We start from the raw sequence: 576,716 nt of genomic DNA, 5'->3' as shown, positions 1-576,716 counted from the left end.
CCGATTTTACACAGTTTCTGAGAAGGCAAGGAGATGAAGCCTAAAAAATGCTGGATCAGACCTTGAAGCCTCACTTCAGTAAGGGCTCTGCCTTTCCTGCTCTGAAGTCACAGATGTCTTACTTAATGTTTGTATTCTCACTGTCACCTCTGAGATGAAGAAATGGCATTTCAGAACATTGCAAAGCGCCCTCTCCTAGGTTCCATGTGCACCTGTTCACAGGTGTGAATTCAGGTCAAGTGCTTCCTCTATGCTAGGGCACCTCCTTACTGGAGCTACATGAGAGCCATATGAGGTAATCATTGCCAGTCCCATTTTATGGCTAAAAAAATTAAGGCTGGGAACTGAGGATGACACTGGAGACTGCAGACTAGAGATGATGGAGCAAGATTCAACCTCTAGATGGTTTGACTCCAAACTTTGTGATTGCCCCACCATAACATACAGTAAATATAGGAAATCATCATATTTGGGAGTTTGCTAAAAATCATCATCCCTCTAATCTCCTGAGGTCCCAGAGTGAGTGTTTCCCCTCTTAATTCCTTCCTCCCCATCCATGCATATGGAACATTCACTCAGTGTTCAGGCCACCCTGTGAACAATAATGCAAACCAGCAGCAGAAGAAACAGACTGATGACAGAGTGTAGCCAAGAGTAGTGTAGACCCATGGGAAGACCTGAAAGGTGCTGGTGAGAACGTGGAGAAAGGCTCAGCCACAGGATAGTGAACTGTGTGTCAAAAGATGAGTGGAAGGATGCTCCATACTTTAGAAGGGACACAGAAGTAGGGAGGAGACAGAGCTCTGATAAGGCTGGGTGCCATAAAAGGACATGACAAGTCCTGCAATTGACATGGAGCTTGGTGCTGAGGGGAAAGGATGACAGATTAGGTAATTAAATGGGGTCCTTAGAGCTGATTCAATAGCAAACATTCCATCTAAGGTCACTCCAAGCAGTTCCTCAAATGAACATCAAATTCATTGATTTAGTTTAAATCATGCAGATTTGGGAGGAATTCAAGCTCAAAAAATCTGACCCCATCAATCTCAGAGGAACCTGGGACTCTGTATTTCTGATTGGTCTCTAGATGCTGAAACTGATAAGCCCTCAACTACCCATCAGACAGAGCTTGTTCAAGGCCCCCTGACTACTCAGTCCTGATTGATTGCCAATTGATTGACCTGCCTGGCCATAAGCCTATGTTCTACCCAATGAGAAACATAGAGTGTTGGGAGAAGGTTTCAGGCCAAATCCTCTTCTTCCATAGAAGGAAACTGGGGCATCTTGCTGGGAGGTGACAAGTCCTCCATCATTTTGATACTGATGAGGATCAAGGAGGTACCATGGACAGCAGGGTAATGTGTGTGTGTGTGCGCGTGCGTGCGTGCGTGCGTGCGTGTGTGCATGCGTGCGTGCGTGCGTGCATGCGTGTGTCTGTGTCTGTGTCTGTGTCTGTGTCTGTGTCTGTGTCTGTGTCTGTGTCTGTGTCTGTGTCTGTGTCTGTGTGTGCTGAATACTGAAGGTAGTTGGGTACTCACATACAGCAGTAGAAATAGAGTGAGAGAAAGAGAAAGAAGAAAAGACCCTTCAAGATGAATGAGTATTAAGTGTTATGTTGGAAGGCAATTTCTGGGCTAGGCATCTGGACCTCACATCTGTAAGCATAGCCCTTTCAGTGCACTCCTATGGTGATTAGGTTACATTGGCCAGAAGATGTATTCATGAACCTGTCTCCCACTGTAGCAGCAGTGTGTAAGGTTTAAATGACAAGCTGCTGCAGTCATTATAAAGCAATGGATACACTGGCCACACTTGACCTTCCACAGCAAAGAGACCATCGTCAGGGAACAAGTGAAAGTCGAAACTCCCAGTTCCCATCATACTTCCCATACTCTTGAGATATTATTACATGTTCTCTGTTCCAGAGGGGGGATGCTAAGATTGGATTGGGATGCAAGATGCTTAGTAAGAGCCCACATTCTGAAAGGAAACAGTGGTGGTGGAGGTGGGTGAGGAAATTAGGCAAAGAAGGCAAGATTAAGGAAGAAAAAATGGTGAAACTTCAGCCAAAGTAGCTACAACATCTGGAACACTCAATGTCATTTAAATTGTCAAGTGTCAGGCTCATGTGGCCCTTTACATCATGCCTCAATTAGGGATAAGATGTGACTGCTCTTAGGAAGGTAGGATCTTGGATAAGGATAACTGAAAGGTGGAGGCTTCACTTTGACCAGCTTCTGATCATACTCTGGCCCTGGATAGCAAGTCTTGCCCTGAAGTAGGAGCAGCCTGGTGTGTCACCACGCCAGACACAGGGACTTCATGTTAAAGGCTGTCACAATGAACAATGGTGAGATTAAACCATTCAGGGGTATCATAGGAAATTGTGGTGAAGCTAGGATGACACAGCCAGCTTTCCGGAGCTCTTCCCAACACCACCATAGTTTAACTATTAAGTAGAAGATATGTTTCTTTGGAGAACTGCTAAGACTTCTGCATGGCTACACCAGAAGCAAACATAGTCATTGAACTCCCATCATAATGGACTTTAAAAGGCCTTGAGTATGACTCCTGACTCAGAGCAGATGCACCCTAGAGAAGTCTCTTCCCTATTTTCAGCCTGTGCTCCAACTTTGCACAGGAAACATGCCAATTCTCCATGACTGAAATTCCCAGTAATTTATAAAGCAAATAAGGCCAATTGTTAGAAAGCCCTTAAAAATTACAAAGTTTGTTACCTCATAATAGTAACAAATGGTATTCAGTGTAGGTGAAGTTTCTACATCAGAGAAAAATTGGCCTTTGATTTCCATCTCAGGCCTGGGACTCTGCTACCCATTCTTTTGCCCTGTATCTTCCTCCATCCCTCTTCTAGAGGTGCCACCTGGACTCTTGCTGGTCCAGTTCACTCCCTCAAGTATGTCTTCATTTCTCAGCAGCAGCACATAGTTGGAAGCATAACCTTAGTGTGCAAAAGATGAAAGAATTCCTAGGCAAACCATATTTGTGGCAAGTCAGGTAATGACATTCAGGTGAAGCCACATTTGGGTATAATGTCCAGGAGAGTGTGAGCAGGTAGGGTCATACACACCAGTAGTGTCTGGGATGATGATATGCTACACTCTATACTCTAAAGAACTATGGGATATATGTGTGGGACATCGCCATTACCAGACAATTCCACAAAGACCTCAACTTGTTTCTTTATACAGCCTTATAGGATAGAAGGGACATAACTGTTCTCCTTTCACAGGTTATGAAATCATAGTGTAAGGGGATGGTGAGACTTGTTTAATAAAGGCTACAGCCTGTAATCAAGAATAGCTAGAAGTAACTTCCACACCTGCTGACCGCCTTGCTTTAGGCCAGCGTGCCAAGATGCCTCTATAATAAGCAGCACCTGAAGGAATAAAGAAGCTAAACATGGATAAAGAGCTATGTCCTAATATTTAAGCCTGGAGGTGATATTAGCGCTTGGAATAGACTGGACCCTTGGCCCCAGTTCTCACCAGGACCATCTACACACAGCCTCATCTTCCCTGCCCCAGGGGGAGAGTAGATTTCCCCAGCTCTTGGCTGGCCTTAGGCTCTACCATTCGACTCATTCTAATTAAGGGCAGAAGTGTCAGAGGCTGAGGACTGAGCCTCAGACTTAGGAAGCCTCTCAAGTTTCTTCTGCCATTTCCATGAGCCGATCTAGCAGCTAGCCGCTGGTCCTAGGGAAAGGTGGCACAGAAGAGGAAGAACCACATGGCTTCTGCAGCCTGAGATAGCCCTGACCTATGGAACCTGAAAGCTTGAGCTGTTCTAAGTACCATGGATGGAGAGAAATGACTCTGGCCTTCAGAGGATCTGAGTCCAGCAGAATGGTGACTTGGTGCTATGGAGCTCACAAAGCTAGTTGTTTTTATGCAACCGTCCATCTCTCCCCCGATCCCCCTGGCAGACTGCTTCTTAGTTCAAGAATTTGCTCCTCTTCCCCATGAATCACATTTCCTGCCACCTTAACACTGGCCACTTGGCTTCCTAAACAGAAGTCATTCAAGGGCCAATGCATCACTGTCACATTTCATTTCCTCTGCTATGATGCTGCATCTACCTAAGATGGGACTTTATCTCAAGCTTCCCTTCCATAAAGAAGATTTAATTGACGGGCAATTGACATGGATTAATCCAGAAGTAAACCTTTATTGTCAGAAGCTTCTGAAATCAGGGCTTATTTGTTACTGAATCCTGATCCCTCTGTGTCTCTGGAATCAAGCCTCCCCTGCCTGCTTTCCTGGTGTACACTTTCATCTCTTCCCACTCAGACCCTGTGCTGCTTCCTAATTGGCTTTCTTGACCAATAATGTCTCATATTGCTGTTGGACTGGACTTATAAATCAAAAGCCTGATGATATTACCCTACTTTGGAGGTCCAGAGCTCTCCGGGAGCCCTGATTCCTTATGAGCACACAAGGCTATATTCACGGACTCCTAATTGGCCCTTGCTGTGGGCCTGTATCCCTCTAGGTTTCTCTCTGGTCACCCAGAACTTGTTCTCTATTGTGTCATGCCAAACCCACTCTGTACCTCTGCATGTGCCTGACCCTTACTCTGTGAAAGCCCATTACCTAGCCTTCCTCATCTAAGTCTTGTCTTCTGCCAGGACTGGCAGGATCGGCCTCACCATCCCTGAGAAGGAGCCCCAATTCCCTCAGCCCAGTATCACTCCCCATCTGCTGACATAAAGCATCTCCTGAGAGATGAAGAAAACTGGATACAGAAGTCCCCACCACCACCACCACCAGAGATGCTCAATTTACCACTCGGGGAATAGACTGGACAGTGGCATTTTTAAAAGCTCCCCAGTTGGCTTTAATATGCAGCCAGGGCTGAGAACTATTCACATTCCTGTTTTAATTGCCTTTCCTCCTGCTTATTACTGTATTGTAATTCTGAGCCCTCTTGGGGGTAGGAATTTGTACATTTTTTCCATCTCACATGCCCAGGGCTTGGCTCAGCTGCAGAGTCCCAGGCTGTGGCTCCTTTCTTCTGCCCCAGGTATTCTTTTCCTGAAGCCTCATTTTCTAATCACCCCTAAACACAGCCCTTGACCTGGTGCTGAGGAGCTGACTGCATCTCTGCCCCTCTCTTTCCCAGGTGTTTGCCTTCTCTGTCTGCGCTCACGTTGGCACTCGGGCTCTTGAGCAGTTACAGTGTTGGTGTCAACAGCCACCGCTTTGCTTAAAAGCTCTTCTGTGAAGTGCTAGAAAGTCCCTGGAAGTCGCTCTTCCCAACATTCCCACATCTGATTTCATCATAAGGAAGCCGTCACCCTCGCTTTATGGATAAATAAAAGTCCTTCAGAGATCTGCTCACTTCAGCTTGGTACCCTGTAGCTGGGTGGCCTCAGGATCCTTAACCTACAGGGCTGGGATAACCCGACCACAGAGCTTCCATTACCGTCATCCATCGCTGCTGTGAATGTGCAGCATAGGCTGTCTCAGTACACCACGCTAGGGAAGCATATGATCACTCTAGAGTCTCAAGGGATGTAGGGATGCTGAGTAATGAGGAGACAGAATGTAGTACAGGGAGGGCCATGATAGGGTGATGCTCAGGCAGCTGTGGGACCTGAGGAAGGAAAGAAAAGGCGGAAAGAGCATAGTCAGGGGAGGTTCCAGAGACAGAGTGGCACCCAAGCAAAGCCTTGTAAGTCATTAAAAAAAAAAAAAAAGAGTGAAAGAATGGCTGAGGGGAGGGGGGAAGTTCGAGAGTTGTGTCAACTGAGACAGTAATGTGTACCAATTTCAGAAAAGAGTGTGTCTCAGTCAAGAGCCCCGGTGACTGGTCCAGAGCCTGGCACCATAGACAGAAAAGTTAGGGCTAAGCACCCCATCTCTCTTTATTTACCCCAACTCGTTCTTTGACAAAGGCATCCCTGCAACAATGGCATTGATGATAAGGAAGCTTGAGCTGAGCCAACATCAACATAGAACCTCTCACTTTGAGGAGAGGACACCAGCTCTGGAGTCAGACCAACCAGAGCTCAAAGCTGGGCCCTGTGTCTAAATATCCACGTCCTCCTGAGAGGGTCACTTATATTTCCTAAGGTTCCTTTCTCCATTTGGTCAGAAGAAATAGACAATCTTGACCTCTTGAAGAGGTGATAAATGAGCAGGGTGCTGGATCCATCTAGGGACTCTGCAAACTCTAGCACTTCCCTGCCCCCAGCCCAGAAATGGAATATCTAACAGTCCAGTGTAATTGTGAGATGACTGATCTTATCCAACTGGCCCTTGCAGACAAATGAATTTGCTCACCTGCTTTGCATCTGGCCCTTTCCCACTTCCAGGGAGATTCCTGCAATGCCCCTTTCCAGGAGGTGAGCAAGCTACTCTATAAAGCAGGTCACAGCCATAATCAATATCTTGATTGTTGGTTATGGTAGCCTCCTTCAAGGACACCTGCATTCCATAGCTAGTGCTGGCAGCAGAGCTCTAGCCTGTTTTAGGAAGGAAACAGGTGTTCCTTCTGCATGGGGATGTTCCCATGGCCCTCTGCTCCCAGAGGTAGGGGGCTACATTTGACTGACATCCTCTGAGGGAACTTCAATGGCTCAGTACCTTGAAACTGTTGACCAAACAATGTTCTACTCTGAGCCCGGAGAAGGGGCTGGCTTTTCCCAAATGCTGCATCATCCTGTCTCCTCCCTATGTATATGGTAAAATTTTTATTTCATTTCTTCCTGGGACACAGCTTTCCCACTTCCTTGCTGTGACTCCTAGAGTGAGATGTCTTGGCTTCTGTGTCCTCGTCATTATAGAGACTTGATTGTAGGATGTCTCTCGTAAGCTTGCACAGGAAGAACTACTGCTACAGGTCCACACCAGTAAGTGGCATCAGAGGGACATTTTGGAGGTGGTGCCTACCATGTACCTAAGGAAGCTAGACTGGGTAAGGCCAGAGTCCAAGGTGGTATGGTTCTTTTCCATCACTGGCCCTCATCCTGCTGGGCTGACCCACCTTGCCCATCTGGGGAAGGGATCAGTTCTGGTATTCTACACAATAGAATTAGAAGCAAGTAAATCCTATCATTTGGCAGTTATCTATGTCTGCTCCGGTCTAACATTACAGTACTAAAGTCTGTCCTATCTAGTATGTACCCAGAACCATCATGTCCTGGGTTGGGATTCCCATTGAGGGAAAGGGGAAGTTCCAGCATCATCACCATCTCTCATCCCCATTCCTCTATCCCCTTCCTCCCTCTAAACTCCCTCCAGATGCTTCAGGGCTGACAAAAAGGAAAGCAGAGATCCTGGGAGAAGAAGTGGAGCATAGTGTGTCCTCTTTGAAATGAATTAGCACTCATCACTGCATCACTGGGGATGCTGCTGTGAAATGTCCACCCTCTCCCATGGAACTCTTCTGTGAACTCCTCAGATTCATTGACTGAGGACCCCTGACTACAGTGATGGCATCTCTGACTAGTGACTTACAATGTCCTCTTATCCCCCGGTTTCTTCCAGCTGGCCATCCCAGGATATAGGCTGCTGTGTTATTTTTTCATTCCTTGGCTTCCAACATTCTCAAGTTCAGAGCCCCAGAACTCCAATGGTACTCAGGAGGGCTACTCCTCTCACTGGTGTGGGAGGGGCAGCCCTGCTGCCCATGAGGATACAGGAATGAATTCCCCCCTCTCCATAAACCCATCTGCAAACCACCCCCTCCTGATCAACCTCCCACTGAGCCCATTCCTTCCCTGAAGATAGTGATGAGCCAGGACCTTTGGCCTGATTGGTGGTGGGGGCTACAGCTTAGCAAGTTCTTCATAGATTAATTATTTCACTTTTTAAACCTTCAAGCACTTAATTGCATATGCTTTCAATCTTGGAGGTTCAGTCAAAGTTTAGGAAAAAGAAAACCCACCGCTTACCTTCCTGATAGGTTTGCCATAATTGCTACTATTCCCAACCAGAATAAGTGCCCCAGAGTGCCCCCAGAATCCTCCATGCCCTGTCCCCTCTCCGACCCTCCATCCATCTGAATCCTTATTTTGCATTTTGTGTTTAACTTCACACCGGGCTATGAGACTCTGGAAGAACAGGGCTGGACCACTTCCCTCAGTACCTGATACATGGCAGGACCCATTATTCGAGGAATGTCTAAAGTGATGAAACTCAATTAACAACCAGATACTCTGTCTCACCTAGGGGAAGGAACAACTCATTGATGCTTTGCAGTGTAGCAACACATGTGACTCTGTATAGGAAAGCTCACTGGCAAGTTGGACATCATAGTTGCCAGCTCATGTGATGTGTCCGGACTCACACATCTACGAATAGTCTCCACAAATGGTCTCCCATTTCACAGATGAAGAGACTGAAATGCATATGATTCCAGAACCTTAGGACTTACAAAAACTCAAAATCTGACAGTTTCCAGGAATTCAGAGATGTGCCAAATCTCCTTTCTTGGAAGAGTTCAAAAAGATTGTCATGGGGGAATACATGAAATATGAAATAACAGATAGGTTCCGTTTCAAACAAGTGGACATGGAAAAGAAGGCTGCCAGGTGTTGGTGACAAGACCTGTGTGGTGCTTTGAATAGAAATGACCCCCATAAACTGATGTGTTTGAATGCTTGGTCCACAGGGAGTGGCATTCTTAGGAGGTGTGACCTTGTTGGAGTAGGTGTGGCTCAAGCCAGTTCACTTCCTAAGGCCTGCCAATCTGGATACAGAGCTCTAAACTCCTTCTCCAGCACCATGTCTACCTCCTACCATGATGATAACAGACTAAACCTCTGAAACTGTAAGCCAGCCCCGATTAAATGTCTTCCTTTTTAAGAGTTGCCGTGGTCATGGTGTCTCTTCACAGCAATAAAACCTGAACACAACCTGCCAGCCATGTTAGGAACAAAAGAGCAGCATTCTCCAGGACCAAACAAGACCTTCCAGGCCAGGGAAAATGGCTCATCAGTAAAGGCCTTGCATCACCTTACTGAGTGCCTGAACTCAGGAGTGAGGACCTGAATTCTGACCTCTAATGCCCACATATAAGCTGGGCATGACAAAACATATCTCTAACCCCAGTGCTGGGGGAGCTGAGAGTAGAGACAAGCAGATCCCTGAAGCTCATTGCCCAGCCAGTCCAGCTAGATAAAGCCATGACTTTGGAGTTCAATGAAAGACCTTGTCTCAAAAATCAAGGTGAAGAATGATCAAGTAACACATTCAACATCAACTTATGGCCTTCATATATATGTGCACATACATGTAGCCTCACATATGTGACACACATGAAAGAGAGAGAGAGAGAGAGAGAGAGAGAGATGAAGAGAGAGAGACAGAGACAGAGAGAGAGCATGAGAGCATACCCAGGCTAGAAAGGAATGGGAGTTAAAGGGAACGAAAGAGCCTGGATGTTGTTGGGGGCCATGAGCAATTATTGAAGACATCTGAGTGATCAGAGCTCTTTTCTGGAAGATTAATATGACAGTACATGTTTTCTGAATAGACAGAGAGCTGAGAAGGCAAACCAATAGGGAGATACCTTAATTGTTCTGCAGAGACACACTGAATAGAAAGAGATAAAGGAAACAGAAAAAGTAGCTCTGCTTGTAACTTTACCTTGAACATCAGTCCGAATTCTCTATGGGCAGAGACAGCTTTCTATTCAACTGTGTTCTCTGGAGGGCATGGGAGACCGGGGAGGGGGCAGAGAGGAGGAGAGAAGAACAGAGGGGACAGACAATGAACCTTCTCTATTTAAGATTCATTTTCCCTATTTGTCCAGCAGCAGTAGGCAGGGAAGAGTCAGAAAAGATGAATTCCAAAGTCTCTTCTGGCTCTACTACTCTTGGATCTGAGGATAGCTCGCTTTCTGGGCTTCCCACCCATGTGGCTTCCCTTCCAGGCTAAGCCAGTCCCAAAGGGCTGCTAGATCTATCAGTGAGAGTCTGCAGGTCAGGAGCCATCTTCTCCACCTGCTCCACAGAGGCCTCCTTGCCCAGGCTGGCGTCATGGCACTAGGCTTCCTTTCTGCTCCCTGTTCATGGCTTTTACGAAGGTCCCTAACGAGCCTGGTGCTATTATGCATTTTAGAAATCTTATCTAATAGGGGCTCATGGAGCATAAATTAACCCCAAGGAGCAGAGCTGCATTAATCCCCGTGGTGATTATGCATTAGCCAAAGAATTTCTTCGCCTATTTTAAGCAGCTGAACCCAGACTGTCTGGGGTGCTTTTCTACTTTGTCTCTGTTGCCAGCCATTCATTTAGATCATCTACCTTCTGTGTCCCCTCCACCCCCAACACTCATGCCAGCTGCAGAGGCCTGAAAGGTCTTTAGCAGAGTGGAAAGGGCATAGGCCCGTGCCCCACAGACCCAGCTCTCAGGATGCTGTGCCTTTGTCCACATAACCTTGGTCCAGTTACTTCCCTTCCTTGAGTTCCGGCTACCTGACTTGAATCAGTGATAAGCACGTCAACCTTCCTGGGAGTCTGGGTGTCTAAGAGGCAGCTTTTGCACAGTCTGCACAGTGGGTGCTCCTTCCTCACTCTGCCTTCCTCCCTGTGGTTAGCATCCCTGCCTGTGTTGATATGACCCAAGCTGAGGACTGCTGGTCAAGAAAGTCCCTTGGGATAGGAAAGATCCAAAAAAGTGTCTACTTTAGGTTTGTACTTCATAGCTGAAAATAGGCTTAATTAATATTCTGAATGCATTAATGAGGTCTTCAGAATCAAGTAAAGAAATGAGCTACACTGTACATTCATCAAAGGTGTGTTGTACCTAGCGGAAGACTTTCTGGGAAAGGAACCAAGGCGTACCAACCCACATTACCCGCCACTCCAAGCTTGAGTCACGCTATTTTCTAAATCAAAAAAATGGTAATTATAGACTTGTCTTGCAAGCAGGCAGAGCTTTTCTCCGGAGAAATTTGGAGGCATTGCTATTCTGGGGACAGCAATCATAGAGAATAGTCTCACCTCGGTCCCCAGCCTCATAGGGAATGGACCCCTATCTCCCATTACATATAGGATGAAATAAGAACACGAAAGCTCCTGTGGGTGGCCTGGCCTCCTCACCAAACTCCTGGCAAGATGGGAACTCACCGCTCATGGTACCTTGCAGTTCACAAGTCCCTCTTTCTGACTTTGTTTCCTGTGAAACTACAGTGATACTGAGGGACCAGTGAGGTGGGGGAAAGGGCGTCATGTTCCTGTGACAGCTGAGGTCACTGGAGGTGAGCAGAAGGTGGGAAGGCTTTCCTGTAATCACAAAACCAGAGACTGAACCGAAGCACAGCCCCATGTTCTCAGACCCTCCTCAGCCACCCACAGTCACAGGCATTCTTATATCTCCCCTCGAGCTGTACCATCTGGGGCAGAAAAGCTCCCTGGTTGTGCTGACAGTCCTACACAGCCTGGATCTCCTGCAGCAAGCTTAGCAGTGGGGAGTCTTCAGGAGGGCAAACATGCTAAAGGCTTGCTGAGCACACATGTGTATGTGAGCTGTAAGCATCTCACATTTACGTCTCATGACCTAAGCACTATGATTATCCCTGTGCTAGAGTTGAGAAAACTGAGTCTTGGGAAGGTTCTGTGACTTGAACCCAGGACCCAGGAAGCAAGCAGAAAGCCTGAGATTCAGCTCCAGATGTGACTGTACACTCTCTTCACAGCTTTCCACGTGTGTACTTGTTTAGACATTCACTGAACAAACGCCTGTGCCAAGCCCAAGGCAACACTGCCGTGAGCAGACACATGGTTGATGGATAGTGTTACATGGCTCAGCTGTCACTCATCTGATCCAGATAACACCTGTGGAGATACGCCCACACAAAACAAGCCGACGAGCTTTCTCTCGTGCAGTGAGGCACTAATCCTCACAAGACAGGATCTACACGGATTCTGATTTTGTAAACATTCATTTCCTAGCTCTGCTTTATTGCTAAGGTGCCACACACCTTTTCTGGGGATAAGCACCCAGTAGTAGCTAAGAGGCTGTGCATGCAACAAAAAGGACTGCAGCCTTCCAGAATCCACCTACAGCCTGGGTCCCATTCTCCATATGGTCTAGCCTTGCATTTGTGTGTCATTAAACCAATCATTTGGCTTCTTCACCTCAGTGTCATTGCTTGGGAAATGAATAGAGAATGTGATGGTTAGTATTGTCAACTTGATAGAACCTAGAATCACCTGGAAGATAAGTCTCTGAACATACCTGCTGTCAGGATATTTTTATCACAGAAACAAGCTGAAATAAAAACTAAGACAAGGACCTTTATCTCAAAATTCTGGAAACACAAACATATATATATATAATTTCATATATATGAAATTAACATGGAGTTACCCTATGATGGGATGATAATTGCCCTGGTAGACACCACAGACTAACAAATAAAAAGCCCATCATCAGGAATGGGTTATCTCTTTTGGAGCTATTTGTCAGTGATTTCCCATAGACCCACAAACATGACAGTCCATTGCCAATATTATTGATTACTATCCAGAACTTGATGGTATAATCTGAAGACTCCATATACTCAAGTCAGAGATTACAGAGAAATTAAACTGGCACTGACCTGGAAGCTCCATTCCCAAATGGCTATCTTTCACAGTACTGGTAGGTTCCATTGAACTTTACCCACATGTGAACCCTGTGAGCTATAAATAAAGTCTGTCCTTGCAAGACACATTGTCCACTTGTTCAATAGCGACATAAACATCGTTCAAGTAACCAATCATTTTCTAATTGGATTTAAATCCTGCTCAACAAAATAAAAGCCATACCTAGCACCATTGTCAAGACAAGAATCTGGGGCTGGACAGGTGCTAAGCCCAGGGGAAAATCTACTATTATTATTCCGGTAAGTGGACATAGTATTAAGACAACTCCCAATGGCGTATTGTTATACCAAGCTCTCATCATACCTCATCTAAGAAGCTTCTATTTGCAGTAGACAGTACAGATCCACCAATGGCCATGATGTAGAAAACAAGAGACTGCAGAATGCTTAGCCTTAAATGAGACATCTACATCACATCCTCTCCCCAACAGGGCTCAGGGTTCATTGTGGAAGAGGTAGCAGGAAAAAAAAATGAAAGATTCAGAAGCAGTGGATAGATAAAACAGCATCCTATGGACACAATAGGGCAGCTGCGCGCGCGTGCGCGCACGTGCGCGCGCGCGCGCACTCACACACACACGTGTATATATACATATATATACATATATACAAATGTAGTGATTGTGATGATGACAATGTGTGCAAGACATATGCAAGCTCAAGCCAGACCACATCCCAGCATGGAGAGGGGTGGTAAACATGAAGTCCCACCCCTAGTTGAAGGAGTTATTAGCAAGTGATAACAACTAGGAGAGGTACTCTTTAAGAGTGTTGCCCCTAGGAAGTCAACCACACTCCAGTGGAAGACCACACATCCAAGAATATATGGAGGACAGCACAAATTGGACTTGATGGGTTAAAAAAATAAAAGAGGTTACAGAATTAGGTGGGTGGGAAAGGACATGTACTAGGAGGAATTGGGGAAGGGTGAATATGATCAAACTTCATTGTACAAAATTCTCAAAGAATGAATTTTTTTTAAGAAAGTGTTCTAGATGTAAGAGTAAAAAATACTTTTTAATTTGATTTTTATTCTAGAAATGTGCATGTAACTTAAAGTTTAACCTCATTACGTGGACATTTTAATGGTGCTCAGTATATTCATATTGGTGTGCAGCCATCAGCACATCCCTGCAGGATTTTAACATAGCAAATTGAAGCTCTATGCCCATCCGGTACTATCACCTACACTTCTGACTCCTGGTAACTACCACTCTACTTTCTATCTGTATTAAGTTGTCTGTTCTAGGTACCTCACACAAGTGGACTCATACATATTTTATGCTCTGTGTCTGGATTATTTCACACAGCATGATGAAGAATCACTTTTGAGGCAGAGATAAACCCATCATCACATCCCACACATTGAAAGGGCATTCTAGAGTCTACGTGTGTGTATGTACTTCATCACTTTTATGCCTCACCACACTGGACATTATCTCCATCCAATCACAGGGAGAAAATGAGATGAGAGAAGTTTGAGTGATTTGTCAAAGCCATCCAGATATTGGCAGAACAAGAACCGCTCTCCACAGATCTCCTGACTCACATTCAAGGGTCTTTGGAGTCTAATCCTGGACCTTAGAATGTTGAGAAAACTTCAAGTCACCCAAGCCTCTGCTGGAAATCTATAATCAGACAAACAAAATGACCATCACCATCTATATCAACACAGGATCTTGGCATGCTACTTTAGTTCTAGTCAGTGGGTGTCGACAGGCAAAGAAGTAATATCTACCACCTCAGCATTGGAGAAAATACAAATACAAAATACACTGGAAAAAACATAAAGCATCCTCATCACCTACCATATAGTCCATTTCTGTTGCTGTAATGGAACAACTGAAAATAGAAAATTCGTAGAGATATTCATTTGAGACTCATGGATCTGGAGATCTAAGACTCAATGATGGCAACAACTGCCAGGTCTGTGGTGAGGACTGGCTACATGTTACATATTAGAAGAGCCTATTTGGGGATATGAGTGAATACAGGAATGGAGAGAGACAAAGGAGCTGGCTGGCTTCATAATAGCCTACTTGATGAGGACTATATTAATCCATGCCTGAGGACTTATTTCTCATAACTCCCTAAATGCTTCTCAAAATCTTCTTCCCAGAATTATCACATCAATGATCAAGCCATGAAGAGGGAGAGCTATACTGGAAACTCAGACTCTACTCATTAATTCCTCTGAAAAGATTGTGATTTGCAGTGGCCCAGTGACCTAAACTGAGCCAAATCACTGGATCTCCCCCTCAAATGCCATTTATCTCAACTCTAAAGGTAGCCTAGTAAAACTTGCTTTACCTAAAGTTTTCAAGATTTGGAAGCCTGTGTATCAGAGCCATTGAAATTACAGGTAGTAACTCTTTAATTCGTTGAAACAGGAAGAAAACAGCCAAGGTCTGACTGCCAGATAGGATGCTGTGAGGACAGAAAAGTCCCTGAGCAACACTACTTCACATGTCTTGAAGCATGTAGCATGTTCCTAGATGCAAGGGTACCAATATTTGTGGAAGTCACCCTTTACCAGTTTACCAGTGAGTAAAACTTCTGTATTGGAAGGAAGCTTCAAAAGAGGACAGAAGCACCCTGAACAACATGCAAGCAAGTGTTACTACTAGATTCTTTCTAGTCTACATTACAAACTCATTCAGTAAAAACTGAGCAAGTTCCATGGATGGAATGGAGTTTCTCCACTTGTGTTAACATTGACATTTGGGTGACAAAATTCTTGCTATGAGTCTATCTTCGGAATTTTTGGGTATTTAACAGTATTCTTGACCCTCATGCACTAAATTGCAGTAACAGCCCTCAAGCTCTCACACCTAGTATGTCTCAAGACATTGCCCCATGTTCCCTGTGGGGGTAATTATCAAGTGAAAATCATTGATTGGGCAATATGTCAGGTACTAGGATATGGAGATGAATGGAACAAACCTTTCCTTATGGGGTTCCCAGTCAAAAGCACAGATATGAGGACCAGAGTTCCTGTAGACAGTTATGAAAGCTGCAGAGCATTTAGGATACCCAGATGCCAGCATCCTTTGACTACAGTGATGTGCATGGAATAGAAGAGTAAGAAGGGGTGAGAACTATAGTTAGCAAGTGACCATGGTGAGCTGGAGAACGGGCAGGAATGAGGCTAGAAATGGAGAACAGTTTAGAGACTAGCTACACAGGATGAAACACAGGTAAAGAACAATAGGCTAGGTGTATCTACAACAGTATGAACAGGGTCTAAGCAGGGACCTATGATCTCACTGGCCCCTTTCCACTCTGACACATCATGACTCAAATGTTCCAAGTACTTATATTCAGGTCTTCCCCCCCCCACAGTCCTCCCACTCTCTCCCTTGTCCTACAGTCTCTCTGAGCAGGGGGAAAGAGACAGGCAAAGATGTAGTAGGTCCCAGGAGGCTCAAGCCTGGGGCCCTGCCTGTTCTGCTTCTCCCATCAGGAAGGCTTACAGAACTTCCTGCAGCTCAGGGCTCTGGAGGTTGCAGAAGGAGCAAGCAGGATACCATGACTCACACTGAGCCTATGACGAGCTCTGTTCCAAGGGACAAACAAGTATCAAGGGAAGCTGTCACCTCTCCCAGGACTGGGGCTTGGGCCCACAGGCTTCGTGCTCTGTGGGATGGAGTCTGAGTGAGTTTGACAGTTTCTCAGGCATTGCTGCTCTGTCCTCCCTCCCCCGACCTACCGCCCCCACTCATTTAAAGGGCGCATTTTGCAGTTAAAACAGGAGGCCCCTGAGGCTGGCAGCTGGGAGCTCTAGACTTGACGCAGGCTGTTTGGCTTTGCCTTGGGAACAAGATTGAGCACTGTCTCAGCACTTAAGACATCAAAACACCTGCCTTCTATGACCACTGGCCCTCAGGGGTCAGTTAACCCACTCACTACAGTTCTTCCCTCCTTCTCTGCCCATTGATCCTTGGTGGTCAATCAACCCACCCACCACAGCTCCTGCCTGCTAGTATTTGGTGATGAATACCCAAAAGGATTCTAGCACCACAGCAGGGGGACAAACATGTTCTCTGAAAGTGGTGTCCTTGTAGTCAACTTGAAGTAGTAGTGTGTAGTCAGGACTTCAGTGTTGGAGTCTACAGTGGGGTTATGATCACAGTGTGAAGATGACAAATTGGTGATAAGAAAGCAAGACCCTGAGGCAGAGAGAACAGAGACAAAACATGATACATTAAGCCAGTCTCACAATAACCCTGAATAAATGATGGTGGCATCAGTCTGGGATCTAACAGGGAAGTGATACCATGGAAAAGCCAGAGGTGTGCAAATTGAATAGCAGAGCTGTATTCGGGAAGAAAACTAACAGGAAACGGTGCTGAATCGCGGGCTAGCAATGATAAGAGCAACTCCAACCTCCAAATCCAAAGAGACAAGGGGGCTTGGACGGGTGTGGATGGAATCACCAGAATGCAGACAGCTGCAGGGAGAGTATGCACCAGATTTTCCTTCACTGAGACAAGTATCTGGAAGAACAACTGGAAAGAACGAAATAGTTAACTTGGTCCGCGGTTCCAGAGGTTTACAGCCCATGGCTGACTGGTGTCCAAATTTGTGTCTCAAAAAAAAAAGACCAAAACCAGTTTGTAGCAGTGTGTTAGTTACTTTTTTGTTACTAAAACATCATGACCAAAGCAACCTATAGAAGGAAGAGTTCTATTGGCTTATTTTCCAGAAAGATAAGAATCCATTTGGGATGTGGAGTCATGGCAGTAAGCAGGCATGGTAGCAGGGGTGAGAGGGGGGCGGAGAGGGAGAGAGAGAGAGAGAGAGAGAGAGAGAGAGAGAGAGAGAGAGAGAGAGAGAGAGAGAGAGAGAGAGAGAGAACTGGAAACAGGGCAAGACTTTATAATCTCTGAGATCCCCTCTGGCCAAACACCAGACTGCAAAAGCACGCAGATGAGCCTATTGCAATGGTCTATACAGCTGTCTCCTTGAATACTTAGAATACTATGTCTTGAATCTCACCCTCGGTTCCACACTGCAAAATGCAAATGAGGAAAGTGGTGGGGATGGGGAAAGATGGAAAGCCCTCCCTCCATACTCCAGCCAGGTGCTTAGAGATGAGGAAGTAGTCCAACACCTTCATCAGAAGCTTCTTCATGACCTCTGAAGCACCTAGTTTTCCCTTTCTCTTTCTTGACAGCTCCTAGGAAGCTAACCTGTCCTACAGATATGGAAGATCAGGCTAACTGACCCAATAAAAATATTCCATTCTCCTGGATGAGCCTTTCCCCTAAGTCAGACAATTTGACTGTATGGGTTTTCCTCAGAAGGCTAGGGAATGATAATCTAGCTTTCCTGTTGAATGTAAGTAGGAAAAAAAAATCGGAAAGCTTAGCAAGTGAGAGCAAAGAGTCATCATTTCTGGGCTATGAGGAAGACCAACATTAGGACGCAGCAGAAGCCACCTAAGGCAGAGTAGAGCACTAAAGGACGTGTTTGTACTTGGTGACATCCTGAGCTGTTGAAGGAGACCTATGTCTGTGCTTTTCAGTTAAGTGCTGAAAACTCTCGGCAAGAACTCAGTCTTCTCTTACTTAATATCCAGAAATGTCTCCACTGATAGGTTCTCCAGGAGCTAATTTTTATTCACAAATAAAAAGTGAATACAAGAAAAGACATTTTTTCTATGAGGCACATGAGAAAACATTGATAAATAATCCTCTGATTTGTAAATATTTAAGCATGACATTCAGCACAGAAAAAAATGAGGGGAAAGGGCTATTTGGCTGAGCATGCCTCACCCTGCACCAAAGAGAGAGACACTCACTGAGTTAGCTAAGAGCCCCTGCTACAGAGCCAGGAAAATGTGGGTTTGTGAGCCAAATTCACTGCTTGAGGAGTCCATGAGCTTAGGCAAATGAGCACAAAGGCTGTGGAATTCTAGCAACTGATAAAATTCAGATTTAGATTCCAGTCTCACCCCACTGGAGGGAGGAATCCACTAGTGGGTTTAGATCCTGAGAGCACGCCCATGATATAACACACCACAGGATTCAGAGCAGGCAATGTTCATTTATCTCACTGAAAAGGGCTCATCCTCTTTGTATGAGTCATTTGGGTTTTGACTTCATGTATCAAGGGTGTGTGTGTGTGTGTGTAAGTGTGAGTGTGTTTGGACATATCAGTGCATTCTTTGTTGTTCTTATTCAAGCCCCTGCAGCAAACCTATTGGGGTCGAGTCCATGCAGATGCTGCCACTCATGGCGCTACTGACAACTAGTCTCTCAGCCTCCTGCTGGTCCCATCATCTACTATCTTGCCCTCATCTGCCTCTAAACTGAGCAACATGAGCCTCTGCCCTCACCAGGAGCAGAAGAAATAAAAAAGGCCTATGACCAAAAATACAAGCATATCAATCCCTTGAATTCTAGAAGGACCACAATAAAAAGGGCTCCACAAGTCAATCTGAAGACTCACAGGCATTTCACAGAGGTGTCACCTTCAGATCCTGGCACATAAATGATTTACTAGAAATTACTCTCCTGGGGACAGGTCACAGCAGAACCAGGTTTCTATGGCTAGAGGTTGTTCTAGTTTAATCATCCTTTGGCTGCTCTGCGCATCTAAGCCAGAGTGAAACGGGGTGCACAGGTGATGTTTGTGGAACACAGACACTGAACAGAAGCAGAGAGGACTGTGCAAGACATGAGCTTTCTCATTTATTTATTTAACAAACATTGTTCTGAGTATCTCTAATTATGCATGAGTATGAAGCAGATAAAGAATTGCCTAACGTTTCATGCAATGAACATTTTTTAATTATTTTAAGTTAGCATACAAATCAATAGCTTTCATGATGGCATTTTACATATACATGTCATTACACATTTTTCTTATTCAACCCTCTCCCTCACTGGCTTCTTGTATTCCCCTGTCTCACTTTTGGGAATTTCCTTTCTCTTCCAGATAGTTCATGACACATGAACTCCATTTCCTTCTTATTTTCCTCCCTCCCCCATTTCTTAAGATTTTGTCCCCTTTCCAAGATCCCCTTCCTATTTTCATGACCTAAGCACACAGGCACTCATGTGCACACACCTACAAATTCAGATTCCTCATATGAAAGAAAACATGTAGTATTTCTATTTCTGAGTTTGGATCATTTCACCTACCAGTCTCCAATTCCACACATTCACCTGCAAATATCATGATCTCATTTTTTCATTATTAAAATTTCTTTTATTTATTTTACATACCAACCACATCTTCCCCTTCCTCTTGTTCCCTCACCTCATCTCCTTTTTAACACCCTCCCATACAGTCCTCAGAAAGGGTAAGGCCTCCCATAGGAATCAACAATGTATGGCATATCAAGTTGATGCAGAACTAAGCTCTTCCTCCCTGTATCAAGGCTGAGTGAGGCATCTAACCATAAAGAATAGGTTCCAAAAAGCCAGCTCATGTGCCAGGGACAGATCCTGGTCCCACTAATCTCTTTTTTCTTAATGGCTAAATAAAATTCCATTGCATATATAGTCCATATTACCTTTACTCATTCATCCATTGATAGATATCTAGGTTGGCTAGCTTTCTTAGTGCATTAATAAACATGAAAGTGCAATTATCTCTGCAAGGGGTCGACTTAGAGTCCTCCAGAGGGGAGAAGCTGGGTCATACAGTAGTTCTAATTTTAGTTTTTTGAGTAGCATCAACACCTACACAAATGAAATTTGTGTTCAAACCCTAACTTATTGTCTCAAAAAAAAACAGCACTTCTTTATATCATTTCAAAAGTAGAATTATAGTTCAGTGTGGATATAGGGATTTGGGAACCATCATGGCCTTCCTGATTTCCTTTGAACTTCTCATTTCACTCTTTATGGCTTTCCAGACTATGGAAGCTTCTGGCAGGCTCAAATTCTCAGTCTTCACTGCTGTCTCAGTGCCAGGAAGGTAACAACTACATATGCTAAAGAGAGAGCTAACCAATTCTCCAGTGAGCCCTGGATTCTTGCTGTCAAGATTTCAGAGGCAATCCCACTGTCAAGGGCCCTTTCTGTTCTTTTATTCGTGCATCTGTCTTCCCTGGTAGACCATGAGTGCCTCCGCAGCAAACATTAGCTCTTGTTTACCTCTCTATTTATAATTTGCAATAAGTTTCTGTCTACCTTATAAGAAACATGGACCAGAAATAATGGAAAGGAAAAGAATGATCCAGGGATTTCGGAAAGCTGTGCGAGGTTCGGAGGCTGTGAGTTGGTCACATAACCTACAGCGTGTCTTCACTATGCCAGACACCACCATGCCAGACATGGAGGTGCAGCAGCAACCAAACCACATTCCTCTCCCAAAGAGCACATGACTGGTCTCAGGGGCTTTCTGTGCGGTCAACAGGATGCCAACACTCATTCTGCCACATTGTACATGCCTTATCTGACCCTTACACACACACACACACACACACACACACACACACACGCACACATGCACACGCACACGCACACGCACACGCACACACACACACACCTGAAATTTCAGAAATCATGAAAGTGTTGTCCAGAGAAACTCAACTAAGACCACTGTAAGTATTCAACTCTGATCTAGAAACCTGGGATTCTTCCATAGATTAGCTTACAGAATTGTGCCATAGAAAATTTGAGACTTCCTCCAGTTTCCAAATTCTATGCAGACCAATAGGTTGTCAAGCAAAGACCACCTTATTAATTCAAATCTAGAAAAGAAATTATCCTAAATATAGAAGTGTTTTCCATTCTCAGGAAGAGTCAAGCAGAACTCAAGCTGTTCAGGTTCCTTTCTCCTTGGCCAAGCACGATTTCCTTGCAGAAGACTTGGGTAGGATTTTTTTTAAGCTTCCAAAGAGGCTCTAAAGGCTTTTTGGACATTTATCTGTACTTGTATACCATATGGTTTGAATTTAGTAGGAACAAATCAAGAACAGAAGAATAAGCTGCTTGTGCCAAGCACTAAGTAATTTTAAAAGTTCCAAGAAAAATGGATGGTTTAAAGTACCAAATGTGTGTGTGTGTGTGTGAGAGAGGGGGGGGGGAATAGTGGACATATCCAAGTAAAGTATATGTTCAAAAAGTCTGGTGTATCAAGTTTTTTGCAGAACCAAACACTCTGAAACATTGTGGTTTAAATCAAAACCTATTTATTCAGCTCTCCTACCATTGCATGGGTCAATAATTTGGCTCAGGGTAAAGGAGTGGTTTTTCTAGTCTTGGTTAGAAAACTCATTCCATCTCTAGTACTGTGGCTAGGTTGGCTTCTCTTGGCTTAGGAAGCCATCACGGACCGTGGCTTAGAACTTTACACATGCCCATGATGAAGAGTTTACGAGGTAAACACCAAATTGATAACCAAGGCATGTTAGAGCAGGAAGGCCCCTTCCAGCCCCACTTTGCTTGAACCCCAACGTTTTTTAGGCAAAAAAAGGTGAGGCTGTTACTCAGCTCCTCATCCACAAGACTGAATTTTCTCAAGGTCACACAATGAAATGGGGGGGGGGGCAAGAAGTAAGCAAACTATGGCTCCTGGCTCTGTAGACTGATGCATCACAGTGTTTGCTGAGTGCTCATCCCCTGCCACCTCCACGGGAGAAGGAAGAGGTCAGCATGTATTGGATTTGGCCTCCATCCAGAAAGCTCAATGGGCTTTGTCAGATACGCCCTTCTCTGACCTCCTTACTCCTTCAAAGGTAATTAACCAACCCAGTGTATCCTCTGCTCACACTTGGTGCTGAATGACCACAGACACCCTACTTGTTAGTGACCAAGTCACCCCTGGGAGGCTCGCTCACACACACACACACACACACACACACACACACACACACACACACACACACACCCTTCATCAACTCAGCTTTAGTTATTGACAAATGTGATGCTTCAAAAATGTCTGGCTCCTGGAGAGAAGGCAACGCACTCTTCTGGTCAGTTCCTATAACATCCTCAGGAGGAATGTCTTTCTGCAGTGATGAATACAATATAATAACCAAGTATATACACATAGTACAGGACGATCATTCTTAATTTGGGAACGCTAGAGATACCTGATTTTTTCCTAAAAGGTCTAAAAAAATTTAAATATAAGAATCTTCTCAAAAAGAAATCTTTTTAACTCCAACCTCCAAGTCTGGCATTTCTGAGGTGTCATGCTGGACACTGGGCCAAATGTGACAAGTTATAAGCATTAATCCCTAAATTTCCACCAGAACTCTAGGAGGTAGGTGCCACTATTATTACTGTTGTGAAGAAACTGAGGCATGGAGGAACAAATAACCTTCTGAAAGCCACATAGCTATTAAGTAATCAAAATGATAGGGCTTAGAGTGCTGCTGTAAACTCAGGAAAGGGTTTTCAGACGTATATGGTTGTTATTAAAGCCAGGAAGGTAAGAATTGAACAGGAAAGAGTGTGATCCTGTATGTGTTTCATCCGGTACTCCCCCACACAAATGGAAAATGCCAAAGGAATCTAGTAGAGAGGCTGCAGCAGTGCTGGTGAGAACATTGTGGTGCCACAGAGCAGATGAAAACACATTTACAAAGTCTTCTCTCCAGTACATCACCTCTTCTTTGTTTTGTTCTTATTTTTAAGACAGGGTCTCACTATGTCACCTTGGCTAGCATGGAACTCCCTATGTAAACCAGACTGGCCTTGAACTCACTTACACTTGCCTATAACTCTGGAGTGACTGTCAACTATTCTTAACAAAACCTCTTAACATGGGGATTTATCCTAACACCCATCTTTCAAACAAAGGTACCAACAACCAATAAGTGGCCCACTATGTATCTCAAGTAGGCATTGTGCCTGACTCTAGTCCTAAGACCCAGAGAGCTGACTCACAACCAAAAGATATATTCATCCCACAACAGTTTTTCTCAGCTCTCGATCCATGGAAGCCCACAGTGAATATACTAACCATATGCCCTGCTCCATCCAGAACAGTCCTGGTTATACTTGGTGTTCTTGAATGATGTGTAGGCGTGCTCTCTTTCACATTCCAAAGAATTCCTATTTAGATGAAAATCCCAATGCTAACTTAGTTCTGCACAGTGCCTTCCTAGAGTCTGTACTTGCACAGGGGATGTTAAGAGCTCTACCTTTTCTTCCTTCCAGGAACATTATTGGAGAGTAGGAAGTACAGGTGAGGCTAAATTTAGGACAACACCCAAAGATAAATACTCTAGTTTATTCCACCCACTCTGACCTCCAGCCCCAAGTGACTATGGCAGAAGCACTTATTCTCTAGTTAGAAGGTTCTGGAAGAAGAAAAGCAAGAAAGAAGAGAAAAAGCATAACAGACTATATTTCCAAACTCATGAAACACATAGGAGTTCAGATCCTTGCTACAGATGTCCTCTCTATTAATGAAGTGACCCAAATTCCTCAACTTTCAAGCCATTTTCCAAGTCTTGTCAGCACCATCCTAAAAATCAGTGGCAACTTTTCAGAAATGTCCTTTCCATCCATCTGTTCCTTAAGTTGACAATTGTAAAAAGACTAGCAGAAGCAAGCAAGATGGCTTTGCAAGCCCAGTATCAACCTCTGTGGGTGAGAAGAGCAGAGGCTACTTCTAGAGGGCTCTGTGAGCCAATGGGATCCCTGCCCCAGAAAGAAAGGACCAAAGTGAGGTTGGAAACAATGGTCCTATGACATCTCATGTTTATTTGAGCAGAAGTTTATTTGAGCAGAATTTTGTATGGTGGCCAAGTTCATCCCAGTAACTTCATGACACATGAGCAGTTATGAGTGAGAACATCTTGCCATACATCAGATTCAAAGTGTCCTGGTCTTGCAAACAGAATTGAGAAAGCTCTTCTTGTCTGTTCATGAGATGGATGTAAGAATGCTGTTATTTTCCCTTCTCTGCCTCTCTCTCTTTATATATATATTTGGGGTCAGGAGTAAAATCCAGTTAGGTGTCTATTAGAGAAGCATCATGGCAGACTTTGAAAGTAGGCCACTCACAGCTGCCTCCAAGCATAACTATGGAGCTGCCAGAGGTTTTTTTTTAGGCTCTTTGCTTCAGTATCTGTGTCTATAAAGAAGAGACAACCCTTGCTTCAAATGGACATTGTGAAAATTAAATAAAAATAACAAACACAACTATTGTCCATCAGATACTCCCACATGTTCCCCCACTCACTGACCCTTGCCATCTTCTGATCAAAATGCTCAAGGTCACCTTGGGATCCTTCAGTTTGGGCTTCAGATATTCCACAATCCACAGATGTCTCTCATTCTCTACTCAACCCAGTATGGTTGACATGGCAGTAACCGGAGACTAGAAGACACAATGGAATCATACCTGGTTTCTGATGTGTCGGTTGGCATCAACTAACATGATTTCTGTCATATTCATGAGGTGGGAGAAGAGAGTCTTGACTGAGGTAAAATAAGATCATGTGAGAGGTCAAGAATTGGTGTCATTTTTGCAATTAGCCTATTCCTTAGCAGCTGTTGTCCCCTTAACTCATACCATCACACACAGCTGGGAATGACAGCCAGGCTACAACCTTACACCAAACTAGAGTCAAATTTGGAGCTGGCTGCTGTGGGATGGTCTGTATGTCAAATTGCTCTGATTGGTCAATAAATAAAACACTGATTGGCCAGTGGCCAGGCAGGAAGTAGGTGGGACAAGGAGAGAGGAGAATTCTGGGAAGCGGAAGGCGAGGCAGAGAGACACTGACAGCCACCGCCATGACCAGCAGCATGTGAAGACACCAGTAAGCCACCAGCCACGTGGCAAGGTATAGATTTATGGAAATGGATTAATTTAAGCTGTAAGAACAGTTAGCAAGAAGCCTGCCATGGCCATACAGTTTGTAAGCAATATAAGTCTCTGTGTTTACTTGGTTGGGTCTGAGCGGCTGTGGAATTGGCGGGTGACAAAGATTTGTCCTGACTGTGTGCAAGGCAGGAAAACTCTAGCTACAGCTGGCTTTAAGTTACCACATTTCTACCTTAAGATAAACAGACGACATGATGAAACCAGCAGAAAACATCCTTAGGCAAACCTCCCGACACCTGCTCATGGGTAGACATGTCCCCTCTTCCCCTAATTATCCATGGCAGCTGCAAGACTGCTGGAGGAGTGGCAACACCTTGATTCTGAAACTCCCCAAGTTTGCTTCTTCAGACATGGAGTTGCCTCCTTAATTAGTTCTAATTAGATTTGTGGTTCATGTTAGGTCACAACAACCCCAATGTGGGGAATTTAAGAAGGATCCACAAGGCAGTTGCATGGGTGCCTGGGCGATAGCAGTTCTGTCTCCAACTTAGTCATCATGTAGCTGCCTGAGCTCCAAACATGGGTTGATCTAACAGGAAGGGAGAAACTCTGAGCACCCTGTAGGCTTTAGAACTCTTGACGTACCGGTATTACCTTCCTTCACTTCTGGGAGAGGGTAGCACAGGTTGACTTTAAAAGAAGTTTCTAATGTCTTTGAGGCACCTACACTTTCTTACGTCAAAGACTTAATTGCCAAACGTACACAATTCAGAAAATGTTGAAGACCATCTGGTCAAGTTATACCAGTTTAGAGATGAGACAGATGACTAAAGACTGAGAAGCAAAGCTCTACACCCAAGGCTATACAGCAAATGATGCCAGAAGTAAGACTAGAACCCAGGTGAAGGTATCACAGTCACCAACCAGACCTTGGTTTTGGTTACTGAGGTAACCCTCCCAGTCAGAGCTGTGTTACCTGAGACAAGAACCTAATCTCACTGATCCACCTGCTTACAAAAGGCACGGTTTAGTTTTCATAGGGAGTCATTGTGGTATAAGACAGCGCATAGTTTCTACCATCTTCCTGGAACACAGCAGGTGCCCAATAGATGCATAAAGGTAGTGAGGGGGATTAGAAGGAAGCCTGAGCTATGGGTATTTTCTAAGTAAAACCAGACAACATTGGCTCTTCCTAATATCCTTGAGTTCTGCTCGTGAAATGCAAGCTCTATGGGGAGCAGGCATATGGTTGTTTTGTATTTCAGAGCCTGGAAAAGAGGACAATATCCACCCATGTCATAGGAGTAGTGGATTATGCAAGCACAGTTAGTCCAGTCTTTCTGGAAAAATGAAGAAACTCAAAAGATTTACAGTCGGTGAAGCTCTTTCTCCCTCTTTCATTAGATTAGTACTTAAAAGGGGCAGGCAAGAGACTTGGAAAGTCCTAGATTGGAGGTCCAGCTCTGTCACCCACAGAGCATGCAGTCTTAAACGTGCTATTTAACTTCCTTGCACCACCATTTTCCACTTATGCAAGGAGAGTGATACAAATACGACTTCTAACAGAGGAGAACAGATGCTTGTTTAACACCCAGGCTGACACAGACTGGGTACCTGTCAACGAGAGCTGCAGCACAAAAATTAATACAGTCTTGCCTCCTAGGATCCCAAGGTGCGATGAGGTCAGCTTTTCAACCTGGCATCCCTGGGAAGCTCCTCTAAGAAAAGAACCATAGACTCTGCAAGCCCTCCCAACCCCCCTTCCATATGTATCTACACCACCTCTCAGACACAGAAACCAAGTCCATTACAAATAACCCAGTGGTCACAAGTACTTATGAGTCAGGCAGGAAAAGGGAAGATAATTCAGTGACAATGGGCACTAGTTGGGTGCCTGGGAAATTCTTATATGTCATGTCCCCAACTCTCCAGAGTCAAGGATATTAGGAACCATACTAGTAATGAAGTTTCCCCAGCTGGACTGGCCAGTAAGAAGCAGCCAATGAATTTGTGGTCCTGTTACAGTAATAACTTGTGTTCCCCAAGTTTTTGTATTATTCCCTCCCTTTCTTTCAACCATATCCCACTCTCTTTATTATGTGCTCTCTTTCTTCTTTGTTGTGTAGATTCTGATAGGCAACCACACATAGTCTGTGCAGTAAAGATAGATATCAATCTGCCATCCCATTTACCCTTTTATCCAACCTAGAATGACCCTGGAAGAAAGACATCTTCATCTCCATTTTTTAAAAAGATTTATTTATTTACTATGTATATAGTGTCCTGCTTGCATGTATGCTTGCGGGCCAGAAGAGGGCACCAGATCTCATTATAGATGGTTGTGAACCACCATGTGGTTGCTGGGAATTGAATTTAGGGCCTCTGAAAGAGCAGCTGGTGCTCTGAACCTCTGAGCCATCTCTCCAGCCCCCTTCATCTCTATTTTAAATACAAGTAAATCATCTCAGGGAAGGGAAGCAACCTGCCTGGGGTCTCATGGGTGTTAGAAGTAGTTGAATGACCTTCAGTCATGAATCAGTCTGAGCTCAGGGCTCCCTCTCCATTACACCAGGACCCTTTCACTTATATCAGGTTTCTACACCCCTCATTTTTCAACCTTCTCTTTTCTCAAAGGAAACTACTTAGACTATCCCTTTCGGGTAAACTCTCAGAGAAAGGATTGTGAAGTCAAAGTCCATGAATAGCTTTTATAACTATGGCCTACACTGTGTAAAGGCAAGTCATCCTGTGCCTCAGGCTCAGGGAAGACGCATGAGCTGCAAGTCTATAGATACTATTAGTGAGGGGATCAGAACTGCAGCCAACCTTCCAGCCCCAACACCCCTTTCCAAAAGTCCAGGGCTACCTCCAGTGAGAAGTATCCAAAGAATTCCACAGTAGTTCACACCAGTGCCTGAAGCCTCCTAATGATGCTGTAACCCTGAAGCCATCCCCAGGCTCATGCATGACAGCTCCCAGGAAAGTAAGAGATGGACATTGGCATGTTGGTAAAAACAAGTCACAGCAGGGAAACAAGGCTCCAGGGAATCAGGTCCAAGATGGAGTATGGTAGACCCAACATCTAGCAAAATATCCACTTAAGAGTAAACCCAGTTGGCCTCAAGAAATAAGGCACAGTTATATATAGTCTACACACTAAATATTCTCGCAGAAAATCCCGTGCTTCAGATGCTGCTGCTACTGTCTTCACCCACTTTAATTTATCCTATCTTTGGTTTCATTATCTGACAAACGAGGTAAGGATAACAGGTGGTTTGCTGTCACAAAGATGAAATGAAATTACCTATGAAAACTGCTGTTCCTGTGCCCAGTACATCACTAAGGTTAGTAAATATCATTATTACAGTGTTTTACAGTTCACATTCATTCTTCACACCTATGCCAATCGAGGCAGATCTTAACGGCCTGAGTCTAATCCCAGCTGATGTATAGGAAGAAGGGAGAAAAATGATCAAATCTGACTCCATTTTGCTGTCTGCTTCCCTGTGCTTCCCATCTGGAGTAGCCAGCTATCTCTGATTGCCATGAACTGTGCTGGGTAAAGGCTAACACCGCCCCCCTTCTGCTCCCATGAGCATGGCAGTCTGCATCACAGGTGTAATACTGAATTTATAGATGGTCCTAGAGTCAAGTATGTTTTCTCCCCTTTTTGGTTAACACTTTCATAATTGTAAATAAAGGATTTTAGTCCTTCTTACCCCTTATTCCCCTCACATCTCCAACACTCTCCTGCTGGTACCCTTCTATTTCCTAACAAGTACTCCACCTTCTTTTATGTTTTCCTTCTGTGTGTGACCTACTGAGTTGAATTAGATTTGCTTGCACAAAAGTGGGTGGGAGGTTATTTCCTGGAGCATGAGTAACCCATCATTGTCCACACCATTGAAGAAAATGGTATCTCTTCCCCCTGCATCAACAACAACAGAAATGCCCACAGTCTCCCAGGGAAGGGTGAGACCTATAACCCCTCCTCACATTGTGATGATTCTTGTGCAAGTCTTGTGTTATGAACCACAGCTGCAGTGAGTTCATAGGAGTAGTGGTCGTGGCATATCCATAAGAAGCCTTTCTGCTACACATCTCCCAGTCTTCTGGATCTTACATTGTTTCTGCTCCCTCTTCCAAGATTAGAGTCAGGGTTTTTGATGGAGAGACACAGAATCAAAACATGATCAAAAGCTGGTTTTCTATAACCTGCGTTTGTCACTTCTTAGCTGGGATTTCAACCTCTGTGAATTTCAAGATCCTCATCTATAAAATGAGGACTAATTAGAGCTCACCATATAGGGTGTTGTGAAGGCAAAATAGACATATATGAAAATGTATGTGGGTGAGTGCATGAAAATGAGCCAATGGCTTTAGGGTTGGTTTTTGGTTTTAGGGGTTTTTTTGTTTTGTTTTTGTTTTCTTTTCTTTCTTTTTTTTTTTTTTGAAAAATAATTACCTTCTCAAAATTCTTCTGGAGTCCTATTTTAGCAAACATTCAAAAGATAAAAGACTCAACAGTCTCATAAATAGTTACCTTTTAGGACACAGTCACCTCGGGCTCCAGGCATGTCTTGGTCATTACAGGTACCAACTGAGAATGTTGACATGAATGAGATTTGCCCTCATCTTTCTTCAGAGTCACTGCTGGTGATTGCTGGGGATTGGTGACCATTTCTTCCACACTAGGATGTGTTCAATATTTGCAGTTGACCAGCCTTAGATGAAAATCTTCAATGGCTATATTTAACCCAGACTGTTACAATTCCGGCAGGAGGAAAGTTGCCCATGACCTTGGCTATTCATTACCCTTGGTGACACTTTCCTGGTGAGCCAGCATCTTTAACCTGTTTCTCTCTCTGGATATCTAAAACAAGGGACACAGAAAGAGCTAAGAAAGAATGGTTTTATACCTGCATAAAGTTCAGGAGAGCTAAACTGGCAGTTCTGCAAGGGCACTGCATAGATAGCAATCACTCTCGTTTTATTCATGAGAAATCCAGGGCACAGAGAGGTTCAAAAATGCAAAGTCACAAAATCACAAAGCAAGAACTGTAGAATAACTGTACAATAGGATTGAGGACCTATGGCCCACGCCCATTCCTCTTGCTGTACCAAGTTTTGTATACTTCTGTTCAAATGGGTCCTTAAAGGCACAGTAGGCCCCCTCATAGTGTTTTCTATGTGACCCAACATGACTGAACAACACCTGCACAACAGCTTCCAATGGTATGCAGAACCTGTGAGCACTACAGTGCTTTCTTGCTCTCACTGGCTTGACACACAGGGCCCACCAGGCTTTGGGCTACAGACTGTTGCTGTGGCACTGTTCTGATGAGCAAGAAGGATGGGAATATTAACTCTTCCTGCTAGGTAACCTGTGACTACTGAAAGGGGGACCAGGAGGAGCAAGTACCAAGTTCCTTTCCCGTCATCTACTCAACGAACTCAAGATGCTGCATTTCCATGTGGCCCCTTTGAAGACATTCTACACAGCCCAGAAACAGCTAGATGTCTAAGTCTTTCTAGGGGGTAGCTTGGCAGATATCATGGGAGGATCAGAATCTACAAACTCAAAAGCATTCATAGGTCAATCCAGAGAAGCCTTATGGGAATAGAGTAGAGGCTCTAGGTGGCCATTGTTGGTCTTTTAATTATTGTAAAGGGCTACATAATGTCACTTTCTTTTGGTTTTTTTCAAGACAGGGTTTCCCTGTGTAGTTCTGGTGCCTGTCCTAGATCTCACTCAGTAGACCAGGCTGGCCTCAAACTCACAGAGATCTGCCTGGCTCTGCCTCCTGAGTGTTGGGATTAAAGACACATGCCACCACTGCCCAGTTACATAAAGTCATTTTTATGTAAGCCTATTATTCCCTTTGAGAGTATTCCCCCATGCCTCACTACCCTTCTCTCTTTTAACCACTTTCTATATAATGAAATTTGTTTTAGTCATTGTGGTTGTTTTATGTATGTTGCTTTGAGTTTTGGTTTCAGATTTTGTTTTGAGCCATCTTAAATTTTTGAATCTCTGGCTTTTATGCTATCTATTTGTTATACTTCTCATCTCCCTGACAAAACACTTGACAGAACAAGTTAGGAAGGATTTCTTTGGCTCATTATTTTTCTTGCCCATGAATTTGGGCAGGGCATACATGGTGTTGAGAACATGTAGTAGAAGAAAGATGTTCCTTTTGTGATCATCTAGGAAGGAGAGCTCAAGACAGGAGGCATCACTGAATAATATGCCCCCAAGGCCCTGCCTCCAGTGACCTACTGCCTCCAGCTCAGCTCTATGACATAAGTTTCCAGAACCACCCAAAACAGTACGACAATCTGGTGAGCAAGCATTCTAATAGTGAACGTATGGGTCCATCATACATTCAAACCATAGTAGGTGGAGACTTGTTTATCTTCAAGTCATCCTTCATGTTTATACATCCTTCTGGAAGGATCTGTGTAGATTTGTTAGTATAGGTACTTACTAACATCTTATTTAAGGGAAAACAGCCCTTAGCCTTCTCAACATCTAAGACTTATCTAGGAAGGTCTCTGACTCAGAGGACCTGGAGGTCCTGAGAAGCAGTTTAACGGAAGCTGGGGGATTTCCACACTTTACTAGACAAGTCACAGCTGAGCAGGGGAATAGCATCTACATAAAATTCCATGAGACAAGAGTTTTCACCCTTAAAGTTCAAGAAAAGCCACCACCAGCAGCAATGGGAATCATGTGCCATTTTTAAAGTAGCATCCAGGGAAGAGAGAGATGTGCCCTCATGAAGGTTACCAATGTGGTAACCATGCCAACTAGGCTGAGAGATTTGTGCCCAAAGTGAGGCAGCATCCTATAGATTCTTAGCTTAGATGCCAGCAAGATTTGAAGGGTGGGGAGTTCATGCAGAAATTTGATTATAAGCAATGTTCTGGTGTTTAGTAACCACAGATTGGTGAGACGAGGGACAGATTAGATATCCATGGCTCTAGAAGAGCATGGAGAACATAACATAATTGTTGCTTCATAGCTCATCAGTAGATGAAATTCATGCATGGAAATTAGAGGTCAGTAGGAGAGAGCAACCCATGTTCTTAAAGAGACGTGGTATCTCAGATATTCAACTAGATTACCTATAAATTATAGTCTTCTTTGGTAAGTTTTCTAAACCTGGAGTAAAAAAAATTAACACCAAAAGAATGGGATGGGGTGATAGCTCCATGGTTAAGAACACATACTGCTCTTGCAGAGGACTCAAATTCTATTCCTAGCACATTTGGTAACATTGGGTAGTTCACAATGGCATGTAACTCCAGCTCCAGAGGACCAGTGACCTTTCTGGCATGTACATATCAATACACAAAAAGGCCAAAGCATAACCCACCATCTTCCAGCATCCTAGTAATATCCTAACGCCTTTGCTTGGCTCTGGTTAGTCACATTTATGAACCAATCGGCATGGCCACTGCTCTGTAATGAGACACAGACACATATGAACTATATGAGTGTTCAGTCACACAAACACCACAAAGAACAGGGAGGAGGAAGAGACAGGAGCCAAGCAAAAGTTAGAGGTTCTTACAGGAAGAAGGGACAGATGCTGAGAAGACAGAGCATAAACATTCACTATCTAAAACAAATAACCCTAGGTCACTTAGTTGACCTTCCTGAGAAAATTTCCTCACAGACACAGAGATGATGACAATGTAAACCTTGCATGTTTTTCTAGTGCAATTTGGAAAGAGAACATAGAAAAAGCCAGAACAGTGCTTGCCAAAAAGCTGAAATCAGGGGTGACGTGAGAAGTCATTTCTTTTGCTTAGATTTAGTTTCCCTTTTATTATACAGAGATTTAGTTTCCGTTATAGAAACTTGTCAGTAACGTCTTTATTGGGACACAAAGGTGCCTTCTTCAGAACACAGCAAGTGTATTATCCCCTGCCACGCACAGAGCATCCACAGTAGCACTGCTCTTTAGCATGCACAGTGAATGAGGGCAGAGAGGGAGGCTCGGGGAATTTCCACAGGCCTTGAAGAGCAGTCCAAGTTATAAAAAGAATGTCCGTGTTTAAAAATTAAATGTTTGGTTTAAATATTTAAATGTTCCATTTTTCCCCCTGCCTGGTTGTTAATTCAGTATTAAAACAGACGACGACTTGATTTACGACCCCTGACATTGGCCTCCAGGGCTTCCTGAGCATGAGCTCTGGATTCTTCCTTCAGAGTCATAATCATTTTATTGGTTCCCCATTTGCTAAGCATCTACTCTCATGGGAACAGACACTGTCTTCTCGCTGGGATAAACTCTTCACACTTGTCACCCTACATCCCCTGCGCATGTGCTGGGCAGTGAACCCACAACCCCTTACTTTAAAATAAGACTCAGAGAGATCAAGTTGGTTTATCCAAGACCATTCCACCAACCTATGCGAGAGATGGGCTAGGGGTACTAGATCTGTGTCTGCCTGGTGTGTAAATTTGCATCATTTAATCTGTGTTACACTGATAAGCCAGGAAATCAGATATCAAACCTGTCAAAAACTGGGACAGCATCATTGCTGGGCTACCCCTTCAGTCTCCTTGCCAGCTGCTCTAGGGAATTTATAGAAATCTGATCAGGGTCCAACAAAGTGCAGGAAAAAATGAGGTATTACAAGATTAAACTGAATCTTTGCAACAGATCAAGCAAGGCATGGAAGGCGTTTTGAAGTAGCACTTAAAGATGTATCATCAGCAAAGTAACGAGATATTCATTGTTTGCAAAATTTACAGTCACTCTAATAAATGCCAGAAGTGACATCCATCAGCAGGAGTGTGGGGTCTCGCAGGAATAAGCTCTAGAGAATTAGCCAAGGAAGAAGTCATGCATGCAGCTGTTGCTCACAGGATGTGCCCTTTCTGGTCAATCCGAGCCTTCATGAAGATAAATCTCTGCTAAGATTCAGAGTTTTGAGTGTGAGAGAAAAGGACCTAAGAATCCTTCTCAGCTGTCTGTTGAACAGAGGGTAAAATTCGGACTAAAGAATAAAGGAAGTCGCCCAGGGCCACACGGCAATTTAGCAGTTAACAGAGAACTCTAACCCACGGCTGGGACTGGTACCTCCCTGGGAAAGCCCTGCTACCAGCTTCTGGAACCTGAACTTATTGCAGATGCCTTACACAAATTTCATTAGCTTGAGGGCCGAACATCCCACAAAGACCAACATGCTAAAGGCTTGGTCCCCAGGTGACATTATTGGAGAGTAAGAGAACCTTTTGAAAATGGAGCTTATCCTGAAACTCTTGGGTCATTGGGAAATTACCTTTGAAGAGGATTGTGAGACCATATTCTCTTCTCTTTCACTCACTGTTCCCTGACATAAGGCAAATAATTTGCTCTGGCAAACACTCCCTATCTTTACCATCCTGCACTTCCACTGCAGAATTAAAAGCAATAGGTGAGACAAGCACAGATGGGAACCTCCAAAACCATGAGCCAAAATAAATATTTTCTCTTTATAATTGTCTCAAACAGTTTGCTGAAGTTCTTCCATTTATGTGTGTGTTTCTAAGCTACTCACAAGCATAAAAAGGTCTCTATTAAAATATGATTCATATAACACGATCAATGAATATTAGGATGCCATAAAAGGACATAAGAGTGGGTGATAGGAATAGCCTAACATTTACCTTGGGAAAGGGAGGTTCATAGGCAACACTTGAGTAGTTTCAGGAGCTCCACAAACCCAAGGAGTCAGTGTCTGCCTACTAGTCATGATAGCTATAGAGAAAATAAAAGAAGGGCCATAAGCCTTTACAGAGGGGCAAAGGTTCCAGCATAAATTCCCATGAGAATATTCATCAAGGGATGACCCACACCCCACACTTATGCACATACATTCACATGCATACATCCACATAACTGAAACACTGGCACTAAGGTGATTATACTCAAGCCTAAATTAAAGTCTTCAAGAAAACATTTCTCAGCCTCTGTTTGTGACTGTCAATGTGACTAGACACTTTATGTTCCTGCCACTTCAACTTCCCCCCCATGATGGTCTCTAATTTGGATTCATGAGCTGAAATAAACCTTTTCTTCCCTAACTTGCTTTTGTTAGGATATTGTATCACAGCAACAGGAAAAAAAGACAACATGTAGCCCATTGATATGTACAAATATTAATCAATCTGAAACAAACTTTTTAAATTTTTTTAATTTAAAAGGATGGATAAGTAAAATCAGCCAAGCCTTAAATGGATGACATAAATTATCCAATGGTAGAGCTAAATGGAAGAAGAATCAGGTCAAAATTCAGGCCATTTACCTTACATTCTGTTTCCTTGGAGGAATGTCACCACCTTGTTCCAAGTGGGGCTCACCCTGCTGACTTTTCTGAACAGCCGAACAGGATCACAGATCCCTGAATGTAGTTTCTTTGTAAGAATGATGAGATCTTTAAGACTTACAGTCTCGCCTGTATGCCTATAAAACAACGAAGCCATGTATATTTTCTTCTCTGTTGGGCATTTACCTGTTTAATGTGTTTACTCAATCAATAAGACTATAGTTCTGAGGATAGAGTCCTATTGACCTGCAGTAGCCACTGAGGTATATTTTCAGTGCTTGAACAAAAGCCCTCCCCATCTCTTTCTAGCTAATGACCCTCTGGCTTGGAAATGTTACAGCACCCCCCCCTAAGGAGGGTCCCACACTTCCTGAGGACACATCTTTCTCTGTGCTGTCCATTCTAAGCACATTGATAGCCACACTGCCCTTCTGCCAGCTGGACTGATAGAACAAAGGGTTGTGTTTCCCTAGCCTGCCCTTCTGTTCTGAGACATAAAATCCTTCTTGAATCTGCTGCCTTGAAACCAGAAGACATCTGCTAGTCCATGATGCCAAGACCACAACCCGTTCTCCAGGCGTCTTCTTCATGGAACACCAAGTTCTTGGTTTTCCCACTGCAGAAGGCGACTGTCACCACCTCAGCTTGTTCCCAGTGAAAATTTCTTGCTTCCAAACTTACAATTTTAGATCCTCATAGTGTCTCCTTGTCCCTATCTCTGATCCAAGCCCAGGACCAGATAAGAGACAGTAATGACAATTACAAGCCGAGATTTTCACTAGTCCCCACTCCATGAATTTCTTTGCACAAATTCAAAAACAAAGAAGTAAAATACTTCAGAGTCCCCATCAGAGTTCTAGTTATCTTTTTAGGTCAGCATGTAAGATATGAAGAAAGTATATTGAATAAATTCTGCCACTGAACAATCTAAACACTGGTCTCTACATCCAACTGTCCAGTTAAGTCTGTTGTCTCTGCCTTCAGCATCCTGAATGCTTCTCAGCTTCTCTGGATACCCAGTCATCAGCATCTCTTGCAACGATCTCAACAAAAGCCTCCTTTCGTAATGTCCATATATCCTTGCCCACACCCTCTTCAGTAAATTCTCCACATGTTAATGACCTCTTCAAAACACAAGCCATAACAAGTCACTGTTCACAGAAAAAAAAATGCTTCAAAACCTCCTCTCTCTCTCTCCAAGTAGAAGCAGAGGTCAACAGAACCTGGCCTCAAACTCTTTGTTCTTGGAGCCTCTCTGGCCTCTTCTTTCAACTCCCTCCCTTCATTTCATATGACAGGCACACTGGCCTTCTGGCTGTCATTGCACGGATTGTGTACCACTCTCACCCCCAGTTGGGTATTCAAGCACATTCCACTCATTTCATGACTTACTCCCTCACCACTGAACACTTGCATGCTTGCCACCTCGTCTATGGATATTGTCCTCACCACCGATTTACAACTGAGTCACCGTCAACAAGCCCTGAAGTCACTATTCTTCACTGCCCTAAGACTGGATAAGTTGTTAAAGAACTTCTCATTATCCCCCACACTAATGGGTTTAGTGTTTATGTTGCTTCTTGCCTGTCTCTGTAACCTTAAGTGGAAGACATGTGAGGATACGTTCTTTGCCCTTTTCTGTCCTTGTCTGTGATGACTGTCGTGGAACAGTGCCTGTTGCTCACTATGTATTAAGAAGAAGCAATCCACAGACTCCTAGTGCATAACTAGGGCTCCTCCTAAGCCTGAAAATAAACACTGGGAAGACAGGCTTTCGAGGACAGGTTCAAACCTTGACCCTGAAACTTACTGGTGGTGACACTTGGGGAAAGAAAGCTTCTACTGCTTTTGTCCTTCTATTTCTCTCCAGAATGAGACATAGCATTTCACCGGGGTTTGGGGAGGAATAAATGAAATAACGTATGTGGAATGTGTAGCCCAGTGTCTGATCCAGATGCACATTTAAGAGCTGGCTTTTGCTATTCACAGTGGTTCCATAATAATATATACATGCCACATGGCCAAGGATAGCAATATCAGGACACCCGAAGCTCTGTTCCCAGCTATATTCTCACTCTGACAAACCAGTGTTCAAGCCCTTGAAATTCAAACTTTGCCTTGACAAAGTTACAAATTACCATGCAGGGATCTTCAGAGACTCTCCCAAATAGTCAAAACCACAAGGTTAAGCTTTAAACACCAAGGTTTTCTGAAATATTAATTAATATTGAAATAAAAGCAGTACAATGAGCAGAGATAAGAGCGGCTGGGAAAAGTTGGGAAAATTACAGAATTTCAGCTAGCATGCACCTTCCAGAGTGTCTATTTTCCACCCTGTGGTATGGATGACATAAACCTAAAGGGGATGAGTTCACATGGTACATAACCAAGAGAGCGTGGAGGGAAGGAGAAAGGAAAGGAGAGATGGGGAACCATCTTATTACATATGGCACCTACCGGCCTTCTGTCCTGGCCCTACAGTTCACTTGAGTTGAAAAATTACCTCTCCATAGCCTCAATTTGAATGGCTTACTTGAGTTCACAGTAACCATTCTGCTTCTGAATGGCTGCTTTACAAAACTCTTCCTAGAGCCAGGCGGACTCATCCTGAGCTGCCATCCTATTCCGTGTCCAAAGCCAGAGACCTTGTCTTATGCTTTCTTGTTCTCTGAGCAACCAGCAGATAGATATCTAAACATCAGTGACCAGCACCTACTCAGCAGTGTTGTGTCTCTTCTACCACAAAAGGGTTTGTAGTGGCTGTTGGATCCGGATCAGGGTCCAGTGAGAATAACAGCAAGGTACATGCGCATTGGGTCCAGCTGGCCCTTGGATTAGTCTCCAGGAAGCAAGGGCACTTTATAGTGATATTATTCCATTATAAAAACCAGTTTTTACTCTCCTGGATTGTAAATCTCACGTTTAGATGGTTGTCAAGGTTTTTCTGATATGTTTTAGCTTACTTTGGAAAGTCATAAAATATCTCTAAGGTAAGAAGTAATGATAGCTCATAAATTCCACTTACTGTTATTCATTCTGGGTGCAACTGAACTCAAACTTACCATTTTAAAATAAATTCTTTTTCTCCCTTTAGATGTTTGTTCTCCAACTACCATAAAATCCACTTTTTTTTTGGAGGGCTGGACATTACAATTCATTGTCTTCCCTCTGCAGAAGTTTACAGGTTTGAATCAAATAAAAATACTCCTGACCACATCTAAAACTGAAGCCATGAGAACTCTGTATATATTTCAACATGCTGGAGATGGGAAGGGAGAGGACTAGTGTTCTCACACAGTGAGAATGGTCATCAGAGAGAGGTTCTAAACCCTGGGACTGCTATAAATTACCCGTTGTGTCCAGGATCCTGAGCTTCTGTCTCCAGGAGTGTTTCAGAAAAAAAATGTGCTCAGACTTGGGGGGGGATTCGGATTGGGGGCTGCATGTTCAGCACAATCCCCAAGTTTTTCACTGTAACCTGAGCAGAGCTCACATCATGAGTGATCGTGGGAGAGGGAGTAGAAGAAGCTGGGGGAGCTGAGTATCAGGTGGAAAATTGAGGCAATGTAGATCAATTGATGGTGCCTTCAAAGAACTACCAGCAGTCCAGACTGTCCTGGCAAGGGAGATGTAACTGGAGGCCACAGGTGGCTGGAGCTAGCCTCATGCACGTGACAGATTTTAAAAAAATGACCTTCTACAGAAAAGGAAAGAAAAGAAAAGATACTTCTAAACTCAATACTGACATGTGATGTTTAGCTGGCCCACACAAAACACACTGGCGGACTTCCTGCAGATTGCTTTTAAAACATTGACTTATTTATTCACATACTTATTTTTGTCACCTTTGGTACTGATTTTTCACCCTGCATTGCATATTCCCCAGTAACAAAGGGTGAGATTCCTGCTCCAACTGCCTTTCTTCTTTCCTTTTGTCCTCAGAAGAAAACCAGGGCCTGGCTTCATCCATCCTGCTAGGTGAGGGTATTCGCCAGCCCCAGGCACACCCGCCCCTTCCCCTACGGTCCTCACATCCCAATCCAGAGCAGTTTCTCTCTCACTTCCTCTGTCCCTACATTGTGACAGAAATGGATTTGGCTTACTCTGAATCAAAAACCACTTTCCCTTCTGGCCCTCCACACTGTCTTCCCCGGATCGATGGGATTAGAAATAGCTGATTTAATTAGTCCAGTTGCAGCCTCGCTTTATTACTTTCTCATTTACAATGAAATAATGGGGAGCAAGCAAAAGGGATTTGTCATTATCTAAGGACTGGTTGAGGGTAGAAAGGATGCTATTGCTGGAACCAGCTGCAGCCTGTACCTGGAGGCAGAAGAGGGAAACTGCTGCCTTTCGAAGAAAATCAGGATTTTTGACAGTTTGTGGAAAGCAGCGAGCCATCTCACCAACCACAGAGGCTGCTGGGACAGACAGCCCTGAACCTTGGGACTCTTAATCATGACCCATGGGACCTGTGTGGGATGCTCCCTTCTGTCACTTTCTGCATGACCAACAACAAAGTTTCACACCTGAGTGCATCCAATTCCTCTCTGAGAGTGTCCCCTTAGTAATACCCAGGTGGCTAACTGCTCAGGTCGGGATGGGGCTCGTTCTTTAGACAACGTCAGGGTCATGCTGGCTTTGAACGGTCTCGTTCTTCACAGGAACATCCATACGCATCGTAAGAGAAATTCACAGCAGGATCCATGGGCCGCATCATGTTTTGCTGCCATACCATAAACAAGTGGGTCCCTCTCACTGGGATCTTCCTTTTCCTCTTCCACCTCTGCTCCTTTCTCTCACTAATCAACTGTCCTCATTACATAGCCCCAAACAAATATGACTGCCTCAGAAAGGCTTGCTCTGATTCTCGGAGCCGTCACTCTTTCCTTAGTGTGCAGACAGCATCTCTTATAACCATCCATCATAGCACCCATTTAATTATGTGGTTTTTTTTTAGTCTTCCTCCAACTAGATAATGAGATCCTTGTACTTATATTCAGGTCATCTTTGTATCCCCAGAACCCTGAAAAGTGTCTGGTGCATTAGTGGGTATTCGAAATGTATGTGCCAGATACAAGAAGGAGTGAATAAATGAACTAGTCAATCAATCAATTTTGAGCCAATCTCATTAAGTCTCAGCTCTTAGCTTAGGAATGACAAAATGTGTAGTTGTCTGAACGATGTGACTGCAGAGAGATCAATTGCTCTCGCTACACCCCAAAATAGCTTCCCTCAAATCCCATTATGGTGCATGAAATTCTCACCATTGGTTTACTCATTTAATTCACTATGTATTGATTTCAACAAGAGCGATACAAGATAAACTTGAAAGTGTAGTTGGATCTGGTCTAGCATTTCCCTATGAGCAAGGCTTTGGGAAAAGCAACTATTCCCATAAAAAGAGACTCTTAGCTGTGGATAGCTTTCCAGATGAGTTTTCAACACTTTGGAGAATCTGTAGTGCCACTCTCTAGGAGAGGAAGAAATTCAGAAGATGGAAGGAGAACCAGATATTGAGTTCACTTGGAGTCACACAGTGTTGAAAGCTACGCTATGCCTCCTGGGAGGTGCCTTCAGAGGTTGGAAATCAACAATGGGTCATGAAGACAAACCATTAAGATGCTGCCCAGCAGACAGACCATGCAATGAGATAGACACAGACCATGCAATGAGATAGGTGGTGTTACAGGAGAAAGAGAACAGCATAAGAGGGAAAGCCAGCCGAGGACCGAGTACAGGGAAAATCTCTCAAAGTACGTACCTGGAACTTAAGTAAACTCTTTAGGGTAATCCTCCAAGCACACCTAGTACTGAGCCTGGCCTGTCATCATGCTCAGTTAATATCTGCTAAATGGAAGGATGGACAGATACTACATTCGTTGGAAATACTACTGTCATTCCCATTTTTTTGATGAGGCAACCGGAGCTTAGAAAACAAAGTGTTTTAAAGGGATTGCAATTAGTTAGTGGTGAAGCCAAATGCAAACTCAGTCTTGTCTGATTTAGGAATTCAAACTCGTGCTGTTCTTATCATGTTGTCTGGGTTGAGGTCTGCAGCCACCATGCGGTTCCTGACCATTCCCTGAAGGAGTCATGTTGTTGGGCTGACTGCACGTCATCCCAATCCTGCAGCAGAATGACTGAAAGAAAGCAGCTGCTTCTGGGCGTATGTATACCACAGATCATTGGCAAAGTCTGCAAATCAGTGTTTTGTTGTTATTGTTGGCTTGTTCGTATTTCGTTTTTGTACCTGGCTTGCTTGCTTTCAGAGAGCCAGTTTTTAAATATTTGCCTGGGCTTCACTGGAATGAAGGTGGGGTACATTCTCCCATTTCACAGATGAAACAAACTCTAGTGGTTCAACAATTATATGCCTGTGTAGACAAAAAACATCCTCCTGAGTGCTGGGATTTCGGGTTTGCACCACCATTCCCGGTTTAACATGTATCTTTAATTTTTTCCTCCTTAATTACTCATGCCACAGAGATGTCCAGTTTGGGCTTGTTGATACTTGCTATTCTGGGTTTGCTATCCATGCCATTGGGTTGCCTTTCTGTTATTACTGCTTCGTTCTTTTTATTGTCTTGTTTGTGCGATTATTCCTTCTCCAACTTCTTAAATTCAAATCTCCACTAATTTTCAGCCTTTATATTTTACTAATACAAACATTCAAACCTACAATTTACCTCTAAGTAGCCATTTTGGTGCATCCCACAAAAGTGTGACTGAAATTTTTTTTTTTATTTCATTCTAAATATTCCCCCTTGGCTTGTAAATATCAAAATGAGATATTTATTTTTGAATGTGTAGGAGTTTGGTTAGTTATCTTATTGATAATCTCTACATGGTCTCATTGAAGCTAGAGAACATGGTTTTCATGCTACCCAATATCAGAATTCCAGCTTGTTTTGTGGTTCAATATGTAGTCAATTCCACACATGTTCACTGTATGATTAAAAAGTGATAACTTTCCAATTGTTGGGTAAAATTCTCTAGCTATTTCTTTTAGATGAAGATGAATAATTAACTGTCTGAATCTCCTTTGGTCTTGCTGATTATTTGGTTATTTATATTATCAATTATTGAGAGAAAAGTGTTTAAAAAAATCTCATGTGATGCTAGAATTGTCTGTTTCCCCTTCTAGCTCTGTCAATCTTTGTGTGAATATATTGAGGCTGTGTAATTAGATGCATGAAAGTTTAATTGGCTCCATATCCATAGGAATGGAAAGTTATTCCTTTGTATAGTAAACCCCTTCATCTCTAGCAAGATTTCACCTTATATTTTGCCCTGTGCATTCATTTTGCCTGATATTAAAGTAGCTGGGGCAGATTTTATTTAGCATTTTCCAGGAATATAACTTGGGGCACTTTTCTTTCATTCTCTCCATTGCTGTGTGTTTGAGGTATGCATGAACATAGGACCAGTGGATTTTTAAATCATGGATGACATCTTTGTCCCTTAGCAGTTTCATCCATCCCACTCACTGATACGTTCTCATTTGACTCTATCATCTTATTTTGTGCTCACTGACCTTGTTGTTTTAGGTTTCTTTTACTTATATCATTTATAATTTTAAACGGTATTTTTTAATTCAAATTTCCATTTCATACATTTTCATGTCCTGGTTTGGAAGTTATGCACCCTACTACTATTCTTTTAAATTCCACCCTAGAAACCCTAACACATTCACTGGACATATTTACCATTTCACAATTCAAGACCTTACAGTACAGTATGGGTCAGCTGGGTCATTTCCTTCCTAGCTTACATTCCAGTATGCTTGTGTATCATGATTTTTTTTAACTGTTTAAGATTAGTTTTTATTTATGTATGTTGTTAACATTTCCCTATTCACCAATTCTTCTTGAATCCAAATATTCCATCTGTTATCATCTTCACCCTTTAAGTATTTCACCAAGTGTCAGTTGGTTCTGATTCCCTGTTTCATATACCTAAAAGTGTCCTTCGTTCTTCAGTCCTGATGCTGGAGATACACTCTCTCTTGAACAGGGAGATCTCAAAGATCGCATCTCAGTAGTGCAGATTCCAGGTGCCACCCTAGAGCTCATGGCCACTGGTCTCCCCTTGGTGCTGTTGCTACTGAGAAATCAGCCGTTGGAGTAGATGCTATTTTTTGTGAACTTTGTTCATTTTTTTCCCTCTGTACCTTTATAATCTTTTCTCTAACTTTGGCGTTCTACTTTTATTAAGCTTCGCCTTAAATGTGGCTTTCATTTGATTTTATCTTGCATGAGATTTTTTTTTCCAGATTCCCCAGATCTGGAGATATGTTTCTTTTGTCAATGCAGGGAAAATCTCAGCCATTATCCTTTCAAACATTGCCTCCATCCTATTCCCTCCTCTCCATCTGAAATTGCAAATTGACACATTACAGCTTCTCATTTAAACTCCGCACACATTAATTTAGGTTTTGATTTTGCCTGATGTTATTCCAGCCACTCCAGCTCTCTTATGGTGACTGTCTGATGGTTTATCTTTCCACTGTTTAACTTTTGTCCTGTGCTTTGCATCTCGAGAGCTTCTCGTGTAGGCATCACGTGACTAGATCCAGTCCCACAGTCGCTGTGTTCTATATGAGTGTTTCATGTAGTCACGGAAACGGTTGCATCACACGTGTGGTAGACTGCTACTTATTTTCTGCCTGTATTGTGACATTGTCATTACTCTGTTTCTCCTTTTCTGCCTTCTTTCATGCATAGATATTTTCTAAACTCAGTTCAGGACTGCCTCCAACTAGAAGCCTTCTTTGACAGTCCCCATCCAGCATGTACCCCTGACCACTTTAGAAGTTGTTCTCTGGGTCCCCATGACCTCAGCAAGGGCAGCAAAAGGCAATGAGCCCCTCCAATACAACAACTGAAAACCTCATCAGGAAGCCACTTCAGAACCAAAGAGACACTGGGAGCTAGTCTTTGTAGAATGATGGGGTAAATACAGGGTTCCTTATCACAGGAAGTTTGTGCCACAGCAGAAAAATCATTGTAGATGGTGTCAGAAACATCTTCAAGTTTTTTATTTAATAATTGTTAATGTATTTTCGTATGACTTAAAAATCAGTCACACACAAAACATATCAAACCTATATCATCTCACAACTATTGTTGCTAAATTAGAAAAAAATCTGTTTTTGAAGTAAGAATCTGAAAAATAAATGTTCACTGAATAATGATACAAGTGGCATATAAAAATGGCAAAATTGTGAAGGTGATGTTTGAATGCTTGGAGTCTGGGAGTCAGTGAACTGAAGTGGGAAAGTGGGAAAAAGCACAGAGCAAGTAGATGCTCCCAGAGCAATATGAGGATGCTGTGGAGGAGGAATCTAGATATCTTGGAAGGGACCACATCGTGCAAGGCTTTAAAGTACTTGCCAAATAGCTTGGGACTTCTCCCAAGAGCAGAGCAGAAGGGAGAGAGCAGAGACCAGGAGGTGCCAGGATTTGGTTCTGAGCAAATGGCACTTTCATTCCCACACGCTAAGTCTTTACAGTGCCTGCCAGCTCCAAAAGTCAGAGTTGTGAGTCCAGATAATTGTCCAAGAGCATCTATGAAAGCATCATTTATGACAGTGAGAAACTATGAACATGGTAAATAGATGTGGTAAATGATGCAGATCCATCCATCTCGGATGCAGCCATTAAAATCCTTTCGGAATAATGTATCTGTGAGATGCTCACAAGGTAAGTAAAAAGCCTGAGAAAAAATTTGTATATACAACAGGAGATTTTATGTTTTTAGTTTTATATATATAATCATAGGAAAAATTAATTGGAAGGTGATACCTGTATCAATATATTTGTATCAATAGTTATATCTGATAATATCAATATTGCAATGAAAAAAATAATTTTCAGTCATTTTTATCACAATGTATTACTATTCTTAATAAAGAAAAAAAGCTGGTTTTTTTTTAAGACAAGAGCATTTTCACAAAGATGTTAAAAGTGAAGAAGAAACACCAAATCCCTCCTAAAATAGAAGAGGATACTAAAACTTAATGTAAGCAGCACTGAGAGGTACCCTTGGAAGAAAAGCAAACTGCTGTGCCACCCACACTCCAGCAAAGCGAGTGACCGAGGTTCGTAAGACAGCACAGAGTTTTCTAAGGAGGAAACTGGTAGGAGGAACAACCTTGACCACTAGTCAATCAAATTCCCTTACAATGGAACTGGCCATGAGGAAGATCAAAGAAAGCATCCGGCTTCTGTTCATCATGGACCATAAGACCTGTAAGTGCCAGATCAGATAAGCTGTTCTGAAACTGTATGACCTTGACTGGACAAGGTCAACCTTGATCTGGTCTGGCATGCTGAAAAGGAGTACATTGGATTGACCCCTAACTATGGTGTTTCAGAGGGTAGCCCCCCAAATTGGGATATCTAAACCGCCCGTGCTAAACACTACAATTTTTTTCACCACCAAAACAAAGGGAAAAGAAGAAAAAGGAAGTTACTGAGGACTATTCATTGCTACCCCTGTAATAATCTGCCCAGGAAAAAGAGAAAAGAGCAGACCTCATGACTAATTTTGAAAATCAGAGGATGTGCTGGAATTCTCTTTAGATCACCACCTCTTTGTCTCCTGCAGGCTGAGTGCTTATACACGGAGTTGGTCTTTTGTTCCACTAACCCTGGGCTTAGCCTCATCAATAATAATTTGTCAGAACTATTTTCTAAATCTAAAGTGGGACCATAGAAAAGGAAGAGGATCTTCATCAGGGTCAAATGTTTGTCCTACACAAATGAACTTTCCAAGAGAACAAATGAATAAACTGTATCAAAATTTACTTTGCTTGTAGTTACACTAATTATTTTAATTGACTGGTTTGTTGCTATCTGTTGAGATATGGTTCCACCACATAACCCAGCGGCCTCAAAACTCAGATCTCTCCTACCTCAGTCTTCCAGTTGTTAGGAATACAGGTGTGTACCATCACATCCAACTATCTGATACCCTTGAAGCAGAAAAAAAAGACAATGTTTAAGCTTATATTTTAATATTAATTCTTATTTTACTTTTGTAATTAGATCATGAAATCTAAGAAGTGAGGAGGCCTAAGTTCATCTGTTTAAGCCTTTCATTTTGTAGAAGGGAAACCAGGGCTCAATTCTGAGTTAAGAATTCAGTAAAAGAAATGACATAAGAGTGAGAATGAATAACACAAAATTCTACAGGTTGAAGTCGTGGAGAGCTCTATTTCTTAGTCATATGGACTTATAAACAGCGTTTATTGACCCTGAATCTCAACTGTACAATTGTGCATAGGGATAACATTGCTCACCGAACTGCTGGAGAATACTGAGCAAATCCTGCGGTGCACACAACCAAGTCTCAGTACTAGACCCACAAGCATGTGACACACACGGGCTGTCACTCATATCGACTAGGCACCTCTGTATCACAAGTGTGCCTTCCTTCTCACCTACATTCCACTCTGCTGAGAACTTAGAGGTTTGGTAAGGTGAATGGAGTAGTAGTAGAGGCCAGATACGTTGTTGTCTAGATCTGGGTTTTCTGGTGGTGTAAGGATATCTTCAGTCTCTGGAGAAGAATGGAAAAGGAAAATTACAATTTCATCTCACCCATGCCCCTCACTCTAGTAGTATGGTTTGACCAAAGCTCAAGGCACATATTCACTGCTTCATCTCTCATCATGCCATCAAGTACCTAGAGCACAGACGCTGAACCTGGAAGAAGATATAGGACACTTATGTTCCAGACACTGATGTATTAGTGTGTCCATAAAGGATGTAATCACTACTTCACATGCACATGATTTCCTGTCTACTTTTTGTTTCCTTTTTCTTATCTGCTGAGTAAAGATATCCCCCCCACCCCCAACCAAATGGCTGTGTTCCTTTCTCCCATAGAAAGTGATAGGTTGTTGCCAAGAGAACCAGCTTCAAAAGTCAGAACTATGAAGAAGAAAAGGCATCAGGTTACACAGGAACAATTATGCCCAAGACCCTAATTGGATTATCACTGGCCTAAAATTCAGTTTTCAGCAATTACCTATTCTAAGTTCATGAAAAAATAAAACACAAGTCAATTCTTCACTGTCTTCCCCAGCAGACGGGAGGAAAAGGTTCTATCAGTGTGTGGGAGAGTTTCATTAATGAGGCAGAAAACAAATTCTTGGAGGAAAAAACCTGACATACATCCACACAATCCATTGGTAGATTTTTCCATTATTAAAAGTATTTTTTTTAAATCGAAGCAAGCAAGCAATTTAAATCTCCTGTTATATTTCTGTACCGAGGACTGCAAATGATAGGCAATTTTTTTCAAATTTTATAAATTGCTTCTTGTCTACTGTGAATCATGGGCTCTTCAATTCAAGGCAACATGGATGCCAGAGTCTATGTGCCATCCTCTGGGCTAATATAGTGAATGAGAAACCCCCAAGAGTTCAAAGTCTTCTGAGCTCAGAGCCTAAGAGTTGAAGAAGTCAACACAACCCAGACTGTTAAAGAACAATTAACCTTTGAATCTAGAGGTCTGCACCAAGTGCTGTAAAGCACAGAACAACCCAACAGCAGGTTGCATGCCAGGGGTGACACTAAGGAACACAGAAGTGTGACAGGGAGTTGGCTGTGATTATGAGCGAAGAAAACAAGTGATATATTATGTAGTGTGAGAATCCTGTGTGTGCAGTTGACCACTGGCTCTCATAGTGCACAGAGTGACATGTAGCTCCTTTGATCAAGTGACTCTGTCATCATTACCTCGTTGGATCCAAACCAGTCTGAAGCCCATTTGCTCAGAACTTGTACTTTGCACTTGTCATGCGCCAGGGTTCCAGGCCCATGTGCTGCTCTTCATTTACTGTTTCGGTGTGACCTCTGCAGGAGACTCCTTCCCTAGCCCCATCTTGCAGACCAGAAGTATAAGGCAATAGCAGATGGCTATTCATTACTTCTCCAGATCACAAAGAAGGCAAGGACAGAGCTGAACACCACACATGGATAGATGGGCTTTAAAAACTACTGCCCACCCCATGCCCATATCACCCACAGAACAAAGCCAAACTTGCTAGGACTATAACTGAAACTCCAGGAGACTGGCAGGAAACCTCAGGCCAAAGTTATAAGTCTAACTGTCCTGAGTGAGCATGCCTGATAAATAACTGCTGAGGTACATTCTATGCCTTCCTGAAAAACACAAGAGCAGAGGGTAAACCAGAGCCAGAGGAGGCTGGAGTAAAGAAACTCACTCAAAGAGCCAATGGCTAGCTGATAGGGGCCCAAAGAGCATGAGCCAGGGTCCGAGTTCAGTCTGGGCTCTCCATCCCCAGGGTTTCTGCACTTACTGTGTGATCTAAAATTAACAGCTTCCTAATGATCTTATGGAGCCTCAGTCTGAAGCGTGATCCTAATTAGTTTTAGCAATAAAAACCCAGAGTCAGATATCAAGGGCGAAAGCTGAAAGATCAGAGAAGCAGAGCAGCCAGACAACTAGAGACTTCTTACCTCTATGAAATCTCAGACCAAATGGGTGTCCTGTTTCTACAAATCCTCAGACTCAATAAGGCCCACAGATCCTGTCTCCATCCCTCTAGTGCTGGGATCAAAGGCATGACCCTCTCAAGTGCTGGGATTAAGGATGTGTGCCACCACTGCATGGCCTCTATGGTTAACCAGTGGCTAGCTCCACCCTCTGATCTCCAGGCAAGCTTTATCTGTCAGAACACAAACAAAATATCATACAACATCAATCCATGCAGAGAGCAGTTTAGGAAAGCAGGCATCACAGGGCACCAGTCCCTGTGACCCTCTTCCTTACTCAGATGGCAGATCTGTCAGTAGTGAAATCCTAGTCTCTTGGGACTCTTTCTTTATCCTCAATGTTTTCCTCTCCCTGTCTCTTTGCCAAACACCACTATGTGCAGTCCCCATATCTTTTCAAGAGTAGGGACTGGGCCACCTCTAGAAGGATAGTAAATTTGAATCCTGACTCCACATTTTATTAACATCTTGGGACTGGAAGTCCCACAGCTATAAAGCCGGATTTATTCATTCCTCTTGTATTTCTTGATCATCTAAAATGTGCCAGACACATAGAATTCATGGTCAACAACACAAGCTTAGTCTCTGCCTCATTAAACCTATAATCTTTCAGGAACGAAAATATGAAAAATCCATCATTACAATCCATTTCCTTAGTGTTTGTACAGAGGACTCATAATTCTTAAGCCAGGAGAGAAATTTTCCAACTTGCTGACAGTGGGTCTGCATCTAACAGCTGAGAATATGCTCAGGATGAAACTTCTAAAGGGTCTAAGATTAAGAAAGGGCCAAGCATCACATTTACTGGATTCACTCACTCACTATTCCTTGCCCCTAAAATGGATACAATGGCAAGACCTACCTTCCAGGTTTACTTCCTTTATAGAATTAAATGAGATGGGGTGTGCTCTAAGTATTGCACGTGTTGGATTTGTGCTCATTCCTGTCGTCTGCAGTCAATGCATGCTGATGGCAGCACACCGTAAGGCCTGAACTTGAAGCAGTGATGGGGAAGTAAACAGTTACCAAGGCAACCTTTTCTCTTCCAATCAGTCGCATGGCATGTGTAGTAAACCTGATCACGCATGAGAGCCAGGATGAGACCCTCCCAGGCTTGAATTAAAAGGCAGAAGGATCTAGTTCTCGTCACAGCTATGTGGCGCTGAACCTGTCTAGCCAATTTCATTTTCACTTTTCAGCCCAGTGAGGCTATTTGTCCTGTGTTAATTATTGTTGTAAAGAACAGAATTTGACAAAACAAGTAAATTACAAGCCATGGATAGCCACCCGGGTGGAAGTGATTGATGCTCTCGGGGCCCTCGTGATCGCTGTTGTTCAGAAGCTGGGTGCTGGAGGGAAAGAGAGTTCGTGATGACACATAGCCACCAAGTGCTGAAGACAAAAACCACTCTCGGTTCCCTTTGTGTGAGCACAACAGAAAGTTGGCAGTCATCCTGGTCAGAAAGACTTGGACTAAAACCCCACCTCTGGTCATTCGTCCATGGGACCTTGGTGAAATTAGTTAACCTCTCTGATGCTCCAGTTCCTCATCAGCAAAAGGGGGCAGAACAATACAATCTCAGCAGCATCATTCTGAAGAGCAGAGAGAGAGTCTAGGTCAAACGTTTGAAATCTGGTGTGAGCTTAAAGCTTTGAACCCTCAAAAGTGAGATTAGCCTCCTTGCCGCACATGTGATGCCTGAGACCCCAGGTTTTTTCCTTCTTTTTTTTTTTTTAAATGTATACACATTGCAGCCCAGGATGACCTAGAACTCGCTGTTTAGTCCAGGACTAAACTTGAACTTGCAGTAATCCTCCTGTCTCAGCCTCCCAAGTTCTGGGTTCACATGCATGAGCCATTATACTCCTTGGCTGTTGGCTTGGTTTACTGTTTTCACATTACACAAGTGTTTGCTCACTGAGCTGCATCTCCAGCCCTTTCAGTCTTTAACTTTGAGATAAGTCTTGCTGAGTTGCTATGACTGCCACTGAACTTGTCGTGTATGCAAGACTGGCCGGAAACTTATAATCCCACAGCTTCCACCCCTCATACACTGGGATGACAAGCACACACAAGTCTTAACTGTCCCCAGTTTCTTGGTGACTTCCCCAAGCATTCGCTGGCCCAGGATTCTCGGTCCTGTCTGGAGGCACTGCTCTGTGAGGTGCATCAGCAGGTCTGTGCCATCAACAGCAGCCACTTGGATCCCTTCTTCTTCCCCTCAGATTGTCTTTGATCATTTCAGGTAGAGCATCTTTTTTGGCTGGCTATGAGCAGCCCTCAACCCATGCCCTCAGTCTCAACTGCTCTGATCCAGTTCTATGTCCTCTCTAGTTTTCTCCTCACTATCCACCAAGGCTGCAGAGCATCCACAGGACAGATCCTGTTGCCTCACAGCCTCAGAGGTCTTCCTGTTCTTGTTTCCATACTATGACACAGCTCCAACTATTTGTTGCCAAAGGCACGGCCTATCTCCTGCCTTTCAGCCTGTTCCTCTGGGCTTGCATCTCCACACTGCCCCCTTTATCCCATTCTCTACCCAACCTAGATGCTCTAGCTCCTTTGTCTCCAAGAAGCAGCAGGCCTGTCCTAGCAGGGCTGTGCCTTTATTCCCTGTTTGCAGACAGGCTTTATCTTCAACTCCACTCCATCACAGTTTCCCTGGGACTTGGCTACATCACACTTTATCTTAGAGTCTGTTCCATCATACCTTATCTGTGTCTCTACTACACACTAGGTCTCTGTCATTTGTAGCCTTAAAGTATTAATTATACTCTTGATTCCTTAAAGGATTTCAGATGAGATAATGAACTACCAATCTGTCCCTTTGAAAGGACATCAGTATGGTCAACATGAAGGCAAGGAGCCATCTGGCCATGGGAAATTCCATGGGGCCAAGGGACTAGAAGGAACCTTGGCTCTCATCAGAACTACATATAGGACTGGAACCAGAGAAATTTTGCAGTCAAGCATGGATGGGGAGCAGAGATCTCTGAGCCTTAGGCAAGCCTGGACATCATCTCAAACCAGAGGAAGACCAGAAAGAGGAACTAGAGCATGAAAGTGAGGCCAGAAACATCTGACACCTTGGAGCCAACTGCAGAGTGAGACGCAGGCAGCTAGGGTTGGAGAAGTCCACCAAGCCACTGCCTGTGTCTGCCATGCAATGGTGTTTGAGAAAGAAGGCTCTAGTTAAAATTCTAGAGGTAAGACAGCCTCCTCATGGGCAAACCCAGGATCACTCCACGGGTCTCTTCTTCAAATGACTGCAGTTTGGTCCCCCTGACCTGTAGCTCTCTCCGCTTTGACATCCTCCTAGCCTTCTGCTTCTTCACTGTATCCCATTTCCCCAATTCTCTCTTCTTCCTTTAGGGTTTCCAGAGCCAATAAGGTCACTAGACCAGTAGGTAGACAATCTAGGGCTCTGGCCTTACTCTAGAATCTTCTAACTTTGCTTGATCCATTTCTCTTGGAAATAAACTAGAAGCAACAAACAACACATAAACCTGCATTTCAAAGAAGAAAACTCACCAGGAGTGGTAGCACACACCTGTAAACCTTGCACTTCTGAGTTAGGGAGACTGTGGGTTCAAGGCCAGCCTGAGCTGCAATGACTTCAAGGCCAGCTTGGGCCATATAAGGCAACAATGCATTAAAAAAATTCTCAAACACCTTGCATGGACCAGGACCTATACAAAAGCTATGGAGAATTCTAGCACAAACAAGTGACTCCTCCTACACACAGGGAACTCTCTAGATCAAAAAGTGACAGGAAGTTGGGAAATTTCATATACAATAAAACTGGCATCCTGTTGGGTGTTAGATCCCAGGGAAGGTCCTCTCCAGGGTCCTGATGAATACCTAATATCTAGCAGGTGTGCTCCTGTGTGCTTGTACTGGAACTACTTTTCTGTAGCTGCTGATGCTGTATTTGCAAAACTATCGGCTTCCCCATCAATCCCCTAGCTTGTATGGTCTCTGAATTATTTAATGCTACATTCCAAGAGGCTGTGAATAATGGAATGGGGTGTAAATAATCTTATCTCTGTCTCTACATGCAGAGATTGTGAAGGGGCACCTAAAAAGACTCAGAGCTGCCAGATTCTTACAACACCTGCACATGATTAAAAGCCAAACCAGATGCCCCTAGATAACTGCTATTCCCCAGGGAGTAAAAGAAATGAGCAAATGCCTCATCATATTTCCCATGTGGAGAGAAGCAATTATACACCAGGTTTCAGGTTCAAATGCCTCCAAGATAATTACAGCTCTGCTTTTGAATTGTACAGAGTCCGGAGGATGACTAGATTCTTTTACCTGCCCAAGGGATGAGCATGTTGGCTTTCCTCAGTGACACACAAGGACAATGAAGCCCAGAGAAATTGACTGGATTGGACAAGTGGCTAAAATGAGCATGGCACATGCCTGGATCCTGGACCTCCTGACTGTTCTACATTCTTTCCTCCATGACAGGGCTAGATGGGAATCTATGAATCTTCACTTGTCTCCTGGTCATTGTGCAGTATGACTATGACCCACCCACACAGCAGGTTCATCTGAGTTTTAAACAGATTGCTGTGTGGGCAAGGGAATCCTGTTTCCTTCAAGCCCCATAATAAAAGTGTCAGACACTTGACCTACTTAAGCAAAGTGGGCCACTGAGGTAACTTTTCTAAGAACACTCAGGAAACTGGGCACTCTGTAAATGGAAAGATCCCAGCACACTGTGGCATGGTGAAAAACAAAATTTACACCCAGAATCCAGAAATCTAAGAACATGCAATGAGTTCTGACTTTAATATCTTGAAGAAGTCTTGTCAATCTGATGGTCTACATTCTTGCTCAATAAAATGTGTTAGTAACAACTCTCTGCATAGTGTTGAAGGGGAACTATGTATATGAGTGGAAGTGTTATCTTCACTTCCTATATCCTTGGAGTGTAAGACAAATGTTCATGGGTTTGTAGAAATTTGGGAGATTCTTCATTAATCTCAGGGACAAAGGGTCAACCAAGTCAGAAAAGTGGCACTTCAAATTGGCACACAGGAAGAGTCCAAATTAATCAAAATATTTTCATTTTGGCCATGCTCAAGATCTCTTCCATTTTCAAAACCCCCCATCATAAAAACATGCTTATGGGAGAAAATGTGGTCAGAACTTGTGGGAAGTATAAAGTTTCCTAGTACAATCTTCACATTCCTCTCTGAGAGCCAGTTTTTATCATTGATCTTCATTATTCTATGTGGAGCTCTGCATGTCCCATCATGGGTAGCCTGAAGTATTGCAAGGTTCTGTGTCTCTGTAGATATCTTGGTTCTCCCTTCTGTCTACATCAATAGGACATCTAACTCCTCAAATCACATGGCATTGCTAAGGAGATAGGTAAAGAGCACTTAAGCTAATTAAGGAAAAATGGGGTTATTACAGGAGTATCTGTTCAAAAAGTAAGAGAATCTGGTATGGCAGAGAGATGAAACATCACTTAATTGGGAGAACAATAGTGAATAAACTACTATGAGAATAGATTCAATGTCAGACACCCTACTGCTTAAGTGTCAAGACCAGAATAGCTTCCCCAGCCTCATCAATGAGTTCACTTCCTCTTCAGTGCTATGAAAGAGCTTTGTCATAAGATGGGAAAGTGCTATGTAAAATGAAAGGCTTGTTCCACTGGTTCTCATCCTTTCTCCTCTTGCCTTCTTCCCATTTTTACTGTGCCACTTACCTGTGATGATAACTCTAATTCTTCTTTGAGCATCATGAAGGGACAAAATGTACCTCATTTTTCTTTATTTACTCAATAATTTCTTAAACATTTCCACATCACAGAAGTGGTTTACAGACATCTTGAAAACAAACTATTGGAAAGTAAGTTTCTCCTCTGCCTCATAGACTTATTCTTCCTCCTAAGGCTTCTTCAGATTATAGAACCACAAATGCTCTTATCAGGAAGCAAGGAGGTAAGGGGTTACCTTGAACCTTCCAAATCCTTCACATGCTATATCCATTAACCTTGTCAGCAATTTCTAGCTGAGTCTTCAATTAGTTGCTTGATATCTATTGAGTTTCTTGAATATAATGAATTCTTCCATTTCTAGGAAAGTTGCAGTGACCAAAATGGACCTAAAACTTGTTTTCTTGGATTCTAATACAACTCCATTCCTGCCCACTTGACCAAGTTATTTAAGTTTCCATAAGCCTTGGGGTTTCTCATCTAAAACATAAAGAGAAAAATAGAACCTGTTTGTATGAAAATAAAATATATGAACTAATATATACAAAGCACTTAAAATACAGTATATACTACGTGCCTACTATCAGATTAGCATCAATTATGCTAAGAGATGTCCTATGTATTAAAGAATGTAGGCTACCCTATGGTGTTGTGGTGAGCTTAGATATTTTTAATTAAACCCAGCATACAGTCTCAAACCACTACTCATCTGGGTTTGGGCAGACTGTTTTATGATCTTTCTAGAACCCAAGAACTACTACTATTGGTCCATATTGTCTACCTCTTTACCTACATGGGATGCTACTATGAGACATTGTCTCAATACCACTTGAGTTATGGTGAGGTCTGAGGCTTTCTGGAGGGCACAGGATATACTTTCAAACCAAACCTACCCTTAGCCATGGGCAGCCCACACTGTGGCATAGTGACCAGTCATCTGGCCCCTATGGTCTGGAGCCACTTCCCTGGATGCATGAGAAAAAATGATACCTTCTACAGCTCTTTTCACTAAGTAATCTAGATCAGTCTACACCACTTGTATCTGCCAGACATTTGACTTGAACCCTTCCTTGACCTTGAGCTTAACAAAGATAAGAAAGGTGTTTTGTTCAATTAAACAAATAATGGATGAATTGAGCCAGCCCTCCACTGAAATGGACTGGTTCAACATTCCATCTATTTGCAAATATTGTTATTTCTACCTTTTGTGTATATAGCCTGGCTCTGCCTTGTGATCTTGCCTTCCTCTGTCCAGCCTCCTCAGAGAAACCAAGGTTATTGTCCAAAAACACAGAAATCCATTTCTAGTCACTGCTTTTCAAGTTATCTTTAAGGAATTCTGATTTTTTTCAGAAGGATCAAGTTATTGTCAACAACCCATAAAGGCCATTGTGACCTGATTTCTGCCAGTGTCTTTACCATCCAGAGAGTACTCACCCTCTACTAACAAAGATCTTGTCACGTAAGCCCTTCTCGTGGTGTGTCATCAAAAATGACAAAGTTTCTGGATATCTTAGCTTTTGCCCATGCTCTCTTCCTCTTCCTGAGAAGATAAAATAGCAGAAGACAAAGCTTTGGACTTTGGAGAAAGGAAAAGATGTAACAAAAAGACTCATGGTGGGCAATGGGAAATACAGATAATAACCAGAGAATACAGCATCAGGAATCCTGTGAGGAGAGTGAGTCAAGTCTGGGAGAATGAAGGGCTTATGACATGCTGAGAGTTAATGAAGATGGGATCTCTCAAGGATTCAAGGTGTCAGCACTGTGAAATCATGGAAGCTTTATTAAGACCAGTACTGATGGAGAACAGAGGAAGGACAAGTGGCATGTCAAAGCCAGCCTAGGAGAGGCCAAAGAGGACCAGTAAAAGCAGAGTGGGAAAGCCAAGCTAAAGACACAAGAGGAAAGGAAAAACCAATGGAGTGAGGTGGTGAGGAGGAAGAAGGTAGATGTCAGAATGAAGGTGCAAGCGTAGCTTTTATGGGAGATGAGGCTCAGGAAGTAAGGGTAAAAGAGTGAAAAGGGCTTTTTGGGGGGGTATCTACCTGTCATTTTCTCCAAATAAACACTGTCCATCATTGCACAGAGTGCATGATGCTGGCATTGTCTTCTACAGGCTTCTGTGCTGTTGCTTCCATTGTCTCCCAACTCTTAGTGAAGTCATGGGCTTACTTTGAAGACACTCTGTCTTAGTTTTCTTTCCTGATGCTATGATAAAATATCCTAACAAAATCATCTTAAGGGAAATGATGTTTATTTGTCTCACAATTCCAAGTTACAGTCCATCCTTACAGGTAAGTCAACTGGTCACAACATCTCTGCAGTCAAGAGCAGAGAGCAAGGAATTAATGTGTGCCAGTGGGGTTCAGCTTGCCTTCTCCACTCCCACAAACATCAGAATTCCCTGCCTATGGAATGATACCACCCACATTGGGCTGGGTTTCCCCATCTCAATTAATGAAATCAAGATAATCTACCAGAGACACACCCTACAGGCCAACATAATCTAGTCAATCCCTTATTGATATTCCTCCCTAGGTGATTGTAGATTGTTACAAATTAAAAATTAAGACTACAAATTATACACTCCTTTCCCATCTGGATATTATATCTTTCCTCTAAATTTCCCAAGTTTACTATGTATAACTCTGCCAACACACTTAGCAGTTACTTTATATTAACAATCTTTTCTGACTATTTTGATCACTGACTATGAACCCTTTATGTGTAGGACAGCAAACCTATTTACATCTGAATCCTCACTGTTGGTCAACAGAGAATTCCCATGCTGCAAACATTTCATGAATGACTAGAGCCAAACCCACAAGTTGAATCACAGCCTCGGGATGTTTTCCCTCTTTGTAAGCAAAGCATTTAATTTACCTGAGTTTCAAATACTTAATCTGTCTACACAAATACCAAACCCAATTGTGTATTGATGAAATACTGGCTATGAAAGTGCTTTGGAAAATAAAAATTATGATTAAAACAGTATGTGTTAACAACTTTTGCCATTATGTCTTATGGGGCATTGAATTCTTAAATCCAATTATTCCAGTGTGAATATCTACAATGCAAAAAAAAAAAAAAAAAAAAAAAAAAAAAAAAAAAAAAAGCTTTGATTTGGGTTTTTGAGCATTTAGTGAGGTGTTGGTGTGGTAGAGTAAAGCTTAGAACTGATATCAAATTCCTAAATAGTCTTGAGGCCTAAAGCAAAAAAATTACTTAATTCATTAATTTGGTCATAAATGCTTATTCGTCACTCAGTATGTATCAAGCACTAAAGATATAAAAATAAGGAAAACAAGGAGGGAGGGGGAAAGGAAACCGTGTGAGTCAGTGATTACAGTTCCACAGCTAATGGTGGCTGCTGAAATGGAGATGGGAGATGGGAAGACATTGCCTATAAAAGAAGGAGGACATAGTTAGGGAGGTCTCTAAAGAGGGTATATCTGAACTACTGTTGGGAGGGAGCTCAGGTGCTTGTCACAGACCAGGTAAGGGGATAGCAAGGACCTAGTAATAGGCATGACTAGACTGTATGGTGCCCCCAAGGACCCCATGGACAGCACAGACAGAGCCTATTCTAAGCAAAGGGTTGAGGTGCCCCTCCTTTAGTTGGATTATATTACATAAGAGTCTCCTGCTTGGGCTCAAGGGATGACAAATGACTCTCCCTGGGAAGGAAAAATAGAGTAGACATTATAGGTGGATGGGGGTGGGAGGACAGGAACTGGAGGGATCAGGTGTAGGGAGGATGGAGGGAGAGAGTACTGGGAGAGACAATTGGAACTGGGGAGGAGGGGCACTCAGTATGGGTCAAAACTTAATGCAATGGAAACTCCCGGGAATCTATGTGGGTGACTCTAGCTAAGACTCCTAACAATGGGGAATATGGAGCCTGAACTAGCCATCTCCTGTAACCAAGCAAGACTTCCAGTGGAGGGATTGGGATACCAACTCTGCCATATAACCTTTGACCTATAAGTTGTCCTGCCTGCAAGATATGCTGGGGTAAAGGTGTCACAGAAATTGTGGGAGTAGCCAACCAATGACTCATCCAGCTTGAGACCCATGCCACAAGAAAGAGCCCATCTTTGATATTACCTGGAGTGTCAGGACCCAGAAGCTAGATAGCCAAGAGACCTAGAATAAAACCAAATACAACTGGCAAAAAAAAAAAAAAGTCAATGAAATGATTCCTAATGATACTCTGCTATACTCATAGATTGGTGCCTAGCCCAATTATCATCAGAGAGGCTTCATCCAGTAACTGAAGGGAACAGATGTAAAGACCCACAGCTAAACATTAGGTGGACCTCAGGAATCATTCAAAGGAGGGAGAGGAAGGATTGCAAGAGTCAGAGGGATCAAGGACACCACAAGAAAACCCACAGAATCAACTAACCTGGGCTCATAGGGGATCACAGAGATTGAACCAACAACCAGGGAGCCTGCATGGGACTAACCTAGAACTTCTGCATATATGTTACAGTTGTGTAGCTTAGTCTTCTTGGGAACTTCTAACAGTGGGAACAAGGGTTGTCTCTGACTTTTTTTTGCCAGCTTTTGGAAGCCTTTTCTTCCTGCTGGGTTGCCTTGTTCAGGTTGCCTTAATAGGTGGGGAGGTGCCAGTCTTGCTGCAACTTGATATGCCTTGTTTGGTTGATATCCATGGGAGACCTACCCTTTTCTGATGAGAAAAGGAGAAGTGAGTAGATGAGGGCCAGAGGGGTGGGGGAAAGGGACTGGGAGGAAAGGAGGGAGGGAAACTGTGATTGGAATGGACACATAATTATTATTATTATTATTATTATTATTAATAATAATAATAATAAATTTTCGTAGTCTTCCTGCTTAGAGATTTGATCCAGGGTCCTCTTGTCCTTACTATTATTAAAAGAATAAGCTTCTGTGAATCCTACAGATATAAGGAAATAAGTTATACCAACAACTCAAAACTTAGAATTGCCTCTCTCTCCATTTGAGTCTACAGATGAGAATGCAGCTAAAAGAAAAAGAAAACCTTTTGATGACAGCCTGGAAACATAGATGCAGAGACCATAGCTAAGCCATACAGAGACTTGTGACTTAGAGAAAGGATGAGATCATTTGTGTCTGCTTTAAAGCTGCTGCATTTATGTGAATCTGTTGTACAGTAATAGAAAACTAGTGTGAAGTAAGAGTCAATAATGGGACATGGTTAGGCTCAGAAGGGACATCTACTAAGTCTTGGCTTTCCCAAGTATGAACTTGAAAGTGTAACAACCAGACTATACACACCTACTCCACAGGACTACTGTGAAACACAATGAGATATTAGCTGTGAAAAGGTTTGTCAAGTATCAAGTTCCTTAAGGTTGCTGGTTATGATATACCTGCTGAAATACAGTTACCATAATGAAATACAGTTACCATACACCACAAGAAATGGGGGAGGGGAGGAATGATAGATATATAGATGGTGATGATGATGAAAGATAGAAGATAGGAGAGAGAGAGAGAGAGAGAGAGAGAGAGAGAGAGATGATAAATAGATGATTGATGATAGATCAGAGATAGATAGATAGATGATAGATAGATAGATAGATAGATAGATAGATAGATAGATAGATAGATAGATAGATAGATAGATAGATAGATGATAGAAGATAGAGAGATAGAAGGTGGATAGAAGATGATAAAATAGACAGACAGATAGATGATAGATGGATGGGTGGATGGATAGGATAGGATGGGATGGGATGGGATGGGTTGAGATGGGATGGGATGGGATGGGATGGGATGGGATGGGATGGGATGGGATGGGATGGGATGGGATGGGATGGGATAAGATAGATAATATTTAAGTGTGAGTGTGTGAATTTCAGTCATAAAAAAGAACATAGTGATTGCTTGCAGGAAAAAGGATCAGACTGGATTTCATCATATGAAGCAAAATAAGCAAGACTTGGAGCATTTGATTTCTCTCATATGTGGAGTCTAGAAGAAATATTACAAGAAGCTAGAAGAGGGGTTGTTATAAAAGGGAAAAAGGATCAGGGTGGGGAGGTAATGGAGTAAAAAAGGGCAACCAAGGGGTGAATCCCACTATTATATATAATTAATATACACTAAAAACAGAAACGAAGGGTATTTGGCAGGGTAAGTACAATCATATCAGTATATATACACGTGTCTGTGTGTGTGTGTGTGTGTGTGTGTGTGTGTGTGTGTGTGTGTGTGTGTGTAAAATGTCACAGTGAAGTACACCAGTATGTACAAGTATTGAGCATTAATGATTATGGTAAAAAAATAAGTTATATTATTATTTTAAAAAGTAATAATACAGCCAGTACTAACAAAACTACTTCTACATCCCCAACATAATGCCTTTTCTTGTTTGTGAGCCTCTATCCATCATGCCTCTCTTTCATATATGAAACTACATGACCAATGCCTACTTCTCATGCACTTTCCTCTCCCAGCATCACTTACTAAACAGTATGACAAGCTCAGCCTCCCATGGCATTCTGTCCTAAACTTGAACATCCTTTACCATAATCCCATAATCTATTGGCCTATTGGTCTTCCATCTCACTTCCTCATGAACTGTGGCCTCCTTAAAGATTAAAAACTATCATATTCTCCTTCATGACCTGAAATATGGAACTGTGTTCAGTGTGTGGAAGTGAGATTACACTTATAAATAAAATTGTGTGTGTGTGTGTGTGTGTGTGTGTGTGTGTGTGTGTGTGTGTGTGTGTGTGTGTGTGTGATATTTACAGGCTTCCTAGCCTAGACAGCTCTGACATGAACAGAGAGCAAAGACTCCACAGAAATCTTCCCCCCAGGGAAGTATATCCATTTATAATTTTATTCCACTTAAGTAGAGGATATGTGGGGAATTGTTGAAACCTTTCACTTGAAAAAAAAGGGCGGGGAGGGGAGCCTTTAATTCTCTTCCAGGCATAGGCAGCCCTCCTGCTCAGCACTCCTGGAAACTCCTGGGAAAAATTTGCTGCTGTCTGAGTTGTCTTCACTTCTGAGTTGACGGCTTCTGTGCAGTCTTCCTGCACCGTGGGAGGAAGAGGAAGTGGCTTTGCCAGTGTTTGGATGGAGAAAAGGAAGCTGGGATTAGACAGAGATGGGGCCCTTTTCCTTTAGCTTAGGGAAAGCACAGGAGAGAGACAGTCAGCTGAGTCGGGGTGCTTTACAAATCACATCTGAGTCCCCAAAGGGCCCTGGTGGAGCTTGGGAGAGGGAGGAACAGCAGTCACACCCTTATGCTTCTTCTCCCATGAGACCAATACTCTTCTTATAGAGTGAAATCATGTAAGTGATCCAACACCATGCACCTGCCGCTCCCAGTTGGAGGTCGGAGCTTTGCAATCTGATCTCAGACTCCATCAGTTCTCAGTTGTGTGGCCCAAGATACATCAACCAGCCTTGCAGAAGCCCCGTTTCCTACCTGAAAGTGGGATTGGCTGTCCTTGCCTGGGATAGGGTAGATACACAAAGGAAATCTGCATAGGGCCTGATGGAAAGTCTTTAAATATCATAGCAGCTGCCACAACCTAAAGGCAAACACCTTCATCAATGAAATCCAGCTGCTGCATGGAATAGTGCACTGGAGTGAGAAAAACTCCAATGTGCAAAGTGTAATCACACTGAAAAAAAACAGAATGAAAAACACTAGTACTAGACAGGAAATTGCACTGCCTGAGAGCCTGCTGTGTTACTGGTCTGCACATGTCTACAGCACCCCAGAGCATCTGCATCTGAAATGCAGAAAATATTGATGTTTTAATACTTTCTCCCTGGTACAAATGAGAAAGCTGAGGATGATGTTGTGGTGGCTTTGCCAGAGAGCTCCAGCTAGGATTCAGGGGAGACTGGATGTTACCTCTGTCTTCCTAGAATTCCTAATCCATCACACTCCACCTAAGATCCCTTTTCTAGCCATTCCAGTCAGGGAAGAATCATCTAGACTATCCAAATCTCTTGCTCTATGTGTCTCCTATGCCAGAGCTATCACACTCATTATCACACTCATACTGCCAACCCTAATTTCTAAGTAACGCAATTCAAAACACACAATATAAACCTAAATCATTGACTCCTGCACTTGAGCCGTGCAGAGGAATAGTTCAGCTCCAGGTACAATTGAGTCCATGTGTTCATGGATGATGTCAGTGGGCTAGGATTACACAGTTTCAAGGGTCATATTAATTTTTTTTTTTTTGTCAGAGCTGAGGACCGAACCCAGGACCTTAATCCCCAACCCCAACTCATATTAATTTCTTCATTCCCAGTCTGAAGCCTCCCTTGGCAGAGCCAGCATCCCCCTGTACCCTCCATTCTGTACAAACTTCCAAGCACATCTGGAACATTGACACCAAAAAATACCCTAAAGAGGCACCCTAAAGGTGCCTCTGAGATTCCTTCCCACCCTGTCCTTTCCCCTCCTGAAGCTTCTACTGCTTCTCATTCATAGCCAGACTCTCTCCTGCCCAGTGCCCTCTCTACTCTACCCATGAGCTGCCGTGATCTAAAATCCCAAAGGACTGATGTGAGTGGAGTCTGATGGGGTAGACATGGAGTTTTTGTTTGCAAGTGTGAGAATCAGTTACTAGCTGAAAGTCATCTGCTGCTGTCTTTGGTGTGTGTGTGTGTGTGTGTGAGAGAGAGAGAGAGAGAGAGAGAGAGAGAGAGAGAGAGAGAGAGAGAGAGAGAGAGAGAAGGCAGGACTATATTCATATGTGTGAATTAAGGCACATTCCACCCTCAATTACTTTTGAGACAGGGTCTCCCATTAGTATGGAACTAAGCAATACGGCTAGGCTGAAGGCCTGTGAGTTCCAGGGATCTGCCTGAACCACCTCCCCACTTCTGGAACTACAACACAGCCAGTATTTTTTAATGTGAGTGCTGGGGATGGAACGCAGATCCTCACACTTGCAAGACAATCATTTTACCACTTGAACAGTCTGGGTGGCCTTGCCTTGGTCTAACCAAACTAATCCCCAGATGGACCTCAATGGTAACTCTTCTAGTTAGAGATGGGGGTGGGAGGGCGGGCAGCAGGAACAGCACAGTGCAGGAGGCCACACCAGCACATTCTAACTTGACAATGCTGTTGTCTTCTTCTGAGATGGACACAGAAATATTACTGTATTTAGACCCCAAGAGCACCTCTGGAAAAAAATAAAAACTTCAACCTCAATTTAGAAACTGTTGATGTTCAACTATTATAGGACCTGGGGCAGGGGAGTTGGATGCTGGCCACAAGCAAGGAGGTTTTATGAATGGTGGTCACCAGCAAGGAGGCCTTATGATTAGGGCCTAACGTTCCAGCATTTTTCTTCTACCTCCTCTACTTGGAAGCTACTAGCTCTCTTTTGCTTTGGTTCTTGGCTAGCCCCTGAGTGAGTGGATAAGGTAGGACACATGTGGGCTTGGATAAATCAGGCTCATGTGTTCTACAGGCCCGGTTTCCTTTCATTCAGGGAGGAGAGGCGGAAGGATCCACTTTGACCCTAGTTAACAGCCAAAAGCCTTTAACAAAAAGCCTCACAGTTTACGTGTAGACACACAGAAAGGTTGCCTTCTCATTTGTCTGGCTTTTACAAGGTAACACTGCAATTCAAACCATGGACGGCAGTGAGGACTAGTACTATATGTTGCCCAGAGATACACCCCTAGGCCTCTACTTTGCTTTATTCCATTTGCCTTGATAGGCTGGGGACAGCAAGAGCAAATGCCCAGGAGAGTCTCACTGGCAGCCTCACAGTCATGAAGGCTAGTTACATCTGCGTTCTCTCCAGCCTACCAGGACCTGCAGTCCCATGACATTTCCACCTGCACTCTGGCATAGCTACTCATGAGGTCCAGGTGGGAGATAAAGGAAGCAGATTCAAAGACACTAGGCAAGTAACTGAGACCACAATGTCTGTGAATGGCAGCGCCAAGCTTCTAGAAAGATCTCCACACCCAGGTCTAATTTGAGGTGATTTTTTTTTTTTAACCAGGAGGTGATGAGGTGAGATGTGACACCTGCTTCTGACTTGTCATGCACTGGCCCTGATGTACAGCCAGGGAACAAGACTTCCCTCTAAAAATAAGTCATTTTTATGTAACATTTGGCATATTGTTCGAGAAAGAGAGCATATAAATCAACATTTATTTGATTAAGAAGTCGATGCTGTCAATCTTTTCCCTGTGTCTTCCCAACCCTTCCAACAAAAATAAGCTGAAAAGAAGGACTGAGGGGCAGGAACTTCCCCCTGGTTTGGTCCGCTTACCTAGAGGACCCTCAACCCTACGACCCTCTCACTAGGACTCACTGAGGGGTGTGCCCACTGTTGCCTCCCAGGTGCTTGGCAGCCTTGGACACCATGCTTTGCTGGGTCTGTTCACTGCTCTCCTTCTTGATCTCTGCCACTTTTCTCCTTTCCCATCTATCTGCACCATCTTTGCATTTATGCATACGCATAAATCCATTTTATGTTTTAGATATAAAAGCAAGAGTCTTGTGGGGTGTGGAGGGGCTGTCTTGAAAAATAAATAAAACATTACAATTTCACCAGGGAGTTGTAACATCTCTTTGTGCCTTTAAACCATTTTCCCTTCTGTATCAAAGGACTATTCCCTGAAGAGCAAAGGTGTCTGTTGGGCTCTGGTCTTAAATAACAAAGTATTTGCTGTACTAAGGGCCTGGTTCTTCCTCTCATAGCTCTCTTGGCCTTCAGGGTCCAGCTTCTGGGGTTGTGACTCCCCCAAGACCCCTGACCTCACTTGACCTTCCCTGAGCTTCAGGCTTCTCAGGCTGAGTGAGCTTCTTGGCTCTGGACAACATCATGTTACTCTGTCTATAGTATGGCCTTGGCTGCAGTATGCTTATGTTGGTGGGGAGGCCAGGTAGGGCAGGGAGATGGGCCTACACTGATTGAAAGGCTGTCACTGTAAAGACTGGCCCCTTCATCTCTTATAGCTAACGTTGCCCACTGCTAGCTGGCATCAGGGTGGAACCCCCAGAAAATACTCATCTCAGAACACAGCAGCCACATTTTACAGGTATGACACATGTGAGCTCTGAATGGCCGACCATCTGTCACCTCGCTACATCTTTACTCTTTTTATCTGAATAGTGATTTTTTTTTCCTTTACTGTGACTGGACTCAAGGACATGTCAGATGTACACAAGAAACAGGAAACATCAGTTGTCAGCCTGCTAGTGGCTGCCTATGCCAAGCCTGGATGTACCATGCTTTTGTACCAGGATGCTATGGGAAAGGCTCAGGTTTGAAATGAGACATCTCTGTCACCTTCAACCATGTAACTTGGCCATTTGCTTGGTCTAGGTTTCCAAATCAGGAAACCTGGAAGCTGGCCCTCGTGGATTCTCTAGCATCTAAGGTTGGCTCTTTGTGTAGCACACATCAATGCCTAACATGCAACTAGTTTACAATTAATTCAGATTAACTCAGATTAACCCTCATGGCTTATAGCCCAGAAAATGTAACTATCTTGAATTACAGATAAAGAACTAGGGCTCTGATATTTACTCTGCCATGGTAGGGGAATCATGATAAGAGCTGAGACTCGGACACTTTTCCTTCCAGGGATGTTATCATTTACTCTACATCTCATACCTATAGGAGGAGTATAATGCATCCCAGTCTTGGTTTTCAGGGATATGATGTCTCTCTATGCCTTCCTCTACAACATCAGCACAAAAGTCATCTCTAAACCTACAACTAGAATGTTCCATTGAATTCTACTCAGAATGCTTTTGTGCACACCCTTCCTTGGTATCTTAGTTAGGGTTTCTATTGCTGTGAAGAACACTATGACCACAGCAACTCTATATAAAGGAAAACATTTAATTGGGGGCTGGCTTACAGTTCAGAAGTTTAGTCCACTGTCATCGTGGCAGGAAGCATGGCTTCATGAAGGCAGGTATGGTGCTGCACAAGTAGCTGAGAGTTCTACATCCAGGTCTGAAGGCAGCAGGCAGAGAGGAGAGACTGGGCCTAGCTTGAGCATCTGAGCACTCAAAGCCCAAACCCAGTGACATACATCCTCCAACAAAGCCACACCTGCTCCAACAAGGCCATACCTCCTAATATTGCCACTTCCTATGGGCCTATGGGGGCCCATTTTCCTTCAAACCGCTACATTTGGGTTTTGGTGTGACTAAAACCTAAGACTATCCATAAGCAGATTCCCCCTCAGAATGCTACAGCCACTTTATTTTGTGCTGAGAAGTGGGAAGTTCGCACAGTGCATATATCATATCCCATGGCATGGGACATAGCCAATGACCACAGGACTAAGAAACTCCCACTCAGCTCCACTACCTGAAGGACTGAGTATCCCAGGGCTGAAATGCCCAAAGCTTCCTTTGTTACTGAGCTGGAAGTGATCCTAGGAATTCTATGAACTGCCACCCGTGCTTGGCTTTTCCATTCTCCATTCCCTCATTGGTTTGTCCTGTGCACTGTCTATACACTACCTGTACAAAAGTCATCTCTAAGCCTACCTCTGGAAAAAACAACCCAAGACATCCTCTTACCCTAAAGCCCTTTTCACATAGAAGGGATGCCCAGACCAGGCCTCCTTAACAAAGAGCAACCTCTATTCCATGCTGAAGCTTTCTGTGAAATGACACTATTCCAAAATTCCATCAAAGCCCATAAGAACTAGGAAAACCCTGGTCCCTGGTCCCAGGTCCACTAACATAGGCAATGCAGGCAATGTTTTCTGTGGGATATGCAGCAGTCCCAATATCCCTCAAACTCTGTCTCCCTTGAGAGTTCATGCAGGAAATTTTGCTATCAGGGTTTCGATGGCTGCTCCAATATCCTAGTTAAAGCTGTTACCTTATCTGTTACATTTTAATTTGAATAGTATATGACTTTCATCATCTATAAAATGAAGATATTATCACAATATTGGGAACTTGGAAGTAAGATGCAGGGCTACAGAAAGCTACTGAAATGAAGAAGTTTCCTTTGCCACCAAGACTTTCCCAGGGATCTTCTTAGGCAACGAACTAGCTTTCATGGTCCATTGCCAAGCAGTATCCTTAATGTTGGTGCAAAAGAAGTAGACATCGTGCCTTACCTTTGGGAGCTCAACAAGTATGGGTGTCGAGTCACACTATAGCAAAAGAGAAGGACGCTCCAGAGGAAATGGGAATTCAGAGGCATGTCAAGTGTGGAGAAAAGAAGAAAACAAAATAAGCATTCTGGAAGGTAGACTATCTGAGCAAGACTGAAAAGAAATATGTAGGCTTTTTCTCAAGAGCAGGGGGAAGTGCATTCTGAGCTGACAGTCAGCAAAACTGGTCATATTAGAAAAGTACAAACTGTTTGTAAGGTGAACTGGGGATCAGTGGTGTTCCCCATACCCCACCTGCCTATGGCCACCCAGGAAAAACTGGTGTCCCTTCACATGGCTCCCCCACAACACTGCCAACTCAGCCAGAATTAGAAGAGCTGTATTTGTGGGACAGGCAGGTTGGACTGACCCATGTACAGTCATCCCTTGTGGATGTGACATACCTCCTCCCAGAAGACCCTTTGATGTGACTCCCTGAACTAGTCACTGACTCTGTTACAGAGGGTTCAGACAAGTGCTGTTATCCCTACATAACACATACATTCCCTTTTGTCCTCCACATCCTCAATGGCTTTTGTTCATCACTAATCAGTTACTTCCCCCGAAGAAACTGAGGCAGACAAAGGTCCAGATCTTCTTACCCAGACCCTTTTATTAAGCTGTTCTTATTCTCCACCCCAGACCTAAGGATGGCTTTTCCCCCTTGACCAAGTGGGATGCTGAGGAGGGTAATAACCAGCATTATATAATACATGCTAGGTACCACATGGTATACCACAAACATGCTATGAAGCAGCTACTCCACACAAAGGGTTTCTCTTCACAGAGCTTATGGATGAGAGAGGTGGGGGAGGGCAGCTCTGGTGTCTGCCTCCAAAGTGCCAGTTACTTATATACAAAAAAAAAATGTCTTGAGTACCCAACTATTGGAGGAGACTGAAGGGGTTCATCTCTGAAGAAACTATTGTAAAGATCGTTGAAGGGCTCATGGGCCACTCTTCCCAAGACTGAAGAAGTAAGTGGGGATAACATGTAGAAGGCACCTTGAGACTGATCTCAGGAAGCCTCTAAACTGGTGAGCTGTAAGATCTGATTCTCCTGCAGAAAAGAGTACATAGTCTGATGTGTAGAGGATAGATCACAAAGGACAATGCAGGCAATGTAGTGAGCCGATATGATAGTTGCAAAGGTCTGAGGCATTTTGGAGCAGTAGGAAGAGGTGAGAAAAGTGGACAGATTCTCACTCTCTCCTAAGGTGAGCACCCACAGTGCACACTCTCTGTGAGCTGGGTGGGGGAGGTGAGGCATCCAAGAGAATTAAAGAGGGTTCCTGGGGTTTGGGCTTGAGTGATTTGGAGGGTGGTGGTGACATTTGCTCAGACAGGGAACATGAAGAGAAGAACTACTTTGGAGGTGAGGTGGGAAAATTAAGACTTTTCTCCTTTTGATGCATTAAGTTGAAGTGCCCATTAGTCATCTAAGTGGGATGTCAGGCAGCAGGATAGACGAGTCTGCAGCGGGCACGGTAGAGCTGCAGATATAAATTTGGAAGTCATTATGAACATGGTATTTAAAGCCATGGCAGTGGATGGGGTCAGCTCAGGAGAGAGCGCAGGTAAGGAAGACAAAGGGATCGAGAGCTGAGCCTGTGAGGGGTTAGTACTCAGACCCAGAGCAAGGGAGGAGATGTAGTGCCAAAGGCAAGTGAAAAGAACCCAGGATACACAAGTACACTAAGCACTAACACTCTGAGCTTAGACACACTAGAGGCCATGAGTGAGGACGAGTCTAAGTCATCATCCATGTGCAAGGTACTAGGAAATAAAGGTTATGGCAGAGAACAGGCCCTCAACTCTCCAGATCTGGAGAGAGGCAGTGACCTGAAAGGTGGTTTCCACGAAGGGAGGGATAAGATTTAGCAAAACTGGGGTAGGAAGCAGAGGACATGGGGAATAGGAATAAAAAGAACAATGGTGAGAAAACCAAAGACAGCATGGAGGAATAGAAGCAAGAGGAGGACACACTGTGGTGTGAGATGTTGGGATATATTCCTATAGTTACAGAAGAACTCAAAGCACAAGATTGAAGCCCAGCAATCCAGACCTCAATGGAGGTTGGTCCTTAGATTGAGCTGAGACCAACCATTCATTTGAATGACAGAAAGTAAGAGTCAGGAGCAAATGTATGCAGGTCAGGGGCTGAAGTATAAAGATGAGGATTTCTGATCTGAATTCTTCTCCTTAACTATGTAAGTAGTAAAACTAACTGAGGATGAAGCTTTGAAATGCAATGGAGTGTTCAGGAGAAAGTGCTTTTCCGAGCTCAAGAAAATGTAAGTAAATTAAGGTGGCTGGCCATTGTTGAGCATCCACCTAAAATGGGTAGCAATGGCCATGATATCCTGCAGAACCAGTCTACAGGACTAGTCAGCAGGGCCTGTGTATATCTTACCAATGCATCCAGGTGCATAGAGTAAGACAGGAGGAAGAAGGCATTCCTTGATGTCTGTCTGGGTCAGTTATTAGATGAGGAGCACTTGGACACGAGGAGAAATTACAGTGTCTTGGTTTTTGTTTGTTTACATATGTTAAAAGCAAGTACAAGCCTCTTGTGGTGTGTGTGTGTGTGTGTGTGTGTGTGTGTGTGTGTGTGTGTGTGTGTGTGCGTGCGCGCGCGCGCGCGGGTATGTTTTGTACATATGCAAACATGAGTATGGAGACCAGAGGGTTTTTTTTGTTTTGTTCTGTTTTGTTTTGTTTTTGAGGCAAGGTCTCTCACCGAACACGGCGCTTACTGATCTAGCTATGTCGGCTGACCAACGAGCTCCAGGGATCTGGCGCCTACCCTCAGCACCTGAGATTACAGATGCATACAGCTATGCTTGGATTTTCATAGGTTCTAGGAATCCAAACTCAGGTCCTCATACTTGCACAGGAGGAACTTTACTGCTCGAGCCAACTCCACAAAGCTCTTGGTGATGGCTTTTGCACATGAACACAGCTGCAGGGGTCAAGTATGTAAGTATATGAAAATAAAGTATCAAAGTATAAAGTAAGCTGCAGTATGCAATCATGAAAATAATGTGGAAATATAGATACCAATGAGATGGAGCTTCTCTGAAAATGTCTCTGAGTGTGATCTGGAAGGGGGTGTGCTTGTGGTTGAAGAGGTAAAGAAGAAGTGAAGGAATTCAAAGGCCAGTGCGATACCCAGTATTCCTTATGAATGATACTGGGGATTCTGACTGGAGGACTTTGCCCTTAACTTCATCTTGGAACTGCCTAGCTTCTTGATCTCAAACCTCACTCAGTTTAAACATCCTTTCTCAGATGTTTTTCCTGCTCCCTCATGATCACCTGTGAAGACGCACTCATCACTTATGGCTCTCCATTCCTATCAATCACAGTAACATGCTGTTTGCCATCATCACATGAGATATTAGAATCATTTTATTTATGTTTGTTAGTTTTCTACCCTCGCCCTACTGCAATATCATCTCTGTAAAATCAAGGCCTGAACTCCAATCTGGTATGTACTCCATGTACACCATTCACAAGCAGCAAACTTCAGTTAAAGCAATGAAAGTATGAAGTTCCTAGCCAGTGACTGGCACAAGAGAGTTACCTCCTCTCTGAAGATCCATGGCCATCATTCTTCCTCACTAGAAGCTTCAGAGCTCCAGACATGAGTGGGGGCGTGAGCATTAGTCAAAGTCTGTCACAGGCAGGCATGATATATTGATAGGGTTGCAGCCAGCTCAACTGGATACCTGTGCTTGTGGCCCAGGTAGGAACTCTATATGACCTTGTCACACTTCCCCACCAACTCCCAGTGTCTAAAGATGAGAACTGGATTTGATCTGTACTTTGTAAACTTTTCTTGTTCCCTCAACAGAACATCCCAGGTAAAACTTGTAGAGCCACCTTGAGCCATAAAAGAGATAAACAAGACTGACCAGGTCAAGGGGTGGGTGGAATTTGCCACCCATCACTCACCACCTTAAAGCCATTAAACTCATTGCTCAGACCACTTCTAGGGCCATGTAGCCCCAAGAACCATCCTTCAAAGGCCTCTTGTTCTCTACACTGGAACATCCCTGCAGAGATAGCCACTAGAGGGTCCCTCAGACTTCTGAAGAGATTTTTCTCCTAGTGACAGAGCTTGGCCCCAAGCCCCCCCTGTTGAGACTCTGGGCTCTGTGATCCTGATGGATGCTGACAGCAATTAGCAGGGAGAGATTTCCCTGTAGGAAGGTGGGAACATTTATTAGGCACTTCACTCCAGGACTCATTAGTATTTAGGGCAAGCCAGCTGTCCCATTCTCACCCAAGGGTTAAAGGGAAATCCAAACTCTATAAATAAGAGTGACTAGGGTCTTTTAAATCTTGGCTTGCACCAGAGTGGAGTATCCATCTCTTTAATTTGCAGCCTTATTCACTGGGCATGTCAGGGTTGATATGAGTTTAGGGTGTTTTATTAAATCAAGCACCTGTCAGGTGAACTTTGGCTTCACTGTCAATGACACAGCCAAACCAGCCACTGGCAGGACCAATGGGAACCTTGACTGCATGGCTCCTGCATAGGCTGTTTCCTTGAGTACCTGACAGTCTTAGTTTTTAACAAATCACAGAGATGTTTGTGGTGTGTAAAATCTGGTATGTTGTACTTGGTTTTTATCTCTATCTTATTCTCCATTCACTGGGGTGGTGGTGAATCACACCATGGATATGCTTTGAGCATCTTCTATGTAGTCGACACTGTGCCAGGCCCTAGGGATCCACAGCTATTTTATTCATAGATAAAAGCCTGAACAGTGAATTTGAAGTGTCTCAGCAAGAAAGAGCTCTTCAAGAGAGCACTAGGGCTGGCAGGACCAGTGTCTCCTATGCCAGTAAGGGAACCAGCACCTAACCCCGCCTTAGTGAGCCTGAGAGAGCTCCTCCAAGCAAGAGCACCCAGGCAGGAGCAAGCCAGTGAGGAAGAGTGTTCCCAGGAGTATGAACAACATTGCAAAGCCATCAAGGATGAGACAGCAGGATGGGCTCAGAGCATTGCAAGTAGAGGAAGGCTGGGAGCAAAGGGCATGTGGATACAGAGAGATGAGACCAGTGAGCTAGAAAACAGCCTAGTTATGAGCATTGGAGTCTTAGACACGTGATTCCAGCTTTAGTCTGAAGATGTCTAACATGATATTGACACACAGCTTTTCTATATAGAAGTAATCACTGCTTCAGTAGACTCCAATTGTAATTTACAGAGATGCTCAACTTTAATTGGTTCAAGGAGGAAATTCCAGTGATTTCTCAAATTCAGGCATGGGTGACAAGGTACTTGAATGATAACAGGGGTCAGTTTCTCCGTATCTTAGATCTGTGCTGGCTTCACCAGCACATGGTCTTCTCACCTGTACCTGCTGACAATTCTAGAGTAGTCTAACAATGGGTTTTAGCTACCACTCATTGTTTTACAGCATTGAAAATATTTTTTAAACATTCAGCCATTTAAAACCCAACTCCTGGGCTATAGAGATGGCTCAGCAGTTAAGAGCACGGGCTGCTCTTCCAGAGGTCCTGAGTTCAATTGCCAGCACCCACATGGCAGCTCACAACCATCAATAGTGGGATTGGATGCCCTCTTCTGGCATAAAGGAGTACATGCAGATAGAGCACTCACACATAAATAAATTAATCTAAAAAACAGAAATAAACACAACAAAAAGAAAACCTCAACCCCTTAAGTTGGGTGCTTTTGAAATCTCTCCTTATAGATGATGAAGTTGAGGCCCTGAGAAGTTAAGTAACCTACCCCAGATGGCAGAGCTCATGCTATAGGCTGGGTGTGTTCTCTCAACATCCACAGGTTGAAACGTAATTGTAGTTGTATTAATACACTATAGTTCCAGTGTCTGGCAGGGAACACTTAAGGCTAGAATGTATTGAGAAACTGGGTCTTCGAGCATAACACTTACAAAATAAAAATGCAACAGTGTCATGCCAAGTATCTCCCATAAGGACCAGCACGAGGTACCCAAAGCAACTGTCTTACTGTCTTATGTCCTCACCCTGTGAGGGAGAAATTGGTCCTTAGCCATTTTTATAGCTAATCTGTGGGCCAGGCCTGCTCCAGGCCCCTTACATAGTCAGCCCTCACAGCAGCACAGGGATGTCAGAGGCATCTTATGCCACTCTCCCTACTAAAGATGAGGCCCAAAATTGAAAGTCACTTTCTAAAATGTATCCATCTATGAGTGCAGAGCCAGGCATGGAGTCCATGTTTACTGGTGTCCACTCCGTACTAATACCAAGTCTCGTTTTAGTCAGAGGGTGTGAGAAGAAGCTGCCTAGGAGACAGGGGGCACTCCAGGAACTGGGAAAGGATAGCCAGGCAGAAGACTTTGAACAAGCAGTGCATACCAGGATAGCCAAGTCCAGGCATAGCAAAGGAAGCTAGAACCACTTTAATGAAGAATTAGTGGTTGGCATGTGGCTGGGTCATAGCATAAAGGGTCTCTTTTCTTTCTCTCTGTGTGTGCATAGGAGGTTCCCTGACCACTGGAATGCCTCCTAATCCTGGAGCTGTCACCTATTCTTCACTAGGCCCCCACCTCCCTGGAAGGTGCCTGGATTCTCCAGTCCCTTTTCAGCTCCACATTCATTCTAAAGCTCGCTATCACTGTGGTCTGTCCAAAAACAGGCTAACGTGGCATCATTCTGTCATGTGGTCATTGATACTGCGCAAGGCTTGGAGCTGTGCAAAGTCGGGGCTGGAGAACTTATTTATTCAATACAAATGAGCCCGCCTTCTACATGGTCCTTGTTACAGTGCCACATTAATGGTTCCTCTGTCCTTCCTCCAGCCCATCCAGGGATCCCTGGTGATAATTTCTACACACACCAAAGACTCCCTGCACCTCTATGTGAGGGTGCTCTCTAATCAAAGAACACTGTTGCTCAGAGCTGGACCATTAGTCCTTTATGAGCTACATTGCCTTTTCTTCTGTCCCTTCCCATTGTCTCAGCACTTGTCTGGGAACACAGGAGCTACTGTGTCAGAGTTCACCATCTAGCAAGAAGACCTGGGATTAGTTACTGTTCTAGTCGCCTTGACAAAATACCTCACAGAGACCACTTCATGGAAGATTAGGAAGCAGAGAGTCTGGCAGAATCCTAGGCAGACATACCCTGCAAGGCCCACCCCAGTGATGCACTTAGGACTAGGTTACCACTTCCCAAAACAGCACCATCAATGTGAGACCAAGTATTCAAACACAGGTACCTGTGTGGGACATTTACACTCAAACCATAACAGACTACAGCCAGCTAAAGTCCCAGCTCCTCAGTTTACACAAAAAGGAACTGAGAATAAACTTCCTTGGTGTGCTCCTCTGGATCCCATACGAAGAGGAGGAACTTCTCAAAAGATGAGGCGATGTTTGACTTACCTTTCTTCAGTGTTATTTCCTTCTAGGCACACAAAAGGATACCGGTGGACACACACTGATTGGAGTTGAAAAACTAATATCATGGACTTCTCTCCGGGTCCGATGAGAGATTCCATGGGTGTACACATTGGCTCCATCCCAGCTAATCATTCTTACTATCTCCAGTTCCCAGGAACTAACGAATCCAGTTTATTCTCCTTGGTATAGTCATAGAGACCTCAGCTTCATTACAGTACCTCATACTGGGACAAGTTCCTTTATTCATTTATTCCAAGTACTATAAATCCTGGGACTATGCTAGCTCCTGGAGGCATGACAATGAATCAAGTCACTAAGGTGACCACACCTAAGGGCTTCTACTCCAGAACAGTGGGGGAAAGCTAAACATACCTGTAAATGTAAGTGATCACTCCCAATGCCTCATTTACAGCATGAGGAAACTGGGTGCCCTTAATAGCACCCCAGAGAAGAATGAATGAGCCAGGCCACAAAAAACTCTTAGCATATTCCCCTCCCCTACCCCAGAAGGAGGAGGTCTAATAGAGGGCATGACTAGGACCTCTGTACTATATGCCAGGTCTCTCTCTTTGCCCCTACCCTGTCTATCTCTTTAAGAGGGAAAAAGATGGCCAGCTTGGTTGACTGATTGCACTGTGAAAAGTAACCTAGCAAGTGATGGCTATCTCAGGGTAAGGTTAAAAGTCAGGGCACACATTAGCTTTTGTTATCATCCATATCAGAGTCCAAAGTGATAAGAGCTACTGTTGGTCCTCTTAGTTCAGGGTCTAATTGTTTCTCTATCCCTTGGGCAGTGTGAGCCGTCTCGGGACTCACAATAAGTGGGCTGTTCATGCTCTTGTTTATTTTTCTACGGAGTACTGGAGCTACTCTCCACTCTGAGGCTTTTCTCATCAAGATAACAATACAGAGAGGTTAGGGGGATAAACCTAGGACCAAACTGCTAGTCCCAGCCACTTCTTCTGCTAACCTCTAGCAAGTGACTTCACCTCTTCCCACCCCAGTTGTCTCAGCTACAGAATGAGTGCAATAACAATAATTCCCATGTCAAAAGGCATTGATCCACTGCTAGGGGAGCTCAGCATACAGTAAGAACTCAGTAAACTGGTTGGCCTGGAAGAGCAGGCTGATGACACCACTTAAGCTACTAACAGGGACCAGGAAACACCAGCTTCTCAGAACTCTATGCTGGGCTTGTGTCCCAGCCTCAGAGACTACTAAATTAATTACCCTCCTTTGTCTACGCTTGTTCATATCTCCCTCGTCCTGGACAGTGTCACTGAAAGCATCCCAATCATAACCCAATGTCTTATACAGCCCCTCCTCTCTGTAATTGCAAAGCTCTGACTGTTATTTTTTTCCACTGGGATGGCTCGGCATGCTAAGGAATTTCTTTTCTCTCTCTCTCTTGCTTTGTCCTGACTTGCCTCAGACTGAAAAACAATCACTTATACTTTTCAGACAAGGCCCAGAAGCTTTCAGAAGTGGCTACCCTCACTGTGGTTCATGGAGTTCATCCCAGCCTCGGAGGGCTAGTCAGCCCTCCTCCTTGAGGTGAGGCTTTGACCAATTAATCTGAGGAGGTCCAGCCATTCAGCCCGAAGGCTACTTGCAGTCCAAATTCCACAATCCATTCTCTTGGGAAAAGCAGAGTCCCACAGTGAGTCAATGGATTTGAGTTCAGTGAACATCGCTTTGGGCAAATCAGCAATTTGATTTCCTCTTCCCCACCCCCTTAAAAACATCAATGGAGTGTTTTGTGGTGCTGCTGACAGCACATGTCACTTGGAAGCTGGAAATAAAATCTTCTTTAAGCTATTTATAACTGGCTGGCAAGTGGCAGATAGCAGGGAAGGAGTGATGAGGGAAGGGCCGGAGTTGCAGGGTGCCTGAGAGCCGGCCTTTCCATCACCGCATCCGCGCTGTGTGTGTGAGAGTGCAGAGAGGCTCCGTACCGCACCGCAACCGATGAAAGAGGGTGGGAGGCCCGTAACACACAGCCAAAGAGAAAGTACAGACAGACAGGTGGGCAGGGTGTGGAAAAGATGAGAGAGGAGGAGCTGTCAGGGGAAGTAAGCGGGGGAACAGTCCACACTCTGTAAGAAGTGGGATTCACCGTAGCACGGAGCAAAGACACTCAGGGACCCCCTTTTCTTTTCTTTTTTTCTTTTTTTTTTTTAGCAAAGGTCTTCAACCCAGGTTCCAGGGGTAAACATCATTAGGGGGTTAGGGTATCCAAGTGTTTGAAGGATGGGGACACCTCTCTGGAAAGGACTTCAGATTCTATTAAAACCTCAGAGGAAACGGAGGGTTGCTGGCCAAACAGTACAGACTTTCAATGGTAGGCTCAATACGTTCTGGGGAATCTCATAAATAACTACAGCAACTGTAATGACAGTATGTGTTATCTCTGGAAATTTAATTATAAGACTTTTAAGTTTTTCTTTCTATCTCTGTCTCTGTGCCTGTGCCCTCTGTGCCTGTCTGTGTCTCTGTCTCTGTCTCTGTCTCTGTCTCTGTCTCTCTCTCTCTCTCTCTCTCTCACACACACACACACACACACACACACACACACTCATACAGCCCCCACATGTTATAACAAGCTCCCAAACCTTGGTAGCCTCCAGACCTTAGTACAACTGACGTCACAGTAGAAGTACCATTCAGGCCTTGGAACCCGGCACGTAGGCAGCAACACCTGCCAAAATGAGAACAAAGGCCTATTCAATCAAAATCCATAGTTCTCAGAAACTCCCGAAATGTACTAACCTTGCTTTGGGGCTTCTGTAGTTCTGCTTCTGGCTAACTGTTCTTGTTAACTGAGCTGTATCAACCCAGGATGTGGTTTTTGTGCTTAAAGCTCACCCTGGCTGGCCCTACACCACACCAGGGCAGCAAAATAGAGCCAACCCTGTTAGTGCAGGTGTGCATAAGCCAACCCAAAGTGTAAGCACAGGAGAGTTGTCCCCATTCACATCTGGCAGACCAACCCTACAGCTGTCCAGGCCCAGACCCAAGGATGTGATGACTTGGCTCACCCCATCATCCACCCCATCTATGATCTGCTGGAGCACGTGAAGGAACCTGACCTGCAAACCCAAAGCTGTAGGATCTCCACAACACAGGACAACAACAGGATATCCAGGAGGAGCCCTAGTGAGGGCCCAGCATTGATAGTGTAGTAGAAACCAGAGGCCTTGAACCAAATCAATGACTCTGCAATGAACCCTTGCAAGTAAAGATAAATGGACAAAGGACTTCACAGCGTGACTCACTGTGTCACACTGCAGTTTCCATGACAAGATTTTTTTTTTTTTTTTGGTTTTTCGAGACAGGGTTTCTCTGTGCAGTTTTGCGCCTTTCCTGGAACTCACTTGGTAGACCAGGCTGGCCTCAAACTCACAGAGATCTGCCTGCCTCTGCCTCCCGAGTGCTGGGACTAAAGGCGTGCGCCACCACTGCCCGGCCCATGACAAGATTTTTAAGTTTTTCCCTTTTTCTATTTTCTTTTTTTTTTTCTATTTTCTTTTAAATTTTGTTTTATTTGGGGTATGTACAGGGGTGGAGGGTAAATACAAAGGGACAAAGAAATGAATGGGATCAAAATACATGATGTAAAAGACACATAGAATAAATAAATAAACAAATAAATAAATAAATAATGTCAGCTCTAAGGGATTTAATTTGCTCTTCTGACTTCTGTGGGCACAGGTACATGTATACACAAATACAGGTGTATGGATAAATAATAAATAAAAATAAATTTTAAAGAAGAAAAAAAGCTCACCCTGCAAAGACTTGAAACTGTGCTTGGGTCTGGAATACCCAGTCTAGTTACTAGCTAGCTAATAAAGACTTCCTAATGGCTTGAACCCTTGTCTTAGTAGTCTTGTGGATACCTCACAACAGTAATTATGTGTGATAAAGGCAGTATAAATTAATTTGATTACAATAGTCATTAACCAGTACAAGGATGCATCAAATATTTACATTGTATACCTTAAATATATGCAATTTTAATTTTTTAATTATACTGCAATAAATCTTCATAGCAACCCCAGAGGCATCCAAGGTTTAAACCCAAAATTCCATAGAAGGCCAAGGTCTCCAAACTCATGTTCCTGATGGATCCAGGCAGACAAGCTAGGTTAGAAGATGGGCAAGTCTGGCAAACGTAAGGACCCTTGGGGACAGTGGCACACACTGCAAGTTTCTGCTCCAGTGAAAGGAAGTAACTGTCACTCAGCTCCCAGAGGTTGCTGCCCATTGACTCTCTGTTGTTTGTAAGAAGAAAACCCAGATCCTAACTCATAATTCCCTTCTGCTTCTTTGTTTTTCCTACAGCTGATTCAAGGTTTTATAATTGGTTGGATGCAACAAAATATTGCAGATTACATTGAGCTGGAAGAGCCTCCCTCTGTAGGTCCCTATTTAGAATCAGTGAGTGAAACAGTCTTACAGCTGCTCACACTCAGCACCAGTATCTTGACCCCCGTAGACCCCTAGCCACTCATACTATCATCCTTACCTGCTTCCCTGTGCTGGGAAATTGCTCTCCCTTCTGATTTCTCCATTTTGTAACCTCTACCCACTGATTCTCAGCACCCTCCTTGATTCAACTCCTCTGTTCACTGTCCTGACTCTCTCACCCAATAATCAACCCAGAAGCTAACTGGGCCTTGTCCACCAGCCTTTCTCTTCATGCAGACAGGGAATCAGAAGGATGGCTGCCTCTTCTTGTCCACCACACATAAACAAAGAAGGCTACAGGTGTATGGTTCCAAAGGCTTCCTCACATATTCTTAATTGTTTTTAAAAAATAGTTTGATTTTTCCTTTTTTTTTTCAGGTAGCAGCAAGCCTTTGTTTGGCTAAGTGTTTAAAGAAATTGAAAGAAGTCCCAAGAAATAGCCATACTCCCACGTCTACTGCAACATTATTCTCAGTACCCAAACTATGTAAACAATCTAAACATCCATCAAGAGATGTATTAAGAAAAGAAATATGGTACATACATAGAGTAAGTAGAATATTATTCAGCTATCAAAAAGACATTTGGCATCTGTGATAACATGAATGGAGCTGGAGACTGTCATGCAAAGTGAAATAAGGCAGAGACTGCTGTTGGTGTTTTTGCTCTTTGGGGGAGGGGGGCTGCCACCCAACTCCCAAATAAATCACACAAGGAGGCTTATTCTTAATTATGAATGCATGGCCTCAGCTTGGCTTGTTCCTAGTCAGTTTTTCTTAACTTTAAATTATCCCCACTACCTTTGGCCTCTGGACTTTTTCTTCTTCTTTCTTCTGTAATCTTACTTTCACTCTTTCTCTGTGGCTGACTGTATAGCTGGGTGGCTGGCCCATGATGTCCTCCTCCTTCTCTGGCTGCTTCTTCTCCTCCCAGATTTCTCCTTCTATCAATTCTTTCTGCCTGCCATCCCTGCCTAGCCTTTCTCCTGCCTCACTATTGACCATTCAGCCTTTTATGAGGCCATCAGGTGCTTTAGACAGGCACAGTAACACAGCTTCACAGAGTTAAACAAATGCAACATAAACAAAAGTAACACACCTCAAAATAATATTCTACAACAAGAGGCAGGAACACAAATATGACTGAAGATTCTTGTGAGATGTCTTGGTGCACTGCACCAGTAGGATGTGACCTTGGCTCAAAGAATTTACATTTAAATCCTATAAAATACCTGGAATTAACCATAATTTCTCCCAGTCTAAGTTCCCCTCTCTGTAGTGGCAGACTGAATTAGGTCCAATTCTGTACAGCACGGGAACAAAACTCTGTAGCCCTTGTCCTCCCCCAAATCTATTTTGACTTGACCATGAACTGGCATCTCAGCAGCCAGGGACACAGAGGGACTGTGGTGACAGGCTGCTGCCACCGGGCTTGCTGTTTTACTTCTGGCCTTTGACTGAGTCCCCAGGGAGACTGCTGGTCATCCATCCCAGGGTTTAGCCCTCAACCCAGTCTGTCAACAGGATCCAGAATCAGCCAGATCCACACCCCAGCCACCCAGCTGAGCCCAGGCAGCATATCTAGTCAACCAGAAGGCCCATGGCCAGGGCAGGGGGAGGAGAATTGATATTTTTTTTTGTTTTGTTTTAGGCTGCTGAGAGTTGGATTGCTCCAAAGTAGAATAGATGGGGTTGCTGGTAAAATGAGGGTGGGCAGCACTGGTTCTGATGGACTCCTTACATAATGCTCTGAATCAGAAATCACGGTGGTGGTGGAAGTCTTCCATTCACAACAGCATCTGCCAAACGTGGGTTGTTTATATTGTTATTGGGTAAATAACCCAAATGTGTTTCTGATGTAGTGAAAAGAGGAAAATGACTGAATGTAAACAAAGAAGGCAACGTGAGTTATCTTACTCCCCCACTCTGCTTTCCCCAGAGCTTCAGTTACATCATTTCTCTACGTGAAACTCTGACTCTCGAGGTGTCCTAAGCCTAGACAGCTTTCAAGAGTGTGACTGCATATTGCCTCTACTGTGTCCTCTCTGGCCTCTCCTGGCTCCACTAACAATGCACCAGGAATTTCCAGTGCCAAAATTAGGCACAAAATGGTTCCCTAAGTAAATAGTTCCAAAAGCATTCACACTCTATATGGAGACAAGCCCTCCCTGCTTCCCAAATATCACATCCTCTTTGATCTTCTCCTGCTTCCATGGGCAAAGCCAGCCACTCTCTCTTCTGTCTCCCAGAGGACCTTGTGCATAACCCTGTGATCATATTCCATATTCTGTGGCAGCTGGCTGCCTTAATAATAGCTCAGTGAAGCATCCTCCTGGCATGGCATCCTTGCAAAGTCCTTTCCCACTCATGGATCTTAACAAAATTGTCACTGATCAGCTTTAAGACTAACCCTTAATTTAGCCTGGCTGCTTCTACTTCCTTTCCATTGGAAATCCAGTTGCCAAGTCATAGGACAGGCCTAGAAGTGAGGTGGAGACTTACATACAGGAGAACTGAAGCCAGTCTGCCAATTCTGATCATCTCCAGCCAAACCTCCCAAAGATTCACTCCATCTTGGCATCCAGGAGTTCTGGCATCAGCTGAGCTACTGGTTGAGACTGGAGATGATGGTAAATACACAAATCCCTATGTTAAATGAATAAGGAGTTGCTTTAAGCCAAAGAATTTGAGGATGTTTTCTTACAGAGCAAGGTTCTGTTACAAACCACAGAGTCTATCCATTCTTTCCTTAAGGACACTTGGAAGAATAGATGTCAGAGAAGATCATAGTACCAAGCTTGAAGGCTATATATCCATAAGGAATCTTACTTAGCACATTGCTCTGATGGAGACCCATTGCTTATGTAGCAGGGCATGGATGCCATGCCTCATAGCATACACATCATGACTCGGATCTATGACCTGCTCTTCTGGAAATCGTCACTCCATCCCCCTCACTAGAATGAATGTTTCTAGCCTCCATCCCCTCCTTCACACACCATTTGAAATCCAACTTTGTCGTTATCACCTCTAATGAACACATTCTGCATCTTGAGCTGAAGCCTACCTTTAGAGGAATCTCAGAATGAAACTACATTTACTTCTTCTAGTTGCTAGGTCATACAATCACAAATATGGTAGCTTCAAAGAAATAAACTTACTATCCTACAGTCTGGGGTCAGAAGTCTTCCTGGGCTCAGGGGGTATTCATAGGCTTGTTCTGGAATGAGTAGAGCATTTACTTAGGCCTTCCAGATTCTAGAGGTTGTCTGTGTTCCTCGCCTTGAAGCCCCCTTATCATCATCCCAATGTGTTTTCATTCTCACATCTTCTTTCAGTGTGTTTTTCCTGATTCTTCTTCTTTATCAGGACCCAAGTGGCTAAACTAGGTCTACTCAAATAATCCAAGACAATCTCTCCAACTCTGTATCCTTAGCCATGGGCCAATAATATGGATCAGTGCATAAGAGTGTTTGCTGCCAAGACTGGTGACCTGAGTTACATACCCAGAAGCCTCATAGAGGAAGAAGACAGCAGACTCCTGCAAGTTTTCCTCTGATTTCCACCTATTCACTCTGCCCTACATCTACCCACTAAATAAATAAATAAATAAATAAATTAGAAGAAAAAATTACAGATCCCCATCTTCCAAAGGTTAGCCTTTAAACTCAATACATCTAAACAAGATATGCTTCCACAGGTAAGGTTGTGCATTCATGGGTTCTAGGGAATGGGATGTACACATCTTTGGGTGCACACTACTCTGCTAACCATAGTGGTTTTCTGACTTCAACCTCAGGGAGACTGACTGTAGAAAGTAAAAGATACCCCCCAAGGAGGAACATACCACAGACTGCCACCCACAGGAGCACTGGGGTTCTTTCTCTGGGTCACATACTCTTCCTCTACTTTCTTGTCTGTGCTGCACATAGCCATCTTCTTTGGCTAAAATGCTTGAAGTGGCCAAGGCACTCTGGGCAACAGTAACACTCTTGGCAGACCAGAGTCGCTGTAGATCTTCTAATTTCCCTCCACTATAGCCACTGACAAATGATGGCTTCTCCACCACCTGAGTTCCTGAGTGAGGCAGAGGCTCCAATGGCCATGATGGACTTGGAGCAGTGAGTTTGTTAAGCCACTAAGATCTGGGAATACAGACTTGCCCACCCATGGGTTTGTAAGGTTTAGAGCAGCCAAAAGTATGTCCACTATGACATTCTTTTCTGAGTTTCCATGTCTGTGTTCAAGAATTCCTTTCCACTGAGCCACTGGGCTATCTTGGCCAAAATCCAGTAACAATTAATCTAAGGATCAGCAATTAAATTAAAATATTTTAAATCCAACCTGATTACTTTCCCATAACTTCTGAATACATATGTACACACACACACACACAGAGAGAGAGAGAGAGAGAGAGAGAGAGAGAGAGAGAGAGAGAGAGAGAGAGAGAGAGAGGATAAAGCTATCCTTCTGTCCCTTCACTGTGTTCTCCTATGTTCCCAGTTACTTGTGCAACCTCAGGCAAGGCAAGCCAGTGGAGGTCTGGAAGGAAAGGGAAACATTGGCTCTACCTCACTAGATAGCTCAAAAGCCTAAGTGGGGATGAAAAGCCAAGTCATCTGACAGGCAAGAGAGATGCCCAGCTGAACAAATAGACCTGACAAGCTGGTTATAGCCATGTCTGCCTCAAACTCTTCGGCCCCAGGAAATGGAAGAAGACAGATATCCAGGCAGCCCCAGTCTTGGTGAAGCAAGCTAGTTAATGACCAAGACAATCCTCTCACACGTGTATTTGCTAGAAAGGACTTCACTGGGCTGGCTCTTTGCCATACAGCCAAGCCTAGAAGCCTGGTTGCAGGAAAAGGAGAAAACGCATGTGCAAGAATGTGATGTGATATGTCTCTGGAGAAGATGGAATAAGGAGGAGAACAAAATATGTTTTGGAAATAAATAAGTCCACAAGTTTTCCTCTAACAGCGTGCTTAGCACCGGGGCCCTTCTCAGGGAGCAAGTGATTTAGGGGATTCTAAAAAGGGAACAGTTTGTGAATAAGACATATACTCAGGCTTAGATCTTAACCTTTGGGAGCAAAGGACCAAATTTAAGCTTTGTATGTTTGGTATTCTTCTGTTACATCACATTCTCATTCATCCTTTCTTTCAAGAAACATGGAACATCCATGGGGGAAGGGAGATAGTTCCATTGGTAAATTGCTTACTGCACATGCATTAAAATCTGAGTTTTATCCTGAGTAAAAGAAGAGGCAAGGAATGGAGATGCTTCTGCTTACAACCCTAGAGCTGGGAAGACTGGTTAGCAGCCTAGGTGAACTGGCCAGCCTTGTGTTCCAATATCAGACATTGTCTCAAACAAAGAAAGAAGGAAGGGAGGGAGGAAGGAAGGAAGGAAGGAAGGAAGGAAGGAAGGAAGGAAGGAAGGAAGGGAGGAAGGAAGGGAGGAAAAAGAAGAGTTCCCAAGGAACAAAACCCAAAACTGTTCTCTGATGTGTACACGCACACATATACACAGAAAGAGGGGGAGGAGGGAAAGAGGAGGAGGGAGGGAGAGAGGGATGGACAGAAGGAGGGAGGGAGGGAGGGAGGGAGGGAGGGAGGGATATAACACTAATAGAGTGATTTTAGAAGAAGTAAATATGGCAGAATCTGTGTCCATAAAGACTCTTCAGATAATACAGAACTATAAAATGTTGGCCAGTGACCAGTGGCCTCCAAAAAGGGAGAAGAGGCACATTTCCTGGCCATAACAGAATAGCCATTAGGATAGGGAAAAAAATGTTAGAACTTTTCCCATTTACTCTTCTGTTGTGTTTTCTACATTCGTATTTTATACCTGTTTTATATCACACAGTAAAGTCCTAAGTGGCACTTGTAAATAATAAACAACATGACAGAACAAGCATATATTTTTGAAGCAATGATCTGAAATATGTGCACTGACGAATGTATAATCAAAACCCTAGAGAGAGCTGTAGAGTCTACATTTCCTGCTTAAGAGGACAGCAAGAGAAGAGCGCCTGATTCATCTTCATCCAGCTTCCAATGGAGTTACTTACAAAAATAGACTCAAGAGAATTAAAGGTATGGCAATACTGGAAGCCAGAAATAATGTCCAATTACCCATCAGAGCCCGGGAGGAATTTCTACTAAATGGAAATGACTGGGGCTATGAAGCAGAACAATAATGTCAGTGGGTCTTGAGAAGACAGGTGATTTCTGAACATCCCCCTTCCGCACTCATACCTGGAGACCACAGCATCTTTGCCAAGATGAAGCTCAGCAGGAGAACTATATTAAGTAGCAGGTAGCCTGACATCTAATGACTTAAGACAACAATAATCACATTATCTCCCCATGGTTCAGGAACGTAGCAGCAACTTGGTTTACTCGGGGTGGATAGAAATCTCTCAGGTCACTGTTGTCACATGCTTGGAGCTGTGTCATCTGTCAGCACAGACTGGGATAATTCACAGCACCAATCAACCTGTATGCAGCATGTTGGTTTCATCTGTGTGGTCCCCACAGATCTTCCTGAATACCCTTCCAACACAGCAGTTAACATCTCATGGAGAAAATGACTTTAAGAGGCTAGGCTGGTCACTTTTGCATAACTGTGACCCAAATGCCCAATGTGCCAACTTCAGGGAGGAAAGATTTATTTTGCTTCATGATTTCACTGGCTCTGGGCCACTGGTGAGGAAGAACCTCATGGCAATAAGAATGGGTTGTGAAAGATCTTCTTCAATTGTGGCATACAGGAAGCAGAGGGAGAGGTCGCTGGGAACCAAGTACAAGAACCTAAAAAGACATTCTTCCAGTTGTGTCCAACCTCCTAAAACTTCCATCATCTCCCAGAATAGTGCCACTAACATTGTAATAACACCAAGTCTTAAACATGTGAGACTGTGGGGTACTTATCATATGAAAATACAGGTCATGGTAGGAAATCATGAAGAATTTTAGACCTACCTAGGGTCTACACTCTACACTGCTACCTCTACCATACCCTATAAGTCAAATATCAAGCCCAGATTCAATATGAGAAAGAACTCCATAAGTCATGGATACCAGTAGATAGGATACCAGGGCCATAAAGCCAATTCACTGGATCATTTCCCAAATTGATTCTTTCTATGTCTGCCACTTGTACATTTTATATATATATATATATAGTACAATATATATATATATATTCAGAAAGAGTGAAGGAGAGATAAAGATATATATATATATATATATATATATATGAATGCTCCTCCTCTTCTGCCACTTGTTTTCCACTGGTTTTTTATGCCTCTACATAAAAGATAAAATATTTTATCAACTTTAATCTTATAAGTAATGTAATAACAAATGGAAGATACACACACTAGTAGGTCTTTAGGATTGAAGAAAAGAGTTAAGATAACAAAAATAATACCTACAACTGAGTCTTTGACAAGAAAGGAAAGCTGACTTTATTTTTGCCCAAATATAAGTGTGAGACCAAAATGAGTCATCTTAGAAATGCTTTCACCCAAAAACTAAGGCCTAAGATTTCTCCTTTTGGGAATAGGCCATTAGTTACTGAAACCAGTCAGTTCAGATTCCAGAAACCAGGAAGTGTAAAAGTACAGAGTCACAAGATAGTCACGAGGTAATGCCTGCCTGACTATGGAATGTCCTTTCCCTGGTTTCCAGGGTAACTGACCACAGAAATGCCCCCACCTGAGGGCAGCCAATGAGAAATGGTGGCGGGCAACCACTCCCTTAGAAGTAATTTCTAGAAGTCCCTAGAAGCGAGCCAATCAGAATTGTATCCATACTAGCACCCCTAAATGATGTAACCTTGTGACTTTTCCCTTTAAAAACTGAGCTTGCAGACAGGTGGGCGCTTCCTCCAGCCTCCACTGCGTTGGATGTATTGGACAAAGTCCCTGCCTAGGCTTGTATTGCTTTTGGATATCCAGAATTAAACCTTGCTTTTGCATTCCGGCATGCTCGTCTTTGGTGGTCTCTCTGGGGGTCACGATCTGGGCACAACAATAAGTAAGTATATTCCATGTGTGCCTGATGCCTGTGGGGGCCAGAAGAGGGCACTGGATCCCCTGAAATTGGAGTTACAGATGGTTGTATGCCATCATGTAGGGGCTGAGAATTGAACCCAGGTCCTCTACAAGAGCAACAGGTGCTCTTAACTGCTGAGCTATCTCCCCTGGTTTTGTTTTTGAAAAGATTCTCCTTTGTAGTTTCCTAAAACTCTGCAGTGTCCATTGGCAGAGGTCATTGTCTTAAGTATCAGCAGACAAGGAAGAAGTTGTGAGAATCGGCAAACCTGAGAGATGGTATCTTCTTTCCAGATATAATGGATGAATTTTCCCTCCTGATGCCTATCTATTTCAACTAAGCTACTTCAAAGCAAAGATGACATTTAGAAACCATTCCAGTTTCGCTCCCTGAACCAGGAAGGAATCTTAACTGCAAACAACTTAATTCATCCGCCTAATCTATACCTGAGGGGAGCATATTAAAAATTGGTTAGACAGTTCAGAACACATTTGAAAAGAGCAAGGAATTTGCTGAGTCTATCAAGTCCAGACTAATGAGGGTTCTCCGACAGAAGCATCACAGCCATCACTGAACAGCAGCTATAGAGATCAGAGCCAAGCGGCCCCATCACATTCAGCATAAGAATCTTCTTCTTGGAGACAGGGAAGCGTCTCAGTGGGCAAAGATGCTTGCTGGGCATGTCAGATGACCTGAGTTCCATCCCCAACCTAAATGTGAAAGGAGAGAACTGACCCCTGAAAGTTGTCTGTCCTCTGACTTCTACAGGTGTGGCTTGGCACATGCACACACATGTATCATATACACACAGTAATAAATAATAACAATGATAATATAAAGTATATTTTTATTTTAAAAAAAAAGAATTTTCTTCCTGATCCTAGCCTGACATTGCTCATTTCTAATTCCAACTAACAGGTCCATTTGACTGAAGAGACTTGGTTTTCCTGCCCTTATCCTAGCTGAAAGCAAGCCTACAAATACAAGTTTCATGGGTTCTGTTTGAGAAAGCAAGAGTCATAACATAAAAAATAATTAAGATATAGTGAGGCCACTGAGAGGATAGTGAACAGCTGCAAATGACATGTGTCAACTGCAGAGACAAAATGAGCATACAGGTTATAAATTAGTGAGAAGGAGAAGGGCTGACACTCTCTGCCATCAGCCACCCACTCTCACAGTGCGGAAAATTACCACGACACATTCTGGTATTGCTAGCATTGTCGCTGACTGTCACTGGGAGCGTACACACATGCCTAGTGTTGTAAAAGACATTCTCATCCATCATCTCATTGGGCCTCATGAAATCCCATAAAACAAACTGGTTCAGAGAGAGAGGAAAGAGGCCATACAGTCACCATGAGAGAGCATCATTAGCTAGCTTACAGAGAAGGTAGGGGTCCCTAGCACCCACATTTGTATATTCATAGAGGAGTCTGTGTGGTTTAGCTTGGGTTCTTGTAGATAAGTACATGGACCTGCCTGGATCTGAAGCCATTCTGTTGTAATTTCTTTCACATAGACTACCGAAACATAAATGCTTTTTAGATATCAAAACTCACAGAAAGGTCTACAGAAATAGTCTAGTCAGTAAAGTGCTAGGCTTGAAAGCATGAAAACTTGGGTTGATCCCCAGAACCCATATTTAAAAAGAAAATAGTTTGGTGGCTGTGCTTTGAATAAGAATGGTCCCCATTGAGTTTGAATGCTTGGCCCATAGGGAGTGGCACTATTAGAAGGTGTGGCCTTGTTGGAGTAAGTATGGCTTTGTTGGAGGAAGTGTGTCACTGGGGGTGGGATTTGAAGTCTCATATGCTCAAGGCAAGCCCAGTGTGGCTCATTGTCTCTTCCTGCTGCCTATGGATGGAGATGTAGAACTCTCAGTTACCTCTCTAGTACCATGCCTGCCTGCATGCTGCCATATTTCCCACCATGATGATAATAGACTAAACCTCTGAACTGTAAACCAGGCACAATTAAATGTTTTCCTTTATAAGAGTTGCTATGGTCATGGTGTTTCTTCACATTAACAGAAACCCTAACTAAGACAGTGGCATCCACCATTCTCTTAGAATCTTGGCACTCAAAAGGCATGACAGTCAGATCCCTGGGGTTGTTGGATGGCCAGCCAAGCCACTTGAGGAATTCCAAGTCAGTAAGAGGCCCTGTCTCAAACAAACAAATGAAAACTGGATGACACCTCAGAAACATCATTCAAGGTTGTCCTCTGGACACACACACACACACACACACACACACGCACACATACACACACACACATGCACGCACACATGTGTCCATTTACTTTGCCATTCCTTCTCATCAAAGCACCCATGATTATGGAGAAAATATCTAGATAACAACAACCAAAGTTGAGTTAGTGGGTACTGTGGTCCTTTGTCATTTTTTGGCCACCCAGATTCTAACTTTCCTTCCTATTTGCAGGAATCTCTAAACTGTACTACAGTCTTTGAGGTAAGCAGAAACCACAGAAACCTAAGAGAATGGACAGCCCCACCCTACTCACTAGCTTGGCAGTCACACTCCTGGAGATGTGCCAATCCTTGAAGAGGTGATTGTCTAAAACTGGAAACATAGGGTTGATTGGGGTAAATTTCCTTCTCTCTTCTCTCCTCGAAGCTGATGTCATCAAAGTAAGAATAACTAAGATATTTTCATGATTTCGAGGGACATCATAATCAACAGACTGTCAGCCATGATTTTACAGTTTCCTGTCCTTAATCATCATGGAGGCACCTAGAAGTCTCTGGGTAGAGACCAAGTTACTACCTCAATTTCTCCCGTACTATTCCTCTAACCTATGTACCCCCTTCCCCTTCCTTCCCCCTCTTCCTCCTCCTCTTCATGCTCCCTCCTCCTCTTCTTCCTCCTCCTCCAGATTGTATATCAAGTTCCAGGAAGAGCAGATGATCCTTTCTCCAGAGATAAGGCTCATCCAGACATTTGATGGAGACTGTGAGACTACCCATGCTTCTGGACCTCCACTTTTGCCTTTCCCCTGTGTTGTCTCAGGGCAATTGTTTCCGCCAACGAAGCACCTAGGATGCTAGTTCCCCTATGGGCTGGAAAGATTCTAGAGAAGAGGAAAGCGCACCTCCTTCAGCTGTGTACCTATCGAGGAGCTCACTTGGCTCCCAGGCTAACCTCAGAGTATTGTCGCAAGGATGGCTCGGATTAGACTTGGCAAACCATAAAAATGAAACACAAAGACAGGAATAGAGAAAAGGGATTTGTAGGGAGGAGGGGTGTATGAAAGATGTTGGGAGGATCAGAAAGGGCGGGGTGACAGCAATCAGAGCACAGTATGTGCAGGTACGAAATTTTCAAAGAACAAATTTAATAAAAGTTGTTTTTAAAGAATATAAGATTCCTTTGCTCCTTTCAAGTTTAGTCACCCTGAAGAAACCCTTGTCCTCCTCTATCACTTCTTGGGTCTCTGGATTCTCAAGGTGGCAAGTGATCAAATCTGCCTTATTTGAATCTTTGTGTCAGACCTGGGATTCTAGTAAACATGTGTTTCAGCAAGAGCATAGCTTGTGCACTCTGTCCCAAGATCACTGTCTGTCCTAGATCACAGAGACTCAAAGACAAAGGCAGCAATCAGCGCTCTATAGTACTTTGCCTCTGGAAGGGGCTCCTAACTGTTTTAATATCCACCACTGTCTTCACAGACACCTAGGACTCAAGCTGGAAACTATGACTATCACCAAGGTCCTTGCACGTGAATAAGAATGGGAAGAATGAGACAGGTAGAGAGATCTCCAAAATCTCGTCACCATTTCCTAAATCAGAATTGTAGCTCAACTTGGAGAATCCCAGGCCAAAGCGTGTTCCACTACACTCCATCACCCACCTGCCTGGGACATACGTAGTGCCGACATCATCAGCTTCCATTGACTTTTGCCAGCTGGTTTGACTCAGAGCTGCCAGCAGGCTAAGTAGTGCATGCCCAGTTAAGCTCAGCCGGGGTCACCTGAAAAGAGCACAGGAGCTAAGAAAGAAAGCAGTCTTCTGGAGCCACCAGGAGCCACTGGAGGACAGGCTTGGAGCACCAGGTCCAAAAAGAAATGAGAACAGCGGCAGACGTGGGAGCATGGCAGTCTGCCTCTCCAGCATGCCAGCCCCAGGAGCATATGGCCTGTAATTAGCCACCCAGGAACTGGTTATTGAGCCACAAATGGAGAATTACAGCTTCAGGTGGGAAATAGCAGCAGGAAGCTGAGCCCTGGAAGACAGGGAAAACCCTATTTTCATGCAAATGTCTTCAATAATAATAAGCAAAAAGAGACAAACGGTGTGGGAATGACGGGAAGGAAGGCTGCTCTGTGACGTACAGGTCTGGAAGGTCTGTGAGCCCCCAGTCTTTCCTGTGTCCCACTAGCCCTGGCAGTTGCACTAGTTTGTTGAAAGACCCCCACTTTGCCAACCATCAGGACACAACTGAGCTTCAACCCCCAGTGGCTCCTGCTTTTCGTAGCTGGGAACTGATCCAAGTCGTCCAAATAACAGTCCTTTGGCCTCTTTCTCCACCGGGCTCCATTCCCTTCTCCTCGATGATAAGAGGACAGACCAGAGTGGTTGCCCACATTTGACTCCAGAGGCCACCACTTCTTACCTCTGTCCTGTCCTTTTAGGCTGTCATTTTGCTTCCTGTAGCCCAGCTTACTAAACTGGGGCCAATATTGTATGGAAAATGTGACTCTTCGACAGTTTGTAGAGCAGTGTCTGGGAAGACCATACCTACACAGCTGTGGTTAGATTTTAATTGACACATGAAAATTATATATATAAATGAAGTACCATGTAGTATTTCAACACAGGCAGGCTTTATGTAATAACAATAATACAGGGGCAAATTGTCCATTGCTGCAGGCCATTGCTTCTCTGAGAGGAAAATATTCAGTATCCTTCTTTCTAGCCTTTTCGAAATCTCAACTATGTTGCTGTGATCCACAGTCACTCTCCTGTGCAGTAATATAATGGGACTTATTTGTCCTGCCTAACTGAACTCAGAATCGGTAGGCTAACCTTCCCCCATGCCCTCCTCCTGCCTTTTCTTCCTGGCCACTGGCAACCACTGTTCTACTCTCAACCTCCATAAGATGCTTCAGAAGTCACAGGTGAATGAGATCACAGGCTGTTGGTTTATCTGTGTGTGACTTACTTCACTTAACACAATGTCTTTCTGGTCTCGTCCATGTTATTAGAATGAAGAGAATTTCACTGTTTTCCTAGCTGTGTAGTATTCTTCTGTGTGTGTATGCACACTTTCCTCATCTACCCAGCGGTTGATAGCTAAATGAGTTGGAATAGGTTATTTGTTTCTTTCCCTCCTCCTTCCCTCCCTCTCTCCCTCCCTCTCTCTTACCCTCCCTCCCTCCCTTCTTTTGGGGGATGTAGGGGGTTAGATTACTGTCCTAAAACTCGCTGTGTAGCTCAGGTTCAAATTTGTAGTCTTCCTGTCTCAGCTTCCCAAGTGTTAGAATTGCAGGTATGCTATACCCCTGGTCTTCTAAATTTTTTTCCTTTGGTCTTTTAGGACAGGGTTTCTCTATGTAGCCTCAGTTGTACTGGAACTCACTCTGTAGACCAAGCTATTCTTCTAATGTTTGGCTATTGTAAATAACTACAATAAGCACAGGCATGTAGATGCCTCAATATGCTGATTCTGTTAGCTTTGTGAATGTACTCAGATTGTCAGATGATACAGAAATCTATTTTTTTGTCTTAGGACCAAACAGCCACACTGTTTGGCACAGTGGCTAAAGGGCCTATACTATAACCCCCACCTTTCTGATCCCTCTAGCACAGTATATCATTCAGTTCCATTCTAGTCGACTGCAATGTTCTTCAGTGGTCCTCTCCCTTTACACACTCTCCCTTCACTTCCATGTCTAAAGTCTCTCCTGTGCATTTGACTCCACACTGAGTCCCTCTTCCTCTCACTTCCGTACGTCTATAACCAACCCCTCATTCAAGACTCAGTTCTAACAACAGTGCTTCAGAAGGAATCCCTCCTAGATGCAAATGTATCCTTCCTCTCAGTTCTCATGACGAAGTGCCTCCATAGGGCTCCTTAGCACTCGATGTCCAACCATTTATGCTCATGATCAGCACCACTCCCTACTCATCAATTGCCTTAAACAGCAGAGACCCAGTAAATAGTCACGGGATAGGTAAGCAGATGGGGAAAGGAACAATGTTTACTCCCCACAGTCTTCAGTTCTCTCTGAGAAGTTCCCATCATCCTCCTCCAGCCTACACCTCATTCAGTGTGGGCATGTCCCATGTCATTTACCTGCTCTCGTGCTGTAGACATCATCACCTAAGTGCCACATCCCGGGAAATGGGCATCGAGGGAAAGTAAGAACCCTGGCTGGCCTTGGCCGACCAGAGAAGGAATGAAAGGTATAAAGAAATGTTGAGTGAAGGCTCTCGTGTCAACACAAATGAAGATGGCATCCACATAACCTAGGCAGTGAAACATTGGACAACACTGGCACATCAAAACTCGGGAGCCCCATCCTCCTTCGTCCTTTCCTGTACTCTCATCAAGTTCTTCCAAGGAATAATAAGATTCTCAGCTCCCATATGCAGAGGTCAGGGACAATGAGTCTGGCAGGTATCTCCTCCACAACGTCTGTCCCAGAAGTTTCTTCTCCTTCAAGCACAAGCCCCCATTTCCTTTCCACAACAGGCTTTATAAATCTCTTACAAAAAAAATTGATTCCCCCTTCCTAAGTGTTCCTAAATAGGAGGAAAATGTGTGTGGCCCATTATTCTTGCACATCAAAGAAAGAAGGGAGTATTCCCACAGCCAATGTGCCCATTAGACTGCCTGACAGTATAACCTGCCATACAGATACTCATGCCCTGAAGAATCCATAGTCTACTTCTGCTGCTTCAGAGCTGGGTGCTGAACTCAGGGTACCTGCCAGCATGGCCAAATGCAGTATCTTCCAGCACTGGCTGGAATTTTCCACACTGCACCTGAATTAGTTTTGAGTAACAAAATATGATATCTGCTCCCTAACTCTACCACCCCACCCCCTAGTATCACCCTCTCATGACTCATTTACTCCAGACTGGTATTCCACCAACCCCAAAGGGCTTCACCTGCCAACAAACCCCATCTTCCTTTTCATCTCCCTGCCTATCCTTATTTGACCCGCTGCACATTTGCCCAGACACCTGCTTCTACACAGTCCACCTGCTGGTGCTTCCAGAGCCAGACTACCTGGACTCTCTGTCCAGCCTCTCTAGGGAATGACCCTACCCTAGGAAGCTACCATGTACCACCACAAGGGAAAGACAGTGTTCTCCAAGGCCTGCCAACTCTCCCAGGACTCACAAGCAAAGGACACCTGCCTCCTGTCCAGTACCGTCTGCCTCCTGCCTCCTCCAGCAGGCCACTTCAGTGCAGAGGTCAGCAGGCTTTATCTAAAAGACCAGGAAAAAAAGATGTCTTAGGTTTCTCAGGCCACAGAGATTTGCTAGAAAGACTCATTGTCACTACTGGGGTGCAAAAGCCCCCACGGTCAATGAGGAGACACAGAGGTGACTTGTGCTTTATTCATGGGCAGTAACATTTTAATTCTGCATAAATTTTGTAAGCTACAGAATGCCGTTGTTGTTTTTCCTTTCAACCAGTTAAAATGTAAAGACAATTATTTATCTTTTTTTTCAAAGCACTCCCACGCCTTACAAAAAGAGAGCACTAGCCCCGTGATTAAAGAGTAAGTTCTAAGCCAACTCCATTCCTACTCCTACCACTTCCTGACCCTCAAACCTGGGACAAGTTGATTAAGACTTTTGAGTTTGTTTTCTCATGAATAAAAAGCAACCCTGGAATATAATAGCTAATATAATAGCCTTAACCGAGATACAATATCTACAAGTACCTCAAATGACCAAGTCTAAGATAGAAGAGCCATGAGTCTTAATCACAACAGGAAAATTGGGAACCTGGAAAGTATAAACTCACAGGGGAGATACCGGTTTGGGAATTAGAAACGTCTTGGGTTCTAACCTCACACTAAGCCACTTAGGGCTGTGTGACCTTAACAGAGTTAAACAAACTCTCTGAGCTTTCAAGTCTCCATTTAGGAAACAGCATTACTATGCCATCATAGCAGGTTCTGCAGGACATTGCTCCAATACGGTCAAAAGTAAAAATGCTTGGTGTATCCTACACACAAATACACACACACACATACTACCCAAATACTTGATGTTTTATATACACAAATACAGACACACACACACACACACACAAATAGTAGGCACTATGTGTCCCTGTGCTATTTGATTTTTTTCTACTACTCCAGATTTCTTTTCGCAGAGAAGGATCCAAAGTTCTTTATGAGAAATGTATTGCCTCACTGTCTCCACAACACTTGTGATGGGTCCCTGTGCTCCATCCACAAGGCATGTTCCCTCCTCCCACAGGGAAGCTCACTACTGAAAACTAGGCCAGCCCTTTGAACCGGCTTCTTTCTCCACACAGGGAAACAGCAGCAGGCAGCAGGAGGGGAAGCTTTTGTCTGATTCTTAGAAGTGCCCCTCTGGGTGTGAGGCTGACAGGGCCTGTCAGAGAAAGAAGCCACACCCTGGCACAGCCCGGTGGTTGCAGGGCATCAGGCCCCATCGATTTTATGGGTCAGATTGATCCCTGTTTACAGTCTGTGAGATTCCCACCTGACAGAAATGGGCTGGACATGGATGGACTCAGGGAAGGCTGAGCACAGTGCAGGCTCTTCTTACTGAGGAGGTTTCTGGACAAGTTAGTACTAGCTCCATTGAAGCTGAAGATCCAGGATGTGTTCTGGTTTTCTGGGTGACCTGCTTTCCCTTAGAGATATCTCCCAGAGTCAGGAGACCAGAAACAGGAGAAGCCACAGTGACTGAAGGCCAGGGAAAGCTGTATCTGGCAAAGGCAGGAAGCTATGAATAGTCCCCGTGTTTGATAAAGGAGGACAGAACCCAAAGTCAGAACAAAGCCCAAGAGTTGAATGCCCTCCCCTCCCTATGTGTCTAGCACCATCCTGAACAAAACACTGGACCGGGTCCTGCAGTTGCGGGGCAAATGTTCAGCCCTTTAAGGAACTTGCTGTGTGAGCTGTTTGTCTTCATCTATGGAGACTGACCACTAGATGAGAGGAAATTCATTTAGGGAAATTGGCTCACACAAGACAGAGACTAGGAGTCTATCCACAGGCCATCTATGGGCTAAAGACCGTAGAAAGCTAGTAGCATAGCTTAGTCCAAATCCAAAGCCTCGTGACCAGACGAGACTAAAATATAACTCTCAGTCTGAGATCAAAGATCTGAGAAGCCAGGGAGCCACTGTGGAAGTTCTGGAGTCCTAAGCTTGCTGTTTCTGAAGACTGAAGTTGAACCTGAGAGGAAAAGAGGATTTAAGAAAGAGAGACAGATACAGAGAGGAGAGAAAGAGAGACAGAGACAGAGACAGAGAGACAGAGATGATGATGATGATGATGATGATGATGATGATGATGATGATGAAGACGATGGATTGGATGATGCCCATTCACTTCAAGGTATATCTCCCCACACCTTGTGGATATACCCAGAAATCTTCTCCACCAATTATCCAGTACTCCTAAATCCAGCCAAGATGACACCTAAGATAAACCATCACAGAGGTGTTCAAATAATCACAACCCATGTTCCCAAACCCATGTCACTGTATTCATGGGCACAAGTACCACCTGTCCTGAGTCCCTTGCAACATGGGTAGCTACATGGCTGAGTTCTAGTCTGTGGGTATACACGCAGATGAAGCTAGGGCTAGGCCTGACCCAAAGATGTCACCTATGATGCTAAAAGATTGCATATTGAGTCCCCCTCAAAAGATCAATGTGTTGAAGGCTTGGTGACCTGCTGATAGCACTCCTGACAGGTAGTAGACCCTTAGGAAGTTGGACCTAATAAGAAGTTACATTATTGAGGTGCATGATCCTAAAGAGCAATTCACCCTCCTCTTTCCCTCTTCTTTTGCTTCCTGACTGCCATGAAGTGAGCAGCCTCCTCCATCACATGCTTCCACCATGTTGCCTTGTCTTAGTATGCACCCACAGGCAGTGGAGCCATCTGCCAATGGAAAGAAACCTCAGAGACTAGAAAATGAGCCTTTCCTCTTTTTGACTATATTATTTCAGGTATTTTGTTATGGTATCAAAAACTTGTATCTATGGTTTCTTGTTCCATTTGATTCCGAAATGTTCTTTCACTGTGAGATAGATGATGGTCCCAGAAGGAAGGTAGAGCTACAATACAGAAGGAACCTGAATTCCTGAACAACACCATTAAAAGTTACCTGCTTTCAAAGAACATCTGCAAAAGAGTTGGTATGAGTAAGAAATAAACACTTAGTACATGAAACCATTGAGACTGGGGGTTTGACTTGCTAATCTCTCCTGACTAATAAGCATGCTTGGAAAATGCACAATAGCATGGGAGTCATGATACTATAGAATAAGATGGCCAGATGAGGGAATCTGATATCCCTTCCAGCTGAAGCATTTCAATATTGCAGCATTTGCCCCCACATCAGTCAGAGATGTTTGTGTCAAGCATGGGCTATTATTGGACTTTTTTCACTCCCAGTGAGTCAGCCTGCCAGCCACTGCTGATCCATGCAGCACAATGCTTTCATCCCATTTCTGCTGTCCCAACAGCTTCCAAGGGTCTATTGGAAGTTCCCAAGGTGACCCTCCTTAGCCCAAGTTAGGCTTTCCATGTCCCTGTGAGCTCCTAAAGGACATGGCCATTGGTGGTTTCCTCCAGTGTCCAGCTGGGAACAGAGACCAAGGCAAGATTTCACTCTCTGCTAAAAGAGCAAACAGATAGCCCAAGTCTGTGCCCTCAAGAGCTGCCCAGGTCAGTAACTGCCTTCTTGCACCATTTTTCACATCCTTCCAACTGTATTGCCCTCTCTATCCAGGCTGAGTAGAAAGTAGATTAGCCCTGGAGTCTATTTATTTTTGCCTCTTGCATCCCAAATTTGGGTATTGCCATGTGGCCTTCACTGACAGGCTGTGTCTTCCTATGTCACATTTGTGACACGCTGAGACTTGAAAAGTCCAGGTACACTGAGTCCTGTTCTTCTCTCCTCCCACGAAATCTTCTGCATCATGTGAACAAGCCTGGGAATAGAAAGGGTCTCTGCTGTCACAAAGAATCTTCACCATCACTGTCACAATGGAGGTACTGGTCAGGTGAAGGATGACATTCTAGGCCATTCAAGCCATGCTGGCTCAGAACAGAATACCATAGAGTCAACCCTGAGACCACAAAAAAAAATAATGTTTCTTGTCTTACCCAACCATACTTGTCACTGTTTGTTACACCCACAAAATGACAGGTATACACATGTCCAACCACAGTCCATGAGAAACCTCAGAGTTAGGGAACCTAAAACTGTTTTCAGTAAAAACCTGTCCAAATTTTTCCTTAATTTTCTCCTTTCTGTAATGACAGCCCTCCCACCTGAGAGACTGAGAGAATGAGAATGGAAAAGGGGGCTGTTTACTCATTTTGTTCACCATATATAGAGTACGTCAGGATAAAGTTTGGACCGAGATATACAAATCACTCACTGTGTCACCTTTACCTAAACCTTCAACTGTGGTAAGAAGAAGAAATCACGGGGCAGGTGGGCTTCTGCCTGCCCTGCACACACACACACACACACACACACACACACACACACACACACACACACACACACACGAGCGTGCTCTTCATCCACCAGATCCACCAGGAACCTTAGTGAAATGGTACAGTAACGTTTGGGCAGGAAGATAGACACTTGGCTTTAATCACGGTTCTGCCCCCCGTGATTAAAGGGGAATCCTTTCTCTTGCTGGGTCTAGGTTGTCAGGCTGGAGGTTTGTTCTATCTGTGCAGTCCACAGTCCTGAGGGCTTCAATTCAGGCTTTCCACTTGCATTAACAAATCTCTCATTCAACAACATTATTCGCATAGTTGACTGTTTGCTGTACAACATGCCCTGTGATAGGAACTCCCATGTAAGTATTCTAAGACTCACTATCACACAGTAACACTGGGAGGAGGTCAATGACTGACTCCTCTCCTACAGAAAAGGAATCTAAGACTCACAGAAGATGAAACTTTCCACAGACCACTCCCACCCTCCCCCCAACACCCACTCCCAGCCCCATTCCCACTCCAGAGCTCCAAAGTCATGTTAGCAATAATTATCTCCAATACTCTGGTGATTCTTCCTGTTTTCTAAAGAGGGGTGCCACCTAATGGAATCAGCTAGACCTTGGCTTGGAAAGCTGGGGGTCGGTCAAGACCTAGATCTACCCTGAAATCAATCTGTGACCTTGACTCTCTATGAGACCATTTAATTATCCCCAGGAGCATCAACCTGACTCTTAGACCTCACAGGGGTGAAGCGGAGATCAGATGCATTTTCAGATATAAAAATGCTTTAAAGAAGGAAACCATCCAACCAATATAATTCGGTGCTTATCCTGTGTGCATCAGACCTCACCCAAAGCAGAATTCTAAAGCCATCTGAACTCTCTAAGCCTTTAGAACTTGTGGACAGAAAGAACAAGGTGTGTAATGTTTTGTTGTTGCTTTAGAAGCTCAAAGAAGGACTAGGAAATCGTGACTTCCAAAGCTCACAGCTTTGAGTTTCTGTGGACAGCTGGGCCTAGAGATGACGTCATCTGGCATGAGTAAGAAAGACTCCCTTTAGCAGAAAAGAATTTGCAGGAAGGGAATATCTGTCATTGATGTGCGGGCAAGGGGTAACCAAATGCTCCACACTAAATTACCCACCTGTAAAATGAGGTTCCATCCCCTAACTGTCCATGGGAGAAAGGACAGGAAACCACATGAAGCCATGCCCACCATAACCCTACACTAAGATTGTATGTGTGAGTTCACTATGGAAAGCAACATAAGAAAAATTTTCAACACATACATAAAGGTTTAGAGGCTTGCTTTCATATGTCTATTCACAGTGTGGAAGAGACATAGGCTGGCACACAAGAGTGAGCTGATTCAATTGACTTTGTGGTATATCTGGATACTAAAATACAGTGGTGTTAGTAAAAAGATGTTTGCAAGGACTTTTCAAGGCCTGGGGAATTGTTAAAGATGCTGAATGTGATGTCAGGGTAGAAAAGCACCTGAATATAATGGTCATTCCTCAGAAGCCACATGAATGACAGAAAGGAAGACAAAGTATGAGGTTCACAGACCAAATGAGGAAGGAGACTTCCATCATTTATCTTCTCATAATCTTTGAATCTCAAAATAGAAAGCAGCGATTGGTGCCAGCACAGTAAAGGAAATACGCTCCACACTAAGACACACTATCATGAGTTCCTTCCATCTCCAATAAAGAAAGAAATTAAGTCCCTCACTGGTCCCCTCAGACTACTTTCAGCTGAAGAATTAAGATTAGAGTTACCTTCATGGCATCATGTTTAGGCAGCTCCCAGAGTCTAGGCTGTAGTGACCCTGGAAAGCCAGACAAGAGGAAGAGGAGACCATAAAGTCAGAGAGAGATCTAATGGGTATATTTCCATTCCAAATGATCTCACTCCACAACAGGGAGGCACCTGTGCCCTCCAAAGATAAGTAGGTCTTCAAGATAATGACAGGAATTGAGGGCATCTGTGGCCTTAAAGAGAACTTAACAAAAGATCCTTGGAAACTAAATGAAACACATCCAATATATTTTAATAAGAGAAAGATGCAGTAACAGCATCAGAAAATGTCTACACATCATCACGGTGTAGGTGTTAGCCTGGAACCTCTCAGGAGCAGTAAGATTCCATGGAGGTCAAAGGTGGGAGGAGGGCCCTCAATGCCACTGTGTAATTCTGGCATTGCAAAGCAGTTTGTTAACTTAGCATCTTTTTTTTTTTTTCATTTTTCTTGTATATTTTATTGGGGTTTCCTATATTTTTTTTATTTTATTTTACAATACAATTCAGTTCTACATATTAGCCACGGATTCCCCCCTCCTGCCCCCTGCCCTTCCCTCCAGCCCACCCCCCATTCCCACCTCCTCCAGGGCAAAGCCTCCCCCGAGGACTGAGATCAACCTGGTAGACTCAGTCCAGGCAGGTCCAGTCCCCTCCTCCCAGGCCGAGCCAAGCAACCCTGCAAAAGCCAATTCATGCAATGAGCACAGGACCCAGTCCCACTGCCTGGATGTCTCCCAAACAGATCAAGCCAATCAATTGTCTCACCCATTCAGAGGGCCTGATCCAGTTGGGGGCCCCTCAGCCATTGGTTCATAGTTCATGTATTTCCATTCGTTTGGCTATTTGTCCCTGTGCTTTATCCAACCTTGGTCTCACCAATTCTCGCTCATATAAACCCTCCTCTTTCTCGCTAATTGGACTCCCGGAGCTCCACCCAGAGCCTAGCCATGGATTTCTGCATCCAGATCCCTCAGTCATTGCATGGGGTTTCTAGCGTGACAATTAGGGTGTTTGGCCATCCCATCACCAGACTTAGCATCATTTTAACCAGGCCAATGGGGATCCTCTAACCAAGTCTCTCACTAAATGAGTCCCATTTCTAGTAGCATCTAGTAGGAAGGGGCATGGATCAATTAATGTCCTCATGATCTGGGGACAGACAAAGGAAGAGTAACACAAGGGTATTTCATAAAAGACAACAACTGAGACACCAGCAAGAGATCTGAAGCCAACCCTGAAGGATCAGAAGGGAATGGGGAGGAAGGATGCTATGGCGATAAAAAGCAAATAAAACTCCTGGTGTCCTCTGCATTTATCAGCCTCTCAGGAAGTTGGGTTAAGGCCAAACTAGCAAAATATGATGTGCACAGAGACATGTATCTGATTCTAGGGCAAGAGATAAGAATGTAAATGTTTCACCCATCACTCTATTTCCCTGTTCAGCAAGTTTTGAAAAATATGTTGGTAGGAAGGCAGTGTATTATGGAACTAGCTCAGGTTGTTGAGTTACTGGTGAGAAGGAACTTCCAGCTCCACCCACCTCTCCAAAGACCCAATTTGACCCCAAACAAGAGCACTGACCACCACCTCTATTCTAACTGCTGCCCTCAAGAGGCTTCCCTATGCCTTGTGCAAACAAAGACCAAGCCATCCCATTGGTGAAAAGCAACCTGAGCAGGCTGAGGCTCTGGCTCCCCGGCCACTCCTAGACTGAAGTGGAACTGTGATGTATGTATGGTGCAAGAGTTAGCTCCTCTCTCTACCCCTACAACAGCTAAAAATGCAGAACAGCCAGCTCTCCAGGAACAATGGACTAATGTGGCAGGAAACAAGAAGCCCCCAGGTGTGTGTGCCCTCATTCTCCATGAGAGATGGTTCCAGGGTGGTACACTAGGAACATGCTACAAGTAGCCACATGTGTTTCCTTTTGATGCAGAAGTCCCTCAAGGATGCACCCGTGGCTTCTGTTTCTCTCCCTGCCTCCTTTGCCTCTCTGACCATCATTGACGCTCCCCTGAGGTGACGCACACAACAAAGCCCTAAGCCTGCTTGCCAATGCTCTTCTATGTCCACAGAAAGCAAGGCAGTTAAGTAAAGAGGTGATCGAGGACAGGAAGGAGGCAGAAAATTAGCAGGGCTTCTGAACATCCCAGAAACAGAAGCAGGAATGCCAATCTAAGAAAATGGCTGGCATCACTTTACAGAGTTCAGAGTTCATGTGATTTCACTTCTCCCTTTTCTCCATGATGATTAGCCAGAATACCTGTAACATGGAAAAATCCTACAGAACACATTTCAAGGCAACAGGAAATGTAAAGACAGTTGCTGAAGTGGTTGCACCTAAATCAACAGTTAAGAATAAGAGAAACCAGTAAGGGAAAAATCTGAGTATTACAGTACTCCATGGCAGTGTCTTAGTCAGGGCAGAGACTGAAATCCTGAGCCTGCATATGTGCAATGCACACCCACAATACTGAGAACTGTGCATGCAGGCTATTCACTATCATTCCAATTCAAGAAATGTTATTGTGATGGTTTGAATAAGAATGGCCCCTATAGGTTTATGTATTTAAAGGCTTGGTCATGAGGGAGTGGAATTGTTTAAAAGGATTACAATGATTAGGATATGTGGTCTTATTGGAGTAGGTGTGGCCTTGTTGAAGCCAGTGGAGGGAGGCTTTGAGGTTTCAAAAGCCCATGCCAGGCCCATCTGTCTCTTTCTGTGTCTGTCTGTCTGTCTCTGTCTATCTGTTTCTCTCTGTCTCTGTCTCTGTCTCTGTCTCTGTCTGTCTCTGTCTCTCTGTCTCTCTGTCTCTCTGTCTCTCTCTCTCTCTCTCTCTCTGTGTGTGTGTGTGTGTGTGTGTGTGTGTGTGTGTGTGTGTACAGGATGTGGCTCTCAGCTGTTGCTTTGGTACCATGCACTTCCCCACCATGATGAAACAGTAAGCAAGTCCCTAGTTAAATGCTTTATGTTGTAAGAGTTTCTTTGGTCATGGCATCCTCTTCACAGCAATAGAACAGTGACTAAGACAGTCATATTACTGTTTTAAAATCAAATTAAGTCCATTTCACCTCATAAGCCAAGAACTATGATGAGCCTATTCTAAGATAAGGAATGAAGAAGACTGCACAGTGATACAAATACTATTTGTTGACCACTTACTTCATGTCAGATGTTGTGCTGAACTCTAATGCATCTAACCTTCACAACATATTGGTTGAGTGTAGCATCTCCATGTGATCAGAAGGAAGCTAACTTGTCTAAGGTCACAGCAGTGGTGGAGAAAGACTTCAACTCTTGCTGAACTCCTAAGCCCCATGCTACTAAGTGAGATACTGGGGTATGTGCTATATGAAACATGGGACATGATCTCTTATTTTCTATCATGGCAGTAGCTCAAAACCCTCCCTGTCAAACACTAGGCAGTCTGTTAGAAGGCCAGATTTTGTGGGACCACGCATTCTTTCTACATGCCGAGATTGTTCCATAGACATGTCAGCTGTAGCCTGCAACATGATAGATGGAGGTTCGGCCAGCCCATTCCTGTCATTTCTCATCTCAAGGTTTCTTTGCTTTGGTATCTCCCCCATCCATTCCTTCTAGGGACTCAAGAATTCCAATTCTCTTTTCCCAGGATTGAGTTGTGGTCCTTGTCCCCCCCCCTCCCCAAAGTGTCAGCTTCTGCCTGCCCCTACCCTATTTGGTAAGGACCAGGCTTTCACCCACTGGTCACTTTCATTTGGAGCTGGGGAAATAATTCATCAAAGATGTGCAGCCCCTTCAGTCCCCTTAGGAAAGGGAAACTGCTCTCTTGTTCAGAACAGATCCAGGGTCTCAGCATGGCATTTTCACACGGCATCACTCTAGGAGGTCTGTTCAGATCATAAATTTGAATATTTATTAAGCTGCTTCTGGAAGGCTGAAACAAAGTGACTTGAAAAAGGAAGTGCTCTTTAAACTCACAGCAAGGTGACTTTAAGACTAGAACAAGGCTACAAGAACCTTGTCACCAAGCAAGGTGGGAAGCCACAATACTTCAACACTTCAAATCTCCTTACCACCAAGCAACTGGGTTACGCTTTACTGAGCATCTCTTATACTCAGGTGTGCTTCTAAGGATTAATACTAATGATGTCACTTCATCTTCAAAGTAATCCAACGAAGGAGGCAACATTAGAATGCCCATTTTTCAGGCAAGGAAACCAAGACATTTATTTGTCCAAAGACTCAGAGCTAATAAGTGCAAAAGCTAAGATTCAAACTCATGTCCTTTGATCAAGACATTCTAGGGTGTAGCCTTGTGCAAGGAGTAATCCTGCAACCACAGGGTGCATACAAATGTTGCCTGAAGCTGCAATCCTACAGGTCTGCATGAGTAGAAACCTAGCTGGGACCAATATCATTAATGCACATGTGTGAGGTTTACCACTTTGCTTAACATACTACACACACTCTATTAAGACTAATGTTAATTGCTTTGCAGTATGGGAGGATTAAAGGATGTACTCTATATAAAGTGCCTAGACCATTAACAAAAATTTGATTTGGGGGATGGAAAGACAGTTCAGTGGTTAAGAGCACTTACTGAACTTGAAGAGGACATGGGTTTGCCCACATAGTGGCTTACAACCTTCTGTACCTCCAGCTCCAAGAGATCTGACACTTCTGACTCCTGTAGGCTTCTGCATGCACATGATGCACAGACATACAGCAGGAACGCACACATGCACATAAAACTAACTAAATGCATATTTTAAAATGTGTTTTCCCCTTCTCACTACCAACTTTCCAACCATTTAAATTCCTTACTGCTGAGTTTCTAAGAAACCTGCCTTTTCAGTTAAATTCATGGAGTGAGGTTTTTAAAGAGAGACTTGAGCTGAGTTTTATTATCCAATGCAGATAACTTTTTTTGATGTGTATCAATCATTTTCATTTGTAAGGTGGGTGGGTTTTATATATCTGTATCTAGCTGCTGGGAGAAAAATCTTTAAAGCCTCAAGATGGGATTTTAAAAACATCTTTATAGATGAAAAAAAGCACAAGTTTCACCTTCAAGGAAAATAAAAGAGAACATGAAGTCTATACTTGAACACACACAATATAAAAAAAAAAAAAAGACTGTGAGATCACAAATGCATGACCTTGACATCAATTGCTTGGACAGTATAAAAAGGATTATTTTGGTCTGCCTTGGTGGAGGAGGCAGTCCAATGCGTGACACAATTCTATGGTCTGTCCCCATGCACAATGATGCCACAGGGCTTGAAACTTCATGATTACAGATGTCTCATTCATTCTTTCATTTCTCCCTTACCTGTCCTGTCTACTCTCTTTACTCATGCATTATTCTGAAAATCTCCTCAGGAATCAGTGCCTGTGGCAAGCACCATGGACAGTTCCACAGCAGCTACCTGCTTTATGGACAGGCAAACATGAACAGTTATCTGTAAGACACCCCAACAGCAATAAGAACAGAGAAAAATAGCTCAAAAATAAATATATGAACAATACAATGTTTGCCCATTGAGAAGCAATGAGCAAATGTAGAGCTGAAAAGACTTGGAATTGGCTGGGGGTTCGTAGAAGACTATCTGTGGTCTACAGCATAACTCAGCAGCAGACTGAGGCAGGAAGATATCATAGGCATTCTTGTCCCCTAGTAAAGGGCAAATTGTGCTGCACAAATAATCTAGGTCATTCTAATTGCCTATTCATGTATTTACCTCCAACGTCTTCAGTTTATCTGATTATTTTCCAGGTCAAGCCTGAGAAGTGAAGAGCACCGGAGTGTTCAAAGTGCAGAAGGGGAAAGACCTTGAGCCCAGCTATGATCTGGGCATTTTACACCTCCCAAACCTTCATGTTGAGACCTAATTGCCCATATCACAGGAACAAAGGTGGAGATTTCAGGAGGTGACCCAGTCAAAGGGGCATAGCCCTCCTAAAAGGGATGAGCGACCTTAAAAGAGTGGTGTAGAAAGTTGTTCTTCCCTACACCAGTCAGTGATGCAGTCAGAAGAAATATCTACAATCCACAGCACTAGGGTGAGCCTCTCTATTCATGGAACATGCTGTGACTTGACATCAGGCTTTCAGACTCCAGAGCAGTGAGGGATAAGTTTCTATCATCTGCCAGTTACCCAGATATTTGAATATAGCAGTCCAAATAGACCCAGACAATCATCATCTGCTTCAGCCTTAGTTGGATTTTTCATGTGTGTGTGTGTGTGTGTGTGTGTGTACATATATGTACATATATGTGACTGTATACGGAGAACAAAGTTCAGCCTTGAGTGCTGTTCCTCAAGCTATGCACCTTGTTTTTTAAGACAGGGTCTCTGAATGGCCTGGGACTGACTAGGCTAGGCTAGCTTAGCTAGTCATCAAGCCCCAGGTACCTGCCTATCTCCAACTCTCCAAAGCTGGTATTACAAGAACATGCCACCACACTCAGCTCCTCTTGTTATATAGGTTCTGAGAATCAAAGTCAGACCCTCATGATGAGGCAAAGCCCCAACTCTCCAGTCTTGTTTTTTAACAAGCTAGTTTCTGGTCCGGTGATGTTATAAGATCTGCCTAAGACTACAAACAAACAATGTTCTCCTAGCCCTCTCAATGCTCTCACTTGATGCACATACCACATTATATGAAGATCCCTCAGACACTGTAACAAAGTAGCTATTAGCATCTCTATCACAGAAGAGAATGGAGACTTTTGGTAAGGAAACAAGCCATGTATAAAGTCACACAGTTACCCTGAAGGTTCTAGACTTAAACAGTACCAACTAGAATCCCTTCCCTGGTCACGATTACTCCGCCATGCTTTCTCTTACGCTTGCTGCCGCCTAGAGGTGGTCTTAGAGCAAGAGTAAGGCTCTGTCTTGGGCAAGAAGGAAGCTGAGAGCAACCTTGGAGGCTTTTTTCATATTCTATCAAGCCCAGCCAGACAGCATCAGTTCTGCTTCCCACTGCTGCCCCCACACCTCAAACTCCCTGCACATCCCCCAGGGAGACTCTTAGGTAATTCAATGTTGCCAGCTAGCTGAACCTGGAGATAGGTGTAGGTCTCCCTAAAGGAATCAGTTTACACTGGTTACTGATAAAGCATACAGAGCCAGAAAGATGCATCCTTTTGAAACAGTTGGAAGCAAACTGTGGTTTTTCACAATGAATCTGTGTGTCCCTCAAAGTCTTGCCAAGGTGGAGCTCCATCCTGAAGGGATGCATGCAAAACAAGTACAGGCAAGTAGGGGTGCGGCTAATGTTCTCCTCCACCCTGTTCCCTACTGACCATCGTTCTGCAGCATTACATACAGCAAGTCTAACTATTGGTAGCTACCACCCTTTTGAATAATACATTTCCACAGTGCAGATGGAGGTGACAAGGGACCAGAGTATAGACCAATAGCACAGCCTAGTGGCAAACTCAGAGATGACAACTTCATTCCCCATTGTCACAAACTGAATGCAAGGGATGCCTGTACCTTCATTTTAGGAGAGAAATAGAATACTAGAGAAAAGTCTCCTTTTTCTCAAGCCAGACTGTTCCACAAATGTCTTAGTAGTCCAGCCACAGGGATTGGAGATGAGCAGAATCTTGCAAGAGATTGAGACAGATGTTTGGAGCAGCATTCAATGGAGCCCAAGAAAGAGGAGTCACCGTGACAGGGATACTTAGCCATCCACAATCAACAAAGCTTCAGCAATTCTGCTTTGTGTGTAGAGGGGAGACAGACAGACAGACAGAGAATAGAGAAGTGTGTCACGTGAGACACCCTTTATTCTCTCTGGTAATGCTGCATATATTTTAAGGGTTTTCCTAATGTGCTATTTCCCCATGCACTCAGTTGTGGGGTCTTCCTCTCCAGATCAGGTGGAGTCTGTGCTTTTGAGAAAGTGTTCATCTTTTACCTAAAAGAACTGTAGCATTGATATAAAGATACAGCCATCTTATCAATGAAAGAAGCGAAATTATCAAGCACCCAACAGTGTGTCCAAAGCTGCTCTACAATTTGACAAGGAACCCAGGGACTTAACCAGTCCCCCTTCCATAGAGTCTGAACGACACAGATGTTCAGGCCCCAGGCTAATGGGCACACATGCTGGCATCATTCCTAAAGTAACTGCTCTGTCTCTCTGATGTTGGTTTTCTCTTCTGTCATGTTGGAACAATGATGACAAGTCCTTCACATTGTGATTGTTAAAATTAATGTAAACCACAGTGATCATCTCAGTCAGTGGCTTCTGTCAGCATATAATTGGGATGAATGAATTACTTATTGTATCCAATGACAAATTTACCCATGAACGACTGTTTCCCAAGTAACTAACACTATGAATTGGGAACTCAGACTTGGTCAGATTCCTCCTTGAGTATCCACAATCTGCTTTCAAAGTTTGGTTCAGGAACAGGTCGCAACATCTTCAACAGGAGCTTATTAGACAAATAGGTCTCAGGCCTCTCCCACATCTACTCAATCAAAATCTGCAGTTTAAAATGATCTCCAGATAGTTTGCAGTCTGAGGAGTCCTGCTGACCTGTACAAACAGAGGCTACCTTTTAAAATGTTGGCTAGCCTCCTGGTCTAGCTTGAAGCAAGGCTTCTTCCTTCTGCAAATGGTCCCTCTTCATTGGAGGTAGAATATAACTAGACTATTTGGTAATATCAAAGATGTTATATCAGGGTGCCTGAACTGGCCTTCCCCTGTAATCAGATTACTGACCACCCTAATTGTCATCATAGAACCTTCATCCAGTAACTGGTGGAAGCAGATTCAGTGATCCACAGCCAAGCACTGGGCTGAGCTCCTGGAGATCAGTTGAAGAGAGGGAGGAGGGATCATATGAACAAGGGGAGGAGTCAAGATCATGATGGGGAAAACCACAGAGACAGCTGACCCAAGCTAGTGGGAACTCATGGACTGACAGCTGGGGAATCTGCATAGGACTGAATTAGGCCCTCCAAATGTGGATGAAAGGTATATGGCTTGATTTGTTTGTGGGGCCCCTGGCAGTGGGACCAAGACTTATTTCAGGTGCATGAATTGACTTTTTGGAGCCCACTTCACATCGGATACCTTACTCAGCCTTAATGCGGGGGAAGGGCTAGGCCCTGCCTCAACTTGGTATGCCAGACTTTGTTGACTATCCAAAGGAGGTCTTACCTCCTCTGAGGAGTGGATGGGGAGGGATGGGGGAAGGTTGGAGGGAGCAGGAGAAGAGAACAGAGGGGGAATTGGGGTTTGTATGTAAAATGAAAAAGGAATTTTAAAAATAAATAATTTTTAAAAAAGAAAAAAGATGTTATATCACTCGATGACATCAACAAATGTCCTTCCTGTGCACACAAAGCCAAGGAGAGATAAGTATTCACAAATACACACACACACACACACACACACACACACACACACACACACACACGTCTTTGCAGCAAAATGATCAAAAATTCCCACACTTTCCTTAGGGAGAAATCCCTACCAAGGGTAGATAAGCTAGACTGTGCTACTCAAAGAATAGCCCTTTTGGCAACAGAAGGAACCACACAGAGGAGCTTCTGTGGTTACAATATGGTGTACCATCCTCCAAAGTTATGTTGATAGTTACTTCTCCATGTGACAGAATTAAAAGGTGATAGAACTTTTAAAAGGGGATACCTAGTGGGAGGTAATTTAGTAATCTCTCCATAAAGGATAAATGCTGGGGTCCTGATGGGCTGGATATCACATGAGTAGATTACTGCCCACCCTAAAAGTCTCAGGACCCCTCAGCAGCGCAATTCTAGGGACCAAGTTCCCAATGCATAAATATCTGGAGAAAAATTACACACAAACCACAGCAAGTAGAGGAAGAGCAGACCTCTGTGGGGCTTGAAGATTCTGTTAACACCTTAAACTTAACCAGGTAACAATGGAAAGAAACTGTGATTTCTAGAAAGGAGTCACATTTCCACATCTGTTTAAGAATGACATCCCTAAAAAGTAACTATCAATCATATGGTTATCACCAATCAATCAATGTCATCAATCAATACCCAGTTGTGAACCCTGCCAGCTACAGTAACGACTGGCCTGGCAAGACGTGTCCCCTAGGGCAATAGTGGCGCAGACATGGTACGGTGGTTTGAGTAGAAATAGCCCCATAGGCTCAAGCACAGAAAGAGGTGTGGCCTTGTTGGAGTAGGTGTGGCATTGTTGGAAGAAATGTGTCTTACTTCACTTCTTGCTGCTTTGGGATCAAGATGTAGAATTCTCAGCACCTTCTCCAGCAATGTGTTTGCCTACATATCACTATGCTTCCCCCATGAGATAATGGACTAAACCTCTGAAACTATAAGCCACTCCCAATTAAACATTTTCCTTCATAAAAGTTGCCAAGGTCATGATGTCTCTTCACAGCAATAGAAACATTAACTAAGACATGTGGGATTAACCAATCACTTTCTGATTGGGCTTAAGACCTGATCCACAAGATGAGACCCATATCTGGCACCCACTGGGCCAAGAACCTATGGCTAGACAGACCATAGGCCCTAGGCAAGAACCTACTACTATTGGGTTGCTACCTGAACATAGTATTAAAATGACTCTTAATGACTTATTATACTTTATAGTTCAACGCATCTCTCAACCAACAACTGATAAGCTTCTATTTGCAGTAGATGGTGATTAACACGGAGACCCACAACTGGCCAATGTGCAGATAATAAGAGACTACAAAATGCTCAGCCCTGCAGGTAACATATATACCACACTCTCTCTTCCAAAGGCTCAGGGATCGTTGTTGAAGGGGAGTCAGAAAGAATGAGAGAGCAGGAGATGGTGGATGACTACAAGAAGCAGTTTCTTCTGGGAAATGATAGTGAAGCTGCACACATGAACTCTCGCAGCAGTAGCAACAGCATGCACAAAACCCGTGTATGCTCAAGCCAGACCAAATCCCATGGATATGGAACTTGAGCACAAAACCCTACCCCAGCCGAGGAGCTACTGGCCACTGTTGGATGCTGGGAGAGAGTGAGATCATTTTCTCTAAGTGTGGTAAGTCAATTACACTCCAACGGAAGATCATACACCCAAGAATATTTGAGCAGCGCAAACTGATCTGAAATTTTAAGGACACACATTTAGGTGGGTAGCGAAGGGGTGGATCTGGAAAGAATTTGGGAAGAGGGATGAATGCGATCAAAACACATTGTGTAAAACTCTCTAGGAACTGATGAGGTTTTGGGGGTGTTTTTTGTTGTTGTTGTTTGGTTTTTTGTTTGTCTTTTCTTTTTGCTTGTTTTTAAAAATGATCTAGCTGGAGACAAGAGCAAAAACAAAGAAGGCTTGAGAGAGATGGGACAGTGTGTTGGGCCTTTAACTACTGTCACCAGATAGCTAGGGAGACAACAAAAGAGGACAGGCGGTTTGTGCTCACAGTTTCAAAGGTTCCAGTCCATCCTCACAAGGAGGATGCAGTGGACCTGAACAACTCACATCCTCACAACACAGAAAATACTTGTGTGTTAGCTAGCTTGTTCCTTTTCTTTCCACACTTTTGATCCACCCAGGCTCCCAGCCTAGGGAACGGTGTGACCCTCATTCAGGGAAGTTGTCTCCACTTGTTTAACACTCTTGGAGGTACCTTGACAAATATATTGAGAGGTGTCTTTTACCAGTTTCATAAGCACTTCTCGAGCTAACCAAGTTGACAAGATTAACTATTGCAAGTCCACATCTTGTCAAACTTGATACATCACCTGACACATCACCTGAAATCACCATTTTCTCCGTGGCTTTTAACGGCTCATGTCCATCTCATGAAGTAAAATTCAATTACTCTTTCCCCAAGAGTCCCCAAAGTCTTAACAACACTATTCAACACTAGTACCCAACACTATTCAAAAGTTCAGGCTCAAAGTCTACTCTGAGACACAAAGCAAGACACACACAAGTCTTAGCTTTTTAACTCCTACAGGTTTTTTTCTTTTTATTTTTCTTTTTCTTTTTTTGGTTTTTCGAGACAGGGTTTCTCTGTGTAGCTTTGCGCCTTTCCTAGAACTCACAGAGATCCAAGTGGCTCTGCCTCCTGGGTGCTGGGATTAAATGCATGTGCCACCACCGCCCGGCCAGTTTTTTTTTTTTTTTTTCAAGTTAACACTACCAACATACAATAGCACAGAAGATTAATTCTAATTCGAAGCAAGAACAATAGAGCATAGCAAGGACAAACAGAACCAAAGCAACACCAAAACACAGAAGGACAAGTGCTGAATCCTGTAGCTTCATGTCTGTTATCTAAGGCACATGATAGCACAATAGAAGCTCTTGCCAGTCATAGAGCACATGGTTTCTCTTGGGATGACTTTGCTCACTGCTTGAGGTTCTTTGGAAGACATTCCATGTTCTTAGTATCATCAAATTTCTGAAATCTCCATTGCATTTCCAGCATCACCCTCACAGCTTCACACATTTCTCTCTTGGGTGCTGCTAACAGGTTCCTGACCCTAACATATATTGCCTGGTCACCCAGAACTTCCTTTGAAATCTAGTGGAAACTTCCATGATCTCATGACTCTTAAATTCTACATGACTACAAACTAAGCATCGTGTAGATGACACCAAGATGAAGAGTTTGAGCAGTAACTGAATCCACGTGGCCCATAAGTGCAACGGCTTCTGTGTTGCTGGGCAACTGAGCATGATGAAACTAATCTGGGGGAACGACCTCCACAACCGTGATGAGCATGGCAAAGTCGAATAAGTTTACCCTTTCAGACTCTGGAGCCTGCGATACATGAGGTCTTGTCAATTACTGAGATGCCTTCAAGGCTACCTTCTTATTGTCCTGATATGAAATACTTAGCATCTTTACAGTGATATATTGTAATCTCTTCAGAAGCCATGATTTTCCTAGCACTGGCTTTATATGGCTGCTTTTTTTTTTTTTTTTTTTGGACCAAACTGAATAACTGAAAAGCGTGTTCAATCTTTTCCGCTTTTTTTTTTTTTTTTTTTTTTTTTTTTACTGCTCCTGCTTCTCATTGTAAACCTGGCTAAAAGCAGCCAGCAACATCCACACTATAGCCTAAATGTTAGTTGCCTTGGAATTTCCTCCACCAGATTAGTCTTACACTTTTATACCCAGATTTGCACAGACTATCACGGCATTGAAAGCACATCCACAAGTTCTTTGCCATGGTATATTAGAAATGGACTCTATCCCATCAGAAACCTCATCAGCACAGTCTTTACTGTCCTCATTCATATGGGCATTCTTGTCATCTGAGATTACCCCAGAACTACTCACCAAGTTCTGGTTACAACATTCTAAGCACTTCTCTGATCTGAACCCTGACGTTTTTCTGATTTCCTCCCATAAACCAGTTCCAAAGCCTACAAGACAGCTTCAGGCAGAAACAGAGCAAGGATCACCTTCTCAATACTAATTTTCTGGTAGTCAGTTTTTTCATCACTGACTGAAAACCTGAGAAAAAAAGTGGTGAGACTTTTCCTGGGGGAAAGTCAACAAAGGTCAGTTCACCTTGTACAGAATACCAGTCACAGACCAAAGACATGACTCCACCAAGTGAACTTACTGGAGTTCCTTCGAGGGTCATGGGTGAAGGGTCATGCATAGGAACATGAGTGACTCAAAATCAATGGTATCACTGAGAAGCCCATCCCAGCATGGGTGATGACCCAGGAAGGCTGCATTGCTGAAAAAGCTGCAGATAGTTCAGCAAGCTGGAGAGTCTCCTCTCCCAAGCCTGTAACCTTGGGGGCCGGGCGGGGTTGGGGGGGGGAGCCTTGGGACTCTTGCAACTCTCTGAGCTGTGTAACTTTTAACTTTCCTGAGCCTTGCAAGTCTCCTCCGGTTCTTGAATCTTCTGAGCTCCCTCCTCCTTCAGAGAGGGAATGTTTAAATTCAGAGAAAATATCTACACAACTTCAGGGGGAACCACTTGTTCTGGTTCACAGTTCCAGAACTTTCTGTCCATTGTGGCAGGCTAGATGTAGCAGAGGAAAGCAGCTCATAGCACAGAAGCTAGGATGCAAGAAAAAATGACTAGACACCAGCTAGATCTCTCTCTCTCTTTCTCTTTCTCTTTCTCTTTCTCTCTCTCTCTCTCTCTCTCTCTCTCTCTCTCTCTCTCTCTCTCTCTCTCTCTCTCTCTCTCTCTCTCTCTCTCTCTCTCTCTCTCTCTCTCTCTCTCTCTCTCTCTCTCACACTCACTCTCTCTCGTTTTATTCCACCAGACCCCCAGCTTAGGAGATGTTGTTGCTTACGTTCAGGGAAGATCTTTGAGAACATCCTCACAGGCACACCCAGGGGTGTGCTTTACTAACCTCATCTGTGCATCTCAATCTGATCAAGAAGGACCATCACAGGCAGAACCCCATCAGGAGATGTCCCCCAAGGCCTGGTCTAGATGACAGAAAAGAGGAAAAATAGTTGGGAGGCAGAGACTCATTGGAGAAGGAAATAAGTGTGCTTTCCATCTTCAAACCTCGTTATGTCTGAATCCAATTAAAGACAAGGAGCAGTTGGGAAAGAAAGGACGAGCTCTGTGAGCTGGAGGCTCCTGGAGCACTGTGCCTGGCAGCTTTCCACCGAGAGTGCTGTTTCCTCTCTTTGCCTACTTTGCACCTAGTGATTCAGAAGGAAAGCATGCTGCAACCTTAACCATGTCCAGAAAGGTCAGAGAGCAGACGGAGTCCCATTTGTACATGTGTTCTGTCAGCAAGAGAGATAGGATCATGTTTGCCAAGAAACACAGGTGCCAGAGACCAGGGGAGAAATTGGTGCAATCTCTGCCATTTATATATGGGTACATCACACTTTTGTATGATAGGAAGTAAATTTAAGTCAACAAACATTGTGTGCAACTACTAAGTGCCAGACAGAGCTAGGCACTGGGCATAGTCAATGGATGGTGAAGGATGCTCACTGTTGTGAGAAAACAGCTTGTAATAAAAATGAAGTAGTTACATCAATATGACACTATAAGATTTTAAAAATTATTTTGCTTTAAGTATGGGTGATGAAGCAATCAAGGCAGGTGTATAGAGGTGGCTTTGTCTGAGCTGGGTCTGAAAGAATCAAAACAGCATCAGCAAGTAGAGGCCACTCAAGAAATCAGATTCCCTCATAGGAAAAACAAAAGCAAAAACAAACAAACAAAAACCAAGGAAACAGTACTATGTAGGATAAATAGATAACATGGAACTTTAAATTAACTTAAAATAGAAATTTCTCCTGCCAGGCGGCAGTGGCATATGCTTTTAGTCCCAGCACTTGGGAGGCAGAGGCAGGTGGATCTCTGTAAGTTTGAGGCTGGCCTGGTCTACAGAGCGAGATCCAGGACAGGCACCAAAACTACACAGAGAAACCCTGTCTCGGAAAAAAAAAAAAAAATCCTCTCATACCTTTATAAAATTTAGAGTACACAAACTAGACTATGATGGGTCCTAAATCCAATAATGACTGTTGTCATTTTGAGAACAGGAGAGGTTGGGCATAGAAGACAAAGGGGCCGGGTATGAGAGGGATAGATCTCTAAGCCAAAAAATGTCCGATATTAACAGGGGTAATATACCGATATTACAAGGTAAGAAACAGGGATTCTTCAGAGGGTTCTGGCCTGAGTTTTCCTTGATTCAGGGCTTCTAGCCTCCAAAAGTTGAGCTAAACGGCTTCTTTTGAAGCCACTCAGTTTACAGCCATTTGTTATGGAAGCCAAGCATACCTAGAACATGGAAGGGTCACCCTGTAGAACAAAGCCAAGCAAAGCCATGGAAGGAAGGACTCCATGGCATCACTTGTCTAGGGCCAGATTACCCTTGGACTTCACAGTGAGAGGAAATGGGCCTCTACATGCTGGTTATCTGTTGAAGAGACCCAATTATTCATTCCTTTGCTTTCTCCTTCCACCGAAGGTGCTCACTGGGATCTGAACTTAACAGCAACATGCCAAGAGATGACTTTTCCAAGACTGGCAAACAGACACACAAAAATCCAAAAATGATGATATTGGGGTCCCTTGAAAATGTTAGCAAAGTCAGCTTCTGCTCTATATTTCATTCATGCAGACATTCAATTTAGTAAGCAAGGTTTGTCATCTCCAATCATGGATTTTCCTAAGACCTTTCTTATGCTTAATATTGGGTTAAAAACAAAGTTGTTCATCCAGAAGCCACAAATCTTGCTCTTAGGGATCTTAATAATGATGTTAACTTAATTCTTTGGAGAATTTGAAGGGATGCCTTAAACTTTATGCTTTATTTAGAAAAAAAATAAAGAAGAAAGTTAACAAATACAGTATTTCCCTACCAAATCTGAGGTCTAAGTTCAGTACATGAAGTAAAGTGCAGACTGTCATGAAGTCAGAAGGTGAAAAGGAAGAAGGAAAGTATAAGAATATAATCAAAATACTTTGCATGCATGTATGGAAATGACAGAATGAAAGTCCTCATTCTGTACAATTCACATATATGCATACATGTAAGTGGGTTACTAGGTTACCTTATTCTTCCTTTTTACTTACCAAGAAATAGTCATTCAAATAATTCTGTTTTAATGATTCCAGGAGTCATTGACCTATGGCCTTGGGATGATGAATGTTTACTTAGGAACTTGTGTGCATTTGGATATGTAGAGAAGTGTTTTCGTTCATTTAACTGTCCTCTGCGGTTGATACATTGTGTACCCTAATGAACTTATCTGGGGGTCAGAGATCAGAACAGCCACTAGATTAGACACAGAGGACAGAAAATGACATACACATTTAATCCTATCACTTGGAAGGCAGAGATTCATCTGGATCTCTGTGAGTTCAAGGCCACACTGGGAACAGAGGAACTAGAGGCTTTTAAGCAGTTCAACTGAGACCCTCAGGGTTGAAGACTCAGAGGCTTTCAGTCTGAGGATTCATAAAGACAGGATCAGCTGAGGAGTTGGCAAGGCAAGATTGGTTACAGCTTATTCTGCTTCCCTGATCTTTCAGTTTGGCTGGCTCCAGGTTTCTTATTAATAAGATCGTTTAGCAATTCATGTTTACCACAAACATATCTTTTCCCAACCTTGTGATGATTGATCCACAGACTATGGCCTCCACTTTCCAGATTTTAATTTCCCAATTGTAAAAGAAGATGCAGATTTTCTTAGCATCGGGAAATAGTATTAGAAAATCCTTTCTTTGAAAATAATTTTCAAGTAAAGAAAATACAGTAAGTAACCTGAAATATTAGTTTTCAAGAGCCAGAGTCTGCAAACAAGATTCATCAATGAATGCTAAAAGTAATGAGGGCAATTAGCTAGCAACATGGTTTTTGCATAAGTTTCAAATTATTTCACCAAAGTAGTAACTTTGGAGGGGACAATCTTGGCAGAAACTGCCTTACTCATCTGATCAAAGTTAATATGCCCAATTACATGGAAAATGATCACCATGTGACCCCTTACATGAAGCTCGGTGGGGAAAAGAACACCACTTCTGTGGTCTGTCTGTCAAAAAGAAGCCTGAACCTAACCACAAGGAAGAATCACACAGAATGAAGGAAATCTACAAAAAAAAAAAAAAATGGCTTGCATTTTCCAAACTGTCCCTGGCATTAAAAACCTTGGGAAGTGTCCCAGATGAATGAAGGCTGGCAATGTGACAACAGCATGTAGTGTCTGACCTAAGGTTGTATCTTGCTGCTGCGACTGCTCTAGAGGCAGCTGGGAGAAGACAATGGTTATACCGTCTCAATGTTATTTTCCTGATTTCAGTTTTTATGCTGTGGTTTATGTAAAAGAATGCCTTTGATTTTAAGAAGCACACAATGAAGTAGTTAGGAGGAAGTGGGCATTGTTTCTATAATTTATTCTCAACTGGGTCAGAAAGAAAGAGTGCCATGTGGGAGAGAGGAAACGAGAGAATGAGGCAATGTGATAAAACACAGGGAATCATGATGAAAGGCGATCAGTAATTCCCTGTAAGGAGTGAGTTAAGTCCTGAGTGGGTGAGTATTGTTGACATAAGCACAGGCAAACCAAAGACCCCAATGCTTCAGACCCATGGGAGTGCAAAGCCTTTCCTGACTGAGCCCCAGAGGGATGGCAAAGCCTCCTCTGGTCTCTATGTGGGTATTGTTAGTGTGTGCAGAAAACATCCGGTGTAGCTTCTGCCCTCCCCAGGACTTCTCTTCTACAGAGACTGCTCCTACTGAGAACCTGCCTCCTTGTTCAGCACATACCATAAACCCTGCTGCCTTGCAAAAAAACAAAAACAAAACAAAACAAACAAACAAAAAAAAAACCTGCCTCCCTGTTCAATTGTATATAATAAGCACACTGTGCCTCCAGGGTACTGCAGCTTCTCCATCAGAGAACCCAGCCCAGCGACTTCAGCTTTTCTGTGTCTGTGTCTCTGTCTATCTATCATTTCTTCGATCCTTGATTACCCCAGTCAGGGTTCCAGCACCAAAGCGATGCAATGGAACTTCTGGCATTAGTTTTACAACTTTTCTGTAAAGTCGAAAACAATGTCAAATGAAGAATAATAAACAGGCGTAATTTTAATTTTGCCTACTCAAAGTGTTCCCTCATGTTACCATAAAACTTTGACCTCAGTTTCCATGGCAACCCATCCTCTGGAGTTCTTTCCCTGATTTCTACTTTCAGATTCTTTGAAGACAGGCATGCATTGGTTTTCATTCTGCTTCCAAACTCCCTTTCAAGGGGTTAACTGCTAGAACCCCAAGTAGAGATTCACCTTTCCTGACTTCTGTACCTCTGCTAAGGGCATCATTAAAAGATTATTGAAAGTCTGATTTGCCAAATAGTGGAGGGATAGGGAGTGACTAATAAGTAATATAGTTTTTCATTTTGAAAATGTGCATATTAAGCAGGAACAATGTTTGTAATTTTTTGCTAATACAGTAAGAATGAATCATTTGCATAAATTAAAAGAATGAATTTTATGTTGTAGCAATTGAGTCCTACTTTTTAAAATACATAACCACATTATTTAGCATTTTTTTCTCTCCAAATTCTCGCCTTCTGCTACAGTACTTGACTGCCTCTCCTATTGGGCCCCCACTTCTACCTCTCTCTTATCCATCACAACTAACAACTCCAAATAGATGGTTTGTTAGATTGAGCAATTCGTATCTTACCATCAGCCCCTAGCCTAACTTGGGATGCATGCTTGCATCCCAAGGACTTGCCGATCCGCTCTGACCTCACAGCCCATATCTTTCAGATGCATCAACCAGAAAGCAGTGTGAAAGGGGCAGCTCTATAGCAAGTGTTGCCTCATCACTTGAGCAAGCGCTGGAGCTCTCTGAGGACCTTCTCCCTTCTGTGGTAGATAAAAGCTTTACTTCTACCGGTGTCTTAGTGAGAGGAGTAAATGAGGTGATAAAATTAATATCAACATCAATAGTGATGGCAATTTTAATGGCAAGTACTTTTATCATAATTTAATACACACTACATTAATCCAATATCCAAGTTGTCATAATTAATCATGATCACAAGCTTATGTGGCAGATATTTTATCCTAATCCCAGAGGTCCCAGTCACAGAGGAAACAGAGCAGGATTCAAACCTTAGACATGTATTATACACAGTAACTTAGCTAACTTCTACCCAGTCCACCATGCAGTACAAACTATTATCTCCCCTGATAAGTCAACTGAGGCCCAGAAAGCCAAAGCAATGATGTACACTAGGTACTCAGTGGGTAAAGGCAGCTGCAGCATCCTGACATGATTTCTTACTCCTTTCCTGAGAGTTGTGCCACATGACTCTCTTTTGAAGGTAAGAGTGGTAGGCCACCTTTACTTTGGTTCTAATTCCTTTTCTTTCTCCTCTTAAACAGGGAGGGGCAACTCAACTCTGCCTTCCAGATGCTTCCAGATGCTCATAGGTGCCAGGGTGAACAGACTCACCCTCACAGTTACTGAAAATGCAAGGTAGGTGCTGGGAAGCTGAGAACAGGATTTCTCTGTAGGCCAGAACAGACAAGAGGAAGAGTGTTTGTGAATGCAAATATGGGGAACATAATGGAAGAGATGGTATTTGCCAGACGTGTGGCCGGTAGATACATGGAATGAAGCATGATAAATGTTTATCATTTTTCTCTCCAACTACTAGCCTTCACCGACATTACCTGTGCTTTCAGAATCATCAACCAGGAGAGAGGTATGAGGGGGACAGTTGTATATCCAGAGAAGCAAGCAAGGGGACTTGTAGTTGGGATCTGTGGCCATGACATTCTGTGTGCAGCCACTAGAGGGCAGTTTAACACGTGTTGGCATTTAAGAGAAAAGTGGTTTGTTTACTTTTAGTCTTGTTTTGTTCTTTTGCCAGGCAGGTCTTTAAAAAAAGAAGTTTCTGGCTCCTGGGGATTGGACTCACACCTCTGCACACAGAGGTCTTCATTGAAAGGCAAGGCTATTAGCATTGGCACAAAGGGAAGACAAGGGGAAGGGGCAGGAGGGTGTTAAACTTGACCTGATTTCTCTCCTTCTCCCAGTATTCCTAAAAGGAGAGTCCTGGAAACTATGCCCAGCAACCTTCCATCTTCTGCACCATATTTCCCTCCCCCAAACCCCTTCTTTCCTGTCACTATCTCTGAGCAAACACCGTGTTCATTAATATTGATTTTATTGCATTGTAGTTATTTGTGCTGTTTTAATTAAGATTTCCCAATAAGCAATAACTCTTATCCTCTAACTTTATGTCTTTACAAAGGCTGGATTTGCCTGTGTTTTTACCCCACTGGGAAGCCAACTTTCATATTTCTGCTGGCCAGAATTGGGCCAGTGATTTCCTTGTCCTTCCATGGACAGAACCTGGGAACTCATTGAGGCCAAGAATTTATATAAGACTGTTTAGTGCTCTTAGTGGCTAATAAAGTGCTGAATGCTTGGTATGTGTCCAGTGCCTGAATCTGTTTGCTGGAAGAACTAGAGTGAAGAACAAAGGAACTAGCTGTTCTGCCTGAGCCAGGGCTCTACCTATCAAGTCTCACACACTTGCCCTTGGGATCTGTACCTACAAGGATGCCTCCTCGTACCACAGAGGGGCTGCAGTACAAGATTAAGCTTGTGGTCTACTTCTAGCTGCCTCCTAATGGACCTGAAATAAACCCTATCTCCTCATCATGGCCTCCAAGGCTCTTTATGATCATCCTGACCTCCTCTCTCACCTTGTTTTCTCTTAGCCACCCCATGCACCATGCTCCAACTATACAGCCTCTACTTCTAAACACACCTTTCCTGTTCCCAGTCAATGGCTCAGCATACATGGGTTCCTCTCCCAGGAACTCTTCTTTCCACCATCCTGTGGCTGGCTCCAGTCCCATGCTCAGATCTCAATTTCAATGCCAGTCTAAAAGGCTTTGCTGGTCATCTAACCCCAAAGAGATATCCGGTATTAAATCACCAGTTTTAATGCTCTGCGTAGCATTTATTTAAGTTGTGTATGTCAGCTTGTGTCTTTGCTGCTGGCCAGCTAGATGGCAGAATCCTGGAGAGGAGTGCCATGATACTATTCACTGACAGAGCTCCAATGCCCATTGCGGACCTGAGCCCAGAGTGGCCCAGGCTTGCTGAACAGATGCCTCTGGGATCCAAATGCAACTTCCCCTGAAACAATGTCCCTCCTTCCCAACCTGTGCCCTGCTGACTTGGGATGTGTCTGCCTTGATGAGGTGAGCTGCCAAGAATTTGGCACAAGTTCGAAGAAGAGAGGCGGAGGCAAAGTGCTAGGTTGACCAACCAGAATCTTGAATTGAAGAGCTGGAAAGTATGACACTTGAAGTCCTCTCTCCCTCTCCCTGGGCACTGAGCAGATATAAAGCATGGTTTAGGCACTGTTGGAATCTGTTTTTTAAAAAAATCACTGTTGGTGTAAATGATAAGTTATCTGGATTTATATTGGAACTATTCCCTCTGACATTTGCTTTCAAATATGCAAATGTGAGCCTGGGAACAGGGTAATCTGACTCTCTAGCATCTATTGGACCCCCTTGCTGCTTGAGCTACCCTAAGCGGAAAGCCTGTCAGCCTAACTGCCAACTGGATTACCCCTATGACAGCAGCAGTCATCTTGAACACTGCGCAGATGTCCAGAGATATCTATGGAAAAGATTACAGCTGACCGCCCTGGCTCCTTAAGGCACGGCCCCCCGCCAAGGGCTGTTTAAAGCAGTTTGTAGCAGACATCTGGAAATCACAAGCCTGGGTGAACCATCTCCACGTTAGCCAGTTTTAACGCTCTGCATAGCATTTATTTGAGTTCCTCCCCTGGAGGAATTAGAATGACTGGCGGGAAGGCTGTGATTGGTCCAAACACAAGCCTTAATGATGGTGACCCATGCCAAAGGCAAAGCTATGACTAACAAATGAGTGGTTGGTGCAAATACTCCCTCTCGGGCTACATAAACAAGTTACTGCAGAGCTCACTTGATGAGCTAGCTAGGGACACTTTCCTCTGCTACACCTTCACCGGTATCACAGCATCACCAGATCCAACGAGGACTTCTCTTGAGTGGCCTTACTTTGTCTAATTTCAGTAGCACAGGCTGAACTAGAAACACAAAGAAAGCAGCAGCAAGGGACAGCAGTGACATGGGGACAACATTGGCAAGGGTAGCTTGATAGCTAAGTAAGTGCCTGCCTTGCCTGCCTTGAACAATAGCACCTACCTCAGGTGATGGTTTGGCCCTACAGAAGATGCAAACTGATAGTGTGGGCCCCATGTTCACAGACCCAGGGTCATGACAACTTAAGACGCCACAGTATATTCATTGTGAACCTGGTACAATCAGGAACCACTCTTGTTAGTGGGCCTGCTTCTGATTCCTGAAGCTGAGCACCCAAGCATTACAACATGCATTCCTGAGTTCAAGGCTTCGAAGTACAAAAGTACCTGCAACTGCTTAAGAACCAAAAAGGTCTCAATGACTGGCATCTAGTATCAGTGCCCCCAGCGCTGGGCTCCTGAACAGTAATACTTATGACAATGCCTGTCACCCAGTTCCTAAATGCTGGGCCAGCCTCCTGGGGGAAAGTCCCAATACCTCTGATTGTCTGCTGAAGAAGCAGCTGGGGCAAGGCCTTGACATTGCCAGTTGACAGCTGAAGAGGTGACTGCCTTCAAAAGCCACACCCACAGCACCACATGCCTGAATCTACTCCTGACCATAAGCCAAAGGTTCTCCTTTGACACAGACCAAGTCCAGCTGACCCCACTTGTGGATCCCATCCACCTGTCCCAGAGGAGCTGTGGATCAGAGTGATACTGGCTGTGCACAGCATCCAGTTCCTGAAAGGTCCTGTGGATGTTCTGGCTCCAAAATGCTGCCTGACAGAAACAGGTACCTCAGATGTGACCTCCAGTTAGCAGCCACTGACAACTTGGAGGAATAGCTAAACAGTTCTTTAAAGATGAGAAGCTGCAGGCCCTGGTTGCCAAAAGAGATCCTGGGAGATGTCAAGTCTTCAGAGACAAGGATCTCAACCTGAGAACTGTAACACTGGCTAGCTGTTCTCCAGGTTCTTAATACCCAAGGCCTAAATGGGACTATTACATTTATTAGTTTGCCATATCCTTCTGCCTACTGACTGAAACCATTCACTGTTGTCAAACACTGAGGAAAAGGAAAGCTCCTAATATATGAGCTTCTTACCCATTCATGCTTTCTCTCCAGTACAAGAAAAGAACCCTGGATGGATGGATGGATGGATGGATGGATGGATGGATGGATGGATGGATGGATGGATGGTAACATTCAGAGTTCCTCTTATTTATAGGAGTAAGCAAGAGGCACCAACAAACACAAGTCTAGGCCATGGACATCAGATGTCCTGCATCTGAATTCCAGGTCCTAAAGATGATCTTGAACAACTTGCTTCACTGCCTCATGTCTGTTTCCTCATCTGTAGGATGGAAGTCTGGAAATCATAAAAAGGCTATTTCATGAACTGCCGGTGATCTTAAGTTGTTTAATGGATTAAAGTATGGATATGTAGGACCAGCAAGATGGCTCAGTGGATAAAGGCACTTTGCTGTGCAAGCCTGGAGACCCAAGTTTGATCTTCAGAACCCTCATGAAAGAAGAGAAGCAAAGAAAGGTGACAGTTGTCCTCTGAGGTCCATACAAGTCTTAAACACATACATCATACACACATACGTTGATGATGATGATGAGGAGGAGGAGGAGGAGGAGGACGACGACGACGACGACGATGATGATGGTGATGATATATTATCAGCTCTGAGAGGGCATTGTGGATCCCTAGTGCCCAGCATCTTCCACAGTATATGACCCATCCTATGAGTGCGTCTTTCTGACCTCAGCCAGAATCAAGGAGTATCTAGAATCAGAGACCTGTAACTCCTGGCAGGTGCTATTGTCCTGGGTGAACATGCCTGTTTCCCCTCCTTTGAGTTCCTTACCTTTAACAGGTGCTTAAGGTTCCCTGTTTTCCAAAAAAGGCTACTTCACAAAAGTGGGCTAAACCAAAATACCAGGAAGAGCAGCTATGCAAAATATTTAAATAGATTCCTTTCTGCTTTTTTCTGCTTCCTCCATACCCACTTGAATAGAGTCACTCCATTTTGAGGTCCCATGGAAAAGCTCCCTCCCAGAGGAGTGTAATATATGTCCCGCAGAACTGCCAATATTGCATCCAATTTCCAAAGAAAATTGCTCCTATCCATCAAAGAAGCCCTGAGCCAATAGCAATAATGAAGAAGACCAAACACCAGTTGCTCCCAAGGGTCTTCTGGAAGGCAACAGGAAAAAGGCCCATCCCAAGAACAAATTAATAAGAGAGAAAGAAGAAGGGGAAAGAACTACCCAAATCAGTGAATATCTTCCATGCAGGCCCTTTACCACCCATAATAAAACCAAGACCAGACAGAGTCTTGAAACAAAGGTAAGTGGATTTCCAGCAATCTTTTCCAGCATGGGAAATGGGAAGCATGAGAGAGAGAGAGCACTTGGAACATTTCAGGACCACAGCTGCATGGGTTGCTGCCCCCACCAGTGGGTTCTGAAGAACTTCTGCAGAGACACCTGCCCATCTGGCCACTCCTCTTTCCCATAAATCTCAAACCTGCTAGGAAGGGGCTAAATGAACATCTCTCCCTCCAGAATAATGAGTGGTGAAGACATAGGACCATTGGGCACATTCCAGAAGGGCATTTCCTCGGGGCAGGAGGATACAATCATGCTCCAAATTGCCAGGCCAGCTGGGAGAGAGCTGCCTGAGCTTCTGTCACTTACAGGGTCCCCTGAACTTCATGGATGCTGACTGTATCTGGAGGAACAAACAGCTCTACAATGCACCTTTCCACTGAACCCCATGCCCATTGCATTCACCAAGTTGAGACTCTGCAGATCGAGAAATGCATGCAAAGGTTCAGGGCTAAGAGCAAGGTCTGAACTCCAGTCCTTCAGAGCCGACTTGCTCTGTGACTCTGGCTGTGCTCTTGGAGCCTGGGTTTCTTTGTCTGTGCCATCAAATGAACACTGCATTTGTTTTGAGGTCTGCTGAAGACAATTCAGAGAAGCATCAGGTAACTGGCACAGAACTCACTCTGTGAGTGAGTCTGGGAAAGGATGGTCTGGCAGGCTCAGGTCAGGCCCTGAGCCAAACACGTTGACCTGTCTATGCAGAGGGTGCCTTATATCCCAATAGGGCTGGAACAGAATACACATCACTAATATTTCTGGGACAGACTGAAAACACTGAACCTGCCATGACGGAGAAGATGATATAAGGCCAGAACACCCTCCCATGGGGCTTACAATAAGCAATAAACCCTTCTCCTTAAGCCCAGCAGAAAAAGGGAAAGAATCCAAGAGAGATCCTGCTTCCCAAAGCAATCAGTATGTTCCAGCACTGGATCTGCTCAGGTAGCCCAGCCACAGTGGAGGACATGGTTGCTTTCTTTTTCTTTTTCTTTTCTTTTTCTCTTTCTTTTTAAGAAAAGAGAGCAGCAGTCTGTGGCTTAGCTGGAACCAGGAGCCTCTCCACTTATGTGCTTATTTGGATGGAAAATTTGGATCAAAGCTGCAAGGCCCTTGCCGGCCACCTCTTGAGAGAGCTTAGCGCTTAAGTGATCAAATGACTTCCAGAGGTGAAATCCCCAATTGGCAGATGATGAGAGCCAAGTGCTTCCCGCAGTCAGCCAGCAAAAGGACTGGAAGATGGGAAGTAGGATTCAGCATTGCGAGGAGCACAGCCCCTGTTTCATTCAGGAAGCACTTGAAAGTCATCCAGGGCACTGAAGAAGACAATGTGGGGAAACAAGAGGCTGAGATACAGCTGAAAGGACATGTGCTTAGATCCTGGAGTCTGGGTCTTGAATTCTAGCCCTGTCACCTTGCGGTAGAATGAGCCGGGGAGAGTCAGAACAATCCTTGGCAAAGAGAGTGAAGATTATTATTCAGGGAGTAATGGTCACATATTGTGTATGACTGGGTCCCACTTGAGCAGATCATGGACACATGGCATCTCTTCTCAACTCTGTTCTGTAGATCAGTCATTCTCTACAGGCAGGAGGGTGAAGCAAGTACATCTGCTAGTGCTGATTTTATGTATTTATATTCTACCAAGAGTTTTATGTATGAAAAGGAGGAAATTCTGCCACAAAGGATGCTGATTTCCAAATCTTCCTTTGACCATTTGCCAGTTGTCAGCTCCTCCTGTTTGCAAGTTAGCTACACCTGATTCATCCTGGATGGGGAGCTTTCTCATTCAGAAATATTGACAATGATACAACACATGCTGGAATTAGCCATACACAGGTTTGTAAAAACCATTTTAAAAATAGAAAGCTTAGCCGGGCAGTGGTGGTGCACGACTTTAATCCCAGCACTTGGGAGGCAGAGGCAGGTGCATCTCTGTGAGTTTGAGGCTAGCCTGGTCTACAAAGAGAGTTCCAGGAAAGGCGCAAAGCTACACAGGGAAACCCTGTCTCGGAAAAAAAAAAACAAAAAACACAAAAACAAAAAATAGAAAGCTTGCCGAAGTATATTGTCATTATTTTTTTAAATAACAGACACTTCCAGGATTTACTCAATTGCTTTCTCCCTAGTAATGATGACAGTATCAGCTAGGGGTGGAACTTCCTGACCTGTTGCTTGCTGGGATTTTGGGTGGCTTGATTTTGTGCAGGTCTTGAACTTTAGATATGGGCTTGAGTTGCATTCTCAGGAGGTAAATTTATTTCCAAGTTTTTACGTCTTCCAAGTCCTCAAAACATCATTGATTCAATCCTGTAGTGACTTGTATAAATCTTCTTGAGGGGGAATTAGATGTGGCTGCACATTCAAAGGGCTCACCACATTCAGAGGTAGATAAGTCCTCCACAACATTGATGATACATCTTATACCAACATTTTAAGGGCTCAGAGGACAGAGGTGAGAGATTCCTCTGAGCTAGAAAAAGTAGGGGAAACCCAGGAAGAGGAGCTGAAGTTGCAACCTGAATCATCTGACTATGGAAGGCTTTGTGCTGTGACCTGTTTTTATCATGTTCAGACTTTGAGTGCAGGCAACTGTCACTTAACTTTGAGTGCTAACCAACAGCAAAGAACAAGTGATTTGTTCTCATAATAACACAATAGATATAGAACCATATGCTGTGTTTTCAGTTGCCAAGATTCTTAATTGTGTTCTTTCTGTTCTTTATAATGGCAGGAGCCATTGTGAGTTTTTTAGATCATTGGGTAGGTATTGTTTTTTATCAGGTACTAGCAACAGCTGGCATTTGCTAATGTTTACTTCTTGCCAACCATAGTGTCCAACATTTTATATGCCTCCCATCACTCAGTCCCTACAATGATGCTCTGAGGTGGATGCCATTATGAGCCTGATTTTGCATATGAGGCAACTTTCCCAAAACTACATAGCTGACCAGTGGTAGAATCTAGAGTTGAACCCAGGTGCTCTAGCATCAGAGCCAACGTGCCAAAGATGCTTCAGAAATCACATTTCATGAGTTCTTTGTCCTGAAGTAGGTATTACTAAATAAAATGAAGATCAATATTCTTTAAAAGACAGATAAGCAAGAAGGATATAGTAAGGAACAGTAGGATTCTGATCAAAGATTTATAGTACTAATAGTAGGGATAGTGGGGGACATGCTTAAGAAACACCGGGATTCTGATTTTTTTTTAAAAAAAAAATTTACACTAATAATAGTGGGAATAGTGATCATTCTTTTAATAGTATGGTTAAATGTATATGTAACAAATCATTCTCCAGGGTCTAGATGGATGAGTCCTCCTGATCCTTTCCTCCACATATCCTCCCAAACCCCTATATCTATCCTGGGACCCCAAACTCAGTGCCCTGGCCTTTTATGGACACCCATGCCTATCCCCAACCTACAGGAATCTCCCAAGCCACATCCAATGGCTCCACACAGACAGATCCTGCATACTCTTCTCTAGGGTCTAGCTTGATGGTTCTGCCTAACCCTCCCCTCCTCACACCTGCTGTAAGCCCCAGATTTACCCCTAAACTCTAAGTTTTGACCAGGAAGCACATCTGCATGACAATCCCATCTCCTGTATATATCTGTCTTCATCACACCTAATCCATATCCAAACTCTAGATCCAACACAGTCTGTGTATCCTCTCTTTTTTACTCCAACCTGCTCCGTCCATATCAGACACAGACCCAAGAAAAGAAGTACACATGCCAAAAGCTCACCATCAAAGTACAAATGATATGAAATATCAAGGCAGCATGCTCTCCCTCAAGCCAACCAGTCATATAGAACTGTCTGCCAATGAGAATTATCTGGGTGAACCCCAGGACACAGAATCTAAAAGAACAATCACAAACTTCAGAACAGAGCTTAAAGAAGTCACAAAGAAACAGCTCAGTGATCTTAAAGAGAATGAACTTGAAGATAACGAACACCTAGGCAATGTTCAAGAGAATACAAACATAAGGCCGATGGAAATGAGGAAGACTGTTTGGGATTTGAAAAATGGAATTTAATAAAGAAATACAAATATTTGTAGAGAACTAAGGCAGAAATGAAGATGGAATTGAAAAACCCAATACACAACTAGAAAATTCAAACTAAAGCCTTACAGTAGAATGCATCAAGGAGAAAATAGACTATCAGGACTTGAAGATAAACTAAAGGACTAGAGGACATAAGAAAAGGTACAAAATATTAAAACACAGGAAAGGAATGCACAAGGAATGTGGAACACCATAAAAAGACCAAATCTTTGAATTATAGGAACAGATGAGGAAGAAGAAACCCATGGCAATGACATAGATCAGCTCTTCAAAAAGATCATAAAAGAAAACTCTCAGAAACTAAGGAACAGTACATCCATACAGATACAAAAAGCACATCGAACATCAAAGAGACAAGACCAGAAAAGAAAATCCTCAAGGCATATCATAGTTAAAACACTAAGTCTACAGGACAAAGAAAGACTATTGAGAGCTGCCAGAGAACAAACACAATTCACATATAAAGAAAAACCCATCAGATAACAGCTGACTTCTCACTGGAAACCCTGAAAGTCAGAAGAACCAGAGCAAGGCATTCCAAGTCTAAAAGACTGACATCCAACCTAGACTAATACACTTGGCAAAACTACCCGCAGGAGTTGAAAAGAAGAAAGAAAAACTTCCCATGATATAAACAGCCTAAAAACTTATATACAACAGACCAGACCTAAAGAAAATACAGAAAGCAATATTTCAGGCTGAAGAGAGAAATGAATATAGCCAAGATCCTGTACAAAAATATGGAGAAATAATTATGAAAACACAGAGTTCCACCAAGAACACAAATAACAACACCAAAAATAAACACACACATTTTGACAAATTTAAGTGCCAATAGCCTCAATTTTCCAAACAAAGACACAGGCTCATTAAGTGGGTCAAGAAAAATCCATCTATATGTCATCTACAAGAAATACATCTTAGCATAGCAATCTTAGAGTTAAAGGATGGACAAAATACTCCAATCAAATGAGACCAGGGAACAAGCAGCTGTTGCTAGCTATCCTATTATCTGACAAAATAGTTCTGAAACTAAAACTAATTAGAAGAGGGTTTTTTTGGTTTTGGTTTTTTGGGTTTTTTTGGGTTTGGGGGTTTTTTTGGGGGGGTGGTTGTTGTTGTTGTTGTTGTTGTTGTTGTTGTTGTTGTTGTTTTTCAAGACAGGGTTTCTCTGTGTAGCTTTGGTGACAGTCCTGGATCTCACTCTGTAGACCAGGCTGGCCTCAAACTCACAGAGATCTGCCTGACTCTGCCTCCCTAGTGCTGGGATTAAAAGCATGCACCACCACCACCCAGCTAGATGCTGCAGGCTGCAGGAATATATCATAAGAACTCAGCTGGTTATGGCAAAGTCACTACCTGGAGGAATCAGGGAATTCCTCCAGAGGAAACCAAATCCCAAGGAGTTTTTGGTGTTACTTGGCTTGTTATATATCAGCTGTCTCCTGTTATGAAAATCATGTGTGCCTTCATAGTTTTTGTTAGTTATTTAGCTGCGTTGTGTTCTTACCCTGCAAGGAAGTGTCATGAAACACGACAGAATCCACTTATAAGAGTTTATTAGAGATAAAGGGATAGAGAGTGCACAGGCCTGTGGGAGAGACACGTGCGTGGAGAAGAGGAAGAGAAGAGAGAAGAGAGGGCCGGGAACATGGCGCTCCGCTTTAAAACTGGCTGGGGGCGTGGCCAGGTCACGTCACTACTCCACGTGTGTGCATAGATCACATGGTCACGTTGCACGCTTATGTGGCCATGTAACGTCACGGATCCTGGTTACGCGAGATGCCTTGACCCGGAAATGGCTATCTTGACCTGGAACTGGCTAGGTGGAGGTGTCCAGGTCCGCCGGATATCCTGGTTACGAGAGACGCCCTGACCCAGAAATGCCTATCCTGACTGGAATTGGCTAGGCGGAAGTGTCTGCCTGGTATATGCGACCGTGGGGGCGTGTTGTGAACCCTTCAGTTTTCCCAATTGACTTTCCCCTAAGAAGGGCTAACAGTGTAGACTGATCACTCTCTGGACATACACATTCCAGGTATTTGGAGAACAGCCTCAGGAAAGGCTTTCTCTGGAATCAGATTATCTCCCTTGGCCACTTTCAAGGACTACAGGAACCACCACCCAGGTGGGCGCCCATTGTTAGTCCCAGGTGGACTAACAATGATAACAGCCCACATGCAAGTCTCCTGACTTACAGTAAATTCCACAAGGAGACACCGCCTAGGAGAGGTGGACGTGTTAAGCAATAGCTTTACACAATTTAGCTCGGACCCTCCCTTTATATACCGAGACTTCCAGGGCACCGGGGGGGGGGGGGGGGGGGGGGGGGGGGGGGGGGGGGGACGACTAGATGGGTAAGAACTTGAGAGGAACGAACTGAGATGGGGAAGAAGTAGATTGAAGGACTAGAAGAAAGGACACGAGGAATGAGATGGAAGATGAGGAAGAGCCAGATGAGGAAGAGCCAGATGAGAGAGAAGGAGACGGTTGAGGAGCTGATAGGAGAAAGAACTAGATAGATGAGAACCTAGAAGGGACAGAACTAGATGAAGGAATTAAGATAGAACATAGAGGGGATCGCAGACAAGTGTAGAGAGAAATCAGGCTAAAGATAACCTAAATATGAGAGCAGAATATAAGCTTGTAACTGTCACAGAATAATAAAGTATATGGACTAAGGAGTTTCGTGTACATAGATTCATTTATTCCCATTAAAGATTAATTATCAGCTGGTTGTAGATTCTTCCCAGATCCTGGGAGGGGACTATCGAGGGGCTGGACCCCCATAGTCCCCGATAGCTAGAAGAGATTTTTTTTAAGGATGCTTCATTCTAATCAAGAAAACAATTATCCAAAATCATGAGTGGGATTATGTTGAATTTGAAGATTGATATGACCATCTTTATAATATTGGTTCTGTCAATCTGAGAGCATGGAAAACCTTTCCAATCTTCTAATATCTTTAATTTCTTTCTTTTATTGTCTTAAAGTTCTCGTTGCATAGATCACTTATCTCCTTGATTATGTTTATTTCTTGGTATTTCAGCTCTCTTGAAGCTATTGTGAATGGAACTTTTCCTGATTTCTTAGCAAGTTTAGTATTTGTATATAAAAAGACCCATTTGTTTCTTTATTTATTGTGTATCCCTACTTTGCTGAAAGCATTTACTAGATTCATGAATTTTCTGGTGACCTTTCATATTGACATTTAAGCACAGAATCATGGTACTCTGTGACTCCTTTCTTCCTTCCTTTTCTTTCCTTTAATTTCTTCCCTATCTTCCTGCTCTAACTAAGATTTCAGATGCTACATTGAAGTAGGAAGAGGGACACCTCTGTCTATACTTGTTCTAGATCCACAGTTCTCAGTCTATGGGTTGGGGTCCCTCTGGAGACTAGGTGATACTTTCACAGGAGTCACATATCAGATATCCTGTGTATCAGATATTTACATTATGATTCAAAAAGTAGCAAAATTGCAACTATGAAGTATCAACAGAAATAATTTTATGGTTAGGGGTTACCACAACATGAGGAACTGTACTAAAGGGTTGCAGCATTAAGAAGGTTGAGAACTACTCTTCGCGAGAAAAAATGCTCAGTTTTCTTTGGTTGTTTCTCTGGTTGTCTAGATTACTGATTTTTTTTCCCTCTCGTCTACATCTATTAGTAAAAAGTTTGCTGATTTCCTATATTAAATATGATTTATTCCTTTCTAGCTCTCTTTCATCGATTTATTCTTCTAATGAAACTAGATTTTCCTGTGCTTTTGTGATTGATTCTATTTTCCTCCTTTGTGTACAGTGCTTTGAGCATCCTATTCAATGCTAGTTTAGCATAAACTGTCTTAGTTTGTGCTTGTCTTGGAATGTCCTTATTTTTCCATCCATTTTAAAATAACAGCTTTGCTGGATTTAGCAGTCTTGGTCGGCAGTTACTTACCTTCGGGGTTTGAAAAATATTGTGCCATGTGTCCCTAGCTATTATGGTTGCTAGGGATAATTGTGGTGTTATACTTTTTAGTAGTGTGTCTTTGCACTGTATCTTTGACACCATTCTTCTTTATTCATGTCTCTTTGAGGTTCTAAATATCTCTTGCATTTGGATATGCATGCCTTTCTCTACAACTTGAAATTTTCTACTATGAATTTATTCAGCAGATTCTCTGGCTGAGTCACAGCTTGTATGCCAGGGCTTTTGGGTGTGAGGTTATGCAACTTTCCTCTTACTGTTGTTTTAGCATGTTATTTCCCCAGTCTTATTCTCCATCCCTGGAGTTCTTATTTCCAACTGGTACCATCTCATGGTATTGCTTTCCTGTGTTTTTCATTTGTTCACTGAGCTTTTTCAATGCTTCTAGTTTCTGTTTTTTCAAACTTAGATTTTTCCTGTTGAGTTTTTCTTCCACTTACTTACGTTTTTAGCCATACTGCATGATTTCTCATCTCCTTTACTTTTCCTTTATTCGACTTTCTTCTCTGGGTCCTGAATTGAATTCATCTACTCATTTGTATCCTTTTTGATGTTGTTAAACATTTTTACTAGTAACCTTCTGAAACCTTCATCCAGCACTTCACCTGTTTCAGTATCTTTTTTATAAATTCATTTGTTTATTATACATACAGTGTTTGGCCTACATGCCAGAAGAGGGCACCAGATCTTATTATGGAAGGTTGCAAGCCACCATGTGGTTTCTAAGAACTAAACCCACTGAGCCATCTTTCCAGCCCGTTTCTTTGAATTTGGGAGCTGAAAGTGTGGTCTTTTGGAGAACTCATGGTACCTTTCTTTCTCATAGTTCTTGTATTTCTGTGATGTCATTTTGTGGATCCATTTTGAATGATCTTCCAGCTTTCTTTGGGAATATTATCAATCAGTCAATTATCAGTTATCAGTTGAGGGTTCAATCCCCAATACCACCAAGTGATGATAAAAACAAACATGTTCATAGCTATAATATCAAACCACATAAAATATAGAAATGCACTTAAAACCCTTTAAAGCCCGTAATACATCACCACTGACCGTAGGCCAGAAAATTGGAAATAAATAATGTGGAATGTACTTTGAGGTTAAAAATTATATAGCATAAAGTAGAAATAGCAAATGAATGATATAATGAAAAGAGGCAAGGGGGAAACAAAGGAAAAAGCAAGTTTTAAGTGTTTCATTAAAAACCTACAGCAGGATTTGTACTTTGTGGGGGCTGTTACCTAAAGGGAGAGCTTTAGTCTCTTCTCACCAGGGACACATAGCTTAACCATATTCAAGCTAGCTTCTTTCCTGTGAGTCATCCATCTTTTCCTCTGTACCTCTCAGGAATCCTACCATTACTGTATGGGTTTCTGATGATCTGCTTCTCTTTGGGCAGAGTTTACTTTTTTCTTATGCTAACCCTTCTTCATCAGGTTGCACAGATGCAGCTTCTCACCCACCATCTTACCCAGAAGTGCCTCTCCCTCAGCTGCACGGACATGTTTTGAACACCATTCTAGCTCTACCCTCAATCAAAATATTTTCTACTCCCTTCCCCTCTCAGTTCCCTTTAATGTGATTTTAGTTATATATCTCCATTCTTATTAAGAATAATGAAGATACCGTTATCTATCATGTAACTATGCCATGTGCTAAAACAAAAAAAAGTACAGAAAAATACAAGAGGTATTGGTGTTCAATTCAGTACAAAGATAAACTTGCAAACTTCTGAAGCTGTCGACAGAAGGATTGTTGTGAGAGGTCATGAGACCCTTACACAAGAGGCGTTCAAAGAGAGTCACAAACAGCTGCTGGGGAAGCACTGTAGTGCGTCCGACAATAAAAGCTAGATGTGGGGCTTATGGTTCGATTCAGTGGTAAAGCACATTTGTTGAATGTTCAAGGGCCTGAGTTCAGTCTCTAGTTCTATCCAAAAATAAAGTCAAATATGAAGTTAGGCTGAGTACTAGATGGCACCTCTGGATTCTTTCTGACATAATATTCTATGTCCTCAGGTACCTAAGTCCTTCTTTGAATTTACAATCCTATGCATCTACTTAGGAGGGCAGGGGGTGTCTAAGAAATCCCAAATTGCAGGATCCTGAGCTTTGACAATTCCATGATCACTGAATATTGCCTTCTTCTGTTGGTGCCTTGGGCCTAGTTGACCCACATTCAGGACACACTCTTCAGGCTTGCTCCACAGAAATATCACGTATGCAGTCTCTTAATTCAACATTTGGCAGACAATGGAGGTAGTTCATTGGCTCCATTGTCCTGCCTATGTGTAGGTAGGCAAAGGAGAAAGGAATTCCCATCCAGAGCAAATGATGTCGAGTTTTACATGGCAAGATGGGCAACATTTCAGACTCGACAGCAGGCTGATTCTAACTAGATGTCAGAAAGGCTAGATATTACTGTAACCCTCTAGCCACTCTACAGTCCCCAATCTGGTCAGGTTCTGTACCCTGAACACAAGGTACTTGCTTCTGACACCCTGGTATACCTGTGGTTCTGTCATCCACAGAGCCATGGGCCCAGAGAAAACTCAGTCACTTACTGAAGTTGCTGGGACACACCATCTCACAGGGATCTCAGCAACCCGAGATTGGACACTATAACAACACCATTGCTGTCATTATTAAAGTCAAACTACATACCAGGGAATATGATAGGTACTTTATATATAATGTGTCAATTTATAAGACAAACATAAACAGAAGGAACAATCAATGTCCCCAATATGAAGACAAAGAAACTGAGACTTTGCACTAATACTAAGATAATATATGACCAACCTAGGCCTTCCTGGTTCCAAATCCCATGTTGTTTCAATTAAAAAAGAAAAAAAGAAAAGAAACATGTATTTTTGTTCTTGTGTGTTTCCTTGTCCTTTGGAAAGAGTACAAGTTCCCTGAGATCTGGGACTCTATCAGATAACCCCATGTACCCAAAGAGCTTAAATTAGGACATGAGTGACAAGACCTCATCCTAGAAGTTTTTCTTTGTACTTGATCACTGCAAATTCCACTTATAGCATGTGCAACCAAAAGAGTTCTAGAAGATAGAATGTGCAACATTATCTAATCATAAATCTCTAAGAAAGAGGGGGTTTCAAAAGGTCTTATTACCATAACACTTCATTCTGGGCATCCTCTTGGAAGATAGTGGCACAATATACTGATCATATGAAGCTCTGAGTAGATGTGTTTTGTTGACATGGGCACAGCCATGTCAAGGTCTCCAGTGCCTCAGACCCATGTGAATGGCAAAGCCTTCCTCCGGTCCAAATATGGATGTCTGACTGACAAATGGCTGACTTCCAGCTAAAATTGGTGTATACACAAACTTCTACCACAGCTTCCTCCTCCCAGAGGGATGACTGCAAACCTGAAACTGCTCCCCTACAGAGACCTCCTACAGAGATTAGCTAAATCACCTGCTCCCTCCTCTTCCAGCTGTGTACAATAAACCTGCCTCCTCAATCTTTACTCCTCACTCATAACTCCACTTACAGGCTGCTGGTGTATCTCCATCAGAGTGCACATCCCACCCAACTCCAGTTTTTCTGTATGTGTGTTTGTCTCTGTCCTTTCTTCATTCCATTATTTCCCCAGTCTAGTCAAGTCCAAAGTTGTACAGGTTGTGGCAATACAGTTTTGAGTGACTGGGAGGAAGATAAAGCTTCCTCCAGTTCTTGAGATGTGTACTGACAATGTGTTTCATGCAAGAATTCCCAGGACAGTGGCCATAAGAGAAGGTAATTCTCATGATATTCCAACTATGAGCCTGTTCACCTAGCCAGAGGATATCATTCTTCACATTGTTTCCTGCCATCCTGGGCCAACCATGCCTGTGTTTGTTCCACACTAATCCTGTCCCTTGATTTAATTAAGAATCTTGAAATGTTGCCTATGAGATACACATAAACTACAGAGAACTGTAACTGATAATATGTAGAGTCCAGGGAGAGGCACAAATAGGGATTATAGTGGAAAGATCTTGGAGGCACCTGGAAGAAAGTTCACAAAGTCTGAAGTTGCTGCAGGCTGCAGAAATATGTAATGGGAATTCAGCTAACTATGACAAAAGCTATTACCTGGAAGGTCAAGGACTTTCCAGAGGAAGCCAAGACTCAAGAAGTATTGGTGTTATTTGGCCTTTTTAATATAACAGCTGTTTTCTGCTATGAATTTCATGTGTACTATCATAGTTTCCTCAATTGATTCTTTTTTTTTTTTTTTTTTTTTTTGGTTTTTCGAGACAGGGTTTCTCTGTGTAGCTTTGCGCTTTTCCTGGGACTCACTTGGTAGTCCAGGCTGGCCTCGAACTCACAGAGATCCACCTGGCTCTGCCTCCCGAGTGCTGGGATTAAAGGCGTGCGCCACCACCACCCGGCTCAATTGATTCTTTTTTTCCTAGGAATTTCTAAACAGTGTAGATTGATCATTTCTTTGGCATAATACAATTAAGGTATTTCGATACAGTCACACAGGCAAGGCTTCCTGGTCCAGGCTTTCTGCTTCTTCTTTTCAGCATTAGAATCAGATGTCTGCCTTCTGCAATTATGTCCTTTAGCAAGCATCCAAAGACAGGGCCAGCTCCAGACAAAAGCATCCAAGGACAAACGCAGACAGAATAAGCTTTCCAGACCACCCACTGATTTCCTGAATTAAGGTAAATATCCATAGAGAGACACCACCTAGGTTAGCTGGACATCAGATACATAGCTCTGCTTCTTGTGCAAATCAAGTCAGGACTCCCCCTTTCTCTCACAGACTAAGTGGCACCTCTAGACTTTCCCTCGAGTGAGCAACTTGCTTAGAACAAAGGGGCTTTTACATACCAGGTAATTCTAGTTATGATGCAGGTTTCCTAGCTCTGAGCAGACTAACTCCACCAGACCAGAAAGTAGCAGGGCCAGAGGATTGCCGATTGTAGGTGTATAGAGAGACAGGTCATGGGGAGAGGTAAGGAAGGAAGGAATATGGAGAGAGGAATGAAGATGAAGATGACAATGAGATGGAAAGAACTTAAATAAAACTATGAGCAGACAGGAGGAGATGGACAGAGAGGAGCTAAGTATGAGGACAGAATTGAAGCTGTGTAGATAGAATTTTGTCTTAGAAGAATAGAGTGGATTAAAGAGTTTCATGTTAGTAGATTCATTTGATATCCCTCAGATTACTATTCCCCACCATCATAGCATCTTCCCCAGGACTCGTGGAGAAATCTCCTCAGGGCAGGCACCTGAGGGACTTTCTATATGATGTCTCCAAAGGCCTTAAGAGAAAAAGACTAAAGACCCTAGAAGAAAAAAGATGCAACTTCAACTATGCAACATCAACTATCCACTCTCCAACCTGCTGACTTAACCATATTTCAAACCTCCATTGCTTAATCTATATATACAACACACACACACACACACACACACACACACACACACACACACACACACACACAGAGTTTCTCTTGTGTCACTCCCACTAATGCAGAAATTCGTAACTGTTCTGCCCAGATTAGGACCCCTAAAGAGACCACTGGAGATGGAAGATGTCCAGAATGCAATAGCAAGGTTTATTTGACTCAGCGCATGTGCACACACGTAGTTCAAGCTAGCAGGGAACCCTCGTCCACCACACCTGATGCAGCATGGCAGGGAGGAGAGTTCCTCTTTCTTGGGGAAGTTAATTTGTATAGGCAAAAACCACAAAATTCCTCAGAGGGGAGGGGGTTAGTATGGGTCCATCCTTGATTGGTCCGGTTTTTCCCGGGCCTGGACTTTGTCTTATTCTAGCTTATCTGTTTGCCCTGTCAGGAGTTTTACAACCCATCTCCAGGGTCTGGTCATGTTATCTCCGAAGAGGGGCATCTCATCTCATGGTTAATCGGTCACCACCAGATATCCTGACTTTCTTCTTTTGAAAACACCTGACTTCACCCTTTCCACGAAGGGGGACCTGACTCAGTTCTGTTTATTTTTAAGATATCTCTTCCCTCAGCTCTTTTGGGTTTCTGGGGGAACTGTGTCTGGGCCTTTAGTGGGGGTCTTTCAGTAACCTAGTGAGAAAGACAAGTTTATGACTTTTCCCCTTCTCAAACTCACATGCACAGGAAAGCATAGACAGTGAGGGAAAAGGGAGTCCTCTCTCCTGGGTTTGTAAGATGTCTTCAGTATATCTGTGCTGTGTGTATTTTTTTGAGAAAAGTATTAAGGAATTTTGGAAACTACCAAATTTTAAGGACCTCTAAATTTCCTAGTCTTGAGCAGTCCAGTCAGCTCTGACATTCTGTTATCTAATACAGACTTAACATGCTTCTGTGGTTTGTTTTGCATTCATCAACTAAGGACATGTTAAGTTTTTGGTACTCATTCCAAACAAAACCAAGGAGGACATATGAAAAGAATCCTGAGTCTGGAATCTGACATTGGTGGGTCCAAAGTCAGTTCAGTGATCTCTCTGAATCTTAATGTGTCTCCCCTGAAACGTAAAAATCGGAATACTACCCCCACAAAGATGTTATAGACCCTCACTGAGATACAACTATCAGCCTGGCCAGCATAGGCCCTAATTAACAAAGGAGCCCACTCAGTGTCCACTAGTTTATAGGTTCCTAATGGTGCAGTCAAGTCTGGAGAGACACCATCCTTACCTTATAGGACTTCAGACAAGGCAATCTGGAGAGGCTGTGGTCTACTCAGTCATGGACACCCTGGACTTCTGATTAGGTTTGGTTTGAATTCATAAGGAAGAAAACTTAATCCATCTGCTTCTTTGTTTTTGTTTGTTTGTTTGTTTTGTTTTTCCAGACAGGGTTTCCCTGTGTAGCTTTGTGTCTTTCCTGGCTGTTGCTCTGTAGACCAGGCTGGCCTCGAACTCACAGAGATCTGCCTGGCTCTGCCTCCCAAGTGCTGGGATAAAAGGCATGCGCCACCACCGCCCGGCTCCCATCTGCCTCTTTGTATCCCCAACAAATACTTTACTTTTGCAGAGGCAGCTTCACTGTTCCTGTCTGTTGAGTCACTGATAATCCTTCTTCCCTGGAAGAACTGCCATCATGCCAGGACACAAGGTTCTCAGCAATGCCTTCCTCTCTCCTTCCTCCAACCAAAAGGCAGAAGAGAGTAACAGCTTAGAGTCTGTTTCAAGGAGACAGCTGGGCCTGATAGCAACTTGATCTTAAGGTCATTCTTCTCCATACAAAATGAGGTTGAGGAGTTGGAGAGGTGGCTCAATGGTTAAGACCACGTATATATAACTGGCTCTCATCCCCAGCTCCACACCGGACACTTTAAGTCCTAGAGGTGAAGTGGGGGTAGGCTAGGAAGCAGCAGGAGAGTCATACACGCAAATGCCTTCCACTTCATCTTTCTTACCAAAAGAAGCCAGAAAGTTTAGCTAACTGCCAAGAAACTTGGCAAGACCTTCCTGGTCAGAGGTCAGAGGTCAAGAGAAAGCATGGGAATTCTATCTCTAATTATGTCCTGTTTAACTTGGCCCTGCCTGGAGTTGGCAAAGCCAACCACCAGCAGGGTTCTTGCCCTGAGGTGGCCATTAGCAAGGCTAACTTCTAATTTCGGCTGATTATTTTGGAGACGTTGCCCAGTCTTTCTATTCCCATCTTCCCATTTATTTGTCTGGGATAATAATAGTTTCCTCTCTTTGGGGAAAATTTCAAAGGCGTTTTTTTAACAGGGTAACATCATTTGTTCCTCACAGTTCTCTTTGTTTGACTAGGCAGGAAATGGTTCGCAGCCCCTGGCCACTAAGCACTCATCAAACCGGCAATTAGTAAAAACTGAACTGTCAGATACATTTCAAGACGGAGTCTCTGTTTCTTGAAAAAGCCTGTGCCTGGGTGTGTTTCAGTCGATGATCGGGCATTGTCTTGCTAAGGGAGTGTTTGAATAGAAAGAGGCAAAGAGGCCAGGAGACGGGAGGCCTTAACAGGGTCATTCAACCAACGTAAGTGTCTGATTCTTCAACCAAAATATAAGCAAGATAGATTAATAGACATTAGGGTTATGATCAATGGCTCCTTAAATCCACCCATAAAAATAAGAAAAGGAGTACTGTAATTGGGGCATAAGCCCAGATAACCTGTTGAGAGAAGTTGGTGCAGCTACGCACCCATGTACTTTACCATGGGTTATAGCCAAATAAAGTTAGTGGGTCTGTTTGTCTAGGTTATTAATTTTGTTCCTTTCCTTCAACATATTTCCCCATACATTCAGAACACATGGTTTGTCCGTCTTCTAAAGACATCTTCCAATTACTGTTAGAAAGGCAATAAATAAAGCTAATGACCAAAGCAATGAATTACATTACCACTAGAGGTCCTAGATTAAATAGCTTATTAGCAAATTCAGGTATAATTCATAACCATTTTGTTCAGTCTTGCCCACTGCTTTGAAACTGCACTCTCTTTAAAAAATGATGGGTCATTTATCCTGGTCTTAGCATTTCAATACGCAAGATACTGTGGGATACCAAATTTAACATTCCTCCTTCCGTTAATCCCTGGGTATTTCCTGAACATGACCATAACTGTCACATTCATATTTCAGACAAGTTCTTTCAGGCTGAGGGTCATATCTTAGATAATGGGAGATAATACCAACTAGATAAGTATAGACCCAGGAGCAAGGCAGAATTTATGGGGTATATTTTTTTAAATAAAAAAAAAAAATCAACTTTCAACAGATAAAAACAACCCTGTTTCAAATGAGGTGAGAGACTACAATGTCATTGAATAAGAAAGCATTTCCACTACAGTGATCAAGGAGGGAATACTCCCAGCAAAAGAGTCCCCCATGGAGCAAATATCTCACATCTCAGAAAGTATATGGTTGGACATACGAGATATATTCATGGAAACAGTATTGTTTGTGGAATGGGAAACCCGAGCTGAAATCTCAGCTCTTATGCTTCTTCTGTGGGTCCTTAGCAAATCTACAAATCTCTTTAAGGTTCATTACTGCCATCAGAAAAAAAGAATGGGACTGACAAATTCAGTATACAGCTGGCATACTAGAAACAAATGGAATATAAAATTAAACACAGATGAGAACTCTATAACTATTCTTATACAGTAACTACAAAAATAGTATGTATAAAAACATTTTTATAATAGTATCCAGAGGATGTCATACTTGTCAATCATGGAAGAGTTTTAGTATTGATTAGTGTTGATAAAGCCACTGGGCCTGATAGGTCTAAAGGTTTTCAACTTGAGAGTCTACATCTCTAAGAGACCCATAGATGCTCAGCCTTCAAAGTAAGACAGATCTGTTAGTAGCCTTCTGTAACTATAACAAACACTTCAGACAATAAACTTAGGTTTACTTTGGCTCCTCGTTTCCAAGGTTCTAGTCCATGGTCAGGTGGGCTCCTTGCTTTTGTGTCTCTCATGAGGATACCTGACATCAACAGCAGGAGTGTATTCCAGTGCTGTTCACCTCATGGCCAAGAAGCCATGAGAAAAATGGGGGAGGTCCCACCATCCCCTTCAAAACCATGCTCCCACTGACCTAACAACATCCCACTAGGCATCCCACAGGAACCTCAAAAATTCCACCATCTCCCAACAGTACCAATCTGGAGAGCTCTCCCCTTAACACAAGGGCATAAGAGACATTTGAGTTTCAAACCTCACAGATCAGATGCTACCTTCCCAGAATTCATTGTGATCATCTTATGATAACAATACGCTAATCCATTCCTTCCTCCCTCCCTCTCCCTTACTCTCTTCCTTTCTTTCTTTTTGAAACTCCCCCAGTAATCTCTCCCTGCATTTCAAATAAGGCCCTGCCCATCCCATGTTATAGTGAGAGGCATTCAGCCAGCTGAGCATCCACTCTGCTGGGAGACCCAGTGCTGTGCCAGACTTTTACCAAAACTATGAGAAAAAGTCATTCCTTTTCATCGGGGTGGTTCATTGGTAAATGTCAGTCTGTGCTGCTACTGCACATTTTTGCCATCACTTTGAAATAACTTTGTTGAAGGAGGGGGGGAAGATCTCTGAGCAGAGCAGAAAGATAAGAACGGGCTCCTCTAGTGTAGCTGAAGATTTCCTGTGTCCCAGCCTGTCAGTGGTCTGAACAAATCTTTCCCACTCGCATCCCCCAAGTAAACACAAAGAGACTTATATTAATTAAAACTGCTCAGCCATTAGCTCAGGCTTACCACTGACTTGCTCCTACACTTAAACTCCGCCCATTTCTGTTAACCTATATGTCACCACATTTTCTGTGACTTTACCTGTGTGCCATTACATGCTGCTCCCTGGATGGTGGGATGGTGTCTCCTGACTCAGCCTTCCTCTTCCCAGAATTCTTTTTGTCTGCTTATCCCGCCTATATTTCCTGCCTGGCTACTGGCCAATCAGTGTTTTATTAAACCAGTGTACAAAAGCATTATCCCACAACACTCTAGCATCCCCTGAACTCCTGGATGTATGAAAACCATATTTTCTACTCCACTCTACTTGTGAGCAGAAGAATCTTAACCAAACCAGATAATGTGACTCCCTTGAAATATTATGAAGATTTTATATAAAACACAGACTTGTGTTCCTGGAAGATCAGTCTTCCTAATGGGTTCCTTAATTCAAAAGATTAAAACTGCTACTCTAGCCTAATATTCTAACCTACTGGTCTAACCTAGTTTTAGATGAGAAATCCAAGATGCAAGGAATGAGTGACTAGCTCCCTCCATGTCATTCACCAATTGGAACAAAGACTTGACCACAATCTGTATCTGCAGGTTCTCTTCCTCACTAGCAGATTCCAACTGTACCACTACAAGTAGAATTTCTGGGGAATTGCCATCACATGCCTGCTGATCATCTCATGCCATAGATCTTCACAGGAAGCTGATCACTGCATGCATATGGAGCTAACCATATCATACACTGATTATCATTGTGCCACTGACCAACGCATGTTCCTAACCATTACATTCAGCTAACCATCACATGCTGTTGATCCTCCCAAGTAGCTATCATGCCAATTGCCATAGCATGCTGCTAACACATGCTACTACCCTTTGCATGCAATTGATCATCATATGCAGGTGACCCCCACATGGAGCCAATTCTCAAATGACACTGACTCACATGCAACAGACCATTTCATATAGTTAACCATCATGTGCCCCTGACCAATGCATGTCACTAACCGTTATAGCCAACTGACCATAACTGCTGTATACTTTGCATGCAGCTGACCATTGCAGGCTCAAACTCTCCCTAGACTAGATAACACAGAATGCCTGCAGATGCAGCTTGAAAACCAACAGTTTCAAAACATTCCCTAGAAGAACCAAATGTGAAGTTAGGGAAAGAAATTCCTGCTTACAATGTGAAAAATAAAGATGAACATACACAGTCAACCCCAATGTCTGATCTGTATTAATAGATATTAAATGATACCTTACATAACATTCTTACTAGCTTACTAGCTTACTCCACCCAGGCATGGTGCAAGAAACAAGCTTGGGGAAAAAAAAAAAAAAAAAAAAAAAAAACAAAAAACCATGGTACCTGCCATGAGAATCGATGCATTTCTTGTATAAAATAATGAAACATCCATCAAAGGAAGTGTTGCATTTCACGGATAACAGAACGGAATCATCAGTAGCTCTGCATCCAAACTCTTAGCACCTCATTCTCTGTCTCTCAGATTAAATAAACAGTTCCTTTAGAAGATTCAGTCAAGTGTTTGCACATGTTTGAAAGTCTCCTTTAGGGAATGTAAGGCATTCAAGTATATTTACAAAAATTCATTGTAAGGGATGCAGTATATAGATAAGTCCACACCCATAGCTTTCTGAAGAAATACAGTCACTATGTTGTTTCACCTTGTCCTCTGTGAATTGACTGACTCTATTGCCATTCCATTCTCCACCCAGTACAGGAACTGTGGTATGCATCAGCTTAGGTAATGTTTACTAATCGCCTCCATGCCCCAAGCTCTATACTTAACATTTAGGAATTTCAAGGACAAAGAACAAAGGTGGGGTGGACAAAATTATGTCAAATAATGACTAGTCAAATGACAGGAGACAGGTTAATTTCTATTTCTAATGAAAGTGCTATGATAAATGTCACAATTATAGCTACATTTTCACTTGTTAAGTGCCTGCCACATGCCAGGCACCTCCCCCGGTATTGCACCTGTCTGGTGGCATTTGACTCCCACAGCACCATTGTTGGGTGGCTGGATGTCATTTGTCCACATGTCACCGGAGAGACTCAGAGTGTTCAACAATCTACATGCCTCAGCTCACTAGCAGCAAAGCCAGCAAGGGCTCTTGGGTCTGCTTCATTTCAAGCAGACGGGGAGAGACTCTCCATTTGGAAATCTGGGTTCACTCACAGAGCTCCAAGGCAATGGTAATATAGAGGTTAATATAAGAAATCCAGACTCATACTATAGAGGGACTTGTGTGTGGAGAGGCCCTCAAACTTTCATCACATTAAATAGAAGAAATACAGAAAGCAACTAAGAAAAGTGCTAAGGACAGTCTAAGAAACCAATATCAAGGGCTGTGATGTGTTGTTTATATACACAGCTCTCTGAGCATGTGTGAAGCCTTGAGTTCCAACCCTAGCACAAGAGAGGGGAGGAAAGGGGGGAGGGGGGAAGGAAGGAAGGGAGGGAGGGAGGGAGGGAGGGAGGGAGGGAGGGAGGGAGGAAGGAAGGAAGGAAGGAAGGAAGGAAGGAAGGAAGGAAGGAAGGAAGGAAGGAAGGAAGGAAGGAAGGAAAGAAGGAAAAACATCATCTTGTCTCTCTCCTCCATATTTCAGAAGCAAGATTCTGGGCCTGGGAGCTGGAGTAACAGCTTGGTAGTCAACTTCCTGCTCTTACACAGGACCTGGGTTCAGTTCTTAGTACACACATGGCACCTTGTAGTTTAACCTTCTTCTTGGGCTTTCCTTGGACCACCAGTCCCCCAAAAATGACACGGAGACTTCTTAATAATTATGAAAGCTTGGCTTTAGTTTAGGTCTGTTCTCAATTATCTCTTACAACTTAAATTAATCTGTTTCTATTAATCAATCTATGTTCTGCTACATGGCTCTTTACCTCTCCTCCATTCTTTACAATGGACTCCCTCTGCGTCTGGCTGGAAAAATCCCACCTCTCCTCTTCCCTGAGTTCCTCTCTCCCCAGAAGTCCTGCCAATAATCTTCCTGCCTAGCTCTTGACCATTCAGCTCTTTATTAAACCAATCAGGTGCCTTAGGCAGGTGAGGCAAAACACAGACACATCTTCACACAGTGTAAGCAAATATCCCACAACAGCAGCCCACAACCATCTGTAACTCCAGTTCTAGGAGAGCCAATGTTCTTTTGTAACCTCCATGGGCAGCAGGCACACACATGGAATACATACATACATACATGCAAACAAAACACTCACACACATTAAATAAATAAATAGATAGATAGATAGATAGATAGATAAATAAATAAATAAATAAATAAATAAATAAATAAATAAATAAATAAATAAATAAATAAATAAAAATGGGACTGGCATGAAGTTAGACATGGCTTACTTAATTTTGACGCCCTAAGTGAAAATAATAAATGTCTGCTCTCCCTTCCTATTGGACACAAAGAGGCTCTCTGCTGCCATAATTATTTACATTTGACCTTACATTCATTCAGATGAGATTAATTAGTTGGCCTTCATTTAACTAAAACCACCAATCGTATCTCAAGTTTCTAATATGCACACGACCAGCGGCTATGACTGTGGACAGCACAGGTGCACAGGCCCCCTTACTACAGGAAGCTCTATGGAATCAGAGTGACAGGGGACACAAGAGAGCATGGTAGAAAAGAGTGGGCTATCTCAGACAGTCAATGGAGGTCGGTTTGCCCAACCGGCTCCTGTAGGAAAATGGAAGTGGAAAGAGGAAGTTGAAACCCAATCTATATCATCAGTGTACAGTCAAGTAACCCAGTGAGACTCTACTCCACGCTCGAGCAATGAATGCAGTTCCATCCCAAGGAGGAACATAGTCGGGGAAGGGGGAAAGACTCCTTTCTGTATTAGAGTGTGGATAAAGCACCTGTAAGGCAAACCTCAAAATTTTTAACAATGTTTTTATCAATATTGACAGTCTGCAGAGTCTGCTTGCCGTCTAGAATCTGAGCAACATTCCAGAAAATTGCTCAGTGACCGAGTTACAGCCAGTGCCCACCCTTGGATCAGTCACCCCAAGGGAGCTGTAAGAATACAGCACATAGGCAGGGCCTATGTTCCCTACTGCATATCTCACTGCCATTTAGTCAGTCTTGGGTTGTTTGTCCCTGGGTTCTCAGATTTGGGTGACAAGATCTTGTCTCTCTCACTGTGCCTCATTTTGTATCTGCCTCACAGCTGTCTATCATTTCTCAAAATATGCTGAACTGAGTAACAGGATAGAGCATTTACTAGGTCCTTCTTTGGGTAGGGGGAGACAAAGCTAATGCTCTTTATGCACTAACTTTATCATTGAATAACCTTACTTAATAGCTTTGATTTGTTTTTCAGGTGAAGATGTTGAGTCTCAGATACAAAACTGAATGTGTGTGTGTGTGTGTGTGTGTGTGTGTGTGTGTGTGTGTCCTGCTGAGTACATTTACTGTGACTTGTGTGTCCATGATTTCAGAGCTGATCACTTTGTATTTGATAACCAACTAGGGGCTTATCCCTGGGAAAGGCTAATTCTCCCTCTTTTAGCAGTCATTAGAGGCCATTAACTTAAAAGAGGATGGGGGGGATTAGAGGGATTGGAGGAGGACACGGAAGGGGTAAAGTGGTACAATAACATTCAAGTATTTAAAAGAAAAAGATATTGACTCTTGTGTAACTAAAGTTGTTTCTTCAAGGTCACACAGTTAGTTATTGGAATGTCTAGAATCCAAACTCCCTCTTACTTGACTTTTTATGACCCAAAATATTTTAAGATGAATGAGTGAATGTTGGCATAATGGATAAATGAAATACAAAAAAAAAAATGCTCACAAAGATAATTGTATAGAAGTGTGGCCTAGAAATTATATAACCATGAGGCCACATTCGTGAAGTCGAGTTGTATCATCAATATCTGCTTTATGTGAAGATAAAATTTTTTTCATTTTTCTTTATCAAGAAATTTTCTACTCACTCTACATACCACCCAAAGATCTCACCTCCTCCCTCCTCCCACTCCCCAGCCCTCTTTCCCAAGCCACCCCACATGCCCCAAATCAAGCTTCTTGACTTGGGGAAGCTCCCATGGGGAGTCAGCAGAGCCTGGCACACTGAGCCTAGGGAGGTCCAAGCCCCTTCCCATTGCACCAAGGCTGTGCAAGGCATCACACCACAGGCACTGGATTCCCAGAAGCCTGCCCATAGACCAGGGACAGATCCGGATCCCCCTGCCTAAGTGGCCCCCAAAGAGTTCGAGCCAAACAACCAGAAGACAACATATTTAAAGGAGTAAAAACGCAGCCTGGAAATATATATACATATATTAAACAGAGCTTAATTGATAACAATGTTCTAAATGGAAACAAATGAAGTAAGGAATGGAATAGCTGGCCAGTCTTTTCTAGCTGCCACAGCCAGCCTGGTCTTAGGCTCTAATCTATCTCACCATGTGTTTGACACCCACGGTTCCCTTGGCTTACATTTCAAAGTAGCTTCCTCAGGTCCTTTCTTTACTGAAGCTTTGCCCCCTTCCCAAACTCAACACCATGTACACTTGTTGTGGAATATTATTTTAACTGGGCAAAGATATGTTAGATTTATTTATGCTGTGGAATATTACTTTAACTATGCAAAGGTGTGTTGCTTTTCATTATGCTACACTTGTTTAATTATGTATAGATGTGTTGCATTTTTTTGACCTTACCTGCCTAAGGCACCTGATTAATCTAATAAAAAGCTGAATGGCCCATAGCTAGGCAGAGAAAGGATAGGTAGGGCCGGTGGGCAGAGAGAATAAATAAGAGGAGAAATCTAGGCTCAAGGAAAGGAATGAAAAAGAAGAGAGGAGAGAACAAGGGAGGCACCTGGGGCCAGAATCCAGGCAGACATGAGAAGCATAAGATATACAGAACATAAGATATACAGAAGGAAAGAAAGTAAAAAGCCCCCAGGCAAAAGGTAGATAAACAGTTAAGTTAAAAGAGCTAGTCAGAAACAAGCCTAAGCTCGGCTGAGCATTCAAAACTAGTAAGAAGTCTTGTGTCATGATTTGAGAGCTGGTTGGTGGCCCAAAAGAAAAAGCCTGGTACATACACTAGCGTGCTCTGCCCCACAGTGAGCCTCTCTGTTCTTTCTTCTACTCTGCTCTTGCTCTTCTAGCAGCACCAGTGCTTTCTCACTCCACCAAGGACTCATCTCTGCCTCTATATTCTTCAAGGCTCAACACAGTCTACACAAAAGTGAATGTGTTGGGTTTCAAATGTACCTCTGCTATCTCAGCCTGAGGGGATGTTTGACTTGGCATGCTTGGCACTTAATATTCAACAATGAAACCCACAGAAGGTAGATGTATTTGGATCCCAATATTCTTTCATGGCTGCCTTACAGGATGTTTGGCATTTGGAGTTTGACGTGCTTGACACTTGACTGGGTTATTAGCCTGAAATGAGAGTTTCCACTTTACCTTGGCCTTTGTATCGATTGGCTTTTTTTTTCTTTTTTTTTTTTTTTCTGTATAACAAATAAGATGAAAAACCTCACTGGACTCTGACAAAATTCTTACACAGCCACAAGAGAGCTGGTGTTCAACTGATCTGGGCCCAAATCCTCCAGGTTTAGCTCCAAAGGCAACTTGAGTTCACATGTGTCACATGTTTGGTCTAAGAGATAAGGTGGTTAATCTTAGGGCAATGGACAGAAAGACAAGTCTGACCCTCTAGCATATTTTAAACCTCTGCGCACATCACATTTGTTAAAAATCCTGTTGGGCAGGAACTGACACCAAAATCACATGATTGACATCAAAATCAGAGAGTAGAGACAGTACTTTCCTCTCATGAAGATGGGGAAGAAGGGTAAAATGGACCCAAAAAAAAAAAAAAGTCAAAAGTTCATGGATAATACCACGTGCTTTAAATGTCCCTGAGTTTGCCACAGCACACTAGAGAATATAGCCCAAACAGAGAATGAGAGAACCACAAAGGACCTTAGACCTCAGAGAAGTAGAGCACAGCTTGTGCGCATGCGTCACACGCACACACTCGCCCGCCTTTGGTAATGAGGAGATAGGTAGAGCACTTGAAGGACATGTTGGAAATCAGCAACTGCTTCCCGACAGTACTGAGCTCTTGGTGAGGGCCACAGAGAGAAAGGTGGTGGTGCAGGCTGATGGAACTGTTTACAGGGAAATTTGAGAATATATATCACAATGTGAAAACATCAATACCCTTTGATCCGGGATAGGCACTGCTAAGGAGTTGTTCTAGGGGCAGAATTAAAGCAGTATACACAGTTTAGGCTAATTTGTTTGCTAAAGCAGGAACATTTTTTAAAAAGTAAAAGCAGAAATTTTTTTTTAAAAAAGCAAAGGGAGTATCAGTTTCTAAAAATTTGGTTAGATGAATTTTGGCACATCCATGAAGCATGCGATAAAGACATTCAAAACAAAGTTAGATTTATCTAAACCAGCTCATTCATTCAAAAGATATATTTAATATGTGCCCACAATATAAATTCTGTTCTGCATATTGACAACATAAGCAGAAAGCAAGACACATGGAGTCTTCTCAAATAGAAACAGCAGTGGGAGATAATGGACAAGTCAACAAATAACTCTACAAGTAACAATATTAATAATAATAATAAGAAGAAGACAAAATAGGATATGCAAAAATATAACGTGGTGATGAGCCAAGGGCAACCCTGGAAAGGGACCACCTTTAATGAGAGAGCATGGAAGGCCCATGGGAGGAAATAGTATTTCCATGAGACCTGCATAGCCAGAAAGGCCAATAGTTCCTTGAAGAACACAAGAAAGTAGAAGAGGAACACTACTAAGAACCAGCAAAGGCAAAGACAAAAGCCTTGAGATGGGAACAAATCTGGTTTATTCAAAGGAAAGACCAAAGACCAGCGTAATAGGAGCAAAACAGGTCAAGAAAACACTTAAGGCAAGATGAGTTAGAGAATGAAGGGACCGGGTTTTCTGCTTTGCCTCCTACATTTCTATCCTCAGTTTCTCTGTGAAACGGAGCCAAATAAAAACTGAGTTTTTCAGACTAGTGCACTAGGCAGAGCAAGCACTATGGATCCCACTTGACAGGAGGGAACCAAGAGCCCAAGAGTGGAGCCACTTAGCTTTTCCTGGCTCACCTTTTATAGCCAGCAGAGTCAGTTCATAAACTATGAGGCAAGGATTCGACGACATGGTGTCGAAATTACGAGGCAAGGATTCAACGACGTGGTGTCGACTGGTATTCTTGCACACTGGTGCCTGTGAAGGAAAATGCTGTGGGATGTTCTGTATGTTAAATGTGTTGCTCTGATTGGTTAATAAATAAAATACTGATTGGCCAGTAGTCAGGCAGGAAGTATAGGCTGGACAAGGAGAGAGGAGAATTCTAAGAAGTGGAAGGCTGAGGCAGAGAGACACTGCCAGCCGCCACCATGAGAAGGTGTTAAGATACTGGTAAGCCACGAACCACGTGGCAACTTATAGATTAATAGAAATGGGTTAATTTAAGATATAAGAACAGTTAGCAAGAAGTCTGCCATGGCCATACAGTTTGTAAACAATATAAATCCCTGTGTATTTATTTGGCTGGGTCTGAGCGGCTGCGGGACTGGAGGGTGAGAGAGATTTGTCCTGACCATGGGCCATGCAGGAAAACTCTAGCTATAGGGAAAGGTGGAGTCCCTGACATGAGGCAAAGCTCAGCAGACTTCAGCTGCTATTGCTGTACCACATACTAAGTTGCTACAGCATCTTGCCACGGCCCGCAGCCATCTACCCCAAAGGCACAGAATTCAGCCAAAAGATCCATGGGATTCAAAAGACCAGGCTGTGAGGCTTCTAGGTGATTTCCATACCATTAGCCGTCCCTCTATAACTCACACACAAGCCTGGCAGTCTCGCTCCATTTCTTAGAACAGAATCTGCTGGGAACTGGGAGATTAAACAGACTTCATTAATTCTGCAAAATAAACTGTGGCATGTTTACCTGCACACTCAGAAGCATTATCATAAATCATCAGAGTGAAGCTCACCTGTGTAAGTAGAGGAACAGCCTGCATTCACCCTGTGTAAGCAGAAGGTCATAGCATCAATGGCCTTTCAGTGGTTCCAATTTTTTCCCCAAACCCATCCAATGAGCAGGAAGACCAGCTGCTCTGTGCTCCATTATGATAATTAGCAGTCATGAATCTTGACCTAAAGGTTCAGAAGGTGGGTGTAGTGTCCATGTATGCATACACCTATCTGCTCAGAACAAGTCTACTCTCCAGTCAGAGGAGCTTGAGAAACCCTGGTTACACAAACTTTTAAAAAATTGTGTGTGGCAGGGGAGTATATGTACATGTGTGCGTGGTGGTGGTGGTGGGGGGGGTGCATCAGCCTATGCATGTGAAAGTCAGAGGCTGGAACCACCTGCCTCAGATTGATGTGGGTGCTGGGAATAGGAACTCAGGTCCTCCTCATGTTTACGTTGCAGGCACCTTAACCATTGAGCCAGCCCTTCAGCCTCTGATATTTTGTATACCACGATTTCTCAGGGGCCTGTCGAAATAGATCTTAAGAGATCCAGAGAACAGATCCAAGGCCCTGAAAGAGCATGTCCTTTGCACAAAGTCACACACGTCTTTCATGCCCGAGACGAGAGAAGACTCTCAGCTCCTATGGTGTTTTTCAGGCAATGCCTGAACACCAGGGGTATACATTCCAGATGCTGGCTCTCTCCTGGGAAAAGTGGATTGCCTGACAGTGAAGGGCTTAGCCTGTCTTCCTTTAGTAAAGTAGTGACAATGGACCTGCTAAAGCAGTGGTGCCATGTGCATCTTCTGCCTTGGGCCTGGGAAGGCTACACCTCAATGAGCCTGAGGTTGCAAAGATGAGTGAAGCATGGGACAGACCCAGATCCACCTGCAGAGAGAAGGTATCACCAGCAGACCTGCACACATGGGAGTAAAATAAACATCTACGTCTCTGATGAAGACCTTTGCAGTTACATGTTATGCATAGTACACACTGAATGAAGGCTCATCCACAGATACAGGTAAATGATACACCAGGAGTCTGGGCTTTGCAGAACTGAATTTGGGGATATAGTTTCTACAGAGTCTCATGAAAACTGCTCTAAGACTACATTTCCTGAACTGTGAAATGAAAAGAAATAATAGCTACCATAGGCAAGATGATATTTGAAATTCAGTTTTATATCAACTGTCTAACATACAGTGGGGTTTAGATACACACTCCCAGCTAGAAAGTTAGAGAAAAGCATCCATTGTAATAACATTGTAGTGTCAGGAATGTAGTATCTTCATGTGGATTTTTAGCTGGGCATATGACATTCAAAATGAAGATGGAGTCCCCAAATTTCTTTGCAGTTAGTGTGATTTGCGAGACTATTTGAGCCAAGGAGATGAAAGTTAGCCAAAGTGCCGAACACAGCTTTGGAGACACAGTTCTGAAAATTAGAGAAGACACCCCTTTCCTCTTCCTTGTCCTTACTGTTTTGAGTATGGTCATGATGGCAGGAAGTCAAATAACCATGAATAGGAAGCCTGTCATGTATAAAAGGAATAAGACAGACAGAATCTAGGTTCTGAAACCCTGGTGTACCCTCCAGTGGCCTTTCTTCAAATTGAGAAAAAATGAAATACTGACTTGCCTGAGCCATTAGTTCTCATGGCACTCACAACTCAGCATCTCTTAGGAGCCTGTTAGAAGTAGGGATGCCTCCCAACACACACACACACACACACACACACACACACACACACACACACACACACACCACCTCCTGGGTGGGAATTTCAGGGGAGGAGTTTGTAAAGCTGTTTTCAAAAGCTGCACATGATGCTCGTGCCACTGATTCAGTTTTCCAGCACGTACATCTAACCTGATGATAAGTGATAGAGTAGTCCCAAATTGCAGGTTTTGTCAAGGGCTGGTGAAGGCTTAAAAGGCAGATGTAATGAAACCAGAGAGGAAAGTAAAGCCAATAACTGACAGTGTCAGGATTTAAAATGATTTTGACAGTGTGGAACACTGGGTGAGAGCCAAGCAGATGAAATTTAATGGGAGCGTATAAAAAAGCAAATCAAAACGTCCTTTCTTTATTGAAGGAAATATAAAATGTCCTACTCTTTGACTTCTTAAATTAAAAAGAAGAAATATAAAATTACATATATTAAAGCATGGCTAAATAAAGCTATGGACCAATCTTAATTATGGCTAGCTAAAGAAGTGGGAGGAGAGAAGCCTGGGAAATGAGAAGAGGAAAAGAAACTTGGTGTAATAAAGAGGCACAGAGTCAAAGACAGACAAGAGGAAACCTAGGAGTCCAGTTCAAACCAGTCTATAGGTTTGGATTTTGGACATCACGAGTCAGCTGTAACAGAGGCTTACTGACTGCCAGGAACCTCACAGTGGCCACTCTACTATTATCACAGCTCAGACACAGAAACAGAAGCAGTGGCAAGCTGAGTAAGATTCCCAGAGTCACACGACTAGCTAAAGGTAAGAGCAGGATCTGAATCCAGATGGTTCAACGACCTTCCAGTGCCCTCGCACACGCTATCCTCTGATGCTACCTGTCTTAGTTAAGGTTACTATTGCTGTGATGAAACACCATGGTCAAAAGCAAGTTGGGAGGAAAGGGTTTGTTTCACTCACAGTTCCATAAAACAGTTCATCATCAAATGCACTGAGGGTAGGAACTCAAGCAGGGCAAGAACCTGGAATCTGTAGCTGATGCAGAGACTGTGGAGGGGTGTTGCTTACTGGCTTGCTCAGCCTGCTTTCTTTCCTGGAACTCACTTGGTAGCCCAGGCTGGCCTCGAACTCACCGAGATCCGCCTGGCTCTGCCTCCCGAGTGCTGGGATTAAAGGCGTGTGCCCCTACCGCCTGGCTCAGCCTGCTTTCTTATAGGACCCAGGACCACTAGCCCAGGGATAGCACCACCCATAATGTTCTGGGCCCTCCCCCAACAGTCATTAATTAAGAAAATTCCCTACAACCAGATCTTATGGAGATAATTTCTCAATTGAGGTTCCCTCCTCTCAGATAACTCTAGCTTGTGTCAAGTTGACATAAAACTAGCCAGCACATTCTTGTTAGAAAATGCTTTCCAAAGAAATTGATTTTCACAAGAGTAAGGAAATCCATTCCCTCACTTATGACCCGAAAAGAGAAAGATGCACGGAGCCATGTGATCACCCAGAGATGATCAGAGGTGTGACCAGAGACACCAGCTTCTTCCTAGTTTTATTGTCCTTAGCCCCTGGCTCCATCCTATGGTGAGCCCCCTCCCCCTGCCAAGTTCCAAGTTACAGTCAGTGATCTTGAAGCTTTTTGCTTCTTGTTCAGGCAAAACAAGGAAATCTCAACAAGTGTTCCACATCCTGCAGTAGGGAAAATATAAAACACTCACTAGAAACACACTTGGGATCTAAACCAATCAAACCCCCTTTACAACCACTCAACAGCCTCCTGTACCATTAAGGATATTGCAGGAAAAGCACTCTGGACACTGCCCTTCCCACTCTCTACAACAAGCTACTCTATGCCAAGGGGTTAGAGGCAGAGGGAGACACGCACATGCAGTGGTGGTAGTAGCAGGTACATCAGGAGGAGGCAGCAGCTGGTGGCAAGGGGGATGGTACACACCTTATCACTTATTTCTTTTAATCATTACAAGGAGATAGTGTCCCTGCTTTAGAAATGAGGGAATAGAGAAGTGGGATTATTGGACACTCAGCCCAGCTTCATTCAAGGAACAAGACTAGAGCTCAAGCTCACCTCTATATCACTCTACCATCCAGTTCTCCTCAACACTGCTCTGGGCTTTCTTGGTCACTCCTCTGGCCTATATTAGTTATGAGTTACTCCTGTATAATTGAACATTTAACAGTGTACCAAGAAATGCTCCATGTGCACATCTCAATTTACCCTGACAATAACCATGATAGGCAGTTTATATCAACAACAAAAAAGGTTTTTAGTTACAGATGATTGAGTCCTAGCTCAAACTATTAAAGGCAAGCCAAGAGAGGAAGCAGCTTATTTCACAGAAGGATATAAATGGGGACAAAGAGTGCAGGGACTTCAGGCACAGCCGAATTCAATGATCTCAGTAGAGGCATCAGGGCTGACACCTGATTATCTTACCTTGTTAATCTTCAGTGTCAACCTGACTGGATTTAAAGTCCCATAGGACAGAGCCCTCTGGGCTTCTATGTGAGTTTCTGGAGAGGTTTATCTGAGGAAGTGTGATGGATGTTTTTGGTTGTCAACTTGACTACATCTGGAAAGAACTATAATCCACAATACAATGGAGGACCCAAGTGAGAGATATTTTGCTTGGTTTGAAGTGGGTGAATCCACCTTTAGTCTGGACCTTTGGGGCAGGAAAACATGTGCCTTTGATCTGGTCTAAACCTTCTCCTGGAAGTTTATATAAGAATATAGAATAAGGAAGCTTTTGCTCTTTGCCTACTTGACCTCCCTTGCTAGCACATTCACTCCTTCACTGGCATTGGAGCTTACCTATTTGGAATTCCAGCATATACAAAAGAACAGCTCAGACATCCAGCCTTGTGACCTGAGCCACAAGGATTCGTGGACTTTCCATTCACAGCCAGCCATTGTTGGATTAGCTGGACTATAGCCTGTAAATCATTCCAATAAATCCCCTTGTGTGTGTGTGTGTGTGTGTGTGTGTGTGTGTGTGTGTGAGAGAGAGAGAGAGAGAGAGAGAGAGAGAGACAGAGACAGAGAGAGACAGAGAGAGAGAGACAGAGAGAGAGAGATTCATTCTATAAGTTCTTTCTGGAGAATCCTAACTAATACAGGAGGTAAATTCCACTAGGGTCCTACATTTAAAAAAATAAAAAGCCAGAAGACCATCAGAGTTGATAGGTTCTCTTTGTCTGTCTGTCTCTCTCTCTCTATCCTTCTGTGTCTATCTCTGTCTTTCTGTCTCCCTCTGTTTCTGTCTCTTTCCCTCCCTCTGTGTCTGTCTGTCTCTGTCTCTGTCTCTCTCTACACACACACACACACACACACACACACACACACACACACACACACACACACACACATCTTTCTGACTCCTGACTGTAGATTGCAGATATACTGTAACCAGCCTCCTCACACTTTTGCCTCTAAGACTTGCCCTGGTGATGGACTGTGTCCTCAGACTGTAAGTCAAAATAAATGCTTTTCCCTGCCGTTGTCAGATATTTTTGTCATAACAAAACTACTACATCTTGCTTCCATTTACACACATCTGAGGGCTCCCAGAAGTCCAGCAGGATTACATCCCTTTTGCTTTTCCTGGGTTTTATTCTTTTTCTATGTGGTAGGCAAAATGGCTGTCAGAAAATCTTTACATAGCCCTCCTTTGCATAGCCAAGCAATGCCTTGATAGTCAAGGACATCTGCAAACATTCCATACAGTGTGAAAATTCTGATATCTTAGGCTTTCTTGCCTATTTCAATTCTTGGAATAGCATAGTATATGTGTTTACAAAAGAATTTGACATGAAATCAATGACTCAATTTGTATAAAAATGTAGAGGCTGTAAACCAGGACATGTAAGCACACCACCATCTACCACCACACAGTTTATCATCAAGCTTCCATGGCAAAGATAAAACTCTAGTTCAAAGACTTGCTGAACCAGAAGCATCTGGCTTTGACACCTTGAAAATCAAAACAGGCCTCCATATATCATCAACTCCTGAAAGCCAAGATATGAAAGAAGGGCAAACGATTCTTTACAGAACAAACCAAGAGTTTGGACTCATCTTTTTAAAAAGTTATCAATTTGTCCCATGTGTTAAAAAATTGTATTTAAAGAGATCCTCAAAGTTTTCAAATTAGGAGGGGGATTGAAGTTCAAAGAGTCAGGATAAGCTATTCATATTTAGCTTATGCCTCTCATTGCCCCAGAAACAGAAAGAATTGTCTCAGCTGTATGAGTGTTTTTACTCTAAAAGAACCCTCAGGGTCAGATTGTTTGAGCTTCATCCTGGTTTGTAGACTTCACCTGAAATGTTCTTAATTGATATATCTCATCCTCATTTTCTAGCCTTCTTTTCACTTCCCCAAATCTCCACAGATTGAAGAGAACATTTGTTGAGTATTTACTGACTGCTGACATATCCCAGGTTCTGGGGAAACAGATGAGGTCAAAATATAGTTATGGCCTGCAAGGTGTCCCCAGTTTGGGTGAAGACAAGAAGCTCAGACATGAACAGCACCAAACATCTGTAACACAGGAACATTAGGGACGTAAGGGAGCAAACAGAGCACGACTCCCAGATTCTCTTTCCAATGTCAACATGGCCTCTTGTCCTCTCTGGTGGTGGTGAGTGAACTTTTCCCTGAGCTGGAGTCGCTCACAAGACACAACCTCCAGAACAGATGGCTGTTCCTTCACGTGACCAAATAATGTGGCCAAATGTCAGGTTGCAGGTGGATTGGGTCCTTAGTCTTCACGTTAGTTGTTTATCTCATCATTGCAACCACAGACCTGACAGAGACAACTGAAGTGAGGAGAAGTTTCATTCAGCACACACTATCAGACGGTAGAGTAGTTTGCTTCCTTAGCTCATGGCTACCACTTCTCACATGTTGGCAGATCAGGAAATAGAAAGTTCTATCCTAGAACCCAAGGTTGGTGAACGTCAAAGATCTACTCCTAGTAATTTACTTCTGTGAGCCAAACCCCATGTCCCAAAATCTTCATAACCTCCTCCAAACAGCACTGCTGGGAACCAAATGTACTAACACATGAGCTTGTGGGGGACATTTCAGATTCCAATCGTAACAGCGTCCCACATTCTAAGCTCAGAGGACCTGGATGTCGGCCTGGGAGCAAGCCCATAAGCAGCCAATTTCTGTGGTCTCTGTTTCAGTTCCTGCCTTACCTTCTTCCCTCAATGACGGGCTGTACGTCCATCAAGTCAAATAAACCCTTTCCTCCCCAAAGTAGCTTTGGGTCATAGTGCTCCTTACTGCCAATCACAACAATAGAAAGCAAACCGGAACACAGGGACATACCCACTACTGGTCCTTGCCATGAGATGAAATATTAATTACAGCCTTTGTCCCTTAAAAGGCCTTCCCATAGGTATCTTTTCCTGTTTAGGAATCAGAATCAGTTACATCCTGTAGTCCTCAAATTCCTGGGGCCTCTGTTTGCTCTTTGATCTCTTCACAACAGACTACTTTCCCAAGTTCAATTCTCTTCTCGTCTTATTATGTCCAGTCCATAGCAACTCAGGTATTTGAGTAACATTCTGTCTTATGACCTCTTAGAGGCAAAAGTTCATTTAACACATTGCCTGTTTCTATAGTGATGGCTGCTGACAATGTTATCAAGTAGATGGCTACTCCATAATGGAAATTGCCACTTTAAAAAAAAAAAATTCCGACTTCCAGAATTAACACCACACACTTTAGATAACCACAGCGGCACTTCAGTTAAGTCCCTACTACTGATTGGATCAGTTTAGCCTAATGAATGCTGCAGTAAGAAGCCAAAACTAGTAAGACTTATTCCTTGTGGTTCACAAGTTGGCTGTCATTTTCCAACATTTTCCTTCCCTTCAGATCTGGATCATATTATGTGGTGGCAGAGAAAGAGAGGAAACCGGGCATTTACTTTTCAGTAATCTGGATGCTGAATGTCCTCTAAAGGCCCCTGGGCCCCAGGGACATGCTACTGGGAGGTGCTTTAGGGTGCAAGGCTTCATGGGAGTGTCACAGGTCACAGGAGGTGTGTCCTTACAAGACATTGTCGGACCACGGTCTCTTCCTTCTTGTGCTCTTTGGTTCATATGGTGAGTAGGTTTGTTCTACGGCACACTCCTCTGTATGCTGTGTTTTCCAGAGGACCAGAACACCGGGTCATCCAATCCTGAAACCTCAAGAACTATAAAATAAAGTACACAAAAATAAACCCTTTCTCCATATAACTTCCTTATCTCAGATATTTCTTGTAGTAACAAAAAGCTGGCAAATATGCTCTGCTTGGAAATGACAGGCATATTTCCAGCTATGCTCCATGGACCAAAGTTATTCCCAATATCAACACTAATAAAAATGGGTGAAAAGGTTTCTCCTTCTCACAGAGAGGAGCAGTGGGGAATCCACCCAAAATGATGTTGAGCAGATATTTTGGAGACAGTTATTTAATCTCCCCAGCAATGTGCTAGTAAACATTTAATAACTGCCTCTCTGGGAAAGAACAGTCCTGATGTACAACCTTCACCATTGTCCACTGTGGTCCATTTCCAGTTGCCAGTGTGATTATGTGCAAAATTGGGAAGAAATGTGTGGTCAGCTCTGATGAGCCAGTGTGAACAGATTACAGCATGTTGTGATGCTACCAAATTCTTAATTAGTCATTCACAAACCATACACTGGTCTGTACCTGTTCCCCCACTATGGAGCACATCTGCAGTCTTGCTGCAGATGACTGCAAGGGAGGAGATTGTACTCAGCAAAAATCTGCCTCTTGCTTGAGATGAGTATGTGTAGCAGGGATGAACACTGAACAGTCCAAATTCAGTCTTCCTGTTCTTTGCTACTTTTGTCTAAACTGGCACATTCAACCAGAGAGTAAGGATGTGAGGTTGAAGTAAAAATAATCTTTTGCCTCTATAAATAAGATTTAGCCCCAGGTTCCTCTTTTAGCAAGATGCTTATTAAGAACTTGGCTCCCCTCCAACAAAAATAACATAGGAATCGTTCAAAGACCTTTAATTCCAAATTATTCCTGGTAGGAGTTGCTTGATGAGAATATGTCTCTATTTTTTTCATGTTTGCAATTCTCCAATGAAAATCTTACTTAAAATGTTCCTGAATTTGGAACCGTCTCTCACATGCCCCAAGACTCAAGTTCTATTGTCAAAGGACACAAGGATGAATTTTAAAAGATTCATTCCTCTGACGATGCTGGGGAAGCTGCTTACATGCTCTGAATTTTTGTTTCCCCATCTTTAGGGTGGGGTCCTAAGCCTACATCACAAAGCCATCATGAAGTTTAAATACCTGACATGCTTAAAACATTTGTCAAAGTACCTTACATATGGTAGTTACTCATAAAGAATCATCACCATTCTCAGCTAAGGGCACTGGTTAGAGTTATGATTATTACTGGGGCACAGGACTAAAGGTGCTCAAGGAACTATTTAAATTAGTGTAAGTAAGGCCTTATTCAAGGGCCTCAGTGCACATGGCAAGCTATGACTTCAAGAGCACAGGAAAAGATAACTTCGGCAGCTCCCCTGGAAGCATGGACATTATTGTCAGTTAACAAAACTGCTCTCTGTTCATTAGTGCATTACATAGCTTGGCTCCAATGACAAGGCCAGTACAAAGACTGAAAGCTCTGCTTAGAGCAGCTAAGATGTCTGTAGGGAGGACCCTACATCCCATGCCCAGGGAGAAAGGAAAGCTCACTCAGCCATGCCACAGACATCTCTCCTGCTTTTGTCACAAAACATCAGGAAATGCCACCTCTGTGCTCATGGCTGATGCAGAAGACCATGAAAACACAGGTGACCAATGTAACATTGCCCACTTCACAGTGTCCTAGACAGACATTACAGAGAGACAAGCTGAGCACTCGCAAAAGGGAGCCCACCAGCTCCCTGGAGGAAGTCATTTGTTCTTCCTGAGTTGTTAGGAACAGACAAGATCATAATTTCAGGCCATTTATGCATCTTGACTAAGAAAATAATGATGGGGAATATATTAATACTGATGATGATAACTGAAAAAATTGAGAGTTGCTCAGGCTTGGTAGCCCGCTTCTCTGTTGTGTGTCTATTTGTAGATGTGGGTGACTCTTAAAAGCATATATGGTATAGTGGTTCTTCAGAGTGTTCTCTCTCTCTCTCTCTCTCTCTCTCTCTCTCTCTCTCTCTCTCTCTCTCTCTGTCTCTGTCTCTCTCTCTCTCTCTCTCTCTCTCTCTCTCTCTCTCTCTCTCTCTCTTATTCTTTGCAAAGAATGTATCAGCTTCAGATACTGACATAATTTTTCAGAAGTAATACTCACATACCGAAGGACTTGGAAGACTTTAAAGCGATGAGTAAGGAGGCAGAAGCTTACTTAATTAGCTATTTCAAAGTGAAGACTTACCATTTCTTGTATGAGCATCTTCACACACTTGGGGTGCAAATGTGGTTATTTATTTCCTTTTCCCATTAATTCACGGAGGGAAGCTTGCTATTATAACAACAGCAGGAACAACAAATCCAGATATTTTCAGTGATTTCTTGCTTACATAAGAGTCCAAATCTAGACTCTGGTTGGAGAAAAGCTTCCCCACAGCTCCAAGGATCCTTGGGGATCCAAGCCTGATGGCCCTCTCTTCCTTGAATAATGGGTTGCTAGATTCCTCCAATAAGGATTGTTTGTCCCAGTGTTCCCAGGAGACCCTTAGGCAAGCCAAATTACCTTCCAGACACCTCTTTTGATACAGGTAGGAAAAAATAGCATTGCATTAAAACTTTATATTCACTAGTGCACCCTTCCAGATTGGATTGTTTGAAACAGATGAACCAAATGTCACCCTCAGGGTTTACTAGATGTCACTGAAATAAAGAGGATCTGCAAAAACATTTTTATATTATTACAACATGGCATAAAATGGAAAGTTTTTGAAGGAATCAGTTAAATAGTTTGTCTATGATGTGTAATTGGTGTTCAATACATTTGTTATCTTGCATTGTGTCTAAATTTAGCAGATGCTCAACTTCTGTTTTACAGAATAAACAAATTAATGATAATGACATCAATCTAATAAGCACCTTGAAATAGGCACATGTCTTTACATAGCAGTTTGTGCAATGAAATCCATTTGGTGTTTGCAAGGGGATAATTAGTGGGTATTCTGTAAATATTCTTATCATCGATGAATAATCATTTAAATTGCTAAAGTGGAGAGACATGGATGATCATACTTAATAACATACTACATATGTTATTAAGGTGGAGCACAAGTATAACCCTAAGGATATTGTTCATGCAAATTGCTGCCTTGGTGTTCTACCATGCATACCACTGCCTTATTTACATCCATCTAAAGGGACAGGGGGCCTGAAGAGCTGATTCACAAGGGCCATAAACTGGACAGAATGAACTGACTGGCTAACTAGGCAGAGGTGGGTCCTCATTTCACCAGGTCTCCAGCACTGTGTTCCCCGTGTCACCATTCAAGTTCCTGCTGTGGCAAAAAGGTTAAGTGTTCCCACAAGGGAGAGTGCCCTCCAGTCAAGGGGGTGCTTAGACCTTACTGCAGCCCAGGCAGGCTCCACCACCCTCCCAGCGATCTTGGAGCAAGGGAGTCCCTCAAGACAGGAACCAAATGTTCTTTCTTTCTAATGAGGTAAACACACGTGCAGCAGCTTTAATACCTAACTTTTTCTGAGCTGCCTTTTAAATATCAAGACATAAGTCAGCTCTCTCTCTGGTAAGTAGCAATATTGTGAATCAGAAAATGTTTTCATAGCCTGTGATAAAAAGTGGGAAAGGGTTAAAAAAAGAAGGAGTGAAGGGGTGGGGAGACAAAAAGGAAAAATAAGGAAGAAAGGAAAAGAGTCAAGGGGTAGGGGACTTAATTAGCTGGGTCCTTCAGACCCTTACACGCTCCTCAGCATCTATTTTTCTAAAACTTTGTAATTTTACTTATTAAGACAGGGTCTCATTACATAGCCCTGGCTGGCCCCAAACTCACAGAGATCTGCCTACTTCTATCTTCTAAGTGCTGGGATTAAAGGCATGCACGTCCATGCCTGGCCTTAAAACTGTAATTTAAACCCAATTACAGATAAATGACTCTAAAGAGAGAAGGCATTTGGTTTGACTTGCACATGTTCATCGTGTGTAAAGCAATCACTTCTCTTCATGTTAGCAGGAGAGCAGGAATTTCTCTAACAAAACGGAGCAAGCTTTTGGTTGTGACAAAACAGTCAAGAGAAAGAGGAAATGGGAACGTGGTCATCATTACCACCACCAGTGCCATGCAGGAGGGCAGCGACACTGCACGGCCTGTTTCCAGAATCAAATCCTTCTCTCCCACAATCAAGCACGACTATGGCCCAGTCACTTCTCGCTCTCATTGATTTCCCCGTCTACAGAATGAGGATAGCATTGCCTACTGCAAAAGACTGTTGGAGACTGAGCTAGCCCATAGAACTGTTTACTCCCTGTGGTGGTTTGAATGAAAATAGCCCTCAGAGGCCCATAGGGAATGGCACTATTAGCAGGTGTAGCCTTGTTGGAGGAAGTGTGTCACTGGGAATGTGCTTTGCGATTTCAGAAGCTCAAGCCAGGCCCAGTGTCTGCTCTTTCTTCCTGCTGCCTGTGGATCTGGATGCAGAACTCTCACCATGTCTGTCTGTATGCCACCATCCTTCCTGTTGTGACTGTAATGGACTAAACTTCTGAACTGTAAGTGAGCCACCCCAATGAAATGTTTTCCTCTTTAAGAGCTGCTGTGGTCACAGCATCTAGTCACAGCAATAAAACCCTAAGATACTCTCTGATACAGGCTTATAGTACTTAATTCTAACACTTCCATTCTTGTATTACCTGTGGATTACTCCTATAATACCAGACTTAGCTTGATGAAGAACTGAAATAAGTACAATAATTTTCATTTTTGTTTTTCCCCCCTTAATAAAGCTTAACCTAGTTTGCATCTCTGTTACTGTGATCAAACATTGAACCAAGCAACCTGGAGGAGAAAAGGGTTTATTTCATCTTATACTTCCATATGAAGTCCATCACTGTGGATGTTAAGGAACACTGCCTATAAAACTGCTCCCTATATCTTGTGCCAGCTTGCTTTCTTATACAACCACCTGCCCAAGGGTGGAACTATCCACAGTGGGCTGGGCTCTCTCATATTAATCATTAATCAAGAAAATGCCCCACATGACCATAGGACAATTTGATGCAGGCAATCTTTCAGTTGACATTCCATCTTCCTGGTTGTCTAGCAGTACAGGGCTCGATATATTCATTTATTCGATATACAATTATGAAATATCTATTATGTACCAGGTAGTCAGTTGGTGCCAGAGGTACATACATCACATGAACGAGGTGACCCGAGGGCTCATGAGCTCTGGATTCTCATATTCTGATTCAGAAGAAAAGACCTAAAAATATTTAAGGTGTTTACAAAGGAAGTAACCCCAGAGGGACACCACATGGGCAATTCCCACAAACTTCAAAGTCACAGATAAGGTTATCATGGTAGAGGGACCAGAGCAGAGAATCCTAGGTAGGTGGATCTTTTTACAAAGAACACGATACAGAGGAGATGAACACTTTTAGCATCGACAGAACTAAACAAGCCTTGCAGAAGGAGTGGAAGACATGGCTGAGGAAAACTGCCTCAAAAGACACACAAGAAGTTTGGCCAGTGAGTAGGAACCCTGAGGACTTTTAAGCTAGCTGATAAGATGTACTGTCTTCAGCTTTCAGAATGGTCTTTGAAGTCTAGTGTATAAGCACACATTGGGACTGGATGGTCCCGAGGCAAGACAAAACAACCAGTTAGAAGGTTTGAGAAGAATCTAAAGAAAAAGGAAGACGGCTCATATCAAGACAGTGGACACTGACTGGGATGAACAGTTCATGGTTGACCTCTACCACAGAAAGGAATACTTTTAGCAGACATAAGGGACAGAATGGATGTAGGGGAAACTGACGACGACTCTGAGGCTGTGCTGTTGTGTGCCTGGCAGTTCCGGGAGCACAGTGAGCAGTAGGAGGACTCAGTTTAGGGAGGATTTATTCGCGAGATTAAACAGCATCGCAAAGGAACACAAGAGTAGACATAAGAATGCCACTGGGCTTCAGATAACTGTGCCAAATCAGATGCAGGGCCAGGTGCTTCTGGTCCAACAATAGACTCTGATTGACATGGGCATTTCCCCTTGCATGTAAGTTCTCTCTTTCCTGGGAGAAACACCACTGACAGACCTTGAGTGTGTTGCCTACTGGTTATCCCATCCTTAACAACACCTGAAAATCCCAGGCTACAGAAGCAGCTGATCCTCACTAGTCCCTTTATTTCTTGTTCTGACCAGTAATTTGTGCTACTGCCAGAACTTTATTCTACTTCAGGGGCATAACCTTGAAATATCTGTTACTTTTGAGAGTAGTCCAAGATGTATTAGGCATCTTAACTTGTCACTGGTTTTGGTAAAGTCTGCTTCTAAGAATGTTACAGGCAGAGAGCCTACCCAGTCGTTTGCTAGGTAGCTGCTTGAGTGGTCCCGTGGGTGGTATGAGGAACAGGCAGGATATAGCCAAGTTGGACTGGACATGTTTCCTTCCGTTACAGTTTTATAGACAAAGGAAGAAGGCAAATATGTAAGTTTAAATAAATGGATATTTAGTGATATACTGAACCATGCATGGATGTTCACAGCGGCCTTTTGCAGGTACCAGAATATGAAGTCTGTGAGCAACTGTGTCCAAAGAGAGCTGCTCTGGAAAAAAAGACTGATGCATTCCAACTGAGTAATTCGGGCAACCTTTTGGGAATTTGGAAAGGGCACATAAATACTACTACTCTTAGAAGAGAGTGGAAAACTCCAGAGTGTATCTAAGGAGCTCGGGTGATGCACTCTATTAAGGCCAGGTTTAGGTTTGGGGTTAAAAGGCAGAAACAGCAACTGTAGAAATGGTACTGCGAGAGCCAAAAGACCCTAGGAGGCAGACCGTGATTAAGGGGTAACTTTAAAGGGTTTGAACCCGAGGTTTGAGGACTGAGGAGGTAACCAACCTGTCTGAATTCTAAGGAGTCGGCCTTTCCCAGATCAGGTCATTGGATGCTTGCAGGACGGGTAGGCCTTCTTGCCCACCTGACCACTAGAACATGTTGGTTAACTGAATTATCTTTTCTTCATATACCTAGACATTTGAGCAGCACCTTTAAAGAAAGCTTATAGTAAATTTACACACTTTGAAGAAATGGAGGAAATGGCAAATTTTGTTGACTTTGTGGATGCTACAGAAGTAACCCCCAGTCCCTACAAAGTAATCTTTAGCTGTCCAACCCTTACACTCTGAATTGTAAACCTCTGCGGGAATGAGGAGAGGTGAGATTAAGAAGTAACCCCACAGTCACAAGCGAAGATCTTAAAAACAGGAGGCTAGTTCTCGGCAATGTTTCCTTCTCCGCTGCCTGAAAAGGTGGCCTCAGAAGCTACCCTCCAACTTGAAGGCTATGACAGTAACTGACCTTCAGAGTCATTTCACGTCTTATTAGGAGTCCCACATCGCTCTGGGGAAGGTGGCACATGCTTTTAATCCCACCAGGCACAGCTCTCAGTTCTAGGCTAGCCTGCTCTACATTACGAGTTCCAAGACAGAGAAGGCTACATAGTGAGACCCTGTCTCAAAAAAAAAAGAAAATAAATAAAGAAAAACCCTTGTTCCCACCGGCAAAATTCTTAGGTCATGCACTTCATAATAGCAGCCAGATGTTTAGTGTTGACGAGGCACCAGGTGAGTCATTTCGCAAATGCTTTTAGTCCTAATGAACATCGTGTGACATATTTTCCCATTTTAGCAGGGACATTCGGTTCAGTGTTTAACTTGCAAGCCCACAGTCACACGGGGAGATGGAAAGGATGACTCGAAGGCAGCCACGTGGTCCCGGTTCCACACCCACTGACCTGTCCTAAGGTGGATGGAATTCCAGCCTCTTCCTCCTAACTATCTAAACCTCCTCCTCCACCTCGCCCAACTCTGGCTCACACGCCCCCTTGCCCCAGGCATGCGCAGTGACTGAGGGAGAGTTTTCGCGCTACCTCGGGAGAGTTTTCACACAGCCTAGCAACCAAGTGCGCCCGCCCCTCGATCCTCCTCTCCGGATTGGCCCAATTGGCGGCGTGGAGGAGGAGGAGGAGTTTCCAGGCCACCCAGTTACCACCCAGCGCTGCACGCCGGGGGGATGCGTGCGCACGCGCGCTCAGCGAGCACGTGAGCTCCCCAACTCCTAACGCGCCGGAGGGGCGGGTACAGGAAGCGGGAAGAGATGGGGTGGAGGCTGCCGTTGCCATGGTAGTGACGTCAGGCGTCGGGGAACGAACCCGGCCCCTTCCCCACACGCGCGCGCGCGCGCACACCCCGAGCCATGCACACGCGCGCGCACGGCCGCTCTCCTCCGACACACTGGAGGGAAAGGTCAAACTAAAGGCGAGCGAGCGGGGAGAACGCAGCGAGCGGCGGCCGCCGCGCCGCGCGCCATGACTGACGGACGCGGCCGAGCCGGCTTCCCCCGCGGCCGCCGCCCGCGCCCCTCGCCCGCGCGTGCTCGCGGAACCCCCCCACCCCAGCCCCCCCCCCGCCTCCCAGGCAGCTCCGGGCGCGCGACGGGCGCAAGGGCGCGCGCGGGCGGGAGGTGGACTCCGCGGGCGGGCGGGCGGGCCGGCGACGGGCGGCGGCCTCGCCTCGCGCGTCTCCGGCCTCGCGCGGCCGGTCGGTGCGGGCGGCCAGGTGAGTGCGGCGGGGCACCGGGCGCGTGCGGGGCGAGGCGCGGCCTCGGCGGCGCGGCTGACAGGCGCTCGGCCGGCGGGGGGCGGCGCCGCCCCTCGGGTTCGGCTGCGGCTCGGCCCCGCGGCCCTGGGGCAGGTGGGCCCCCGGGCGGTCACAGCCGGGAGTCGCCGAAGCCACGGGAAGGGCTCGGGACACTTCGGAAACTCTGGCCCTCGCCGAACCGCCCGCCCCTCCGGCCCGGCGAAGTGCATTGCTTCTTTCCCCGCCAAAGTCGCGCGCAGCCGGGACACGGGGCTGGGGGCGGGGGGGGGGGGGGACGCAGCTCAGGGCTGGACCGGGACAGCGACCCAGGAACCCCGCCTGGGGGGCGGAGGTGAGGGGGACCCGCCATGCCTGCTGATCGTTGTCAGACCAGTGCTCAGTGTTTGTTTCTTCTGGTTATTTTAGGGCGAATGGTTACCAAAAAGTTACTTGGAAGACAGGGAACTGCTTGAATTGTCATGCGTTCTTTTCCTGTGTGTGCAGGAAATAGGTTAATCTCGCACTCTCGCACGCCGACCACTGATTCGTGCCGGTGGCACTTTAAAAATAAATGCAAAAGCCCCGAAAGACGGGTAGCGTTTGTGTGAAGTTTCAGGTGCAGCCTCCACGTCCACGGGAGGAAAACTCGAAGGACACCGACGTACTTGATGTGCTGTAGAAGCAGTCGTTGGTTAGACGCTTTGGTGCTGGTCAAAGCGGAGTTAAAAGTTTTGGCTGGCAAGGTTAAGTAATCACGTTGACCCAGTGCCACCCAGCAGTGTACAGCTTCCCTCAGAGAAACTCCGCAGAATGTTCCAGCCCAGGTCTTTGCGGACTGTCGGTCGCTAACCTGGAGTTGTTTTTTTTTTTTTCTTTTTAGTTTAGCAGGGTCATAATATGCGCATGGATCCTGCTTCCTTGTCAGACATTAAAGTGAATTGTCTAAGTGAACTGCTGTCCTCGAAATCACTTTGAGATTACCAGGTACCGCTCGGACCTGCTGTGTCTTTATTTGGAAGTTTGGAAATTTCCAGTGTAGTGTGTTCGGATTGATAGAGATCCCTCTTCCCCCACAGCATAAACCAGTCTAAACAGGTGCCAAGTGTGTTAAAATTTAAATCTAATCCAGGAAGACTCCCTGGTTTGTGAGAGGTGTAATGGATGATAGTGCAGGAACGCTCCAAGGACACCAGAACAATCTGTATATTTGATGTCAATTGGAAGGCTTAGAAAATCCGAGCTTGTCTCACCCTGGGCGTTTCTGATGCATGACTACTTTCCCTGTTGATTCTGGATATTTGATTATGTATCCCTTTGAAAAAGTTCTCGCAGCCGAGATCACTCACTCTGAAATTGAGTCCCTGTGGCATGGAGCCCAGCACTGGAGGTTCTCAGTGAGATGGAAGGGAAGCTTAGTTGGAGATCTTGTTCCTTCTTCCTCAGCAGTCACTTTTGTACCTGTTCTTGATCTTGCTTCCACTGGCCATTACTGACATGTATCTTATAGTTGGATTGTTACTCATTACAACACCTTAAAACAGTTTCTGTGATAGATAATTTTGTTTTTCCTGCCTTTTCTTAAAGGAAACTGTAGATAGAAATGGGCAAATGAGCACTTACTCAGCTTACCCCCCTCTCATAGGTTTGTTGACCTTGCTGACATCACAGAGGTCATGTGTTTACGAAATTAAACAGTTCTTAGGCATTTTAGTCCACGTGATAAGGACTCATGGGGAAGTAACTTGAGATATTCATGTCTCCATTTTTTTTTTTTTTTTTTTTCTGCTCTTTTTGAGACAGGGTTTCTCTGTGTAACAGTCCTGGCTGTCCTGGAACTCGATTTGTAGACCAGGCTGGCCTCAAACTCACAGAGATCCTTCTACCTGTGCCTCCCAAGTCCTGGGATTAAAGGGGTGTGCTACCACCACCTGGCTTCATGTCTCCGTTTTTTAAAAATCAGCTTACAGAGTGTTTATTATGAACAATGCCAAAAGTAAAGTAATTTGTTGACCCTTGTTATAAAGTGCGTTTATGTTTTGTACTTTAAAATCAATTATTTTAGATTTGCTAGTGTTGCTTCCATATTCTACTACACAGGAGCTACACAGGTTTGGGGCTAACATTTTTAGAGCTTGCTTGAGGGGAAATAGAGAGAAAAATAGTAATGTTGGGATGAGGTGGGGTTTTGTTTGTGTTTTTTGTTTTGTTTTGGCTGAGGAGAGCAGCTGTCCTCCACTTTAAGAAATTTGATATTTCAAAGTTTAAAGTTACAAAACAAGTTAATTAGTGGTTAGTTCAATGAGAATTTTACAGAATAGGATACATTTGAATCTTTTTCAATAGTACTTAATAAATGTGGTTTGACTTATGAAATTTGTTTCATGTACAATTTAGTAAGACACTCTTGGCATCTGTAGGGGCTTATGGATGTTTCCTTGAATTGTGGCTGTCCCAAATTACCTGGGGACAAAGTTCAATTCATTGTCCCATATTTTCGTACATGAATTAATGAGTGGAAAATTTGTCATCTGATTTATGCTGTACCATTTAAGGAGTACATTGAAACCTAGTTAAAGGTTTCACCATTGAGTAAGCTTTTACCCAGGGTTTGACAAGAATCCCAGCAAAGGTAGTTCCTGTCAGCGCCTTGTTGTCAGACTGACTAGGAGCTGGGTCCTGTAGCATAGGCCAACCAGTAGTTACACCCAGACATCAGCAAAGTCAAAATAAATAGATTCGGTTGAAGGTCCACACACAGTAAAAATTGTAACCTTGACATTTCCCCTGGGTGCAAATCTTCAGAATTAGAGGCTTGATTTTCCCAAGCCATTTTGAAATTTTTAGGGAATGCATTTCTTTCTTTCCTCCTCCTTCCTTTTTTCCTTTGTATTGGTGCCTTGCATTGATTTAGCATGGCAAGAGGAGGGTTGCAATAGCACGGGGAGTTCAATTCCGATACCATTTTGCTTTGGTTATGTAAACATCTTTAAAAAGAACTAATCTAGCTAGATTTGACTTTCAGGTTAGCTCAGACGTTATGTTGGGAAAAGCAGCAAGAAGAGGAAGTAGCCATGAACTTCCCTGAAGATAACCCACGCAGTTCAGTTTACCTTAGACTGTGCGTGCTGGCGTGGACCCCTCTTCACTCTGCCGTGTTAGAGCACTCTTATTAGAAGGGGACTGAAGGGTGAATGAACTAAGCATAGGCGTATGCTAAACGTAGAAGTGCTTTGAGAGCACTCGGTCTCGTTTCTGTATGTGCATCAGAAAGTAAATTATTTTAATGCTGCATTTGAATCCACAGCTCACCTTTGGGATACTGGGCACAGTTTCAGTCCTCTTAGCCTACTTGAATATTATAAAGTTGAAGGAACAGCGTGAATGATATACCATTGTTATTGTTGTTGTTTTATGAATACAGATCATTAATTTCAGAACATAAATAACACATTGGATTTAGGGCTAGGGAGAACATGATTTTTTTAATACAAGCAAATAAAGTAAGAATATTGCTTCATCTAAAAAAAAAATGTGCCATGATGTGTGAGAATAGCAGTAATGATTAGAAATTTTAATTGGAAATTAAGACTAACTTATGTTCTCAAATGAATCATTTAATTCATTGTCACTTTTAAAATGTCACATAATTTTTCAGTTTCCCAGTGTGGTTTTTCTGGAAAATATAATCAAAGGTTCAAAACAATTCATGTAAACTCAAATAGTTGAATAACAGTTGCTAAGACTTCCTAAGCATAAAATGTTTTATACGAACTTATGGGCCAATTCACGATACAGAATTTTTAATTTCTTTATGCTCTACAGAAATCTGACAATTCAGCGGTATTGTCATGAGTAATTGTGTAAATCATGTTTTCTTTCTAACAGTTTTCTTTCACTATTAAATGTCTATATTTCCAAACTCTGCTCATCAGGTCACCCTGTCTATACTGTCAGTGGAAAGTTAATTTTAAAAAAGCAGCTGTCTTCTTCATTTTTCTCCCAGTCATTCCCTCTGGAAGATGGCTTCAGTTTTAAGTATTAATATAGTTTATTTAGAAAATACTCTAAATTGAGAGGTTATTGCAAGTTCCACAAACTTCAGATAAATTTTGTCTTTGGAATCGTTTTCAGAAGGACCCCAAAAACTTGAGCTTAAAGGGATAGAAGTTTTTCTGTGAAACGTAGTCGAATATTTAGTGTGTGAAGCCAGTATCACCTTGTTTTTATTCTACATGTGAGGGATTTTTGTATTCTGATTCTGTGGTACTGTTTTCAAAATATGCTTTTAGTTTGATTCATAAACAGAAACTTCTCTAAGAGAGCAAATTATTTTGTCCTTAATGATTATGTTAGTCCTTAGACTTTTATATTTGAAGGAAGTGGAAAAGAGTAATTTATTAAGCTGTTTGCCTACAATGGGTAATTCATTGGAACATGTAAGGTAATTTCTTTTTACTATTATGTAGAAAGTTATCTTTGTCCCAAATAAATTTATAATGAAATCATGTGTGTGTGTGTGTGTGTGTGTGTGTGTGTGTGTGTGTGTGTGTGTGTGTGTGCGCGCGCACACACACACACATTTAGGAAGCCTAGAGTGTGCCCGGAAATGAGCTAGTTAGTTGATGCTAAAATATTTTTGTTATGATAATATTTATATTGTTTCTGATTAAGGGTATGTATATATGTCTCTCTGTCTCTGTGTGTCTGTGTAAGTTATGTAAACTAAGATATTTGAGTAATACTTGCTAGACTTCCTAAGCATAAAATGTGTAATAAAACCTGTGTGCCAGTCTGCTACACAGAATTTTGTAGTTTCTTTATAGTCTACTGGAAATGTAACAGTTCAGAAATTATATTGTAGTATAATATAGTAATAATTGGAAACGTTGACCAGATGATGTACTGAAGGATTTAATTGATTCCCTGTGCTTCTCTGTCTTCTTTCAATAGCTGTTGATAGTAGCTACTAGTCACATACTCCAAAAGAACTTTTAACCCATGCTCCAGTAGTCCAGAGTATCTGAAGGAAAAAAATATTAATTGTAGGCTTGTTCTGTAATTCTTATTATATGTTAAACATTGTTTTTTAATGTTTGGTTTTAGCTTATTATTTATAAAGTATGTGATTCTTTAAAAAAAAATCTTAGACTGTTTACTTATGTTCCCCACAAATGTTAGTACTAGGAATGTGGGAAGTCAAAGGGAGAGAGAACGTTGGTAGGGACTATATTAGGTTGTCCCAATGAGTTTTAAGTGCTTTGATATAAAACTTTCAATGAACCACTGTATCTCTTTTCTCTGGGACTATAACCTAGAGCCTTCCTTACTATAGAGTAAATAATGGTGAGTTGTTAGACATAGGTTATCTTCAGCCATTTTTAAATGTTACTGATGGAACATAGAGGTTATAAGACAATAGGAAGCATTTATTTTTCATGTCATTGACTGGTGGTTGTTTTTTACTGATCACATTTAGAATTGGAAATTTTATAAGGAAGAATAAATGCTTAAGCTGTAGGTCTTTAGACATAAAATTGTTGTTTAAAAATCTCAAGTTGACTAATCTTGAAAAGAACTTAATAACTGTTATCAGATTCTCTGTGCTCCAGCAGTGTACCAGTTCTGTGGCTTTAAAAACACTGGTATTTCCCCAACTATGAACTCTCATTTTGAGGGTAGAAACTGTCATCATTTAAATTGTAACGTTCACTCAAGTGAAAAAGAAAAGTACTTATAAAAAGTTTGAGACTAATCTTTATTTTCCTTTTGTATATTATAAATTTTGTCATTAATCTTAAAGATACAATATTGCATATTCTGTATATACCTAGTTCTGTAGTTAATGAAAAACTACCAGAATGAATCTTGACACCTAAGAAGTTAGACTTCATGAAAGGTGTGAAATAAAGAGACCTAGATATTTGCTCTGCTTTTTGTTTTGTTTCTGTCTTCTAAAGCTGTTTTTTACACTGTGCTTTAGAATGTATTCTTTAGTCCAGCCAGTGCATTTCTATTCTTGATATTTTTATTTATTTATTTGAGACAGGGTTTCTCTGTTGTAGCTTTGGCGCCTTTCCTGGAAGTCAGTCTGTAGACCAGGCTGGCCTCGAACTCACAGAGATCTGCCTGGCTCTGCCTCCAAGTGCTGGGATTAAAGGTGTGTGCCACCACTGCCTGGCTTATTTTTGATTAATTTTAAGTGTGGAACTTTGTATGAGATTCCATTTGAGACCTGGATTCTGCTTTTTAAAAGTGATAACCACTGTTGTTCCTAAGTTTGATCTAACCACTCTCCTGCTACATCTCATTATAATGTGATCTTATTTATTATTGTTGTTTTCACTGTTAATAAGACTTTTCTTTACCCAGCTCCTGTTTAAATCACTCTTCATCTCTTAGTCGCTCTTGCTTCCTTTCCATGTAAACTCTGGATTCTAGTCCTACATAAATTGTTTTCTGCTCTCTGAAGGGAAAAAAAAGCACCTATTCCTTTGCACACCAGATTGCCACCATTCACCGTTAGCCAGAGAGTTCTCTAATCCTTTGGAATTTTGTATATATTTCTAGAAAAATCTTACATTATTTTATAACTATGACCTCTCGAGAGCACAGACCATTTGTATACCTTGTCTCCATACTGCTTGGTGTTCATTCAGTATTCAGATATCTATTGAATGGTTATGTTCAGAATTTGATGGTAGTGGAATTGCTTTAATGTATACTCATGTGAATAAAACATCCCAACATTGAGGCCGTGCAAAGGAGTTATCAAGTGTCAGGCATTATGCTAAACATAAAAAAGGCACTTACTTGTACTTACAAAGTATAATAAAGCCAAGAGATATATTATTTGGAAAAGTAGATTTGATTAAGTATTAGAGGTTTCTGAGATGTCCTAGATTCGGTCATCTTATCTTAAAATTTGATTGTGAAAGCACTTTAATAATTCTATACTGCTTTAGCTGCCTGTGAAGTAGTTCTTCATATGTGATTAAAGCTAACAGGCTCAAAAGGGAATTCAAGTGTCAAGGTATATAATATCCACACTCATAAAGGTTAAAAAGGGGCCCTGAAGCAATCCATCTAAATTCAAGTCTTCCCCTACCTATCATTAGCTATGTGATATGGGCAAGTTATTTGATCATTCTGTGCTTCCTTTTTCTCAATTGTAAAATGAAGATAAGGCTGTTAATTTGTGGAGAGTATGTATGAATTATTGCAAGTTAAGTGTATCATAAAAAAATACTCCATACAAGTTAACTACATATATACATTTTGTAGCAGTTCCTCATTCAGGGTTTTACTTTTAGTTTCCCAGTTAGCTGTAGTCTGAAAATATTAAATTGAAAATTCCAGAAATAGACAATTTAAGTTTTAAGTTATAGGCTATTCTGTAGCATAATAAAGTCTTACACTGTACTAAGCAGGGTGTGAATTATCCTTTTATTCAGCAATGTATCTGTGCTCTATCTGCTACCTACTACAGTGTGGCTGTCTAGTCACCTGTCCACTATTGCAGTACTTAGCTGGGCACTATCACTTACTCCATATTGTTATATAGTCATTGTGATCGCATATCACAAGATAAAAAGAATAGTACAGCACAAAAAGATACTTTGTGAGACTGCCTTCATGTACATTGTATTATCAAGTATTGCTGTAATGATATTATTAGTTTTTACCATTAATCTGTGCTGTCCCTGATCTATAAATTAAACATCATTGGTATGTATGCAGAGAGGACAACATAGTATATATAAGATGCAGTATTTTTTGTAAGTATCCATTCAGAGTCTTGGAACATACTCCTTGAAAATAAAACTCCTGTTTTAGCATATCCAAAACAAAGCTCTTCACTGACTCATTTCTCGCCTCTTGAGTGGACTATAGATTATTCCTTTTAGATGGATTGGCCTAGAGGATTTGAAACTATGTTGCCCTGATTTCTGCAGCCTGACCCCTGTAGTTCTTTGTAGAACCCACAGAAAGGATGGAAAAAAGTTGTGAGTTTAGGTATCCAGTGCAAGTAGTTTTGCTAATTAGAATTTTTTTTTCATACAATATATTTTGATTCTGTTTTCTCCCCTCCCCTTACTCCTCTCAGATCCTCCCACCTAACTTTGTGTTTTTTCTTTCTCATTCTCAAAAAAAAAAAAAAAAAAAAAAAAAAAACAGAAATCAAAACAGACAAACTGAAAGAAAAGAAAATCTATAAGAGAATAACAAAACAGCCGGGTGGTGGTGGCACATGCCTTTAATCCCAGCACTCAGGAGGCAGAGGCAAGTGGATCTCAGTGAGTTCCAGGCCATCCTGGTGTACAGAGCTAGTTCCAGGACAGCTAGGGCTGTTACACAGAGGAACCTTGTCTTCAAAAACCAAAAAATAAAAAATAAAAATAAATTGAAAACAAAACCCTGGACTCTGTGTTGTGTTGGTCCACTACTCCTGGGCATGAGCCCTCCCCTGGAGTGTGGTTGATATACCCAGTGGCACTCCATTGGAGAAAACTGACTTTCCCTTTCTTAGCTGGTATCAGTTACAAATAATTTTGGGAATTAGTGTCCACTTCCCCTCCTTAGTGCTGGTATTTGCAGTGACAAGTACTTAAACAAGCTTGAGTGAGTCCTGACTTTCCTAAACAAGTCCTAAACTTGCATAAGGTAGTAGAGAGCATGTAAGTAGCTTTTCAAATTTTTGTTTGTTTTGACTCCGAGTTTTATTTGTTCCAGAAAAAAAAAATACAGGCACATTCAGTTTTACAAGTGAGGCTACTGAGTTTTGAAAAAAAAAATTTTTTTAAAGGATTTTTACTTGAAGTGAAAAAAAGCAGGTTAGACTTTAATAATTTGTCTGGACTGCATTCTGTGATATTCTGATAAATCTTCACATTTTGGATACAAATTAAAAACAATATTTAGCATTTTGTGCTAGCTGAGTGTGTTGAAAATAAGCAGCTGGGATGCCGAGATACCCCAGGACTTTATGCATTGTTCATGACCTTGAACCATGGACTTGAATATATAGAAACTATATAGGAATTTGCAAGCTGAGAATGAGACTGGAAGATGATGGAATTTGAATAGTATAAGAAGACAAAAACATCAGCAAGTGATAGCTTTTTAATGACAGTGACATGCTGTGTAATAGTTTATCATAAGAAATTTTAAATGCTTATGCAAATTGATCACTACATTAATATAGTCTTGTGGTTTGAATAAATTTTTAATGTCAGCATTTTTTCTCAGTGGCCATTTTCAACTTTTTCTGTCAGTGATATACATTAGATCATACTAAGGGAAAAACACTTCTAGAATAAATATAATTTTGACTAAACTACCCATTTCCTCCGTAAAATCCAAGACACTGAGTTTGTGTTTAATGCTAATCTAGCCTTAAAATTTCGTTTCCCTTCAACAGCATGTCTCTGCATGCTTGTAAGGCCAGACAACTTTGTGGTTCACTTCTTAGCTCAGTTCTTGTTCGTGCCGCTGTTGTTCTTGTTTGAGTTTTAAGGAGGAAAGACCCATGCTGTTTAGAAGCTTTGCAGCGCCGCGAATGTTGGGTTGCATAGGGAAGTGACTTAGGTTTATAGGATCCAACCTGGTTTCGTCTCCTTAGTAGCAGTTCTGTGCTTCCTTACTTTTAGGTTTCTGAATGGTAGTGGTTGCATCTTAGTGAGAACTGATTCCCCTCTAACTTTCACTTACTGGTCCTTAGCAAACAGGGATTATGTATTTGAGAATGAATGTTACATCCTACTTGAGTCTTTTTTTTTTTTTTTTTTCAAAATAAGGTGGGGGGGGGGAGTCCCCAATTTTCAAGCTTCAAGGACATGGCATAGTTTACAGACCTTATCCCATCCACACTTCTGAACTCATGACAAAGTCTTTTTGTCACTGTACCTCTTAAAATACGGAGGCCAAAACTGAACTGACTGCTTTAGATGTGGTATGACTTATTACAGAATACAATGAAGCTATTATCTGGCTCTTGTATGAATGCAGCTTGAAATTTGCATTACATTTTTTGGCAGCAGTATTACCCTTTGATCATATTGAGCTTATGGTCAACTAAAATGTTGCCTCTTCATCATGTGAGCTGTTTTAATTAATTTTTCTCTATTTTACTTGCCAGTTAATCCTTTGAAAGTACAGGATATTTCATATATTATTATTATAAAAGTCTACCCAGATTTATCTTTATCAAGCTTCCTCCAATTTGACTGTCTGAAGACATCAACTAATTTTGTGTAAACCAGCAACTCACTGTCAGAACCTCTTAGAACCTGAAAAATCATTAGACATGTTTCTATGTCCTCATTCAAATCACCTTTGAAGAACAAGTTTGTTTTTTAGTCTTTTAAATTTATTTTTTTGTGTGTATTTTGCCTATCTGCGTGTATGTATATGTACCACATGTATGCAGTGCTTGCAGAGACAAGAGAGGGTGTAGGTTACCCTGGGATTAGAGTTACACAGGCAGTTGTGAAATACCATGTGGGCATTAGAATCAAATCCTGATCTGGGAGAGCAGCAAGTGTTCTTAACTGCTGAGCCATCTACCCAGTCCATCAGAACAACTATTTAACAGGATGTACTAATCCAAAATGCTTATTAAACACCTGCTTCATAAACCTGAGGTCAGAATTCACTATATAAGGTAGGAATCTATCCAGCTGAACTGTTTATGCAGTATGTCTAGAAATTTTAAAGTCCTAATCCATGCAGTTACTCGTGATTTTCAAATTTCCCATTGTGGTCGCTGTCTGTACACCTTGTTTTGCATTTGATCTTTTAAAGACAAGCTAGGTTGGATTTATATAAAGAATTTATTTCCTTAACCTGAGAAGTGAGGGAGAAAACACTTGGCTAGGTTTCAGGAGAGGTTGTTTTTTGGTTTGGTGTGGTTTGGTTTGAGACAGGTCTCACTATGTAACCTTGGCTGGCCTGGAACTTGCTATATAGACCAGACTGACCTTGAACCTAATAGAGATACACCGGCCTCTGCCTCCTAGGATTGCTAGGATTCTGCGATTATAGATGTGTGCCATTACTATTATGCCTGGCTTTTTGTTAGAGTATTTCAAGCCTTTAGAACAATGACATGAAGTTTTATGTGACTATCCATTGTCTTGTCCTCAAACATTCATCACATTATCAAAAGGAATCATCAGCCCCTGTGAGACCTGTAGCCCTGACACAGAGTGAGACTAAATGTAGACACGAATGTGGAAAACTCCTGCGTTTAAGGACGGGAGTCAGGAATGGAAAGAAACTAGGAAACGTATGACCAGGGGAAATAGAATACCAAAAGGAGCTAGTTCCTAGTTACTCAAGTTGTTGTGTTTCATTTCAATATGAAATTCTCAGCACTTCTTTCTTATTCCTTGCAAATGATCAAATCTGTACATGCCATTGGTGCCTTACAATATTTTTTACTTGATCTGCTTGGTAGTATGAATAAGATGTTCCCCCATATGGTCAAACAGATACTTGGTCTGCAGTTGGTAATGGTGTTGGGGAGGTTTATATATAGCCTTGCTGAAGGGCATATGTCACTGGGGGCAGACTTAATGGTTTAAAAGCCTCCTGCTGTCCCCAGTTCATTCTTGCTGTTCTGCCATGCCTGGTTCTCGCTTCCATGATTCTTCTTTGTTATGGTGATGGACTCATAACCCTCTGGAACTAGAAGCCCAAAATAAACCCTGTCTTCTAAAAGATGCCATGGTTGTAGTGTTTTATCACAGCAAGAGAAAAGTAACCAATACAATCTATAAATATGATCTAAAGGAACTTCGTTTTTATGGTCTTCTTTCTGTCTTGGGCTTCAGTTTTTTGTTTGTTTGTCTTTCCCTTTTTCTATTTCATCCTTTCTTATTTATCTCCCCCATTTAAAGACTGTTCTTATGTTTAAAATACTGACTCGAAGCCGGGCGGTGGTGGCGCACGCCTTTAATCCCAGCACTCGGGAGGCAGAGCCAGGCGGATCGCTGTGAGTTCGAGGCCAGCCTGGGCTACCAAGTGAGCTCCAGGAAAGGCGCAAAACTACGCAGAGAAACCCTGTCTCGAAAAACCAAAAAAAAAAAAAAAAAAAAAAATACTGACTCGAGAGAAACAGTCCTGTAAGTCATCTGGTAAACATGTCCAGAGAACTAACCTGTCCTTTATTTGTATTTTTGCTACGATTATATTTTAAGTAATTTGATTTTCTTAATACTTATGGCAAGTCTGTCTTGTCTCTCTTTCTTTCTTGTACTATTGTTTGTTGATTTTGTTTTGAGGTAAGGTCTCACTCCATAGCCCAGGCTGTTTTAGAACTCATTCTATACCCTAGGCTGACGTCAGATTCATAGCAGTCCTATTTATTTAGCCTCCTGAATGCTGGGATTACAGATATGAACCACCACATATATTTTTTAGGTATGTTTTTCTTTAAACAAATTTATTAGCATTTAAACATACAATAACTGCATGAATTGAAAAGCAAAAGATTTGATAAGCTTTGACATGTTGATTCCCCTGAAACCACCATCAGAGTCAAGGTACTGAATATATCCCACCCCCAGGTTTTCTGGTAGTCATTTAAATCCTTGCCTAATTCCTAGGCAACCACTCTTTGTTTTCTTTCACTTTGCATTTATTTATATGTCTTAGCATAAACTACTCTCTCTTCTTTTGTGCTAACTTCTTTATGCATCATGATTATTTTGAGATTTCTTCATGCTGTATTTTTTCATATATCAATGGTTGCTCCTTTATTGATAAGTAATGTTCTGTTGTGGGTATGGCAATAATTTGTATATCCATTCAACTGCTGATAGACTTGTGTGTTTTTCTAATTGTTGACTTTCAAAAGTAAAGAGTACGTGAGCACCCATGAATATGTCTTTATATGTATATGAACTCATGATTTTGAGTAGAATGGCTAACTCATTTGATAAATATAAGTTTAACTCATGAATATTTGGTATTTTTTCATGTTTATTTTTCATTCTGTATCTTTTATGAGGCATTTGTTTGAATCATTTATCCATTTTTTTTAAATTGGATTGTTCCCTTAGATTTTAAAGATTCTTCATATGTTCTAAATAATCATTTATTAGATTTGACTTAGAGATATTTTTGTTAGTCTGTCATTTGTGTCTTCATACTCATTCTCCCCACCCCTGTGTGTGTATAACTATTTGTGTATACCCATACACAAACAAATACAAGGTGACTGCAGAGGACAGAAGTGGGCATTGGGTTCCCTAGAGCTGGAGTTATAGGTGGTTGTTAGTTGTCCGACAGAGGTCTGGGAACTGAACTCGGTGGTCTGAAAGAGCAGTACTTGCTCTTCCTCACTGAGCCATTTCTCTAGTCCATTATTTCTTAGCAGATAGTGTCTCTTTTGAAGAGTAGCAGTTTTTAATGTTGGTAAATCTAGTTACCAGTTTATGATTCTGTGGACTATGCTTTTAGTGTTATATCCATTTTTCCCCTAATACAAGGTCACAAAGGTTTTAGGCTTATATGTAGGTCAGTGGTATATTTTGGGCTAAATTTTATATATAGAAAAAATGGAATAAAAGTATTGTTGTAGTGGCAATTGTCATTTGTTGGAAATCAGACTTGTTTACATTGAATTGCCTTTACATATTTGTCAACAATCAGTTCTCTCTCTCTCTCTCTCTCTCTCTCTCTCTCTCTCTCTCTCTCTCTCTCTGTGTGTGTGTGTGTGTGTATTTCTGTTTTCAGAGTCTATTCTGTCCATTTGAAGTGTTTGTTGGTTTTGATTCCTGTACTTCATGATCGTGGTGACTAAATATAAAATTTGTGTTAAATATAATGAGTGTTGATGTCATGCAGTGTTAGTTCTTCACTTTAATTCTTTTTCCAAACTGTTTTTGCTAGTCTAGATTCTTTCTATTTAATGAATTTTAGAATGAGTTTTCATTCTAAATGAGAAATGAGGCATGGAGACTCATGCCTTTAATCCCACCATTGGGGAGGCCTAAGGTACAGGAACAGTAGTTTGAGGCTAGCCAGGGCTACATAACAAATTCTAGATAAGACTCTGAAGTGAAACTGTCTTAAGGGAGAATAAAAGGCCAATAGAGATTTTGAGTAGGGCTCCATCAGATCTGTAGATCACTTTGAAAAGAATCAATATTTAGAGCCAGGCAGATCTCTGTAAGTTCATGGCCAGCCTGGGCTACCAAGTGAGTTCCAGGAAAGACACAAAGCTACACAGAGAAACTGTGTCTCAAAAAAAAGAAGAGGAGGAGGAGGAGGAGGAGGAGGAGGAGAAGAACAACAACAAGAAGAACAACAAAAAGAAGAAGAATCAATATCTTAAACACAATGAGCCTTCTGACTCATGACCTTGGTATAAGCACTCTATACAGGAGTACTTTAGTTTCTCTTAGCTCTTTTTACTATTCTTCACCCTATATTAGGATTATCCTCTGTTTTTTTTAGCATACTTTCCTTAAAAAATAAGACATCTTTTTAAAAAGGTCCAGATGTTATTTAACCTGTCTTTTTCCTTATTTATTGGAACTGTCTGACAGAAGGGGCAAACTCATTGTTTTAAGAATCTAGTCTTGTTTGAGTCTTATTTTTTCAATACAAGATTACCATAATATTTAAATATTTTATAAATTTACAATGTAGGTGATTTGGAACCTAAAGCCTAGATAATTGGTGGAATTATTTGCTGTAACCTAAAAAGAAAATATTGAAAATGTTTAAAAAAAAAACCTAAGTTCATATTGTAAATATCGTCTTTATTCTCTCTTCCTTCACTCAAGTCACATAATTTTCTTGAGTGCTAGTTTCTCATCTGTGAAGTAAAATAATACCCTTTTTATGGAGCTACAGTAAAGCGGACTGAAATGGAATTTTATAAGGAGCCTAGAATAGTGAGTGATGTTATATGGATATAGTTCCCATTTTATTTGTTGTTTCAGTCAACAAATGATATACACTGTGTGCCTGTTATTTCCTAGATTATGAGATTAGAGGAGTAAAAACATCAGGCAAGCATCCTGCTTTCATCGAACTTTTATCCTAGTGTGCTGTGACGGAGTCATACCACACTAGGATAAAATATGGAATGGAATAAGCTGCATCATTTTAGGTTGTGATAAGTACGGAATCAAAGAGGGAGCTGTGGGAAAGAATCATTGGAGTGGGTGCCGACTTGAGTGTGTGTCATTAGGGCAGAGAATAGGTAAGATGAAAGTAGAAACCTCAGTATTTGAAGGAGCCCTGCATGGCAAGTGCTGTGTAAAACCAGCTTCTAGAGTAGGGAAACTAGGCAAACTAAGAGAATGTTTAAACAGCCCAAAGATACAGATAAATTGTAGTAGTCGGGGGTTTCTTGAGCCAGAATGAGAAGATAGGATTGCATTCTTAATGCTGAGGAAATGGAAATGTCATAATCATAGATGTTGCTGTGTATTGCCAGGGACTTTTGGAAATGGCAACCTATCAGTGAGACATCAGCAAACTGAGAATTCAGTAGGGTGAATTGCTAGTAGTCTAGGAAGCATTAGAGTAGTGCTTTTCAACTTGTGGATCATGACCCATTTGAACAACCCTTTCACAGGGGTCACATATCAGACATTTAGATTGTGATTCATAACTAACAAAATTACAGTTATGAAGTAGCAGCAAAAATAATTTTATGGTTGGGGGGGTCACCACAACATGAAGAACTTTATTAAAGGATCTCAGCATTAGAAAGGTTGAGAACCACTGCTTTAGAGCAAAAGACTGATTTCCGCTGATCCAGAAAGCCCAGCCAGACTCCAGGAAATCCAAGTGTGGACTATCTAGAGAAAAGACTTACTACTTCTCTTAAAATTTACTAGGACTTGTTATGTACTTACATATGATTTCTGAAACAATATTTGTGGCTTTTCTTTTTGAAGTTCTCATGCCAGTCAACCAGCTGAATAATTAAGAGTATAGCTTTGGTTTCACATAGGAGCGTAGTAACTAACCATGGGGATGCAGTGGTCTTCAGTAAATATGTACAAATGTTGGTTATTAGTGCATGATTTCATTGTAGAATCTTGAGATTGCTGAGATGAATGGACCTTAAAAAATTAGTCTTTCTTTTATAGATAAAAGAAATTTGATCCAAAGAAAGTAAGTGGTATACATTACATAAACCTTAACCAAAACACAGACCTGGTTTGGAGTATCTTCTTAGCTGTCAGGTAAAGAGATTCTTGAGGAAAATATGGAGCCAGGAGCATCCATTTGCTATATCTACTGCATTCTGCAGTGTTGGTCTTCTGTTTGACACCTCTACTATTTATGCTTATCTTTGGACTTAAGACACTAGGTTAAGTCATAGAGTCACACAGTTAGTGTCAAAACATGTAAGTAAATGATTGCTGTGTAAGTTAAATACTGTGATAAAGGCAAGCTTAGATTGTTGTAGAAGCATGTCTGTTCAATAGCTTTAAGTTTAACATCTGTTTCCACATAGACTTGGATGTGCTTAGACTATCTTCAGTGATATATTACATTGCCTTTGCTATTTGAACTTAATTGTGTTGTCTAGCCTCCCTGCAATGTCCCATAGCTAAACATCCTAGTTTGAAGCCCATGTGTCAGACCTGGTGGGTTAATCTGTATCTAACCAACAGTACTTGTCTAGACAGCCACTGTAATGGCAACATGTATTTTTTTAAAATAGAAATCCAGTTAAAAGCCAATAGGTGTAGCTAAGTGGTAGAGCACTTGAATAGCATGCATAAGACTATGGGTTTCATCCCTAACACACACACACACACACACACACACACACACACACACTCACACTCACACACACACTCAGCCTGCCAAGTAGTTATGATTACAGGCACATGCCAGCAGATCCAACTAATTCTCCATTTTTTAAATAACTTCAAAAGGTAGCTGAGGAACAATGATCTTTTTGCTTGTTAATATGTGCTGTTTAACTTTATGGCATGCCTGATCCTGAAGGCACTAGTACATGAAGTTCATTATTGGTTTGTATTCAGAATCTTAAGACACGAGAAATGCATTCAGAAACCAAATGATAAAGGAACACTTATGTAATTAGGGAGAAGCCATAGCTTCCTTTTAAGCCTTTCACTTTCAAGGGCTTATAATTTTCTATAAAATCTAAACATTATCTCATGGCCAGGTGTATTTTATTTTAGCTCTTAATTCTGTTTTATAAAGTCTGAATTGAAAGGAAAGATACTTTTTGTCTTCCACACAAAGAATGTTCATATTTCTGGGTTTTTAGAACTCATTTCCATACCCCAGAGCCTGCCTTTGTTTAAAGAATATCTTTTATCTACAAAAGACTGTCAGAATTTATGTATCCGTAAGACCAAAATCTGTAAATATGGCATACATTGTTGAGAATATTAGTTGATTCCTGACAACTGTATTACATCTGCACAAAATATTAGATGACAGCCATTTTTGACAGTCTAATGTGGCAGGTGATCTGACATTATCCTTCTCTGGGGTCATGTAAGGATAAAGCTATTCATCTTGGTCTCTCTCCTGGGTCTTATGAAGAAGAAAGCTAGAATTTTGGAATTTTAACTGAGAATATTGGACCCAAATTGTGAGTGTGACTATTTCCCTCTACTTCCTGCAAACCAAGGAACAGAACTGTGGATGTACTTTCTATGAAAGGGCACATAAGGTATCTAAAGGGAAGATTGGAGTCTGTTGAAGATATCTCCAGCTGCACGACACTTGAAACTGCTAGGTCATTGAACATCTCCCTGCAATAATTAATCATCCTTCTCAATTAACAGTATAGATAGCATAGCAGTGGTTCAAGAGCAGACTCTGGAACCAGGCACTGTGTGCAATCTCTGGAACGACTGCTTTTTTTTTTAAACAAAAAAGAATGATACAATTCCTATGTCACAGTGTTGTCATGGGGATTGAGTGAATTAATGTATACAAAGCTAGTAAGCCTTATGTAAGGGTATATGCCTGTGATACCTTTCAGGTTGCTTGTTGTAGTGAAGTTTTCATAGAGAATTTGGCATTTGAACTAGATCTTTTTGAAAGACTTTAAAAAGTGAGATACCAACAATTCAAAATTGTAAGAATCACATGAACAAAGTTAGAATGAAGTAAAGAATGATGTTTCTTTCCATTTATTGCATATTAGCCATTTACCTGTCACTGAGCTTAACATTATCTTAGTCAGTTCTGGCAATAACCCAGTAAGATAGGTACTTTAAATGGGACTTTACAAATAGGAAAGGAGTCAGTCACAGAAGAAGTCATTTTCCCAAAGTCCTAGAGTTAAATGTTTGGCCTAGTTCTGTCAGATTGTAAAACTCAGGTTCTTAATTACCACCTATAGAATACTGCCTTCTAAAGAGCAGACTTTCAAAAGATCTCCCCATTAAAAGATCTAGACTATTACAATGTGTGTGTTCATGTCCACATCACTACTTTGAGAATCTCTGGCTGTGGCTTTGGTTGTCATTTTAGGAAGCTAAAAGAGACTTATAACACAGGCCTGTCTTTTCTGAAAACATTGCTGCCCTGCCATTCTGTCAGCAGGAGAGTTCTTGGGGGTTTTGTTGTGGTTGTTGTTGTTGTTTTGTTTTGTTTTGTTTTTTAACTGGAATAAGGGTACTTTAGTTATTGAAGTTTGTACTATTTTCCTTGCTAGAAATGACACAGATTTCCCAGCAGTATCCTACTTGATACAGTGGACTTCCAAGTTTTCACACCTTTGTGCTGTATGGAATTGATTCTGTGTGAGTGCCCTTTGCAGCTCCCTACATGAGAGGCATGTTTGCAATTTTGTTCCCAATCTTCAAACATAATGGTTTCATGTTTGTGAGGTTCGTTTGAAATGTACTTAGGATCGTCTTCATTCTGTTGCTGTTTATTCCTTCCATCCTGTAGCAATTTGTAATATTGTCTTTTTTGAAACTACCGGTGAATTGGTAATTACTTAGATATTTTGCCCCCATTCAAATACCATCCTGATCTTACCAGATTAATTTTTTTTTCCTTTCCCCATGTTTTACCTCCCTCTAGTAGTTAGGTGACATTATCCCCCTACCATAGTGTCTTAGAGCCCTTTCTATAATATGTCATTACTTCTCATAGTTCTAGAAGTTGCAAAGTTGTGAGTCAAAGGACCAGCATCTGGTAAAAGTTCATAGTGCATCATCTGATGGCAGAGCAAAAGAACAGGTGTACAGCAGGCTGTAAGCAGAAGGGTGGTGGACAGCATACAGTGGCGAGAAGAGATAAATTGATACTGTATCAAGAATACTTCCCACCTAATCCACCCACTTCCTCTATGTAAGCATTATTCCATTCATTAAGGAAAGACACTGTTGTTACCTGTCACCTCTTAAAGGGCCTCTCAACTCTACTGCTGTGGGGAGTTTTCAAACATTAACTTTGAGGGCGGGCATATTGAAACCATAGCAGTTCCTTTTGACAATGTTGTTGAGAATGTTCTTTATGGAGTGTCATGTTAGTTCTATTGAGCTATCCGACTTGTTTTCAGTATTGTCCAAAGGAGATTAAAGCAGATGTTTAGTATATACCCATGTGAGTGTTTTGACAGGCTGAGTTTATGAAAACCTCCAGTTAATTGCACAGCAGTCCGGTTCAACTGGACATTTTTGTTTGGGCATGCATGCCTGTACATTTTGCCATTTTTGTAAAATACTGGTAAGCAGAAAAGTAAAGTGCTAATGCTGACATCAAGAAGGGTAATACACTGTTATTCGGGGAAGCCCGGTGACCCCAAACATTGCAGGCAGTCACCACTGCTGTTGGTTACCTTCCAGAAATAGGTAAGACACTATTGCTGCTGAAGACACCACATGCTTTGGTCATAGGACAGAGAGAAATCAATCTGGAACTTGGCTGGAAACGTCCTGCTTGCTAGCCTTCATGGTGCTGAAAGGTACTGCACAGGCCACTGGGGAAGAATGGTCATCAACATTCTTGCTCAGATGTGAACCCTGTGTGCAGCAATACCAACCAACCAGGCAAGATGAGCCTTCTTGTTTAATAGTTGCAAATCTGTTATGGGAGTAACCAGTTGCTTTCTGATTGGATTTGATTGATGCTTATTCCACAGGAGGGAATTCATATATGTTACGTAAACCTGGTTAAAAGACCATGCTTGGAAGGTCATACAGGGGAAGATACTGCTTTTGTGCTAAATGGACATGAAACACACATAAAAATGTCTTTTAAATAGTTATTCATCACCAAAAAATAGTGCTACTATAAGCTTTGTTCAGATAAACTTTTTACATTTTACAAAGGTAGAACTGTGGCAAGATTCCTTCATAACTCTAAAGAAAAGATCGTCTGACAAGTTTTTCTTAATTGATTTAAAAAAATTGAACTGAAAATAGAGGGAGACGTTGTTTAAAGAGAATTGTAATAGTGGCCCATTGCTCCCAGCCAAATAGCATGTGCCTATCTAGGCATAACTGTTTATTCCTAAATTAAATCTGGAAAGTTTGAATTGTAGGATAACTTTCTGAATACTCTTTGTTGTAAATATTTGTCTTTAAAGTATTTTGTTGTAAGTATTTGTCTTTAAAAATAAGGATCAGCTTGTATCCTTAGAGACCAAATGCACCTTCCTCATTCTTTCTGTAATAAATAGAATTATGTGTAATCTGTGAATGAAGAAGAGTTTCAGAGAACATTCAGTATTATTGCAGGGCAGTTCAGTGGTTGGAATTTTGCACTCTGTAGTACCTTGGCTTACTGAGTGTTTAATCCCTTGTGCTGTGGATACTTGTGTATGACTGTATATTCATTTCTTGGAAATCACTGTGATTTTTTGTAAACATAATTGCCTTAATGGGCTTTAATATTTTTAAGTTATTGTATGTGTCTCAGAGTAAAGTTAATCTGTAAAATACAAATTTATTATTCTCACATAATCTTTCTTTTCTCTTTCAGCAAATAGAAGAAACAAAATGTTTCAGTGTTGTTTTGTAAGCAAAGCCAAGGTGGGTGTTCCTTTTCTTACCCACTTAGTTCATTTCCATGGACTACATTCCTAACCTAGTTCAGCTGAGGATAGGGAGAAAATGTTAGACTCTTTCTCAGCATAGATCTACTGCCAATAGAACTGTTGTATTTATTATCTAAATTAGGGCAGATTTGTTCATGAGAGTTGTCACTTTTAATAATACTACCACTTAATAATACTACTTAGGGAAACTGAGATGTATGGTCACTGTAATCTTCAGATTGTTATTTACTATTTTGAAATTCTGTGTTCATGGAGAAGAAAATCCATTTTTAAATCTAGTAGAAAAACGTATCTTCATATGGAATAATAGATAAGCTTGTAATGAATCTTTTCTGATTAGCTAATTCAAGAGAAATTACTCTCTTCCCTTGTTAATTAGTGTTGTTGCTTGTTTGTCCTTTTTTTCTCAAGATGTCACAGTTGTCATTCAGCTCTGCAGTTGGGAAAGTCATTAGCAGAAACAGTGACTGCCATTTGCTCTGTTCCTCTGCTAGCTTGCTGTCAGAAAGCCTGTGTCTGTAAACATCCCCGACTGGAAGCTGTAAGCCACAGCCAAGCTTTCAGTCAGATGTTTGCTGCTACCGGCTCTTCCCATGCATCTTTGCGGACAATCTGGACTAAGGATTGGAGCCGAGGGGGCCCTGAAGTGCATGGGGCACATCAGGAACCTTGAGGGCTGTTCCTTTCCTGCTTACTTAGGCTGGCAGCTTCCAGTGTAGGGGACTGACTGAACATGCTTCTGCTGGGCCTTAGAGGATTTGTTTAAAACACTTTTTTAATTCCTATTTTTGCCCTATCAGTAAAAGTGTATTTTTGATAGCCTTTCCGGAAGTTTAACTTCTTAGCAGTCCAGAAAACAGACTTTCTCCCCTATAAATTCTCCAGCGGTTATTCATCTCTACCACCCAGCAGTCTACAACCTAGGAATTTCAGTTTTCCCTGTACTTAAGAGATTTATATGTAAACTTTTGCTTCCTCCTACTTACTCTCTTTACCCTTAGCGGTGTTACTAATCTTAATCAGAATGTTGTTCTCAAAATCTGCAAGATTTCAAACGACTAAACCTCTTTGCAACATTTGCTAATGGTTCTATATGTCTTTGTGGATTAAGTAAAGCTTCCGTGATTGTTTCAAGTTATTCTGTGGCTCCCAGCTGCCTTGGAAGTAGTTGTATTATGTTTCCGTTTTTGTCTCTCCCCACATTACTAAATTATCTAGGCCTTCTAACATAGATGATAATCAGTGGGAACCAATGTGTAGTTTCTTAACATGTTAGGGTTTTGGGTTGGTTGGTTGGGATTTTTTTTTTTAATTTTAAATGTTTTCTCTTTTATATTTTTCTTTGGATTACTGGTAATTTCTAATTTTATTAAAAATTATCTCAAGGCAATTGTTTGTTTGAGAGAGGGTCTCATTACTTAGCCCTGGTTGGCCTGTAACTCTTAGAGATCCACCAACCTTCTACCTGCTTAGTGCTGGCATTAAAGGTGCACACCACTACACCCAGCAGATATTGATATTTTATCATCATAATTAAGCTGAATTAGGTTCAGTATAGACTTAAAACAAAAAATACAGTTCCTGACAGTCTAGTTTCTTACATGCTTCTCTTGGATTAGATTATAACCTTTCTAGAGCCATGGATATTATGTCTTTATAAGTTCATATGCATCAATATATTTATATTGACATACAGCATTCTATTTTATTGCGACAGTATATTTTTTCCATTTATTTGTTTATTGGTGCTGGAGATTGAACCCAGTGTTCTTGAGCATGTTATGCGAAGGGCCTAGCACTGAACTGCACCTCCAGCTTTTATTATATATCTGTTTAAGTACTGCTGTGTTAGAAAGGTAGTGGACAAGACTAATTTGGGAGAAGGGCTTAGTTGTTTCAGATATATATAGTCTTTCCTCTTGTACTTAAAGGCTTAATGGTTAACCTGTATGCAACATCATTTTGGTAAGAGATATTGCTAAGAGCCCACAAAGTGTTTCCTGATGGGTGGAGTGGTATGTGTCCTCTGGTAATAGAATTACTTTCTATTAATTCTATTTCTAATAGAGTAACCAGGTGGCAATGGTTATTTTCTGTAAAACCTTGATGTATAGCTTTAAAATTCAAGGGGGGTGTGTAGTGAATTTAAAACTATATGGTCTACTTATTTGCAAATGATTTGAATTTGAAGTGATTTTTAAAATGGTAAGTCAAACCTAAGCTAAAAGAGGGGTGACCATTCTGCAGAAAGTTGCCATCCTCTGGTTACCAAGTCTAGTTATCCCTGGATGCTTCCGGGTTAATGGCAGTCTGTTATGGAACATTCGTCATGTGTTATTCTGCCCTAATAAAGGAAAATCAGAGACCGTGTCAGCTTGAATCCTCAATGTCCTTGGTTCTGTGTATTTAAGCACAGCCTTTTAGTCATTTGCAGATAACTTATTTATGTTTTAACTTAAAAGAACCACAAATTTCTTATTGGCCTGCAAGGTTGACAGTTGATTGAGCCACAAAACTTGGGTTGTCTTTGTTTTCCAGTAAACTAGAACAGTTTGTTTTCTCAGCCTTTAATTTAGGATTTTTGGGGAAAATGTAAATTTTGACAGAATTTAGAAAGCTCAGACATTATTTTACTATTTAAGTTTGTTCCTATATTTGTTGGTTTTAGTCCACCTAGTATTAAGTGTAAAAGTAGTTCTCAACCATTCTGCAAATGATATTATCCCTCATTGTATGCTTTAGGAATTGCTTTGTCAGCAAACAATTGTGAAAGTTCTATCAAGTCTGAGTACATTGTACAAATCCTGTTTAGAAAATGTTCGTAGAAATAAATACATTTTTGGTTGAATGCTGTCTCTGTGGTCCCAAGTCCACTTCTCTGCACAACCATAGTATTGGTGTGATTAAGAAAGGGCCATAGACCTCTAACCCAGAACGTCTCCCCTGTTGCATCAGCATGTTCTAACTTGGATTTCTCTTTTGTTGAAACTTCATTCATTGGATTAATGTGAAAACATCTTTCAAGTTGATTTTGTCCTCATTATATGGATTACTGTGCCTATTCTTTTTTCAACAGATTCTATAAAGTTGTCTGAGCCTCAAGTAAAAAGCCAGATATAAACATAGTAAAGAGTTCACAAATCCCTCTCTAAGCCAAGTTTCAGTTCATGTAAACATCCTACACTCAGCTGTCATACATGAGTTGGCTGGGATGTGGATGTTTACGTCAGCTGTCTTGGAGTATCCACCAGTTAATATATTGATAAAGAACTTAACTGGGATTACAGGAGTATACCACCATGCCCAGCTAAAGGCCACTTATTATAAATGCTATTTACATTCAGATACTCAATAAATAAATGCTTCCTGTACTGTTTCAAATAGATACTTACCTTACTATAGGTAATTCCAATATTTTGACTTAAAAGAAGAGTTTGAATCTTATATATCACTGTAGTTTAATGCTCAATAGTCTTGAAGCCTAGCTTCTGACTCTCCTGCCACTTGCCAGCTGTGATAATTAAGGAAAGTATTAATTTTCCTGGGTCTCCATGCCTTCCTTAGTCTGCTGAATTACATTATCATAGTATATGACAGGATTGTTGAGATGAAGTAAGTTAATGTCCTTGAAGTGTTCTTGACATAGGATAGTTATCATTGTTACTATTTTAAAACTTTTCCATCCCTTACTTTTTTTCACATGTAATTGTGCCATGTTTCTAAACACCATAAAGGTGGAGAAGCTAACACCTGATCAGTGTATTGTCTAAATTCTATTTCCATATTTGTACCTTTCTTTAAAATACTTACTTTTATAGTTTTGTTTTTCAGTTCTATGAAATAAGCCTTTTCAATATTTGGTGACACATTCACATTCTCTATAGGTAAAAAGCAACCAAAGCAAAAACCACAGAACTACATAAAGGATATTGTAGCAGCTAAGCATGTGTATGCAAGCTCCTGCCGGACCTCTGTCCATACTTATTCACATTTAATGTTTCTTCTGTGGATGCTGTCTACACTTGAGTGAGAAATTCATAATTAAATTAAGATGTTAAGTAAAGCATGGTGGTGGAGGCCCTTTGTCTCAACACTACTAGGCAGAGGCAGGCAGACAAATCTCTGTGAGTTCAAGCCAGCCTGGTGTACTTAGTAAGCTTCAGGCCTGCCAAGACTGCATAGTGAGACCCTATCTCAAACAACAGCCAAAACAAAACAAAAATGACATAAAGGTTTGTTGATGGAAGTAAGTCCTGTTTTTCTAGTTTTTGTTGTTGAATAAACCTAAATACTTTATTTCCTTTTCTATTAAGAGGAAGCTAGTTATGCACTTGAATTAAGAAACCTCAGACTTTTATATTTATTTGAACTTTGTTGAATACTTACAGTGTGTAATAATTTACATATACTTCAACAAAAATTATAAAGGATCACAAAGGGATGTAATCTAAGAGTAGCTTTATAAAGTGTCTTTATCAAATTAAGCATATTTAGGAATTTACCATCAATTTGCCTTTGAACTTTAGTATATAGAAACTACTTTTCTTTCGTATCTTAGGGATGAATATTGCAGATATATCCTGCAATTAAGTTGGAAGATTAGTTATCACTTCTCATGGTTATTTGCTGGACATTGACACACACATTATACGTATAGTTTCTCACTTGTTTGTTTTGGCTTTCCCATTGCAATTCCCAATAGAAGAAGTCTATGGTAGTAATATCTCCTGTGGTCGTCAGTGATAGTCTTTTATGGTGAGGTAATCTATGATGTGTAACAGTTTACCTTTTATTTGTATTTTCAGTTTTTAAAATAGATATTTTAGCTGGTAAATCTGAAAGCATTTATACAGTAAAATAGTATGCAAAATTATAATAAGCAACTGTGTGGCCTCTGTTCATTGCTAAAAACATGTTGAAAGCTTTGTTTTGAATAGAAATACTATTTCAAAGTTTCACATTAAAATGGAAGATGTTTTTATTTTTTTAATTTTAATTCTTCACAAAGCTGCCAGTGTATGATGAATCCAAGAGCAATTTCCTATTTAAGATTTTTTATGTCTAGATACCAAGTTATTTTTATTTCATCCATAATGTCCCTTAATTTTATGAAAAAGAACAAGTCTCAGGTATTTTTGTAATTTAATATACATTTTATCTATGAGGCTGTATAAAACAATTCCGTGAATCAGCATCTTAGCTGGAGAACCTGTTCAGCTGCTTATCTATCTGGAGATTGTCCATGTACAGTCATAACTAGTTGCAAAGTTCTTCCTTGAGTTCTTACTTCAGAATGGTTCTTTGAAGACTGTTCAGCATTTGTCCTTCCTGTCCAAAAAGTATTTAGGCTGTTTTGCTTTTTAAAGTAGCTTGAGAAAGTTCTATTGTCACTTGATCTTTATGCAGATTTCATAAGAACTTGTAATTCCTCTAGGTGAAAGTGAGCTGGTACTTTTGTAAGGGTAATTTTGATATTCTTGTTGCGGAGGGAGGTTGTTTGTTTTCTAAAAGTAAAATGCCTAAACATTTACAGTTGCCTTATGTAGCCCAGTAATTTGAGCATTAGAAGCATTCCTCATCCTATAGATCAGTGACACTCAACTTGTGGGTTGCAAACCCTCTGGGGGTCAAACGACCCTTTCATGGGGGTTGCATATCAGATATCATTTTTTTTCGGATATTTACATTACAATTCATAGCTAACAAAGCTACAGTTATGAAGTAGCAATAAAAATAATTTTATGGTTGGCAGTGTGCTGGTTTGAAAGAAAATGGCCCCCAAAGGGAGTGGCACTATTAGGAGGTGTGGCCTTATTGGAGGAAGTGTGTCACTGTTGGGGCAGGCTTTGAGGTCTCTTTTGCTCAAGCTTCCTCAGTGTGACTTGTCAGTCGACTTCCTGTTGCCTGCAAGATGTAGAGCTCTCAGCAACTCCAGCACCACATCTGCCTGCATGCCGTCATGATCCCTGTCATCATGATAATAGACTGAAACCCTGAACTGTAAGAGAGCCATCCCAATTAAATGTTTGTTTTTTTTTTAATAAGAGTTGCTGTGTCATGGTGTCTCTTCACAGTAATAAAAACCCAAACTAAGATGGGGTCACCACAACATGAGGAACTATATTGAAGGGTTGCAACATTAGGAATGTTGAGAACCACTGCTATAGATTATCTAAAAATTTTTGTTTTAGGAATCTTAGTTTATATTTAACAAGCACTTATTTAAAATTACCTCCTGTGTAGTCAGTAATATATACACAAATGTACAAATCTCCTATTATAGTTCATATCATAGTCAGTATTGGTCAAAATACTGGGTTATTTGCGGCTATAAGTATGAGTGTGAATAAATGATAGAGTTTGAGTTCCAAATGTAATATCTTAAGATACCCTTCTCCATATCTGTTTTTAAGAAATGATCAATCTGTATTGCCAAATATGATAGTCTTATGATTACATACTTGGAAGTCTCTATTATAAGATTAATAAACATTGAACATAGAAATTAATATTAGAGTAACCTGTAACATTAAGTGAAATATACTTGTGCCTATGTATTTATTGAGATATGAAGAATCTTCATGTGTCATAGTAATTGTACCTAAAGTAGAAACAGTTGTCAAGAATGATTGCCTACTGTTCATTTGTATTGCCAAACTGAATTGTAAATGTTTTCCTATGTTTTTCATTTGTCTTAAATGCCATCTGCACCACAATTAATCAGTTGACAGATGTTAAAAGCACAGGTTCTTGAGCAGGGTGCTCAGTGAAATGGAAGGAATATTACTAGCCATCTAGGAAAAGGAAAGAAGTACTTTTTCCTTCTTTTACATTCCTTACAACACTTATATGTGGCAGTTTATTCCTACCCATAGTCAAAGAAATTCTTAACAAGAAGATTCCACAGTGGATACCAACTGGGTATTCTCCCAATTTCATTGAGTTTTGAGACCTACCTATTTTAGATCCCACAGGTTATGGGTTAGGTACCACAAAACTGCACCCACATCAGATGGTAATTGTAAGCATGTGTGTGACCTGTACTTCTGATGAACCATCTGTAAACTGAGGATGAGTATTCTTACAACCCCTCCTCACGTGATTACTGTGCCAAATGGCTTTGGAGGAATCAGCAAAGTTTTACTCACCTTGACTCATTATAAAGGATTGCAAAAGCTACAGATGAATAGCCAAGTACTAAAGATACATAGGATACATTGTAAAGAACAGAGAGCTACCAAACTTGCCACCCTCCAGGAGCCTTTACATATTTAGCTGTTGGGAACTCATCCAAACCCTGTCCTACTGAGTTTGTGGAGACTTCCTTACACAGGACTTAATTGACTACATTATTGGCCACTGGTGACCTTGCAAGTTGGTGGATAGGCTGAAAGTCTCTAATCGTACCTTAGACTTTCTGGTGACTATGCCCATCCTGAAGCTAGATAGAAGCTCTGGGCACCAGTCATCTTGCTAGCATACGCAGCCATTCAGTACTGAAGAGTTTCTAAGGGTTTTCAACGGGTATGAATACCCAGTATTTCAGTGTTAAAAACATACTCTTGGGAATTAGAGCCCTGATCTAATCTGGGTTCCATAGCCTGACATCTGGGTGACCTTGAACAAATTGTTCAACCTCTATCTCAGTACAAACAAAAGGAAAACAGTGAAACTATCTGGTTGGTATGAGGACTAAAGATTAGATAAGAGCACTAAGTGAAGAAACCATACAATGTTGGCAACATAGGTGCTCAGTAAATGCCTTTTTCTCCCATGGGCTCCCTCAGTATCTGTCTCCAAACATTAACATGTATCCTAGCCAGCACCTAAAAGTGCTAACTGAACTTTAAGGTATGTTTTTAAATTTTAAATAATGTTATGATCCTAAGAAAGTCAAAAAAGTTTTGAGATAAATGCACATCTTTAGCTTCAAACTGGGCAAATAATATCAGTGGTGTGTATTTTGTTTAGTTATGTGTAAAATATGATTATAAACATATCATAGGCATCTCAGAACAATCCCAAGGACTGACATTAGAAAAGACTTCCTAGAATGCCTAGATACCACAATGTGGACCAGGCCATACTGGGATTTTGGAACAGTAAGTATGAAGGTTAGATGTACTTTGGAGATACCCAGGCTGATTTTGTTAGAGAAGTCTTTGCTAAGCCATGTTGGATATCCTGGGATTTGAGTTAATCTCTTATGTTTATTTCCATGTCTAACAGGTTGTGTTTAAGGAGCAGTATTCCTAGAAGTTGGCCAACTTGTTTTACCAGTTAAATTTTTCCAGAACACTGTCTATAAACCACATATTTATAGTAAATATCTTATTTTAAATAGTAGCTAATTGTGTTAAATTGTGTATCTCTGTGCTGCCATCATTCAATGACTATAAACTGGTATTTGATTCAAAATAGCTTTTAATTTAGTGCTAATGAATTTGAAAGAGTTAAAAACGAGAATAACATTTTTAGGACAAAGCAATCATTCAACAGATGGGCCTGGAGTAGATTAAATTAAATCTCTTTTGTAAGACGAATTGCTAAACGGTCTTAATAATAAAAAAAAAAAAAAACCCCGGAGCCAGATATTGGGGTGAAAGCTGAGAGATCAGAGGAACAGAACAAGCCACAGCCATAAGTTCTTATCCTAGGAAATCCTTGGCCCAAGAGAGAGCCACTTCCTATATACTCATGCCTATATCCTTTCTGTCCCTGCCATCTCACTTCCTCTCTCTGCCAGCTACATCATTTCCTTTTTCTGCCCAGCTCTGTCACTTTCTGTGTGTCTGTACAGATCTCCATACCTTTATGGTTAGCTAGTTTTGGAATTTAAAGGCGTGTGACACCATGCCTGGCTTTGTTCCCAATGTGGCCTTGAACTCAGAGATCCAGATGAATCTCTGCCTCTGAATGCTAGGATTAAGGGTGTTTGCTACCCTTGCCCCACTTCTATGTTTAATATAGTGGCTGGCTTTTTTTCCCTCTGATCCTCAGATAAGCTTTATTGGAGTGCACAAAGAAAATATCGCCACACTCTGTCTTCACTAAGTGACCTTTGCAAAATGTAAATATATCTGACCTTGTGTTCCTTGTATGTAAATGAAAGTATTCTGTTTGTTTGTTTTCCTGTGACTCCATCCAGTTACTTAATATGTATTTATCTGTCACATTCAACAGGGTGAGTTCTAGGTTAAATGCCTGGGCTCATTTGTAAAGTAGAGTTACTTGTCTTCTAAAATGTAGTGATTATTCGATTATGTAAATCAGTTAAATTACATAGCATACAACCCCATTAAGCACCCAGGAAAAGCTGCATTCAAAACTCAGCTTATGTTTTAATAGTAGCTTGATTTGGACCTCCTCGGTAAAGTTGACCTTTTCTTTGTATCACGTGTGTCTATATTCGCCAGTACTAATTTGGTGTTGTTAATATGTCTATATGCATAATAATGGCCAGCATTGAGTCTCCCTCCCTCCCTTCTTTCTGTCCTTCATTCCTTTCCTTCTATGTGCATGGATGGGTATTTTGCATGCATATAGGTCTGTGTACCTCATTAGTATCTGGTTCTCAGGGAAGGCCTGAAGAGAAGGTATCAAATTAATCCCCTGGAATAAGACTTACAGATGGTTGTGAGTCACATGTGGGTGCTGGGAATTGAACCCTTGTCTTCTGGAAGAGCACCCAGTACTCTTAAACACTGAGCCATCTCTCCAGCCCCGCTGTTCCCTTTCTTAATAAAAGGTAACCCTGGAACAAAGGTTACAACAGAAATTTCCTTTAAAAAAATAGAAAAATCATGTTCTTGAATCATTTTACTATCATTTCATTCATCATACATTTTCTCCAAATACTAAAAATTAAAATAATAAAATGCTAAGTAAAGAAAACAGTCCACATACAGTGTGAATTAAAAAGTGCTCTTATCCAAAAATCGTATGAAAGCAGCATTAATGATACCATAAAAATGTCAGTGTTGGAATTAAAAGTTATAGATTCATAGGATGGTCTGCTATTGCTATTTTGTAACTATGCTATAATCAAGCTATGTTACCTATTTGATCTACAAAGTAAGGTTTATACCTATTTGATAGGAATGATTCACATGAGATAATGTTCATACAATATTAACTGTGTCTGAAGAATAGGAGATGTTCAAATAGTTCTTGAGTGGATCTTGTTTCATTTAATGCATTAAAGCCTGAGAAAAGTCAACTTATTTTACCACATACACCCAATTGTAGCCTTTAAAATATTTGGTATCTTTGTGTATACCTAGAAAACAGCTAAAATACTAACTGGCCACCAAGCCATTTTTCTCCCATCATGCTCTTGGTGCAAAAAATAGCAGACATTGATTGTACACAAATGGTGTATCTGAAAATTAAGTTTAGATAATTACAGAAGATAGCAGTGCTCTCTTTATGCCTGTGCAGTTGAGTCACTGAAAACTTGAGAAATGTATGGAAAACCTTAGAAGCCATCAGAATCTTGTGATTTAATTTTCTCTATGAGAGGTGGATGTGGGGAAACAATGACTCCTGAATCAAAATCAACCATTACATGCTTTTAAATTTGTGGTTATGTAATATACACGTTTATTACTTACAGGAGTTTTGTTCAAATGATTTCTTAATGACTGTATTTTCAAAAAACTTCTTAAAAATCCTCTGCATGATTCCTACAGACTCCATATCATTTTACTAAATAAACATTTTCTTCCGACCTTGTTTTGTGTTTTCATTTTGATCCGTTTTGCCAATTAGCAGTTAGCAATTGAATCCCCAAACAGTAGCTTGAACAGGGCATTTTTTTTTTTAACTCTTACATAGAGTTGCTAAGCTAGCTTTGGTTGTTACTATCATTATATCTTTAAGAAAGATATGGAGCCAGAAAGCTTACTGCTCCTGTCACAAAGGCAGTCTTCAGAAACTCCCTGCCTTGTCTCATTTGCCACAACGCTTCATATGGCTGTCTATTGGCTGCTGTGAAGGCCAAGAAACAATTCTCTTCCTAGACGTTGTCACTCTCAGCAGTTTGGTCTGTGTCTTGCAGCTTAGAAAATTTCCTAGAAGAGAAGAACATCAAGGTAAGTGGGTATTTGGTGGGATGGGCCTGGCACTGGTGTGAGCACTATGGTGCTGGTGTTCAGGAGGGTGGTGTGGCCAACTAAATGAACAGATTATCTGACCACATAGTCTTATAGCTCCAGGTTCAGATGTCAGATAAGTACACAACCAATTACAAAGAAGGAAAGGGAAATGACACCTTGAAGTGAAATCTACACTGACCCAGGGCATGTAAGGGCTGTGCACCTTACCACGTGCTTTGGGAGTTTAACCACAAGAGATGGGGCATGGCATAATGCAAGGAAACTGGATAGACCAAGCCAAAGCCATGGAAGATGTAACCTCACAAGCATGAGTAGAGTTACACAGTCCAGGGGAACTTGAAAACTTGGGGAACATCAAACTACAGCTTCCTGATTGACCGTGTTCTGTAATGTCCTACATCATTTTGGGATGATTAATTATACACATTTATCTGAACAAACATGTTAAGTATTGCACCTGGTCTTTTCTGGGTTTGTCATAGTCCCCTTTGCTGGTATAAGGTATCATATTCTACAGTAATAAACTGCAACTGGCAGTGTTACCATATGCCCAACTTCAATGAGCTGGTGACCTAGACAGCGATACTGAGAACGCTGGTAGGACTACTTGAACTGTTTGATGAACAACAAGTCGTATGTGGCCTGAAAATCCAAAATATCTGCTGTCTGGCTTTGCAAAAGTTTGAACACTTGGTCCCCAGCTGGTGGCTTGTTTCAGAAGGTTGTGAAACAGTTAGGAGGTAGAGCTATGTTGGAAAAAGTGGGTCACTAAGAGTGGCCTAAAGATTTTATAGCCTGTTGTAGAATATTGAAGATTTGTTCAATGATGCAAATATGTGTTACATTTGTTTGACTCTGAGGCTGAGGCTGTGTTACTTTGCCTTTCTAAGTCACCTGATTGGTCTAATAAAGAGCTGAATGGCCAATAGCTAGGCAGGAGAGGGATAGGTGGAGCTGCCAGGCAGAGAGAATACATAGAAGGTGAAGAGAAAGGGAGGAGAAAAAAGAGAAGAGGTGCCTAGGGCCAGTCACACAACTAGACACAGAGTAAGAAGTAAAGAAAAGATATACAGATATAAGTAGAAAACAAATAGAAAAAGGTAGAAGCCCAGAGGGAAAAGGTAGATGAGCTAATTTAAGAAAAGCTGGCTAGAAACAAGCCAAGCTAAGATAGGGCATTCATAAGAAAGAATAAGTCTCTGTGTAATTATTTGCTCCCCAACAGAGCAAAGAGTAAAACAAAAAAATAATCAACAATAACTCGTCCCATTTCTGCTCACTCAGCCTTCTGACTGGGTACAATGTAATCTGCTGCCTCAAGCTCCTGCCACCACGACCCTCCTACTGTGATGGACTGTACCATCTAGCTGTGCACAAGGATAAAAACTTCCTAAAATTGCTTTGTTCAAGTAGTTTGTCACAGCAACAAAGAAAAAGTAATATAGAAAAGTTCCTCTGAAGTGTCAGGGCTGGTCTGATGGCTAAGGGAGGCAAACTGCTTGTTGTACCGGCGTGAGAACCTGAGTCCCATCCTCCAAACACATAAAGGTAGAAGGAGAACACCAACTCCACAGAGTTGTCTTCTGATCTCCATGGCACTCATGCCCACTCACATCATCCATGTATGCACACAAACAAAGATTTGAAAATAAATTCAAACATGAAAGAAGTAAGATTAGACCTTGAAACAAAAAGGTTAGCATTTAAATATATTTATTTAAGTCAGCTTACCTTAGAAGTTATAATGATTGTGCTAAAACTCTCAGCTGCTCAAACTATTTTTTAAGGCTAAAAACAGGCCTTGGTAAGTGACTTGCCCAAAGTCATGTGAAATTCTTGTCTTAATTGAAGACACCTTCCTACCAGAAATACTTTACTGTTGATAGGATTAGTTACTTAACCTGTGGACACTTAGAGGTTGATCTTTGGAATGAAAAAAATAAGGATAACAGAACTACAAGAAGTAGGTATAGTGTAAGGGACTAGAAGCTACAGATCTAATTAAGAAAGGAAAATAGAATAGATAATTGTGGATGGATGGGGTGACCAAGAATCAGATACTAGATATCCCAGGGACCTAGAATAAAACTAAATACTATTGTTCTAAACAACAAACTGTAGTGATAAAATGACTAAACTATTCTACTATACTCAGATCAGTACCTTGCTCAGCCATTATCAGAGAAGCAACTTTCTGCAGATGGAAACATAGAGACCCATATTCAAACACTATGCAGAGAGTGAGAAGCTTTGTAACACTCATCCCTAAATGGCATATCTCCATCAAATCTCTCCCTTCAGAGTTCAGGGAACCCTGCAGAAGAGGAGATAGAAAGAGTATAAGAGCCAGAGGGAACAGAGGACACCAAAGAAACAAGACCCTCTAAATCAACATAATCAAAGCTCATGAACTTGCAGATACTGGAACAGAATGCACAGGCCTTACATGGGTCTATATCAGGTCCTCTGTTTATATATTATGGCTTCCAGTTTAGTGTTTTTTATGGGGTTCCTGGGTATGTGAACAAGTGGGTCTCTGAGTCATGTGCCTTCTCTTGGGCTCTTGTCTATCTTGTCCAACTACAATATGAAGGTTTTTGTTATATTTTATTATCTCTTAGAAGCCTGTTCTTTTCTAATGAGAGACAGAAAGGGGGTGGATCCAGATGGGAGGGGGGAGGAACTGGGAGGAGTAGAGGGAGGGGAAACTGCAAAAAGGTTACACAAGAAAAGAATATATTTTCAATAAAAGGGGAAGAAAACAATGAGGCTAGAACCACTAAGTTATAGATTGAAGAGTTGTGGAGATACTACCTAAACAGGGAAGAAGGGAATTATTTTTTACAGCTTTTCTACAAACAGAAGTTAACTCTCTTTATTTTGGCAGCAAGCCATTAAATTCATCCCAGATTTACAAGAGAAGCAATATCCTGATTTGTATTTTCTTTTAAAAACCTGTTGCCAGGTGGTGGTGGTGCATGCCTTTAATCTCAGCACTCAGGAGACAGAGGCAGGTGGATCTTTGTGAGTTTGAGGCCAGCCTGGTCTACAGAGTGAGATCCAGGAAAGGCGCAAAGCTACACAGAGAAACTCTGTCTTGAAAAAAAACAAAACAAAAAACTTTTGTTGTGTTAGCAGAGATAACCCCAAGTTGAGTGTCTACTTGTAATGGTAAAATTTTTAAGGGCACTAGATTTTAAGTATTGTAGTCTTAAGTAATCAAGGAAATGCTTTGTAAATTTTAATACCTTTCTAGAATACAAAGCTTAATAATTCTGGGAGTTAGTAGGAAAATCAAATGGGAGATAGCATCCAAATACTAAACAAAATCTCACCTTTATAAATGTTCTGGCTCTGGCAACATTTGATTCCAGGACTAGAAATACGGGTTGGAGTGGTTAGTGATACAGACTAGAGGAATGAAGATACCTGGAAATGATTGAAGATTATTCCAGAGCATACTTAAAGCATACTTAAATGTTAGAATAATGCTATACACCATATCTTTAACTTTATAGATACACCATGTAGGAAAATGGTACATTCTATAGATAGCAACTGATAATTTTAAACCCTTTTTATTGTACTAGGTAGTATAAGGCAGCAGAAAGCTGGGGCTTGAAACACTGGGATGGAATTCAGTTGACTTGGACTTTGTCCCTTTCCATCTGATTTCTGAGTATATATATTAATGTGAATGTTACAGCCAGTCTCCACATTATTTTAGGTTGTGGATACAAATGTATATCAGAACACTGAGAAATTCTTAATTGGTGTAGATGTCAGGTTTTATTTTTAAATAGCACTGACATTGTGCCTGTGAAAGATTAGCACAATTTTTTTTTTCTGTTTTCTGATGTGGTTTTAAAGACTTTCTGATTCATAAGATTTATCTTTGTCAATTTCTTCCTTGGGTGATGATCTTTAAAGAGAAATAAATCATACCTTTCGCCAAATTTCCCAAATAAGAGGAAGAAGACTGAATGACAGAAGTCTCATTTTGAAAATAAGACAGTTGTACCGCGAGTGGCAGCACATGCCTTTATCCCAGCACACAGGAGGTAGAAGCAGGCAGATAGCTGAGTTCTAGGCCAGCCAAGGCTACATTTTGAGACCCTGTCTCAAAAAATAAAATAAAAATAAGGCAATTGTAACTTCAATTTTCATGTATTAAATACTTTTGTAAGAGTTAGGCACAGTGAATCTCCATGTGCATAGCCTCCTATAATAACCAGTCAGGAAGGGATCTAAGTCTTCACATAAGCATGTGGTTCATGCTATGCTACCATTACCTGCTTGGCAGTTTTGTAACATTTTTAACTCAGACTCTACCAGCCAGTTTTGACAGATTTTGTTTCCTTTAGTATGTATTGTTAATATTTTATAATATAGATTTGTGATTGTGTTTTTCAGAGCTACCCTCATTACTCCTCTAGAAACCCTCTGTCCTGTGGTGAATGAGGCAAGAACAAACAGACTTTTTCATACTGTCTATTTAGTGTTGATTTCAGGAATGGGTTTAGAATCCTCAGCACACAATTATCTGGCCAATATTTTCTAAATATTATTTTTTTGTAATGGCATCTGTTCTTTAGATTTTTTTAGTGCTAGGAATATAATTTAATGGTGGAGTGTGGCTACAATGCATTAGTGAAACTCTGGGTTAGATTCCTTTAGCCCTACTACAAAATTTAAATTTAATAATTCACAAAAGCACCATTTTGCCAACCCCCAATAAATATGGCACATAAATATACATGTCAACTAACTACTTTTCTTGATCTCCCTCCCTAGCAGCATCTGAAAAACACAGATGACCACTGCAGGAGCCCATCTTCTGTTATCCTTATCTCTGAAACAAACTTGCCATATATAGTTCTTCCAAAGCATCCTACCTGTAACCCAGTGTCTTCGAGTTTGCTATTTTCCCACAATGAATGTCCACCATCCTTCCTCTCTTATTAGTCTTGGCAGCTTGCATGGTTACTGGCTCTCAGCTCCTAGTGTTACCTACTCAACCTTGAATTCTTTCACTTCATGAAGAGGTAGTAACACCCAGTTGGGGGCATATGCGGAGCACTAGGGAGCCAATACCCAGGTAAGGTATTCCAAGAGTAGTTCCTTGCAGCCACGAGGAGGAAAGGTCATAGAGACAATGGGCAGGCTCCCACTTTCACAGTGAGCCATTGCACATGATCTCAGGGTATCTGCAGCTCCTGTCTTGTTCTTCACAAGAATTGCTTTTGGCATGGTAATAGGCTCATTGGCTCTGCATGTTGGGTTTGACTGCTCAGCTCACAAAGATAAGGGCACCTACTACCATATCAGTGAGGTCATCATCCTGTCAAGTTCAGGCATATTGAATATGTCTGGGGTTGAGAATGGGTAGTAGAAAAGTTTAGGGAGAGAAAGATACAGCTGCTCTTGAACCTTGTCATTGACAGAAGAAAGTTTTTAATGGAGTTTGCATTAGGTGAGAAATGGTGGGGAATCAGGGCTCTCCCTGATCTGCTTCACTGTTACTGATTTGATGGCATTTAATTGTCCCTGATAAAAATCATCTTCTAAAAATCTGCTCCGTTGTCTTTGCCTGAGTTTCCTGTGCATTCATTCCTCTGTGTTCACTGAAATATGTATGTATATATATATATATATATATATGTGTGTGTGTGTGTGTGTGTGTGTGTGTGTGTGTGTGTGTGTGTGTGTATACATTATATATATATATTTGTTGTCTGACTCCCCCACATTGTAATTGTGTTGTGTTTGGAGTGTATTTCTAGTTGATATTCTACCTTTAATGTCAAGCATGCGTTAGTAAGGAGGTTAGTAATGAAGGAAGGAAGGGAGGGAAGGAGAGAGAATGAAGGAGGGAGGGAGGAAGGAAGGAAGAAAGGAAGGATTTCTTGACCTAGTGAATGACACAGTACCTTTACCTACGTGAGTAGGAAGAACTGACAAGAGTTGGTTCCTGACAAGAAAGTCCTTTTCATATGGCCAGCTGGTTTTGAATTTGCCTATGTGTGAAGAGTAGACCCAGCATATTTCCCAGAATGCAGAGCTGGCCATAGGGAATGGTCTAGCATGAGTCATAACCTTTCCTCCATATCTGGTGCCATATATTTATAGCTAATGCAGTGGTTTTTTTTATTTGTTAAGCTGCAAAAGAAAAATGGTTTTATGAAGGCCAAACAAAACACTAATGGAAAGGGCTTTAATAATTAATTTTTATGAAGCTTGCAAATGACAACTCAGCTATGAAGTTTTAGAAACATTTGTGCTAAGGTTTCAGGTGGAAGATGTAGCCCTTTAGGCTGTTTGTGGACCTAGTGATGATGATGTGAAAGCCCACAGTGATAGTTGTCTGCTCTTTTTCTTTTAAGTACCTCACCATACTCTTGGAAGGAGAGTGCTGTTCATTTGAGTGCTGCATGATGGTTGGGATCAACTAAGAGGAATACAGTGAATGGTAGCTGTTCCAGTTAATGTGTTATTTGTTGCATAACATACTTTTCAAAATCTCTCTTAGACAATGTTTAGTTTCTTTTTAGCCTAGTTGACACATTATTGTTCCTAGATACTGATCTGATAACAGACCAGTGTCATAAGAAGGGATCTGTAAGTTTTCCTTTCTATAAGCAATTCTATTGATGAGTCTTGGTAAATCTTCCCCCCAAAAAGTTAAGAGTACAAAATTCAAAACTAGCAATTCCTATACATGAAAGAAAAAGGAACTTATATTTGTTGAATACCTAATATATCCAAAACACCATTCTTTACTTTTTCATGAAGTGCCTTTGGAAATCTTCATAATTACCATTTTATAGAGGAAGAAATAGTCTTGGGAGGTTAAGCAACTTTCCCACCCACACAACATGTGGCACAGCTAAGGAGTATTGCAGGTACATGTGACTTAAGCCTCCATTTTTTTCTAAAATAGTTCTGTGTTCCAAAGACCATGTTGTGAGAAACTTTAAGCACTCTAAGATGTTAATTTCCTCTGTAGCTCCCTTATTCATTCTCCTTTGGAGCAGGTAAGCAAAACTAAACATCCCACTGGCCCCTCCATTGATGTATTCAGTACCCAGATTGATGTCAGTTAAAGATGATCATTTGCATTGGGATCAATTGCATTGCAGACTTCACAAAATTTGAAACATTGTATTTCATCTCCATTTGACTAAAATTAAAATCTAGTTAGGTTAGTGACTTACCCAAAGTCATATGGCTTTCAACTAAATCTAGAATTGCTGATTTCACATAATGTTCCCATTGCATCCACAAGTGAGAATGTGTGCTTTTTTCCCCCTAAGGAAGAGGGTTTCACTCTTCAATATGCTGTTGTTTTTTCTCTTGAGGAAAGCTTTCTAAGGCATGAAATTTATTAGGTGTTCATAATTGTCACCATATCCTCTGGTATCAATCTACATCTTGAATGATTCCACAGATGAGCACTGGGAACATAAGAAAGTGGTTAGAGCATCATTATTCATTCTAAATTATATGACAGTGGTCTTCAGCACAGTATAGAAAAGCAGATTAGAAACCCAACACTGATGGGGCTGGAGGCTGCCAGCCCTCACTGAGACCTCTTACTAAGTTTGTAGGTTCATCAGTTACCTAAGCCCATTTGTTTTCTAGAGATGCCAGAGCCTGGAGGAGAACTGTAGAGATATACTTTTTTAAATTTTCTCGTTTAACTTTAAGAAAACAGCAAAGGGAAGAAGGATGACTTTCAGATGATTTGCCCAAACTCACCAGGTGAAATGGCAGAACAGGAAGAATATTTGATTTGGATTACAGAACCTGGGATCAGACTGTCTACATCTCTTAAGTTTTTCTTATCCAAATCCAGCACTATAGAATCCCATAACCCTCTTCAGTGAGTCAAGAGAGAGGATATGTGGACAGAGGAACTTGATTCTGAGTGAGGATTTCTGAAACATGAACTATCAGCAGCAAAGAAGGGTTGGTGAAACATTTGATCAACATTGTTACTCATGAAAATAAATTTAAGCATACTGCTTTCAGTGTTACAGCTCTTGCTACTTCAAGTAGTGCTGAAGATGGCAGAAACAGTTGAATCTTAAAACCTAGCATCCTTCATCTTTCTTCCAGACTATTTTATAGTGATTTAAAAATCTGTCTATGTTGCCTTTAATATTGAACCTGTCTATGTTGCCTTTAATATTGAACATGCATATTTAATGTACAGTTTCTTTATGAATGTAAAGAATTGTTCCTTAGTCTAGCTATAATTTTTGCACATTTATAGGCCTTAGAGAAAACAATCACAAGATTTTTCTCTTTGGGGTACCGAAATACTCCATTTAGATCAAGCATCTCATTAAAAAAAAAAAAAAAAAAAAAAAACTAAAAACTACTAAATAATGGTTAAACCAAAAAAAGAGAAAAGAATGAGATGGAAAATGCTATATGGGATCTGAGGAAAGGTGCAAAATTTGAACAAGACGACCAGCATTTACCACCTCTTCGTGTTGGTGGCACTTGCAAGCTAAAGAGAGAGCTGTCACTTCTTGTATGCTAGAGCTAAAGAGACAGATGACAAAGGAAAAATCATAGGAAGTCTCTACCCTCCTTGAAAATTCCTACTTTGGCTCAACAGTTAACATGTTCAGAACAAAGGGGAGCCAGAAATAAACTAGTTAAATAAATCTATTTAGCTAAATTTCAAGTCAAATGAATGACCAAGGAAATCTAGAACTATGCAAGTCACCCAATGTATCTAACAGTAGCAATAGAAATCACACCATGCTTCAAACTATACAAGTAATTTTCTGGCAATATAGATACAACCCTAGGGCCTCCAGTAGAAGTCCCTCTCAGCAGTGATCAGCTCAGTCAGTTACCCAGAGTCTCGGTTGCCCTTTTTACCTATTATGATTTTTTGCTGGGACTAGATTCCAAAATAAATTATTGCTTGCACATACCTTTCTCAGTCATGCTTCTTTGGGTGAGACATCTGCTGCTACAAATAGGCAACAAACAGAATTTTTCATCAAGAGTCCATATTGGACTAATCAGAGAGTGATGATGACCTTATTGCATTTAAAAAGTGGAGTGGTGGAAATTCCCACTCACATGCAGTAGTATTACAATTAATGAGTTTTTCACTGGTGGTGAACTGAATGAAGAAGGTCTAAAATAAGACCCTGGCTTATGTGCTCTTGGAAACACTTGCACTGTGCTGTCAGTGTTAATTTTAAGGAATATAGAAGCATCTGACTGTGGTTTATGATCTTTAGAAGTTTTAAAGAAGGAAATAAAATGGCAGACTGAGGTTTGCCAACTGTTGACCTCAAAGAATACTGAAAGCACCCCCAGTTACAATAGCGATTCCTGCCTACCCTCTGACACAGAGGCTGCTGGAACTCATCACAGGTTTCCAACTGAGAACCTAACAGTTAACCAGAAGAACTGTCATGGTCAGGATGTAGATAAAGAAATAGTAGAACCTGATACTCGGGATGTTGACTCCTGCTTCCTTAGAACACCAGAAGCTGCAGCAATATCTACTTGCTTCCTAGAGAAAAGTCTTACCTGCAAGAAGATCCTGCCAACTTGATGTAGGCCCTTCATTGGAGACTGTTTATTCTAAGTTCTATTTCTACCTCTCCGCAACCAAGCAATATAAGAAGAAAACATGTTAGCTTCCCATGAAAATACTGCTATCACACTATTGCTCTCTGTAAATAAAAAACAGTGGTTATGAAGAACCCTCCCAGCTGTCTATTGTATGATCAGTCCCTCCTGTATGAAGTATGTGGCTTAGGATATGGTCATTGATGCTGTGGTGAACAATGTAGCAGTCCAGAACCTAGAAAAGACAAGACTGAAAGAGATCAGAATGTCTAGGAAAAAGCCCAAGAGACAGCCCTATGGGAGTAAATTCAAAGAGGATTGCTGTGTCCAATATTGTTTGACAGAGGTATATACCAAAGACATGCTCAAGAACCAAAGGATGGATCTTTAAGATAGCAGCCAACTTCTTCCTCAGCTACCATGGTGATGTTGCATAGTGTCCCTGGTAACAAGAGTGGTAGCTATGCCTGGGTTCCCTTTATCAAAGGCTAGAAAATGCCTGTGGCAGAGACCAATACTTAGCCATTAGTATGACTTCATCCCTTGAAGAGGCCACCCAATTACCTAAATGGGATGTTGATTACATATTGCATCTGACCCTTTGCACCTGGAGATGGCAGCAATTCAACTTTCAAGAATTGGTAAATAGTTCAAATAAGAGTTTCCACTCTGTAGAACTGCACAAAGGATTCAGAGATGCATTTAAATCTTGGCTCTACTATTCATTGGCTACACAGTTTGCTTTACTTTTCCTAAGACAAAAGACCCACTGAGTTTATGAGAGGAAGCATTTCCTTTTGGCTCATGATTTCAGCCAATTTAGTCTGCTGTTGTCTGGCCCCATATGCTTAGCCTTAACATAGCGGCAGAAAGATTGTATAGAGGTATTCTTCACTTCATCGTTGACCGAAAGCAAGAAAAAGAGAAATGCCTGTACTAGGCTTGCTTTCTTCTTTTCCTTTTATTCTATCCAGGATCATAGCTCCTGTGATGGTGCCATTCTCAGTATGAGTCGTCTCCCCTTAGCTAATCATCTGTGGAAGCATGCTCACAGACACAGGGATGGGTTTGCCTCACCAATCTTTCTAAGTGGTACTTAATCTTGTCTAGTTGACAATGAACGTGAATCATCACAAATTCAACCTGACACCCAAGTACATCACTTTAACCCACAATGTTCTACCCCCACTACTCAAAGCCTTGTATCTATTTCATAGTGCAAAATGAACCCAATTAAAAAGACTCCGACTGCCAATAGTGAACAGTCAATAATATTGACTGTTCAAAAGTCCAAAGGTTCCTCTGAGAAGGAATGCAACTTTTAGCTGATTTTGTAAAATTAAGTATTTTTAAATTAGGTACTTCCAATATATAATGGCACAGTTTAGACAGCTTCACCACCAGAAAGTGAAATGGTAGCAAAGGGGGTGGGAATGAGACCAAATCAGGAGCAAAACTCAGCAAGGGCAGCCTTTAAATCAGATTGCTGCATTCTTCCACTGCAGCTTAGGTTTAACCCTCATAGCTTCATGCATTGCCTTCCCGGGATTCTTTACAGCAGCTCCAAAGCTGGTTCACACTGTGCATCCTTCAGGACCTTGCTTTAAAATACTATGTCTGTGAAACATAATGACACGATAAACTTTAAAGATGTCATTATCCCTGCCTTGTCATTTGCCACCCACATTGTCTCTCACTTGGACTAGTCCCATTCATTCTCTATTGCTTACCTCAGCATATGCTCTATATTCCTGGCATTCCCAGTAATCCAAAGTCTCTACTGCATCTCAGGGTTCACTTCCACAGCTTCATGTGTTGCCCTCTCAAGAGTCCATGTAGGGAACCCATACACGATATGCATTGCCTGCGTTTTAGACCTTTCTTTAAAATCTCAGCAAAAGTGTTATAGAACAAATCAGTATTGCTTACATCTCTGTGGTAATATTTTAATTGTGCTGAAATGTGGTTTCATTTGTATGTTAAATAAAGTTTGCCTGGAGATCAGAGGTCATAGCGAGCCATGGACAGCAGTCAGGCAGTGGTAGCCCGCACCCTTAATCCAATCACATGGCAGGCAGAGTCTCTGTGTGGTTAAGGACACAGCCAAGTGTGGTGACACGAACCTTTAATCCCAGTACCAACCATAGAGACCAGGAGGTCTGTATAGACAGGCAGTGACGAGGAAGTCATGTGGCTGGGCCTAGAGCCAATGAGAAAGCAGAACAGGAAAGCAATAAAAACACGTCAGACATTAGAAGGTCTCTGTCTTGGGGGAAGCTACTTCTGGTGGTAAGCTAAAGCGAGGTGGCTCTTGCTCTGATCTCTTTTGCTTTAACTCTGTATTTGACTCTGTGTTTCTTATTTAATATGACTTTAGAAATTCGTCTACACATCTCATATGTTTGAAAACCCAGCACCACATGGATGATGCCAAGGTCTTTTACTAGCTCGAGTCATAGCCAGACCTCCTTGGGTCATGCTTGCCACAGCCTCCTGGGTGACTAAACCCGAGAAATCATTTTTTTAGGTGGTCCTCTGTGAGTAGGAGTCCCTGAACATTCTCTTTTAGTTAGAAAAAAATCTGCCAAATGAGTTTACAATTTTACACCCTAGATCCTTCAATAGGATTTTCCCAATTCCTGAGATGATCTCAAAGCAAAGTGCTTTGCTTCTTTGTAATGACACTAATCTCTTTAATAGTCATGCCCTCCTTCTCAACAACTTATAGTTTAGTCCTTTTCACTAAAGACCACAAGTTTAAAAAAAAAATCTATTCTGCTTTTTGCCCCAGATTCTTACTACAAATCTGGCTAATAGCAACCAGGAGTAACTATGCTTCCCCTTGAATTATGAAATTTTCTCTGACAAATTATACTAATTAGTTTGTCACCTTTAAACTCAGCCTTCTATAAATCTTCAGAACATGGACAAAATGTAGATAAATTCTTTGTCAAATTGTAACATAAATGACCTATAGCCCAATTCCTGTTAGAACTTCATCTGAAACCTCAGGAGCACAGTATTTACTGTCCACATTTTTGTCAGCTTTCTGGTTATCTTAGTTTTTAGTAGAATCATCTATTGATCTCTTCATGGAGGATTTTAGATGTTCTTTAACCTACTTGTTGAAACTCTTCAAAATTCTTCCTACAAACCAATTCCAAAAGCCTAAAAACTATATGGTCAGGTTTAGTCACTGCCATGACCCCATTCCTTTAATAATTTTCTATAGTAGTTTTGTTCTCACTGTAACAACACACCTGGCAGAAACAAGGACAAAAAGGATTAAAATCAAGATGCCTGTGATCATTGTAATATGCAAATATAACCATGCAGAGCAAGGACCAATCACAGACCTCAATCTTCCTGCTTCTGCCTACAGAGAAATTTGAGCATGCATTTGTCAATGGTGAGGGGACACTTGTGAGAATTTGTATGACTCTCTGCTCACTAGGCTCCTGAGTTCTTTTTAAAATTAATACTTTATTATTTCAATTCTTCATACATTTGCATAATATGTTTTGATCACATCCATCTACCTTTACTTCCCTCCAGCTCCCACTCTGTCACCCACCTAATTTTATGTCCTCTTTTTGTTGTCAATAACCCTTAGAGTCCAATTACTCCATGTGTATGGGCCCATGCACAGGAGGCATGGACAACCTACCATCAGACATGGTCCCAAGGGAGAGTGGCTCTTCCTCCTCAGCAACTATGAACCATTAATAGCTCTCTACTGAGGGTATATTCTTGAGGGCCCCTCCCTCATTTATGCTGAGATTTTTACTAGCTTGATCATGTGCAAATCTTGGACAGGTAGCCACAGGTCCTGTGAATTGATGTGTGCAACAACCATGTCCTGAAATATCTCCTTCTCATCTGTTAGCTCTTGTATTCTTTCTGCCCATTCTTCCAAAATGCTACCAGAACCTTGGATGGGCAGAAGTTAATACAGATGATTCATCCACAGCTGAGCAGTTACTGTCATTTGGCACTTTGGCCAGATAAGAATCCGTGCATTAACTGCCACTCCATGCAAAAAGGTTATGGGACTGAAGTTGAGAGTAACACAAATCTGTGAATATTAACAAAGTATTTGTAATAACAACAGAAGTTCCCTTAGAGCCTGTGGTCTCCACAGTCTGACAGTACTATGCATGAAATCCCTCTTATGGATCAGGCCTCATATCCAGTCAGAAAGAAGTTGGTTACCCCCATAGCCATCATGCCACTGCGGCACCAGTGGGCAGATCTTTTCCAGAAAGTCAGTATGCAGGTTCCAGTGCAGGTGAGAAGATTGATATATTTTCTTCCCTGGCAGACTGTATAACACCTTCTGGTACTATATAAGCTAGCCATGAAGGGGAGAGAGTTGCCTGGTCAGTTCGGGTTGATTTTTCTATGTCTTCCATCTAAAGTATGTGTTGTCTTCAGCAATAGGGTCTTACTATGCAGTTACGATGGGCGGTGAAGAAAAACAGCAAAAAGCCTTTGTTTTGGGTACCTCTGGGGCCTCCTTGACCAATGACTCATAGGGAGATAGCCCATTAGGCTCCTGAATTATTGATTCAAAATGATGTCAGTCCCTAATAGAGCACGATGAAATGCGGCTACTGTCAGGACATTTGCAGCCAGTCACTGCTGTATGACTTGCTGCCACCTGCCAACTGTTTTTCTTTCTATACCTATGTTAATGTGATTCTTACTGACTAACTTGCCATTCCACTCAGGATTCCACAAGATGCCTTTGCTTGGGGAATGAGGTGTGTTTGTATGCTTGTTTTGTTGTTATTTTCTTTCCACTCCATGGCTCTTACCAGAGAAAGGAAGATCTTAATTTTTCAACAAAGAAATTCAGGCTTAGAGGTCAATAGGTTAAGTCATTATTGTCACTTATGTCCAGAGCAGCCCAGGAAATAGGACATTTTTATGTCTAAATTTTTCTTTTGTCAGTCTAGTTAACAATGCCTGTCTAACGGACTGTGTTTGATTATTACCATTAAAAAGGGAACTAAAGTGTATAGGAACCTGTTTTTATTAGGATAGGATTTGAAAAGTACAAATGCTCTTTGGAAAATTATAGTCTTGTTTAGAAACTTTGTACTTTTAAAATATTACTAAATAGATTTATTTATTTTTACTTTGTCTCTTTTTAAATTTATTTTAATTTTTTCATTGAAAAAAATCATACATTATATTATGATCACACTTCCCCCTCCCACAACTCTTCCCAGATCCTCCCTTCCCACCCAACTCAATACCCTTTTTTTCCTCTCTTTAGAAAACAAACAGGCAAGCAAAACAAAATAAAACCAAACAAAGAAACTCTCAGATATATTCACTAAAAAAATAAATAAAAACAAGAAACAAAACTCTCAAAAACAAAATAAAAAAGTACAACATATAAGCAAAAGACCAGTAAGACAAAAATGCCCAAACAAAGCAATATGAGATGAGATACTTTTTAATATACTATTTTAATGACGTGCTCTAAGAAGAACTCAGTTCCCAGACATGTGAAAATTTCACTGGGAGTAGTTGAAATAAGAAAAGAAAGGAGGAGAATAATCCAACATTGCAAAATCATATTCATGGTAGAACATGTCACTGAAGCGAAATTCTATGACCATTGGGAGCATGGGACCAAGGGAGGAGTGAGTGAAGGAAAGCCCCCTATTGGTTGAATTGGAAGGCAGAAGCTCTAGGGAGTTATCTAGTGTTCTATGGAGCACATAGCTCCTGAGTACTAGCTATCGTGTCCTGGGAAGAAACATAGTACTTGGAACCAGTATCAAAATTATTGATTCTAAAATGGGCACATTATAAATGTTTATAGGTGACTGAAGGTTTTTTTTTTTTTTTAAAAAAAAAAAAAAAGGTGATATTTGACAATGAGTATAAACTGTTGGAATCCCAGCCATGGTGGAGCCTCCATTTCTTAGTTCTTCTTCTATGGACTAGTAGTGGCCTACAGCCTGGGGTCTTTGGAAGATAGCATGGTTAAATTAATAAAATGAGTCATGACAAGTAGCATCAAACATCCATATAATACCCAAATGTCTGCTTGTTTTTGAAGAATAGAGGAGATGAACATAACTGGGTTTAGTATATAAAAAGTTAAATAATTGGAATTCCCTGGGACTAAGGATGGAGAAATGATGAATCATGATGAGCCACAAGGCCATGAGAGGAGGAGCTTGGTAGTCCTTACAAACATTTCAGTCTTCTCTTTTTAGAAATAGCTTTTTAAAAAAATGTCGGCCTAGGAAATCTGATAGTTTCATACCTGTCTACCCTCATTTAGTCTAGCCTTGTATTTTATCACGTTAGGAGTCTAGGAGGCTGGGGACTAGTAAGAATATAAAATTATGTTTGGCTCATATTTCTATATTAGAAAGTATTTGATTCATAAAATATTTGAGTAAAGAAGTCACATTAGAACTAATCTTATCAAAATTATTGATTCTAAAATGGGCACATTATAAATGTTTATAGGTGACTGAAGGGGTAAAAAAAGAGGTGATATTTGACAATTAGTATAAACTGTGGCTAAATTTCAAGTAAAAAATAGGGAATAACTCTGGTCTAAACAAACATGGGAGTTGTGGCACAAACAGACACAATCAGAGCCTCCAGCCTGCAAATGGACGCATGTATTAAGAGGTCTTTCTGCTTTAACAATACCTAAAATACCTTGGCTGTCATGTACAGTAGTTACTCTGTGTAACCTTGTGGTGCCCAGCTAAAAGCTGTGCTTATTCTTTTCTCATACATGCTGTTAGCAACAGCACCCACATCTCAGAACAAAGCTCATTCATGAGGAACTAATGAAGCGCAATAGGTGATCAGAAGTTTCTCAAAACTGTGCCATTCCTTGACTCACACTGGACTCGAGTGCTAGCAGACAACAGATTTTTTTTTTTTTAACAAAAAACTAAATACAGTCAATGGTGGTGATAAAGACAGGAGACTTTTAGTTTTAACAATCTAACTCATTTTCATCCAAGTAAAGCATAAGATCTGAGGTAGTCCTGAGGCTGAATCCAATTTCTTCTAGTTTCAGATTGTCTTATATTTGGCAGGTGTCTAAGCTGCTGGAGCTCTGTTATTCCATTTGCAAAGCAGAGTTAATGCTGGTCTCTGGTGAACTGGTAAATGTTTATAGCAAGAAAACCCAAATTTATAGGGTGTGCTAATTTCTACAGTATAGTTCCTTCCCTTGGTGGTTTATTTCAGGCTACCGGTGGGATGTCCCTGAGCACAGAACTGCAAAGCAATGAGTGACAGGGTCATAACATTTCCACCCATGAGATGCACTGGGCCTCAGTCAGCCCAGGAGACAATAGTCAGAGCTAGGAACTAGGATCTAGGAAGCAATGCATCATGATTACTACATTTGTTCTTAGTATACATCGGTATGGTTTGGATCTAAAACAACTCCTTAAGTCTCATGTACTCAAGGCTTCATTTTCACCACAGCAGTGTTCAGACAGTTGATTGGATCATCAGCAGATGATCATCAGCAGATTAACTGATAAATGAATTCATAGCCTGATGAGCTATTAAGAGGGGGTAGAAATTTGGGAGGTGGCACCTCATAGAGGAAGTAGGTTATTTGGGACAGGTCCTTGAAGAATGTATTTAGTGTCCAGGTGTACCTTCCCCCCAGGTTCTATGCATTCTCTCCACCATGTTGCTTTGCCCCAACATAGGCCAAGAAACTACAGAGCCAAGTGACTATGGGCTGAACTCTCTGATGCGGTGAGTCACATTAAATATTTCCTCTTTTGAAATTGTTTATCTCAGGTATTTTGTCATAGTAGTGGAAAGCTAGCAGTTATTTAAGTTCATATAATTTGATATTTTAAATGGAGTATGTATAATCCTTCTTGAGAAATACATGAAAGTGGATGTTGGCTCCCTGAAGTTTTATATCTAGTTCCCACAGACTGCCTGCCTATCTCTAGGTCTTGGATTTCCTAAACACATGATACAAACACATACCACAGAATGTGAGCCTGGAATGTGATCAAGTGTTCTGATTCTTCTCTAGGTTGGCTTTGCCAGTCTGCCTTCCAATGGGCAGTGCACACGGAGTTCCACATCTCCCGTGCTAAAGCGTCAGTGATGGACATGTAAAGTGAGTTTGGGCCCTGCCAGGCCATGCAGCACTGGAAAGAGCGGACAGCGTGCAACCTGGACCGTGGACTGGGAAGCAGAGTGAAAAGCAAGGTAAAAGCAGAGTCAGGTTTAGAGAGCAGTGGCATGTCATTTAAATGCATGTGAAACAACATACCCTTTTTTAAAAGGAGTATTTGGACATGAAGATGTTCACCAGTTACATCTGACTGATTGCCTGTGGAGGGCAGGGCTTCACTGAGTGAGTGTACCCCCTTCAAGCTGTGCACCTATTATCTAATAAATGCTACATTTATCTAATTCCTTTTACATAGAAAATCCAACAGGGAACCCATATTTGGTGTTCATAATAGTGTGGTGTTTTTAATAGTAATCAACAGTTTTGATTGATTGGCTGACCATCAATAGATGTTGTCTGATTCTTGGCCTTCCTGAATGTCTCTGAAGACCTCAGTTCTTCATTCTCTGGCCTCCTTGGATGTCTCTTAAGACCTCAGTTCTCCATTCTCTCCTTCCCATGGCTCTGGCCTTGCTCTCAGTCTACCTGTGTCGACCATAATGGAGGTTCCGTTGCAGCTTTCTTCTCTGAAGAAAGGCCCATGTCCTGGAGTGTGGTCTGAGGGTTAGACAGATACAGCATTCTGAGGCTGCTGTGAAGAGGGATGGTAAAGGGACAGACACTGGGCAGCAACCACCACAGGCAACTAACTCATTTGAGCCCTAGCACACACTTTGGATAGGAGAAAGCTGGTACAGAGCAAGACTGAGTGACTTACTCAGGACACAAACTCTGCACAACCAAGATGCAGAGTTTTGTCTGTGTTTGATAGCGGGTCTGCTTGACTCTCAAGACTGGGACTTCATTATGTCAGATGGTGAGTGCATGTCCTTGACCTGGAAACTGACACCTTTTAACCTCTGTCATCTCTTCTCCCCCGAGCCTTCCACAAACTCACTGCTAAACAAAATGTATCCGAGTGAATTCCAGTAATGTCAAAACTTGTCAACATCTAGTTCTCATGCTTTTCTGCATGTGCTACAAGTGAGAAGAAGCTGGGTATGAATGCTGTCCTCCCTGCTGAGGGTCCCTTCAGCTTGGTCTTTCATACGGCTTCGCTGCCTCACACTAGAATGGGTACCTTTGACTGGAGCATTTAGTTCAGTTAACAGCTCAGGTCTGCTTCCTCCTTCACGAGTGCTTCTCCTAGCCACCATTGTTCTCCACTTGATTATGAAACAAACACGTCCTTCCACTATATTGACCCAAATATTTTGTCACTTTACTTGTGTCACTGAAAACCAAGTGTTTATTCAGGCCAACACCAGACAAAGGCTGTGTTGTGAAGCCGTAGCTGCAGCTAGATCACCTTTGATTGGCCGGTTTTTTATTTTGAAACTGCCAGTGTCTTTTAAATATAATATGTTGGTGAAATATCATTTCATTACCTGACAAATTGTCTGTAATCTCTTTAATTCTTACTGTCCTCTAGTTCTGTGTAACTTTGGCATTGTGTTTATATGATTACAAGGCTGTGTGTAGCAGACTGTAGCTTTACGTTTTGTTTATTCAAAGATTTTTCAGTTATCATCACCATATACTTAAGACTTATTTTTTACTATTTTTTAAAATTATTTGTGTATGTGTGTGTGTGAGTTTGTATACATACATAAGTGCAGGGGCCCATGGAGTCCAAAAGAGGATAACAAAACCTCTGCAGCTGTAGTTATATGTGAGCCACTTAACAGGGGCACTGGGAACTGAACTTGGATCTTCTGCCAGACTAGTACATGCTCTTAACTACTGAGCCAGCTCTTTCCTATTACTTTTAATTGCTTTAAATTATAAAAATAAGTGTTGGTCCATCTAACAAACCTTACTTAACATCTATTTGATTATTCCTCTGTGAATTACTTCCAGGTTTATCATAAATAGTATTATAATTATATTAAACAACATACTAAATATAGTCAATAATATTGATTATAAATAATGTACAGATACTATTATTATCATAATATAAACCATATCTGTATACACTTACCTCTCTTGACTTTTGGATCATTCTCTTAACATGAATTCTCATACATAAGATCAGTAAAATGAATATCTTAGTAGCTCCTAAAACTAATGGCCAAACCTGTGGGTGAATATCAGTTCCCATACCATCTTCATCATTTGTGAGATAAAATTCTTATTTTCATTGGCAAATACAGAGCCACCCCCAAAATAAACTTTTGACTGTCTTTTCTTTCTAATTTCTCATCACTTTTCAACTTTCTACTTTTTTGATTTCTACTCTAATTAAATGTTTTTTTTAAATGTAGAATGCCTTCCTTGAACATGAAATTCCTGTTATCCTGCTGTACTAAGCAGGATGTTGGATACACCATTACAAGTCACAAAACTGTTGACAACCCCTACTGAGTGCTATGAATTATATTATGTCCCCTAGCCCAATGTACAGATGACTTTTAGAGACAGGACCACAGGAGGTGATAACCAGCCTGCCTCCATCTTTGGCTTGAAAGCTGTCTTATACTAAAGGCAAACTGGGTTCATTCTTGTTTGTGATTAAATCTCTGTTTCTTAAAAGATTGGGCTATGCCCCACCTGTAACCTTAACAGGTTCTGTACTGCCTGTTCCAGGAAACAGCAATCAAGTCTTTGTTTCAAAAAGTTGTTATGGCTGGACGGTGGTGGCACACGCCTTTAATCCCAGCACTTGGGAAGCAGAGACAGGCAGATTTTTGTGAGTTCGAGGCTAGCCTGGGCTATAGAGTGAGTTCCAGGAAAGGCACAAAGCTACAAAGAGAAACCCTGTCTCGAAAAACAAAAAACAAAACAAACAAACAAAAAGTTGTTATGACCGTCTTGCAACCCTGCTTTTCTTTCAGAAAGTTGTTATGACCACCTGTTGTTATAACCACTTTGTTAAATTCTGCCAATCTGTCAGCCAAATCCCACATTTGGAAACCCCCTACCCCAAACTATAAAAGCCTTTTCTTCCCCATGTCCAACACTGACCTCTTGAACCCACCTTGGGGGGAGTGTGTTTTTGCAGTGATTGCTGGGCCAAGGAATGCTGAAAAGATCACACCATGAAACAGACCCCACAGCAAGAGGTTTATTGGGAATGAGCACACCAAAGGCCACCTCTGAGTGGGGGATAAGAGAGAGTGAGAGGACTGTGATGGCTCAGACTTTATAGGGGAGTACGGAGCATACACACAACTGACCACTGCCATAGTGGAAATGTGCTGCATTGGCTGCTAGTGAGATGTCACAGTGGCCTTAAGTAATGATGTAGGGCTGGCACTGAGTCATTGTTTTTAAGCTACTCAGTCTATGACATTGTTAGGGCAACTCAAACTAATTATACAAGCAGGACTGAACATTTATAATATAAATAGATAATTGAATGGCTAATAGACTGATTTATAATTTATTATGTTTCTGTATTTTTCACTGTATTTTTACTTTTTTAAAAATTTTTTGTGGGTTACTCTGGCAATGCTCAGATTGTGAGACCAAAATGAGCCATCTTAGAAATAAGACCAAAATGCTTTCACCCTAAAACTAAGGCCTAAGATTTCTCCTTTTAGGAATAGGCGATTAGCTACTGAAACCAGTCAGTTCAGATTCCAGAAACCAGGAAGTGTAGAAGTACAGAGTCACAAGATAGTCACAAGGTAATGCCTGCCAGACTATGGAATGTCCTCTCCCTGGTTTCCAGGGTAACTGATCACAGAAATGCCCCCACCTGAGGGCAGCCAATGAGAAATGGTGGCGGGCAATCACTCCCTTAGAAGTAATTTCTAGAAGTCCCTAGAAGCGAGCCAATCAGAATTGTACCCGTACTAGCACCCCTAAATGATGTAACCTTGTGACTTTTCCCTTTAAAAACTGAGCTTGCAGACAGGTGGGCGCTTCCTCCAGCCTCCACTGCGTTGGATGTATTGGACGAAGTCCCTGCCTAGGCTTGTATTGCTTTTGGATATCCAGAATTAAACCTTGCTTTTGCATTCCGGCATGCTCATCTTTGGTGGTCTCTCTGGGGGTCACGATCTGGGCACAACAAGATGTTCATAATAATGGTAACAGTGACTGATCAATTATGTATAGGTTAAGAAATTCTCTCTCTCTCTCTCTCTCTCTCTCTCTCTTTTTTTTTTTTTTTTTTTTTTTTTTTGGTTTTTTTCGAGACAGGGTTTCTCAATGTAGCTTTGGAGCCTTTCTTGGAACCTACTTTGTAGACTAGACTGGCCTCAAACTCACAGAGGTCTGCCTGCCTCTGCCTCCCAAGTGCTGGCATTAAAGGCATGCACCACTACTGCCTGGCTGTATTTTACTTTTTATGACAGCCTTGAAAATATGCCCATTAGCTAAAATAATAAACATCTACTGACACATTTGGAGAACTCAAGATGACCTGAAAATGATTGGTACAGTGTGAAGGAAGTCACTGGATTGATAAGAGGACTCTGGAGGCCCAAGAGTTAAAGGCCTTCTATGCCAAGTTCATGGGCTTGGCCTTTAGCCTACTGAGGCTCCTGGTTGGAAAGCTTCAGGGAGTGGGGGAGGAATGCAATCAAATTCACATTCTAGAGATAACTCTGACAGGAATGTGGGGGCTGGAAGTAGGAATCCCAGCTAGGAGACTTACCAAAGTGCGTGTCAATGGAATGCAAGAATGCAAGGCATAGGCATGAAGAATGATGAAGTTAAGGGAGGGCTTTAGAGTATAAGCAAATGATCAGAGAATGTAAAGAAATGTCCACAGCACTTCAGATCCTTCAACAGTGCACTCCCTGTGAACCAAGCACACTGTAAAGCAGCAGGGATAGATTTGCTAATGTACAAGGAACTGGTTTGGTGTTCATAGTCTATTAAGCAAGAAGGATATTTTCAAATTAACTACAGTCACTTCCCTGTGCTGCAGAGGAGGTGATGCTCAGAGCTCACTGAGGTCAAAGTGCTGCTAACTGGTAGACCAAGGCTTAGGCATAGGGCATCCATCCATCTGCCAGGGCTGCCTCAGATGTCTGCCTCAAGGTATAGCAGTGTTATCTGGTCACTGTTTGCCAATTTGTTTATCAGAAGAGAGACTCCCATGGGGCAGGCCTACCATCTGTAACTCTGTGCACACAATCTGATAGCTTAATTGCTGTCAAATGATTATATCAACAGTAACATTGTTCTCATTTAAGTACTTTATATTAGTATATTATAACAATAAACAGTAATTTCTCTTATAAAATACCACCATAGGCTGAGGGTATACCTCAGTGGTAGATTCATTATGTACCATACACAAGGCCCTGGGCTCCATCCCCAGCACCACAAAAAACAAACCAACCAACACTATAGCTAGCTTAATTAATTTTGAAAGTATGAAAAAAACTGTCTTCCAATAAACAATGTCTTGGCAAGGATGAAGGTCAAATTGTTTTCACCATTCTTGCTCTTGTTTTTAGACAAGGTCTTGCCAAGGGCAGCTTTGACTTTTCAATGTTCCTCTGTGTGGGGATTAGAGTCACACACCACTACGCCTGGCCACTTGTCAGTTATTTAGTTAAGTATCCTGACCACACCACACAGTCCCCATGTCACCATCTCTATCTAGTCAAGATTTTTGTGAAGAATTTAAAGGGGAAGAGAGAAGATCCTGTAGGAAATGGACAAACCATTCTTTGTTTGTGCCATTACATTAGTCTTTACCAAAGTGGATGGCAGGGCGTTTGAACTCTGGAGAAGCCCACAGTAACACATGTGTTAGAAGTTGGAACTACAATTTGAAGTTGGGAACCTAATTCTGAATTCTCTGTAGTAGTTGAGTGCTTCTTACTTGCATGGGATAGTATGGCATAGTGCACCACTTCCAAAGACACAGAAGCCAATGTAAATGAGAACCAAAAGGAGGCACCGATTCACCATGGAGACCAGGTGTCTAATCATCTTTCTGCATTTCACTGTCATTTTTGACAAAGTATGGCAGGGGCTATTTAAGATATTTTCCCATCTTCTCCCCAAATCCTCCTCAAATCCTCCTTTTGGACAGAAGAGAAAGAAAGGCATCTTCAGTGGAGTGACTTTGGATAGAAGAAGTTGACTCAAAGCTTAGTACAGCTTTTCTGACACTGTACATGAGATTTGCAGAAGCTGGACCAGCTCCAGACATAGATAAAGCTGTGCTATTCTGGCAAATGATTGTCTACAAAGGGAGAGAGGGGACTTCACTGAAGAAAGAGAGGTATTCTAAGGATAGCTTTGTAGCCACTGTGGATGATACAGTGGCAGATGCTCAATGTATTTCTTAAACTATGTACTGAAGGTATAGGATGAAGTTATGTAAATAAGAGGAGGTGAGAGATGAGGTGATGCATAATTGGATATGTTAGAAAACTGGCTAACTCCAGACTTCAGCATGGATCTCTGTGGGCCATAATATTGTCTAGCACTGCACTTAGGAAGAATGCAACTTTTTTTCTGGGAAGACATAGGTACTCTGATGGAGCCACACTCAGTGTCTCTCCTTCTGAGCTTCAAACCATGCCTAAGTCTCTTCTAGGGATCCAAGTTTCAGGTCACACTACCTTCTAAGTACCCCCTCCTGATACACCACTTGATCGTTCTTTCAAATACATCATGATAGAAAAAAAAAATGAATATTCTCCACAGAAAGTGATGTCCAGAGGACTAATGGGCATATGAAAAGTGCTCAGCCTCTTAGTCAATTAGAGAAATTAAATCAGAATCAGAATTAGATACAAGATACAATATTCTCAAATGTTTGGCAAAAATGAAAACACCAAGCACTGTCACATATGGGACAGGCCATGGATAGATATAAATGCTTGATGATAAGAATGTGAGACAATAAAGTCATTGCTGTCTTATTACTGAATTTAGGTGGACATTCCATTGATCTTTGAGATATACTTTTTTACATAGATTAAGACAATGAACATTAATGCCCGCAGCAACATTTTTTATATGCATCACTATACAGCAAGGAAATAAATATTCAGTTCCGTGCAGCAATGTGATGAATTTTACAATGTCAAGAGGAAATGCATCATAAATGTAGTACAGCAGAGTTCCATTTCAATAATCCAGAAGCAGGTTAAAACTGATATGTGTGGTTTAGGAATTCATCTACAGAAAATAAGTGTACAATGCAAAGCAAGGAAATTATTACCATAAAATGACACTGGTCACTTCTGGGGGCAGTGGGTGTTATAGGTGAGGGTAAGAGGGGACTTCTCTAGATAGCATGCATATTAACTTAATAACCACACATCAAACTGGAAAGACACATTCTATGCATTTATCTGCATAACAGATTTTTTAATTTAAAACATTAAAAAAAAAAAACTACACAAACCCCAGGCATTTCTGAGACAGAGTGGATATATTGATGATGGAAGAGAGAGATCCTGCTGAACAGATTCTGGATATTTATAATAAGAAATAAGCTTTTGTTATATTGAAATAACTCTTGTTATTCACATGTCATTAGCTCTGAACTTCATCATACCAAAGCCTAAGTGGCCATCAGCCAGCATCTGAAAATAGAATAAATTCACATCTCCAGTGGTCTACCTAGACCTCAATATAATGACAATGCTTCATTATAAAAAAGAATGGATCCAAAACAAAATTACAGCACCTCAAAAAAGTTGAGGGAAACTTATGAAAATCAAGTGGCCTAGATTCCATAATGGAAGTTGACAATTCATAATCTACCCAAATTTGTTCTTCATAATTTTAACCTTCATTCCTTTCTTTCAAAGATTGATGTATCTGGGTATATTTTGAAAGTATGTGTTCAGGGGATAGAGAAATGGCTCACCAGTTAAGAGCACTTGCTGCTCTTGCAGAGGACCTGGATTTGGTTCCCAGCACCCACATGGTGGCTGAAAACTATTTGTAACTCAGTCCCAGGGGATCTGATGCCTTCTTCAAGCCTCTGAGGACACTGGGTATGAATATACATATTATACATAAGTACATGCAGGCAAAACACTCATACACTTAAAACAAATAAATCTGAAAGTGTGTGTACTGGCTAGTTTTATGTCAGCTTGACTCAAGCTATGGAGAAGGGAACCTCAGTTGAGAAAATGTACCCACCAGACTGCCCTGTAGATAAGCCTGTTGTACATTTTCTCAATTAATTATTGATGTGGGAGGGCTTGGTCCATTGTGGATGATGCCACCCCTAGGTATATGGTCCTGAATTGTATAAGAAAGAAGGCCGAGCAAGCCATGAGAAACAAGGCTTCTGCTTCAGTCCCTGCTTTCAGATTCATGCCTTGAGTTGCTGCCCTGCTGTCCTTCAATGATGGATTGTGCTGTGGAACTGTAAGCAAAAATAAACCCATTCCTTCACAAGTTTATTGCTTCTGGTCATGATGTTTCATCACAGCAGTAGAAACTCTAAGACAGAAATTGGTACCAGGAGTAGGGTATAAAAAAGCAAACTGAGTAAGCTGGTAAGTAACACTTTCCCACGATTGTGGTGGTTTGAAATGACACCCAAAGGGAGTGACACTGTCAGGAGGAGTGGCCTTGTTGGAGGAAGTGTGTCACTGTGGGGCAGACTTTGAGGTCTCCTTTGCTCAAGCTTCACTCAGTGTGACATTGAGCGTTCACTTCCTGTTGCCTTCTGAACAAGATGTAGCCAGCAAGGTATCTGCCTGCACAATGTCGTGCTCCCCACCATGATGATAATGGACTAAACCTCTGAACTGTAAGCGAGACACCACCTCAGTTAAATGTTTTCCTTTATAAGAGTTGCTATGGTCAAGGTGTCTCTTCACAGCAATAGAAACCCTCACTAAGACAATGACTTCTATAACAGCTCCTGCCTCTTGTTCCTGCTTTGAGTTCCTTCCTGGTTTCCTTCATTGATGGTGTATGATGAGAGTTGTAAACTGAAATAAATCCTTTCATTCCCATGTTGCTTTTGGTAATGGTGTATAATCAAAGCAACAGAAACACTAAGACAGCATGTAAGTTACAATTAATAGTGGTTCAAAACATCCTCAGGACCTTGTGGATTTGTTGTTTTGAATTAAATAGAATAGTATTGTGTTTTAAAATCTATTAAGATATGTATATATAACTACTCACTCAGGATATTTAAAAAGGTGTGCTTTATTTTATCATATTCTATGTGTATATGCACACATGCTTTGTGTGTGTGTATGTGTGTGTGTGTGTGTGTGTGTGTGTGTGTGTGTGTGTGTGTAGTTCAGAGGACAACTTTCAGGCATAGGTTCTCTCCTTTCATCATGTGAGTTCTAGGGATTGAACTCAGATTGTCAGGCTTGATAGCAAGGTCCTTCATCCATCCATCTCACCATCCCTGGGCCCATTGCTGTACCAAAATACTGAAGATAAGTAACTTACAATGAGAAAAGCTTTCTTTTAATTCACAGTTTTGGAAGTCACAAACCATAACTGGTTGGCTAGGTAGCAAAGAGAGAAACAGAAAAAAATGGCCCATGATTTCCGTGTTAGTCATACTCTATCACAGGGTAGTCAAAATGGGAAGTCAAAGCAAGAACCTGGAGGTAAGGAGTGAAGAAGAGGATATGGAGGAGTGCTGGTTACTAGCTTACTTCCCAAGGCTTGCTCAGCCTGCTTTCTTATACATCCTGGCACCAACTGCCCAGGAGTGGCATAACCCACAGTGGCCTGGGCCCTTCCACATCAGTCACTAATTAAGAAAATGATCCAGAACAAGGGAATCCGTGGCTGATATGTAGAACTGAATGGTATTGTAAAATAAATTAAAAGGAAAAAAAAAAAGAAAGAAAATGATCCACAGGATTGCTAACAGGCCAATCTGATGGGATTATTTCATAATTGAGGTCCCCTCTTCCCAAATGACTCTAGCTTGTGTCAAGTTGACATAAAACTAGCCAGCACAGTCCAACTCTTTGCTTCAAGAGAATACCCTGAGTGACATGAGGACCTCCTACAGTGTTCTAAATATTAAAGATTACACCACTTTCCTATGATGCCACCCTAGAAACACACGCACTCTTGGACTATAAATGCAAATATATCGATAGATAGATAGATAGATCAATAGACAGACAGACAGATATCTCAACAAGGCTTCCCATCATTCCAAAGATCTCTGGAAAGAAGATACTGTACATTTCAGGAGGAAATTATAGCATGCTGTGTCATAAATATGGTTTTCCCCCAAGGCTCATGTGCTGCAGTCTTGGTCCCATTATAATGATATCTCTATGTGGTAGGACCATTTAGGAACGGAAACTGATTAGGTCACTGGGGTAACCATCCTTGGAAAGGATTGATGTCCATCTTTTAGAAATGTGTTTTGTCCCTTGTTATGGGGTTGGTTATTTCAAGAGTAGGTTATTGTTAAAGAAGTTCAGGTCCTCAGTTCCTTTTTTCTCTTAACTAGTGTTCTTATTCTCTCTCTCTCTTGTCTGTCAGTCTGTCTTGTCTTGGTTGGAGTTTCTATTGCTGTGAAGAGACACCCATGACCATGATAACTTCTATAAAGGATAACAATTCCCTGGGGCTGGATTACAGTTCAGAGACTTAATCTATTGTCATTGTAGTTGGAAGCATGGTAGGCAGACATGGTACTGGAGAAGAGCCACAGGCAGAAGTGCTGGTAGCTATGTCGGGGTGGGGGTGGGGGGCAGCAGCAGGAGACAATTGAGGTTCAGAGTGTTGGCCCACCAGGAAGCAACCCCTTGGTGAATGGTTCTCAGGTAAGCAAGGACAACCCCCACCCCAGTCAGGCAGGGGGCGGGGCAGGAATGTCTTTTGCTCCTGCTGCGTCTTTGAGTGCTTGCCATTGTTGTCTGTCTCTGATATCAGTCTGATATCAGGCATGGTTGAATTGGGTATGGGGAAATTCCCCACTGGCTGTAAGGTAATGTGTTTACCTCACCAAGACCTTTCAGTTCCACCTTAGAAGCTGCTTTAGATAACATCTCAACTTAGTGATCACAGAACAATTGAATTCTCTGGAAGCCAGACTGGCCTTAGCTCTCTTAATGCTAGAAAGATACAGTTGCAGATCTTCGTATGCATCATTTGGCTGAAACAAGCTTTGTAATAAGTTCAGGTTAGATCAGATGTTTTGACAATAACTTTAAGATGAAAAAACTACAGAGAACAACCTAATGTCCATAAGGATATATAGCTCAGGTTACAAAGGCAGCCCAATTGTTAAGGTTGGTTGTTGATCAAAGGTGGTGATTAACTCCTTGTACCCATTCCTGCTGTCAATCCCCTGATAAAAGAAACTAGTGATAGATGGGTATACACCCTGAGGATAATGAGCACAATTGACTGATTGTCTTTTATGTACAAAAGTTTAGGTTTGTGATTCCTTGTAAGATTAACTTTCAATATAGACTGAATTCTTGGTAGCCTGGTATATGCCCTGCCAGCAAGGGAGTTGTCTGTGAAAAGATGCTTTCTGTCTGCTTACATTCTGTTGATCTGCAATAAGTTACTTAGACATAAATGTATATGGGATATTGAGATGGCTTTGTTTCTAATCATGTAAGGGAGATGAAAAACATGTTACCTGTACTCTGTAGGAATTTAGCAAAATCACTTTAGAGATTAGAATAAACAGATCTTTTTTAGAAGTACATTGACCTTAAAGAATCCTTGTGGGAAAACAATGATTGTTTTGCTGAGGGGGCCTTGCGGCCATCCCATGACCTTGGTCACAAGACACTTTAGACATACCTGGGGCTCTTGTATTATTGTGTATTACACACAATGCATAATGAAGGACTAGAGTCATGGAAGCATGTGATGCTCCCCTTCAGTAAGACATGTAAATTAAGGTTAGGGACCTTGGTATGAGGAAATACTTTATGTTAACAATCTGTAAAATAAGCCTTTACGGCTGTTCCCCCAAGCCAGCCAAACCCAAGCCAGCTGAGTCCAGCCCAGTCAGTCCATCAGAAGAAGCTGATGAATAAAGAAGGAAATGATCAAGAGAATGTGTGAATATCTTTTTCCTCACCCTCTCAGATTGAAAAGATCCAGTAGGCACTAATGCTGTAGATTTCTCTTCGAACCCTGAGTGCTGCCTTAGAGGCTGGTCCCTGAGGCAGCAATATAGAAGGAAAATGTAGAGCCACTAGGCCTGACTTGGACATTTGAAACCCCAAATCCCACCCCCAGTGACACACTTCCTCCAACAAGGCCATACCTACTCCAACAAGGCCATACTTCTTAATGATACTCCCTAAGCATCCAAATATGAGTCTATGGGGGTGATCTATCTATCTATCTATCTATCTATCTATCTATCTATCTATCTATCTATCTATCTATCTATCTATCTATCTATCTATCTATCTTCTCTCTCTCTCTCTCTCTCTCTCTCTCTCTCTCTCTCTCTCTCTCTCTGCCTACTTACCCACCTACCTATATCCCTTCCTCTCTTCTTCCCCCACTTAGTCCCTCCTCATCATGAGGCCCTTACAAAAATCTTTGCTGGTAATAGCCCTTTGTTTTCCTGAGCTACATCAAGAACTTGAGCTAATTAACCTTTTTTCTTTATAAAATATCCAGTCTCAGGAATCTTGTTATAGTAACATAAAATATACATGCTTCAACCCCTCTCAACATAGTAGACAATGATTTGTAGCAGATGGTTGTGATCATTCATAATGAGTTAGAATCAGAGTGGCTTTGCTAGGAACAGATTATCATTAATTTCATTTCCATTTAAAGAGAATTGTTGAGTTTAATAAATACAGAAAATGCTATAGGTGTCATATCCTATTTTTTTGTAAAGTCTAGATACTAGTGCAGTTAAGGGCTTAATGATTTTTTTTTAAAACTCTTAGGTTATTGAACTTGGTAAATCAAACTAAAAAAAAAATCTCCAATCTTTAGCTTGTGTATTATAAGCATTGATTGATGTGTGGATAAAGAAAGGGAAAACTGGACAAACAGCTGATATATTACATCACAGACTCTGACTTTCTAGGATTAAAACATGTTCTAAAATAAGAATGAAATAATGAATGAACTAAAAGAAGTTAAACAATATTGTAAGGCTCACCCTGGCATTAATGCAGTTGTGAAAGACCTATAATTTAGCTAATTCCAACATGAATATGAAACAGTAGTGTGATATAGCCCTTTAAAAACTAATAGGATTTTTAGGGTGCCTACCATAAACCTATTGTTCATATCAAGTAAGTGTTGGTCTTTCAGTATTCTGAACCTGTTAAAAGATGGTAGAACCCTCCTCAATTTGGGGTATTTTACCGATAAAGGAGTTAAAGACAGACCACAGGCAGGGGTGTTCTGGAGACCCTCCTGAAAATAACACAGGCTCTTGTCACAGCACTTTTTTCCCCCAGAACTATATGATCTATTGCTAAAGATACCATGCACTTTGGTCAGAGGACACAGAGAAATCAGGTTGGTACTGAACAGGAAGCTTCCTTTATGGAGACTGCTTTTCATATTGGAAAGTCCTATATAGGCTACTGGGTAGGGAAGTCATTAATAGTCTTATCCACCTGTGAACTACAACACTAACCACAGTGATAAAATATACCATGAGTGCAATGGTGGCATGAATGTTATGGGGGGACCAGTCACTTTCTGGTGGGACTTAGGGTCCACAGAAGGAAACACATGCCTAGGATTGCAGATCTGGTCAAGAACTCATAGCTGGATAGCTCATGGGTCCCTGGGGTGAAACTACTCCAACAATTCTGCTAAATGGACATAGGATGAAACTGCCCTCTAAATTTGTATCACTCTATCTATAGATTAGAACAACTCTCAAATCTCATCTGAGAAGTTTCTTTATGCAGTGAATGGCATTCAACACAGAAACAACTGATCAAAGGACAGAGAATGAATGTCTTGGGAGTGCTTAGCCCCAAACTTCTATATTACCTTGCCCCACCCATAAGGCTCTGTGACTGTCAGGTAAGAAGGGCTAGATAGATTGTAAGAGCTAGTAGTGGTCATGGAAGACAGGCCCATTGCATGAATGAACTCACAATAGCTGTGTCTGCCTGTATAAGACCTGCATAAAATCAAGCCAATGAACATCCTAGCATGGAAAAGGCAGGGGCTTGTGAGCCTCCTCCACTACCTGAGGAACTATAGGCAAGTGGTAGATTTGGAGTGAGGGAGAATCAGTTTTCTTTAAGAGTGTGGCTGCTGGTAGGTTCAGTGGATGGTCTCATACCCATGAGTATATGGACAGCACCAATTAGAATTGTAAGAGAAAGAAAAAAGATAAAGGCACTACTAGGAGGTATGGTTTTGTTGGAGTGGGTGTGGCCTTGTTGGAGGAAGTGTATCTCTGTGGGGGTAGGCTTTGAGGTCTCATATATGCTCAAGACACACCCAGTATCTCAGTTCACTTCCTGTTGCCTGCAAGATGTAGAACTCTCAGGTACTTCTCCAGCACATGTCTGCCTGCATGCTGCCATGTCCCACCATGATGATAATGTACTGAACCTCTGAAACTGTAAGCCACCACCTCAATTAAATGTTTTCCTTTATAAGAGTTGCTATGAAATGGGTGGAACTAGAAAAAAATCATCCTGGGTGAGGTAATCCAGACTGAGAAAGAAAAGCATGGTATGTATTCACTCATAAGTAGATATTAGCTGTAAAATAATGGATAATTATGCTACAGTCCACAGACCCAAAGAGACTAGGAGAGTTCCGTGGGGGACATCCAGATCTCCCTGGGAAGGGGATGTAGAAGAGATTTAGTGAGTGGATTAAAGGTAGGTGGGTATGGGAATATGAGTGATAAGGTTTGGGGGGCCCAGACGGGGAGAGTGCTGAGGGGGACTGCTGGGGTGTTGCATTTTGGGGTTGGGTGGAAGCTTGGTGCAGGGGAATCTCCCAGGAATCTACGGAGAGGACCCCAGCTTAGACTGCTAGCAATAGTGGATAAGTAGCCTGATCTGGCCATCTCCTGTGATCAGATTAGTACCTGGCCCAATTGTCATCAGAGAGGCGTCATCCAGCAACTGATGGAGGCAGATACAGGGACCCACAGCCAAATATTAGGCAGAGTTTGGAAATCTGTGGAGGAAGAAAAGGGAGTGTAGGAGCCAAAGGGATCAAGAACACCATGGGAAGGCTCACATAATCAACTAACCTGGGCTCATGGGGGCTTGCAGAGACTGAATCAACAACCAGGAAGCCTGCATGAGACTGACCTAGGCACTCTGCATATATAGCTTGGTCCTCTTATGGGACTCCCATCAGAGGGAACAGGGGCTGTCTCTGATTATTTTACTGGCTTTTGGGACCCTACTTCTGATACGGGGTCACCTTTCCTGCCCTTAATACATGGGAAGTGCTTAGTCTTACTGCAATGATATGCCATGTTTTATTGATACTCACAGAAGACCTGCCCTTTCTTGGATGGAGATGGACGAGAAGGGGATTGGGGGTAGTAGGGGAGAATGGGGAGGCTGCTGCTGGGATGTAAAATAAATAGATGGGAAAAAGAAGAGTTGCTATGGTCATGATGTCTCTTTACAGACACGATCTAACTAACATCCCTTTGATTATTAGATAAATCCTTTAGGAATGTACAAACAGACCCCTAGCTTCTAACTCAAAGGCTAAGAATGCCATCAGGTAGTATCTGAGATGTCTGTGATCTACTCTATGAGCCTATCTGATTTTCCAATATATTTTTAAGGCCTTTTGATTCAGGACTTTCTAAGTTCTGCTATTATAACAACTTCATAAAGCTGTAACACATTGTAATATGATATTTGAGATAGCCTGAACCTGTATCCCTGGGCTGAGCTATGGTTGCTCATATTTAGTTACAGAATAAACTCAATCTTAAAAAAAGAAAGAAAGACACTCTTAGAATAAGAGAGTTGTTGTTGTATATTTAAATGGATACCAGAAGAAGGTTTTTTCATTGACGGGCTGGCAGATCACTTCTATATTTTCAAAAGAAGCAGAATTAAGATGAAATTCAGAGTGATGAATTTCAAATTAAGAAATTTCTATCAAAGTCAGTGAAATCTGGAATAGTCTTCCACTTAAAATAGCAGGCAAAAGACTTTCAAAGAGAAGGAAGATTGCATGCAAAGGGGTTGGGGTAAGGAAATGGTGGATCATCACAAATGGAATCCAGCAGAGGCCTTGGAGGCAGCCAGTACTGCAGCCAAATCCTTCAGTGTACTTTCCAGCACTACATAGGTCTATGACTTGGGGAAGTTATGAGTTATGTAACCTTTCTGAGTTTTAGTTACCTTATGTGTAAAGTAGGAAAAATAATGGTAATATATGCACCTCAAAGGCCTTTTCGCTGTTGTTGGTGGTTATTTGTTTGAGATATGATTTTATATAATGCAGGCTATCCTCAAATTCAACAAATAGCTAATGATGAGCTTGAACTTTTGATCCTCTTGTCTCCATCTTCCAAATTCTGAGATGGGAGGCCTATACCATCATGCCTATTTCATGTAATGCTGGGGATTGGATCCACAATATCTTGCATTCTAGGCCAACAATCTACCAACTGAACTGTACCCTTAGCCTCACAGGACATTTTTGTGACAAATGAAGTAAAGCTGTTATTGGTAACTGTTTACTGCCCCAGAGGCATGAGGGCCTGGAAGAATGGAGCCCACAAATGAGCTGGCCTAAAGTCTCATCAATAGTCAACTTTGTTCAAAGCATCAGTGAGGTTATATGCTGAAGGTTAAGAAGAGTCACATGAGTAAAATGGTGTACAATCACAAGGGTGCCCCTCACGTTGGCAGACAAGCTGCACATGGCAGAAATGTGTTTGCCATATAGGCATATAAACAAATAACAATAGCCAATTGTAATCAATAATCTGAAGTAAACTCACTCCAATCTACTATACCTGGGAGGGGCACAAAAGCATGATCCAAGGACAATTCCATGGTTTTGAAAAAAGTGAGGTCACAAGACTCTCATCTTGGTTTCCTGGAGTTTTAGCACAAGTACTCAGAAATGTCCTCATTTGATTCCATATTTGGACCATTTTCTGACAGGTTACCATTAAGGAACTCAATTCATTCCATGAGACCTTGAATCTAAGACCTATGAGGCATCAAACCATGGGGGCAGAATTTGGCTTCTTATCTCAATGAATAGCTTATGTTGAATGACTGGGTGAGAAGAGGGGGTTGACGAAGCAGAAGGAGACAAAATATACTACTCTTATTTATTTCTCGAGTATCTGGTACGTTGTGCTTCTATCCACTGGCTTTGGAGCCAGAGCATGAAAAGCAAGGCTGGAGAAGATACTTCATTATTATTTGGGCTATTCATTTTGGAGCTGCTGGTGGAATAGACCAGTAGGCATGGCTTATTATCCAGAGCTAGGAAGAAAGGCTGGACTGAATAGGACAAATGGATGGTTAATTTTGGTTTTCCACTTGACTGGGTTAAAGGATACCTAGAAAATTAGCAGTTCACTTTAGGCTGTGTCTGTTAACAGTGTTTCCAAAGGAGCTTGGTATAAAGAACAGCCAACAGTGGAGAAGATCGGGGTTGAACATGGACACACCACCTAATAGTGCCCTCTGCCCCTCTGAATAGGTTATCATATATCCTAGGATTGCCTCAAACTTGCGATGTAGCCAAGGATGACCTTGAACTTCTGATCCCACTGCTTCCACCTCTTGCTGGCTGGGAGTGGAGACCTTTGCCACCACACCCTACTTATGCAGTGCTACGGGTTGAACCCATGGATTTGTTCGTGCTAAGTAAGCATCCTATCAAGGGGGTTACATACCAAGTCCTATCTTTTTCATTTAGTCATTAAAAAAAACAACCTTCTGATGCACTGACCATTTGTAAGATGCGGACTAAGCTGGTTCTCATAACGGAAGGAGGGAGGAGGGAAGACAAGATGTACATCAAGTTTAATGACTATCCAGTGTACTCTTAGAAATGTATGCAGAGCTGTGTTAAATCAGATCTGGTAGATAATGTACCCTAGCCCTTTCCTCTGATGCTGTTTAACTAATTAGCTCCCCTGAGCTTGCTGTTGACTATACTGAAGGCAGTGAGGAGTTTTTGATGTAGCTCCCAATATCTGAATCTTGAGGCCTTGGATAACTGAGAGAAGGGATCTTCCAGAGACTCGAACATTGCAATTCTATAGGCCTGAAGTTGGATTCTACATGTGGGGCCCTGGTACTTTGGCCGAGCTGACTTATCCTGGAAAAGGCTGGAGACAATGCAAAAGTTTATTCAGCTTTTGGATACAACAAACAGGAAGCAGTCAGTTAAGAACTAGGTGTTTGTCAGGAGTGCTAGTCATCTTTACTACAGCTTTGTCTGTGTTTAATTTTGAACATGAAGATTGACACTAACGTTCTCGGATACTGTTGAGTGACTTGCACTGGTTTCAGGGCCATAATCTGAGTCACAGTGTTATCCTCCTTGTAGTGATGATGCTCATGTTGCCTCCTACCAGGTGTCCAGCATAAAACCCCACAGGCTTCCCCAAGCTCTGTCCATGTTTCACTCTTGCCAGAGATTCTTTCTCATCCACTACCCTTGGAGGGATTAGGAACCTGTCATTGTCCAGTGTTTCTGTAAGACAAGGAATGATCTTGATTCTTGAGCTCATTAGCAAATCATCTGAGGAAGTGCTGGTGAGGGACTAGCAGATAGATCAAGGAGCAGAGCTTAGTCAAGAAGTGTGACTGAGCACCTCATCATGTGGGTATCTGGAAGACAGGCAAGGAGGATTCTGAGAAAGAAGGTGGCCACTCAGCTCAGAATTCCCTACCCAAAGCATGGAGAATCTTGGTGTTGATGTATCCCTGCACCCACGGTTGACAGCCATTTAGGAGGGCATACACTCCTCTTCTTTCCCAGCCTTCAAGGCAGAGTTGGCTCTATTGGTAGAGCAAACTGCAGGCAAGGACGTGAGTTGTCTGCAGCTGGATGAACTGGGAGTCTGGAGGTAGAGCTACAGTTTGCCTCAATCTATGATCCCATGAGGCCCAGTGCTTCCTTATTATCTCATGCTCCGTATAGCTGGCATGTGTTCCTCAAGGATTTATGTTTCCTCTTGGTCAATTTTCTGTCACTGTGACAAAGTACCTGAGAAAACAAGGGAAGGAGGGTTTTTTTGGGTTCACATCTCAGTCCATGGCTGGCTGGCTCCATTCCTGTGGATCTGAAGCAAAACTAAACTGTCATGGCTGGGCACATGTGGTGGAACAAGCCTGCTTACCTTACACAAGCCAGAAGCACAGAGACAGAAAGAAGGGCTGGGGACCTTTCAAAAGCAGTCCTGTACTGATCCACTTCCTTCCTAACTTAGTCGACATCACATACAATAATGTCATCAAATTATATATCCATCGAAGGATGAAATTGTTGATCAGATCACGTAGCTGTTCCCTTCAGGTGAGACCTGACTACTTGTTTTCTTGAAGCAGAGTGGGTATGATGACCAGTAGGAGACCTATCCAAGCTTGGCTAGAGTAGCATTCCTTTGTGTGAATGTATCAGGGGAGCTCATGGGACTATAAGGCCCTCAAGAGAGCCTCATGAGACCCTCTTCTCCCCAACATTCCAATCACATGACAGCCTTTTCCATGGACTTCAGTTTCCACATTTGGGAACTGCTGGACCTCAGTCTCTTCTCCTCTGCCTTGTGTTAAGGTTGCCTGGGACTCCAGTTTCCTTCTAAGATGGGTGGCCAGGTCCTGATCTTGCCTGATGGCCTCTTTAGAATGAATGAATGTCTGAAATGGTCATAAAGTGTGTTTATCATTGAGGGACTTACATGTAGCCTATTCAGTGATGTTAGGCATAGTTTTAGTTTACTTTTAAAGATCCCAATCTGTGCTTTATTTGGCATAATCATGGCTTCTGTGAAAAACATGTTCTTCCTTCTTGAGATCCTGGGGTTAGCTTTACTTTGATAGGAATGACACAATATGCATCTAATCCACCAGAGGCACCGTGAGTGATTTATTGATTTCACTTTATAACAACTCCTCAGGTTACCCTAGTTTCTTAGTATTTCATTTCCAGACTCTAGGACTAGAGAAAAACCACACACACACACACACACACACACACACACACACACACACAGAGAGAGAGAGAGAGAGAGAGAGAGAGAGAGAGAGAGAGAGAGAGAGAGAGAGAGAGAGAGAGAATGCTTGAGAAAAGCCCATTAGATTCCTTATCACAATGGCTCAACTAAGTATTTCTTGCTGTGGGACGGTCTCTATGTCAAATTGCTCTGATTGGTCAATAAATAAAACACTGGTTGGCCAGTGGCCAGGCAGGAAGTAGGTGGGACAAGGAGAGAGGAGAATTCTGGGAAGCAGAAGGCTGAGGCAGAGAGACACTGCAGCCGCCGCCATGACCAGCAGCATGTGAAGACGCCGGTAAGCCACCAGCCACGTGGCAAGGTATAGATTTATAGAAATGGACTAATTTAAGCAATAAGAACAGTTAGCAAGAAGCCTGCCACGGCCATACAGTTTGTAAGCAATATAAGTCTCTGTGTTTACTTGGTTGGGTCTGAGCGGCTGTGGGACTGGCGGGTGACAAAGATTTGTCCTGACTGTGGGCAAGGCAGGAAAACTCTAGCTACAATTTCTGTTCTGTCAAGGATCAAAGCTTGGTTCCATCTTATGCTGTAGCCCACAGTAGGTCTTGTCTGTTTCTAAGTGAGTCTTGGCCTGCTGACACAGGTTGACAGCTTCCCACTGCTGGTGCTCTTTGGCAAAAGATACCGTGTCTCTTTGTGGGAGAGAACTGTTTGGCAATGTCTCTAATTTAAAGGGTTACATGTACTTTGGAGGATTGGAGGAAAGCTAGGGAGCCTTTTCCCCAGAAAACACCCATAGAAGCAAGAGTTTTACGTAGTTTTTGAGATGCTCACATATTCCTCAGGCCATGGGCCTTGGTTAAAAATAAAACAGAAATTGCCGGGCGGTGGTGGCGCACGCCTTTAATCCCAGCACTCGGGAGGCAGAGGCAGGCGGATCTCTGCGAGTTCGAGGCCAGCCTGGGCTACCAAGTGAGTTCCAGGAAAGGCGCAAAGCTACGCAGAGAAACCCTGTCTCGAAAAAACCAAAAAAAAAAAAAAAATAAAACAGAAATAAACAACACCCCAAAGCCTGCTCTAAAGTTTTTCCAACCCTGCCTCTAACTCAAAATGATCACAAGAGCCCAAGCCACACGGGATTGTATAAAAGGCTCAGAAGTCAGACAGCCCATCCAAATCAAGCAACAGTAGGAGCAGGTGACAAACAGAGACTTGTACCCATGTGATCTCATGTCTGCCAGCATGAGCTGAGCACAGGACAAATGGCAGGTGTGTTTCACATGACCTGACTGCTGAGTTGCTACTGACTTGGGGACAGAGAAGTGGAGGTGGCACAGAGCTGGCTGATCTGCTAAGAGGATTGGGTTACTAGGCTGCCCTCCCCCTTTCCCGATGCCTGCCACTGAGCAGCTGCATGAGCTTGTTCTTTCTCAGTTAGAAAATGTCTCTCTGTCCAGGGCCTAGCTGCACGCCAGCACCCTTAAGCCGGCAGTCTTCCCTCGACCACACAGTGTTCTGTCATACTCTGCCTGTGCCATGCTGTGCCCTCCATGGAGAACATGCCCCTCCCATCAAGGAGGTAGTTGATATGCAAGACTGGGGTCAAGTGATAGCTCCTTTGAATTGCCAACCTAATTCTGGGGTAGCTTTTGCTGCTCCCTCCTGTGTGGCCTGGCACTATGCCTGCCTGTCTTAGCATTTTTTTCCCCTACCAAGATGAAGGCCAGCTCCCTGCAGCGTTTGGATAGGACTGATTATAAACCTTTGTGGGATGCTGAGAGGGCTCTGTGGCACAGTTCAGCTTAGAGGAGAACCAAGCACTGCCACTTCCCTAAACCAGAAGAATCCCTAACTGCACTCTATATACATAGCCTTATACCCACACAAGAGTACAGCTCTCATCCCTCGTCAAGGAAGCTTCTTTTTGCAGCAGACGGAAACCGTTCCAGAAAGCCACACCTGGTCAGAATACAGAGAACTGGCTGTGGAGTGCCCAGCCCCAATTGTCCATCTGCAACCTAAGTCCTCCACCTAAGGTTCCAGGAGTATAGTCCCTTGTGTGCTGTAAGAATGTCTCCTAGAAATGGACAGGAAAGCTACACCATGAAACTGCAACCATACAGATACCTGAACCAGACATGAATTAATGACCTTCTCAGTTGACATGCCACTGTGGGTGGGAGAAGTCTCATGAAGAAGGTAATTAATGGCTGTTGGGAGAGAGAGAACCAGTCTTCTCTGGAGTGAGCTATCTGATAGGTTATTTAATCCCATTCAGTCAGCTCCAAATAGATGCATGCATGCAATACATGCATACACATGTATATATGTATGCACATACCTACATGAGTCCATGAATTGAGAAGTGGTGGAAGGGACATGGGAGGAATTAGAGGGAGGAGAGGAAGAAAAGAAATGATGTAAATATGGTACACATGCATGAAATTCTCAAAAAATAACCAATTGAAAAGTAAAGGGACTGAGATGATAGAAAACACCCTAGTCAGAGTTTAGGAGCAGCCGGGAGTGGGAGGAGCACCTCGCCCTAGGGGACGAAACTGATGTGACAGGAGAAACTGAAGAGGAGATAGCTGCTGGTGAGTTGGGAGCAGAAGTACCTGGAGAGCTTAGAGGGGGTGACACCTCTGACAGACTGAATGCTCTGCACCACAGGCTAAACACTGAAAGTGGCCCTGCGGCAAGAGCCCTCGATGGCATTTCAGAACAGGAAGGAGCGCCTCACATCCACGGCAAGGCTGAGCACTCTCAAAGTGGAATTTTATGCAATGGCATCCATGGACTAATGTTACTCATGCCTCACACTTGCCCTTCCTTTTAATTAGAACTCTTTTGTGGCCTTGACTGAGAATCAATGGCCTCTTGGAGAAGCAGGGTAGAAGGACAGGTAGTCCTGAGCAGATGAAAAGGGGTGTTCTAGGGCTGGAGAGATAGCTCAGTGATTAAGAGAACTGGCTGCTCTTCAGAGGACCTGGGTTCAGTTCCCAGCAACCACGTGGCAGCTCACAACTGTCTGTAACTCTAGTTCCAGGGGATCCAACACCCTCACACAGACATACATGCAGTCAAAACAATGCACATTAAATAAAAAAAAATAAAATAAGGGTGTTCCATAACAGGACCCTCTTTCACACTGTCATTGCATTGGACATGGTAATTCTCTGGACTAAGAACTAGAAATAAAGGAACGCCAGGTGTCTGGTAGAACTTCAGAAGGGTAAGAAACAGCATAAGCTCCACCTCATAGCAACCTCCTTTGGTTGCTTTCTGAGCCTCAGTTTTCCATCTCTGTTACAGGAAGGCATTAGACTAATTTGTACAGGTATGTCACCCACAAACCACATTACTGAAATAAATCATATCCAGGAAGTCCAGATGTGACCTGCAGGGTCCCACAGCTCTGCCCATGTTCAGGCCCAGGTGATACCCCAGGAGCAGGGAGGTCACTAAGGAACATTGAGAGCTGCTAGATCCCTTGAAGAGCACCACAGTGAATTACATACTTTACCCCCAGGATCCCAAACTCCAAAGGCTAGATGGAGACACTAGAGAGTAATACACGTGGGCAATGACAAAACAGGATTGTTCTACTGGAGGGAGCCCCCATAGGAGAAGATATACTTCTAGAGGGGTAAAGTGAGTCTGTTGAATTCCAGATAGTCTAGGAACATGAACCCAAATTCATAGTTAGACTTTCCCAATGAAGCCAGAGATCAAGTTTTTGTTTGTTTGTTTTTGGTGAATTCAAATTATATATTTATACATATATATAATTAGTGTGTATATGTATATACATATATACAGATATGACTACTTTAAAGAATAGCTTTAGGATTCCAGAAAAATTAAAAATAAATAAGGAAGTTCTTAGATATTCCTTCTCTGCCCCAGAGTTTCCTGTTATTGAAAAGTTAGTGTGGTACTAGTGGAAGTCCATGGTTCACATTTGGTTTTACTCTTTGGATTGTATTTTAGAAGACTTTTACAAATGTGGGAGAACCTATACCTATAACAATATCCTATAGAAGGTTTCACTGCATTGGACTCTACCTATTCTCTCTGTAGCCTCTACCAGCCACAAATACTTGACTGCCCTGATATCTTGCCTGTTGTATATTTTTTCCTCTCCACAGCGTTATCTGCAGCAAATCTGTCATAAGTTAAAAGCATTGTAATTAGAAAGTTTATTTAATAATCCAAGCTTCCATATTCCCTAGCTTAGCATTAATATTTTCCATCCCCCCCCCATGTGTGTGTGGTGCCTGTAGCTGTTTGTGTAGGTGTATGTGGGTGTGTGACTGTGTATACAGTCGCACATACAGAGGTCTCAGGTCAGTGTTGACTCTCTGTCTTCTTTTCTGAGTCAGGATCTCTCATTGAATCTAGAGCTTATCTTCTAGCTGGATAAGTTTGAGGGATCCTCCTGTCTCCTAATTCTTGGATTACACATGTGCCCAGCTTTTAACAAGGGCCTTGCAGGAGTGGAACTCATGTCCTCACGTTACACAGCGAAGACTTTACCCGTAGGGCCATCTCCCCAACACTGAGTGTAGGTTGTTCGCCTTCAGAATCACACAACCACCATGGCTTGCTGCTACTGCCAAGTATCAGAAGCGCTTAAACAAATCTTACCAGTCTAGGAAAAGATCAGAATTAGAAATAGAGATCTACTGAATATCTACCACTTTGTACCACCATAGGATTGAGAAAATCAGGTGTAGTTTGGGCCACATAACATGTAGTCTTTCAGACTCGCTTTTTTCACTTAGTAGTATACATGTATTAATGTAAATCTCCTGTTTCAGGGGGGAGGGGTTGAGACAGGGTTTCTCTGTGTAGCCCTTGCTGTTCTGGAACATGTTCTGCAGACCAGGCTGACCTAGAACTCAGATTCTCCTGCCTCTGCCTCCCTAGTGCTGGGGTTAAAGGCATACACCACTATGATGAACAAATCTTCTGGTTTTAAACCACTGATAACTCACTGAAATTTGCCCTGTTGTGTAACAGTTTCCTCCAAGCTTGAAACATTTCCTCCTGCAGGGAAGGCAAACTACTCAAAATAGCTTCAGGAAGTCCCTGAAACTGACCAGATTAACTAGGCCCCTCCTTCCCAGAGTAAGCAAGCCAAGCTAAACTGAAAAAGAGTCTGAAACCAGAACAGCTGCCTGGAATTAGCAGATAGCAGCAGCCAAGCTGAATACTCACTTGGAAAGGACACTCTCCAACCTACTGAGCTGCCTGCAAGCTGTGCAGTGTGCTCCAGGTTTCCAGTTTTGTGAGCTGTCACTAAAGCTGGGGCAGGCTTTGTTGATGCAGATGCCTGAGCCACTTCTGCTCCTGGAAGTAACCCCTCACCCATACTCCTCTAAATGACCCCAGTAAAACTCATTGGTTCACCAAGTTGGACTTTGATAGTATCTGTCATGGGTTCTCTATTTGGGGTGAGCAGGTGTGTGTGTGTGTGAGGTGTCTCCCCAGAAAAAATTTTGTCACACAACAGTCTCCAAACCCAACAAGGCAGACCTTCAACCTATGCAGTTCTCTGAATTACATGGGCGAAGGGACACTAGCCCACTCAAGCATGTGGCTTTGGCAGGCCTTGCCCTTCTCCCCCATTCCCTCTCCCTTGCTAAAAACTATTGGATTACAGCTGGAGAGATGGCTCAGAGGTTAAGAGCACTGGCTCCTCTTCCAGAGGTCCTGAGTTCAATTCCCAGCGACCATATGGTGGCTCACAACCATCTGTAATGAGATCTGGTGCCCTCTTCTGGCCTGCAGGCATACATGCAAGCAGAACACTAAAAAAACAAAAAAACAAAAACAGATTACATTCCTAAAGCTAGCCACCAAGGTCTATTCCCTTATTTGGCCACTACCTTCTTCTGAGGCTGACTGCCAAAGTCCAGCAATCAAAAACCCCTTTGGTTCACCTAACTAACATCCTCAATTAAAATAAAAAAATCTCGTTGTAACACAGGTTTCCCTCTTTACCTTTATAAACCTCCATTTGCCTATGTGCCCGCCATGTCTGCCTCCCCTCTGTCCAGAGGCAGTCCTTTGTTCCTCTGGGACAAATACCCTCTCCCCCTTTCTTTTGTCCCCCTTCTCCCCTATCTCCTTTACCACCGCATCCTAGCCCATTCTAACCTCCCCTTCTCCTCTTCTTAAACATTACACCTGCAATGTCATTTTGGCTGCTTTCTGCCTGAGTCAGAAAGCAGTCACTTTAACTTTTCTTTCCCACTTAACAAAGAATCTCTCTGTGAAAACAGGTGTTTGGGTGTGGTTTGTTTTTCATCCAGGGTCCAGGAGGAAGCCCCACTGTTTGGGGGTCCCCTTCAATGAGGAAGATACCTCTATCTTATAAGAATAGAGGTGTTGGGAGCAAGAAGGGGAAGTGAGGGAGTGAGTCCAAGAGGTAATGTTACTGAATGGCAGGTGACTCCCAAAGGGATGTGTTTGGGGGCCCCTTCTGGACTGGCCTCATATGACAGGCTCCTCCACTTCAGCATACCTGCCTTTCTGCTCTGACCAACTGTGGAAATGGCATTGCTCAGGATCCTGTTCTGTTCTGCTCTCTCCAGACCCTTCCCATGCTTGCTTCGAAGAGTAAAGTCAGTGACTAGCCTGTGTCCGAGCTGTGCCAGTGTTTACAACAGGCAGTAGGCACAGCCTAGGCAGATTTGGCTGTTAGCAGAAGAACCCAGTGATAGATGGATAGTATTTCTTGGGGTGGAGCTTATGGTTTATTTTTATACCGCTGATATAAGATCCCATGTTTGCATTTAAAGCCTGTGGAGGCAGCTTGAGAATCGGGTCAATATCAGACTGATCTGGGCTCAAACAGTACCACTGTTTCTGCTGACTAGTGATCCTGGCTAAGTTTACTTCTCTTGGCTTCCACTTCTAATCTATAAAAAATGCATATAACAATTACTTCTCTTGGTTCTTATGAAGAGCAGGTATTGGGAGTGCCTTGCACACAGGAACTGCTCACTAGTTACGAATTTTCTTACCAGAAGGAGGCTCAGCTCCAGTATGATGTTATCTTTGAAACTAGTCATTAAACCATAGTAATCTCTCAGGCCAATTCTCAGTCCTTATTTATTTAAAAACTTGTTATGAACTATTTTTGGCTTGTTTGAATTCTTTGAGGCAGGGCTTGCCCTACAGCCTAGAATAGCTATGAACTAGACTAGCCTGGAGCTCAGTGTATAGCCTAGGCTGGCCTCAAACTTACAATCTTCTTACCTGAGCTTCCCTAAGGTTCAGACTGTAGCTGTACACCACCATGATCAGCTTTAAAGATCTGCTTTAAACAACTGTAAATCTTTGCATATACACATACATCATAACCCTGCACCTTAAAGACTTTTCAAAAAGGGGAACACACCATGTATGCCATCTGCTTTGAAAAGTTTTCCTGAAAGATCTATGCCCATGTATTTCTGTATATAGCTGCTCTTGCCCAACACTGACAGAACTGAGCAGCTCAAGTGGAGACATATGGTGTGCGAGGCTGCAAATGCTATGTGGTCTTCACAAAGAAAACCTTGAATCCTGAGTAGTAAGCCACTGTGTGAATATACTTGCCTTTCTTGATCCATTCTGCTCTTGGGCCCTGGGTCTCCCCTTTGGGCTGCTAGGAATAGTCAGCAGGAATAACTCATGAATGTCCTTGACAAAGCTTCCGTATGCAATTCTGTGTCTGGTCCTAGGAATAGAATTGCTTGAAGACAGGGAAGACCTAGGCTAACCCTACCGTAACTGCCCATCTCCATGCTGGCTCTACTGTCCCGCTCCAAGTAGGGGTCAGGGACACTTCCAGTTGCTCCTGTTCTTTAATACTTGCCATTTCCAGTGTTTATTATTCTAGTCGTTTCCTCAGCCTTCATGTTTCTGCTTCCTCTTCGTATCTGGTTGTGACTGGATACTCCAGAGACAGCGTTCAAGCTTCTAGAGGCAACCGTTTCATCCTGGATCTTGCTAATCTCTTAGAAAGCTCTTTTTTTAAAAAAAAAATACAGTAACCCTTCAGATATTTAAAACTTAGTGCTTATTTTGAGACTTGATACCTCCATCCCTGGGGAAGGAACCCTAAGTAGTCCCAGCTTCTTCAACATTGCTCAGTTACATGGACTCACACATCTTTGTCATCCTGGCAGGCACACGAACATAGGCAGCATTTCTGGACTTCAGGTCCCCCTGTGTGAAGTGAGGAGTTTCAGTGCCAAGAACCTTAGGGTTAAATCCCATCATTCTGCGTAAATGTTAGCATAGGGAACTCTTGAAGACATTCCTCATGTATCTCTAAACAGGGGACGGCTGCATCCCTCAAGTATTCCTGTCACTCTCTTTGTCCACCGACAGTGGAGAACAGACACGCTCCTTCATCAGCAGTTCCTGTGTGACCAGGATGTTCCTGGAGCAGCCCTTAGCTCAAGACGATCAGCCTGCTGGAGGTCTCTCTTATGAGAAACACTGTGCTGGCAGGAAGCAGGAGAGGAAGTGGACTGTGTGCCTGGGGGATGCTGTGGCATCCATGGGAAGCTGTAACTGTGCCAAATGCATCTTAAAAGGGCAAGAGTTATGGGAAATGTCGAGGCCAATGAACATCACAGGAGGCCGCAGGCTGAGTGGCCAGCTAGGGAGGAGTGGGCTTAGCTTTTGTCCTGTCATCGGGGCTCTGGCCTGCCGCGTTGCTCCCTTGGATGACAGGCGAGTGCCAGCTTTACCCTGAACATTTTCAGGATACACCGCATTTATAAAAAAGTAATTCCCAGGATAGACTTCACCTTTGGCTTTCCTCTGGCACAAGTGTGAGCAGTGTGTATGACCAGGAGACAGGTCACCAAGTCCAGGTGACAGGTGCTCCTCTGATGTCTGAGCTGGACAGAGACAGGTCTTGCTTAACTGACCCAGACTGTGCCAAAATGCAAAAGTGGGGTGGATACAGAAAAAGGAACGACTAGGCCTGTAAGCTAGTCAATTCCACAGGGGAATAAAACTTTGAATATCTTCAAAGAAAGCACAGCTCTTAAGTGTTGATTAATGTCAGCCCTACACTTGCTCCATACAGTGGATACTATCATCCTTATTCTACTGCTGGGAAGTTTGAGACGGGCGAGGTTGGAGCTGTGCTTCCTACTCAGGCCTCCAAACTGCAGAGTCCCCGCCTGGATGCATGATGCCACTGTAGGTGTGATACCAGAAAGCTTCATATGTCCAGGAGACTGTCGACTACAGGTCAGAATTGGGCAGGGGCCAGTTAGTTGTCTGTCTGTGCTAGAATAGTGAGCCGGGTGAAATGCAGTGGGAACAAATCTAGCCATCCCCTGATTTTAGAGACCAGGGATGGGGTGGTCCCAAGGCCATGGGACTTACCGGCAGTGCTACCAATAGGGATATGGATAATCATTCCATGAGGGAGGGGAGATTCCCTTACAGCAGTTTGCTGTCATCAGGAGGGGCAAAGGATGCTAAGTAGGAGAGAAGAATAGGCATTCACTCTGGAGGGCATCCAAGTCTCCCAAACTGCCGATATGGGGAGTGGGAATCAAATGTGGACTCACGTCTAGCTTACCACAGAGCCTGTGATTCCTTGGACTCTTCTTTCTGCTGAACCAGTGCAAGGTTCGCTCGTGTCTTTCCCGACAAATATGACACCAGCAGCTGAGCGGAAGACAAATGATGGTAAACACAGTACAAGGCACCGATGATCCCACGTTTTCACTGCCCTATAGGTCTATCACTTTGTAGCTTCTCCCTGTCAAAAGCAGAACACACCCATTTCCCAGCCCCTTGATTCTGAGGTGGCCAATTATTGCTGCTTTGGCCAATGTATTAGGTGAGACTTGGGGAGCACTGGGGACTTCCTTTTGCTCCCTTTTGTGCCTGCCATCCTGAAAAGAAAGGCAAACCAAGTCTAACCCTCCCTCCCCCATAGCAGGAAGATGAAAGCTACATGGAGCAGAGTTGCCACAGCAAACAGCCCAGCTGAGCTCAGCCTGTAACAGAGTCTCCATTCAACCTGCACTGGAGGCAAGCTTGGCTGAACCCAACCCAGATCAGCTGACCCACAGCCAACCCCCATGGAGCTATTATAATCGAACGGTTGTTGAAAGACAGTGTTGGCAGTTTATATGCAGCAGAGCTAACTTTATGCCTCTTTTGCTGAGTACTTTTAGAATCTGTCCAGTTCAATAAATTAACATTCGTATCTTGGCTGGTTTTTTTAGGTTGTCTCATTACATATTGATTTTGTGTGTGTGTGTGTGTGTGTGTGTGTGTGTGTGTGTGTGTGTGTGTGTCTCATGTACACTCTGTGGGGAGGGCCAGGGATTACTTACAGGAGTCAGCTGTCTCCTTTAACCATGTGGGTCCCAGGGATTGAACTCAGATCATCAGCCTTGGCAGCAAGCACCCTCACCTGCTAAGTTTGAAACAGGAAGTTATTTTTTTATTTTTAATTTTCACATGTCCTACATTTGGATGAAAGCCATGTCCCAAATTTTCATGCTTGAAGGATTTTATGAGGTCAGTGCATCTCCTGTGTTTGGCTTGGGCATGCCTGTGTTACAGACCATCACCTGTCATATAGGATTAGTTTGGTGGAACTACTTACTAAGGTAAAGTTTTGGTTTTTTTTTTTTTTTGGTTTTTTTTTTTTTAATAATTCAGTTGTAAGAAGAACAGTTAAGGTTTGTTTTAGACTTTGGAATATAATAATTAATTATAATATATTGACACAATATCCAAATTAAAACTAAAGTCATAAAATTTACTCTGTACTCTCAACTTAAGAGGTCCAGAACAAGAAACTGAAAAAAAAATGTGATTAATTACAAGAGAAGAGAAGTGCATTGTACTTTGTGTAATTTAAAATATCTCAATACACACCCTAATGTACACATGTAGGTTGCTTTTAGCACAGCACTAAAATGTCAACATGCAAAAGCTCTGTTCAGGAATGCAAACTTCAGGAATGCTGCTATAAGCTATGAAACTTTTTATTAAGTCATGGCCTTATATTTTCACTAGTAGAAGGCACTTGAGAACCTTGGAATGGGCATGCATTTTATGCAGACCTACTTGCCCTGTGTGGTGGACGTAGGAAGTCAGTGAGCATGAATCCTTACCCCTTTCATCATGGTGCCCTGGGCTCACTGCAGGGCTTTGCTGCTACCCCGGACAGAAAAAGCTAAGCCCTACTGTGGGATCCCTGGGAATCTGCTTCATAGGAACTTTTCTTGAGCTGCTGTCTAGTCTAAGTGACTTAGACATCAACTTGTGGAAAATACCTAAATGAACAACTTAGGAGATTTATTTGGGCTTGTGGTTTCAACCTATTATGGTATGAGACATGGTAAAGCAGAGCAGTCAATATTTGTCGGCCAGGAAACAGACACACACAGAATGCCCATCCTCACTGGATTTCTCCTCTTCCTTTGATTCCAGGCTCCCCGCCTATGGCATGGTAGCATTCCCATTCAGGGCAGCTATGCCTTCCCTAGTTAGTTCTCTTTGAGAATGCTTCACAGGTAACACCCCCAGCATGTTTAACTACTTTCCTAGATGCTTCTTTTGAATATTTTTTTGAAAAGTTTATGTTATGTTATAGGTATGGTTATTTTGTCTGTATATGTTTATACACAACCTGTGTGCAGTGATCATGGAGGCCAGAAGAGGGCGCCAGATCCCTTGGAACTGGAGTTACAGACAGTTGTGAGCTACCATGTTTTTAGGCTTAGAGTTGGGTCCTCTGGAAGAACAGCCAGTGCTTTTAGCTGCCAAGCCACCTCTCCAGCAGTTCCCTAGGTGTTTACAGAGTCAATCAAACTGACAATCAAGACTGACCTTCACAGGAGTTAAAAGCAGGATCTTGCAGACTTTCAGGAAAAGCTTGCATGCCCATGCCTACACTTGCTGGCGTATACATGTTGTGCATAATTCCATCTGAGGTTTGCTCTCCCTTTCATGGTACGTGGTATGGCTACTTATGACGGTAGAAGGCTACCAGTCCACTGCAAAGGGTAAAAAAAAAAATGGCTTTGGCTTGGCAGTAGAAAAAAAACATGTGATAATTTAAATAACTGAGCTGGTTGTGGTGGTCCACAGAACTTGGGAGGCAGAGACAGGAAAAAGGCTGCAAGTTTGAAGCCAGATGGGCTACACAGTGAGTTCCAGGCCAGAGCAGAATACATCTTGAGACTCTGTCTTAAAATAACAAACAGAACAATAATGATATTGCAGTCTGAAAAACATCTCAGTAGAATAGTATCACAAATAGTCACTGAAGTTCCATCCAGGGCGCCCTCATGGAAATGCCTGGTTCAGTGCATCTGCCCAATTCCAGATCACAGGAATACTCCCCAAAGGCCTTGTTTTTCTTGGCCCTGGTAAGTACTAAATTAGCAAAAATGAAATCTTTTAAAATAATAATTATCATTAGAAATTGGCTATGAGTGACCAACTCCAGTCTAAGGGCCAAATCCTACTTGCTGTTTGTTTTTGTAAATAAAGTTTTATTGGGACACAGCCATAATCCATTCATTCACAAGTTACCTTTGACCACTTCCACAAGGAAGAGTGGAGTACTCTCAGCAGGTATCTTGTAGTCTGCAAAATGAAAAATATTTACACTATCTGGCTTTTCATAGAAAAAAATAGAGGCTCACCTTTGAGATCATTAGGTAGGTTTAGTTTGTAGTTACAAAGTTGGCTCATGTTTCTAAATAAGAAGAACATTAAAAGAAAAGTTTCTGCTGGGCGTTGGTGGCGCACGCCTTTAGTCCCAGCACTTGGGAGGCAGAGGCAGGCGGATCTCTGTGAGTTCGAGGCCAGCCTGGTCTACCAAGTGAGTTCCAGGAAAGGCGCAAAACTGCACAGAGAAACCCTGTCTCAAAAAACCAAAAAAAAAAAAAAAAAAAAAAAAAAAAAGAAAAAAAGAAAAAAGAAAAGTTTCCTTTGTAGTTTTTGGAAATTTGGGTTATATATTTCAAGGGGTATAGTGTCCAAAAGAGGGTATTTCCATAAAAGAAGAGGAGCAAATGTCTCTGATAACACCGACCCAGAGCAGAGAGGAACATCAGTAGGGCTCATTCTTCCACTTCTTGCAGAGCACCCTGCCTTTTGCTCCTCAAGCACAGGAGCTTTCTTCTGGCCTCAGGACTTCTGTGCCAGCCATTTCCTCTGTGTGGAAATTTCCAACTTGCTGTATTTTTTTCATCACTCAGGCTTCAGCTTTGGTTATCACCTCCATGCAGAGATTTTTCCAGACCACTCATTCCAAAGACTCATTTCCCTTCATCCTCCACAAACACTCTAGAAACACTATCCTTATTTTATTTTATTTTATTTTATTTTATTTTATTTTATTTTATTTTATTTTATTTTTTTTGCCAGTGTGCCACTTGATCCTGAGATGAAGTTCTCTGTGCTTGGTTAGCGAATGTCATCCCATACCCCACGATAAGGGTGGCCCTTGTCCATCTCATTCTTCATGGTCTGTATCCCCAGTGGCTGGACTGGTCCAGGCACATCATCGGTCTCAAAGGAAAACAGGGTATTAATGGAATGATCGGCTAATGGAATGAATAAAATTAATTAATTAAGTAATTCCATTCATTAAATAAAGAAGTGGATAAGTGCATAATTAGCAGCCACATGGTAATTATTGAGTTTTAGACTTCTGCTTGTCTCAGCACTAGGCCTTGCCTCACAATGGAAAGCTCAAATTAGGGCTTTTCTCTTCATACAGGATGGAGGGACAAATACCAAGCTGGAGGTGATATGTAGTTTTCTTAGCACATCAGAAGGGCCAAGCTTACCTATATCCATTGGCTTCTGTCTAGCTATTTGATTCCTTTAAAATCGGTGGGATGCCCATTCTCTGTCAGTCACTGGAACTTGTGCCCTGAGGACATTTACAGATCTAGGGAGAAAATCATTAGGCAGATGATAACAGTATTTAGGATATTCAGCAATGCATGCCCAGGAAATATTTAGGATATTCAGCAATGCATGCCCAGGAAAGATGCAGGACATTAGCCTTCATCCACCTGCTTAGGTCAGAAAATCTTCTCTGAATAGGTGAACACCATACACAGGCATGGACGATGAGATTAAAAATAACCAGACAGGCCAGGCGGTGGTGGCACATGCCTTTAATCCCAGCACTCAGGAGGCAGAGTCAGGCAGATCTCTGTGAGTTCGAGGCTAGCCTGGTCTACAAAGTGAGTTCCAGGACAAAACTACACAGAGAAATCGTGTCTCAAAAAACAAAAAACAGACAAAGGTGAGCATGTAGTAACAAATGGAAGACTTTTCTCCAGTAGAGAGCATGGTAACCTTTTAATGAACATGCACAGATCTGATTGGAGCTGGGTAGGAGAGTGCCATGAAGAGAGTGAGCCAGGATACTGAGAAGCTTGTAGGTATGAGTTACCAGGAGAGCAGAATTTTATCTGAGGAGCTCAGAGGACTTCTTTGCCTTTACCTGTGAAGGCCTCCAGCCCCTGCTGGGTGACCTCACCTATAGATAACACAGCTACTGCAATAATATTGTGGGTAGTACTAATAAGAATCTTGGAACCTGGGATATGCAGCACTAAAACCCAGACCTAAAACAATGTCCCAAACTATATGGGACCAAAGTAGTTACCATGACAAGAAAGCTGCCAGTCAATCTGTAGACACAGGTATGATCACAGTATTAACTACCATAGCAAGATGTTTACATATTTACTGCTTTAATAACAATGGCTGCCACAGTCCCTTCCCTGTGTCCTGAGGTAGTTTGGGTTTCTGTTGCTGTGAAGAGACACCATGACTACACCAACACTTATAAAGGAAAATATTTAGTTGGGGCTGGCTTACAGTTTCAGAAGTTTAGTCTGTTATCGTCATGGTGAGAAGCATGGCAGCATGCAGGCAGACATGGTGCTGGAGAAGGAGCTGAGAGTTCTAAATCTTATTCTACAGACAACAGGAAGTGAACTGTGAACCACACTAAGTGTAGCCTGAGCATAGGAGATTTCAAAGTCCACCCCCACAATGACACACTTCCTCTAGCAAGTCCAAACCTACTCCAACAAGGCCATACTTCCTAATAGTGCTATTCCCTATGAATAAACACATGAGTTTCTGGGGGCCATAACTATTTAAAGCACCACAGGGAGTTAGTCAGCTATTAGTAGGAAAGTCAGTGAGGATGAAACCCCCTCCCTCATAACCAGCAGCTTATGATATCAGAAACTAAATCTGCAGGACTTTGACAACTGGTCAGAAGAGTGGGCTCTGGGTCCCACTCTGGTCCTGGGTAGAGAAGTTAACATTCTAAACTGCCCCAAAGATCATATGATCACTATCTAGCCAGGGGCTTTCTGGAAAAAAAAACAACACAAAGACATACCATTTTCCTCTCTCTGAAGAGTCAATCCAATGGGCCTGCCCCCCCAAAAAAAAATCAAAAAGGAGTACAAAGGCTGCTTTAAAATATAACTTGGCACAAGGACTCCCTTGGCCATTGGCCATTCTCACTTCTAAAGAGTGTGCCCTGCATTATGGTCTCCCTGGCCATTGTCTACCCTTACTTCTTGAGGTTGCCACATTTTACTCTAATAAATTTTTTCCATATTCTACACTACATTCTCTGTGTCTTAATCCTTTCAAAGGAGATGGCAAATACCAGCGAGTCAAGGTTAAGCCAGGATGAGATCCCAGTGACACGGACAGCCCCTTTCCAGCCCAGCCACTGGCCCAGGGTCTTGCTTGATCCAACAGAGGATTCTGCTCAGTCAGCATCTGTGCTGCACTTATGAACAAAAGGCCCCTTGGTTACCATTCTCAGTGTCCTTTTGTTGTCTTAGACTGGAGACTGGATGTAATCATCTTATCAGTGTGACTGAATTTAGAATCACTGGCAGATACAATCTGGGTATGCTTGGGAGGGCATTTCTAGAAAGATCCACAATTATGAATATGAGTGGCAGCATCCTGCGAGCTGAAGATACACCCTAAGTAAGCCTAAAAAGGAGGAAAGCTGTGCTGGTATTCCAGTCACTGCTTCCTGCTCCACGGAGATATGTGTCGAGGACACCCAGCCCCACACTCCTGTTGTCAAGGAACCACCTGCCATCACACTTTCTCTACTGTGACGGGCTATATGTGCTCTGTCCAGGAGCCAAAGTCAGTTCTTCCTAGGCGGCTTTTGTTATGTGTTCTGCAACAGTACTGGGAAAAATGACTAACAAAATTGGTTTGGAGCTCACTCCATCTCCCGCCTCCAGGTGGCTACCCAAGAATTAGCAGGAGGGCTGCCATCACTTTCTAGGGACAGGTGGGAGGTGTGGCAGCTGCAGAGAGTTGAACACACTAAAGTTACCCCAGTCACTCTCCTGAACTCTTGTATTGCGAATGGTGACGTGAGATTACTTATGCCAACTTGCAGAAGATTCTGTACCAACCAAGATATACCAAAAGCAATTCTACAACTCCCAGGAAGTAAATAAATGAAATCAAGGAGCAAATGGCGAAAGCCCTTCAATCTACTTGGACATTGAGAGGAGATGGTGAAAAGACAAAGCAGGTCCTTCTTCTCTGCCAAACTGTTTTTTTAAACACTTGGTGATGAATGCAATTTCCATGAACACTTCTCTCTCAAGGTTTCTCACACACGTTCTTTCGGCCGCTACGGTATTTCTCTCTGAGCTAGATCCTGTAGAACCTGAATGTGTAGGTGCTTCTGATGACAGGCCTTGACTGTCTACTCTCCCAGGTTGAAATATGTTTTTGTTGGGACTGTCCCTTATGTGTGAAACATAGGAGACAGTTGATCCCAAGGGGTGGCTCCATGGCCCATGGCCCTCCCAGTGCAATGGGACTTGTATATAGATTGGCCTCAGCTCAAAGGGAGGCTAGGGAAGGAGGCCAAGGATTTGGGAAGACTGCAATATCTGGACATTTGTTCCCCAGTGTCCTTGGCTAAGTATAAGGGCTGGTAGCATGTTGCTTTCCAGGCTCCACATCACAGGACATAGTTCCTTCCCTGCAGGCCTAGAGTGAGGGGGAAAGCTGGTAGGTATTACATTAGCTCTTTTCTGCTTCTTTAAACCTAAATACATCTTTGCTTAGTCTCTTTATTCTGCTTAGATTGCCTAGTTTGAGGTGCCATCTGCTTCCTGCCAGAGGTCTACCTGCCAAGGAGCCACACCATTTAGCAACATGATACAAGGAATATTCAAGGTGTTCTTTGGAGGAATGGAGATGAAATGTGACCCACGGAGGGTTGACCACTTAGCTTATCAGAATCCACATTATCCTACATTCTAACAAGTAGCATTCATGTCTGTTTCTCAAAGCTTATCTATCAGTTGGCTAAGGGCAACATAGCAGATATCAGAATGGCTGTCCTAACTAGCAGGCCTCCATTACTCCACAGTTCAAGAAGTCCTAGTCTAGAAGCCAAAGCCCAGGGCATCTGCAGGCTTGGTTTTACTCTGAGGCCTTGTTTTAGATTGTAAATGGCCATCTCATCTCTTGTGTCCTCCCATGGCCTTTTTTCATGTCTGTGTCCTAAAATTTGTTCTAGAAAGACAAGTCTTATTGAATTAGGCTTCATTTGTTGTAGGTCTGGACTCTGGGAATGATACCAAAGAGCCACTTAAATGCTGTTGGCCAAGGAAAGCAGCCTTTGAATGCTCCTTTCAATGTTAGGGTGATCCTTTTGTTTCTGCCTCCTCTGATGACTAAACAAACCTGAGTCTGGTTTTCTCTGTCCTGCTTCTGGATCTTGGACCAATGTGTCCTGTCTCTGTAGGACCACCAGCCCCCTTGAGTTAGCCTCCAGCTGTCCTCCTGACTCTTCAGCACAGATGTGTCTTTCCTGCTTTTCTCTCTCATGCATGGTACATTGTCCCACACTCATCATTTTAGGCCTCATTTTCTTTTGAGCACATAGGTTAAAAAAATACAGATCCTGTGCCCTCTATATTTAGAATGGTTTTGACCCATGGTCGACCTTCCATAAATGATGAAGGAATGATTGAGCAAGTTGGCTCCCTCTTCATAATGAATTGCTCCCCAGAATTATTCAGTTTTCAGAACAATGGTTGTTTTTCTTCCTTACACCAAGGTAGCAGTTGACTAGCATGTTCTTGAGACATCAGATTCTGATCATCTGGGGAGAGGTCATAGAGAAGTGAGCTGGTTTTGTTGTGGGCCCACAGAAGCCTCCTGTTAAGCAGGAAGAGAGAGGTATGTTAACAGGTATGGCACAGATGTAAAAATACTAAAAGGGGCTGTGAGAGTCATTAGACTGCTTGGGAGGTCAGACTTCAGAGTGGGGGTCACTTGGTCTGGGGTTTTAAAGGATGGTGAAGGAGTCCGTCAATCAGAAAAGTGGTGGGGAAATCTTCAGGTATAAAAGGGTCTGGTCTGAGAGTCCAGCTCCGACCTATCGAAGGGTCCTTGAGAGGAGGAGAGAGGAATGAGGAAGAATTGGATAGAAATATAGATGGAGATGTTAAGAAAGACGGAGACACAGGATAGCTTTGGGAGGGTCCTGGGTCAATACCCAGTTACCTTAAGGTTTATTCCAAAGGCTTTTCATCCAGTGTTAAGGGGCAAGGCAAAAGACCTTCCCCTTTCAAGATCAAAGCACAACATAGAGCCAAGTGTAGACCCTTCAAAACACCTGGTAAACATACTCAGATTCTCTGTCCTTGAGTAAAGTCTTACTGGGGAGCCCCTGTGGGCCCCCACAGTCTGGTATCTTTGAGAGATGGTGAGCTGTCAGGTGACTACAACTTGTCTTGTTTGAGATGAAGCCTGGGTGTGTATGTCCTATAACAACTGAGTGGAGTTGAACATTCATGTCTTCTTACCTCTGTCTGCATCTCCCACTATGCTGTGAGCTCCTTGGCTAGAAAGGAATGTGTGAAAATTTTTATGATAGAAAGTCTTCTCCCCCACCTTACATCTGTAGAAGGTGGGAAGGATGGTCATTTGGCATGTGACCAGAGAATGCCCCCTCACCACCAAGCTTTCTTTGAGGTCATTCCCCAGACAACCAGGTGATACAGGGGATGGAAAAATGCATAGGGATTATTTTCCCGAGGCTTGCATTCTGCTAGAGATGACTTTACTGTCACCTGTGACCGTCAGGTCAACTCTTTGGTCTGTATGTCCTTACCTCACAGTAGTGTGAAGGCTGTTAGATACCAAACAGCATAGAAAACCCCAGGAGCTTGGCTGACATGACCTTGGTTGGTTATTTTATCCCATGTCATTTCTCCCCACTTTGGCAGTAACAAGGCTCCCTCACACCCCAGTGGTCTCCAGTGCTCCACATGTTCTATGTGGTGTGAGTTGCACAAATGAATTAAGTGGAACAGAGTCTTCTAGAAGACCTTGACTGTCCCTAAATTTCCATGTTCCTTGTGCACCTAGAACCCACATTCATGAAATTCCTATAAACATAGTTCGCCACTAGAAGGGTGTTTCACACAATTACTTGCACCCTGATTTTTCATTCACACATGGAGCCTGACACATGCCCTACATCTGTTAACAACTCACTGGTTGTGTTTCTTTTGCTTTACTGAAATAGGAATGGTGGGTAGGCAAGGAGCTCATGCACAGACTTGGTTTCCTTCCATGGTTTGCAGCAAGAGGCAGGTCTGAGCAGCTCTAGAAGGTACTCGCTCTCTAGTGTGACAGAGCTCTGGGTATCAGGGCTGTTGGTTGCACAAGTATTACAGCTCTTGTGTGGACCTTGGAAGCTAGGACTCCTGAGCCTTTAACATCAGCCAGTGTTCTATCTATTGTCCAGGCCCAGGAGGCCAGTACTTCTTCTCAGCCCTTACAACTGGTCAGTTTTATAGCTGAGAAGACCACTGGTTCTGAAGATCTCTCAGCAATCTGGTGCCCTCCTGGTTGACTATGGTTTGTGATTTCTCTCCTCTGGCTCATTAGAGCTTTTGTCCTGCTTTGCTCTCAGCTCTCCACCTTCTCTGCTGCCTCTGTTAACAGGCACTCCTCCCGGCCCTCGTCCCTTGACCTTTTCAGCTGCTTCTCTGCCTGCCAATGTATCGAATGGCTTGCCATGCCTGCAGCTTGGCTTGCCTACTGCTCAGCTGTTGCTCTTATTACCAATCTGCCGCCCCCCCCCCCCCCTTATTTCATGTCACCAGCTTGGCTGTACTACTGAAAGATGGTGGGGGAAAAAATGACCGCCTGAGAGAGTGCAGCTTTTATCGCAACACCAGGGAAGGCAGCCCAGGAGTGTCTCCCAGTGGATGCGTCAAAAGAGCTTGGACAACGGGCTTGTCACAGCCCTGGCCTCTAGCACCCGTCACAGTAGGCCTTTGGGTAAGTGCTCCTGCTCTGGCCAGGTAGAAACGGCTGCGGAATAATTAGTTCACTGAAGCCTCGGACAGGTAAATGCTGCGGCACACACTGCTTCACCGGCCCTGGCTGAGGCCGCGTTCTCAGAAGGCAGAGCCATCAACTGCAATCTTCCTGGAGCTTTCTTAAAGAGATTCCTAGATACTCGGGGTGGCTGGTATGGGCCGAAGGGTAGACTTAGCTGGCCATATGACTGACAGTCTTGTTGCTTAAGGCAGCTAGGGCAACGCAGGCGAGGCAAACACATGCCAATCAGGGCGTCAAACTGCTCCATCGCTTGTCACTCTTGCTCATTTACATAAATATGAATGAACATGAATGGGGCTTAGAATAAGAATGTAAGGAGCTCACCATTCACTCTGACAGTGATTTTGAACAGTGCTTAACCCTGCCCATGCCCCAGAGAGGTGGATGGACAACTCATCTCCATACGGGTCATCTAAATCTTTCCAATAGCTGCATGGTTATTTCCATGGGGGGGTGAATTGCTCATTAAATGTGTCTAGATACCACACGATGAAGCCCCTCCCCATCTGTTCTCTAGTCTGACACCTAAAACAGTGCTGTTTACACGTTACAAAATAAATGTCTAATCATGTTGCTTTTCCCTTTCCTTCTCTTACTGGCTTCACTCTTGAAATAAATCTTACCTATCCCTTTCTTCAGCAAGTGTTTACTGGGTCCTGGTTATGGGCCTGGCATCCATCCAGGCCCTGGGAGGTCTCCTATTTCCTTCCTTGTAGCTGGGATCCAGGACCATTCCCCTGCTTTACTTTCCATGGTTCGCTTGCTCCTGAAATAAATTTAACAACTATAGGTGTTGTCATATTCCCTTAATTAAACACAACTGATGAGACAAAACTTAAAGCCTTTTAAATCAGAATGTCTTAAACATTAACAGTCAAATAATCCAGTTTCAACCAAGTCTAATGTAACTGCTCCTACATGCTTTGGGCATGTTAAGAGCACAAGTTTTTCCCCTGTGTATACCTAAATTTGTAAGAAGCACTGCTGTTTATCTCTGCAAAACTCATTTTTGTACTTTTCCAGAAGTGCACTTATTAGACCCCAAAGAGGATTATCTTCTTCCCAGGTGAGTTAAATTCATAGCCTCTGGGCCACTGGCTGATAGATTCCTAGAACAGAGTCCTTCAAGGTGACTCCTGCTCTCTTGAACAGGGGATTGAATCCGGGACCTTGTACTTGCCAGGATAATGCTGGAACACTGGACTACAGTCCCAGCTACTCTCCCCCGTCCCTCTTTCTTTTGAGACCATGTTTTGCTACATTGCTCTTTTGATACCATTGCTTCAGCCTCCTGAGTAGTTGGGATTATAGGCTTGTACTACTCCACCCAGCTCCAAGGTGACTTAAAGGGAAGCTTCCATTTGCTGATTGGTTCTACTTCAAACCAAGTTCAATCACTATGTCAATATGATTCAGGACAAATTCTCCCAATGCTCTTGAGGTAGGAGTTGCTCTCGGTAGGTACTGAGGGAAAAGGGCCCACTGTGACAATCCCATGTTGCTCATACATGTTTCAGTGTGAACAGGCTGGGGAGAAAGGAAGATTAAGGGTTAAAATGACAGTTTGGAGCACTGAAGGTAAGAGGGCTTGTAACTGGGTAAGAGATAACCAAGCTAGATAAGAAGAGGAATAGGGCTCAGGGCCAGTGATAGCAGGCCACTCCAAACCCTTGAGGAACACATGGAAGGCACTCTTGTCTTTCCACATGTCCTTGTTTCTAATACAGCTAATTCAAACAGACCGAATGATAATGATATCTACTAGCAAGTCTGTACCAACTTCAGGAGCGACTGCAGACCACCCTATAGATACACAAGGAGCTAAATATGAGGTAGCCAAGAAAGATTGCACATGCATCCGTTAGCTGGGATAGAGCTAACTCCCTGCCATGGAGAAGCTACAAACTGACCGCTCATATGTAAGAAAAGAGAGCTCAGTATAACTAACAGTACTTGAAACACCTGCAAAGTTGGAGGGCAGTAACACTGGCTAGTGATTAATAGCTAGCAGCCAGTCAAGGTCAAAGATGGAATCAGAGACCGACAGAGAAGGGCTCCAGCCACTCCTAACTGGTGAGCAGTGTGTGATCAACTGCCTGGTTGGGTCAAGGGGACATATACAGAGCATATGGGACCTCCCTTGGTGTAGTCCATTATAGCTTGGAGAATTAACCACTCTGAGAATTCCTCAGTCTTTGTGCAGTTTTTGCTATTGTGCTATAAAACACCTAGCCAAGGCTGGTGGGATGCCTCAGTGGTTGAAGGTGCTTGCTGCTGAACCTAATGATCTGACATTTGAGTCCCAGAACCCACATCGTAGGAGGAGAAAACTTCCTCAAGTGGTCTACTATCCTCCACATACAGGCTCAGTCCAGCCCTCCTCCAAGTAAATGAATGTTAAAACAAAAACACAAATAACCCTAGACAAAGTACATCCAACAGCTTTTTTTCCCAATATTGAACACCCTTCCCATTTTTGGAGGGTCTCTCACTTTCCTTAATTGCTCATTCTACTTTCCAGACTCCCACAAGAGTCAGCATCATTAATCTTCCTTAGCAACGAACTTGGAGTCACTGTCCAAGGTCAGTCTTTGATGTCTGTGAGTGCCCAGCATTTTAGGTTCCTGGGACATGCACAAAAGGGCTGCAAAGGTACTACAACACTCAAATCTCCTGCACCACCCACATTTATGCACATTACATTTGGGGCATATGATTTGATCTCTCAGCTATTCTTCTAACCCATTCACTTGTAACACAAATTTCCAAACCTTTCCCACTTGGTTATGTATGGCCCCAACCTGCATTCTTTCTTTTCCCAGTTCCAAGATTTTCTGGAAATCTCTTAATAATAATCATAACTACATGTACCATTTTGTAGAGGGACACACAGAACTTCAAGCATTAAACCTTACATATACCAAACTTACCTCTTGGCTAAAACATCTAATTTCTATCTGTTACATATGGTTAGCTTAGTAATTAAAGTAGCAAGTGCAGTTTTTGTCTATAGGACTTGTGTGTGTGTGTGTGTGTGTGTGTGTGTGTGTGTGTGTGTACATGTGTGCGCGCGCTGGGGATCAACTCTAGGACGTTATTCATGGTAAGCATGTAATCTACCAGGGCACCTACACCATCAGCCCTATCATCAAGATGGCTCACTGAGTAAACAACCGGATGTACAAGCTGGAGGACCTGAGTTAAGATTCCCCAGCCCTAACGGACAAGTTAGGCTCAACAGCCTGTGTTGACACTCAGCCCTGAGAGGTGGAATGAGGTGGATGACAGAAGGAACATTGAGGCTCACTGCCCAGCTGGCATAGCTTCAAGGGCAAGCTTCAGGTTCAGTGGGACCCTGTCTCAAAAAATACGGTGGAGAGTGAGTGATAGGGGAAGACACTCCACATCAACCTCTAGCCTTCACATGTACACATGTGGGCACACGAGCCCTCCCCCCCCCCCCCCCCCCCCGACCAATTTTCAAGAACTCATGGCTTTTCAGAGACATCTTGTACTTAAAAGACTAACAACTGCCGGGCAGTGGTGGTGCACGCCTTTAATCCAAGCACTCGGGTGGCAGAGCCAGGCAGATCTCTGTTGAGTTTGAGGCCAGCCTGGGCTACCAAGTGAGTCCCAGAAAAGGCGCAAAGCTACACAGAGAAACCCTGTCTTGAAAAAAGAAAAAGAAAAAAAGAAAAAAAAAAAAAGGACCAACAACTACTGACTGCAGTTGGACTTGTAACATGCAAATCAGCACCTCAAAGAGGATCCTATTTCTTTTTCAGCTGGCTCCTTTGTCTTTGCTGCAGGCTCGGAATTTTCACAGCATCCTGTTTTTGGAGGATGACAGAACTTCCAGGCCATCCTGACTTTCCTTTCTTGCCCATATTGGAATCAGCTTCTTTGACTGGGTTCTGACTAAGGCCTATAAAGAAAATTACATTAACATCTAGGGATGAGACGTGGAGATATGAGGAAATGGCACTCGGTGGCCCTTACTGCTTTCTAAGGTCACAATCATGTTGATACTAATGGCTCATCCTGTTCTGGTGTGACTGTCTCGGTGGTACTGGGCAACCAACCCAGAGGCTTGCACACATCAAGCTAAGCCTCAGTCCCTTTTATATAATTTTAAATGCATTTCAACAATACCCTTATTTAGGTTTTTAACATGTTAACTAAAACTGTTCTTTCTTTCCTTGGCTTTTAATAGTTGTATGTCTCAAAACCCATATGTTAAGGTCCTATGTATCCTTCATCAAAACTTTCAATCAGCACCTTATAAAATTAAGTGCCTAAACTATGTTTTCATTCAAATGCATTTGCCAGCTACTGATATAGTTATTAAACTGACACAAATATATTAATTATGCAAGTCAACTCCATTTCTCATGTAGCTAAATACCATCTCATATCCATAGATGTGACACAAATTCCTTCCTGAGCTACCCTGTAAGGTGGAATGCCACATCAGTGGGCAGGCTGGGACTGATCTCTAGGAACCATTGGAGCAGGACACTATTCATTATGAAATTCTCAGTGATTAACATTTAATTCCACTGATGTTTCTCTACTAATTGAAGGCATCTGTAAATGCAAAGACTGAAATGTCAGTCAGGGCTGAGGAGAAGGCTCAGTGGCTTGCTGCGTAAGCATGAGGCCCTGAGTGTGGATCCTCAGCACCTACATATAAAGCTAGGTGTGATGGGCTTGTAATCTTAGTGTAGAGAGAGTCAGGGGGATCCTAGGGGTTCACTGGCCAGCCAGTCTGGCCAAACGAGCTTTAGGTTCATCAAGACTCTCAAAAAATGAGGTAGTCAGTAATAGAGGAAGAGACCTAAAGCCAGCCTCTGGCTTCAGTGTACACACTTATGGACCCCCCACCCCACATGAAGTGTGTAAATCACCCAGGAAGGCTAGAAGCCAAATGTGCACTCATGTCTCCACTCACAAAACTGGGTTCTCTACCTTCCCTTATTAATTTCTAGCTGCCTGGGGCCAACCCAGTTCTGAGGAACAGATGTCCAGTAAGTCTTTTCTGAATGATGAATAGATTTAAGGAAGGAATAATGGAGAAAGTCATAGCTACCCCCACAACCCCGAAGACTACCATCTACAGTCCAGTTTCCTTTTTAAATTTGGCTTTAATCTTCTGAAGCAATTGAGTTTTGAGATATATTTTAAATTGCTTCATTTCCAAACTTGTTTTGGTCACAACATTCAGGAGCAATCGAACCACCTGTTAATCAATAAATAACATTTCCATGCTGCTTTAAGAAAGGCAGCCCAGCAGAAAACCAATATCGTCAGCAACCAGAACAACTCTCATTTCCTGACAGAAATTGATTCCTGACAGGAGTGATTGTAAATATTTGTAGCTCTAAGAAGGAAAGCACACCAATGCAGCCTCTGGACAGTTCATTTTCAAATCAAAAATGTCATTGTCGTGCCCCCCCCCCCAACCTCCCAGCCACCTGAGATGCAGAATTTAGTGGTGGTGGAGGGTGGGGCGTGAGGCAACAACTTCATGGTTCTCCTCACAATGCACCTATTGGGTACAGTCTGGAAGGCCATGTGGTCAAGTGGGAAAGGCAAGGGGCGTGGAGAGGTGGGTCCACACACGCCACAGGCTGGCTGTGTGATCTCAGAAAGCTATACAACCCTCCTGAACACCTGTCCTTCTCTCACCTGTCCTTTGAAATAAAGGAGAGGGATGTTTTGGAACAGTGCTTAATTGAAGAAAGAACAGAGCATTCGACCAGTCATCATGCTAAAGGCTCACTGCCCAAAGGCACTTCAATGGCTAAAAAAAAGAAAAAAAAAAAAGTGATGACCAAAATGAATGAGTCCATTCAGTAGTATTACTATGCAACCTACGGTGGAAAGATAAAGATTTGAAAGACCCAGGGGCCTTTGCTACATGACTTTTCTCTGCTCAGCAAACTCAGTCCATGGCAGAGAGGGCTGTGCAAACAGGTAGATGAACCTGGATGTGGGGAGAGAGTAAGGAACACATGACCCTGACCTCTGTGGGTAGAGGCAGGAGCCTAGGGCTGTCTGATGAATATTTCAGGTTCAACAGAACGCATGGGTTATTCCCGAAAAACAGTATTTCAGGGGCGCTGTAATAACAAATCAGTGTTCCTCAGACTCCGATCATTTCCGTTCTGATTTTTTTTTTTTTGGTTTTTCGAGACAGGGTTTCTCTGTGTAGCTTTGCGCCTGCTTTTTTTTTTTTAATTAATATTTTTGTTTTGTTTCTGCATGTGTGGCGTTTTCTTTACAATGGTTAATTAAAAAGAAACTCTTATTTTAAAAAGCCAGCTTTATTAGTACAAATGCGCTTGTTACTATTATATACATGTTTATTCGCCCATTTAAACTCATTCCCAGTTTCGAATGCTAACGGGGTGACCAAGACAGAGACGAGCGACTTGAACGTTAGCAGGAACCGATTCTACTAAAGTTACTTGGGACAGACACTTCTACAGGGTTCCGAGGGGGCTGTAACCTCCCAATAGGAAAAACCGAAAGGTGGTTTGGTTCACTGCGCTTCCAGGGAAATGATGTGCAAGGCACGCTCACACCCAACCGGGCTCTGCTCGAGAACTGGAGGGGCGCCGCATCCTCACGTGGGGCTGCACGCCCCGACAACCGGTGCCAACCACACCTCGGCAGGGCGTCCCGGGGACGGCATCACCGCTACACGCTGCTGCCAAGCAGCCCGATGGGCAAGTTTAGGAACCTGAGCCCAGGGGAAGTTAGTGCGCAAAAGAGTGCACTAAGCAGCCTGCCAGCTCGTCCCGCGCAGCCGTCCCCCCAGCGGAGACGGACTCAGGACGCTCCCAATCCCCGCACCCACGTTCCGGGATCAGAGCGTCCCTTCCCGGGCGTGGCTCAAAACAGCGCGCGGCATGCCGGGACCAAATGGGGAGGGGAGGGGGAGTGGTGGTGGTGGGGAAAGCTAGCCTCGAGCATGCGCAGTGTGTCTTGGGAGCCGGGGGGCGGATCCCCGCGGCGGACGTCGCTACGCAGGCGTCGGATCCCCCGTGGGGAGGAGGTCGAAGACTCCATCCGCCATGTTGGATGCCGCAGATTCGCCATAACCTCTCGGGCTCTTTCCCTAAAAAAATTAAAAAAATCAAGAGCCAAGTTTCCTCAGGGTGCCCGGCCTTCTCGCTTGGCGCGGGAGGGAGCCCAGGAGGAGCCCGAGGCTTTTTTTTTTTCACCCCCCCCTCCGCCGAGGGGGCGTTGCCATGGAGACGCAGGCGGCAGGTGAGCTGGGGTGGGGGTTGGGGCGCGACGGGGTGGGGGTGGGGCGCGGCGCCGCGCGGGAAACCGCTCGTGGTGTGCTGGGGGGGGGTGGGGGGGAGGGAGGCCGCGCGCGCAGGCTCGGGGCGGCGGAGGGATCCGCGGGCCGGCGGGCGGGCGGGCGGGCGGAGCGCGGACGTCGCGGTGTCCTGCGGTCCACGTTCAGTAGCCGGCTTTATCCTGCCGCAGAGAGAGAGAGCGAAAAAAAAAAGGGAACCAGCGGAGGGCAAGCGAGGGTTGTGCCGTGCGTGCGTGTGCCAGCCCTTTCCAGGGCAGGGGGCGGTGCTAGGGCGCCAGCCGGTGATGAGCCGTGCAGGTCTGGTTGGGGCAGGGGTTCGAATCCCGTCGTCTCCAGCTGCTTGGCGAGCTTCGCTTGAGGCTTTGTAAAGTAGACGTCTTCCCTCCTCCCAGTTATCAGCTCCGTGTTCTTGGCCAGGACGTTTTGAAGGTCTAGCCTTCTGAGGGGAAGTTTCCTACTGACCCTGGGAGGGAGCAGTAAACGAGAGAGATTGGATGACCCTGCCCCATGCAACTAATAATTTACCTTCTGTCTTTAGTCCAGCTCTGTTGGCCATTGCCCGCATGCTCCTACATGAAATGGCTCCACATGCTCTTACATGAAATGGCTCCAGGGCCACCTCCTCCAGGCAATCCTTCTGGCTCTCTAGCTGGAAGCAGCTCTTTTGGCTGGACTGATTGGAAGGGTGGACTTCCCACTTAACCCCGATGCCCCTATCCAACCTTAAGCTTGGGGGCCCCTGGCTATGATTGACACCAATTTCGACTTAGACTCTTCAAGGTCGCTGCTCAGTTCTCCCGATTGCTCTTAATTGCTGGTCATTTACTGAAGAACAGAAAAGTTGAGAGAGGTCAGATTCCTAAGAGCTGAGGCTTAAAGAAATTAGACGTCTTCCAGCTTGGGATATATTGTGAACTCCAACAGGCTTTTAGTAGGGGCCACTGTATACTGAACAGCGGAGTGAAGACGCGCGTGTGCTCACTCCAGCCTGTTCAGTGCTGGAGCCCGTGCCCATAGGGAACAGAAACATCTCGTCCCTGGGGCTTACCCTCCACCACTGCCTCTCTTCAGCCCTTATCTTCAGAACCTGTCACTTTTATCTTTGGAAGCATCTAGAATCAATGTGTCTGTTGGTGCTGCTGCAGAATGGATGTAGGTCAAAGAGACACAAAAGCAAGCCCCGAGCATGTGCTATCTCCCCGTGTGCAGCCATGACAGACCAAGAAGGGTCACAGTTTGAACAAAATGTACTTCTGTCAACTCACGGGCTGCTTAACTTCTGGGAAATTTCCCGTTTCGGTGTCCTTAACTTAGGAGAGGCAGAGCCATAGATAAGGAGATGGAAGGGCAGCCTTGGGTGGTAAACAAACTGGGGTGGTCGTTGGCCCAGTTAGAGCTCTGCTCTGTCTTGTTCTTTTCACGGTATCTCATTTGCCTCTTCTGGTGCAAAGTTTTTTGCCCCCCCCCCCCCTAATTTATGTAACAGCCTTTCAGCTATCACCCCGTTCCTAAGTAGAATTTAGTGGCTGCCCTGGCCAGGCCCAGTCAAACTTCTTCGGTGTATTAAACAGATTCCCCTAATTGCATTTCCTTTTATAGATGGTTCATGAATGCTGCCCCTGAAAAGCTCTGTATCAGGATGGGCCAATTTAATTGAGGAGGAGGATTTAGCCTAGAGTAACGTTTGTCCCTTGCTACCTTTTTGGCTGTTCAGCTTTCAGAGTGTGAAGCTTTGCAAGAGCAGGTATTTCCGTCAGGGGCTGTCACCGGGCATAGGGCTGTAAGAGCACAGGCTTTGCTGGGGGGATGTGCTCCTGGGATTCCTGAGGTCAGGGGTCCCAGCCCATGTCCTTGCTGAGTGCCACATGGTGTGCCCCTAAGTTGTGCATGTTGGTGGCACTCACTCCACATGATGTTTATTACCACACACTGTCACTGTCCACGTGTTTTGGGAAGTGTTTGTGGATGGAAAGGTAGGGTAGAATTTGATTTTTTTTTTTTTTTGGAGACAAAGTTTTCCAAAAGGCATGTGCCACCACACCCAGCACGATTATGATTTTTTTCCTAAAGAAGGGAAAAAAGTAATTTTTGAGTGAAGAAAAGTGAACATGTTAGACATCTATTGTAGATTCAAAGTTGGCTTCTACAAAAAGAATGTAAAATATATAGAAAAGTGAATTTGCTTATGAGAAGATAATGCTTAGCATATCTAATGTGTTAATGTACAACAGGGCCTTAATGTTGAGTAGAATTGTCTTTGTTCTTTTTGAAGTTTTAAAAAGCATAAGCTGAAAATTATAGCGGTGCATACTTATTCCAGTCTATCACCCCAAGTGTCGAACATTTCTTGAGATGAGAACATTTGAAATGTGTTCTTTTAGTGATTTTGAAGTGAGAAATATATTACTTATCCCTGTCACTATGATATGCAGCATATCACACACAAAGTGAGAGCATAGTTACTGTTTTAAAAGGTGCTGGGTACGGTGCAGAAAGGTCATGAGGCTTGAGCCATGACAAAACCCAGTATCAGAGCTTTATTAGGAGGGAGGGGGGGGGAAGAACCAGGCCTGGGGAAGAAGCATGTGCAGGGAAGAGAGAGGGGGGGGGGGAGGGGAGGGGAGGGGAGAGGAGGGGAGGAGAGGGGAGGAAAGGAGAGAAGAGGAGAGAAGAGAGATAGTAGGGGGAGGAGAGAACAGAGAGGAGAGAGGGGAGGATTCCCATGCACATGCGCAGGTAGGCTTACAGAGCTACACCACAGATGCGGTGATTGCGTGACCACGCTGCACATGCGCACGTTTGCGCAATCATGCAGCTCACAGATGATGTAAGATTTAAGACCCTTTACTTAGCTGCTGAACTGCACATGTACAGTCATGCCCCTGGATTGGTGGCAGAATCCTAACATTCCAATATGTTTGTTTATTATAAAAAGTGGGTGAATAGGAATAGGGGCATCGTTTCTCCTGGAAAAAACTGCTTCCAGCTGACTTGGTGGGTGTTGGTTGACTCTTGGGGGGCGTGGAGAAGGGGGCTTCTGAGGTAGACTCCTGGGGTCATCTGCTGCCTTGGAAATCATCTGACAAGGTGCTGTCTAGGTGGATTCAAGCCGGTTCCGGAGCTCGCTGACCTGTCCGGGTGGATTTTCTGGAGCTCAGAAAAATTTTGAATATATTAAGAAGCAGCCATGAGAAAATTAAAGTCTTGGGCTAGTGACCATTGTAGTGTTTAGTACTCTGCTGGTTAATGTTAGTGAGAGAGAGAGAGAGATTTAGGATATGTTTTTAATTTTTACCTGAGATAAGCCTTATTAGAGACAGATTATTTTAAGGCCCCTGTTTCCTTTATTAGTTTAGCATTGAGGATACACAGGTGATCAATTGTTGAGAGCATCTAACAGTAATAGGTTGTTATATTAAGGTCTGTTTTTTGCAGAGCCCAGACCCTTTTTGGTCTGGGGGTGTAAACAACTTTTACTTGTTACTGTTCCGTACCACCTGGGTATATCTGATGGTCTTTGGACTCCAGCTCTATGGTGATCCTGTAATAATTAGCTGAATAGTTAATTAGAAGAGGGAACCAGGAAGAGAAAAGCTTGTGGGGTGAGACCTCATTCTTCTGGAATTGGTGACAAGGCAGTGGATCCTGGTGTCCTCTGAAACTTGAGAGAGAGAGAGAGAGCATGGCCCTGTCTGTGTCCCTGTGCCGGAGAAGCCCTGCTGACAGGTCTGGAGTGAGCCACATGGAGGGAGCAAATGAAATGAAAGCTCCTATCTTACCTGGAAAATCTCTTCCCATCAAATAACCCTTAAAGTACAATTAAGTCTGGTGAGGTGGGTAAGGCTGTCCCCCCTACCCCGACAATAGGGAAATGAGAAGGAGAGGTGGGACCCCAAAACTTCCTCCGGACTGATTAAGTGGCTCCGTGTCCAACAGGAAGGAAATGGATTGCCCCATGCTGCATCCTGGGTTCCCTGTGAGCCCATGGCCAAGCCTAGGAGGTCTACTAGAGGTCTTAGTTTGATGTCCCCATGCCCCTGGGTGCACAGGGGCAGTCAGCTGACCAGTTCTCTCTCTAGGTGGCACTTTGAACAAGGCTCAGTTGATGGCCCGGCAGGACATGCACTAGTCTACATGGCCTTTTGTAGCACATATCTAAAACAGGGACCTGGAAGCCCTTATGCAGCTGCTTAGATGGTGTGTGCCAGCACCTGGCAATTCTGTTCACGGGCATTCTCATCTCTCCCATGGCACCTTAAATGCCACAGCTGAAACTTCCACCTGTGGGGTCAGAAGCCTTGCTCTCCAGATGCTTAAGTTTTTAGCCCTAATGTCAGGGAGACGAGATGGATTTTATTCCATGTCTTGAATTTTTTTTTTTTTTTTTTTGATAGTTTAGTGATTTGAGGACAGCTTTAGGAAGACCCACCAGGAGGCAGGCTGTAAACCAATCTCTGGCTAGAGAGCCATCTGGATTATTTTGATCCCAATGTGGGTCCTGATTGTAAACTTATTTGCATGCATCCTAGCATGCTTCCAGACCTGTCCATGCTTAGCAGCCCGCCTGGTACCAGAGAACAGAGCAGAGAACAGATAAGATAAGGTTCTTTGGAGTGAGAGATTCCTTACGTTTGGGAATGTGAGGGTTCAGAGCTTAGTTAAAAGCATGGGGATAAGGTAACTCTTTTCTTTTGCCTGTTTGCTGGCAGAAGTTAGATAATTCTCATGAAATATTGGGATTCAAGAAGCTGTTGCACGGCCAAATTTACTGGTATCTGGGGATATTTAAGGCATTTTTCAAAGGAGGAGTGGAACCAAGAAGAGGATGCCTCCATGTCCCATGACTGCAGTCGAGAGAAAAAAAATAAAAAATTAAAATAACAAAAGGGATCCCAGACCCCCATCTCAAGTGTCCCTGAGGATAGGTAGTCTGCGGATCAGTATAAATTAACAGCACAAGTTACCCCAATCATCATCACGAGAAGGGTAAGGACTGGGGGGGGGGGGGGCGGCGGCGGCGTACATACTGGAGGACTCCCTGGGAGTCCAGATAGCATTCAGTATTTTGTCAAGAGAGAATGTGTCGTCATACCCCCGGGGGTCTGGCATGAGAAATATATCTTAGGCTACAGTCGTGGGAAATGGTAGAGGATCAGAAAGGGAAAAACTCACCAATCTTGGCGGCCGATGTGTTGTACGTAGTGGTCCTGGCGGCTGGGTAAATGAAAAAAGCGGAGCAGGCAGTTGTAGGTCCAGTAAACCTCTGTACAGGGTCCTGGACACCGAGTCCCCGGACATAGAGCGCAGAGAGAGCCTGTTGAGTCACAGCACCAATGTTGTTTTAAAAATGATAATCGACACTGGTTACGACTCTGGATACAGTGCAGAAACGTCATGAGGCACGGACCACGACAAAACCCAGTATCAGAGTTTTATTAGGAGGAAGTGGGGGGATGACGACAAAAGAACCAGGCCTGGGGAAGAAGCACAGGCAGAGAGCAGAGAGAGATAGAGATAGTGGGGGGAGGAGAGAGGATTTGCACAATCATGCAGCACACGGATGACATAAGACCTAAGACCCCTTGCTTAGCTGTTGAACTGTGCATGTGTGGTCATGCAGCTGGAGTGGTTGCCGAATCCTAACGGTTACTCCTGCCAATAGAGGCTTCCCCGTTTGGCTCATGCCCCACCTCCCATATCTCCCTGCAGCTTCTGGGAACCCCACTCTGTTCCCTATACATCTTCCAGATCCGTTGTTTCCCTTGTCTAATTGCAAAGGCATTTCCCCCCCTTTTGAAGGTGGAGTCATAGTCCATTGTATCTGCTTACATTATGCATTGTCTTCATTCACCTGCTGACAGACACCCCGTTGACTCTACTTTGGCTCTCTTTACTAGTTTTTTTTTTTTTTTTGACAAACATGGCAGTGCAGATGTCCCTTTGCTCATTGCTTTAGACTATTCTCATTCCTTTATCTCTGTGACAACTGGCCCTGCAACACACTGGCCTTTGGAATCTGGTGCCTTTGTGTTCCAACCTGTCTGGACAGAGGCCAAGATGGGTAGGTGGGGTCTTGGCATCAGAGGATGGTGGAAGGAGCTGCCAGCCCTCTGGGTTGGAAGGTGACATCATCCCACAATGAGGTGAGGGACCTGGAGCCAAGGAACATAAGGAACTTGGGGTGTCTGGCACAACTCAGGCCCCAGTTTCCTGCGGTCTCCAGCTGGTCAGATTCTTGGTGTTCTTGTTGCTTCATTGCTGCCGATGGGCCGTCATGAGCTGCCACCGTTTCTCATGACTTTAAGGCTGTTCTTACTCTTTCGCAGTGAGATCGCCAGCACTCAGATGTTTGCCAAACTCTGGACTGGGCCCTTTCCTCATGAGGGTGTCACATAGACCTAGCAGTGGAAAGCCAGCTGGTGTAAGGAGCCATGATAGATGTGAGCCCTAAATATTGAAGATGTCAGTGGGCTCCATGTAGGGGTTCTGGGGAGACTTCCAGAAGTATGGGGTACTGGAGTTGGGTCTTGCAGAGTGATCAGCCACCCACCAAAAATGGAAAGGTGGGTGCTAGGACAGGTGTGACGCAAAAACCAAAGCTCTCATCTTCAAAGGAATTAGAGATGGTTTATTCTGGAGTTATTTTGAATGACCCTGGCCTGGGAGCACAGATTTAGGTCACTCCAAATTCCATGTTCCAATGTGGAAGCAGTTTCAGGAAATTTTTATAGTTTTGCAGAACAGAGAAAGTCATAAGTCAAAGCAAGTTTAGAATACATGGGTGGGCACATGAGAGAGGTGGGAATATCATGAAGGGGAAGCTTTGCTCTTGGCTCGAGAAGCTATCTGATGACGTTCTGAGTTTTTGGATTGCTAGAATCTAGTTGCCTGCTAAGTCAATAGATTGTAAATGGTTTTTAATCACTTGTCACAGATGTTAGTTCTGACATGTGTGTGTGTACATGCGTGCTTGTGTATGTAGGGGCCCAATGAATGGCTGTTCTGGAGGGGAGGGCCAGAACTTAGCCCAAGATAAAGTAATTAGTTTCTGGACCTGCAACATTCCAATCTGTCCGCGGTGCTGAAATTCTAATTAGCCAGTCAGTCTCTGCAGACAACATATCTTTTGTGAGTTTTAATTAATAGCCAGATGCAACTTCTTTTGAGAAGTTCTGTTCACATCACAGCAGATGTGCCCTGTGCATTGTGCTGGGGGCAGGGGCATTAGGGCTGAAGGCCTGTACACTGAGACTGAGGAGTGGGAACTGTTGGGAGTTTGGCACAAAAGCGTTAAGTGCGTTAAGAACCGGGAGAACAGTGCCTGCTGACCCGCCCTTGGGAAAGAGCTCTTTGGTGCCTCGCAGGAGGCATTTTGTAGTTGTGATTTAATACACAGAAACACGCAGATCTTTTGTATAGCCAGTACCCAGGTAAGCCAAGGCTCTAATGATATATAGGATTTTTTTTAATTACCCCAGACAATTCTCTTTTGCCCTTTTCCATCCAGTCGTTATCTGTCAGCCCAAACAACCCCTAATTTTGCTGTCTTCATAAGTTACATTTGCTTTTTGTAAAATGTCACATAATTCTTTTGTGCTAGCTTTTTTTTTTTTTAACTCAGCATGAAGTTTCAGAAATCCAGTTGTTTTGTTTTTTTATTTGTTTGTTTTTATTGCTTAATGTTACTCCAGTGCCTGGAAACCACCACAGTTTGTTTGCATGTTTCTTTCTTAATAAATACCTGAGCTGTTCTCATGTTTCCCGTTTTGGGTTCTTTTGTCTGCTGGTTTTTGTTTTTTGAGTAGGGTCTTGCTATGTAGGTTTGGCTGGCCTTGAACTCAGGGATCCCTCTGTCTCTGCCCTCTTAAGTACTGGGATTAAAGCGTGCAGCCAAGTGCATGTTTCCGCTTTTTTATTTCTGTGAACAAAGCTGCATTGAATGGTCTTGTAAGCCTTTTGTGGATGTTTATCTCCATTTCTCATGGGCAGTAAGTACCTGGTGATTGTGGAGTTGCTAGTTTGTTGATGTCTTAGTTAGGGTTTCTATTGCTGTGAAGAGATACCATGACCATGGTAACTCTTATAAAGGAAAACATTTAATTGGACTGGCTTACAGTTTCAGAGGTTTGGTCCATTATTGTCATTGTGGCCGGGGTGTGCAGGCTGATGTGGTACTAGAGAAGGGGCTGAGAGTCTTACATCTTGATCCACAAGCAACAGAAGGAAAAACCGTGTACTGGGCATAGCTTGAGTATGTATGAAATCTCACAGTCTGCCTTCACAGTGGCACACTTCTTCCAATAAGGCTGCACTTATTCCAACAAGGCCACACTTCCTAATAGTGCCACTTCCTATGGGCCAAGCATTCAAACACATGAGTCTATGGGAGCCCTAACCTTTTCAAACCATCATAGTCAGCTACAGACATGTTTGGCTTTTAAAGACACAGGTTCCTTACCAATGGTCCTGCCTGTTATATTACCACATTAAAGAGGCAGCTCCTTTAATGGGGTGGAAGCCTGACATAGCCAGTCACACCTGTTCACATGATCAGAATGTACAGCTAGAAGAGACAACTGCTAGACAGCTATGCAAGTCTTTAGGACAGGAAAAAAACGGAAGAAACTTCTGTCTGGAGACAACAGATGTAAGCATGTGTTCAGCATTGCTGCTCATGCGTGCAGGTTAAATGAGGTAGCACTGTGCATGCTCTTGTTTTAAGATGCCAACATGCAACGTGTTTGGGGACATGGAGTGCGTGGGACTCTCTGACACCAGAGCCCATGTCCAGTTTTTGATTACTGTGAATAAAACTACATTTAGTATTCCTACACGCTGGGCCAGAAAGCCATGTTCAATGATTTTGGACCCGTGGCTCCTTGGTTAAGAGCTTTCAGCGGTTCTTGGACTCAGTGGTGAGCCAGGCTCAGGTAATGCAGTGAGCAGGAGAAAAGCCAGGGCGGGGGCCAGTAGGGGAGAAGTCCTGCTGAGCATCATCCCCCCTCATTTCTGTGACTTTGTTGTTGTTGCTGCGGGTGCTGTGACTAATTAACTGACAGAAGCAACACAGGGAAGGATTTATTTTAGTTCATGGTTTCTGGCAGAGGCATGGCAGCTGGGCTTCTGTCCATGGTTACAAGGAGCTTGCGTACTTCCTGTTACATCTCAGTGGGTCCGGAAGCAGACACACCTTGACTAAACGGGCCTCCATTATCAACCATAACCCCCGGCCCTGTGGCCTTATATCTGTCATCTGGTCCCTGTATCCAAAAGGTTCCACAACCTCTCTGAACAGCGCCACCAGCTGGGGACCAACTGTTCAAACACACAAGCCTATGGGGACATTTTATGTTAAAGTCCTGTGACAACAGCATGTGAAAACGGTCCGGGCAGAGCACTGGGCCGTGTGGCATAGAAGTTCCACGGGAGGGGCTGGAGAGATGACTCAGAGGTTAAGAGCACCGACTGCTCTCCCAGAGGTCCTGAGTTCAATTCCCAGCAACCACATGGTGGCTCACAACCATCTATAATGAGATCTGGCACCCTCTTCTGTATACATAATAAATAAATCAATCTTAAAAAATATTAAAAAAAAAAAAAGAAGTTCCACGGGGAAGAATCAGGCACTCGGTGTGTTCCCTTTGTTCTCTGCCATTTTTGTCTTTTGCTTCCCTTCTTTTCCCCTCCCCATCTTGTGGATTTTGATAGTATCCTTGGAAATTTGATGTGTCATGAAAGTGGTTTGAAACTGTAAATCACTGTGCATGGTACAGTGGCCTGGCCCTTTATTAAATCATGCCGCTGTGGCAAGTGAAATGGGACCTGGTAATAACCACTATTCTGTAGACCTGCTCAGCCAGGTGTTTCACATCTTTTCACAAAAGCTCAGAAGAGTGGGTTTATTGTCTTTGCCCTGCAGATGAAGCAGAAGCTGGAGTTAGAGCCATTAGGCTGGTTCCAGGGTGGGCTTCAGAACCAGGTACCCAGAAGGGTGAGATCCATGTCAGGTCATTAACCCCCTTAAGAGGCTCATCTTAGATACTCTCCTGAAATCTTGTCAAGTTCCAGAGTCTGGGCCTGGGCCAGATCAGGCTTGGCTTTAGTTCTTTAGGCCTGGTGACCTGGAGAGGCTTGAGCAGGAAGGGACAATTGCATGAAGGCCGCCCAGTCTACTAAAGGCTGTCCATGGAGCCTGCCAAATTGTCACACCAGTATCCAGGGACTACTGTAAGTGCACCCAAGGCCTGAGCTTCAGGGCAATCCATAGTTTTACTTCCATAGTACTCTGTGGGGATGATTCTCCCTGGAGCTGTGTATGAGTGCATGTGGCCAAGGGGCCTGTATTCAAGGGACTCACAACATATAGAACATAGACAAACATTTTCTAAATAGGAAGATTATGAAAACAAAGTTGTCCTTTGGTATCAGTGAACAAGATTGGTTCCCAGACCCTCCAGTGATACCAAGATCTGTGGATGCTAGAGTCCCAGATATAGAATGGTGCAATACTTACATGTACTGTAGAAACATTCTTTTGTAAGCTTTGTATCATGTATAGATTGTTTGTATTGTTTAATACCAATCAACACAGTGTTAATGCTATTAAGTAGTGCACTGGTGTAGCTGAAGTTTTCTCCAGTCCCGCCCAGGCCCACAGCTGCTCAGACCCAAGTAAACACACAGAGTAATTATGAACTGTATGGCCTAATGGCTCAGGCTTTTTGCTAGCTAGATCTTACATCTTAAATTAACCCATTTCTATAAATTTATACCTTGCCATGTGGCTCGTGGCTTACCAGTATCTTTACATCTTGCTTCTCATGGCAGTGGCTGGCAGCATCTTCTAACTCAGCCTTCCTGTTCCCAGAATTCTCCTCTCTGCTTATCCCTTCTACACTATACTTCCTGCCTGGCTACTGGCCAATCAGCATTTTATTTATCAACCAAATCAGAGCAACACATTCACAGCATACAGAACAATATCCACAGCACACTGGTTAGTCTTTGTCAATTTGACACAGACTAGAGTCACCTAGGAAGAGAGAACCTTAATTGAGGAACTGCCTCCATCCGATTGGCCTCTCTATGGGGGCATTTTCTTGATTAGTGATTGATGTAGGAGAACCCGGGCCACTGTGAGCAGTTCAACCCCTGGGCAGGTGATCCTGGGTTGTATAACAACAGATGAGCAAGTTGTGGAAGCAAGCCAGTAAGCAGCCTCTTCCATGATCCGTACCTCAGTTCTTGTTACAGGTTTCTGTCTTGGGTCCTCTGATGATGGATAGACTGTATCCTGTAAGCCAAAGAAACCTTTTCCTTCCCCAACTTGCTTTGGTCAGTGTTTTATTCAGTGACATTGAAGCAAACTAGATCAATCATTCAGTGTTTATTTGGGGACTAATAACATGAAAAAAAGTCTATGCATGTTTAAAACAGATACTTTTTTTTTCCCCCAAAAGACTTTTGATTTCTGATTGGTGAATGGTTAGTGGTAGCTGTTAGGATTGGGAGGAGGGAGCAGGAGAAATGGTGTCTGATGGGAACAGAGGTTCTCTTTGGGAAGAAGAAACATTTCTGGAGATGTCTAGTGGTGATGGCTGCACACCAGGATGAATGTACCTAGCGCCCTGACCTGGAGAGTTAAAAGTGTTTAAAATGCTAAGGTTTATGTTATGTTATGTATATTATACCATGCACATTAAAAAGAAAATGAAAACAAAAACCTGTGGTTGCTTTGCTGAGATTTGCTTACTGAAGATGGCAGAGCTGGAGAGGTAGGTCTGCCCAAGCCCTTTATAGCCCAGAAGATCATGAGTGAGTTCAAGATATCAGACTCCGGCAGAAGCTGGCAGGAGAAGGGACTGAGTAGGGCAATGGAAGTGGTCAGCGCCTTGACTGGTCCCGATAGCTTCACTTTCCTGTCCTGGGTTGAAGTTCAGTGAATAGTGCAGTGGTCCATAGGTGTGCAAGGTGGAGACAACAGAAGGTGATCACTGCCTACTGGGCTGGAGAGGGGCTCAGGAAAGCCTCTAGGTGATGTTTGAGCCGAAAAACCAATCTAGAAGGACCCAGCAGGGGAAGGGCATGGGGTGGCCTCTGCATGTCCACCTGCTTGACCAGTGCTTCTCCGGGGGTGGAACATTGACAGTCAAGAGTTGAACCTTAGCCTCTGTGTGTTGTCTTTGTATCACCTCAGTCCTGGTGAGTAAGTGTGCGCTGCCTGTCCCTGCCCTGCCTCCAGCTGCCATCTGTTGGCAGAGTTACTGGGCAGCCTTTAGCCTGTCAAGATGGCCTGAGCTCTGTTTAGTCTTTGCCCCCATCTACTCAGGCAGCTTCTGGCTGTCTCATGAGTTTTGCTTCTTGCTCGGTTGAGTATTGAGGGATCTAGACCTTGGGAGAGAGCAGTGTCTTCCAGGCCAGGAGACCTAGCTTTGTGACCCAGCCTCTCTGGGTGACAGGGAACTCTTTTGAGCCCCACTTTGCGCTGCTGTAAATTTGGAGCTGGCAGTGTTCTCTGAGAACTCTGTTCCCTGAGGGATGCAATCAGGTGAAGTGCCTGTTGGTGCTTAGAGGCCGCTAAGTATTTTGCTGCGGCCTTGAAAGTTCTTGTGCCTGAGACTTCCTCCAGCCAGCCTGTGGGTGCTTGATCTGCCCTGGAATGTTACTCCCTACACATACCAGAGTCCACTGTTGTGTTTGCTCTATTGTGTTCAGCCATGAGGGCCCAGAGCAGCCCATAGGCTGCTGGGCTGTCACAGTGGGGCACCAGCCTTTCCTGGTGTTGCTCCTGCTCTGGCCTCTACACCCTATCAAGCATGAACCTTCCAGCACCCATGTTCTCCCCCCCTCCCCTTGGTGTGAATTTTTTCTTTTCTTTTTTTTAATTAAGATTTTTTTTTAACATTCATTTTACATACCAATCACAGATCCCCCCTTTCCCTCCTCCTGCCCATCCAGCCTTCCCCACCCAAACCCACCCCCCATTCCCTCCTACAAGAAGCTAAGGCCTCCCATGGGGAGTCAGCAGAGCCTGGTACATTCAGTAGAGGCAGGTCCAAGGCCCTCCCCCTGCCTCAAGGCTGCAGCACCCATGCTTGTCAACAGCAAAGAGGTTTTATTTTTTACATTTTAAACTGTGTGTGTATGTGTGTGTGTGTGTGTGTGTGTGTGTGTGTGTGTGTGTGTGAGTGTGCACGCGCGTGCATGCGTGAGTAACCCCTGCAGCTATTGCTTCCCCCACTGTGACTGCAATTCTATTAATAGGATATTGTCTTTGATTGACAGCCTGAAGGACAGAGTTTGGGTCACAGGCTGGTACCAGTGCCATTGACCAAGCCAGGATTTGCATATTACTTGTCGACCCCAAACCACATCCTGTGACCTATTCAGATGGTAGAATCAAGCCTCCTTGTTTCAGGAGCAGCACCAGGGAAATGTCGTGGAGAAGCAGTATCCTCGTGCACGGTGGGAAGGGTGCTGGCGCCCGCCATCTTTCTGTTCTGTTCTCTGTAGAAGAGCTTGGTGTATCGGTTTAGGACCCCCCCCCCCAACACGCCTCCTCTCCTTTAAATTTACAAGTCCATTTTAGGAAACAGTGTCCCTTCAGACCGGTGGGTTTTCCACTCGATCTCTCTGGGACTTGCTGGTTTCTTAGATGCTGCTAAGGCATCTGCATTAACCTTCCTCCTACTGCAGGAGGGCTTTCTTACCAACTCTAGGGATAGCTCTGCCACTCGTCACCCCCACAATCTACAGAGCAGGGACTGCTGCAAGAGTGTTTGCAGAGTCTGCAGCCATTTCGAACAACCAGTTGAGGGCTTTTTCAAGTGTCAGAGCCCATGGCAGCAGGGACTGACTGCAGGAAGAAGCAGGTGTCCTGGGTACCCAGCATGTCAGTGGGAGGCCTCCTACAGACAAGCTAAGAGCAGATGTACTCACTATGAGGTACCTGGTGCTGTATCCCCTGGTGGCCCACCTTTGGTACTGCCAGCGGTAAGAATGCCTCCTTTACCCGCTAGCCTTGGGGCAGCTTCTACAAGGATGCCTTGGGCTATGTCAAGTCCATTCTTCTCAACCAGCACTACCTCCCTGGGCTTCCCACCCAGGTTCCTCCTCTGATACCTGACGGGTTAGATTGTATCCTCTCTGCCAATGGTGTTTTCTGTAGGGAGCTCTTGTTGGCATAAGCTTCCTTTCCTCGGGCAACTTCATTCTTGCTTGTTTTCAATACTAAAGAGAGTTCCTGAGAACTAACTTTCAAACTGTTTGCAACCTGAGATACAGAACATGGAAACATTTATACAAATTTCAGGACAGGAAGACCTAGAGTAATAGACTTTTACTTTGTCCTCTTTGGTGCTATCTGATGCTTTTGTTCTTTACCAATTGGATGTGAGAATTCCAGTGTGTGAGGATTGCTGTAGCTGTGAGAGCTTGTAAAAGATAATCTGGTGGCCTGGGGAGGATGGAAAGAGCAGTGGACAGTGGAGAGGGGAAGAGCCAGAGAGGCGGGTGGGGTGGGGGGTACGGGGGACGGGACGGGATGGGACGGGGACGGACTGTTTTGTGCTGACCCCTTGAGATGCTCAGAGGGAAATGTTGGGCCTGCGGAATATGTTCCGTCTTAGTCTTTTATTTTTGCATACAATTCTCTTGCAGAGAAACCAAGAGCATCAAACCCCCCATATACCCTCTCTTCCAAGCCTGGACAGTGTTAGCATTTTATTACGTTCTTTGTCTTTCCCACTTGTCTGTGTCTCTGCACCCTTTGAGATAAAGCCGTGGACAGAACACCCCTTACTTCCTTCTAACTCTAGTCAGTGTTTAACTTCCTATAAACAGGAATACCTTCCTGCATTAACGGCATTGTTGGAGTCACAATGTGAGAATCCCATCAGTGCAGTTACGATTCACATTTCATCAATTGTCCCCATAACGGCCTGTATAACAAAGGGAAATACTGTGTATGTACAGCATTCCAGCATCCGGTCTCTTAGCTCTCTGGGCTGGAGCTCCTCCTCTGCCTCTGTGTTATGGCATTGGGAGTTGAGGTGTGTGTGTGGCCATTTGTTTGGCAGGTTACCCTTCCTTTACTCTGTACCGTGCTTCCTTACCATCGAGTCCTGGTTGTGCACTTTTTGGCATTACCACAGGAAGGATGTGGAGTTCTCAGCACTGCTTGCAGTGGGCCCATGATTTCTAGTCATCTCCTTGCCACTGATGCTGCATGCTTGAGGCGGTCAGGTTCATTGTCTTGAGGCTACTGATTTCCCCTTTGTCATTAAATGCCCCGGGGCAAATACTTTGAGATTTTGTTTGTCATGCTACATCTTTTCCTCAAACCGCCTTTCTCTGCCCTGTTTCCATGGATGATTGTTGCCAAACTCTGACATTACCATGCCTGCTCAATGATTTCTTTTGCTCTTAGAGAGCGCCCCCTCCCCAACTGTAATATGAACTACACCAAAGTATAAACAATGTGTGAGCTGGGCAGTGGTGGCGCACACCTTTAATCCCAGCACTCGGGAGGCAGAGGCAGGTGGATCTCTGTGAGTTCGAGGCCAGCCTGGTCTACAGAGTGAGTTGCAGGAAAGGTGCAAAGATGCACAGAGAAACCCTGTCTCATGAAACAAAAAATAAACAAACAAAAAACAAAAAACACCGTGTGAATTTAGGGTTAGCACATGTTGGGTCTCCAGTGACTCAATAATGGGGGACAGACCACCAAAGTCCATTAAACCAGAAGCAGACTTCATTCCAAAAACCAAAGAGAAAAAAGGAAATATCGCCGTGGGGCACAAAAGCTTATCAGCTAGCTGAGACCACAGCCAGTGTTCAGGATTCTGAGGCTGTGGCAGCTGGAGGGGGATTATGAGCCCCTTTTTATAGAAAGGAGAACCTCTAGGCATGGACAAAGGAACTGTTACAATTTTGAAGTTAAGCTTTTAGAGACAAATTGTTTTTAGGTTTTTACAATTTCCCATTAACAAGGTTTTGGAAGGGGTTCAGCTAAATGATATGTGTGTGTGTGTGTGTGTGTGTGTGTACACACAACCCTCTCTGACTCAGTTAATTGATATTTGCCCAAACCTGAAACTTCTGACATAGCTGTGTTCTCATGGGGGGGTACGACAAAACAACACAAGGCAGGTTGTCAGGCAGAACTCATTCAAAGTTAACTTTGGTTTCGGTAGTGAGTGGTAGGGGGTTATTCAAGAATAGCTAACCCCACGGCTACAAAGGGCAATCTTTAGTAAAAGAAAACTAACATTTGGGTTGTTGACAGAGCTGCCCATTGTAAAACATGGAAGGGCCCAGTTAAAGGGTAATCCATTTTTGCTGGCCAAGCTGATGAATGTCAGTTTCTGTCCCTTAAGCTTGTTTCTATATCCTATGTTTCTATCTTATTCCTATATTCCTGTCTTATTCCTATGTACCTGTACCCTGTACACATGGTGTTTGCATGTAGCATGTGTATTCGAGGGATACCACAGTAGTGGGCATTCATTCTCTACAGGCAAGAAAGTCTTCTTTTTGTTGATTGATTTATGTCACTGGAGACTCAAGGACTCTTTATTTTAGCCAGGGATTTATACTCCTTTCTCATTGTTTCTTTTGATGCTCACATTAACTGTTCAGGCTGTTTGAAGCTCCTAAAGCCTTGTGTCCTGATATGCCTGCTTTTTCTTGAGCACCTCATTGCTTTCTGGTCCAAGATGTTCTGGGTTTATTCTGTTTCTTCCTTATTCCAGGTCTGGGACCTGATGCTTTTTCCAGGAGACCTGAAGACTGGGGATGTCACTGGTGGGCTTTTGTGTCTCAACCCTCTCTGTAAACACAGCTAGGAAATGGGTGTCTCTTTGTATATATGGTATATAATGCATCTATGCTCATCCACACTCCCATCTATGTTTTGATCTGCAAGGCTGTTGGTTTTATATAGAACTTCCCAATTCCAATTTAACACCACAGGGCTTGTTTTCTCCTCCCTACTCGGCACATTCATAAGTTCCTTTCCTGGTAGAAAGAAAGCCTTTCTGAACCCACAGCATGCCTGGCTGCTTGCTCTTTCCTAGAATATGCTAAGTACTTTCTGAATCCCAAACTGGTGTCTCTGTGAAAGATGTCTGCTGACCAGAGCTCCTTCCTCCAAAGAGATTTCACCCTCCAAAGTCTGTCGTGACCATCTTGCCTCTCCTCTTGTTCAGTGCAATTACACACATTTCTTTAAAATGTGAACAGTTGACTGCATCTCTTCGATTTCACTTTAGGGTTCCTACACTTGTTTATTTTATTTATTTCTATTGAATATATGAATTTCTAGAGCAGTATATTTCTTGTATTTCAGCGAGAGAGCAGAATTTTTTTTTTTTTTTTTTTTTTTTTACTTTTTCCTCTTCTATGTGTGAGTTGTAAACATGGAGACCTGCAGAGAGTTAGGGATGGGGTGTGTCTCTAGGAAAGCCATAGACGCCCTGGATGGCGTTGGAATTGAGCTAAGGCTGTATGTTTGAGCTGGGCTGTGCTGCCTAGGCTCTGGTGGCCTTCAGCGAGCATCTCCTCTCCAGGCACTTGGCCTCCACCTCCTATGAATCCCTTTAATCCACCATTTAGACACTGCATATATTCTTATTATGGATGGGGCCGGCTGTCACTGTTTTCACTGCTGGGACTAGGGGTGGCTGTCCCACCCCGAGCCTCATCTTCTTACTCAGTTCAGGGTCCTGCTTGTTTTGCTAGGAAGTGGGAGTTAGGAAAGCCTTGGTTCACGGTCTCAGGGTCCTCAGGTGAAGACTGGAAGTGTCCTGGCCTCACCAAAAACGAAGTGCAGCTTGCTCCGTGCAGAGGGAATGTCTTTGGTAATGTTTAACATTTCTATTTTCAGGACTTTATTTTTTTTTTAATTGTATGCTCTTTGTGTTTTAAGAGCTTATACTATATTAGGGAAATCAGATAAGCCCACCACTAAATCTGCTGTTATAAGTTGTGGTCATACTCCAAGGCAGTATGTAAGGGATAGGGGACTCTGGACACCCAGATGAAAATGCTTACAGAAGCCTCTCTATGAGAACAAAGCTGGGTCTGAGACTTCAAGAATAGATCCTGAATTCATGAACAAGCTGGAGAGACAAGGAGCAGGTGCTGCCATGTCTCCCTCTCTGTGGAGGTGCCTGAGCTGGAGTTAGCTGCCCCTGCCAGAGTTCTCATTTGCCCGCTTGTGTCCTCACAGCCCTGGCCTGGGAGAGGGCTGGGCTGCCAGTGTCTTCCTGGGGCAGGACTCCCAGGAGCCCTTGGGGCGAGGGCAGCTGGCCTGACTCTCTGAGGTTCCCGCTGGTATAAACATAGGTGGCAGCTGCCCTGCAGAGTGACGCTGGGGTGTGTGTGGGGGGTCGGGGAGGGGGGCAGGCAGGGCTGTCTGACCCTGAAAGACTCTGGCCTGTGGTTGAGTGGAGCATTTCTCTCCCACCAGTGGCAAGTGTCCACAAAGTCCAGCCCCAGAGAGCAACCCTGGCGTGCGTGCCAAATGGAGTGGCTCATTTGTGTTCCTGGAGGGAGGCCCTGTGTCTTCCTCATTTCTAATTGTGCCTGGCAGAGGATGTGACACATACTGGGCATTCATTAACAACTGAAATATGAAGCCACTGTATAAGGTAGCCACAGAGCACAGTTATTTAGAGACTAGCTCTACGACTTATTTCGTATTTTGTCTTCGGGAAAAGGAGCTGGATGGTTTGGGTGAGCTGAGGGTAGGTGGGTGGGTGGTGGCTTGGAAACTTCTTTCTCTACTTGTTTTCCTTAAATTAATGTTCTCCTCTGGAGTTGCAAAAGACCCCAGTGATGTCTGAATATTAAAGGGAAGTTCTTATTCCTGGAATTAATTGTGAGACCCTGGACTCTTAATAAGACAGAGCGATCTCAGGCTTTTATAATAAGTCAAGCAGACATTTACAATTTGAATTTGAGTTAGCTTGTTTTCCACATCTGTCTCTAGCTTCTACCAGGCTATTATCTGTTTTGGTTGTGACCTCTGGAGCCCTGAGCACACAGTCGGCATTTAAACCTGTGACAGTAGTCAATGAACATGTCCCTCTGTCTCTTGCCTTTCCCTGCAGAGTGTGACCAGCACTGTAGTCATTCCATGCATTTCCACCTTCCTAATAACTCTGTGTCCCCACTTTCTAGATTTACTGAGTTGCAAAGGTTTTTGAGGGGTAGAGGCTGTATCCCAGCCTCCTGGGGGTAAGGGAAGGAGGCATGTCTGCTATGACTCTGATGTACAGTGACAGACATTCCAGGTATTCTGGAAACAGTGTCAGTGGGTCCTGGGTGTATTACAGCCCAGACCAGGATGTGCTAGAAGTGGAAAAGATTCTCGAGTGTGAAGAGGTAGTACAGAAAGGATGGAGTTTCTCATGGAGCTCTGGGAAATGGACTGACTACAGGGTAGATGCTGTTGTAGGTCTACTCGGTTAAATAAACAGTGCTGTTAAAAGTCATCCTGGGTGCTTCGTTTTATTTTAATGTGGCTTCTAGAAGTTTCAAATCCCGTCTGTGGCTACTCGTATTTCATTTAGCAGCACTTGTCTAGACAAACCCTGGGCCTTTTACTGGTGCCTGTGCTGGAATGGGCGTGGCTCCTCACCTATCTGCAAGGGCACTTCTGACTCCGTCCCTGCCAGTGTCCTGCAGGCAGGACCATCTTCAGAGACACTTCCCAGGACTCTAGAGGAACGGAGGACCTATGGAGTCCACCCTGCCTGGCTGGTGGTCACTTACAAGTCTGAGTTTACTCAGTGGGTTCTTTAACTTGCAAGCTACACAGCTCCTACTCAGCTTACCCACGACTCATGCGAAGTTCAGGTTCGTTGGTTGGAAATGTTGCCTGCATTGAAGTGGGTTGAGTCAGGCCCGAATTTCCCAGGGCTTGGCTTTGCTTGGTTGGATCCCTCTCCCAAGCAGCAGTGTGTCTACAGACTGCATCCATGGGGAGGGGACAAGAGCACTGTCCTGTGGCAACCAGAGTGCTTGTGCCTCTTGGAAGCAAACTGCTTCAGTCTTGAGCGTTAAGCCAGATGAGAGAGCAGCAGCCAAACAGGACAGTGAGACTGTGTGGGCTGGCTGCCCCTCCTTCGGTCCTGTCCTTCCTCCATGCTTTGTTGGCCTTCTGTAACTCTTCTTCCTTGTCCTGCTGGGCTGAGGGCGCAGGGCGTAGATTATGTGAGCAGAACTTGGACCTATGTGGAGAGGCTGGGTTCACCTTCCAGAGCTGGGTCCACTTTCCTCCCCTTACCTGTACCCTGGCTTCTGACAAGTCGTCCTAGTACCTGCCATCTTGTTCTGCTTCCCTTCATTTCCTGACCTCTTTTCTTCCCTTCTTCCTGCTTCTTCTCAGTTCCTCAAGAGTCATAGCCTCCATTTCTACTTGGTTTCACCATGACGCTATTTTGTTTTACTAGTTTCTGAATTGCCTGTGCCCTTCGTTTTCCTAAAGTGAGTGAGTGAGTGTGTGTGTGTGTGTGTGTGTGTGTGTGTGTGTGTGTGTTGTTTGCCCATGTGTCTGTGCATGCATTTTTGCTTGTATGTATGTGTGCATGGATATACATGTACACACACATTTGTGCTTTACATGTGTGCGTGTGTGTCTCAGAGGACTGAGCATGCAAGCAGAGAAGTATTAGCTAGCAAGCTAGACTTTAGGATCTAAAATGCTGCCTGCTCGCTTCAGCATCAGTACTTTGTTGACCTGCCATGCCCCCATCACCCATATGATGGCTCCCCCATCACCCATATGATGGCTCCCCCATCACCCATATGATGATGGCTCCCCCATCACTTATATGATGGCTCCCCCATCACCCATATGATGATGGCTCCCCCATCACCCATATGATGATGGCTCCCCCATCACCCATATGATGGCTCTCCATCACCCATATGATGATGGCTCCCCATCACCCATATATGATGGCTCCCCCATCACCCATATGATGGCTCTCCATCACCCATATGATGATGGCTCCCCCATCACCCATATGATGGCTCTTCATCACCCATATGATGATGGCTCTTCATCACCCATATGATGGCTCCCCATCACCCATATGATGATGGCTCCCCATCACCCATATGATGATGGCTCTCCATCACTTATATGATGATGGCTTTCCATCACTTATATGATGATGGCTCTCCATCACCCATATGATGATGACTCCCCATCACTCATATGATGGCTCCCCATCACCTATATGATGATGGCTCTCCATCACCCATATGATGGCTCCCCATCACCCTCCCTGCCATCCCTGTTGGGTCAGTGAGGGCAGTTGTAGTTCCTGTATCCAGGCTGAGTCTGCATATTCAGAAAGTGGAGGTGGCTCCAGGTATGTTGCTGGCTGATGAAGTGTGGTCTGTGGCGTCTTTGGGACACAGTTGCCAATGGCTTGAAAGCAGCCCATTATTTCAGAAGAAAGATGAGCAAAACCAGAAAACCAAAGCTAGGCACTTGAAAACACGTTGCTGTCATCTGTGGGCATGACTCTTTCTCTCTCAGAAACCAGCAAAATGGAGGTTTGGCTGCTTTTACGTTCAGCATGGGAATAGTGGCAGAGACTTGGTTGCTCAGGGGCATCAGGTGAGTTATAGGTGGTGGCCTCAACCATTTTCTCATGGAGTGTGCTATTAGTTTCTGTGTTAGGAGCTCATGGTCCTGTGTTCCCACTGGTCTGCTGGGGTCAGGGACTGTTCTTGTCTCTCTCGGTATTTTTGGTGGTTTCCTGTGGAAAGAGCCACGTTTTCCACCAGTATGATTACCCTGTTCAGTGTAAACATACTTCATTGCCCAGGACTCTCACTTTGAGAGAGCCGAAAAATAACTTTAAAAATTTCATGCCAAGTTTTATCGTGGAAGAAATGTGTACGCATAAAATTATAATGCAACTGTTGTCCCAGCCATAATTATAGCGGATATTGAACATTCCTCATTTTATTTTGTTAATTCAGCTTCAGCAGAGAAGCCCCTCTGGGATTTCTCCCTAGCATTTAATAAACATGTTAACTTTGTGAGCTATAGAGGTTGGCGTGCACATCAGCATCTTAGGAGATGCCTGGTAATTCTACACATTAAAGGTGTGCATTCGTTGAGACATCAGTAGGACAGAGCTGGCAGGTGCCGTGGGGATTCTCTGTGGCTGGGGAGGCTGGGGTCTTCTCTGTCCCCTCCCGTTGCTTTGGCTTTGTTTTCTCAGGCTTTGAATATGGCCAGCCTAAGACCAGCTTCCACTTCCAAACATTTCCAAATAACAGCTTGAGCTGTTTGTCATTCAGATGAGAAAAATGAGACCTGAAGAGATTTCGAGACTTCTGTTTTATGTGCCACTGGAGAAACCAGGGCCATCTGTGAGCTGAGAGGCTCTGACTCCGGCCTAAGTGATGCCCTTTCTCCTGTATTGTGTAGGGTAGTGTCTCTTGGCTACAGGCACTGAGGTCGGTCCATTGTATTCTCAGCATCCTGCTGTCCTCCACAGCTCTGGACAGAGGGAGAAACGAGTTCACAGAGACTACGTACACATGCCCTGGGTCACAACAGCTATGTGGATCAAAGCTGGGGTCAGATCTATGCTGTTTTGAATCAGAATATCCATTTATTCCTGCATCCTTTCCTTTAACGTTGGCTGTCTAAGTCTTCTGAGACTAAAGCATACCTTGTTGGTAGAGCATAGGTCACACAGGTGAGCTGAAGGAAGAATTCCCACAAGCTGTCCCCAGCCGATTTGACACTGGAGTGTTAAACCTGGCCACAATCTGCCTTTTGTAATTGTTGCCCCATCTCTGTACCTCCTGTTTAAAGTCTTATCTGAGAGTTTTCCCAGGGGATCAAAGCCTATGCAAACTTAGTATAAACAACCCAGAAAACTGGTATTTGTACTGAGAATTTGCATTTGGCATTATTTATCCCTTTTGGGGGCTTAGATCAAAGACTTTTGGTGTAGGAATTGACTCGCTAAAGGTGTGATTTGTAAAACGATAAAAGAGTCCTTTGCTCTGTGCGGGCAGCAGTTCAGTCCCTAGATGAATCCACCCTGCAGCTGAAAAGGCTAAAAGTTCATCCTTGAGGTGCTTCTGTATGTCTTCACACAGATCTGCGTGAACCTATAACCACTCATGGTACACATGTGAACCTGTTCCCACTCAGGATATACAGTAGTGAGCAGCTGAATGGATGTCACATCATGTGCTGAGTGACATGTAGCAGATCAGGAGATGGAAATCTACTCCTCCTGCAGGAGGCCCCAGTCACATTGGGGAAGTCCGCTCTGTTTTACACAGAGGCACTGGCTGTCTTGGTCAGTGTTCTAGTGCTGTGAAGAGACACCCTGACCAAGGCAACTTTTAGGAAAGAAAGTGTTTCCCTGGGACCTTGCTTGCATTTCAGAGGTTTAGTTCATTATCATCATGGTGGCATGCAGGGAGGCTCTGGGGCATAGCCAAGAGCTACATCCAGCAGGCAGAGAGAGAGAGAACCTGGGCCTGGCACGGGCTTTTGATACCTCAAAGCTCAGCCCAAGTGACACACTTCCTCCAACAAGACCACACTTCTTCATAAACCTTCTGGACCTTTCAAATAGTGCCAAGCCTGCTGACTAAACATTCAAATGTATGAGCCTATGGAGGCCATTCGTATTCAAACTCCCATCAGTGCACGCATGCGCCTCTGCTGAGTCTTCTTAGCATCGTTGCTGCTGCATGGAGCTGTGTGTCTTAGTAATGAGAAAGCCCCAAGATTTGAAAGTAACTTTTCGGAAGATTAAGAATGGGCCAGGCAGTGGCTGGCTGTGAGGACAGTCTGTTAGAGTTATTTAAGTCTGGCCTGACTCACCAGCCAAGTTTGACTAGGTGCACCTCAGTTGCCAGGACAAGTCCATTAGAGCTGTGGAAAAACAGCCTGATCAAATGGTGACTTCAGATTGTTCCTGCTGTTGGACCCAGTAATCCCTTCCATGGCCTACTCTTCTCATTATCAAATGGACATAAAAGCCTCTCGTTGGGGAGGTGAATGTAAAGGTTAATTAAGTAGGGTGATAGGCAGAATAGTGTCTAGCAAAGTCAGTGGTAGCTTTGTTTTGATTTTGCTGTACTGCCATAGATGGCCACCAGAGGGCGGTGTTAGCACATTTATTTGCTTATAAGGTTGTCCACCTGGAATGGTGGTTCACTGTTGCCTGGTTTTGGGTCTGTTCTCAAGCTGTGCAGTGGGTGAGATTAGTAAGTATATTTGGTCTGGGTGAATTCACAACAAGATTTTTTCCTGTTTTCCATCTTATTGCTACTTAAATAAATAAATTGCAGTAATAAGTAATAACACACAAGGAAAAAAGTTTCTTTTCTAATCTGCTGTGTCTTCCAAGTTGTAATTTTTCGTTTTGATTATGAGTTAGGGGCACAAGACTAGCATTCCTCACAGCAAACACCATGAGTATTTCATCAAACAGCACACCGGCACTGCAGGTCGCCTATGTGGCAGTCAACTTGGAAGGTCTTGGTGAAGCTTTGCTGTTATTATTACTTATCTGCATGGGAGCTCCTTGGCTGCTCATTAATGTCTATCAGCCCCAGGCTTCTCTTTTGTAAATGGGGGTAATGTTGGTGGTGATGATTATGGTGACAGTGTGATGATGGTAGTGCTGGTGTTTATGGCCTAAGGGTGACAGTGATGATGGTGATGCTGCTGATGTTTATGGTCCTGAGGGTGACAGTGATGATGCTGATGGTGGTGTTTATGGTCCTGAGGGTGACAGTGATGATGCTGATGTTTATGGTCCTGAGGATGACAGTGATGATGGTGATGCTGCTGATGTTTATGGTCCTGAGGGTGACAGTGATGATGGTGATGCTGCTGATGTTTATGGTCTGAGGGTGACAGTGATGATGGTGATGTTTATGGTCCTGAGGGTGACAGTGATGATGGTGATGTTTATGGTCCTGAGGGTGACAGTGATGATGGTGATGGTGCTGATGCTGGTGCTAATATTGATGTACTGATGGTCATGAGGGAGATAATGTGGATGAAGGTGATGGTAGTGATGGTATAATGATGATGATGATGATGATGATGATGATGATGATGATGATTGTCAGGAAGGCAGTGATGATGATGATGGCGAAGATGGTGCTGTGTTTAAGGAAGACAGCTCATTTCACACAATAGGTTCATTTTGTATTATGAAAATCCTACACATGGTAGGGAATGTGACTTGTTACAATGTTTCTTGTGACTTTCTGATGAGGTGATAGTGTCTTAAGGGAAGGAAGAGGTGTGTTTTGGGCTGGCAGCATCTTGGCAAGGTAGTATGACAAATTCCTGCTGTTTTATTCAGCTTTCTCCATTCTTGTCTTGAAGGAGTGGCTTGCAGCCTGGTGTGTGCAGAATGGGGCGTGAGGTTGTACAGGGCGAAGAAAGAGCAGGAGTCCAGCTTTCCTGAGTTCACAGCCAGGCTGCCCAGTACTTACTCTGTGCTGGGCCTACGTTGCTCCCATTGAATTGTGAAAACATTACAGTTGGTTATTGATGCAGGCAGCTCAAACACCGAGAAATATCTTTCAATGGTGTAATGAGAAGTCAGCATATCCTAGTCTATTTATCTGTGTTTTTGTCTTTTTAGTGGCATGTAAGGTGTTAGTACTTCTTGAAATAGATGCTGTCCTACAGTGGAGAAATACAGTAATAAAACCCCTTTCAGAGGATTGCTTTGAAGATTAAGTGCACTTAGTGTGAGCCTTGTATGGTACTTGTCGATGGTGAGAGCTTGGTGAATTTGAGCCTCCTTCTTGTCTACTTCATCCTTTAAAATCCTAGTTCCAGCAAGTTTTAATACGTGTGATGGTGTCTTAGCGTTTCTGTCGCTGTGAAGAGACACCATGACCACGGCAACTCTTATAAAGGAAACCATTTAATTGGGGCTGGCTTACAGCTTCAGAGGTTCAGTCTGTTATCTTCATGTCAGCGTGCAGGCAGGTACGGTGCTGGAGAAGGAGCTGAGAGTTCTGCATCTCAACCTGCAGGGGCAAAGGAACTGTGTGCCACACCGAGTGTAGCTCGAGCATAGGAGATCTCAAAGCCCACCCCCACAGTGACACCCTTCCTCCATCAAGGCCACACCCACTCTCACAAAGCCACACCTCCTACTAGTGTCATTCCCTGTGGGGGCCGTTTTCTTCCAAACCACCACAAATGGTAATGATGGAGGTGGTGATAATGGTGACAGCGGTGGTGAGGGAAGTGGTGAAGGTGGTATTCCTGATAGTGCTGATAACTGCAATGGTGATGATGGTGGTGATGATGGTGGTGATGATGGTGGTCGTGGTAGCCATGACGACGACGGCAATAGTGGCCATGGTGATGGTGATGGCGTTTGTGATGATAGTGACATTGGTGATAGTGGTGATGATAATGATAGCATGGGATGTATCCACAGGCGGTTCAAGGCTCTTCAGAGGAAATGCAGCGAAGGAGAACAGCCTAACCTAATTTTATTCCCATAAAGATAAAGGAAGGGTAAGGACTGGAGACAGCCCAGAGTTTACAGTGCTTGATACTCTTTCAGAGGGCTGATGGTCTGTTCCCAGGACCTGTGTGGTAGCTCAAAACCATCTGTAATTCCAGTTCCAGGGGACCTGAGGCCCTCTTCTGTCCTACAAGGGCACTGTATGCAGGTGGTATACATACATGTGTACATATAGGCAAAACACTTCTACACATAAAAAAGAGTAAAGGAAGGTGGTACTTCTGAGACTGCCACACTGCCTGCTGCACCAGGACGGTAGGTGGGAGGGGCTGTGATAGTGTACAAGGCTGCACAATCCGAGACCTCATTCATTATGTTGGCTGTGACAGAAGTCTGGCTCTATGTTGCTAAAATATTTCCACTCCTATTTGGGAGCTCCTAGCCTCTATGAATTTAATAACTTAAAGACAAGTGAAAAACAGGAAAACAAAAAGTATAAGAGTGTTCTTGCCGTCTCATCTCAGAAGACAAACAGTTCAATAGGGACTTGGCTCTGGCTGCTGAACTCTCTGGCAGTTAATACATCCAAATAGAAGCTAGTTGGAGAGCAGAGAGGGTGATTTATGCTCATCAAGGAGCAGAAGTGAGAGATTCTTTAAAGTACAGTCTTTATATGGAGTGATTTAATAACCTAGCAGTGTAGCATTTTGTCTTCTTGTGTTTATTGATTAATGCTTAAGCATTTTGCTATCATTAATTCATCTAACTGATGGGGTCTTAATGGATCTCCATTGGTATTATTACTAAGAGGAAGATGCTGGGCCATTGAGGCTGTGGTTACAGCTCACGAGTGAAGGCAGCATGAAATGTGCTGGGAGGTATGGAATAGACAGCTAGGAGTTCAGAATCTGAGTTTCTACACCATTTCCCAGAGCTGGGGGTTTAGCATGGACTGTACCTTGGTTGTGCCTTTGGGTTGTAGAATATTATTTTAAGATGTGTTTCATTTGCTTATGCTGTGGAACATTTCTTTTCTTTTTTTCAAGACAGGGTTTCTCTATGTAGCTTTGTGCCTTTCCTGGAACTCACTTGGTAGCCCAGGCTGGCCTCGAACTCACAGAGATCCGCCTGACTCTGCCTCCCAAGTGCTGGGATTAAAGGCGTGTGCCACCACCGCCTGGCCGGAACATTTCTTTAATAATGCAAAGATGTGTTGCATTCTTTTATGTTGCATTTGTTTAACTCTGAAGCTGTGTTACTTTGCTTGTCTAAAACACCTGATGGTCTAATAAAGAGCTGAACAGCCGATAAAGAGGCAGGAGAAAAGATAGGTGGGGCTGGCAGGCAGAGAAAATAAATAGAAAGAGAAATCTGGGAGGAGAAGAGAAGAACAAGAGGGATCAAGGTGGAGGCCATCAGGGACCAGCTACAGAGTGAGAATATACAGTAAAACAAACAAACAAACAAACAAACAAACAAAGCAAGATATACAGAAGAAAGAAAAGGAAAAAGCCCAGAGGCAAAAGGTAGTGGTATAATTTAAGTTAAGAAAAGCTGGCAAGAAACAAGCCAAGCTAAGGCCGGGTATTTATAATTAAGAATAAGCCTCCATGCATGATTTATTTGGGAGCTGGGTGGTGGGCCCCCAAAGAGTAAAGAGCCAAAACAGTAAAAGAGCAAAGAGTAAAAAACAGCAAACAATACCTCTGTAAGCTGTGTTCCTCCCTACCTGCAAGTCCCAGCACTGTGCTTGAGATTAGATGTCTTGTGCCACTTCCTCCTGGCCTCCATTGTCTGGGGGGAAATCTGCTGTCTCCTGAATGAATTTGCTGATAGGAAACAGTTTTGTTCCTCCATTGCTATTCTTATGTATTTATTTTTAGTTCTCAAATGTTTGATTATATTTCTTGGAATACGTTTATTGGAGTTTATCCTGTTTGCGATTTGCTCAGCTTCTTGAATACATTGGTTTATTTTTCTAAAAATTTAGGAGCTTTCAGTTGTCATTTCTTACCACATTTTTCTCCCCAGTTTCAACATCTTCTTCTTATCCATGGGCTCTGATGACACAGTTTTAGCTCTTTTGCTGTGGCCCCTGGGTCCCTGCACTCCGCTCAGTGTCATTGCTGGGCCTCTGATGTGTCCTGCTGCTCTGTCCTCGGCATCACCAACCTTCCTGTTCCTTTCATCTTGTTTTGAGCCTGCCATTGAAGGCTTTTGTCTGTTCCTTTTTTGGCGGCAGTTGCTTTAGTTTTCTGTTCTAAACTTTCCAGTAGGTATTCCGTTACCCTGCCTGTCTCCTAGATGAGGAACTCCAGTTACTTGGATTTGCTTTTGAAGACTTTTTTTTTGTGGTGGTTGCTTTTGTCCTCATCAAATCATCCTGCTGTCATGTCATCTTGCTGATGTCTGTTCATGGCCTTCTTTCCTTCCACACGCCATTTTCCTGCTTCTTGAAGAGTCATGGGGAGTGAATGGTGACTGAGTCATGGCTGTTTGAGCTGTGAAATCCTGGGTCTTATTTAGCTCTTCTGCCTTGGCTGGCTCCCTTGACTCTGCTGTGGTTGAGAGTGATGTCCTCTTACTTCCAGTGGGCTTGAATTCATCTTTCCTGCTGCTTCTTTTGACACTGGACTGGATGTTAGAGTTTAGGCTTCCAGTGTGCTGGGTGTTGGAGTCCAGGTTCTCTGTGCTGGGTGTTGGAATCCAGGCTCCCAGTGTGCTGGGTGCTGGAGTTCATGCTCCTAGTATGCTGGGTGTTGGAGCTCAGGCTCCCACTGGGCTGTGTGGTGGAGTCCAGGCTCCCACTGGGCTGGGTGCTGGAGCTCAGGCTCCCAGTGTGATGGGTGTTGGAGTCCAGGCTCCCACTGGGCTGTGTGGTGGAGTCCAGGCTCCCAGTATGCTGGGTGTTGGAATCCAGGCTCCCAGTGTGCTGGGTGTTGGAGTTCAGGCTCCCACTGGGCTGTGTGGTGGAGTCCAGGCTCCCAGTGTGGCTGGGCGGTGGAGTCTAGACTCCCACTAGACTAGGTGATGGAGTCCAGGCTCTACATTACCCCCATTGACTCTGGGGTGAATTGGTAGACTCTAGACCCATACTGGCTCTGATAACACTGGGTAGGACAGTAGAGGCTAGGCTGTGTAGTACCTCTGCTGCTGCTTCAAGGCCAGCCAGGTCTAGAAGGGCTGATGGATCTCAGTGCTTCTCCTCTAGGGGCACTGTAGTGGAGAGCTGGCGTGTGCATCATGGCTGGATGCTTGTGAGAGTCCTGGTTCCCTCTCAACCTTTGAATGTGGGACGGGGCTCAGGCCAGTGTTTGCCGAGGCATTTGGTTGTGGTGGGATAGAGGGTGCCTGTCTGGCTTGGGAGCCCTCACTTGTCCTTTGGGTGGAAAACAGGCTTTGGCTGTAGTTTCCAGTTCTGTGACTTCTTCGGCTCCAGGCTAGTTGCAGGAGGCAGGATGGAACCCAAGCATGTCACTGCTGTGCTGATTCCCAGGTCCCGTGGTTATGAGCTGGCCCATTTCAAGTTTGAGTTTCCCTGTGTTTGTCTCATCTGAAGTGCCCTGAGCTTTTATCTGGTCTTAGTGAGAAGAAAAAGTTCATCTACCCCGTCTTTCTGGGGCCATTTGGAACGTTAGGAATGTACTGGGCTGCCTCTGGCCAAGGGTGTATGTCTACGTAGGATGCCTGGCTTGGCCCCTCCCCATATTCTGACCCCAGGCTCTGCATCTCCTCAGTGTGCCTGGCCCCTCACCTGCCATGTCCTGTCTTGCCCCCAGCTGGCTTTCAGTCACTTTCATGTGGATAAAATCAATTTTAGGAGAGTTCGGAGTCCAGGGTGTTGAGAAGGTGCCAGCAGCCGTCACCCTCTCCTCGTGGTCTGGGTTGTCAGAGTCTGGCCTCATTAGGCTGTTAGGCTCTAGCTGAGGAGCATGTCGGCCTTGTAGTGCCCTGCAGGAGAGTGTAGGATTTAGAAATTGGCCATGTACTGTGTGTTGCCCCAGGCACATGTGTATGTCTGCCTCCTGAGAATCCTGACTCTTGGTCTACTCAGGCTGCACATTCTGGCTAGATGAAACAGACTCAGGTATTCTGGGCCACCTGCCTTCAGCCTTTCATGTGTTGAGTTAGAAAGATTTAGGTTCTGCCCGGAGATGCAAAGGAGGTCAGAGGGTACCCAGGAATCCTGCCACCCAGTCCTGAGCAATGTCCCAAAATAGCTTAGAGCAGTGGTTCTTAACCTTCCTAAGCTGTGGCCCTTGACTACAGTTACTCATGTCGTGCTGACCCCCCAGCCGTAAAATGATTTTGTTGCTACTTGGTAAGTGTAATTCTGCTAGTGTTACGAATCATAATTTAAAAATACCTGATATGTGCGCCCTGTGCTGCATCGGGGTCATGACACACTCAGGTTGACAACCACTGGCTTAGACTGTCACAGTCCCTCTAAGGCTGTTTCTGTAAGGAAGAGTGTTGTGCGATTTTAGCCAGAGTTCCTGACCCCCACTGTTCATGTCAATGAAAGCCAGTGTCTCTTCTGCCTTTCCCCATGCTATGTCTGGAGTTGGAGTGAGCATGGGGCCCCTGAAGGGATGGGAAAGGCTCTTACTGATCTGAGGTGGACCCTCCCCTGGTCTCCGCCTGACTCTGTCTCTGATACACAGTAGGTCTAAAGGAGATGGGCCAGGCACACAGTGATTCTATTGGTTCTAATTCTGTTTGTGACTGTTTCACAATGAGCAGCAACTCATATTGTTACTTCAGCAGTAAATTGTGGTGGTATTCTAATTGTACTGAAATGTGATTTTGATTGTATGTTAATAAATAAAGTTGCCCGGGGGTCAGAGCTATTAGAGCCATAGACAGAGTGTGGCGGTGGTGGCACATGCCTTTAATCCCATAGATCTCTGTGTGTTCAGGGATACAGCCAGCATTGGAGACATATGCCTTTAAGACCTAGGGGGCTGTACATTCAGACAGTGATGAGGCAGTCACGTGTTTGGGTTTACAACCAATGAGAAGGCCGAGAGGAAAGAGAGAGAGAGAGAACGCACAAGAAAGCGTAGCCGGCGCCAGATGTAGATGTAACCAACCGTCTTATTAAATAAGAAACACAGAAACAATGTAAAAGAGAAAGCCAAGAGGTCAGAGCTCAGAGCTAAAATCTCACCCTTCAGCCTGCGGTGTCCCAGCTTCCCGAAAGAGAGCTATTTCCTGTGTGTAAGTCGATTTTCCAGTCATTCTGCCTTCTCATTGGTTGTAAACCCAAACACGTGACTGCCTCGTCACTGTCTGAATGTACAGCTCCCTAGGTCTTAAAGGCATATGTCTCCAATGCTGGCTGTATCCCTGAACACACAGAGATCTATGGGATTAAAGGCGTGTGCCACCACCGCCACACTCTGTCTATGGCTCTAATAGCTCTGACCCCTGGGCAACTTTATTTATTAACATACAATCAAAATCACATTTCAGTACAATTAGAATACCACCACAGTAAATGACCTCTGCAGGATCGGTAAGGGCCGAGACCACAGATGCCAGAACCTTGTTTTGTTCTAGTCATGCTGAACGGACTTACAAGGAGCAACAGCACAAAGTGTTAGATGGTGTGCTAGGTGCCAGAATATTCTTCCCATTGATTACAACCTGCTACTTCAGCCCACAGCTCCACTAATGCTCCATCATTCCCTGGGACCCTAGACTCATGGTCTAGTTCATGGTCACCTTCTGGGGCTGGGGGCTGGGGCAGAGCCCCTGTTTATCTTAGGGTCCCCAGGGCAGGTAGGCCAGAGGTCCACAGAGGACCTGGCTGCTCCTTAGCTTAGAGTTTAGAAACAAGGAACTATTTTTGCCAGCATCTTAAGGGTTTCCTCTGCCCCAGTGCAGAGGAGCTGCCTCCAGCCAGCAGATAATTCCGGGGAATTGCATGCTCATAACCCAGACTGCTGTGGGTCTCCTTGTGCTGAGCATGTCATTTTCTCTGAGTTCTTTTGTTAAGGAAGAGAGCATAGTAATTGGACCCCAAGATGCACCCACATTATCACATCTTTATCAGAGCTAGCTGACAACATAATTACGACTATATGTCAGGATATAAGATATACTTTTTCATATCTGGCCACTATAGAAATAAAAGTGGCTCTCCTGTTATTATTTTGGTGTATTAATAATCCTTAACACGTGGTGGGTACAGCATGGTATAGCACCCCCTTTTATGTGCTTTGACATTTGGCTGTTCGTGCATGGCGTTCAAAACATCTCCAGGAAGTGCCCTGTCACTGTGTTGGAGGCCTGTGTGCAAGAGGGCCTGCCCTGTGCTTTGTCCTGGGTGTCTGGGGCAGGCAGTTATTGAAGACACAATTATGTTGTTAGTAGCAGAGCAGAGGCCCTCACCTACCTGCCCTCTGTTGCTCATTTCCAGTCAGCAGCAATGCCGTGCCTGACGTATGCTTCTTCTCTGCAGCCCTGCATCTCAGGCCCTCATATCGCTTCTCTGTTCCTGACAGACCCCTCTAGTGGCCTCCTCTATCATACCAGCATTCCCCCCCCCCCCCCATTTCTCTGTCTCCTCATGCAACTCAGGCTGTTGCTATTTTCTGGTACAGTAGGTGAACAAATCCCCCCTCAGAGGACTGGGGTGGTGGGCAGCACTTCAGGGAGCGGGTGCAGCTTGGTAGTGAGGGACTGGGGCCCAGCTCTGAGAGCGAAGCCATCACTGCTGGACCTTTCAGCCATATTAGTTCCTGTCCTGGCTCTCTTCTTCAACCCCTCAATTTCTGGGAGTTCCCTTCTTCCTATTTGGTGTCTTCTGGGATCTGCCTCTTGCTCTCCTGCAGTTCTGACTCCCAGCAGTCCACGCTGAGAAGCCTCTGTCCCTGTCAGCCTTCTCTGGTCCAGTTTTCTTCACTGAACCCTGTCTCATGGCCACACTGCTTGGCTGAGCCCACATTTATGTGAGTGGCCCTGGGTCACAAACCAGGACTTATTTTTGTCGTCACTCAGAATTGCAAGCACAGTCCACTGCCCACCAGCTAAACATGCAGTGGGTACCTGGGAAGCTCATGCTAATTAATAGCAGATGGCTGAGGTAGGTGTCACCCTGGGGTACCAGGGCCCTCTCTGGTGCTGTCATACAAAATGTCATCAAATTTATTTAATCTCCACATGTTTACTGTGCCTCTGAACTATGAGAGGCCTTATAATAATTCTGCGGCCCCTAGACTTTCTCCCCTGCTAAATGTCACAAAGTTCTCATTCCCCTGAGAACATCTGGGAAATAATGTTAGGATAGTAGACTGATAGAGGCCGGTTGGGAAGTTACACCATTGCAAACTGTAAGAAACAGTGGTTCTGTGTTGTCTGTGTCATGGTGGTATCAGGGTCACCTCTTGGCAGGTCTGGGTCTAGATTCATCTTTGTCTGCCCAAATCAGATCAGGGCTTGTCCATGGCCTGCAGGTGATATGTTAGTTCAGCATTGTGTATTTAAATTTGTTTCAGACAGGAATGGCTTTAGTCCTGTAGGTATCCTGAGTATTTTTGCTGTAACTTGGTGGAGCTCTGCTCACAGTTTCTAGCCACACATACCCATGTCAAAACCAGGTATCAGGCTGTGGTGATCAATACTCTCCATTTGACAGGTCTTGGATCACCTGATCATGCCTCTGATGGATAATCTAGATTCTGTTAATTTAAGTGGGAAGACCCCTTCTAACTGTAAGAGATAACCATTCCATGGGCTGGGGTCCAGACTGAATGAAAAGGAGAAAGTGAACCAAGTATTCATCTCTCTCAGCTTCCTGATTGGCAGTGTGACCTCAAGCTCCTGCCACCCCGTGTTTTCCTCCATGGTGAACTGTGAGCCCCTTAAACTGTGAGACGAGGCCTTGGAGCATGGTGGGATAACCTGGTGACTGTTGCCAAGGAGGCTGTTGACCTCCTCTGCCCACTGACTTCAATCACCCGGAGAGTACTTGAACTTCTCCAAGGTCACACTGCTTTATAGTGTTTAGGGATGGGAGTTGGAAACTTAACCTGGGTCTGCTTGGTTGCAAACCATGGTCTTTTATATCATATCAGTCCATTTCAGTAAACATGTAAAATGTCAACAACAACAACAACAAAATCTGCCTCTTAATGGCTTTTGGATCCTAAATATGATATTTGATATATATTTGTAATTATTTCATCAATGAAAAATGAGTTCTTTTGCCTCGTTCTGTCTTCTTACCTAATGTAATGTTAGGAACAAGAGGGATTATTAGTTTTGCTGTGAAAAGTGATCATATTTGAGGTAGGAATTAAATGGCTTGAAGCAACACATTCCTAGCTTTTGTGTCTCATCAGCGTTGGAGCCAGGTGCTCAGTCATGGCAAGGGTCTCAGCTCTTGGCAAGTGTTGCCCTGGCCGACCTTTGCTTGCATCTGGTCAGAGAGAATTTGGCTGGAGTGCCGAGCCATCCCCAGTGTGCTGCTGCCTTCAGCAGAGACGGGCCAGGGGTTAACTTCTAGGCCAGGGCTCTCTTTCCATTGACTGTGCTGTCCTGAAGTCTGGGCTGCTGCGTGGATTTGGGTCAGTTTGGGTCACAGGGAGGTCCATGCTACTCTCTTCCAGAGAAGGACTTGAAATACTGAAAAAAAAACCATTTTCTTCTCCTCGTGGCCCCGAGGTAAAGGTGAACGTAGTCTGCAGGGGGCTGTTGACAGTGAACACATGGTTTCTCTCTCTGGTTTTCTTGTTTGTTTGTTTGGATTTTTGGCTCTTTGGAGTAATCATTGTTGATGGGACAGAGAAATAACAATATTTTATGTTTTTTTTTCCTTACAGAAAATACAGCCATCTTCATGTGTAAATGCTGTAATCTTTTCTCACCAAATCAGTCAGAACTCCTGACCCATGTTTCTGAGAAGCATGGTGAAGAGGGGGTCAATGTGGATGATGTCATCATTCCTCTCAGGCCTCTGAATACTCCTGAAACCCCTAACCCAAGCAAGAGCGGAGATGGTAAGCACAGCAGGCGTGCTGGGCAGGGACTTGTGACACAGGAGCACCCTAGATTACCGTGAGGCCAGCTCTCTGGTTCATGGATACAGCAGACACTTAGAAAATCCACCTGGAGCCACGTAATTGTCTGAATATAGATCTTGTGGAAGATCAGATCTTTGAATTTCCTACTTAGTAGCTCTATAGGTGTCCCTCTAATACCTGGTCAGTGATGTGTGTGTGTGTGTGTGTGTGTGTGTGTGTGTGTGTGTGTGTGTGTGTGTGTGTGTGTGTATGCATGTGTGTGTGTGTGTGTGTGTGTGTGTGTATATGTATAAGTCAGACTCCGATGGAATAAAAACAGGAAACTGACCCCAGACAAGTGTGGGGTGAGTTCAGCTTTGGCACCCACCAGCTGACTTATTTAAAGCAAACGAAGTTTCTTTTCTAATGCTCACTTTATTTCTCTGAGAAATGGAGACAGATATTCGTATCAAGTCAGAGAAGGTACCTCCTGTACCTAGGTTCTGCACAGGTGAGGAGGAAGGGAGGGGGTGTTATACACTATCAATAAATTACTATCTGTAATCTTGGAAACAGTGCCTCCAAAGCCATATTATAAACCTAGAGGAAGGTTCAGCTCGTGAATCTTGGCGTCACACAGCATCCTTCAGGTTCACAGTCAGTGGGAAAGTGAGATCCATCTGTCTGCAGCTGCTGTACCTCTGTTCCTGAATGAGATCAGCTGCAGCAGGTGCCAAGGATTAGAGGAGCCATCCAGGCACTGTAATTAGGTCCCTGCAGACGATAAGGAAAAGATATAGTACAGGGGGGAATGGCTGCAAACAAGGCTTAGAGAAATTCCCCACCAAACCCTGTATATATGGTGAGGGACAGCAGCCAGTCTCCTGAGTAGAAGCCCAGGCTGGGTGGTAAATGTCCCATCGAGGGCTTCATTAACCGCTCTGCTCATACAGTTGTTCCTTCCTGGGAACATTCAGACTGGCATTCAAAACAGTCTGGCTCATTGATCATCTGTCGAACGTTTTTAACAAGGAGACTCCAGACAAAAACCGTTTGGTTAATAAGTCCCTCTGGCCAAGGCCTAGGGTGCTAGAGAAACATGTCTGACAGATGATTAAGTTGTTGAGAAGCTAGAAAGTTTTGCTAGTTCCTGTTTGCGTGGCATGATGAGAAACTAAGAAAATACAGCACCTGACATGGCAGAGGAGGAGAAGGAATTCTCTTGGGTCAGCATCACCATTGCGGCTGGTGTGTGCCTGTGCCGCACCTGCCTCCACCCTGAGGGCTCTGGGACAAACTGTCCTCTCCCCCCCAGAAAAGCACATGAATGGGAAGTCATCCATAGTCACCTCTCAACCTGCAGGGAACGGTTGGTACTCTGAAGAAAGAGAAAAGCTTTCCTGGGCTCTGGGGTCAGTTTCTCCCTAGCACAGGGATCCTCAGTTCCCACCTTTTCCCTGCCAGGTGAGGAGTCCTGCCTCTGGGGAGGAGCCAGTAGGAAAGCGACCATCTGCAGGAGTACTTCCCAGCTGAGCCTGCTGAGTGAGGCCTCCCAGGAGAGGCTCCAGTTAAGGAACACCTTGACTCTGTGCTTTGAACTCAGGGAAATGGGTGGTTTCCTTAGCAAACTCACCTGCCTGGTAGCAGCAGTCAGTGGGTTAACATGGCCAGCATGTGAGGGTAGCTTTTGCAAAGTGTAGTTCTTGTTCATCAGTGTGAAATGGAGCATGAGTCAGACAGAGAACAATTGTACATTTCTGTTTCTTTTATAAACAAGGACTGGAAAGATGGTAGTAAAGCCCATGTGTGCTTACAGGGAGTTCTGTGGGTGGGTGTTTTGTGAGATGTATATTCTGACTTCTGCCCTTCCTTCCCCTCCTTACCGAAAAGATGTCATTATCCACTCAGGAGCTTCTCCCCTCCCTGATATGACCTGTCTTTGACCCTGGACCCCCACAACAGCTCCCTCATGCCTGTCTCTCCCCTTTATCACCTGAGGTCACCCTTCTGTCTGGGAAGCTAGCTCCTCAAAGATGGCTTTGTCCTGCTCACTTCTACATATTCCTTGGCCTTAATCAGCTTGGGTTGACCTGGAGGGACTTGGCACTAACCATGTGTCAGGTCAGAGCACCTCCCTCTGGGCTCTAGAACCCCACTCCGAATCTCAAATCAGCCTGCCCTGGCTGTGTGTTCTCTGCGTCTTATGGTGCTTTCTCTCACTTATCCCAAGGATGGTTTGAGTCATTCCTCTCTTGGGGTCAGAGCCCCAGCACAGGGCCTGGTCCACCGTGAGTCCTCCTACTCAAGTGTCAGATGAATGTGTTCCCATTTGACATGGTTGTCTTCTGTTTTCTTGATGTTGGCTTTGCTGCCTTTTTTTTTTTTTTTGTCTCTTAGAGGACCTGCTCCATTCCATCTTTCACTTCTCAGGAAACATCACTAGTGACCAACAGAATATAAGTTAAAATGACACATAATTGAAATTTTTTATTATCAGATTGGTGAAGGCTCTTAAGCATATAATAGTAATCTTGGTTGATGTGAGTGTGGAAAAATAGAAGCTTCTAGACCAATCTGTTTCAGAGAGCATTCTGATAGAACCCTTTACAATTCTAAGTGAGCACACCCTCTGTCTGTCCAAGCAGAGCCTGCATAAATACACAGTATAGTGTTCATGGTGCATTGTCTTTAACCTGGAGAAAAGAGATGGGCTGTCCAGAAAAGTTAAGTGAATTGTATATTTTCAGTAGAAAGAAATACCACGCAGACATAAAAAGACCCCAGAGAAATGCTAATAATACGTTAGTGTATGCTTGAAGTTTACAAAGCTGAGCATGCGTGAGCTTTTCTCTGTGCCTTTATATCCATTTTAGTGTTTCCTATCCTTTGGTCCCTTTCTATGCATTTCAAGTTTTTTATGACCTATTTTTCAATCCACTGATTCTATTTTTACCTACCTTTTTTTTGAGATAAAGCTGACATAAAATTTCACCATATTAACAATTGTGGAACATAAATTTCTATGGTTTTAAGCATGGTCAAAATGTGTACACTATTACAGTTATCTAATTCTAGAACATTCTTATCACTGTAAAGCAAAACTAAACCAACACTTGTACCCACTAAGCAATCATACTTTCCTTTCCTCTTATGCCCTGGAGCTCACTGACTGACCTTTGTGTCCCTGTGGATATCCATGCTCTGTATGTTTCATATAAACAGGAGTCATAAAGCATGGCCTTCTGTGTCCGGCTCCTTTCACTTAATGTGCTTTCTTCATGATTTATCCATGTGGTAGCATGTACTAGTTCACTCTTTTTCATGAATGAATGGCATTTCAGAGCATGGATATATTATACTTTGTTAGTTCATTCATTGTTAATGGACATCCAGCTTGTTTCCACTTTTTGGCTACTGTGAATAATGCTTCTATGAACATTAATACACAGATTTGCACATAAATACATGTTTTCATTTCTTTTGAGTATATACCTAGGAATGGAATGCCTGGGTTAATATAATTCTGTGTTTTAACTTTTTGAGTCTGTGTGTGTGTGTGTGTGTGTGTGTGTGTGTGTGTGTGTGTGTGTGTGTCTGTCTGTCTGTCTGTCTGTCTGTCTGTGTCTGTGTTTGTATGTGTAGGCCATAGCAGGATGGTGTTTGTTCCTCTCTCACTCTGCTGTTGTATTATTTTGAGGCAGGCCTCTCATTGTGAGCCCAACATTTTGGTTAGGCTGGATGGCCAGCAAACTAAGGATCCACCGTCTCCACCGTTTATTACATATGTAGCATGGTGAGAGGTTAGCAACAATAAATAGTACAGAACAATTAAGACAACAGTCTCTAGTAGAATTGCCAACATGGCTAATCTTATACTTGGGGCCATTATTAAGTAAAATAAAGATTACTTAAACATAAGCACTGTGATTCCTAGGTGGTTACTCTCATGACCAAGATGGCCACGGAATGACTAACAGGTAGGTAGTATGTACAGTATGTATATGCTGGAGGACGTGATGATGTCTCGAGATTTCATTAGGCTATGGATTTGTTTGGTTCTGGAGTTGCTCATTTGGTATGTTTGGAGCAGAGTTGTTCATGGATAATGGTGATCATGAAAAGTGAAACTTGGTTGTGCTGAGGAAGGTCAGCAGCACAGGCGGAGAGTCTTACCACTGAGCTGCTTTTCTGTGTCATTTCATGTATGTATATGCATATATATATATATATATAATTTACTTTTGACTTCAATTACTCTCTGCTACATTTTGTCCTTTTCTTTTGTATCTAGTAGAAGATTAAGTGCTTGTATAGTTTAATTTTAAAAAGTATTTTCTAAGGCTTTAATTAAAACCAGGATCTTACAATGAGAAAATGTCTTCCAGTCTTTCATTAGGGGCCCCGTGTTCTGTTTCTCTTTGTGAAGGTCCGAAAAGTCGGAAGCTTGTCCAGCCTTAGTTTCTCTCTAATGTCTTCCACTCAGGTTTAACCTTCACAATTCATTTTAACTTGAGAGATACTTGAACTAGTTTAATTAAAATTTTAACTGAGTAGTAATTGATTTATTGTTTTTCTCTCCCTTTATAACATGAAGGTTCCTAAATCCTTTGGTTTATTTGATAGCCCTTTAATCTTCTTTGCTCACAGAGGATGTGGTGTGCAGAATGACCTTTCACTTTCTCCCTCCTGCAAATCAAGTCTCTGGCTGTGATCCAAGCTGTGATCCAGAAAACAAAATTGACAAGTGGATCAAGTTCATTCTCCGTGGTGTGTGTGTGTGTGTGTGTGTGTGTGTGTGTGTGTGTGTGTGTGTGCATGTGTGTGAGCATGACTGTGATATATGGTTTGTTGTGTGTGCACACACACACACACACACACACACACGTGTGTTGGTGTTTGTGTGCATGGAGAGAGAGCTGGGTCATTGTGCTCATTTAATGATGAAGAATTTACAGGTCTTCCAAGAGCCCTGTTTAGGCTGTTTCCTTTTCTCCTCCTTTGGAGACCCCCATTAGGCTCTCCTTTTCCTTTTCCTTTTCATCCTTTCCTTCCTCTCTACTTCTGCATCCACTCCCCGTTGGCCGTGGGTCTGCTTTGTGCCTGGAGGCTCTGATTGGTGCTGAGGGCTCCCAGGTGCCGTGTCTGTCAGCTGTGCCTCGCTGGTGGATGAGGAGAGGTACTGTGAATGCAGTGGCTGAAAGCTTTTGGGGTGCTAAGCCTGGTCCGCTCAGGGGGCGGGTGTTCTGTGCTCTGGCTTGAGGGTAAAAGGAGGTTTTCTAGGGAAGTTGATGTAAAAAATTTTAGACCTGTTTTGTCATCTCTTCTGGACATTTTAACCAGATAAGGCCATTTTGAATGATGTGCAAGTGTTTTGTTCTAACATGGTTGTGAAATTCACTGACTAAGACGGTTCTGTTCAAATCTTACCTTTGCCACTGACTAGTTCTGTGACCTTGGGTCATATTAACCAATTATTGTTAACAAGTTAACATGTTGTTAATAAGTGTCCATGTTCTTTTTTTTTTTAAACCCATGAATGTTATCTGTTTTGTCATTAATGTGTGCGAGATTGCTTGTATGTATATCTGTACACCACATGTGTGCTGGTACCAGCAGAAGCCAGAAAAGGCCATCAGATCCCATGGAACTAGAGTTATAAGTTGTTGTGAGCCACGTGATGTGGGGGGTGCTAGGGAACAGACTTGGGTTCCCTGTAAGAAGTTGCAAATGAATGCTCTTAACCACTGCACCATCTCTCCACCTTGTCTGGGCGTTCTTGGCTGGAATTGGGATAGTGCTGATGAAGAGCTGGGGATTGGATGAAGGAGCGCCTGCAAAGTGCTCGGCATGGTGCCTGTGGTGTACGTGCATCAGCATCATTAACTATGGCTGTCATTTCCACGGCACAGCGGATAAAACTACGGGGAGAGAACAGCTTTGGCCTTTGGCCTCTGGAGCCTCAGTTGTGCTGTAGAACAGGATGCAGTCTTTCCCCACAGAGGGGTATGGCATTGTTCAGACACCTAAAAGGCTTACACTGCCTGGGTTCTGATAAATAATTCATTGTCTCCTCTATTGCTTCCTGGGCTTTGGAAATAAATGTCAGGAAGATTGACTGTCAGCGTCCTACAATGTTAGTCTTTCCAGATTTTCCAAGATCTGGAGCTGTTGTAACTGGAGACCAAGCTGCCATGAAAGAGTGCTGGGAAGCTGGTTATCTGTGGTGCAGCCACAATAAAATCAGTGTGACCTTAATTCTACATTGGTTTCCTGGTGTGTGAGCTATTTTAAAACATCAAAATCAAGGAAGAGCATACATTGAGTCAGAGTGAACAGGAATGCATGCACATTTAGGAGTCATGTGACTGAATGATGGCCTGGGTGGGAAGGTAGTAATTTCTTCACTGGGCTATGGCACCTCAGAATGGTAAGGCTATGGTGGAATAACAAACAGTTGCCTTCCTGTCAGTCATTCTTGAGTACACTGCCCGCTGTGGCAGTGGCCACATTTATAACAGGGGCTCCGGAAAGTAGAGACTGTTCTGTGCTTAGAAACTTGAGCGGGAGAGAGGATTGAATCCAGGGCCGTCCAACTCAAAGACATTTTTCTCTGCTCTGCACACTGGCTCCATCCAGATGTTTACAGCTGACCATCATTAGCCAGCGCTGAGGGGCTTCAGCAGGAAGGTCTGTGGTAGAGAATAAGGACACCCATATTCGAGCCCTGCATGCTCAGCAAATGGCTCTGGAAAAAGTGCCAAGCCTTGGGAACCTCTGGGTCTTTTGTTTGTTTCCTACAGAGTGAATTATGTTTGGTGTACACATCTCACAAAGTTTTTATAACAATAAGATGAGATAATAACTGGGAAAGAGCCTCACAAATGAGTGATGTACAAAGAAAAGGTTTACATTATTAAATTTTTTATTTTGTTGGGCTTTTTTTTTTTTTTTTGGTTGAATGTAAAAACCTCCACTTGATTCTTTCTGTTCTTTGACAGGGTTTTGGCTTTGAATCTCCAAGGGTGATTTAATGACAAAGAGAGTTGACTTCAAGGGCTCTCTCTGCCCCTTTCTTTTGTTGGCAACTTAGAACAGAAGACACAGCTCATTCTCCAAAAGCCTCTTCTGCTAACATCATACAGTGATCATTTTTTCCTTACCTGCTTACTTCTCTCCAGTTCTGTTTAAGATCCAGTGAGACCCAGGAATTAAAAGATAGCTCAAGCATCAGGGTTTATATTAGGAGAGGAAAAAGATATACAAAGTGGGGCTGGAGAGATGGCTCAGGGGTTAAGAGCACTGGCTGTTCTTGTAAAGGTCCTGAGTTCAATTCCCAGCAACCATATAGTGGCTCACAACCATCTGTAATGACAACTGGTGCCCTCATCTGGCCTGCAGGGATACATGCAGGCAGAACACTGTATATGTACTAAATAAATCTTAAAAAAAAAAAAAAAGAAGATCCTTTAAAAAAAAAAAAAGATATACAAAGTGGTGGTTGAGTGCACATTCCGTGTGTGTGTGTGTGTGTGTGTGTGTGTGTGTGTGTGTGTGTGTGTGTGTGTGTGTATGGGTGGGACGCAAGTCAAGTGAGGACATGGCTGGTCCTGCCTCAGTAGCTGTTGGCAGCATCAAGGAGGTGGTGCTAAGATTTGGACTGGACCATATTCTAGGATGTGCATTTGGGTCTGACCTGCAGGGAAGGAAGTGAACATAGGTGAGGGGAAGAAGGCAAGATGTATGTGCATGTTCAGTAAACTGAGCAACTGTACTGGATGGTGTAAGGGGAAGCAGAGGAGAGTGGAGCTTTGTTCTCTCTCTCTCTCTCTCTCTCTCTCTCTCTCTCTCTCTCTCTCTCTCTCTCTCCCTCCCTCCCTCCCTCCCTCCCTCCCTCCCTTCCTCCCTCTCTCTGTGTGTGTGTGTGTGTGTTTGGACCATGTGCTAAAGGGCTTAGAGAAAGCCTGGAATTGTGTTATTTTTCCAAGGGAGACATGAACAATGTCTGTTTCCCCCAAATTGAGCAATCATGACAGACCAGAGAATTGATTTCATCCAGGTCTGTCTTGGTGACCCAGTGAGTTTATTGGGCTCACTTACAGGAGCTCAAAGGAAGGATTACTTATAGGAGCATGTATGACGTAAAAACAGCTGCTTCACCAAAAAGTGCCCCCATTGCATGGGTGACAACCTCCTTACAGTTGCGTAGACGGAGCCTACCCTTCTCCTGACCTGCTGCCTTCCTCGGACTTTAGTACCTCCTGAGACGTGTGCATTGGGAGGCTGGTGTAGGATGGGAGGCCAGAATCTTAAGACAGGGTTGATGGCCCTTACCAGCCCTCCTTTTGTGAGGGATGGTGACAGCCCCAATCTTAGGAGGGTTTGGATAGTGTGACCCATCAGAGCTGCTTCACTTCTGAGAAGACAAAAGATACATCAGGCCTGGTGCACAGTGTTCCCCAATACCTTGCCTGAGGATTGTGGGGCAGATTTATCCATTCCAGAGCCAGGAAATGATGAAGAGGTAAGGGCTAGTGGCAGAAAAACCCTAGAAGAGAAGGCTTGTATAGACAGGAGTGGACAGAGTTGTCTGAGACCGGAAAGAGTGCTTGCTAGACAGACTTGACAAATGGCCAGAGCTCAGTGACAGACTGAGGTAAGGGATTCAGGGAGGAGCAGAGGAGGAAGCCTAGCCCTGCCTGTCCTGATGCTTTGACTTGAGGCTGCCTAGTTTTCCTCCCAGTCCCAGAATTCTCAGCTCTTCATGAAATGTGGGTAGTTGACAGCAGCAACTTGTTTTCAGAACTTAAATTATTCCAAGATCATTTATGAATATTTCATTTTTTGCTAACTAATTGGTTTCGAGGATCTGAATTATGGATGTAGGGGATGGAAGATTAGTTTTGTCGCTGTTGTGTTGGAAGCTTTCGGGGCTGATTTTATTTCTTCCTTAACCACCGGATTCCACACTGCTCATTAGTTTACTTCGTCTGGCTTTGTGGGGTCAGGCCACTGGGTTAGGTGCTAAGGGATATAAAGCATAAACGGGAGAACTCTTGCTGCAGAGAGCCCCCAGTTTATTGGCAGAGATTCACGGACAGTTTGCCCTGCTGCTCACTGTGCTGGGCTACCACTGTGTGTCATCAGCCCAGCCCAGCCCAGCACAGTACAGCTCTGGACAAAGCAGAGGGCACCCTTTACACTGAGTTTCCCAGGCCTTCAGGCAAGGGCACAGTTCTCCACAAGACGCTAGCCACAAGGATCATCCTCTTTGAATGGCTAGCTGCAATTTGGAGGATTGTTGTGGTCTTCTTCAGGTTCAGTAATTTGCTAGAGGAACTTCCAGAACTCAGCTAAGTCCTACATGTATGACTGTAGCTGGGACTAGGATGGTTTTCTGTGGAGCTTTGTGTTTCCCACACAGTACTGGATGTCAACACTTCCTCCCATCCTTTGTGTATGATGAGATCAAGCTCGACCCAGGGAGTCTCTCCAGCTTTCACTGCACACAGCTGTTGCCGGGTTCTGGAAGACATACTGCCCATGTGTGATCTCCACCCTCCTGGGGCTTCCGATCCCTTCCCCTCTGGTCCCTCTGGAGGTCAGAGGTGCTATGTCACGTTGCAAAGTTCCCATCACATGTCACCTAGGCCAAAGCCTTCAGGCAGACACAGACGCACCTATCAGGTCCTGAAGGTCCCCCAGGGCAAGGACCAGACCTCTCTGTAGGTGAAATTCATCTTGACTACACAGCTTCACGCTCAGAGCATCCAGAGAGCAGCTTCTGTCCGCACGGCAGGGCATCGCTCCCCACGGGCTTAGAGCTGGGCCGCAGACTTCAGTCAGCTGCCGTGTGTTGGGTTGTGCAGCTCAGCTGAGGGCGGTGAAGTGGGTGTTCGGTAGATTCTGCTGAGGCTGCTTCTTGGATATTAGTCATGGCTCCTTCAGGTTGCATTTGTTGCTCTAGAGAATAGTACTAGGAAGTTTTCAAGACTTAGACGTAAAGGCTTTGTTCCTATTCCATTCCTGGATTCCTTCCTTGAACCTTCAGTGCCCAGCGACTTCAGTGCCTCCTGGAACCCAGCCTCTGTCCTTGGTGGTATCTGATCCTGGCAAAGGGACCAAAGAACACTTTGTCTGGTTCCTTAGTGTGTTTTCATGTCTGTAAGCACCATTTCTCCCCATTTTTACCCACCCGAGATGCCCTAGTGAGATGGAGCAAAGTCTGAAATAGTGCCGCCTACCCAGGCCAGAGAAGGCTGTGGCCTAGATCCCCAGGCAGTGCTGACCTGTGCTTGGCATTGTAGTTCTGCAGAGGTTCCATCCCTTAGGGTGCTCCCTTCTCAGGAACTTTCCTGTCCTATTTTGCCCATCCCTACCCTCCCGTGTCTCTGAATGCTTGAGGAGCCTGCATTGAGGTGGGTTGTGTTGGCCAGAGAACCCCAGTCCTGCTGCTCTGCCCTGCAGACTGTGTTCTTATCTCCCTGCCTTGTGTGCCTTGGGGGACCTCATAATTAAAGGGTCCCACAGTGCTAGCCCTGAATAGAGTGGCTGGTGTTTCCTATGTGAGCCTCACCTCTTTAAAGAGCAGGAAGAGTCTTGCTCATTCTACAGCCAAGCCTTCACTTAAGATGGGGCCAAGCCTTTGGATACTTCCTCTCAACCCTGAGGGGTTGTCCAGTGCCAGCTCTGGCATTGGGGTGTTGCCAAGCTGGGGCCATACCCCTGCTTAGACCGTCTTAGGGTCCCTCCCAGGCATATCACAATCCATACAACTACATCAGTCCCAGTTCACATGACTGTATGTGCAGTTCTGCCCACTGCTCCTGCTTAATCCCACCTTCATTCTGGAGGTATTTTCATGATGAGCACCAATGGATGAGAATGCTGTTGTAATGTGGTTTGGAACTCACTCGGAAACAGTTCTGATCATGCTGTTTAAAAATCCCTAGGTCACTAGGCAACTTGAAAAATGCAACTATTCTTGTTCGCCCTCTGATTTGTGGCTTTACATTGTAAGAGCTTTTTCCCCTCCTTTTTACCCAGTTTGAGTCTTTGACACAATCAGAATAGTTGTGTAACCCATTAGGAATGTGATACTCTCAGCAGTTCCTGAAAACCATTTGCAAAGGAGTCCTGGAGCACTTTCTGAGCAATGGATTTAAGTGGAAGTGAGGATTAATAAGGGGCAGGATTTGTATACTGCCAGCCATCGCCACAGCATGAACTTGTGCCCCCTTCCAGCTTTATTGAAGGAGTGTGTGCAAAGGTTCTGACCAGTTGGTAGTCATGACACAGGATATTGCAAAATCAATTACCATTAGTAGTAGATGCAGTAGCATTAGCATTAAAGATATTTGCAGTTGGTAATTTGGGGAACCACCTCAGACTTTTCATTTTTAATAAAACACAGAACATGACCATACTTAGACAAAGAAGTCGAGTAACTGCCCTGCTCTGCCTCCTCACGTGACTGCCTCCTGCCCTGTTGTTTCTTTTACAGAGTTTTTGGTTATGAAGAGGAAGCGAGGCAGGCCTAAGGGTTCCACGAAGAAGCCCAGCCCTGAAGAGGAGGTAGTCGAGAGCCTCGTGAGCCCCAGTGAGGACGGTCCCCTGGCCCCGGAGGAAGGGAGTGACCTGGCGCCCAGCAGCTTGGAGTGTAGCAAGTGCTGTCGGAAGTTCTCCAACACACGCCAGCTGCGCAAGCACATCTGCATCATTGTGCTGAATCTGGGTGAGGAGGAAGCAGATGCAGGTTAGTGCTGCATGCCAGGTTCTCATCAAGAGCGGTACCAGCCAATACCCGCTTTCAGGCTTGTTGCTTGGAAGTAATGTGTGCCTGCGCAGGTCTCTCCGCCTGGTTCAAGAGGGCTGTTTACTGTTCCTGAGAATAGCCCTGGAGGTGAAGATGTCATGCAGCAGGTGAGACCCACTGGTCCGAGGTGCTTGATGGGAGAGGAGCTGTGGGGACTGACTGCATCAGTGGTCAAGCTCTCTCTCCACCTTGGTGAGTTCATGTGTTGGAAGCAAAATGTTGAAGGGCAGTCATCAAGAGCAGCCATTCCAATGTGAGATAATAAAGCTTGAGTGTGGGTCGGGGGACATTGAAGTGGATGGATAGAGTCAAGGGTGGCAGGCTGGTTGGTCACTGGTGACTGGTGCCTAGACTGTGGTGGGCGTTCTTGAAGAAGAAACATCATGTACTTCCTCTGGCTGTGTTCCTGGCTAGAGTGCAACACTGAAGCACTTTGAGAGGGCCTGAGGGTGACCACAAGCATGGCGCGAAGTGGCTGCAGCATTGCAGATCCATAGATGACCTTCTGGAAGGAGATGCAGTACTACATCAAGGGTGCCTGGGCCTTGCCCTCCTTTCTCTCTTCAAGACTCACCAGAGTGAGGGAGTTCTTGGTGGGCAGGGCTGTGCAAAGCGTGCCCCGTGGGAGCCCAGCCTGTGGTCAGGGTTTGAATCGGTTCCAGCCTTGCTAGCCGGCTTTAGCTTCAGTTTCTTCACCTGTAACACAGGAATGAAAACTGCTATTTTATGTGAGGGCCTTGAGTGTTATGGAAGACAGGGCTTCCACAGAGCTTGGCATAGCACTTGCTGTATTGGAAGATCCAGTCTTCATTAACTGCTCCGTTAGCTGGTGTATCCAGGTGGCCACAGCACTTGGGCCACCCTAGCTGTTCACTTGGACACTGAAAAGAGAAGACATGTGCCTGGTGTCTGTTAGGTAACAAGAGCACCTGGCCTTTGACCCCAGGCCATCCTCTGAATGGCTGTTCTTAATTTATTTACTGTAAATGTCTCCCAGTGATGAAGCAGGATGGTTGGTATGCAAAATCCCAGCACAGATTGGATGAATTATTAAGTAATTCATCAATTTATACTTAACAAGCGTCCAGGTGGGTGGCCGAGGCTCACTGCCAGCATCTGTGGCAGCTGATTAAGACATGCTTCCAATCTCCTAAAGAGCTGTAAAGGTGATCATGTGACCCTTGCTACTTCGTGTGCTAACAGAATCCTGACATGGCCGTGGGCTGGCAGCTGTCCCACAGTGTGAGAGGTGTGAGATTTCAGTGGGGGTCTGTATCTCACCTTGGAAACAAAAGTCCTTTTGGAAAATTGAAGATGGGTTTTAGAGAGCAGTTGCTTAGGATCAGGCCATACTGTCTCTGACCCTGAAACCCAGACAGCCCTGGCTCTGTAATTCATTGATGTGGGTTATGGGCGTTACTGTTCTCTGTGTCTCTGCTTTTCTGTCTCACTGTCTCTTTTACACCCACATGCAGGTATGTACAGACACATGCACACACACCTACCCCTCCTCTCCTCTCGCATCCTTCTTAATACTTGTTGCCTCTTCAGCAGCTCTGGCCACTAAGACAGCCTTTCTGATTTCTGCCTGGTCCCTCTACAGACTGGTTCTCTGCCATTGGGTTCTGGTTGCTGTTTCTCCACAGCCTTCTCCTGTCATGGCTGAGATGCCTCTGACCTTTCTGAAGATGCCTGGTGTTAGGGATTTCAACTCTTTTGTGGTACTGAATTTTCCTTCCTGCCTCCCAGATCTAGGTTTAATTTTGAGGCAAAGTAGTGTATTCTCATCAAGCTGGCATAAAATCTATCTCTTCATGTTAGTTCTTCATCTTTTTCCACTCCAGATGACCTTGTTATGTGGCATTGTGGCATTATCTTCCATGGTGTCCATGTTCCAGTGTTGAGGTCAGTCATGGCACAGTTGGTGACAATCTGTGTTATTATTTTTTCTTGTGTGTAATTATAAACAAGGACTTAGTAAAATCTCAAGTATTTATCTGTGCATGTGGTTAAATTCCTGGCCACAGATCTGCCTAGTCAGAAAGTATGTGCTACTACATTTCTCCACAGATAGCTCCTACCAACTTATGGTCCCAAACTGTCTGGGAGCACCATCGGGTGTTATAAGTTCTGTTGTCTTTTTGTGTGCATATGTTACGTGTGTGAGGATAGCATGCACAGGCCAAAGGTATCCTCAGTTATTGTTCCTTGGTTCCTGTCTACTTGACTCAGTGGCTTTTGAGCTGCCTGGCCAGTAAGCCCCAGGTATCTGCTTGTCTTGGCCTTCTAGTGCTGAGATTGCAAGAGTGTGCTACCATGCCTGTGGTTTAAAAAAATTCTTTTTTTTTTTCAAATTACACTCATGATATTCATTAGTTACACTCATTATATTAATCACATTTGTGGTATTCATAGATTACATTCGCGGTATGTGTGTGTGTGTGTGTATGTGTGTTACTTATCAAGTTCATTTAGTGTTACTCATATATTCATGGGTGTAGGGCAGATCACTTGAGATTGGATAACCTATTGGGAGAAGGTCCCTGGAGAAAGTTGATCCTCTCTCTTTTAGTAGCCCTTGACTGCCTGTAGTTCTTTATCTAGGAGTGAGGCCTTGGCACATCAACTAGTATGGATGTTATGCATGTCTTTTTAGGCAGCCATATTTTTGAGATTTCATGGTGCAGCATCCCTATCATGTCTAGAAGATACTATCTTGCAGCAGGCATCCTGGCCCTTTGACTCTTACAGTATTTTCCTCCTACATTTGTACTGTAAATATCAACTCTGAGGGTAAGCACCTTATACTACTCTACATTTACTTACTCTGTGCGGCGCGCTCCTCGACCAGCGAGGAAGAACGACCACCATGCGAGGATTCTTCTCAGAACACACTTTATTGGAGCGCCTCTTGATTAAGGAAGAGCGGGAGGTGAGGGGCCCTGAGGACTAAACTACAGCTGCTTATAAAGGGAATCAGGCAAATGTGCCGTACTGTGATTGGGTCCCGCCAGAATGCTAGCACGGGGAGCCACGGGATAGGCTGAGGACATAAGGCCAATTACCATACTTGTGCATCATAGCCAAATATGGAGTTGTTTACAGCTAGGCTACCAGGAAGCCAGCGCCATCTTAGAATGGCGGCTCCCTACAACTCTGCATTTTGATCAGTTCTCTATCTCTATGGTAGCCTCCAACTGCTGCAAAATGAGGCTTCTTTGAAGAGGGGTGATAGCCACACTTGTCTATGGTATAAAGATTAGTGTTTAGAATATAGTTAGAAGCCATATTGATTTAGGGAAGTGGTAGTTGTTCTCCTCTAGAGTCTGTGACCTCTCCAGCCAGGGATAATGGGCCAGGTATACAGTATCAAGCATTTCCTCTTATTGAATAGCGCTAAGTCCAATTAGACAGCTGTGGGTTATTACCAAGATCCAGGTGCCTCTATTGCACTATTGGAACATTTGTTAGACCAGCCATTGTTGTGGTGCATAGGTTTAACATCTGGGTAGAACTGTTGATTTTTTTTTCTTCCTCGGCAACTTGTGTAGCTCCTTCTGATAATATGAGAACCAGTCCTCAGGAGGGAGGATTCCAGGTCAGATCCAGCTCTGTTCCTCCAAGTCCAGTGTCTGAAGTATGTGAGATCTTCATCTATAGGGACTTACCTTTAAGTTCTGAGAGGCAGCCAAAGGCAATGGCAGGCACCCTCTATTGTTTGGAGAGGGTCTCTCGGACCCCTAACCGACAACATGAAGTGAGGTTTCCCTTGTCTGGCTCTGGGGTATTTGTTAGGTGCTCTACGGCTCCTAGGGGAGCATTATCACCTTGTGTGGCATAATTCTGTTAAAATGTGTATGTGTGTGTATGTTAAGTGAGCTTATAAAAAACTATGTTCCCAGGTATACTTTTTAAGACTGTATTTTTTTTAAATTATTATACAAACTGTTTTCTAATACCTCTCAGGTTGCAGAGGATGTTCTCAGAGTTTCATAGAGAATGCCTCATTTAGTTCTAAACCTCCAGAGGAAGGCGTTGTTCTTTTGCCTTAAGAGAAGATTGATGACCTTGATGATAGCCCTGACTGGCCTGGAGCTTGATATGTAGACAAGGCTGCCCTTGAACTCCAAGAGATCTGCCTGCCTCAGCCTCTGTAGTGCTGGAATAAAAGGAATATGCCACCACTCCCAGCTTGAAAAAGATTGATTCACAGCCTGACTGGTTCTTGTGTCTGTTTTGCCAGGTGTTCTAACCCCAAACAATGAGCAAATGCCAACGGTTGTCATTTTTAAATACCATACAACATCTCTTCGTAGGTGTGGGTGTTAGGATCATTTCAAAATAGTCCTTTTATTTATTTATTTATTTATTTATTTATTTATTTATTTATTTATTTATTTATTTATTTATTTATTTGTTTATTTATTTATTTATTTGTTTGTTTGTTTATAATTTGTTTTTTTGAGACAGGGTTCATCTGTGTAGTTTTGGAGCCTGTCCTAGAACTCAACTCTGTAGCCCTGGCTAACCTCCAACTCACAGAGATCCGCCTGGCTCTGCCTCCCAAGTGCTGGGATTAAAGGTGTGAGCCACCACCGCCTGGCTTTCAAAACAGTCTTCAACATGCAATTTTATCACTAGTCTTTTCATGCCATTATTGACTTAAGTAAATGCCTCATCACATAATTTTGGGTAGAGAGGGAATATTTTACATTTCAGCACATTCAGGTATGGTCAGACTGAGCTGTGAGTGCAGGTCCCAGCTCCTCTCCAGCTCAGGCTGCAGTCTCCTTTGCCCTCTTTGTCCTCCATTGTGTAAATTGTTATCCCTTTGATCTCTCATGCAAAGCATGCTCTAACACCTTTAATTTGCAGCTCTTTCATCACTAATGGGTTCTTTCTGTGTATGGTTAGGTAACTGGCTATTTGTGTTTGTATATGGTTGGGGTAGTCATCATTCAGATCGTTAACTCACTGTGCCTCTGGACTGTACTGTGTGCTTAAAATAGTCCCTACAGATTGTCATTTACCCTTTGAAGTCTCTTGCATTTCTTTGTTGTTTTAAATTCCTTGCCCTTTTTTATTGTTAACTTAGAAAGCTGTCATCATGCCCTCAAATACAGTTAATCATGTGCTTTCATTCAATCCATATATTTGGAAATTATTATAATTTAGAAATTATATTTCTGCATAGCTTGGGAAGTAAGGCACACACATACACACATGATCAATATATTCATGTCAAGGAATTCTTAATAAATGTTAGTTAATAAAATAGATTAAAATATAAGACCTGCAGAGAAGACAAGGGTCTTGCAGTTCAAAGTCTGAAAAACCCATACAAATAAACATTGTGCTTTGGAGTTACAAAGACAGTGCACAATGGCCCCATTGTCCCCATACCCTCACACAAAACTAGTATTCAGATTCTGAGTGTGCTGGTGTGGTTCAGGTCACTTGTCGCCCATATAGATTTATCAGCCGTTCTGCCAGTAGGTGGCAGAATTGCGCTGTTCCCTCAGAGCTCACCTGTTGCTGCCCCTTTACACTGTACTCCCAACAGGCGTCCACTGATCTGGTCTCCAAGTCTGTGATTTTGTCATTTTGAGAATGCTGTGTAAATTGAACAACACAGTATGTGATCCTGTAAGAATGAAAAAAAAAAAACCCAAAAACCAAAACAAAACAACCTTGTGTTTAAATTCCGTTCCTTATTTAGTCACTGAGGAATTTAAGCCTAGCCATGGTGTTTATCCAGAGTCCCCCATTCTTTTGGGGAGAGGTGAGGAGCAAGATCGTTTCTTCCTGGTTGTGCCTTGTGCTCCCACACTCTTTCCTTACAAATCAGTGTTATCTCTGCCTCAGGGATGCAGAGCCCATTCCTTCCGCGTGCCTCTGGCAGGGAGAGTTCCATCCACCTTGGGAAGAAATGAAAGTCCCTCTGCATGCTTCCCGCTGTTTGCAGTCCACTCCGTGATAATTAGACAGTGACTGCAGCAAGGCAGGCAGGCACGGTCCTCCTAACAGGATTATCAGTGTACACAGTAATAAGCCGTGTGGAAAATAGCTTCATCCTTCATTGATCCAGGTGACCTCAAAGGACTTTAATTTCACCGATACCTCATGGGAAGGTAGAGGCCTGGTTGGTTTTCTCCCTCCCTGGTCTCCGTGGACGCCTCTCAGATATGTAGAAGTGTCCTTATGCCCGGCTGCCTGGGGCTGCGCTCCTCCCGCTTCACCGTGCTCCCCTGTCTGCCAAGCACAACACCGCAATTGGAAAACAGTCACGTAATTCTTCCAGTACATTCACTGTAAAGAGCACTTCTGTGACATTTCAGAAATTGACCTTGACTCCACAGCTTGTTAAAACAATTAGAAAAAAACAAAGTAAGTGGGCCCTTTCCCCACCCCCCTTCTCCTCTGAACCCTGGCAAGTTAAAATAACATTTTGGATATGTATTCAACATTTATTTATTTTATTCTGCATTTCAATAGTAAGAGGAACTGGGAAAAGAAATGGTTTCCCCCTGTTGTTATGAGAAACAGCTGGTGTTTTTGAAAAACATTTTTCAGCCTACAGAAATCAATATGTCAAGTTTGTGAAAGTGGCTTCTGAGCCTCCGAAGTTGGTTATTTCTGAGGTCATTCCCTGCAAAGAGAATTGCAAAATCCCCCATTGCTCACGTTAGCTGTCTCCCATGTAAGAACACATCGTGGTTTCCAGGTCATCCCAAAGACCCCGTGTGTTCTCCTTGGAGTTCTGAGCTGTACCTCAACTCTGTGCCTTCTGCTGTGATTGTGACAGCTGCTGGTGACCTGATGAAGAGGGTTATGAGCTGCAGTTGAGAGTTTGCAAATGGAGAGGGTATGTATGTGTGCAGCAGCCTGCTGAGGGCCACACCTCTCTCCTTGGGAAGATGCCTGTTGCTGCTGGCTGTTTCTTTTTGCAGCCTATTTGTGATTTTTGTTTTCTCTTCACTACTCAGGGAACAGACACTGGTAGGCATCGAGCTGAGCTCAGCCTTACGTACACTTGGAGTGAGGCTGTGTGTTGTGTGACAGACGTTCCTAGGGACACACGTACATCTACTCACCCTAGATGGGGAGCCCATGGCAGACCATAGTGACAGATACCAACAAAGTCCACTTGGTGAACCATTGAGTTTTATTGGGATTATTCACAGGAGCAGAAATGACTCAAAGACAGCTGTATCACCAAAGCCCAACTCATAAAAGTAGGGAATTTGGAGCTCACTTCACAGCCTGCAGGCAGCTCAACAGGTTGAAGAGTGTCCTTTCCAGGTGGCTCAGTTGGTCTAAACCTCTTCCAGGTTGGTTTCTCAACCTATGGGTCTCGACCTCTTTGAGGTCGAGTGATACTTTCACAGGGGACCCCTGAGACCATCGGAAAACACAGATAGGTACATTGAGATTCAGAACAGTAGCAACATTACAGTTATGAAGTAGCAATGAAAATAGTTGGGGGTCACCAAAACATGAGGAACTATATTAAAGGGTCACAGCATCAGGAAGGTTGAGAACCATTGGCAAATGGGCTTGCTGAGAGTCTTCTTTGTACCTTGGCTTGTCCAAGAGTGACTCCCAGCAGTCTTTATTGTTTCCTCTTGGAAGCGGGGGGGGGAGGGGTTGCTATTGAATCTGCTCAATTTCAGGGACTTCCTGAAGCTGTTTTGAGTTGTGTATTTTCTGACTTAAGGAGCTTCCCTGGAGGATGGAATGTTTCAGTCTGAGAGCAAAAGTGACATGGTTGCTATGGCCCAACACAGTTCAAGTTCCCTGTGATCCAGCTTCTTCAGCTCTGCTGCCTGCCCCCGGTTCCTGCACAGTCTCCTCCAATCCCTTCCTCGTCTGCCCATCACAGAACTGTGCCTAATTCTCTCCATAGGTGTGGATCAGGCCACACCTCTTGAGCAGCGCTTCCCAGATGGCAGGAGCCCTGATGTCACCAACTGCTTTCTGGTTGGTGGATCCAGCCAGAGTGAGCAGCCACCATCTTGAATTTGACATTGAACTAGAGGGGAAGAGAGAGCCATGGGAGGTTTTTTTTTTTTTTTTTTTCATCGTCTAGGAGTATCATTTCTTCCCACATAGTTTATCAGCCAAGAGGGATCACATGGCCTTAACTAATCTTATATTGCCTGTAGTCCAGCCATGATCCCAGTATGGAAGAGAACAGGAAATGCTTGCTTGGTAACCATTACTAAAACCACACACAGGGCTTCTACTCATGTCCACAGTTCATCTTTATCTGTGAGGCAATGTCCTATGAATATCCTGCTGGGCCCCGCTTCAGTTTGGCTGTTGTCCAGGCAACCAGGGCTCTGCAGTGTGTAGTGAGAATCTCTCATCTAACTTCTTGGGGAGCTTCTCTCTGCATCTATCTTGGTACCTCTCCCCACCATCCTGATGTCTCAAGCCTTCCGCAGCCGCCACATCCTGTCACTATCCATGGGAGGCTGACTGTTCCTGTGGAATGCTCCATTCTCTGTTGTGCTTGTGGATTGGGTCCCGTCATTATCTCCACAGCCTCTGGTAAGAGCCCAGGTCTGGCCTCCCAGTCCCTCCATGCTCTGTGCACACCAGTGGCTGGCAGAAATGTTGAGGATATATTATGGTAAATTACAGCCTATTTACCAATAGGCTGTAATTTTAAAGTTAATAAGCATTTACAGAGTCCCTACTATGGCCCAGCTATTATATTTAGTGTTCTACAAATACCGGTTCATTTCTTTTTCATAGACGCTCTTGGGGTGTTTACTGTTTCTGTTTCTATTTCACAGGGAGAAAACTTAGGCAAACAGCCTATCTCATTCGACGAGGTGATTAGTCAAGCGCTTTGGCTCAGATGCGTATACTGCTGTAGCCTGTTATAGGCATTGTAAAATAGACAAAAAATGTAGAAAGGTCAGAGGGTGAAGCGGAGTTCCCTTTTCTTTCAGAGTTTGAGTTGGGTTGTTCAAGTGTGTCTCTCTCCTCTATTGATGTGGTTGCTCCCCCTGAATGAACCGTGTCTTTCCAGAACATGGAGCAACCTAGACCCTGCCTTGAAGGTAGCCCCCACAGCACACCCACGACTGTTCACTCTGTACTACCTGCCTGGTTAGTTAAGGCCTGGCTGCTACACTTCTCCTCCCTCTGCTTTACCCCCTTGGCAGCCCCCAAACCAATGGGGGCACTGACATAACATTAGGGCCTTTTCTTGGGACACCTGCCTTCTTCTATACCAGCCACCTCCTGCTCATTTCTAAGTCACAAGGCTCAGCCTCAGTGTCCCTTTCCTGTGCTCGACCTAGGCTTCCCGAAGCTTCTGGGTTCTCTCCTCTGTGCACACTCCTCTCTGTGTTCCCTCAGTTTCTGAGCTTGTTTACCGTACGCCTATGGCGTGGTAGGTGGAATTCTCTTCTGCTGGGGCCTGCTTCCCCAGGGACTAAATCAAAAGATTTTCCTCTTCCTTTTTCTTCTTCAGTATCCTGATGGCTTTGACATAAGCAGACCCGGCAGCTTGCTTGCTTGGTGGCCATGTCATGCATCAGGTGTTCAGTGTTTATCTTTTGGATGTACCAATCCTCCTAAGGCTGAAGCTGCTGTTGTGTGGTACACTCAGAGTGTTCCATAGCTACCATCTGTTCTCCCGTGTGAGGGGCTCCTTTCTCCTCCCCTCTGAATAACCACTCATCCTTCCGTTGTCCTGGAACTCTAGCAGCCCCCAAACCAGTGGGGCACGGACACAGCATTGAGGCCTTCTCTTTAGGACATCTGCCCTCTCCCATACCAGCCAGCTCCTGGTCATCTCTAAATCACGGGGCCGTGCTGGTTCTTCTGCACTCAGCCCCAGCCTCCTCTTTCCTGTGGTCAGTCTGGGCTGCCCAGAAGCCCCTGCCTTCTCTCCACTCTCGTGCATCCTTCTCTCTGTTGCTTGGATCTTGTGCAAGGCCAGGTTCCTGATGCAGACACCTGGTGCTCCACAGCTGCTTCCGTTGGCTCTACAGATAGTACATTCTTTCATTCTTCACCCCAGTTTTTCATGTCTCACGGGTCAGCTATTAGCCCATGCTTCCAGGATTACCACTCCTCACTGGTAGAAACTCCAGACTCACCATATAGCCTCTTCTTTTCACTCACTTCCACACCTTCCAGTCTCCTGGTTCTGCTGACCGGGTCTTCCAGCAAGTTCTGGAGTCTTGACCTTTGACACTCCCCCCCCCATCTTTTGTCATCTCCCTGTAGAGTTCACATTGACTTTGGACCAATCACTGTGTTTGTGGTTCTCCTTCTGGATCTAAGAACCTGTCCTTCCTAGATGGTGCAGAACACAGAGGGCCTGTGCTTCTTGCTGAAGTTTCTCCCATGTCCCACCATTGCTTAGCCTGGCCAGTCTCACCATGTTCTGAGACTGGGCTGTTTGTCCCAGGCCACTCACTTCCTCTTTGCCTTTCTTGCTAATAGTTGTCCCCCAGATTATTCCAGTGTTTGCCTCCTGCAGAGTTCTCTCAGCGCCCTTAGCCAGCTATTTTGTCCTTTTCTTGTCTTCCTGAGGGGTAGGGTGCCTGCAGCACAGGCAGTGCTGGTGAGGGTGAGGGTCGGTGGGTACGCAGGCTGTGCTTATTATTCAGAGACTTGGGATGCTTTGCACAAAGTTCACATTTATCCTCGGTGTTGCTCGGAGAAAGAGGGAATCGGACACCTAGAGCTGTGAGCACGTGGGAAGCTTTAGGGGGTTAGACATGGGCCTGGAAGATCGGACTGGGAAGGCTTCCGTTTACATACTTCTGGACGTTCCAGAGGTGATGGAGGCCTGAGCTTCCCACACTTGAGTGCAATTCCAGAGACCTAGGTCGGGGGTGGGGGGAGGTTAGGAAGTGTGCAGCTGGTTCTACAGTACTGCTGCCTTCTTCAAATGCTCACCTAGGCCAGCTGCTGTGCTAGGTACGATGTGTCTGCTTCCTTCTGCCCCTGGATGCCAGGCAAGGGCCTTCTCCTCCCTCAGGTTAAGAAATGGAGGGTCTGCCAGGCTAGAGAACTTTGCTGAGGCCGGCTGAAGGAAGAATGCATAAGGAAGGGAAGACTTGAGTCTAGGTTTCTGAGACTCCCAGGATCCATCTCTTGCTATGAGGATCACAGCCTCTGGGAGGCAGCGTCCTGCATTGCTGACCTTTATTCTCCTCCCTGCCAGTCCCGGGGTCCCACAAGTTCAAACCTGTCTGTAGTCCTGTTGATATTTTAGCCTGGCAATAGATGTGCCGGCTAGTGAGAAGCAGGGCTGACATTGCATCCCACCTTCCTGGTCTGTTGCTGGTGTCTTGTGAATCTTTAGGGAGCAGATGATACTTGGGCACCTTTTCAGGGGTCTGGGACACTCACTGAACCTTGCCCCAGAAGACTGTACTAACACTTTTTAAAGGAAGGCTTTGTCAGTATCTCAGAACCGGCCGCAGGCTGAGGGCTCTCAGTAGTGGAGGCCTGCTGGATCATGGCAGCAGGAGCAGCTCAGTGACCAGGTTGCTGTCTGGATTTCAGGGGACTGCCTGCTCTCTCCCGGTGTGGACAGGCCAGGACTAGGGTGGGTGTATTGCCGCTCCTGTCATTAGGCTTTATTGAGCAGAGGTGCAAGTGTATAGACTGGGTTTCAGCACTAGATTATAGACTGAGGACATGGGCACTCCAAAGTATGGGGCAGGGGAAGCTTTTTATTGTAGGTATGAAGAAGAGTGCATCCAGAAGCCTCTGGAAGAGTCCAGAGCAGAGGGAGAAAGTGGAAAACTGAACATGGCCAGCAGACAGGACTAGGCCATGAGAAGAGAGAGGACAGGAGAGCAAGAGAGGAAGAGAAGGAGATTACCAAGAGAGAAGGGCGTGAGAGAGCAGACCAAGAGAGGAAGACGAGAGAGAGTGCACATGGCCTAAGTGTCAGGGTTGTGTGGAAATGAGGAGGAGCTGGGGGAAGAGAAGCCAGTGAGCTAGAGAAGTTTAGGGTGGGGTGGGGTGAGGAAGGCTGAGGAGAACCACAGGTAGTTGTGATACCCAGTGAGCCTGAAGACCAGCATGCATTTGGTATACTAATAGGTACCACAAATAGCCATTTGTCCCTTCTGACAGAGATGATGAAGTGCCTCCTTTGGTAGAGGGGAACAGGCTCCAGAATTTGGGGGAGTGGAGTTTCCTTTGGAGCTGACTCATGCAACTGCTGTGCATTGTAAGCCTGATTTGAAGGACTGCTCTGTGTCCCTGTGGCAATCTCTCAGGGCCGAGTGGTCCTGGAATGGAGGGCCCAGGGCTGACAGCTCTTTAGCAAATGCCCGGGCCTGGTTCTTCCAAGATGTTGAGGAAGTCTGCTGTCGTTCACTCAGTGAGCTCCCCCGGCACACACATTCTCACCTCGGTTTACCCTGAGCTCACGCTGCTGGGTGCCCAGGCAGACTCTGGGGACCAAACTTGAGTTAGACAAACCCAACCCTTGGAGCAGCTGAGTGTCTGGAGAGCAGAACAGGGACATAGACACGTATGCTACAATGGAGGGGTGAAGCACGGGTGGAGAGCAGGACCATACCGCTGATGCGGACGAGGACGACATCTTGGAGGTTTCCTGGAGGAGGAGTTTGTGGGCTGTGAGTCTCCAGCATGCTGTGGCATGAAGGGAGAAAGTGAAAGTGGCCGATAGGCATTTGCTGCTTGATGGTGTGTGCTGAACCCAGAGGTGAAGCAGGACGTGGACACCCTGAGGGGAAGTCTGGGAGGTCCACTCAGTGAGTATGTGATGTGGGGAAGGAGCATGCTACACGGAGGCCCCTGCCCTCCCTCAGTTCATTTTTATTGAAGAAATCTCTCTGTGGAAGCTGTTGGAAGCAGGACTCACCTGTCCTTCCCTCATCACAGAGAGACAGGGAGGTGTGAGAAAGCCCGAGGGAAGAGGGAAAGAATGATGCATATTCAGCAGGTTAGCAAGAATGATTGTGAGCCTGCAAAGCTTCCTAAACTGCTGTATTAGCAGGGTGGAACAAATTGGTGGCAGAGTCCCAGAATATAATCCCTTATCAGTCGGCTGTTCTGACAACTGTTCTGGGCCTTTCGTTAATGTGGCTGATAATATTTGACTCTCTGGGGCATTCTGAGATTTAATTAGTTCTGGGGCAATTTAGAATAGGTACTTTAGAATACTAGTGCAATGCTAACTATATAAGAATGCACATAAACTAATGTCTACAAACTGTGATGCACTGGTCTGGAAGACATGTGACATGCAGAGCACTCAGTGACTTGCTGTGGGGAGTTCAAGGATAGAAAGTGTGGGTGCAGATCCTTCCCTCTGTGTGTGGAGAGTTGGGAACAAGGAGCACAGTGGCAGTGGAGGGGTGGCGAGCAAAGAGCTGGAAGACATCTGTGCAAGAGGAACACACGTAAGAAGTGTTGCAGCTAGCATCCTTCTGTATTGGTTACCTCATTGCTGTAACAGAGCATCTTATGGAGAACAGCTCAAGGTGGGGAAGATTGATTTCTCCTTCAGTTTGAAAGGGTATGGTCTGTCATGGTGTCCTGATGAATTGCCAGCTCACATCGGGTACATCAGGTTGCTGAGTGATCAGGGGTGATGCTCAGCTCTCTTTTTCTCTTTTCCCCCTTTTTATTCAGTACAGGTCCCAAGCCAGTGAGACAGAAGGGCTCACATTCAGGGTGGGCCTACTTCCTTAATTAATCCTCTTTGGAAACATACACCACACACACACACACACACACACACACACACACACACACACACACACACACACACGAGAGGGAGAGGTGGTGGTGGTGGTGGTGGTGGTTGTGGTGGATTGGTTTCCTGTGTGATTCAACCAAGTGAACAACGAAGAATATGAAGAGTAACTATCACAGCTTCCTTTGTGCAAGGGTGGGGGACACTCAGTAGAGTTGAAAGTGAATGTGTGGATATGCATGCTTATAGGTCAGGGGCTACGTGGAATGGGAGGGTTTGAACCCCTGTTGTCACCTAGAATCATCAAGTGCCTGCTGTGTGTCTACCTGGTAGTTGATGACTACATGCTGTTCACTAAAGAGAGGCCCTTGCCATAAAGTTCTCAGAGAATTGGATAGATATTGTACTAATATGGTGGGTAGGGTATGGCAGGAGGTCTGGAAGGACGGTGTGGAGTTGCCCTGCAGCTGAGGATCTGGTTCTGAAGTGTGGAGATACTTGGAGCGTGAAGAGGTGTGGGGAGCATGGGAGAGGGACGTGGTGGAAATTCGGTTACAAAGGAGCTAGCAAACACTCCGTAGGCACAAGGATCTGGTGTGGGATCCTGAGGTGTCTGATTCAGCAGTGAAAATTGATAGAACGGACCTGTTTTAGAGATGCTAAGGGAAGGAGATGGGAGGCTGTGTTGTTCTTAGCCTGGGAGCTTGAGTTGACAGGGGCATCGTCCTTGCCAATCTCCGATGTTAGGGATGATAAACAGGTTTGATAGAAAGAATGAGTTAATTTTGGTTGAAGATCAAGTTTGATAGACTGAAAATTATGAGTAAGTAAGAGGATACTTTCTGTCAGAGCATGGAGCCAGCATGCTGGTTTAGGGCTTCAACATCAGTGTCCTTAGCAGCTCAGGATGTGAAAAGATGGTCCAGGTCCTGAGGACCTGAGATCACTAGAGGCATGTAGTAGAAAAGCTTGCCTTTGTGGAGAAGTGGATGGGTGTGTAGTGAAGCTCCAGATGAGGCTGGGCTAGAGGAGCCACTGGGTCATGTTACTCAAATAGGTAAAGGGCTAGGGTTGAGAGATCTCAGGACTCCATGGGATTATGTGATGGAGTAAGTAGTCTCACCAGAGGAGACTACTTAGACACAGGTTTAAACCAATAGAAAGTCTTTATTAGCCTGGCCAGCAACTACTATGAGTGTCCCAGATCCTAGTGTAGCCCTGAACCTTTTTTAGCGTGAGCTTTTAAGCACAGAAACCATGCTCTGGGTTGACATACTTAAGTTAACAAGAACAGTTAGCCAGAAACAGAACTACAGAAGCAAAAAAGCAAGGTTAGTACATTTAGAGACTTTCTCAGAACTATGGACTTTGATGGATTAGGCCTTTGTTTTCATTTTGGCAGGTGGTGGTGTTGGCATGCTGAGTTTTTTGGCCTCAATGGTACTTCCATCATGGAGTCAGTTGTGCTAAGGTCTGGGATCCTGTTAAAGTTGGGGTTAGAGATGAAGTTACTCAGTGATCAGTTGGCAGCAAGGGAGTGGAGGAATAAATATTCACCCTACTCTCTTTTTTGCCTTTTATATCCTGTTGGTGCCTCCAGTGGCCAGACCCAGTTTGAAACCAGACGGCTCTGGTGTCTGTTGTGTGACCTCTGTGGGTCAGCCCTGGGGATGGGAATTGGGTAAAGAAGAGTGGAGGGTGGCCCAGAGAGGCCAGTGGGACTGCTGCAGACCCCAGGATACGTGGGTCCTTTTCTTCATATCTCCCCTTAAAGGCCATGTCAGGCTTGGCTTCTTTGCAAAGGCTGCCTGTAGTATTCTGCCAGAACACATCACGGCATGCAGGGGTGTTGGGCCCTGGTGCAGGGGAGGCTGGAGCACAGTGTGCACGCCCCCCATGAACATCTGCTTCCCTTTCCAAGGTCTGCTCTCTCCTGTGCAGTGTCATCACTTTTGAAAATGCTTTCGTCTCCAAAGGAAATGAAATAGAGAGAATTATGTTAATTTGCTGGGGTTGAGGAGCGACTTGGCAGACGTCAAGAAATGAAATGTTACCGTTGACAGAGTCTTGAGAGTACAGGAGACTAGGTAGCAGGGTGAGACAGGTACTACCCAATCTCTACCCAGTTCCCACTCCCAGAGCTGACCCATAGGGGTCACAGCTTTCACTAACACAAGGCAAATTACGGCATGATGTGACTCAGTGATTACCCAAATGGGATACCTTGCAAGGCCCTCAGAAGATGCCTGAAACCTATCTTGCATGGTGCTGAGCTCTGCCCATGCTGTTGTTCTGTACTGATCACAGCTATGATGATTTTTTTTCCCTTAACATAGATGGCTATGATAAGGGTTGATTTAGAAATCTGACATAGGAGACCCATGGCCAAACATTGCACTGCACTTGGGGAGGCCTACTGAGGAGAGGGAAGAGGGATTGTAGGAAACAGGGGGGTCAGGAACATGGCAGGAAACCCCACAGAAACCACTAGCCTGGCTCATAGGAACCAACAACCAGGGAGCCTGCATGGGCCAATTTAGGCCCTCTGCATGTATATGACAGTTGTGTAGCTTGGTCTCTATGTGGGACTCCTAGCATGGGGGCAGGGCTGGTGCTTTGACTGGCTCTTGGGAACCTATTCCTCATGCTGGATGGCCTTGCCCAGCCTGAGTACAAGGGGAGCTGTACTTATGGCAGTTTATGACTTACGGTTTTATGGCAGTTTGATATGCTGTGCTTTGCTGAAGCCCATGGGAGGCCTGCCCCTTCTGAGTAAGGAGGAGGGGTGGATTGGGGGTGGGTGAAGGGGAGGAGCAGGGAGGGAGAGGAGGCTGAGGTCGGGATGTAAAATTAACTAACTAACTAACTAACAAATAAATAAATAAAATCTGACACAGGAAGATTAATAACAATCACTACTAATAAACTGATCATGATAATATTGTAATAAAAGTGGCTTAAATTTCTGAATTCTTTATTTGTATAATTTTCAGGCTGTGTTTGACCATGTATAACTGGAACTAGACAAGGTGGGGGGATGACTGAGTTTCACCACAGACTTGAGCTGGACTTGCAGTGTGGCAGACACTTCCTGAGAACCTCCCCTGTGTGTTTGTTTCCCTGTGAGAGGGTACTGTGAACGTTCTCTAGTGAGTCTCCCCGTGACTCATTCCGAAGATGCTGCTCGTAGCTTTAGAGAGTTCTGAATGTCTCCAGCGGAAAGGCAGAACAGGATCTCAGCTGTGATGCCCTTGACATTGTATCTGGTGATCTCTGCCATGCCTTCTCAAAGCTGACTTTTACATCCAGTGACATTTCGCCAAGTACCCGGCACAGCCTATACCAGCAGTTTTGACACTATTATCAGGGCCCTTCAGCAGTGCTCAGAGGATGGAGTTTCAGAGACCAAGGACAGATGTTCGAGGCAGTGAGAGGGTGATGTTGGAACCCCACCCACTTCATCTATTTTAGTTGGCATGTCTGAATTGATTGATGGCCCCAAAATTGCCTGAGGAGGTCACTTTAAAAGGTCCTACTACTAAAAAGTGTTTGAAAAGTCACCATCCCAGTGTGCTGACAGACACAGCTGGAGTCACACAACGCTGAAAATATGATAGAGGATTTGATGGACAAGGGGACTTTGGCAAAGGACCTTGTTCTTTGAAAGCATGGATTTATAAAAGCCTTGGGGGGGAAGATATATGAAATGTTTGGCTTAGAAAGGTGCATGCATGTGTATAGGAATAAAGTTGAGTTCTGGTCACAGCTCTTGACAGTGCTCTGCCTGCAGAGACCAAGGCATCAGCACAGCAGTGTGACTTTCTCTCTCCTGTGACACCGAGTACAGGAAAAGGACTGTGAACCCCACAGCTGCCAATGAGGTTGATACTGCCTTCTGCCCCTTCCTGATGCCACAGCTCATCAGTTGGGACCAAGAAAAGGTTGTAGGGGGTTGACATCCCCAAGTTGGTCTTAAATCTTAAGGATCTCAGATATATTTCAGCTATTGATGGGAATCTTTTCTAGAACTTGTTTGAAAAGTAGTTTTAAACATTTAATAGTTTGAAAATGATCCTCCCTTAGGATTAATTGTATATGCAATGTGGATTTTTTCCTGTCACTATGATAACTGACTTTCTGTCACTTGTGCTAACTGATTGTAAAGAGGAAAAGTTTATTTTGTCATAGTCTCAGGAGTTTTAACCTGGTCGTTTGACTCTGCTCTTTTTGGGCCTATCATGAGACAGTACCCCATGTGGCTGGGGGAGGGGAATTTGGTAGAGCAAACTACTTAACTCATGGTGTTGGCAAGCAAAGGGACTCAGAATGGGCTGGGTCTCATCCCGCTGACCCCACTTTTCACTAGACCTCTCCCTCCTCTCAGAGGTCCCTCCTCCTTCGCTGTGCCACAGGCTGGAGACTAAGCTTTTCAGGTATTGACCTTTAGAAGCACTGCAGCTTCAAACAGCATTGTGTAACTACACACGCATCTGCAGCAGAGCATCGGGAAGAACTGGAGTTTGATCTGCTCCCCACACCCCATCTACTCATGCTGTATTTACTTCTAGAACTTGGTTGTGTTTCTTAAAGGCCATCAGCTTGGGGCTGGAGTGATGGCTTAGCCATTAAGAGCAGTGGCTGTTCTTCCAGAGGACCTAGGTCCTTTTCCCAGCACCCACATGGCGGCCTCACAGCCATCTGTAACTCTTGTATTGGGACATCCACTGCCTTCTGCCTTCTGCAGGCATTGCATGCTCGTGGTTCACAGACATACATGCAAGAAAAAAAAAACACCCATACCCATACAAACAAACAAATAAACAAACACCAGCTTGCCATCTCTTCAGCCATTCCTCATCAGGTACTTATTGTATACTGAGGGAGAAGGGTGTCAATCAGCCATTCTCTTGAACAAGAGTAATTGTCCCAAATTTCTTGTTGGCACTAGCTAGGGAGCCTGGATTTCAGCTGGGGAGTCCCCCACTCTGCCCCGTGTCTCACCATCTCAGTGAGGGGGGCACCTTTAGCAGTGTCTTTAGTACTAAGTGTTCAGTCTTCCTCTGCTGGGGAAACAAACACCTGTCTGCTGAACAGAGAATTGCCTCTTCATAGCAAGGAACATGGCTGCCCAGCCAGAAGAATTGGGCACACCCTAGACAGCCTTCATGGTATTGCAAATGCCTGGCCCTGGTACTGCATCTGTCGCTCTCGGAGCCAGCTGTGCCGTTGAGTACGTGGCAGGCTTTTGCCCAGGCTTGAGGTGGGCTGCTCATCTGCATAAAGTGATTAGGAACAAATAGCCTCTTGCTGCTTGTGGAGACTCGGCTGAAGGCACAGAGAGCAAATGCCAGTCTTTCTTCGGGCCAAATTAGCCTTAGGCACAGATGGCCTGGGCCTGTCTGAGTGAACTAGGCTGGGGAGGGGGCTGCTCAGCAGCTGCAGTATATGACCTGCCCGTAAGCTGGCCAGCTTTCTACACACAGCCGTGATGGTTGTGGCAATCGCCTCCCAGTGCAGTGATTCTCAACCAGCAGGTCGTGACCCCCTTGGGGGGGGGTGTCACACATCAAATACTTACATTACAATTCATAACAGCAGTAAAATTACAGTTATGAAGTAGCAACGGAATAATCTTCTGGTTGGAGGTCAGCACAGCATGAGGAACTGTATTAAAGAGTTGCAACACTAGGAAGGTCGAGAACCACTGTTCCGGCGCATCCACTAGACCCCTCTGTTGTCTCTCGGATGCATTCTGTTAGGTCTTTATTATATAGGCTTTGCTGTTTGACCACGGTCGTGGTCCACCCTGGAACTGCCCGTGCAGTTGACTCCTTCCTATGCGCTTCTTCTAACTGTCTGTCCCCTTCGCGTATTTCAGAGGCAGGAGAGGACAGTGGACAGTCTTGCTTTGCAGTCGGACAGACTTACACATGGTGCTGGTCTGACGTATCGGGAGAGTCTCAGCTATGTCACTTCTTCCTCTGCTGCACCGTGGTTTCCTGATCTCTCTAGGGCATTGGCAGTCGTCCTTGAGGCCTGAGGGGCCAGACACATGGCGGGTCCAGTGTGCTGCAGGATTGGAATCACCCATGGTTGATTCTGAGCTGCTGGAGGATAGGCGACAGATCTGGCCCTTTTCTGGGTCCCTAGTACCCTGGGTAGCACTGGACACCTGGAGAAACCACCTTGTTATTTGCTTAAGGAATGGATGACTTTCCTCATCTGAGATTTGCAGCCTTTTCTATCTCTCTCCACTTTGTCGAGTATCTCTTTCTACTTTGCTGAGTATTGGACACTGTGGAAGTTGTCCTGTGGAATGAGCTGAACTCTCCCAACCTCACTGAGCTTCTGTTGGCTAGGGAGATAGATGAGAAAGAGGTAAACCAATGACAGGCTTAGTCTCAGCAGCTTTCCTGACCTACTACTAGTAGGGATGTTGGTGTGAGATGTGTTGGCTACCTCAGAACCCAGAGCACAGCCCACACTTAGAAATGCTCACCTCCACTGCCTGCCAAGGCCTGCACTTAACTGCCTCTGGTGGATGACCTTCTTCGGGTGACTGACTTATTTCTTGTGCTTACATCCATTGTCAGTCTCCCTCTGCTGTGGATGATCCTGACTGGAGACACAGTGTGGTATTTGCCTGCTGACTTTCCTCCACCATTGGCTATGCATGCCAGCCCATTGGCAGTGCGCACACAGTAGAACTAAATCCAACAACTATGTGCGAGAGGGAGAACCAAAGAACCAGATCCATTACAGAGTTACTGAATTTTCCAAAGAAAAGGAAGCTACAGCGAATATAGGCATTGGCTGGGGGAGATCGTAGAAAAGTTTCCGAAGTCAGTAATTCAGAGGAAGCAGGAGACGATTGAAAACACTCCAATGAAAGGCCATGAAGCCTATAAGCTGGAGGTGGGAAATGTTGGGCTCTTGAAGAAGCACCTGCAGCATGACTGCCAGCTTAGGTCCAGGAGGTGTTTCAGTGGGAAGAGGCAACTCTGAGAACCACAGAGATGAGTGAGGTGACGATTGGGAAATTCGTGAACAGCCAGGTCAGGAGATGTATTGGTTATTTTTCTCACTGCTGATAGAAGCAGCTAAGGAAGAGAGGACAGTACATCATGGCAGGAAAGGCATGGTGTTCTCTCAGGAGTGCTGGACATGTGAGAATCAGGAAACAGAGAGCTCAGGCTGGAGTCAGAAGCCCATGTCACTTTCAGGGCAGAAGCAGAGAGCTCAAGCTGGAGTCAAAAGCCCATGTCACCTTCAGGACCTGCCCACAGAGATCTACTTCTGCTAGTTAGGCCACTGTCCTGAAGCTTTCACAGCCTCCCCAAGTAGCGCCACTTGCTGGAGACCAATTGTTCTAACACATCTTATATTCCAGCCATGACAAATGGAAAAAGAATTATGTTGTCCAAACGGAGAAAGCAGAAAGCTACCAAAACAAACAAACAAACAAACAAACAAACAAACCCTGCTATCAAAATGTCTTCTCTTTTTTCTCCCTGTTGGCTTTCCACAAAGAAATACTAAGTGGGGGGATACTAAGTAGGTATCCACGCAGCTGAGCTAGGTGCAGGGCTGCAAGGAACAGATACACAGGGCATGTGGTAGAGAGCTGGGCATTCCTATACACTTGGGGCTGTGTGTCCGGTAACACCCAGCTCTCCATGCCAGCCCCCATGTCTTGCTTTTGTCTTTCCCTGAATTCTTCACTACTCTCTAAGTGCCCCAGGCACTTGCCTTAGAGCAAGTGTGCTGACAGTTCTCTGCAGGGCCTTATTAATTTTAGTGTCCTCAAGGGATATACAGTGATCATCTCCAAGAGCCATGTCCCATGATGCTTAGGGTACTGCCTGGCCCATCATATCCCAAACTATGGGAAAGCCTAGTGTTAAGGTTCTGGAGGCTCTTAGGCAGAGTGTGACTACTCTTGACTATTGATCTGCTTCCTCTGAGGCTATATAGAACTGGAGACAGAGGATACTCAGGGGTGCTCATTTGAGATAGTTCTGGGGGAGGTCTCTTAGCTTGTATTCCTTCGGAAGTAGCTGTTGCTACGGCAGTTGATCTGGATGTGATCTTAGGAAGCAGGAGTTGGAGCTGGGCTAGTGGGACCTACCAGGACATCATTCTCAGAGCATAATGACCATTATCTTCTTCATACCAGCTCTGACTTCAGTGTATTCTCAGTTCCTACAGAGGAAGGTGCATTCCTACAGAGGGTGGAGTTGAGGATATTTAGCTGTGGGACCCTTGGAGTGGAAGCATGGCTGGCAGAGGTGAGATACTGCTTGGTGGTGATCTTTGATGGTTATGGCTCTTGGTCAGACCTCTGCTTCCTGATTGCCACAGTTTAGCAGGAATCTTAAAAGTTCTTATCAAACCCGAGGCCAGTTATTGGGGTGAATACTGGAAGGTCAGAGAGACAGAACAAGCCACAGCTATCTCACCTCACCAGTTCCTCAGCTGGTCCTGTTTCCTCAGACTGGAAGCCTCTGAGTCCTCATCCCAATGGCTCTCAGCTGAACTGCTGCTCGAAAGCCTGAAGCTTAACCAGCCAAATGCTTAACCAGCCAAAATGCTTCTAGTTTCTGGTCCTCACGCCTTATATACCTTTCTGCTTTCTACCATCACTCCCTAGGATTAAAGGCTTGCTTTCTGGGATTAAAGGCAAGAGTCACCATGCCTGGCTGTTTCCAATGTGGCCTTGAACTCAGAGATCCCAGATGGATTTCTGCCTCTGGAATGCTAGGATTAAAGGCGTGCGCTATCACTGCCTAACTAGTGGCTTTTCTGTTCTCTGACCCCAGATAAGTTTATTAAGGTACACAATATTTTGGGGAACACAATACCACCACACCACAGTCATATGACCAGCCACCTCACATGCCCATTGCCATGTACAAGAGCTAGCCCTGTCACCATACTTTGCCTGTTGTGGTGGAATGTTCCTTCTGAACTATTAGCCAAAGCAAACATCTCCCCACCTTAGCTGCCTATCAGGGCTTTTGCCACAACGATGGGGAGAACAACCAACCCAATTGCATACCGACGGCTCGTCCACAGAGCAGCCAGAAGAAGAGAGTCGGAGTGGCTGCAGTAGAGGTGGCTTCATTGTGTCTTCTCTGCCTACCTAGGTCAACTCAAGTCCCTCTGTTCTTTCTTAATCGGATGTGGCTTCCAAACCTTTACCCACTGCCGGCCACCCACTGCTGGCGCTCATTTCTGCAGTGTATACACTTGGTGCCTACTGCAGAGCTTGCTGTCATTCATCCTCTGCAGCATGTGGGACCTCCTCATCTCTTACCCTGGCTGACAGTGTGTGCCCTTGTTTTATTGTAGATTTATATTGTTAACCAGGATAAGCTTATGGTGAACTCAGATTCTCAGGTCCTTTTTTTTGTTAATGTCAACATATTTATTTTTGGCATATCACCCACATATTGAATTGTATCCCATGGTGAACTCTGTTATAGAGCGAGACATCATTTTACAAGCAGAAAAAAAATCCATTAAATGTTGTTCTACCTTTTTTTTATAGCATCTGAAATACCTTGCTGTAGTATTTATGTGTGCATATCACCAATATCTAGGTGACAAAAAGACTTCTGTGACTCAGACAGTTTGTAGGCCTTTGGAAATGTTTTTTGTTATGGCCACTAAAAAAATAAAACAAGGCAAAAATTGCTGTGAGGTGTCATGCACAGTAGACTTCATACTATGTAGGCTCTTCCAGCAACCTTGGAGACCAGGTGCAGTTCCCATCCTGTAGCTTTCGGGGTCTGACAATATTAGTGTGGTAATTAGTGTTGGCCCTTGCCTTAGGACCTTGGAGGGCAGCATGCAATTCTGATTCATGATGCCTCCTATCATCTTTCTCTTTTGTTTCATGTTAATATATTTAATACTAATATTAATCTATTAAAGAGTAACCCAAGGCTGTTTCCTTCAGATCTGGAGATGATCCAGGAACCAGACACGCACTGTGTTGGTTTATGGGACACAATGTGAATGCTTGGTTTGATCATTGTGTTTTGTTAGCTTCACTCCAGCCAGCATGGCTTGCTAAGAATTCACTCTCTAGGTTTTCTGTTGTACATTTACTGGTGCCTTGTGTTGGGCTGGCTGGAGCTGACTTAGATGTAGGAAGCACTGAAGGTTGGTTTCTGCCCGTCTCCCTGTGTGTTCCCCTCCCCGCCACTGCCTCTGCCTCATTGTTTCTGGGTTTCAGTCTCACCTCCCTGACAACCCCTTATATTTCTGCACTTTCCAAAACCCACCCTCACACCTTCCTGTCTGTTCACCTGAGCAACACCCCTTGCCTATCCCCTGCATTCATGTGCGGCATCTCTCCCAGTGTTCTCTCCAGACATTCTGAAGACCCTGTCCTCCGGTGGGACATGTCAGACATGGTGATTCTAATAAAGCTCTCCCTCCCCTTCTTCCCTGAGTTTCATCTCACTGGGGGCTGCTGTCTAGTTGTTAACTCCTTTGTTCTAAACTGATATGTGGAGGCTGTTTTTCTCCTGAGGCTAATGCCAAGGTTCGACCTGTCATGGCTGCTGTTGTATGTCTGTGACTGATGCATTTGTTCTGCAAGCATTTGAGTGGTTTGTGAGCCCATTTATTTCGTTCTCCACAGCATGGCATACATGTAAAGCGTTATGCAAACCCAGCTCTTCCTTGGATTAGACGGCTTCAGTGGCTCACCCTTGCCTTCCAGAGATGTACATGGAGACAACAGGTCCTATGATGCCCTAAGTGTTTTGCTTGGCTTCCCCATTGTCCTAAGAAAGGCCAGATAGCAACCTTGAAAAACAGCAGCTCCTGTAAAAACTTTGACCTACCATCTTCCTTTGAGCCATCAGAAGATGTGACAGTCACCGCACCTCCCAGGAACTCCGAGCAGGGCCAGGCCAGGCACAGTCTACATTGTATCTAATGCATGTTGACTGGGCTCCATGTCCTCACCTAAGGAGAGTGGAAGTTTCTATGGTGTTCATGGACTGCTGGGACTTACCTCTTACTCTTGAAACCGGTTTTGGTCACCCTCTCCTTTCTCACGAAGTTGTGGACACTGTGATGCTCAGCCAAGTATTGATCCCCTGTCTTTGTCATCCTTTGTTAGACAGGGGCACTTCCATTTTTAATCACACACATTCCTAGACCATATAGCTCCTTCCTCGTGACTGGTTCTCTATCTTTCCCATCCAATGGTTCATTAACCCTCGCCTTTTCACTCAGCCATAGCTAACGTCTCCATAAAGCCTTTCTGACCTCTCAGGTAGATTCTGCCATCCTGTTTTTTACTCTTGTTTCATGGGCCACAGAGCAGAGACCGCTCTTGATCACTCCTGTTGACTCTGTGCGTTCTGGAGTAGAGGGCCCTCGAGGGCTTGGTGTGTTCTTGTCCTGTGCCCATCATGCCTGGCACAGGGAAAGTGCCTGGCAAGTGTAAGTTGGTTAGGAGAAGGCCTTTCTTGGACTGTGAATCGCAGGTCATTTTATCTGCAGTGCTGATATCAATGATGCTTCATGAATATGAGCCCAGGGTCTATGCTGCTTTGTCAAGCAGTGCATTCCTGGTACCTGGTTGTGTCCTGGATACAGTGAACATGCTTTGCATTGAGTTTGTAAAGAGCCAGCAATGGTGCAAGAGCTAGCATAATGTCCTGGCAGGCACTGTAGGCCAGGAAGAGAGTGACGGAATGGAGGTGGGCCTGAGGATGTAGGGGAGGCATCTTCTTTGCCATCACCTCCAGTAAGAGTCATATTTCTTCCCCAGCTGGCATGAAGGGATAGCTTATCCATCTTGATATTTGCTCCCTAGGTAACGAGTCAGACCTTGAGCTAGAAAAGAAGTACAAAGAAGATGATCGAGAAAAGGCTGCAAAAAGACCACGGGCTCAGAAAACAGAGAAAGTCCAGAAGATTTCAGGAAAAGAGGCAGGGCAGCTTTCTGGAGCCAAGAAGCCCATCATCAGCGTGGTCTTAACTGCTCATGAAGCCATTCCAGGTGACTGATGACAGGCTGCAAATGATACAGTGAGAGCCTGGAGCTCAGCTGCCCTTGGAGCAGCCTGAGGAAGGAGGGCTGGGTCAGAGCCTATGTGTTAGGTGTCTTAGTGGAGCACCATTTAGTCACCTATACATACAGAGTGATCCCAGACCCCAGGGTCTGTCATGCCTGTCTCCTCAGCCGACTCCGTCTGTGCCTCTCCCCAGCCCCTCAGCTGGTGGCATCCCTGTCGTATTGCAGTGACTGCCTCCTTGGTGGGAGCTGCCTACTCAGTCCACACAAGTGCAGCAGCTGCTCTGCAGGCCCAGGCAGACACTGCCTAGCTTCTTCACATTTGGATGGGATTCACTAAGGATTTTTCAGTACTGGATGTTTCTATTTATTTTTCCTTTTCCATGAACATAGCTGGTAGATATGCTATATTTTCTTTTTTAAAAGGTCACTTGTAGGAAAGACTATTTTAGACAAAAATAGTGCCTTGGAGTTTCTATTTCTGTGATAAAATAACATGGACAAAAGCGCTTGGGAAAGAAAGGATTTATTTCAGCTTGCCGCTCTCAGGTGGCACTCCATTCCAGAGGGAAGTCAGGGCAGGAGCGCTAGGCAGACACCTGGAGTCTGGAACTGAAGCAGAAGCCATGGAGCAGTGCAGCTTACTGGCTTGCTCACTCATGGCTTGCTCAGTCTGCTTACTTACTTACTTTTTTTTTTTTTTTTTTTTTTTTGGTTTTTTCGAGACAGGGTTTCTCTGTGTAGCTTTGCGCCTTTCCTGGAGCTCACTTGGTAGTCCAGGCTGGCCTCGAACTCACAGAGATCCGCCTGCCTCTGCCTCCCAAGTGCTGGGATTAAAGGCGTGCGCCACCACGCCCGTTTTTTTTTTTTTTTTAAATTTTTGTTTTGTTTTGTTTTTTGTTTTTGTTTTTGAGACAGTCTTTCCCTATGTAGCCTTGGTTGTCCTAGAACTCACTCTGAGCACCAGACTATCCTGGAACTCAGAGATTCACCTGCCTCTGCCTCTGCCCCTTGAGTGCTGGAATGAAAGGCATGTGCTACCATGTCTGGCTCAGCCTGCTTTCTTACACAAACCTGCCCATTGTTGGCATTGTTCACAGTGAATCAGGCTGTCCCACTTCAATCCCTGATCTAGAAAGTTCTCCAGAGTTTGCTCACAGGCCATTGTGATGGAGGCATTTTCTCAACTGAGGTTTCCTCTTCCCAGATGACTCTAGCTTGTGTCAAGTTGATGTAAAATAAGCAGTTTGTGATAGATTTCACACTATCATAAAAGTTGACATAAAAACTAGGCAGCACAAACAGTTTGTGATAGATTCCAAACTATCATTAAAATTGACATAAAAACTAGCCAGCACAAACAGTTTGTGATAGATTCCAGGCTATCAGAATGTTTTAAATTTTTTATGCATTGGAGGTATTAGCTCCGATACAGTGAGGACGGTGTCATGGTTTTCAGAAGAGCTGCTCCCTTTAAGCAGCTATTTTAGGGCCGATAGGAGCCACTCAAATTCAAAACTCTGAGTATCTTTTCTCCTTTATACTTGACTACAAAGTAAGGTGTTCAGGAGAGAAAAGGCCATATAAAATTAGGCTACTTGAACTTTCTGGAAAGTCACTCTACCTGCCCTACTCAACTTTACAGAAATATTATTGTGGATATGGAAAATCCCAGAGGACAGTTTCCTGTTCTCAGTGGTTGCTAGAGAAAATTTCCACAATCTTTCTTAAAAAAATTGTGGTAGTATTTTGAGATTCTAAGAGGGTAAAAGCATAATCATTTTCCTTTGGGGTTCTAGAAACACAAGTGGTTAAAGAGGAATCTTTTACACACTTGCCCTTGACCCCCACTCCACTTACACAGTGACACAATTCAAACTTACACATATATACATTCACATTCATGCATTCATACTCATACGCTCCCATGCACACACACACACACTAATACACACTCCCACACATTCCCTCCAACTCTGACACCTACTCATCCTCACACATGTGCATGCACCCTTACACACTTATGACCTACTCACACAGACTCATGCACAAACACACATACACACTCACACACAATCACTTTCACACACATAAACTCATATTCACACACACATACACATACACTCATGTCCACACACATACCGAAACCTACATGTTCACATACCTACACATATGCACCTAGACATTCCCCCCGACAAAGTGTACCTGCTCTGTATGGTCTTGGGTCAGTTTATGACAGAGAATAAAGCAAAGGTGACCCTGTGGTTCTTCTCTTTGAACTTCAATTTCTGTTCATAGGAAGAGAATCAGAGACATTGGGGTGCTCACATTCCCTTTTTTGTTGACTGCTCTGCCACCCCGTGCTTCCTTGATGCAGCTTTCTACTTGCTTTAAGTTTAACAGCTGTGGCTTTGTAGAAATTTTTGCAAGTGATAGGCGTCTATTTGCCTGTTCCATAATTCGATCAAGTAAAACTGTACTTCAAGAAGACATTTGGGCACACTACTAGAAAAACTGCACACACACACACACACACACACACACACACACACACACACACACACACACACACACTCACAAATTAAATGTGTTATCTGAATAAGAAAACCAGTGTGTTGCATGGAAGTCCTGTAGTAAAGTGTCCCCAGGACCTGCTGACTCTGCTGGACAGGGTCAGGGCTATTGCTAGCACCTCTTAGTAAGTAGTGTACTGTGTATCAACCTCAGGTGCTACCAAGATTATACCAGTGGAGGCTGGGCCCCCTGAAACAGGAGCAGCCCCTCCCGAGACCACTGCAGCAGACCTGGTGCCACGGAGAGGGTACCAAGAATATGCCATTCAGCAGACCCCGTATGAGCAGCCCATGAAGTCAAGCAGGTGAGTTGTCCCATGGGCTTAAACCAGAGGTGGGCTGCAGTAATATTCACAAGGAGCAGGAAAGATCTGTACATTTGCTGCTCTGGATTCTGTTCATGGCCACATCTGTAAAGGGTCTTAACTCATTAGCTTAGCTGAAGAGTCCACTCCTCCATTATGCCCTAGTATAGTTAGTTTTTCCTGAGACCAAGGCAGACCAGTGTGCCCTAGGAACTGAGCATTCACTTGTCTTCACAGGGCACACAACATGTTATCTAGTCAAATGTATCATTAAACTATTAAAAGAGGTGCAAACAGGGCCTGGTTTGCCCAGCCTGTGATAGTCTCCCTTTCAGTAGGGACATAGGCACATTGCAAAAACTGAAACAACCCTTATGGCGAGAGCTACTGCATTAGATTTTACTTCCCCGGCTAGTTCACTGTGTATGCTTGTTATTTTTTCATGGTATACTAATATATATGTATATGTTTTTGGTTTTTTCAAATACAAAATACTAAATGTACTACTATTTTTTTTTACATTTAAAAAATTTACTGCACCTTGAAAAATCTTTCAATATTAGTACATATTAAAAATAATTTGTCTTCTTATGTGTTTCTATTGTAATTTAAACAGCTTTTTACAAAAAGAAACTACTTATGTAGCCTAGGCTGGTCTTAAACCCACAGTTTTCTTGTCTCGGCCTCCTGTGTGTGAGGATTACAGGCATGTGCTACCATAGCCAAGTCAAATCAGCATATTCTTTCTGTGATAGCAGTGCAGTGATTCACACTCTGGGATATCCACCTTCCCAGGCTTCAGGACTTCCTGAAATATAAATTGTCCCAAGTGAAATTGCTGCATCATGGACTGAGTACTTAGAACTCTAATGGGCATCCAAAACTGGCCCTCCTCCCAGGGCTTGGGGTAGTCATTGCTTTCTAGATGTGTGTTAGCTGGATATGGCCCTGTTGAAGTTAATGGACAAACATATAAGCAGGGTCTGAACACCAAGTATTTGTCTATATGAGACCCTTCAAGGATATTGCTGCCCTTAACTGTCATGAAAACATAGGCATTGAAGGTGTTCGTTCCTTCAGCCAACTGTCCCCTGGTTTCTTTGAGGTAGCTTCCCAGAGGTAGACTCACTGCAGTCGGGTGTCTGACCTCTGGATATTCTTCAGCAGCACCTCCCTCACCAAATAGCAAACACTGGCAGTACGATGCTTCAGAAAGCATTCTGTGCCCATCACAGCTCTGTGCACTAGTTCACAGTCATCATTTGTGGCTCAAGCTTAAAGTCAAATGGAGCCTGCTCAGCATCAGCACCAGACTTAGAATCTTCTCCAAAAGCAGGCCACTCAGAGCTCTGCTAGATGTTTGTATGATGATAATATAAAAACAAAGAACGAAAGATTCTCTTAAGACCATTTAGGTCTCTCAAGAGAGGAGGAAATGCTGAGATTTGCTTATTTAATTAATGTTATGAATCCAGGGCTTCTTTCTTCTTTATAAAATGTATCACCTTCTGGATGTCTTTGTCATTTGGGAAAGATCCAAATGGCTTCCCTTAAAGAAGTCGTGGGCTTAGCATGCAGGCGTACTAGTAGCGTTCCCATCTGAATATTTTAATTTCACATGTGAGTTGTACTCTCTAGTATTTATGGACTGCAGTCCACTTACGTGTTTTCAATTGAAAGAGACAGTGTATGAACTGTCTCTTCAACACAGACCTTGTATCTGTGGTTGGCACAGTTCAGTGGTGCTAATTAATACCATGGCATGGTTATTAGCACGTCATAAATCCTTCTTGGCTTGCCTAGCTATACCTTCCAGAGGTGCATTCTATCCTGCTTCCTTGATCACCCTCACTGTTCCTGTTCCTGCTGTGTGGTCTCGTGCTTCAGGGCCTGCCACTTTGGTAGCAGAGGAAGCCCCTCTCTAAGCTCCTTCTCCAAGTGCACAGTCGAGCTGGGAGGGGCTGCTGTGCAACAGGGGTTTCATTCAGCAAAGAGGCTGAGGAAGGGTGAGCATGCTCCAGAGGCCATGGGCTCCTGGGCTCAAGTCACTAAGCAATTGTTTATGTTGGGCAGATGCTTAGTTTTCTTACGTGTGAAATGGGTTGACGAGAGTGGGGATCAAATAGTCAGTGCACGGTTGGTTGTAAGGACCGCCTGATTACTAGTCAGAACTGCTGCTATTTCATTCATTGCAGCCTTGCCCCATTGGAAGAGGCTCCAGGAGGCAGATCATGCTTTTATTCCCCACCATATGTGCAAAATCTGACACATGCCGCTGACATGCTGCCTGGTTTAATCAATGGAAACTGTTTATGCAGTGGCGTGTGAAGTTAACGAAGATAGTAGTGCTGTTTTCCCGATCCGAGCTCTAACCACTGATAGTGGAGGCAGACAGTTGGTAGTTAGTCCTCGGCTGTGTATAAGAGCTTCAGGAGAGAGGAGTGTGGTTCATATCAGCTGTGAGCTTGCCCAGAAACCTGCCTCTCCTACCTGAGACCCGGATCACCACTGGCTGGGCTTGAAGATGCCGCTCTAGCTAGCTCTTGCTCACCACAGGCAGGCACACCCCTGCTGTCTAGCAAACTGCAGGTCTTGTTCCAAACTCATTACCATCCGTCTGTGTTCTCCCTTCCTGGGAAGAAGTGGAGGCATGGGTAAAGACAAGGGTCAGTCTTTCTCTCTGGAGCACCCTGCAAGCTTGCAAAGAGGACAAGAGCCGCCCTGGCAGTTAGTGGAATGAATAGGCAGGTGTGGATAATAATATAAATTATTATTAATAATTACGAATAAGCTCACCAGGTCTAGTCTCATGGAGACTGAATTTGCTTCTGTTCAGGCGTCCCAGAACAAACAAGCTTCGGAGCATGCATGGTGACCATGCTTGTGTCAATCACACCCCTTGTTCCTGTTTCCTTCTCTTGCCACCACCTTTTCTGTTGACGAAGCTTTGACCCAGATGTTACCATAGCTGGTGTTCCCCAGCAGCCTTTGTTCAGTTAGAGGTGTCTTTCTCTGCTCTTCACACACTCCTTTCAATGACTACCGTGCTGCTGTGGGACGCTGCAGGACTCCCCTCTCTCCCGCTAGAGTTTGTGCTCCCTGAAGACCAGCACCCTCTTCCGTCATTGTCCATGTTCTTCCCCCTAAGTCTTATTTGTTGAACAAATAATTGTTCCACCTTTGCCCACTCCCCTGTAGCTGGTTCGTTGGAAAGTTTCAAGGTCGCCAGAAGTTAATGGTGCTCTTTATTACCCCTCTCTAGGTTAGGTCCCACCCAGCTGAAGATCTTCACGTGTGAGTACTGCAACAAGGTCTTTAAGTTCAAGCACTCGCTGCAGGCGCACCTGAGGATCCACACGAACGAGAAGCCATACAAGTGCTCCCAGTGCAGCTATGCCAGCGCCATCAAGGCCAACCTCAACGTGCACCTGCGAAAGCACACGGGCGAGAAGTTCGCCTGCGACTACTGCTCCTTCACCTGCCTCAGCAAGGGCCACCTCAAGGTGCACATTGAGCGCGTGCACAAGAAGATCAAACAGCACTGCCGCTTCTGCAAGAAAAAGTACTCGGACGTCAAGAACCTCATCAAGCACATCCGGGACATGCATGACCCTCAGGACAAGAAGGTCAAGGAGGCCTTGGATGAGCTCCGCCTGATGACGAGGGAGGGCAAGCGGCAGCTGCTCTATGACTGCCACATCTGTGAGCGCAAGTTCAAGAACGAGCTAGACCGGGACCGCCACATGCTGGTCCATGGCGACAAGTGGCCCTTTGCTTGTGAGCTCTGTGGCCATGGGGCCACTAAGTACCAGGCCTTGGAGCTGCATGTCAGAAAGCACCCCTTTGTTTATGTCTGTGCTATATGTCTCAAGAAGTTTGTCAGCTCCATCAGGCTGCGCTCCCATATCCGAGAGGTGCATGGGACAGCCCAGGAGACCCTGGTCTTCACCAGCTCCATCAACCAGAGCTTCTGCCTCCTGGAGCCTGGTGGGGACATCCAGCAAGAAGCCCTGGGGGACCAGCTGCAGCTGGCAGCTGAGGAATTTGCGTGCCCGGAAATAGATGGGCACAAGGAGGAGACTTGTCCTGGGGAAGCTCAGCCTGAGGCAGGCGCAAGGGAGCTGGAGGCCCCTGGAGAAGCAACTGCCCCGGCTGTGCCCTTGACCACCTCCAAGACTGAAAGTCCTTCCCTGTCCCCCAGCAAACTAGGAACCACTGTGGTCTGCTCGGACCTCAACCCTCTTGGAGTGGTTTCCGATGATTTTTTACTGAAAAATGATACCTCCTCTGCTGAGGCTCATGCTGCCGAGACAACCTTGGATGCACAGCATGGAGGCTCAGCCCAGACTCAGGGTGAAGAAGTCACACTGCTGCTGGCCAAGGCCAAAAGTGCCGAACCAGACCCAGAGACCCAGAGTGACCAGGGCCCTCCAGGGGGAGGGCAGAATTCGGTCACTCTGCCAGCCAGTGAATCTGACTCCAACGGGTGTCTCAGGTCAAACCCAGCGGAGGCCCCAGACCTCCTTCCTACAGCGGCTGATGGAGGGGACCTTGGAATGTGCCAGCCTGACTCTTGCAAACCCTCCTCTGAGCACCACCCTGGCAGCACAGCGTTCATGAAGGTCCTAGACAGTCTCCAAAAGAAGCAGATGAACATCAGTCTATGCGAGAGGATCCGGAAGGTCTATGGAGAACTGGAGTGTGAATACTGTGGTAAGGAAGGCTGTGGTGGTCACATGTGCCTTGGAGTGGAGCTTTCCTTCCCAGCAGCCCTGACCATTCCTGTCATGCTGTCATCACCTTGGGTACCATGTGAGCTAATGTCTGTTTGCAAAGAACACCTCCTAAATGAGCCACCCTCCTCTGGGATAGACAGGAGCAGTGAGCCCATGTCCTAAGTCACACTTGGAGCCTCCCCAGCACTGCTGACCATGTTGGGGGTCATGTTGAGGGTTGCTCACAACCTCACCCATCTCCTGACCAGGAAGAATCATTCTTCTGGTTTTCAGTTGGGGCTCCAATTGGCTAGAGAGGGTAGGAGCCTGGCTGCAGCTCTGTGGAGGGAGGCCCGAGCAGCTCCCTTCTAGCTGGTGTTGAAAGCTTGCCTCTAGGAGCTCCCAGACAGCAGGCAGTCCAGGAAGTGGGTAGTCTAGAGCCTGTCTCATAGCCCAGAGTGTCAGGAGGACTCGGAGGCTCTTGGATCGGTGCATTGGCAGAGTGATGTGTGACATAATTGGCTCGCAATGAACATCTCCTTTCTCTTTTCCTAGCCCTAACACCACGTGCAAGGTAGTGGTATCTTAATACTTGAAAACTGCCATTTTTGGAAAGTAATTTCCCAACAGAAGTGTGGTGGAAAGTGTGAAGGGCATACGAGATAAAGGAGATAAATATGGCAGTTAAAAAAAAAATGATGATAATTTAAAAAAAAATCAAATTCAGTCTAAAAGAAACTTCCTTGTTCTCATGTGACAATATTTTTTTAGGCAAACTTTTTTGGTACCAAGTGCATTTTGACATGCATGTCCGCACCCACACCCGGGAACACCTGTATTATTGCTCTCAGTGTCACTATTCCTCCATCACCAAAAACTGCCTTAAACGCCATGTCATTCAGAAACACAGCAACATCTTGCTGAAGTGCCCCACTGACGGCTGTGACTACTCGACTCCAGATAAATATAAGCTACAGGCCCATCTTAAAGTTCACACAGAGCTGGTAAGTAGCAAGCCCAAATGGCAGCCCCCACCTCCTCCCCGGGTGCGGGTGCCCAGTGCTCTTTCCCTTTTATGCAGAGAGAGAGGTATCCCTGCTGCAGGCGTGTGAACACCCTGCCCCCTCCAAGCGCAGAGGGGCCCTTCTCCTGCCTCTTGGTGCCTCACAGAGCTTTCACCCTCAGCCCCTTTCACAGTGAGTCTCTGACTAGACTGAACAGATTGCATTCTCTGCAAATCTTTCAGCATTTTGAGAAAGTTTACAGAAGAAAGATCTGCAGAGCGGAAATGAAGCGGAGGTTTCGTAAATGGCATTTTAAGGAATTATTAATAACGGGAATAATAATAGCTGCCTGTAAGTGTTGTTGGGGGATTAAGTTGGATGATTGGATTGGATTAGGTAATTATACTAGGAACAGTGTTTGGTAGGCAGTGTGAGTGTAGTGAATGTTAATGACCACTGTTGTCACATTAGCGGAGCATTTGTTGTAAACATCAACGGCATCTAGGAAGCATTTTGATTTAAGAAGTGACATGTTAATCCAAGGTGCCATTAACGTGCACGATGGGCATGTCTGGTTCGGTGGTGGTTGATCACACAGTGATGCAATGAGCGAATGTTTGTTTTTGCAAGGTCTAGTCTGATGGGAAGAGGCTGACACTCCTGAGAATGATTTAAGACTTCTTAACATAAAAAGGAAGCCACACCTGGGGCCCATGGGGCTCTGTTTGTGCTAAAGACAGCACGAAAGGAGATTGAACATAAAAGGAGACTTCAGAGATTGGATGTGTTGCTCTACTTTTCTGGTCTAAGAATCACGAAGGTGCAGTCGGGGTGCTTTGGAGGTGTGAGATCAGAGCATGTTGGCGTCGACTCCAGCACCAGCTCCCACACTCCCACAGGCTCTGGGGCCTCAGAAAATTTACTTGTCATTTTTGAAACCTGACAGCTTTTATATAAAATATACTCTTAAAAGTTTGTCTTGGTCACTGTTCTATTGCTGTGAAGGAAACCAGGACCACTGCAACTCTTAGAAGAGAAAGCATTTCATTGAGGGCTTGCTTACAGTTTCACAGGCTTAGTTCATTATCATCATGGCAGGGAGCATGAGGGCATATAGGCAGACACTGGAGCAGCAGCTGAGAACTACATTCTGATCTGTAGGCAGAGAGAAGGACTCTGAGCTTGGCATGGGCTTCTAAAACCTCACAGCCTGCCCCCAGTGATGTACTTCCTCCAACAAGGCCACACCTCCTAATCCTTTCAAATAGTGCCACTCACTGGTGTCCCAGCAGTCAAATCTATGAGCCTATAGGGGCCATTCTTATTCAAACTACCACAAAGTCCATTATGTATATACACATATATGCATACTCATGTACAGTGATATGTATAAGCATGTATGCATACATATGTACATAGACATACCTGCACACACACACACACACACACACACACACACACACACACACACACACCTGTGTATATTTTGTGTGTTTCTATTCTGTTGTTATTGCAATGTTAAAATATAATGGCCCCGAAACTGAGCCTGGTAAGTAGTTGAGCGTAAGTGCCGGCTGTACTGGCTTCCTGTCATATTTTCTTTCTTGTTCTCGCCTCTCTCTCTTACTCATGTTGCAGGCTTGCTTTTGTTCTTGATCTTGCTCTTCCCTTCTCCTCCTTCCCCATTTTCTCCCTCTTCCCTCCTCCCTTCTTCCCTCCCTCCCTCTCTTTCTCCAGTGGGGCACGGAGGCATGTGATTGGTCAGCTTTTCTGTCCTTACTGTCCGGTTGGCACTGAGGCTTTGGGAATGAGCTCAGTGTTCGAATAGGCTCTTGTTAGGAGTAGCCTTGGAGTGTATGCTGGAGCCTAGGAAAGCAGAAGTCTGGACTGAACCCTTGCTCCCCTCTTTGCCATGTTTGCCATGAGTAGTGGAACTGCTGCATGGCTCAGTGTACTCGTGCAGGTGAAGAAGAGGTGAAGGAGTACATGTGAGTGTCCAGAGCAGTGCTTGCCTGGTGTGGACTATTATTAATGCCATTGATCTTACTGTTTTGAAGCTAGCTGCTCTGGACTGAGTTTTCAAACCCAGTTGAGATGGATGACAGGAACTAAGCCAGTGTTCATGGAAACATTGACTGGGCAGCCTAGACTGCCTCTTGTTCTACGATCAGAATTTGTCTGTTGCTTGTGAATGTCCTGGGGCTACTGGTCTAGCCTGGTTATCTTCTTCCTCAAATGCTGATTCTCAGTCTCTTGACCACATCCTGAGTGCTGGGGTCATTGGGAGCATCAGGAATATGCCTCTGATGTCTTTCATATTGACTTTGTGTACTTCAGTTCTTATATATAAATGATTATTGTAGATGCCATCCTTTGAGCAAAACCGTCAAGACTTTCCTGAGAACAGCAATGGTCCACCAGGATCAGTGTCGTTGGCTGTTGATGGTCTGTCATAGAAAGGGGAATGGAGAGGGTCACTGGACGCTCACCTGATCCCAATCACTCTTTCTTGTTCCCCAGAGCTAGCTCTGTATAATTTACCCTAATTGCATGTGGCTTTGGGATCTCTGGGATGCTAGAGTGTGTAGATTGTGGGAGTGTTCACTGAAATGCTTGGAACTCCATCTGCTTAGTAGTTGTCATTAGTTCTGGGGTGAGACTTTGTGTGTGTGTGTGTGTGTGTGTGTGTGTGTGTGTGTGTGTGTGTGTGTGTGTCTTTGGAGTTACCCAGACTCCAGTAAGTAACTTCTGATCTGTGTTCTATAAATAAGCTCAATAAACTCATTGGTTCCCCAGGTTAGCCTTTGATGGAAGCACACTTTGGTTTGCTATTGGAGCCCTGTAAGGAGTGGGTAAGCATTTGATTGCCTCTCCCCAGGGAATGTGCACACAGCACTGGCATTTCACCCTTCTACTTTTGGGGTGATGAGTATGAGTGGTCGTCTCACCTTCAGCAACATGTAGAAGCTCTAAGGAAGTCAACCTTGGGGCAGAAAGCTGCTGGTTTGATCTTGTAGCCACTTCTTGGGTTTTTAACTTAATTCCCATGTCACCCCTAGGAGTTAGGAATCATTTCCTCTACCACACAGAGTCTGGTGTCTCAGTCTCTATTATGCAATAACTTGGTCTGTGGTTATGCCACGAATGAGGGATGACAGAATTCATTCCATGGCCTTATCACTGTCCCATGCTATTCATTTGGTAGTAGCAGGTCATTAGTCTTCGATATGCTTTTCTTGGTGAGTCTCTTGGACACTTGTACATCTTCTGAAGGAATGTAGCAGAGGTGGACTTTGGCCCAGGTAGGCAGAGACTATGTGGTAGATATTCCTGTGTTGCTAAGTGGCAGCCATTCCTAAAGCTGCAAAAGTTAATGTCTGCACATTGCTGCTAGAGAAGTACGGTATTCTGATGCAAGGAGTGTGGCTCAGTTAACCTCACAAGAGATACTGTCCTGCTTTTCATCATACTTACATTTTCTTAGAAGTTCTTAGTGTTTCATTTCTACCTTTGCCCTTGTTGGTATTTATACATCTTCCCACCTTCCCACTAATATATATATATTTAAACGGGGTCTCAGTCTATAGGCCAGGTTGACCTCAGACTCATAATATTCCTCTTGCCTTAGCTTCCCAGATTCTGGGATTACAGGTTGAAGCTACTTTGCCCAGCTCAGTTGAGATACTCTTAAAGGTACCTAATTTGTTGCTGTTTCTAAAGTAGGAAGCTTTTATACCAGACACTTCAGATACAAGTAAGGCTGTTCTTGTCTGCAAGGTACACTCTGCTTTGTGTGGGATGAATAAATAACAATGGGAGGAGAAGGCTATTGGGTCCTCAAACTGCCTCCCCATATACTCTGAGGGGATGTGGAGTATCATTCTAAGGTTGAGGATATTTGGATTAAGAAAGAGGGTGAGGAGGGAGGGAATGGTCAGCCGAACCTTGACTTTGATTTCATGCCGCGAAGTTGATCCACTGGACACTTGTTCCTGAAGTGAAGGACTGTATGCCATTGCAGTGAAGAGCACTTCTGTGAAAACTCCCAGCTTTTGAATCTGGGTGACATTTGTCATTTGAGCTTGCTGTAACTTATTTCTGTCATGCAGCTGAGGAGACCACACAGGGACAAGTCCCGTTCCCTTCATGTAGATGCTGTTGACCTGATAATGAAGGTGTTAGCTCTAAAATATTCCACATCTGCAAGAAAGGTCGTTGTTTTTTAAGCTCTCTATTGATTTGTGATGTGCATATGGTATAATTTGTTCTTTTAAGATGTGAGGTTCAGTGGAATTTAGTGCATACATAGAATTATGCAGCTCTTGGCAAATTTAGAGCATTTCTGTTATCCTATAGGAAGGCATTCCTGTTTGTGGTCATCACTCACTTCCTTGTCCCTGGACACTGTGTGTCCAGAGTTTTGCCCCTCCTGAACATTTTATATAAAAAGAACATAAAATGTGTGTGCTATAAATGAAGTTTTTTGGTGACTAGTATCTTTTTTTTTTTCATCTATGTGATAGCAGGCTTCATGCTTGGCTCCTTTTTAGAGTTGGGCAATACTACTTTGTATGGAGTTTGCTCACTCTCCTTGAATCGATGAGCATTTGAAGTGCATTTGTAGTGGTGATCACCTCAGGATATAGTTTCCAGCTACACTGTTTTACATTCATAGGATTTGAGCTAATTCTTGGTGAAATCAGTTTAGTAACTCATGCATGTTAACGTTTGGAGTTTAAATGTTAATCTTTCCTTCAAAAAGTTTGTAAAACTGTAAAGCATCTGAGGAGAAGCTGCCGATATTCTCCATTGCCAAACCTCCCATCCATGTTTAGTGTGTTGTCCTTGCCAGCCGCTTGCCTTCACTAGTGTAACATACTCCCATCATCACGGCCAAGGAAGAGAGAGCACTGGGGATGTGGTACCAAGGACAGAGTCCAGCGCTCTACCTCATTCTGACTGCTTGTCTTTCAGAGGACAATGGGCAGCCTTTCTCTACCTGCTGCTGAGATCCAGGGAGATTGCATGAACTTGCTTAAGATGTAAAAGCATCTCATCATGATACTGTGGTCCAGCTGAGGACCTAGGTCATATCAGCATCTGGCTGGGACAGGAGCTGATACTGTTCTCACTAGGAAATCATGAGAACCAGCATGAGTCCTGGTCTCTTCTGGGCTTGCTTTCCTTACCCGTGCACTTGAAGAGGGCCTTGGGTATGTTATAATGCTGGCTGAGGTTCCACTTTTGTTTTTACCATTCCTTCTTTGAACACAGATTCCCATGCACAACCAAAGTTAAAATACCACCCTACACCTCCATATGAGCCTACATATCCCGACATAGTCTGGTTGTATTAGGATTTAGAGAAAATCTGGCAAATTGTCAGTTTTTGTGACCCTGATGTTATTTTTCACATCTACGAATACATAAAAGTGTGATGGCTAGTGTAGTTTCTTCCCACTGCCTGTTCCTACTCATTACTAGGCCCATGGCATCAATATGTGGTGAAGGAATGCAATCATCCCTCCATGGGAATCAGCCCCAGAACTTCCTTCATAGTGCATTCTGAGGATGTTCAAAATCTTTATGTAAAGTGATGTATGCCTTGGTTCCCTTCCTGTTGCTGGGATAGAACACTAACAAAAGCAACTTTAAAATTATTAAAACTTCATGAAGAGGAGACTTGGGAAAACATGATTTTAGTCAAATGCAAGGGAGCTTTGGGTTCTGCTGTGCTCATTTCTGGTCCCACATCCATCGGTCTTTGTGATTTTGGGCAAATTGCTTAGGCTCTTTGAGCCTCAGTTATCTTGCTTGTAAATTGGAGATAAAGCACTTCCCTCATCCCTTAAGGTTATGGGGATTAAATTAGGTCAGTGAATGGCAGCATCCATAGATCATGATCCATTAGAGGATTGTGCAAACATTTGAGTGAATCATGCCTGGCTCTTTTAATAGTGAAATTAAGTAGACCAAATCAGAGCCTGTCAGTAGAGTTCACCCACACACAGGGCAGGTATTGCTTTCTGAGGTTTCCTTTCAGCATTAAGTGTTCCAATGCCAGTATGTATTAGTATTGCTGGGGGATGCGGTTAGGAGGCTGGATTCCTGGGTTCCTATTAAATAAGTGTGTAAACTGTTACCTAAGTGATTTAATTGGTGACCTCCCTGAACCCCAGTGTCACAGTAGCATTTGTTAGGAATGAGACCCATGGCCTTCTGCTGTCATCCTAACTGGAAATGGGCGCTGGGAATCTGTTCCTCAAAGAAGGGCTCCCTGCTTCTGTTTGTGTTCCCTCAGGAGACCTCAGAAGTGCCCACACAGAAGCTGCAGTCCAAGCCTGAGGGAGTTAGTTTTAAGATTGTGAAGGGGCTTAGTTTGCCCTTCAAGCTGTTCAGGCCCATGACCTGGAAGTGAGGTCAGTGGTATCCACCTCCAGGACTGCCCTGGGAACATACTGTGGTGATGCTGCTAAGGACTAAGCATGGCCTTATGCACATAGGGCCACCATGATAGATGCTGTTGCTACTCTTCACCTCCATCCCCTCCTCCTCCCTGTGCCTTTAGCTGGAGGATGAGGTCACTAGCAGTGACAGGGGTGGTGTATTCATCCAGTGTCTGCTGGCCTCTTGGTAAGTGTTTAGAATACTTGGCCTTGATCTTTGAAAAGCACACAGATTTCTTTTGTTTGATGCTTGCTGAATAATATGTACTTTTTAGATAAACTAAAATAATAAGTTGCCTAAAAGCACCAAGAAAGTAAAAGAACCTGCTTTGCATATCTTTTCAGAAATAAATGGGTCTACCTGATCAGCGTGTGTTCATGTGACCAGAGGAAAATGTAGTGTAGGTGACTGAAAAGCATTTTTCCTTACCAAGGGCTATAAAAATGTGGTCACATATAATCACAAAACACGTTTGATTCTGGGTCATCCAGTTTGGGTGTTTTACCTTCTGTGCAGCAGCCTTCAGGCTCCCAGAGCTTCCTGTGTGGAGAACAGGTTCCTCGTGGCCTGGGGAAATAGAACTGTCTTTAGCAGAAGGAAAGCCTTCTCTCTGCAGCCCTAAATCCAGCACATCCAGTATTGTATTTCAATCAGTCATGACACAAGTGTCACCTTCCTAGTGCTTGCTGTAGCTTCTGAAAGCCCCACATTGATGGTGGGCTTTCTGGGTGGCACATCTTTAGATAACTTGAAAGAGCTCAAAAATCAGCTGCCTTTGTCCCCAGAACAGTTTCTGGCACATGACAGATATTGTGACTGTGACCTAATCCTGAGAAATTGTTCAGACACTGTTCAGAGTGAGTGCCAACTTTCTTTTGGAGCTTGATGTCAGTATTTTATAGGGGGATTCATGTGTCATATTTATAGTTAGTGGGGGGATTCAACTTGATGTTCTCCAGCCAGTGTGGGGTTCAGAACTCTCCACTTCTTTGGAGGCCAGTATACCAGCCAGTGAGGCACAGGCCAGATGAGGTCACCTGAGTGATAAACTAGGCCCTAGCCTCAGGCAAGGGCTCTTTCTCCATCTCCTGCTAGTCTCCTGCTGACACCCACTTCTTTCTGGGCACAAATGGCTTTGAAGGTATCTCTGTTGGAGCAAACAGACTCCAAAGGCTGGGCTCTTAGCCACCCTATGGCTAGCTTTCTTGTGTTTCCTGCCTTTGCCAGGGGCTCTTTTAGCCACAGTCCTTTTCAAGTTTGCTGAATGTTTGGTGTTTAGGTTTCATCTGTAGCAAGGCAATGAGTTTTTGAAAAAGAAGTAAATGAATCCTAAGAGTCTACCCTTCTCCCAGCCCCCTCTCCCACTGTCTGTGTCCTGACAATCTTCAAAGACATCAAGAAATGGGCCCCTGATAAGCTCTAAGATAAATTGCTTCAGACTATCAGGGATTAAAAGAAGTAAAATCAAACAGCAAGGACTCAGGGGAGATCAGTGTAAACTCCTTCAAAACTCTTCTGAATGCCTCCATCAGCTGTGATGACAAGGGCGGCTGGGACAAGGTGGGAGGGCGCCACCAGGATGCCAGAGGGTCCTTGAGACTCTAACATGGCGCTGTGAGCCAAGTGTCAAGGACAGTGGAAGGAGTAATGGGAGCATGTGGAGAAACCCCGAAGTCAATGGCATTGGTTAGCCAGAAAGCTCATGGCAAGGTCGTGTGTGTGTGTGTGTGTGTGTGTGTGTGTGTGTGTGTGTGTGTGTGTGTGTGTGTGTTTGTAGAAAGCTTTCTTTTTTTATGTATTTTGATCATATTCACTCCAGACTCTTCTCCCTTAGCCCTTCCAAATTTACCCGTCCTCCTAAATTCATATCCTCTTTCTTTTTAAATAACAACCAATTTGTCCTGTTTGTATACTCATGTGTATGAGTTCTTCCACTAGAGCATGGTCAGCCTACCAGAGCCTACATCCTTAAAGAGCTCTTCCTCTCCCCCCACTACTCCCCCCTCCCCTTTAGAATCAATTGACTTTAAATGGCTCCTCAAGTGAGGTGGGGGCTCGTGAGTTCATCTCCGTCGTCCCCCCCACCAACACACATGCATGTACCCTTTGCCAGAATGTTGACTGCCTTGATCTTGTGTTCATCTCCCTTCTCCCCTGCCTTTCTTTTCTTAATCGATAATGTAAACATGAATGCCTTTTATTGGCAAATGCTTGTGGATCTCAATCACATGTGAAAGCTTAGTGCAAGCAGTGTTTTGAGTGCTGAGGACTTCCTATGCTGTTGGGTTGAGTAGCCCCGGAATGTGTGATAGAGCCTCTTGGCTGCCCTTTCTGCCTTCCTAGAGCTCTCACACCTGGGTCTTCCCAAGGCTGTGTAGAGGGAGGGCTGTCTGTTAAGTGCTTCGGAGGATGCACTGTAGGTCCAGTTTTGATGAGGGTTTTGCTGCTGGGTGTTGTCATGGTAATGGTATTGATGATGGTTGTGATGGGGACGATGATGGGGATGGTGACAATGTTGATAGTGGAGGTAACAGTGTCGATGGGAGTGGTGATGATGGTGTTTAATGGCAGTGCATGTAATGGTGTGTGTTTGTAGTGATGGTGATGATGATGGTGTTTGGTGATGATGATGGTGAGGGTAGTGGTTATCTTTCTACAGAACCTACACTTCAGATAGTTAATTGCTTTGTTTTTTTTTCTTCTTTTTCTGTTAAGGACAAAAGGAGTTATTCTTGTCCTGTATGTGAAAAATCTTTTTCAGAAGACCGATTGATAAAGTCACATATCAAGACCAATCATCCCGGTAAGGTTATGAATTTTAGAATTGATGATTACTTTTTAAATACTTCTGTTTATTTTGAAACATAATAGTGTATGTAAGCTGTACCAGCTAGGAATGAAGAGGGAGGATGTGAATGAATTCAGTATTTAAAATGCTTTTCCCTTGGGGAAGCCTTGTATCTGCCTTGCTTCACCCTGTACGGAGGCATGCTGACTACTTGTACTCCAGACACTGTCATTTTTACTGCCATGGGATCTTTGAGGTGGACCTTACCTTAACGTCAGACCCCATTGTCATATTAAGTAGAGCAGACAGAGCAGACCTGGGTTACACAGATGAGTATCAGCAAAATCCACCTTCTTCTTCATCCCTGCCTCCTCTTGTTTAAACATTTGTACCGCCCTTGGAAGACGAGAACTGACTTCTCTGTTCAAAGTAAAGGGCTCTGACAGTTGGGTTTTAGCTGGGGACACACAGACCTGGGAACCTTCGTCAGTGTGGGAACCCATGGGTTATGTTGTTCACTCTTCCGGTGTTAACCTTTGTCCTAGGTGACTAGCATCTATTTAATAGCATGTCAAAGCACTGACCTTTGTTCATAAATACAAAATTATACAAGGAACCCGTGTGTCCACACCTCAGCTTCCACATGCTTCTACACTTCCCATGACTTTTTCTCTCTAGAATATTCCCCAAGTTTATCCCATTCAGTTTTCCTATGAAAGACTTTACAGATTATCTCTAATGGATGATGGTTTTGCTTAGCATGACCTCAGTGTGGCCTGTAAAAAAACAGTGCTAACAACGACTCTTACTGTATCCTAGGGTATTGTGTATGGCCACTTCCATTTCACCAGATGAGCTAAGATTTTTTTTTTTTTGTACAGGTTGAATCGAGCTGCAGTATTTTAGTGATTGTGTCACTTACACTCCTTGTATTCTGTAGAGCCCCTAGTCTCCTGACTGGTTTCTGCACCAGTCATTTATGGGAGAAGCCGAGTTACTTTTCCTATAGAAAGCCCATGCTCTGCCCCTGTGAGCTCAATGCTTTGTAGTGTTTCTCCATTATTCACATTGTAATTAACAGGTACTTAGATCTACACCTTGATCAGATTCAGGTTCAGCTTTTTCAGTAAAAAGGCTGTTTCGTGATACCGAGGCACTTCCTGGCGATTTCTTACGTATGCAGGTGCCATTGAAGTTTATTTACCTCTAACCTGAAGAACAAAGTGCCTTGTCCTCTCTGATTGCCACCCTGCTTTTTTTTTTGTCAGAGGTCTCCATGAACACCATTTCTGAGGTTCTTGGGAGAAGGGTCCAGCTCAAAGGGCTAATTGGAAAGCGAGCCATGAAGTGTCCATATTGTGATTTCTATTTCATGAAGAACGGCTCAGACCTTCAGCGGCACATCTGGGCTCATGAGGGTGAGTCGTCTTACCATCTGGAGCATCTATTTAATTTTGTGCTGTGTGCTTTATTTGGGGACTACATAAGGAGGAAGTTTATCTTCACTTGTCCTGTTGTTAGGATTTCTTTAGCACATAGAGTGGTGTCTGCCAGCCAGTGGAGATCAGAGATTGGAACCATGACTTTAGTTGCATTTGTGTTTCCCTCTTCCTAGCTGTGGCTATAACTGTAGTGAAATAGATCACCACCATACTTTGCTTACAGGGAAACCATTATCCTGAGAACAGGCAAGCCCATGAGTTACTCTGGGCAGTTCCAGTGCCCACTATTACATACTGTTTGTGACCAGCCTTGAAGAATAATGGAACTATGAATGACTAGAAGAAAAGAGGGAAGCGGGAACCTTGCAATTTTGACAGTGTGGAGCATCATTGTTTATACTGTAGAGAGGACTGGAAGGTGGAAGGTTTGAGTGGAAATGAGGTATAGTCCAGAGAGGCATAGGGGCTGTGCTCAGGGGTGCTTGAGCAGGTGTGGAAGTGTTAGAGAGCCATTTGCTGGGAGTCTGGCAGGTTGGAAGTCAGGAGTCTCCTGTCGTCAGCCTCATTCTTTGCCCCTAGAGGAGGATGTTGCCCTCCTGAGCATGAGGAAAGTGCAGGTATCAGGAGTACCCTGCTAGTCCTGTGTATTAGTTCCCTCCTGCTGGTCAGGAACCTCAAGTATTTCCCATAATATGCTATCAGGTGCAGGCCCCAGGGGAGGAGCTGCTGGGAAGAGGGCGACTCCCACTTCAGTGAAGAGAGAAGGCATGGGACTGAGGCCCAGTGCTGAGGCTGCAGGGCACTTTCTTGTTCACCAGCACTTACTGGGCACTGTGGGCCCCAGGCAGTGTGCTTAGCGCTTTGCCCAGGATACCCTGGTCAGTGTGTTCCAGGACCGGAGAGCCAAGTATTGTGTTACCAGGGAGGACACACGAGGCTCACAAAGTGAAATATTCATCCTGCACTGCCAGCCAGGAATGGAACTGGGATGTGGATCCATGTGGAATGATTCTAAAGCTCTGTTCTTCATGTCTCCACTGACTGGCCTTGGGAGAAAGTGATGCTTCCTGTGTGGAGGCAGCAATGGAGGAGTTGGCAGTGGTGGTGAGGTGTACACACACGTCATTTTCTGAGGGCATTGAAGGAGTTCATCGATAGGGTTTTCTCCGCAGAGAAGGAGGCAGAAGCCTCTGTCTGCATGGAGACTGGTTCAGAATGGTGCTCATGGGAATCATCTGGGAGTGGCTAGACACAGAACCAAGGACCTGACACCAATGGAAATGCAGGGAGATAGGAGCCTGTGGATCATAAGTCTGTTTTCCTGGGTGGTAATGCTTGTGTGGCAGCCATAGGGCTGGAATGGGAGGGCATGCTGTAGTCTTCCTCACCACGTATGAGATGCAGGATGAAGCAAACCTTCCATCTTCCTGACCTTTAGTTCACTTACTGTGAAACAAAACTATAAAGTACCTTGAGTTTTGTTGTGGAATCATTTCCACTGTTACATTCACAGGGGATAGAATGTTAATATTCTATATTGAGCATTTGGGAGAAATCCACTCTTTGTAAAAACTTCAGAATTTTGATAAAGGTTCAGAAAATTAAAGGCTGCTGTTTTATGTTGGATTGTCATGGTGTTCTCTTTTTTCACTTGTGTATGAATTTTTCTATAATGATGGAATTATAAAGATTTTTTTTTAAAGCCTACTTCCCCACATTACAGTAGCTGGGATTCTTTGGAGTTAATCATTGCATTGCACTGTAAGTATTCTTTCTCCTAGCTCAGTCCCAAAATAAGACATGGGATATGAAAAACAATAGGCAAATCCAAGAGAAAATCATGAAGACTAACAAGAAGGGAAAAAAATAAAGATAAATAAGTCCTGGGTACTGTCCACAGTCCTCGATATTGACCAAGCACGTGGAACTTTAGTCACCCTCCAGGCTTGTGTTGCTCAGGGGATATAACAGTTCCGTAGTGGTCAAGAAATGGTTTGAGATGAAGCACAAGAGCTGTTCTAATACTGGTTCTTGGTGGGTAAAAGCCAGGCACAATATCATGGGAACAGTTCAGTGTGAGTCATTGACACACAACAACACCCAGTGTTGTATGACTCTGTTTATTTTATGAACAGGAATATCCTCAGCACTTGACCCTGAGTGCCTGATCACATTGATATTTGCAAAGACTGATGGGGACTCTGATTTTATTTAGTTCAACTCAGTTCAGTTGGATTTAATGACAGCTTTGTAAGTTGAGCAGGGTGTTTGTCTTTAGGGAGTTACCAGACTGTAGAGAGAGCAGAAATGATCAACTCACTGTAATATGTAAGAGCATTTCAGCAGGAGAGAGCTGCAGGATTATGGAATGTTGATGGGCAACTAGAAAGTTCAGAAATCACAGGAAGGGGACCTTGGCTGACCCTGAAGTGTCTCTATAGGGTGGAACAAGGTAAGATGAGCCAATCATGGGAGGTGTGGAACATGTTGGGGATAAGCAAGGATACTGCTTTATTCAAATGGATGTTTTTTATGGTGTGAACTATTCATCTGGATCCCTATATATATGTGCACAAACACATGTAAATGTACATTTATGCATTTCTCCTTGGTAGGTGTGAAGCCCTTCAAATGTTCTTTATGTGAATATGCAACTCGTAGCAAGAGCAACCTCAAGGCTCATATGAATCGCCACAGCACTGAGAAGACCCACCTCTGTGACATGTGTGGCAAGAAATTCAAATCCAAAGGGACACTGAAAAGTCATAAGCTCCTTCACACATCTGACGGTGAGTTCCTGAGCCCCAGTGACCTGTGAATGCGTGTCTGGAAACTGCTATGCCAAGGCCAACATAGGCTGTCCATACCCTTGTATCTGGAAAGCACTATGTTTTGTAGGATGCACATTCTGAAAGCTCACAAGGTCTTATCCTTTGGCTCTCCAACCTGTGACCACTACTGCTTCACTTACAATATGTTCTGCAGAAACCTTTTTGGGATATGTGAGTGTGCGTTGTTGAGGCCAGAAGAGGGAGGCTGCTGGAGAAAGTAAACTGTTATTGCTTGGTTCTGGAAGTTTCTATCCTCTTTAGCCTTCCTTCTCACCTGGAGCCTGATTGGAAAGACGACTGTGGTGGTGCCTGACCTGATTGTTTGAGTTGAAGCATTTACATCAGAGCTACCTCAGGGTTCCTACTATTCAGTTCAAAATAGGGCTTAGCCCAAAATATAAATAATATGAGTTGCTAAGTGTGTGAGCCATGAAAATGGGTTCCAGGGGCAACAAAACTGTAAGGATCAGTTCCTGTTTCAAGAGGCTATCATCTAGATGGGATAACACAAGAGCAGGTATGCATGTGAAGGTATGTGCCCAGATGTGGAGAGCTCAGAAGCCTGTGAGTCAAGGGTCAAATTTCTGATGGGTAGTGGGTACACAGCATCCATAAAACCTTCTGGTATGGGCTTCACAGAGAGGAAGATATTGAGCAACAGGCCACCAAACCATACAATATCTTACAAAGTTTGGATTGAATTGGAAACTTCAGTTTTGGGAGGGACTTGTGGATGCTTCATGTAACACGACTAATAAAATTTCCTGATAAATTGTTATTTCAGCATAATTAGATATAAAAATTAGGGTTTACTGTACAAATCAAAGTAAGTTCCATGGTGCTTTTAAATTCTGGAGCTTAGGGTATGATGTGTCTGTTTCCACAGTGTATATATCCTGGGAGTGAGTCCTGCTGGGTGCTCTAGCTGGTTCCTTGGCAAGAATCAGACTGAGCTTCAGGGGCTTAGTGGGAAAGGCTGAATGCTTTGATACAATTCATTAGAATTAGAATCGGGGGGGGGGGGGGGCGGGGGCGGGCCTTGTAGGATGCTGAACAAATGGTGCAGCCATGACTGTTGAACAGTACTTTCTTTAAAAAAAAAGTCATAATCAAAATGAAAAATATACAGGGTTGGGTGTACTGGATGGTAGAGTGCTTGTCTACTGTGGATGAGACTCTAAGTTCAGGCTCCAGCTTTGCAAACAAACAAAGAGATAAACTCAGTGATATAGGCCATCACACAGGGACAATGAAAGTATTAGTGTCAGGTAGCTACTTACGAATTTTTTACCTTCTCAAACAATGCCTTGCCGATCTTGCATTACCCGAGTCTTTTTGCAGGAGCCGTGTTCCTGCATGTGGTAGTCTGTTTCTCTCTAAAGCCCACATTCATGAAAGCCATCGATCCCCAGAGCCACAATGCCCCCTGGGTTGTGGTAACAGCATTAGGAGGGCATTCATGGACACTCGGAAAGGGCACAGTGGTCCTAAGTTGGACTCTAAAATGTGGGTGGAGGCCACGGAAAGCCATCTACTCATATAGACCCTGGGCAACTGCTTTGTACATAGAAAGAGGGGACCTGTATGAGCAGTCTGGTCAAAACAGCAATATGGCCTCCCTACGAGGGAATAGCCTGGCAAATAACATGGAGTCTCTCCCAGCAAAGTTGTAGAAACTTACATTTTTTTACTCATTCATTTTTTTCCTAACATTTTTGAGAACTTTATTACACTGAAAAATGAAGAGAGGAGGCCTTAACATTTCCTGGGTCTCTTAGCTTTGGTGTGCTGTGAGTCTAGGCAGCAAGAACAAGGAGGATCAGCTATATGTGGCATGTGGCATGCCTGAGCTGGCTCTTTCTCCCTGGGCTGCTGTGCCTGTCATCTGTGTCCCCCTTTGACACTTGCTGTGGACTCCTGTCCTGGAGGGCCAGCTGCTAAGCAGAACTGAGCTTGGACTAGCTGTCTCTGTTTCACTGCCTGTCTGCCTGCTTTAGCGCTCTTCAGACTATATGCTCTTACTTCCCTTTTTAATTTTTTTTAAAAGCTTTAAATGTCTCACTCTGATAACATATGTAAGGTAGAGACTGAAAGGGTTCATGTCCCTACCTGATATTTGTATCTTTTTGCTTTCATAGAGCTCTGTGGACCTCAGTGCTTTGAGGGGCTCTATAAATATCCCCCTAGGTTATCATTTGCTTTTATACCTTACGATCTCTTTTTATAGAGAGCAGTTAAAGAGCTTTGCTCATTTAAATTTATCAATATTTTCCTTTATGCGTTTACCCTCTGTGAATTCTCTATGATAAAAGAAACCTCTCATTTCAGAACAAATTCTTTTGCCTTAAGTTTTATTTATGATTTCATAACATTTATGAAATTTCAGTTTCTTAAAATTTGTTTTGGTATATGTGGTATGTTAGGAATCTTCATTTTCACACAGCTGTCTACTGACTCAGCGTATTTATAGAGAAATCAATCTTTTCCATCTAATTTTGCTGTGCCAGAATTCCCCAAGATGCTGTGTTTCATTCTGAGATTTTGGTTTGTCTTTGATGGGTTTTGTTTTAGGTCATGGCTTTAAAAGATACTGTTTTAATTCATCTAATTTTACCACATACTATTCCATTCTATTTTGGTTTTGTAAGAGATTTCTGGGGTACTTCATTGGATTATTATTTCTTGATCATGGTATGTTAGTCATGAAACCATCCTTGCTTCCGTCCCTGGCTCATCCCATGAGCCATTTGACCAGAGTGTAGTGAGTTCTGACCTGGCCAGTACCTGTGGTCCTTACTGGCATTCTGAGTGTCCAGATAAAACTGTCAGTTTTTAACCATATAGGGACTTTGTTATATCTAGCCGTCAACACTGCTTGAAAGTCTGCAGTGGCCATTTATTTAGTCTACAGCATATTATCTGATGAGGGAGAATTAAGTTCTTTGCTTGAGAAACCACACCAAGTAGGTAGAGCTAAGAGCCTAGCTTTGAATATTGTTTGCCCATTCCTTGCAGGGTGACTAGAGCAGGTGACTTCTCTGTTCCTGTATTATTAAACTGGGGCTCCCTATACTCTGCTGTGCAGTGCTTCTCATGCTTCGGTAAGGCCACTGTGCTTCATGTTTACATGCTTCTTCTTGCAAGCTCTGAATGCTCCTTATGTGAAGGCTTTCCATGCAGGAAGGTCCTTCTATGCTTTCCAAGCCCCAGGCCTGCTTACTTGCCCACTGCATGTCTGCTTGTAGATGTCTAGATGACCCTTAGATGTCCCCCACATTCCACTGTTCAACACCATTTCCAGCTCTTCCTCTACATACACTGTTTTCCATGAGCCAGGGGTAGCCAGACAGTGTAACAAGATAGTAAATATTTTTGGTTTTTAGTATCACATACAGTTTGTGCCACATTTTCATATTTTGTTTTTGTTTTTACAAACCTAATTGAAAACATTAAAAAACAACACAAAACATCAACAATAACAACAAAACCTCTGTTCTTAGCACCCAGATATGTAAAAGCAGGAAGCGGTGTGGAGTTGCTATGGGCCTTAGGCTGCTGACCTCTGCTATACCCAGCATTAGTGAGTGGCTGCCCATTTTCAGCTGCTCTGGTGAGAAACCAGGTCAGTTTGGATAGTCTTGTTCTCTCACTCAGAAAAGATCCATTAGCAAGTTGTCATGTTCTTCCCCATGTGATCCAGAATTCACCTATTACTCCACAGCTCACAGTACCCTTTTTTTTGTCTACAGCACTGTCTTGTCTTGCCTCCATTCTTTTTTGTTTTTTTTAAAATACAACATATTTGTTTCATTGGACTTTTTCAGGCAAATGTAAAAAGAAAATAGAGCACAGATTTGGTGATTTTTTTAAAATGTGCTCCTGTTTGAACCCAGCTCTTCTGCTTGAGTCTGACCAAGCAGATAGCATCCCAGGCTGCTGTTCACCCAGGTCATTGCCCATACCTTCAGGTGCACTGATGATAACCAACCCCATCTCCAGAAAGTTCTCCAAAGCTGCCACGTGTAATCTGCTAGTTTAGTTCCTGACACTCTCTGGGCCTCTGGAAAGGTGTTTGTTTATTGGCCTCATCACCTGGACGTGCTGACATTTTTATCTGTGGGCTTTGGGAGTTCCGCTTTCAGCTGAAGCATTCGGGTTGTGGTGGTCCACCCTTTTGTTTATGGGCCAGTGGCCTGTGGTGACTCAGCTCTGTCTGCTGCATGCTGCTCTATGCAGCTTGTTACTTTGCAGGAAGACACAGCATCGTGGTCCTCCCTCAGAGGTATAAATGTGCTTCTGTCGTGTTTATGCCCCACAGTTCTGTCTTTGATTATGGTGAGGCACAAAAACCATCCATTACAAAGTAAACATTGATTTGAAATAGTTTTGATGACTTTTCTTCAGGTTAATCATTAAAATAAACCCAAACTTTGTTTGAAAATACCACACTAAAACCCAAGACTGTGTACGATAATCCAAATAAAAGGTTTTGGGTGGTGCTGGGGAATGAAGAAGCGTTCTGCTACTGAGCTGCGTTCCTACCCCCTCAAGCGGAGTATTTTGAAGACATTTTGTTCATCAAACTGCATGCACATACCAAAAACTCATGTTACCTAACTGAAGCCATGACATGAGCATGTTTACAGCATGTGCAGCACATGTTATATACCTGAAGCCATGACATGAGCAGTAGGCCATGTGTATAGCATGTGCAGTGTGGACTGTCTCGATGGTTAAAAGCTGTTGTAAATCATTCTTGGATTTAGACACATTTCAGTTTCACAGGTAAGATGTGAAAAATATGTATCTCAGAGCCGATGAGAGACCATAGTTCATTTATTTGTCGGCGTGAGCCCAGGGGAGAAGAATTGTCCTTGCCATTCTCATTTTTCAGGGCATGCAGTGGCCTCTTCGAGGCTCATGCATTTCTGCCCTTTGGCCTGGGGTCTGTTTTCCATCCAGCAGCCGGTAACCCTATTGAAACAGAGGCCACATCTGTACCCAGGGGTCCGGAGTCCTGCCTCTGATACAGGTGTGCACATTCTGAGTCCGTCCTTTGTGGGGCCTGTATGGCCCTTGGGGCTCACCCATCTTTTCTCTCCCTCATCTCTTCTTGCCCTCCCTGACTCCTGTCTCCCAGACACACAGGTAGGTCTTCTTATCGTCAGGCCTGTTAAGTACATTCTGCCCTCCCCATACTGGGGTGCTCCCTCCCAGCAGCAGAGATTTTGGTCTTCCCTGAAGATCACTCCGGAGTGGGTCTTTCCTGGGTACTGTGTGTCTGAAGTCTCACCCAGTTGTCCGCACTTGTCTGCTTCTTTGCTTCTCTCCCTGGCTGTCTTTCTCAGGGGCACCGTCTAGGTCTAGTTGCTTGTCCTCTCTGCTGCTGGAGGAGCTCTCTTGCAGCGACTCGATGCCCTTCCTGCATGTTGGCACTGTTCTCTTTAGGCCCATCATCCTCCATGTCCTGTGGAATTCCCTTCTTTATGTTCTCTGAATCTGCCTCTAGGTCAGTGGTTCTCAGTCTGTGGGTCATGACCCCTCTGGGGTTGCATATCAGATACCCTGCATCTCAGATATCAAAGATACGATTCAAAGCAGTAGAAAAATCACAGTTATAAAGCAGCAACAAAATAATTTTGTGGTTGGGATTCACCGCAACAAGAGGAACCGTATTAAAGAGTCACAGCATTAGGAAGGTTGAGAACCACTGCTCTGGGTTGTTAGCTCAGCAAGCAGAGCCTTGGGACATGGTGCATTTGTTCTGTATCTGCAGCTCCAGAACAGCAGCCATGCTCCGTAAATTTTTGTAGTGCGAATGAGCGCACAACAAAATGTGAAGGGTCTTGCATAGAGAGGATATGCTACAGCCCTGCTCAAGAAATGCCAGTTATGTCCCCACCATTTCATCCTAGATAATTGTGTTAAATCAGGTGATTGTGAGCTAGGTATTTTAAAACATGGTCGAGGAACTCACTATTAAATGAATCTTCTTGGGCATCTTTTAATGAAGTAAAAAAGATAGTGAGTCATCACCCTTTCTCCACCTGCGTGTGAATCTAATTTTTCACATTTATTGGCTTATTTAAAGTGATATATCCCTGTTTATTGCATTTCCCTTTCCCACAGGAGCTTATTACTGTGACAAAGAATGGATAGGCCAGTCTGGGTGAAGGTTTTCCTTCTAAAGGTTTGCCTGCCAGTGTGTACAAAGTCAGAAATTGATCTGTTAGTGGCCTCATCAGTCCACAGGATACAAGAATTTAGGGGGAAACTCTGGGACCACACATACACTTCGGCCTTTTACAACGATACACATGATGTAGAGTCTGGAGGGTCTCCCTTAATTCTGTGCACCCAGAGCTGATGCGGGAGGATGGATCCCATGGTGCTTTTCTATTACATAATCAAACGAGAGTCCTTTCATCATGAAACACATGGTTCGTTAAGATTGTGGGTCGATTCCTTAGAGTCTTTACTTCCTTTAATTCAACCATGCCTTACCCACTCAGGAAGAACTTTTCTGGTAAGATTTACTGAGGCATTTTTCAGGCTTCAAGCCCCTGTGTAATAATTAGACAAGTTGAGTTGAATTTGGGAATCAGCTGAGTTCAGAAAGTAACTTTTCTTCCCTTTTCACTTCATAATAAGAGCTCTCATAGCTGCTCATTGGTTGGAATGTTCCAGACGATGCCAGGATTTTCTTTTTCTTTTTTTTTCTCTCCCTTCCCTTTCTTTTCTGTCCTCTAAGAGAAAGCAAAATGGTAGAATCACTCTGGAGTCAAGTCCATCCATGGCTCTGAGCTCTCAGAACTGTTAAATTCAAGAAGCAGGGCACAAGAACATGGCACCCAAGCAGGTGGTCTGTGTCAGTGGGACTGTATCCTGATCTCATCCGTCCTTCCCCTTCTACATTAGAAAGAAGGCTAAGAGGAAAGGTGGGACTGGGGCAGACGATAGATACCGAAGACCCTTGGGTCTTTGTGGGCTGGTGCCTCCATGGCGGGGGGGGGGGGGGGGGGGGGCAAAGGGACTCATGCCGCGGCCCAAGAGTATCATTTCATATGTGCACTCTGTTTGGGTCCATATGAAACTCTTTCTGTCAGATGTATCTGGCCCACAGCTCTGAAGAATAATTGAGGCTACTGCACAGTATGTGCCCATGAGCTTACTTGACAGCCCAATATGCAGATTGAGGTCTCAAATTAAGTGAGGTAGGGTTTTTGTGTAGATTGATGCTTGGCACAGGGTCTGCCACTTCAGTACAGTCCCGGTGCCCTGCTCTTTCCTGTCCCTTTATTTGGTTCTGTACCATTGCCCCCTGCTGATCTGTTCCTCCCTGCATAAAAACTGTTCCTCCTTGCATAAAAACTGATGCACTAATTACAGAGTCATCAGCAGACTAAGTCTGCAGTTGCTTGAAGTTCAGCTTCTAAAGCACAGAGACGTCTTACACCGTATTTTGGTTGCTGTAGCTATTTCTGTTCTGGTTTGCCATTGCACAAATTACTGCAGATGCTCAACCATGAGCTATGGCTCTGCAAGACTCCAGCAGCAAAGTGCCAGTGATGTTCCCTGCAGGATGCTCTCCTTGCTGTAGGTGGCATCCTTTGTGTGGCTGGCCTCCTGGAAGCAAGAAGGAAGAACAGGTGAAAGGTCGTGGAGCACTCTATCCTTCTGGCACGACATAACTATTATTAGTGTTTTGAAGCAGTAGCCGTGATTACCTGCAGGAAGCTCTTACAAGACTGGGCCCACTGACATTCTATGGTAAATGGGGTAAGAACACATGAGTTTTACAAAGTGTATTAAGCCCTGCCCCTTCCTGAGGATGATTAAATGGTTAGCCATTTCAGGGAGAGCTTCTGGGGTGTATCTGTCCATAATTGCCCAGATTCATGTAAGTAACTGCCCGCCCTAGTTAAACTCACTGATTCACTAGATTCTCATTCTCTCTCTCTCTCTCTCTCTCTCTCTCTCTCTCTCTCTCTCTCTCTCTCTCTCTCTCTCTCTCTCTCTCTCTCTCTCTCTCTCCCCCCCCCCCCTTTATCTTAGGTTGACCAGAAATGCACTCTGAGAAAAGGTCCCCCACGATTCCTGCTCTGCAGCCTGGAGCAGATGTGTTTTAGCACATTCTGAGAGTCTTATTTCCTCTGCTGCTATAACAAATTGCTAAAGATTTTGTGGCATAGAGCTGTGGTGGGCTGATGACATCATGCCTCTGGAATCCCACAGTCTGTGATCCTGGTATCAGCACAGATGTGCTCCTTCGTCAAACTCTTGGGGGGACAGAAGTCTGTTGCTTCCTTTGTAGTTCACAGACTTTGTACCCTTTGTTTTAGGAGCCCCTCTGTCTTGAGAGCCAGCAGTCCAGTGTCCTTCAGTCTGTTCCTGCTTCCTCACATCTGTTTTCTGCCTCTGATCCTCACGCCTGCTTCTTCAGATGCCCTTAGACTCTACATAATCCAGGACAGACTCCAGCTTGAGATGCTTTACCTAGCCACATCTGTAGACTCCTTTTCTCTCAGTATAAAATCATGTGTGGGTTTTGGGTATTGGGAACTGGCTGCCTTTGTGGTGGGTGTGGGGCATTGTTGGCCTGCTGCCCTGGGGTAGTGGGCTTATACCAAGTATGTGGGCCTTGTCCCTGTTCCTCTACATGCCAGCATTCTGAAAATCACAGTACCCCTTAACTGTACCCGGCAAGAGTGAGTTCTTATAGTTGAGTGTACATCACCAAGGGACAACCAAATCCACTGTCTCTTGACCATAGGGCATGGTGCCATAGAGGATATCAGGGTCACTGCAGGAAAATGGCGAACACTACTTTTCTGAAAAAAGTATGAAGTAACTTGTCCAAAAACTGATAAAACTTTACTTATGCAAAAATCACCTTTTTCTGTAAGACTCAATAAACAGTCATGAGACATTTCTACATTATGCCTGTAGGTATGTTTTGCTAATAACAGTTTAGGTTTATGGAAATTCCTTCTCTAAACACATCAATATCCCTTCAAGTCTAAGGTGTATGTGAAGTTTGGTCTGGCAATGATGTTTACTTAACAGACATCGCAAACACATTGCTTTCAATCCAAAGGAATCTCCCATTGCTGTGGCTTTGTGTCCAGATTGAGTCCAAACGCCGGAATCCAAATGAGATGGCTGAAAGTTCTTTGGCCATTGTATTATTTGTATATAGAACCCTATTTAAAGTAGCTGAGCAGCTGTAACTAGCCCCAGAGAAACTGATGGAGCAGCTGTGGGGGTGGTAAAGAACAAAGACAGCAACAGGTGTTCTTCATGGTGACCTTGAGTATCCATAAGAGCAGGAGTTGGGGCTCCAAGTTCCCCTCCCCTGTGGACCACCCTATGTTTCTGCGCTTCAGCATCTACTTTCATATAACTTCCTGCTACAGCCTGGAGGTGGATGCTTTGCTGGCTCCCCACACTACCTGTATACTTGCTGTGTTTTCTACAACAGACAGTCCATGGGCAGCGACTCCTTGAGGTCCACGGGACCTTTTTATATAAGCTGGGGCAGAGCAATCGGCGGCCCCAGTTCATCTTCCCCTACTGTAAATCTCTCCCTGTTCCATCACCATTGGGTCAACTAATTGTCTCCAGTTCTGTCCTGAGCAAGGGTGGAGCTGAGGATCACTGGACTCTATTTCTCCCACTGTCTGGCAACACTTGAATTTAGACAGTGTCTGGTTCCCAGGCTGTGTCTAATAGGTCAGAAGCCATGAGTAGTCATCCACCCATTATTCAAAGGTTGAGCCAGGAGCTCCTATTAGATGAGGAAACAGAAGAGGTCACCACAGTCAAGGACAAGGAACGGAATTTAACAGCCTTTCCAAAGTCCCCTGTCTTAAGGCAACTGCCTCTGACTTCTCCCACTTTCTTTGACATTTACCTGTCTTTGAGTTTTCTATCATTGGATTTATACAGTGTGTGTTTTGGAGGGGCTTAGTCCTTTGTGAGATTCATCCAGGTTGTCATGGTTTTGACATTTTAACATCTGGGCCATGAAGTCAATGAAGGAAAATTTCCTAAGTAATAAGACTGTAAATCCTGCAGTTTGTAGTTAGGAAGGCTTTGTTGCCACAATCCTTCAAGGGATTGCAGAACCCGAGGACGTTCTGTGGTGCGGTCTTCCAAATAAGGGTTGTCTTAGCTTTCTGTCATCCTTCTTCTAGGAAAGACATGCTCAGAAGATTTCTGACTGTTTATAAAAATTAAATCTCGCTTCAGAGGACAATAACTGAGACTAAACATAAATTGAGCTCCTGTCTTTTTCTTGGGAATAAGGGATCTAAGACACCTAACCAGATGTCTTAGGGTTTTATTGCTGTAAAAAGACACCATGGCCATGGCAACTCTTATAAAGAAAAACATTTAACTGGGGCCGGCTTACAGTTTCAGAGGTTTAGTCCATTATAGTTATGGTGGCATGTAGGCAGACATGGTGCTGGAGAAGTAGCTGAGAATTCTACATCTGGATTCTCAGGGAGCAGGAAGAGACAGTGAACCATACTGGGCCTGGCTTGAACATCTGAAACCTCAAAGCCCGCCTCCAGTGTCACACTTCCTACAACAAAACCACACCTACTCCAATAAGGCCACACCTCCCAATAGTGCCACTAGCTATAAGCCTGTAGAGTATTCATTTTCATTCAAACTGTCACTCCCAGACAAAATTGCCAAATCAGGAAGCAGCCAGTCTGGAGTTCAGAGAAATAGGAACTTCTCTGAATCTTTAGCTTCAGGAGCCATTGGCACCATTTTTTGTTTCTCAGTGTCAGACCTGCCTTTGTACCTTGTGTGGCGGGGAGGTCATTATAACCTACCTAGGAGGATGCTGAAGTGCCAGGATTCTTTCCTGTTAGAACACGGACAGCTTAAATCACAGAAACCACCTCCTTAGTGTCGTCCCACAGTTCTGCCCCCTGGGAGGGACTTCTAGTCACTATCTGCCTTTGTCATAGGCAAATGGATCATATGGATTTTATTATATAGTTACGATGACACTTTGATACTGTAATCACTCTTGGTAGTGGTACAGCCCATAGGTAACTAGTTTAGCAGTTGTAGTAATGTGTTGACTCGCTGAACCGTCTCCTTAACTTTGGGCAGTCTATTAATTCTTCGTTCTCCTTCCTTCACTTGTTGTAACCTTTGTGTATGGGCCTTTCTTTTCCATGCATTTCTTTCCTTTATTCGACCCCTTCTTAGGACACTTGCAGCCACCAGAGCAGCTGTGTTGTTGTGTGCCTGAGCATTAACCACTGTTTTACTCTTTAAATACTTTTACCAGAGACTTGGGAGTCTAATATCTTAAATCTTTCATTTTTAACACTATGTGTTATGAAAAGTGATTAACAATAGGTATCAAGTCTTCTGTGTTATAATTTGTATTTATCTGACAACTCATAAAATTGAGCAAGTACTATACAGAGCAAATGACCTACACTTCATAAAGTTTACGTAGCACCTGTTAAAGAGATTTGGTTTTGCTTTTGTAAGGATTATCTATTGGTGGGCTAAATCTGACATCATTCTCTTGAGAAGGTCTGCAGTCATGTTCTCTTGTTCGCTCTCTTGCTGGAGTCTTGTTGGTTTTCATTCATGTGTTCCCTCACTGGCTCAGTGGCTGCCTGTACTAGAACTTTTGGCCTTTGGACAGACTTTTTTGAGAAGCCAGACAGACAGTGGTTTATTGTGAAAGTTCTTTGGGTCTACAGAGACAGTGGCTATTTCTCTCCTCAAAGCTGTTTCTTCCTCCTTAGTCACTCATACATCCCTATCAACTACATCACATCACCACTGGGGCCTTCATGATAAAGCAGCTCCAGGGCCTCACCCCCTCCTAACCACCCCTTCCGTGCTTAGCACTCTATGGCAGTCATAGTTCTTGGTCACATGTTACAGTGATTTATTGGCCTCCCTGCTAGTTCATTTATGTGATGTGCCCCTCTCCCTCTCCCGCTCCCTCTCCCTCTCCCTCTGTCTCTGTCTCTCCCTCTGTCTCTCCCTCTCCCTCTGTCTCTCCCTCTCCCTCTGTCTCTGTCTCTCCCCTGTCTCTGTCTCTCCCTCTCCCTCTGTCTCTGTCTCTCCCTCTGTCTCTCTGTTGTTTTCTCCCTTAGTCCCCCCTCCTCTGCCCCCTCCTGGTGCAGACTAGTTGGCCACTTTTTTCAGCCAAGAAAGGTTGATTTTTTTTCCTTTTCGTCCACTTTTCCTTCTAGTTCTATTCACTGAATTCCTAGGCATCTTTTAGCAGCCCTACGACTGGGTGTGTATGGTCCCACTGGGTACTCAAACCAGGGGAAGTATTATCAGTTTATGAATGACAAACCAGTCACAACCGAAGTAGCTTTCTAGGTCACGAACTGGAGCAAGAAAGCCCTGTCTCGGACCCTGGTGCATTCTGTCTCCAAGCACAGACAATCATTTCGTCTAATGAGGGCCAAAAGAGGTGACATCAGCCATGGTGGTCAGTACCTCTCACACATGAATGTGGCCTATTTCCCAGAGTGGTTGTCTATTAGAAAGGACCACCTAAGAAAAAGGTGGCAGGAGAAGTGACCAGTTCACACTCTGTCGTCCTGGGATCATTCTTCTCTGCTAATCAGAGGCCCCAATAGAAAACATGAGACACTAACTCCTGTCCCCTACAAGGATGGCTGAGGCACAGAACTAATAAGCACCTGAAAGTCAGCCCCTGAGAGATGAGACTAGTACACTCAGAGGACCCAGTGGGAGACTCTTCTCCACAGGGGCCACCATGCTACTTGGTGGTGACCCTGCTGTCCACTTCCCTGGAATTCTCTAAGACAATGCACAGCTTGGGTTCTGAGTGAGGCTGTCTACACAGTAGTGTGGTTTGTATGCACATATAGCTGTGTGATGGTCATTGGCCAGCCCTGTGAGGTCATTTTAACCCCAAGAAGCACTAGGCTACTGTCCACTTTCCTTGCTATTCTTAGGAATCTCTTGCCGGAAGTGGCCTGATAAGTCTGGAAATTGCTTCTTTATGACTAGTCATAAATCTGCATTCAGTAGTTTTAATTAGGCAACAAAAAATTGTGTTAAGTGCTCTCTCATGCCTGTTGGATTGGGCTGTTTCTATTGCCTGGCTGGGTTGCCTGGGTAGGGATGGTCTTTTTGAACCACTCACTTTTTTTTATATGATTCAGAGCCTTGGTTGCTAGGAGGTCATTCCATTTCTTTCTTTCAAAGCTTCTTTTTCTTTCCTTTTAATAGTATTTTTTTTGTCTTTTAAATGAAAATATAGTTACATCACTTTTCTCCCTCTTTTTCTTCTCTCCAGTCATTCCCATGAAGTGTCCCCATCCCTACTTTCTCTTGAAATTATGGCCTCATTTTCTTTGTTATTGTTATACAAACACACACACACACACACACACACACACACACACACACACACACACACGCACGCACGCACGCACGCACACGCGCGCACACACACACATCCCTAAATATATAAATACAACCTGCTCAGTTTGTTTAGTATTGCCCGTATGTATACTCTTTCAGAGATGGCTGCTTGGTATTGGATAACCAACTAGATGGCTCATCTCTGGGCAAGGCTAATTTTCCCTCTGTCAGCAGTCCTCAGTTGCCTGGAGTTTTTTTTTTTTTGTTTATGGCTATGGCCTCATTAGATTTCCCTTTTCAATGTAAGCATGTCTGGTGGTATTGTATTCATTCAGGTCTTGTTTAGGTGCCTATATTGTTGAGGTATCATGGGTAAAACTTCTCTATCATTTCTAGGAGACATATTCTCATAGCAGCTTTCCTGGCCCAGGCACTCTCCCTCAATGTTCCCTGAACCCTAGGTGCAAGAACTGTGTTGTAGATGTGTCAATTGGAGTTGGAAACCCCACAATTACTTATTATCTACATTTTGATCTATTGTAGACTTCTTTAATGGTTTCTGTTGCAAACTGAAGTTTCTTTGATCAGTAACGCAAGCTAAACTTGATCTGTGGGTATAATACTCAGTATTTAAAATGTAGTTAAGAATTATGTTGGCTTTAATAAAGTGGCAATAGTAGCCTTCCTGTAAGATCCATGGCCTCACTAGTGGGTAGTTGACTAGGTTTTCAATATCAGATATGATTTCCTTATGCTGAGTGGGCCATCAGTCCAATTGGAGAGCTGTTGGTTACCTCCAAGCTGTGGGTGCCACTGCTGCACCTTAAATGTTACTCAGCATGATAATTATCCTTGTTGTTCATAGCTACTTAGGAGTAGTAGTTGCTTCTATCTCTTGGAAACTTGCATAGCACTTTCCAATATTATGCAAGCTAGTCCTTAGGGTAAAGGTCTTCAAATCTGATCCAGCTAGGGTCCTCCAGTTCTTTTGTCTAAAGTGCATGGTGTCTTCAGCAATAAAGACTTGCCTTCAACCTCTGTGTCATGGCTTGAATGAAAATGACCCTCATTAGGCTCATATATTGAAATAGTTGGTCCCTAGTTGGTGGAGCTGTTTGGGAAGGATGGAGAGGTGTGACTTTGGAGGAGATGTGTCACTGAAGGTATGGTTTACGGTTTCAAAAGACTCACACAATTCCTAGTATTCTCTCTTTTTGTCTCATGGTTTGTGGGTCAAGATATAAGGTCTCAGCTATTCCTTTGTTCCACTATTGTGGATTCTAAACCTCTGAAATCATAAGGCAAAATAAATGCTTTCAGTCATGGTATTTCATCACAGCAATAGAAAAATAATTAAGACACTCTGGGAGGCAAGCAAGAACAACAGCAAAGCCTAAAATTACACACAATATATATAAGCCTATATGTGTGTGTGTGTGTGTGTATATATATATATATATATATATATATATATATATATATATATATATATATATATATATATATATATATATATATATACACATACTGTCTTAGTTAGGGTTTTTATTGCTGCAACAAAACACCATGACCAAAAAGCAAGTTGGGGAGGAGATGGGTTATTAGGTTTACACTTCAGCATTGCTGTTCATCACTGAAGGAAGTCAGGACAGGAACTCAAACAGAGCAGGATCCCAGAGGCCATGGAGGGGAGCTGCTTACTGGCTTGCTCAGCCCACCTTTTTATAGAACCCAGGGCCAGCAGCCCAGGGATAGTACCACCCACCATGGGCTGGGCCCTCCCCCATTTATCACTAAATGGGGAAATGCCTTAGAGCTGGATCTCATTGAGGCATTTCCTCAACTGAGGCTCCTTCCTCTGATGACTCTAGCTTGTGTGAACTTCACACACACACACACACACACACACACACACACACACACACACACACACACAGAGAGAGAGAGAGAGAGGGGGGGGGATCTAGAATTTAGAGTCCATACATATAAAGAGAGGTATAACCTAGCATTAATATTTTTGAACCATTTGTGTATTTTTGCTGCTCTCATCAAGGGTGTTGCCTGTGTAAAATATAAAAGCTTTCTTATTTGTTTCTTGCCTATTTCCACTTAATAAGGTTCACAAAAAACGTTCAAGTATGTATACACTCAGACACTGGGTTGCTAAGATGAAAGAGACGTGGCAGGTGATAGCAGCCCAACTTGTGAACAGGCAGTTACAGTGAACAGAGTGGGAGGCAAACTGCAGTGAAATGATCTTTTGTGAGGCATGGGTGGAAGGACTGATGTGGTGGTGGGAGTGGCCTGTGGCCGTGGTAGAAGAAGTCTGTTCACACCTGGGTTGATCTGGAAACAAAAGTCTAGACAGGAAGTAGAGTCCAGGTGCAAACCTCAATGTATGACCCCACTTCCTATGGCTAATCTCTACCTTCCAAATGTTCTATAACCTTCTAAAACAGCACCACCAGTTGGGGGTTAAATGTTTGAATGTGTATGTCTGTGGGGGCACTTCACATCCAAACCACAACATATAAGTTCATAGATCTGAAGAAACTACCAGGCATTAGACTTGGATGACATGGGTAATGCTGTTATGTCTAGACATGGAACCCACTGTCTGAGGATGATAATTAGTCCAGCTTAGGACACTGGGGCAGGTAAGTGGCCAGTCCAGTAGATGGTTATGGTAGTTTGAATAAGAATGGCTCCCAAAGGCTCATATATTTGAATGTCTAGTCATCAGGGAGTGATACTATTTGAAAGAGATTAAGAGGTGCGGCTTTGTTGTAGGAAGTGTGTCAGTGGGGGTGGGCTTTGAGGTATCAAAAGCTCATGCCAGGCCCAGTGTCACCCTCTCTTCCTGCTGCTTGTGGATCCAGAGGTAGAACTCTCAGCTACTTCTCCAGCATTATGTATCCCTTCATGCCACCATGCTCCCTGTAATGAGAATAGTGGACTAAACTTCTGAAACTGTAAGAAAGCCCAATTAAATGCTTTCTTTTATAAGAGTTATGGTGTCTCTTCACAGCAATAGAACAGCACCTAAGACAGAAAGTTGGTGCCAGGGACTGGGGTATTGCTATACTAGGCCTGACCATGCTGCTTATTGGTAGAATATGGACTTTGGAAGTTTTGGATTAACAAAGCAGTTGAACGCTTTAAGTGGGACATAATGGGTCATCCTAGTAGGAACATGGAAGACAGACATGCTGAGAGCAGTGTAAATTATGATGGCTCAGCTCAAGAGGTTTCAGAGGGGAAGAAGATTAGCCAGTGGCCTAGAGACTGTTCTTGAGATATTTTTTTGTGAAGAATGTGGTGCTTTTTGCCCTTGTCCAAAAGTCTGCCTGAGGCTAAATTGATGAGTTTTTGATGAATGGCATTGATAGAGATTTCAAGTCAGACTTATATTGACTGTGTTGTGTAGTCATTAGTGATAACACCTATGCAGATATATAATGAAAACAAGGAAGCTGAGCAAGGGAAAATACAAAATATTTAGTTTAAGGAGAAAAGGAGTAGCAGGAAATGTAATGTGGGAGCCAAGTCCAGGGCTCAAGGAGGTAGAAAATTTAAAGAGAAGCCTAATGCTGATGGAATAAAGGGGGCAGTGAACTCAGGGCAAGACCCTATCCAGCTAAGCTTCCAACAAGTGAAAAAGAATTACGGAAAAGCTTCAGCAGTGAAGGAAACCATCAAAACAGAAAGCTGATAAAAATGTATTTGAATGAGGGGACCAAGTTCCATTCCTAGCAAGCAGCAGAACTTGGCAGCTTTGGCCATGTAGTTCTGTCTCTATAGTCAAGGACACTAGAAAAGGGGTGTCGAATCTTACCCCCACCCCCTACCATGGCTAAGGAAAGCTCCTGAGGCCAGCTGTGTGTCAGCAGTGTTCTTGCATGGAAGCCCAGAGAGGCCATTATGTGAAGCTGTGAGAGTGAATCCTGGATTGTGTTGGAGACCCCAAGATGTTGGAGATGTCAAAGGTGTGGGGTACCTGCCAAAGACAGCTGCTAACAGGGAATGAAACCAGCCCAAGAGAGAGAAGTGGGTTGCAGTCAACAAAGCTGGAAATAGTTGGAGATCTGAAGAGCGTTCTGACATTGGATATGGAGATGCAGAGTTTGGAGATTGTCCTGGTTGTTTTTGTTCTTGCTTTGGTATTATAGTATTTCTTTACTGTGCTCCTTTACCTCCTTCTTGGAATAGTAATATATATCATGTGGCATTTTATATTGGAAGTACGTGATCTTCCTTTTTATTTTGATTTTACAGGGGATTATAGTTAGATTTCCATGAACAAAGAGGGGACTTTGGACTTTGAAGGTGTATTGAGACTGTGAAAGACTATGGGGACTTTTGAAGTTGTTGCGAATGCATTTTTGTATTATGGTATGGCTACAAGCCTATGGTGTCCAGGGAATGGAAGGTGGTGATTTGAATAAGTATTTATATATTTGAATTCATAGACCTCAGGGAAGGGTACTATTTGAAGAGAATTAGGTGTGGCCTAGTTGGAGTGTGTCACTAGGACTGGGCTTTAAGGTTTCAAAAGCCCATGCCAGGTCCTGTTGCTCTCTCTTCCTGCTGCCTATGGATCCAGATACAGAACTCTCAGCTACTTCTCCAGCACCATGTCTGACTGCATACCACCGTGCTCCCCACCATGATGATAATGAACTAAAGCTCTGAAACTGTAAGCCACATCCAATTAAATGCTTTCCTTTATAGGAGTTGCCTTCGTCATGGTGTCTCTTCACAGGAATAGAACAGTGACTAAGACAATAGGTGACTTCTCAAACGTTGGGTTGAGGGAAGAGGACTGAGTCAGAGGTGTAGATTTGGGCATCACGCGTGTGCCAGAACTGTGGAGAACAGTCATGTGCAATGATGCATCAGAATGTGGGCTGTGGGGCATCAGTTTATAGAGAATGATGGACATGGGTACTGTCACCAAGATACTCAGTGACTAGTCAGAGACACACATGAAGGTGGTGGTGATGTCGTACCAAAGAATAAGGTTTTCAGGTCATAGAATGTCAACAGAATCTCAGATAGTAGAATCATCTAGTAAAACCAGGAGCAGCATCTGTCATTGGCCCGACCTAGTGGTTACCTTTGTAAGAACAGGAGTCAAGGCCACATGTGCCTTTCCCTGGTTTGCTTTGACTTCAGGATTGCAGAGCAGGGGAATATAGGGATGCAGCTACAGAGAGTCTTACCTGTCTGGTCTGAAGTAGCAGTGTGGCACTTTCCAGAGGAGCAAGGATTGCTTGGGATCCACGCTGCAGGGGCAGTAGCTATGTTCCCATAATGCTGGCACTATTAGGACCATTTACCACTGCAGATAGGAGGTCATACTTCTGTTTGGTTACATATTTGTATGATGGCAAATGGAGATTTTGTTTACTCTCATCCGGAGACATGTAATGTGTTCCTCATATCCATTTCCTTGTTTTGACACGTACACCCATTCACCCAATTGTTGAATCTTTATACATTGCTAAGACAATGATTTTCTCTGAAGTTGTCTGTGGCACTGCTGAAGGCATGCTGTTGGCTTTCCCACAGCATGGGGGGTTTGCACAGTGATCTTTCTCCATGTAGAGCATCTTTCTGTAGACTGATCTGATGCTCAGGACCTCATCTTCATTGAGATGCTCTGGATCCTCAATGTTCTGGCTTCCCTCTTTCCAGGTTAGCTCTGAACTTCCTGTAGACTGCATACTTCTGGTTCCAGAAGGAAGATGATGCTGTTTCATGTTTCTGACCATGCTGTGGCCCATTTTGCTGATCAGTGTCTCTCCGTCTCTGTCTCTATCTCTGTCTCTCTTGAACACCTCTGGTTTTTTTGTTTTTTTTTTTTTTTTTTTTCTCTCAGTGCCCTTCTCTCTCTAGGTGGCTGGCCATACCTTTTCTCTTCCTGTAGAAGTGTGTTCCAATGTTAGTTACCGCTCAGAGCTTCCCTGGGTGAAGCTGGCCCCTCTCTTCCTTCAGTGGTGGGCTCCTTCCTGCTCCTACTTTCTGACAACTGATCATCCTGGCTCTTGATCCCCTCTGAGAATCTGCTCTTCCTCTGTGTACTGGCCCCGTGACGTGCGGGAGCTGCCAGCCTGGCCTCGCTCACCTTGTCCTCCGCTTCTTTCCAGGGAAACAGTTCAAGTGCACAGTGTGCGACTACACAGCAGCCCAGAAGCCACAGCTGCTGCGGCACATGGAGCAGCATGCCTCCTTCAAGGTAAGGGGCCCGGGAGGTGGCCGTGGGAATTCCAGCTGGACACACGCCACTTTCGGCATTGCCTTTGCTTTCCAGACCTTTAGCTGGCATGGGTGGAGTTGATTTTGTGCTCCTTCTTTCCAGAAGCATAGTCTTTCTTTATGTTTTAGAGAGCAGTTCAAGGAACAGGGTCAGAGGATGCAGACAGAAGACAAGGCATGCATTTCCCACTCAGAACTGGGGTGAGCTGGGAGGAAAAGTCCAGGTTTAGGGGCGTGTATCCATGCCTTCAGATCTTGGGTTACTGCAGGTACATTGCCTGGTCAAACGGGTGTGGTGAAGCCTACCCAGCAGGCTTTTTATGTGAGTGGGAGAGTGCTCTGGTGTACCCTCTGCAGTGCCTAGCATGTGGCAAGGCTTGGAGGATGGCGTCTCTCTATCTTTTCCTAATACTTGTACGTGATGTTTGTTTAATGTGTGTGGTGGTATGTACTTAGCCAGTCTCTCATGTAATTATGGAGAGGAAGAAAAGTGACCTAGTGTGCTTTTCAGTCAAAACTCTGTGTATCACTTCAAGCAGCCTGACTCTTGACAATGCTATTTCTGTTGGTATGTACACAGGGTAATGGAATCTTTAAGATTTCTGACTATATTGCTCTAAAATGTTCTTTGAAAATGCCTGCTGTAAAATTTCATAGAGTTATCTAATACGGAAACGCTGTTGGTCACCACACTTACAGCTCCCACCGACTGAACGTCTCAGGTACTGGCTTTGTGTAACAAGGTGCACGCCTATCATCTTGGACCTCCCACAGTACATATGCTGCTCCTGTTTATTGCATGAAGAACCCGATCCTCGCAGTGTAGCTGATCAGCTCTAGTCTTTTCGGACATACAGTGTGATGGCAGCTGCTGTAATCACATTGACTGTGTCTGTCATTTGTGAGGTGAGAAGAACCTTCCCCAGCAGCAACCTCATCCTGTGCTCAGAACAGCTTGTGAGGGTTCCTAGGATTTCTCTTCATGTGATTGAAGGTGGACATACGCTGAGCATCCAGAAACCGAAGGAGCCGGCACTTAAACCACATCCTTCCCAGTTTGTTCCATGCCATTCATGCTATGTCTTTCTCAGTGACTTTGGGGAGAAGGGAAGAGTTGGAAAAGCTACTGTTGTGCAAACTGTTTTCAGGGAGCTATCCTGGGTCTGCAGTGAACATGAGTTGCTAAGGTGGAACCCATGTATCACCTGGAGCATCACATGACTGCATCTGTTAGGTCTTCCATTTTATGCCTGTGTTTTATATAATTGAAACGGGGGACTTCATTTCTCATCTCACAGTGCACAAAGGTGTTTCATCAGTAGTCGACGCTTGTAGTTCTGCATTCACCATGCACACAGTGCATCAAAGCAACCAGCATCTGTCTTTGTAGGTGAGAAATTAGGCCCCGTGCGGGTAGGGTAGTTCTTCTTGCTGCTCCAGTCTCAGGGGGCTTTGCATTCACCCTTGGTTTTCAGCTTGTCTTAACCAGGAACAGCTGAAGCAGTCTTTAGCCCTGAACTAAATCCTCGTTTTTCTAAGACTGGACCATGGTGTAGATGCGTAGGGGATGAATGTGGGATTCCTCCTGTTAAACATCCACACCACCGGTGGTTACCACCTATTTCCTCTGTGGTGCCCTTGGCATCCAGTGCAGGGTCTGGTGTTGTTGCCCTGAGCTGGCCCCTGAGCCATGGCTGGTCCCCCTCAGGCTCCCAGTAGATTCTGGATCCTCTTTATCAAGTAGTGCCACAGCCGAGAATGAAGCTCACACAGGTCGAGGAACACCACAGCCAGCCTCCCTATCTGACCCGCGACTTTGCTGTGCCAGTCTGTCTAAGTGAGATTTCTCAGTTAGCTCATAAAGAAAGCAGTATGGAATTGTTCCCCACCAGCCACTCTCATTCAGACAGTAGCAGTTCCTCTTCTGTCTTCTCCCCTCTCGCCCCGTGTTGGTTTCCTCTTGCTAAAATGGATTGCCACCATGTTGTGTCAAAACAACATACATATTTTATAACTCAGAAGTCTAGCATGGCCTCCACTAAGATCAAAAGAGAATGTTGGCAGGGCCAGTGTTGAAGGCCACGTCCTTGTCTTTCTCCACTGCTGGAGTCCCTTGCAGTCCCTGGCCTATAGCCCTTCCTCTATTTCAAGGCCACCAACAGGGCGTGTCCCTTCATATCTTCTCTGACTTTCCTTTTGGGGCTGGGGAGGGGGTGATGTTGGAGAGATGGCTGTTGAACAACCATGAACACCTGAGTTTACTCCCCAGCAGTCACATGAAAAGCTGGATACAGTGATGCATGTCTGGAAACGCAGCACTGTGGGGATGGAGACAGGCATATCACTGGATGTGGATGCCTGCTAGCCTAGCCGAGTCAGAGAGCGAGTTCTGGGTTCAGTGAGAAATCCTTTCTCAGAGCTTAAGGTGGAGATTGAAGATTACCTGCCTGGCAGTAGCCTCTGCTCTTCACGTGCCCTCATGGCCACATGTGCAGGGGTATACAAGCATGTATACACACACCACATGTACACACACACACACACACACACACACACAGAGAGAGAGAGAGAGAGAGAGAGAGAGAGAGAGAGAGAGAGAGAGAGAGAGAGAGAGAGAGAGAGCGCCTTCTGTGCACTGGGGATGTGGCTCAGGTGATACAATGCTTGCCTAGCATACTCTCTTATTTCAGTCCCCCCCATGTAAATTTGAAATGGTGGCACATGTCTGTGATCCCAACACTCAGGAGTTGGACACAAGAGGTTCAGAGTTCAAGGTCAACTTTGACTATGTAGCAAGTTCAAGACCATCTTGGAATATATGACCCCTTGTTTCAAATAATAAAATATTTAAAGGCCCCAGTGATGATAATCATATAACCCAGGTAAAGTCCTTAGCCTATGGTCAAGTGATTGATTAGTGATCTTTGTCTTCATTCCTATTCTTTAGTTTTTGGTTGTTACTGTGTTTTCTTCAGTGACAGGGATGGACCCAGGCCTCATGCATGCTAGGAAAGCTAATCCCTAGTCCAGTCCTGCAGTCTTAATTCCTTTTCAACAGTTTCATGGATTAGGACATGGGTGTCTTGGGAGGGACATTGTTCTGCCAATCATATCCCCCCACATTTTTTCCTTTCACCTCTGCCTATGGAAGTGCTTTTCTATGGAGGCCAGAAAATGCACAGTATGCAGGGAAATTTCACCTGCCAATGCTGCTAAACATTCAGGTTTCTCATCTTCACTAGTGTTCTGTTTGGCTTGGGATCCTCAGGCAGATACCACTGAACTTGTGCAGCCGGTTTGCAAAATGAAAACAATTTGCTTTTCCTTAGGTAGATTTAATAATTTACTGTGTATGACTTGTGGCAGGAAACACTGAAATAAGACAGATTCCTGGATTGTTTTTTAAAATGGCATATTTTCTATTTGTGTATTTATTTAGTGTTCACTAAATAAGATTTGAGAATGCTTGTAAATTTCTTTCTTCATAGAATTGAGAATGCTTTCGATGCATTTTTTTTTTAAAGATGAGCTTGCAGTCCAACAGTAAATGAGATTTTTTTTTTTAATGGAAATCACTGCATCAGCTTTAGCACTGACAAAGCTTTGTTGGGTTCCATGACATAGCTGAGTGGCTTAGTGGTTTGCTGAAAATGCTCCACGTGTGAGTCAGAGCTGAAGGCCGGGTAGAGGAGCCTCCTAGCTGAAGTCATGGTAGAGGAGCCTCCTAGCTGAAGGCCGGGTAGAGGAGCCTCCTAGCAGAAGTCATGGTAGAGGAGCCTCCTAGTTGAAGGCAGGGTAGAGGAGCCTCCTAGCTGAAGTCATGGTAGAGGAGCCTCCTAGCTGAAGGCCGGGTAGAGGAGCCTCCTAGCTGAAGGCAGGGTAGAGGAGCCTCCTAGCTGAAGTCATGGTAGAGGAGCCTCCTAGCTGAAGGCAGGGTAGAGGAGCCTCCTAGCTGAAGTCATGGTAGAGGAGCCTCCTAGCTGAAGGCCGGGTAGAGGAGCCTCCTAGCAGAAGTCATGGTAGAGGAGCCTCCTAGCTGAAGGCATGGTAGAGGAGCCTCCTAGCTGAAGGCCGGGTAGAGGAGCCTCCTAGCTGAAGGCAGGGTAGAGGAGCCTCCTAGCTGAAGGCAGGGCAGAGGAGCCTCCCAGCTGAAGGCAGGGCCAAAGACCCTTTATGCAGTTAGAAAAGCATTGCCTTTCCCCCCAGTATTTTCAGTCATTTCACACTTTATGAACATAGACTTGCAAACTCCTTGTGAAAGCAGCAGAAGTATTGAGTTCCATGCTTTATTTGATCTTGCCCCTCACAATTGAGTCCTTTGCTTGCTCCCAGTTTGGGCCATAAATAACTGCACAGTGGACATCTTCATGCAGGAAGAAGCATTTTCATGTCTCCTAAAATCTAATGGGTGATGAAGTTCAGAGCCCAGCTCACCACACTGAGAAATCACAGACAGTATATGCAATCAAAATGCATTCCCAAGGGCACAGTCTGCCTCAGTCTTGCAGGGTTCAGGGATTGACCTAAATGGGGCAAGAGGGAATGAAGAAACAACAGGCACCCATACAGAAAAGCTGAATTGATATGGGAAAACATCAGCAGTTCAGAAACATAGTGTTATTATTTTCTAAATCTGAATCGAGGAGATGGGTGTATTTATATACAGCTGAACTGAACAAGGAGGCAGGTTTAGCTAATCTTTGCAGGGGGGTGGTCTCCATAGGGGAGTAGTCTCAGGCTGTAAACACCTAGGAAGAGGAAGTTACAATTATATTGTCTTCACATACTGTCAACATCCACACATGGACCAGGGGAAGGCTTTACCATTTCCCTGAGCCTGACCTGGGGAAGGCTTTGCTATTCCTATGGATCTGAGGCACTGGGGTCCTTGACATGGTTGTGTTCATGTCAACAGTACCCCTTCACTCAGGACTTAACCACTTCTTACATATTTGCTAAGGGCTTCCTCTACTTCCCACAACAGTCAACACTGTTGACCTTAGAGGAGTGCTAGAGAAGACATTTGGAAGTGATGGGCAGCCACTGAGCTGGATGGTTTAAATAATGGGCTAGTCTTTGTGTCTGGCTGCACAATGCCTGGCTTAAATATAATCAGTAATAGTTGGTTAGTTCCATGACATCTGTGCGAGTGTTAGACCAGTGAGTATGTGTTTCCAGGCCGGCTTTTACTGTAGCTCGAATACACTCTTTTTTTTTTTTTTTTTTTTTTTTTTTTTTAACTAAGTCTTGTCTTTTTATCTAAAGAAGATGCTTCGTTTTGGTGGTATCATATCTATCATTACATACCAAGTTTGAGAATTAGATGCTGGATTCCCTTGAATCCTGCAGCCTGTAATGTTGGGTCTAATTTCTAGTTCTGAAAATGTGGTTATGCTGTATTTTTTCTTATGAGAGATGTGGGGGATGTGGAGGGTGCTGCCGCTGTGCAGGAGATGAGGAGGGGAAGAGAGGATTGAGGGGAAACTGGAAACCGAAAGAGATGACTAGATGGGTGTCATAGGAAAGTCTAGTTAGGCTTGAATCAGAGCCCCATATATAAATGGTGGCTCAGATCTACCGTTGTAGCTGAGTTGAGGCTTTCTCTGCCTTTCCTTGAATTATTTCCTAGTTTGATAGATTAGCGTACTCATTCAAGGAAACAGATTTCTCTTAGCATGCTTTCAGGTATCAAAGCCTTAGAGTGGAATTTTAAGATTACTTTAAAATTCAAGGAAAATGCTAAGCAGCTAGAATTATTTTCATACAATTTTTTAAAATTTATCTCATTGTTATGAAGACTTTTCTCATAGGCATGTATGTAAAAAGAATTAACCGCAAACAAAGAAATAACTTGGGTACATGATAAATGTTCAATTTCATCGATTTAAAAAAAAATCAGCAAAACCATGCTGAGGTCATTTTTCACTCACATCAGAGTTCAAGTACACATCCCACTGCAGGCCACAAGGGAATAACCCTGTTCATATGCTGTTGACGGGAGTGAAAATAGTGTGTGCCCCAAGGAGATGAATACAGCAGAATCTGTTACCACTGCAAGTGTGTGACAGATGATGTAAAATAGTCACTTGTCAGAATTTTTCTAGTGCATAGATCCTTCCAGATATATGAAATGTAACTGTAGAATTATCTAATAGAAATAGGTAATATATCCATGTATATGGTAAGGGTTAAGTAAAAAATCAGCAAACAACAGCAGAATAATCGGTAGCTTCAAAAGAGTTAAAAATATCTCTCTGCTCATTTCTGTAGGAAGATGTTTAATCTGTATAAGAAACTGCAAAAGGAAGATTGAAAATGATAAAACTGTATTTCTTATGTTTACTTTCAAGCTTCTGTAAAAATATGCACAAAATATACAGGCACGTTATCTACTGGGGAGGGCGAGAATACAAACCGAGTACATGGAAAGACAGGGTTATAATGACATGTGTGGTGAGTGTACACATAGGCATGTTTGCATGTGAGGGGCACATATGTGCAGGTTTCATATATGTGTGCATGTGCAGGCATACAGTACATCAGTAGAGACCAAAAGCATTGAGTGTCTTCTTCAAATACTCTCTCCCTTATATATTGAAGCAGGATCTTTTGCTGAACCCGGAGCTTACTGTTTTGGCTGGCTAGCTTGCTCTAAGAATCCTTGTCTCTGCCTCCTGTGCACTTAGATTGCAGATCATTGGCCATGCCCACCTGGCTTTTGCATGGGTTCTGAGGATATGAGCTCTGGACCTCACACCTGCCTGGGGACCTCTTTGTCCATGGAGCCATTTCCCCAACCTATGCTTGATTTTTGAGCCATGTGAGTTAAAAGGGTCACCTCTTTGATATATGTAAGCAAAAACCACAACACTATAAGAAGAAAAAAAGATGGCTTCAAAACTAACGTCAAAGCAGAGTAAGTCTATGTCTCCAGTCTTTGGTGCTGTCCTGCATGCATGGTGGTGAACTGCCTTTGGTATTTGAAAACCCCAGAACAATAAGGTAGCCTAGAAATTGCAGGCTTTAGAACCAGGTAGAGGTTGAGTTAGTTCCCAGCAATGCCATTTGTAGGTTGTGTCGTTTAACTTCTTTATGTTAATCTTATTACCTGTAAAATGCTGATGGTGATATGTCTCCTGGTGTTGGAGATATTAAAAGCAGTATAATTTTATGAGCAGTGCGTCCGGTACATGGCACTTGGTGGGCGATCAAAGGATGCTGGCTCTATTTTTCCTCCTGTATCTCTTGAAAATGAGTCCAGTTTCACAATAGAACCAAAGGAAGGGGTGTAAAACAGCTGATGATGCCCATATTCTTTTTGTTTGGCTTTAATTCTATTTATAAAGCACTTACTCTAATATTCTCATATTTTTTTTATTTATTTCTAGACACTGATGCTCTTTTCTTTGTTGTGTGAATTGTCATCAGCATTGAGCAGATGAGGGCCACTCCATTGGTGCCACTACTTGCCGTCTAGTGGACACTTGTGGGGTTCCTTTGTTTATGTGAGCCACTGTTTCCCTCTTTGAAAGCTTTTAGCAATGATGTGATTATTTCAGAGACTGCTGTGAGGAAATAGGATGGAATGACTCTGCATAGCAGTCCACTCTGACCATAGTTGTGCGGAAGTCTGGGGAGAGCACCAGCTTTCTCTCCCCACAAGGGGCACCAGGAGCTCTCTCTAAGGCCCATTCCCACTTTCCACACCAATTTGGCTTCTCTGTCGTCAGCACTGTAATCATTATTGGATCTTGGCAATGTGGAGAGAGTGAATTTCTAGCCCTAGGGGTGCTCTCAGTGAACCAGAGCCCAGCCATTAACCTTGACCTCGACGCTTTCCCACATGGTTCCGAAGTAGAAGCTTGCAGGGCTCCGAAGCCACTGCAGTGGGTTTGGAGCTTTGGGAGGAAAAGCCGTTCCATTTGGAGCACTTTCCTGTAGACCTCCTACACTACATTTGTTTCTGTGTGCGTCCACCTGCGTGGCATGTGTGCTAGCCATGGGAGCCTGTGTGTAACCAGTCGGACAATCACTATGTCTTAACTAGAGTGCCCAGCCATTTATAGTTAGTACAACTGCTAACATGCTGGAATGCTAAGATCAGCATCTTCACATGTTCTGGGAGCACAGTCAGGACTTTGCTTCCAGTAAGGCAAAACTCTTGAGCACCAACACTCCTGGACATCACTGAGCTGCTGGATCTCTAAGCATGAGGCTGTCAGCTTGACAGGTCTCCACAGAGTGGCTGCCCTCCACATGTTCATGTTGGCCCTCTCCCACTCATGCTAGACACACAGTAATTTCCCCTGAAAGGAGGGCGATTGAGACAATGCCAGCTGCAGGCAGAAGTGACAGATGCAAGGTCACCCACAGAGTGCTCTAGTGGCTTTTTTTGGAAAAGATTTTGTCTACACAGTGTTACCCACAGGTAGGGCAGGGAGCACCTAGAGTCATGTCCCCTCACATGCACCCATGGAAGAAGCACTAGTGTGCAGTTGGAGGAAAGCCCTGTGTCTTACAGCAAGGCCTGCCCTCATGTGCTTTAAACTGTCTTAGAATCCAGGCCTGTCACTGCTGGGTGATCTTGGGCAAGTCCCTTAACCTTTCTAAGTTACCTTTGCTTAGGAATAGAAGCAGTACCTTGGCTACCTTGGTACCCATTGACACTAGTAAGAAAATAAGTGTCAAGGACTTACCACGTGGTTCTCAGATGTTGGTTTCCATCCTTTCTCTGCCATCATCCTTGTCACAGTGAACTTACCTTGACTGAGCACACTCTCTCCTATCATGGTTCTCGGTATCTGAGGCGGGCTCTGTCTGTTCTTAGAGTTATAGTCACATGTTCCACAGATGTGAGTTTCCCTAATGGTGTCCTCTAACATAAATGTATAAATATACCACTTGGCGGAGAGAACCTTTTACCAGGTGGGTCTTCCATATGGCATTCTTGTGAACATCTAGTCATGTCCTTCTCATCAGCCCCGCCCCTTCCTCTAGACCCACTGGGCATGCTTTCCAAATCTGCTTCCTGGCAAGGATCATCATGCCCTGTATTTTGCTAGCATTCTCTGCTCATCACTGCTGCCCATGAGTGCCTTTCATCACACTGATACATGTCACAAGAGCTCAGCACCGGAGAGACTTTGCACATTAGCTCCATCCTCTATAGAGCTTCAAGGACATCAAGAATCTCCTGGCCTCTGGAGCATAAGTTTTTTTTAAAAAAAAGGTGGTGTGTGAGTTGTGCAAGTTTGCAAAGAAAAATTTAGTCTGAAATCAGCAGTTTTGAAATATGTACCTTTTGGAAACTGTTCAGGGTGGCTGAATGCTGAGCCATCTTTATTTAGCTTCCTTTGTTTCTGATACAGCGTGTGACCTTGGCCATTGGCCCTTCCCTTTTTGTGGCAAGAGAGCTCTTAGATATAGCTGAGGTTGGGAATTGACCCATCACCTCGACAACACACTGTCAAATTTATATTTGATATGTGTTAAATGAGGTTGAATCCTTGACAGCCAGTGCCATGAGTCTTTTGCGTTATTGCAGTTGAAATTTGCCTGGCCACACAGCATTGTCACAAAACTGAATAGAGGTAAAGGAGACCTTGATCTCTAAACTCATTGTCATTGACAAGCATTTTCCAATTCTTCCATATGGAGTATATCATACCACAGCTCAACAACCAGAATTTTCAGAGACAAAGTAGGAACAACTAAAGAATTCAGTTTTTATTGGATCTTTTGATGCAAAGTACGTGAGATGATCTGGGTACCAAGCACTTCTCTGTCAGGCACTGTGCTGGGTGCACAGGCTTCTAGGCTGAAGTCAGGCCTCTGTCTGCCAGTTCCATAGTTTCCCCGCAGAGCCAAATATGCATTAAAAATAATAGCCATTGTATGGAGTATTAGGGAAAAGTTATGCCTAGGAGTGATGGGAACTCAGAAGACCAGCACAACAATTATTCCAGCTGCATTTTTTAAAGTTTTATTTCAGCTGAGTTAAGATTATATTATCCTATTTGATTAAAATTCCTATTTTTAGAAACCTGGAGCATGATGGTAACCACACGTCAGAGGGAATTTGAGCAGTACTCAGTAGAGGAACAGAAAGGGTTCAGTGTCCACAAGCCCATCGGTGGTATAGTGATGTAAATTATATGTTTGTATGTGGGGTGAATTGGGGCATATGTGATTTGCATAATTAAGCAATCTTGGTCAAGATGTGGTCCTGCTAATCCTCGTCTCTGGGTGTTCTGGATGTGCTGAAAGACAAGGTGGTCAAAGAAGCCCTTGTTGCTTGAGAGGTCAGCTGCCTCTCAGGAGAGGGTTACTTGGCTCTGTGGTGTGACCTCACCCTCATGGACAGTTGCCCTTACTGGGAAGGGTCTGCCCTGTGAAGTTCCTCATTTAGGAATCTAAGGTGACTCAAGAAGAAAGTTGAAGGATAATGACTTACCTGTCTTCATCCAAAGTAAAGGAGACAGACAGGAACAACAAAGGCAGAAATGTCAGGCTTTCCTCCTGCATTTACAAACAATCACCTTGTAGGTCCAAGTTGCAGAGCCAACTAACTCCCTTTAGCAAAAGCAGTTGCTAAGCACCTGTATCATAATCTCTTCTTGTATTCTGATAGTGAAGTAAGTGCCAAAAGCCTTTGTAATATGATCACAGCAAGCTGCAGTGAGGTATGCATGGAGAAGGTAAAGGGCGTGTGAGCACACAGAACACAGGAGAACAGATACTCAAAATTGGGCAGAGATAGTATTTAGGATGAAGTCAGCCATGGAGGTTGCTGTGTAAATAGTTTATTCCTCCCTTTCCTTCTAACCCCTGTGAAAAAGGGATTGGAATTGAAGATAATCTCCAGTCACTAGAATGGAAGACAAACATTTGTAAGGAATTCCAGTTACTAGTACCCCCAAGTGATCTCACAATGCCAGTTGTTGGGCATTGCTATGTAAAGTGTTTTATATGCATACTTTACTCTGCCCTGATAACCCTTCTAGGCAAATATTAATATCTCCATGTTATAGATCAGAAGACTAAGGCCCATAATTGAGTAAAAGGGCATGAGTTAGGAGGACTGCAGTTTTTAAGGGATGGTACATGGGTTTTGATCAATGTCTTTGTGACATAATGACTCCATCCGTTAGTCTATGCCTTCAGATCTCGGTGACTTTTTACCCCTTTGTCCTTTTCCCACTCGCTGCCTTGATGATGTACACCCACAGGTGTGTGTTTAGTTATCAAAGCTCAAGCACAGAATGCTGACTGAGTACAAGTTAGCAGTCAGAACTCTTACCAAAGTGGAAACCACAGAACTCCTCGGCATCAGGTAGGACTAATGTGGGGTTGTGTGGCAGTTTCTATTTTGCATTTCTGTTCTGAATTTGAAGGACAGTCAGGACTCTGGTACTGCATTCATTTCTTGATTTCCTATGAGTTTGGGGAAGGGTGTGGGAGGAAGAAGGGAGGTGTGGACCTGGGTGGCACATGGGCCCCTTGTTAACTGGCTTCCCGCTACAGAGCCTGTACTAAAGACCATCTGTGTCATCTTCAGTTCTGTTGTGCTTTAGATCTTTAAAGCATCTCTGGAAAAATGGAAACTGGATAGTCTTAGGTTAAAGTCCTATCCATCTATGAATATGCGGTACATTCTCTGGAAACATTGCATTTTTGACCTCACAAGTGATTACCAAAATAATAACAGTAATAATAATAGAGTCAAATCAATAACCAGCCAACGCTAAAGATTCTTCTAAGCTCTTGCACCAAATGCAATTAGTGTGGATTGATTTACTGTTACTTATAGTGATGAGTTAATTGCCTCAAGATAAGCTGTCTTTGAACTTGTGGTACCCATGGCCTTAAAATATTTATTCTTTTAAATTGTGTAATTTGTCTCTGGCCTTATTTGAAAACTGAGCTAGCTCTGTGCTTTTTAATTGGTAGGAAGATCTGACTCTTGCTCTTTGGATCTTTACCCTGGTTTCGTTCCTGCCACGATTGACCCTGGGTAGAGCTGAGTCCCACCTTGGAATGATGGCATTCTTAAAAGAGACAGGAGAATTAGAAAAACTTTTCATCCCTGGCTTGGTAAACTTGTCTTTGAGACTCCCAGCTTTCAGAATGGCTGGGACAGAAAACAAAACAACAACAACAAAACTTCTGCCATGCCAAAGCTGCCTGCATTGTAAGCCATGAGTGGCATTTTCATTCATGCCTGTATCCTGTGAGCCTCAGGGCTACTTAGACATCTTAGGGACAAATATCTCTGAAGGCTAGTCACCAGGAACAAGAGTCTGGGGAAACCTCCGGCCTTCCCATGCTTCTCGCTGTAATGTGCATGTCTCTCTGTCTGTCTGCTTCTGTCCTCCTGCTGCTCTTTTCTTGTCTGTCTTCTCAGAAGCCCTGTGTGCTTCAGCTGTATACATGTGGTGTGTGGTTGGCACAGTCAAGCCTCACTTTTGGCAGTATTCACAGGGAAACGTGGATCCCCCCCATGCCTGCAAATACCAGCCAACCAGCTACCAGCCCCTCAACCTCAGCCTCCACTGCTCTAGGCAGACCCAGGACAGCCACATGACCTGTCCCCACCCCCATGCTCACTTGTTTGTCCCTGCGCCTCACGCTTGCTCTGCTCTACTTCCAGATGGCCACATTGGTCTCATCTCCTTCAGGCCTCAACCTTCATGCTATGTTTCTGTAGGTTTAATGACATCTGGTAAATACTATGGTCACTTCTTTTGATGCTAAGACATAAGTTCTGTGAGGTGTTGGGTTTACTTTTTGTTCTACTTGCTACACTCAGGCAACACTTTATAGGGAATGATGGGTACACTGTCTGCTCATCTTTTTTATTATTATTATTATTATTATTATTATTATTATTATTTACATAGGGTCTCACCTAGGCCTGGCTGGCCTCAAACTTGTTATGTAGATGAGGATGACCTTGAACTCCTAATCCTCCTGCATCTACCATCTGAGTAATGGAATTACAGGTACTGGGCATCATGCCCAGTTTATGTGGTGCTCGGCATGGAAGCCAGGGTTCTGTGCATGGTAGGCAAGCACTCTACCAGATAAGCTACATTCCTAACCCTAATCTACAGGTCTGTAGGCTGATAGATTCTTCCTGGCAGGCTGCTAGGTGGAGTGTGGGATTTTTAGCTGCTTAAAGAGCTCAGAACCACAAAGGGCCAGGATCCCACACACCTTCTATGTGGGGCGTTGCTGGGTTCATTCTCATTTCCTGTGTAACCTTGAGTCCTAAGTTTGTCCTTCTCACAGTAGTGAGACCTGCAAGATTAAAAGTGGATGAATCCTATGGGAGTGCTCTGGAGGGGAGATGCTGTGCACTTGCCTTAATCCTAGCTTCAGTGAGTCAGGCCCTGGTTAGTGCCAAGGCCCAGAGAGGGAGTGTAGCATGTGACAAGGACCTGCTTTTCAGCAGAGAGGGAATAGATGTCTGTAAAGTTGTTTCCTTTGGTTGGACCCTGTAAGCCTTGTTTCATCATTATATTGCATTAAGGAATATTAAAGGAGATTCCCGTGGAAGGCACATGTCTAATCCATTCTGGTGTATTCTTTGGAAATCAAGGAAAATGTAGTTCCTTGTCAGTCTTCAGTTTTACAGCAGTGTTAGTCCTGTCTGATCTGCAGTCTGGAGTCAGTGGGAGCATGCTGGTGGTTAACAGGCAGTCCAGACAGGGGCTGTACAGAGCCAGGTCACCAAGGTGGGAATGGGAAGGAAAGGGAAAGAAGAAATGACTGATTGTGCCACCAGCACGCCAGGTGTTAGAAATGCCATTGTAGAATGATATCACATTGATGCTGTCCTTTGAAACCCAGAATCATCTGTAAAATGAAGCACACTACTAGAGTGGGAAGGTTGCCGAAGTCACCCAGCTGATGCAGCAGCAGGAGAGATTGTTGCTGAAGTCACAGTTATTTGCAGTAGCCTTGACTGATCTGTGTATCAGTTGCCCGGGGGGAGAGGGAAGAGGGGAGGGGGGTGCCTCGGGTTTGGAGTCTGGCCCTAGGTCAAAGCCTGGTTTGATGGTGACTGTCTGAGAACCCTCTGCAGCAGCCTCTACTTTCCTCATCTGTAAAATGTGCATATTATTTTTTTCACCCTAGGTGGCAGGCAGGCAACAGGGACTTTGTTACCATCAGTGGATTTGAGTCCCCTTCATCTCTTCTTCTGTTACTTAAACATAAACAGGGAGGTCCTCAAATTCTAAGTGCAGGTTTTCAGGTAAAAGGAATGCCATGTGTTCTTTTGCTTTAGATGAGGCCTTTTGCACCAAAGATCATCATCTGGGCCATCAGTGAGAGTCAGTTGCATAATTCATTTTTTCAAAAATTTCACAGAGGTATACATTGTACATGGAGACTATTCCCTCCACACCCTGCCTCCTTTATCTCATCCCCCCCACCCCCGTTATTCTCCTCCGTCACCCTAGACAGTTTCAGTTCAGCTTTTATGCCACATAAATATCCATGACGTTTGGAATGTCTGTTCTGAGCTTCGCTTCTTTATTCAGCTGTATTGATGAGACAGAACAGGGTTCTTGCTCCTCGTTCTAATCCTCTCATTTCTTTGCAGTTGCCAAGTCCTTTGGCTGCCAAGTTCAGCCCTGGCCACTACAGAAGCATAAATGATTAAGCTCTGATGTGGACTCGGGGGAAGGGTTGCAGGCCTGGGGGGTGGGGTGAAGGTGGACATGTTGATCGAAGTTGCTCTCCAGCTCTGCAGGGTTAGTTCCCGCTTTCCCAGGTGCCAGACCCCAGTGAGAAGGAGAACTTGCTCTTTCTAGAAAGTTGGAAAGGTTTCTGAAGCCTAGCCGAACATTCCTTGTATGTATGTCATTATACTCTGGTATGTGAACCCAGGGTGTATGTTTATATTGGTTGGGTCGTCCAGAAGTGATCAGGTTCCTCTCTTTGTGACTGTAATGAGCTCTGCTCTTATGGGCTGTCAGCACATGTGCTTGATGCCTGTGTCCTCCAGCTTCTCTGGGTGGCACATGCACAGGCTGTGCTGGCTGTGGGATCTGCAAGCTTCATTAGGTGATCCCTGGTTGCACTCCAGAGTGGTTGCAGAAGTGTGCAGCAGCAGCAATGCATAGATGCCCACGTCAGCCCATAGTTTGGTGTGAAGAGTTTTTCATTGCCCTGCTAGGCATGCTGTGATCTCTGTACACTTTCATTTCCATGGCTGTCATGGCCATGAGTTTTCTTCCTCCTCTCCCTTCCTGCCTTCCTTACATCTTCCCTAGTAAATAACAGCTCAACTGTTTCTTCATTTTTCTTGTTTATTTTAAAACTGTGTGTCAGTTTTTGGTTATATGTTGTAAATTCAGTCTCTCATTCTATGACTTCCACTTTACAATGTCTTTACAGGTCTTTAATGACTTTCAAGAAGACATTTAAAATGGGTTCTTAGGTTTTAGGGTACTGATTTTAGGCTGGTTGGCTGGGCATCACATGAATCATTAATAGGCTGTGACAGGTGCCTGGCTGCTGAGTCCCTCCAACCCTGGCGGCAGAGAAACATAGGTGTCCTGATGTGGAGTCTGCTAGCAGAAAGTTGGAGGCCTAGGGTAGGGCAGGTGGACATGCTGATTGCAAGGGTTCCTAGTGAGAAGGAAACTGGTTCTTCTGAGAAAAGTTGGGAGGTTTTTTGACATGTCGTATGGTGAGTTAACATGCTCAAGGAGTGAGTGTGAATATATGTGATGAATCTGTCCAATATCAGGCACAAGATAGCATGTGTACTATTAGTAACTTACGGATGAAAAAAATACTGGAACAATCATTTTTGGCTTAAATCTGTGAAGTGTGACAGCATAATCCTTCACAGCATAAGTGAAATCATTCACTTCGGTAGGGATGGGAAATGCCTTTAGATAACGTGATCCTATGAACCATGCTTTGTGGATGATGTTTGATGCTTTGCCTGTAGTGAGTGGTTCAGCACTGAATTCATTTTGGGCTTCTTTATTCACATGGCTTCAGCTTTTTGTCATAGAGACATAGCATATAAGATATCACATCCCTTTCTTTTCTTCCATGTCACGTGGTGTTAGGATCAATTGATTAATGAGAATATTAGGAAAAAAGACATTGCTTAGACAGCTCAAGCAGAAAGGAGAGAGTCAGAATGACAGAGATACCTACAAAGTAGACCATGAGGTCCCCTAAGAGGGGCAGTTTTATCTGCCCAGGTCCATTAAGTTGTCCTAGAGTTTAACAAGGTAGAGCAGGTGGGGTGGAGTGTCTTTAGAAAAGAAGGGACAGCTCAAAGATGTGAGTGGAGCTTCAGGGTGATACTGCATGGAGCGAGCTATTGTGCACCTGTCTCATATACACCCGGCTCTCACAGCACATGCCTCAAGGTCATGTGGGGCTTTATACATGCCTTTCCCACCAGATGCAGTGACTGCTTTATCACAGGAGACTCTGAGGAGAGCCTGCCCACCTCTCTGTAGGCTTCCTCAGACTCAGGAGCCTCTGAGCAGGAGGAAGTGGGGGAACTTGTAAAGAGAATGATGGGTGAGAAGCAGTTAGGGGTGTGGTCCAGGACATGGTACATGAGAATCAGGTCAAAGTGACAGCAGTAAGGAAGGATGGGATGTGACTGAACCACCCCAGGGACGGGGGGTGACCGTGGAGAGTAGTACAGGCAGAGCTGTGGACAGACATGGAACAGACAGGCCTGCAAAGAAAGCACATTCCCCATCCCCCCAGAGGGCAGAGCGAGCCACAGCTTGAGCAGAGGTATGTCTGGTCTTCTTTCATGTGTGAAAAGATCATTCTCAGGAGGTCCAATGCAGAAGGAGCAAGGAGTCTGGGCAATAGGGTGGTTTGTGCTGTACATGCAGGTGAGGGTCAGATTTCTTACCTGGCCCTCACTGACTGTCTAAATTCCTCTTCCCTTCTGGACACTCTGCTGCAGAAGTTCAGCTCTGGGTCTGGGGCTGTTTTCCATCTTGATTGGTTAATCTATTTAACATAATGTCTACATATTTCTGATTACTTGACAGTGCATTCAGTTGTAGAAAGCAGGGAAACGTGGCAATGTAAGAAGAAAAAATTAAAGTAAATATAACCCGAGTTGTGCTTACTTAATCTTTTGGTATATTATATTCCATTTTGTTCTCGTATGCCTGGGTGACTAACGTATCTTCAGAGTGCAGATGTGGGCTGGAGGGAGTGCTCATGTGTCACAGGTACAGTCAGCGCCTTCCCTCCTTTCCTTGGGTGCTGTGCTCGGGGCTGCCAGGTCGGTACACTGGAAAAGAGCCAAAAGGAACTCAGCTCCATGGAGTGCGTGTTCTCATGGGGAGAATAAGAGGCAAAGTGTGTGTCATAGTACAGGATGGTGAAAGCCACGGCAGGGAATCATTTCAGTAAAGCAGTTGGGAGGTAGGAGGGGATGATCGCTGAGCTCATGGAGCAAGACTCTAAAAGAAGTGTGTCTGGGAGAGCTGGGGTCCAGGGAGGACATCCCAGTTTCTGCAGTCATCACTTGCCATCAGAACTTGGGATGGGACAAGAGCATAAACAATCATGGATTTGAACACTGCCATCTCAGCCCAGCAGTGGTGATGGAGAGGGGTCCTAGAGCACACTGCCATCTCAGCCCTGCAGTGGTGAAGGAGGGAGGTCCTGGAGCACACTGCCATCTCAGCCTGGCAGTGGTGATGGAGTAGGGTCCTAGAGCACACTGCCATCTCAGCCTGGCAGTGGTGATGGAGAGGGGTCCTAGAGCACACTGCCATCTCAGCCCAGCAGTGGTGATGGAGGGGGGTCCTGGAGCACACTGCCATCTCAGCCCTGCAGTGGTGATTTAGAGGGGTCCTAGAGCACACTGCCATCTCAGCCTGGCAGTGGTGATGGAGAGGGGTCCTGGAGCACACTGCCATCTCAGCCTGGCAGTGGTGATAGAGAGGGGTCCTAGAGCACACTGCCATCTCAGCCTGGCAGTGGTGATGGAGGGGGTCCTAGAGTACACTGCCATCTCAGCCTGGCAGTGGTGATGGAGGGGGTCCTGGAGTACTTAGCAGCACTGTCAGGCAAATAAACTCCCTGGCCTCTTACAGTAACTGTGTTTTGACATTTTTTTGTTCTTTTTTCATTATGTTTTTTTAATTAATTAAATTTATTTATTTTACATCTTGACCACAGTTTCTCCTCCCTCCTCTCCTCCCATCCCTCTCCTACTTCCTTTCTGCCCACCCTCTCCAATCCACTCCTCCATTTCTATTCAGAAAGGGGCAGGCCTCCCATGGATATCAACAAAACATGGTATATCAAATTGCACTAAGACTAAGTACTCCCCTTGTATTAAGGCTGGGCAAGGCAACCCAGTATGAGGACTAGGGCCCCAAACGTCAGCAAGAGAGTCAGAGACATCCCCTGCTCCCACTGTCAGGAATCCCACAAGTAAACCAAGCTACACAACTGTCACATACATGTAGAAGGCCCAGGTCTGTCCTATCCCACGCAGGCTCCTTGGTTTTCGATTCAGACTCTGAGTTCCTATCAGCCCAGGTTAGTTGATTCTGAGGGTTTTCTTCTGATTTCCTTGACCCCTCTGCTCGTACAATCCTTCTTCCCTCTCTTCAATAGGATTCCCTGGACCTGGCCTAATGTTTGGCTGTGGGTCTGCGTCTGTTTCTATCAGTTGCTGGATGAAGCTTCTCTGATGACATTTGGGGTAGGCACTAATCTATGAGTATAGCAGAGTATCGGTAGGCATCATTACATTGACTTTTTTTTCTCTTGTGTTTGGTTCTATCTTAGGTCTTTGGGTTATCCAGCCTCTGGGTCCTGGCACTTCAGTTAGTCTGACAGTATTTTTTAACCTCCAGATTTCAGAGGAGGAAACTAACACATCAGGGGTTAGAGGAAGATGCCCAAGTTCTATGGCTCAGGAGATGGTGGGAACCATCTCCTGATCCATTGCTCTAAGGAGGCAGGAGGACACAGAAGGTCAGGTACTCCATGGTCCTACCACCAGCTCTTGTTTACCATAACTACTTGCTCAGTGTGGTGGAGTCCACCTCGGCCAAGGCCTTGTTGGGTCTTTAGCAGGGAGTTTGAGATCCTTGAGCAGTATATTCATCTCCATCCTGGCTTCTTTCCTCTTCTGCTCTGTGCCTTCTGCTGCATTCTCTGCTCCCATCGCTATTTCTGCAGGGTTTCTTTCCTGGTAGCTGTGGGCTTGTCATTTCTGATTGGGTGCAGGCAGTTGAAGAAATCAGTAGGATGTCATGAATTGTGCTGTGCACAATCTTGCTAGAACAGGTGAAAATGTGGCTGTCTTCTTGACATTTCTGGGTTTCCTGATGCAACAAAAACGAGGCTCCGTTCTATCTGTGTAACTGCTGTGAAACTGTTCTCTTATTGCGGCTGTTAATTTCCTATTTCTTTTCTGTCATTTTCTTCAATAACATGTTGACTTCGAAAATAACGGTGGTGACAGCTCACACAGGAAGTACTTACCATGTGTCATATGCCATATTTTTAGTATCTTACTCCATCCTTACAGGAGCCGATGATATATCCATTTGATAGATGAGAAAAGAGAGGCATAAAAAAGGTCAAGAGGCTTTCCCTGGTGGTGAAATGGTCCAGCTTAGACTTGGGCCTGCATTGGCTTCAGAGCCTTTTCTTAGGCCTCTGTATCTCTAAGAGATACAGATCTCTCTCTCTCTCTCTCTCTCTCTCTCTCTCTCTCTCTCTCTCTCTCTCTCTCTCTCTCTCTCTCTCTCTCTCGTGTGTGTGTGTGTGTGTGTGTGTGTGTGTGTGTGTGTGTGTGTGTGTGTTATTGTTGTTTTAAGAGACTTGCTGTGTAGCCCAGTTTTGCCCCAAAATCATGATGCTCCTGCCTCAGCTTCCTCATTGCTGGTATTAAAGCTATACCCCATCATACCTGGCTTCAAATGTCTTTTTGTTCTTAGTATCTTTTAAACTCTTACATTAATCTAGCATCATTCTTTTTCCTTGCCTGTAGGTAGTTTTGGCTGTATAAAGGAATATGTGCTCTAAATTCCTTGGGCATGTTTAGTTGAATTCATTGCTGTACTTGAACTTGGTCAAAGGTTTTGGAATTAACTCAACATGTGTCTATGTCAGCATTTGCTCTTGCATATGTTTCCTCCTGTGTGACTTTAGGCAGGTCACATAATCATCATTAAATTCAGTTAACTATCTAAATGAAAAGAAAGGAATGGAGGGAGGGAGGGAGGGAGGGAGGGAGGGAGGGAGGGAGGGAGGAAGGAAGGAAGGAAGGATAGAAGGAAGGAAGGGAGGAAGGGAGGAAGCATTTCCAGTTTATAAGATTGTTGTGAGGCCAAGCAAGTACATGGAAAGTATCTCTTACCGTGGATTGTGTACACAGTGTCTGTGTATGAGTAGTCCTTTATGTGTGCAGGTCTTCAAGTTTACTCAAGGAGCATGTTGCTGTAGCAGTAGGGATTACCTCCTGAGGTCACCACAGTGACAAAACATCACATAAATCCAATTCTAGAGTCTGTGGGAGAGGTAGCTCAGATACTGAGAGAACTAGGTATGGGAGCAAAAGTCCTCTGTAGGTGTGGCGATGACCTGATGGATCTAACTCTGCTGTAATCTTACCTCTGCCTCCTAACATAACATTTGGCAAGCGTTTATGCACATATATAAGCATTTTATTAGAAAGGATATTTTGCCTCAGTTGGTTATATATTTTACAGCGGATCTGCCCTGAGCCTGATATATTACCATTCTCTCTCTCTCCCACACACACTAAAGTAATTTATCCATTCTTTTCCCTTCGCATCACCCTATTTTCTTCCTACTTCCTACTGTTCTCTTGCCTCTGCTGGCTGTCGATGGAGATGGAGATGGAGACTACCTAGTGACTGGCTGTATGTAAATCTGAGCTCTGAGATTCCTCTCTGGGCACTGTGGAGAGGTCCTGGCAGAGTGGCTTCTCCTGGTCAGCACACAAAGCTTGAGTATAATCTGGAGCCTGTAAGAGCCAGGCCCTCTCTTCTCTGGTATCATTTAATACTAGGCATATTTTCATCAACGTAAAAATATGATTGTAGACAAAAGATGAATGGATGTTTAATTGGGTGTCTACATGACAAAGCCGAACTTAGTTGATGGCTAAATAAGACTGTGAAGGTGCTGTGACCTTTGAAAACAACTTCTGTGGTCTGATTATCGCACCACCAAAAAGACGCGTACCAGCTGTTCTCTGACTGCCGCTCACTCTGCTAACTCACTTAAAGGGCAGCACTAAGGAAGTGTCTTCAGTGGCTTGCGGTGCACCTCATTGGTTCGACCCTCAGCACCAGGGAAATAGCAAACTCTTTTTACTCCTGTTTATAGGAGTGTGTCACAGGCATGAGTCATCGTTAGTGTGTACAGAGATGGTGCGTTGTGGTGATGTGGGAGAGATACTCTGAAGCCTTTGTGGCTGGTGGGAGGATCATGGTGCTTGGTGAGGGGGTGGACCTTGCTTTGCACGCCTCAGGCTGCCGACAGGCCTCTCTGCTATAGGAAGAGGAGGTCTTCTCTAGGGTGGAAAGGGAAGGGAGGTTCTCATGGAGAGTTGGTAGGGCTATCTACGGGGAGGTTTTTCAAGTCTCAGATGACCAAGTTGGTAAATGTAGGCATAGTTTAGCCTCAGCATGTGAGGAGCTTGCTTCCACAATTCCCCACAGACACCAGCATTTGCTCAAGTCCTTTCTGTAAGATGGCCCAGGATATGCACATGACTGAGGCACATTACAAATACTTTGTCTCCAGATTAACTTTCCATATCTAAAGCAATGTTACAATTTAAATAGTTGTTATAGACATCCGGGCATGCCCAGAACAGACACATTTTGAGAACCTTAAAAGAATTTTGAGAATTTAAAAGAACTTTGGATCCTTGATTGAATCCCCAGAAATGGAACTTGTGACTACAAAGGCCTGACAGTGTTGTGCAGCTGATTAAGCACAAATGTCCTGAGACCTGTTGCATTTTGTACTTCTCAAATTACAGTCCTGTTCTGTTTTTGTGACCTCTTTGCAACCTTGGCAGGTGAGCAGAGGTTTATTAGGGAATTGAAAGTGTTGGGGAGGAGAGTAAAGATAGGCATGGTGTGGGGCTGTGAGTTTGTAGTCCCAGTAGTGGGGAGGTGGAAATCTGTGGATCTCTAGCCCAAGTTCTGACCTCCAGGCCAATGAGAAACAAAACAAGATGGTGGCTCCTGAGGAGCAACACCTGAGGTTGACCTCTGACCTCCACCCGTACACCGTACAAATGTATATGAACACACTTGAGAGTGGGCACATGTGCTCCCCTCCCCCATAAAACAACTGGAATTGTCATGGTTGACTAGTGATGGATCCCATATCTGAGCCCACGTCTTAGTTTCTGCTTTATTCATGGTTTTACTGCATTTACTTACTCTTGCTTGATGTAACAGTAATCATGTCATCATTCTGGGCCCACTAGAGTGGGAAGGTACTTGCGGTCTAATAATGCTGCATCTAATACATATCTTGCACCAACTAGTCCACTTGGTACAGGTTGCTACAGCAATATTTTCTTTTCCTGCATTTACCAGAATGTCAATCAAGTAAGTGGTTTATCTTCTGTTTTAATTTTCTAGGTCTATCTACCCAGGATGTCAAACTTAGGCTTATAAAATTGTGCTCCACATCCCCAGATTTCCTACACTAGAGTCATGTGATACTGTCATCCTCTGCATGGAAAGGTCCATCTCATAGGGGAGGTTCACATTTTGGTCTCTGAGCCATTGGTGACACACCCGAAACTGGAATGAAGCACTTGTTTGCACTGATGAGACTTTTTCTGATAAAAATCCATGAACTTAGGGAGCCACTGCCTTACAAATTCAATTGCACCTTTTTTTCAGCCTGCACTGTGGGTCAAGAGTAGATACCTTCTGAGAATTGGCCCATGACCCAGAACTCACTCCTTCCTCATGTCACCCCAGCAGCTTGCTGAACTCAGCTTTTTGTTTTCACCCTGTTAGTGAACTCTTCAGTGAGCTCACCAGAGCTGTTCTCTCTGTGTCTGTCCTGTGGACACTGGTAAGGCCATTTCTAATTGGGATTCTTGGTGTATTTGACTCTACCATCTCTCGCACTCTGTGGACAGCTGCCTTGGACCTCACAACTCCAGAAGCTTCTGATTCCTCTGCCTGAGTACGCTCTCTGCAGCCCTCCTTCCCGTCTACCACTCTGGGCCACCAGTGTAATACAGAACTGCCAGGTCTCTTACTACAGCCACATTCAGTCATAGAGCATCTTCCAAGTTCCCATGCCCAGAAGACATCTATACCACAGGAGTTTTTTTGTGTTTAAGATTTATGTCTCTACTCATTCTCTGGTCTGGGGGGGGGGGGGGCTGGTGGTCTAGACTTCCTACTTTTACCCCCATAAGACTGGTATCATTTCTTTCTCTTCTGTGATCTAGATGACCCCTTTACTTGAGGCTTTTAGCCTCTTTCTTCCCACACATCATCTCAACAATTGGGTCCATCTGACGTCCCTTCTTCTTCTCTCTAGCTGCTCACATTCTTGCATGGGTGTTTGTTCCCCTGACTCACTGTGGCCCCCAGTGCCTGTTGCCTGTACCACTGAAGCAAAGGATGATTGGTTCGTGCCTCACTCTTGTTTCTTTCAGTCCATCCTCTGTTTAGTTTCCAGAGCAATAAAATGTGAACAAAATGTCTACAGTTCAAATACAGGAGTTTGATGGAATTAAAAACCACATCATATTCTAGTGCTTTCCTCTCTAAGCAAATATGAAGTTATTATTTTTGGAATGCTAGCATTTGCACAGACATCAAAAAAGACACTGATATGCTTTACTGCCCACATGGGGCTGTCACTCCCTTGCTTGACACCTAATGTTCGCTCCTAAAGCTTAACATTAGTGTTTCCACAGAGCACACATTATCAGTTGGTGTGTGAGTATGTGTGCGTGCAGGCACATGCTCAAACTTATGCACCACAGTGAAAACCAGCAGTGACCTTAGTCTTTCCAAGTCTACCATGGCTGTTAGTTGATGGTTGTTATTAGTTAATGGTTATCTCTGGGCTGGCTCATATCTGTGATATCTTAGAAGGCCAGCCTGTAATCCCCCCTGAGAAGAGCTGTGAGGAAGATAGATGCCCAGATGGCCAGTGAAAAATTAAATAATTTCCTTGTGATTAGTTCTGCCTGGGGCTCCAAAACAGTGCAGACTAGGAGACTACGAGGCTTTGGACAACTTCCTAAATCACTCTGTGCCTCCATTTTCTTATCAGTAAAATGGGAACAATAATTGTACCCATATAAAATTGTGAGACTTAGAAGAATGAGTCCATGAAGAGCATGGCTACCCAACAGACGGTAGGTCAGGAAATATTAGATGAAACAGCTTAGTTATGGTGGTAGAGCTCAGAAAGCTGGTTAGATAACCCCAGTGCACCTGAACAGAAGCTATGGCTGACCGCTCCCTATCTTTTTTCTGTTCCCTTTCTCTTGAACCTCACTAAGAACTTTAGGCTTTCTTCCAAGTGAACTATGTGGATGCCATGAGTTATGTCTCCCTAACTCTTGGCTAGATTCTGTTCTGAAGGTTCAGAATAAATAACTTCCTTTATGAGGTCCAGTGCCATTTGCTATTTGAGAGTATCTGGTGTATGAACTAAGTTTTATGATTTAGTTTGCCTAGGTAGCATTTAATCTTTCGAAACTCATATATATTCAGGGAATTACAAGCCTGCCTTCATTCATCATGGGATCTCCAGGTCAGAGAACAGTGTCTCACTCACAGTAGGAGGTCAGCAAATCGATGCTTCGGATATGAATTTTAAGATCTGAATCAGTAACACAACCAGAGTGGGTTAGCTAGGGTTCGCCTGCCTACTCATTTGCCGTGGCTGCTGGAGAGTTCTCTGATTGACACTACCAAGGCTTCTCAACTTCAAACTTGGTTTGCCAGAAAGGTCCAGGTGTGGCTCAGTAAATGTAGTTTAGGACAGAGGACTTCAGTGGGGAATTTCATGGAATGATGGAAAAGGTTTAGGGAACAGTCGAGCCCAGGGAAAGGAGTCATTATCTTTCAAGCCCCAGAACAGTTCACCAGGAAAACATCTGCCCAGGCTAGTGCTTAGCTTACCGTATCCATTGGCCTGATACCGCGGTCTACATGGGAGGGTGTGTCAGAGTGCTGCCCCGAGCCTTCCAGTGGCAAGAACTGTTATGTGGCTAAAAATCTGTCGCTTGGGGACCGAGCTCTCGTTTGGCCTCATCTGCACCTTCTCTTTCCTCGTGGCATACCTGTTTGCCATTTTTTTCTTCTCATTAGAAATTCTTCCCAGGAGTCTGCATGGGAACTAAAAGGCCCTGAAACCCTCATGTGGCAATTTATCTGCTTTGCCACATGAAGGATGGACTTGGCTCCACCGTCTGAATTTGGCTCGTAGGACCATTTCTTACTTTGATTGCCCCTCTCCTTCTCGGCTGTTACTTGCTGACCACCCCATGTGGGCAGTATAACATTCTCAGTTTCTTTTTTTGATGTCTGTGTAAATGCTAGTGTTCCAATAAATTCATGATGTTTGCTTATTTAGAGAGGAAAGCACTAGACTGTGGCGTGGCTTTTAACTTTGTAATAGTCCTTTATTGGAAGTGTAGTCCTTTTGGCCCTGTGTGGTTGGTAGATGAGAAACCCCTACAAGTTTTGCCTTTGTTCCCGGCCTGTGGTCCAAACCACAAGGGTTCCGTGAAGGAACTGATGGCAAAATATAGCTCTGCATAGGACAGCACTAAATATTTTGTGTCCCAGGATGCTTTTGATGTAGATGTTCGCTGGGGACCTCCTGCAGCTTCTTTGTCTTTCTTTTGTAGAAAAATAATAAATTCCTGGGCCTTCCTGAGGTATGACATTTCTTTCTTTTTTAAAAAGATTTATTTATTTATTATGTATACAGTGATCTGCCTGCATGTATGCCTGAAGGCCAGAAGAGGGCGCAAGATCTCATTATAGATGGTTGTGAACCACCATGTGGTTGCTGGGAATTGAACTCAGGACCTCTGAAAGAACAGCCAGTGCTCTTAACCTCTGAGCCATCTCTCCAGCTCCCAACCTTTCTCTTAAGAGGATTTGGGCTGGAGATATTGTCCGGTGACAGCGTGCTTACCTAACAGTGCAGGGCAACAGTGCAGTTAAACCTAGTGTCAATCTCTAGTGCTAAAATCAATACAGTTGAAATGGCATCCTTCTCTCCACTGGCGTGACATGTGGAGAGGGGCAGGGGCAGATTCTGGGGCTAGGCAACAGAAGAGATTGAGTGTAAAAGTGACTGTGGTAAGTGCCAGCTTTTTTGTCTGAATGATCAGCAGATTATGTAGCATGATATGAATCTGAAGTTGCTTGGAGTTATGCTTGCAGCATTTCCCTGTGGAGGAAACTAGAAGACAGTTAGATAGTCCTACCTATGGAAGAGAGGAGGGGTCATACCGAACATTCACATCCAGCCGTCAATGGTGTAAAAATGATCATGGAAACCAGAGCAGACAGACATAACAGGCCTCAAGGCAGTGCCTTAGAGAGAGTCAAGCCTGAAAATCAGGGCTGAAAAGCCGATCTTGTCAGGCAGTGCCGAGGCCATCAGCAGAAGCTGGCAATGGCAGTGCTGCCATGTCCTTTTATACTGGGGGGTGGTACCATCTGACAGATGTGGGACATGGGGTCTGACAAGACGGTGTTGGCCAAACCTTTGGGAACTGTTTTCCCGGGAGATGATAGAGCCCTAAGTGGGAAGGGGAGGAGTGGAAGGCATGGGCAGAAGCTGCTTCGAAGGAGTGGTTGGGTATACAGTAAGGAGAGAGAAGACTTAGGCAAAGGGCTTCCTTGTGTTTACCCATCCGTCTCTCCTCACTGCCTCTCTGTGGGAAGACTAGAAGCCATTGCTGGAGGCCGTGGACGCTTCGGGTCAGGGAGGGCATCCCCCCTGCTGGTTGGTTCTCTCCATGGCCAGTCATTGCTGTTACTGCTTTAGTGCCTCTGCATAGTAATGGTGAAAAGATGGATGCATCTGTCAGTCACGGAGTCCAGGTGGTCATCATAGACACAGTGATGTGTCAGCCTCTGTGAGTGCAAGAGTTGTTGTAAAATTGCTGATGGACACCATGGGGAGCTCTCAGCATGGTGTCTCAACTGTTGGTTTGTGTTCCACCCTTTCATCCAGAGCATGGCCTAAGAAGGTAGCTATTACCCTCAGGTTTCAGATGAAGAAAGAGCTCGGAGACGTTTTGCTACTTGTCTGAGGTTCCACTGCAGGTGATTTCCACCTGTGAGGTTAAACATGCTTCATCTGAGCACCTCCTGCAGCATCCAGAGTACTGAAGCCATCTTGGGGGCCCATTGTAGCACGAATCTTAGAAGGACTTATTAATAACACAAATCTGGGGCCAGGTAGTAGGGTAAATGCTGGAAGATCAGAGAAGCAGAACAAGCCACAGCTACCTCACCTTGCCAATTCCTCAGCTGATCCTGTTTCCTCAGACTGGAAGTCTGAGTCCTCATCCAGAATGAATCTCAGCTGAACTGCTGCTAAAAGCCTACAAGCTTAACCAGCTCTAATTCCTAGTTTTCACACCTTACATATCTTTCTGCTTTCTCCCATTACTTCCTGGGATTAAAGGTTTTGTTACCATGCCTGGCTGTTTCCAGTGTGGCTTTGAACTCACAGAGATCCAGATGGATCTCTGCCTCTGGAATGCTAGGATTAAAGGCGTGTGTGCCACCATTTTCTGGCCTCTATACCTAGTGGCTGTTCTGTTCTCTGAGACCAGATATGTTTATTAGGGTATACAATATTTTGGGGAACACAACATCACCACAGCCCATGAGCTGCTTCTTACTGCCTTGACAGAAAGCTGGTGTTAATAGATGGGCCCAAATGCCAAACAGGATTCCTGCCACTCTGTCTGAGCTACATGGCACCGTGACATAGGAGGACACTTTGGTCTGAGAAAGAGCCTAGCATATGGCAGTGGTTCAGGCACATAGCTTTTTTGAGGCTGAAGCCAAGGTCTTCCTAAGGGTACCTGATGGGTACTCCTTCCCTTCCTTGCATTGAGTTCCCAGAGGCAGTATGCAAGGGGGTCAGACAGGGCTGTGGATCCATTTGTGATTTTATTCTGTAAGTGCTTCCTCTGGCCTAGGTCAGGCTGCACTGGCTTTTGCCAGCTACATGTCCCCACAGCCTGGCACTGTGCATTGTTACAGATTCTGACAGGGAACTGTCGCTAAGGAAGTTGTTTGGAGGAAGGAACAAGAGTATCCAGGATTAGATTGTAACAGGAACTGCTTTTAATGCCATCATTTAAAATAGTGATTGGTTGGCATATTACTATTTTATTTATCTTCTTCGGTGCCAGGGGTCGACAAGAAGAGCAATCATGAAATAAAGACTGCAGTTTTGTTTAGTGGCATCCCTGGGACCTACCTTACCCTGGCTGCTTGGGGCTGCATGGAAGCAGGATGTGTTGGTTAGTTTTGATGTCAGCTTGACGTAAGCTGGAGTCATGTGGGAAGAGGGAACCTCAATTGAGAAAATGCCTGCGCCAGATTGGCCTGTGGGCAAGCTTATGGTATGTTTTCTTGATTAATGACTGATGTAGGTGAACTCATCCCACAGGAGGCAGTGTCACCCTGGGTGATGGTCCTGAATAGTATAAGAAAGCAGGCTGATCAAGCCATAGGGAATAAACTAGTAAGCAGCACTCCTGTATGGCCTCTGCTTCAGCTCCTGCCTCCAGGTTCCTACTTTGAGTTCCTGCCTGACTTTCTTTCCAGATGTACTGTGACCAGGGCATGTGAGCTACAATAAGTCCTTTCCTCCCTGAGTTGCTTTTGGTCATGGTATTTTATCACAGCACTAGGAACCCTAACTGGGACGGGCCATTCCCTGGTGACGGGGTCTACTGGTCCCGCTCATTTGTAGATATGCTGGTGTCATACTCTCCCCGGGAGGCGCACTTGGGGAAGCTGGCAGAGGCTCACCATTTCTGTTCCTTGTCCCCCTAGCCTTTCCGCTGTGCCCATTGTCATTACTCATGTAACATCTCCGGATCTCTGAAGCGACATTACAACAGGAAGCACCCCAACGAGGAGTACGCCAACGTGGGCAGCGGGGAGCTTGCAGCTGAAGCACTCATCCAGCAAGGTAGGTGAGGGGCCCAGGCCTGCTGAGAAGCACTGCTAGACGCCAAGAGCTCAGTTCTAACCCATGGGCCTGGCATCACGTTAGTTCTTCCCCTCTGTTGGTATGTCATCGCCACCCTCATTATTCACCAGAAGGCACGAGTCAGAATTCCAACTGTAATGTCGTGATCTAAAAGCGTAGTGGTAAAAGTTTCAGTCTCTGATACTCGCCACAATATTCACCAATACTGTTGTCTGCTCTTGGTTTGCACATACTGTTTGCAGGGTAGAAATTTTAGGCCTTATTTTCTTCATTCAGTGTTATTGACAAGAACATTTTTTGTTGTCCTTTGCTACAGTCTTTGACTTTGTAATTATAACTCCTGAGAGCTGTTGGTAATACAGCATTGCATGTAAGAGATGAAAACTTCTGTGGTTGAAAAATGTAGTTTCTAAGGTGTTTTTTTTTCTCTTTTTAACTATTACTAGTACATATACATATAAAAGAATAAGCATAAATATAACCTGCAAAGTCACTCAGGGTTGACTACTTGGTATTGTTTCTAGGGTATGTTTCTAGGTTTGACTACTTGGTATTGGATAATCAATTAGGGGGATCTTCTCCGTGGAAGTCTAATTTTCCCTCTCTCAGGACTTGTTAATTGCTTTTAGCTCTTCATCCATGTGTTGGGCCCTGTGAGATTTCCCCCCATCTATCTTGGGATGTCAGCTGGTGGTGGAATTGTTTAGGTCTTGGGTCGGAAGCCATGTTGTTGAGATTTCATGGGTGTAGCTTCTGTAGCATAGCTAGAAGGTATGATCTCACAGAACACTTCATGGTCCTTTGGCTCTTACAGTCTTTATGCCGTCCCTTCCTTGATTTTAAAGAAGACCCCATCAACTCCAGAGAGGGGGCTAGACATGGGGCAGGTAGGAGGGAAAGAGTGGGAAGGGAAAATGATGTAATTATATTTTAATTAGATTTAAAAATAAAATTGTAACCAGTGCTACTAAGATATATTTAGTAGTTGAACTTTGGGGGGGGGGGATTTATAGAAAAACACATTTTGAGTACACAGGTACTTTAGCTATCCTGAAAAATATTTTGAACATTTATTGAGAATTAATGAAAACCCCTGTAAATATTGAAAAACTTCATAGTTTTTCTTTTTGAGGTTTTATTGAAAATAAATAACCACACATTACCACCGAAGAGGGCATAATACACGTGCTGTCACCACACAGAGAAATATGGCTGTCTTTATGTCTCCATTCCAATAATTCACCTAGGACTGACTGCAGTGAATAGCTTTAGTCACCGCTTCTTATTAGCTGGTGACTCTGTGGAGCTGAGGGAGGTTTTACAAACCTGTCTGGCTACCAGATGGAGGACTGAGAGCTGTGTCACAGCCAGGGATACTTATTTTTCCGATTCAGCACAAAGCATCCCTTGCTGAGTTGCCTAGAGATGCATCTCCATGTAACACAAATGGATTGTCTATATCCAGCAGCATTCAGTGACAGAGCAGAACAGGAATAGATGAGCAGCTAAGACTCTCAGGATCCTTTTCGAGCTATCCATCAGAAATTTGTCAGAGTGCAAGAGAGAAAATGGGTCTTTCGTTTTCTTCAGAAGTTTTATGATGCTAGGAGCAGGATGGTGCAGCAGAGGGGGAGGATCTTGGCTCAGATCTGGGTTTCCTCTCCTTGAGTTGCACTGTCTTAGGCAGTCACCTAGCCTGTCCTTGTTGGACTCCTTGACTACAGAGCACCATCTTCCATGAGGGTAGAGAAGATGCTGTTCAGGGGCATCTGGCACAAAAGACCATTTCATTCCTAGATTTGCTTTTTTTTTTCCTGAAAATATTTAAAACTTTGGGGACCATTGCTTGGAGTCTTCCTTTTCTGTGCTAAGGATGGAACTCAAGGCCCTGCACATGCTAGGCAAGTGCCTTCCCATTGAGTTGCACCACTAGCCACTGTTGCATTATTATTATTATTATTTTTACGACAGTCATCATGTCCAGGAATCATGGGGGAGAATGGATTTGAGTTAGAGTCACTGTAAATAATGAGTGGGAAGCTAGGGCTTAGTTTTCACATCCTTCACACTCTTGGATTTGATTGGCAGAAAATAGATGTTCAGTGTGGCTGGTGGGACAGGCCCATGGATCTGATTGATGACACTATCACTGCTTTTAGACTTTCATCACTGCCTTGCCAAAACTGTGCTGAACTTGAACTGTTTTATGCCCCAAGTTTTCTGTTCACTTTCTAAGGCTTTCCAATCAATTGGCATTTTCTAACAGGACCTGGGTTTTATATTTAAGCTTTGAAGATCGGTGCTTGATCATTTTCTTTCATGTGTCTCCATCCCCACCTCCCAGTCCCATTCTAGGGGCTTGTTGAAGAAGCAGATACCTAAATGAGTCTTCACCACTCTGGTACTATTTAGACGTTAGACTTCTCCTAAGCATTACATGAAGCAGTTTATTCCTGGCTTGTAATGTATGTGCATCTCATATTCTGAGGGTAGATTCTCTAAGTCATCACTTGATCATCAATACGGATTTGAAGCATTCTCCTATATAAATGTATATATTGTGCTGTTTAAGGAAGACATACTTGACAGTCCCCCTCCCCCCACTCCTGCCCCTTCACCAAAGCCTGATTAAAGCTTGCTCGAGAGCTAGGTTAGCAGTCATAGGCACTGAGGTGTGTAAGGTGCTTTGGTGCCAGGCTTCAAGAAGTCATAACTCCTTTCTAAGTGGTGTGTGATATGATGAAGATGGGACTTAGCAAAGGTCAGTTTCCCAGTACCACAAAATACACTGTCAGATTTCTCTAGATTCTCTGGAACACGCACAGGGTTGGGAGCTACACAGACCTAACTGGGGTCTCTGCACAGCGTGGCCTTTGGACCAGGTACTTATCTTCCCTGGACTTGATCTTGCATTCAGAATCATCACAGGGGAAGCTAATACCTGCCCTCAACAGTAGTTGCCAAAATTAGATCTTGTTCTCTAATACTTGCAGCTATTTCCTGACATGAAGTAAATGCTTCATGAAAACCCTAAGCTATTACGTTTGTCTCCATGTTTCCTCATGCACATGTCTTTTCAGCCTCTTCTGTGCAGCCAGCCCAGTGCTAGCCACTGAAACTCAGTACTAAACTAGGTGGCTTTATGGTGGCACTCATCGGCATTCCTTCCTGAGTTGGAACCTGCTTGTCTCTTTTGTTCAGTAGCACTGGGACTAGGCAGCTCCTTTCAGGACCTCATGTTCTGATGGTGTGGCTAAAGGATTCTTCCCTTCCACATGAGAGGAGGTCCTGCCTGGGAGTATCATCAGCTGCTTACACAGTGGCTGAGCCCTCTGTGGAGGCCCTGTTTGAGAGTCACTGAAGTGACAATAGATAGTCACGACCAGAGGAGAAATGACAGGAGGTATGTCACGAAGGCTTCATTTTTGGCTTCTGCTGAAGTCTTTGTTATTTTGAACTACTGAATTAGAAAAATGTAAATCTGTATCCATGGGAGCACATGCATATCGTATTATTCATGCTAATCTCAGGAAATAGCGTAGCAGAAAATCTAGAAACTGTGAAGTCGCTCATAAGTTATCAATTTAATTTATGGACATGTTTAAAACAATTAAAATCAAGATTCATTGAGTTGTTGGAAGAGGCTTCTAGTGGTGTGATGGTATGCCTTATTTTGATTATTATTGAATGGGTTAATTTTTCCTATGATATAGTCCTAAAGGTTGGTATCCTTATTCACTTGTTTTCAAATTAGAAGCTGACAGAGCGCAATGACGATATGACCAGGCTAATCCAGTCTCCTGATTCGGTATTTGGTGAAGCAGAAGAGGGGGATGAGGGCGAGGAGCAGGCGTGGTCTCACACTGGGATATTGATTAGGTTGCACTTTCAAAGTCTCATGGGAGGTGCTCTTTTTTTTCCCTCTTATCTTCATTCCTAAGGCTAGTCACTAATTTGGCTCAAGGTTGACTATGTGACCTGTTTCTTTTGCTCAGTCAGTCCTTCCCAATGGTCTCAGGGCCCAGAGAGAAGTGAAGAAGACCTTACTTGAGATGTGTATACCAGGGACTCCTCATTAGAGTCCAGGATATCAGCCAGCTAATGATAAAATAGGCTTGTTTTCCTCTGCTGTAGTTCTCCTATGCTATTATTCTCAAGGATCCTATGGGAAGAGAGGCTAGGGTTTGACACAGGATTCAGATATCCCTGAGCCCTATGGCCAGGTGATCCAACAGCACTTTAGGTCACTAGGGGTAACACTTTCTTACTCAACAGGAAATGAGAATATCCACAAGAACTGATGTTCACATTTCACCTACTCATCTTGTGAATTTAAACTATTCAGTATCCAAGTTCCTTAATGCTTCTGCTCCAGTCCCTGAGTGCCTGTACTAGTTTCCCAAAGCCACTATAGCAAATGACTTAAACCTATGAAGATCTGTTACCTTACAAAGTTCAGATATGCACACTGATGCTTACTAAGCTAAAATAGGGATGTTAACAAATCTACAGATGTGAGGGAAATATCTACTTTCTGACCTTGTCCAACTTCTAGAAGCTACCCCATGCCTTGGCTTGTGGACCCTTCTTCTACCTTTGAAGGCAAAAATGGTCAGAGGAGTTTTTCTCCTATTATGCCATTATGATGACAGTCTTCCCTTTGATTATATTACATACATTCCATGTTCCAAAATGATCTTCATCACAGAGTTCTTAGCTAAATCACATCTGCCAAGTCCCTTTCCCATGCAAGCTATGTGTTCACGTGTTCCAAGGGTTAGTATATCCATCTGGGAGACCCTATATTCTGCCTCTTATGCTGTAGCTACCATGAGGATATGAGGACTGCTATCTTTACCTTAGTAGAAGAGAAAGCTCAGACTTAAGAGTGTAAGGACGTTCACCAGGCTCACACAAGTATGATCTATCTACCTGCCTGACTGCCTATCTGCCTCGTGTTCTGTGCTGTTCCCAGACTGATGTTATTGAACATGAAATGGAGTCTTCTATAACATCAGGCACCACAAAGAAGGGCAGATGTTTTAATGCCTGGAAATACTCTAGGTTTCCAATAGGTTAAGGTCTGTAAAGAGCAAGGCTGCCATGGTGAGCTTTTAAAGTTGTTCTTGAACTTTCTTTTGGTTAAGTAGTCCACGTGAGGAAATTGTGGCTGGCCATTTGCAACTTTACCGAGCACTTAATGCCAGGGTTGTGAGTAGCTCACCAGGCCTTCTGTTGACCTTTACTGTGCACACTAAGAAATTAATTAATTGAAGGAGAAATTATTTCTCTCTGCTCTGATGTCAATTAAATGGCATAGTTATACATTCAGGTGAGATTACATATTTCTATTTGTTGTTCTTTAATTAAAGTTGCTATGGCAAAGATTGAAGTTTTAATTAATGCCAGGCATTATCATATTAAGTACAATTTAAACATAATATGAGGTTGTTTTTCCCCCCTGAATTAGTTTCCCTAAAACAGTATTCTAGTTTCACTGTGAAGCCTGCATTTGACCTCAGGAAGTTTGCTTTGGTTGTTTCTGTGTTTAACTCTTTCATGGAGAAGCAGGATTGGTCTAGCCATGAGCAAAGGTGGAAGACATGACTAAGAGAGGTTTTGCAAAGATGCTCATGAGGAAAGACAGCAGGGTAGATGACTAGTACATGATAACAGGAATGTATATTAGTTCCCTTTCTGTTGCTGTGATAAGACACCACAACCAAGAGCAACTTGCAGAAGAAAGAGTTTATTTTGGCTTACAGTTTTAGAGGGAGCATCCATAATGGTGGGAGAGGCATGGCAGCGGGTGGCTGGAGCAGGAAACTAAGAAATCACATCCTCAACTACAGGCAGGAAGCTGAGAAGTGGAAGTGGGACAGGGCTGTACAATTGCAAGGCTTGCCTCCAGTGATGTGCTTCCTCCAGCAAGGCTTCACGTCCAAAAGTTCCGTAACCTCCCCAAACAGCACCACCATCTGGAGGATGAGGTATTCCAATACCCAAGTTTATGGGAACATTTCTCAATCAAACCACCATGGGAGGTTAAAAGGAAGTTTACTTATGCTCCTGACTAAGAAAGAACAATGCATTTGATCTTGTCTATAAAAGAATAGTGTCTTTGAGATTCTGAAAATAACCATTCACTTTGCCTTTTTTCTTTTGTAGGATGTTTTATAACTTAAGAATTTGATATCCATTTCTTTCCGGTCTTTCTGATGGTGACTAGTGTCACCTGGCTTTGTCTCTCCTCCATCTTGCTTCTGCTGTATGCTCTTAAACATACCCAGGATCAGGAGACTGAGGAGCAATGAGTGGAAGGTGGGAAGGGAAGTACTATTAGCTTCCAGTTCTGCAGTAGACAAGAAACTCCAGCTGTAGGCAATGCTCTGTGCAGAGTCCACTGACATGGAGTTGGTTCAGGAGAGGGCATGCATTGGAGCTGCATGTGAAACGGGGATGGAATTGAGTAGTGCATGTCCCTGAGATTGCCTGGCTCTAACAAAAGTTATTCAGTCAAACTCAACATCTGGACAGAATTCCTCAGAATGAGCAATAAATAAATGAAGATAATAGCCTAAAACATACTCTTCAGTTCAGTTTCTGGCTGCCTAAACATTAGTGTCCCTGTGATTCGCTCAGCTCACAGAGGCACTGGAGAAATGGGCTGCTTTGGGTATCACTTGATGTTCATGTCAGGGATGTAAAAATGATTGTTTGTGAGGCTTCAGGATTGAGAATAAAGGTAAGGAACTGGCCTGGGTGTTTGAGTCAGAGAGATCTTGAAAGTGAGTGCATCATACTGCCCAGGAAGAATTTGATGGAAATTGTGATCATATTGTTGCACCGAACTCAAGCTGGTTATAGTTTTGGCTTAAGGCAAATACTACTTTATAGTCCAAAGCCTCTGTTTAAAATGAGGTAATCATGCCAGTATTGTTGGGGAGTGAGCGTAGCTTATACCTGTGGTATTTGACATGTGCACTCAGAGAGTAGATATATGTGACTGTTTTGGCTATTGGTATTGTTATAGGAGGAAAACAGACAGTGTTCATTTGCTTAGTGACTGATTCAGACATGTGCTGTGGCAACCATGGGACTGGGCAGGGGAGCAGCTTGCCACGGCAGGAGGCAGGATTCAAAGAGCAAGGAAGATAGTATTAAATGAACACTGTGACTTTCAAACTCTTTAACTAGTTCTCTCTGCATTCTGTTTGACACAGAACTAATTAAAGAGGAGGGGAGGAGCAAGCCTTCCTTGTGAAGTTAATGTTGAGTTTCATTGCTCTCAGGATACAGTCTATAGATGATATTAGGGAGGAAAGGCCATCCATAGGGAAAACTTGGAGCAAGAGAAAGGGAGATCCAACAGCTCCTCACTGGGGCATGAGCTGCTGGAACTGCACAGTCAGCAGGCTACAAAAACTCAAGCAGGGGAACTTTGGTGAGGACACCCACTGTCTAGGCCCAGCCCTATGTGGAGGCCCAACTCTGGCCTGGAGAGCTGGTCACCTAACACCAGGACTGCTTTCGGCCTCCTCTGGCTAGAGCTGGCATCTTTTGCTAAGAGATTAGTGTCCAGTCTCCAATGTAGTGCTGCTTCTGATAGAATTGTAGAAAGAGTCTCTTCTGTGACCTTAGTGATTTGTTTTTCTCTACCTTGAGTTTTACATTCTCCCAATTAAGGCATCGAAACCCTTCCTGGACCATGTGCAAAATGTAATTGGTTCAGTAAACAGTGACACTTCAGGACGTGACCAGCCTTTTAATTTATTCTCTCCTGGGAAACCCACAGGAGAATTTATACTCGTGACTTAGCTTCTCTGGGAAGGCGCTTGAGAACTGAGCATCTGATTTGAAGCATTTGGAGGCGAAGGAGATTGACAAATCAGCCACTGCTCTTCAGTGACTTTAAAAAATGTTATTTACAGATAACAACATGAAAGATTGATTTTAGCCACAATCCAGTTGGTCAAGGGGATTATGTTCCTCGTTTCTCCCTGGCATTTAAAATATCAAGCAGGTATTAAACTCTCTGCAAAGGCCTATTCAATAAATAAGAAAAGTATATTAAGTTCCCGAATCTCTACCCTAAAAGCTGCTTTACCGTTGCTGTTTTATTTCAGTGCTGTGGTAAGCATGAGTGGCTGTAGGTGCTGGAGACAAAATGAGGCACTTTGCAGATCCCACACATTTGGACAGAAGGAGACCCTTTATGCTAACTTGCTCTAAACACTTCTTTTTACCTGTCTGTTCTGTGCTTGCAGGTGGCCTGAAGTGTCCTGTTTGCAGCTTTGTCTACGGCACCAAATGGGAGTACAACAGGCACTTGAAGAACAAGCATGGCTTGAAGGTAGTGGAGATTGATGGAGACCCCAAATTGGAGGTAACACTTTAAGTGTGGTATGATCTCGACACGTTGAAACACAGGTGACAAGTCAGGTGAGCCCAGGTGCTGGGCACAGTCTGCCCTGGAGAGCACTGGATGTGTTCCATGGAAATCTGCAGCCACTTCAGATCATGGCTCTGGGTCCCTCTGAGTGAGCCACCTATGTGAAGCTTATTCTGGGTTCAATTTGGGCTTTTCTGTGAACGTTGTCTTGGCTTCTGCAGCTCACAAACCCCTTTTTTAGACGTTGTACCCCACACAGTGGAAGGCAAATAGCCTGTTGCTGTCTTCACTGAGAGAACTGGAAAGGCCTCATATCCTGGCTCCTGGTCCTTCTTTTCCTCTACCAAATGCCCCTGCTCCTACCCACTGTCTGCTTCCCTCAGAAATTTGAATCTGTCACCATTACGAGAGCCAACAGCCACCCATCCTTTCAAATACCAGATGCCACTATCATGGACAGATTGCAGTCACTCAAAGCAGAGCTTCGCAAGCTCAGCACTGTTGATGTTTTGATCTGCATAATTCTTTGTTGTGGAGGGCCATCCTGGACCTTATAGGAAGTTTAGCTACATTTATGGCATTTTCCTACCAGGTACCAAGCAGTAGCATCACTCTGCCTCTCTGCACCTCATTGAGACAGTCAGCTGTTTCTAGATACTACCCAGGTTCATCACTCTCCGGCAGTCACAGTCACCTCCAGTTGACATGTGGACTCACAGGCTACCTCCTTATAACCGGGCAGAATAAGGTCTTTGAAACAATTCATAGCAAATAAAAACAATGAAACACCATGGCAGTGTGAAAAGTACTTTGGAATGTAAGGAAATCATGACTCCATATTAGAACATATCCTTATATAGCTCACCATGAACTAGGGGGAGAATGGAATCATTGTCATGGATGCAAAAAGGCTTTTGACAGGAAGCATTGCTCACCTATTATACACCTTTAGGAGAGCTTAGTGGGTGCTCCTTAAGATGACAAAAATGTATGTATCTTGGCCATAAGCCAGTGTCTAGTTTCATTTGGAAATACTAGAGGGTTTCAACTAAACTCAGAAACAAGTAACTATGGAAACAGTATGTTGCCGGATACTTTAAGGCCAAAGACAAAGAGCTGATGAGTGCTGCAGTCTGGTCAAAGTGCTTGTCACAGTACTGTGCTTAAGCTCTGAAACCATTTCCTGTGTGTATTATAATTGAGCAAGTGTTTATAGAGGGAACTGTTTTTACTGTTGGAAGAAGATGTTACAGTAAGTAGAGGCCAAAGCTAGATGGAGCCTTAGTGCCAACTTGGAGTCAAAAATCACTAGGAATTTCTGTGGTTTGCTGTTGTTATCATCATCTTCAGCAGCAGCAGCAGCATTATCAGTATCATCTATATGATGAAAATCCCTAATTAAAACAAAAAATTCAGAATCCACAATACTGTCAATTCCAAAAGCTTTTGAATATCAGTGTACTACCCACACATGGGAAAGTCCACAGCTGATATCGTTTGTAATACTTGTGGAGAAAACAATGGTTCTGACTTGCTTCAAGGCCGTCAGGGGTAGAGTCACAGCAAGATGGCACAACGTGTAATTCATTTTCTGTAGTTTGATCCCTGGAACCCATATAAAGGGGAAGGAAAGAACTAACTTTGCAAAATTGTCCTCTGACCTCAAAAGGTGCACTATGGCATGCACACACACACACACACACACACACACACACACACACACACACACACACAAATCCAAGAGCAAGTTGTGGAGGATGTGGGGCCATATGTGAAACAACTGATCATGAGTTGAAAATTGTTTAAATTGGGCAGTTGAGTGACAAGTATGTGGGACTTTATAATACTTCTCTCTTTACTTATGTATGTATTTGAAACGTTTTATAAATTAAGACTGAAAAAGAGTGAGGTTTGGAGTGACAGGTTTTAAACTTGGCTCTGCTTCTATAAGCTGTTAGACCTTGAGCTACTATTGACTCACTGTAGCCTTAGTGTTTTCAGCCATACAGTAGGCTGGTAGATTGGAAAGCAGAGAGGAAGAATACTGTTAAAATGCTGGAGTTTGTGTGTGACAGATAAGCCCTTTGCGGTGGTGGTGGTGATGGCAGCCTCAGTGTTTCATCACCATAGATGGTGACATGATTATTCTCCTGAACTCTCAAGTTTGCACTACAGAATTTGCTATCTAAAGAAACAGTCATTGGCCGGGCGCTGGTGGCGCACGCCTGTAATCCCAGCACTTGGGAGGCAGAGGCAGGTGGATCTCTGTGAGTTCGAGGCCAGCCTGGTCTACAGAGCAAGATCCAGGACAGGCTCCAAAGCTACAGAGAAACCCTGTCTCGAAAAACCAAAAAAAAAAAAAAAAAAAGAAAGAAAGAAAGAAAGAAAAAGAAACAGTCATTGCAATACTAATTCATAATGGAAAACCATCTCATCTCAGTCAGTTACCTCCAGCAGATTCTAGAACTATTAGCAGAGCTGTGAACCTCTTGAAATAGTACACAAAAAAAATAGGCCCTTCTTCTCTGTGTTAGGCAGTTAAGCAGCGAGGGAGCTGGGCACAGGGTGGCCACCAGGAGAAAAGCACACTGGCTTCCTGGCAGTTCGAGTTGTCACTTATCTCCTAGGAATGCACAGAAGAAACATTGCTAAATGTCACTAATGCCTAGGTCCCCCAGAAGAGCAGCTCTTTCACAAGTTAAGGCACATGAATCCATAGTTGGCTGGTACACTGCTTAACTATTACCCTACTCTAAAGGAGAAATGGTCTTTCTTTTATTATTAATTTTTGCATTCATTGGATATTTATTAGGTGTCTCCTTTATGTCAGGCAGGCATAACCTAACTGAGTTTGGCTAGTTGTCTGTGAAAGGACAATTACATGCTCCTCTGAAACTGTGTCAGTGACTGATGGATGTTGATAGAGCATAACGTTGACTCCTATAAACTTTGGCCAAAGTCTTCCTTTTGTTCTTTATTGATGAGATTCATGGCCCACACCTTACAGTATTGGTTGTGTTCCTTCTCAGAAAGAGATCTTTATTAACACTCATCCTGTGACTATGTGCTCTCTCTGCTTCTCCCCTTGAGGTAGGAGATACCTTTGAACATCACTTCAGCCGCTTCTACCTTCAGCTATCACCTTAAATTGCAGAATGTCCTTCCATAGTCTGTGTAATAATTTGATGGGTGTTGATAGCTATGGTTCAGTGGGCTCTTACTCTGTGTTAGGACCTGTGCATGCTTTACATGCTAAGTAACAATGCAGTGTTTTCTACTTTCTCTCATGGCTGTTCCTTTGCCTCTGTTAGCAGCATGGCCAGAGGCCTCCATGTCAGGGGCAGGTTAAAGACAGTGTTGGTAGCAGTGGGAGGAGACAGAAGCCTGTAGAAGTACACACTCAAATGTGTTCATTCTGAACAGCATGCTTCACTTTGTCCCGAGAGCAGGAGGAGCAGCAGGCTTCCACTCAAAGCGGCTTGATAAAAAGTCTTGACCCTCCAGAGAAAATGTTCTCTTTGGAAATGCATGTATTGGAGCTGATTTGGCTTTTCAGGAGAGCTATGCCAGTGGGTTGTAAAGTTCTATTTTTCTGTATGTGTTTATCTCATTCTGGAATTCAGAGGTTGCTGTTAATCTCTTGGAAGGATGCTGAGACATGATGTTTTTCTTTAGCCGGCAACAGAGACTCCAGAGGAGCCCTCCACCCAGTACCTCTACATCACCGAAGCCGAAGAAGATGTTCAGGGGACACAAGCCGCGGTGGCTGCCCTTCAGGACCTGAGATACACCTCCGACAATGGTGAGGGCTCACCCGGCTTCCTTTCTCACTTCAGCGCTGCTGCTCTTTACGTAATGAACAAATCAGGATGTCTGTCTCCGCAAGTGCTTCAGAATGAACCCAGCCAGAGTGGGGCCTACGTGGATCACACTTAGTTGGAGAGCAGCTTTCTTCAGGGGTAGCCTTGACATTCTCACTTAACTGATGTGAAGGTGGCTGTCCACTGCACGTAGCTGGTGAGAGTCCTCCACTTAGGTAGCAGAGTTGGAGTCTGGTTCTCCTGTCTTTCCTCGGGCCGTCCCTACCACTTCCTCATACTTCCTCATGGCCATCTATTTTATAGGGCTTATCCCAGGGTCCAGAGTGTCCAGGTAGGTGATAACAGCGACTAGGATGTGATATACTGATAGGTCACCCCAAGATACATATATATATCTGTGTGCTCAGGCTCACTCATCTGTCTCCATTGCTTCCAAAAAGCCAGATCGTATTTTTAAATCAAATGTGATGATCTTGTATTTTTGATAAGTTTACAAACTGGGCACTGTACTTGGAAGCCGTTTTCCCACAGCTCTGGAAATGCCGGAGCACATGCATGTCGGAGGCCGAAACAAGTAAGCAGGATTAATGGGGAAGCATTAGGTGAGAACAAATGGCCCTGGGAGATAAGCGGAGGGAACTGCTCCTCTCCTGACGTGAAATCCTTAATTTCCAGTCTTAAGAAAGCTCCAGCTCCTGTGGGCATCCATTTCCAAGTAGTTAACTACTGCTTCCTGCCAGGCTAGAGAGAACTGGGGCCCACAGCACCTCCACTTCTGCAGAGTCAAGGCCAAGCTGTGAGGCAAGACTCCCAGCTGAGTCCTTGTTTGAATTTGGGTTTCTGTCTCAGTGGTCAGTGATATCTTCATCTCCTATGAGCATATGCCCATGTGCCTACCAGTGTCTTCCCATGGAGCGTCCATACGCACATGCCTGCTTGCCTACCAGTGTCTTTCCTTGGAGAATCCATGAGGGTATGCTCATTTTCCACTAGTGTCTCTCTCCTTAGAGAGTCCATGAGCACAAGCCCATGTGCCCATCAGTGTCTTCCCATGGAGCTTCAGATACTGTTTCACCTTTACAGCTCAGCCGACCAGACCTTCTACTTTCCTTCCTGGCTGCCCACTTTTCTTGCTTCTTGCCTCTAGGCTGTGTTGTCCAGGCCAGATTCTGCAGGTATCAGCATAGGTTGCATTTCTCATCTGTTTACTCCAGTATGCCCTGGGATATGGTGCGGCCCCCATCATGGAACCTCTCTGCCCAGCTTACCCCCACCTTCAGCACTTAGATTGCAGGCCATCTACTGGGATCCCACTAGACTTTCCTATACTGTCTCCTAACTGCCCTCCAATACCATGTGTTATGATGATTTGCTTACACGTGAGTCTCAGCAGCCTGTCAGCCCAGGAAGGACTGGGGGTAGGGTTATGTTTCATTGGTATTCCCATAGCTCCTGGCTGACTAATGGTTGGGCTGGGTAATGATCAGGGAGGGAGTGGAGGAGGAATTAAAATCTAACCTCAGTGACTCACCAAAGTAAACATTTTAGTTTTTGGAATTTAGAGTGGTTAGCAGCAAGGCACATCTGAGTCATCTCCCAGGTACAGGTGTATTGTGGGAAACGGGGAATGCTGTTGGTATATTGTGAGTATATATATAGGTCACCCCCTCCGTCTTAGGCCATGCTCTACCTACTACACTAATCATGTCAAAGTCTCTTTCTCCAGTCTCTTACTGGTTGATTCATGTTGGCTCGAGGCCTGCAAAAAGCTTGCCTGTGAGGGTGTAAACATTGGCAAAGACTTCATGACATGATGAAGCACAGAGACCAAACAGTAATTTCCATTGTAGTGAATTAGTGATCTGGGTGAGGGTGTGCTCAGGAGGATTACAGATGGGCAGCAGATGGTGAGAGAGAGCAGGAAGGGTGTGCCAAGCTGCTGCCCTGATGGTGTGGGCCCCTGTCTTTTGACAAGATTAAAACGAAAGCAGGCTTAAATTGGTTTGTAGTTCACAAGCCCACTGGCTAGATAAGTAAGACATTCTTGGGGGTTCTGCCTGCCACTTGGCATGGTTTTCCCGCCCCTCTACCCTCAGGAGGAACCAGTTCTGCATTTGAACATGTCATCTGGTAATCCTCAGTTGTGACACTGGAGGGCAGTTTGTATAACATCAAGATTCAGTTCATCTGGGTTTTAGTTGAATGTTTGGGATGCCATCGCCCCAGTGACCTGAGGCAAATCCCTGCTTTTTGTACCCAAGTGACTGACACATCCAAAAAAAAAAAAAAAAAAAAAAAAATGGGGATCATATCATCATGCCATCCCTTATGGTTCCAGTCAGGCCTTGAAAACTTCTTGTAGGAAATGTTTAGTAAACTATAAAGTACCAAACAAGTTATTTCTCTGCCTGAGTAAGGGATTTCTGAGAACCCAACCCATGAACTGTCTGGAATAGGCATCACCCCATAGTCTTTCCATCTAGGGGCCAGTTGGCATTAGGTGCCATTCAGTGCAGAGCTTAATGGTGTCTTTTCGCTCCTTTCCTGTAGGTGATCGACTTGACCCCACAGCTGTGAACATCCTGCAGCAGATCATTGAGTTGGGTTCAGAGACCCACGATGCCACCACTGCTGTGGCCTCCGTGGTTGCTATGGCTCCTGGAACAGTAACTGTTGTGAAACAGGTGAGGTCCCTCTGCTCAGAAGTATTTCTCTCTTCAAACCATTGCCCATCTTACCCCTTTTTGTTTTCAGAACTTTAGCTTGCCTAGGATAGAATTTGAAATGAAACTGGTCTTGTCTCCTTGGATTATTAAGGGATTGTATCTTCAGTGGCTGTTTGTGCAGATGTGTTGGAGAAAGGTTAGGATATTTTAGAAACACCCAGGAGACTCTTAATTTCCTTTCAGAGAATCATAGAATGCAAATAAACATAATGAGAACCTAGCAGGAAGTAAACTAGGAAGAAGTGAGGGAATAGCCAGAGATGCCCAGGAGCATTTCTTCATGGACTGTCCTTTTAAAAGAAACATCATCGCTTTAGACCCATACAGGAGAGGAAGAAAATGATGAATTTGGAAAGAAAGGTTTTTCTACCAAGTTCATGGTGCTTGACTCCCTTCCTCCCCTGTCCTCAGTAGAGACTTCGCCAGTCTGTTAGAATGTAACACATGTGATCATCAGAGTCTCATCTGTTTACTCGTACCTGTCTCTTTAGTACCTGCTTCAGGGTTTGAAAGACTAGAACTAGTTTACACAGCTACTTTTAAAGGCAGAAAACAAAGCCAATAAGCACACCAGAACCAGAAAACTATCTACTTCAAGTTCAAGTTCATGAAGACAGTTTAAATATAGATAATAGAAGTTGGCATGGCTATGTGCTCTTTTATGAGTCACTGGGTATTTAGTGAGCACTTGCTGTTGTCAGTCGGTTTTGTGGTGCTGGAGTTCCAGGAAGGCACCAATGCCTGCCCTCAAGGGTGGCTACTGTCTGTGGAAAGGAATCAAACAGGAATAAAGTGGTATGCCATGAAGAAAATGGTGAATGAACACAGAGCCAACATTTACATCATGGGGCTGAAGGCTGTGGTGACGAAGGGTTGTTGGGGAAGATGTCTCTGAAATTTGAGGAGAAACTTAGAAGAGGTGTGGGCTAGTAGTGATACCCAAACTTTATTGTGAAGTTAGTATTGAAAATAAGAGCAAAACATGAGCCATGTGACTTCAAGGGGAAAAAGTAAGTTTTCTTTGCACTAACTAAGACAGTTCTTAGAATGGCTCTCATGTATGCTCTTCTGAGTCATGTGTCCAGGCTACCCGCCTTTGAAGTTAAGAGTGGAGATCTCACTGTTGTCTCTATGACTGTACTTAGTGGGTACTCAGTATATGATGCATAGCATGAAAAGTTCGTGCCATGGAACTCTCTGGGGCAATAGGAACTTCTGGTTTAGCACAGATATCTTGATCCATCAACAAGATGTGCCGTGTAGTGGAGTGTGTGTCCTGAAACTCTTACTCCACAGTGAAGTTTCCCTCCAGGTCTTAGACAGAAGTCGGATACCAGAAAGATGGATGCTTATGTCTACATTGTCCTGATTGAAAATATACACTCCAGCTTTTTACTTGGTGTTTGCTAGGTTGCAGACTCCAGATTGTTTCTGTATATCTTCGGGAACTCCTCACTTGTATTCTGCTATGTGGAATCTTGAAGAAGGTCTGGTACTAACTGGTACAGGGTCTAACTAGGGCAGTATTGGGAGGACTTTGCTTAGTTCATACATGTAAATGTTGGAGAATTCAGAAGTTGTAGCTTATTATCATCTATATATTCTTTTTATGAAGAATATTGATTGGCTGCATTTTAAAACAATTGTGTTTTATGTGCATATTATATGGGGCCCAAGTGGATTCTAGTTTTTTTTTATGGATTCATTTTTTATATGTGTGTATGGTATATGTATGTGCATGCATGTGTGTTTGTGTGGGTGGGTGCCCATGTGTGTACCTGTGGAGGCTAGAGGTAGATACTGAATGTCCTCCTCCATCATTCTCCACCTTTTTGAGACTGGGTCTCTCACCAAATCTAAATTCTGTGATTGGCTTAACTTGTTGACAGCCAGGCCCTGGGATCCTCTTGTATCCACCTCCAGCATTGGGATTCCAAGCATGCCCCGCCATCTCCTGCTTTCTATGTGGTTCTTATAAGGTGATATTTATTGTGGCTCATGGTTTCAAAGGTTCGACTGTGCAGTTTTAGACACACCACTTGGGCCAAAAGTGCATGATGAAGCAAAGCTGCTCACCTCGTGGCACTTGAGACACACCATGAGAGAGGGAGGAGCTGGGGATCCACATAGTCCATTTCAGGACCTGCCTGCATGATCTCACTTCCTAAAGGTTCCCCTGTCTTCCACCAGTGCCTCTCCGTGAACCAAGTCTTCATGGCATGAGCCTTTGGAGACCTTCCACAGAATAGCGATAATTAAAAGTGACGAATCCCCACTTTCCAAGCTTGCTGAGCCTGCTGTCACCATCTGTCTGGCCTGTGTATGCTACGAGAAGCTGCCCTGCAGAGGCCCTTCCAAGTGCAGCCCCTGGCCTGAGAGCCTGGTGCTCCGGAAGGCTCTTGCAAAGAGAGCCAGCCTGGCTTCTGCCCCTGGCTCATCAAGCTGAGCATGACCTGAGACTGTAGCCAAATGAGGCTTGAGGCATATGAGAAAGGATTTAGATGAAGCTTCAAAGCCTATTCCCATGACCATTTTAAAGAAAGCATTCTCTTCTATTTTATTATAATTACATGTCCTGCAGCCTGACCCAAGAACCCTACACAGTATAGAGGCTGTCTGCCAACTGAAGTGCCTTAAGGTGGCTCAAGGTGAGGCCTCTCCTCTTGACCTCAGAACAAGCTAAGCAAGGCCCACCCACTTTCCTTTTGTCTGTTGTCCCTTTAAGTGAAAATACCATGAAATAATTTCATGGTTTTGCTTGTGCGGGTCACTTTTTGATATATATTGGAAACAGTGTCCTCTGAGGTTCAAGGCCTAGAGATGGAAGATAAGGTCCCAGCAGGCCTGGCCCCTGCTCTCTTTTCCTTTCCCCCTTCCTAGGCTGGGTTGACTTCCTGTTGGTCTGCCGTGTGTACCACAGCTACCAGAACCGTGATGTCTCAGTTGTGTGACTTTCAGTCCATCATGGCTTCTGTCATTGCTGTGGTTCGTCTAAGGGATTCTTCATAGTAGGTTAAGGAAACATGCATATTTCTTATTTGTGTGTGTGTGTGGGGGGGCGTTTCTCTCTGTGACAGACTTCTCACCTCAGGTTTTGGTTTGTGTTGGTTGATCGGCTTTGGACCCTGCCTCAGAAACTTTGCCATAAAATGGACTTGATCGCAAGCCCCTGCCAACTTCGATTCTGTCCCGTTCCTAGTGTTCCAGCAGGTGGCCTCCCAGGCACACTCCTGCTGCACCTTCTTTACAGAGCGTTTGTTCTCCTGTTGCTGACCGGTGGCCTTCAGCATGGAGATGGAGGGACAGAAGAGCACGCTGCATCTTACCCTCTCTTGTCACTTAGTACCGCCTCTGTCCTCTGCAGACCCTCCTTAGCTCTCCCCCAGCCTTTTCAGCTTTTTCTTTAAATGAAATTTCTTTCAGAGCGTTCTGCCCCTGGCATAATGTCGGATGGCTGATATTCCAAATGACTTCCTCTCAAAGCTCTTTTATTGCTTGCTGAGCTCTCTCATGCCTTGGTAGATGCTGAAAAGTCCATTTCTTTGTGAATCTTAGAAGTAAAAATAAGTCCTGTGGTACATTTCTGGACATATGAGACACGGTCTGCAGAAATCAAATAAAGGCTTCAGTTTTTTTTTCATTATGGTGCCAGTCCCCCACATATCCTACCTTTAGAGCTGAGGATGCCCGTCCACTGAGAATCGCCTCTTTTTTCCTTTTTCTCAGCCCCAATTTTCCCACTGTTGTCCCCTACAAGCTACAGAGTCCCCCTCAAGTTTTGATACTGCCATTCATTCCAGTTTGTGTGATACTATTCCTGCTCCTCATCCTCAGTCCTGCTGATGAGTTTTGTTCAGTTCCAACTTTCCTCTCTGCAAGTTCACTCTGGGAAAGTATGTGGGTGGTTGAAGTCACTCAGTCTATTTCAGGTGTAGGACTAAGGCCAGAGCTGTTCTACCCTGAAAGGAGGGAACAAGAGATAAGATGTGGTGTGGCCTTCCTTGGATTTGTCCCCGCATGGTACAACTCTGAGTTAGCCCTTGTTCCACATTCCCACTGAGTCGGTAGCTTCCCTCCTGGCCATAGGAATTCTCCTCAGTGGAAACCATCCACTTCTTACCCCTTCCTCCTCTTCTCTATTTCTATAGCCAGTAAACATGTCTCTCGGGCTTTTGTTTTGGAGCCTGGGAACCACCTTGCTTCTCTTACTCTCTGTATGTCACCTACCAGCATGTTCCTCAAGTTCCACCTGTACAAGACACCTTAAAAACTCCCTTTGTCTATAGCTGCTCTCTTTATCTGTCCTCACTCTTCAAAATGTGCTCTCCACGGCTAGTAGCATTGGCATTATTAGATTTGTAGTCACTGGTCTTGCCACAGACCTCCTGAGTTAGACTCGGCACCTCTCCAACTCTTATAACTCTTGTAATAACCTAGGATTGCCCATCAACTTAGAGCAGACCCTCAATGTGCTCATGCTGACCCCATGGCCACCTGCCCTCATGTCCCCATCCCCCATTCCTTGCTTAGTGTGCACCATCCTATTTGGGTGTCTTCTCTTCCTCTTCTGTAGAACTGATTCCCACCTTGAGGCTTGTGCATCAGATGTAGGCATGGCCCCTGGGTATAGGCATGTCCTGGCCTCCTCTTGGCAGTGAGCTTTCAGTAAGCCCTTAGTAGGCCTCCTGATCCACAAGGTGCTGTCCTCTAGAGCCTGAGAATGTGAGTGATCCTACTTCTTTTTATTAGGTGACATTGTAGATTCTAAAGAAGGAAGTTCTGTCCATGAGGCCTAATCAGATCCATGATCCATAGCACAGAACATCTCCACTTAGTGACAGTCATCTGTACAATTTAAATCAGAGGGGCTGGGATTGTTTTAAGTTACCACCTTTCTGTTAATTTCTTAGGCAATATGGATGATGGATACAGTCACTGAATAGTCAAATGAGAACCAAATACCCCGTACTAACATCAGACCTCTGCAGTACTCTGCCATATAGGGTTAGGTCAGAGAAGAGTCTGCAGGTGCTTGTGGACTTTCTTCTTCTCCAGGGAAAAGCTTCAGGATGGAAGAGCCTTGGTTTTTCTCTCTGTCCTTGTCCCATAACTCTAACAAGAGAGAAGGGGAATGGCAGTGACTACTCCCTACAAGAAGACCCACCCTGCAAGAAGCTATCCTTCCTTTCTGGGCAGTAGTGAAGTGTAGGAAGGCAGCAGGATCCTCTTCCCTATCCAGTTCTTAGAGACTTTGTCCACACCATAACCTAGTATGGTTGTGTGCCTGCTAGTTCTTACCACACTGAAGATTTATGAGGGTAGGTGGAGGTTTGGTCTCCTAGGTTTCCCTGGGTTGTCAAGCAGGCAACTCAGGGCCTAGTACATTTCCCAGACATCAAAGTATTTGTACATGAATGTGAGCTCAGACCCAAGGGTACTGAGCTAACCGGGCTGTAGTGCCTTCACTGAGCAACCTTATCTCCAGGCAGGCAGTGGTGCCTTGCTCTATGCAAAGTACAAAGGCATGCCTCCCACAAAGTCTATGACATGGGTGTCAACCTAGGGGGTGGCACAGTGGATAGGTCTCCCTTGGCATAACCATCAGTGCAGCCTAGATGGGAGGTCTAAACTGCCTGATTTGAACCTCAGATCTGTCACTTCATAGCCCATGACCTTGGACAAAGTACTTCTCATTGAAGTTCAGTTTCCTTCTCTGTAATATGTTAAAATAATAGAATCTCCCCAGTGGGGCCATTGAATAGATTATGTAAATGAAACAGTTGGCCCTGTGCTAGTGTATGTTAAGACTGCAGTGTCTTCGCTCTTGGCACTACAGACACAGCATAGCTCCTTAACTCCTTACGATTCGTGTGGAGTTCAACAGTGAATGCTTCTCTTTAGATGATTCTGTTCAGCAGGCAGCAAGCATTATCCAGGCTCCATACTGGGATTCCAGAAAGGTAAAATGGTAAAAGGGACACTTTTTCCTTTTTATCTTTTGTTGTGTTAGGTGTTGAGAGCCTAGCCCAGGCTAGGCAAATGTGCTATCCCAGAGCTACCTCTCAAGTCCCACCTTTTTCTTAGGAGAGCTTGTTGAGTGGCTCATCCTGGAAGATAAACAATTACATTACCTAAATTAACACATGCCTGTGGGTCCCTGTACAATCTCATGCTGAGTCAATTTGAGTTATTTCCACAAAGTCAGCCCTCCCTGAGAGAGGCCATTATAGAATGAATATTTGTATCTCTCAGAATGCATATGTTACATTTTCACTCCAAATATGATCACGGCATTAGAAAGTTGGGCTTTGGGAAGAGACCGGTTCATAGAGATGGAATACTCATGAATGAGACAAATGTCATTCAATGAGGTCCCAAAACTAGTTCACACTCCTTCACCCATAAGATTACTTGAAGTCAGTGCTGTGTGGTAAACAGAGTCCTCCCTAGACCCCAGCCATATTGGAACCTTGATAATAATCAGATTTCTTAGAACTGAGAAAACTATATTCCTACTGTTCATAAGCCACTTGGTCTAATATGTTTTATTAGGGCAGCCCAAGATAAGAAGAGGATGATTTGATGTGACCAATGCTGAGTGGCATAAACCAAAGTAAAAAGAAGTGGGTAGGGGAATGTGAGCAAGATCTGAGAGCTAGAGCACTCTTCTCTAGTAGAAATAGCCGAGAGGTGGGACTGTGCATTTGGTGAATGGGAGCCAAAAGAAACTCTTCCTTGAGTGGCTCTTCGCCACGGTGTATTATCACAACAACAGAAAAGTAACTGATACACCTGCTGATAGAGAAGCATCCTCAGGATGTCAAACAAAAGTTAGGGACAGTCTTGGCCAAGGCTTTCTTCTAGCCCCTAGCCACTAGGTTGAGAAAATGGTGGGCAATGAGAAAGGACAGAGTTCAGAAGACCCTGGAAGTTTAGGTGGGTAGGGTAGAGATCTTTTCTCTTGAGGAATGTGCAGAGATGTATGAAACTATTGCTAAAGGTTACTATTGCAGACAGAGACTTCCTGGGCTGTATGTATGGAATCTTTAACTTGGAGAGGCCCTATGAGAGGAGCCTGGCTGTCATGTGCACTCTTGAATGTACTGAACAGAAAGGAGAGCAACATGACAGGTTTGGTAAAGTTGTCTACATATGAAAGGATGGTCAGTTAGCAAAAAAACACAAGCCTCTCCCCCTGACTGTGACCACTCTATCATCTGTTTCAGTGGGGCCTTTAAGTATCGCCTGGTGCACTCTGCTAGCACATTTCAGTATTTATTGGGCACCCACTGTGAAGCAGGTACCATGTACTCATCCTGTAGAGAGGCATGTGCCAGGTGTACAGGGTTGCGTCATGTGTTGGAAGCCTAACTTTGGGGGATGGGACCAGATGTGTGCTCTTTCTCCTAAAGGAACGGCACTCAACTGTGAGTCCTGTTCTTCACTTAACTCCCTCTGAGACACCACACTGCTCTCCCCATTGCTTAGAGTTTACAAAACATGGGTCTCCTTTTTTTCCCTCTCAAGCAAATGATTGTTCAGGGCAGACTAAATGGGACTTAGAGTCCCAAGGCATAGAGAAGGGTGAGATGTCCAGTTAATGAAACTTCTGTTCACTATGCAGTAAGTTGGTCTGTTCATATGGAAACCATTGGTCTTTACCTTATGACTCAGAGGCTAAGAAACCTGCCTATCATTTTTCCCTTCCTTTCAGCAAACACTTTCTCAAAAGACAATTGGCCCTTCCCATTCAGATTGGGTCAGGAAACCTGAGTTGACAAACTTGTGTAAGAAATTACCTCCTCTGCATCAGAGCTGCCAGCCCTGTGCTTCACAGACAGGATACAATTGTGGTTAGATACTCACCATGAGGTCCAGCATCTCAGACCTTGGAAATTGCTGTAGGGACTGGGACCAGATGTTAGTGAGCGGCTGCGCCAACTTGCCTTGGGACTAGAGCTGAGCTATGTGTTCTCAGAAAAGAGAGCTATCAGCTGCCTGCATACAATCAAGAGAAAAATGGCAAGCAGTGGAGGTGATGTGCCATCTCCCCCATGAAAGATGGTTGCCTGGTGTAGGGTGAGTCACGACCTTCCCCGATCCTTGCATTCTTTCCCTTTTAAAAGGCTTTCAGTCTTCAGTGACGTCTGGTATGGCTTCTTCCTGCCTGTGAATATTTTTGGTATTTCTACAAGTTTCTCGCAGATAGCATCACCCCATTTAGTTCTTGTATATAAATATATAGTTCTAGAGTTAGAAATTTATGATATTTTTCCACAGAGCCCATGCATTTATCCTTTCTCTTGCCTCAATAAATTTGGGATTGCATTTATAATTTCTCTGTTTCCAATGCATGGGACTTCACTCCTAAGCCAGGTTGTGACTGGGAATGTGCCTGCTGTGACTCCCTGGAAACAGATCTGCCTCTCTTCTGAGAGTACGGGGGAAGAAATGGCGTGGTGATAATACAAGCAGTGGGAAAAAGCTAACTGCTGGGGGAGTGTGCTCCTTTCCACAGCTGAAATGTGCATGGGTATACCACATACAAGGGTAATGCAGGCTTCTTTCTCACTCTTGCCATTTGGTTCTGTTGGGTTCTGTCTGGGAAATAGTTCTGACTGTCCTGGGAGTCAGGGCATTTTGGAGATGAGGGACCTTAGAAGATGCTAGCTAGCTCTTTGGATGAAATCATTCATCCCATCTTTTCCTTCTGTCTTGAAGAGTATGTAGGAACAACTGGGTACCAGGACACAAGTCAGGCAGGAGTGAGGTGATGATAAGAGAGTGGCTCTGAGGACATCAGCCCCAGACTGTTTGTTCTCCTGGTGACAAACAGAACTACCTACTGAATAGCAGATCTAGCTGGCTGCTAAGAGGGCAGGTGATTGACAGCTCACAGGGTCACTAGCCCATGGGCCTAGAACTCTCATTGAATAGTAGATGCTTTGACACATCGATTTTACTACCCCAGATACCCATATGTATATGACACTATGAAACACTAGAAACAAAAACAGTCTAGTGTTCTAACTATACCAAGGCAAAGTAAATTGACTCATTTATCATAAAACAGTGAGAAGTTCTCAGCCATAACTGAGATACAGAAGTCAACAGAATGATAATTTCCCCATAGATACAGAACCTATATGTGTGTGTCTGTTTCTACTTAAAAACAATGCTAACGTGACTAAATTTAAGATGGGGAGCTGCCTATCTTGTCCTTCACCTGTGTAAGAGGGATGGAGAATGAGGCCAGAGCCTGAGAGATGATATCATGAGAAAGACACCCCCTCCCCCACAGTCCTAAATCTGAAACTTCGAGCCAAACAGGCTAGATGGCCTTGAGAACCCAAGGAAGTATTGATATGTGGTTGTCAGCTCACTGAGACCAACTCCAGACCTCTGAGCTCCAGCGTAGAAGGATGATGGATCTTAGTTGTTTTAAGTTGCTCTCTTGCCATTGGAGCAGAGTCCACCATGGGTACACCAGACTGGGAAAATGTGAGGTTGGGGGCCAGTGTACACACCCTGAGCACTGTGCTAATGAGAGGAAAAGCCCCTATATTTGGGAAGTGCATAGGACAGTGTCTACTCTGTTAGCTTCCAAGTGACTAGTTGACATCCATAGTAAGGAATAAGCCATCATATTTGGATTTCATGTGAGAGGGGTCTGAATTAGCCATATACAGGGGAGGTTCCTGAGCCTGAAGACAGTATCTGAAGTCATGAGACCAGGAAGATATAGGATAGATGGGGACAGAGCCCATCTACAAGCTGGGTGCTGGGCACCACACCACCATGTCCAGAGGGGGAGAAAGGGACAGTAAAGACCGAGAGGGACACTGGTAGAAGGAAATGAGAGCCAGTAGAGGACCCAGTGAGGAAAGGAGTCAGAGACAAGAGACCAGGGAGGCCTGGTTCTGCCAGCATCTGGATAGGATGCATACTGAGGGAAACAGGGTGGAGGTCCCGGGCAGGCCGTGGGAGCCTGCCTGGAGTGGGTGGGGCAGAAATGGAGAGACATCCACTGTGGCCTCCTTCCTCCTCTCCTCCTTCCTCTCCACCCATTTGTGCATTGCGGCCCCACTTGCCTTCCATGAATTCTAGCCTGTCGCTGGCCTCTAGCCTTTTCCTGTCTCCTGTTCTTCATCACACTCTGAACATAGCAGGGGTAGATCCTAATCTCATCAAGTGTCTCTTCTGTCTGTCGGAGAGAGGCACCCATTGATTTTAATACCGTGAAGATCCCTGTAAGGGTCTTCTTAATGCTCTGGAGTCCTGCTGTGCTGTCTGGTCATTTCCCCCTTTGTCCATTTCTTTCCCTGGCACTCCGCTCCGTTTGTACTGAACTACGTGGGATTGTGACAGGCCTGCCAGGGGGCTGTGTTCCCCTGCCTGCTTATTTTCCCACCACTCTGTTCTTCAGACCCCTGCCCTCCCTAGTACTCCAGACCAGGGTCATCATTTCCGGGATTCCTGACCACACACTGCTTCTCTTCTGCTTTACTCCACCCTGACCGTCCAGGATCGAACCTCCCAGAGTCCTGATGTAGGACAAGTCTAGTATCAGCAGGGACTAGTCTGGACTTGCGGCTCTGTCAGGAAAGTAGTTGGCGTGTACTGATACTCCCAACAGAAAGAGGCCTATAAGCCATCTGTGGCATATGGGAATTCCACCCGGGAGAAATGTGGAAAATAGATGGCTTGTCATAAACGGTGCATTCATTATCTGCTTCACCATTTACAGGTGGGTCGGCACCAAGGTCATTCTTTATTTGTCTTACGAACAATTGTTAGTATGTTACAGGCCCAGGTTCAGAGAGTGACCCCACCCCACCCCCAGCAGCTCAGTGCTAGCTTGTCCCTCTAGACACGGCTCTGACTTGGAAGCTTTTCTTGCTCTCTGGCTCCTTGGTCACTTCAGAACTCGGCAGACTTGACAGCTTGCCCATCTGTTGATGTTGCTAGGAGAGTAGCCAAGAAAACGCTTAGGTTCTATTAACAGCATTCTGTGCTGTGGGCATCCTTGGAAATGAGAGCCATAGTCGTCCCTAGAAATCCCATCTCCACCTGAGGAGCTTGGTACATGGACTGTCTGAAGTACTGCTCTTTGATTCCTCTGAGATCTCAGTGCAGAGATGCTCTCTTGGCCAAGGCCCCTTCCTTTATCTCTGATAATAAACTGGGCCTTACTTGGTGCTCTTTGGAGAAGCTGAGCACATTCCCTAGGCAGCATGGTCCATGACCCGTTCAAGAAAATGACTTGCTGTTCACCATTTGCTACGTGAGCCTGGGCTCTGGCAGACAGGGGTAGCAACATATGCTGTGTTTCTCAGAGATAGTTCAATCAATGCTGTGACCCCATTGGGTGAAAACCTGGTCAGTGTTAATACAAGAATATATGGAAACATAAATTCAAGAAGCCTGGAGACTTCTTAGAAAGAGAGGACACAGATTGGAGCTCCCAAGGTCAAAATAGAATCTTTGGGGAAAGGGTAAGGGAGGTGGGAAGAACAGTATGGATGGACGTTCGGAGACAAGTGTGTGTGTGTGTGTGTGTGTGTGTGTGTGTGTGTGTGAGAGAGAGAGAGAGAGAGAGAGAGAGAGAGAGAGAGAGAGAGAGAGAGAGAGAGAGAGAGAGTGAGTGAGTGTTTGGGGACCAGAGCTGAGTGTGGAGGCAGGGGAGGGGAAGGGGCCAGGACAGAAAGGACCTTGCCAGTTCCAAAGGGGAACCTAGGCTCCGTGATGTGGTTGCTGTGACTAGTAAAGAATATTCACTAGAGTGACCATGGCACTGGAGGCTCAGTTCTTGGCTTTAAATGATGGATGACCTCTGTCTAGCTGAGGACCTCATCAGTTCAGGTGAGCCACCCTTGTCCACAAAGTGTGAGGGGACTCATTGAAGGACAGCAGGATAAGAACTCAAGCAGGGCAGGAATCTCGAAACAGGAGCTGATGCAGAGGCCATGGAAGAATGCTGCTTACTGACTTGTTCCTCCATGCTTGCTTCAGCCTGCTTTCTTATAGAATCCAGGACCACCAGCCTGGGGTGGCCATGCCCACAATGGGCTGGGCCCTTTGCCATCAATCCCTAATTAAGGAAATGCCCATCAGGCTTGTCTGCTTACAGCCAAATCTGAAGGCATTTTCTTAATTGAGGTTTCCCCCTCTCAGATGACTATAGTTTGTGTCAAGTTGACATAAAATGAGCTAGCACAGACACACATATACACAATTCCATATGTATATATATATATATATATACATACATATATGTGTATATATACATATGTATGTATATATACATATATATGCATGTACATGTGTGCAAATCCATCTTCCCATATTTTCTCACATAGAGTCACCCCACCACCACCACACACACACACCCCACACACGAGCGTTTGACTCTTGGATTCTTGGGTCATCTGTGCCTGGTCTCATTAATAACCTTGTCCGTGATGCCCATTCATGATGCTCTGTGAATTGTCTTGAGCATGGTTGGTCCTCCTGCCGACATTCTAAGCCCTGTGACCGTCTCCCTATCACAGAGTTCCCAGCAGGTTTTGAGCACCAGTCCTGAGCACCAGGAGTGCTAGAGAGGAGAGAGTAAGTAGTGGTTTTGTTCATTTGCTGAGCTGCAGCCCGAGGTGCCTTCCTTATCATGGACACTAATGACATCTAGAGAGAGCTGTTCTCCAAGGCATGGTTTAAAAAAAGGAACCTGGCTCAGGTTATTTAAAATGGATTTGCAGTGTGAAGGATGCCTAAAGTTGTGTGATTTCCTGGTAATGGCAGCAACAGTGACAGACACGATGGTGGACTTCTCTTGAAAGGCATACATGAGAGTCCCTATCCTGCCTGACAAGACCCTCCAATGATGACCCTTAAAGTGAAACCACTTGTCTGCTTGTAAGCCTGCAAGGGCCCTCAGGGTTGGGCCCATGGGCAGCATGTAATGGTAGGGTGCTGCTGGTTGTGTTCATTCAGTGGTAAATGAAATACGTGTCAAGGCAATTGTCACACACTTAAGGCCTTCCCACTCTGTCCTTCTGGTCTCTTTTCATTGTGGGCAACTGAACGATGCTCATCTTCCCTTAACCATCATTTATTTATGTACCACGCTGGATCTAGCTTTCCCTGTCTGAAGACTGGCAGTTCCAATGCCTATTGGAACTGAGCTCAAACTTGTTTTAGTAGATGGTTGAGGAGGATGTGGCCAGGAGCCCCGGCACAGGTGTGTGGGCATCTGGTGCCAGGGAGTTGTTTGCAGATGGTTTGGAGATCTCTGGGTGAAGGTGTCCTGCAGCTGTGTCCTTTTCATTCTGTTCCCTGGTAGCTTTAGAGAGTGCTCCTTTCAGTGGCAGCTAGTAAGAACATTTCCTCCTTTCCTCATTGCCGCCTCTGCGAGATTCAGCCATGAGCTACAGCTTTGTCTTCCCTTAATTATCTTTGTTTATCATATTTCCGTGTCCTTGGCTGAGTCTCTGGGTTGTTTTGATGTCCCAGGAGGTTGTGGTTGCTGCAGTCTCAAACAGAAGGACATGTGCTCAGGTTGAGACTCAGAAAGTGTCGGGGGCTGGGAGCTGAAGGTCAAGAGCTGCCTTGAGGAAGAAGTACTCTGCAGGCTTCCTGTGGACTGCCGCTTTTCTGTGGTATTTTGTTGGACAAGGTGCCTCCTTACATTTTTCTCCTGGCCAGTATTGGGTGCTGAGGATGCAAGGTGGAGTATGCCCAGTCCATAGGACCATGCTCTGAAGGATGGTTCTGCTCCGTTTATGACCTTGAGGCATGAAACACTCTGGCAGAGGAACCTCTCAGTGTATTCTTATTAAAGAGACAGTAATGAGATTGTGCTTCAGTCCAGCCCAAGAAACTGATAGGAGACTCAGGAAGAGGCTGTGCAGTGGTCCCAACACTCTGTTGCCCACTTGGCTCAATCCTGTGTTATTTTAAGTACCAGAAGTCCAGGGACCTGGATGAAGCCTTATCATGCACTGGACCATCCTTGGCTGTGGTAGGTAGGGCCCTGATTTTCATCTTCCCTGAGCCCCACACCCTCTGAGGCTTGGTGCTAAGTTCCTTTGGGTGACTGCTAGATCATCAGGACAAACACTGCTGTTTAAGCTAGCATCTGCACAGCAAGTATTGCTGTTCTCACCAGATGCTACAGGTCTACAAGGAGAACTTGGAGGTGGATTGTAACACAAAACCCATTCAGGTCCATGGGGCCCTGAGGGAGTGACGCGGTGCTTCTTCCTTGAGGATCTGTGAGCAGGAGGGATTTCTAGGACTTTCTTGGAAGTTGGGAAGGAGAACATTTAAACTTGTGGGAATGGATTGAAAATATAGAAAGAGCCAGACAGTGGTGGTACACCCCTTTATCCCAGCACTCGGGAGGCAGAGCCAGGTGGATCTATGTGAGTTCGAGGCCAGCCTGGGTGTGTTCCAGGAAAGGTGCAAAGCTACACCTGTCTTGAAAAACCAAAAAAAGAAAAAAGAAAAAGAAAATATAGAAAGGAGCTGAAGAAGGGGGAGAAGGAAAGACAGGTAAGGAATATGGAAATAGACCAGGAGGTGATTAGAAGGCCCTGGATGACATGGCATCCTGCAGAATTCCCATCCATGCTGCGGAGTGGACCATGAGATGAAGGTGAACAGACAGGGTCCCCACAGGAAGCTGCTCTCCAGCATCAATAGAGCCGCCAACTGTGGGGCCTTAGCAGGCTTCAGTCCTGATCCTAGAACACTTGAGACAGAACGCAGGACCTGATTTAGTGAATAATCTGTATAGTCCTGTGGGTTATGGTTTTCTATTAAGCTATCTGTGCTGCTAATAATTTAGCTGAAAGACATGTTAGATACAGCATTTGAGGAAAATGGAGTATCCATCTCAGGGGGTAATGACACTGTAAAACCTATATTATTTCTGCTGCAGAGCACAATTTTAAGCCTATGCTAATAGATTAAGCTGCTAGAGTGATCATTTTGAACAAAGAGAATGGTTAGAGCTGTACAGCCAACCTTTGTCTGCCTCGGATGGCTAAGGAGCAATAATTCTATCCTATCAATCTGTGACATGTGATACCATTAGTCACTGCCACGCTGCACCAGCCAAGGAAGAGCTCTAGACTCATTCATACAGACCAGGTCCAGCTTTTGCTACTTGTGAACTGCTCAACCTTAGATGGGTCACTGGACCCCCAGGAGCTTCATGGTCCCATTTGTGAAGAGGGAACAGATAGTATGTATGAGCAGTTGGGGTGAGGCTTGGGAAAGTACGCAGTAAACTGCAGACACTGGCAGCTGTTAACTTCTCTGGGAGCAGGGCAGGAAGTGCATGGCTTACAGCAATGGCAGAAAAGCCCATAGATCAGGTGACTCTTAGAATGCTTGAGGAGCACACGCCGAGAAAGGCTCACGAGCCCCTTTTATAAGCATTCCATTTCCCCTGGCTCATTATGGAGCTGAGTGTGTGGGGCAGGTACACCAACAGACAGCAGGTGAACTCAGGGAGCCCCAAGTTAGCTTGACCTGTGCTTACCAAACACATGTCTGTGCTAGGACTTCAGGGAAATGCACAGTCAGCATCATCCACCACCTTGTCTGGTGACTTCATCCAACCAAATGTGATGTACCGTGCATGAGATATAGTACTGGTTTTGCTGGACAAAACCAACCTGGGGCTGGAAACTGAAGAAGATAAACAGATGGAGAGAGAGAGCTCTTAAGAGGACTTTAACACTTACAAAAGGTAGCAGATAAATAGATGTAAATGTTCAACAAGGTGGTAAGAGGGGAAGTTTAGATGGGGTGAGGCCTGGCCTCAGAAACCTCTGCCTTGCCCTGTGAAATAGAGGCTCCGTCTATGTGTTGATGGCTAAGGCTCTTAGGTCTTAAGAGCTCATTGCAAACATTGCTTTAGACCTCAGCTGCCCTTTTCCCCAGGTTTCACACTGCCGTCCTGTGCACAGCCCTGTGTATCACCTGATCTCACCATGTCGTGATACATGATCCTGTCACACTTACCTGGAGCATGCTCTCTTTTTTACATAAGTGAAGTCCTGAGGACCTTAGTGTTCATCACCCGTCCCTTCCTTCCTCTGTAGTTTACCAGAGAAGGGAAGAGATGTGTAGCATGATCCTTCCCCCTTCCCAATCTCCTGTCAGGTATTGTCTTTCAAAGTGACTGAAGTCTGTATTTACCATTACAGTCTTGGTTCCTGCTACATCTTCCAAGATAAACAAAATGGATATAAACAGTTAAAGAAAGGGAATAAGTGTTTTGGTTTATTTGAAAAATGGGCTAGATAGTTTTCCCTCAGAATAGCTTTGCAGCTTCTGAATTCTCCCAGTCTCCTTTTAATATCTGTGATCAGAATGCCCAGACTCCCCGCACAGGTTTCTTTTCCCCTGAGTCTCTAGGAACTGAACCTGCCCTACTTGTTCCTGCTCAGGCAGCTTCAGTAATTAAGCGGCTGAGCTGAGACCCTCCACGCTGGAGAGTCATGAATGGGCAGGAGGCCACTATCGTGCTGTCAGTCACAGGCCAGGAGAAGAGTCTGAAGTGTCATGAGTGGGAGCTTGTGTGACTGCCTTAGCAAGTTTTCCTCATCTCCTGGGTGTCCTTTTCCCTTCCCCCACCCTCCTGGAAACCCACCCCACACCTGCATGGGACCCAAAGTCATCTGTGATGTGGTCATGACTTGTTTTGTGCCGCCCCCATCCATCATCATCTCCTTGTGGTGCTGTCTTACCACACATCACAGCACCTGGGATCCAGTAGACCATCCTCTAACAAATATTGGACACTTGCTCTGTGCCGTGCATTGACCTTGGATCTTGGGAAATCACTGTGACAAGACAGACACTGTCCCTACCCTCCCATGGTTTATGTCTATCAGTAAAAGTAGTAGTTTTGTCAAATGACGTCAGTACAGGCCATCAGAAGGTATTTAAGAAACTGTTTTCTTAAATGGATGAAGAAATGAATTATTCAGAAGACAGTGGTACTAGGTATTGCCCGCTTTGTAAACAGTTGCATTTCCTGTCTGCATGAGCGAAATCTTAAACTGTTGTGGCTTTGGCAGCTGGTTCTGCCGCCTCCTTGGGTCTGTGAGAGCTGAGCCTTAAGCTCCTGGCCCAGTCCCAAGGTGTGTCTAACCAGGAACTGCATTCAACCACACCAGCTCTAAGAAGTTGGCTTTTTTACTTAGCCTTTTGTTTCTACTTAGTGTCCTGGCTGCCCAAGGGCTTGCTGTATGGCAGAGACTCTGAAAGGAGCCCTATCCATTTTTTGTTTTTTCTTTTCTTTTCCTTTTTTCCCCCCTCAGCTTTCTCAGGTCCTATGTGGAAATGTGGGCCCCACAATGGAATGCAAAAATGTACTAAGCCTTTTCTATTGAGCCACCAACCAGCTCCTGAATCATGACACAGAGACTTACTAGTTTTGAGTGCTTGGCCTAGCTCTCTTAACTGAAATGAACCTGTTTCTCTTTATCTACCTTTTGCCGTGGGGCTTTTGCTTTTCTTTCTTCTGTGTATTTTTTTTTATTGTTGAATTTATTTTTATTTTATTTTACAATACAATTCAATTCTACATATCAGCCATGGATTCCCTTGTTCTCCCCCCTCCCGTCCTCTCCCCTTCCCCTCAGCCCGTCCCCCATTCCCATCTCCTCTTCTTTGTATTTTTCCTTCATGGCTTCTGGCGTCTGCTGGCTCGCTAGTGGCTGCCTGGCCTCTTGCCCTGGGGTGTGCCACTCATTCTCCTCTCATTCTTCTTTCCTTCCTCTCGGGCTTACATTTCCCCTCCTACTTATTCTCTCTGCCTGCCAGCCCAGCCTAGCCTTTCTCTGCCCTGCTATTGGCCATTCAGCTTTTCATTAGACCAATCAGGTGGCTTAGGCAGGCAAGGTGATACAGATGCAACACATCTTCACATAATTAATCACATCCTTACATCATTAAACAAATGCAGTATAGACAAAAGTAGCATACCTTTACACAGTTAAAATATTTCTCAGCATAAACAAATGTAACACATCTTTACATAGTTAAAATAATTTTCTACATGTGATTCCCTCGGTGGTGTCCTGAGGTGGGCATGCTGGTTCCTCTTTCACTGAAAGGTAGGCCAAGGGTTGTAGAGGGTCTTGCCCGAGCTTCCCAGAAGTCCTGGAGCTGACAGTCACACCTGCTCAGTGCAGTGCAGGGCACACCCCCTTGCCACTCAGACCCCAGAAAGGATAGCTACTCCACCATCCCCCATGGGCCAGTGGGCGTATCCACCAGCCCCTGGCCTGTTTTGCAGTCCTTCCCTTAGTTACAATCCAGGCTCTCAACTCTTCCTAAATTTGTCTCCTATTTCTCTTCTTAGGTTAAAGATGGTTAGTATTAAATTTCAAATACCCCAGAGATGATAGTCAGGGACATGTTACCTTAGCATTGGTAAGAACTTGGCCTTACCTGGACTCTGCCATCTTAGAGCTACCAAGAAAGTCCTGGCTGTCAGAGTCAGCTAGTTCTCGCCTCTGTCCTTGCTCCCTGGCCACCCCTGCTCAGCTCTGTAGCAGCATGTATCTATAGGCAGGCCTCCAAAGAATGGACAGGCATCCACACTGATAGACAGACCCTGGGAACTGTAGCAGTCAAAGTAGGATTCCCAGAGTGGTAAAAATGGAGAGTCCAGGAAGAACCTAGCCACTTTGTCAATATCAATGAACCAGCTATATATTTTTAGGAGCCTTTTACCCTATATTGAGTGTTTGTGCACTCAGGAACCCCATGGTGCCTTCTAACCACCATGCTTTAGTGGCTCCACACCTGTGGATGTCTGAGGAGGCAGCTTGACATCAGGGTGGGAGTTTGGATTTGGGGTGTGGATTCTCCCATTTGCAGCATGGAAAAGACCCTGATCATGTCACTACCTGTCACGGAGTCTCATTCTCCTCTTCCATGGAAAGGGCCCAAGTCAATGCTGAAATTGATGAGAGGATTGTGTGCAGCTTCCAATGCCACCTTTGTGATCCTGACATTGCTGTTGGACCTGTGTCACCTTTCTCTTTCCCTCCCAGGTCACCGATGAGGAGCCCAGTTCCAACCACACTGTCATGATCCAGGAGACTCTGCAGCAGGCCTCCGTGGAGTTAGCCGAGCAACACCATCTGGTGGTGTCCTCTGATGACGTGGAGGGCATTGAGACAGTGACCGTGTACACACAAGGCGGGGAGGCCTCAGAGTTCATCGTGTATGTACAAGAGGCCGTTCAGCCCGTGGAGGAGCAGGTTGGGGAGCAGCCGGCCCCAGAACTCTAGAGGACCCTCGTCTCCTTCAGCAGCCTTGGCTTTGTGGGCACTGGGGACCACCTAACCTTGCCTACTGGCCCAGATGGTGTTCTCTACACTGTCCTTGTGTGAGCAAGGCCAGTGCATCACCAGCAATACAGAACCCCAATCCTCAGCACAAATCACACCCCTGTCCCAGCATCCTCTGTTTCCGGAAGACTTTTACATCAACTGTCCTGCCCTGCCCCTCCCTTGCTTCAGGATCCAGAGACTCCCATCCCCATCAGCATCTTCTTTGGTTACAGCCCCAGCCCTTTGCTCCCCAGCCTCACCCCAGGTGCTCCTCCTCCTCTGGGCCCTCTGTGCTGTCTGTGAAAGGGAGACAGACACCACACAGCAAGTGGCCTTACGTATTTGAAGTTAACCACTGGGTAGGGTGGGTAGGACCATCCAAGCGCTCTCCACTGAGCCCCACCCTCCTCAGTGCAGGAGCGCTGGGAACAAATGACTGACCCCCCCACTCCTCTATCACAAGGGCCCAGCTTGGAATTCTGTATGCTTTTAAAATAAATGCATTTTCTCTCTTCACCTCTCATTCAGGGAGGTGGGGGAAATAAAAGCATTTTGTGCCTATTCCTCATCCTTCTTAGGGGGTGGTTTGCACTCCCTCGACCCAAGTCCCCTCTTCCCAGTGGAGCTGTGTGCAGGGGTGCGGAGACAGGCACACAGACAGTGGCACTTCCTGCTGGCATCCCGGTTACCCCTCACCTCACCCCGCAGGACCCTCTAGCACTTCAGCAGGAGGTCAAGCAATGTCTGGGCACCGGGAGATGAGAGAGTAGGTTGGCCTGGCCTCAGAGGAACAAAGGACCCTCTGTTGCATGTGTTAGTTAGAAGCAGTGGCCTGTGAAAGGGCTGTAAGCCTTGCTGTGGGGTTATGGAGGGAGAGCAGCTGGGCTGGCCCCTGTCACCCGCTTACACTAGACAGTGGACAAAGAAAATTTCTACTTTGATCCAGGGTGAGGGTAGCTGCAAAGGGAAGGTGGGAAAGATTATCCATAAACCAGCTCCACACAGTGGGGGGAGGGGGCTCCTGAAGAGACTGGGGGTGGCCGTTTGATAGACTGAGGTGGGAGGGTCAGCCAGTGTTTGAGGAGCCTCCTGTCCAAACAAATGTCTCTAGATATGGCCAGCGACCAAAGTGGAGGCAGAGAATCTGTCCCCGGTCTGGTCCTGTCATCCTCACCCTCATCCAAGTGTCCTCAGCAAGTTGCTAGAGTTCTCCTCCAGGTTCAGTTACCTCTGAATGAGGATGATTGCTTATGGACAGACTCAAGTGGGTGCTGAACCTTGAGAGGCTTTGACCAAGGCAGAGACCTTGGCTCACACAGGAAGCATCCCTTGTTGTTTATATTCCTAGGGATAGGAGGAATATCAGACATCCTTCAGCTCTTCCCTGAGAAGGGTTTGATGAGAGAGAGAGAGAGAGAGAGAGAGAGAGAGAGAGAGAGAGAGAGAGAGAGAGAGAGAGAGAGAGAGAGATATGTGGATGTAACAGGAAGCTCTGGGGCATTCCACGCTGTAGGAGGCTGCTGTAGGAGGAGGCTGGTGGTTTCTGGCTGTCTATATCTTTGTGGACATCCAGGATGGGCAGAAGGGTGGATGCCTCACAACTTTGGACTGATTTTGTAAGACAGGTGGAACATGGCAGTGGTAATCAAGTATAGCCTTTTCCTACCTCTCCCTTTGGACCTCCTCACCACCATGGCTGTGTTAGATAGTTTTTTTTTGGCCCAACTTGTATTTTATGTCTGTTTAAGATATAACTACGGGGGCTGGAGAGATGGCTTAACAGTTAAGCACACAGACTGCTCTTCTAGAGGACCTGGTTTCAATTCCCCAGCACCCACATGGCAACTCACACCTGTCTGTAACTCGTTCCAGGGCGTCTGACACCCTCACACAGACATACATGCAGGCAAAACACCAATGGACATTAAATAAAAATAAATAACTTTGGAAGGCTGACTGGACCCTGCCTTCAGACTTCCTTTTCTGTTAGGTGTATGCTTGGCCAGATCTTGATGTGTTACGACATTTTGTCTGCCCACTTCCTGTGACTCTGTAAGGTCAGACCACAGGTGCTTCCATGGTGCTCACCAGTGCCAGTGGCACAGCTGGGCTTTGTCTCAGCAGCAGCCCAGGGAACTGGGGCCAGCAGTAGAATTTTCGTGATGGGGAATGCTAGAACCGAGAAATCACTTGAGTCTGAATCTACTACACGGTGCTAATAATGAGTTTGAACAAGAGCCAGTGGAAGAAGAGAAGAAGCCCATGACCAGTCTGAGACCAGACACAGACAAATCAGTCAAGAGTATCTGTGGTACCTGGGACTGGGCTACAGGAACAGTGTAGTGTTGAGCAAGCCTGGAAGCTTCTAGTTCTGTTCTCAGATGCCCCTGAAACTCTTCTGATGTCATCTACGCTGCCTGTCACTGTGCAGCCAGGACTTGTTCGCCAGGCTCACCTAAGCTGGCGTTTGGGCCAGACGGGAACAGCCCAATTTCCCTTCTCAGCAGGCATATGGCTTTGGTTGGGCGAGCGCTTCACTCCCTTACTGGTGCTTGGGGGTGATGAACTAGAGAGTGTCCTGAGGTACACACAGCTCCTGTTGCATGCCAGCCTGTGAGATGCTCACCATCCTGAGGTCAGTCCTCTCGATGGCACTGGGAAGGGTGGGTGTGCTTGCTTACATGGTGTGCGGACAAAGATGTCCATAGAATGAGAGTATGGGGAATAGTCTCCAGGGAAGAGCTCCCAAATTGCTTCTCTGTTAACGAGTGGTCAGCCCTAAAATCATGTACATACAAGCAGCATTATATGAACTGAGCCGGTTACATGTGTATATTTAAAAACACGCACAATAATAATAACAAACACAATTAAGGAAATAGGGACCATGAATTTCAGAGAGAACAAATGGGGCATACCTGGGAAAGGTTGGAGAGAGGAAGGGAAAGGGGAAAATGACACAATTATATTTTAATTTCAAAAAATAATTTTTAAGAAAAAGAGCAGAGGAAACCCACTGAGTAATGCTTGATGAGCTCAGCATGCGTTGGGCAGAGGGCAACCCTGCTTCGCTGTGGACATGGTCTCCCACCTGGCTGAGGACCCTGAGCTGCATTGATCTGCATTTCATGCTTGGAGGTGACAGTGACTCATTTTTTAACCTGTATCTACAAGACTAATTTAGCAAATTAATTTCTCTTGTACCAGCTATTTAAAATTCATTAGCTTTTGTGGCTGACGACTTTCTCCTTGCTATTCAGATCTGTCTTTCAAAAAGGCTGGAGCAAAAAGACCATGTGGTGTTAAGCCCTCTTCCTGCCGTGTCCCTTTGAAAGGGTCCCAGTGAATTGTCTATGCTGTCCCTGGAAGCACCCTAGTGCTACATCAATCTTTCCCAAATGGTAATAATTTTAAGTCCTACAGGGATGTCTTTGGGAATCAATCAACTAATACTTTGCTGGAAAAGAAAAAAAAGGAGGGGGCTCTTCTGAGGGAACTTAACTTTCCATGTACCACAAAATTTTCTAAGTAAATTGTTTTGGAGTAAACCCAGCCCCCTTCTTAGCCATGACAAGGACATGTTTGGGTTTGATTTAAAAAATTCTCGTCTATCACTGTCACCATTCCGGCCCTAATTTAAAGCTTCGGTGACTTGTAGTAGTAGATAACAGTTGTTACACTTGCTGCGGGCTAAGAAGGCAACGACAGCTTGGTATATTAAACTACCACAAAACAGACAAAAGAGAAAAGGAAGGTCTATGGGGACAGAGGAGGCTGTGACAGGCCAGAGTTGCCTGGGGGAACTGGGTCCAGGACAGTAGTGCTTGTCACACAGTTCTTGGTCTTGATTCTTGTGCCCACACCTCTCTCCTAAGTGCTTCCAGTCATATCTGAGAGGCACAGACACTTGGACAGTAGCCCTGCCCTAAGGGTGCTGGTAAGGGTGAGCCACCTTTCAAGGGGCCCCTAGTGAGGAAACTACCCAACCCACTTTTTGCTTTGTTTTTCTCCCCAGCCAAGACATATGCAATTTTCCTGTGCTCTGTGCTCTTACCATGATGTACTGTCTCACCACAGACACAAAGCCATGGGCCCATTCATCAGGTGCTGGAACACGCCCCCCACACACACACACACCCACACACACAAAGCTGGGAGCCAAATAAACTGTCCGAATTCTTATCTCAAGTATTGTGCTATAGTGACAGAAAGCTAACCCATTTGATGACATAAAGCCGCATTTTCATAGGAAGTGCCTTAAAACTGTGTCCTTCATGGCAAGAGGATGAATAGGCTCCTTTCACGTCTTTTCTAGAGAGCACTGACCCTCCCTGTCCATGTGGGCACAGGCTTTATGGCCTCATCACCACTTCCTAATAGCATCACTTTAAGAGTCCGGATTTCAAACTGGAATTCAATCACAGCAGTGAGTTATTTCACTACCAAACCAGTTCCAGAGATGAGAGTACATGGAAAGTTCATCACGTCACATCTTCCCCCCGACCCCACCCCCACATATTTAGAGAGGAGAGACCATGTGAAGGGAATGTGAATGAACATACCATATCCATGTGCGGAGTGTTGGGGCTATCTGTGTTCTATGTGTGCAAGCAGGCTCAGAGGACGGCAGACACAAGAGCAGCGAGCATGCAGATGTCCCCCTTTGGACCCACTGAGGAGCTGAGCATCCCACTGAGGGTCTGGGGAAGCCTTGCGCCTGCCATTTCATTCTCATACTGCCGTTAGTTCTTGCTGCTGCTGATCTTAACCACCTTTTGTCAGAACAGGACAAGGGAGACTTGGAGGAGGGCTTTAGAAAGCCACCCCCATACCCCACTGCGAGAATCAGCCCTTCCCAGTGTGGGGCTCCACAGAGGTACAGCTGTTCTTCCTTTGGTATACATTGGGTATCAGGAGCCTCCAGAAGGAAAACATCCAGAGCCGTCGACACTGTTGATCTGGATGTCTGTTCCTGACTCTCCAAGATGTCACTACTAACCCCAAAGTGCCTTGTTTCTTTGCAGTGAGCAACAGTTTTATTGGAATATTTGCAAACCTAAGGCTCTTGTTCCCTCCATGCTTTTATATTCTCCAGTGCCAGACTTACCTTCTCATAGGAGCTGATCATGTGTTACCCAGAGGGACTGCTGTCTACAGAAGGGAACACTCCGAATAATCTGGCTCCCTCAGTGACTGTTTCTGCACTCTCGAACTGTACATATTTAGTGAAAGTAATTTCAGGTAGGTGAACTTGTGTGAGTAGGAGGCTGTGAATCAGAAACCCTTGGGTGGGAAGAGAGTTAAGTGTCTTGTACTTGCACCCAGCCCACTTAGCAGGGACCTTATCTATGGGAGGCTGGCCAGAAAGATGATCAGATCAGAACGCAGTGTGTACTCTGCTATCCACATTCAGTTCACCTAGACAATGTCTTAAGCTGCTCTCCAGAGGAAAGGATTCTGGATGAGCAGAAAGTAAAATTTGTATCCACCATCATGCTACTTTATCCATGAGGGGTGTTACAGGCCGAAGGAAGGGAAGAACTGCCCACTTGTGGAAGCCAGTGTGCTGGCACCTCTCCTAAGAAGTCCCCTCACACACCTGAGCAGTGAGCCAGTCCTTTGGGAGTCCTCATGAAAGGCACAGACCTGCTGCCAGGAAAGTGCATACACACAAATGGTACTGTACTTGCAGGGCGTCATCATGGTCCCTAAGTTAAGGATCTTTGATCTAAAGCTGTATAGCTTTAGGCAAGTTTTACGTTGTCTGTGCCTCAGTTTTCTTCCCATACCATAAGGCTGACAGTGAGAATATTTGTTGAGTCTGCATATGTTACCTCCTAGTCATGGCACCGATTTCCCAGTTGCAGAACGCATGAGCTGTGGCAGTGTAGAACCAAGCGATGATTTTCACACTTGTGTGTCCAGTTCCAGCTCCCCTTCCACACTCCTCTAGTGCAATCTGGAGGGGAATGTTGTCAGAGGGAGATAGAATGAAAAAGGAGGCATGCTATCAGCTGAGGCAATGAACCACCACTAGGGGGAGTTAGGATCCCCCTGTTTGGTCCAAGCTGACCCCAAGCTGGTGTCTGCAGACAGCTAGTATGGAGGACCTCTGGAGTGTGCTGCAGAGTGAGGGAGATGGGACCCTGCTTTGCCTCCATGGCAACTCCATTTTACCCTGCAGCCTGGTGTGGAGGAAAGCCACTTGCGATCCAAGATGTCTTTCATTCCTGCCTTAGCCTTCCTGGCAGTGAGCCCTGGGACGCATGCCTTTGGATTGCTAGGCTTCAGTGTCTTCCTCTGGAAAATGGAAGCACTCAGGCATCTGTGGCTGTCATATAGATGGAGATAAGATCCCACCTCTTTCTATGGCCTCATATGACCCAGAGCGCATGCTTAATGAATCCCACTGTGAATACTGAAGGCCACCCTACTGGGATGGACTAAGAATTCAAGCCAGAAGGCTTGAATCTTTACCCCAACTATTCCATGGTCTCTAAGTGACCCTGAAAGTCTCATCTCGTTGGGCCTCAGTTTCCCTGCCACATTAAGAAGTTGGTACCACAGGGTCTCTGCACATAGCTTTCAACACTGCAGGATGGCATTTGCTTTGGATTGTGTCTAGAGAAAGGCAACAGTTTGGGTCAGAGAACATGGCTGGCATGGAGGCTGAGGCAGAGTGAGGATCCTCTTCACAGGTCACAACTTTGTAGCCTGAGGTGTGTTACTTTACCGCATAGACCTTAGTTAGCTTGCTCGCAAATGATGATTTTTCTCATTCTGTTGGGCCAAGGCAATGATAAAGTATAGCAGTATTATAAAACTTACCAACTAGTATACATGCTATTGCTATTCATCCATGTATGCTTGCTAGTTGGTGTGTTCATCTGGTCTGCTCTAAGACAGTGTTTTGGGTCTTCTAGACCTGGCAGGATTCCTGGTGGAGTCATCAGTTACTGGAACCCTATAGAGGTCAACAAATGCTTTTCTGTAAGGAGCCAGATGAATGTTAAATTCTGTAAGCAACACAGTCTTTGCTGCAACTCCTCCCCTGTGCAATTCCATTGTGAAAACGGCCGAATGCAGGAGCAAGTGCAATTGCATTCCAATAAAACTTTATTCATAAAAATATGAGATGGCTCAGTTTTGACCCACAGACCATAGTTGACTGACCCTGTTCCTAGGCACTTGGGTCTACAGGGTTATATTTATGTTTCATTGTTATTTCCAACAACCAAGCACGTTTACTGTCAAAACCTAGCCCGGTTTTCGCACACATGTTGTTTTCGAGAGGAACACACTGGTGCAATTGGTTGAAGATGGCAGCCCTTCCCGCTTGATGGAGGGGAGGGAAGCCCTGTAATCTGGAGCTGCCTAGACCCCTGAGGGTTCCCCCTTAGGTCTCCATTTCCTGCTTGAGGTACAGGAAAGCGGGGTAGACAGTCACCCTGATGACTCCTTTTTGTTCGGAAGAGTTGGTCATATCTGCTTTAGTGGCTTCTAATTCCTTTAATGGTGCTCTGAGAAAAATAAGACAGCGTTGAAAGGGTAATATCATTTAAAGTGCTAGAACATGAGAAGGACTGAGTGATTGAAACAAGGTGAGGTGGAGGCACTGTCTGTGGATAAAGAGGCACCCCTGTTCCCTGCTTCTCGTGATCACAGATTTCAGGGTCCATGCCCCTCTAGGACACCCTGCCGTAGAGGATTCTTCCTCCACACAGCTGCTTCTCCCCACTGTTTCCTTCCCCTCTCCCTGCTAAGCTTCCCTCCCTCCCTGCTTCACCAGTCGCTGATGGATGTTCCCTTGATGGGCCAATCTTAATTAAGTTGGATGATCTTCCTTGAGCATGCAAAATGCAATTAATTCTTTCAGCCCCAGCCGGGGATGGGGGCTCTGTTTGGCTCAGCTGTCCCTCTTGAAGAAAGTGGAGAAATATGCTAAATTCCGGGCCCTGTGTTGCTTCCCTGAGCCCAGTTAGTCCATGTCTGGTGCTCACCAATAGATCCACTCCCATTGGAGTGGAGGATGAATCATGACTCAGGCTTCAGATTCAACTCTAACCACGGGTGTGTTCCCACATCAGGTGTCTTGCACCACTCCAAAGCCTTTCTCCTGGAAACCTTCCCTGACTCTGGTCTGCTGGGGCTATCTCTTTCCTCTCTCTGGCACCACAAACTCAGCACAAAGGACCCTGACCTTGTCTTCTCCTAGCTGTGCAGTAGTGGTTTTCCAAAGAGAAGGCTCTGCCTGCTCCCTGAGTCTGTGGGTGGCATACCCTCCTATCCAGACAAGCATATACAGCCCCTTGCAGATTTACCAAGAACCCCTTCTCTCCTGAAGCTGCAGCATGCACAGGAGATAAGCCTCCACCTAACTAGATTTTCAGGGCAGATGGATTGCTGGGAAATGGCAAAGCCAAGTGCTACATACAAGGTATCAAGGGCTATAGGGATGCAAACAAGGAGCCCAACTTGTCCTGGAAAGTGAGTTGAAACGTTCTCAGGATGCTGAGTAGTCCGAAGGTACCCCCTTGAAGTGGCAGTCAATGATTGAGCTAGATGAAGGACATGACATGCACAGAGACCTGAGATCAGCAAGGGTGCAGTGCAGAAGAACATAAGAAAAGAACCACCCCATGCCCAAGGGGAAAAGAAGGAAGGAGGAAGGAGATGGGAGAGAAGGGGTGAGTAGAATGCCTAGGAAATTTAGGACCTGGTGTCTCCTGGCATGTCAAGAAGTACTGTACTGGCCCTACATGCAGAAAGTCCAAGTCTGTCTCTTCCCTCCCTTCACCACTAGACACCATCCTTCACAGCCCTCTTCTTCCTTGCCCCATGCCTTAAAGTGGACTTGGAGAGGAGCCTGAGCAGGGTTACTTGTCCTGGAGAATAAAACAGTTTTCTCATAGTGAGAGGAACTTGTTCTAGGCTAGAAAGAAGGTAAGCACTGCCTTTCTCTCTGGGCACAGTGGGGTTTGTTTCATGATCTGAGTTCCCTGATGAAGGAAATAGGAAAGCATGAGTCTGCTTTTGTCACGAGTTCCTTAGGTCTGCATAGACTGGTTGTCTGGATATCATTGCCATGGAGCATGTGAGAGGGTTCCACATAGCCTGACTTCTAGCTTAGTGGTCCCTGGGTCCCTTTGTGAGGCTCTTAGGGGTTTAACCTTGACATGGCCTCTAATTGTGTTATTCCCTCTGCTGGAAACAATCTTACTGTTCCCCCACCCCCATCTCACATTCTCCACCACCCCAATTTGATTGTCATGGGTTCCACAGCACAACCACATGGAGCCCATCCCCATGAACTGTGATGGTTTCTCTCTAAATGCTTGTTGATATATAACTTCACAAGCCGTTCACAAAGACCTCACATAATGAGCACCAAAACCATGTAGATAAGCTATGGGTTCCCTGGGCTACCTTCCAGGACAGCCCTATCCCATTCTCAAGAGCCATCTGCTGAGTATGGCTTGGTGTTCATCATTCATCCAATCAATTCATAAGTAATTACGGAGGACCCACTGGTACGAGAAATATTCCCAGTCAGCTGTGCATAAGACCATTCATAAGCCTCATAGAGCTCACACACTGGAGCTGCAAGCAAGCAATGGAAAAAAAAACATGTTGGATGATGAGTGCTCTGGAGCAGAAAAATAGAAAGAGAGGAAAGCAACTGGGAAGGAGAGCTCTCAGAGTGGTCAGGATTCCATACCACAGCCATACTACACCAATACTGCACACACACACTCTATCTTCACACTATGACCTACCCTCACACTGAACACACATCCAATTAAATAATGAGTATAGTCCGCATTCACATACACAAAAATAAACGTCACAGTGCACCCCTACAACTTTACTCCATCCCCACAAACCCTACACACAGCACTTGTACACATGCTGTGTACCACACATACAAAATACCCATATGCACTTCACATATAAAATACCTCATCCCCTTCTATATGACCTGCCCTGCCCCCTACTCACGCTACCCAGAAAACACACACCTCATCACAAACACCATGCTCCACACATCAAAAATACAAAACATTATAATCTAGTTACGTCCACTGATGTCATATACCCCACAGATATGCCCACACCGCACAAAGCCACATCACGTCAGGCTGTGTGGTTTTTCCTGGGGAGACATAAATTTCTATTCACCCTGAATGAGGCAGTGAGGCTGGAACAAAGGAACAGTTCCAGCCAAGTCTAACACCGTGACTCCGTGGGTTTACTGGGGTTACAGAAGCAATGGGGAGGCGTGTGGGGAGCTGCAGCATTTGACAGTCTCTCTTCCTCCACTGACTCTGGACTGTCTATATCCTTGAGGAGAAGAGGAGCCATGTGTGCCTCCTGTGCAGCCCATGGCACCTCATGACACTTCCCCTGCCCATCCAGACAGAATCGTCATGGGCACAATCTTGTTACAACCTCATTCAAGCAATCGTACTTGCTCTGATTTCAAGAGGGTGGGTTCCATGTCAGGCCTGAATATCACAGTTAAACGCACACTATGTACACAACACCCATGCACTCCTCTCCCAGAACACATGACACACCATGCACATAGACCATCACACATCACACAAAATGTATACACACATCACATCATATACCAAACGCACGCCATACACCCACATAGTTTGACACATACACACGAGAGAGGCGGAAGACTGCCTGTTTTTCTACAAACCCTGGCTTGTTAATTGGCTGTCTCGCTGCAGGCCTGTTTATCATCTTTCTCCAGAGCTTGGGCACCAAATGAAGATAGATTCCAGGATGCTTTGAAACGTTCCAAATGCAGAAGCCTGAGATCTGCACACTTTGAAGATTGGAACACATTTTAATTCTCCTCGCAACGCTGGATTATGTTTTAATTATCCCTCATGAATGTTCTGTTCCCTGTGACTCCTGGGAGCAGTACAGCTTGGTGGGAGAGCTGTTGTTCACTCTGTTCGCTGTCCTGGCATGTGAATCTGTGGTCCATCTGAACTCATCACCATGCAGCTTAGGGACAGGTCCTTTGTCCTGGCAGTTGTAGGCAACTCAGAAAGTGAAGAATAAAAAAGGACACACGAAGTTCTTGAGAATTCTATCTTTTGTAAGTTGGGTGGGTTTATTTTCAATGTATTAAGTACAAACAGTTTATAAATGGGTTTACTTATCAATATGACTTTTCATTCAGTCATTCCTGCTCAAGACTCAAACCTGAGGGAAGAAGAAGCCAGGAAGGAAGAGCAGAGGGGACTGTCCATTCCCCTGGGAAAGCTGAGGCTGCTGACTGGTGGTGGACAGGCCCTTCTACACAAGGCCAAGAAAGGGAAACTTAGAAATGTCTTGGTGGGAAAGGAAGTGGTTAGGAGTCCAACAGCCCTGGTATAGGTGTGCCTTCACTACTGCCAGGACTCTGGAGCTGGGGCGCCTGCCCACTGGAGTTTTCTAGCTTGTCCATACGCCTGGCAGTTCCGCTCACAGGGTCAAGGTGAGGCCTCCTAGAGTGTCATCCTCCAGGGATGGCTGACTGCTGCCAGGATAGGAAGGTTTAATATCCTTGTCTTCTTCACATTCTCCTCCAGGAAGAATGAAATGACATCTCACCCATGCCCAAGTTTGTCACCTTCACTAGGACCAAGGGCTTGCTCCCCTTACTTCTTCAGTGGGAGTGAGCCACAGGTGGTGAGCTGGAGTACTGTTCTTCCATAATATAGTACTATTCGTCCATAATATAGAAGAGTGTGGTTCTGTCCAGAGAGACAGTCTATTCTCCACCACTCAGTCCTTTGCAAACCCTGCAGAGGTATCACTACATCTTCATGGCTGCCAACATCACCTTGCTATTCCCTTAGCCCTATCCCTTAGCTCTATTCCCTTAGCTGTTAGGCTTCTCTGTTTTTGCCTCGTCCTTTGCCAGTCATCTCAATGCAGCAGTCAAAGGGGCCTGTGAACGTCCAACCAGGTCAGATGGCTTCTCCATCCAACATTGTCCCATGGTTCCCCTCTTCCTGAGGAGCACAGAATCCTGAAGCTGTCTTGCTCCTGGAGACACTCTTTGACCACAGGTTATCTCTGATCACTCTGTAGCAGAGTAGCAATGCTGACCACCTTTTGCTGCCTCTGTTTCCATCAGCCTTGACCTCTGCCTGCCCTTGCCTTTTCACCTGTCTCTCTGTAGTCTAATTGTCACATGAATAGACTGTATAGACCAAGAGGGCTCTGTTTTGCTCACTACTCCAGCTAGCACAGCACCTAGTTTGATGTGTGTGTGTGTTTGTGTGTGTGTGTGTGTGTGTGTGTGTGTGTGTGTATATGTGTGTGTGTGTGACCTACATTTCCCAATGTAGGTAAATAGAGAAAAGATGAAGGCATTAAAATAATTTACGAGACCTGGTCTGAAATGTGCTGCCCACTGTATTCCCTGACCTTTTCATGAGATCTTCTGTAGCACACCCATCTCACCACCTTGGGGTCTGAGCTTTATAAGTTGTATGCTGCTCTGAGTTTTTAAGTCCTATCATGAAATGAGTGTGGACAAGACAGGCTTCCCTTAGGCCGAGTCATCTTATCCACTGGACAGTGGGGTCAGAGAACAGGTCTCTACACTCTGCCCCATGGGGACCACATGGCCACCACCATGCCAGAGTGCCAGAGTGCTAGTGTGCCAGTTGCCCTTTGAGAAGAATGCAACAGAGACAGGGTATATGTGCTGTACCTCTTTTCACCCAAGGGGTGGGAAGTCTGCCCAGAGTTTAGTGGGACAAACTGTCCTAAGGATAGGGGTTGGAGGATGGGAACGACACACATGTACCCATTGTTCTTACGGCACACTCTGCACATCACAGCACCTGGACTCCACTGAAAGCTATCTTACAGAGATGACAAGGCTGCTCTAGGCAGGGCAGGAGCCAATCTCTCTGTATCCCAGGGGATGGCTCCAGCTGTCCCTCCTCCCCTGAGGCAGGACCAGCCCCGGGAGGACAATGGGAGGGAGGATAAATTGCCACATTGTAGCTCATTTGATTTTGGATGGATGGAAGGAAAGGCTTGATGCCCGGTGTCGGTATCTGTCAGGAGCCTGTCAGGCGCTGCATGACGAGGTAGGCAGGCACTTCTGGTTCCAGGCAGAGAGAAGGACAGACTGGCAGCCTTCCAAGAGGTCACAGTAGGGACCAGGTGCTGGAAGCAGGGAGTGTGGGAGGATGCTGAACTCGGGTCATTTAGTCACAACATGAATATTAATGGATGGCTGCAAAACACACATGGAGCCCAGCCATTGAGTTCAGCACCATTCAGCTCCTGACTCTTCTTTGCACTGTGATAATAAAAGCTGCATTTGGCTGAAGACGGGAGTGGCACCAAGATGACTTGCATTTCCTCTTAATCATCTCCAGGGATAAGACAGGCCCTGTCTGTATTGGGTTCTCAGCTGCCCTGCACTCCGATGGGATAGAATGGCTCCTTCCCACCTCTCCATCATTTCTGTGCCATGCATCTTCCTTCCAGCTGTTCTCAATGCCTGAAGGACAAGCTTTGCCCCTTGGCTAATGTCTGCCTGCCTCTTGCCGGTCCCTGTACCTCGAGCTGTCCGGCATTAAAGTTTTCCAGAGCTTGAAACGTAGCCTTTAATCTCACTGCCTCTGTGCCAAGAATTACATCCACAACTCTGATCTCTTGATGTGCTATGTGCTGTTGGTAAAACAGAACAGGAAGAGAAAAACAGATTGGTTTTGTTTCTGTTTTTGTTTCTCAGACAGCCCCCATCCTCAACCAAATCAACCAACAATGGAAGGAGCAGTCTGTTCTGAAGATGAACATTATAGAAAGTTCTCATGAATGCAGGGATGTCCCTGTTGACGGAAGACCAGAAACTGAAAATTTCCAATTTGAGGTTGGGTCTCATACATACCTGCTCTCCCTCTGTCTTCAATATGCTGATACCACCTTTCCAAGAGATGGACACTCTGGTCACCAGGGCTGTGCAGCTTTCCTGGCCTCCAGGTTCTCTCCACTTAGAACTCTATTTTCTTTTCAAGACCCCGCCTTATTCATAAGGTCTAGGTGGATCCAGCCCTCCCCTCCTACTGATGCTTACCTTCCGAACAGGGGTCTTCCTTCTTCAGCGGCAGATCCTGCACTTGAAGGGAACCATGTCTTAGACCCCACCTGACCTCAGCACTCTTTCCCACTTTGTGGCTTTTATAGTATAATCATGGAGAGCACTTAGCTGCTGAGATAGCATCACAAGCAGACAAATGAGACTAGAATTAGATATGTAAGGGAACGTGCCCTCTGTGACTACTTCTAACCTCCTCCTCTCTAGCCCACACCCTATGAGGTACAAGGCATTGGACTTCTGAGTTGTCAGTTAACAGAGTATCTTGCTTTATGGTTTAAATACATTTCTTCATTATTTATTCTGCCCCGTCTAGTGTAACATGTGTGAGACTCAGACCCCTCCCCTTCCAGCCTCTCCTTTCCTGGGCCAGCTTCCAGTGCGTAATGTCTTTTGGGCCTATGATGACAAGGCAGTTGGGGATCTATGTAGAGTGCTGATCGCGGATTCCTGCCCCATTCTGATGAAGTTTGCCATGAGCTTCCTGGCTCTGAGCTTCTTTTGAAGAGGTGACCACTTACCTCATTGTTCTGAGCGTTTCCCATGCCTCTCTAGATTTTCACCATTCCCCTTCAGGAACCATGACATGCATGGGGATGAGAAAGGAGAGGACTCTGTATTCTGACCTCTGCCTGCCTCTAACCTTACTCTCTGACATCCTTCCATAACTGCTGACCAGAGAGAAGAGCTTCCCTTTTGCTTCCTCCTCTACAGGACGAATTACTTTGGTCAGGTTCTTTATCCGGGCTGCAGGGAGAGTAGACACATTTCCTAGGGTCTGAGAACACGGGTGTGAGTCCCTGATGCTGTCGCTATAGTGGAACCAGAACATGTATTCTGTAGCTGGCTATCCTGGGCTCAAGTGTAGCCCTCCACTCATCCATCCATTGAAGTTCTCTAAAATGTCCCTCCTTGCAAGCACACAGTCCTGATCATCATGAACTGATAGATCTGTCGCTCATGGCCTTACCTGGAAGCACTCAGGAAACTGTAAGGCAGTAGTGAACATGAAGTTCAGTGTGCATGGCAAGGGCCTGGCACAGAATGAAAGCTTCAAGTGACTTACCATAGTTAATTTGGGATCATATTTCCTTATCTGAAGTTGGACAAAGGGATATGGCCTGATGGGTGACTGTGACATGTAATTGGATGACAGGCTTGATGGAAAACATATGAAATGATAAATGTTAGACAACATAGTTCTGATTAGTTCTGGCCCATGTGATTCCTGATAAGTGGAGGCTTGGCTTCCCCAGAGTGAATAAGAGTTTATGCTGAACCCAGAAACCTACAACCCCAGAGTGTTCCCTGCAGGGTATGGCAGCATCGTGAGCTCATGATGCCACATGGCAACTCATAGCATGTGGTGGCATGTGATGAGTTTGCCCAAGGGAATCCTTGTGATATAGCTGCCTTTTGGTCACTCCTGCTACCATAGGTAATCCCCCAAAACTCATTGGTTCAGCAGGCTGGACTTGGGTGGAATCCTTTCTTGGTCTGTGGATGCCCTCCTATTTGGTATGAATTGCTACTTCTTTATGTCTTCCCAGACTAAAAGACTCCCAATGCCATCAGCCAACCCTTCCTTGTACTTTGTTAGGTTTTAGAGTAGTAACTATCCATCCTGTTGCCAGTCTCCATCTATCACACTTTCTTGGGGATTTCTCCATGCCCTACAATTCTCTTTGTTGATAATTCCATTTGTATCTTCCTGTTAGCCTAACACTGGTGGTGATGCCTTCCCCACCCCCATGCTGATTTATAGAGTTCGCACCCTCCTCTCCTCCCATGGCTCCTTCATACAGGCTCCACAACTCAGATAGAACTCCTTTCTTTCCCTGATTCCATCTACAGTGCTCATCATCCAGCCCCATCATCGTCCCCTCTTGCCCAGGTTTCATCAAAGTGTTTCCTTTGGCAACTTTGACTTAACTCTCCTGGTCCTGCCTGGTAGCAGCAGACCTGTTTGGCCTGGCATGGTAGAGACTGTCTGGCTTGGAAATAGGCTGTTTGTTGGTGGGTGCAGCTCTGAACAGGGTCTGTCGGGAGATGTGGAGATACAAAAGACAGAGTTCAAAATCTACTACAGGAAAGAGAACATTCTTATTTCATATAAAGAAAGAAGCCTGGACCTAGAATTGCCCAGTGTCAGTTAATTTGGTTCCTTTATTTTGTCCTCACTTTGTTGTTTTGATCAATTATCTTGCAAGAACACCCTAATCCAGGCACCCATGACAAGAAATCCAATAGAGAAAAAAAGGGAGTACCTCCTAATTGACATCTCTTTTTATGGATGAAGAAAATCTTTCTGGAAGACCCTTGGATGACTTCTGTTCCTGTTGGCTTTGCTCACCCAATCACTGTGAAGGGGATGTGTTGCTGTGTAAGGCTTAAGGCCATCATCATTCACCTCAGGAGCTAAGAGAGAACAACCTCCTCCAATAATCAAACCAGTCAGATACCATGGAAATAACCAACAGTGTTTGCCACAGTGTTGTACAAGATATGCTTGGGAGTCCTCAGTAGAACTAATCAGAAAGGATGTGATGGGATTGTCACCTCCGGGAGAAGGGAATGGGGGCACAAATGAGGTAGGAATGAGCCTGCATTTGAAGACTACGTGTGATGTATATGATATTCTACTCTGAATCTGTGTCAGTCCCTTATCTCATTGCTGTGCCGAAATGCCCAATAAAAAGAAGCTTGAGGGAGGAAGTAGTTTTTTTTTTTTGGGGGGGGGGGTTGGTTCATGATTTCACACTGGAAGGCATTACTGCTGAACTGGCTCGGTCCACAGCTATAGGAGGCTCAGGCTGCTTGCTTATATCCCGGGGGTTAAGAAACAGAGAGAGAGAAACTGGGCTGAATGAGAGATTTGGCTATATCTGTAATGTCTGTATCCTGGCACCCTTCTTCTATCTAGGCACCTCTTAAAGGTTCCACAATGTCTAAAAATGGGACTGCCATCTGGGGACCAACTTGTTCAAGCACATGAACCTGTGGGGAGCGTTTTGTATCCAAACCATGATTCAGCCCATCCTCAACTCAGAGAGATAGCAGTCTTTCCAGTGTTCAAGCCAAGCAATTCAGTTGGGACCAATCAGTCTAAAGTCTAACATCATTTTGCCCAATAGTGAAAGTAATAGCAAACCCACATGGGTCCAAAACACGTTAGCTTTTAAATAAGGATGCCGCATAGAACATAAGAAGAATTTTCCTTTCAAAATTTTAAAAGAAGGTAGAATAAGAAGATATCCAGACAAAAGGACAAGGCCCCGAGGGGAAGAATTTCAAACAAGGTATTCATTTGACACATGGGACTGTGAGCTGGTCTTTTCTATGAAGCATTTTGGATTCTGTGTGAATGCAGACCCAGTGCCTGAGCCAAGGTGCTCCAGGGCTGCTGCAGCTCAGGTTCCAGAAAACTCCACCCAGAAGTGGCAAGGAGCCCAGAAGTCTGAGGACAAGGCCTCTAGGTGGTGGAGTGGCCTGCTGCTGAATTCCTTCTAAGTGCCTGTCGATGACTTGAGAAGTAGCCCGGGGAAGCATGGCTGCCTGGGTATCTCAGCACTTAGGACTGACAGTCCTTCAGATTGAAGCTCAATTTATATCTACTTCCTGCCACCTCCACTTCCTCTCAGCATGCCACCCTTGCTTCTTCCTTGATGATTACGGTAGCTCTCCAGATGCTTCTTCCTCTTCTGCTGTGGGCCCTTCCAATCCAATCCCCAGGAGCACCAGAGCCATCTGTGATTTTTAGAGAAGTTACTTCTCTCCTTAAAACCACTTGACGGCTTTCCCCAAAGCTTATGACCAAATCTAAACTTCTCCACTGACTCAGAGGTATAACTCGAATTCCTAAATGGTATTAAAAAACAACAACAAAAAACCAGCCCATTGCCTGACATTGGGTAATTGCTGAAAGATCAGAGAGACAAAGGAACAAGCCACAGCTACCTCTTAACTCTAGGATTCCTCAGCCTGAAAAGCCTCTAATTGAAAGGGATGCTTCTGCCGAATAGCCTTTGGTTCCTGTCTCCTCATGCCTTAAATACCTTTCTTCCCCTAGCCATCACTTCCTGGGATTAAAGACGTGTGTGCTTCTCAGTATTGGGATTAAAGGTGTGTGCCACCACTGCCTGGCTCTGTTTTTTTTCTCCTAGACTGAGTCAATCTCATGTGGTTCAGGGTGGCTTTGAACTCACAGAGATCCAGATGGATCTCTGCCTCCAGAGTGCTAGAATTAAAGGTGTGTGCCACCACTCCCTGGCATCTAGTGGCTTGTTCTGTCTTCTGATCTTCAGGCAAATTTCATTAGGGTACACGATATATCACCACACAGGGGATCCAACCCCACTCTCTCTTCCTATCTCATTTCGTATCAGCCACCTTTGTCTTACTCCTGTTTCTGCATGAGTCAACTTCTTCCCTGAATTCTTAGAATGTCCTCTTCCCACTTCCTTGTGACAGTATGTCACTGTCATCTTCAGGTAGCACTCTACTTAGATGTTACTGTCCAAGAAGTCTCCCCTGATTGCCTTGTTTGAGTAGCTTTGAGCCTGACAGTATCTTCCACATCAGCCAGTTTACTTTCATCAGAGCATGGATTATCCCTGATGACATACCATTAATTTTGGCTAGCTTCTCTGGTATTGAGCTCCACACGTTCACCTCTGTCTGCCTACAGTCCTTATTCCTGAGATCAGCGTCCCAGACCTTCAGTCCAGATATGATAAGTTAGTGAGTGGTTCCTTTAAAGCAAAGAAACATACATAGGACTAATATACCATCCCTTAGATTACAGTAGGCAAGGAATAGGAAGGAGAGCAAAGTTCCAAGAGCTGGAAGCCCCAGAGCTGGATACATTGAGGCTACACTTAGCTGTCCCTATATGCTGTCCAGAGTAGGTCACAAGGAGTTCCCCAACTTCTCTCCTGGGCAATATTCTCAGCACATTAGCACTCTTTGTTTAAAAAAAGAAAAGAAAGGTATTTATGTGCAAAGCCACTTATCTCTGCAGCTCCTGCAGATAACTCTTCTAATTTACAGTGAGCTGACACCCTCCAAGTGCCAAAATCAATGTGTGTCACCGTAAATCCAGGCTGGGCCTCAGCATCAACTCACACCAGCTGGATAATGCCTTCGCTCTTTCACTGGGTCTGATTGGTGGACGGATAGTGCAGATCTTGGTGGGAGGGTTCATGGAACCAGATCTAGGGTCCCCATGTTGGTGCCTTTCTCCTCTCAGATACCATGTCACTCTGAGCACTAAGACCAATGCCTGTCCTGTGAGCCTGTCAGTGTTGGGTTCATAATTAAGCTAGCTAGGATGCCTTCTTGAGGCTATCCACTTAGAACCAACTCTTTTTATGTTATTTGAGAAACATTACTGTTACAATGAGCTCCAAATGGAATGATCACGTTTCTGTTTTCTCCCAAAGGCAGCGGTGCTGTGAGCAGGGTACTCCAACCCACCAGCATGGAACCCCACTTTGTAGCACTTGTTCACTAAGTCCTATGTGCCTGCCATTCTCTGATCCCCAGAATTGAGACTACTCTGGGTCCAGCCACAAAGACTAAGACATTGAATAGGACAAGTTCTCCTGGGTTAAAGTAGGGGTGTAGAACACAATAATAGTTCACCTGGATCATACTAAGAAGTTGGATGAGCTTACTTAAGGGGTCAGTGATGTTACTGCAATTTAGAGGTAACCGGGACTTGGTCAAGTGAGCAAATGTGAGAAAAGAAAGCCCTAGGCTATGTTGGTTGGGTCTTTGGTTGGAGAATGTAGCATCTTTCTTGTCAGCCTGAAGAAGGTGGATGTGATAGTTAATTTTAATTATCAAATTGATTGGATTGAGAGTGACCTATATTTGAAGAGTACACTTCTGAGTGTGTCTCTGATGACATGGTGTTTTCCATTAGTGTGTGCAAGCTCTGGCCTAATGGATAAATTAATACGATGGGTTCATAATAAGATGGAGTTATTGGTAGTATACTTTAGGGACATCAACATACTCTGTTTCTTCCCATTTGTCTGCTTCCTGTGTGCCATGGAGTGAGCTGCTCCACCTGACCCTCAATACTAAGCAGGAGAACCACAGCAAGTTCTCCTTCCTTTAAATTGTTCTCTCAAGTGTGGTGATATTTTATTTGTGCTGAGATGTGATATTTTATTTGTGCTTTCATAAATAAAGTTTGCCTGGAGATCAGAGGAAATAGCAAATCATTATAAGTAAACAAAGAAGTCAGGCAGTGGTGGTACATGCCCTTAATCCTATCACTTATCAGGCAGGATCTCTGTGTGTTCAAGGTCACACTAGGGAACAGAGCCAAGCGTGGTGACACATGCCTTTAATCCCAATACCAACCATAAAGAACTGGAGGTCTGTACAGACAGACAGACAGACAGTGACAGAGCTGTGTAGGAAGAGGAAGTGAGGTAGCTGGGCTAAAAGAGCCAATGAGAGGGCAGAACAGCAAGGCAATAAAGGTCTGGGTAGACAGGTAGTAACTCGCATTTGGAAACTGCCGAGTTGGTGAGATAAGGTTTGATGTGGCTTTCCCTATTTCCCTGATCTTTCTCTCCTATATTTGTCTCTGTGATTTTTATTTAATAAGACCATTTAGAAATTTGTCTACACTCAAGTATTTCGGCCATAGCTGTGTGAAAGCTACTGGTACAGTGGGAGTGCCTGTCCAGGTGGTTCTTTTCTCATCATAATTCAAGACTGTATGTAGAGGTCACCACAGCCTTTCCATTCAAGAGCTTTTGACTAGGTAGGCATCATCACACTCATCATCACACTTGCGCTAATTCTTGTTTTTAGAGTGAATCAATGGCCACACATTCAAGCTAAGGATTGTGGCTCCAACTTTTGCCCCAGTAGAGGGAAGACTCCAAGCCAAGCCTTAGCAGCAATGAGGTTCCCTTGGGTGCTGAAGCCCTTTTTCTTTTCAATGTTATTCATTAAAATGCAATTGCTCTCTGGATAGGGATAACTGGTTTGTCCAAATCATCTAATTAATCACTCAAGACAAGATTAGTAGTCAGGAGCTGAGAAACTAGTGGGCCATTGGGGATAATTCATTTTTCTTTTTTCGTCATTTTTTTGAGGATTTTACACATGAGTACAGTAAATTTGTATCGTTCCCACCTCCCCTCTCTAATTCCTCCTGTGTTCCCCCAACAACCCCTACTTCAATTAATGACCCCCCACACCAAAACAACAAACAAACAAACAAAATAGACAAAACTGGTTCTCTCTCCCTCAGCAGCCATTGACTGCCTGTTTTTCTTCACTTAGGGCAAGGCCTTGTCAAATTTTCTTTTATCCATGCTGGCGTGTCAACTGGTGTGGTTTGGGCAGGTCTTGTGAAGGCAACCATATTGTTGAGAATTCATGGAGTATCTCTGTCCCGTTCAGACACTAATATGTAGCTGTGTCCCCTGGGTCTTACAATCCTTGTGCCAGCTCTTCTGTGATGTTCTCTGAGTGGTGACTGTGAAGTCAGAGCCTGAGACAAAGGTTCTGGACCCTCAGAATTAGTGAGGTTTGGCCTTCAGGAAAAAAAAAACAAAACAAAACTGTGAGATAGCAAAGGAAGTGGGGGAGCTTTGGGCGGGCTCTGGTACCTTGCACAATTTCTGCAGTGGTTGTGTGTGCTTTCTCTTATGGCCATGCGTGCTTTCTATTGTATCTGCACATGCTTTCTATAGTCATCCTGCACACTTTTTATTATAACCCAAGTTTTTCCCAGTTCCTGTTTATTTGTCAGTTTTCTGCTTAAAGTGTATCCTGGAGCTGAACTTTAGCGACTTCTGTGGAGCTCTGACTTCTGACTGGTTCATGATATTCTAGTTCCTTAGATGTGGCCCTGATCTCAAAACACTGGGGTACCTCCGAGCTGCCTCTGTATGCTTCACCACTAATGCAGTGCCTTTGCTCAACACGTGTTTGTTGAATGGATGGATTACAGCAATTAGAATACCACAGTTTCTGGAATTGCCATTGTATAGCATGAGCCTTGTTCCACTCAACATTCATAGGATGTCAGCTTCTATCTGAATCAAGCCCTCATTTTCCTAGATCCATTGACACTAGCATTTGGTCATATGCCTCTCTTTACCAGCCAGCTTTAAGCTGGGATCATTGTATTCATTTCCAGCTCTTACTTCTCCCAGTGCTTGTGACCACCATTCCAGGCTATCCAAGCCTTTGAACAAAGCTTTCTTACATGTCCACAGGATAGTTAGAGACTACTGTGCCACCCATGACGTTATTACTTACAGGGCACAAGGAATAGATTACCCACCATATGTATGTAGGAGAACAGGTGTGCTGAACACTATTCAATGTTTAAAACATGCCAGTTTACTTGGGACAATAACATTTCTATACTGTTTTTCCCCAGGATAAATTATTGCTAGGATCGTCCTCATTCTCGCAAGTGCTCTGTTTCAGATGATAAATTGTCTTGTCCTATAGTCCTAATCAAATATACTAGAATGCTTTCCCTGTAGGAACATATCTTCTAGTACCCAGAGGCTCTAGGTAACAATATTTCTTAATGGCCCCTTCAGCCTGCTGCAAGGTCTGTGAACTTTCCCAGAGCCTGTAATGACATTCGAGTTGTGCCAACTTCCTGTGGGTGGGGAGAGGTTTTCCCAATCTGATTCTGAGCAGAAGTGTATAACCCTTGTAGATCGCTAGCCTCTGGCTCCTTCAGCCAGTCTCCATAGACATTTACTACAGCACCAGACTGGACAACAGTCAATAATATGTCGATTAGAGCCATGTTACAGTTGTACCAATCAGTTGCTGAGATCCTAACATTTGTCACTCAGCACAGTTCATTGATTCAGCCCCTCAGTTAAGCAAACAGTAGAGACTGCCAGTGGTCCTTCCCTAATGTTTGGGAATTTGATTATTTGAGTTGAAGCCACCATGAGAGAAAGGGCCAAGGTTCTGTGAAGAGGTCACAGCTACCTGCAGCTGAAAGTTTGCTTCTAGTGGCCACGGAGTCAAAAATAATTACAATCTCTGGACAAAATATTAAAGTAAAGTAAAATAAAAGTGAACTTCATATAGGGATAAAACAGGTAGAACTGAGAGCCCAGAAACCTGGAAGAAAAAAAATCAAACCTGAGTATTTCTCCTTTCTACAACTTTGCCCTTCAGGTCAGGTTCCAATCTTGAGCATCAGAATGATTAAATATTTAAAGAGCTACTCCAAGTATCTCTTACTGGTTAAGGGATCAAGATGACTGGATTGGAATGATTATCATGTCTCTAAAGTGATGGGGGAAAAACTTATAAATGAGAGCTGTACAAAGGAGCTGGCTCAAGTTCTGTGAATAAATTCTTTCCAAATCTCTGGCACAACTTATTTAAGCTTAGGGCAAATTATAAGTTGTTCAGATAAAATGGTAAGAAGAGGGTAGAAATTTCACTAGTGGCTATTGGAGAGGAGACAGGATTTGAAGTTTGTATCCAGCCAATTAATGGTTGCTAAAATGCAAATTGTAAACTTGAGGGGAACTTGTCTAGTATAGAATTTACAATGTACCAGCTCTAATTTAGAGTTCTAAGCACACAAAGAAACAGGAATATGTGCCCCACAGTCAAGTTGTCTTTTACTCAAGTATCATGAGTACTAAGAAATCATAAATTAGTCTTGATAGCATGCAACAACAGATGGTTGTAGTTATGTGTCACACAGGTCAGCTGACTGGCTCACTCACAGGTATGTGGGGAGTTGAAATGTGATTAGGTGGCTATTGGCTGGACTCTCACATGCCTGACTGACCTTCAACTTGGGCCACAGTGTTGATTTGCCTTTGTTCGAAGTGTCACATTCTATCTTATGTCAACCATGATGGGTAAGGCTGGAGAAAGAGAGAGAGTGGGTGGTATGAGGCTTCTTGAAGTTCAGGCTCAGAACCGACATTCTGACCTTCTATTACATTCTTCTGACTGATGGAAGCCACAATGCTAGATGGAGAACATGGAGAGTCATATTGTTGAAGACTTAGACTTAGATACGGGAAAAGGCAAAGAATTCAATTTTTTTTTTCTATTTGCCTTGTGTAGGAAAAATGAAGGTCGGGGCATATGTACACTCAGTGAGCTTATTATAAACTTTATGTAAAAAATGGGGGGCACATAATTTATAGATGATAATAAAACATACAATATTCATTATTATCTGTGCCATATATTCAATGGAATCTTACTTAAGGTTCAACCAATGTCTTCTGGTATCTGTATGAAACCTGTAGCTGCAATTGAGAATTGTACAGCTTCCCTATGGATATGGATTGATGGCTTTTACCAAAGAGCAAGATGAATGCAAAACAAATAATGCTGTGTGTCAGAACTTTGCTCATTTTTAAGAGGGGGTAGTGAGTACTTTCTTTGCTGAGTGAGGAATTTTTAAATAGCAGATAATTTAATTAGCTTTTTTATGCCACTTGCAATATTAGGGGGAAGAGACAAGATGCCTTTTGCATTTACTCTGCATCTCTGACATTTTCTCCATCACTTTCTTAAATCTGGATAGTCAGTAAAACCATAATCTAACTGCTCCTTTGTAGAGCTGGCAGATTCCTGAGTGAAAATATCCCCTCAGCTAGAGCAGGTTGTGATACTCTGGATGTGGGGCTGGGTAGAAATATGGCAATGCCCACTGTGTGGTATTCCCATCCTACATGTACTATACTGAGCCAACTACCTCAAGAACATAGACATCATAGACTAATCGGGATGTGGCGAGTTTTCAGTATTTTGTATCTTTGTTTTTCATATAATTTGTCATATGTTTATGCAATTTAATTTCAATAATGGCCGGGTTTAACAGCCAGCATGCATAATTTCAGAAAATATGTTAATTGGCTTTTGGGAGCTTGTGTGAGCTGGCTTCAGTGCTACATCAGGACCTCTTCCCTTGTCTTTCGTGGTTAGCAATTCCCAGCAATAACAAGTATCAGGAAAATGTATCCCTTTTCTTTTCATGTTTCAGGCCCTGTGCCTGCCATAGAGAATATTCTTGATAAATGTGCATTGAATAAATAAAATCTTGGGCTTTCTTTCTTTTTCTTCTTAAAAGCTCACGCTCCTAACTGATGATTTTTACCCACCCCTTACTCATTCTGCGTGAGCAGCATGATCCAAAGTTTAGTGGGGCCTGAATTCAGCTCTCAGCTGTGTCATTAACTACAGACTGTTGAGTTATTAGTAATCAAGTGATTAGTAGTGATAGTATTACTTTCCTTTTAGGGATGTTACCATGACACATGCATTACAAGTGCCTGTATCTTTGGTGTCTAGCAGAGTACCTGGTACCTATGAACTCTGTACTAACATTTGTTGTTGTTACCAAAAATCAGCTGTATCATTTCCTGGACATTTGTAGCATATCTGACATACCGTAAGAAACTTTCTATCAATTTCTCTGTAATATTTTCAACAATATTTCAAAGAGGAGATTACTGAGGTCTAGATGGACTATGTAATGTGGCCAGGAGGGTACAGAATTGAAGACAGGATTAAAGCCGTAAAATTACACACACACACACACACACACACACACACACACACACACACACACACGAACGCTTGTGGCACATGAACTAAAATAGTCTGTCTTCTCTGTGGGCCATTTAGAATTTAACTCCTGCAGCTTTGAACTTGCCACATGTGGCCTGTATTAATGACTTTTCTCACTGGTGTAACAAAGCCCCCGACAAAGGCATTTTAGGGAAGGTAGGGCTTATTTTGGATTAAGATTTTAGCGTGCTGTTCATTATCACAGCCAAGGAAATGTGGCGGCAGGGGCAGGAAGCAGAAAGTCACACTGTTCCCACATCAAGAAATAGAGAGAGATGAATGCTGGTCCTTGGTCAGCCTTCTTCTCTTTATTCAGTCTAAGACCTCAGCTCATGGGTCAGTGTAATCCACATCCAGAGTGGGTCTTCTCAGATAAACCCCTCTGGAAATGCTGGCACAGACACAAGAAGGTGTTTGTCTACGTGATTCTAAAGCCCTTCAGGCTCACAGTGAAGATTAACAAACACACGCCTTGTTTTTGACTCTTCATCCACTGTAGTTGGTGTCCAAGCTTTTGAATCTCTTTGAGAAGAGCTAACACACTTATACAATCCAGCAAAAGTCTGGCGATGGTGGTGCATACCTTTAATCCCAGCACACCGGAGGCAGAGCCAGATGGATCTCTGTGAGTTCAAGGCCAGCCTGGTCTATAGAGCGAGATCCAGGACAGGCACCAAAACAACACAGAGAAACCCTGTCTCGGGGAAAAAAAAAAAAAAAAAAGAACCCAGCAAATGGCAGGATTGTCACCATCTCTCTTGCACTAAATCTCAGATAGATGCCAATGTTCCCCAAACATCCGTGGCCCTCCTCAAAGCTCTCACAAGCACAATGCCACCTCCTGCCTGTTCTCCTCTGCTCTTTGGGCTCAACACTTTCTTTTTTAATGTAAACAAACTTTTGAATTAGAGATGACATTTCACCCAGGAGACATATACAATTAGATAGATTTAACTCCAAGTTTATTTCATAACAGTTCCATCAACTCCATTGGCTATGAATCCCCTACTTCCCCAAACACCCCCACAGTTCTAGCCATCCATGGATCTGCTTTCTGTCCCCCTAGACTTTCTGCTGGGATTTTAGCTCTAGTCACTGTTGTCAAACATCACAACCATTGGATTTTTCCTTCCTTCCTTCCTTCCTTCCTTCCTTCCTTCCTTCCTTCCTTCCTTCCTTCCTTCCTTCCTTCCTTCTTTCCTTCCTTCCTTCCTTCCTTCCTTCCTTCCTTCCTCCCTCCCTCCCTCCCTCCCTCCCTCCCTCTCTCTCTCCCTCCCTCCCTCCCTCCTCTCCCTCTCTCTTTCTTTCTTTCTTTTAATTATTATTAAGAAATTTTTCTATTCATTTTACATATCAACCAAAGATCCCCCTCCTCCCTCTTCCCACCCCACAGCCTCTCCCTCAACTCACCCCCTGTTCTGTCTTCCTCCAAGTCAAGGTCTCCCATAGGGAGTCAGCAGAGCCTGGTACACTCAGTTGAGGCAAGTCCAAGCCCTTCCCTGCTGCACCAAGGCTGCATAAGGTGTCATATCTTAGGCACTGGGCTCCAAAACGCCCACTCATGCACCAGGGACAGACCCTAGCCTCTGCTTGGGGCCCCCCCAAACAGTTCAAGCTAAACAACTATCTCGCATCTCCAGAGGGCCTAGTCCAGTCCCATGGTGGCTCCACACTATTGGTGCACAGTTCATGGGTTTCCTCTAGTGTGGCTGGTCATCTTTGTATGTTTTTCCATAGTCAAGAGGGTGCCTGAACTGGTCTACTCCAGTAACCAGATTAGTGAATACCCTAACTGTCATCATAGAGCCTTCATCCAGTTACTGATGGAAACAGTTGCAGAGATCCACGGCCCGGCGCCAGGCCCAGCTGCAGGAGTCCAATCGATGAAGGAGAGGAGGGACTCTATAAGCAAGGGCCACTGGATTTTCTCGCCCTCTTTTCCTTCTCTCAGAGCCAGTGCATCCTAGAGTCCCAAGGCTAGCACCGCAGGGCAACTTCCTCCCTGCAATACAGAAGTGCTGGTGCCTTGCGGGGGAGGGGAATGCAATTTAATATCTTCTCGTTTCACAGTCATCTATGTAAACAACTCACTCCATCAGGGCATAAATTGAATTACTGCTTTAATAGAGGCATAATCAGCAGGCTTTGAAAAAGAGATTGCTTCCTCCTGGGAGGGTAGAGCAGGATTTCACAGACAGAGCAGTGGGATGGAAGCTGAAATGGAAAGATAAACAAGGAGACCACAGGGTCAAAAGTGGGGAGGAGCCTTGGCATGTGGGGCACCAGGGACAACAGCATCTGCATCTGCAGGGGTCCTCGTGTTGTGTGGGGGATGGTGCCGATCTGCAGAGCTGAGGTACAAGGCAGGTGGGTGCTGAGGGCTAAGGGCTAAGAGGTAAGCCTTATTGTAGGTTTTCCAATCTTTATGTTGTTATTGTTCCTTTAAGGAGAAAAATTCAGTTTAGATTTCATTTCTTCCTAATGAAACACATTAACTAGTAAGAGATACAACTTGGTTGAACAGGATTTAGCTTTGGTATGCCACAGATTATTATACTGTCATATTTTTCACCTTTCAAGAGTCAACCCCCTTGGAGGTAATATATCCCATCAAGAACACATGGCAATTTCAGTCCTTACAAAAGTCTTATATTATCCCATGAGATGAGCACCTATATTGACCTCCCACATACAGATGAGGAACCAGTAGCAGAATTCAAACCACTGGACCAGTATTCCCCATTTGGTAAGGGGCTTTGGTCCAAGTGTGTAGCCGGTGTATTCCTGTGTCTACTCGGCTCCCACAGCCCCTCAGACCCAATTAAACACACAGAGACTTATATTACTTATAAACTGTATGGCCATGGCAGGCTTCTTGTTATCTAGTTCTTACATCTTAAATTAACCTATTTCTATTAATCTATAAGTTGCCACATGGCTTGTGGCTTACTGGTACATTACATCTTGTTTCTCATGGCGGCAGCTGACAGCGTCTCCTGACTCAGCCTTCCACTTCCCAGAATTCTCCTCTCTTTTTGTCCTGCCTATACTTCCTGCCTGGCTAGTGGCCAATCAGCACTTTATTTATTAACCAATCAGAGCAACAAATTCACAGCATACAGAACATCTCACAGCACAAGTGCTAGCTAAAGATTCAAGACAGTGGGAGGCTCTCTGTGACCTGAGCTGGTGGAGGAAGTCTGGACCCCAAGCTGGATCTCTGTCCTCTGACCTGGATGTACATTACCTCTACTGTGTATCTGTCTGGGAACTCAGTCACAGGTGCTTGGGCTTGGTCACACCACAATGTTGAGGGTCCCTAGAAAATTCTCAAAGGGAAAACATCAGGTGGTAGAACATTCTGGCTAGCATGACTTCCTAGCTAGCTGTGTGGCTTTGGAACATTTAACTTGACTGAAGCATTCCTTCCTTACTCTGAGAGATGGGTTTTGTTTTCATTTTATTATCATTTATTAATTATTCAAAATAATGGGTTTCATTATGACATTTCAGAGATGTATATAATATACTTTGATATTCTTCAACCTCCTATTCTCATGTCTGACTCCCCTCCAACTATACCCCTTGCTCTATCTCCAGCCTCTCCTACTTTCATGAAGTATTTGTTTTCTTTCTTTTGTGTGTATTCTTTATCTTTTTATTTAAATATTATTGTTATATGCATACATACATATAAATACAACTTGCTGAGTTGCTGTTTTCATGTTTATGTTTTAGAGCTGACCACTTGATCTAACTACTTAGGGGTTCATCCCTAGGGGGAGACTGATTGTCCCTTTCTCAGAAGTTGTTAGCTGCCTGTAAATATTCATCGAAAGGTGGAGCCGTGTGAAATGTCCTCCATTAATATAATAGCAACTGGTGTCATTGTTCAGGCCTTGTTTAAGCTATTATGTTGTTGAGACTTCATGGGTGATGCTTCTCTCTATATAGAAGACATGGTCTCACTGCAGACATCTTGGTCCTATGGCTCTTACCATTTTTCCATCCTCTCTTCTGTGATGTTCCCTGAGTCTTAGGTGTATGGATTGTGTTGTTGATGTATCAATTAGAGCTGGGCACCCCACAGTCAGTTGTTCTCTGTATTTTGAACAGCTGTGGCTTTCTGTAGTGGTCTCTGTCTGCTGTAAAAAAAAAAACTATTTAATGAGAGATAAGAGCTATTACTGATCTATGAATATAAAGATAACTATTTAGAATGTAGTTGGGAGTTATGCTGGTTTAAAAAAAAGTTGCAGTAGTAGGTTCTCCTCAAGGTTCCGTGACTTCATTAGTTATGAGTATATAGCTAGGATTACAGTACCAGGCACGAATCCCCTCCTACTGAGGGGGCACCAAGTCCAATTAAACAATTGTTGGTTGCCCCAAGACATAAGTGCCACTATTGCACCTTTGGGGATATCTTTCCATGTTGTCCATTGTTGCTGTTCATAGGCATTATAGCTGGTTAGAACTATTGATTGGATTTTCTCTTGGCATCTTTGTAGCATGAATTTTAAAGGTTCTTACTAATAAAATCAAACCTGGAGTCAGGTATTGGGGTGAACTGGAAGATCAGAGAACAAGCCACAGCTAACCTCACCTGGTCAACTTCTCAGCTGGTCTTGTTTCCTCAGACTGGAAGCTTCTGTGTCCTCATCACAATGGATCTCAGCTGAACTGTTGCTCAAAAGCCTGAAGCTTAACCAGCCAAAATGCTTAACCAGCCAAATGCTTCTAGTTTCTGGTCCTCGTGCCTTATATACCTTTCTGCTTTCTACCATCACTCCCTAGGATTAAAGACTTGCTTCCTGGGATTAAAGGCATGAGTCACCAAGCCTGGCTGTTTCCAATGTGGCCTTGAACTCACAGAGATCACAGATGGGTTTCTGCCTCTGGAATGCTAGGATTAAAGGTGTGTGCTATCACTGCCTAACTAGTGGCTTTTCTGTTCTCTGACCCCAGATAAGTTTATTAAGGTACACAATATTTTGGGGAACACAATACCACCACATTTCCTCTCTTTTTGTCTAAAATTAAAGAAAGCTTATAACTAAAAAGCTTATAACAAGAAAAACTATCCAATAAGTATATACAATATATACAGCCAAAAATTACATTAATGATGTCTAGTCCATTAACATTTGACAGATTCAGATAAAAACTCCATAATATATATTAACAATGTCCAGTCCAGTAACATCTGATAAACTCAGACAAAAAAATTTTCATTACTTATCTTATTTAAAACAAGTAGTTCCTTTTTAAAAGTAGATTCCATAATCTCCCTTTTTATCTTATCATATCCACATCTTCTAGAACTATGAGAGTTAGTTTACAGAAAGGAGGGTTCCAGGTCAATTCCAGATCATGTCCTCCAAGTATTGTGTCCAAAGTGAGTGATGTCCTCAAGTCTCCTATTGGGACTTACTTTCAAATTCTGGGAAGTAAACAAAGGCAGCATCAATAACCTATATTGTTTTGGGTGTTTCTTGGGCTCCCCTAACCAACAACTAGAAAAGAGCTTTCTCATGCCTAATACTGGGGTTTTGCTAGATAGTCTATGGTTCTTACGAGGAGCATTATCACCATAAGTGGGTGGTACAACTTCATGATATGTAACTGTGGTAATGTGAATGTAATTGGCCCCCATAAGTTCACAGGAAGTGGCACTATTAGGAGATATGGCTTGGTTGGAGTAGGTGTGGCCTTGGTAGAAGAAGTGTGTCACTGTGGGGGTGGGCTTTGAGTTCTTCTTTGCTTAAGTTATGCTCAGTATGGATACAGTTCACTTCCTGTTGCCTGTGTATCAAGATGTAGAACTCTCAGCTCCTTCTCCAGCACCATGTCTGCTTGCATGCTGCCATGTCCCACCATGATGACATTGGACTAAACTTCTGAAACTGTAAGCCAGCCCCAATTAAATGCTTTCCTTTATAAAAGTTGCTATTGTCATGGTGTCTCTTCACAGCAATTGAAACCCCAACTAAGACAGTAACTTCATTTAATGTATGTATATATAGGTATAGATATAGAGATATATACATGTATATGTGTTATATAAAATTTGAGGCACATATAAAATAATGTGATTCTCTATGGCTTTTGTGAAACGTTCGTGGGAACTGCTTTCCTCACTGCTGAGCTCTGAACAGGCTGGAGGTAGTCTCAGAGTGGTGCAGCTTCGTGACTTTCCCTTTCTCCCCTGCTGAGTGTAGAAACATAACCCCCATGGGTGGGTGATGGGTGTGAGGGTCCAAATGATTGCTTGTTCATTATGGAAGACAGAGCGGTGAGAGTGCGTGCTTCCTGCAGGGGCTGCTGATGAGTGTAAGGGTCTCTCCTAACACGGAAGGTACTGAACCAGTGGGTGGCCTGGGCTTCCTGGGGTCTGGAGAAGCAGAGTAGGTAGCCTGTCCTAGCTCTTCTTGTCCTCTGGTAGTTCTAGCTCCCTGGGAAGCCTGCCTCTCTGGCTCATCCGGACCTGATGTATGCCTCCACGGGAAGTAGTCAGGTAGAAGGAGTCCATAGGCAGAAGCCTGTGACCTCTTTTTGGCTATGTTTTATGTGATGCTTTTCCCCACTAGGCTTGTGAAATCACCAAAATAAACAGAAAGGAGGCAAGGAATCTGTGCTCAGGCAGCTGGAAGGGAGCAGGTGCACCCCAGGAGAACTGGGGTCACAGCATCTGAGAACTCTGCTTGTTGCCTCCGATCCTGCGTCCTCCAGCTGATGTGCTTCTGAGCCCATGCCACTCCCAGAAAAAGGCAGATTCTCCTAAATGGAGGCTCTTCAGTCTTTGCTCGTGATGGTGTGTGTGTGTGTGTGTGTGTGTGTGTGTGTGTGTGTGTGTGTGGTGTGCATGCATGTGTGTGTGGTGTGTGTGTATGTGTGGTGTGTGTGGTATGTTTGTATGGTGTGTGTGGCATGTGTGCAAGCATGTGTGTGTATGGTGTGTATGTGGTGTTTGTATGGGTGTGTGGTATGTGCATGCATGTGTGTGTATGGTGTGTGTGTGTATGTGGCATGTGTACATGCATGTGTGTGTGTGGCGTGTGTGGTGTGTGTGTATGTGGCATGTGTGCATGCATGTGTGTATTGTGTGTGTATGGTATGTGTGTATTTATGTGTGTACACACACACACACACACACACACACACACACGCATGTATGCACAACTGCATGTGGAGACCTGAGAACAAGCCCAGTGGTCATTAATCTGTCTCTGTCCACTTGGATGTTTATAAAGATAGTTCCTCACTGACCTGAACTCATTCAGTAAGCTCAATTGTCTGGTCAGCAAGCCTCAGCAATCCACCTGTCTCTGCTTCTCCAGAGCCGGGATTACACCAAGCCTGGCTCTGCAACGGCTCTCTGAGTTTTAACCAAACTCCTATGTGATTCCGACAGTGAATGAAGTCAGAGAAGCTGTATCATAGGAACATGAACCTTTGTGACCAACAATGCCTTTTGTGTGGGTGGGTGGGGGGGGGGGGCGTCGCAAATAAATCTTATTCATTGTTGGCTTTCCTGAGTCTTTCCTTCTTTCTTTTCTCACGTTGTATTTATAGGCACTGTGTGTTGCTCTACTTTACAGTAGTGATCAGGGGGAGATTGAAGGCTTGAGTTTTAAATCCCCCCCCCCAGACTAACAATTCACAAGGCATGCATGCAGGGAAGAAGATCAGGACTGAACTCCAGGCTGTGCTGAGGATTTTCCCCAGAGAGTGGGTGCTGTGTGTGGTGCGTGCATGGTCATCTGGCTTTTGGTACTGAGGAAGACAGGCAGTGTTACTCTGTCCAGCTGTTCTGTGACATGGCAACGTCTCTCTTCACTGCTAACTGCTGCACAGGCAGAGTGCTTCCTACAAGTACATCTTCTGTGTGCTTCTTGGTGAGATCTCTGCTTTGGTTTGTGAAGGTGATCCCAATTCACTTTAGACAAAAAGTTTGACCCGGCACCGAGGGGCTGTCAGCCTTAGAAAGTGTGTTTTTTTACAGGCTTGTTTGGGATCTGAGGCTGTGATATCTTTTCAGCCTCCCCCATTCATGTCTGCTTACCTCTGCAGCCTTTGCACCCATTCTGGAAGCAGGAGTTTTAACTGAATTTTTAGGATTCAGAAAGCTTCTGTTCTTAACACGTGCCAAGGCATCACTGTACTTGCCCCCAGCCTTGTCATGTACCACTCTCCTATGCACATCTCTATGTCAGGCGCACTGGCATTCTTCATTTCTCCAAAAGGTTAAGGAAGCATCATGCTGCCTCTGGAGGCAAGCATTTGCCTGACCTGTTACCTCTGCCTGCAATGGTTTTTCTTATGGTCATGCTCAGGTTAACTGCTATTGTTTCTTGAATCTCAGCTTATGTCAACATACCATTACCTTAGTGCCTGCACCAGGTACTTCATTGATACACCTTATTGGTGTTTTGATTCTTCACTAAGCTTACCAGGGATGTAATGTTGCATTCATCTGCTATTTCTGCTTCAGATGTGTGCCTACCGATTTTGGCATGGACTGTTGCTCATGAATCTCTTCTAGCGTTTGCAAGGAGGTGGCGCATGGTAAGTTATCAGTAAATATTTACTGAAATAAAAGTTTACAAAGAAAAGAAAGGGAGGAAGAAAGGAAAGACAAACAGATGGCTTGCTGACATTGCAGTTAGTAGTGGGTGGATCTAGATTTTGTATCTATCTGGACATTAAGACTCTGGAATTCTTATTACTTTCTCCCAACAGAGGCTACATCCTAAATTCCACTCTTTGACCATCTGGCCGTGGCCCTGTCTGGCTTTTCTTTGGCCTTCTGACTCCTCTGTTATCTCTTCATATGGAACATGAGAGAGCCACTCGCCCAATTTTTACTGTGCATTTTTCTTTCTTCCATGTCTTCATTGCACATGGCACTTGATTTAATAATTTTAATCAAGAAATTAATTGTATTTATTCCCCCAGGCAGTTTTTAGGGAAAGGGTACAATTTTCTGAGCATCAAGTGAAGGAAGAAAGGAGTAAATTAAATTTTGTTCTGGGAAGCTGATCTGCCAACTCAGTGTTCATGCTGGAGGCCATGATGCCTCCATTCACTTTTAACTCCACTAGCCTCTGGGAGCTCAGGTTCCCTAGTCTCTTGAGTTATAATCAAACATGGGGACAGTGAGATGAGGGCCCCATTCTTTGCCAGGGCACAGCAGTTATTCACTCTCTAATTCATTCACACTACATAAAGGGATCCAGATTGGGTTGTGCCTCCCTTTCCGCGTTGGAGAGTGGGGATCCTCTCTGAAAACTAATTTATTGAACAAACTGTCATCTGCCACCTGCCCTGTGTGCCACCTTCTTCGGCAGTTGACTTAATTCCCGGGACCCCAGTTTCCCCCTTTGTGGAGTAGGTTTCATTCTGTCTTCCTCCAAAGTAGCTGTGATGCACAACTGATGTGCACAGCAAGAATGATATGATGCACTCACCCCATGCCTGCCCCGAGTGAAGGCTCTGTCCCTTTCCTCTGTGTCATAATCAAATAATAGGATATGCCACAGGTTTTGCCACACCATCTAGCAGTATGAAAGATGGTTTCCTCATGTGCAGAGCCTGCTTAATGCTTTCTCTTTTTCCTAATTCAATGAATTAATGAGTGGTCAAATCAAGTTGTGAAATTATTTTGTAATGGACATTCAAGAAATGACTTCCCACTTTAAGTAGAACTATGGATCTATTTCCATAGATGTCTAGTCATCTTGCTAAATATACAGAAGTGCTTTTAAAGCCCTTTTCAAAGGAACCCCTGGTGTAGTAAAGTGCTACATTCTATTCCAAGCCAACTGGAATATCCTTTCTGAACTGCCCAGTATGTCTCAATCACATTTGTTTATTTCATAGTCCTTAAAACACCAATGAATGGCTCATGGAGCATTTAGTAAAGGTTAGATCTGGAGGAATCACACTTCTATTTCAAATGGGACTTCATGTGGTCCCATTGTCTTCTAAGCATTTGCAGATGGCATCATCATTTGTCACTTGAGCTCTAGAAACGCTTTGAGATGTCCTACTCCAGAACAACCATTTGTCTGTGGAGCATGAACTTCCCCAATTTTGTCTTGCTGAGTTCACACAAAAGTAAAAGCCCATCAATGTCAGTAGGTGAAGTACTCCCTTTCTTAACATAAAGGGGGCATTTCAGTTTCTTGTGAGAGGCTCATGAGATCTCCTGGCATCTCAAAGGCAATTCCTCCACATTGCTCTGTGCTTGTTATGGAATAGAATAATTGTTTAACTATGTAAAGATGTGTTACATTTGTTTTACCTTGCCTGACTAAGGTACCTGACGGGTCGAATCAAAAGCTGAATGTCCAATAGCTAGGCAGTAGAGGGATAGGTGCGGCTGGTGGACAGAGAGAATAAGTGGCAAGAGGAATCTAAGCTCAAGAAAGAATGGTGGAGAAAGAGAGGGAGACGCCTGGGGCCAGCCAGGCAGCCACCAGTCATCAGACATGAAGGAAGCAGGAAAGTAGGGCATAAAGGATGAAAGAAAGGCAAAAAGTCCAGAAGCAAAATGGAGATGAAGAAAAACAGGTTAAATTAAGTTATAACAGCTAGTGGAACAAACTAAGGCTGAGCATTCATAACTAATAATAAGTCTCTGTGCCATGATTTGGGGACTGGCAGTCTGAGAAATCCTGCTACATGTGCTGGTCATTGCAGGTATCAGTCCATCGGCTTGCACATCCACCACAGATGCGATGTTCTGCAGCCTTCCTGATACCACAGTGGTAGCACACCTCTCCCAGAGTCAGGCTATGCGCAGGTGGTGGTTCCAGACCAGGGTGGCTCTTTCTTGCATCTGTGTCTCACTGGTGGGATGGTGGATGAGGTGCATGACAACGCTTTGCTTATGCCATTCTACTTCTCACAAGTCACAGCAACCAAATAAAGGTGGGTATTTTTATTTCTACTTTGCAAATGAGAAAATTAAGACACAGACTGGTTCAGGCCCTAGCCAACACCCCTCTGTCTCTTAGCCATTAGCTGTTCTGGGATTCCATGGCAGAGCTCTCTACTTCCTGGGCTCCTGGGTTTGACTTGTACACAGCCTGCTGGTTTAATCCCAGAAATTCAATGGCTTTCAGTGATGCAATAGTTTTCTCAGTGCCAGCTGAGGAGCTCACACCCTCTTCAGGATGGAGAGCATCATTAGAGGAGCTGAACATAAGTCCCACAATGCATTGCAGGAGCACAGCAGTGGTATTTGGCCTAGCCAACTGAGTCACAAAGAACAGACATCAGCTGAGATTTGAAAAGAGAGAAGCTGGGTCATGTGGGCTTTACAAGGATGTGGATATTTGTGAGGACATACTAAGTTCAAGGTGTGTATGACTCAAGCAAAGCCTCCTTCCTGGGGACTTGAGAGGCTAGCCTTGGGAAGTGTCTTATATGGGTTGGCAGGGAATCGGAAGATGAAGAGATACTACAGGAATTAAATTGTGATATGGCATATACTTTAGAACAATTACTCTTGGTGGTGGTAAGGATAATGGATTATTGGATATGAGATGGATCAGGTGAGAGGCTATGGTGGGCTCCAGTAAGTATGTAGTGATTCTGCTAGGACTCTTTATAGCCTTCAATGTTGCCAAGATTATCTTATAGCCAGTTGCACTGGCCAGCATCATCTTAAGAAGGATTGTAGTCATTGTTTCCAGGTTCCCTTTGAAGGAGACAGTCTCATTATTTCTATACATAGACACAGTTCTACATAGTTGTGTTTTTCTTTCTAGTGGCTCTTCAGCAATTAATCCATGCCTGATTAATTGAAGACATTAGTGATCAATACAAGTTTATGCTTATTAAGTGCTCAATTGTGTGAAAATACCTCCAAAGCCATGCTCGTCCACATATTTTCTTGGAGCATTTGTTTTAGAGGATGGTAATAAATATTTATCAGATATTAAAGGGCTCCTAGTCAAATATGCTTGGAGGTACAGGGGTATCCCCAGCAGAATGATCTGGCAGAACAACCCGGATCTCAGTCACCAGACAAAACAGGTTTGTGTAGGAAGAATCCAAATGGGAGGGAGAGCCTACTCCCAATACCATACTCCTTCACTCCTCCATCATCTGCAGAGGTGGCTGATTCTTGTTTTACATCCTTGCACTAAGCCTCGGGAGATTCACATCTAGATGGCAGAATCATCGCAAACCATGCTTTTGATTCAGCTCTAGATTGTCAGTGACTTGTGGGCATGCACGTGACCATATTCTCTTTTAGCTTCTTTAGGGAAAAGCATATTCTGTGGTGCTATCTATTTGCCTATCACTGACATTTCTGGGGTCTGAAGTCTACGCCCATAACATGAATCTTGTATCATGCCAATTTCTCATTATTGGAGACCCCTTAAACACTCTGTTAATGATTTTGTTAGTGAACATTAAACCCTTGTACAACTCTTCAGGATCATAGTGTGCCTTGATCTGTTCTTCCCTAGTCTTTCCTGTGTCTATAGACCTTAGATCCAGGAGCTCAGCAAGCCCACTGAAGTTATGGAGTCTACACTAGAAGTTAAGGTTAGAGGAAGACCCTTGGGATATAGGGGAAAGGAAGAGCCAGTTCTTTGATTGCTGGCCAGAGTTCTTTGTGTGGAGCACAAAGAAATGGTCTGTGAGCAAATCTCTGAGTTTAATCTTGCATTCCTAAAATAGCTGCTATAATAGCATTGTGCTGTGATTATTGAAAGCTTGAGTTAGCAATTGATTTTCAGCCTGAGAGATCAATGTGAAAAGAGATTGCAATGCAGGATTATGAAGAAGCCATCTGTGACCCCTACACTCGTGAAGCAGCCACATCTACCCTAGCCAGAGACATCACTACCTTATTGTAATTGTGGGTCTGTAGGATGTTTGTGCCACTGTAAACTTCTTAGGGGTCACAACAGGTGTTTGTCAAATTGCAACTGACTTATAGTAGATTTTGGATGTGGTGCTCCCATCAGGTCCTCCTGTCACCTGAAGTGACGAAGCAGAACAGTTATATTAGTTGGCCACCACATTAACAGAGTGACAAACAGGGTTTTAGGCCTATGCTAATGTCAATGGAAAAACCTAAGGACCTCCCTATGCACTTGGAGCTCTATCTATATCAATGTTCTGTCAATCAGCTCTATGCAGCAATGTTCTCTGGTGCCCAGGCAGCCCTGGTGACCTTGGTCTTGGAGGGATTTTCTGTTCTCAATCTTTAGATTTTTTTACATTTAAGGTAACCCCAAAATGCCATCTGTCAAAATAAGTGTTTAGTGGTCAGGTGATAAAGTCTTAGCTCATATCCACCTCACAATGATCTCATTGTTCCCAAGACCCACCCCATTGCTTTGCTCAGTTATTTAGTGTGCCTGGAATAGTTACACTCAGCAACTTAAAGAATACATTTGTTGATCTTGGACCTAAGGTGTGAGGTTCTTTCTGGTAGGAGGGGCTGAGTAGAGATCCTGGGACTTTTACCCTTATTCTGCCGAGATTGTAACCAGAGCAATGCCTCATTACTGGAGGGATTTTCAGAGTTCCATGTCACCATCAAAGTCTTTTGAAAGCCACAGACATGGTGATCTTTATCACTGTCCTCCTCAATTCTCCAGCTTGTTCTTTTCAAAAGTCAGATGGATACTAGAGAACGTCCATGAGCTATTCAGATTGGGTTTTGATTGTCATTGCTGTCCCAAGTACCATCTTTACTGGAGGAGTCAATATGACAACATATCATATAGTATGTAGCCACTGACATGACCTTTTTTTTCAATATCAATTTTCAAGACCATGAGCAGCAGCCTGCAGGCCCAGCATGGACCACCACAGGTATGCTAAGAGGCCACAAGTCTCTTGCTTCCAGTTATTGCATAACTCACAGGGCTCTTGATGATCTAGATATCTCATAAAATATACCACTGGTTGGGTAGGTTGTTGGCATTGTACTGGCCATAGCTTGTGAGACAAGAGTAAGTAAGCATTTTGGATAACTTAAAAGGATACACATGAATTACAGGGTAAAAGACAAAAGGTCCACCAAAATTGAGGTCTTTCTTCTTCAGTGAGGTTTCTAGGTGCTCAGTGGTCTTGAGAATGTTGAGATATTGCCTCTAAGGTGAAAGACATGCACTTACTTTGAAAATTGAAAAGAAAAACATATGGCATATTAATATTGCGTATGTCCATAGATTAGTGCAGCTCTCAGACTTCATTAAAGAAGTTTCTTTGTGTAGTGGACAGAACTTAATGCAGAAGCTCGCAACTGGTGAAAGAACAGAGAATAAGTGTCAGCCATAATGGCATTCACATCACAACCCTTTTTCCCAGAGCTTAGGAATCATTATGGAAGGTGGAGCAGAACGATTCTAAGAATCAGAGTTTGGGAAGGACTGGAGGAAAAACAGCATCTTTAGGATGTGACAGAAAGGCTGTACACAGTTCTTTTACCTGGAAACCAGAGCAAGGGAAAACTGCAGCAAGTTCCGGTCAGAGGGCAATTTTCTCTATCTCTGGGGTCTCCTAATCCATCTGATTCATGGTACTCATGGTGTCCATGGAAGTAGGGAGAATGTATGATATCTCCAAACAGCAAAGGCAGAAAATTCACTGTTCAGATTTCTAAGACCTTGGAAATAAACATATTTCCATCTTCTTCAAGTATTTTCTTTTTCCTGTGAGATGAGCAGAGGCTTATTGCTGGGGCTTTATAGAAAACGGAGGCCTGCCTTTATGGGCTGAGCCCTCAGTAATGTACTGAGTATTTAACACTACTTTAATACCAACTCCTGCTCTATTGCTTCTTTCTCCTTGATCTAGTGGCTAAGCATCTGACCTGCTACTATTAAGGATGACCAGGCTTAAACCGGGTGGTGGTGGCAGCAGCGGTGGCAGCGGAGGCAGAGCCAGGCAAGGCCAGCCTGGTCTACAGAGTGAGTTTCAGGACAGGCACCAAAATCACATGGAGAAACCCTGTCTCAAAAAACAAAAACAAAAACAAAATTAAAGAATGACCAGGCTTACCCTGTCATAAGTTACCCACTTTGCCACATAAACAGAGCAGTGTGCTTCTGATACTGTACCATTCTCTGAGGTCTCAGTCAGCCACTAGCTGGCATGTTGGCTATATTGGACTTCTTCCATCATCAAGGTCTATTTTCGAGCAAATAGACTATCATTCTCAGTTTAGATTGTCTTTTATTGCTCATGCTAGTGCTTGCACCAGCATCCTTCCACTTAAGATTGACCTTACGTGCAGCCATGCTATTACACACACCATTGCTTCTGACCAAGGAACACTTTTCACATCATACAATGTGCAACAATGGCTCCATGGCCATGGAATGACCGGGTATTACCACAGCCCTCTTCAGCCCAGAAATCCCTGGCTTAATTAAATGTGAAATGGCTTATTGAATATATATATATATATATATATATATATATATAGAGAGAGAGAGAGAGAGAGAGAGAGGAGACAACTCCTTGAGATTTTGGACTCCTCTATTACAGAATAAAATATAATTATAAAAATGTATATTAATACAAAATTTAAATTTTGTATTAGAGGCAATTATATACCCCTCTCTTTCCCCAGCCAGAATATATGGATTCAGAAATGATGTGTGTGTCTATGTTCACAGGTCACTGGCAGAGATTTTTCTTTGGATTTCAACAACTTAGACCTGTGGTAACTTGGAATTGTAGTCTCTGGGAAGAGAGATGATGCTAGGAGGAGGCACAGTGACTGACATGGAAATGATGGTGGTATTTACAATTCGGTACTGCAAAATACACTGAAGTTGTATGTTTACCCATTGCAGTGGTTACTGTCACCAAGTGGGAAGCACCTTTACTGTGAGTGACATGAACTAGTATCTGACACTATTAAAATCCTGTAGTGCAAAATAATAATGTCACCAGAAAGACAAACCACATATTTGAGGGACACAGTCGCTATAAAAGAATGACAAGAATCTGAGATTTGGTTCTCCTATAAGAATAAAAATTAATGGCATAGACAGGTCATAAATTCACAATAAGCACGATAAATTTTCCTGCAAAGATGAAAGAGGACATTGGTGATGGGAGACAAGAGCAAGAAGTTAATAAAACAGAATCAAATTGAAATTGCATGGTTGGAAAATAGGATGTGAAGATAAAGAACAATAGACGGATGACAGAGCAGAATGCCTATAGTTTAAGGACAAATTAGCTAGAAGGCCAGCTGGAGGGACTCTCCCAGAAAGCATTAGAAAGGAATGTAGGGTTGGAGAAATGTTTGTAGTGTTATGCTGTATCTCTGAAAGAAAATGCAAAAATAAATAGGAAGACAAAAGATGAAGCAATAATGGCTTGAAGTTTTCTGGGCTTAGACAATGATTTAAAAGAAATTTTAGTTGGAAGACTTCATTGAATATAAGGCATGTTGGATAAAGAAAAAGACATTTTTACAAGTCGAAGCAAAATTTAAGTCTATCAGAGAGAGATGGAGACATAGAGATACACAGATACACACACAGAGAGAGACACACACAGAGAGACAGAGACAGACACACACAGAGATAGAGACACAAAGACACAGAGGCACAGAGACACAGACGGACAGACAGAAATACAAAGATGATCACAGACAACATTTACCCAGCTCTGGTATCTGGCAGGCACTGTCTGAAGTGCTTCATAGGCTGAGTATATTAGCTCTTAAAAAGTCCTAGCAACTGGAGTTCTTATTATCTCCACTTTACACACGAGGATGCTGAACTACAGTGAATTCAAATAACTACTCAAGATTACAAGAAAATGGAGGAGGGAATAGAGTCCTTCACTGTCTTGTAGGTCCTGAAGTCTTATGCTGTGGGGTGTGTTTCTTCTTTCACAGCTTCCAAATGAAGAAGTACATCACCCATCCATCACTGAATGCAAATTGTCTTGGTTTAGACATCCCTACAGTAACATAGGGACAAGAAGGCAGTGAAGAAATACTTTCAAGCTGCTGCAAGAAAAATAATTTCCAGTGCAGTATTAGAAAACTGGATTTAAAGAGAATAAGCAGATTGTATGAGGAAACATACAGGAAAGGTCAGGGCAGTCTGGGCAGTGCCCATTGATCTTTACTACTGCCTCTGCAAATGTTGGGGAGGACTGGGATGGTGATGGTTATTTTCTCTGGAAGTCCCACTCACTGCTTGGAAAGGATAGTAGAGGATAAATTATCTTCCTATGAGAAAACTTTAATCCTCTTTACCTCAGAGAGCTGCTGAGCCATGGCACCAAGAGCTGAGACCATCAGACCATCATTTATGTTTGATAAACTTAGCTGCCTTCTCTCCATATAGCTGGCTAGCAGAGATAATTGAAAAGAAGATCATACAGATATATGAATTTTATGATGAAATGTAAGGCTGTAAAGTAGACAGGAAGGACATTCTAGAAAAGCCCTGAGTTGGTTAGGCAGTGAATGAAAGGGTTTCATGTCTGCCCAAACTAAACACTCAACTGGGCTCTTGCTGATCAACTTTGACCTTAGATTTTGTAACTTTAGTGTTTGTATGAGGGATTGTCATTTACAAAGTGATCACAGGGTAATTTCTCTTTATTATAGTATCTACCAAAGGCCTAGCTTCATGGAAGCATGCTATTTTAAAGTTAGATATGGTTGTTTGCTGGAGTTCTTAATATTTATAGATAAAGAAACAGAAGCACAGAAAATGAATGATTTCCCCAAGGTCCCCAAGGTCATTCTAATAACAAAGGACAGCCAGCCTGTAAACATCCACTTCACTCAGGGTTCACATAGAACTACTCTAGGTCATGAGGAATAACACTGAACAAATGCTTCTACCTCTTTTTTTTTTTTTTTTTTCAGAGACAGGGTTTCTCTGTGTAGTTTTGGTGCCTATCTTAAATATCACTCTGTAGACCAGACTGGCCTCAAACTCACTGAGATCCACCTGGCTCTGCTTCCTAAGTGCTGGAATTAAGGGCATGTGCTACCACTGCCAGGCTCTACCTTTGTTTTTAATTTTTAGAAAGAGAGAGAAATTTGTTCAATTTGTGTGTGTGTGTGTGTGTGTGTGTGTGTGTGTGTGTGTGTGAGAGAGAGAGAGAGAGAGAGAGAGAGAGAGAGAGAGAGAGAGAGAGAGAGAACACATAGGTGCAAACCCACAGATACTCCATTAATATGATGATAGGTGAGAATGCCACAGAAAAGCAAGATTATTTTTATAACCAATACTAGGGATCCAGTTAAGCTATGTTATACTATTAGGGCAGGAAGGGCTGTATAACAGGTGTTATTTGAAATAAGATTGAGCCACCTGGAAATGTGGGAGATGATTGTTCTAACTGGGAGCAAAACTAATACAATGTCTCTGAGAAGAAACACTTCTTGGCAATTTGGAATGAAAGTGCATGTTTCTGAGATAGACCAAGCAGAGGTCATGGCTCCAGATGAAGTGAGAGAGATTCACTTGGGTAGATTGTAGAGGGCCTACGGGAGGTGATGGACAGTTATTGAAGAGTTTTAAACTAATGTCAGGACATAGACAGTCCATCTCCTAATTAGAACCCCAACCAGTATTTGTAAAACTGAAATGAAGAATGTTCTTCCTGTACTTCTTGTTTCTCTCTGCATGTGTGTTGAATATTCTTACTGAAGGCAGATGCAGCTACTTCTTGGTCACCATGGTCCCATTAATATCTTCTCTTTCTAAGATGTAAGGTGATGTGGGGATAATAGATGAGACCAAAATTCAAAGGAAAAGCATTATCAGAGCAATTTGAGTAAAATGATCACTGAATAATCTGTTGCTAAGAGGGCTATAGGGCAAATTCTAAAAATCAAGCTTGTGATCAAATGACTCATGAGGCAATTAACGTAAAATTATCAACAATATTCCTGACATGTGGTGTTTGTTCCATAGGTGTTTACATAAATAAATTTAGAGATGTAGACAGGGAGCTGGCATATAAGGTTGTGCTAGAGTCCACTAGCAGGTAATAGTATCAAATAATACCTAGCACAATGAATATCACAGAATAGAGGGGTCTATAAACTATGTCCATTATTGTTATTGCATCACAATGTCTTGTTTGTGTTTTGTCTTTCTGTTTGGTTTCCAGGTTACTGAGATTTAGCTTTGTTCACTGATGTTTCAGAACCTCGGACTGCAATGATAGGATTTTTCATTTTTCTGGAATTATCTATTACCTTCCATTTCCTTGCTCTTAACCTCGGACTTGTGTGTGTGTGTGTGTGTGTGTGTGTGTGTGTGTGTGTGTGTGTGTGTGTGTACATGAGTATGTTCATTTATGTTGGATTTTTATGTTGGTTCATATGTTTATCCATGTGGAGGCTGGAAGACAAGCTCGACTGTTGTTTCTGTCCATTTTTTTTTTTTTAAGACAAGGTTTCACACTGGCCTGGAACTTGCAGATGGGAAGGCTGACTTGCCTGTAGTCTTCAGAAATCTGTCTCTACCTCTCCAGACCTGGAATTACAAGCATGTGCCACTATACCTATTTTTATTTGTTTGCTTTTTAATAAACTCTGGGGATCAAATTTAGGTCTTCATGCTTAGCAGACATGTTCTTTAATGACAGAGGTTTCTCTCCCACAATAATCTTAGACTTTATTGCTTATGATAGCCAGGCCCAGCTAAGACACATCCAACTACTCCTCTACATGGTTTACTGCTTCACCAAGAATCTCAAGTTTCTCATCTCTCATTTCAAAATGTCAGTTTTATTCTCCTCACCCACCCATGTCAACAAGATCCCAGCATGCCTTGCAGCCAACAGTTACTGAGTTATCTCACTTAGAAACACATTAGCTCCTTTGCACATTTGCAGCTTTAATTAGACTACTTTTGACAAGCTCCAAAACTTTGTTTTTGATTTTTAACTTTGGGATGATTTAAAGCTCCATAAAACTGTGTAATTGCTGTGGGCAGGTCACATACCCACCAACATCCATCTGCTTCCTCAGAAAACAGATTCTCCCAAGCTTAGAGCAGAGTGTGCAAAGCACACAATAAAAAGCAATGGCCATAGGTTAATGTGCTCTCTCATAGTCAACATCCCCTTCGTCTCTTGTATTATTGGCAGTATGTGGATACTACTATTTGTACTTTCCTTTCATTTTCAACCAATTAACATCTCAGTGCATGGGGGACTCCTTTTAGAGGCATATTTTCATGGTACCCAGTAATTAAAAAAAATACACTGCCCCTAAACCAAAAATGTCTCATGTCAGTTTTATTATTTGATGTAATCTTATGAAGCAAAGCGTGGTGGCTACTATCAGCACTATTTTGCAGATAGGAAATCTGCAAGAGTAAATGACTAGGGAAGGATAAAGTTTGTTTACTGAAGTGTCTTTCCAACATTTACTTTACTATAGTAGACACTGAGCAGGTAACAAGTACAATAAAACTGTTCTGGGCTTTCTCTACTGTATGCCATTTTTGAAGCTACGTGTTCCCCTCATGTTTACTGAATTTTTTTTTTATATCAGTGGTGTTCAGTATTTGGTATTTTGGTGTTTGGCTGTCACAAAGACTCTCATCATCAAATTAGGGCCAGAGGGAAGCCTCAGCTCCTAGAAGTATGGAGTTGCTGTGGAAAAGGTCACCTCTTAAAGAAGCAGCCACTTTATCATAGTTTCCACTGTAGGCATAAGGAAGAGAGCCTTTCCTCTGAACAGTCTATTTTCTGAGAATTATTTGACTGCCACAGCTCCAAGGATCTACTCTTTATCATTTTCAAGGCAAAGGAGTATACCTATTTGTATAGGAATGTTCATTTTGAACAAATTCAAAAGGAATAAGCATAAACTTGGGAGTTTTCTGGTGATATCTTAGGCACTTTGATTGAGGCCCTAGCCACAATCACACGGGAAACCTCACCTGGCCTGGACACGGACAGGATTGACAGATTGATAGCTCTTTCTTGATTCTCGTTTCTGTCTTATTCTTAGCTTCTGAGAAATACTCCGTTAATACTCTTGTGAATAATAGGTCAGATTATCTATTACAGTGATCAAAATATGTATCCAGGAGTCTTCCAATTGCTTGAATCTGGTATCTATGCAACCTTCATTTATCCCATCCCTTTTCAAAGCTTTTGTCATTTGATTCTACATAGGAATTAGTCCCCACCTGAAATTCCTTCTCTGTAGGAACATTCCAGACAATGAAAACACATTGTGACTGATTATTTTTCCTTTTTCTTTTTTGTTGAGTTAATACTTTGTAATCCTTTCCATATATATATATATATATATATATATATATATATATATATATATATATATATATAGCCTGCTACTGGCTTACCAGTGTGAGCTTCTGGAACCCAGACATGAGGATCACATGAGGGAATCAGATGCTGATATATCGTACAGCCACGACATTCTAGATGTTCATGTATTTAAGGTGAAGATAGTGAATGAATTGAACTATTTTTCTCTCAGCTTCCCAAACTTTCTTGTTCATTCAGTGTTCTTGCTTCACAGATCTGGGCTTTTCCTCTCCCAGCTCACTTTGTAATGGCTCCTTTTTTCTCTCCTCAACCATGGGAATTGCATCCAATGTCAATCTCTACAATTCTCCTGGGCAGGGCATATGATGCAGGTGCTCCCTGCTCTGCATAATGGTGATATTAAGAAATATTATTTGGTCTGTGTCATAGAGTGAATCTACAAAGTCAATGTGAACTGATTTTTTAATTATTTCTTCAAGGAGAGACCCATTAGGGTGAGAAAAAGGAGAGACAAAGGAAAGAAGATTGGAGAGAAAGGCAGAATTTTGTGCAAGCCTGATCTCAGCCTAGTTCTACCACATGCTCCCGGGTGTGAATCGCATGTGACCTTGTCTTACCTGAAATAAGAATGCTGCTATCAGTCATTGTCTCTGAGCTGCTCACTGACATGAGACAATTATAGTCTCCAGGGGTCTTGAGAGGACTATGTTCTCCCAGTTGAACAAAGTCCAATCCTTTAGTCAGCTGCAACCAATGCCCACAGATAGAGATGAATATACCAGCTGGGTAAGGACTCTGGACAGGACACTAACAGCTCTATAAATAATTAAGTTGATATTACATTGGGTGGACATTTAATGGATCTCTCTTACGGGTACAAACCTAAGCAAGTTAGACTCATAGATAACTGGCTGGGTTGTGCCTGTGTGGAAGTTTCTTGAAGCCAACAGTTTAAGCACCAGAGATTGAGGCAGTAATGTTGTCCATATAACCAGAGACTGTATTTACAAGAACAAAGTAAAACCCAGTTATTAAAACAGGGATCTAGAGTGGGACCTTCACTCTGTAGAGTGAAGTCATCGGGGGTTTTAACTATTGCTGCTTAACTTCTGCTTAAGAAAGAAAGAGCAAGCTTGTTCCAAGGCCAGGTTGAAGACCCTGATAACTCAATTCCAAGGGGAGAGTGATGTTCAAAGAACACAGAGAGTGACAAGGACACTAGCCAGGATGTCAGTCCAACCAGGCTGACAAAAATGAGAATATACTATCTCATTGCAAAGAGCTGTAATAGATTTACATTGAGTTAGGGCAGTGTCAAATCCCAGGACCTCTTGCCCCATCTCTCAGTTCTGTCTGTCAACAGGTTATCTCTATCCACCTGCAGTTGCTTCTTCCTACTGATGCAGCCAACTCCAGGTTATTGTGGCAATTACAGAGATAAGACAGACCCTCCTTCCCAGTGGTTCCAGCAAATGTCCTGGTATTGAATTCACTAGGAGGACTTGTCATATGATCAAATCCAACCAAAGCCCATCCTGTTTCTGGGGATTTGTGGCAGCCATGGATTGGCTAGACTAGGCTATAAGCTGTTGATGGAGTCTAGGGTAGGTCAGTACTGGGAAAACCACATAGCTGAGAAGGGGAGAGGGAAAGGAAGCCTTCTTCCACTGCGGCTCTCTAGAGTGGGATTTTCACATTTCTACCGTGTAGCCCCATCAGACACATGTCAGGCTGTAGTGAGTTCATTGACACCGGCAAGCCTGAGACACAGATCATTTGACAAATAATATTTGATATCAGGCTTGTAAAACAGTTTCTCATTTTCATCTGAGAGTTTTTATGGGGGAAGTCAAGCTCACTAGCTTATAAATGACAAGATTTTTATGCATTTTGGAAAAGTCACAGCATTCTGTGTTCTGCCATGTACAATCTTTACAGACATTTTTGTTAACCTTGTGCAGCTTGAGAACTTAGCTTCAGCGTTTTGTCACTGGGCTCGTCAATGTCTAGACAGGTGACTTCATCCCAATTTCTCTAGGCTGTTTCCCTCTTTAAATTCAAGAGTTATTTCCCTGGACAAGGCTGGTGCCAAAGGCTTGAGGATTGCTGTTTGCTGACTTGTGTAACTTCTTGGAAAATGACTTTCTTGCTGTGATGTGAAATTGACTTTTCATCTTCACTGATGCCAGTGCCTTTTACATTTCCGGTGTTTGGAGGCACACAATTCCATTAAGAGGACCTGTGTGAGCTTTGAGAACTAGACTGCTTGCTTGCAGGGAGCTAGAGAATAATGACTTGCCTCTGAGGATGCTTTGAAAAATGATTCTAAAACTCATTCTTAATATGCTATAATAAAATGAATTATAACTTAAATTGGAGTTTCAATTCACAGTTGTGATGCAAATATTGGGTTCCCACATATGCCTTTAGTTTGTTAAAACACCCTACACACCACCTATCATAGCTTCAGTTGTCAACTTGACACACCTAGGAAGAGGGAGCCTCAATTAAGGAATTGCCTCTATTGAACTGGCCTGGGAGCATGTCTGTGGGGGTATTTTCTTAGCTGGTAATTGATGGAGAAGAGCCCCAGCCCACTGTGGGTAGTGTCATCCCTGGGCAGGTGGGTCTGGGCTATATGAGAAAGGTAGCCGAACAGGCCAGAACAAGCACACCACTAAGCAGCACTCCTGGTCTGTTTCAGTTCCTGCGTTGATATTGGACTATGACTAGACTGTAAGACAGATAAACCCCTCGCCCCCCTGCAAGTTACTTTTGGTCAGTGTTTTATCACATCAACATAGAAGCAAACTAGAATAGGATCCCAAGAACATTTACAGGTTATGATTTAATATTGTGCATGTTTCATTTAAACTTGAATAAGGCCACAGGAGTGAGAGAAGAATAGTAGGTGGTCCTTGGTATGGAAATGAAAGAATGTATTAGTTACTCTTTCATGGCTGTAACAAGTACCTGACAAAGTAACTGAAGTAGCTCACAATCCCAGGGTGCAGTTCATCATGGTAAGGAAGCCATGGCAACAGGAGCTTGAGGCAGTTGGCCACTTACATCAGCGGTCAGGATGCAGAGAGTGATGAATGGTGGTGTTTAGTTTCTGTCTTCTTTTTATTCTTTGTAGTACCCCAGACAAAGAAATGGTGTTTCCTTCATTTAGGATAGTCTTCCTGCCTCAATTAATCCAGTCTAGAACCCCTTTAACAGACATGTCTAGAGTTTTTGGCTCCTAAGTGGTTCTAAAGGCTATCAAATCAACAATATTTTGTATATATAAATAATGGAGTTTTATTCAGCCACATAGAAGAATGAAATAATTTAACTTGCAGGAAAATGGGAATTCCTGGGGATACTTATAGTAAGTGAAATAAACCATACTAAGAAAGACAAATATTGCATGCACTTTCTCATAGGTGAAGCTTACATTTCAATTTACATATGTGTGCAAAAGACATTAAAGTCAATAGGGAACTATGACAGAAGAGGAAGAGGGGACCGGAGGAGAGTAATGGAATAGGGCTTGAGAGCAGGAGGGAAAATTAACTCGGGAGAGGAAGGGGACCATTAAGAAAAGGGAGTGGGGTGGGGAGGGCAGTGGAGATGGGCAATAAGAGTGATGTATAATGATATGTACATATAAAAATGTCACAACGGAAACCATTACTTTGTATGCTAATGAAAATATTAATAAAAGATGTGCAAGCCTTCCATCCTGGAAAATATAAAATGTAAAATACGGAAATATTGTTGATAAAAACACATGTTGCCATACCAGTGGGCAGCAAGAGAGGGAGTCTACACCAGTATGCTTGTTTTTGATTTCCTTCTGTTTAGGTTTGTGTGTGTGTGTGTGTGTGTGTGTGTGTGTGTGTGTGTGTGTGTGTGCCCCAAACTTCTGTTTTCCTCCTCTGAAAACATGGTGTACCTCTTCCAGCTTTCTTTTCCACTTCTTCCCTGAAGCGTCCTTTCCTTTTTAATAATTTTCTCTTCCATGTTCTTCTTTAGAATATTAAAATTACAATTTAATGCAAGAATTTAAAACACTGTCATACTCTTATGCAAGGCACTTAGAATAAGCAAATTCATATAGATAGGAAGTAGGATGGAGGTTGCAGGAGGTGGGGAGGAAAAAGTGGAGATCTGTTGTTCAGTGGTGTGGTGATATTTTATTTGTGCTCTAGTAAATAAAGCTTGCCTGGAGATCAGAGGAAAAAGCCAGCCATTATAGGTAAACACAAAAGTCATGCAATGTTAGCCTTTAATCCTATCACTTGGGAGGCAGGGATCTGTCTGGATCTATGTGAGTTCAAGGCCACACTGGGAACAGAGCCAGACGTGGTGGCACATGCCTTGAATTCTAACACTAGTTAACCGTGGAGGTCTGGAGGTCTGTACAGACAGACAGGAAGTGATAGAGCTGGGCAGGAAGGGGAAGTGATGTAGCTGGCAGACAGAACAAATCAGATGGCAGAACAGCAAGGCATATAGGCGTGCATAGACAGGAAGTATCTTGCTTTTGGAAGCTGTGGAGTTGGTGATGTGAGGAACAGCATGCGGCTGTTCCTATTCCTCTGATCTCTCTCAGGTTCTCACCCCTATATCTGGCTCCGTGTTTTCTGTTAATAAGACTGTTTAGAAATTTGTCTACACAGTGGTACAGACAAGCTGTGTGAGACCACTGAAGAGCTCTAGAAAGGGACTATAGTGATGATCACATACACTGTGAGTACACTTGATGTAACCGAGATGTCCACTCAAATAGGATTAAATGGTATATTTTTCTGTGTTGTATACTATGCCACAGTTTTTTTTATTGAAAACACATTTTTATCTCACATAATATATTCTGATTACAGTTTCCTCCCCCTCTACTCCTCCCAGTTCCTCCCTCCCTCCCCTCCCATCCAGACCCACTTTATTTCTGTCTCATTAGAAAATTAACAGGCTTCCATAATATAATAATATAATAATAACATAATAACAATAATACAATACAATACGATACAATACGATACGATACGATACGATACAATACAATACAATACAATACAATACAATACAATATAATATAATATAATATAATATAATATAATATAATACAAAACAAGCCAATAGAAGGAAAAGTACCCAAGAAAAGGCACAAAAATAGATAGAGTCAAAGACTTTCTTATTTGTACACTCAGGAATCCCATAGAAACATTAAACTAGAAGCAAATATACACCCAAATGACCCATAAAGGTCCCGTTTATGCTCCTCAGTCTCTGTGAGTCCATGCACGCATCAACCCTGTTGATTTAGAAGTCCCTGAGGTCCTCTATCCCCTCTGGGCTCTTACAGTCTTCTTGCCACTTCTTCTACAGGGTTCCCTGAGCCCTGAGGGGAAGGTTTCAATGGAGTGTCCCAAGATCTCTGACTCTACATAATGTCTGTCCTTGTGTCTCTGTGTGTCTTTGCATCTGCTATAAGAGGAAGTTTCTCTGATGGTGATTGAGCAAGGCACTGATCTATGAATATAGCAGAATGTCATTAGGGGTTATTTTATTGCTGTGTTCTTTTTAGTACAAGAGTAGTGTTTGTTTTATCTTGAGTCCCTGGGCTATCTAGTCTCAGGTTCTTGGTCATCCAAGCAGTGTTGGTATGTGTTCCATCTCATGGAGTAGGCCTTAAATCAAATCAGATATTGGTTGACCACTCCCACAGGCCTGTGCCACCATTGCCCTAGCATATTTTCTAGGTAAGATGTCATTGTATATTAAATGGCTTGTAGTTGGGTTGGTGTTTACATTTCTCCTTTGGTAGCATGCAGAATAGTTTCCTGTACCAAATACACTAGCCACAGGGATAAAGGTTCATGTAGGCACTAGCTCAACTTCTCCATGTCCAGTGAGTTCTATAAGTGTTGTCTTCAGCAAAAGACCTTGTCAGTTTGTGAAGAGTACTCGGCAACAGCCCAGGCTCTTTGGGAGTCCCCATGGAACTCCTTTGGCCAACAAATCGACTGGATGTAACTAATTCTTGATACTAGAAACTTCATTTGATTATGAGATGTCCAGCTGGGACTCTGTCTCCTCCATCCATTATTTGGTGATTTCCTTTAGATCACATTCATATATGTATATATTTTAGGAAGCTTCTATCTACTGTATTCGGTTGTTTTCATACTACCCCTCAAATGACCCTTAATTTTAGCCATCTCTCCCCATATTCCCTTCCTTGTCCCCTTCCTCCCTCCCCCTCCCCACTTGATCCTCCCATTCTAGTCCCTGTCCTACCCATTCATAACTATCTATTCTATTTCCCTGTCCTAAGGAAATCTGTATCCCCTAGTCCCTTAGTCTATAGCTAATCTCTGTGGTTCTACGGATTTCAACAATCGATATTAACCATCACTGAGTTGTCAGTGTGGAATCAGGTGGAAGTTAGAAGAGTAGCTCCATAAACTGAGAAGAATGTGTTCAGGGATTTTTCATGTCATAAACATTTGTTGCACATTTGTGGCAGCTGCTGGTTTATGAAGAATATCAAGCTATTTAAATCTCTCACATGTGCTGAAGGATTTTGAGTCAAGCTGATTTAACATGGTCCATGGTTTCACAGTTAAATGGTTCTGGCAACTTAGTGGGAAACTGGAAATGGACAAAGGACACAGTTAGGCTTTTAATGATTAAAGATATTGTATATTCTAAAATGCATGAGAAAGCTTCACAAAATGATGTATAGTCCCATACACAGTAGCAATAGTGTTAACCCTATTGGCTGAAGAACTTTTTTTATAAGCACAAAGGAATACTATTCAGCCACAGTTAAGAGTTAAATCTTACCACTTTCAGAAAAAGTGATGGATTTAGGTGTTAATGTGAAGCCAAATAAGATCAAGAAAGAATGGCAACTGCCATGTCTTTTTTTGTCATGGAAGAATCTAAAAAAAAAAAAAAAAAAAAAAAAAGACAGTCTGTAGGTCTAACTGTGATCATCAGAGACTGGGAAAGATGTGAGGTAGGTGAAAATAATGAAGTCACAAACAAGTATGGGAGGAATACCCTGTAATCAATGAATGTATGTAATTGAAGTGTGTTAATAAACATTGAATTTTTTTTTGGGGGCGGGGGGAGTTCGAGACAGGGTTTCTCTGTGTAGCTTTGCGCCTTTCTTGGATCTCGCTCTGTAGACCAGGCTGACCTTGAACTCACAAAGATCTGCCTGCCTCTGCCTCCTGAGTGCTGGGATTAAAGGCGTGCACCACTACTGCCCAGCAAACATATAAAAACTTTGAATTTTTAAAAAGGCACAAAACAGTCAAACTCTGAGTATGGATAGACGCTCCAAGAGAGTGTGTGGGAAAGAACAGACATGAAGTGAAGGATTGAGTCCAACATGATCCAGCCTTCATGGATTGAAGAGATGAGAAGCTGGTCAGGAGTCTGAGTGGGACCGGCAATGACTAGGAGATTTGAGAATTGTGAGAGACCACTGAAGAGTATTTAAAAACAGGAGTCTACTCCAGTTATAAAAGTCTGCTAATAAAATCAAATGGGACAACTGAGCAGTTTCTGACCACAAGTCTGAGCCATGTGCAGTTCCTTAGTCACTTGCCAGTAGGAGTTTGGGCTGAGTAAATCTGGAGACAGACTGAGGATGGTTCAGAAGAGAACATTTCTAATTATCAGTACCTGGATTTTGGACACCGCTAATTGCTAGGGAGCCTGCTTAGGATGCTCAAAGTCCTGGGTTAAATCACTGTAAAAGTCATGTGTATACTTTGGGGCTGGTGCATCAATTTTTGTTTCAGTTTCTTTACTGCAAAATATTGACAGAAAGTGTAGCTAATCCATAGGATCTATGTGATAAATGAGTGAGATGATCTTTTAAAATGTCTAGCCCAGTTAGCACTCAATGAGGTTGGCTGTTAGGATACAGTTAGGTGCTAAGTAGAAGTCATTTGAGTGGTGAGCCATTGGTTACAGGAATAGGCTAAGGAAGAAAAATAGACATATAACCCATCCAAGGAGCTTGTTAAAGTCATTGGACAAAGGCAAACTATCCTCAAGCATTATTCTAATTAATCTTATCAATTAAGAAAATCAGGAGTCAGACATTGGAGTAAAAACCTGAAAAATCAGAGAAGCAGGGGAAGAGTCGCAGTCACTTACTACCTCTCTGGTTCTTCCAACCAAAAGGGCCACAATCCTCTCTCAGTCCCACCTTACCATTTCATGTCTTCTCTCTCTACAGTCCTCCAAACCTCTATGGTCAGCTAGTGGCTGGCTCCTCCCTCGGACTCCAAGAAAGCTTTATTTGTCAGAACACAATCAAAATATCACATAACACTGTCCAGTGCCTCTCTGCTTGGTGGCCTGCTTGGTGGTCGTGCTAGGATCCTGAACTAACTGCTTCACTGGTACTCTTAAAAAATCTAGGTTCTGTCAGCTTTAACGTGGGCACATTACAGTACACACCTGTATGAAACCAGCACTCATTAAGTGTCATTCATGGGATAATGATGGTGTCCGTGACAATGACAAGGACACTGAGGATGCTGTACATTTGGACATCTTTCCTCTCTAGCCATATATTTGGGGCGGAAGACACTGCTAGCCTTTCTTCGGGGTCACTGAAGTGACCTGGTACCCCTACCCTAGGCAAGACCAGTCCTTGACCTGGTTGGTTCTCAGGGTGCCTATGAAGAAGATGATAGGCACATCTCTCCTAGGCCTCTCAGGGCAAGAAGCGTCAAGAAGTAAACTTATATTGCTGGACCCTGAACAACTCTTATGCTTATGGGTGATTCTTTGTAGGGACAACACCACAGTGAGCAGGCAGCCTGAGAAAACCTGCTTTGCTCTCCTCTTAGGTAGCTTTATCTTTTTATGTCAATAGTAATCTTCCATTTCTTGTGCTTTAAAGCCTAACAGTAATAAATTCGCCATCAGGATATTTATTTGTAGGCATGCCTCTGGCTTGCTGCCTTTGCAGAATGGCAAGAAACGGGCCGTTATCATTCGCATTTTTTTTTTCATTTTAAAATGTGGGTAGAGGCCCCGCCTGCTTTCCATCATTTCTTCCCCCCCCCCTTTGTGTATTTTCTGCCCCTCTGTGCCTCAACTCAGAGATTTAACAGGGCTCCCTGACCATGTATAATGTGTGTTTGCATGCTCCAAGTCTGTTAAGGCGTTTTCCGCATGTATTTCGCAGCAGATTCCAATTGTAAATGGGTTGTAGAGACGTCACTGGCTTCCTGCCTGTGACATTTCTGATGGATGGCCCCTATTTATACAGAACAGCATGGCATGTGCAAAACTACAAGGCTCCATGCCATGCTTAATGGATCAGAAGGAGAGAGCTGGCAGCCCTACTGTGAAGAAAACCATCCGTTTCCTTTTGGTAAGCAGTCAGAGAGGTCGCTGATGAGACGCCGACTGCAGAAGGCTTGCAGGGGGATCCAAGTCCTGGCTCTTCGACAAAACTCTCCTGGATTCCTGAAGTCTTGATCTCACAGCTAACATACAGGCATCCTGTGGTTAAGGTCATGGCCGTGAGGAGCAGAACAAAAGATGTGACCCTCTGCTAGGACTATTTGGTGGCACATGTTTTTATGTCTATGATTTTTTTTTTATAGTAAGAGATGGAGATAGTAAGAGATGGAGATGAGCTGCCTTATGGGGGTGTCCAATCTCAGTTAGCAAGCTATAAAAAGATACCATAGACAAGATGACTTATAAATAACACGTTTTCCCCCATAGTTATGGAGGCTGGAAGTCCATGATACAGGTGCTGACAGGTTTCGTGTCTGGTGAGGGTCCTTTTCCTGGCTGAAAGATGGCCTTTTCTTCACCTGCTCTCATGTGCTGGAGAGCAGCTGGGTAGGTAGCTCTCTTGAATAAAGACACTGGTCTCATTTAAGAGGTGGTTAGGTCTCATCTCCTCCTCATAGCTCTACCATCTAGGACTATCCCATTGGTGATTAGGTTTTGGCATGTTAATAGAGGTCATGGGACTAGAGAAATGGCTCATAGGTTAAGAGCACTGGTTACTCTTCCATAGGACTAGAGCTTGATTTCCGGTGTACACAATGAAGCTCAGACCTGGCTATAATGCCAGTACCAAGGGGACCTTACACCCTTTTCTGGCCTCTGAGGGCAACAGGCACACATGTGATATACATGAATACATGTAGATAGAACACTCACACACAATAATAAATGAATGAATGAATGAATGAATGAATGAATGAATGAATGAGTAAATACATTTAAGATCCAGGCTATAACAGGGAGCTCTGTGAGTTTTGTAGGATTGTTTGATTCTTTATCATTTCTATAGGTTCAGGCCATGTCACCTGCATTGCTACCCTCTGCCTTGATTCATAATCAGAGGCTATGTGTGTGCAATCATTGCATACTTAGGCAAAGGGATTTCAAGACAGAGGTTGGGAGATAAAGACTGGGAAATCACTTTTTTAATTTAATTAATTTATTTATTTTATATCCTGACTGCAGTTTTCCCTCCCCCCTTCTCCTCCCATTCCCTCCCTACTTGCCTGTTGCCCCCTCCCCCTCCTCACCCCTCCTCTGTTTCTGTTCAGAAGGGGGCAATGGTTAACAGCAAAGCATGGCATATCAAGTTGCAGTAAGACTAAGCGTCTCCCTTTGTATTTAGGCTGGGCAAGGCAATCTAGTATGAAGAATAAGTTCCTATGAGCCAGTCAAAGCATTAGGGGCAGCCCCTGCTCCCATTGTTAGGAGTCCCACACATAGTCCAAGCTACACAACTGTCACAAATATGTAGAGGGTTTAGGTTGGTCCCATGCAGGCTCCTTGGTTATTGCTTTAGACTCTGTGAGTTCCTATGAGCCAGTTGTTTCTGTAGGTTTTCTTGTGATGTCCTTGACCCCTCTGGTTCCTACAGTCCTTCCTCCATCTCTTCAGCAGGATTCCCTGAGCTCAGCCTAATGTTTGACCGTGGGTCTCTGTATCTGTTTCCATCAGTTACTGAATGAAGGCTCCTGATGACAATTGGGGTAGTCACCAATCTGATCACAGGGGATAGGCAGTTGGGGCTACCTATCCACTATTGCTATGAGTCTTTCCTAGGGTCATCCTTGTAGATTAGGGGGAGTTTCCCTTGCATCAGGTTTCTACCTGATGCTGAAAAGTCCCCCTTTCCATCTCTTTCAGTACTCTCTCCCTCCACCATCCCCAACCGGATCTCTAAAAGTTCCTATGCCCACCTGCCTCCGGTCTACCCAGGAAATTTCTTCTACTTCCCCTTCCCAGGGATATCCATGCATCCCCACCTTGGGTCCTTCTTGTTACCTAGCCTCTGTGAGTCTGTGGATTGTAGCATGGTTATCCTTTACAGTTAATATCCACTTATGAGTGAGTATATACCATGTTTGTCTCTCTGGGTCTGTCTTACCTCATTCAGGGTGATTTGGGAAATCACTCTTAGTATCTCATCAATGGGAGTGGTTGTATGTGAGTGGACAGGTGCCCCCTCCATTTATGTCACGTTACAGTAGGAGACAGTACTGATGGCCAACTCATTTTTATGAAACACTGTTTTGTAGGAATGGAAGTTCTCCAGTATGCACCAAAAAGACAGAAAACAAACAAACAAAAATCCTCTTAAGTACATGCTTTTTGATTCTAGAAATTTAAGTTATGTTACTACATGTGCATAAAGAAAAATTTACAAATATATGATTTGCTTGGTTTTGGAAATACCAAAATATTCATCATCAGGGAGTCAATTGAAATGAAAATGGCATGGCCAGTCAGCTGATGACGCTTCATACTTAGTAATACAGACAAAGACAAAATAATGTGCTATATACATATGAGAAATGATATTCAGAAACAAAAATAAAAAAATGCATCTAGATGCCACAACATGGATGAAACACTATGCTAACTAAGTACATGAAGCCAGTCATAACAGGCTCATATTGTAAGATTCCACTGATAGGATTTCAACAAAACAGGCAAATCCACTGACGGAGTCATTGAAACATAAACTTAACACGTGTGTTGGTTTGCTTTCCGTTGCTGAAATAAACACGGTGGCTAAAAGCAACTTAGAGAGAAAAGGGTTTATTTTATCTTTTACTTCGAATCCACTATTGAGGGGAGTCAAGACAGGAACTCAAGTCAGGTATCTAGAGCAGAATCCAGGGAGGAACTAGTACACTAGGACATTTTGTTTACATTGTTAGTTCTCAATGCCTGACTGGATTTGGAATCACCTGAGAGACACAGCTTTGAGTAGTTCTTGGTGTGTTTCCAGAGAGGTTTTTAGTACAAGAGAGAAGACTCACCAAGAATATGGGGAGCACTGCGCCATGGCTTGGGGGTTCCAGACTGAATGAAAAAGGAACAACAAGTGTAGCGATTTGAAAGAACATGGTCCCCAAAGGGAGTGGGCACAATTAGTAGGTGTGGCTTGGTTTGAGGAAGTGTGTCACTGTGGGGCAAGTTCTGTGGTCTCTTTTCTCATGCTACACTCAGTATGACAGTCAGTCGAGATGTGGGACTCTCAGCTCCAGCACCACATCTGCCTGCATGCCACCATGCTCCTTACCCTGATGATAATGGACTGAGCCTCCAAAACTGTAAGTGAGCACCTTAATTAAATGCTTTCATTTATAAGAGTTGCCATGGCCATGATGTCTCTTCAGAGATATGAAAACCACAACTAAAACAACCTTCATATCTCTCTGCTTCCTCACTGAATACTCAATATGACCACCCACCTTATACTCCCATGCCACCCCTTCCTGTCAATTGCATGCCCAATAAACACTTTCTTCCCTCATGTCAACTCTCTGGTCACAACAATAAATACTAATACACACAGTCACAGAATTTTAAGTGGTGTATGCATTATGCTAGCATTTTTGAGTAACAGAGAGTATCTTTGAGAGGATTCTTAAAAGTGAAGTGCTTCTGTTCAACTTGAGACAAGCCACCTCATTAGCATCTTGTTCTGAAATTGGACAGTCTTGTAGACATTGGCTATTCTCCTCTTGCTTCCCGGATTCAGGGTATGCATCGATTTTTCACAAGTCCTTCCTATTTTGGTGATGGAGATCTAGAATTAGAGATACTTGAGGCATTGAATGACGGGAGATTTGGGGCTATGACCAGCCTAACCTGGAAACTATATTGGAAGGTGTCAGTACCAGCCTTCAGGATATTGGGAAACAGTCTGTATCAATAAAGCCACCTACAGCTTTATGTACCAGATTATTTTGTATTATGTCACAACTCAAAGATCACTGTGCCTAAAAGGTAAGTAGCTGGTGTAAGTCATGTATGTACACGTTTATAAAATTGATAGTTACTTCTTTATAATTTTTAGTATTATTGAAATCATTCATAATCTCTTTTGTAATAAAAAAATTGAGTTGTTTTCCTTTGGGAATCAAACTACATGTCCACAGTACTAATATTTTTGGTAGGATGGGACAGCAAAATAATGTATACATTTAGACAATCTAGAGTTCAGGCAACTTTCTAAGCTTGCATTCTACTTCAGGTGCACTTAGGACTTGGGCCTATTATTATCCTCTATAGCAGTGGTTCTCAACCTGTGGGTCACAACCCCTTCGGGGGTCAAAAGACCCTTTCACAAGGGTCACATATCAAATATCTTGCATATCAGACATTTATATTACAGTTCATAAAAGTAGCAAAACTACAGTTAGGAATTAGCAAAGAAAATAACTTTATGCCTGGGGGGTCACCATACCATGAGGAACTGTCTTAAAGAGTCACAGTATTGGGAAGGTTAGGCATAGCAGAGGTTAGCTTATGAATCAAAAGACCCAGGTGAGTCATCAGTCACCATATGCAGTGAGCAATGGAGCCCAGAACTTGATTAACGGAAGTTCTGGGAAGAGTTCCATAGAGGAAGCACAGAGAGAATAGAAGTGGAAGAAATCCACGATGAAAGAAGCAGCAAGTAGCACCATTTTTGCCATTATGGATTCGTTCTGGCTATAGTCTTTCCTGCTGGCTGGGGATTGTTTAGAAGAAGGAGCGGCACTTGAGTCTCAGTCCTGTCACGAACTAATTATGTGCCTCTGGGAATCCATGGTACTTCAATGAGTTTTCTTATGTAAAAAGAAAAAGAGACCGCATCCCTTGTGGGCTGTCACAAAGATCAGAAGTACTGGTGAAACACGTGCCCTGCAGTTGAAAGGTTGTGTATTGGCAGGATTTTATTATGCAGGTGTGCATACACAGAAAACAGTCCCCTGATGTGTGATGCTTAGACAATGCTGAGCTGGAGGAACAGCCTCAGAACTGGGTTCTCTGGCCTTCCCTACCCAACTCTGGGTCATCTTTGATCTTCTTTTTCTTTAGAAGTACAGCTTTCTTTGAGGATCTATGTCTATGTAGGGACTGATCTGTGAAAGAGGTACTCACCTGCTTTCGTATCTGCTCGCTGAATGCTGTTAACGAGGAAGATTAAGCTCATACCATGGAGAAAGACACTGGAATTCAAACACAGTGCCTAGAGTCCAGAGAACTGTCTTAGGACAGTGTCCTCTGGCTTGTCCATCTCTCCAAAAATCACTTACTGCCTGTCTACAATTTCCTATAGCTCCCAAACCCCCTGGTCTCTTATAAAGCAGGCACTGAAGCTTCAACCGGGGCACACATTCTGATTCTGTGAGTTTTGTATTTTGTGTGACTCCTAGACATAGTTGCATAACAGTAATTTTGCATCGCTTTCCTGCTTTCAGCCTGTCTATTGTCAGTTTGTTTCAGCAGGCTCAATTAGTAAGCCCTCAGAGTGAAACTGATGATCCTTCACAGGCAATCCCACGACACTGTCTCCATTGTCCCTGGGGTTTTGAGTTTGCATTTTGTGGCATATGTTGGTTCCTATCCTCTGAATTCTTCTGTTTATCACACAAAAAGTGTTGCTTGGACTCAGCTGCAATCCAGGGACCTGTGATTTGTGGTTTCCTGCTATTTCTCCTCACCTGGGTGGCCTTCAGTGCAATTCTGTCACTTTCACAAAATGAAGTGGAAACACACAGCCGTCCTCTCTCCCTGGCGCTTGGCAGTTCTCCAAGGCTCCTGTCCTGTTCAGTGAAAATGAGTTTTCTGAATCTTTCCCCTGCATCTCCCCAGGCCTCTTGTGGCTTCTCACACCCCATAGTGGGTGGAGGTGGAGCTTGTGTGCAGACAGGCTCAAGATCAGTCATCTACCTCAGGAAGGTGACCTCCGTCTTTACCCCCTTTTGCCTGCCTTTCTAGATCAAAGCGTCAAAGGGTATGTTTGCCATTGGAATTCTCTAGCCCAACTTATCAAGGTCATCACCTGGAAGTCCAGGATCACAAGTTTCCCTAAGAAATGCCCAAGCTGCATTTCCATTTGTAAGGTGGCATTTTTGAATGAAACTCTTCCTTCTCCTTTTCTTCCTTCTTGACCACCTCATATATGTATGCAGTGTATTGTGATCATGTTCACATTCATTACTCTTTCTTATCCCCTCCCACTCATCTGGTCCTCTTCTTCTTCCCACCTAGGCCCCTCCTATTATATGCCCCTGCCCTCCCGTGTGTGTGTGTGTGTGTGTGTGTGTGTGTGTGTGTGTGTGTGTGTGTATGTGTGTGTGTGTGTGTGTGTGGAGAGAGAGAGAGAGAGAGAGAGAGAGAGAGAGAGAGAGAGAGAGAGAGAGAGACTAAGTTTAATTGTGGTTGCTTGCAAGGCCTTATTTATGGGAACTTAGACAACTTACCAGTAGTTATGTGACTGAAAAAGAAATGACTCTCCTTTCCCAACAACCGTTAACTGCCAAAACCTCCTCAAGCTTGTGTGGGAGCCTCCTGAGCTCCTCCTCCACTCAGGATGGAATGTTGAGGGGTCTAATCTCCATCAGGCCTTATTCATGAAGCCACAGCTGGTGTGTTTTCACAATGGTTATGACCATGTCCTGGAAGCAGCATTCCACCGTGTCCTCACCCACCATCTCTGCAGTTCTCTCGGCCTGTCTTTTGTGATGTTCCTCTTGGCTCTGGGGAGGTGAATTCTCGGGAACTCTCCATGTTGCAGAGCTTGGGGTGAAAGGTCTTTGTTTTTCTCCTCCCACTCAAAGTCAGTCTTCAATCTTTTGTAGAGTCTTCACACAGAGTGAATGAGAAGCTTTGCAAGTTCCACTTTTTATCCAGCAGCCTCTATATGATCCTTTTCCTGCCAAACTCTCATTTTCTTCTGGAGATCTTATCATCTATATGACATATACATTATCCCATGTGATTGGGAGATATGAAATTGCCCACATGTCTCTCCTCTTCTCCTTATAATTTTATTTCTACTCTTAAGATGGGAGAGTTTATGCTGGTCTATTTTCAAATTCATCAACACATTTGTCATTTGGGGATGGGGAATTTGGACAGGCTCTCATATAGCTACACTGGCCTAAATTACTATGTGTTGTTGAGGATAACCCTGAACTTCTGATCTTCCTGATTCCACCTCCCAAGTGTTTGGATGACAGGTGTGTGCTATCTTGTGTGACTCACATCAGGGTTGCCTTCAGGTTCCTCTATATAGTTGGCATTTCTTTGCGGAAATTCCCTATCTGTTCACCCACTTAGATTACATTTTCTTTTAGTCCAATGGACATACTTATAATAATTGCTTTAAAACTTTGGTTCACTAAATTTGTATTAATTCATATTTGTTTTTCAAACTGAACTTGCATTGATGTTTTGTTCTTGACTTACAATCCTCTTTCCCAATTCTTTGCCTTTTTTATTGAAAAAAAAAAAAAAACAAAACGATGAATTGGATTGAGTTTTTTTTGATCCCTTGGAAGTGGTACCTTGAACTTGTGTTGGTTTTCACTTTATAAACATTGACCTGTAAACAACATAAGGTATTATTTAAACCCTACGATTATGTGAGACGAATTTGCTAAACCATCTGTGTTGTAGATTTCATGCTTCAATTTCAAGGTCTACAATGGTGTGTCCAGTGCAGGCATTACTTCTGAGAACAGCCCAATCAGGGCTGTTCTCATATTTCAGCTGACACTGAACCCTTAAGAAGCTATTAACGACTCTAGCCCCTGTCTTGTTGGATCAGAATTTTAGTTCCCTGGGTCCCATTCCACCTCTAGTATCTCCCTTCCACCCTGTGGATTAATAAGCCTACCAATCATTTTTCATGAGAAACCCAGTCCTCAGCCAGAAGCTGGAAGGTCACCTCCCTACCTTATACACTCAGCAGTCTCTCCTCCAAAGCCCAGTCCAAAAATTCTAGCCATATTGTCTGCTCTCTAAGTGAATCCCCTAAGCCAGGCTTGGACTCCAGTACACAGTCAAGGAGGTTGGCCCTTCTCAGAGATCCAGGGGAATTATTGAGTCTCATCTATGAATTTCCCTCACTCAGGAATTTTAGTCCTGCGGTGCCCATTCCCTCATGTAGAAACTTTGTGACCATTTATAGCTGTAAGGCATATTTGATGTCAATTGTACTATCCTTGTGGAAGCTCAAAAGTGATCATTTGGTGATGGCCTTGTTATTGTGTGCTGTGTAGCTCTTTCCAATGGAATGACATTGTTGTTTCTGCTTCAACCCTGCTAAGCTCAGGGGATGAATCTCAGGTTCCCATCTTTAAGAATTTGTTTGGTCTCAAATTCAATACCAGTAAAAGCTGAGTGCAGGAAATAGAAATCAATTCAAGTATTTTAAGCAGAAAGGAATTCAGTGCTCACAAAATCATCATGTTGACTCACTCCCAGATCATCATAAAATTGATTCACTAGGAAAGCTTCTATTTCTGAGGCTGCTAGGGGAGCTATTCTGGATTCAAGGGCTTCTGCTTCCAGTTCAAATGCCTACTAGAAAATGAGAAACTGGAGAACAGAGCCCAAGATGCCATGGCAGAAAATCTTCTTTTTCTAATACCTTCCTTAGCAGTACAACAGTCCAGAAGGGCAAAGAAGTTGCTTTATTGTGTTTCCACATTTCATATCTCACTCCAGTGCATATAACGAGTGAAACCTAATTTGTGTCCAGAACTTAGCTGCAAGGGAATCTGTGTAATGTACATTTTTAGTTTTTTAGACTCTTTAGAAAGGGTTATGGGATCGAGTTTGAATGGCTGGTCTATGGTTTCTAATATACATCCTTTGCTTAGAATTCCTTCTTCATCTTTCTGGATCCATTTTCAATGTCACCTTCTCTAAGTTCACTTTGATATTACACATACACACTTTAAAATGTGTTTTATGGGTAGTTTTATAACTGTTTTTGTTTTTAGTTTCCTATCATGGAATGGGGAGGTTCTTTGGGTTAGAGATACTGTTGTATGCACTCCCTTTTCTATGTCCTACTTCAGCAGCTGGCACATACCACATAATACAAGTTTATTGAATGAATGAATGGATGGAAGGAAGAGTGACTATGATATACTTTCAAATCACATAACATGGGAAGATGCCCCAGAGGAAGACTGACTTTCAACTGAGGCAGAGTTTTGCCCCACCCCACATTCTGATTCTTCTTATGTGAACAAACCAGTAAAAATCGAAATTTTTTCACTCAAGTAGTTATCTGGAGCTAGGAAGAGGAGATAAATGACACAGTGGATGAATTCCAAAGGAACTTCTAAAATATTCAGTCACAGTGGCTGTGTGTAATTGCAGTCCCAGGCCCTGGGGGGCCCTTCTGAAGCCTGGATCTAGGCTTTCAGAAGGTACATAATAAGTCACTCAGCACCTGACGATTTCTTATCTGTGAGCTGGAAGAGGAAATGCTCTCCTGGGAGGAATCTATGAATGTGCCAAGCAAACGGCTTTGCTTGCAGTGGCTCAGATAGATGGTCTGCCTCACCTAGGCAAACACTCCTCTCCCCAGCGAAGCCCTTCCCACTCCCTGGCCCATCATTTGATCCAGCCCATTAACTGCTTCCTAGAACTCAGTAATTGTGCTAGGGCAGGCTTCAGCTCCCAGCCGGCTCATTGGAATGTATGGCCAGCCCTGTGTGCCATGGAGAAGTTTATCTGTGTGTCTATACTTTGGGGTGCCTATCCTCTATTCCACCAATGCCTCCCACAGGATTCTAGCATGGAGAGATACCTGGGGGACCTGTGACTCTTGCCTGCTCTTCTATAGATAATGTTCAATGGCAGAGCATATGGATCCTTGTGGCCAGGATGATAGCAGCCACCTAACCTACTTGTAGTAGAGCTAACCTGAAAAGAGTGAGCAACAAATGCCTGGACTTTGTCATGGAGGCGTTTTTGAGGTTAGTCTTGTAGACTTCTGGGTCTCCTGAATTGGGACAGTTAAAAAGAGGCAGCATCTCTACATCTATGAAGTAGCAAAGGCTTTCTAGTGACCCCAGTACTTTGGGGTCATTCCTGTTCCTGTCAGCAAACTGTCACTCACACTCTATAAGTAAACCCTATATACTTACTGGTTCTATAGGATGAAGGCCTTTTGTCTGACATTGGGACCTTACGAGGAGAGGGCAGGTGTTGTCTCTGTCTGTTCAGAGAAGGAATTCCCAACATAGCAACATTCATGCCAGGCTCCTGTCCAGATTCTTCAGAGAGCAAAGGTCACTGTGCTGTCAAAAGTTCTGTCCTGGTACCTGGAACTGACTCAGGGTAAGCATGTCCTTTGTCACACCAATAGATATGTTAATGTTTGGGGTGAAGAAAGCATTTATGTGTGTGGGTAGCAGGGAGGTGTATTTTGGCCTGAGTAATTCCTCAGGAACAGCACAGATCTGAAATGAAGTGAAAATAAGGTTCCTAGACTGGAGAGGGAAGTCAGGTGCTAGGTTAGGTGACTCTACCAGAAACTGCACCCCACTCTTCTCCCAGCCCAGCAACCTGTGCCAACTACATTTGTTTCAGACAAGAAGGTGAGTTCTTCGGAAAGTCTTTGTAAAGAGGACTGGGTTGGTTGAGTTGGTAACCATGACGATGTTGACTACGCTGATGTATCTCAATGTTCTGGGGAGGTAATACTACTCCCCGCTCCTGCTTTCTTGAGTTTCTATCATGTGCCACTTTTGCATTAAATGCTTGACAGAAGTCGTATTAACTTTCACAACAGCCCTTGAAATAATAGAGACGTGCTTCCTGCATTTCTACTTGGAGATAAGGACACTGATGTCAGAGAACTTAAGTGACTTTTCTTAAGTTCAGCTAAGAAATAACAAAAGATTTAGTCCAAGCTTGTTTGTCCCTGGGCCATGACACTATCATCATTCTGTGTGTACTCGGTTATTGATAGAGTCTCATGTAAGAGACGATTCATTATACTCTCTTTTAATCCTCATTCTGTGTGCTCTGGTTCAGAAATGCTACCTAGCTCCTCAAGGCTAGCAGACAAGTTAGCGTAGCCAATTGAGTCAAGGAGGATTTTGAATGTATTTCATTTCAGTTCAGTTTTTAAAAGACCAGGAAATAAATAAATAGATCTCACGTGGCTCCTTTGGGTGATACTGGTGTGGGAGGAGAGGACTCTCAAGCTGAGAAACAAGTCTATTCTTTGGTCCCGATTTAGCTAAATCTAAGAGGAGGGAGAGCTGGGTTTGATATTTGTTTTCAACAACTTGTTGTCAACAAAGCTTGAAAGCCACCTTGATGCTGCAGCAGCTGTGTTAAACAAATGACAGGCAGAATGGGCTCATGTGCTGGGGCTCAACTTTTGATGGGACCTATCTGGGCCCTTCCACAGGTGAGGGGCATCGCCAGACTCATTTGCTCTTTGCTCATTCCAAAGCCAGTTCTGCTGGCTGCTCTGGCCAGGCTTCTCTCTCCAGCAAAACTGGCACCTTTGACATTTTTATTGCCTCCTTCCTGAGACATGAACTCAGACAGGCATCTCTGCAGGTGGCACCATCAAACTGCAGGGGCTTGGGCTCCCTGCTCAACAATAGGAATGAGGAAGGCTGATTGTTTCTCAGAGGGCATTTTGTACGTGAATGGATCACAAGTGCCCCTCTCTTGTCTAAATAGATGTTCCAATTGAATTCTAAAAGGGATTTTCAAGGTTACCTAAATCCAACATCTGTACAGTGGCTACACCTTTCATTAATCTCATTCCCCACTTATTTTTCAGTGTGTGTGTGTGTGTGTGTGTGTGTGTGTGTGTGTGTGTGTGTGTGTTGGACAAACAAGTAACTAGATGCTGGTCAGGGTGGGGAATACAATGCAAGGTTCAGGGGTTGCAGGGTCAACAAAACTGGTGCAGTTATTTGTACTCAGTAAATATAGTAGGGAACACCTGTATAGACCCAGGGAGCAACTTGGGGAGGTCTTCAAGCTGGGATGCAAAAGAATGATGGGACAGGAGAATCAGAGTAGGGAGGGATCTGGGGTGGCAGAAAATTCTGACAAAGATCCAACAAGTAGTAAGGTTGTGAAAGGAGAGGTATTGTGGCAGTTTGAATATAATTGGCTCCCATAAGCTCATAGGGAGTAGCACTTTTAGGAGGTGTGGCCTTCTTGGAGTGGGTGTGACTTGTTGGAGGAAGTGTGTCACTGTGGGGATGGGCTTTGAGGTCTCCATTGCTCAAGTTGCACCTCCTAAGACAGATCACTTCCTGTTGCCTGTGAGTCAAGATATAGGACTCCCAGCTCCTTCTCCAGCACCATGTCTGCCTGCATGCCACTGTGATGATAATGGACTAAACTAAACCTCTGAACTATAAGCCTCCCCAGTGAAATGTCTATATGAGTTGCCATGGTCATGGTGTCTCTTCACAGCAATAGAAACCCTGACTAAGACAGGTATGCTATTTCCACATTAGGAAAACAGTGGCTGGTATGTATTGAGAAGAGTTGAGGCAAGCAGGCAGGAAGCACATGACTCAGAACCTACAACACCAAGGTTGGGGACCAAGTTCATACAGGGAAGAAACAGGACTCCCAGGCTGGTATTCATGCAGAGGAAAAGGAGGTCAAGGAAGCTCACAGAGAGGTCCAAAGTCAATGGGTGATGCTTATCTGTGGACCTAGAAGGCTTGCATCAAAGATGGGATTAGCTATTTTCTACTGGCCATGGGGTTTGAGCAAATTATTTCTTCTGGTCTCTGATTCCATTTCATCTCTCTGTGTGGAGTACAATGGCCAGTCATTTGTGAAGGGGAAAGAGGCATGCCTCCTGACAAGGGCGTCTGAGAGGATGTGAGGCCAGAGAAATACCATTAGACAATTGAATCATGGTTGAAATAGTTGAGCGGCCGTCAGTTCCAGCCTCTGCTGCAGGCAAGCGGCAATCATGTTGGCGGTGGCTAGACTGATGGAGTCTGGGCTGAGAGTGTGGAGCTGAGATCCCGAGGTAGCGTTCATCAGTCTGCAGGAAGGTCAGAGTAGCCCAGCTGGAGGCTGTGCTTTGAGAAGGAGGCCTGCAGCTCACAGGCCTTGAACCCTCGGACTTGACCCTTTCTGCCTCTATGCTGCGGTGACTGGATCCTGCTTTGCCTCTCTCGGGGCATGGGGAAATGGCTCCTTTTGCCTGCCAAGGGCTGGTTAATGAAAACAAGCACAGGGGCCCAGTCTCTTAATTAAACACAGCAACCTCTCATCATGGAGAGCGGCTGTTCCTGCAGCTGCTCTTCTTGGGTGCCGGGGCTCTTTCTATAAAGGCGGACAGTCAATGAAGCCCTGCCACATAGATTTCCTGCCCTCAGGCCCCACCTGGCCCTGGCTACAGAGGTGCAATGATGATAACTGCTTAGCTTTTATACTGATAGGCTCCATTTCAGTCCAAACACAACTGCTCGGCCTCCGAAGAGCCTTGCCCCCTTCCATGCTCTGCTGCTGAGACCCAGGGCATCAAAGCAGTCCCTTGCACCCAAGGGGCTTGCTGCCAGACTCTGTCTGTCTGCTGAGGTCCTTCCTCTCTTGTAAGAGGTGACACAGGACAGCTGTAAACAGTGCCAATCCTGAGCTAGCTGCCTGGCTTTGAATACTGAGTATCACTTACCTGCAGCCTAACCTTGGGGAAGCTGTTCAGAATCTGTATGCCTGAGTTCTTTTCATTACGTAGTGATAAAAGCGCTATTTTTCTCATTAAGGTGCTATAAAAAATGTAAATATTTACTTCATGTAAACTCCTTTGGACAGAAGGTGGCACATAGTGGGCACTTTGTATTCTGCAGCTGCCAGGTAGTAGTACCTTCTGTCAGTTATGACTCATTAATATGATAATTATTAATTGGTGAGAAAAGTTACTTCCCTTCTTGGTTAATACATCAAGTTTAAAAAAAAAAACCCTCTCTGCAAAAATCATACTCTATTTAGTATTTGACGACTCAGCAATGGTAAAACAGCATTCAGAAAAACTTATTCCAGGTGAGCGCGATCCTTGGAGGGCATCAGCCCTCCTTCCCTGAGGGCATGGTGGCTGCCATGGTTCTCAGGGCATCAGCAAGGTTCTGCTTCCCTTTGAGTCCCTGGGTAGTCTTTAATCTCCACCCCCTCTCCCATTGGGCCTGAGCACATGTAACCAGGGCAGACATCTGAGAAGCATAAAAAGACTCAAGAACACTGGTGAGACCAACACGTGCAGGACTGAGTCTGATTTCTGCAGGACAAGCTCATTCCTCAGTTTCTAAGTTTCTTCTCTCCGATACTTCTCTCCCTCCCAGAAACTTTTACACCATCCTAATCCCCAGCCGCCAACCTCCCGCTAGCGCATCTCAGTGCAGTTTTGACTGGTTGCATGGAGGTTGAGGCACCTTAACTATGACGCAGTTAAAACAATGAAATAGAACAATTATATCAATATACTATAATGTATACATAAGGAGCCTATACATACAAATATACGTGTGTATATTTTTCTTTTTTGAATTATTAAAACACATGTTGCTGATTTGGGACTTTGATTAACTGAAGCTCTAGGAAGTGAGGCTAAGGATAAGAGAGTCCCACTGTCTACACACATGGACATAGCCCTTTCTGCAGGCCTTCTTCTTCCACTCACTGGACATCCTGCCATGCCTGTGTCATTTGATATGGGCCATCACTTCTGTTCTTGCTTCCAGGAGCTGTCCTGTTGGGATCTGCAGCACTTCCCCAGCCTTGCTGGGTGCGACTCTGGTATCCCATAAGAGCGCTTTGTAATCGCCAAAATTGCATCTCTCCAGGCTTGTGCCTCGCCCTTTCCCAGGCACCCTGTGGTCTGGTGCCACCTGTATCTTCTTTGCTACCTCAGAGCACATCCACCAGAACCTGTGCCTCTCTTAGCAGACCTGGTAATTCTCAGACCGGTTGCATTGTATTTGAGGCGGAGCCGTGGGGGAAGGTGGGGCCACACCCAGAAGGGTGTGCTTGTGTTGTGTGAAGAGGACCCTGTGTTGTCTAATCCTGGTTAGTGCTAGCTCTTCACGAGGAGGACCGGGCCATTTCCGAAGGCTGAGAGTGCCTCTGCTTTGTGTAGATGCCACTCATTCCACGCCTGAGAGGCCACCTGGTTTGTAATCAGGACTCTGGACTTGGTTGCAACTTAGCCGCCCTGACAATTCCAGATTCCAATTCTTGGGCCTGGTTCCCAGCTCCTTCTCCCCCTTCACTGTAGGGCTCTTCCTGGGCTGTGGAGGAAGCCCTCTAGTTTTCACACTTGGCTCTTAACTGCTGTTTGGTTATTCTCAGCTATTGTTTTTTTCAGTGCATCCATCAAAACGTACATAGGCATTCGACTCCAATGTCTTTCCAGTGACTCTTCCCTGGTGGGTGTTTCCATGACTGATGTGTCCCATAAGCTGGTGTCTGTTTTCCTACGCTATCCTATTCCAGTCCATAGTTAGTGGTAGCGTTAGACTCAAGTTGCTAGTTTGCAGGGGCCATTTGTCAGTCCTACAGGCACTGGGGCCCTGGGGCCAGCTGCTGTGGATGATTGATTGATAAATAAAACACCGATTGGCCAGGAGCCAGGCAGGAAGTATAGGTGCGACAAAGAGAGAGGAGAAGTCTGGGAAGTGGAAGGCTGAGGCAGGGAGACACTGCCAGCTGGCATGATGAGGAACAGGATGTAAAGCACCGATAAACCACGAGCCACTTGGCAAGGCATAGATTAATAGAAATGGGTTAATTTAAGATAGAATAACTAGATAACAAGAAGCCTGACACAGCCATACAGTTTATAAGTAATATAAACATCTGAGTAATTATTTTATAAGTGGGCTGCGGGACTGCAGGGTCTTGGTGGGACCCAGAGAGAAACTCTCCAGCTACAGCCAACTGGATAGACTTCACTTCACATTGTCTTTTTCTTTACCCTCCTGCACTACTCAAGCATTCAATACCATAGGCTGGGCTGTCTGGGACTCATACCCAGGTAGAGATTAGCATTTCCTTAGGAAGTGATAGTGATGTCAGTGTCTAAGGAGGGACAGAGAAGGGGTCACTAGAAGGAACCCCGGGGCTGTGAGGTAGTCTTAGTCCCTGGTGTTCTGAGGTCACATGGTCCTGAATTGGGGAAGCAGGCTGGGCCTTCATACACTGGTGCCAAATGTTGTGGAATATTACTTTAACTAGGCAAATATGTGTTACATTTCTTTATGCCGTGGAATATTTACTTTAACTGTGGAAAGGTGTGTTATGTTTGTTTATGCTGCTTTTGTTTAATTATGTAAAGATGTGTTGCCAGTTCGCCTTGCCTGCCTAAGGCACCTGATTGGTCTAATAAAAAGCTGGATGGCCAATAGCTAGGCAGTAGAGGGATAGGTGGGAAGAATAAATAGGAGAGAGGAGAGAAAAGAAGGGGGAGGGGAAGGACACACCTGGGGCCAGAAGCCAGGCATCGGCCAGCCAGCCATGGAGAAGCAGTGAAAGTAAGATATACAGAAGGAAAGAAAGGTGAAAAGCCCTGAGGCAAAAGGTAGATAAAGAGAAGCAGGTTAAGTTATAAGGGCTAGCAAGAAATGAGCCTAAGATAAGGCCGAGCATTCATAACTAGTAATAAGTCTCCATGTCATGATTTGGGAGCTGGTTGGTGTCCCAAAAGAAAGCCTGGTACAGCCAACCATTCACCGATGAGGGTCACTCTGGGAAATAAGCCAGATCATGGATGAAACCACTCTTTTCAGCACCCCCCCCCCAAAAAAAGCTTATGTGGCTATTAAGCATTGCTTTTAACATAATTAAAATGACATAAATGAGAAGTTGAGTTCTCTGGTTGTACTGGCCACATTTCAAGTGCTTAGTGGCCTTATAGCTCATGTTAAATGGCACTGACTTGGGCATGCCCTCCACCTCAGAAAGTTTGATCAGATATAACCCAACTTACCAAATGTGAGGTTTAGAATTGATAAGAAATGGTCTGTTTCAGGTGGTCCCCAGTCACAGAGCTCCGTCTTTTGGAGTCCTGAAAACCTAAAGTATGTGACCGAACAGACTCTTTGATAAGCTCCAGTTTTGCTCCTCAATCTTGTAAACCTCTTGAAATTCTGAGGATAATCTTAGCCCCTCAGTCCCTATGTTCCAATTGGCCAATGCAGTAAAGGAAAAAGTGACAGAGTATTAGACCCACTTGTCCCTCTCCTTAGAATCCTGCTCCTTATCTTTTTAGCACTCAATTTCCTAATGACTTTAGTTTATATTTTCTTTTTTAAAAAAATCCTTATTATCCTTATTTTGCTTAGATTTGTTTCTTGGTAGGTGTGTGGATTTGCCATAAACTGGCTTGGTATCACATGGTTTTCTATATGGTGTTGCTTACTTAAGAAAAAACAATGTATCTCGATTTGTCTACCATGCAATTAGTGTATTTGGACTGCGATGACAAACTATCACAGACTGGGTGTCTTAGGAACAACAAAAATTTAATTCATAAATTTGAAGACGAGAAGTCTAAGGTAAAGTCAGATTTGGTGTCTGGGGAGAACCTGTTTGCATAGACGGCACATTCTTGCTGTGCCCTTAAAGGATGTAAATAGCAACGGGGTTCTCTGGAATCTTCTAATAAGGGAACTGACCCTGTTCGCGATGAGTCTGCCCACATGATTTATTTGCCTCCCCAAATCTCTGCTTCCTAGACATGACCTTGAGAATTAAGATATCACTTCGATGGGTTTGGGGGACACACATTCAGACCCGGGTAGACGTGGCATTTGTCATGGTTTTCTTTCTTGTTCCATCATGCTGCTGTGTTTCCCCACCACTTGAAGCTCTGCTCTTGTCCCTCTTGTTTCTATTCTTCAAATCTCCTCTGGTTAAAATGACTTATAACATTATTGTCTATCTGCCAAAGATCCCCAGAGTGTAGATTTAAAACATAGTGGAGGGGATGCAGAGGTGGCTTAGTGGATAAATACCCTTACTATCCAAGCATAAGGACCTGAATATGAATTCTAGAGCTGATGTAAAAACCTGGGCATGGCCACATATCCCAGTCGCCTCAGTGCTACAGGGATGGAGGCAGGAGGATCACTGGGACTTGCTGGATGCCAGCCTATCTCTGGGTCCAGTGAGAGACACTGTCTCAACAGGAAGACCTCAGAGAGAGTTGGAGCAGGACAGCTGACATCCTTCTCTGGTCTCCACACCTATACAGGAGTGCACACCTGCTCACATGCCCACACACATGCATCACACACTTACACACATACAAAATAAGACAGTAGGTGTGGCCCCATATTCTGTGTTCCCATGGGATCACATAATCCTCCAAATACAACAGATGCCACAGGTCGGTATTATGTGAGCAATATGTGACTTCCTGCTACGACACAGAATTTTGGGTGGCATGTTTGAGTAGGTCGGGATTTAATAGTTCAGAGTCGTTCATGACTGCCACTCTAGAGGTTAAAGATTCTCTTGACAAGAGGGTGGGAACCCAATAAAACTGGACCCCAGGAACCACACTATTCATAAAACACGGTAGGGTATTACCAAAGTGGTTCTGCAACGAGGCGGTGATGGCAAACCCTTCCTGGAATCCCACCTGTGCCTCTGTGGAAGGTTATTAATTGTGCCTTTGATTCTTGACTGTATTCACACTGCTTATGGCCTGGTTGACTTGTTGTACCCCTGGGGACATCAAGAGGCCAGGCCTAGAAATAGTGCTTTAGAAAATATGGCTTAGGGGCATTATGAACCCTCAGTTTGGATGAGATAGTAATGCCCTGGAAGGCTTTGTGATATTCTAGAAAGGGAAGTAAAGAGGCCTGGTTTTGAGTCTGGGATTCTGCTACGGTAGGTCTGGGTGAGCTAATTCTTACATACCCATGTTTTTGTGATTACTCTATTGCTCAATTCCTTCTCAGAAGATTATGGGAGTGTGTGGTACAGCGTCAAAAGGAAGCCCTTGCTAATCAGCTCCTCTATGAGCAGAGTTCAAGGTTGCCTTTCAGCAGGAGGAAGTGCAAAGGTGGGGGGTGGAGTGGAGGCTGCTTTTCAACCACTGAGGCAGGGCAGAAGATGTGTGGCCAGGTGAGGCCTCGGTGAAAAGCTAGTGTATTATATTAAGTGTATGAAGGCAGTCTTGAAGGAGCTCTACCTGAAAACCTGGGAAAGTGAGGCAGTATGATGGGGTATGTTTGATAAGCAGTGAGAAGCTCCCAGATGTGGGGCTTCCTAAACTTAGAGGTTGCCCTGACCCTGGAGGGTTTAATCCACTAGTGACAGTTACTGTCAGGCTTTAGGCAGACATGGGGGGATGTTAGAAGATTGACTGTGATTATTTGAGAGAGTAACTTTTGAGAGTAGAGGTGTCTATTCAGCTGTGGTGGATTTCTGGGCAGGGTTGAGAGTGAGTCAGCCATATATGCTGATGTAGTGGGGGTGGGAGGGAAAACAGGAAGCCCAGGGAGAACAGAAACTCTTTATCTTATATGGCTGGAGGGACAGCTACCATTTACAGAAACAATGAAAACTATATATGTATGTATATATATATATATATATATATATTATATATAAAACTATATATATATAATATATATAAAACTATATATAAAGCCAGGGCTTGGTGGTAAAGATCTGGAATGTAGTTTTGAATGAGATGACTGCGCCAGTCCAACGTCAATGAGAATAATATCCTGGTCTACCCATTCATTCTTCTGTAGCCTGATCTTAACACAGAACAGAGTGGAATTTTCTTTCTGGTTCTGCTACATGCATACTGAGAATATTGATGAGCCGTAGCCCGGCTTGTATCCTGTGCCTACATTTCTTCATCAGAAAAATTGCAATAACATGATAATCACATTTTTTTCTGCTATCCCATTACACTTTCACAGAATCAATGTGTGTAAAAGGATATTATTAATAATTCATGAAAATGTTGGATTTGACCCTAAGGTTTATAGAGAAAATAATTTGTACCTGTGGGAGTAAGCTTTGACTCTCAGGAGCTGGGAGGGCATGGGGTAAAGAGAATCACTGAGCAAATGAGTCTGTTTAAGTTCTGGCTCTCCACCTTCATCTCAAATCACCGTATCTATTCATTGTGACAGCAATATTTTCTAATTAGAAGATTCAAAGTTCTCAGGAAGAAACTCCTGAGTGGCTAAGATATCTGTGGCAACGCTCATTGGATCTGGGAGAATAGAAGGCACTGATTTAAGCTGACAATGATCTCCTCTGAGCCCAGTTCTGAGCTGAGTGTTGCTGAAGAGGAGAGACACACTAGGCAATTACCAAACATAGATTTTCGATAACTCATAGAACAATAATAACAATGATATAGCTACCTCAGAAGTGCCTTACAGTCATGGCAAGATAGAACCCTATGGACAACGTTGTGTCTCAGGCAGTAAACATCGTCATCGATTTATTGTTAAAATTGAAAAATATGAGATATTCCAAACTTAGAGAAAATTAAGGCTTGTATTACTGGCTCTAATCTATTTGTTTTCTGCTTTTAACACTTGGTGATGTTTGCTACAGTCATATTAGAAACAGTTTAATTGTATTTGTGTGAGATATGTATGGTGCATATCCATGTGTGTGTACCCTGTGCACATATGGGGTCAGAAGTGGGAGCTGAGTGTCCTGTTCTGTCAATGGCATCATTTCTTGAAGGTAGGATCTCTCAATGAATCTAGAGCTCGGCTGGTAGCCAGCAACCCCAGTAATTCCCCTGTCTCTGTTCCCCATACTCCTCAGTGCTGGGTATGCAGGAGCAGCTACAGTGGCCTGTTAAATAGATACTGGAGATTTGAACTCAGGTTCTCAGACTTGCACAGCAACCACTCTTACCCAGGGAGCCACCACCATCCACACTTGACACTTTAGTCAGTTCATCTGCTGTGACAAATGGCCATAGGCTAGTTGGCTCAGGCTTAATTTTCCCAGTTCTGGAGACTAGAACTCTGTGGTCAGGGGGTTGACATGATCGGGTGCTGGTGGGGGTGGGGAAGGTCTCATTGCATGGCTACGGCTACCTTCTGATCAGATCTTTGCATGGTGGAAGGTATGGAGGGAGCTCTCAGTCACCAAAGGTCCACACTCTAATTACTCCCCTAGAGCCCAGCTCTGACTGCAGCCATGCTGGGGATGCATGAACATTCATTGCATAACTCCGTTGCTTTGGTTTATTGTTCCTTAATAGCCTTATTGAATTATATTTATATAGTATTAAATTCACCCATTTTGAGCACACAATTCAATTACACTTAATAACTTTGCCAAGTGTTACAGTCATTACCATAAATCAATTCCAAAACAGTTTTTATCCATACAATAAGATCATGTGTGTCTGTATCAATTCCTGTGTCTACTTGAAGTTCCAGGAGACCAGTAACTTACTTCTTGAATCTGTATATTTGTTTAATTTTTAGTTTGTTGTATAGAATTACATAATATGAGGTCTTTTGTATCTGGTTTAGTTTACATAATATCATGGAGATGAGCCTCATCTGATGCTCTGGCATGTATCATTACTTCATTAAATTTTTTTTATTAATTTATTGTTGTATGTGTATGCATATGCATGCCAAGATGGTGTGGGGACACTGGAGGACCAATTGTGGGAAAGAGTCAATTTTCTCTTTCAAATTGTGGATTCTGGGGATTGAACTTAGGTTGTCAGATCTAGTGGCAGCTGCCTTTATCCAATGAGCCATCTCACTGGTCCCACTTTATTATTTCTTATTGCTAAGTATTTTTCACTTTAGTGGATACATTATGCTTTATGATCTATTCCCCAGTTGATGGACATGTAGCTTGCTTCTAATTTTTTCTATTATGAGTAGGAATGTGATGAATATTCATATGCTTTCCAACATTTCCTTTTTCTTAAGAAGATAACTAAGAGTGGATTTGATTTGTGACTCATCTAAGGTCTGTGTCTAACTTTTTAGAAACTGCTGAAATGTCTTTCAAAGTATTTGCACAATGTCCTTTTCACTGGTAATGTATCATTAACCCATTTTCCTACATCTTCAGAATTTATTTTTATCTTTTTCATTTTATATGTACTCTCTGTGTGAGTTTCTCTTACTGTGATTTTGTTTATATATCCTTTATGTTAGTACCTACATTGTATATATTAGCCATTTCATAACTGATGACTTTTATATGCATAATTTTCCCATTCTTTGATTGTTTTGTGTTATTGGGTATATGCGCTCTTTGTAAATTGTGGGTACAAGTCCTTTATTGAGTATAAATTCTGCAAATAGTCTTTACCAGTCTATTGTTTTATATATTATTCATTTTTCTTTTCTTGTTTTTTGTATTTTTGAGACAGGGTATCTCTGTGTAGCTCTGGCTGTCCTGAAACTAGCTCTGTAGACCAGGCTGGCCTTGAACTCACAGAGCTCCACTTGTCTTTGCCTCCTGAGTGCTGGGATTAAAGGCATGCACCACCATCTCCAGCTTAGACCCATTTTCCTATGACTGCCATTTAAAACTAAAAAAATTTCCAGGTGAAGTGTCATACCTCTTCAGTCCTAGCACTTGGGAGACAGAGGCAGTCAGATCTCCATGAGTTCTAGCCTGGTATGTATAGTGAGTTTCAGGATAGCCAAGGTTACATAATGAGACCTTGTCTCAAATATATTACATTTTTATGACATCGTCTATGGTTAGTGATAATTGTCACCTTGATAGAACCTGGAATCACCTTTGAGACTGGTATGCCTATGAGGGATTATTTTACCCGTGTTAATTGAGGTAGGAAGATCTGCCCACTGTGGGTGGCACCATTCCCTGGTCATGAACTATGTAAGTGAAAAAGGAGAGCTGAGCAGTGGCAGGCACTCGTCACTGCTTTCTGATGGTGGGTGTAATGGGACCAGGGACTTGAAGCTCCTGCTGCCTTTCCTTTCCTTTCATGATTGATGGTCAGAATATTTTATTATGGCATCAGGAAAGGAAAATAAAACATCTTATAATATTTTCCTTCATGCAATATGTCTTCAATTTAAGCAATGTGAATTTGTCTAGGTAAAGTCTTAAAGTCTTTTCTATGTTAGTGTGCACATATGCATGTGTGTAGGTGTGGCATATGTGCATCATATGTGTGTGCATATGTAGAACATATGGAGAGATCAATGTGTGTCTTTGTCTCCTCTGTTGCTTTCCATCATATTTTTCAAGGCAGTGTCTCTCACTGAACCTGGAGCTTGCTGATTCAGCTAGGCTTGCTGGCTAAGCAAGCTCCTGGAACCTTCTGTCTCCACCCCTCAGTTCAGGGGTTATAGGCCTATATTGCCACACCTGGCTTTTTACCTTTATGCTGGGGATGTGAACTCAGGTCCCCATGCTTATGCAGCAAATACTTTACCAACTGAGCTATCTCCCCAAAAGTCTCCTGTGTTACTTTTAGAAGTTGATTATATTCAAGTCTCTGAATCATTTTGACATCATATTTATATATGAGTGTGAAATGAAGGTCTACGCTCATTTTCATCCACTAGAGAGCTATTTATCCTGGCACCGTTTTCTGAACAGATGACCCTTTCCCCAGTGTCTGTCGTTGGCATCCTTTTCCAGACCAGTTGACTATAAATATGAAGATTTATTTCCAGACTTGTCAGTCTCTCCCACTCAGCCATCCTTATTCCAGTCTCACACCATTGGCATAGTTAGCTTTACAGTAAGTTCTGATGGGGGTGAGTGAGAGTTGTCCAACTTAGTTCTTTTTCAAAATTGCATCAATGATTCTGGGTGTCGTGCTGGTGATTTTCTTATGCTGTTTCCATGCTCTTTGTCTCTTGTCATCTTTGCTGTGATGTGTCTAGATGTGGACCTCTTTGAATTTACCTTGTTTGGAATTAGTGGAGCTTCTTGGATGTCCTGAAAATTGGTTTTTCAGGTTTTTCATCAGATTTGAGGCATCACTTCAAATATTCTTTTTGCTCCTTTCTATTGCCTCTCTGGAATATCAATTCTGCTTATGTTGGTGTGTTCATGGTATCATTAGGCTGCTCAGGCTCCTTCCACTTTTCTACATACTTTCCTTTTCTCCTTCAGACTGCGTAGTTTCAGGTGACCCACTTGTAGGTTCCCCTGACTGCTTTCAGCAATTTTGCTGGGGTGAAGGTCTGTTCAAACTGAGTGGATTTGAGTTAATTCAAGTAAAGACAAATTCTGTGAGTCAAGATTTCCAGAAAACTGCCAAGCAAGTCAAATAACCGTGAATATCTGAGACTGGTGCCTTTATGAAGGTGTAGACCTGCTTCCTTGCATGGCTGAGAGACTGTAGCCTTCTGCTATGATTATTCATTGGTTGGTTTTAAACATAACTGCAGAGCTGCATAGAGGGCGGGGAAGTGCACTCCACTGTGGTATGAAACTTATTCCAAGGTTGTTGTTCTTGAATAAAATGCTCCTTAGCTTTTCTTTTTCCAAGACTTTAATTTGAAGAGTCTTTAAATATTTGATATATATATATAAAACAATGCTTTGGTTGCTTGTTGGAGGAATTGCTTTTAAAAAGATCTTACTTGGCTCTGTCCTCTGATGGCTATTAGTAGGCTTCTGGGTGATATTTCAGCAAATCAAATGATGAAATTGGGAATAATTTGCATCTTAACAATGGAGAGTGTCCTAATTTACAAATATGCTTTATTCTGTAATTTATTTGAATTTAGAAATACTTGGTAATGGTTTGTACAAATTCTATGGGAGTTTTATAGTTTTGAAATGCATTTCTAAATACTTGATGTTGTAATGTTTTTAGAAAGAAAGTTTTTACTTCATTTCAATTTTTAACATAGAACATGTAGAAATGCACTGGACTCTTGTATAGAGTCCTTGTTGTGTCTATCACCTCCTCCAGTTCTGTGAGTTATAATACTTTATTACTATGTGTTTTAGACTTTCTGAATCTTCAGCAATGTAATAAAAGATGTAGCTACACTTCTATATTTATTACTTTAATTATTATTTTTCTTTGCTATATTAGATTGGCTTGGAGCTTGATTACAGTGTTGAATGGAAGTAATTAAGATGGATTCCTTATCACATTGTCAACCTAAGAGAAATCACTTTCGATATTTTCCCATTGAATATTTCCAGACTTTAAAATACAACACTAGTAAGATTAAGAAAATTTATCCCCACTTCACTCATGTTTTCCTCTTAATAACGAATTGGTATAGAAGGTTATGAGTGTTTTTTTCTATACATATCAGAATGCTGGAAATTCATTTTGTCTTTCTTATTATTGTGGGGAATTACATTAATTGGTTTTTGAAAGCTGAATTCCTGGAACACATCTACCTTGTTCTTGATTTACGGGACTTTCATATAGTATTGATTTATTTGCTTAGGCTTCATCTAGCATTTTTTGTGTATTTTGATATGTATTTGGCTTGAAAATTCCCTGAATGCTTCATACATCTGAAATTTTTTTCTTTTTTCAATTTTTTTATTTATTTGTGTATTTTTTATTTTATAAATTTATTTATTAAATTTAATTTTACATATCAGCCACAGATTCCCTTGTTCTCCCCCCCCCCCCCCCGCCTTCCCCCCAGCCCACCCCTATTCCCATCTCCTCCAGGGCAAAGACTCCCCTGATGATTGAGTTTAACCTGGTAGATTCAGTCCAGGCAGGTCCAGTCCCCTTCTCCCAGGCTGAGCCAAGTGCCCCTGTATAAGCCCCAGGTTCCAAACTGTAAGTTCATGCACTGAGGACAAGACCTAGTCCCACTGTCTGGATGCCTCTAAAGCAGATCAAGCTAATCAACTGTCTTATTTATCCAGAGGGCCTGATCTAGTTGGGGGCTCCTCAGCTATTGGTTCATAGTTCCTGTGTTTCCTTTCGTTTGTATATTTGTCCCTGTGCTTTTTCCAACCTTGGTCTCAACAATTCTCGCTCATACAAACCCTCCTCTTTCTCACCAATTGAACTCCTGGAGCTCCACCTGGGGCCTGACTGTGGATCTCTGCATCCGGTTCCCTCAGTCATTGGATGGGTTCTAGCATGACAATTAGGATGTTTGGCCAGGTGGCCTTCAAATAATTCAGAGATCTATTCAGAGGGCCTGATCTAGTTGGGGGACCCCTCAGCCTTTGGTTCATAGTTCATGTGTTTCCATTCATTTGGCTATTTGTCCTTGTGCTTTATCCAACCTTGGTTTCAACAATTCTTGCTCATATAAACCCTTCTCTTTCTTGCTAATTAGACTCCTGGAGCTCCACCCAGGGCCTAGCCGTGGATCTCTGCATCCAGATTCCTCAGTCCTTGGATGGGGTTTCTGGCATTACTGTTAGGGTGTTTGGCCATCCCATCACCAGAGTATGTCAGTTCTGGCTGTCTCTCGACCATTGCCAGCCGTCTATTGTGGGGGCATCTTTGTGGATTTCTGTGGGCCTCTCTAGCACTTTGTTCCTTCCTTTACTCATGTGGTTTTCATTTACCATGGTCTCCTATTCCTTGTTCTCCCTCTCTGTTCTTGATCCAGCTGGGATCTCCCACTCCCACAGGCTCTCTTTCCCTCGACCCTCACTCTTCATTACTCACACTCATGTCGAGGTTGTTCACCACTCTTGGGCATATACCCAAGAAATGCTCAAGCATACCACAAGAGCACTTGCTCAGCTATGTTCATATCAGCATTGTTTGTAATAACTAAAACCTGGAACCAACCTAGATGCCCTTCAACTGAAGAATGGATAAATATAAATTATGGCACATATACACAATGGAATACTACTCAGCAGAGAAAAACAATGACATCATGAGGTTTGCAGGCAAATGGATGGATCTAGAAAAAAATCATCCTGAGTGAGGTAACCCAGACTCAGGAAGACAAATATGGTATGTACTCACTCATAGGAGGATACTAGAGGTGGAACAAGGATGACAGGATGACTGGACTGCTACTCACATCACCAGGGAGGCTACCTGGAAAATAGGAGCCCAAGAAAGACACGAGGATCACCCAATGACGGAGAAATGGCTGAGATCTACATGAACAACCTGGACATGAGTGGGAGTTATTTGTGTATTTTTTTGACACAACATTTCTCTGTATAGTCCTGTCTGTCCTTGGACTGGCTCTGCAGACCAGGGTGATCTTGGACTCAAAGATTTGCTTCTCTTTGACTTAAAGGTGTGCACCACCATGCCCAGAATGGAAATTCTTAATCCATGAATATTTTGTTTCCAAAAGCCTATATACTTTTTTTCTCTGTTTTGCTTTTCTGTCTTGTAACATTCTGGTCAGCTTTGGGCCTTATGAAAAATCATAATGAATGTTTTCTTTATTTTGTTCTGTAGAAGGTTTCATGTAGGGTTGCTATAATATGTCACTAAATCAAAACTGTGATCAAATAACTTCCACCCACTTTAAACTTTCCAAACCAGTTACAGCTTCCTCTCCACTTTGTGGTCCTGAAAGTCTCTCAATAGCAGTCACTGTGCAGTGACCAGTGTTCTGACTGCAGCCATCTAGGCATGTCCCTTCTTGATAGTTCTCCCATCCCTAATGTCCATGCTCCCCAAACATATGATGAGTTGTTTAGAAAGACTGGTCTACAGGCACAGGTCTCCTGCTCAGCAGGAAGCAGTCTGCACCCAGGTTCACAGAGACATGCTGATATTGGTTGGACTATCTCACTACACGGCATCCTGAGTGCCTCCTGTTATCTGATGACCTCTGTTTGGCCTTGACCATCCTCCTTTTCCTCTGTGAAGTGAGCCTTTCTCAACACTTACCTGGGCTCTGATAGGATTAATAGAACTCTCCCTTGATTTTCAAGCAAACAGGTATTTATTTGAGGGAAATAAACATTTTGGTTTAGATGTAAACCACTCAGTCAACACTCTCACCATTAACCCATTTACTCTTGCATTATTGTTTACATTCACTTTCATCTTTCTGCTCACACATTGTCTTAGCCTTGGTGGCTACATCATTCTGGAGTGTCTTGTATATCCTGATTATTAAAGGTAGTGCATCCGAGTTACAGTGGATACATAAGCTCTCTAATGCCAGTGGCATTTTCATGTAGAAGTCATTGACTAACATTTGCCTTGAGTCCCTGACCAAAGACTTCATACAGATGGTTCTTGTATGGCCAGGCTGTAATATAAAATTAATACAGTTGCTTCTTACACTATCCAGAGACACAAGCCTTTGACCAAATATGATATCTTTTTTTTCTGTTTATCATTGGTAAATCTTTATCAAAATTAAAATATCTCACTAAAATCCTAATTATTTTTAAAAATAAATATTTTTATTCTTAGGAAATTTTTTTTACTAGTTCTTTGAAAATTTTATGTAATCTACTTTGATCATTTTTTTTCACTTCTTCCAGTTCAACTCTCCTTTCTATCCACCAGACTTTGTGTCTACAGTTTTCTTTTTACACTCAAGTGTTGTCCATGGGTATAAGGCCACCCACTGGACAGTGGTCAATCTACTAGCAGTTATACCCTTAAAAAATCTGATTCTCTTTTCTTCAGAAGACAACAACTGTCCATCAGCTTCTCAGTTAGGGGTGGGAGCTCAGGAACCTCTTCTCTCACCATGCTGGACTGTGAACTGGCTTGATCCTGCATAGGCAAGCACAACTACTGTGAGTCCATTAGTGCAGAGGTCCTGTCATGTCCAAAGACACAGTTCTGTTTCTACTCCTAACTCTTATTCTATCTTAGTAAAAGGCAACAACACTTCCCTAAGAGTGACAGACTTTTACCATGTTAAAGAACAACACAAAGAACATTGAAGAGTTGCTTTCCTTTTATGGCTAGCTCTTTCAATTTGCTTTTTTTTTCTCTCTGAAACAGGGTCTTGCTATATGGCTTAGGTTGGCCTAGAACTCACAATCATCTTGCTTCAGAATCTCAAGTGCTACAATTATAAGCACATGTCCCACCATATGAGATGACTTTGAGTTATCTCTCAAAATGAAATGCTGATTCTGAAAATAATCTCTCTTAAGGACTTTGTAGCAGAGCCCAGTAACTTAACTTCTTGAACCCTCTGTCTGTGCACTCCCTCCCATTCCTCCCATTAGCTTTACTTAGTTAGTTTTCTTTTATAAATGAATTTATTTTGAATTTAAGTGCATTTGTGTCTCTGCTTGTCTGTATGTGCTCTACTTCATGTAGTGCCTGTGAAGGCCAGAAAAGGGTGTCAGATAGATACATCATATACATCAGATCACAGGAGATTGTGAGGCATTGTGTTGTTGCTGGAATCCCAACACTGTTCCTCTGAAAGAGCAGCAAGTGCTCTTAACCACTGAGCCATCCCTCCAGCCCTCTGTTTTTTTCTGAGACAAGGTCTCATGCAGCTTAGCCTAGCCTTAGACTACTTTGTCCTTGAGGTTGGTCTTAACTCTTGACCCTCTTACCTTTACCTCCTAAGCACTTGGGATTATAGGCATGCCCTCATACCTGGCTTCCCACCACTTTTATTATTAACACTCACTCATATACCTTTTCTGTCTTCTGTTCTCTCCTTCAAGCTCATTAACAACCTATCTTTTGCTCACTGTACTTCCATCCCCAGGTAAAGAAAACATTTTGTGTAGTACATCCCTGAATTTGCTATATGAGAAGCCTACAGATGAGCTGGGACTACATTTGGGAATTTTCCTAACTCAAATACTCTTGTTCAAGACTTCAAGATCTGTTTCAACTATTTCCATTGCTAATTAGACTCTTGTATGGGCAAAATGATTCCAAGTACAAGATGGGGAAGACATTGAAAGGATTCAAATGGTCTACATGTGCCATTTACAAAAACAACAAAAACAAAACCCAAACCCTAGAAGGCATGAACACAAAATAGAAGAAGTGTTCGTTATTTCACCTTAGGAGCTGTCTGGGTAAAAATTCAAAATTGTAAGCAAATAAATATAAAGTAGAAGAAACTTTAAAAATAGGTTCCGTGACATTTTAAAATCATATCCTATGTTGACTGAACAGCTTTAGGTAAAGGGAGCCTGGTATTTCCTTTCTCTGTAATTTCATGTCTGGCCCCAGCCAAAAATATGAGCTTTGGGGCCAATGACTTGAGTGTAGCCAGAATGAAGATGGGTTTTAGCTTTAAGCCACAGGTGGACCTGCCACCTCTTGGTAGTTCCTGTCCTGGCACAGGCATCTGGCAGAAAGTGTCTTGGCATGAGGCTGGGTATGTGTCAAGACCTAGAAGAATGTTGGTGTGTCAAGTGTCCAGCAGATGGCTGCTGGAGAAATGCAAGGGTGTGATTGGCTGGACTGTGTCTCTGGGTTTCTGTGTGCAGAGTCTAGAAATGAACAGATATTACTTCAAACTTACCTCTGTCTGTACATATATGAAGAGATAGGAGAATTAGATGAGCAAGAAGAATGAGGAGAAGGTGAAGGGGAAGAGAGGAGGGGGGAGAAAGAACAGGAGGGGTAGGAAAATGGAGAGAAGGAGAGCGGGAGAGAGGGGAGCATCTAGGAAGAGAAAGCAGAGTTGGGAGAGAAATGGGAAGGCAGGAAGAGCTAGAGAGGAGGAAGAAAAGAGGGGAGAAAAGGATGGAAGGAAGGAAGAACAGAAGGAAGGACCAAGGGAGAAAGGAACAGGCAAAATTAAGCTCAACCCTAACAGAAAAGATAAATCTCCTGTTGGAAGCTTAAAAGGATGGAATCTGGTATAGTGGATCACTCCTGAAATTTCAACATCCTGGAGCCGGAGGCAGAAGACTGCTATAAGTTCAAGGCCAGCCTGGTCTACATAATGAATTTCAGGACAGCATGGGCTACAAAAAGAACTGAAACATCATTTTAGGAGAAAGCTGACACAGAATAAGATGGATGAAGGGGGAGGGGAAGCATGCTGGGCTTCCCCTTTCCTGACTGATTTCTCTCAGAGCAGAAAGGCACCGGGATGCCTGGGCATCTTGCTGTGAACATGTCACTTGCTGCGTTTTATTTCTGTTCCCTCCGTATATTGCAGACAGGTGTCTCGTGGATGTAATAGCCCCATTGCCACCAGGCAGGGATCACTCTCCGGTGACGGCTCCATCTCAGAAAGATCCATCACATGCCGAATTGCCCTGTGCTCTGATTTTGTACCTTCAGAATGTGTCCCCAGCTGTGTTCTGCCCTTGAGTGTGCCCCCAACAGCTCTTGCTATGGAGAACAGAAGGCATCCGCTTGCCTCAGGAGTGAGAATTTAACCAGTCAGACTTGATAAATGCCTCAGTGCTGCCGTGGTCTCTGCTAGAGGTAGCATCCATCCCCATGTGCAGTGAGCACATAAGGTCAGATCTGCTGTGCCAGTGCCTCTTTGCCCTGTGGAGCATTCTTACTGCCTTGGCACTCTAACAGAAATGTCCTCTTGAGCAAGGTACCAGACTCAGCAAGGGAAGCATAGAGATGAGTCTTTAGCTGATAGGGCAAACACCCCAAAAATGTTATATACAACATCTGGACACTGTTTTTTTTTTTCCATCCATCATAGGAAGGAAATGCATTAGAGAATTTAAGAGCACAAAGCGTGAATTCAGAAGCTCTGGATAAAGTTCTAGTTTCATTATTTACTAAAGGAAGGAAGGAAGGAAAGAAGGAAGGAAGAAAGGAAGGAAGGAAGGAAGAAAGAAAGGAAGGAAGGAAGGTGTTTCACCTTCCTAAGTCTCACTTTCCCTTTTGGCAATAGCCATAGCAGTGCCTATTTAAAAGAAGTAAGTGAGGCAATGCTTTAAAAGTCCTTACACAATGCTGAGCTCACCCTAAACTCTCTGTAAATGCTGTTTCTTAGCTGTGAGCCCTCTCAGCATCCTACTTGACAGATAAACAGCAAAACTCTAGGGGGCGCTGTCACGTTGATTGGTTCAGTGCAATTAGTGCCTGGGAGTTACATGGCTTGGCTTCTGTTGACCACAAGCCAAGTTTATTCACTTGTCAACCCATTTAAGGACTATACACTGTCCCCATATACAGGTAGGATTTGCGACTCTCCTTCCATCTTGATCTTTAGTACCTTACTTGGCCATAGCCCCTGACCTCTGATGTCCCTACTGGCCCTTTATGCTCTACCACTTACAAGGGACATCTTTTGCTCCTTCCAAGTAAGTGGGACACAGTGCTGACTTTGCTATCCCAGTCATGGAATCAAAAGCCCAAGTAAAAATGGAAACAGGCCAAGCATAAAGCTTCGGCAAACACAAAGGAAAGGGCCCATTGTGTAATGAAAGCAGGTTATATTGTACTTTGGTCTGGACCAATTACAGTTTCACAAGGGAGCGCCTCAGTAACAGGATGTGTAGTACCTTTCAATTGTCCCCTTGGGAAATGTAGATTCTAGTGTGAGAAAATGGCTTCTTATAATTGTCTGTATGAGTCTGTACAAAGCCAAATTGTCTGTACAAAGCCAAAGCTACCCTATTGTTGGGATCTAACATACTTCAAGAGACACAGTGTTGAGGAGGGGGCTGCTAATGACTTACATATTTCATCTCCTCCTTCAGGTGGATGCCAGTCTCAGGGTCACACCCTCTGGCCAAGAATAGAGGTTGTGAACATGGGATAGTATATCCCTGAAGAACTTGCTTTCCCTCAGTTGCATTTAGACTGTTGCGATGGACAGATGGATTTCAGAAAGTGATGACCTAGCTATAGGTGGTTGTCATTGGGCCCATTGTAAGCTTGTGATGAAACAACTTGCAAGTCCATCATGTTTAATCATATTTCAGAGGATCTGGGGAGTGAACATGTTTAGGTCTCAGTGTTAAGCATGATTTAACCTCAGGCTGCCTCAGTACCTCATGCATATGCTTTTTTTTTTTGTGGTCTTGCTATGTATTGAGAAGTTTACTAGATCATGTGGGTGCAGGAGTAAGTATTGTGAAAGACATAGCCTCTGTCCTCTGTGGAGCTTCTGGACTGTAATGAATGAGGATACTGAGAAGTTAATTATAAACATTATGGCAGAGAGCACATCACATTTTGATTCAGTTTCCAGAAATCTCAGAACTAAATTTGTGGCAAGTGTGTAAGCCATTAGTGATTGCATATTTAGCTATATTCTTGATTCTGTTTCATAGTCCCACCCTGTTTTGACTTTTTTCTTTCATTTTCATTTCTAAATTAAGCCATCTTGTAAGCTGTCTTAAATCTTGCCTGGAACAAAACAAGCTATGCATTTAAAAATAAATACATAGAAACTCAGTGGAAGCCACTCAGCAGCTTTTGTTCCCTTGGATGGATAAATGAGGACAGGATGCAATACTTCCTCTGCTGAAAGCTCTGCCCAGCACTGTTAGGTAGTGACTAGAAGCTAGTCTTGGAGACAGAAAATAATTCTGTGTTGTTCATATGAAGCATATGTTTGAGGTGAACAGTTGTTCTGTGGGTTATGATGGTTCATCTTGTCAACTTGATGGGAGTTAGAATCACCATGGAAGCATGCTTCAAAGCAAGTCTATGAGGGAGTTACTAGATTAGGTTAATTGTGGTGGATAGTACCATTCAGGCTGGGGTCCTGGACTGCATCAAAAGGAGAAAGGTAGCTAAGTACCAGTTTCCATCTCTGCATGCTGACTGTGGATGCCATGTATCCCAGGGCTACTATTGCAATGATCAAACACCATGACCAAAGCAACTTTGGGAGGAAAGGGTTTATTCAGCTTACCATTTCACATCATAATTCATCATCAAAAGAAATCTGGACAGGAAATCAAGCAAGGGAGGAACCTGGAGGCAGAAGCTGATGCAGAGGCCATGGAGGGGTGCTGCTTACTGGCTTGTTCCTCATGGATCGTTCACCCTATATGCGGCTAGAACCACCAGCCCAGGGATGGCACTATGCACAATAGGCTGGGTCCTCCCCCATAAATCAATAATCAAGAAAATACCCTAAGATTTGCCTACAGTCCAGTCTTATGGAGGCATTTTCTCAATTGAGGATCTCTCCTCTCTGAGGCCTCTGGCTCATTGGCTCACTTTGGGATCACATATCAATATCCTGCATATCAGATTTTTACATGATGGTTCATAAAAGTAGCAAAATTACAGTTATGAAGTAGCAACAAAATAATTTTATGGTTGGGTGTCACCATACATGAGGAAATGTCTTAAAGGGTCACAGCATAAGGAAGGTTAAGAACCACTGCTTTAGCTTGTAATTAAATTGACACAAAGGTAGCCTGTTGTAGAATATTATTTTGAGATGCGTTACATTTGTTTATACTGCGGAACACTTGTTTAATGATGCAAAGATGTGTTACATTCTTTTATATTGCATTTGTTTAACTCTGTGAAGCTGTGTTACTTTGTCTGTCTAAAACACCTGATGGTCTAGAAGAGCTAAATGGCCAATAGCAAGGCAGGAGAAAGGATAGGCAGGGCTGGCAGGCAGAGAGAATAAATAGAGGGAGAAATCTGGTGAAAAAAGAAGAGCAAGAGAAGAAGGAGAGAAGGACTTCAGGTGCCAGCCACCCAACTACACAGCAAGACATGGAGTAAGAGGTAAAGAAAGGTATATAGCATAAAGATAAAGGCCCAGAGGCAAAAGATAGTTGGGGGATAATATAAGTTAAGGAAAGCTGGCTAGAAACAGGCCAAGCTAAAGCCGAGCATTTATAATTAAGAACAGGCCTCCATGTGTGATTTATTTGGGAGCAGGATGGCAGGTCCCCAAAAGAGCAAAGAGTAAAAAGAGCACAAACAACCAACAACATTAGCCAGTATACCAGGTAAACAGCTATGTCATGTTCCTGCCACCATAAGTTCCTCATCATCACCATGATGAACTGTACCCTAGAACTGTCAACCAAATAAACCTCCTCTTTTGAAGCTTTTTGCCGGGTATTTGGTTACAGAAGCCAGAGGTGTAATCAACACAGAAGATATTCACTCACTGCTCTGCATGCAATTTTCCTGTGTTGTCTTATCATTTTCTTCCATTATTTGAAAAGTCACCCCTTCAGCATTTGTTTCAGGGTAATGATAACTGCTGTAACACAGAGACATGAAAACATGACCCCAGTATAATAGGAGCTTATCTCTGGTCTGTGTGGCAGTGAAGAAAAGTTGCTCCTGATTGGGGGTTACCTTGCTTTATGTGAAGACTTGGGGCCCAAACTCTGCTGTTTCCTAAGGTCTTGCCACTGTCTGCATCACGCCTGTGGACACAGGAATGAATAAAAGCATGACTCCTTTTTCAAAGCCTTGGTTTGGGCATGAATATATTTCTTCTGCTTCTATATTTTTGGTGAGAACTAGTTTTGTGGTCACACATATGGGTAAAGAATTGGGGGAGGCTTGATAAAGTCAGGTCATATGAGAAAGCACTTTCCAGGGACAATGTTCAGCCTCGTGAAAATGAGTATATTTTTGTGTGGAGACAGTCCTATCTGCCATAAGTTTTAAGTGTATAAGGTGCCCATTTTATATATTAGAAAAAAGGACTAAGGTGAGCCTGGAAATTACAAACCAGAGAGAGTAAGCCCTAAAAATGAGCAGGTCTCTCACAGCAAACACTACAAATCTAGTTCAGATGACATGGAATTGCCTTGCCTGGGCCATAGGGAGGTTACACTCTATTGCTTAGGCTATGGCTGAAGAAAATGGATAGCACACATATGTGTTCTACACATTGCCCTGCTTATGATGGAACACCTTTTTGCTTCAGTTTGTTCTGCCTCAACACTGAGGCTGCCGCACTGTTCCCACTTGCATCCCAGTCCCAAATGCTCTTCCAGTTTTACCTGTCCTTATGCCCCCTCTTGCCTTGGAATAGATCTCACACCCCTCTCTTGCTACACCCCATGGATTCCTTCCCTCCAGTGGCTTTGTGTTCCCTTTCTCCTCATGTGGCGCTCCTGCTCCATCATCATTAGTCACCTCGGCCTTCTCTAAGAAAGCAACTCTGATGTTCCCAGGAAGAATACATTACCCCACCTGTCACTCATTCAGCAATGTGACTTCATGGTCTACTCCTCTGTTGCCCCTAACAGGTTGTAAACTTCATGGTGCAAGGGACTGTTCTCATTGAAAATCATTTGGATGGCCCTTCACAAACACCATCTGCTTCCCATTTAGGGCTGAATGTGTTGGGCATTGCTGGTCAGCTCAGCTGTTTATTTTCTGGGGCATAAATTGGTCGGCTGTGGCTTTGTAGACCAGCTGCTAGCTAATGGACCCTCCTCTGCAGTCATTAGGGGGCTGGACAAGAGCGCAGGTTCACACAACCCCTGTGATCTAGCTCAATGCTCCTCATGTTGTATTGCACTTAGGAATCATGAGGGGAACTGGTTAAAATGCAGACTCTGACTTTGAAGCTTCTGAGGTGGGAACCACGACTGTGCATTTTCAATGAGCCCCCAGATGCTGTAGACCACATGTCCCACAGCAAGGACCTCATGTATTGTGAAGGGTGCGCTTCAACATAATTCGCATGTTGTTCTTTGTATGTCACCCATTCTGTTACTCTGCTGATAGTTTTTAATCCCAGCTGCTTTTACTAGAGATGTTTGCATTAAAAAGGGGAAATTCAGTCCATCTGGTTTTTGTTTCATTATCCTTCTGCGGTATTCAATAGACTAGTGAGAATAACAACAGTCCCAATAATGGGCATGATTTATTAATAACTTAGTATCAGCTAGAATGTGTTAGCTCTTCCTCTCCTCCCAGTAGCAATATGGTTACTATTCCCTTTTACACAGAATGAGCCTGCATTTAAGAAGCTTAAGAACACTTCCAAGAAATACATAGTGGGTCCAGAGCTAACCTTTGAACATACCTGTGTGATTTGAAATATTGGGGCATTTGCTTCCCACTGCCTCAGTCCTTCTTCCCCTCTTGTTCTTCTGATTTATTCCATTCCATATTCTCTCTCTCTCTCTGACTCTCTGTCCCTTTCTCTCTATCCCTCCCTCTCTCACCCTCATCCTTCATCCTCTCGCTCCCTCCCCCATCAATCTCTCTCACATACACTCACCTCAACCCTGCTCCAGTAAGCACAGCCTTAGACAGATGCTTGGGATGTTTCCACCAGATGCCTTGTGTCAAGGTAGAATAAATATCTATGTAGATAATAATTCTCCACCAGATGCCGTGCATCCTCTCCATCTCTCTCTCTGCATAATTTGCTTGCAAACTGTAATCGGCTCCTACAGGCTTCATGGAGCTTCCTTACCTTTGCTCTTCAAGGTTCAGAAACCTATTGGTCATGTTACCCAGAACAAGTGTCTCCTAGGCTGATCACCTCATCCTTGAAAACCCCCATGCTCTAAATCACACTTGAAATATCTGTCTCTCTGGAGATCTTCCCTACCTGGTAGGTGTTATTCAACTTTAAAGCATCTCTCCTTGGGAGTAAAGGTGAACTTTCTCACATGTTAACTTTGAAGTCTTGGGTAGGAAAAAAATGAAGCTTCAGGATGGGTTTCATGTTTGTCTTGCTAATAATCCTTCAGCTGAGTGTGATTTTAAATTAAGATGATTATGTTAACAGGAAAGTGAAAACAGTGTGAATATATGAATATCATCCCTAATCCAAGACTGGAAAAGTGACCAAATCCAAAGCTTTTGGAGTGATGGCATGATTGATGCCACATTTGAAAAATCTCATACCTGGTTTCATGTGATGTTAAAATCAAATACAAAGTCATTAAAATATTATGCAAATTTATCTCATGTGATGTGTATAAGATACAAGTGAAACCAAAAAAAACCTTGTATTTATGCTTGGATCCTATTCCCAACATATGCTATTAGGTATATGCAAAATTTCCAAACTATGAAAATATCTGAAATCCAAAATTCTTGAGTATTTTGTATAAGGATATTCAATTCCAAAAAGCTTTCCATTTTGGTGTGTATATCAGCAATGCTCTTCTTAACTCATATCAGCAAATGTACTTCTTAAATGATTATTACAAGACCAGTGCTCTAACCCCTGAGCTATAGGGCCACAAAATTCTACCAGATCTTCAAAGAAGAGTTAATACCAATACTCTTTAAATTGTTCCACACAATAGAGACAGAAGGAACATTACCAAACTCCTTCTATGAGGCTACAATTACCCTGATTCCCAAGCCACACAAAGATGCAAAAAAAAAAAAAAAAAAAAAAAGAACTACAGACCGATCTCCCTCATGAACACTGATGCAAAAATACTCAATAAAATACTGGCAAATAGACTCCAAGAACACATCAAAACAATTATCCACCACGATCAAGTAGGCTTCATCCAAAAGATGCAAGGGTGGTTCAACATACAAAAGTCCATCAATGTAATACACTATATAAACAAACTCAAAAAAAAAAAAAACCACATGATCATCTCATTAGATGCAGAAAAAGCATTTGACAAAATCTAACAGCCCTTCATGATAAAGGTCTTGCAGAGATCAGGAATACAGGGAACATACCTAAACATAATAAAGGCAATTTACAGCAAGCCAACAGCCAACATCAAATTAAATGGAGAGAAACTCAAAGCGATTCCACTAAAATCAGAACAAGGCAAGGCTGTCTGCTCTCTCCATACTTATTCAATATAGTACTTGAAGTTCTAGCCAGAGAAATGAGACAACATAAGGAGATCAAGGGGATGCAAATTGGAAAGCAATAAGTCAAGCTTTCGCTATTTGCAGATGACATGATAGTATACATGAGTGACCCCAAAAATTTGACCAAGGAACTCATAGAGTTTATAAACATCTTCAGCAACATAGCAGGATACAAGATTAACTAAAAAAATCAGTAGCCCTCCTATATCCAATTGACAAATAGGCTGAGAAGGAAATCAGAGATACATCACACTTTACAATAGCCACAAATGATATAAAATACTTTGGGGGTAACTCTAACTAAGCAAGTGAAGGACTATGGTGATATTTTATACTGAAATGTGATTTTATTTGTATGTTAATAAATAAAGTTGCCTGGGGGTCAGAGCTAATAGCAAGCCATAGCAGAAGCTGGGTGGTGGTGGTGGTGGTGGTGGTGGTGGTGGTGGTGGTGGTGCACGCCTTTAGTCCCAACACTTGGGAGGCAGAGCTAGACAGATCTCTGTGTGTTCAAGGATACAGCCAGCATGGAGATACGTGCCTTTAATCTCAATACCAACCATAAAAGACCTGGAGGTCTGTATAGATGGGCAGTGAAGTGTTAGAGTTTTAGCTCTTAGCTATTGCTCTGACCTCTTGGGCTTTTAACTCTGCAATCAGCTCTGTGTTTCTTATTTAAGAAGACTGTTCATCTACAAAGGACCTACATGACAAGAACTTTAAGTCCCTGAAAAAAGAAATTGAAGAAGATGTCAGAAAATGGAAAGATCTCCCATGTTCATGGATAGGCAGGATTAACATAGTAAAAATGGCAATCTTACCAAAAGAAATCTACAGATTCAATGCAATCCCCATCAAAATACCAACACAATTCTTCACAGAACTGGAAAGAACAATACTCAACTTCATATGGAAAAACAAAAAACCCAGGATAGCCAAAAGAATCCTGTACAATAAAACAACCTCTGGAGGCATCACGATCCTTGACTTCAAGCTCTACTATAGAGTTACAGTAATAAAAACAGCTTGGTACTGGCATAAAAACCGACACGTGGACCAATGGAATCGAATTGAAGACCTGACATTAATCCTCACACCTATGAACATATAATTTTTGACAAAGAAGCCAAAACTGTACAATGGAAAAAAGAAAGCATCTTCAACAAATGGTGCTGGCATAACTGGATGTCAACATGTAGAAGGCTGCAAATAGATCCATATCTGTCACCATGCACAAAACTTAAGTCCAAGTGAATCAAAGACCTCAACATAAATCCAGTTACTCTGAACCTGATAGAAGAGAAAGTAGGAAGCAGTCTTGAACGCATTGGCATAGGAGATCACTTCCTAAGTATAACACCAGTAGCACAGACACTGAGAGAAACAATCAATGAGACCTCTTGAAACTGAGGTAGAGCTTTTGTAGAGCAAAGGACATGGTCAACAAGACAAAGTGACAGCCTACAGAATGGGAAAAGATCTTCACCAACCCCACATCTGACAGAGGGCTGATATCCAGAATATATAAAGAACTCAAGAAACTAGACATCAAAATGCTCAACAGTCCAATTAAGAAATGGGCTATAGAGCTAAACAGAGGAAGCTCAAATGGCTGAAAGACATTTAAGGAATTGCTCAACATCCCTAATCATCAGGGAAATGCAAATCAAAATGTCTCTGATACTACCTTACACCTGTCAGAATGGCTAAGATAAAAAACACTGAAGACAGCTTATGCTGGAGAGGATGTAGAGCAAGGGGAAGTCTCCTCCACTGTTGGTGGGAATGCAAGCTTATACAGCCACTTTGGAAATCAATATGGTGCTTTCTTAGAAAATTGGGAATCAATCTCACCCAAGACCCAGCTATACCACTCTTGGGCATATACCCAAGGAATGCTCAATCATACCACAAGGGCACATGCTCAGCTATGTTCATAGCAGCATTATTTGTAATAGCCAGAACCTGGAAACGACCTAGATGACCTTCAACTGGTAAATAAAATGTGGTACATATACACAATGGAGTACTACTCAGCAGAGAAAAACAATGACATGAGGTTTGCAGGCAAATGGATGGATCTAGAAAAAAATCATCTGTAAACCAGGTTGGCCTCGAACTCACAGAGATCTACCAGCCTCTAGTGCTGGGATTAAAAGCACTCGCCTCCACTGCCTGGCTTGTCCCTTATTCAGTCTGAGACACCAACCCATGGGGTGCGACCCACATTCAGGCTGAGTCTTCTCTCCTCAGTTGAACCTCTCTGGAAACACAGTTACAGAAATGCCCAGAAGTGTGTCTCCTAGGTGATTCCAAATCCAGTTAAGTTGATTATAAAAATTAACCATCAAAAGCTCATTCTTACTGACAAATATGACAAGAAACCAAATTTTAACTGTGTAAACTTTGATGACTACAGGACTAAGAACAACTCATTTATTTGGTCAAAATGACCTTAGGGAATAGTTAGGAAATTAAGAGATATCAATCATTTTGTTTTGAAGGACACAGTAAAGTAATTGGCTGGGCAAAGTTTGGGGAGTGTACTTTTCCCCCTATAAATTAATTGAGTTTAATTTTCACCTCTTGGCTTGGAATGGTGCTAATCTACTACTAGAAGAGGCAAATTTTAACCAACCCTCCAAACTTTATGAAGTCATTTAATTCAATACATATTTATTGTGCAGTTATTCTGTGCCCAGCACTATAGTTATAAGTGCTGATGATATAGAAATAAACATCAACCAGAGAGTTCACTGAAGTCAGCTCTTTCAAACACAGAAGCAATTGGTGAGAGTGAATTATTTTGGGTGTTGACTGTGTTAGATGTTCTCTTGAGTGGAGAATATAAATGGCAAAGGCTGAGGAGAGAGTGTCAATGAGGGATTATCTACATTGGTTTGGCCTTTGGGCATGTCTGTGGGAGATTATCTTAAGTTAGTTGATATGGGAAGACCCAACCCACTGTGGGTGGCACCATTTCCTAGGCAAGGGTGTATGTGTCCTAAACTGTGAAAGAGTGGAGAATTGAGTTGAGCACAAGCAAGGGAGTGAGTATGAGTGGTCATTTCTCTCTGCTCTTGAGAGTGGCTGTGATGTAACTAGTCAAGTTCCTGCTGTGGCTCCCCTAGAGTAATGAACTGTAACTTGAAATTGTGAGCAAAAATAATCTCTCTTTTTATGGGTATTGCATCACAGCAAGAGAAAGGGAACTAAGACACAGACTCAGTCCTGGAGGCAGAGACAGAGCACACAATTGAGGAAATAAATAAAATAAGAACAAGTTGTGGGGGTCATGACAGAAACAAGTGGGGCTTGAAGAAGGAATCAAGAGCCTGATTATGAATTGGGAAGTCCCGAAAGCTTGAAATAAGGTGATACGTAGGCTAATTCTGAAAGATGAGAAGAATGAATTCATTGGAAGAGTAGCAGAACGCTTTAAAAAAGGAAACCCTGGACACACAGCTGAGGCAGAAGTGTGTGCAGAGCAGGGACAAAGGATACTGAGCCTGTATCTGACTAAAAAGGAACATTCTAGCTATCCCTGTGCCTCACACGACCGGGTCATTCTAATAATCCTGTATGCTTTTCACTGTTGCTACTACAATACGTTACTATTGACTTACCAGCTGAATGCAACCCATTTATTTTCTTACAGGTTTGGGGATCATTTGAAATGAGTGCCACTGTGTTTAAGCCAAATATCTCTTGGTTTAAAGATGTCAGCAGATACTTGGTTTAAGTTGGTATCTCTCTTCAACCGGTTCTCTTTGTGAGGCTCTGGGGGAAGAATCCACTTCCAGCCTTTTCTTGTTTTAATGTATGCCTCTATTTCTTGGCTTGTAGCTCCTTCCTCCAGCCTTGAAGCCTGCATCAGTCATCTTGACACCTTCTCTGTTGTCAAACATCACTTGGTCACCCTATTAGCAGGCCACACTTAGCATGACAGGTAATCCAGGATAATCCCTTACCTAAAGATTATCAATCACAGCTAGCATCCCACTTTCCTATATAAGTAACAACCACAGGCTAACAGAGATGTCCTGGTGGGGACATGGGGAGGGAGGTCTTTATTCACCCCACCCATATACTGATTCCAGCTGTGGCTTTTGTGAATGAACATGTCTGTACTTGTTTTTATTTACTGCTATGGGCAGTATCCCCTTTAATGGGTCTGCACTTTGCAGTTTTGCTTTGTGCCTTGTAGTTCTAAAATCCAAGGCACAAAATTCATGTATAGTCCACCAGAGCAGAGGAAACTGAGATAGCTGAGACACCTGTAACAAAACGGAAGTGAAACTGGTGGACAAATGCTTTTCTGTGCTTGTCTGTCTGAGGATGGAGAATTCTACGTCAGTGTATGCCCAGCATCCCAAGGAAATTGAGCCCTGGGTGTGCAAGGCAGTACTGAGTTAGGTAATGTACTCTTCTATTGATTTTTTTCATCCTCCCCTGTTTCATTTACCCTGGTCCCCACCCCTACTTGTCTTGTGGTAACAGTTTCCGAATAATCAACCTTCTTTTGAGTCCTAGCTTCAGGTTCTGGTTTTTGAGAGTACTGGTCATTCTCCTAGAAAGCAAATCCTAAGGGGTCACTTTCCATGCTATCAGGTGGAGTGTGGGTGATACATAGCGGGCACAGAACCAAAATTACTAAAGGGTTCAGCAGGGATGAGCGAGTTCAAATGAAAATGAACCATTACATTGTGGTTATGTCATGGTACTAATGTTGAATGTCCCAGGGCAATGGCAGCTGTAGGGATCGAGAGACTGACTGCTTTGGAAGCTGTAAAAATTAAAATCAGCTAGACATGGTGGAGCATACTCAGAAATCTGAATTAAGAGGATTTTTGTGAGTTTTAGGTCAGCCAGGGCTACTAAGTTTGTTGGAAGCTGCGCCTCTATAAAGACAGACTCTCTTAAAACAGAACAAAACCAGACAAAACACAACGTAAAGTATAACAGTCAAGCCAAAATGGAAAACAAAAACAATGGCAGTCTCAGATCAATTGTCAACTCATGGCCCAGTGTTCAGTCAAATGGCCTCATCGCATGTCCTGGAAATGCTCTGCTTTGAAATACCCAGGGTTCAATCACAAGAACAGCACAGATGCCAATGCGATTGAGCACATAACCTCAATAATTCTCTTATGCCAAACTTAGGGCCCCAATTAGGAAAGGATAAAATCCTGGGGCCTGGGATAGAAAACAACATTGGACTGTGTCAGCACCTTAAAGCCCCAGGATGCCCTGCATCTTCTAGCATGGCAGAGACAGCACCCTTCAGTGATGTAGAAGAAAGGAGCTGTCTCTGTATGGAGTTCTTTGAAGGGGCTTTGTTGGAGGCAGGTGGCTTGGAACAAGATTGTTGTCCTTTTTCGAGATCCATGCCATTTCTCTTTGTTAGCTTTACACCAATACAGCCAGGCTGTGGAGCATTTCAGCAGGAGTGCAGAGTCTTGGAGTCTAATCGCAGTAACATGGTTCAGTGGCTGCAGAATTGCAGCTTCTGGATGATAATGTAGTTCTGGAACCAAAGCAACAGGGGAGCGTGGTCTTGATGTTTTTAGACTAAGGAACATTAATCATGCGGCTAGACAGCAGGAAAGATATTAATGCAGGGACATTTCCTGTGATGTCAGATATGATGGTGAGCAAGGATGTCTTGGATCTAATCCTGCCCTCTGACTTCTGTGACTGGAGACAGTGATATCATCATGGATGAAGATGTGAGAAGAACTATAGCAGTGATAATGAGAGGGGGAGGGAGAGAGGTGGGAGACGTTAGAGAGAATAGACTGGAATTATTGGATGAGACTGTTGAGCATACTAAGCAACTATGTTCTTTAGGAATGTGGATGTGGCATGCTCTTCACTTAGTATGAAAGAAACAGACAACGTACTATATAGGGTGAAGATTGCCAAGTTCAATGCCATTTACATGACAATAGTGATATTGTAACTGGTGCCCTGGACTTGAGCAGGATGTGTTCTAAAGGAATCACAGTGAGCTTTCAGGTTCAGCCACTAGGGTCAGAGGGCCAGAGGGCCAGAAGGCCAACAGAGGTTTTGGACTTATACCATCTAAGCAATGACTGTGGTATTCCAAAGGGTAACGGTGATTTGAAGCCTGATTAGAGGGAATAACATGAATCTGAATGACAGGAAAACTGTACAAGGGCTGAAGTTACACGCTGTGATGAGACACCGGTGATCTGCCCCTTATTTCTAGAGCTGAGATGTTTCTCTGGCCCTGCGCCCATATGAAGGGGAGAATGTAGTCACATTTTCCTCCAGGTGTTCCCAAGAAATGTCATTGACAAGGGAACTGAATCTTTCAATTGTCTTCCCCCCAGCTGTAGAAGAGAAAAACACAGTCTAGCTGGGAACATGAAGAGGAAGGTGTGATTCCAGTGGACTGTTGCCATGCTGTACCCTACTCATGGGGGCTGCTAAGGGACAGTGGCACCTTCCTGACAGCAGTCAGACCATAGTATGCTTCCCTATTTCCATTGGGTGCTGAAGAGCCAAGGTCAAGGTATGCAGAAAACTTTATCTTAACTTCCTGGAGACCTATTCCCAGACTCCAAGTGTAAGCCTTTGGACACAGTGTGCGGAATAGACTGCATATATTGTTTTATTTTTTTTCAGAATTAAAAACATTCAATGCCTGTCCTGTCTTTCCAGAACACTGTTCACATACTGTGGCTGTAATGTTCATACTTTGAGATATGGCAAAGCTGGCACACATTTCTTATTCTTTCCTCATTATTTCATGGACAGAAGATTCAATCTTAATGTACATTTTATCAACTTCAGCATAAATTTTTTTCTTTATTAGGTCAAGAAATCTCACCTTCTCAGGCAAGGAAGGACTTTACAGTTTCTCTTGGATGTATATGAATCATAGGCATCACTAATTTTGTAATTAAGATCATTGTTAAGTAAAGTGTCACTTGAATACAATAATTATAATATCACAATCTGCTGAGAAGACTATTAGAAGCTAATAGGTGGGTAACATATGTAGCATGATCCATCTAACAACATGACAATTTCTGTACTTGACAAGTTGGAGAGAGGACGCCACAAAATTTCATCATCTGACTCTGTGCAATAACTTAGAAGTTATAAATTGCTTAATTTTCAATGTCGTTTATTTAATATTTTTGAAGCCCAGTTGACCATGTGGTCACTAAGAGTGAAGCCATGGATGAAAAGATAGATTATTATATATTTATAATCAAAGATAGATTGTTAGCCTTCCTGATGGAACGAGAGTAGACTGTATACTGGCAAACTTGTGGATGAGGTTGGCAGAGAGACTTCTTGTAGCAGGTGCCAAAAAATGAGGCTCTTTCTGTCTCTCTGTAATGCCTGACTTACCTGAAATAGAGAGGATCCTGATAACTGTGTGGCTAGAACACTTCCTCTGTGAATGCCATTGTCTCTTCTCAGCCACCCAACTGCCCTTACCAACATTGTAGGTTCTATCTGTAGTCTATTTAGGATATAGAGTTGTCTGTACTGTTCTTTCATGTTATTATTATCTAGAACACCTGAGGCATATAGGTGTTCAACAAGTATTTGGGGAAAATAATATATGCAAATATCACTTACATGCCTGATTTTTTTCTTGGAATAAATTTCTAGAAACATACCAGTTATTGAATTACTTTAGAGTATAAATTTTATTTTAGTAAGTTTATTTAAATGGATTATATGCCCAGGTCTGGTCTAGATGTTCAGGATAATATCTGAACATCTAGGGAGCTAAAGAGTCAAAATTCTCTGGCTTTTGGTCAGTATTCTAGACAGGCAGTGAAATGTTAACACGTGTTTACTAGGGTACTGAAACCTAAAAGGCCTGTCACATCCAGTACACATCCTTCTGTTCTGATTTGTGCTTCAACCAGAACTCCTAGCACATCCTTTATTTCTCTGAGTTTTGAATATTTTCTAGTTTGATAGCTATAAAAATTGCAACTTTGCTATTGTTTATAAAGTTGGACATTTATTAAACAATACACTGAATATTATTAATTTTCCAATTGAGGATTAATCTGTTTAAAAAATCACCTTAAATAAAAATATTAAACATTAGCATGAAAAATTTATTATCTATGTTTTGTTTGGTTTTATTACCGCCCTTTAAATTTTGCAGACATTTCTGTCCCATAGATGGTTATTTCTATTTTAAGAGAGGATATCCTTCACTGTCCTAATTTGTGGCTGCTTCTGTTGCTTTTATGCTGAAAAATTCTGTCTTCTTTTGTAGAGCAATAAATTCTGCCAAGTTTGCACCTAGTTTCTCTACATTCCCCAACCATTAATCTAAACAGGAATTGTTTTGCTGTGTGGTGGTGAAATCTAATCGTAAAGATTTTTTTTAAAATAACAGAAAAAAATGTTTTACATTATGTCTTAAATAATCTATTGCTTAAATAATCCACAGATGCTTGCTTGCTACCCATTCTTTTTTTTTTCATTTTTCTTTATTAAGAAATTTTCTACTCACTCTACATACCACCCACAGATCCCACCTCCTCCCTCCTCTCATCTCCCAGTACTCCCTCCCAAGCCACCCCATATCCCTACATCCCCACATCCCCCAAATCAAAGTCTCCTATGGGGAGTCAGCAGAGCCTGGCACACTGAGCCTAGGCAGGTCCAAGCCCCTTCCCACTGTATCAAGACTGCACAAGGCACCACACCACAGGCACCAGATTCCCAAAAGCCTGTCCATGCACCAGGAATGGATCCTGATCCCCCTGCCTGGGTGCTGCCCAAACAGTTTGAGCCAAACACCCGTCTTCCGTATCCAGAGGGCCTAGTCCAGTCCCGTGGGTAGCCTATGAACTGTAGACTAGTGGCTACCCATTCTTTATAGATATCAATTTTTAGATGTACTGGAGGGTCTGTTTCTGATCTACATGCTTTGTGTCATTGACATTGTTGTATAGCTGAGAGTTAGTTATATGAAAATTGACTTAAAATAATGACTTTATGAAGTTTTAATTAATATGCCATAAAACTTTTTTGTGTGCATATATGTATACATCTATCCATACAATGTTCATGTGTGTATAAGTGTATGTGTATATGTATGTATGTATTTGTGTAAGCAAGAAGACAATTGATCCTTCAATGCCATCCATGTTTATTTATCTCTCACTGGCCTGGGGCTAACCGCATAGTCTAGGCTAGCTGGCCAGCAAGCCCCTGTCTCTGCTTGCTAAAAGCTAGGGTCAAAAGCGTTCACCATCACAACTGATTATTGTTTGATTTGGGTTCTTGAACTTGGACTGAGGTGAGAACTTGACTAATCGTACCATCTTCTCAGCCCGAAAGCCATCTTTTAGAAATGTACAAGGTACTTATAAAAAAGGTATGAGGTACTTATAAAAAAGTATATCAATATAAAAATTGTGTCTCTATCACTTTGTAGTTGAGAAAATTTTCATCATGGCCCCAAAGAAACTCTGTCCCCAGCAGCAGTTTGCCTGCTCCCCTCCTCTCTCTCTCTCTCTTTCCTGAGAGTTGCTCATTTTCCCTTTTTGTTGGTGGACTGGCATCTTCTGAAATCATGTAGCGCATGGCTTCTCTTTCAAACTTCTCTCACTTGACAATAGCATTTCGGGGCTCATGTGTGTTGTAACAAGTTCTGCTTTCTTTCCCTTTCTCACTGTCCTTCTCTGTTACTGAGACGGTCTTCCTCTGTAGCGTAGACTGACTTGAAACTTACTATAATAGTCCAGGATGGCCTCAGACTCATGGCAATCCTTCTACCTCAGACTCTTAAGTGCTGGAATTACAAGCATCAGCTTACCACATCTGGCAACTTCATTTGCTTTTATTGCCAGATAATATCAATTCTATGAATTCATCTCATTTTTCCCATCCATTTATCAACCAATGAGTGTTTGAGTTGTTTCTTTTAGGCTATTATGAATAATGGGGCCAGTATATTAGTGTGCAAAGCTGAGTGGACAGAGGGTTCAGTTTCTGTTTGGTAATACACCTAGGCATGAGTGTCCAGCTCACTGGAGCGTGCCAAACCCTTTGCCCAAGCACTTTATACACTTCACACTCCCACCTGCAATGTGTAAGGGCTAATCATTATTTTAAAGTCTTCTGGGGCCAATAAGGCAGCTTAGGGAGTAAAGGCATATTTCTAAGCCAGACCACCTAAGTTTGATCCCCAGAACCCACAAGATGGCAGGAGAAAACTGACTCCTGAAAGTTGTCCTTTGACCTCCACATGTGTGTTGTGGTGCACATGGATGTACTCACATACACACACTACGTAAATAAATATAAAACAAAAAATTCTACTACATAGCATCTTTAAGTTTCATTGTTTCCTATAATTAATCATTTTGGCATTTTTATGATACTTCAATATATTATTATGCTCTTGCTACTTATAAATGAAAATATTTTTAGCTTATAGTTGGAAATTAAGAATTCAAAGTTTTGATTTTTACTTGTCATTTGTTTTATGATTTTGACAGTATTGTTTTCCCCTCACTTCTAATATTTAAACCACTTTGAATTATTTTGCATTTTCCATTTGACTCAAAGAATTGAGAGGCTTGTCTTTATTTTCCAGAGGTGGTTTCATATGAGATAATTTAGAGGTTTGTTTGAAATAATTATGTGGAGCAAAACTGTATGGTACATTAGACACAGTGGCAGACCATCATAAGGCCACCATTAAAAGTGGACCCTTCATATCCCTCTAGACTCTTGTGAATAAACTATTTGAGTTCTTCTGAGATGCATAGTTTTTATTACTCTTGTAATTCTCAAGGCAAATAGGCCTACTTCTAAGTGTTTTCTTGAGTTCCTGTTCTCTCAGTTCAGGGCATGTTTCTGAGATGAAGAATGAGGAAGGCTTTGCTTCCTATTACGCATTCCCTTCTTCTTCCTCTTTTAGTATTCTATGGCTGGTCCTTCTCCTGTCATCTGGAGTTATCACTGCTGCTGATTTAACATTCGTCTTCTATATGTACTTCCTTTTATTATTCTGATTTATTGTCCCTGTCTGTGTCTGTTCTGAGGTTAAATCTATAGCTTGTTCTCCACATTCTTGAATTCCTTACAGTGTGATTCCACTTGCTGTCCTGCAAGTCTACTTAATTGTCATACTTTCAGTCCCACTGCAGGTTTTATTGATTAGAGTTCTTTTTCTTTTCTTTTCTTTTCTTTTCTTTTCTTTTCTTTTCTTTTCTTTTCTTTTCTTTTCTTTTCTTTTCTTTTCTTTTCTTTTCGTGAGCTTTATAATGGCACTTTAAAGAAAAGACTTTTACTTTGTATATTATTGATGAAACCAAGCAAACATGAAGTAGTTAGCTTTTGCTGCACCGACTAACAGATGATGGGAAACTTAGGCTTATCACAGGACACACATTGTCTCTCACTGTTCTGTGTGTTGCTTAGGTGGGTCTTTGGATCCAGGAAAGCTTGGCTGGTGTAAGCGACCCAAGCTTAACAGCAGTTGGGAATGCCTGTGAGCCCAGCTAAGACATACAGTTTTCCATCTTAAGTTGTGATAGTCCAAAGTCCTGCAGAGAGCATCCCAACATTTCACAGAGTAACAAGAGAGGGCAGGTCCAAATGCATGGGCTCTTTTCTAGCCTAGGTTTGAGTCCCATTTGTTAAGACCCCCTAAAGCCTTGATTTTGATGTGGGGAAGCATTGCAAAAAAGCAAAGGTGGAAAATAGTATGGGATCATGTTTCCAACTCCATATGCCTAATATTTTCTCTGTTACCCTGATACATAGCATTGAGAGAGATACTTGACTGCCAACCCACTGATTTAAGCCTTCCATGGTATCCTTGAGTGTTCTTTCCTTATTGGTTCTAGGATCTTTGGTTGTTTTCTGATGAGAATCATGTGTCCAGGTTTCTATCTCTACCCTGTTTGCTTTAGCATGATGAGGTGCTGCATAGCTGGTCCAAGGTGTGACCTCTTCTACTTTTCTGGTTCAGCATCTGCCTGCCAGCAGCCCAAACCCCTTGACTAATGGAATCAGGGCCTTAAGTATCACATGTGTTCTCAGTCAACTTTCACTTCAAGTTAATACAGATCCCATAAATCTACTTTCAATAGCTGACTGTACCTTTTGGATTACAAAGGAGTTTGGAAATTTTAATTCTTTCTGTGTCTTTAAAAAGATTCAAAAATTCTTTGAGACTCTCATGGGAATATTTTTATCATATTTACCCACTATTAAATGTTTTCTTTATAAGAGTTGCTGTGGTCATGGCGTCTAATAGACACCCTAACTAAGACAATGACCATCTATTGGAACATAGTCTACCAACCAACCCCCCCATTACCTCCTAGGATGTCTCCATATACCTACCCTCATAATTAGTGTCCTAAAAAACAATTATTGAGTCCAATTTGTGCTGCCCATCTATTCCTGGGTGTATGGCTGTGGTATTTTGAATGTAATTACCCCCCATAATCTCATAGGGAGTGACACTATTAAGAGGTATGACTTTGTTGGAGTGAGTATGGCCTTATTAGAGGAAGTGTGTTACTGTGGGGACAGACTTTGAGGTTTCCCATGCTCAGGATACTGCCTAGTGTGTCAGTTGACTTCCTGTTGCCTGCAAGATGTAGGACTCTCAGTTCTAGCACCACATCTGCCTGGAACACCACCTTGCTCCCTGTCATGATAATAATGTACTGAACCTCTAAAACTGCAAGCAAGCCACTCCAACTAAATGTTTTCTTTATAGGAATTGCTGTGGTCATGGTGTCTCTTTACAGCAATAGACACCCTAACTAAGACAATGACCATCTATTGGAAGATAGTCTACCAACCAAAAACTGAGTAGCCCTCTCCCATCAGCTATCCATTGCTAGTAGCTCCACAGTTAGGGGTGGGACTTAACCCAAATCTATGCTGGGATTTTTGTCTGGCCTTACCTTGCATGGATCTTTGCATGCCACCACAACCTCTGTGAATTACTATGGACAACTGTATTTTGTTGTAGTCATCTACTGCTTCTGGTTCTTGCACCCTTTTTGCCTCCTCATCCACTCTGATCTCTGAACTTCTTGTGAGTGATTTAAATATCCCATTCAGTCTGAGCATTCTACAATCTATTATCTGTACCTTGACCAGTTATATGTCTTTGTGTTAACTGGTACCTTCTGCAGAAAGTAACTTCGCTGATGAGGGTTGAAATATGCACTATTCTATTTATATAGCAATAAGTCATAAGAAATTGGTTTCAAAATATGTCTATTTAGCAGAATAATAGTAGTAGATTGTCCTGTAGACCAAATTAAATATCTAGCCCCAGGTTCTTGTCTCCAATAATAGTATCCAGCATGTGTTCTGTCTTTTGGAGTGGGTTTTAAATTCAGCCATAAGATGGTCAGTTATTCCTATAGCATCTATATTGCTGTTGTACCAGTGGGCATGTCTTATAAGGACAGTCATTATTGTAGTTCCCAAGGTTCACAGTTGGATAAGATTGATGACTATTTTTCTCCCCCAGTAGTGTGTAACTCTAGCACTATGAAAGCTAGCCAGTAGGGCTGTAAATTCCAAGTCAGTACCAGCTTGTTTTTCCATGTTCTGTGACTGAAGTATGTAATGTTTTCAGAAATATGATCTTACCATCAAATGCTCATAGGATTCACCAAGAACAATGATAATATATTGTAATATTTTGAGGGTCTATGGGACCTCACTGACTCCTGAAGAGGTGACCCTCAAATGAGAGAATTTTTTAAATCAAATCTGTAATTGACCAAAACCATAGACAATGGATATCCATAGCTGAAGTAGGTATTAGACCACTGGATAGGACCATCACAGAGATGGTGTGAGGCTGGCACAGGAAGTTCACAGTCCTGGCAGGTAGGGAGGTTCCCTTCCCTAGGTGTGTCAACACCAACTAGAGAGATTCAAGTATCAGGAAGGGGGAGGTTTTTTCAAATGTATTTCATTCATGTTTTTTCATGTAATTCTGCTCTTTTAAAACAAAATATTTGGCAAATATCTATTATTTTAGTATTTCATATATGGAAAGGAACCATTTTATTGACTTTTACCACTGATAACACTTTTGTGGAGACTAAGATACTTGTGTGAATATTTTATGTGGTAGCTAATGTTTTTCTCTGTGCTTTAGATAATAAAGAAACATTTGACACTTTTCTAAACCCTCTTGATATAATTCTTCTAATATATTTAACAATTCAGTTAATACAGCAATTATTTATATGATCATTAAATAAATATGTATTGAATGCTCATATCAACCAGGCCTTGTACCTACCCTCCATGCTAATGTTTTAGTGCTGTAAAAAAAAAATACCTAACAAAAACAGTTTAAAGGAAGCAAGGTTTAGTTTTAGCTCACGGTTTCAGAATTTTTTTTTTATTCACAGTCAGCTGGACCCATTGGTTTGACCTTGAGGTAAGCCAGGACATCTTGGAGGTAGGAGAAGAGTGGAGAGAGGAGGAAAAGACAGGGGAGGGGAGGGGAGGAGAGGAGATGGGGAGGATAAGAGAGAGGAGAATGGAGAAGAAGTTGAGGAAGAGCGAGAGGTAGAGGGAGAGGCAGAGGAGACTGACTAGGGAGAAAATACATTATTTAAAGTTCCAGTCCCAGTAATCTACTTGCTCAAGCTAAGTCCTACCTCTTCCCATAAGCCAGGAATAAGCCATCACCAGGTGAGACTGTGAAGGACACTTGTGTTCAATCAATAACACCCTTGCTGAAGGTATTTTGAAGGTATCATAAAGTGAAAAACAGTCATTCTTAAAGTTTCTGTGAATAATCAGCAGTGCTGCTTGGTAAAGGGCAGTTACTAAACCTTTCCACCGGATTCCAACTCCCAAGCCTGGTCAAGGTTAAGGTATGGTTATTGCGAATACCTTAGCTGACATCAGACCACAGTGTGAGAAATGCCATGGTAGAAGAAAGATGAGCTGAACACAAACAGCGCAGAAAGGACACTGTTACATTCTAATCTGGCTTCTTCCACTTACTCATGCTGCATCCTGCTTCAAAGCTGATGCCTGGCGTCTGCTTAAGATGTATCTTTTGAACTAGCCATGTTATGCACCTTCTTCTTTGCTATCAAGTTCTAGAAAAACAAGCCTGTCATGAACTTTGTGACTGTTAAAGGAAGTAGAGGCCAAAATGTACTTTGATTTACATTTGTGGGTCAAAAGATCTCAGTCCTTCCTATAATTACTACAAGTCGATGCCATGGCTGTACTTTTGTTGGAGCAATAAATAACAGAAGATTTCTAGTATAAATCAATGTCAAAGAAGCTGAATTTTGTGCCTGAGCCTGTATCATGGTCCATAATGTTGTTTGTTCCATGGACATGTCAATAATATGTCTTGGGTGTATGTTACAGACTCAGTCCAAGGTGAGACATCACAGGGCTAGAAATGTAGCTTGGTTGGTAGAGTTCTAATCCTAGAATGTATGAAGCAGCAAATGAAACATATATATCATGCTCCCTCCTCCAAGGATTTAGGAGTCATTGCAGAAGAGAGGGCAGAAAGATTGTAAGAGCCAGGGGTTGTGGATGACCGCAAGGAAACTGTTCTCCAGATACAACAGGGCAGATGCACATATGAACTTACAGAATTTGTGGCAGCATGTAGAGGAGAAGTGGGCAAGAAGTCCCACCCCTAGCTGAAGAGCTATTGGCAACTGATAGCTGCTGGAGAGGGAATTTTTTTAAGGGTATGATCCCTGGTAGGTTGACTATATTCCAGTGGAAGGCCACATATCCAAGAGTATATGAACAGCACAGATTGGACTTCAGTTTTTGTTTTTAAAACAAAAGAAGATGATATAAAGTTGCATGGCTAAGGAAGAGGAGGTGGTTCTGGCAGAGTTTGGTAGAGAAAAGATGAATATGATTAAAACATACACATAAGAGTCTCAGAGGGCTAATAAAATTGCAAAGTGGAGGCAAGAGGATTAGGAGCTCAAGGTCATCTTAAGCTGCATAACAAGTTCAAGGCTATTCTTGAATGCATGAGATCTTGTCTCAAAAAAAAAAATGAAATAATACAGATGGGCCATGGAAACCACCATCCAACAATTGAGTCTATAACCCAGGATGAAGAATATTTCCTGTAGAGTCAATTGTAGAAGCTACAAGCTTGCCACATAGAGTTCATATTTCTTACTTTTAGGTGGTGGTTTTATTTCTCTGTAAAAATGTCACCTAATCAACAAAGTAGGATTTGTTGAATAACCTATTAAGCAATAAAGCAACTTCTACTGTTAGTAGCAACATACATTCTGGAAATATGAGCAAAGTCCTGTTGGCTGTAGTTTAAGATTGAGATAAAATTTTTACAAGTGGCAATTGGAGTACATACAAACCTATAAGTATATTACTTTAATCTCTTCAGAGGAAGGATATTCTGAGAATGTGAAGTGTAAATATTTTTAAGGATACAAAATGCCTCTGGCAGTTTCTGGTTATATGTGTACACTGTTCAATTCATGAATTTTACTTCTTTATTTGCAGATCTCAATATTTCTGTCTAGATGTGAACATTGGACATGTTAGTTGGAAGGGGATTACAGGTTTCCTAATTCAGTGATGATAGATATGTGGCTGTGTGTGTGTGTGTGTGTGTGTGTGTGTGTGTGTGTGTGTGTGTGTACATGTGCATGCACTCTCAGCAGACATTGCTATTCAAACTCACACTTCCAATGCAATCTGTCTGATCGTGGAAGCCATTATGAAGGTTATAGGTTTGTCATATAAAATGTTTAGCTACTTCTTAGATTGTAAAGTGCCACATGGATATTAGTGATAGGAGTAGGTTTTGATTCTAGGTATCAGTCTTCCTTTTTATGGATAGTTTTCCTAAGCTTTCCATGATTTTGGAAAGTTGTGGACCAACAAGGGTAGCCCACTGTCAGAGGCATTTTTCTACTTTTCCAGTTCTGGATTTTAATCTGTTCTACAGTACAACTTCAAATAAATCACCTCATATTTCTAAGCTAGTGGTGTTTCACACCCATGAAGTTCAGGATAATTATCCATCTCTGAGGGCTTTTATGGGCATCAAAGAGGATAATGGATATGAATGTGCCTTTCACATCTGAATGTAGGTGAATTAATGCTCCTTCAATAAAGTGTGGCTTCCTAGAATTTCAAGGCAGGCATTTTATTTTCCAGGTAGTGGAGGATTTGTCCTTTTAAGCACCAAGTATTTTATTATTTTAAGCATTTTAAGATTGAAGTCTTCCTGTAATGGGTTACACACTTTACTGATCTTTTAAGCAGAATACAATAAACATAATTTGATCTTCTGGATGACTCACTGGCATTAAGAAAATTAACTTTTATAAGACAATTCCTAGGTACTCAGTGAAGCATGCAGGCACATGGAGCCTCCCACTAACTGGTTCTGAATGGATATGGCTTTGCTGACTTCTTGCATAACTTCTTAATGAATTTGCCCAGCTTTCTTTTCTATGGCTAAATGACATTTCTCTTTCTTCCATCCAGGTTCCTCTAAATTAGGCTCCCACTCCTTAATTGCCTTTTCTTTTATTGCTGTGGATCAATGAAAGCAATTTAAAAAGAATCAGATCATGTTCTAAAGATGTTGATATTTTGAGGGTGCTCACCAGGGGTTAGAGCCTCTGCTAAGTGCTTCTTATGTGTGTTTTTTCTTAGCCCATAGCAGTATGGTGAGGCAGGTCAGAATCCTGAAGTCACATTCAACTCTACTCTTTAAATTTTTTTAGTCAGTTTTGTATGTGTATACAATGTATTGGGGTTATATTCAACCCCTATTCCTCTTTTGTCCCCTTTCCTGTCCTGATGCCCTCTCCTTCTTCCCAATGAAGCCCCCTCCTATTTCCTGTTTCCTTGTTTCTTTTGAGGATGGTGGTGTGCAGGTTTTATGTAGGCAGCCACAACTGTTTGTGTTCATGACTACAATAGCCTTGTCATAGTCAGTAGATAATTTCACAGCATTCCTCCCTATCCTTTGGCTCTTACAGTCTTTATTCTTCATCTTTTGTGTTGTTCCCTGGACCTTGAAGGAGTTGATAAAGATGTCCTGTTTAGGGCTGAGTCCTCAGCAGTCGCTCTCAGCACTGTGACCAGTTGTGAGTTTCTGCATTAGCTGTTGGGCACTGTAAAAAGAAATTTCTCTAAGGCTAAGAACAGTACTAGTCTATAGAGAGAAACATGAATATTTAGGAGACATTTTTGACAGCATGCCAGTTTAGTGAAAATATCAGTAGTTAAAGCTTCCCCAGGACCTGTGGATTCCCTAGTCCTATAGGCTTTGGCTATGGGAAGTCTCTTTGTATGCTCTGAATGTGCTCCCATTGGTTAATAAATAAAGCTGCTTTGGCCTATGACAGGGCAGAATGGAGCCAGGAGGGAAACTGAAGAGAGACAGAGAAGAAAGGCAGAGTTGGAGCAGACACTACGAGCTGCCTCCAGGAAAAGCAAGAAGTGAGAGAACAGGTAATACCATGAAGCCACGTGGCAAAGTATAGCTTAATAGGAATGGATTGAGTTGAGTTGTAAGGGCTAGCTAGCAAGAAGCCTGAGCCATAGGCTATACACTTTGTAATTAATATAAGCCTCTGTGTGTTCACTTGGGACCGAGCAGGTGCAGGACCAGACGGGACACAGAGAAACTTCCATCTATAGGCTTTTGCTGTGCTACACATATATTCTTTTCTGCGGGTCTTGCCTCAGATCCATGCAGTGGGTGGTTGGCTGTCTTTATAAGAATCATGCCACTATTGTACCAACAGGTTTGTCTTGCCTGGCAGGTCAGTGCTAGAGAACACAGGATCCAGGATCGTTAGACAGCAGTGTTGGTGGCTTTTCTCCACCAGCCGTTTGCGTAGTACCCTCTGCCACTATGAATGCTAGCCAGCGGGAGGAAGCGTCTAACTCAGTTCCACTTAGATTTACAAGTGTCCTGTATTCAAACTGTGTGGGTGTCTTGAGTGAGAGGGTCTTACCACGTAGTTCCAGTGGGTAACAAGAGCAATGACAATAGCCTGTCTTATACTGAGAGGGCTCCTTGGCTAACAACTCTCAGGGAAGTATCCAATTTGGATTTCTATTTTAAAAATTTATGGCTTTGGGCACAGCATTATCCACCAATGCAGGGTACCTATATTAAAATTCTTCCTTTTAATCATATTTTTACTTAGCTTATAAAGTAGTTTTCTATAGAGCTTTCCTAAATATCCTAAGTTTTAGTGGGCTCTAATCCCCCTGCCAACCCCTTTCTTCCATCTCTGTTTAAGCATTTCTAACCCTATCATTCTTCTCTAATGGCATATAACAGGCATTCTGCTATCTACCCCAGTCTAAAGACTCGTCTCCACTCTTCGTCTTATGTCATATAGTCAGTCCTGCTGGCCCGGATTCTCATAAACATGACTGGAATTTGACTACTTAGTATATCCACAGTGATCTCAATTCCTGAGCCATCACTGTCATCTACCTGGCCACCTGCCAACCCTCCTGTCCTTCAAGCATCCCCCTTCCAGTAAACTATCAGTACAGCAGCCAGGAGGTCACAAGCCACGTAAGTGAGTTCCTGATATGTTCTGCTCCAACTCCTGTAATGACCTCCTTGTGTTACTCAAAGCATAGGTCACAAGACTTCATGTAGCCCCTGTTTAGATGGTCTGTCTTAGTTTTCTTTACCTGTTCCTTTGTGGCTCAATCAACACCAGCCATTCTTGCCTCTTTCTTGACCTTCAGATTCACCTCTCTTGTTTAGACCTTAAGATCCCCCAAAATTATGCTCCCCCATAATTCCATATAGTTTCTATATTCCCTATAACAGTCTAAAAGTCTTTGCCAGAAATTCATACTGAAACCTTACTGTGAGGATGGTAATAGGAGATTGGACGAGGCAATTAGTCATGAGTTTGAAATGCTCATGAATGGGAATAATGCCCTTATTTAAGAAGGCCCAAGGGAGACTCCTTGCCCATTCTATTGTGTAAAGACATAATTGAGTAGGCACTGCTTCTGAACCAAAAAGTAGGCCTTCAGGAGATACTAATGATTGACACCATGGCAGTGAACTTACAACACCCTGAACTCTGAGAAATTCATTTTGCTATTTATAGCCATCCACTCTAAGGCATTTGGTCATAGCTGCTGGAGAAGACTACAAAGCTATGCCAAAGCTTCCTTTGACTGTCCCAGTTACACTTTTAGCTCTTTTACATTCTCCCTATTCTCCTACCTTGCAGTGTTCCTCTTTGTGGTATCTGTTTTGTATACAAGAGTGTCCCTGAGTGACTATAACAGTGTTTGATACATGATAGGCATTGGGTTCTTTGTCAAAGCTCTAAATGAGTTCATGCATGTACCACTGTCACAACTACATAGAGGAAAAAACATAGGCTCCAGACATAAGTTGAAGAGGTAGAGGGGAGATGAAAAGCAATGTCCTAAAAGTTCTAAGGTGTGCTTGAATTTTATCTAGAAGAGCAATGCATAGGCTATGGAATGCTTTTCCTTCAGAGTGAAATGAACAAGACACAGTGTTGGGAGTATTTCAATAGATCTTTATTCCCTGAGCAATGTAAGGGTTCACTTCTCCTTCTGACTTTCATTGTTGTCAAACAATCATTTGCTCAACCTAACATCACTTCTCAGAAAGTATCTGCTAGACATTTCTTTTGTGCAAGGTATATGAAGGGTCACTGACCTCTCATTATCCCTTACCTCACCTTGTCTGTGACAAGTTCTTTTTTTTTTCTTTTTTTTTCCACTGTAAAGTTTATAAAATTGGCGCAAAACATTGTGATAATGTTACAATACCATTTTTAAGAGTTCATTGACTAATGGGGAGCCGATGGGATACATGCAGAACTGTGAAAGCGATCTCACTTAGCCAGCTGTATGCGTAGACTGTAAATCTATATTCAGATCATTTCTGAACTAAGACTATCATCTCAGTTTATCTGTTGAGGTCAACCAGGAAACCCTAGAATATACCTTGATTTTTGCAAAAAACAAAATAGGGGGAGGGGTTTCTTCAGCATTTCAGTCCACGAGTAACAGTATCCTAACAGGCAAAGTGTTCTCTCACTGTCAACATAGAATGAACTGCTGCTGGAGGTCAACTTGGGCTTAATTTGCATTAGCACTTACATGCATAGTAGTCCAAGTTGTTGACCTCATGACTTTAAAAAGTAACTCTAAAAAAGTAAAATGGCCCTTCTTGGAAGACTAAAGAAAGATATCCAGTGTCTGTGACAAGTTCTTATCTGAGAGAAATCTAAGATCCTGTAGCATAATAAGTGGCAATGAGTTCTCTCTACTAGGAAACCTGTAGAATTCCAGCACAGCTTTACCCTGAGGGCTGCTGCAGGATACTTCTGGTGCTGGGGGGCTCCAAGAACCTGCAGAGTTGCCAATATGGGCAAGTGATACAGGAAGATTGTGGATCCAGGCTCTGGCAAAAGTGTGTTGGGTATTAAGATTATTCTTTTTGGTGACTCTTTCAAACTATAAAAACAAATTTCTGTTTACAAAACACTTCTTTGTCATTACATGGATATTCAACACAGGGAGCCATTCATGGGACTTAAACACAAGTATATTGACACCAATATTACACACTCCAGGAAGCTTCCCTTTGGACTAAGGATGGTATCTATCTGAACTCCTACAGCACTCTTGGCTTCCGAATGACAGTGAGTTTGTTTTACCCTGTGTGTCTGTGAGGGCTGGCACTGGATTCCAGGCATCTATTTGGGCCCATGATAAATTACCTTGACGCCTGGCACAGGTTGTCCAAGTCATATGCCAAATATATGGCACAGGCACTTTTAATTCGTCAGGACTACTATACATCCCTTTAGAAACCAAGTAGAATGAGGCATTGGTATACCCAGGCATATCAAGGATGTTAGTGTAATGTTGTAATGTTGTCTCTTATAGTAAGATGTGTTGTGACTTTTCTACAGAGAATGTCCCTACCTAAAGACCTTCTTGGTAAAAACAAACAAACAAACAAACAAACAACCCCCCCACACACAAAAACTGGAGCTTGTCAAGGCCCTAATTTGTGTGTCTCAAGGCTCTGTATCCCCCTAAAGCCATGCTCTTTACCCTGCAATGGCTCCTGATAGGCATTTCAATCCCAGAGACTCAGTGTAATTTGGTTCCTTTCCAAACTGATTAGAGGAATAAAAATAACTCATAGACAGCACTTTCCCCAACCTCTCGTGGGAAGACACATCTTTAGAGGTGCTATCTCAAAGGGTCCAGGGATCAGAAAGAGACCCTTTGAGTGAGTGTTTGCCTTTATGCATGCACCTCTATGTCCCCTAGGGAAGGCCCTTTGAATTTACATCCTGACTCAGTGATTACTACTGACATAGAATGTGGGTATGTGGAGTTTCAGTGGAAAGACCCTTCTCATTTTTCCGACCACAGAAATGGCAAACCACCAGTAAACTAAATCATTTGTTATCTGTGAGTCCATTGGTTGATTAAAAAGGACCAACAAACCCCTTTTCAATATGCTGAGAAAAATGGCTCAGCAGTTAAGACTGCATAGAGTTCTTCCCAGCCCCCACATCAGGCAGAGGCTCACAACTACTTATGACTGCACCTCCAAGAGATCTAGTGTTTTCTTCTGGTCTTTAGAGTCACCTGTACTCATGCGCACACATGCATGCACACACACAATTAAAGATAAATCCTGTCTTAGCTAGCACTCTATCTGCAACGCCAAATAAAGCATACTGTTCATGCTCCAAGATTACCCATTCATTCATTTGTTAATTTGTGTAGTATAGCTGGAAGTTTCTCCAGTCCTTCCCAGCCTTGTGGTCGGGATGAATCTCTTCCACCCTTGTCCTGCAGCTGCTTAGTCCCAAGTAAACACACAGAGGTTTGTATTATTTACAAACTGTATGACCTATGGGTCAGGCTTCTTGTTAGCTAGCACTTATAACTTAACTTGATCCATTTCTATTCATCTATATATTGCCACATGACTGTGGAGTTATCTGTCTTCTGGTATCTTGTTGCTCCTTGGGCAGTGGGCTGCCATCTGCTCCACTCTCCTTTCTTCTCCTCTCTCTTCAGTTGTAATGTACTGCCTAGCTTTATTCTGCCTCACCATTGGCCAAACAGCTTTATTTATCAACCAAACAGAGCAACACATATTTACAGCGTACAGAAAGACACCCTACAGCAGTATAGTGGTGAAAGTAGCCAGGTTGCTTAGATTTGAATCACAGCTCAATCACATAATGGCTGAAGACTTGAAAAGCCATGCAACATCTACATGCCTCATCCTAAAGGGAATCAGAATGGTAACCACTCAATGTGGTTCTTTGAGACCTTCCTGCCACAAAACAAATTTTGTTTCTTTCCATATTCATGAAATCAACCAGATGCCAGCTCTATACTAAACACTGTCAGTATAGTAAGGGTTTAACAAATTTTGGCTGTTTGATTTTTTTGTATGGGTATTTTATCTAGGGAGGGATATCAATGCCATTCACATAATTGCAGATCAAACACATGGATATGTGGTAACTATATCTGCAGTAGGATTACAGAAGTATAGCACAGGGTACAATGTGATCAAAAAATCCATCTTTTCTGGAAAAGTGCTGTTGATGCTTCCCATGAGGCTACAGGTGTGTACAGTATTAGTTAGTGTTATGGTTTGGATATAGAATGAGTCTCACAGATTCCTGTTGACAATTGGCCCCCAGCTGTTTTATGTTAATATAATTACACCATTTCTTGTCCTTTTTCCCCTTCCTCCAACCCTTCCTATGTTCCCCCTCTCTTCATTTCCTTTCAAGCCCCCTCTTTTCCTCTCAAATATTCAAGACCACATTTTTTATTATTGTTTTACAAAAATGCACACATGCATGCATGCACAGCATATCTATCTATCTACCTACCTATCTATCTATCTATCTATCTATCTATCTATCTATCTATCTATGTATCTATCTATGTATCTATCATGTATCTATCTATCTATCTATCTATCTATCTATCTATCTATCTATCTATCTATCTATTTATGTATCTATGTATCTATGTATCTATGTATCTATGTATCTATGTATCTATCTATCTATCTATCTATCTATCCATCTATCTATCCATCTATATCACCTATGCAACCTGCTTAGTCAATTTATTATTGCTTGCATACATATGACTTCAGGGCTAAACACTTCATATCATATAACCAATTAGGGTGCTCATCCCAAGGGAGACTAATTCTTCTCTTAGCAGTCATTAGTCACATATAATTCTTTGTTTAGCGTTTGGGCACCATGAGATTTCTCTCTTCCACACTAACATGTTTGTTGGTATTATTTTTCTAGTCTTGTTATTATTGCTGTGATGTCATGGGTACCATCATTTCTAGGAGACACAATCTCACAGCAGACTTCCTGGGTCCCTGGCTCTTACAGTCTTCCTGCCTTTTTGTCCATAGTGCTTCCTGATATTTAGGCACAGGAGTTGTGCACAGATGTATGTGTTGGGACTGGGTAATCCACAATTAGTTGTCTTCTACATTTTGACTAGTAGGGATTTTCTGACATGGTGATTCCACTTGGTTGTTGTTATTGTTATTGTTTCATTTTTGAAATATTGGAATCTTTGGGATATGAGTACTAGCTGCTAGTCCTGGGGTTCTACCAGCAGACATTTGAAGTATGTATTCTTTATGTTTCTGGCTTGTGCCCTCTTCCTCCTGGTCACTATAAAAGAAGTAGCAGGAACTGTGGGGTGCTATCATTGCTGTGGACCAAGATGGTACCTGTCATTGACATTGAGATGGGCTGAACTTCCTTAAAACCATGAGCCAAAATAAAGCCTTCTTCCCTTAAGTTGCTTCTGTCCTATAGCCTTTCACAGTGATTAGGAAAATAACTAGAATGATGGGAGTTTAGGGACTAGCCTTTGTATGAACACAAATGCATTAGAGCTGAACTCTAACAGTGAATAGGGAATAAGTATATGTAAGGAGAAGAGAGTTCCAAAAGAAAGAAACAGCATGTGCAGAAACTGTAGGGGAAGGGCTGTGATACCATCTAGGGAAAGAAAAGGACATTGTAACAACAGTGGCACCAGACTGACAGTGTGGCCTGGAGCTGTAGAAACAGAGTGGGAGGAGAACTTTTGAAGCCATGATGCTGTCTTGATGTTTATTCTAAGAGCAGTAGGAAACCACTGGCTGTTAGGCACAGGAATAACGGATCAGTTTGTATTTTAAAATCTTCATTGGTGTTGTGGGAAAGTGAGTGGGATCAGAGTGGAGGAGAATGGGGCCACTTTGAGATAGGTTTCAGTAAACTTAAAATTGACACACAAAAAAGAACTGGTCAACCAGTGATTGTCTTAGTTGTTACCACGGCAAAGCATATTTAGAAAGCATATTGACTACATATGGCATTGGCCCATTTCCAAATGGCTTCTTCATTCTGAGGTTCAGTGTAGAACTGCAGAGTTGATGTGTGACCAGGATATTACTATAGCATGAATCACTAAACTTGACTGATCAGCCCAGTGGCTGAGGCTAGAATGATGGGGATCCAATTTTTAAGGCTTTTACCAAGAGAACAGCTAGTCACATGGATAATCATTTGTGAAGATATTTCAGTGGGAAAGAGCACTTTTTCTTAAGCATGAAGATCTAAGTTCAAATCCTCAGTACCCATGTAAAAAGCCAGGGAAGTCTATAACCCCAGAATTGGAGGCAAAAACAGAAAGATCACCAAAAATACTCTGGTAAACCAGTCTAGCTGTGAGCCACAGTTGAATGATAGATCTTGTGTCAAGCAATATGGTAGAGAAAGAAAAAGACACCTAATCACCTGATGTCCTGTTCTGGCTTCCATGTACTTGTGCATGGGCTTCTATATCCTCTCTCTGTCTCTCTGTCTCTCTCTCTCCCTCTGCCTGCCTGCCTGTCTGTCTCTGTCTCTGTCTCTCTCTCTCTCACACACACAGACACACACAGACACAGACACAGACACACACACACACACACACACACACACACACACACACACTAAAAGTTTATGCAAATGGTGGCTGTGTAGATGGAGAGAAACTCTATTGACCAGAGTTGTTTAGAAGCAGGAGAAACAGAACATGTCTCTATTCTATGGGTTGGGACAGAGAGAGGAGGAAGTGCCAGAGGTCTTCTGGATACTGTGGTACATTATGCCTCATTTATGTTGTCTCTTAGATCTATAACATTTTAGTATTCACCAGGAACTTTCCAGCAGTATTTTCACCTTTACACCAAAGGGATTCTAGGGTGGCAGGCTACAAGCCCTGCTGAGCATCTGTCAGCTGATGACTTTGGGGAGTTGGTTTATGAACACTCCCGATCACTTGACCCACAGACAGGATGATGCTGAGATGCGCCTGTTCCTGTTTCCCACTGCATTAGACTACAGCCATCCCTTCTCGGAGCTGAAGTAAAATGCTCCCATTACTTCATTATCATTGCTCTTAATTTCCTTTCCTTTGCAAGTTATTTCTGCATCCCCCAGTAATATTTGTTAAACCACCCAAACAAAGCCCATGCATCCCAGTCACTGTTTTCTGAGGACACTCAAACATCATTTTCTGATTTTGGGAAAACCAGGCAAGGGGTAAGGCCTATCATCCTGCTGGAAATGTAGAATTTCAAGTACAAGTACTGGTGACAAGTGACATCTTTGTAGTGGCATCAGAAGCTTGATCTAAGCAAGCATCTACAGGGAAGATAATGAGTCTCTGTTGGAGATAGGATTAGGGGACCAAGGGCACTTAGAATCTAATTAGAGGGCTGTTTTAAAGAACAGAGATAAGGTATGGACAGTAAAGAAACAAGGAAATGCCATAAAAGTAGGGACTGTTGGGAACGGAAGAACAGAGGAGGTAGCGGGCCAGTCGGGGCACTACAAAAGTGAAACAGAACTTTTCCAGTAAGTGGTGATCTACTGGTTAGGAGGTTGAGGTTGGAATGTTCTTGACTGGAAGATTGGGGCAGGGAGGAACAAAGCATCTGTCCAATACTAGCCAGAATGTGAGGAGAAATAATTGAACATTTTTTACATCTAAAACATTGTGAATAAGGTAACAGGGGAATATACAAGCCATCAAAATATAAGGTGGAATATTCAAGCAGGAAAGGTAGACACTGTCACCTGTCATTCTGAGTGCACATAAGAGAGCCCTGGCAGGTGTGTTTATGTCTGTAAAGGAAAGATACACAGCCGCTTTGCTCTGTGGTTGATGCTCCAGTGCGGAGGAAATGGTGCTGTTAACAATGGACATGTGCATTAATGCTAGCTGAGTGTGCTAGGCATTCTTCAAGGGCATTTGTGTTTAATTTTCACAGCTATCTGTTGGGGTCCCCACTGTCACTATTCCCAGCTTACAACCAAGGAAAGCACAGGACTAAGAAGCCACAGACCAGGGCTTCTTAAAGTTTTCCCGCCTATGACCCCTTTTTGTTCGAGAAATTTTACATGATCCTCAATACCTATAAGTTAAGAACACAAAAATAAACACTTACTGATAATGACTCACAAAGACATTTATTTAACAGCTTATTCAGTATGCTGTGATTTTACCATTTATTAAAGATGAAAGCAAATTTACATGGTAATGAGATGGATTTTTGTTCCTTTTTACATAAAGAATTAAATCTTGTTCTGGGGAGATGGTACGGTTAGTCAAGTGCTTGCTACAATAAACGATGAGCATAGTGCTGTGGGTGTGGATTTGTAAGCCCAGAACTGGGGAAGAGAGACAAGAGAATTCCTGGGACTTGTTGGCTGGCCAGTATTGCCAATAATGGGGCTTCAACTTCAGTGTGAAAACCTCTTTCAAAAAGACAAGATGAAGAGTGATTAAGGAAGGCACCCTCCAGCAGTCTCTGACACACACACACACACACACACACACAGCAAACCAAACAAACAAATAACAACAACAACAACAAAAACAAACCCCTTCATCTTTCATAAATGTTTGATACTATAGGATGTACATTCCCTAGTGGACTGATATTTTATAATTGTCAATGATAAGGAAGCCACTTTACATAAAAATATTCAACAAATTGACACACAGGCCATCTCAGAAATTATTGGAAATTCTGACCTAATCCCAAACAGAATTCATTTAACTACTTTTTTTAAGGAAACTCAAGTTAGTAACTCAAATAATAATCCTAAAATCCAAACATTCTAACTAAAAGTAATCTAAACTTACAATATCTGCTATACATTGAGGAATTTTGGTGGGAAAGTATTCAATGTCTCTGTTTTCTGTAAGTGAGACATTATGTTCTTCTAAGAGCAGAAAACTTGGTATGTACCTCAAAAGCACTCTGATTCATGAATCTGAGTTGAGGTGTTTCACACAGCATTTGTCATCATTATAAAGTGCTGTGGCATTTATAGTACAAAGTATGAATGCTGTGTTCAGAACTAAGGCTGCAGTGAAATATCATGATGCAATATAGATGACCACTTCCTAGCACACTTTTGGTTCACTTACATGGTAGATTTCAGCCAATGCATGTTCAGGAACCATTCATGGTTGCCAAATTTCTTGCATCGCCAACATTTAGTTAAATGATCCCATATGGGCTGTGATCTAGACTGTTCGTGATACCAGTTGGTAACTATCTTGGTTGGGTTCTCTGAAAATGTTTGTGAAGAGTTCAGACACTTGTGTTAGCCTCACCTGGAGCTGAATCATGACTACAACTTCCCCACACTGTGGGCGACATTTACAAAGTAGCTTAACCCTCCTGAACCTATGTCCCTGTTTCTAAAGGGCATCAATGCTTACCCAGTGGGGTTGCTGGATGAGCTAAATTGGTCGGTATTCTTAGGGCACCAGGCTCAGGAAGGTGTTAAATAAACATCGGCTGGAGAGAAATGAGAGGTCAAGGCATATTGCTTTTCCTTGGACTCTACTTAAAAAATATGAACTGTGAGAAGTTTTACTTTGAAAAGTAAGACAGTTAAGCCCATTAATGGTCCATGAAATGATATTTTCTTACAGCAATGACCATATATAAATGACATAATTGAAGGCTTCTTTGGTGATTATGAAGAGGACCCTGATTATCAAGAGCTGCACTAAAGTCATCTAAAGGATGGAGGAGGAGGAGAATGGTAGTACATTCCTGCATTGGAAATGAGTGCTCAATACCAGGATTTGCCACTCTCCTTCCCAGGAGGATGACAGCAGGAGATATTTATCTTAATCATCTTAAAAAAAACATTGTTATAAATGCCTTACTTTCTTTACAGGAGAAAAACATCTTAAAATGCAAGTAAAAAAAAAAAAAAAGAATGAGGCCAGCCTTGGAAAACACTATTTTAACAAAAAGAAACTTCACATTGATGGTCCTTGTTGAGCCAACTTAATGACTGGCAAATCTTGGGTGTTGAGTATCAAGGCTCTTACTGTTGTACCCATTTTGTGAAACCCCCAGAGACCACCAACGAGCCAGTTTCCGATGCAAGCACATAAGGGTCCTTTTATTCAGATTTAACCTAGGTCACCGTATGGCAGATGGATGAAAATGTGGCAGTGGCCACGAGCCCAGGTGTAGAGGGTTTTTATAGGGAAAAAAACCACAAGCTGGGAATTGGCAATGTGGGATTGGGTAGAAGGGGCAAGGTGATTTTTTTTTAAACTATTGGTCTAGACTTTGGGTGCGAAACCATATTTGAAACCATTGGGTTAGACTTCTGGCAGGGAACCACAACCTGCTGAACAGGATTATCTGGACTGCTCAGCAAGATTATCTAGATACCTTCAAGGGCCTAAACTACAGACAGAATGTCTGCAGGAGGATACTGCTCTGTATCTGTTCCAGTTGTCATGGCACATTCCTGAGGTCCTTTCTGGAACTGAGTACAGCAGGTGGTCTGAGATGGTGGCCCTTTCCCTAAGATAGAGCCTGTAAAGTTAAGTTTAGGCTTTCACATCATATATTATCCTGGGTGGTTTTCCTTGTAAGCCCTACTCATATTATCATATCCCTATATACTATAGAGGGGAAGAGGCCCTGACAAGGAGCAGCCTCCTGGACTGAATACTTTTCTCCACCCCAAGGCTCCAATCCAGTGGAATGTGGATGGCCTTAGGCTTGACCCTGCAGTTCATCACAATTCAAGAGGGCTGGAATTAATGTGTAAAGCAAACCAGTAAGAGATGGTCAAGGCCAATGAGCAATAGTGAAAGGCAGCTGGAAGAGAAGCCCTAGCAAGTTCAGAATGGTGAGAATCTGTCAGTAAGATCCAGAGCACCAAGGCTTCTTTTTCATTTAGTTAATCTTGGGTTCTTTCTTTTTTTTTAAATAATAAACTAAGATGTAAAAGAACCACTTTTCTGAGTTCTGCATATTTTAGTAAATTTTCAAACATCAGGAGGGATCTGTTGGAAGCCCCAGATTATTTTAGTCAGTCAGGCAGAAGTGTGGGTAGTCTGGAAACTCCACCTGTGGCTGGTGTCTGAAGTGGGGTGGTTTTATTGGAATGAATCCTAGACCTGTGGGGTTGCTTAACTCTGAATAGGTGGTATGGGTTTGTTGACTTAAATTGAACTGAACTGATGGATGCCCAGTCAATACAGAAGAAGCAGACAATCAGTTTTTAATGTTGAAAAATGGCATGTATTTGATATCAAGAAGGAAAACAAACAGCAGGAGCCAACTGAGTTCAGGTATCATCTCAGCAGGGGACCTGGATACATAACAGGGACTAAATCAAAAGCCCAAGTGGAGAACCAGGCATGCCACAGACTGCATTTGGGGAACAATGGATGCTGAGGGAGGCATAATGCCTCTGAGGAGGTGGTGGTGTGGTTGCCATCCAGAATTCTGGGAGTCGTGCTTTACCCAAAGCACCCAGAGGCCCCCACGTGTGCATAGTATTTCAGTTCTTTTTCAGCTCAGCCATGAGAGATATGCATAAATTTGCATTTTAGTTAGCCCCCAAATAGCTTCACCAGCAAAAGCACAAAGGCTCTCCATAGCAATGCATCCTCCAAAGGAATGCATTTTATGTGGGAAACAAAAACCTGACCTTACCTTACTCTAACTCCCAGTTCATCCACTCTTGATTCCTGTCAAAACACCAAATAGTCTTTTTGTTGGTCTGCACTCTGCTATTTTATGGCCTATTCTCCTTGACTGCAATAGAAGAAGAAATCACAGGCTGCTTGGTTGATAGTGGCATGCACAAAGGTTGTTTTGCTGGTGACAGCACTCCCAGAAACATGTCCCTTGCCATTGTTGGGGGTCCTCAATGCCAGAACATCATGGTGGTCATGAGCCAGAAGGACATTTACATTGGCAATGAGGTCAAGAGCAAACAATATATCCTAACCCTGAAGTACTTCACTGAACACAGTGTTGTCCCTAAGTGGGCTGGCATGGAGAAGATCTGACACCCTCTCAATCAAACTGTGCATGTCCTCCCTCCATGAAGCACCCAGAGCTGCTAGCCCAGGCTCCCTTGAACCCCAAGGCTGACATATAGAAGATGACACAGATCATGTTTGAAACCTTTGATAGCTCAGACATGCCCATGTTGGTGGTTGTTTTTGTTCTTTTTTTTGGGGGGGGGCACCACCCAGCTCCCAAATAAATCACACAGGGAGGCTTACTCTTAACTATAAATACCCAGCCTTTGCTTGGCTTATTTCTAGACAACTTTTCTTAACTTAAAATTATCCAGACTGCCTTTGGCCTTTGGGCTTTTCCTTTTCTATTCCTGTATCTCTTTCTTTGTTTCTTATTCTGTGGTTTGCTGTGTAGCTGAGTGACTGAACCCTATATCCTCCTTCTCTGGCTACTTCTTTTTGCTCCTACATTTCTCTGTCTATTTATCCTCTCTGCCTGCCAGCCCTGCCTATTTTACTTTCCTGCCTCACTATTGGCTGCTCAGCTCTTTATTAGACCATCAGGTGTTTTAGACAAGGCTCAGTAACACAGCCTCCCAGAGTTAAACAAATGCAACACAAACAAAAGCAACACACCTTAAAATAATATTCTACAACCTGGCCATTTAGTCAGAACTGTTCTGTATGCCCCCTATGCATCACTATAATTGCCATGAACTCTGGTGAAGGATTTGCAAATACAGTGCCCATCTATGAGGGATACTCCCTTCCCTACTTTGTCTTGCATATGGACATGGCTGGTAGAACTAAGATACTACCTCATGAAGATCCTGAACAAGGACAGATTCAGCTTCACCACTATGGCTGAGCTGGAGAGTGTGTGTGACATCAAGAAGCTTTGGAATGTTGCCTGGGACTTCCAGGAAGAAATGGCCATTGTTGTACCTTCTTCTTCCTTGGGGAAGTATGATGGGCTGCCTGACAGACAGGTAGTCATCAGCAGCAATGAGCAAAGCTAGTGTTAAGAAGTTCTCTTCTAGCTTGCTGTTCTTCCTGGTGTGGAATCCTGTGCATCCATGGCAATTCATTCAACTCTATCATGGAGCATGGTGTGAATATCTGTAAGGATCTGTATGTCAACATAGTGCTGTCTAGTGGTAGCATCACATATCCAGACATCCTGGCAAGATGCTGAAGATCATAGACCTAGAGCCCAACACAGTGAAGATCAAGATCATAACCCAGCTTGAGTCACATGTACTCAGTCTGTATTGGTGGCTCCATCTCAGCCTCACTGTCCCCTTTCTAGAAGATGTGGATCAGCAAGCAGTGGAATGACAATCTGGGCCCTTCTACTGCCCACCACAAATGCCAGGCACCTTCAGCATTAGCTGATTCTGAAGTATCAATTTGCCCTGGAAAATACATATAACTTATGTTAGCCTGGTAAGACTGGAATAGGCCTTTGAAAAGAAGTTTATCTTTGAAGCTTGTATCTTTTATCAGCACTGGATCCTGGAACTTGTTGCTGAGCTGTTCATTGGTATGTGTTTAATACCCTTGTGCATGACATTTCTTTTGCAACTAAAACTAGTTCTTTGAGAATTTTATGAAGTGTATTTTTATCTTATTACTCTCTTCCTCCAACTCCTACCAACCCATGTTTGTGTCCTATTTCTTTTAAGCCCGCTGCTCTACTCAATCAACTTTATGTCTTCTATTTTTTAAAGTTCATCAAATCCAATTTGTGTTGCCCATGTATTCTTGGATATGTGGCCTTTCACTGGAGCTTTGTTGACCAACCAGGGACTACACAGTCAAAGGAAATTGAGTCTTCCTCTCCCAGTAGATGACAATTGCCAATAGTTCCTCAGTTAAAGATAGGACTTTATGCCTACCTCTTCTCTCCATGCTGAGATTTTTTTTTTCTAGATAGAGTCTGTACAGTTCTTATGCATGCTATCACAGCTGCTTTGTGTTCACGTGTGCAACTGCCCTGCTGTGTTTGGAAAACATTGCTTCATTATAGTCATTCACTGCCTCTGACTCTTATGATCTTTCTGTCTCCTCTTCCTTAATAATCCCTGATCCATGGATGGGGGGAAGTGATGTGACATGGACATTTCTTTTAGGGTTGAGCAGTCCTCTCTCTGTCTATCTCTTTCTGTCTCTTTTTGTCTCTGTCTCTGTCTCTCTCTCTCCAAGACAGGGTTTTTCTGTATAGCCCTGGCTGTCCTGGAACTCACTCTGTAGACCAGGCTAGCCTCAAACTCAGAGATCTGCCAGCCTCTACCTCACGAGTGCTGGGATTAAAGGCTTGTGCCACCACCACCTGCAAGGTTTTAGTTTCTTATTCTCTGCACCTTGGCTAGCTATAGACCTTTGTTAATCACTGTCTACTGAAGAATGAAGCTTCTCTGATGAGAGTTAAGAGATGTGCTCATCTGTGAGTATAATGTTAATTCCTTAGGAATTGATTTAATAGTTCATCAATTTAACAGAATAATACTACTAGATTTTTCTCCTAGAACCTCGTACCTGTCCACACAGGTTCTTGGCCCTAGTATTGATGTTAGTTATGAGTTTCATCTTGTGCAATGGGACTTAAGTCCAGGCTGAGAGTGGTTAATGACTCCCAGAGTATTTGTGTCACTGATGCAGCAGTGGGCGTGGCTTGCTAGCCCAGTCATTATTTGTAGCTCACAGGGCTAACATCTGGGTAAGGTAGGTAATTATATTTCCCCTCCAGCGGGAGCGGAGAAAGGGAAGCACTCGTTCACAGCTGGTAAGAGTGGAAACTGGTACAGCCATTATGGAAATCAGTGTGAAAACTCCTCGAAATTCTAGAAATAGACCTACATCATGATCCAGCTATAACACCTTTGGGAATATGCCCAGAGGACTATGGATTCTACTATAGAAGCCCCTGCTCATCCATGTTCATTGCTGCTCTATTCATAACAGACAGGAAATGGAAATATCCGAGATGTCTATCGCCTGATACATGGATAATGAAAGTGGTACACATGTGCAACAAAATATTGTTCAGCCTTTAAGAAAAAAAATATGAAATCCACAGATAAATGGATGGACCCTGAAACAATTATTCTGGGTGAGGTAACCCTGGCCCAGAAAAACAGATGACCCGTGCTTTCCATTAATTTGTGGTTGGTAATTTTGGATCTTCAAATATTTGTGTTTCATTTGGAGTACCCTGTGTGCATCTTGATTTAAGTCCTTAGTCCATATGCCTAAGTCACTTGATGGCTAAGGAGAGCTCTCTATGGAAGAGAAATTCCAAGCCTAGCAGATTTGTGTGAGTACTGTGCAGTAATCTGTGCAGGGTATTAATGATGGAACTGACTGTTCCAGAAAGGGCTCCTGAATCAGTTATCATTTCCTGCTTGTCAGTCTAACAGAGTGAAAAATCCTGAGCCTTAGGATTCATTTTTTATCTGGTATCTTCTCTCCTGTCTGCCTTGAGTTGGGAATGTTTGCATTTATGCCTGTAAGTTTATTCATCCTTTTAGTTAATGTAAGTATTTTTTTCTCAATTCTTTAAGAAATGACATATGTTGGTTTTTTACTGTTTAATGGGAACATTAGGCCCAAGCAAAACATCTCTGTGTAAAGAAAATTGAAGTTCTATTGTACATCAAGGAGTGGAAAAAATATTTGGGTTTCATTTTGGATTTAATATATTAATTTTCTGTATCTGTTTATACTTTTAACTTTTGAGGATTTAAACATTTTATAGTTTATAGAACTTGCCAAAAACTTTTATATATCCTGGCCTTTTGTGCCTGTGTGTGTATGTGCATGTATGTATATGTATGGAGTCAGTAGAGGGAGCACATAGTTATATCTCTTATCTTTTGACTATGG

At 43.6% G+C, this 576,716-nt stretch overlaps 1 protein-coding gene and 2 long non-coding RNA genes across 8 annotated transcripts; 1 reads left to right on the top strand and 2 right to left on the bottom strand.

The window, feature by feature from the left end:
- Positions 1-46,599: 46,599 nt before the first annotated feature.
- On the bottom strand, positions 46,600-57,680 carry LOC143269749 (uncharacterized). Of its 2 annotated transcripts, XR_013046416.1 has the most exons (4): positions 56,995-57,680; positions 56,384-56,489; positions 47,129-47,247; positions 46,600-46,660 (listed from the first exon to the last, which is right to left on the bottom strand). It is a non-coding gene; the product is annotated as an uncharacterized LOC143269749 (long non-coding RNA). The 2 variants fall into 2 exon arrangements; XR_013046415.1 differs by lacking the exon at positions 46,600-46,660 and having other exon boundaries at positions 46,853-47,247; positions 56,995-57,672.
- A 126,918-nt stretch (positions 57,681-184,598) lies between these two features.
- Positions 184,599-447,037, top strand: Zfat (zinc finger and AT-hook domain containing). 5 transcript variants are annotated; one of them, XM_076556010.1, is made up of 17 exons: positions 184,599-219,840; positions 220,133-220,311; positions 303,428-303,604; positions 315,108-315,359; positions 340,970-341,155; positions 343,898-344,048; positions 347,311-348,761; positions 349,535-349,767; positions 358,930-359,017; positions 360,271-360,420; positions 363,060-363,233; positions 382,820-382,908; positions 412,031-412,169; positions 420,458-420,576; positions 424,258-424,384; positions 426,954-427,087; positions 446,206-447,037. In XM_076556010.1, exons 3-17 carry the CDS (start codon positions 303,445-303,447, stop codon positions 446,443-446,445), a joined length of 3,693 nt encoding a protein of 1,230 aa, XP_076412125.1. In that variant the 5' UTR covers positions 184,599-219,840; positions 220,133-220,311; positions 303,428-303,444; the 3' UTR covers positions 446,446-447,037. The 5 variants fall into 5 exon arrangements, with proteins under 5 accessions (XP_076412125.1, XP_076412124.1, XP_076412122.1 ...); XM_076556009.1 differs by having other exon boundaries at positions 184,599-220,311; XM_076556007.1 differs by lacking the exons at positions 184,599-219,840; positions 220,133-220,311 and adding an exon at positions 267,763-268,040.
- Positions 415,756-416,846, bottom strand: LOC121824528 (uncharacterized). The gene is made up of 2 exons (XR_006066463.2): positions 416,730-416,846; positions 415,756-416,352 (listed from the first exon to the last, which is right to left on the bottom strand). It is a non-coding gene; the product is annotated as an uncharacterized LOC121824528 (long non-coding RNA).
- Positions 447,038-576,716: the final 129,679 nt, after the last annotated feature.

This window comes from Peromyscus maniculatus, chromosome 20, assembly GCF_049852395.1.
Source record: "Peromyscus maniculatus bairdii isolate BWxNUB_F1_BW_parent chromosome 20, HU_Pman_BW_mat_3.1, whole genome shotgun sequence".
Classification (NCBI taxonomy): domain Eukaryota; kingdom Metazoa; phylum Chordata; class Mammalia; order Rodentia; family Cricetidae; genus Peromyscus; species Peromyscus maniculatus.
Note: the sequence above shows the minus strand (reverse complement) of the source record. Positions and strands in the feature narration are given on the sequence as shown.

Coding starts and splice junctions, on each gene's coding strand:
- Zfat (XM_076556007.1), top strand. Junction 344,049..347,310: donor CAGCCCATGAAGTCAAGCAG/GTGAGTTGTCCC, acceptor ACCCCTCTCTAG/GTTAGGTCCCACCCAGCTGA. Junction 360,421..363,059: donor GCACATCTGGGCTCATGAGG/GTGAGTCGTCTT, acceptor TCTCCTTGGTAG/GTGTGAAGCCCTTCAAATGT.